Source organism: Eschrichtius robustus, chromosome 16 (assembly GCF_028021215.1).
Source record: "Eschrichtius robustus isolate mEscRob2 chromosome 16, mEscRob2.pri, whole genome shotgun sequence".
Lineage (NCBI taxonomy): Eukaryota > Metazoa > Chordata > Mammalia > Artiodactyla > Eschrichtiidae > Eschrichtius > Eschrichtius robustus.
This window is the reverse complement of record NC_090839.1, coordinates 54249533-54765172: the sequence shown is the minus strand read 5'-3', so window position 1 is coordinate 54765172 and position 515640 is coordinate 54249533. Positions and strand designations below refer to the sequence as shown.

The window sequence follows — 515640 nt, the reverse complement described above, 5'->3', positions numbered from 1 at the left end:
TTTAGTCTAGTTGGGAAAGCAAAACAGACATAGAGAACAGAAAAGGTGAGTGGTTAAGAGGGCGGTTAAGATTGGGTGGGACGTGCCGCAGATACCATAGAACCTGAGAAAGTAAGAAGTGGATGGTCTGGGTCTCTTGGGTTCCCTCAAGTTGGGGGCAAGATCCAACCTAGATCTAGCTGAAGGCCTAAGCTGGATCGCAACCAGCCTCAGGGTAAGATTGGGGGCCGAGCAGACTTCAAGGTGCTCTTACACGGGCTTCGTCCCTGTTTCCCAAATGTTTACAATGTTTCTGTGATCTGCACCTGTCTGCTTCTCCAGATTCTCCATTGACCCTTCAAGGCCCAGCCCAAATGCTGTTTTTTTTTTTTTCTTTTTCAGGAAGACACTTCCCTTTTTTTAAAAAAAATATTTATTTATTTGGTTGCACCGGGTCTTAGTTGCGGCAGGCGGGCTCCTTAGTTGCAGCACCTGGGCTCCTTAGTGGCAACATGCGAACTCTTAGTTGTGGCATGCATGTAGGATCTAGTTCTCTGCCCAGGGATCGAACCCGGGCCCCCTGCATTGGGAGCGTGGAGTCTTATCCACTGTGCCACCAGGGAAGTCCCAAGACACTTTCCTTCTTAACAGTTGGAATTGTCGCTGATCCTCCACAGCCCTTTGCTGATAATTCTGTTGTGACATTTACTCCGTCTTGTTATATGTTCGTGAATGTCACGTATCTGGTCACATATTTGTGTTTTCTTCACTTCCACTAGATTGTGAGCTTCTCATTAGCAGGGAACATGTCTGGTTCATTTCTCTAACTCCCAGGGACTAGCCCAGAGTGGTGCCCTGCTCAAAAACATCTGTTCAATGAATGGACAGCAGTTTGACAGGTAACGTTCTCCCTGGTGTATCAGTTATATAAAATCAGTTGTGTAAACGTAATCCTAAAACCAGAATGGGGAGGTGCCTGCTTTCCGGGGACAACTTCTGGCAGAGGAACAGTGAGATGAAAGGTCATTATAGGGAATTCCCAGTGGTTAGGACTCCATGCTTCCACTGCAGGGGCCCTGGGTTTGATCCCTGGTCAGGGAACTAAGATCCTGCAAAATGCGCGGGCATGGCCAAAAAAAAAAAAAAAGAGAACGAAAGAAAGAAAGGTCATTATAAGTTGGACTTGTGTGGATACACAAGAGAAGGGTGTCCAATTGTCTCTCGGTCTTGACCCTCAGGACCAAAGGGACAAAAGCAGGGTATGAGTGTCAAGAATCCCCTCCCTTAGGTTATGGAAAGAGTCTTGGAATCAGAAGTGTTAGGGATTAGTTCTGAGCCAATCTCTGGTGACAATATACTTGCTTTATTAACCTTTATGGGATTGTTCTTTGACCCAAATGAGGTAAGAAATATGTGAGTTCTTTGAAAAATATGAAGTGTTACTGGAATATCAGGCATCCTTGTATTCTCCTCTTACTCCTGATCCTTACTTCTCTTTCATTCCTTCGGTAACAAAATTCTCAAATCAGCAGCCACTAAGGCCAGCTGGGAAGAGCTTAGGCAGTCTCCCTTTGAGTTCCCATTTAGGCCCAAAGACTAGATCCAAGGTGGTAGAGAAGGAAGAACGTGGTTTTTTTGTCTTCTAAACCAGGTGACCTTGGGTAAATCACTTCAACTCTCTGAGCCTCAGTTTCCTCATCTGTAAAGTGGAGATAATAATCTTTACCCCACCCACTTTCTAGGGCTCCTGGGAGGGTCAAATGAGACAATGAACATGACAGTGCCTTGTAAGCTGTAAAGGTCTGTTCAAATGCTATGGATTTACTTTTTAATCTGTGCTTGAGGGCCCTAGATAAAATTTGCCAAGATGGTTGTTAAGTTTAGACAGTGACATCATACTGGCCTGTGATTGGAGTCCAGGGTGGGGCAGAGAAGGTGGGCCCAGAGTCACAGGGGTGGGTAGAATGCAGCAGGGACCCCACCCACTGCCTGCCTGGAGAAGACCTGAGTCTGCTGTCACTCGTTTTAATGACCTGAAGAAATTCAGTCTCCTGGTTTCCAAACTGTCAAAGACTCTGCCGTGACCACTGTGTTCAGGGGAGACTTGGATTCAAGTTCAAGGGTTGGGGCCACTCTGATTTGGTTCTCTGTCTCCAGGGTCTTTCTTAGCTTGGTGCCCGTGATAGGGATAGAATAGGATAGTTTACAGGTAGTTGTAGAAGTCCCAGTAGGGGACTATAGATAGAGAGGGAAACCTAGGAAACTTTGGAAGACCACTGTAAGTTAATGATCACTCAAGAAAGCTATTGGAACATCGTGGAACGAGGCAGTCTTGCTTAACTATAAAGCCATAAATAAAAGCATGAGATATGCCCTAGGCCATTAAGTGGAAGAAAAATGTCACCACCCTTCTACTGATTTGAATAAGTGCTATGATAATCCTAGTTTGACCTCATAGGGTCAGACACCCTCCTGCCTGATACAGAGGGGGAACTAGTGATGTAAGCCTCATGTCTACCCGAAGAAGGCGGTCTTTTCCCCACCCTCTTTCCCTTGACTATAAAATTGTAGCCCACTTAATCCTCAGGGCAGAGCTCCCTCACCTCCCCACTTGCATCTCTTACAAGCATCCTATATTAATAGATCTACTTCTTGCCTATCACTTTGCCTCTCGCTGAATTCCTTCTGCGCTGAGGCACAAAGAACCTGAGCCTCAGTAAGTCCAGATACCAGGTGAGTGATTCTAATTAAAAGACCGTGGGTTCAAGTCCCAATCAGGGTTTTGGCTGGGTTCGAGTCCTGGCACGTGGGTTCAAGTCCCAATCTGAGGTGCACTGTTTTACCCAGACATCGTGGGCATCCAAAATAAACCTGTTGTTGAACAAAATACAGGTAGTGCATTTTGTGAGATCTGTCATCCTCTTTATTCTCACTTCCTTTGTGTTTGCAAATTCCAGGTGTAGGTAAACATTAAAACACACACACACACAACAGACTATGATTCAGGGAAATGGTAGCCTGACTCATGCCTGAAAATGTGACTGGCCAGTGTTTCTGAAAGGTCAAGGTGCAGAAATGGGTATCCCCATCTTGGCGCTTTGTTAATCCCAGGAGGCTGTGAGACCAGAGTCTCCTGGGAGGGGCTCTCTGGGTACTTGTGGCTGGCTAGGTTTTGGATCCCTTCATTGGCCCTGCTGGTCACTGGAGCTGAAAGAAATTGGCTTTATCCAAAAATATTTGTGAGTGTTTATTGTATGCTTGGCCCTCTACTGGGTGCTTCGGGGAATATGAAAAAGGTCCGGTTGTGGCTTCTGTGTTGGAAGCACTCAGCCTACAGTTGAGAAGATGAGATAGCCCGAGAGGAGCAGAGGCTCCCCAGTGGCAGGCAGTGTGTGCCCGGGGCTGGGATGTGGTGGACAGTCTCTGACATGGGAGGGCAGAGTTGGGGGTCCTCAAAGACTCGAGAGGAGGTGGAAGTATGTGAAGAAGACAAAGTCAATCCCTTTCTCCCCTCAAAATGTCTTCTCTCCTTTTCTGGCCCCAATTAGGAGATTGTATAAGTTTTCTGTTTCTGCCTAACAAAAAAACCACAAACGTCGCAACTTAAAACAGTGCCTACAAGTCCAGGCAGGACTTGCTGGCTGTCAGCTGGGGGTCACTTTCAGCTCCTAGAGGCCACCCTCTTACCTTTTCCATGTGCCCCCTCCCCCTCCCATCTTCAGTCTAGCAGCGGTGCCTCAAATCCCCCTGGTGTTTGGAATCTGTGACTTCCTCTTCTGCTACCAGCTGGAGAAGACCCTGTGCTTTTAAAGGACTCATGTGATTAGGTCAGGCCCACTTGGATAGTTTCCTTTGGATTAGTTCAAAGTCAACTGATTAGTAACTGTAATTACATCTACAGAATGCCCCTTGTCATGTGCTAACATAATCACCGTCCTGAGGATTAATGTGGGAAATAATGTGGGAGCAGAGGATTTTAAGAGTCTGCCAACCGCAGATATGTTAGTAGAAAGGAAGAACTGAGGGGCTGACCTCAGGCCTTCGTGGTAGGGATGGGAGAGATGAAGGAAGCTAAGGAGTGGGAAGAACTTGTTCTATGGCAAGTGGTGTACCAGGCATTGTCACAAGTGTCATCCCCCTCCTCATATCACAGCTATACAGTAGGTATTGTTACCATTATCCTCATTTTATTAGTGGGAACACTGAAGCTTAAAAAAAAAAAGGCACAGCTACTCAATGGCAGCTCTGTCTAATTCCAAAGCCTCCTCTTTCCACTATGCCATCTTGGGAAAGAGGAGGAGGGTAATGCAACAGATTTTGGGGAGATAAAGTGCAAAGCTCTTGGCATCTGATTTGCTGTGGGGCAAAAGAAAGAGAAGAATCTGAGTCTAGGGGAGGGGGGAGGATGGTGGCGTCATTAATTGAAGTACACCTAAGGGCTAATTCAGTGGTGTGGAGGAACGACACTGGTTGTTGTGTGGATTTCAAATATTCAGGATCCCCAGGCTCTGTGAATCCATACCTCTTGCCTTTAGAGAAGCTGGTTCTTTCAATAAGGAGGGTGCAGGGCCACCAATCTTGATACCTGGTAACTGTTTTATTTATTTATTTTTTTAAAATTAATTAATTTATTTATTTATTTATTTTTGGCTGTGTTGGGTCTTCGTTTCTGTGCGAGGGCTTCCTCTAGTTGCGGCGAGCAGGGGCCACTCTTCATCGCGGTGCGCGGGCCTCTCACTATCGCGGCCTCTCTTGTTGCGGAGCACAGGCTCCAGACGCGCAGGCTCAGTAGTTGTGGCTCACGGGCCCAGCTGCTCCGCGGCATGTGGGATCCTCCCAGACCAGGGCTCGAACCCGTGTCCCCTGCATTAGCAGGCAGATTCTCAACCACTGCACCACCAGGGAAGCCCTGGTAACTGTTTTAAGGCCCCCAAATAGCTGAGAACCCTGCAGGTGTGAGGTTCAAGCAGGGGAGGGAGAGGGGGTAGGAATCACCACCAGCCAACGTTAACATCAGTGCTGATTACAGGAACCCTTCTTTGCCAAGTGTCTGGGCAGCCTCGGTGTTCAGGCTGGCCTGACTCTTTTGGACTCTGGCGCAGAGATCACACAGATGGGTCCTGCTGTGAAATTGGTACGCTGACTGGGGGAAATCACAGTGCCTGCCCCTGGTACTCCTCTGGACCATTTCTGATAAATTAGATCATGGTAACTCATATTTTTGCTTCCCTGTCTTTCTTTCCCCATTCTGTTTCCAATGGATGATGATTACAAAGGCGCTTTGATGGAAAATACAGGATCTCTGTAAGACCCCTCTCTGTGAACGTGGCCTGGAGTATTAGGTCGTGCATATGTCAGTGCTGCTGAGTTGCCTCTTCACCCGCCTTTCTCCACACTGCTGGGACTCTACCACTCACAGCAGGATGAGACTTCTCTGTGGTTTTGTCCTTGCCCTGTTTTGGAGACTTACAATCTCAACAGTACTAACACACTCAAAGAAATGCTTGTAATTAAGAACTTTAATGGAAGGTGTGACTAAGTCGGATGTTTTCTCTGAGGGCTATGCCAGCCGTGGTTCTGTGCCCTGGGAGTTTGGTCAAGGGGGACATCTGGAAGGGCTGGCGGTGACACGGCAGGTGACGGGGAGGAGGGGCCTCTACTGCAGGGCATTTGAGGATGACCAGGGTTGGGTTAAGTAGACAGGAGAAGGGAAGGCCTCCTGGGCAGGGAGAGAGCTGAGCACAGATGTGCAGGTCTGAACGAGCCTGGTTTGTTCACGGACGTGAGCCTTCCGGTCTGAACCAAGGGAGGGAGTGCTACCTTCATCTGAGAGCATGACTCTCCGTCCTCTTCCCTCTCTCTCTGATTAAAGACTATGAGGTGATCATCCTAAGTGAAGTAAGTCAGACAGAGAAAGACAGATATCACAGGTTATCACTTATATGTGGAATCTAAAAAAATGATACAAATGAACTTATTTACAAAACAGAAACAGACTCATAGACAGAGAAAACAAATTTACAGTTACCAAAGTGTAAAGGGGGTGGGGGAGGGATAAATTAGGACTTTGGGTTTAACAGATACGAGTATATATAAAATAGATAAACAACAAGGACCTACTGTATAGCACAGGGAACTATATTCAATATCTTGTAATAACCAATAATGGAAAAGAATCTGAAAAACGTTATATAGTATAACTGAGTCACTTTGCTGTACACCTGAAACTAACACAACATTGTAAATTAATTATACTTCAATTAAAAAGAAAAGACTAAGGATTTTTTAAAAAGTTAATTTATTTTTGGCTGCCTTGGGTCTTCATTGCTGCGCACGAGCTTTCTCCAGTTGTTAGTCTTCATTGCTGTGTACGGGCTTTCTCTAGTTGATAGTGAGCGGGGGCTATTCTTCATTGTGATGTGCGGGCTTCTCATTGCCGTGGTTTCTCTTTGTTGCGGAGCACAGGCTCTAGGCACGCGGGCTCGGTAGTTGTGGCGCACCAGCTTAGTTGCTCCGCGGCATGTGGGATCTTCCCAGACCAGGGATCAAACCCATGTCCCCTGCATTGGCAGGCGGATTCTTAACCGCTGCGCCACCAGGGAGGTCCCAAGACTAAGGATTTTTTAGCTTTCCTTCCCTGCCCTAGGCGTATGGATGGATGGATAGGGGCCGTCCCTTCCCGCCCAGTCTCAGGGGCATGTGTGCAGGATAGTTTTCCCCTTAGGTTTCTCCTGCCTCCCAGTTGGTGTCCTTTCCTTGGCCTCACCCTAACTGTTTTCTTTAAAAAGTCCTGTTTTTGTTTTTTTACCAAGGAACTTGACTTGCTTTGTTTTCATTTTTGCAGATAACCGCAGTATTAAAGTTGAATGCATTTAAATGTCATTGTGTAGTTTATCTAACATTATTTTACCTCTTTCTGGCAACTACGACTGTTTCATGTTCAGTTATTGCACTTTTTCTAGTGGTGCCTAGGAGGATGGGGGCCTGTTTTTGGTCCTCATGGTGTGCAGAGCTTTCCTCTTCAGGCAGGTAAGTAACTCTGGGCTGGAGATGCCTTTCTCTTCTTTGAATCTGACAATGTAGGAAAAAATAAGCCCAGTGATGATACAAATTGTGGGGAAATAAGTCTACTATCGTATTCGGTTTCTGTTATCACATGCACGGAAATCAGCTGGAGTTAGTTTACGGCAAAGAGTAGAATTTCTTTGAAAGATTCAGAGATATACCATGAGATTGAAGGACAGGAGCAGACTGGGTCTCAGGAAGGGACTTGACCCAGGGGCTGGCTGGCCATCAAGAAACAGGGCAGCATCTTGGTGTGCAAGGTGGCAGGTTGGCTGTCCCTGCCTCCAACCCATGCGTGAGGCAGAAAAGGGCCATCCTGATCTGTTCAAATATAGTTCCCTCCACTCAAGAGGCCAGCCAAGACTCAATGAGGATCTGTTACTCCTGATTCCAAATACGTTCTGGAGAACCGCCCTTAGTCCAAACAACAGAGACCAGTTGGGTTCACAGAACACAAACCCCGCATGTTGGAAGCCTGGCCTATGGAAGGGGCCAGCTTCATCAAAAGGGGCTTCCTCCGAATGTCTCTCCTGCCAAACCAGACAGATGGTCAACATCGCGTTGTTACCGGAATGCTTTTCATGTTTCACAATGAACTAGAGACATTGTGTAGAGACAGTGGAGGTGATGGAGATTGAGTGACGGAAGGAACTACGTAAAAGACCTGAATCTGGCTTGTTTTCGGCCCTCAGCTCTTCATGGGCTGTCCAACTTTCCAGTAGAGGACTTGAAAGATGTGCGACTTAGCTAAGACATCATCAGATGCATTTGCTCCCAAACCTCATTACATTTAAAAAAAAAAAAAAGAACGCTTGACTGAATGTTTTGAAGGTTTTTGTTGTAAGGGATGCAGGCTTTTAAAAAATTATTCTTGGAAGGTAATTGGTAAGCTGTTGGTAGAGAATTGCTAAGAAAAAGGTTTTTTGGGGTGGATTTGTTTAAACTGGCCCCTAACTGATGAGAGAGTAGATGTTTTCATACTTCTTGAGAACGATTGTCCTTTAATAGAAGTAACACTTAGTACTCATCTTGGATACAGAAGACTCGATTGGGTCTCTGGGCAAGTTCTTTAGTATCTCTGAGCCTCAGTTTTGCTACTGTGAAATGGGATCAGTAGTCGGATCTGCTTCTTAGTATCGGAAGCGTACATGAATTAACGCATGGTGTGTGCTTGTCATCCTTTGTATATAAGGATTCAGTCAATGCAATCTTACAAAATTATTGATTAAGCCTGTGCTAATAGTTAAGGATTAATGAGAAAGGAACAAATTGTGCTTGAGTGTTTGTTTCTTAAAAAGCACACTCTGTGAATAACATTTTACAAATATTTGCTAACGTTGCCTATGTTTAGCTGGGTAATAAAACGTTATATTTTATTTTTAAAAGGAAGAAAAGTAGGCTTTTGTGTGTCACAAGAAAGGCATCCCTGGCCTAAGCCTTTTGGTATCAGTCATGAGATTTTTTTTTTTAATTTAATTTTTTTTGTTGAAGTATAATTGATTTACAATGTTTCAAGTGTACAGCAAAGTGATTCAGTTATATACATGCGTACCTATATATACATATACATGCATATATATTCTTTTTCAGATTCTTTTCCATTATAGGTTATTACAGGATATTGAATATAGTTCCCTGTGCTATACAGTAGGTCCTTGTTGTTTATCTATTTTATATATAGTAGTGTCTGTTAATCCCAAATTCCCAATTTATCCCTCCCCCAACCTTTCCCCTTTGGTAACCATAAGTTTGTTTTCTGTCTGTGAGTCTATTTTTTTTTTTTTTTTTGGATTCGGTTTTTTGTTGTTGTTGTTGTTTTATTTATTTTTGGCTGCGTTTTGGGTCTTCTCGCTGCACGTGGGCTCTCTCTAGTTGCGGTGTGCGGGCTTCTCATTGCAGTTGCCTCTCTTGTTGTGGAGCACGGGCTCTAGGCGCACGGGCTTCAGTAGTTGTGGCCTGTGGGCTCAGTAGTTGTGCCTCACAGGCTCTACAGCGCAGGCTTAGTAGTTGGGGCGCGTGGGCTTAGTTGCTCCGTGCATGTGGGATCTTCCCAGACCAGGGCTGGAACCCGTGTCCCCTGCATTGGCAGGAGGATTCTTAACCACTGCGCCACCAGGGAAGCCCTGTGAGTCTATTTCTGTTTTGTAAATAAGTTCATTTGTATCATATTTTAGATTCCACATATAAGTGATATATGGTATTTGTCTTTTTCTGTCTGACTTACTTAGTATGTTCATCTCTAGGTGCATCCATGTTGCTGCAAATGGCATTATTTCATTCTTTTTTATGGCTGAGTAATATAGTCATAAGATCCTTTTGTTTTTAATTGTAAAATATATATGACATAAAATTTACCATCTTAACTATTTTTAAGTGTATAGTTCAGTGTTAACAAGTACATTCATACTGTTGTGCAACCACCACCACTATCCATCCCCAGAACGATTTCATCCTCCCAAACTGAAACTCTGTCCCCATTAAATACTAACTCCCATTCCCCCTCTCCCAGCCCCTGGCAACCACCCTTCTTTCTGTCTCTATGAATTTGACTCCTTTAGGTACGTCATATAAGTGGAATCATACAATATATTTGCCTTTTTGTGAGTGGCTTATTTCACTGAGCATTATGTCCTCAAGGTTTATGCATGTTGTAGTGTGTGTTAGAGTTGCCTTCCTTTTTAAGGCTGACTAATATTCCATTGTATGTATATACCACACTTTGCGTATCCATTCATCTGTCAATGGACACTTGGTTGGCCTCCACCTCTTGGCTGTTGTGAATAATGCTGCTAGGAACATGGGTGTGCAATTATCTCTCCAAGACCCTACTTTCAGTTTTTTGAGTATATATCCAGAAGTGAAATTTCTGGATAGTATGGTAATTCTATTTTTAAGTTTTTGAGGAACCGCCGTACTGTTTTTCATAGTGGCTGCCCCATTTTACATTCCCACCAGCAATCACAAGAGTTCCAATTTTTCCACATTCTCATCAACATTTGTTATTTTCTGTTTTTTTTGGTAGTAGCCATCCTAAGGTGTGAGGTAATATCTCATCCTGGTTTTGATTTGCATTTCCCTAATGATCAGTGATTTTAAGCATCTTTTCTTTTTTTTTTTCTTTTTGATTTTTTTTTATTACCCAAAGAAGCTTCATTTTTTTATTTAGCTTTCTGACTCTGTGCTTGTGCTTTCAACACTTTCGCAACGATTTTCTGCTCCTCAATGAGGAAAGCGCGCTTGATCCTGTCACGGACACATTTAGCACACATGGAACCACCATAGGCCCGGCTAACATGTTTTTTCGTTTTAGACAACCTCATAAGAACTTTAGGTCTCACAGCACGAACTCCTCGAAGTCGGCCTGGGCACACGCCACATGCAGATTTTGGTGCTTTCCCAACTTTCTTGGTATAAAGGTAAACAATTCTATTACCAGGGGTTCGGGACAGCCTGGTTTTGTTAGAGGCTGTATTGTAGGACAGCCTACGACGGTATGTCAAACGCTGAACCATCCTGAATGCCTCTAGATACTGTCCCCGGAAGAGGAAGAAGACGCATCTTTTCTTTGTTGGCCATTTTTATGAGTCATGAGATCTTGATTAAGACATCACTGCCATCTGTTGTATGCCATATCCTGACTGTAGGAAAAGTACCTAAGGGGGCAAAATGCAATCTTTTAAATCTACAGAGACAGAAAGTAGATTAGTGGTTGCCTGTGCCTAGGAAGTGGGGAGGGGCAGAATGGGGAGTGACTGGTGATGGGTATGGGGTTTCTTTTTGGGGTGATGAAATATTCTAAAATTAGATAGTGGTGATGGTTTCACAACTCTGTGACCCTACTAAAAACCATGGAATTGTGCAATTTAAATGGGTGAATCTTGTGCATACTAGCATATCTCAATAAAGCTGTTTTTAAAATGTTGCCTTTTGAAAGTAGAACTAAAGCAGTAACAGTGAGGGGAGTGTGTGGGGGAGGGATAGAGTGGGTGTTTGGGGTTAGCAGATGCAAACTATTATATATAGGATGGGTAAACAACAAACTCCTACTCTATAGCGCAGGGAATTATATTCAATATCCTGTGATAAACCATAATAGAAAAGAATATAAAAAAGAATGTATGTATATGTATAACTGAATCACTTTGCTGTACAGCAGAAATTAACACAACATTGTAAATCAACTATACTTCAATTAAAAAAAGGAAAAAAAAAACAGTAATAGTGATAACAAATGTCACTACTTCATCACTCTACTGAGTGAGAGTGAATGTTACAAATTTTGGGTGAATTTACATTCCTACCCAGAATTTCAGTCACCCTCTCCCTCCCTCCACTTTCCCAAATCAATTCCTCTTCCTTCCTTCTGATTCTGTCTTATGAGTCTTCCTTAGGTTTTTCTAACCCAGGAAACTTCCTTTTTTTTTTTTTTGGCTGCACCGCACGGTGCAGGATCTTAGTTCTCTGACCAGGGATTGAACTTGTGCCCCTGCAGTAGAAGTGCAGAGTTTTAACCACTGGACCGCCAGGGAAGACCCAACAACCTGGGAAACATCTTCATTTCATCTGCAGGGGAAAGCAGGCCTGCATGTATGGCAGAAATAGAAAGTTAGGGAAGAGTCAGCCAGCCTGGGGTATCTCTGGGTCTCACCCCCGACCCCGGGAGAATGTTCTGGTTTGAGGGGGAGAGTCTCTTTAGAAATGGGGTAGGCAGAGGCATCAGCTGTGTTACACAGGGCCTGGAAAAGTGCCCTCCTGATTCCCACATGTCTTCAGAGGCCTGAAGTCACGCCATTGGTTCGTCCTATTTGTCCTGCAAGTCTAACTGGAGCAAGGCTTTGAGGGTAAGAGTCAAGGTTTAGGTGCCTTGGAGGAGAAGACACCCGAAGTGGTGGGCAGCCCTGGGCATGTCACCGTGGCATGAGGCTGGCCCCCAGGCAGCCAGCAAAGCCCACCAAGACCCTGGCTTTCTCAGGCTGAGTGCCTTTGGGCATGAGTCACAGACCTGCATGTGTATGAAGAGCTTTCCAGGCATGGCTCTGCATGTATCCAACTCCACAGGTCTTCCCTGGTAAATGCGGAGGGTGCCCCCTTGCAAGCTTACTTTCTTGCCCAGGAAGAAAGAGAAGGGACTAAGAAAGCTGGAGGAGAATGGCAAATAGTTGAAGGAAGGAAGTGCTAGAGACATATTTTGGTAGAGTTTGGGGTAGAGGGCTGTCGAGCCTCTCTCTTCCTACAGTGATGCTTCTGTGGGTCTTAGACATCAGCAGAAAAGCCTGTAACCCCTCCACCTGCCATCCTGTTCAGAATGAGGAAACGGGTCCTGAGAGAGGAAATGCCTGGCCCAGGGTTCCCTGGCCAGTTCATAGCAGAGCCAGAGCCCCCAGCTCCCCAGCCTGTGCAGTCCACTCACGCGCCACATGGCTGATCTAGCCTAGCCAACAGCCGGGGTGTTCATTGCTAAGGAGGAGCCTCTCCCAAGGGCCTCTGTGCACCTGGGCTGCATATGTGCGCCCCTTCCCATGTGTGGCCCTGGTGGCTTTCTTTGGAGCGGGCTCCTCTCCTGGTTTGCCTTCTGCCTTCTCTGCTGCAGCCCCCTCAGTCCCCACACCTGGACCATCTGGAATCGCACCTCTGCTGAGGATCCCTGCACCTTTGCCCACCCCCTCTGCCATGTTCTGCTGCCTGTGGGCCCACACCAACGCGGATTTACCAAGTACAGAGAGTTCTCCTCTTGTTTCTGATTGCTTAGGGAGAATAAAATGTTGCTTCTCAGACTTCAGAGTCTTAGCCCTTAAGTAGTGACAACTGAAAACAATTATTTGCAAAATCTTCCCCTTGGTGTTTATTATAGTTCCTGATGCTCTCCTGCTCTGATATGTATCCAGGACAAGGTCTGTGGCTTAAAGGGGTTAGATACCCAGGCCAGGAAGGGCTATTCCATCCCCTAGGCCTCACAGCCTGTTCCACTGCCGTGGCCCAGATCATGTTCTCTGGGGTCAGGAGTCCTAGGAAGCTCTCCGTGTCTTGGAAAGTCTGGCCTGCACTCCTTGGGCAAAGGGGGGATTCCCATTCCTCCTCTGCTCCAGCTCTGTCTCCCTTTCCCCTCTCTTTCCTCCTTCATCCCTCTCTCCTTCCCTTCCTCTCTCCTTCGTCTTCTTTTCATCTCCAGACTTTCTCACCCTTGGGACCAAACGTCATCCAGTTACTACTGGTGTGTAGTTCTGTCTCAGTGACATGGCTGTTTTTGCATATGGATATGATAGGGTGGTTGGCTCATTCATTGTCCTTTGTGATACTGACCATCGGGGAATGGCTCAGGCCAGAAACCAGTTTGAGAAGCCAGGCTGTTTCCAGGGTGGGAATCTCTTCCTTTCTGTTTCACTCCTGGAGGTAAGCCCTGGGGAGATTTTGTGGCCTCTTGATGCAGGGTGTAACCGGGAAGCAATGCATCCTGCAGTCTGCGTGTGTTTCCACCTCTGCGCTTTTACTCCAAGAGCCTTGCTTCTCTGGAACGTCCTCTGTGGACCCAGCCTGTCTTCCATTAAGGTCCCCCCCACTCTCAGGCAGAAGCCCTAGATGAACTCCATTGTATTAATTCTGTTGTAATGACTCCCACAGAGCATCCCAACTCTTTGTTTGCTAGGCAGTCTACGCCCCTAGACAACACGGGAGGGAGGGAGTATTTTGGAGGTGGGGCTACACTGATTAGCCATCACATCCCAAGCCTGGGTGCATGGCACGTGTGGACAGAACAGTGTGAAGTGGCCTCTCCGCTACTTGAACTTCACGGCGCTGCACTGGTACAGCACTTGGCATCATCTTACTAGTTGTTTTTTCCTGCATATACACTACTGCCCACCCCTGCACCCCCAAACACAATTAGGACAGAGGTGTCCAGCCCTGCAGGCAGAGTCTTGCTATTACTGACCAGGGTTCTTGGCTCCTTAATCAGCAGAAGTTGATCAGAGGCCAGACAAGAAATTCAGGCAAGGCTTTATTGGGACCCCTGCCGCAGGGGGCTCGGGGTGGGGGGGCGTGCGGGGGAGCAAGAACAAACAACAGGTTTCCTTGCTCCCTCCCTCCCTGAGGTGGCGTGAGCTGGTTCCTTATATGGAGTGAAGGTGGGGTGTGTCCAGGGGTCCGGCTGGAGGGGTGGCTTAGGTGATTTGCCCACCCCTTTGGTGATGTGTGCAGGGGGCATGCGCAGGACCCTGCTTTTTCTCCCAACCCCCTGCTTTTGCTCCTGGCTCTTCAGAAGTGGCAGTTGGGCTTTTTCTCTGTGTATCTTTTTGTCCATACTTTGCTCTAACTGCCAAGCCCGCAGTTATTTTTAGTCTTATGGTTTCTTTGTATTTTGTTGCTCCAGGAGACGTTTGTCCAGGTGCAAGCACTGCAGCAAAGGGTCCCAGGTCCCAGCCTGTCTCATTGCAACCACTAGATGCTCTACAGGTTGAGCTAAAGAAAATGCCACTGCTTGACCATTTTTAAATTTTATTTATTTATTTATTTTAAAAGAAATTCACGTTCTTTTATTTATTTATTTATTTATTTATGTCTGTGTTGAGTCTTCGTTTCTATGCGAGGGCTTTCTCTAGTTGCGGCAAGTGGGGACCACTCTTCATCGCGGTGCGCGGGCCTCTCACCATCGCGGCCTTTCTTGTTGCGGAGCACAGGCTCCAGACGCGCAGGCTCAGTAACTGTGGCTCACGGGCCCAGTTGCTCCGCGGCATGTGGAATCTTCCCAGACCAGGGCTCGAACCCGTGTCCCCTGCATTGGCAGGCAGATTCTCAACCACTGCGCCACCAGGGAAGCCCTGCTTGACCATTTTTAACCTGTGGAATCCTAAGTGTCCTTTGACGAGGAGACAAAGTATTCATTGCCCGGGGTGTCCTGATATAATTTGTGACTAAGTCCTCAGGCACCTTCCCTGCCTGCCAGGCCTTCTTTCAGGTGTAAAAAAAATATTAAAAAAATGTCAAATTCATGTCAATTTATTGACTTACATTAGAGCTAGAACTGCCGGGCTAACCAGTTACATCTCCCTGTTGCAGCAGGAAAATCTCCCTGGGAGGACGACTTGGCTTCACAAAGTTGCCTGGTGAGCAGAGAACTCAGATGATCTCAAAAGGGATTGAGGGGGCACGGGGGCCTGTGCGGGGGTGGGCCAGCCCAAAGCAGACTCTCTGCAAATTGGGTGCAGAAAAGGCGGGTTTTCTCTGCAGTGGGATGTGCCCTGTGAAGGCAACAAGAGTTGATTGGTGAGCAAGCTCAGATAATCACAGGGTCGCTGGGGGAATCCCAAGCACAGCTTGATAACCCACTGAACGCAGTTTGCTACAGCCCACCGGGGAAGCTGGCAGGGGGTGGGGGTTGTCGTCAGTGATTTCCCACCCTTCAAATAACCCATGAGGGTCGTGGCTAAAACAAGGAGGAATTACCTCCCAGAATATATTTTCTTTTTCTTTCTTCCTCCCTCTCTTCCTGCCTCCTTCCTTCTTCCCAATTTTCTTTCTTTCTGTCTTTCTTTATTCTTTTCTCTCTGGGGCCTTCTTCTTTGAATTATAGTTTATTTACAATAAAATGCACATATTTTAAGTGCGCAGTTCAATAAGTTTTGACAAATATATATGCTCAGGTAAGTACTATGTCACCCTGGAAAGTTCCCTTGTGCCTTTTCCTGTCAAGCTCTTCCCCAAATGTCCATCACCCGAAATGATAAAGGAGTGGATAAACACAATGTTGCCCATCCACACAACAGAATATTACTCAGCCATGAAAAGGAAGGATGTTCTGATTCATGCTGCAACGTGGATGAACTTTAAAAATGTGATGCTGAGTGAAGGAAGGCAGATCAAAAGGCCACGTATTGTATGATTCCATTTACACGAAATGTCTAGAATAGGCAAATCATGGAGACAGAAAGTAGATGCATTGTTCAGGGGTGGGCTAGGGGTGGAGGGGTGCTAATGGATATCAGGTTTCTTCTGGAATTAGCAGTGACAGTTGCATAATTCTGAATATACTGAAAACTACTGCATTGTACACTTTAAAAAGGTAAGCTATATAGCATATGAAATATATCTCAATAAAGCTGTTATTTAAAAAAAAGATATGGAACATTCCCATCACCTCAGAAAGTACCTTCGTGCCACTTCCTGGTCAATTCCTACATTAGCCTCCCAGAAGCAACCACAGTGGTGCTTTTTACCAACATAGATTAATTGTGTCTGTTCTAGAACTTCATATAATTGGAATCATATACTAGGTACTCATTTCTTTCACTCAGCATAATGTTTCTGAGATTTGCCCATATTGTTGTGACTGTGCATTGTGCCTTTTTTTTTTCCTGAGTAGTGCAACTTTACCATAGTTTCTTTTTTCTTTTTTAAAATATATTTATTTATTTATTTTTGGCTGTGTTGGGTCTTCGTTGCTGTGTGTGGGCTTTCTCTAGTTGCGGCGAGCGGGGGTTACTCTTCATTGTGGCGTGCAGGCTTCTCATTGTGGTGGCTTCTCTTGTTGTGGAGCATGGGCTCTAGGCACGCGGACTTTAGTAGTTGTGGCACGCAGGCTCAGTAGTTGTGGCACACGGGCTCTAGAGTACAGGCTCAGTAGTTGTGGCATATGGGCTTAGTTGCTCCGTGGCGTGTGGGATCTTCCTGGACCAGGGCTTGAACCCATGTCCCCTGCATTGGCAGGCGGATTCTTAACCACTGCACCGCCAGGGAAGTCCCCATAGTTTCTTATAGATGGGCATCTGGGACATTTCCAAGTTTGGGCATTATGGATAAAACTGCTATGGATATTCTTGTAAAAGTCTTCTCATGGACATGTGTTTACCTCTTTCTTAGGTAAATACCTAGAAATGGAGGTGCTGAGTCTATGGTTTTATTTTTCGTTTTATAAGAAGCTGTAAGACTTTTTTCCAAAGTGGTTTTACCGTTTTACACTCCCATCAACAACATTTTAGAGTTTTGGTTGCTCCATATCCTCACTAATATTTGGTGCTGTCAGTCTGTTTAATTGTAGCAATTCGGGTTGGTGTGTTGGAAATTTAACATGTTTATGAATTCCAGTTTACTAATTTTTTTGTGGCTAGTGCTTTTTGTGTTCTGCCTAAGAAATATTTGCCTACTTCTAGGTCATGAGGATATTCTCCTTATGTTTTCTCTTAGATGCTGTATGGTTTTAGTTTTTCATTTAGGTCTAGGATTTATTTCAACGTAATTTTTTGGTGTAATGTAATAAGCTGTGGTTCATTTCTTTTTTCCCTTTTGGGTAGACAGTTATTCTAGCCCACTTGTTTTTTTTTTTCTTTAAATATATTTTATTTATTTATTTATATTTATTTATTGGCTGCGTTGGGTCTTCCGTTGCTGTGCGTGAGCTTTCTCTAGTTGTGGCAGGCAAGGGCTACTCTTCCTTGCGGTCTGAGGACTTCTCATCGCGGTGGCTTCTGTTGTTGCGGAGCACAGGCTCTAGGCACGCAGGCTTCAGTAGTTGTGGCACACGGGCTTCAGTAGTTGTGGCTCGTGGGCTGTAGAGCGCAGGCTCAGTAGTTGTGGCGCACGGGCTTAGTTGCTCCACGGCATGTGAGATCTTCCTGGACCAGGGCTGGAACCCGTGTCCCCTGCATTGGCAGGTGGATTCTTAACCACTGCGCCACTAGGGAAGCCCTCTAGCCCACTTGTTGAAAAGATTTTTCTTTCCCCATTGAACTATCTTGGCACTTTTGCTGAAAATCAATTGGCCATATATATGTAGGGCTATTTCTGGACTCTATTTTCTGTTCCATTGATCTATTTGTGTATCCTAATGCTAATACCAAGCTGTCTTAATTACTGTTGTTTATAGTAAGTCTTAAAATCAGCTACTGTAAGTCCACCAACTTCATTCTTTATTAAAATTATTTTGACTATTCTACGTCCTTCTCGTTTCCACTTAAATTTTAGAATCTGCTTGTCAATTTCTAAAAAAAAAAGCCTTCTGGAATTTTGATTGGGTTTATATTGAATCTGTAGATCAATTTGGGGAGAATTGACATCTTAGCAATATTGAGTTTTCTAACCTAGGGGTCCCCAACCCCCGGGCCATGGACTGGTACCAGTCTACAGACTGTAAGGAACTGGGCCGCACAGCAGGAGGTGAGTGGCAGGCAAGAGAGTGAAGCTTCATCTGCTGGTCCACATTGCTCCCCATTGCTCGTATTACCACCTGAATGATCTCCCTACCCCCGCCCCCCACTGTCTGTGGAAAAATTGTCTTCCCCGAAACCAGTCCCTGGTGCCAAAAAGGTTGGGGACCACTGTTCTAATCCATGAACATGGTACATCTGTTTATTCATCTAGGTCTTTCATTTCTCTCAACAGTGTTTGGTAGTCTTCAATATAAAAGCCTTGCACATCTTTCATTAAATTTATTCCTAAGCAGCATTTTTATTTTATTTATTTTTTAATAGTTTTTAAAAAATAAATTTATTAATTTATTTATTTTTATTTATTTTTGGCTGCATTGGGTTTTCATTGCTGCGCCTGGGCTTTCTCTAGTTGCGGCGAGCGGGGGCTACTCTTCCTTGTGGTGCACGGGCTTCTCATTGTGGTGGCTTCTCGTTGTGGAGCATGGGGTCTAGGTGCACGGCCTTCAGTAGTTGTGGCACGTGGGCTCAGTAGTTGTGGCTTGCGGGCTCTAGAGCACAGGCTCAGTAGTTGTGGTGTACGGGCTTAGTTGCTCCGTGGCATGTGGGATCTTCCCAGACCAGGGTTTGAACCCGTGTCCCCTGCATTGGCAGGTGGATTCTTAACCACTGTGCCACCAGGGAAGTCCTGCATTTTTATTTTAATAGAGGAACGTGGAAGCCACAGAGGGTTGAAAGTGAAGTGGTAGATGGACAGATGATGGGGCTGATGTTTGGGGTTGGGAACTATTCCGAACCCCAAATGATCATCAACAAGAAGCAGCTGGTTACATGGGGTGATTCTCATGAGTTCCTTCCATCTGTATATCAGAATCAAGTCGATTCTCTCTCTGGGGACCTGATAACCAAGAAGTCTGTGTTTGCTTATTTCCTGTGTGCCCTGAAATGAACACCTTCTTAGTCTTCCCTTCTGGGTACCGGATGTACTAAAAGGTCAGTCACAGGCTGGTCCTGCTCACCGTCCTCCTCTTGAGAGAAACTGGGATGCCTCCAGCTCCTGATGAGCCTCCTCTGCTCGTTCCTGAGCAGCAGTGGCCAGTGATCTCTGCGGAGGCCCGGAGAGCTGTGAACTGGGAAATGAGGCAGGATCAACCACACACTTGGCAGAGGAGAAGAAAAAAAAGAGATGGATGAGAGGAAGCAGAGTGAGAGGGGAGCTGAATTACTAGTGGCAGAGCACTGGAATGAGCCTCAGAATGCCTACTGCTTGGGGGTCTACGAGATGGCCTGCTTTCCCAAGCTGCCTTGGATTTCCAATGGCCTTCCAGTTCCAGTGCCTGGCCGGCCTTGCTCTCCTGGAGATTCCTGCTCTTCCCACAAGGCTCAGGTGTTTGATTTCTCCAAGGGTCTGTTGCTAAGGTTTCTCTATTCCTTATTTCTACAAGTATCCTAACAGTATTGCATGAACTAACTTGAGAGAGTTGCTGCTTCTTGCATCCAGGAGTGACTAACACATCTGATGCTTCCCAGGGGTCTATTGGGTTACCTCCATTTGGAGCCTTTTGTTTTCCCTTGGTTGTGTAAGTGTGTGTATGTGTACATGTGTGTGTATACAAATAACTGGGATTCTACACTTTGTCTCTGCAGTTCTACACACACAGGCGGGGGTCTTATTGCTAATTTGGAGTGGGCCCATTGGAGGCGTCCTGGAAAGGGGGTACCCTGAAAGTTACGCCACAAGGAAGAGCTGGGAGAACTAGGGTTCTCAGGAGAGGTACTTGGGGGCTTGCAAGACTGCCTTGAAGAAGCACATTTGTTCCCAATGCCATATGAGGAGGAGAAGAAGCTATAGGAAAATATTTTGGCTTAAGGTAAAGAACTTTATGGGAGCTGTACAACCATGATTGTGGTTTCCATATCCCTGGAATATACAAGCAGATGCTGTCAGAAATTCCTGCACCGGGCAGGATCATGTGACCTTCAAGATCCATTTGATTCTGTACCTAACGCTTCACCGGGAGTTGATGCATGTTCTCCTCCCAAGAAAACTTCTCCTCGGGAAAGGAACCTGAAGAAAGTCATTTTTGAAGGTGAGATCTCAGGAGCTGTGACATCAGTGTAGAGAAGTGGACTTGCCAGTGCCCCTCAGATTATGCTGTAGCTGATGTACAAGACCAGCTGTGGTCCATTCAGCCATGTGGAAGTGCCTTCCCCATCAGCATCCTCGCCAGTCGTTTGTTTGGCCAAGGTGAGCTCTCCCAAACCATTTGGGCTAGGCCTTCTGCTTCTTTGCAGCCTCTGTTCACGAGAAGGTGCCAGAAGGTGTGGCATCAGGGCTGGAGGAGAGAGTGGGGGACGCGGCTGCAGGAGACATCTACTCAGGCACTTTGCAGAGGGCACCCTTCTTTTAGCATCAGCTTGGAGCCAACATTTTTTTCTTCTTATGACTCAACCATCATTAATTAGAAAAGCTGCTCGAGCATCCTTCATTTAAGCCAGCAGCCCTGCCCATGCTTAAGCTGTCGGTGCTGTAAGCATTTGCCCTTTTCTCACTTAAGGTCTCATAGTAGACCTGTCCTTTCCAGAGGTCCTCTTTTGAGGGACCCCCAGCCCCCTTCATGGTCTCTGTGGGAGGAGGATAACACCCTTGTGCTTTCTGTGGCTCCCACTACTAAAGTGTCTTCCCGTGATGCATGTCTGGGGTCTTAGGTGGGGGACAGTGTGGAGGTGAGAGGTGGGGAACATATCACTCCCCATCGTGGGATGAGAGGCATCATGGGCTGAAGAAAAGAGCTCTGAGTTTGAACAAGCCTGAATTTGCTTGCCCGTTCCAATGCTAATTAGCTGTATTACCTTGGGTAGTTTATCCACTCATCTGAGCCTCAGTTTCTGCATCTATAAACATGAAGTGATGGCATCTCATGTACTTGGCTGTTGGGATTATTCAGTGGGATGCTGTGTGTAGGTGCACCTAGTGTGGCACTTGCTTTGAGTAAAAGCTCAGTGAATGCTGCCTCCCTCCCTCTACTTCCTATCACTGCCTGGAACTCTGATCTTCATTCCATCCATGGCCTTCTTGCAGCCTCCCAGCAGGCATGCTGGTGGTCGTGGGCGCCGAAGCAGTGGTCTTGCTGGATGGGAAGTCTTGGTGCCCTTCAGAATTTGCAGAAAGATCCACAGACAAAGTGGCCACTTTGTTCCAGAGCATGACCTGAGGATTTGGTACTGGACCATCTGATACTTGTTACTCACCACCCTGATGTGGCCTGAAATTCCTCCCATTAGTCATTTTCATTTTTACATTGTCTTCTGGAATCAATAGATTCACCTGGAGAAATGGTCCATAGTTTATAGGCTGGAGGGTAGAAAGCCATTTTCTTTCTTTCTTTTTTAAAGATTTAATTTTTATTTTTTGGGCTGCTTTGTTGCTGCGTGTGGGCTTTCTTTAGCTGTGGCGAGCGGGGGCTACTCTTCGTTGCGGTGTGCGGGCTTCTCTTTGTGGTGGCTTCTCTTGTTGCGGAGCACAGGGCTCAGTAGTGCGTGGGCTTCAGTAGTGGGCTTCAGTAGTTGCGTGCGTGGGCTTCAGTAGTTGTGCGTGGGCTTCAGTAGTTGTGACACGCGGGCTCAGTAGTTGTGACACATGGGCTCTAGAGCGCAGGCTCAGTAGTTGTGGTGCACGGGCTTAGTTGCTCCGTGGCATGTGGGATCTTCCCGGACCAGGGATTGAACCCATGTCCCCTGCATTGGCAGGCGTATTCTTATCCACTGTGCCACCAGGGAAGTCCCAGAAAGCCATTTTCAAGGGTGGAGAGGAAGGCCGGGTATGTTGGCTGTCTCTCCTCCAGTAGCACATTGGACCCTTTTAACATGAGTTTCATTGGCTGACATCTTGGAGGAGAGACTCTGTCATTTACCTTTTTTGATCTGGAGCATTGAGAATGGGCCCTGACTGCAACAAGAGGTCATCAGCATGTTTTGATGATCCAATGAGTGTCTTTTAAACATTATATGATTCTGACATGTGCTACAACATGGATGAACCTTGAGTTGATGCTAAGTAAAATAAGCCAGGCACAAAAAGACAAATATTGTATGATTCTACTTATATGAGGTACCTATAATAGTCAAATTTATAGAGACAGAAGGTAGAATGGTGGTTGCCAGGGTCTGGGGAGAGGGGATATAGGGAGTTGTTTAATGAATACAGTTTCAGTTGGGGAAGATGAAAACATTGAGGAGATGGATGGTGGTTACGGTTGCACAACAGTGTGAACGTTCTTAATGCCACTGAGCTGTACACTTAAAAATAATTAAAATGGTACATCGTGTTATGTTTATTTTAGCACAATAAAAATTTTATCTGTATGCATAATCTACTTAGTGTTCTAAATTTTTAAAATTGTGGTATAATCATTAATACTGTGAATTAACATTTGGGAGATGAAAATATTCCTGGAATTTGCTCGCGTATTCAACCAATACTCCCTCAGCTGTCGGCTCTACCTGAGGCCCCCAACCTAAGCTTGAGGAGTCAAAAGTTCAGTCCCAGGCGTACTCTTCCAGACCCAGACTCTGAGGGTGAAGATCCAGCCCATGAACCCCTGATTCCATGAGTGAAGCTTGTGCTCTGGCGGAGGAGACCGAGGAATAACTGACCTGTTCCCCCCAGCGTTTGAGGCAGTGGTCTGGCTGGAGCCTCTTGTGTAAGGAGGCTCTCAGGAGGGCAGGGGTGTTGTGCCGGTGGGGGCCAGCCCTGGACACAGACGCAGGGTCCTCATGTTGCCTGGTGAATCTGGGAGATGCCGAGAAGCTCAGGTGGGGCTGTCAGTGCCCGGTAAGTCTTCAAATCTGGTGCCAGCCTCTCCTCAGTCTCCTGTCAGCTGGTGACCTCAGCTAAGTTGAAAAAGCCTCTGTTAAGCTCAGTTTTCTCATCAATAATATACTTCTGCCCAGGTCGACAGGATCAAATGAGAGAGTGTGTGTCGAGTGTATAACTGAGCTCTCCCTGTGTCATCTGTGTCTCTATCATCTACAGGTCTCTGTCATCTCTGTCTACACACATACGCAATAGATGGGTCAGAGTGGGAGAACTTGGAGGCCTGGAAACAAGCCCTGATTCTTTATAGGTTTCACTTCTCTGTTTTTCAGCCAGGGCGTTTTGGCTCTGGGGAGTGGTGAGCACATCCTGGGTGTGTGTCTGGCGCCCTAGGTCTCCCCAGCCCAGCCTCTTTGTCAGAGTACGGCTGGGAGTGTGGGACCCAGGGTGGAGGATCTGGGTGGAGCCTGGGGTGTCGGCGAGAGTGGGTGCTGAGGCTGTGACAGCCTAAGGCTGACTCTTTCGTTGCTTCCTGTGTCAGAAGTCCAGTCCCTTGGGATGAGCCAGTTTGCTTTGTTGCCATGGAGACCACACTGTGTTAGCCTAGACCCATCCCTCCTACTTCCTGGAGAAATAGTTTGGGAGGCAATAGGGTCATTTTTGTCAATGAAAGATGATGTATTGCACACCCACATGGGTGGCAAATATGGATGACTTAGATGTGATAGAGCCTGAGAACAGACAGTGGAGGGAAGGGAAGGAAAAGGAAGGGACGTGAGGGGGTCCATCAGTCATTGATAACTCAGCTTGAGTCCATTTCTCAGATCTTGCGTAGTCGTCTGTCAGGACTGTGGGAAGGCTGAGTAGGGGTAGCCAAATGTTGGGACCTTGGGAGGAGGGAGAGGAAGTCCACATAGAAGGAGTAATGGAGAACTTTTGAATTCTATCCACATTCACTGGCAGTCCACTAATAATTATAATAGCTAACCTTTATTGAGCACCTACTGTATGCCAGGAACTGCACAAAGTATTTTATATCCATCTTTATGGGCTTTGTTTTCGATGGGAAAAAATTACCTCTCTATTTTTATTAACTCCTAATGGATATGTAATATTTCCTTCAATTATGAGTATAGACAGCAGGCCATAGTATTATTATCAGAGCTGTGTCTTTGTCACAGATATTGACACAAATCACAGCTATTGAATCAAAGAGGACTGACACTGCAAATTGATGGAAGAGTCTAGGCTGTTTTCTCTACTTTGGTATCACAGGTTGTGTCGATACAAGTTACTTTTTTTTTCATTGCCTTATGAGCCATGTCAACATAAGCACTGAGGGAAGATGCCTGGAATGTTGCCAAAGAGGAGGCACTATGACAGAATTCTCAAGTTATCTTCGGTGGAAATGTCCATGGATGTGTCTTTGGGCTAAGAGGTCAATTTATTGGACTTATATGGAAGTTCGAAAAAGGCTTTGATTAACTAGTCAGTCCACTTACTTTTTGGTTTATTTTACTTTTTTTCTCTTCATTCACTCTTTGGTGATTGAGATACAATTCACATTCTGTGAAATTCACCCTTGTAAAGTGTATAATTCATTGGTACATTCACAAAGTTGTAAAACCATCTCCACTATCTAATTCCAGAGCATTTTCATCACTCCAAATACACCTTACCATTAACTCCCCACCCCATCCCAATCCCCGGCCTGGCAACCACTAATCTACTTTCTTTTTTTAAAAAATTTTTTAATTGATGTATAGTTGATTTACAATATTGTGTTAGTTTCAGTTATACAGCAGTGATTCAGTTTTATATATAATACGTATATATGTGTGTGTATATATATGTATATGTATATATTTATATATTCCTTTTCAGATTCTTTTCCACTAATCTACTTTCTGGTTTATAATATTTAATAATTTTCATGTTACAAGCTTGGTACTTCTTTTGTTATATTCATTTACTTTCAAGGGAAGCATTTGCCAAAGGATCTTTTCCAGTGACAAACGATTTGATAACCTCCGTTGTTTCATAACAATAACACTATAATTTTCCTCACTTATGAAAGTATGAGGATTCTCAAATTAATCATAGTTCCCATGATTAACATTTTCATCCAATTCTCAAACTTTAATTTCACTTCAGCGATCTTGTCCAACACAGTAAAACCACATGCCCGCCATACCTCAGAGCTGTGTTCTCTAGGAAACAGTTAAGACAGTGTATTACTTTGGAATGCATATGGATGCAAGCAGCAGAAAACCCTACTTCAGATTCTGATGCCAAAAAAGAATTGTTTTTTCCTATGAAGCAGAAAGTTCATAGGGAGACACTCCAGGGCTGGTATCAATGACCATCAGGAGCCCAGGTTCTTTCCATTTTTCTGTTCCTGTATCCCCAGCATAGACCTTCATTTTCAAGCCTCTTGTCTCATGGTTGCAAGATGGCTGCTGCACGTCTGGGCCTCACACATACATTCCAGGCAGGAAGAAGAAGCGAGGAAGAGTGAAAGGCTAAAGAGCTTTCCCTTAGCAAATTCTTACATTCTTATTTAAGAGGAGAAGCCCTCCCCAGCGCTTGGGAAAGCCAACCAACAGTGTTTGCTTTATATTAACTATCTTATTTAATCCCTATTTTAATCGTCTGTGGTAGGTAATCTTTTCTCTGCCTAAAAGATGAGGAGACTTAGACTTAAAAAACTTGTGTAACTTGGGGCTTCTCTGGTGGTGCAATGGTTAAGAATCCGCCTGCCAATACAAGGGACACGGGTTCGAGCTCTGGTCCAGGAAGATCCCACATGCTGCGGAGCATCCAAGCCCGTGAGCCACAACTACTGAAGCCCGCATGCCGCAACTACTGAAGCCCGCGTGCCGCAACTACTGAAGCCCACGCGCCTAGAGCACGTGCTCTGCAACAAGAGAAGCCACCACAATGAGAAGCCTGCGTACCGCAACGAAGAGTAGCCCCCCCTGGCCGCAACCAGAGAAAGCTGGCGCGCAGCAACGAGGACCCAACGCAGCCAATCAATCAATCAATCAATAAATAAAATTTATTTTTAAAAAAAAGAACTTATTTAACTTGCCCATGGTGACACTGTCAGGGGCAGAGCTGAGACTAACAAGAATAACATAGTGCATTTTCCCAGCCTATTTTCATCATTGTATGCAAAGCATTTTCTCATTCATTTTTTCCTTTTGGGTCTCACAAAACTCTGTGAGATGGGCAAGGTGGGGGTTATCCTCATTTACAGAAGACGAATTTGAGATTCAGAGAGGTAAATAATGACTTGCTCAAGGGCCCATTCGGCAGCTTTCAGAGCTGGGGTTTCATCTCAGGTCTGGTGGAGCCCACTGGCTGGGTGTGGTCAAGGCTGAGGGAGACAGAAACACAGAAAGAAAAGGTACAGACTGACTTCGTGTGCTTCAGTTTTGCAGAGGCCCAGCTTTGGGGGGCTCTCCTGCTGTCTCCCTCACAGGGGTGGGAGGGTGTGTCTGGGACTCTCAGGCGATGAGCCAACACTTTGTCTTGCAATAAACTGCGCACGTGGAGGTGGACTGCCTGGCTTTTCTGTACCAACTAGTTTCACTGCTTTTGTGTGTGTGTCTTCTAGCCTCGATTCCAGACAGGTGCCAGCTGCCTGAACGGGAGTTTTCTAGACCGAAAAGTCAGACTTCCTCTCCTTGAACACAGGCAACAGGGGTGGATGCTTTTTGACAACCCAGACTGATTACCTGGTAAAAGCGGAGAGAATCCAGGTCCAAGTGACTTTTCTGTTGGCCTTGACGGAATTAAATATAGTTTAAAACAAACAGGGACTTCCCTGGTGGTGCAGTGGTTAAGAATCCGCCTGCCAATGCAGGGGACACGGGTTCGAGCCCTGGTCCGGGAAGATCCCACATGCCGCAGTGCAACTAAGCCCGTGTGCCACAACTACTGAGCCTGCGCTCTAGAGCCCGTGAGCCACAACTACTGAGCCCGCGTGCCACAACTACTGAAGCCCATGCACTTAGAGCCCATGCTCCGCAACGAGAAGCCACCACAAAGAGAAGCCTGCACACCGCAACGAAGAGTAGCCCCCGCTCGCTGCAACTAGAGAAAGCCCACTTGCAGCAACGACCGAATGCAGCCATAAATAAATAAATAAATTAGTTAAAACAAACAAGCAACCCTAGCTCATTCATTTTCTAACAGTCTGTGTGTATCATGACGAATGTGGCTCTGAGCTGCAATCTCAGTGCCTGGATCATCAGTCTTTGAGAAAAATCCCTAAGGGATGTATAGCACAGCAGACATGAAGGCTCCAGCCACAGCGAGTAGATGAGCACAATGGACAGCAACGTTTGGATATAAACATAATCATTTAAATATAAAAACATGATATTTTGACTGTGTGTTAAGTAAGAAAATGTTGATAATCACACAATGAGTGGATTGATATCATGATGAATTCTCCATCACCCACCTTAACTCAGTGCAAAATAGCGAGGCACATAGTAGGTGCTCAATAAAACCTTCCCTGAAAAACTCTGGGAGTCAAGCTGACCTGATGAGTTGCTCACTGGACTTTTTTTATTTTTATTTTTTATTTATTTTTAGCTGTGTTGGGTCTTCGTTTCTGTGCGAGGGCCTTCTCTAGTTGTGGCAAGTGGGGGCCACTCTTCATCGCAGTGCACTGTCGCGGCCTCTCGTTGCGGAGCACAGGCTCCAGATGCGCAGGCTCAGCAATTGTGGCTCATGGGCCTAGTCGCTCCGCGACGTGTGGGATCTTCCCAGACCAGGGCTCGAACCCGTGTCTCCTGCACTGGCAGGCAGATTCCTAACCACTGCGCCACCAGGGAAGCCCGAGGGATTCTTTTTTAAAAATGTAAGACGAATCACATAACTCCTCTCAATGCTCTTTTCTTTTTTTAAAATAAATTTACTCATTTATTTTTGGCTTTGTTGCTGCACGTGGGCTTTCTCTAGTTGCGGCGAGAGGGGGCTACTCTTTGTTGCAGTGTGTGGGCTTCTATTGCGATGGCTTTTCTTGTTGCGGAGCATGGGCTCTAGGCACACCGGCTTCAGTAGTTGTGGCACACGGGCTCGGTAGTTGTGGCTCATGGGCTCTAGAGCGCAGGCTCAGTAGTTGTGGCACACAGGCTTAGTTGCTCCGCTGCATGTGGGATCTTCCTGGACCAGGGCTCAAACCTGTGTCCCCTGCATTGGTAGGTGGATTCTTAACCACTGTACCACCAGGGAAGTCCCCTCAATTCTTTTCAAAATTCTCCAGATCCCCATCCTGCTTGGAGTACAACCTCAAGTCCTTATGGTGGCTTATAATCCCCATGACCTTTGTGAGTTCACATCCTGTGACTCCTCCCCTGGATTACTCCACTGGGGCCACACTGGCCTCCTTTCTGTTCCTGGAACCCACCAGGTGGGTTCCCGTCTGCAAGCCATTCCTACCACCCTGATTCTTCCCTCTGCCTGGGACATTGCTCCCCGATAGCCACATGATTCACTCCCTCACATCCTTCAAATCTTTGCCCAAACGTTCCTTTCTCAGTGAGACCTACCCTGATCACCCTATTTAAAAATTGCAACAATCCTGTAATCTCTACATATACATAGGGTAAAACTACATGAGGCTGGTCAAAGGACAACTGGAGAACTGTAAAGTCAACAACTCCTGGAGTTCCCATAGGCCTGGAAAATATTCGAGTTTCAACCAGCTAGGGTGGAGAGTCCTCACTGAATACACAGGACATTCGTAGAGATTCTAGAAGGGTCTAATTGGGCTAATCTATTTCTAGAGTAAAGGATATTAAAGACTTGTCCAAACAAAGCTTAAAAACATACCTTGAGAGAACTAACTTAATCTGCAAGTAACCCAACTACCTATTGGAACAAAACCTAACACTCAGTGATGTAGAATTTACAATGTCCAGCATCTGATGACATGGACATGGACATGAGAATGGGGTGGGGGGGGGTGTAAAATGTGACCCGTAATCTAGAGCAAAATCAGTCAATAGAAACAGAAATGAGAGAGATGATATGCTTAAAAGACAAGACCTTTAAAGCACCTACTGTAAATATGCTCAAGGACTTAAAGGAAATTACGAGAGAAGTGTAAGATATAAAAATGTAACTAAATAGATCTTACAGAGCTGAAAAATTCAGTATGTGAAACATAAATTTCACCAGATGGGATTAATAGCAGAGGTGGATAGAAGAACAGATCAGTGAACTTGTTAACATAGTAATGGATACAATCCACAGTAAAGCACAGAAAGAAAAAGGAAAAAAACTCCACCAGATCCTCTCTGACCTGTGGGACAATATGAAGCAGTATGTGTATGTGTGCTTGTATGTAATTAAAGTCCCAGAAAAAGGAAGGTCAGGAAAGAAATGTATTTGAAGAGATAATGGCCAAAGTTTTTCATATGTGATGAAAACTATAAATCCACAGATCCAAGACACTCAAAGAATCCCAAGAAGAATAAAAATGAAACCAAACCAAGACACATCATAATCAAATTGCTGAAAACAGTGATAATGAGAAAAAGCTTTTAAAATTTGAGAGAAAAAAAGATACATTAAAAAGAGAAGAACAAAGGGAATTCCCTGGTGGTCCAGTGGTTAGGACTCCATGCTTTTACTGCCAAGGACCCGGGTTTGATCCCTGGTTGGGAACTAAGATCCCACAAGCTGCACAGCATGGCCAAAAAAAAAAAAAAGGTTAGAATTTTACTGCAGATTTCTTGTCAGAAACAGTGCAAATCAGAAGACACTGGAACAACATCTTTAAAGCACTAAAAGAAAAAAACCTTATCAATCTAGAAATCTATATCTAGTGAAAATAGTCTTTGAGAAAACATTTTCAAATACACAAAAGGTGAGAGAATCTGTTCCCTGCAGATAGGCACTGTAAGAAATATTAGAGAATATTCTTCAGGCAGAAAGAAATGAAAGCAGATAGAAACTTAGATGTATACATAGGAACACAGACCACTGGAGGGGGGAAATAGACGAGTTTTTCTCATTTAAAAAATTTCTTTGAAAGATAATTGACTGTTGAAAGCAAAATATGGAGAGGAGAAAACAACAAAATGTTTCTTTGACTTTTTTGCAAGTTGATTGGCCATATAACTGTGTTCTGGCCAATGAAATGTGAGCAGAGGTGGTGTGTGCAGTTCTCAGGAGATGGAAGAAAGAAGGCATGCCTTTCTTCCCTCCCTTCTCCTCCTTCCTGCCTGGAGCTCCAGAAACTGTCTTGTACAAAAGGGTGACCTTTGGATATTGGGCAGCGACTTTTCCTTCCTTGGAAATGAAAGAGCAACAGATCGGGGGAGCCTGGTTCTCTGACACTGTAGACGGCCAGACCAGCCCTGGACATTTCACAGTGAGAACATGTTAAGTCACTGCTCTTTGGAGGTTTTCTGTAACCCAGAGCCAAACCCAGTTCTAACTAATATGATTAGCTATTTGAAAGAGTAATGCAGTTGGTAAATCTCTGACAAGATGATCCAGAAAAAAAGAAGTCTCAATTACATAGTATAAAGATTTAGAAAGGGGACGTAACCATAAATGCAACAGAGATTATAAAGATAATAAGATAAATAATAATGAAAAACTTAATATCAATAATTTTCACTCAGAAAAAAAATCACTAAGTCAAGAAAAAGCAGACTTGAAATAGATACTTGTACACCAGCGTTCATAGCAGCATTATTCAAGGTAGTGAAAAGGTGAAAACAGTCCAGATGTACATTGAATTAATGTGCTACATGCATACAATAGAATGTTATTCAGCCCTAAAAAGGAATGAAATTCTTTTAATTTATTTTGGCTGCATCTGCTCTTAGTTGCGGCACACATGGGGGATCTAGTTCCCTGACCAGGGATTGAACCCTGGGCCCCCTGCATTGGGAGCACGGAGTCTTACCCACTGGACCACCAGGGAAGTCCCCAGGAATGAAATTCTGACACACACTACAACATGGATATACCTTGAAGACATTATACTAAGTAAAATAAGTCAGACACAAAGGGAAAAATATTGTATGATTTTTCTTAGATGAGGTGCCTAGAATAGTCACACTCATTGAGACAGAAAGTAGAATAGAGGTTACCAAGGCCTGGGAACAGGGAGGAAATTGAGACTTAGTGTTTAATGGGGACAGAGTTTCAGTCTGGGAAGATGAGCAAGTTCTGGAGACAGATGGAGGTGATGGTTGCACAATAATATGAATGTGCTTAATGTCACCGAATGGTACACTTAAAAGTGGTTAAAATGGTAAATTTTATGTTTCTGTTACCGGAATAAAAAAATATATATTTCTTTTTAGGTGTTTTGGAACATGAGGATTTTTTGCAGTATAGCTAGGCCTCCATGTAGAAATGGAACGCTGGCCCTGATGTTCTAAACACTCGAGCTTTGTGACTTCTGCTCTGTCCTTGTCCTATCTTGGCATTTATACAGTTGGAAGAAAGAATGGGTGCAAATGTATGATATAATAGCAGTCAGCCATTAGGAAGGGCAAGCATAGCATCCATTCCCAGTGGGAAGCCTGTTAATAAAGAAGAGAGAAGCCTCTGGAACTGAATAACTCCACTTTGCCACCGGGCCATTTTCTCTCGTGAACTGGCTGTGAGGTCTGTTCAGCTGCCCTGTGTAACCAAGGTCAGCTTTTAGCGTGTCTAGTGGGGATGATGTTTCTGGCCCCAGGCTGTGAGCAGGGCTCCCGTGAAACCAGCTCTCACTGCCTGCCTTTTGGAGCCTCTGTCCCAGGAGGCTGTTCTCTCATGCCAGCCCCTACCTTCAGAATCCCCTGAACCTCAAAAATGTGCAGGAAGTCCCTTCGCTGCGGGCACATTCCAGATCCCTGTGTAGGGCGGCTGCACCCAGATTCCAAAGAGAGCCTTGCAAAGCCACCTCCCAAGCGTTTCTGCCTCCTCCTGACTTTGAGCCATGGTGCCCTCAGGCAGGGATGTGTCTGCATCTGTGCATGACATCATTGGTGGATGAGAGGTAGGCTCCTTTCTCTTCGCAAGCATGTTTCTGCAGTGCCCTGGTTCTATCTGTGAAAGCAGACAGAAGTGGGTGGGGGCGTCCTGCCGATGTGCTCTGTGCAGGGCCGCCTCTGCCAGGGCAGCTCCGGCACACACACGCCTCCTCTTGACATGGCCCCACCCTGCCTGTCCTGTTTAATTGCCTCACGTCCCCTCTGCCCTGCGCCCATCTGGCCTGCTCAACCTCCCTGGAACAGCCCACCTGCTCGGACCTCTCTCTGGGACATTTGTCCTTGCGGCTCCTGGACACTGATTCTACTGACCCCGCTGTTAGAGTTCCCCAGAGAAACAGAACCAACAGGTGTGTGCATAGTAGATGGATTAATAGATAGATAGATAATATAAATAGATGGATCTAGATCTATCTAGAGGTATCTGTATATCTAGATCTATCCATCCATCAATCCATCTATTTATTTATCCATCCACCCATCCACCCATCCACAGGGAGATTTATTTTAAGGAATTGGCCCACACTATTGCGAGGCTGGCAGATCTGAAGTCTGCAGGGCAGGTGGCAGGCTGGAGACCCAGAGAAGAATTGATATTGAGCCCAAACAGGGCATGTTTAAATCAAATGCAGTCAACCCTTTAAGCAGTGCTGGGCTCACCCTCCCCGTCTGCCTGGCTTGGGTTCCTGTGCTTTCTCTGACCCTCTCTCTGTCCTGCACCCCCCGCCCCCTGTCACAGCCCTCCACCCTCTTCCCTGCCCTGCTAATTCCTCTCCTCCGCCATGGATGACATTCACTTGATTGATGGGAGAAGCCCCGGGTTTGTGAGTCGGGCAGATCCGGGTTCAGGCCCAGCAGCTCCGTTCTGAGTTGGTGACGTTGAACAAGTCCCTTCAGCCCTGAGCCTCGGGCTCCACCGTGAGGTGGTGAAGTCCGCCTCTCGTCCCTTGAAGCCCCTGGTGGGGCGGGCGCCTCCTTGGCTTGGACGTCCTTTTCTCTCCCGTGACCGAGCGCTGCCTCCTCCCTCACGGGGAGCCCCCCACCAGCCCCTCAGCCGTGAACATGGGTTGGAAGACTCAGTGTTGGTGTGTCGGTCAGGGTCTCCCGAGAAACAGCCAAGGGGATATGTGTTTACAGAGGGAGGTTGTGCGGACCGGAAAGTCGGAAATCCACGGGGGAGGCGGCAGCTGGAGAGTCAGGCGAGTCCACGAGTCCAGGTTGCTGTCTAGTCTGAACGCAGAACTCCTTCCCCCTCGGGGGACCTCAGTCTTTTCTCTTAAGGCCTTCAACTGATTGGGTGAGGCCCACCCACATTAGGGAAGATGGTCTGCTTGAGCCAGAGGCTGTGGATTTAAATGTTAAGCACGTCTGAAAAACACCCGCACAGCAACATTCAGACTGATGTTTGACCACACAGCTGGGCGACATGGCCTTGTCAGGTTGACACATGAAGTTAACCTTCACACCCTCCTGCAAGACTCACCTCCGATGTTGCTGTTGTGAACTGGCTGACATACCAGGTATTGTGTGAAGTGCTTTCTTTGGCTTGTTTGATTTAATTCTCATAATAACTGTATGAAGTAGGTTCTATTTTGAGTCTCATAAAGCAGAGCTCTTATGTTGAGAGAGGTTGAGTAACTAGCCCAAGGTTGCACAGTGAGCTGTGGTTTGAAGTCGGGCAGTCCCACTGCAGAGCCCACCACTTTGGCTTCACACAGTCCTGCTGCCTCTTCCAGAATCTCCAAGAGACTCTGCCCCCTTCCCTGAGCCCTACCGAGACTTGCAGGTCCTTGAGGCTTATCCCCTCCTCTGCCAATGCCTTCTCCCCCTTCCCTGCTTGTTGGGAGCAGGTAGCAGGTTTGTTGAATATAACTGAAGTCCAGAATTGCCTGTGGCCAGGCATCTGTGACTCCACCTTGAGCCAGGGAGGACGGAGACCTGCCAGCTCTCTGCTGTGTCCCTGTCCTGGCAGCCGGGGCACTCCTGCGTGGTCACCATCCCTGTCTGGGCACTGGTGGGGCCACAGTCCTGCAAATGGCACTGTGACCGCAGGCTCAGCTGATAAGGCGTCAGGAGGAAGATCAGCTCTGGGCTGCTTAGTCAAGCGAGGTTGGCCCCCTCTCCCTCGCAGGGCCCTGTGGCCCGGCCACAGGGGAGAACACGACTTCCGCCTTCTTGGGATACTTGAGCAGCCCAGGAATGAGGTTTTACGCTGTCCTGGCAACACTGCCCTGGGCCTTTGGAATTAGCATTCTGTCCCCAACCTCCCTGAATCTCAGGAACCAGCGATCTCTCTCCTGCCCAGCCCTGCGCTGTGTTCGCCCATTGCCCTGGGCACCAGCATGCCAGCCCTGTTCCCCGATTCTTGGATGACGGACCGCCCGGCCTTGGTCCTGTTGCCTGCCTGCCGGAGGCCTGGCCCATCCTAGGGTTGTGGCCGGAGCAGCTACCACTGCAAGAACAGGGTGACACTGCAGGCCAACCTGTCTCCTTCCTGTAGTGGGTTGAATAGTGTCCCCCCAGCTCCAGACCCCTGGTCCCTGTGAATGTGACCTTATTTGGCAAAGGGGTCTTTGTAGATGTCATTAACTTGAAATCATGAGATCCTCTTGGGTTGTCTGGGTGGGCCTTAAATTCAGTGACAGTTGTCCTTATAAGAGTGAGACAGGGGCTTCCCTGGTGGCACAGTGGTTGAGAATCTGCCTGTCAATGCAGGGGACACGGGTTCGAGCCCTGGTCTGGGAAGATCCCACATGCCACGGAGTGACTAGGCCCGTGAGCCACAACTACTGAGCCTTCGCGTCTGGAGCCTGTGCTCCGCAACAAGAGAGGCCGCGACAGTGAGAGGCCTGCGCACCGCGATGAAGAGTGGCCCCTGCTTGCCGCAACTAGAGAAAGCCCTCGCATAGAAACGAAGACCCAACACAGCCATAAATAAATAAATAAATAAATAAAATAAATAATTTTAAAAAAAAAGAGTGAGACAGAGGGAGATTGGAGATCCCGAGACAGAGGGGCCACTTGAGGATGGAGGCAGAGACTGGAGCCACGCAGCCCCCACCCCAAGGAATGCCGGGAGGCCCCAGATGCTGGGAGAGACAAGGAAGGGTCCTCCTCCAGAGCTTCTGGAGGGAGCACAGCCCTGCTGACACCTTGATCTTGGACTTCTTGCCTCCACAGCTGTGAGAGAATTAAATTTCTATTGTCTTAAGCCACCAAATTTGTGGTAATTTGTTACAGCAGCCCCAGGACACCAGTACCTCACCCAGTCATGGGTGTGGGTCAGGGAAGCAAGACCAGCCCTGGCCTGGCCTGGGAGCTTGATCCCCGCCAGCCTGCTGCCCGGCCGCACAATACCCGGTATGTACCTGGGACCAAACACAGACGAGCAGATTGGGACAGGATGGAACTGGAGTAAACTGAATGCCGCTGATTTAGAAGGTGGCATTTGGGGACTCACCTGAGTTCAGATCCTTCCTGGAGTGTTTGTTGGCTAAACATTTTTTCCCCAAAGGGTGGGTAAGGATTGAATGAGGTAATAAATGGAAAATGCCAGACACAGAGCAAGCAATAGTTAATAGTACTTATTACTATCTGGGTGGAGCCGAGAGAATGGTGGGCCTGGGAATCTAGACCCCCTTCTGCACTGGAAACGCTCTGGACCTTCAGGACCTGCCCCCTGTCTCGGTACCTGCCTCTGTGCCAGGGGCCAATGTGTCCTGTCCCCCTGCCGCCCAGCACTACCATGAGAATCAAAGGAAGGAGTATAGGCACAAGTCTCTTGCAAACCATACAGTATTTCATAAACCCAAGATGCTTGCACTATGATTTACACCGTGTTTATCTGTGTCCTGATGCATCTATACCCTATGTCTTTGAACGTGGCTTCGTGTAACTCAAGAAGGGAGGAAAAGGTGGTTTCCAAGCTTTTAATGTTTCCAGGATTTAAAATGTGCTTAAAGAAACTTGGCTTTCAAACAAGCAGGCTCAAACTGCAGACGCACGGTCCTGTTCAGTGGCGCTGGATTTTGCAGCTCGGTTCCTGCTCCCCTCCATCCTCTTGTGATCACCGACTGGCTTCCAGCAGCAGGTGTAGGAGAGGGGGACAGTCTGGACAGAAGCCCCCAGGCTCGGCAACCCAGCTGCCCCAGCACCAGCCCTCCTGCACCGATCTCTGCTTTCCAGATGTTGAGAGCCTTCGAAGAGCGAGCCACACACTTAATTTTAAATTGCGTAATGGTAAATAACAGAAGCAGCCCCAATTGCTAGGGGAACACAGAGAGGATCCACTTCTTAGTCCTGGGGAAGCGGATAAAAGTTCCCAGCTTTCCTTGGTGCCATTCCCGTGATGAATCTCATCTCAGGAACTGCACATTCCTGTCCCTTGGTATCCTTGGCTGGAGAGGTGCAAAAGGGGCACTTGTGCAGGGTGGGGTGAAAGAGCCAGAAAAATGACCAGGCAGAGGAAGTGGAAAGTTTTAAATAGGTTTGGTGTTTTTTTCCACTTGCATATTTATAAGCTTATGATACAATAATAATTATTATTATTGTTGTAAAATACACATAAAAATTTACCATCTGTATTAGTTTGCTAGGGCTGTCATAACAAAGTACTACAGACTAGGCAGCTTAAACAACAGAAATTTATTTTCTCAAAGTTCTGGGAGCTAGAAATCCGAGATCAAGATGTTGGTGGGATTGGTTTCTTCTGAGGCCACTCTCCTTGGCTTGTAGATGGCTGTCTTCTCCTTGTGTTTCTTCACATCATCTTCCTCTGTACGTGTAAGTGTCCAAATTTCCTCTTCTTAGAAAGACAAATACCATATGATATCACTTATATGTGGAATCTAAGATATGACACAAACGAACCTATCTATGAAACAAAAACAGAATCACGGACATAGAGAACAGACTAGTGGTTGCCAAGGGGGAGGGGGGTAGGGAGGGATGGAGTGGGAGGTTAGGGTTAGCAGATGCAAACTATTATATATAGGATAGATCAACAACAAGGTCCTACTGTATAGCACTGAGAAACTATATTCAATATCCTATGATAAACCAAAATGGAAAAGAATTAAAAAAAAAAAAGAATGTACAAATTTCCTCTTCTTCTAAGGACACCAGTCACATTGGATCATGGCCCACCCTAATGACCCCATTTTAATGTAATCACCCCTTTAAAGAACTTATCTCCAAATTCAGTCATATTCTAAGGTACTGGGGATTAGGATCTCAACATACGAATCTTGAGGGGACAGAATTCAGCCTGTAATGCTACAAACTGCTAAGAAGACCTATAACTAACCATGGCTAAGAGTGGGAGGGTCTGGACAGAAAAGAGGGCATCTAGACCTACTGGCTCCTTCCATGGGGCTCCTCCTGCCCCATGATTATGTCTAAGAGAGTGTGTGGGTGTGGCCTCAAATTATGACACTATTCCCAGAAAAGTGTAAATATATGGCCATCAAGAGCAATAAGACTCTAGCACCAAAGGCTACCGTGAGTGTGTAAAGAGTTGGCAGTTAGTCAGGAGCACACTTTGCAAATATCTCAGAGTCTTACATAAGGCTCTGCTGCTCCCTGCACATGAGAGAGCTTGGGTCACTCAGATAATCCCATCATATCACTGGAGTGGCGAGTTCTCATCACAGCTTGTGTAAGGACCTTGTCATGGAGCATCGGAACATGAAGAATAAATGGGAACAGCAGGGAGATCCAGAAAATACTCTGCTGGTTGTGTGCAGGCTGGGTGCAACAGCTTAGAGCTTCTCAGTGTGGATGGTGCTGGAGACTTTCTCCTGGAGGTTTTCTATGTTTGAAAAAAAATTATTACTTATTGGCCGTGCAATCACGTTATCTGGCTCGCACACTTTCTGAGTAGTGTTAATGATAGTTTGATACCATCATGTGCCTAAATATACACGTATCATCATAACAAGTTTACAGGGTTCTACCACGGTGGGAACGGATGGAGGCAGATTCATCACGCGAGTGACTGCCACCGGAGGGCTCCAGGGTGAAAGTCAGCGGCACTCCAACAGGGTGGAAACTACTATCCCTAATAATGGTTTGCTAAGGGAAGGTTTGATGCTGAATGTTGAGATTTCCAGCCTCTTCCCTTCTCAGCTGAGGGGCAGCCAGGCTGGAAGAGCCTTTTCTAGAAAACCTGATTAAGGAAAAACATGTGGAAATACCTAGAAGGGAGTCCCCTACAAAACGACCTGGCCAGAACCTTCTGTAGCAATACATGATCATAAGAATCCCCTGGGGAGGTTTGAAATGCCCCCCTGTACTCCTCCCCATCCCCAAACGGTTACCTCAGAATTTCTGAGGATGGGGTCATGTCATTAGTGTCCACAAGCCTCCCGAGGGATTACAGCGTGTGGCCGGGTCTGAGAACCACTGTGTAAAGGGGAGCCTGTGGTTGACAAACCCTGGATTTTTAGTGACTCCTCTGGACTGTGAATGGACAGCTAGGGCCGACCAGACAGGTAAGAAGAGCCTCTAACTTGAAAAAGGCCAAAACAACCAGAAAAACTGGAGATGATGCAAAAGGACATTTTAAAAAATCTTATCTTCAGCATCTTCAGAGAGGTGAGAAGTTATTACACTGGTGACATGAGAAAAGGATGAGATTTAAAAGTTCAGAAGACAGAAAAATCCTCGGACAGTAAAACATGACAGCAGAATTATTATTATTGTGCAAGGTTTTTCAAGAGAAAAAAAGGATAGAAAGTAAAATCTCAATAAAAGATGGAAAGGTAAAGTTGAGGAAATCTCTCAGAATGTTGAGCAAAAAAATTAAAGAGAAAAAAGAAAGTCACAGAGATGGAAAATAGAGACAAGAAAATGAGATGAACCATTCAAGAGGTCTGGCATCCAAGTAATAAGTGTTTCAGAAAGAGCACAGGGAAAACAGAAGAGAGAAATCCTCGAAGAAACAATTCCAGAAAGTTTCCCAGAAACGACAAACGTGGGTCTCCAGATGGAGAGGGACCAGCAAATGCCCAATACAATGGATGAGCACAATGGACCACCACCAAGATCTAGCCCCGGGGAAGTTTCAGAGCTACAGAGAGACCTTCCAGAGAGAAAACAGGTTTCATACCGAGGACCAAGAGTCAGAATGGCACCAATGCTGGAAGCCATAAGATGCTTGGCAACTCTATAGCTGTTGGCAAAGTGCTTTATTTCTCTTGGCTTGAGCTTCTTGTCTGTAAAATGGGCACGATGCTGTGTAACCCAAGTTTCCTCAGGCCTCTCTAGAGCATTTAAAAAAAAATAAATTTATTTATTTTATGTATTTATTTTTGGCTGTGTTGGGTCTTCATTGCTGCATGCGGGCTTTCTCTAGTTGTGGCGAGCGGGAGCGGGCTTCTCATTGCGATGGTTTCTCTTGTGGAGCATGGGCTCTAGGCGCGCGGGCTCAGTAGTTGTGCCGCATGGGCTTTAGAGCACAGGCTAAGGAGTTGTGGTGCATGGGCTTAGTTGCTCTACGGCATGTGGGATCTTCCCGGACCAGGGCTCGAACCTGTGTCCCCTGCATTGGCAGGCGGATTCTTAATCACTGTGCCACCAGGGAAGTCCCTCTAGAGCATTTTTAAAACAAAAGTGACCCGATCCCTCCCCTCTCTCACCCGCCCTAGTTAACATCGATCTCCATCCTCCTTTGGTGTCTGTCCTTGGGGGTCTCCAGCAGCTCTCAGCTCTCACTAAAGCTTTGCTCTGGTCCGCTGTGAAGTGGATGAGAGCCCCTTCTGCCCTTTGCCTTTTGTGTCTACACTGTTGGAGGTGGTGCTAATTGTACCCTGACTTACAGAGTTTGGGAGGAAACTGTATGAGTTTCCTGGGGCTGCTATAACAAATGACGGTAAACTTGGTGGCTTCAACCAACAGAAATTTATTCTCTCCCAGTCTGGAGGTCAAAAGTCAGAAATCAAGGTGATGTCAGGGCTGCGCTCCCTCTGGAGGCTCCAGGGGAGGATTCTTCTTGCCTCTTCCAGCTTCTGGTGACTCCCGGCCATGCTTGGCCTTCCTTGGCTTGTAGAGGCATCTCTCCAATCACTGTCTCTGTCTCCCCATGCCTCTCTTCTCCCTGTGTGTGTGTCCTCGCCTCTTCTTATAAGGACACTGGTCATTGGATTTAGGGCCCACCCTATTCCAGTATGACCTCATCTTAACTAATTACCTCTGCTAAAACCCTATTTCCAAATAAGGTCACATTCTGAGATTCTAGGTGGACACGAGTTTTGGGGGTACACTCTTCAATCCACTACACAGCTCTTATGCAGTTTTTCTCACACTTACTCCAAAGTTCCTCACCATTACCCACAGGGTGGGATGGGAGCAGCAGTCCAGCAGGAGGTGGGCCAGGTGACAAATCTAGTGACAGACACCATGCTTTATCCCCCATCCTCTCTCTCAGCCAAGCTCTTGCTGGGTCAACCAACCTTACTTCAAAATGTGATTGCCCCCAGGACTGGTCCTCCCTGGCCCCATGGTGTCATAAATACTCCCATCACATATTTTAGCTGTGGGTTCAAGCCAGAGCCTCTATTATAAGTGTAGATAGAAAAAGCTATAAACTCATAAGCATTACATTAAAGTGTTACTTATTCTGCTTATTAAAAGTAATGGGGAGCTCAACTATTTCACATAAATCTTTTTTTTTTTTTTAATATTTATTTATTTGGCTACACCGGATCTTAGTTGCCCCATGCAGGATCTTTTAGTTTCGGCATACCAACTCTTAGTTGCAGCATGTGGGATCTAGTTTCCTGACCAGGGATTGAACCCAGGTCCCCTGCATTGGGAGTGCGGAGTCTTAGCCACTGGACCACCAGGAAAGTCCCCCACATACGTCTTATCTCTTTTAATTCCCACATGCATTCGTTCAATAAGGTGTTATTGGGCTGTGTACCAGGCACAGCAGGATTTAGAATCTATATACACGACTAGATTGAAGACTCCTGGATTATAGAGGAGTCTGCAAGGGATTTTGGTTATCTTCTCTAATCGATCTTCTTTTGTTTTGCCCAGACATCTGATTCTCTGCCAGCGTGAAGGCAGCTGCCCAAGACTTGTCACCAGCCAACAGGATGGAGGAAGTCAATGGTGAAAAAAAATGTGGGTAGATTCTTACAAACTCACCCTCATCAGCTGAAAGAAGAAAGGACTCAAAGCTTGTAATCAAAGCCTGGGACACATGAGCAGGTAAGAGAGGGGAATCCCTTCTACCAGCGGGTGGTTCTCCAAGAGAATTGCCCACCTGACAACCAAAAATAATGTGGTGCTCCATCCATACAGACCCAGTCACGGTTGTCACCCCAGTGACTTCTAATAGCTCAGAGCAGAGGTCCTCACTGATCAGGTGATCATGCGTGTGAGGGTGGGCGAGGATGACAGGATGGGGCCAGCAAGGCTTTCCGAAAGCTTTTGTAGTTTGTATGGACGCATTCTGATTCACGCTGTGTCCGGGTGGAAGTTCTACACATATCACAGATGGAGAGAAAACCTTGGCAGATCTAGTGGCAACCCGGGTTGGATGGTTGGAGAAAGCATCTTCCCTGTATGTGCAGGGTATCAGGCACCTTTATGCTGGGGGTGGAGAAGAAGGGACCCAGGACCCTCCAGCAACTCCCCACCAGGTCTGGGGGAGAATGAGAATGTAGTTACCTCCTTTGTAGAACTCTCCCTCACGTGCAATCTGTCACCAAGCTTAATTAATTTCATTGTCTTTTTCTTTCTTTCTTCTCCCCCTCCCCCTCCCCCTCCTCCCCCTTCTTCGTCTTCTTTTTACCATTATAACAAAATTTTATTAGTAATCATCAAATACAGTGTTCAGATTTCCCTGGTTCTCTCAAAATCTTTTCTAAAATTAATTACTTAATTTATTTTTGGCTGCGTGGGGTCTTCGTTGCTGCGCGCAGTCTTTTCTCTAGTTGCGGCGAGCAGGGGCTACTCCTCGTTGCAGTGCGCAGACTTCTCATTGCAGTGGCTTCTCCTGTTGCAAAGCATGGGCTCTAGAGTGCAGGCTCAGTAGTTGTGGCGCATGGGCTTAGCTGCTCCGCAGCATGTGGGATCTTCCTGGACAGGGCTCGAACCTGTGTCCCCTGCATTGGCAGGTGGATTCTTAACCACTGCACCACCAGGGAAGCCCTCATAAAATCTTATACAGTTGATTGGTTTGAATCAAGATCTCGTTACCTCAATAAAAAATAAACCAAAAAAAAAGGAGACATAAGAGCTACCTCAACCAATTACAACACATAGGCCTCACTTGGATCTTGATTCCATTTTTTTAACCCATCCCCTTCCCTTGGCATCTTTCCCAGCTACTACAAGCCCCTTAAAGGCAGAGATGGTGTATCATTGTACACCCAGGACCTAACGCACAGTGCCAGGCACATCGTCCTCAATCCCAAGGGTTTATGGAATGACTCACGCCCTAACCTGGAGATTGAGGACATTCAACAGCAGGGAATGCTGCCTAACTGCTTCCAGAAGACATACAAAAGAGAAGGAGGGAGGTGGGTATGATCATTCCCTGTGTCTAAAAATCTGACATGACTAATTGATTTATAATGTCAAAGTCACCAGAAACGGTGGGTGGACTGAAATGATTTGCAGAGGGGAGGAAAAGCACAGATAGGCAATCTTTCAGCTTATTGAAGGAGATGAGGAATGGGGAGCTCGGGGTAGCATTAAATGGGGGGTAGGTGCACAGTTAGCACTGTCTCCAAGGGCTGCCTGTCCAGCTGGGTTGGTCGACAGAGGAGGCAGGGCCACCTGGAAGCTCACAGAGGGTGGTGCCTGGGCCGCTCAGAGCTTCGTGGCCGCGGGAGTCTGATCAGGTTTTGAATGTGAACTCTGTCCCTAGCCCATTGTCTGACTTTGGACATGTCACTCTCCAACCCCAGTTTCACATCTCTAAAATAGGGACAATGATATCTACCTCAGAGGGTTGTGGTAAGGACCAAAAAGGTCACAAGTGAAAGCGTCCAGTGGTTTCTGGCACATTCGCTCAATGTAAGTTTCCTATTCTTATCTCACTGACTGGCTTGTGCCGTGCACTCTGCTCTTCTGAACCTCAATTTCTTCACCTGCAAAAATGGAATATGTGAGAGAGCCTGGCACATAGTTGAAGCTCAATAAAGGTTTATTTTTAACTTTTTATGACGTTTATTTTGAAACAATTTTAAAGTTGCAAAAAGTACTAGAGTGTTCCCCTATACCGTACACCCAAGCTTCCTCTAATGTTAACATCGTGCCTAATCATATCAATAGTACAATGATCCAAACCAGGAAATTAACACCTCACAACTCAACGCCATTAACTAAACTCCAGAAATTATTCGTTTCCCCAAGAAGGCCTTTTCTGTTCCAGGTTACAAATCAGGATCCAGAGTTGTTGTATCCTTCAGTTTTCTGTGACTCGTGACAGTTTCTCAGTCTTTTTTTTGTCTTTCATGACCTTGACACTTTGGATGGGTACTGGTAAATAACTTGGAAAAACACTTCTCAATTTGGGTTCATCTGATGTTTTCTCATGATTAGATGGAGGTTATGCACTTTTTGCAGAAAAACCATGGCAAAGACACTGTGTTACTTTTTGGTTTTCTTTTTTCTTTATTGTGGTAAAATATGCAACATAAAATTTACCATTTGAACCATTTTAAAGTGTATATAGTTCAGTGGCATTCAGTACTTTCACAGTGTTGTGTGACCACCACCATCTAGCTGGGGAACATTTCCATCACCCGCCAAAGAAGCCCCTCACCCACTAGCACTCCCTCCTCATTCCCATCACCCCCACTCCCTGGCAATCACTAATTTGCTTTCTGTCTCTATGTCTTTGCCTGTTCTGGACATTTCATATATATGGACTCATACAATATGCAGTCTTTCCTGACTGGCTTTTTTCACTTAGCATCATGTTTTCAAGGTTCACCTGGGTTGCAACATGAATCAGCATGCCACTCCTTTTTATGGCTGAATAGTATTCCATGATATAGACAAGCCACATTTTATTGATACTTTATTTTCTAATTCAACAGTGAAACCTGGCGAGGCAAGGAGGGCGCAGATCCCCATGACTGGCAGGAGGTACTGTGAAGTGTGTGGAGGAGAAGGGTCAGGACTGGTGCCCTGGGGAGCAGAGGACTGCACTTCACGTTGCAGACAATGCTTGAGAGGCCACTGTCACACTGCCGCGGGAGTAGCAGACTCCTTTGAAAACTTCATTTGTGGAAAGGGAAAAACAGTTATTCAGGAGGAGGGGGAGACGACCCAAGGATGGGAAGGGAAACTCTCCCTGGGGCTGGAGGAGTTGCTTCTCAGTGTCACCAGCTTTCTAGGGCCAACCACGGCGCCCTGGAGGCCCGCCAGGCTGGGCCAGCAGAGGCTGGGGCTTGGATTGCACTGCGGTGGTCGCCCCAGACGCGCTCAGGGAGGGCCTAGGGCCCCGGGTGACACTTGCTCATTGCTTATGAAGAAAGGGGACCCTCCCTTTAGGCACATGCGATAGTTGCAAACTTCCATTTATAAACAAGGTGTGCCGAGCACGAGGGCAAACATTTTCATGTCCCAAACGTCACACCCCAGTTGCTCCTTAACTAGCAGATGCCCTTAGGTTCCCCGGAGCGGGTCTGAGGGGTGTCGAGCCGCGGGGAACGGTGGTCTCTCAACGTGCCCGCAGCTCCCCAGCCCCGCAGTCCCGCAACACCCGCCCCCGCTAGTGCTTGCAGCCCGCGGCCTGGACGCAGCGCGGCCTCGGGCGGAGGGCGGCGCCTCAGCGCGCGGCCCGCCCCCGTCCCGCAGCCCTGCTGTCCTGGCGCGCGCACTGTGCGCGTACCCGGCCCTGGCGGCGACGTGCGCGGGCCGCGCGTGCGCGCTGTGGTGGGGCGAGGGGCGGCGCGGGCGCGAGTCTGTCAGTGACAGCGGGAGGGGGAGAGGGAGGGGGCTGGAGATGGTGGCGGCGGCGGCGGCTCTTCCGACATGAGGCAGTAGCGTCGCGGGGCTCGGCTGCGGCTGCGGCCGCGGCGGCATCTCTAGCTCGGGAGGCCGCCCCAGGCGTGGGCGGGCGGGCGTCCCGGGAGCGGGCTCTGCGGCAGCGCCGCGCACGGGCCGCCGGCTGAGGGGCCCGTGCCCGCCGCGCCCTGCGCTCGGCGCCCCGTGGCTCCGGGGCGCGGGGTTGGCCCCGGAGGCCGGGAGGGGCGGCGCGGCCGGGTCAGGCCCCGCTAGACGAGCCGCGCCGACGGGGGCGGCCGCAGCGCCGCGGGATCCGCAAACTTGCGCCGGGCCTCGCAGCCCGCCCGCCGCCCGCGGAGCAGCCGAGCGCGAGGGCGCCGGGCGCGGGGCGGGGGTCCGGCCGTCGGCCTTGAAGCGGCCGAGGCGCCGCTCTGTGCGCAGCATGAGGGGCCCGCGGCCGCCGCCGGGAGAGCTGTGTTTGCCAGAGCGGCCCGCGGCGTGAGAGGGCTCGGCTGGACTTTCCCTCCGGAGCCGGCGGCGGAGCAGGCGAGTGCGCGCGTAGGAAACGCACCGCGGGCTCGGGCGGCGCTGGACGGGCGCGGGGGCAGCCCCCGCTCGGACCCCCGGGTGTTCTAGGTCCGGCCCCGGTGGCTGCGGTTGGCCTCGAGGGGGGACTGTGGAGTGGCGCTCAGACATTACCCGGTTGTTGTGAGCAGACGGTGCCTTTCCCAGCAGACGGCCGGGGCCCCCACTTAGGAAACCGGTAGAGCTCGTGGCCTTCAGGTGTGCGTACCTGCAGGAACAGATCCCAGTGTAACTCTGGTTGTCTCGCTGACAGGTCCCGGTGACCCCGGCCGGGAGGCTTCCGAGCGCTCGGCAACATGGCTTCCCCGCCCCACCAGCAGCTGCTGCAGCACCACAGCACCGAGGTGAGTTGTGACTCCAGCGGAGACAGCAACAGCGTGAGGGTCAAAATCAACCCCAAGCAGCTGTCCTCCAACAGCCACCCAAAACACTGCAAGTACAGCATCTCCTCCAGCTGTAGCAGCTCCGGGGACTCAGGGGGTGTCCCCCGGAGAATGGGCGCCGGAGGCCGCCTGCGCAGGAAAAAGAAGCTGCCTCAGCTGTTCGAGAGGGCCTCCAGCCGGTGGTGGGACCCCAGATTCGACTCCATGAACCTGGAGGAGGCTTGCATGGAGCGCTGCTTCCCGCAGACCCAGCGCCGCTTCCGGTATGCGCTCTTCTACATTGGCTTCGCCTGCCTTCTCTGGAGCATCTATTTTGGGGTCCACATGAGATCCAAACTGACTGTCATGGTAGCCCCTGCTCTGTGCTTCCTCGTGGTGTGTGTGGGCTTTTTTCTGTTTACCTTCACCAAGCTGTACGGCCGGCATTACGTGTGGACCTCGCTGGTTCTCACCCTCCTGGTGTTCGCCCTGACCCTGGCTGCCCAGTTTCAGGTTTTGACACCCCTCTCAGGACGAGTTGACAGCTTCAATCATACTCGGGCAGCCAGGCCCACAGACACTTGCTTATCTCAAGTGGGGAACTTTTCCATGTGCATTGAAGTGCTCTTTTTGCTCTACACCGTCATGCACTTACCTTTGTACTTGAGCTTGATTTTGGGAGTGGCCTATTCTGTTCTTTTTGAGACCTTTGGCTATCATTTCCAAGACAAAGCCTGCTTCCCCTCACCTGGAGCAGAGGGCCTGCACTGGGAGCTGCTGAGCCGAGCCCTGCTCCACATCTGCATTCATGCCATTGGGATCCACCTGTTCATCATGTCCCAGGTGAGATCCAGGAGCACCTTCCTTAAGGTGGGCCAGTCAATTATGCATGGAAAGGATCTGGAAGTGGAAAAAGCCCTGAAAGAGAGGATGATTCATTCTGTGATGCCAAGAATCATAGCTGATGACTTGATGAAGCAGGGGGATGAGGAGAGCGAGAATTCTGTCAAAAGGCACGCCACCTCCAGCCCCAAGAACAGGAAGAAAAAGTCTTCCATACAGAAAGCCCCTATTGCCTTCCGCCCGTTTAAAATGCAGCAGATCGAAGAAGTCAGTATTTTATTCGCAGATATCGTGGGCTTCACCAAGATGAGTGCCAATAAGTCCGCCCATGCCCTGGTGGGGCTCCTCAACGATCTGTTCGGCCGCTTCGATCGGTTGTGCGAGGAGACCAAGTGTGAGAAAATCAGCACCCTGGGAGACTGCTACTATTGTGTGGCCGGATGTCCCGAGCCTCGGGCTGACCATGCCTACTGCTGCATCGAAATGGGCTTGGGCATGATAAGGGCTATCGAGCAGTTCTGCCAAGAGAAGAAAGAGATGGTGAACATGCGCGTCGGGGTTCACACAGGGACTGTCTTGTGCGGCATCTTGGGCATGAGGAGGTTTAAATTCGACGTGTGGTCCAATGACGTGAACTTGGCCAATCTCATGGAGCAGCTGGGAGTGGCTGGCAAGGTTCACATTTCCGAGGCCACCGCAAAATACCTAGATGACCGGTACGAAATGGAAGATGGGAAGGTTACTGAACGCCTCGGCCAGAACGTTGTTGCTGACCAGTTGAAAGGTATGTGCATTTCTTTGCCTCGTCATCTCCCTGCCCAATCCCATTTGTGTTGGAAAAACAAAACAGTCTCTTTCCACTGTCAGCATCTGGAGGCAGATCAGTTGTTCTCGGACACCTTGTCATGGGGGCATCTCAGGACCAGTGGGACTTTTCCCCCAGTGAGTGAGGTATCACAGATTTGTTCACACCCTGACAGTGCTGACATAGATGACACCTTTTTTTGAAGGAAGGAGAACTTTGACAATATGTATCCTGCCAGTCGGCTGTTAATGTTTCTGAGATTCTGGGGCAGGTCTGATGAGTGTAAGGGGATCGGACCCCTTCAGTGGTCAAAACTTTGAAGCACCATAAAAAATTGCCTTTGTGATCCATTTGGTCGCCCTGAAGCCCCATTAAAACGTTTTTCGCCTTTTTCCAAAAAATGTGAAGAATAAAACTTTTCTCCTCTCTGGGCCTCACTTTGCTGGGAAAAGGAAGTCGGCTCAGCCCTGCGAGACCCTTGAGAATTAGATGAAATTATGTACCCCTAAGTGCACACTGCCTTTTGCCTAGATCTCTTTTTAAAAAATGTTTGCATTTTTAGCTTTCATTTATTTAACAATGCTTTCTTATCATGGTATTTGTCTTACCTTATAGACTGCAGCATTTTAGAATATTGAACTTCTCAAACCACCAGGTGATTTGAAAGTTTAGACCCCCTCCCCCAACCCCTCAGATGTGTCCCTGTCTTAAGCTCCTTACTGCTATTCTTTATGTTTTCACTGAGCTGCTTCTTTTATTTTATTTTTCTTATTTTCACTTAGGGCAAAAATCTTTGAGGTCTGGGAAATGATGTATAAGTAAGTGGGATCAAAAGTAAGAATTCTAAGTAACATCCTCTCCCCTCCTTTTTAAAAATTGTCCTTATATTTTACTAAAGTCTTCTGGATTGAGAGGAACATCTATTTTGGAAGTATGTAGAGAAAATAACATTAATTTTTAAAAAGCCAACATTTGTAAAGCTGTATTGTGTTTTGTGGTGCCCCCACGTTGCATAATTACACAGTGAAAAGCCCCAGGGAATGGAATCCTCAGAAGGAGAAGTAACAGCTTAAATCAGAGTCAGGAGAAGTAATAGTGTAAATCAGCGCTGGTAAGTGGTTGAGTTTGAGGGCCTGGGTAGATTGTCAGCCTTGACACAGTCCCGTGTGCTCAGTTGATATTTTCTTTCTCTGCTTGTGATCGGAGTTCCATGTCATTTACTTATCTGTTATCTGGCGAGGGTGCTTTATTCTTATTCTAATTTTTCTTTATTCTGTTAATTTTGCCAGCCGTTGAAGAATTTGTGGGTAGAGTAGAAATATATTTTCACCTCATAATTCTCTCTTCCTTGAGAGCTTGCAAGGCTACCTTGATGAGGTCAGAAGCTACACTTTGTAGTTCGCTTAAGAGATTCTGCCGTGACAAGGGTCTTCCTCTGCAGGAGGGTGTCTCTTGCTCTGGAGTCTGGAGGTGCCAGTGGAGTGGGGTGCGGATGTAATCCCTGCTTGACATTTTGGCACCTTTGGGGTCTGAGTGTCTCAGGCTCTGTCCTCAGGGGTTGTGGGACAGATTTCAAAGAATGGAGCAGCGCTGTAGTACATTAGATTAAGTATGACAATGATAGCAGTTTTGCAAGTGGTGCTTTGAACAGTGTATTACTTGAATTTCAAAAATAAAAACAGATGTAATCATTAAGTATGTCTGGAAATTGCCAGGTCTTTGATTCTTTGGCAATACCCATTTTTGTTAATTTATGTGTAATTTTATTTTCAACTTACAGATCAAAGGTCTCAAAGACACTGACCAAAAAAAAAAAAGAAAAGCCAGAATGAGTTTGTTGATTTTTAAGAAAAACTCACATAGTGTAAATTTCGTAAATTAACTTTTTCTTTAAATTTGTGTACCCTGTATATTTATAAGGAAAAGTTTTAGCACTGGATGGGAGATGGGGAAGGATAGAAGGCTTAGCTTAACCAGTGATTTTTTTGTATCATATTCTCTCCTTTAACAGTTTCCCTGAGACCATGATTTTTGCTTTATTCAGCATATTTTGAAAACCTCTGGACGGGACCCCAGTAATAGAGGATGTCTACACAACTTCCTGACCTTTTTTGAAACTGCACAGTTCAATTTTCCTGACATTGTACAAATCTGCTCAGTTGAGATGATAGCATAGTTTGTAGAAGACCCTTTTCATACAGAGGACTAAGGTTATATACATAAGATTCCTTTTAGCCCATCTTTGGGTTTGTGGCAGATATTTTTCTCTACGCAGTGTTGGCATCAGCTTTTCTGATGTTGGGGTTAAAAATAACCAGTAGAGGATTCTGTAGAAATGAATATCCATTGAATAAAGTGGGGATTCCAGCACTAGCCTGGCAGTGTGAAAGGAAGCTGCCGCTCTGTAATTTGTCTGAACAGGCTTTGTGGGAAGTGGACTTTCATCATTTCTGCATATTCATTCACCCCGAGAGCATCTCTGTTGTGCTCTCACGGCGCCTGGCCCCGTAGACGCACAGGTGGAGTCGTGATGGTTTGTGACCTGGGGGAGCTCGAGGGTATAAACATCGTCGAGTCCAGAGATGGGAATGCAGTAGAGAGGTGCATGCACCTGGTGGGTCTTGAGGTCGAGCAGTGGCTTTCCAGGTGGATAAAAGAAGGACATTCGGTGCAGTGGAGGAAGCGTGGGCAAAGGCTTGGGGTTACGTTTCTTGGTGGACTGGGCAGTTTAAGTAGTTCATCAGGACAAGGAAGACTGCAATTACCCGGGAAGGAGTTTGAATTCCATCCTGTAGGTAATGGGGAGCCACTGATGGGCTTTGAGCAGGAAGCTTAGGTGATCTGATTTGCAATTTGAGAAAGTTTACTCTTTCGGTTCTAGGGAATGTGGGTTGGTGATTAGTGAGCTGTTTCAGTAAATCCCAGGCAGAGGCAATAGTGACCTGGACCAAGGTAACAACAGTGGTGGTGGAGATGAGGGGATAGATGTGAGCACTAGTAAGATCAGCTGGATTGGACTTATAGCTGTATTTAAACAGATGACAGGGGCAGGCGAGGGGCTTGATTCTTTGAACCGGAAATGGCTTTTCAAGTTTCTGGAATTGACGTGGGGACAGTTTGACATCAGGCATGGGTGAGAGGCCTTTGAAGTTTCTGTGGTGTGAATGGAAAGTGCAGGATCAAGTTGTAGAATATGAAATAGGCCAGGAGCCCCTGGCTTGTCCATTCATTCATTCAACAGATAATTTATTTTGTTTTGGGCACATTTCTAGGTGCTGGGGATACAGCAGTGAACAAAACACCAAAATTTCTGCCCTCATGGTGATTCTGTTCTAATAGGATGATCAGACAATAAACAAGTAAAAGATAAAGTTTGTGTGTGAAATTTTAGAGAGGGTGCCCAGTCACTTAGAGAGAAGGCTGAAAGAATTTTCAGCACAGGACTAGGATTTTGGAAATGATCCGGAAAGTGAGGGGCAATTATTATTAAAGATTAGGAAGAAATAGTCTGATTTGAGTGATGAGAAGAAGGGTCCTTTCACACTATTTGGGACATACCACCGGGCCCATGAGGGTACTGGCTGTTCCGTTCTGTCTTGGGCCACAAACAAAAAGGTGAGGAGTGTTGTCTAGAACTGTTAGTTTTTCCTTTCATAGGTAGAGAGTCACAAAGAAAGTGAAACTGTCAGAAAATAGTCATCTTTTCTCTTAAATACTAGGAAGACAAAACGAAGGTGCACAGTCATTCCAAATCGACACCAACACTCATGCATTTGTAGAAGGGAATGCCGGGGCTATTGCATTGTTAGGTGCAGAAACAAAACAAGACTTTCCCCCGAAACCAAGCTTTTAGCTCGGCGAAAGGTCTGTTGATGTGCATTGGTAGAGATGGTTACCCACTGGCCACCTCAGTGACCGAGCCCTTCACCATGTGCTGATGGGTGGCACTTGGAAGAGTCACTGTCTAGCCCCTGTCTGGGGCCACTCCTCAAACTGACAGTGGACAGACGCACTTGGCGCTTCAGCTTTTGCCAGCAGCTGTCCCAAACTGGATGTCTGGGCTCCCTGGTTTCCTGCCAGCTACAGTTAGGAGCCCTGGCTACACACTAGTTTGGGGTGCAGTTTGCTTGCTCAAATGCACCCCTGGCTTCAACCGGTAGCTTGGATAGTTTGTAACCCTTGCCACGGTAGTGCTCGCTCACAGCTGACCGCTTGGTGTCCGCTCTTAAGTCATGTTGAAGAGAAACTCCCTGCTCACCTGCGTCCTTGCGCGGTCTCTCTTGTGCACGTCGAAACAGCCTCTCGAGTAGCAAGGGGCAGAGATAAGATGAAGCAGAAAATTTGGCTTGACATCTGGGATCGGAGAAGACAAACAGCTGTGGAGTCCGTGCTCAGGCAGCCCCAGATGACCGTTTATTCAGGCTCCTTCAGACCAAATTATGTGGCTTCCAGAGGAGCACACAGCTGTTAATTCTTTTTAAAAAATATTTATTTATTTATTTATTTATGGATGGATGGCTGTGCGCGGGCTTTCTCTTAGTTGCGGTGAGCGGGGGCTACTCTTCGTTGCGGTGCGTGCTTCTCGTTGTGGTGGCTTCTCTTGTGGAGCACGGGCTCCAGGTGCGCGGGCTTCAGCAGTTGTGGCTCAGGGGCTCTAGAGCGCAGGCTCAGTAGTGTGGTGCACGGGCTTAGTGCGCCCGTGGTCCGCAGCATGTGGGATCTTCCCGGACCTGGGCTCGAACCCGTGTCGCCTGCATTGGCAGGTGGATTCTTAACCACTGCGCCACCAGGGAGGTGCCCCCCCCCCCCAGCTGTTAATTCTGAGGACCAGCTTTTGAGTAGAATTAGCCTTTGGCAAAGAAAGTTAAAGGTATGGTTCGCTGAATTTCAGGTGGAATGAAGGGAGGAGGGTAATCTTTTCAGGTAGACTAACTAAGAAGGAAAAATTAAAAAGAAGCAAATAGAATAAGTAAAGAAATTTCGGGGTTCTCATCTACTAGCCAGCCTTCAAATAATAATTGTGTTTCTACCTACTGGTCAGTGTCGCCTATGTACTTTGCTGTGGAATAATAATCTTGAAAAGAAGAACACAGTGAATTTTCTGTCGTGTGTGCACATGTGCTTAAATTTTCGTCTCTCTGTTGATTGGTGACTTAATTGGTATTTCTGTTTGGATTTCGATATTGTGAGAGTATAGTCATTCCACATACACACATAATAAATATTTACCATGTTAGCCATTTTTAAGCCTGTCAGCTGGATTTTCTTAACTGCTTTGGCCTTCAGTCTGTTGCATTATGTTGAAGAATGTGTGGAAAATCTGGCTCTCAGAGATACATAATTGGAAAGTGGAGGAGCATTTTGATAGCTGTTTTAGACAGTTGTGGATGTTTTTCTTTGATACTGTACCAACATCCAAGAAGTGGTAGTTTCTTAAGGGTTAGTTGCAATATGGAATCTGAAATCCTACTAATCAGTTTTTTCGTCTGCTATCAAAACCCCGTTGGATTTTTAAACGAACCTTTCCCCAGGTGTGATTTTCTAACGTCATGCATTGGTCATTTGCAAAATTATGGTTTCTTGAGTTATGCAGATCTTCCAAATGTTGACATAAGCGAAGTCTTTAAATATAGGGACGATGTCAGCTTCACAGTGGCAGATAAAAGCTTTCCAAAATTCTGGTTTTTACTTGAAAGTTTGAGTTTCATCCTTGGCAACAAATACTCTCAGTTGTTTTCCTTGAAGCGACAGACTCATTTCATTCATTTTTCAGGAACAGTCTGCCAGATACTCAAGTCTGAGTGACCATAGTCTGTCTGTGGGTCAAGTATAAATGGTGTTCCATCAAAAAAGCAGCTAGTTCAGCTTGCAGCCCAAACAGGTGTGCAGATGCTTTTGGTGACAACCCATCACGTCAGTGCTCTGGGCGGTGCTGTTCCCATGTCATCCCACAGAACATTAAAGAGACACGCACTCAAGATTTAACACAATTATTCGATTTTACTGCTTCATCAGAGGACATTCTTAAGTGCAAATGACCGTTTTTTCATTCTGCAAGTGTGTGGTGGGACAGAGCTCACTGATGACTAGCACAGTTTAGTGCCACCACCCAGTTTAGTCAGGCATCAGCAGTCTTAACCACCTTTGCTTTTGTACCATCAAGGCCAGTGTCAACACTGAGAAAGGCAAATAATGTCTTAGTGTTATTATGAAAATAGTTTTGATCTCACAGATGCCCTGTAGAAGTCTTAGGGACCCATGGGGGTCTGCACACCGCACTTTCAGAACTGCTTCCCTAAATGGTAAGATAGGAAGAGTGAGGGTTTTGTACCTACTCCCCAAACACATTCTCATGTAGATGGAACAGTTCACACTGGAATTAGGATAGACGTGTGACATTTATTGTGGAAGTAGCAAGTGACTTCAGTTCATACATTTCCTTTTTCTCAAAAAAATCCTTAGTGATTCTGCCAGATCTCTGCTGCTGGTGTTGAGGGGTCAGGATGAAGACTGTCAACTTTGTTTTTTGATTTATTTTTTGAAGGGCTCCCCCTTTGGCAGAATAGTATAGCGGTCCTGTGCGTGGGTTTTGGTTTCCCATACATTTGGATTCATTTCTCATTTCTGAACTGTGGAACCTTGGGCAAGCTAGGAATGATAGCGCCTCTGTCAGAGGCCTATTGGGAGACTCAAACGAGATGATTATTCAAGTAAAGCACTTATTAGCATAGTGACTTGATTGCAACCGGAGTTAAATAAATAATAACCAACTCTTCTGCCTGGGGAGTCACGTTTTGTACTGCACTCAAGGGTGTTCTTTTTTCCGGCACTCTGTTTGGTGCACATCTTGCATAACTGGGTACTGAAACCCAGAACACACCAGGGACTGTGATTGTGTCAGTTTCTCGAATGAAAAAGGGCAAGTGTCCAAAATACAGAACACCAATAACTTGCCCTAGTTAAACTGTAGCTGCCAGGTTTGGCAGCTTCTTTACTGAAAAACTCTAGGGAGTTTAGGCAGTATTGTTCTTGGGCTGCTTCTGGTCCCCAGAGCTTAGAGGTACTTAAGATGATGTGACCCTTGATAGTTGAGAAATTCTGGGAAAATCTTTAGCTTTGGGACTCTGGAGATATTGGACAAGGTTTACACCAGAGTAGTTAGTTATTCAGCTCTACTGTATTCTGCTGTAAACTCATTTATTTATTAAGTATCAAGTGAGTTTCTACTATTTGTGAGGCCTGGACTAGGTTCTGGAGATAGAGCTCCGTGCCCTCTTAGACCCTACAGCCTAGAAGGGAAAGTAGACGTTAATCAAATAATCACCTAAACAAATATGCTGTATACAAAAAGGGCTGGAGATAGGGAGACTTATCATCTCCATTTTATAGGTGAGGGAACTGAAGCACAGAGAGGTTAAGTAACTTGCAATGGTCACACAGCTAGAAGAAGCTACTAAGTGGTGGAGCCAGTATTTAATCCCAAAGGACTGTATGAGAAAACATTGGTCCCCGCTTCATAGAATTGTTTTAAGGATTAAAAGAGGAAATAATATTAAGTACTTAGAAAAGTACTCGGCACATAGTAACTCTCCGTAGAGATTAGATTCACTAACTAGCATTACTGAAAGTGGGGACAGTTTTCTTAGCAGCAGCAACAACAGAAAAAAAACTATACCTTTCTTCGCTCAGCTCTTTCCTGTTCAGTGTTTTTAGGCACGTTGTTATCTCAGCCATTGTGAAATCTTAGGATCTTGGGGACTGTGTATGTTGAGAAGTTTGTGTTCTATTTGCTTGATTCTTTCCCGTTATCCACCAGTTTTCAGGCTGAGTTGGTTTCTTAACATCTTGTGAAGGTGACCAGGGGCTTTTTTTCAAGAATCAATGTAAACTCTTGGATTTTAGCTTCTTTGGTGTATTTCACTCCATTACAGATATCATTTTTTCTTTTTTTTGATGCTCAGACTGTGCTATCTTGGGCCCTGAGAACCCTTTCCAGTTGGCCCCTGAATCCTTTTCATACAAACTGGCAGTGTTTGTACTCATCGAGTAACATTTTTATGGAGTAGAGAAATCATAGGCATTAAAATCTCATTAATTCTGTTTGTCTGGTATGTTTGTTTAGCGAGACTGAGGTAAGGTTTACCCTCTTCTTTTTTGAAAAGAAAATTAACAGTATATGCATGTTTATATGAAGAAAGAGCACTGCTGAACAAATGGTTTGTGCTTTTTCAAGCTCGTCAGAAGCTTTAATTTACATTCTTACAATTGACAATTATAGAGCAATGCAGCATATCTGTCTCCGGTATCTTCCCACTAATGCCTGTTGAGGGACAGGTGCCTGTGAATGTTGGTAAATAAGGATAAAGAACAATAAAATGAAAGAAACCCTAGACCAAAATGTAGATCACTTGTTTGCAGACTGAAGTGTGCGCCCAGCCCGTCGAGCCCCATCCCCCAGGGCAGCTGTGAAGGGTTCCAGGAGGCTCAGCTTCAGGAATCCCCTTCACAGGAACCTTGTTCTGAATAGTAATTCCTGGAATGACTGCCCTGCCACTCTCCTTTCTGTCTTGTATAATGTGCATTTGACTTACTTATTTTGTTTCTGATCTGTCTCCACCCCACTGGAATGTGTCTTGAGAGCAGGAATGTTTGCACATTTTATTTACTGCTGTATTCCTAGTGCCAGAAACATAGCTGGCATATAGCAGATGCTCAATATTTGTGACATGAATGAATGAATGAAGAATAACCACAGCCCAGACATTTACATGGAACAAACCAGAAGGGAGAGGGAAGGCAACAACTGGTTTTCCAGGAATAGTTGAGTGGTTAATTAAATAGAGGCTACCGGTAGGATCATTAAAGAACTTAGGGAAGGAGAGGGGACAGTGCCCGGGAGTGTGAAATGGGCCCATGGGTGTGGGAGAGTGGGCAGTCCCGGGCTCCCGGGTCCTGCGCGGGGGAAGGCCACTGGGCAGGAACTCAGAGGATTGAAAACCCAAGTGTTTATTTAGGGTTCAGGAAATATGGGGTTGAATGGCTTAGTTTAGGCAATCATTTTTAAGCTTTTTAAAACAGAGATTTCAAGAAGTATATTTATCTTTAATAATACTGTAGCTCCTTACAATTCCTATTTGATTATAATTTATGCACATGGAAAGCCAGCATACCCTTTTTTCGGCAAAGCTCCAGCATAATCTTTGTGCATGATTTCCAGGATTTTTATGTAATGCTATTAAATTCTGTTCATTTTTTTTTTTCCTCCCAAAGAAAAATGTGCTACTGAAAGCAGCTTTTGGATAATTTATATTTATGTTTGAATTGTATGGGAAATATTAACTTTGTTTTTTTACCACGTAGTTTGTAGAGAGGAAGAAAACCCACATGCAGGTGATTTATATTCTTGTTTATGGATATCAACATACAATATCCCATTAAGACTTTGACATTTTAAGTGGAAGAGACTATTACGCATTGATTTAGTTCTGCCCTATTAAGTGTTAACGTCTCAAGTGTGGATTATACTGCATTCTGTAACTTCATAAACGAGTTCTTTTCCCCATAGAGAAATGCTTCTTGTGGTCATTAATGTTAATTTTTGTTTTGTGAATGAGCTGTCTAAAACCAGGGAAGGGTGATGTTCTGAAAGAATAGTACTTTTTTTTATAGAATTATTGTTTGAAAAAATAAATTTGTTCAGTAGATTAGCTTTTCATCTTAAGATGTTTTCTCCACTAACTAGTTAAACACTTTCGGGAAAATAATTTAATCTCTCTGTCTCAGTTTCTTCCTGTTTGTAAAACGTAAAGTTTGAACTAGATGCGCTTTAAATCCCCCACCCTTCTCTAAGAATAGCTGAGCTTCTGTGACTGGAACATAGTACGCGTTATTCATATGAAAAACTGGTTTCTTCTTCATTCATTTGTTTAAACTGTGAACCCTTACTTAGATAAATTTAGCATATGGAAACTCAGATTTACCTAACTGCTAAATTGCAGGGCATGGTGAAATTCTTAATGTTCTAAAGGATTCTTTACTTCCTTTAAATATAAGTAAATAAGATTGAGTTATAGAAGTATAATTTACACATTTTTAAAATCACATTTGTTATATAAAGCCAGGGTATCATTAGAGGAACCCCATTTTATTTTGAAAGTTTGAGAACTACTTTTGAAATGGCTTGGAGAAAATGTGAAGTGATTAAATTTAAAAAATGTGCTTCAGTTTCTGTTTGAACATTACTTTGGAGAGAGATTGGAAGGTTAGTTGCCAGTAAGATGAATTTCACTTGTGTTGGCAAGTTTTTGACTGGCAGGACAGAGCAAATACTGGATTAATAATGCTCTTACCGATCATTCCGTTAATACAAGACTCACTTGCTCCTGATGGTGAGTTCCTGGATCTGCTGACTGTATAGTTAGTATGCCAGGGTCCTATGTATTTACTGTGTAGTTAGTGTGACTTTAGTAGCCCCCAAATTAATACACCTGGAAAGTGTCTAGCTTAGGCCTCTTAATTAGAAATTGGAGGTCACCAAATGATAAAAGGAAACCCTTGGATTTAATTATAAAGGATTTATAAAAGAAATTGAATGGTTTTCTTATCCTTTCTTACAAATAGCGAAGCATAGCAAAGCAGCTCATGGAAAGTAATAAAACATTTTCTGTGATTTGCATGGCTGGTGAAACAAAATGAAAAGGAAAAACACTCTACTTTGTTCTGAAAGACAGCGTTGACTCTGGGTACATATGTCATCTGACCTGAGAGAGAATTTCACCTCAACAAAGGCCCAACTTGTGAAACTGTAGCTTCCCTTAGAGAGACTGTTATTCACAGCCGGTTGGAGTCATATGTTTTCTACCAGCTAAGGTGACTGACTCAGTGTGTCAGTAATTGCAGGAGGTTAAAAACTTTTGGAACACTATGCAAACAGAACATTTCAAAGGATTTTTCTGGTCTCTAACACACATTTCATAGTGACTTTCTCAGCTGGAATAACTTAATTAACTCTGTGTTCTTTCTGGCTCCTGAAAGAAATTGTGATTTATGAACACTTTCAGAGCTGATGATTCTAAGATAACAACTTTGTCCCTTTGCCATTTGAAGTTCAAATGCAAATGTTTGCTTTCATAGCTCTAGTCATGATGTTACTTTATTTAGTAGCTATTAAATTTCCAATTCCATATACTCCCCTGGAGGTGTTCCAGTTTGCACTAAGGTTTCTGTTTCTTTCAACAACATTGCTTATGGTGTGTGGAACTTTCCTGAACAAGGAATATGAACAAGGTTCTTAGAGTGGCTGATTTTAAGCTTTTCTTTTTTAAATAACAGCTCTTTTTTGACATATAATTCACATACTGTACCATTTATTAAAGTATGCAATTCAGTGATTTTTAGTATATTCACAGATGTGTGCACATCACCGTAATCAATCTTAGAACATTTTTATCACCCCCAAATGAACCTCTGTACCCATTAGCACTCACTTCCCATTTCCACCTAAACCTCCCAGCCCCTGGCAACCACTAATCTACTTTCTGTCTCTGTGGATTTGCCTATTCTGGATGTTTCATACACATGAAATCATGCAATATGCAGCCTTTTGTGTCTGATTTCTTTCACTGAGCATATTGTTTTCAAGGTTGCCTGTGTTGTAGCCTGTATCAGTACTTCATCCCTTTATTTGGTTGCATAATATTCCATTGTATGGATAGATCACATTTTGTTTATCCATTCATCAGTTGATGGAAAAGTGATTCTTTTTTTGAAATCAACAGTCAAACTGAAAATAAATTGAAATGATAAAAATATCTTTTATTATTTAATAATATAACTTGACTAAAATATGGCTATTTCATTTTCACTAGTGTTTAGAAGTTTTCCTGAGAGACATGATTAAATGAGATTTAATACTGAATTGTAGTTTCACATAATCAGTTTAGTTTTTTTTTTAACAGCTGTTCTCTTTTCTAAGCTTGATCCATGTTGATTAAATATTAAATTCCCTGATCCCCTTCCTTTCTCCCAGCCAGTTCCCGAATAGACAGCTTTGGGAGTAGCATGTGGTTGACTTTGAAACCAGCCTCATTTGATATGTTGTTAGATATAAGTATCAAATATAGTATTAATAAGTCTTTCTGGATTTGCCAAGTTTTCTGAAGAGCTCAGGATTTTCCCCTTTAGTCAATCAGACGTTTTCCTGGTTAAGCAGTTTAAACATTTGGTTTTGTGTTTCTGAAATGTATAAAACACTTTTTATCTTCATAAAAATGAAATATGCCAAATAAAATTTAATTTTCTTGTTGACTCAATTATTTTTATTGCTTGTTATTTGGCTTTTATTGATATAGCAATTTGACTATAAAAATAGGACTTTTTGCTTTATTTTAAATAAACCAAGATTATTGTTTTTCCAGTTCTTATGTTTTTAAATACTTTTTCTGCTTGCTGTCTTGCTGTCAGCTTATGTAGCTATCAGTGTATGCTTTCCTATAACAGGTTTGCTCCTGGTTTTCACTTTACTCCATAAAAAAACCCCCAAATAACCAAGCTCATTAACCTTGCAGATATAGTTTCATTAAGGAGACGAAGAGTTCCGTCTTTGTGCAAGTTTTTGGTTGTCAGCTATATTCTGAATAAGTTGCTAGGTACTGAGTTCAGATGAGTAAGATGTTATGACAGTTATTTTTAGTATATTTTTAAGGGGGAGGAGAAAGGGAAATTTGAATCAAATCTGTGTCTTAGTAAATGTAGCATGTTTTCCACAAGACTGAAGTAGGTTTCTTTTGCGTGTGTGGAGATAGAAAATGGGAATTATAGATTCTATAACTAATAATGAATTAATTAGAATTCATTAACAGTTCATTCCATAACTCGTTGTATTATAATGCTAAAACGTGAATGTTAAATTTGGGAAGTGTTGATTGTTGTTGAAATTTACCAGAATTTTGGGAAAGTACTTTGCAGACTTTCCCAAGAACGATCTGGTAAGAATAGCTGATTGTATAGGAAGTGTGTGTGTTGGGCATCCTCTAATACACTGCCAAGGAAGGAGAGGCCTTGTTTCTTCCTCTTTGGTTTAAGCTGAAGGTGTGCATGGGTTTGCAGCCCCCAAATTTAGTCGTCCAGCCTTTAGTATGGTGCTAGTCTGTGGTTGCTGTTTGTTTTAGGAAGGTCTGTTCTTCCTGAAGGGCCTGGCCAGGTGCCAGGCGCCCAGTGCAGGCCCAGGCGACTCCGAAGTTACCTGATCTGTGCTCGCTCCTCACGCTGCAGGTTACATTCCTGTGTCTGCCAAGCCTATGGAGGCTTCGGCCTTCTGGTTTAGTAAGGCTGTTCTCTGAGGTTAAAAATTAAGGTAGATTTAATTCTTAAGAGGATGGGTTGTCAATGTCTTAATTGTCCAGGTAGTCAACATGTTAATAAACGCCATGTGTGCATCAGTTTTCTCTTTAGGAAAGCGTGTCGCCTAACCTGAGGGGTTCTGGTTCTGATCAAATGGGATGGGGCACGTAAGAGCGCCTGGTGCGTGGTAGGTGTTTAGCAGATGTTGGTTTTCACCCTGCCCCTCCCCGCAGCCTGTTTCATAAGTGTTGAAACCCATGCAATGGATGGTACCCCCCCTCCCCAGCAGCTGTGAGGAAGCGGGGGTGGGGGGGGCACAGCGGGAGTGGGAGCTCTAGTGTCAGACCCCCACCACCGAGAGTCAAGGAGGGAGTCAGATGCAGGCTTCCCTCCTATCCAGACAACTCACCTTTCGTCTTTGGTGCTCACCTGCCCTTTGCATGTGCTTCTCCCCCTGCCGTGAGCTCCAGGCACAGCGGTATCGGGATGGGGATTGCGGTAAGGGAGACTGTAAAACCAGATACATGAGAAGCTGGACACAGTGTTTCACAGCAATGGGGCTGTGCAGAAAAATAGAGCAGGGTGAGGACGTAGTCACTGCTATTCGTGATTTTGTGTCTGGTGGGCGGAAGGTGCATTCGTCTCTCTGAAGAGATGTTAATAAATGTTATGGCTGATTTAAGACTGTGAACGCAGCACTTGAATTCCCGCTTCCCCCCTTTTACAGATAAAGAAAAATGTATTTTCATGTGTCAGGTGCTCAGTTCATACTTCTCCACGGGGCATCCTGAGCTGCTCGCCCAGCGTCTGGGATCAGGGGTAGACATTTCTTAATGATAGTCTTTGTAAGACTGTCATGAAAAATCCTTGGGTAGGGATTTAGGATTGATCTGAACCTGACTGGCTCCCAGTCTAAACTACAGGCCTGGTGATGCTGCCCTAATTGCTTTTATAAACTGATGCTGGGCTTCTCGTACCACATGGAGAACTTTTTAAGGGCTCTGTTCTGCCACCCACCTCCTTGCTGTAATCCGACACTTTCCTGATGTTCTCTTCACTTTTTTAAAAAATTGACATGAAATTCACATTACATAAAATTAACCATTTTAAAGTTACCAATTCATTGGCATTTAGTACATTCACAGTGTTGTACAACCTCTAATTCCAGCACATTTTCATGGCCCCAGATGAAAACCCCATATCCTTTAAGCAGTCTCTCCCCATTCCTCCCTCTTCCCAGCATCTGACAATCACTAATCTACTTTCCATCTCCAGGCATTTGCCTACGCTGGATATTTCGTGTGAATGGATCATATGGGACCTTTTGTGTCTGGCTTCTTTCACTTAGCATAATATTTTCAAGGTTCATCCGTGTTGTAGCATGTATTGGAACTTCATTTCTTTTTATGGCTGAATAATACTTCATTGTATGGATGGACCACATTTTGTTTATCCATTCATCTGCTCATGGGTATTTAAGCTATTTCTACCTTTTGACTATTGTGAATAGTGCTGTTGTGAACCTTCTTTTTTTTTTTGAGTACATGTTTTCAGTTCTTTTGGGTATATGCCTAGGAGTGGAATTGCTGGGTCATAGAGTAACTCTGTGTTTAACTTTTGGACAAACCTCTGCCACTTTTTAAAATGAGAAACTTGTAAGAAGGACCCTGTTATTAGTCACATCTGGCAATCAGATGTTTCAGCAAATGTCCTCTCAGTTGAGAGCCAAGCTGATAATAGGTAGCTATGAATGATGTATCCTGATTGAAATGACTTTGTTCCCTGTAAGTTGGAGTGGTATTGCGATTAGGAAAAGAACTATCATGTAGATGTAACATGTTTAGAGACCTTTTCTTTTTGATAAACATATGGGTTTTGGCTGTCCCCTCTGGGCTGGCATTGGATTTGGCAACTTTGGAATTGTATGTTAGATAAACAGTTGTTATCTAGGGCAAGCTTTAAAAAAGTGCTATTTAAATATTGACCAAAAAAAAAAAAAAAAAAAAGCCCTGAACAGCTCTAGGAACTTTCTTGTTCAAATGAATCCAAACTGTCTAAATACAGTGTGGTAAAATTAGGCTTCCCCTCTGGTTTCCGTGGGGCGAGTGAGCCGGGGGCCTCCCGTGCCATCTGGACACTCTCCACTTGTTAACTGTCCTTTGAGCATGGGGATGTAGGATACTACCCATGGCTAGCAGTGTTCCCACAGTGCGACCTTAATATAGAACGTTCTTCTAAAACAACATTGGCTACCGAAAGCGCTCAGCTCCCAAACAAGGTCATTGGTTCATAGTTCATTTTTATTTGTTTTTATGTAGTTAAAACAAGAAAGAGTATGTGAACATGTCAGCGATATTAAGTGTCAGTACTGTTCAGGGTAGAAGAGGAGAAAAGTGGGTTTCTAATCAGAAAACCACTCTTCCTCCTTTGGGGCAAAGGAAGAGGCAGGGTCCCTCTGTGGCCACGAAGGTGATGGTGGAGGCCGTGTGCTGAGAAGATAGGGTGGGTGGGATGCTCCAGTGCCACCTCAGCCCCCACTCTGGGGAGTGGTGTTGCCCCCCCCCCCAAGGTGTGTTTATTGGCTCCCCTGAGAAGTTGCCCTTGTGCGCAGCTTGGAACGCTCTGTAGGGCGGCTGGGTTACGATGCCCACGAGTGGATGAGCCCACACTGTGAGGCAGCCCTCGGGCCCACGGGGTTGCAGCAGATGTCGTTTGCCTTCTGCTAGGATATTCTTCGAGCCTGTGGGTGGGGAGGTAAAACTGCAGGTAAGTGGGGGCACCTCCTCCAGGGCACAGAGGGAGCGTGTAGCCTGTGTCAGGATCCCGCCAGGGAGGAACAGTCCTTGAAAGCGCCTGTTACTCTGCTGCTGGGCTACATTTTTCTTTTTCTTTTTTTAAGCCACATTTGTTCACATTCATTCATTAAACAAAGTTTTTGAGGACCTAGTAGGGATTGAGGATAGGAGGACGAATAAACCGTGGTCCTTGTCTCAAAACTCCCCCAGACTACACCCATCGTGCTGGCGGGGTGTGAGGTGGAGCCCCCTGCCGGGGCGGGAGCAGCCTGGTGGCTCCTCAGAAGGTCAAACACAGCGTTGCCATGTGACCCAGCAGTCCACTCCAGGTGTGCACCCAGAAAACCAGAAAACGTTATTTGTCGTAACAGCCGCAAGGTGGAAACAATCCAGATGTCCATCCAGTGCTGAACAGATAAACAAAATGTGGTCTGTCGTTAGATGGAATACTGTTCAGCCATAAAAAGGAATGAAGCACTGACACACACTACCATGTGGATGAAGCTCCCAAACATCCTGCTCAGCGAAAGAAGCCAGACACAAAAGGCTGCATATTAAAGGATTTCAAGTGTCCAGAACAGGCAAATCCATAGAAACAGAAAATAAATTAGTGGTTGCCTCAGGCTGGGGGAATTGAAGGGAAAAGGAGGGTGACTGCTTATGGGTATGGGGTTTCTTTTTGAGGCAGTGAAAATGTTTTGAAATTGATTGTGGTGATGGTTGTATAACTCTGTGAATATACTAAATATCACTGAATTGTATACTATAAATGGATGAATTGTACGGTATGTGAATTGTATCTCAAAAAAGCTGTTATAGAAAACACAGAAACCTCGCAGACTAACATTAACACTGACAATTAATTGGAATGTATCGTAGTACAAAGCAGTGCGATTGGAGATTGAGATTTTGTAGTTCATCTCTGCAGGACACAGAGGGATGCGGTGGATGGTGCTACTGCAGCCTCTTGGGAGAGATAGAAGTCAGACATTCAGAATCTTCATTCCCATTGGTGTCCAGAGTTGTACAAGTTTAGGAGGACTGATTCATGCTAATCATGAGACTGATATATAAGCTAGGTGCCAATGTATTGCTTTACATTGGGGAATATAGTGTATTTTTCTACGGGTAGAATATTCATATCTACTGCCAGGGCGTTTCCTCCATGAAATCAAAATATGTGGGGGGCCTAGTTAATAGGAACAAGATTGCTAAGAAGTGTAGCATAGAGTGAAGGATCTTAAAGCAAGTGATGCTTTATTTAGCCATGGGGAGATCACAGTGAGTACATCTTCCAGGGCCTGGAACACTTATGTCCACTAGCTTGAGTGCCTTCCCTGAACTGTGTAAAATGCTGCCAGAGCTCTTACTGTGTGCTTTCCTTAAAGAAGAGATGTCGGGGAGTTCCCTGGTGGCCTAGTGGTTAGGGTTCTGGGCTTTCATTGCTGTGGCCCGGGTTCAGTCCCTGGTCGGGGAACTGAGATCCTGCAAGCCGCGCAGCACAGCCAAAAAAAAAAAAGTAAAAGGAAAAAAAAAAAACACAGGAGATGTTTGTTGTAAAACAAAACAAAGCTTCACCATAAAATAGAAAACTCCCCACTTCATAAGGGATGTAAACATATGTAGAAATGCTTAACAAATAAAGCCAAGATAGTTTCAAATTAGTAGTGTGTGAGTTAATGAAGACCTAACTAAAAGTAGCTAAAAATAAAAGAATATCTTATCTCATATAACAAGAAGTGTGGCAGTTCCAGGGTTTTAAGTCAGAGGTTTGATGACATTTTCAGGGACCCGGGTGCTGTCTGTCTTTGCTCTCTGCCATCCCTGTTGTGTGGGAGATGTCTTCCCTTGTGGCACAAGGTGGCTGCAGACATTCCAGGTGACATGATGACATCCAGTAAAGAAGAGGGCCTTTCCTTCACATGCATGTCTTATTTTATTAGTAATGAAACTTTTCCTAGACATCCCTGAGCAGACCTCCCTCAGGTCCCTTTGGCCAGGGCAGGACCATGTCCATGCTCTCACCAGTCACCAGTAAGGGGAGTGAGGGCCTGTTGGCTTGGTCTTACCTTGCTCCATCAACTGGGGCCAGGTGGGGGTGGGGTCTCTTTCTGGAACAGGTGAAAGGGAGATCCCCCAAAGAGTATCAGGCTTCTGCTGTCAAGGATGGTTGGAGGTGGGGGCATAAAGAAAGAAAATGGCCCTTAAGGATGCAAAGCACTAAGGCTGTGACTTTAATGAAAATATGCAGTGTTTTTTTTTTTGGCTGAGTTGGGTCCTTGTTGCTGCGTGTGGGCTTTCTCTTGTTGTGGTGAGCGGGGGATACTCTTCGTTGCGGTGCGCGGGCTTCTCATTGTGGTGGCTTCTCTTGTGGAGCACGGGCTCTAGGCGCGCAGGCTTCAGTAGTTGTAGCACGCGGGCTTAGTAGTTGTGGCACACAGGCTTAGTTGCACCATGGCATGTGGGATCTTCCTGGACCAGGGATCGAACCCATGTCCCCTGCATTGGCAGGCAGATTCTTAACCACTGTGCCACCAGGCAAGTCCACATGCAGTGTTTTTAAAATGAAAATTTAGGTGCTTGTTCTTAGGAGAAATTGTGAAACTGGATTATGCAACCAACTCAGACTTTGCATTTCTACTGTTCATTTCCCCGAGATGGGTCCAGTCCCTTAGACCTGGCACAACTGTTTTTTCTGCCTTGAGCCTGCACCCTTACTGTTTGAGTTGTCTCAGAGCAGGGCCTCTCTGCACTCCTCCCCTCTCCTCAGCCCCCAGAGTGGAAGGACTCCCCGCCTCCCCACTCTGCTGGCCCCTTGCAGCAGCTCTTACCTGCTTGCCCCTGCAGACACAACCGCTCTCCTCCCCCACTGGTCGGGGGCTTCCTTTCATTCCTTTCATCAAGTTTAGACTTGATGTGGTGAGAGGTAAAGCACTCTTGAAGGTTTTGAGCGGTGCTGTTGAGTGTCAAGATGAATGTGGGTTTAATGTGTAAGAGATTTATTCCTTAATAGTCACCTGCTAAGTGTCTTAGATTTCACCTTTGTGTCTTTTTAAAAAAACCTTATAACAAACATATTTCTTAAACTTTCATTGGGAGCTCTGGAAAGTATTGGTTGTTCTGTAGGGATGATGAAGTGTCTAGAGCGAAGCCAGCTCTCCTGGGGTTGGGGAGCACTCCTCTCCTGGGGTTGGGGAACACTCCCGGTCCCAAGGATGGCAGTAGGAGGAGGCGGAGATGGTTTCACGGTGTGCTGTGAGCTGTTTACAACATTTTCTTTAATGTTAAGTGAATAGGGTTCTCAAATCCTCTGTAATTACTGGTTCTAATTCATATTCCATGAGAAAAAAATATGTGAAGTGCCAGCGGCTCCTGAAATATAAACATGCAGTGAAAGTATTTTCTCTTCCTGAGCCTCCTGTCCCTGCCCCGGGCTGTTCCGTCGACATACATTAGCACGCCTGTCTTCCTTTTCCATAAAGCACAGACCTATAAATATTTCTCAGTTTAAAAATAATGTTTTCCCTACCGTGAGTCAAGGTTCAGTTCTCGTCTATCTAATTTTAGTTCCTTGTTTTTATGAACTTTCAAATGTTTTCCTTAACCAGAAAGTAGGAAAAAAGCACACACAGAGATGAAGGAAACTTCTTGCTACATCTCCCTGTAGCATAGGCATTTCTGTGTGAGGTTTGCTTTTTTGTTGGACAGGTTATAGAAAAACAAAATTGTAAACTTAGGAGTTTAGAGAAGATGTGGGGAAGAGTGCTATCTGTTGGCCGTTTGTTTCTACATGGAATGTTTTTAGAGAGTAATGTTAGAGACCTATAGAGTGCTAATGTGGTTCTGGAAAGTCTATTTTTTTTTTTTGCCTCTATTAAACTAATTTTATATGAAAAAGGAATGAAAAGATAAAAACAAAGAATTATATAAAACCCCTTACCTTAAGTGACCTCTTTTTGTAAGACTGTAACTCCTTCACATCCTTAGATACAAGCAATAATTTCTTTCTTGGTTAAAATTGATGTCACCCAATTTGTGTTTTCAACTTCTGTTGCTATTTTATGTAGATTTCCTGTGTGTCTATTTAATTCACATATTCTTATTTGTAAGGAGGATGTAATGTTCCTTGGAACAAATGACCATGGTTTGTTTAACCATGTCCTTCCTGAGCTTTTAGATTGTTTCATGTTTTTTCTTTCTCCTGTAAATATTGCATCTTTAAGGAATTGTGTGACTTTTGAAGCCTTACGTTTAGACAGATGACCAGGTGGGTGGATTTTTATATATAGAAAAGACAAATATATTTTTATATATTTTTTATAATAAAAGTGAAACGTGTTTGTGGTCTAACTTTCAGAAAAAACAGATGAGCAAACAAAAGATAAAAAATGCTTACCACCCAGAGATAACCACTGTGAACATCCCGTTATAATAAGGCTTTTAGACTTTTTCAATGCAATACCAATAATTATCTTTTAACAAAATGGTGTCATAGTAAACATGTTGTTTTATAACTTCCTTGTTCCTGTTAATCTGTATATACATCTATATCATCATTTTAAATGACTGTAAACTTTTATCATAGGGATGTACTATAACTTATTCAGGAAATCTCCCTTGTTGGAAATTCCGATTGTTTCCAGTTTTGTATTATTATATATCATGATGCTAAGATGTGCATTTTCCAGACATCCCTCAAATCAGGATGCATCACAGAATTTAAGATATGTCATAGTTTAATTGACAGTCCTGTCTTTTATTTCACAATAGAACAAAACATAACGATGCATCTTACAATTGGCATCTTAGATTTGATGAAATACAGTATTGTAAACTATAATAATGTGACAGACATCTTTATTGGTCATTGTCTTTGCCCACGTGAATTACTAGTGAGGCCAAACCCTTTTTTCATATGTGAATTGCTCTCTTGTATTTCTTCTTTTATGAGTTGCCTGTGAGTTGAGGTATTTGTCTTTTCCTTATTAATTTGAGAAAATCTCTTTATTTATATAAGTATCTTAGATTTTTGTCTTCCATATACATTGTAAAAATTTCCCCCAGTTTATAACTTGCCTTTCAGTCATGATGTTTTTTGACATGTGCAAATTTAAATTTTTATGTAGGCATGCCTGTCATTCTTTTCTTTTATGGTTTCTGCCTTTGGTGACATGATTAGAAAAGCCTTCCCCACTCCAGGATTATATCCTAATGCTTTTGCATTTTTTCTTTTTTTATAGTGATATCTTTAAACCGTCTAACATTTATTTGAGTGTGGGGCATGGGTGGTCCAAGTGGCTAGACAGTTATTTTATACCATTTATTGATGGGTATGGTTTATGAATTATATAACATATATTGATGCATACCACTTATGACTGTGTAGAATTCTGATTTATATGTGAGTCTGTTCTTGCAGGTCTTTTTGTCTTTCTGTTTTTATGCATTTGTTCTTCCAGATCAAAGTTAGATTTGTTGTTTTCTTACAAACTCCCTTTGGCATTTTGACTCAAGTTCTTTCAGGTTACAGATCAATTCGACATCTTCACAATTTTGGGTCTTCTCATCCAGCCAGCTGGCTTACACAGGGTATCTCTCCATTTACACAAGCCCCTTTTATGTTGCTCAGTAAAGTTTTGTAGCTTTTCATGAGCTTTTACATACTTCTTAAGGTGTACTGTTTTTCATTGCTACTATGGCTAGCGTCTTTTTCCATTATGTTTTCTAGCTAGTTACTGTTGGTATACAGGAAAGTTGCCCATTTTTATAACATGCATAACAATGAAGCCCACCCATTTTAAGGGCGCAGTTCAATGAGTTTTAACAAATGTTTGCAGTGTGTAAGCACTACCCCACTTCATGTGGTGCATTTCCATCACCCCCCCAAAGTTCCCTCATGCCCACCCCTGCAGTCAGTCCCTCCTCTGTTCCCAGCTCAGGGGGACCACTGATCTATTTTCTGTCACTATAGTTTTGCCTTTTGCAGAATGTCATAGAAATGGAATCACACAGTATGTGGCCCTTGCTGACTAGTTTCTTTTGCTTAGAATAATGCTTTTAAGATTCATCCATGTTGTTGCATGAATCTGTAAACTTGTTCCTTTTTATTGCTAAGTAGTATTCCTTGTATGGATGGATCTTCTACCACAGTTAAAAAACCCCATCAGTTGATGAGTTTGGGTTGTTTCCAGTTAGTGGCTATGATGAGTAAAACTGCTATGAACATTCACAGGTCTTTTGTGGACACATAATTCCATTTCTCTTGGTTAAATACATAGGAGTTGAATTGCTGGGTTGTATGGTGAGTGTGTGTTTAACTTCATATGAAACTATAAAGCTGACAAAGTTGTTTTTCTGTGTAACTGGCCACTTAATTGAATGCTTATTTGTTCTGGTGTTTAAAAATCAGATAGTGTCAGATTTTCTTGGTAGAAAGTCATATAAATTTAAAATCCCTTCCTTTTCAGTCTTTATATCTCCTTTCTGTTTACTGAACTGGCATGTACAGGCCCCACATATGCCTTTTCTCTGCTTAGAGTTACAGTAACATAGGACTCTGGTTTTGTGTGTGTGTGTGTGTGTGTGTGTGTGTGTGTGTGTGTGGTTTCTCTCCCTAAGAAAAGAAAGGGTGATGTAAAGTGCAGGAAATAATCATAATAAAAGAAATGCTGACCTATTTAAGTGCTCATTGCCACCAAACTGGCCATTTAATTTCTAAAGGACTTTGGGGAAGGGTGTTTGCTTGGCCACAGCCAAAAAGAACTCCTAAGCAGACCAGAAACAAAAAACTACCCTCGTGAGAGCTCTCTCCCCTGTACTCGGAATTGTCCTCGGCGCTGTTTTTCTAGAACGGAATGAGGCCACGCTACTCCATCAGTCACGATAAGGCTATTTCCCCTGTGAGTGAGTTTTGAACAAAACTGTAACTCCCCTGAATAAATCCCTGAATTTGGGCCCCATTTTATACCCCATAATCCAATCAGTTGAAATAGCTTGTCCACGTGCTAGCCATAGAAAGCACTTACAGAAAGGAGACTGATTCTTAATTATCCCTGTCCTTCGGATCTCTTTGGGGCATTACTAATAGATAGCTCCTTTACTTGTCAGCGCCTCATATCAAATGGATAGAGGGCCCTTGGTGACTGCAGCTCCTGGTTGGGTGCACTTCTCACTTTCTTGTAACCATTTCAGGTATTTTCTTAAGTCCCCAGTGTGCCTCACCTCTTGCCAGTTATCACAACAGCCACTTAGACCACGGAGGTGAAAGCTTGAACGTTTCTCATCTGCAAGGGACATCACTCACCCCTCTGTGTGACTCAACAGGTTATGTAAAGCGACGGAAGGGGAGGTAGCAAAGCGGAACTCTTGTCATTTGGACAGAAAAGGCACAAAATCTAAATCTCTTGTTCAGTTGAATTTCTTGATGGAATGGTTTATAGGTTTACCACCATAAATCCTGGGTTTGACTTTGGAATTTCTCTTTTTAGCTCTGATTAGCTTTTCCAGCAAAGATGTCATAGATGAACAACTAAGCATAAACCTGAGGGATTGGGGCTCTAATCCTTTTCTGCCTTTGATTTGTCAACACTTAGTACTTTTGTGCTTTCTTTTTTTCCTTGTTAACTGGGTGTCTGTCACTTAAAGAAATAATACCGATGGCTTTCAGAATAATGGGACTGCAACTAATTTTTCCAGGCTTAGAATTGGTCACTTTCTCCAAAAACCCTCTCTGCCTTTCTCCCGAATAGGCTGGGCTCTCTCATTAGCCAAGTATCTGTGCCTGGTGAGCCCCTGCTCACCTTCTAAGAACCAGCTCTGATGTCTTCTCCGTTGTGAAGGCTTTCCTAAGCCCCAGGCAGAGTGCAGCATTCCTGTCTCTGTGTTCACGCAGGATGAATTCTAAACCTGTATTTAGTTCCTGTTGCTTTGACCAGTTTTTGGAGTTGTCCCTTCCCTTCAGTGGACTGTGGGCTGTTGGGGACACAGTTTACAACGTTTTTGTATTTCCGGTGTATGGTACGTAGCGGGTACTCAGTACTTAGGTGTTCATGGAGTGCATGCTTTCAGGGAAGCAAAGTTCTTGTAAATACATCCAGTTTTCCTTCATTATTTCTACTGTAAATTAATAATCCTCTGGGGTTTAAAATATTAATGTAGGGATAAAACAAGGAGTTAAAATCAAGCATTAACAGTACTCAGAATGTCATCATTCTTTGTTTTCTTTAAACTGCATAAATAATAATAAAAATAAGTGCCTCTGTTGCACACTTCTCAGTGTTGGCAGTGCAGTCTCATGGCTCACTTTGTCGATATTCTGCATGAAGTGGTTTCTTAAAGTTTATTGGTTTTACTTGAGTTTTTGTTAGTTTCAAAATAACCTTTTGGATTTCCCATACAAAGAAATATTTGACTTCTCTTTTCCTCTATCATTTTTGAACTTTCCTCTCTGTAGACAATCTGCTGGTATGTTTCCTTCTCACATCCTTGGATAAGAGGGAGGGCGCAGGAGGCTGGGACCAGCACCCACTCCTGGTGGGGAGGGTACCTCCCTCTGTGTCTGGGAGACAGTTGTCCAGCAACCAGTGAGTGTGTGACAGCAGTCACCCACGGCACCTGCGTTGACTGGTCTGCTTCCAGTCTCATGTCTTACTTGTTCAGCTGGGCACCCCCGTTAGGCTGACCAGTGCACCAGAAGCGTGTTTGCGAAGTGCAGGCACTCTCAATACCAATACTGGGGAAAAGAATCCTGTAAGACCCCTGCCCTATTTTAGCAAGAGCTGGTTCTTAAATGCATTTGTGACTCGATTCATAAACTCTTCAAATTCAGAATCCTGTTGGATTTTGTTGAAGAATGGACTTGAGGGTTAGATGAATCTGAACTTAAATTGATTCCTAGTTTTACTGCTTATAAGCTGTGTGATCACCAGCAAGGGATATCTGTATTTGCACAGTTCTTGGGAAGTTCGCAGTCAGCGAGGCAGCCTAGAACTTTTCAAATATAAAATGATTCTGTACATATAGTGAAATAAATATTAAGTCTACCTCTGTTGTGGGGCCTAAATTAACTAATTTATCAAGACAAAGACTCCTTGGTTATTTCTTTTTCTCTCATTAAAAATAAAAGTCAGGTTTAGTGAGGCATAATTTACATACACTAAAATTCAGCCTTTTTTGGTGTATAATCTGACTGTTGGTAACAGGTATTATGCCTTGTCCTGTATATTCTTTGTTCCTTTTTCCTCTTTCTTTTTGGATTGAGTATTTTTTTCTGATTCCATTTTTGTCTCCTCTATTAACTTAATTGTCGTATCCTTTTTCTGACCTATTTTATTTTTTAAATTATTATTGTTAATTTATTTTCAATAAATTTATTTATTTTATTTATTTTTGGCTGTGTTGGGTCTTCGTTGCTGCGTGTGGGCTTTCTCTAGTTGCGGCAAGCAGGTGCTGCTCTTTGTTGTGGTGCGCGGCTTCTCATTGCAGTGGCTTCTCTTGTTGCGGAGCACGGGCTCTAGGTGCACGGGCTTCAGTAGTTGTGGCAGATGGGCTTCAGTAGTTGTGGCTCTCGGGCTCTAGAGCGCAGGCTCAGTAGTTGTGGCGCACGGGATGAGTTGCTCCGCGGCATGTGGCATCTTCCCAGACCAGGGCTTGAACCCGTGTTCCCTGCATTGGCGGGCGGATTCTTAACCACTGGGCCACCAGGGAAGCCCTTTTTCTAACCTATTTGAGCGATTGCCTAAAGTTTACAGTATATATCTTTACCTTATCACAGTCTGCCTTCAGATATTATACTGCTTTATCCACTTTATAACAACCTTGTTATAATACTTAATACTATGATTGTCATACTACTATATTTTATATATGTTGTAAACCCCATAATACGTTCTTGTTATTTTTGCTTTAGACAATAAATTACCTTTTAGAGCAGTGTTTTCCAGTTGAACTTTCTGCAATAACAGAAATATTTATATTTGTAATGTACAATATGGTAGCCACCAGCCACATGTGACTCCTTAGTACTTGAAAAGTGGCCAGTTGTGATTGATGAACTGAATTTAAAATTTTATTTTAATTAATTTTTTCCTGACTTTCTTCTTTAAAACCAGTTCAAGAACTCTTAGTTTCTTGTGTAGATCTAGTTTTCTTTCTCTTCTTTCTTTCATCTTCTGACTGAAGAACTTCCTTTAACATTTCTTTTTCTTTTTTTTAATAAATTTATATTTATTATTTATTTATTTATTTTTGGCTGCGTTGGGTCTTTGTTACTGCGCGGGCTTTTTCTCTAGTTGCAGCAAGCGGGAGCTACTTCTCGTTGCGGTGTGTGGGCTTCTCATTGTGGTGGCTTCTCTTGTTGCGCGGAGCATGGGCTCTAGGTGTGCGGACTTCAGTAGTTGTGGCATGCGGCCTCAGTAGTTATGGTTCGCGGGCTCTAGAGCGCAGGCTCAGTAGTTGTGGCACACGGGCTTAGTTGCTCCGCGGCATGTGGGATCTTCCTGGACCAAGGATGAAACCCGTGTCCCCTGCATTGGCAGGTGGATTCTTAACCAGGGATTCTTAACTTGCCACCAGGGAAGTCCGTTCCTTTAACATTTCTTATGGCTCAGGTCTTCTGGGAATGAATCCTCTCAGCTTTTGTTTGTCTGAAAAAGTGTTTATTTCGCATTAAGTTTTTAAAATTTTATTGAAGTATAGTTCATTTACAATGTTGTGTTTAATTTCTGCTGTACAGCAAAGTGACTCAGTTACACATATATATTCTTTTTCATTTTCTTTTCCATTATGGTTTATCTCAGGCTATTGAATATAGTTCCCTGTGCTATACAGTAGGACCTTGTTGTTTATCCATCCTATATGTAATAGTTTACATCTGCTAATCCCAAAATCTCTTCCTGTCACATTAATTTTTAAAATGTATTTTTTCAGGGTATAGGATTTTGTGTTGAATCTTTTTCTTTCAGTACTTCCAAGGTGTCACACCTTTGACTTTTAGCTTGCATTGTTTTTGTTTTAATTTTTATTTTATATTGGAATATAGTTGATTTACAATGTTGTATTAGTTTCAGGTGTGCAGCAAAGTGATTCAGGTATACATCTACATATATTCATTCTTTTTCAGGTTCTTTTCCCATATAGGTTATTACAGAATATTGAGTAGAGTTCCCTGTGTTATACAGTAGGTCTTTGTTGGTTGTCTATTTTATATATAGTAGTATGTATATGTTAATCCCAAACTCCTAATTTATCCCTCCCCCCAACCTTCCCCCTTTGATAACCATAAGTTTGTTTTCGAAGTCTGTGGGTCTGTTAGCTTGCATTGTTTTTTTTTTTTAATTGTTTTATTTATTTATTTTTGGCTGCGTTGGGCCGTCGTTGCTACGCACAGGCTTTCTCTAGTTGCGGCGAGCAGGGACTACTCTTCATTGCAGTGGCTTCTCTTGTTGCAGAGCATGGGCTCTAGGCATGCGGGCTTCAGTAGTTGTTGCTCACGGGCTCTAGAGGGCAGGCTCAGTAGTTGTGGCGCATGGGCTTAGTTGCTCCGCGGCATGTGGGATCTTCCCGGACCAGGGCTTGAACCCATGTCCCCTGCGTTGGCAGGTGGATTCTTAACCACTGCACCACTGGGGAAGCCCAGCTTGCATTGTTTTTGAAGAGAAGTCTGCTGTAATTATTCTCCTTTGTTCCTTTGAATGTAGTCTCTCCACTTCTTACCCCAGCTGTGGCTGCTTTTAAGATTTTTCTCCTCATTTTTAGTTTTCAGCAATTTGGATGTGATGTGATTTTGGTATTTATCTTGCTTGGGGTCCTCTATGCTTCTGGGATCTGTGGTTTGATGCCTTTCATTATGTTTGACAAATTCTTGGCTATTATTTCTTCAAATATTTCCTTCCGTTCTTTCTTTCTTCTGGGATTCTGTTGACCTGTTCTCAACCTCACTGATTCTTACCTCAGCTGTGGTGAGTCTGCCTCTGGTACTGTCTCTGATGCTGTGCTTTTTATTTCTGTCATTTCCACTTGATTCTTTCTTATCCTTTCCATCTCTCTGCTCTAATTTTCAGGCTGGTCATGCATGTTGTCCATCTGTCTCACTAGATTCCATTTGTATGGGAGGCATGTCCTTCTCTTCGGCTCTGCCACTGGTAGGACAATCCACCTGTCCTTCCTCTTCATGTGTGAGAGGGGTCTAGGACTTTAGGCTACTTGGTTGCCTTGTGGCGTTACCTCTTTGTTGGATTCAAGAAAAGTTGTGATTTTGTAACTTATCTTGGTTTTAATTTTTATTAATGTGGAATGACACTCTTTCTAGCGTTCTAAAAAAAACTTCTCTTTGGTTATTTTTCAGAAATTAAGTTGAGCTCAGAAATTATATACGATTTATAAGATAATGTTATTTAAATTTTTAACTTATGTCTTTTTTTTTTTTTACTGATAGGGAAAAGTCACATATAGGAAATACAGATGTGTGTATGTTTATTTATAAATTGATGATATGCAATTTTCCAGTTACTACTTGTAAAAGAAGGATTTTTTCAGGTCATAATTTGGAGAAACATATATACATGAAAATTATAACTGTTAAAGACTTATTTTCCAAACTGTGAATAATGAACAATATGGAAAATGTGTATCCTTATTAGCAATTTAAAGAATACAAATAAGAATGCTTTGAATCACCATTATTTACTTATTAAATCAGAAAAAAAATCATAAAACCCGTTGGGTGGCATATTGTTGCTAGTTCACTTTTTCTAAAGAATAGAAGCAAGAACTACAACACTCTTTAAATCTTGGGAGAATAGCCTTAGAAAATGGTTCTAAAAAAACAAAAGAGCAGTTTACCCAAAGATAGTGCAACTGATAATAGCAAAAAGTGAATAGCACTCAAATTCCCAGCAGCGGTGATTGTTGAGATTACTCTGGCAACTCTCCGTGATAGAATATGATATTTATTCATTGTTCAACAACGTTGTTGAATTCCTACTGTGTGTCAGGCTCTGTGCTAAGTGTCCTAGATGCCTTTACTCATTAGATCTTTACAGTTCCCCGAGGAGAAAGACATTAGTCGTATTCTTATTTTACAAAGAAGGAAAAAAAGGCATGGAGAGATTAATTACCTGCCAGGGTCACATAGCTGGTAACGTGGAGGACCTAATGCACAATCTCCCTGATAATCAAAAGAGCAGACTGAAATGAGCATGATAAGAAATGTTTAAACTCTTTCATTTGCAAAGATTTAAAAGATTGGTTGTAGTTGTTGATGGTGAGGAGACAGGGAAATCAGGTGCCCTGAAACACTATCGGTGTTTGGAAGTACAAACTGAGAAAAACTATTTGGAGGGCATGTGGCAATATCTTTCCAAATTTTACCATTTGACCATGACATTCTACTTTTAGGATTTTACCATATGGAAATACTTGTGTAAGTGTGCAAAGATGAATTTAGGGGGATCTAGGTTACTATCTTACTTGTAACAACAGAAGACTGGAAATCACTTGAGTTTCTTTATTTTTTTTTTTTTTGGCTACGCTGTGTGGCATTTTAGTTCCCTGTCCAGGCATCAAACCTGCACCCCCTGCAGTGGAAGCATGGAGTCCTAACAACTGGACCACCAGGGAATTCCCTGGCAATCACTTGAGTTTCTATCAAGTGTAAATTCAGTCAGTCTTTCCATAGAGTGGAATACTTGTCAGTATTTGTATGAAACTGGTAGATCTCTGTGTGCCAATGTGGGCAAAATAGCCATCATCAATTATCCATTGAAAAAAGCGAATGACTGTACCATATGTGAAACATGATTTCATTTTCTATAAAATGATGTATTTGAGAGTATGTGTACACAGAGATTATGATACGCATTAAAGGATGTATCTGAATCTATAAATAGTGGTTGTCATTAGGGTTGGATTAGAGGAACTTCTAATTTTATATTTTATACTTTTCAGTTTTTTTCTACAGTGGACATGTATTACTTTTATTAGCAAAAAAAACTATTAAAATTAAAAAAAATTATATGAATTACCCTAAGTGGCAGAAATGCATGTTGAAGGCATAGGTGAGGAAAAGTGAATTCAGAATAAACCCTGGCTCTACACTGGGTGTGGATCAGACGTGTCCTGGTGTGAAAGTATCACATTCTATACATTCTTTCTTTCTTAAGCTTCTTGAATTATAAATCATAATATCCAAAGACATTTTCCCCACAAATAGAAAAATTCTTATTTAAACACCTTCAAATTTCAAAAGTGAAAGGGGAAAAAACTGTTTCTGCTACCTTTTTTCCCTCTAGCCTATGTAATGAAAGAAGGAATCAATTTTTCACCAAAGGTGTAACAGTAGACTTAGTTCAGTCACCGAAAACAGGTCCAGAGAGTTGATTCTGTTCACTTAGTGAAGATGTACAAACTCACAAAGTAAATATTTGCATACGTTAGCTCACGAGGAAGAGTGTGTCTAGGGAGGTGACATCTCACTGCTGGTGGCGGAGATCCCATCCTCTTGGTCAGCTTGCGACCTGACTTAACCTGCTGTGAGGGTCACCTGGAGACTGTGTTGGTTTTGGAACTCCTCTGGGGGTCCAATTATGTTAGGACAGACCCTAAGTACAGCCCTCTGGGCTGCGCAGGGTTACCCCAGAGCAGGCATTTTAGCCTTGAATTGACTCAGCTGCCTGTGCAGGATGACTCAGTTGAGCCAGAACTATCTTAATTTGATAACTATCCTAGTTTGAACCTTAAGTCTTGGGTTTGACCCAGAACCCTCTTGGTCTACAGTGGAGTTGTTGTGTGTGTAATGCTGTCAGATTATGTTCATTGTTAGAAGCCTGGGGAGAGGAAGTGACTTGCTTGGCCAACACAAAAATAGCCATGGTACAAGAAGAAGGATTTTAAAAATTAGTATTTTACTCTGCTTGTGAAGTAATGTTGGTTATAAATATTGTTTCAATCTGTTTCATAAACCCAGTTTTTAAAAAAAACCTGCGCTTAGAGCAGGAGTTCACGTTTCTAACTTGGGGTGCGTTTTTTTTCAATCCCTCCCCTCCCACCCGTTATTCTAATTTTAAAAAAAGGTTGTCAGTTCTTAAAACTCTTTTTCATGAGAGCTAAGCATTAGCAGCAGTTTTCTCTAATTCTGTCTCAGGTGATGAATTTCAGTTTAATTGTATAACAGATAAGGAAACTGAATAGTAAAGTTGCATTTGCTTTGATGTAATAAAGAATCTTTTCTGCTTCTAAAGAAAATGGAAATTTATGGAAAAGCAAATTCTTTCTTTGAATTGTATGTAAATGAGAAAGTTGGGATGGACAAGATTATGTTTAACTGGGCATTTTTGAAATTGCTCCTATTTGAAGCTAAGTTTTTTTATATGAATTATTTGTTATTCTAAAGAGTGATATTCACCTCTTTATGGGTCTCATGGAAATGTTATTTGACATATGATCTCTGTCATTAAAAAGTAAAACTACTGCTCTAGCCTAGGGAGAGAAAATTAAAATATAGTCAAGGAGTAGAGGGAAGTTTGCAGTAGTAGATCAAGATGAGAAAACCAAGTGTGTTTTTTTTTTCCAGACAAAAGATTTGTGGGGTATTATGTATTAGAAATATTTAATACTTTTTAAAACTTCAAGATTGTATATTTTTATAAATTTGTAAGGGGGATTCCATGATGAGCTGTAGATGGAACTTCCCAATTGCCCATCACAGATACTCAGGCAAATTCTTACCCATCATCCCTAGGATAGGCCCCCTTATCTGTTGCTAGGAATTGCCCCTGTGCCTTGGAGGCAGCAGCAGGAAGTGGAAAACACATCCCGCTTGTTGAAGTCATGGGCCTGGACAGGAGGCTATGCTGCTATGTGACATTGGACTTCACCATTATTTCAGATTTAATACCTTCCCTATCTGTGGTGTGGTGGTGTTGTAAGGATCTTAAGAGGAGGTGAATAATGCGTAACAAATGTCAAGTATTATTCCGTTAGGGAAGAAAGAAAGAAAATTGGAAAGCACCAAATATTTGGGAGGAAACTAAAACACAGCTTACTTTCCCTTTCAGCCAGGGCTTTAGGGTGTGCACTTGGGAAGAAAGCGAAAGGAATGTGCAGGTGTTCCAGACAGGATGGGGTGGGGCAAGGCAGTGAAGATGACAACGTTAAAGCCCTGGATGCTTTGATCTTAGAGCACCACTAATTTGTACTTAGCTCAAATCCAAGTAAATTAGTGTGCAATTGACATAACAATAGAGGGGCATTTTATAGCCGACTCTGGTAGCTTCCAGTCTGGCACGTGGATCATTAGAGATTGACACGTGCGGTTGTGGAGTGGCTATAAACTGCCAAAAATTTAAGCCTGGTGACAGACTAGACTACAGGAACACCTGTCACTAATGCTTCCGATCTTTCGCTTATTCTTCCTTTGTCACTCTGTGTATTTGCCCTCTTAGTTTTCCCCACCCACGCAGCCACTAGCCATGTGTACTAAGTGTGGACTCCAAGCAAGGATCAACCTATAGGTGAGTGATGTAAGCAGAGGGTGAAGAGTGAGGAGAATTAAGGCAGCCCCAAATTAGTTGTTAATTTTTAAAAAAAAATTTTAAAGATCTCATTGGCTTTTTTCAGTGATTGATGAATTGGGCAGCATCCCATCTAGCAAAAAGAAAGAAGCTCTGCTAATTTTTTAAAAAGTAATTAATAAATGTATTTTTATTTTTGGCTTCTTTAGGTCTTCGTTGCTGCGCGTGGGCTTTCTCTAGTTGCAGTGAGTGGGGGCTACTGTTCGTTGTGGTGCGTGGGCTTCTCATTGCAGTGGCTTCTCTTGTCACAGAGCATGGGCTCTAGGCATGCGGGCTTCAGTAGTTGTGGCACATGGGCTCAGTAGTTGTGGCTCTCCAGCTCTAGAGAGCAGGCTCAGTGGTTGTGGCGCACGGGCTTAGTTGGTCCACGGCATGTGGGATCTTCCTGGACCAGGGCTCAAACCCCTGAATTGGCAGGTGGATTCTTAACCACTGTGCCACCAGGGAAGTCCCAATTTTTTTTTTTTTTTAACAAAAAACGCCATGTTATGGATAATTTCAAGCATACAAAGGTGAAGACAATAGTACGGTGAACTCAGGTACCCATAACTCAGCTTCAAACAGTTATCTACTCATGGCCATTCTTGTCAATTTCTATAAAAAAACTTACTGGATTGTGTTGAATCTGTAGCTCTGTATGGGGAGAAATACCATCTTAACAATAGGGAGACCTCCAATCTAAGAACACAGTGTCTAGCTCCTTCCTCTTATTTAGATGTTATTTAATATCTCAACAATAATGTATATTGTTCAGTGTACAATTTTGCACTTCTTTTATCAAATTTATCCCTAAATATTTATTAATTTTAATGCTGTTGTAAATAGAATTGTTTCTTAATTTCATTTTTGGATTGTTCATTGCTGGTATATAGAAAAACAGTTGATTTTTGGATATTGATCTTGTATCTTGTGAACTTGCTAAAACTCACATTCTAGTAGGTTTTTTTTTTGTAGATGCCTTAGGATTTTCTATATACAGGATCATGTCATATGTGAATAAGGACAGTTTAACTTCTTCCTTTCCAATCTGTATATTTAAAATTCTCTTTTCCTGCCATGTTGCACAGCCTAGAACTTCCAGTACAATGTTGACTAGAAGCGGTGAGAATGGACATCCTTGCCTTGTTCCTGATCAGAGAATGAACTTTTGGTTTCATTGATTTTCTCTGTTTTTTTTTCTAATTCATTGATTTCTACTCTAATATTTATTCATGCCTTCCTTCTACTGCTTTTGGTTTTAATTTGCTTTACTTTTTCTAGTTTCTTAGGGTGGCAGCTTAGGTTATTGACTTGAGACTTTTCTGTTTTCCCTACAGGCTTTTTATAAAAGTAATAAATTTCCCTCTCAGTACTTTCCATAGCTGTATCCCATAATTTTGATCTGCTATGTTTATTTTCAATCAGTTTGAAGTGATTTCTTCTTTGACTCTTGAATTACTTAGACATGTTTTCTAATTTCCAAATATTTGAGGCTCCCCCAAATTTCTTTCTGTTCTTGATTTCCAGTTAGATTACATTGTGGTAGACAACATACTTTACATGATTTTAATCCTTTAAAATGTATTGACACTTATTTTTTTTGACCTAGCCTATTGTCTGCCCTGGAGAATGTTACATGTGCACGTGAAAAGAATGTGTATTCCACTGTTGTTGCTGGAAGTGTTCTGTAAATGTCAGGTCAGGTTGGTTGTTCAAGCCTTATATATCTTTGCTAATTTTCTGTTTAGTTGTTATATCAATTAAAATATTATTTTGAGTTGTCTGTTTCTCCCTTCAGTTCTGTCAGTTTTTGCTCCATGTGTTTTGGAGTTCTGTTTTAAGTATTTATGTGTATGTAATTGTTATATTTTCCTAATGAATTGATCCTTTTATCATTATAAAAATTTCTCTTTTTGTCTAACAACATTTTTTGTCCTAAAGTTGATTTTTCTAATATTAGTATAGCTACTGCAGTTTTCTTATGGTTTTGTTTGCATAGTTTCTTTTCCCATCCTTTTATTTCGACCTTTTTATGTCTCTTGTAGCCAACATATATTTGGATTTTGTTTCTATTTTTTAAATTTTTAAAATTTTTATTTATTTTTTATTGAAGTAGTTGATTTATAATATTGTGTTAGTTTTAGGTGTACATCATAGTGATTCAGTTTTTTTTTTTTTCTGCAGATTATATTCCACTATAGGTTATTACAAGATATTGGGTATAATTTCCTGTGTTATACAGTAAATCCTTGTTGCTTTGTTCTTATTTTTTATCCAGTCTGACAGTCTTTGCCTTTTACTGGAGTGGTTAACCCACTCACATTTAGTGGATTTATTGATGTGGTTGGATTACTTCTACCATTTTGCTATTTGTTTTCTCTGTCTTGCATCTTTTTTTGTTCCTCTGTTGCTCCTTAACTGTCTTCTTTTGTGTTAAGTAGATATCTTCTAGGGTTCTATTTTAATTCATTTGTTGAGTTTTTTTTTAATATACATTTATTTATTTTATTTATTTTATTTTTGGCTGCGTTGGGTCTTCGTTGCTGCGTGCAGGCTTTCTCTAGTTGTGACGAGCAGGGGCTACTCTTCATTGCGGTACATGGGCTTCTCATTGCGGTGGCTTCTCTGGTTGCGGAGCACAGGCTCTAGGTGCACAGGCTTCAGTAGTTGTGGCTTATGGGTTCTAGAGCGCAGGCTCAGTAGTTGTGGTGCATGGGCTTAGTTGCTCCACGGCATTTGGGATCTTCCCAGACCAGGGCTGAAACCCGTGTCCCCTGCATTGGCAGGTGGATTCTCAACCACTGCGCCACCAGGGAAGTCCCTGAGGATCAATTCTTTAAAAATCAAATGTGGGGAGTTTTGGCTTTTTGTTTTTCAAATATTTTTTCTGCTCTTTTCTGTCTTCTCCTTTTGGGGCTTCCTTTACATGTATGTTGATATTCTTGATGGTATCCCTCATGTCTCTGAGGCGCTGTGCATTTTTCTTCATTCTTTCTTATTTCTTCATCAGATTGGATAATTTCAACTTTGCTGCTTTTTTTCTTCTGCCATCTCAGGTCTGCCATTGAGCCTCTCTAGTGAATTTTCACTACATTTATTGTACTTTTGAATCCAAAATGTCCATTTGGTTTATTTTTATAATTTCCATCTCTTTTTTGATATTCTCTATATGATGAGTCGTTGTGTTCATACTTTCCTTTTTTCTTTGAACACAGATTCCTTCATTTCTTTGACCGTGTTTATAATTGCTGCTTTGAATTTTGTTAAGTTCAACATCTGGGCCCCCTTAGAGTTTCTATTGATGGCTCTTTTTCCTGAGTATAGTTTCCTGAGTATAGTTCACAGTACTTTTATGTTCTTTGCATGTCTCATATTTTATTTTTTAAACTAGGTATTTTAGGTCACATAATATAGCAACTCCAGATTCTGATCACCCATGACAAAATCCAGTTTTGTTGTTGTTGCTGTTTGTTTGTGACTTGCATGGTTAATTCTGTAGAGTCTCTCTTCTTAGCAGTATGCAGCTGCTGCTGATCCTGTTCATTTTTTTTTCTTGTTTTTATATTTAAGCCTGGCTTCCTAAGGCTTGCCCCTGGGTCACCATAGCATAATGGTCAGCCAGTGATTGTTCAGAGTTAGTTTAAACACCTTAAGCTGGCAAAGCTTCATCATTCTGCAGTGGATCTGTGTGTGCATTGAGGAATGTGCTCAAAGTTCAGGCCATTTACAGGTCTGCCTTGGTTTACTTTCTGCCAGACCTTCTTCTGCCTCCGCTGTGCAGGTGCTAGGCCTCACTTCAACCAGGGATGAGTAGATAGCTAGGGCCCTCTCTGGTCTCTCCTGCATGTGTGTACCCTTTGAGGACACCAGGGACATGTGGGAGCTTATCCTTGCCCACTATGGCTCTCTTGTTTTTGCATGTATGTAATGTATTTTTGGCTAGTCTGCTGGCCTGTTGCTTATCCCAGTCAGTATTGTGACCTAAGGCTCGCGGAGGTGTTGGCCTTGTATAATTTTCTGTGATCACTGTTGTTTATGATAGTGCCCTTGGGCATGTGCTCTACTCCACATCAGTCATCCCCCACAGCAACAGAGCCACCAGTTTTCACAGCTTGTCCTGCCCTGGTGGATCCAACACTGTTGATGGAGCTGGGGTGAGGGGTGGAGCACACCAGACTAAAATGCCATAGATCCACTGCTGGGGCGCAAGGTTCTGTAGTTATTTTTGAGTGAATACTTCTCAATTTGTTGTATGCCTTCGGTTGATTTCCATTCCTGAAGTGGTTGCTTTTGACAAATTTGTCCAGTTTTTCATTGCTTTTGGAGAAGTTTTGCCAAGCTCCTCACTTATTATTTCAGAAGTTCTCTCCCTTCCCCCCCAACCTGCCTTTTTATATCTTTTTCCCCCCAGCTTCCTAGGTGGTATAAGTTTGTTATAAAAACACAGCAGTATGAAATGTATAAAATGGAAATGAAAAGCATTCACTGTTTCCATCCTTAAAGGTAGCCACTGCTGATAAGTTAGTGAATTGCTTTCCAGACCAAAGCCTTACTTTAGTCATTGTATTTTTGGTTGTATCCCCTCACCACACAATTCCCTTACCCTTTGCCACACGGTTTTTAATTCAGGGACTTTTAGCTCCTTGATTCAAGGAGATAAACTTAATTAGCAATAATTAGTTTGACTAAAAGGAGACTAGGGGCCCTCTCCTGGCAAGGACAGAATACTAAGACTGGTATGATCTATGTATTTTAAGTAGCCCTAATTCTGCCTGCACTTCTCACAGCGCTCGCCTGTCTAGTCCCCTCTCTACAGTGTCCCAACCCCCGTCCTTTATCCCACCGAGAGCGTATCTCTTCCCAGGCTCTCCAGGAAAGTGCCCATCAGCCATTTTCCCTGTGATGTCACTCTGGCATGACTGCATTTTAGAGAGGTCTGTGAAGGAAGAGGCAGCGTGGTGCAGGGTTAAGGGCCTGAGCTCTGGTGTCACACTGCTCGGGGTTCAAATTTCAGCTTTCTTTCTTCTAAGCCTTTGTGACCTTGGTTTTCCCAGGCCTTGGCTTTCCTGTCTCTGCAGTGAGGCTGGTAGCAGTCTGTGCTGTACTGGGCTGTGAGAAGGATGTAGCGGGATTCTTTGTGTAATGTGCTTTGGAACAATGCTTGGTACTTTGGAGTGCATAGCAAATGCTTCCGTGTCCCTCCTCCTGTAGTCTTTGTCGTCATAATCTTTTTTTTTTTTTTTTATTACTAACAAGGAATCACCCCTTAACAGTGACATTTCAGATAGGAGAGGATATTGTTAAGTGGGGCCTCATATGTTCTCGCAGCAGCTTCGGAATTAGTTAAACCTCTGAGTGGAGTCGAGACTTCCCTACACGGCAGGGTGTGGAAGTGCAGTCGCTGGAGGACGGGTTTGAGGAGCCGGGCTGGTGCTGGGAGGCATGCGGAGGAGGCCAGTGGCTGGGCGGACAGGAGGAGTGTGTGCTGCTGGAGGGCACAGGGTTTGTTCTTAGGACGACGAAAACGTTCTCCGTCGACCGTGCCAGTGGTTGCACAGCTCTGTGAATACACTGAAAATCATCACCAGCTTCTGTGCTTTAAATGGGTACATTGTATGGTATGTGAATTTTATCTCAATAAAGCTATTATTTAAAAGTGGTGGAAAGGAAGTGAGGAAGTTAAGAGTGGGTTGATCTCTCCGGTTGGGGTTGCTGATCATCTTTATTTTTTTCACTACCCTATACTTTTCCCTTTGTTAGGTATTTCCAGAAAAAAATATATATATTTATTGCCTTTTAAATGAGAAAACAAGCATCAGTTTAAAAAAATCATGTTATTTTATCTGCCGAAACCTATGATAGATGTAAAATAGTAGCAGAATAAGGTTGGGGTGGGTTTCATCCGTGCAGGTGACCTGAAAGAACTGAGGTCTTAGGCGGAGCTCTGCTGGAACCAGCCCCGCGTCAGCACTGGCTGTGGCCCTCAAAGCAGGTCTTCCTGGACTGGTGCTCATCTCCTCCCAGGCCTGAAGCGGGCGGGGGTTGCTGTGGTGAGGCAACTTCAGAAATCACGGGGGTAGGGACTGGGCAAGGGGGGTGTGGACTGCTTGTCAGCTTGTGGGACTGATAATAAAAACATGTAAAGCTCTGCACGTCTCTGGCTTTCGTTGTGCTCGATATAACAATGAAGTACGTTTCCTGAGGACCCACTACGTGCAGGCATGGCATTGAATGCCTGCTGTTGATGCAGAGATGAATTGGGGCGTCTGTTGGTCTGGTCATCGCAGATCATATGCTGCCTCCCGGTGTTCCCAGGAGACCAATTTTGAGGTCAGAATTCTGCTTTTTACATTGAGGGCTGGTTCTAACTCCTGGGAGGACTAACACCCCTTTTAAATTTGCTTTGGAGCCACAGAATTTTTGTGCAGGTAGGAAAACAGCTGTGCACGAGGCAGGTGTTCTGTAAATGTTTTGAGCTCTGATATTGAGGAAATTATTCAAGAATCCAGGGTATCGCAGATTTTTCTGAAGATGACCTCCGGGGGGAAAAGAAGAGTCTTTGGGGGAACTTGACCTGCTATCTCTTGGTTGTCGACTTTCATATTCCCAAGCCCTGACAGAGAGCTCCCTGCCTGTGTGTTTCAAACACTGCTCGTCATCAAGGGTTAAGAAGTGGCTTCAAAGCCGTTTGCCTGGGATCCTCGGTAAGCCAGTCATCTTGCCCATACCTGCAGGGGGCTTTATCGCTACTCAGGCATCTTTGATAAAGAGTTACTCACATTTAGGAAGCCACACCTTTATTCCGCTAGTGAATTTTTCCCCAAAAAAGCATTTCTAAAGGCTTCCTCACCTGTGAATTTGCTGAGTAGAACCAGCTTTCTGAGCCTGGCTGTGCCTGTACAGCGTGGAAGGAAGGCTCGGTAGAATCCCCCAGGACACCCCCACTGTGTCCCCTCCTCCCTCTGCCCTGTGCCCCCTCCCCTTCCACTGGGGCCCTGTTCTCTGCCTCTTCCTGACCTTCCAGAATTTCTGAGTGGTGAGTTGAATTTTATTTACCTAAAATCGTTAGGTTTTCATGATATACTGAGGTAAAACCCTGAAAAAGACTAAAATCTCAGGAGTCGTTTGTTGTACACAGTACAGTGTCCCTTTTGCGTAACTTGATGCTTTTAATACTCGTTGAATTAGGGGCACGCTTTTCATTAGCATCAGTGTTTCCCAAGTCTAACACCTCCAGCAGGAAGGTTTGCCGGATGGATGAGCAGTGCTCTTAAGAGTTTCAGAGATACAATTTGGATGAATATGACTTCAGAATCGAGCCCTGTGAGGTATTAGTCTTTGCATCCTACCACAGTTTGAGGAAATCAAGTATTTTATGAAGTCCATTTCTGTTTTTGCATGCTGTGAATGTGTGAACAAAACTGGAATCTTTGTGGTAGGGGGAGAATTCTGGACTCAAATACTGGTCCTCAGGATTCCCATGTGCTTCCTGAAACCACTGTCTCTGCTACTTAAATTAAGTCACTTTACGAGTATGCACTTGGCAAATATTACATGCCAGGCCCGAGTCTCGGTTCTGTAGGTCCATCAGTGAAGAAAACAAACACACTGCCCTGTCCCTGCTTTTGTGGACCATACGTGTAGAATGGGGGAGTTGAAACACGGACTCGCATCTTAGAGAAATACGTGGTGTGTCAGTGGAAAGCGCTTGGAGAAAATGCAGCTGGTACGGCCAGGGTTTGGGGGAGCTGTGGGGTGAGGGCAGCAAAAAGGCCTGGAGGTAGTGGTTGCTACGGGAAGCAAGGCCGCCAGGGAAATCCTCATCCCCTTGGGTCCTCCCTGTCAGGGAGACCCTCTGCCGGTGTGTCAACTGCACTTTCATTACCAGGAAGGGGTAGTCTGTGAGCGCTCCCAGGCAAATAACTTGCAAAGCTGGCGGTGGCGGATGTTGTGCAATCGGGCTCGCTGGCCGAGTCCCAGGCCACCGATTTGAAGGGCCCGCAACTGTGCACTCGTTCCCGTGCCATCCAAAAATATTTCGTGACCTTGCTGGTTGGCAGTTTTTAAAATGTTATTTTAAATCTCCAAAAAAGGGAAACATCAAAGTGCAGGCTGTCCACGGCCACCCTTCTTGATACACACAAACAGCTGCACAATACAATCACCCATTGTGGTGCCCTGTGCCAGCCGTTATAAATAGACCTGTGGCTCCACGTGAAATGCTCTGGAGGAAGGGTAAGTGCTCTCTTGATGAATGTGAGCTGCTGTTCCCATCGAAAGCCCTTCTCAGACATCAATATTATTTTATGTTTCACTGACTAAACTGAAAAAACAGCAACTGTGTTTTCTGCAGAAGCTCTGCATAGTTTAACTATTTCCAGTCCTCTAATCCAAATGTGTGTACTGTCTCTACCCTAAATCACAGAGAGATTTGTGCTCATTTAGTAACGGTGGCCAGCTGGGCCACTTCACTGCATTTTAAAGTTTCACATGGCCCAATTCTACATGAGAGGTTTACATATCACTGTGCTGTGTGTGTGGTATGATTCATGGCTGGAAATGCATGCCTATTAAATATCGTGTTCATTCCCACATTTTAACCCCTATTCCAGGAAGTTTTTATTGTGGTTTATTTGTAACACGTCAGAACGTCTAAAACTGTGCCATTCATATAGTAGGCTGTCAGTAATTTAGAAATCAGTTTGTCTCTTAAGGAAAATAAATCCAACGTGCACCTCTGACAGTCTCTACTCTTCCCAGGGCAGGTTAAGAGCTGCTCAGTGTCATAAAGAAACGATGCTTATGTGCTATGTGGTGTAAGATGCTGTGTTGTATTCACTTAGCTGAGATACGAATACGTTAAAGTGATTTACCTTAATTAAGTTAACATGTTAAGTGAGATTTTAGTATTGTTGACAAAGCCATTTTACATATTTTTTGAGTAGTATATTCATTTCCCAGGGCTGCTGTAATAAAGTACCACACACTGGGTGGCTTCAAACAACAGGAATTTATTCTCTCATAGTTCTGGAGGCCAGAAGTCCAAAATCAAGGTGTGGGCAGGGTTGGTTCCTTCTGGAGACTCAGGAGAACCCGTCCCAGGTCTCTCTCCCAGCTTCTGGGGCTGCTGGCCATCCTGGGTGTTCCCCAGTTGTAGATGCAGCGTTTTAATCTTGCCTCCATCTTAACATGGCTTTCTCTGTGTCTCTGCATGTCCTCTTCTGTCTCTTGTAAGGACACTCATTGGAGTTAGGGCCCACCCTAATCCACTGTGATTTCATCTTGAACCTTAACTACTCACATCTGCAAACACCCTATTTCCAGATAAGACCACATTCTGAGGCTCTGGTGGACATGAATCTGGGGGTACACTGTTCGGCCCACACAAGGAGCTTGTATTCAACACATATTGGTTGAGCACCCAATGTTTGAGCATTTATAAGAGCCTAAATGTGGTGTGGGCATGGGGTTCAGAGACAAACGACACGGCCTTTCCCTTAGGAGTTTGTGGTGTCCTGGTCTCTACTCTTGGCATAGATGATCAAATGCCACTTAGCATTTGGGGTAAAAGAGGCACTACTGACACGCCTTTCAGTCCAGTCGGCCGGCCCAAGTGGGTTGTCTGAAGAGCTGCCCCCAGTGGGTGTGACCAGAACTGTGTGGTTGGGGTGTCTGGGGTCCCCACCAATCCTGTGCCAACCCTTCACCAGATTCCCTAAATGTTAGTGTTCTGTGACATTCGTCTCTCTCTACACACACATGTTCTTTCTTCTCTGACCCATTTGGGAACAGATTGTGGACAGTGTCCCTAAATATTTCCCTGTGTATTTCTTAAAAACAAGGACACATTCCTGTGTAGTCACCGTACACCCACCCAAGTCATGAAGTGAACGTTGTTACCGTACACCTCCCAATCCATAGACCCCCTTCACATTTTGCCGCTTGTCCCAGTGATGTCCTTTATAGGCCCAGGAGCCAACCCAAGCTCACACGTTGCATTGCTTGTCATGGCTCTTTGGTCACCTTCAATCTGGAACAGTTCCTTGTCTTTGTGTTCCATGACCTTGACATTTTTGAAGAGAACAGGCCAGTTACTTTTGTAGAATGTCCCTCAGTTTGGGTTTGTCTGGTAGGACTGCGGAATTGGGGCTGCATCCTCCTAGGTGTTTTGTAATAGGAGAGCACACAATTTTGATTTGTCCCATTTCCAGAGATGTTAGTTAGCAGTTATCATTAGTTGAGAAGGTGTCTGCCAGGTTTCTTCACTGTAAAATTAATTAATTAACCTTTTGTAGTTATTAAATAACTATTTGATGGGAAATATTTTGAGGCTATGTAAGGCTACGAGGCAGTTTTTCATTAAACTTTTACCCACGAGTTTTAGCATCCTTTGATGTGTCTTAGCTGAATCAATTAGTGTGATGGTTACCAAAGGGCAGTTTTCTAGTCACATCATTTATTTTGCATTTATTGGTTGGTGTCCCACTGTAAGGTAGAGCTTTCTTTCTTCTTTGCTCCCTCCCTTCCCAGCAGCAGACTTATAGATCTTACTTTATTCATTGGGTTATAATCCATTACTGTCATTGTCTACTCTGATGCTGAGATTGTCCCAGATTTGGCCAGTGGGAGCCATTGTGTACTTTTGACATGTCTATATCATCCTTACTTTTTTGGCACAACACATTCAGGCTTATCTTTTTTGTTTTTAATGTAACTATATTTTTATTTTTTATTTTTTGGCTGCACCGCGCAGCACGTGGGATCTTAGTTCCCTGACCAGAGATCAAACCCACGCCCCCTGCAGTGGAAGTGCGGGGTCCCAACCAATGGACCTCCAGGGAAGTCCCCATTCACGCTTATCTTGATCTTTCTTTTCCCCAGCCTTGGAGTCAGTCATTTCTCCAATAAGCTCTGGTTCCTTTGAGTGGAGGATAGTTGTTTTTATTTATTTATTTATTTATTTATTTATTTATGGCTGCGTTGGGTCTTCGTTGCTGCGTGTGGGCTTTCTCTAGTTGCAGTGAACAGGGGGCTACTCTTCGTTGCTGTGCGCGGGCTTCTCATTGTAGGGGCGTCTCTTGTTGCAGAGCACGGGCTCTAGGCCTGCGGGCTTCAGTAGTTGTGGCGCACAGGCTCAGTAGTTGTGGCTCTCCGGCTCTAGAGCGCAGGTTCAGTAGTTGTGGCGCACGGGCTTAGTTGCTCCGCGGCATGTGGGATCTTCCTGGACCAGGGCTCGAACCCGTGTCCCCTGCATTGGCAGGCGGATTCTTAACCACTGTGCCACCAGGGAAGCCCAAGGATAGTTTCTAGAAAGCAAGTTCTGAGTGCTCTGTATGTCCACGGCTACTGGGACATTATGGCAACTAAGCCTTTTCAGTGGATGTAGTTAGGAAACTCACGTGTGTGTATACTCTCCTCCACACATGCGTACAGTATATAGTTATATGCATGTGTGCAGATGTACATTTATTGTTCTCTATCTAACGAGGTAGCTATAAAAAGCATGATGTGTCCAATTACAGTTCAGATCACATGGTTCATTTTCGCTTTCCCCCTTCCCCTGGTCCTACCTCTCCTCTCTCATCATCTGTGATACATTTATTTGATCAGTACCCTCGTAGGTAACTGGTCTTTTTATGGATGCATCATCTAGGCCTTGGCACTAACTCCCCAGCCCAGGGGTGTCCCCTGCCCCTGTGCCTCCAGTGCTGGGCAGACTCCCCCAGCCTGTGCCAGTGAGCAATACATGTACTTTAAAGTCTAACTTTTGCTACAAAAAGGCATTCCGTTAGTCTAGGGATGTTTATAGTGGTGGCCTGAACAGAAAAACATATCCAACATAAGCTCAGAAAAAGGTCTTCTTTATCAGTATTTATGTCTCAGTCGAGCCCAAAGATGTTGACACTTGGAAGAATCAGCTGGCACTGTTGGTGAGGGGCCCGTGGAAGTGACAGCTCCTTGGCAGAGCTGGATTGAAGTGTGGGCTGGGTTTACTGGCGTGTCAGAGGAAAATTCTGTCTGTACTCAGTTTAAGCTCAGAAGAGGCTTAGAGAGTTACTGCAGATTCCAGTGACTGTTTTTGAGGATAATCTGGCAGATAGTGTTCAGTGTTTTGTTAGCCGATATCCTTGAGCTTGGCTTGGGTCTGATGAGGTCAAGAACGCCTGTGGGGGGTGGTGTTCAGCACCAGCAGGGCGCCTGGGCCTGGCTGGGTAGCCAGCTAGATGCTTGCCCTTCCAAGTTGTGCCCTTATGGCAGCGAAAGCTTGGAGCTGTATTTCCCTGGTCCTTTGCTGTAGCTCCAGGTTAGGTTCTGCTCAGCTGTGGGAGGCGGGGGAGAAGTTGCTGGGTCGTCCGTGGTGTTTGAAGCAGACAGGTGGCAGGTGGCACACCGGCAGCGGCTCTCCTGGAAGCTCCTGTCTGTAACGCCTCGTGGTGAGTGCTGCGTTCTCCCGACCTTTGCTCCCTGGGCCCCCTGCTTCCGTGTATGTAAAATCTTTCCGTTCCGGGATTACTATTTCCTTATTGGAGTCATAACTGATATAGGACCCTTGGTCATTTCAAGTCCTGATGGCCTCAGGTAGTTTCTGGTCACTTGCTTGGGCTTTGAGTCATGGTCTGGAGACCAGGGGTTTCAGTTGATGGGGATGTTATTGGGTTTTATCCAGTGAGTGACCAGAGGCCCTGCCCAGGTGCCTCCTGAGAGCCCCAGGGTTATGAGTGATCTGGGGGCTGGAGCGGCCCTGCTGGAGGGTCAGTGGAAACACTCGGTAGTGGTGGGCAACCAGCATTACCGAACACTTGCTCCGTGTAGGACACTGAGTCACTCTCTGAGGAAGAGAGAGTGGTGAATAATAACACACGTTCCTAACTTCAAGGAATTTCTAGTTCATCTCTAAAGGGCAGAAATGGGCCCTAGGAAGGCAGGGAGGAGGCCATGGCCGTGACTCTGCTCCTCGTCATTCCCGTTTTGGTCTTCCTCTGGAAGTGGGGCGAGGTGCCAGCCTGAGCCGTTCTAGAGGGTGTGCTGGCGTTTCTTTCACCTCCTTTTCAAATCACAGAATTGTAGTGTTGTGTTATTCTTAGGTAGGTTTTAATGGATCCATTTTCATAATAAACTCCATCTTGACATTGTACTGCGGTTTGTTGAACAAAGAGAAGTTATATAAACTACAGAAGGGCGAGAATGTGACAGAGGGATGAACCGCTGTGTTTCCCAGTAAGTGTGTGTAACTAATTGAGGATGGTTTTTCAGTGTGGAACAAAGAAGTAATTGAAATTTGAACAATATGTCGTCACTTTCCTTTAACAGAGACTTCATTCTCATGTTATTAGTGTTATCTCCTTTTAAAATGGCAGTGCAAATACAACTTTAAAGGAGTATTTATGATTAATTAAATCTCTTTTATGTCTGCCTGACAATTTCTGATCGTTGGGTGTTTCCTTTTCCCTGAAAAATGACAGGGAATAGAAACCAATGAAAACATCTCTGCTTGGCGCCCTTCCCAGCCTCAGACCTGTTTCCATCCAGGATGAACGCTGTGGAGAACTGGGTCCTCCCGTGGGGCTGAGGGGAGGATGGCATTACAAGTCCAGGTGGATCAGGGTGGGGCCTGGGGAGAACAGAAGTGCGGCTTGAGAGCCGCTGTCACCAAGAGGCCTCCTTGCTGCCTGGTGAGAGGTCCAGGGGTAAGTTAGGGGAGATCTGCGATTTAAACAATGGCGAACACTTGAGGGGATGCGAGTTCATTCCAAAACAAAGGCCCGTTTCTCTTGTATTCTCAGAATACACTCTGCGGTTTTCAGACACTGTCAGCAAAGTCTGTGGGTAGCCTTGGACCCATCTCCCACCCTACTGTTCAGGAAAAAAGGCTGTCTGCCAGTCCTGGAACCTTCATGTGTGCAGTGTTGGAAGCAAAGAATTAAAGACGTCCAAAATGCTATTTATGTTTAAAGAAGTGTGTGTTGGAGGGGGTAGGACTGTGGTCACCTGGCTGCTCTTGCAGGGAAACGCTTCAACCCACAGCAGCTTCTCAGTTTCCCGCAGGCAAAGCTTTAAAGGACTGTCACTGTAGACACCCATGTCATGTCACTTTCTATCCTGAATGAACACCAGTATGTGTCTCAGGGTCCACACAGAAGTGAGTTGGTTGCAAAGGAAGCCTCTTTATCAATCTAGTTGTTCCCCCTGGCCCCTGCCAAAAAAAACAACAACAAGATTTTTTTACATAGTGACTTTGTAACAGATATATATAAATCCCCTGGTCATTAACTGGAGAGAAATATTACCTTGATAAGGGAGACTAGTAGAGTCTTGGTTTAAGATTATCTACGTTGATGATGTGCCTAGAATTTAGAGGCTCTTATTTGAGAGGCACGTGTCCTAGATTTAAATGAAAGGGCATTAGGACAGTTAACTTCAACCCTTTCCCATGAAGTACACACATTTAATGTGGCTTTGGAAGTAACCACTAGCCTACTCATGTAGAATTGATTCCTCCTGGATGAGGGGAAACATTGTTGGTTTCTTCATTTATATCATTAGTGCTTAAAATACACATGCACTGTGAACACACACAAGCAACAAAGTTGCCTGGCTGATACCATTTTGTCCTTATTTACAAAGCTAGTATGAAAAATGTAGCTGTGCTCACACATGAATCTGTGCAAAGTATGTTGATTAACATAAACGTGGGAAATACAGGAAAATACATGTGCTATGGTTCAGGCTAAGCCCTGCCACTGACTACTTAGGTGACCTTGGATAGTTAAAGCTTAGCCTCAGTTTCATAATTCACATGAATTGCAAATTCATAAGGATTTTCAAAGCTAGTTATTATCTGAGGTCTCTTACACGAATCAAGAAAATTGGGAAGCAAAATTGCTTGGCTCCTCCTTAATTAAAACAGAGCTCAAACTGATTATTCTTACCTAGGCTTTGATTTTTTTCTCAGTAACCATTTTATTTTGGTATTATTTTTGTCCTCAACTTCCCCTTAAATGTCGTCAAAGGATCTAAAAAATGGAACTGGGCTTTTCAATTCAGGGCTTTGTTCGGAGTCACTTATAATGATTTTGTAATCTATATTTATACCCTTAAATTAAGAAGATTATATTAATTTATATGAGTTTATTTTAACAAATGTTTATTGTGTGCTTGCTTCACGAACAATGCAAAGCCAGTGCAGTCTCAGAGAATTTATAGTCGGTTAAGGGAGCCAGGAGCCAACCACTGTGATGCTGGGGAGAAGAATGTTTGTCTGGGGAGAGATGGATTGTTCTGGGAATGACAGAAGAAGGATGGAGAGTCCATCCGCCTGTCTGCAGGGCTGGAGTGGCCTCCGAGCGAGGTCCTGGAAAATTGGTAGGGTTTAGATGCAGGCTCCCAATCGAGAAACATTATTTAAAAGTATTAAGGTTTGGAAGTGATACTCTCATGCTGTTTCTCTTCAAATAGCCTTCTAAATTGGGATTTGTGAATATCCAGAGACAAAGCTGATTGCCAGGAAAAACAGCTGCATGCCTCTGTTTCCAGGATTAAATGCAATACATTTGTTGATGCTGAGCTGTGCTGTCACTGGTGGCTAGATTGTCAACAGTTTGATTCCATAGGTTTATGATAGAGAAGTCCAAGTCTCTAAAATAGGCCTTACTGTTCAGGAGCCCTTGTTTAGATTTCCTTTGCCAGGCGTTGCTAAACATCTTAGACAAAAATGGCTCCATCAAATTGTAGAATTTTATTTATTTTATGAATCCTTTTTTAAAAGAATTAATAAAAGGCATTTGTAGTTTAGATGATTCTAGTTAAACTATCTTATTTTTTTAAAAGGGAGAAACTGAGTTCCATGGAACTTTGGTGCCCTGCCCAAAGTCACAAAGGTTTTTAGCACATTGTTAATGTGCTCCTTTTGTGATGAACAGAAGTTCTAAGCAAAGAATCAAAGACTACAAATTATTAGAAAATAAGGAAATCAGGTTTCTATTTTGTTCCGTTGGTATGTGCCTTTTCTTGTAATGATGCTTTATGTCTGTATATAAGATTATAAAATAATCAGATAATAATGGGGGGTCATATATTTTTTCCTTTTTCTTTCTTAAAATGAATTGAGATAAATAAAAACAAAAAGAAACTTTAAACTCACAAATCATCAGCTTTTTCTTTACACATCGTTTTCTTTTTTTTTTGGTACCAGCACAGCAGTAAAATGATAGAACATGAAGATGGAATTTGCTAGTACTTTATTTGTGATTTCAGAGTTCTATGCTGTTTCAGTCAAGTGTTCCTTGAGTTTGGCAATAAATCTAAAAATTTAGAAAAGAGCATAGCTTTTTAGAAGGAAAAAATAAGATAGAAACACAGGGAATTATGAGTGGGGGCAGCTCCCTTCTTACTGAGAGTGAGCTCCTATCCAACCTTGTCCTAGAACCCCCTGTTCCTCGGGAAGTGTTATGACACTGCTGGTCTTTAATGCTCCGTATATGATTTTCCTTTCTGAGCTTTTATTTTTCTGTCTTATCATACGTGGTCTTTTCCATCCGGACATTTTGGATAGATATTTACCTCCAACTTAAACCTGACCCCTGTGGTTAGGTACTGCCCCCGCCACTTTCGCGCACCCGTCTCTATTGGAGGCAGGATTATTTCACCTTTCTCATTGGAACATCAAATGAGGGAATGGAAATGAAAAGTGCTACACAAGCACAGTTATTAAAGACAATTCAATCAGCAGGTAAAAGGCTTGTTTTAATACTTTATTTAACCTGGAATCAATATCTTGCACTCAGTAGACCCTCCTTAAAATGTTTGCTTAATTGAATGTCATTTTAAAGAGCAATTCCTTTTTTTTTTTTTTTAAGATTTTTTTGTTGTTGTTGTTGTGGATTATTTTTAAAGTCTTTATTGAATTTGTTAAAATACTGCCTCTGTTTTATATTTTGGTTTTTGGCCGCGAGGCATGTGGGATCTTGGCTCCCCGACCAACCAGGGATCAAACCTGCACCCCCTGCATTGGAAGGTGAAGTCTTAACCACTGGATGGCCAGGGACGTCCCAAATGAGCAATTTCTTTTTAAGGAAGGAAGAAACCAGGAATATGATAGTGCCCAGCAACTTCACCAAGTGTTTGTCTTCAAAGCTGAGTGAAAAAAAGTTCTGGAGAGTATTACTTTGTAACTTCCCTGCTCCTACAGAGGCTTTCTTGGTTAAGAAAGAATGAAAAAAGAAAGAGAAACCTCAACAGCAAGATAACAAACCACCTTAGTTTGAGCTAATTGCACTGCTTAATGTCCTAAACCTAGATTCTTTTGGAGAGAGGGTGAGCATGGTTTTGGCTGTAAGAGGGATGGTTGCATTACATCAGGTGGAAGCCTGATTTTACCCTTGACTTCATTTGGAAGTTGATTATGGTTAAAAAGAGGTGTATGTATATATATGGATGGGTGCCAGGTTGACAGGGGTGGACTGTAGTGGCTTCACATGTCAGCTTTGCTAAGTTAGATCTCTGTATGCAGCTTGGGCCACAAGGGACAATTTGCACAAGATCTGGAAGGAAGAAGTGAAGTAGCAGCTGCATTCTTTTCACACTCAGAAAGTCAGTGCAGGGGCATCGAGCTCACTGTCCTGACCTGCTGGCTTCCCTTGTTGGCAGGGACAGCAGCTCCTCCAACACCCACGCGTCTTTGGTTGGTCCTCCCATCTGCATCTGTGATGAACAGCTTCTCTCTGTCTTCATCCAAGCTATCCACCAAATGATAATCTAACTTGCAAATAGGTCAGAATCAGGTACACAGCACCATGTACTGTCTAGCGTGGCAGACTGCAGATATCCTGGTATGAGAGTAGAAGAAGCGAACATTTCCTGAGTGTTTACTACATGCCAGGCATTTCCCATACATTATTTAATTCTCACAATAATCCTGCAAGCTCGTAACTTTTACTGCTCCAGTTTTACAAACGAGTAAACTGGGGCACAGAGAGTGTTAAGTAACAGGTAGTTTTAAGGTGGTAAAATTAGTACCTAAAGCCAGACGGCCTGATGCTAGAACCCATGTTCTCAGGTTCCAGAGGAGTGTGCACCTCTCCAGAGCCCGTTCTTCACGTCATCTGTGATCCTTTTGGCCACACTCTCTGGGTTTGGTTGTTGGGCCATTTCCCTTTGAACAGACCCTTGTATAATGCCTGTATGTGCCAGGCCTGGTTCTAAGCACACTGTGTGTATTTGCTTGTGTAATCCTCAGAACAACACTGTCAAGGAGGTGCTGTTTTCACGTCCTTTCAGATTAAGACGCTGAGGCACAAAGAGGTTAAGTCATTTGCTTAAGACTCCACAGGCTGCATGTAGAGGAACTGGGGTCTGAACCCAAGCAGCTTGGCGCTGGAGTCTGTGAACTGAAATGGAACACACATACTATTGTCATTTGTCAAGAATGACTTCGGTGAGAAGCTGTTGAGGGTTCCTCCGTTTTGTGCGTGGAGACGATTTGTCCTCAACATGGAATCTTGCAGATTTAGCTCTGCAGTAAATGAGTCTGCTGACCAACTCGTTTGGAATTAAATTCCTAGCAGCTGTAAACAATAAATATTTTGTTTCCAGTTATTTTTGTAGCAATATCAGGAGAAGAGAATTAAGGACCAAAACTTATGGGAGTTTTAAATATTTTTTGCTAAGTTTTTATTTGTGATTTATGGGAAAATGACTTCCTGGGAGACAATTTTTTTTCATTAAAAAAAACCCCACCATCTTGCAACACCTTTAATAAATCAGTCTTCACTGTAAGTTAGGTGTGTTTTCATAGCAACCAAATCATGAGAACATTTGGCAGCTAAGAGGCAGTAATGCTGTTATGATCGTGTTGCCACGCCAGAAGCTGCCATGCCAGAAGCAGCTACACAGTGGGGCCTGCAAAGTGTGGTGACAGAACCCGTGGCAGCCGGAGCTGAGTGGCTGAGCTGCCCTCTCTTCCTCCAGCTCGATTATAACTGCTTCTCTCAGGCTGCACACATAGCTCTACCCTGCTCAATCTCTTTGTTCTTGTAAAACCACAATTTTGTAAAAATCATGAAATGACACAGCTACAGAAGACTACATAAAATACACGTACGGTCTGATTAAAGTGTACACCCTTGTATCTGTTGACCAGGTTAAAAAAGAGAACACTGCCACTGCCCAGACACCCCATCCTGTCCCCTCCCTGCCAAAGGTAACCATGGTCTGGCCCTTACTGGGGGCTACTTCTTCTCTTCTTTGTGGTTTTCTTACCCAGTGTGCCTCCTTAAACACTTGGCTTCGGTTGTTTGGTTTTGCCAGATTTTTGATTCACTTTTGCTTTTTTCCCAAATTTTTATTTTGAAAAATTTCAGACCTACAGAAAAGTTGAAAGAATAGTGTAATGAATACTAATATGCCCTTCCCCTGGATTCACCAATTGTTAACATTTTACCAAATTTGTTTTCTTTCTCTCTATATAAATGTATGTATATATTTATACACACAAATACATATGTGCTTTATATATGTGTGTATACATATACATGCCCTTTATATGTATATATATATGTGCATGTGTACATATGTGTGTATATGTGTATGTGTGTATCTCCTCTTTTTTCTTTCCTGAGCCACTGAACCATTTGAGAGTAAGTTGCAAGCATTATGGCCCTGCCCCCTTAAATTCCTTAGCATGTATCTCCTAAGGACGAGGACATTCTCCTGCATAGACAGAATTACTGCATCAAGAAATGTAACACAATACTCTTAGCAGATGTGTCATTCATAGTCAGATGTCCCCAGTTGTCCTGTAGTATCTTTTAGAGCTTTTCTTACTTTCATCCAGCGTCTAGTCTGCGATCAGATTGTTCATTGCACATCCATGTAGTCTCCTTTGATCTAGAACTGTTCCCCAGCCTTTTTTGTCTCTAATGATATTGGCAGTTTTGAAGACTTCGGATGCCTGTTTTTAAAAACAAACTTCTGTGTTGACGTATAATATGCATAAATAAAAATGCACGAATCATAAGTGTACATTTGAAGAATTATCACAAAATGGACACATCTAGACACCCAGCACCCAGACAAAATGGAATGTTGCCAGCATTCCAGAACCCTCTTGTGCGCCCCTCAGTACTACTCACTCCCTCCTCCTGCAGGAACCGCATCCTGACTTCTGGCCCCATCAATTGTTTTTGCCTGTGTTTAGATGTCATATAAATGGAATCTGCAATATGTACTCGTTTGGGGCTGCTCCCGTCACTCAATATCATGCTTGTGGGATTCATCCCTGTTGCTTATGGTTGTAGTTTGTTCATTTTCACTGCTGAAAGGTGTTCTCTGTGTCTGTACTGCTGTCTGTCTCTCTGTCTTGTTGATGGATGTGTGGATGGTTCCCATCTTGGCTCCTACAGAATGACTGTGAACACGTCTGTGCCATGTCCTGGTGACACTTGCATGCACTTCTGTTGGGTAAACAACCATCCAGGAGTGGGAGTCTTGGGTCATAGAGTATGAGTATCTTCAACTTTAATAGACAGATAATACCAAACAGTTTGTGAATTTGCCGACTTTTCCTCCCACCAGCAGCTCCTCACTGCCCCGCGTCCTCACGGGCGCTGTCAGTCTGTCTGATTTTAGCCACTCTGGTTGGTGTGTGGGGTTTCTGTTGGTAGCTTTAACTTGTGATTCTCTGATTTGGTTTGCGTTTCCCTGGTCGAGTGCCTTTTCTTACGTCAGCAGGCCATCTGGTTTTGTTCTTTTGTCAAGTGTCTGTCTGAGTTTCTTGCCCATTTTCCACTGAGTGGTCTGGTTTTGTTTGGTTTGGTTTTCTTATTGATTTTTCAGAGCTCTTTATATTCAGGCTGCTGGCCCTTTGTCAGTTACAGTGAAGCAAATGCCTTCTCCCACTATGGTCTTGCCTTTTTACTGTGAAATTGCCATTCTTAGAGATCAGAATGATTAAATATTGGCAATTTCATGTGGTTCAACCTAGTATGAATTTTATCAGTCTTTTTCTTTGTTAGGTTAATGCTTTTTGTGTCCTGTTTAGGAAACCTTCCTCGACCTCTGAGGTCATGAAATTATTCTTCTCTTTTGTTTCCTAAATACTTTATTGTTTAGCTTTTCAAATTTATGTCTATAATCCACATGGAATTAATTTTTTGTGTGTATTCTGTGAGGTAGGGGCCAAGTTTTCATGAAAAAACATGAATATCTAATTGAGCACAGTTTTATCAAGGTGTAAGTTACACACCACAAAAATCACCTCTTAAAAGCGTACACTTGACTTATTTTTAGAAAATTTATAGCATTGTCTAAGCATCACCAAAAGTTGATTTTAGAGCATTTCTATCACCCCTCAGGCCCATCATGCTCATTTGCAGGCAAACCTGCTCCCAAACCCAGCACCTGTGTATTCACTTTCTGTCTCTGGAGATTTGCCTTTTCTAGACATTTCATATAGCTGGAATCATACACTATGTGGTCTTTTGCATCTGGCTTCTTTCACTTAGTGTCCTGTCTTTGAGGTTCACCCGTGTTGTAGCGTGGATCAGTATTCAGTTCCTTTTTCTTGCTGGGTCAAGTTCTGTTGGATGGTTAGATCACAGTTTGTCCATTCACCTGCTGATGCACATGTGAATTATTTTCACATCTCGGCTGTAACAGATAAAGCTGCTCTGAACATCTGTGTCCAGGTCTGAGTGTGGATAGATGTTTTCATTTCTCACGAGTAGAGACTTGGATTGGAACTGCAATGTTGTGTGGCAGTTCCTTTTTGTATAATTTTATTTTTCAAATTGTCATTTGTAAATTGATATTTTTGTGTACAGTTCTATGAATTTTAACACATGTATAGATTTTGTAGCCACCAGTACGACCAGGATATAGAACAGATTCACCTCCACCCCCCTCAAACCTTTTCCTTATGTTGACCCTTTATAGACCCACCTCCTGCCCCACCGTCCCCCTGGAAGCAACTAATCTCTTATCTACCCCTGTAGTTTGCCTTTGGCAGCATGTCACTAAAATGGAACCAAACAGTATATACACTTTTAAAACTGATTTCTTTCACTTAGTATAAGTTGTTGCATCTTAGTTGTTGCATGTATCTGTGGTTCATTCCTTGTAATGCTGAACGGTATTCCATCCTGTGGATCTAACACTGTGTGTTTATCCATTCACCCACTGAAGGACGTTTTAGGTCGTTTCCAGGTTTTGGAAATTATGAATAGAATTGCTGTAAACATCGTATACAGTATTTTGTGTGAACATAGGTTTAATTTCTCTAGGCTAAATAGCCAGGATTGGAATTGCTGGGGCACGTGGTCAGTGTATGTTTAGCTTTATAAGTAAGTGCTGCAGGTTTTTCCAGAGTGGTTGTACCATTTTGTGTAGCCACCAGCAACATATGAGTGTTCCCGTTGCTCCTCATCCTCATTAGCACTTGATATTGTCAGTGTTTTTCATTTCAGTCATACTAATAGGTGTGTAGTGATATCTCATGGTTTCAATGTGCATTTCCTAAGCAGCTAATGATGTTGAATATCTTTGCATGTGCATATTTACCAGCCCAGGACTTTGGGGCTGGCTGTAAAGGAAGCAACAGATATCCAGTCTGAGCTGAGCACTGATCTTGAAAAGGCCATCCTTTTCCCATGTTCCATAGTGTCACTTTTGTCATAAATTGTGTCCATATGTGTGAGAGTCTATTTCTGAACACTTTGCCATTTCATCTATTTGTCTGCCTTTGTGTGGATACTCCACTGTCTTAACCACTGTAGCTTTGTAAGACCTGTTGGATTCCTGTAAAACAAGCTTTCCCCTCATTTTCCTTCAGGACATGTCGTAGAAATGGAATCATACAATACGTGGTCTTTCGTGACTGTCTTCTTTCATTTAGCATGAGATTCAAGATTCATCCATGGTGTAGCATGGATCAAAACTCCATACCTTTTTATGGCTGAATAATATTTTGTTGTATGTATAGACCATCAGTTGATGGACCTTTGGGTTATCTCCACTTTGGGGCTGTTATAAATAATGCTGCTATGATATTGTTTACAAGTTTTTTTGTGGACATGTGTTTTCATTTCTCTTGGGCATTTGCCTAGGGGTAGAATCACTGGGAACTCATATGGTAATTCGAACATCATATGGTAATTCTATGTTTAGCATTTTGAAGAATTGCTGGAGTGTTCAGCTGCCTCATTTTACTTTCCCACCAGCAGTGTATAAAGATTGCAGTTTCTCTTCATCCCTGCCAACACTTTCTATTGTCTGTCTTTTTTATTTTTTATTTTTTTAAAGCTTTTTAAAAAAATTAATTTATTTTATTTTATTTATTTTTGGCTGTGGTGGGTCTTCGTTGATGTGCGCAGGCTTTCTCTAGTTGCAGTGAGTGGGGGATACTCTTTGTTGTGGTGTGCAGGCTTCTCATTGCAGTGGCTTCTCTTGTTGCAGAGCACGGGCTCTAGGCGGGTGGGCTTCAGTAGTTGTGGCTCGTGGCTCTAGAGCACAGGCTCAGTAGTTGTGGTGCATGGGCTTAGTTGCTCCACAGCATGTGGGATCTTCCCGGACCAGGGCTCGAACCCATGTCCCCTGCATTGGCAGGCGGATTCTTAACCACTACGCCACCAGGGAAGTCCCTGTCTGTCTTTTTAATTGTAGCCATCCTAATGGGTGTGACGTGATATCTCATTGTGGTTTTGATTTGCGTATCCCTGATGGCTAATGATGCTGAATATCTTTTCACATGCTTTATTGGTCATTTGTATGTCTTCTTCGGAGAAATGTCTATTCAGACCTTTTTGCCTTTAAAAATATAAAATTGGGTTGTTTGTTGTTTCACTGTTCATGGTGCGAGTTCTTCACGCACTTCTCCTCCAGGCATCCACAGCACATCACGCTACTCCACTCTCCCATCTCCTCTCACTCTGCCTTCAAAACAGGCTTCACTTTGTGAGTTGATTAATTAGCACATCAACTCATCTGTTCATTCATTTATTTATATATTTATTCAACAGATACTTAAGTGCCTCACTTGTGCCTTTGCTCTTTCATTGCCTTGGAGTGCTGTTCTGGAAGAGCCAGCTCCCACTGCCGTTTGTCTGGCTGGTAGCACTGTCACCTTGATGACTCTAGATATTCTCCCTCAAGAGCATCTATCCCAGCCTGAACCTCACATCCCGACGTGACATCCTCTCAGCCACAGCCAGACCTCAAGAGTCCTACTGTCCTGCCTCCGCTCCCGCCAAACCAAATACACTCCCTTCCCGGAAAGCCTACAAATGATTATGTCTAGTTTTTTTCTTCTTTCTTTTACAGAAGAAGTTTGCCTCCTTCTGATAATGCCCAATCCCTTCACTTGAGTTATGGGTTCTATCTTCTCTCCCCTTTTCAGCAACGTTGCCCCTCTAGCTGCCTTCCTTTTCCTGCACCTTTAATCTCTCTGGACCACTCCCTCAGTCCACAACATTCTCTAGCATCTCCGCCCTGCACAAATCCCCCCAGGATGCCACATCACCTCATTTCTCTGCCACACTTCATGACCAGACTTCTCCGAAGGATTGACACGTGCTTTCTCCACTCTCCACTCAACCCACCCAGTCTGGCCACTCAGGTGCGTCCCTACTTGGCATGGCACTGCCAGTCTCTGTGCTACCAAACCCAGGATCACTTCTCAGCAGCATTCAACACAGTGGCCCATTCCTTCTTCTTGAGATACTCTCCTTTCTTGGCTTCCTCAGAATCCTGTTTGCCTGACTATCTTCCTTGGACTTCTTTGCTGGGTCCCCCTCCCCCACCATCTCGTGACATCAGAGGTCCTCAGGCTTACTTCCTGGCCCCTCCTCTCTCGTCATCCTCTCCATGGGTGTAGCAGCGACATCCCTTCTCTAGTCTGAATCTCCCCTCTGATTGGGACGGTGTGGCTGCCTCTTGGACGTCTTCATTTGGGAATTTCACAGGCATCTTACAACTAAAGAGTCCAAAACTGAGCTTCTAATCTTGCCCCCCAAACCTTTACCTGCCCTGGTCCTTCTCAGCCAGGGAGTAAGGCAGAACCTGGGGAGTCCGCTTTGTTCCCCTTCCTCACCCCCACGTCCAGCCTGTTGGCTTGTCCTGTTCAGTTCTGCCTGGACGTTGTATTGGGAATCTGCTTGCTTCTACCCTGCAGTCATCCTAGGCCAGGCTGCTCTTACCCTCTGCCTGGGTCACAGCAACAACCTCAGGACGAGTCCCGCTGCTGCTCTCGACAGCTCTCAGCCATCCACTACCCCCAGCCAGCCAGGATCTGGGTAGGATCTTGGAAGAGAAATCTGACCAAAAATTGGTGACATTTGAATAAAGTCCATAGTCTAATTAACAATATCGTACCAACGTTAACTTCCTTTTCTTGATTATTGTTCTATGTTTGATGTAGCATAAGACAACAGTAACATCAGGACAAGTGGGGTGAGGAATAGAAGGGAACTCCTTTGTACTTTATTTGTAACTTTTCTGTATGTCTAAAATTACTTCAAATTAAAAAGTTTTTTAAAAAATTAAAGTGGAAAAAAAGAGAGAAAATTGGATTGTGTGCACCCATGCTTAAAACTCCGCTGAGGCCTTCCAGGGGCCCAGCGCCAACTCAGGCTGCTTCCGATGGCTGCAGCCCTGCCTGCCACTCCAGCTTCACCCGGGCCACCCTCCTCTCCCACTTTGCTTCAGTGAGGTGCGGTTTATTGTTTACTCTCCTACTTCTAGTTCCTTGGGGTCAGGGACAATTATCTGTCACGCTCACAGTTTTGTCATTAGCATTCACCTGGCATATAGCAGGTGCTCAGATAGAATCAGTAGACAAGTAACTTTTTGTTCCTATTGTGTAAAAAGGAAAGTTTACTATATAGTTCGAGAAGGTACAGTACTTTCAGTACTTTGTTCTGCCCTCGCTTGCTTTTCATGCTATGCAAATGGACCACTGCTGTAGGGGTGTGGTCAGCTCTTGCCGCATTTGAATGCCCTGTGTGCTAGGCCTTCAGCTGGGTGCTGGGGTGCTGTCGGTACTCAGATGAGTAAGACAGAGGCAATGTACGGTACTAAGAGCATTTATAATGGGCCTAGCCTCATTCTTGGCAGATTTCAGGAGCTCATTATTTGCTGAAAGAATGAATAGGATATGTTCCGAAATCTTTTCCTTTTAAAATTGCTGCAGATACACACACACTCACATGTTACGTATACAATTTCGTAATAGATGCACATACAGCACTGTGGAATTTTCAGTCTTTTTATTTTTTTATTCATTTCTTTCTTTCTTTCTTTTTTTTTTGGCTGTGTTGGGTCTTCGTTGCTGCGCGTGGGCTTTCTCTAGTTGTGGGGAGCGGGGGCTACTCTTCGTTGTGGTGCGTGGCTTCTCACTGCAGTGGCTTCTTTTGTTGCGGAGCACGGCCTCTAGACACCTGGGCTTCAGTAGTTGTGGCACATGGGCTTAGTTGCTCCACGGCATGTGGGATCTTCCTGGACCAGGGATTGAACCCGTGTCCCCTGTGTTGGCAGGCAGATTCTTAACCACTGTTCCACCAAGGAAGTCCCTTCAGTCTTTTAAATATCCTTCCAGCTGGTTCTCTCTTGGCAGGGGGAGGTGTGGGAAGAGAACTATGGAACTTCTGGCTGCTTGTAGGGCAAGAGGCCCTGCCGTGGCCCAGCACTCACTTTCCCAAGCTCCCCCTGCTGTGTCCTAAGGCGGCTTGATGCAAGGCCATGCAGCAGGAGATTGGTAGAGGTGTTTTTGGTGGTCTCGGTGATGAAGGGTTATGTATGGTCCATGAATTTAATTTTATTCAGGAGGGTAAAGAGGACATTGCAAATGAAGTATGCAATAAAAATGGGATAACACGGGACCATTGGGTCTGATCAGGTTGAGAACCCATGGTTCACCATCTGGTCTCCAGAAGGTGTCATTATGGGTCCTCAAGGAACTTAAAGTATTTCAGAGAATCCAGCGGAAATGCTATGTTTTGTGATGATCCCAGATGAGGCACAGCTTTACGCTGGGACCTGCCCTCGGCGTGGAGGCCCCCTCCTGCGGTGTCCGGCAGAAACTGTGCCTGGATGTTGGTGACACAGGAGTTTCTGGGCTTTGACCGGGGACCAGATGTTTTCACTGCATTCGAGTCAGGAAAGCACAATGTGCAGATCAGTCAGCTGCAGGGGTGAATTCCTTGACCACTGCGGGCAGCTCATGGGAGCAGGGGGCAGGGGTGTGGTCCCCAGGGCTCCCTCCTCTCTCTCATCCTGGGTGATGTCACAGCACCCCAAGGCCCTCGATCATGCAGACGCTGGTGGACATTCAGACAGCAGGTGGCAGGGCGGAGGGGACCCGGGAGGAACAGAAAGAGAGGGAAGGTTGGCCGAGGCGACCAGTCAGTTTATCTGCTTCACATATTTGCCTGGGGCTGGGCCTCAGCAGAAAGGCCGGTACAGTGATACCGCTCGTGAGATGCCTTCTCCGGCCTGGCCTCAGCAGTTTGTGCCAAATCCATTAGTATCATGGCCACGTGCCTAGTTCAACATTCAGGCTGGTGGAGACAGAGAACCCCCACGAAATGGTAATCTGTTCAGTGGTGTGTTTTACTATGTGTTGCTTTTAATGGGTGTGAAAGATCAGAGAGCTCAGTGTTCATTTTACAGACTGCTTTTAGGAATCATGCAGTACAATTTAAAGTGTATAAAAAGTGGAAAATACAGCATATCTTAAAACTATTGATATTAAAAACATTTTTAGGAATAATACATGTCAAGCAAGGTTGAACTATATACAGATGGGCTCTGAATTAGATTTTTGAATCAAATTTTCAAACCATTTTAAGTTTTTATTGGAAAATGTTCAATCTTTCCAAGCTCTCCTGTTTTCTTTTTTCTTTCTTTTTTTAAATAAATAAATAAATAAATAAATTTATTTATTTTTGGGTGTGTTGCTGCACGCAGGCTTTCTCTAGTTGCAGTGAGCGGGAGCTACTCTTTGTTGCAGTACATGGGCCTCTCATTGTGGTGGCTTCTCTTGTTACGGAGCACGGGCTCTAGGCACCATGGGCTTCAGTAGTTGTGGCGTGCGGGGTCAGTAGTTCTGGCCCGTGGGCTCAGTAGTTGTGGCCCGCGGGCTCAGTAGTTGTGGCCCGCGGGCTCTGGAGCGCAGGCTCAGTAGTTGCGGCGCACGGGCCTAGTTGCTCTGTGGCATGTGGGATCTTCCTGGACCAGGGCTCGAATCCGTGACCCCTGCATTGGCAGGCAGATTCTTAACCACTGCGCCACCAGGGGACTCCTCTCCTGTTTTCTTATTCTTAGAGATTGTCTACCATTTTGTTTGCTAGAGTATCTATTTCTACCCTATTTTCCAATTGGCTACCCCTGCTCTTAGTGTACAGGGTAATTTGCCCCTCGTCTTTGCTACTAAATGTCATCTATAATAAATAAAAGTTCATGCTTATTGGTTTCACATTTAGTTTTCCTCTTTGCTCCACCCATTCTTTTTTTAATGGTTCTTATACCTCTTCTCTAGTTGGTAAAGATAAGAAGGAGCTTTCTGTTGCCAATTCATTCCTGTTTCCCAATAAGGAAGGATCTGGATCTTCACTGTTCAGTGTGGTAGCAGTGAGCCACATGTAGCTATTTAAAATTTGTTATAATGAGAAAACATTAGAAATTTAGTTCTGGGCTTCCCTGGTGGCACAGTAGTTAAGAATCCGTGTGCCAATGCAGGGGACATGGGTTCGAGCCCTGGTCTGGGAAGATCCCACATGCCGTGGAGCAACCTGTGCGCCACACTACTGAGCCCATGCTGTAGAGCTCATGCTCCACAACAAGAGAAGCCACCGCAATGAGAAGCCCATGCACCACAACAAAGAGTAGCCCCCACTCGCTGCGACTAGAAAGCCCATGCGCAGCAACAGAGACCCAACGCAGCCAAAAATAAATAAATAAATAAATAAAAAATAATAGTTTAATAATATTAAAAAAAAAAAAAAAAAAAGAGTCCACCTACCAATGCAGGGGACACGGGTCCAAGCCCTGGTCCGGGAAGATCCCACATGCCGTGGAGCAACTAAGCTCATGCGCCACAACTACTGAGCCCACGCTCTAGAGCCCATGCACCGCAACCACTGAGCCCACATGCTGCAACTACTGAAGCCTGCGGGCCTAGAGCCTGTGCTCCACAACAAGAGAAGCCACCGCAACGAGAAGCCCGTGCACCGCAACGAAGAGTAGTCCCTGCTCACTGCAACTGGAGAAAGCCTGCGTGCAGCAGCGAAGACCCAAAGCAGCCAAAAATAAATAAATTAAATAAAATAAATTTTTTAAAAAATAGAAAAGAAATTTAGTTCTTCACTTGTATGAGCCACATTTCGAGTGCTTGGTGGCCGCTGAACTGACAGCCGTAGGGCATTTCTGTCATCAAAGACAGTTCTCTTGGACAGCCCTGGGCCACATTCTTTACACCCTCCCAATAGTCCACTTCCTGTATTATCTCATCAACCCCCCGAAAGCCTCTTCAGCTTTCTGGAACCATCTGGAACCTTCTCCTCCAGTTCCTCCCAGCCCAGCTGTGTATGGCTGAAAAGTCAGGTGGAGCCGTACTGCTGAGCCTTTGATCTGATTGGGTTGAGTCAGCCTGGTCGGGAGTTCTTCCCTGGGACACTCTGTCCATTTCTTCATTTGGGAAAGTGGCAGGCATATGACCTAACTACAGCAGTCCCGAGGGTCTTTTTAACCAGGGTAATGGAATTGTCACCTCTCAACCTCGTTAACTCACAATTTGAGGAGCTCTGTATTCCTCTCATCTCCCTATTTCGTTTTTTCCATTTCAGTGTGATCTTTGTGGTGCCTGGCCTGGCATCTTCACTGAGTTTGATTTCTTTGACTTTTTTCCAGCAACTTTTCTTCCATCCTTGAGCTCCTCTCCTGATTTTTTTTGTTTTTACTAGTCTTCACAAGTTCCATTTCATTCTTTTTTTTTTAATTCATTTTTATTTTTATTTTTTGGCTGTGTTGGGTCTTCGTTTCTGTGCGAGGGCTTTCTCTGGTTGCGGCAAACGGGGGCCACTCTTCATCGCGGTGCGCGGGCCTCTCACCATCGCGGCCTCTCTTGTTGCGGAGCACAGGCTTCAGATGCGCAGGCTCAGTAGTTGTGGCACACGGGCTTCGTTGCTCTGCGGCATGTGGGATCTTCCCAGACCAGGGCTCGAACCCGTGTCCCCTGCATTCGCAGGCAGATTCTCAACCACTGTGCCACCTGGGAAGCCCCATTTCTTTCTTAAATGTATATTTATGATGTATTCTTTGAATCGGTGGTATTTTTGCGTTCAGCATGTCTTTACCCTATTGATTTATCATATTTCTTTCTTATTTTTAACAGAACACAGAGTTTATCATTGGTGTTAACATAATACTTGGAGGTTTTCTTTTTTGAATCATGGTGTATTTATTCAGTGGGATGTTTCATAGTGTTGAAAATAAATGAATGTGGATCACATGTATCAGTACGGATGATTCTCAAACATATTGCTGGACCAAAAAGAGCAACTTTCAAAAGAATACTTGTAAAATGATGTCATTTATGTAAAGGTAAAGAAAAAAAACCACATATTAATGCTGTGTGTTGTTTAGCATTACGTACGTATGTAGTGAAAACTTAAAGAAACACGTGGGGAGGAGCCTGTGGCCGTGGCGTTCCGGATAGTTCTGTGCTCTGTGCGGGAGGAGGGGTGTGGTGAGGAAGGCCTGCAGGGAACCTGGATGGTACAGGCGACCATCTGTTCCTTAGACTGGAAGGACTCCGAGTCTTCAGCTTACTTTTCCTTACATGTTTCTATGTCTAAAATATTTTGTAATAAGTTCAAAACTTTATGCTTATTTTAAATATAAATAAGATTCAATATAGAAAGTGAATTTCCATAATCCTGTTGCCCTGTTAATATTTTGGTGTATTTCTGTGTTTTTTTTCATAAAATTTTTCAGTTTTATTGAGTTATAATTGACAAATAAAATTGTAAGATATTTAAAGTGTAGATTGTTATTTGATATATGTATACATTGTGAAAGGATTCCCTCATCTAGTTAATTAACACATTCATCATCTCACGTATTTATCTTTTTTTATTTTCCGGTGGAAACATCTAAGTTCTATTCACTTAGTAGATTTCAGTTATATAATACAGTGTTATCAACTGTTGTTACCACATTTTACATTAGCTCCTCAAGCTGTATTTCTGTGTTTTTAACAGTGGTCTAGTGTTATTCAGAATAACACTTTGTTTTTTTCTTGTTTCTTTCCCTGTGATACTAGCTGCTCTTCATGCCTCCTTCTCTCCAAGTACTCAGCTATGTGGTTTGGGGCCAGCACCTCTACGGGGCAGGGACCTGCTTGCTGGAGTGTCTGCCCCTCCTTCCTGGGGAGTCTGAATCCCTGGCCTTCTGCCCGCGTCTGCCTCTCCTTTAGGGTCTTCCTCACTCTCCGCCTTTAGACGGGGGACTCCTCAAGACTCATCCACCCCCTTCTTGCGAATGAGGGGCTGTTGACTGCAGCCCCAGGTCACGTTTTTATATAAGTCACATCTCTGCATGTCGATGTGCCCCATGGACTGTCCCTCGACCTCTTCTCATATGTGGGCACTCACTACTCACTGCCTTGGTTTCACTTTCAGTTTTGCTTCTGTGAGAGTCTACAACATAGCTGTGATTTTCTTGAGGCAGGAATTAACAGTGTGAGGCTAGAGAGGAAGAGGGGACCACCCGGCCGGTGACCCCTGAGTGGAGGGATGGGCCCTCGACTTCTTGTCTGACGCCCAGCAACACTTTTCAGGTTCTTAAGAATATACCACACAAACACAGCTTTGATTCTCCTGAAAAAGGTCTAAGAAAGAAAGACCACCTCCAGTGCTGAAATGAAATTAGAGGAACTGGAAATATCTAAGAAGATATTGCTTCTTGATCAGAAAGGAGAGGTTTGGGTTTCCCAGTTCTGTGGCTCGAGCAAGTCTGCCTATGGGAACAAGAAAATGCAGTTTGGGAAGTTGTTTCTGGCAGTGTTCCAGCCAGTATGCAAGGCACTCATCAAAAGAGAGAAAACTTTGATGTGACCTGAAAACTGGTTGACTTGGAAAGTGAGGAAATTCACAGCAAGCGTGTGACTGTGCTGGAAATGTGATTTGGGAGCCAGCCAGAATCTGGATAAACATTTCCACGAAGGAACAGGTGGTAAAGGCGCGGTTACTCCCAGGAAAGGCTAGTCAGGAATGGTAAGAGTTGTGGTTTTTGTTTTTGTTTTTGTTTTTTTTGCATAATACGAAGTTTCTGGGTGAGGTTGTCTATGTTGCCTTTCTTCCCATCTAAAGATGCTCCCAGGAAGTGTCGCTGGTGGTGGTGCCCCTGCCCTTCGCAGGTGAAAGTCCTTGTGGGTGAGAGGGGAGCAGCAGTACTGGGGCAGCTGGGAGAACCCCGCCTCTACTGTGTTGCGGTGAGGCTGCAGCCCTGGTGCTCTGGCAGCCTTGCCGTGCAGCGCGGTGAGCGCTTGTCATCTGGGGGGGAATCGCGTTGGTGATCTAGGAAGACAGCCTGGGTGTCGGGCCAGCTCTTCTGGACTAGCCTGCAGCAGTGAGTGTTGCAAATTTGATGATTCTTGGAGATATCTCCTGAAGGTCAAACTTTTGTTTTGTTTTGTTTAATCTCTCCCAGACTTCTGAACTCATGCCATGTTGAATTTTTAGTTCTTCAAGGTTATTTAGCCTTATTTCTTATTTATATGTTTTTCCATCCTAGCTCTACTACATTATCTATTTCCAAGCCGTTATTTGTAACATTTTTCTTTTACCTGCTACTGCCTACTCCTTTATTCTGAATTCCCAAGGATAGTGTATTTCTTAGTGTTTTTTTTTCATTTGTCCTCTGAATCTCAGGACTGTTACATCTTGATCTTTGCATAGTTTTGTTTTGTTTTTTAAAAACAGCTTTATTGAGGTATAATTAACGTACTGTACAGTTCATGCTTCCAAAGTATGTAAGTCAGTGGTTTTTAGAGTATTCACAGTTGTGCAACTATCACCACAATCTAATTTTAGAATATTTTCATCACCCCTCAAAGGAACCCTGTACCATTAACAATTGCTCCCCATCCCTCAACCCCCAAACCTCTGGCAACCACTTGGCTACTTTCTGTGTCTGTGGATTTTTGCCTATTCTGGACATTTCATATCAATGGAATTATGTAGTATGTGGCCTTTTGTGACTGGCTTTTTTCACGTAGCATCCTATAGCTTTATTTCTATTTTTGATGTATTCCCTTTTTTTTGGCTTCATTTTTCAATTATTTAGCTGCCACCTATTCCCAGATTTTAAATTGAGTCTTTCATTTATCTTCTTTCTAGAATCTGTTTTCCATTGTCTATCCTGTACATAAATCTGCCACTCTTAAAATTAATTATTAATTAAAAATTTTATTTATTTATTTATTTATGGTTGCATTGGGTCTTTGTTGCTGCGCGTGGGCTTTCTCTAGTTGCAACGAGCAGGGGCTACTCTTTGTTGTGGTGCGCGGGTTTCTCATTGCGGTGGCTTCTCTTGTTGCGAAGCACGGGCTCTAGGTGCGTGGGCTTCAGTAGTTGTGGCACGTGGGCTCAGTAGTTGTGGCTCGTGGGCTCTAGAGTGCAGGCTCAGTAGTTGTGGCACACGGGCTTAGTTGCTCCACGGCATGTGGGATCTTCCCGGAGCAGGGCTTAAACCTGTGTCCCCTGCATTGGCAGGTGGATTCTTTACTACGCCACCAGGGAAGTCCCTAATTATTATTTTTAAACTGTTAGTTTAACTTAAGTTAAAATCTTAAAATTAACTGTTATTTCTCAATTCTCCAGGGAAAAGAATACGGTCTGTGGCTCCTCCTGTAATTGCTCCAGATGTGACCTGACGTGCTCTCTTGTGTCTGATGACCACTCTCTGGGTTAACATTTGGTGAATAACAGTTTATTAGTTGTTAGTCTGTCTCAGTTCCCGACACCCTTCCTTCTAGCTGTCTTGTTTCATAGTCTCTTCTGATTATTTCAACTCTGTTGTATACAGTATTCCAAGATAGTTATCATAGACCTTCACTTTCCTTTTGTTTTCTAAAACTCACTGTAAAAACGCCTTTTGTCACTTGCGAACATCCCGCCAGCACACAGACTTGACTTCACATGATTCTGTCTTCTTGTCGATGCGTCATCACTTACTCATTGTTCTCTCCCTCACTGCCAGCCTCCCATCCTCCCATGTAATTCTTTATGAGCATTACTTCATGCCCTTCCTCAGTCTACTCTGAGTTACTCCTGAGTGTTCCTGAAGATGCTCTAAGGAAAAGCATTAACTCATTTAATCCTCACAGCAGCCCTTTGAAATGGGGTCATCATTAGGTGACTGGTATTTCCATTTTGGGTCACGGTTTTCATCCGCACTGTTGCTAACACCAGAGCATTCCTTTTTCCTATCCATTTCTTTCAACACTCAGCCCAGGTCCTTACCCTTAGTAGGTACTCAATAAATGTTTCATTTGCTGGGTAAGTGAATGTGTGAATGAGCCAATGAATAAATGAGTTGGTTAGTACCTGGCAGCCTGTTTCCATAAACAGGCAAATGCTACCTTTAAAAGAACTCGTTTCATAGTTTTTGAAGGCCTGGGTATTAAACCGTAATTCGGGAGTTTTTTAGAGGTGGGAGGAGTGGGTCTTTGAAGGCAGTTACACTGGACTCTACCAGCATTAGTTCTGAGCATTGAGCAGGGTAGCCCTTATTCATGTCAAGTAGGAAAGTTCAGAAGAAGACAGCTCAGGGGAACGTGGTCACGAGGTGACTGCCCAGTCACTCACCTTTGGCCGTGACATGTACCCGTTCCTGCAGAGACATGGAGGCTGGTGCAGAGGACGCCCGCCACAGGAGCAGCTGTGGGGTGGGCGTGCGCATGTGCATGTTCTTGAAAGAGTCTGTTGGTTAGGCTAAAGGTGTAGTCAAGATCAAGCCACTCAGGCGTGGTGCCCACCCTTTGTTTCTTTCACCTGCTTGGGTTAATCTGTCTCGTATTTTACTCTTTGGGACTTCACTTTTTAAGAAGAAGGTTAAGTTTCACCCACAGCCATTTGCTGTCGGAACTTGTGATTTATTGTCAAGTGTTGGGAAAACGAGGACGGATCACCTCCTTGTGATTAATTGTTTCACATAGGAGCAGAGAGGACTTAGGCCCATCCAGAGTGTTTTGATGTTAACAAGGTGGAAAATGCTTTTTTTTTTTTTTTTCACCAAAACTTTTGGTCTTCCTAAGCAGAAGCAATATAGATAATGATGAAATATCATATCTATAGTTTTTAGGCCCTGGTTATTTGGTAGATTAAGATTGAGCGCTTTTAATCTTTATTTTCCGTATTGACTGACTACATTTTAGTTTAAATAATCCTCATGCTACTCGGCCATTACAGATATCATTAGAAGGAAAAATTCATTACAAAGTGAATAAGTTTTTAGACCCTTTGGTTTGTGAAACGGCCCAAACTGGTTGCCTCCCTTACATTGATTGTTTCAGATCATCAGTGATGCAAGCTCCCAGGCGTTTGCTATGTCACGCTGCTAACTCCCAACACACCTCCAGACATTCTTTCCTTCCTGATTATTCTCCTCTTTCTGTTGGGTTGACACTCGGGCCCTTGGTTCTTGGATTGAGGGTATCGCCCTCCAAAGCAAGAGTCCTGCAGAAAAAGACCGTGATAAAAAGGCCAGAATAGTCTTTCTTTTCCAAAATGGACTTTGGCACTCACTCAAATCACACTCAGCTCACGAAAACTAGACACAAGTTGTGTGCAAGGCTCAGTTTTTCTCCTCGAAGAATTGATGCTATAGTTAAGACTGTTAACCACGTCAGCCTCCCGGGCACACACAGCTGCAGACGACGCCTCCGTCAGACAGGAGCTCATGGGAACCGTCTTCCCCACTTCTCCACCTGCTGTGAATTAAGCTGATGAAAGGCATCTGTGCCAGTGAGGTTTAAAGTCAATTACCAGGAAAGAATATAAGAAACCTTATTAATTGTTCTCCTGTTTACACTATACTTAACGAAATAAATAATCTAGCTGCCTTTTGACTTTCTGCTCTAAAAGAGCCATTCTAACGAACTTGGACCCCAAGGTCCATGTGTGTAGTTACTCATTAAATCCTTATGTCTTATGACCTCTCCTGACTGCAGCCAGTCACCCGGCCCTGATACGTTCCCTGGGACCTTTCATATCCGGTCTGACTTTATCATTACTGATATCACTCCAGTTTTGGCAAAACATTTCACTTTAAATCTAACTTTCCATATTGAAGCATAAATTAAAGGAGCTTAATTTGTTCACTGATTTTTTGCTTGCCATGGACACATCTGTGCGTTTGTCCTTTGGAACACTCGCATTGCTGTGTTACTAATACAGGTTGATTGTTAGGAGCTACCCAAAGAAAACTTCAAGTTAGGAACAAATTTGGAGCAGTTATTGATTTAACAGTCCTGCAAATGCTTTTGTACATAGAAGGAGCATAAAAAAGACTCCCAGTGATAAGCAGGTCAAACACCCACATTGATAATAATAGCCAACGTTACTGAGTTTTTACTGTGCGCCAGGCACTGCCGTGAAGGTTTCACGTGTGTTAATCATTTAATCCTCGAGTCAGCCCTGTGGGGTGAGTCCTATTCTTAGTGAGATGTGGAGCCATGAAGTATCTCACTGCATCACACGTTTAGGAGGGACAGAGCCTGAATCCCAGGGCTTCTCCCCGGAAGCCACACGCCCTTACCCGTTACACTCGTGCTTGCCGTGGCAGCCTTGCCTGTTGCCCCCGCACTTCGAGAGGAGTAGGTCTCACCATTATTTCCCACCTCCCTTGTCCCTTGACTCCCTCACCACCCACTTGTGGCTGGTGTTTCCAGGGCTCCCTGGCCTTTCCTCAGCCTGGTGCCTGCTCGTTACTCCTCCTCACCCCTGTTGCCCCCAGAGTGAAGGCTCCTGGAGCTGGTCTCCCTGGTGCCCTGCACGGACTTCAGCTCCTCTCTGCTCCCGTCCCCCACCGCCCCCGACATGTTCTCTGTTCCAGCCACACGACACTCACCTCCATCCCTCCACTCTGCCTGCTGAAGGCTCCCTTTCTGGAGTCCGGTTCATCGACTATTCTGGTGACACCCACAGCCTGACCACGCTGTCCCAGCCCCTGGTCCTGGTGGCTTTCACTGGGCTGGCCTCTCCTCATCTTGTAGCCCTCAACGTGGAGGGGACTTCACCCAGGAGGCCTTCCCAAACCTCTGAGTCTTTGTGAGATACACCCTCCTGTGCTTCCTGGTCCTGGACCGGGTAGGCGTACCCACTTGCTGCCGACATCCCCCTGCAGGAGCTGCCCCGTACAGGCAGGGTCACGGCTGCCATGTTCACGCTTGTCCCCTCAGCACCCTCACAGTGCATGGTAAACAGAGGCACTTAATAAATGTTTGAGCAATGAGCGGCAACTCAGTAGTCACAATTCAAAGCAGCAACGACGAACCTCAGGGGTGCCAACCCCAAGGCAGGCATCAGAGCCTGTGCTGCGGAGCTGGCTCCATGCCCAGGTGGAGGGCGCACTCCTGCTTGGAGGACTGGCTGCATCATCATCATGTCTTCGTGGCCCTGCGGGGCTGCAGGCTCAGCCCTTTCTCTGCTGTAGTTGTCACGCCTCCAGGAAAGGCCTCCTTCACCTGCTCTTGCCCGAGGAGCCATACAGGGAGGGGATAAGTGCTTCCCTGACTGAGGACCCCTCCTGGGGGTGAGAGAGCTGACTGGGAGCAGGGCCCAGGGGTGCAGAGCCCCGGGCAGGGGAGCCCCGAGCTGCCGGCCTCCCCATGGGAATGCAGTTCTGGGGTCGGGGCCAGCTACAGACACAACGGAAAACCTTACCCTGCAGCCTCAGCTCCTCACCCTTGCAATCCAAAAAATGCCCTTCCTTTGTCTGTTCCTCAAGGCAGCCCCTGCAGCGGCTGCGGGTGCTCGCCGGGCCCCCCTCCCCACCCACTGCAGGTGACTTACCTGCCACACCCGGGAGTTCGAGAGGGACTAGTTACAGCAGCTCCAGGGACCAGGCCTCTTCATGCCCTGGTTGGGCGAAGCCAGGGATGAGATGCCACGGCAGGTCAGAAATAGGGCTTTTCTCTCCTCAGCCCACAGAGCTTGTGTTTTCTGACTCTCCCAAGGCGAAATGATAAAATCAGTTCAGTGTTTTCTGTAACAGAGTCTGAGAAATTCACGCAAAGCTGCTTTTACCCTTCTGTTGTATTCTAGTTAATGCTTCCCTTTCAAGTTTATACATGTAGCTAGTCAGAACTGTGATTGATCCTATATATCATTTGGGATGTATATTTTTGGTTGGAAAAAAATACATGAAAGTTCAGGACCTTAGTTAAGAGTGAGCATTTAACAATCTCTTTTGGGGTCAGTTAGCATCTAAAATTATTTATCTCAGTCTTTGAATCCCACCTGTGTTTTGGCTACACTCCTGGATGTCTCTAGGTGTCCTGGGACTCTTGCCAAATTCTCAGAACGGTTGACCTAAAAACGTATGCTATACAGTATTTTATAAGGAGGGAGGGAGAGGAAGAAAGATAAAGTGATGAAATGGTGGTTTAATTATAAAATGATTAAGGATTACTGATTAAGTAGTCCCAGGGTTATTTGCTTAATTAATTTTAGAGCATTTATTAAATATGTACTGAGTGCGAGAAACTGTATGGATCCAGCAGCGCAGACACATGTCACCTCTTGATTGGGTCTCTCCATGATGGCTTTTCTTTTCTTTTTTTTTTTTTTTTAAATGTACTTTATTTTCTTAGATAGTATATAGAGTCTTTTATTTTTTTAAGATTTTTTTTGACATGGGCCATTTTTAAATTTCTTTATTCAACATGTTACAATATTGCTTCTGTTTTCTGTTTTGGTTTTTTGTCCACACGGCATGTGGGATCTTAGCTCCCCGACCAGGGATGGAACCCGCACCCCTTGCATTGGAAGACGAAGTCTTAACCACTGGACTGCCAGGGAAGTCCCATGATGCCTTTTCTCTACCACCTTCTGCTTAAGCTTAAACTCCTTAAGAGGGAATCCTGCTTTGTTCTGATTTTATTCTCTGTGTACAGCATACACCAGGCCTAAAATAAATGTTTATTGAATAAATCACATTGTCACTCCCTTTCATAAATTCGTAGTCTGGTTAAATTCCAGTAAGGACTAACAATGGATTTCTTTAAATAAGGCTTGCTTCTTTTTCAGAAAGCCCTTGAGTTCCATCTGGAAAAGCTGCTCCTTACTCCCCTCCCAGCAGATAGTCCTGTACACCAGGAGCAGGGCCCAGCCCACCTGTTACAGCTCCTTAACACTATAGCATATATTGTTACTTCAGCCTTTAATGGGGATTGTAAAGTTGTAGGTTAATAGTCCATTTAACCAACTTTTTTTTACAGTGGGGATTTTGTGAGAGAATAAAATTCACGTAGACTGCAGCTTGACAAAAAGCTGATGTTCTGGGACTTCCCTGGTGGCGCAGTGGATAAGACTCCGCACTCCCAGTGCGGGTGGCCTGGATTCAATCCCTGGTCAGGGAACTAGATCCCACATGCATGCCACAACTAAGAGATCGAGTGCCACAACTAAGGAGCTGGCGAGCTGCAACTAAGGAGCCCTGGAGCTGCAACTAAGGAGCCCACGTTCTGCAACTAAGGAGCCGGCGAGCCGCAACTAAGGAGCCGGCGAGCCGCAACTAAGGAGCCCACTGGCCACAACTAAGACACGGTGCAACCAAATAAATAAATAAATAAATATTAAAAAAAAAAAAAAAAGCTGATGTTCCTGCTCTGTGAATGTTTGGATCCAACAGAAAAGAGATACTTGATAAGTCTGAATCGAGGGAGGGCTGAGTTCCCCTGCTCGTGCACATTCTGGTCTCCCTTTTCATGGTGGTTGACAGTGCCTGATGTAGGTAACATGGTCTGTAGTCACCCTCACATCTAGACTGACCATTATGAATGTTGGCGACTGGTATTTACAGATAGAAACAAACCCACGAAATGTATAGGGTCCGCACTCAGTGGGCTCTGCTGCCGTCAGAAAGAGGCCACGTGACCCTTCCAAGGAAGGACTTTTAAACCCTTGTTTCAGCCCCAGAAGATGAAGCATGCAACCTCCATTGAGAGAAAACACAGCGTGAATACATGGTGTGTTTTGGAGGTAGTCGTTCTCCCTGAGGCTGCGCATCTCTGGAAAGGTCATGGGAGTAGTAGTAAAATATGACCTATTCTCATTTTCACTTTACTCTCAACTTTCTAGGAGCGTGTCCTGCGTAGAGAGCAAGACGGAGCTGCGTTTCGACCAACGCTGGTGTCCACCTGTGCTGACTGTAATTTTTATCCATAGGTTTGAAGACATACCTGATAGCGGGTCAGAGAGCGAAGGAGTCTCATTGCAGCTGTTCAGAGGCCTTGCTTTCTGGCTTTGAGGTCATTGACGGCTCACGGGTGTCCTCAGGCCCTAGGGGACAGGGGACAGCATCGCCAGGGAGTGTCAGTGACTTGGCGCAGACTGTCAAAACCTTTGATAACCTTAAGGTTAGTTTTTTTTTTTTTTTCCTACTTCTAAAACTTGATACTAATTCTGCAGTAGAACATGTGAAATAATAAACAGCCTTCGGGTCTATGGCAGACGACTTGGAATGCCCTTCCATTTGGTTTTTATGATTTTTAAATTTAGTATAAAGTTAGCAGCATTTTGCATTTTTAGTATCTTTGCTTTTTGACATATGCACCTCCATTTTCTTTCTACACTGCATAGAGTTGCTTCTCACTTGAGTTATTATTTTCTTTTTCTGCGACCTATGATGTCTTTTGGGATTTCTGAAAGCTAACGATAAATGATAAGAGTAAAGGTGATTCTCCCAGCATCTTGCTTGGAGGGCTAGTTTGTATCTTATTTCAGAAACCACTTTCTCAAATACTCAAACATCTCTTGAAATTCAGTGTTTTATGATTATTTTAAATCTTGTTGGTGTGGGTGAATCTTGTGCTGTAGATCATTGGAAGAGTGCAGGCTTGCCAAGAACATTATAATATTTCATCACTGGGACAGAGATCTCCTGGTGGCTGCATAGATGCTCCCATTTCTGTCCCAATAAACTACCGGGGAATTAACACGATGGACCCTGGGCATGCGAAATCACTCTGGCATGTGAGTTGTTCCTCAGATTTCACATTTGATTTAGCTCCCCCACTGATACCTCTTGTTTATTTTTACAGTTTAAATATTTGCTGTTTCCTTTTTTTTTTTTTAAGAGAGAGATGGTTAAAACAGTTCCACATCACTGTTTTGTGCTCTCAAGTTAACACAGTGATGTTTGGTCAGGACGATGGCCTATTGGTATGGCTGTAATCCAGTACATTCCTGCCTATCCACATCATTAACAGAGTTGAAAGCTTGCGATCTTGGTACTTCAGCTGAAGGCATCATAATGGGGCACTCAGCTGCAGTGTCCAGATTATTTCACTGTGTTGGACTTCATGGTGTCTCTCATCCAGGCACTGTGTGCGGTTCCTGTGTTCAGATTTGTGGACAGCACACACGTATCGTTTTCATCGTGTGCTTTGTTCACTTAATGCAGGGTTTCTCAGCCTCGACACCATCAGCATGTTGGGCCAGAGAACTGTTTGTGGAGGGGACGTCCTGTGCATGGTGGGGTGTTGAGCAGCATCCCTGGCCTCCACCCACTAGATGCCAGTAGCACCCTCTCTTACCAGCATGGCAACCAGGGTCTCCAGACATGACCCGATGTCCCCTAGCGGGGAAGGGTAAACTCACACCTGTTGAGGATAGGGTATTAGACCCTGTCCTTCCCCGTGCTGTCTGGCACATGCATAGCAGCGATGTAGCTGCAATTTCCTTAATGCCTGCAGGCATTATATGCACTTAATGCACTCTTTGCCCGGGCTGCTGTCTTGTAGGAGTCAGAAAGAGGAGCCCCCTGCTCACAGGCTACCACTGAACATGGGCCGGGAAGAGCTAAGTGGGGAGGGGAGCAAAAACATGGCTTCCAAATACGGCCTTATTATTTGGGGAGAAATTGTTTCCTCAGGCTTCCAACTGAGCTGTAGTCAAGTAGAGAAATAGAGCTCAAAGCCAAAAATAAATGTTTTGTTGCGTTTGTCTGCCACTTTAGGTGATGTGTGTGTGTGTTTCTATCCATGAGGGCGTGTGCCCTTGAGGACCTCACTGTATCACACACCTGCAGTGTTAATGACAGGCGTTCTGCGCTAAATTGCCTTAAGAAGGTTTTCTCTCCCCCCGACGGAACATTTCTTGTTCTAGTCATAACCTATTTATATATTTATTTGTTTTTGATCTGGTTGGGCAAAAACTATTCAGCATACTCTATTGCCATGTATAAATTTTCCAAATAATCTTGTGATCTATGAAGTTAACTGTGTTTACCAAAAGGAATTTGAGAAAAAAAAAAAAAAAGGATCTTTCTGCCCCTTCCAGGAGGGAAAGATGAGTGGATATGAAGTATAATTTTGGGGGTGTTTTGATGGTGTTTGGGGGATAACAGGACATCTGAGATGAGGGACGCCTCTGAAGCATAGGGTTCCTGGGATTCACGGTTGGAGTGGAAGGAGCATGAGGAGATAGGAGGCCCAGTCTCCATGCCAGGCTTTGCCACTTGGGGTCCCTCCTCACAACCCTGCTCTGGGCCCTGGTTCCTGGGTGCAGGTCAGGCCAGGGCAGGCGGCTGAGAGGCATAAGCACCGGGGAAGCAAGTGAATCGCTATGAACCGTCATCCTAGACTTGAAAGGCAGAAAAGTGAGGTCTCCTTTAAAGATTACATAGATTGTAATCTGACATACAAGGCCTTCCCTCAAGTAAGAGTTTTTGAACAATACAAAAGTGAAATCGCAGTCTCTTGCTCCAGGTTCTCTGAGGAGATTTATCCCACAAGCGTGTCGGTGGCTCATGTGTGCCACTGGTTTGTTGCTCCATGTTGTCTGCACCACAGTGAGCTGTTCTGATTCGCTGCTTCACAGACGCGTTCCTCCTCATCCTTTCCCAGGATCTGTTGACTCTTTCTGTCAACAGACTTCTTTCCCTTTGTTGCTGCTGCTGCCGCAGCCAACAAGAGTTGACTCCCATGGGGATTTCTGTCTCCCCACATCTCCCTCCTCCTGCTGCCCAGCGCCGGAAGCCCTGACCAGTGGAAGAGGCCTGGTCTAAGGAGGATTCCCCAAGTAGGTTCCCTTGAACAGTAGTTTCTCAGGATGGAAATGGGCATCCAGTACGGAAAAAGTGTTCTGTGGTCAAGTCAATATGGGTGAAACAACACTGAAGGGGTTTCTTTACTGCAGGCCTTCTCAGAGCCTTTAGCATGCTAACATGCATGGATAGGTCTCCAGAGAGGGAAGTGGTATGCAGCATTCTCTGGCCTCTTGACCAAAGATTTCTTCTTTCAAGCTGTTCCTTTTGGGGGTGTGCGTATCTAGTGGAAGGAGTTTTGTAACCAAGCAAAAGGGCTCTTTTGCCCACAGTGCAGAAAGCCTAACTCTGACAGTGGGTGTCTGCAGCAAAGTCAGGGTTTATTTGCAGGGCACCAAGCAAAGGAGTGGGAGACAAGCCTCAGATCCACTCCAGCTTGGTCTTTGAGTTAAAGGGGGGAAGAACAGTGAAGCTAGGGTTAATCATCGTGTTGTGACATTTCTGTGACATTTCTTAATCGTAGTTTTGGGAGTCAGGATGTCTCTGCTTTACGATTCTCAGGCCAGGTGGTCCATGGATGGGGGGGTCTGCTGCTCATCTTGCCCTGGAGAAACAACCTGAGTTTGTACCTTAACAGTGAGATCGACAACAGCAGTTTAGTGCATTAGCGATGTTATTGACGATAGCCATCTTAGTCACCTGACTCTGGCTGAGGAGTGTTTAGTTAGCACAGAGTTGAGGTTAGAGGGGACAAGAAAAGGAATAAAGTTTGGGACAGAGAGATTAATCATAAACTCGGCAGGAGAACTCGGTTTTAGAGGACCTTGGTTTCCTTAGTTCCTTGAAAGAACCAAGGTATTAGAGGAAAGGTGTTCTGTAAATTCTTGAGTGAATCCACAGAGGCTTGGTCCTGTTGCTCTCGCCTGCAGTGCGATCGCTTCCCTGTCCCCATAAACTCCCCTCTTTTCTCACCGTGTGCTTCCTTAGTTTCCTGTGACTCCCCTAGCTAGTGATGCCGCCACCCCATCTCTGAAGCCTTAATTCAGTTAGTCTGTACCTCTTGGTTATAACATACGCAACCTGAAATACTTGCTTGTTTCTTACGCCCCTTTCTCTGATCTATTTGAATGCAGGGCCTGTTTGTTACATAACTTAAGTTTTTCCAAAGGGTCCAGCATGGTGCCTGGCATGTAGTAGATAATTACGACTTTCTTTTGGCTTATGTTTTTAGTTTTTTAATTACATGCAGAGACATGTAGCTCTGCAGAGTTAGACTGAGGGCTGAACTGGAAGCCTAGGCAGAACCAAGGTGATGCCCATGAAGCACTTGTTTTCCGCTCCTGGCACACGTACCCTGTGTGTCTGTAAGTTATCTCCCAGTTCACAGCTGGACAATTGCCACCTGATATTTCATAAATAGTCTGAGTACTATGATGACCTGCTAAGAAACAGTAGTGATGGCAGAGGTCAAGGGCTTTGGCCTTGAGGTCATACGTCAGAGGGAACCCTTTACACCTAAGCCTTGGCTTCTTGAGTGGCTGGTCGTGAGAGCTGCTCCTCAGGAAGGACCTGACGTCACATACTGGGGGGAGGGGGGTCCCACCAGAACGGTGGCACTCAGCTCTCTGGGCTGAGCTGCAGAGGTACCAGAGGGTTTGGGGTGAGGAGGCAAGAAGGGAGCCAGGGAAGGAGACAAGGCCTCGCCATGTCAGTGTCACGGAAGGTGGCTTGGGTGCCTCAGAAAGGCTGGAACCTAAAGCTGAGGATCCGTCTCAAAGCCTTGGCTTTGGGGTCGAACAGGTCACCTCATGGCTGTAAGCCACAGGGAAATGGCAATTTCTCAGGGCTGTCGTGAAGATTAACTGAAGTCACGCCGCGAATGCTGGGGTTGGAGAAGCTCAGCTGACCCTGGAGCGCACTTTCACTCAGTCTGCACGGAGTGGCGGATGCTGACCGCAGAAGCAGGGAGGACAGGAGCAGGCGGAGGCGCTGTTTGGTTCGCCCACAAGGAGTCACTGAGTCTCTCGGGAAGGTCCCTGTTTGCTGTGAGCTGAAGGGGGTCCTTCAGTTGTTGCAGCTAATCGTTGCTGTAAGGGATGTAGACACGGCACACGTGCAACCTGTTTTGTGTGGCCCCAGCCCTGCTGTGGTGTCTGCTGCTCATTTGTCATGAACCCTGTGGGTGACGGATGGAGGGAGACTGCGCATGCCAATAAAAATAGCCAGGCTGACGTGTTTGCAAAGAGCAAAGAAATGCAAACCAAAGATGTGGATGGTGTTTTATCACATCCGTCCTAATCATTGAGCCACGTGAGCTGTGAGAGCATCTTATGTCATCCCTGAAAGACCTCCGTGGGATGCACCTGCTTGGCTGATCTTCGTGAGTTTGCCTTAATCCCTTATTCAGAACCCAGGGCATGTGCTCATGGGGTGTTTCTCCCTGTTTACAGTTGGTGATATGAGGCTGATAAAGTGGATTCACCCACGTGAGGGGATTCAGAGAGGGCCTGTCCTGTCTCACAAGGGTTATACTTTCCCTTTGAGGTCACTTGCCCTAGGAACACCCTTCTGTAACAGTCGCTATGGCTTTTTAAATGATTCTAAGAAAATGATCACTTCTCTTATCTCCTTGTTATTTGTATGTAAAATCATTATGAATAGGCTTAGTCAGTTCAGTTTGAGGAAGTGAGGGCCTTTTACTTTATTATAGATGGTAAAAGTAATAGATTTCTCTTTCTCTCTCTCTCTCTCCCTCTCTCTCTCTCTCTCTCTCTGTGTGTGTGTGTGTGTGTGTGTGTGTGTGTAGTTTAGGCATTAAGTATTTACTGTAAATAGTTGTCTTGAGTTGATAGTGGTGATGGTTGATGGCTGCACAATTCTGTGACTATACTAAAAACTATTGAATTATAGACTTTAGATAATGAGTTGTATGGTACGTGAATTATATCTCCATAAAGCTGCAACACAAATAAGTAAATAGTAATCTGAAGGCTGCTCTGAAATGTGGATGTAAAGTAAGTTTTTTTAAAAAGGACTTTTCAAGTTGTGTCTATATTTTGAGACGTATGTGTGTTTCCTTCAATTAGGAGGAAGCACATCACATATAAATTGACAACTCTTCCTTACAGAAGAATTCCAGCTAATAGATTGTAGAAGGAGTGAGGGAAAGAAAAATCACCTTTAGAGCATCACGGTAATAAGTGCTACAGGCAAGATCCATCAGTGAATTCTAAAATCAGCAGGTAGATGTTTAAGGAGAAACAGGACATTTGCATAGCCTCCAAGCATCTCCCCTTAGATATTTATTCATTTTAAAGGGAAGAATAGTTAGGGAGTTCCCTGGTGGTTAGGATTCCGGGCTTATACTGCCGTGGCCCAGGGTTCAATCCCTGGTGGGGGAACTGAGATCCCACAAGCCATGCGGCACAGCCAAAAAATAAAGAAAGAAAGGGAAGACTAATAACTCGACAGTGGAAAACCTAGCAGGGCCCACCTTCACCAAATGATGATGGTTAGCATCACAATTAAGAAAACCAGCGGTATCATGTACCACCCCCCACCCTGTGGTACGTGCAGAGAAGGGCATATCACCTCTGTGGGTTTCTTCCCTCAAATCCTAAACCTCAGTCAACTCGTGAGAAAACATTAGACAAATCCAAATTCAAGGACATTTTACAAAATACCTAACCAGGACACTTCAAAAAATGTCCCAGACTGGAGGAGACTAAATGTGCGTGGGATCCCGGAACAGGAAAAGGACATCTGAGTAAAATCTGCAGCGTGGTTAATAGTACCGTGCCAGTGTTAATCTGTTAGTTTTGGTAACTGGGCCACGGTTCATATAAGATGCTAAGTAACGTTAGGGGAAGCTGGGGTGGATGTATGGGGACTCTCTGAACTGTCTTTCCCACTCTGTTTAAGTCTAAACTTGTTTCAAAATAAAACATTTTAATACATATGTATAAAATATTATGTTTATATTATTTTTATGTAATATAAATATGCTTGTTATTGTTATATATTACGTGTGAATTGAAATGGAAAGGTTAGTTCAGCTCATTTAATTGACATCATCAGGTAGTAAAGTACTGCACATGAAATAAATTTCCCCAAATACCAAACATCTTCTTCCTTTGACTTTCTGATGGAACTTTACCACACCACGGTGACACTTTTCTTGTCTTATCAGCCTCGATTATTAAACTCACTTAGGTCGCTTAGGGCTCAGGAATCTATGAGGTTTCAGTGGTTCTACACTCTGTGGCTTAGAGATTTTGCACCTGGTTTTTACAGGTGTGTGTTTTGTTTGTTTGTTGTTTTGCCTCCAGTATTCGCAGGCTGTCCACTTTTCTGTTCTTACCGCTTCTGGATGCCTTTCTTTTTCTGTAATAATTACCGTTTCTATTTTCCTCTAATATCCGGCTTCTACTTTCCTCTAGGATTTTGTTAGCACAAGTCATCTATTTGGGAGTGTGAATGCCTGTGCCGATCCGCTAGCTTGGGGAGGGTGCCTGGCCTGCCCGTGGCAGGTCACAGCCGGGGCGGCCTCTGCCCCGCACGGCAGGCTGTCCCTGTTCGCGCAGAGATGTCACATGTGTGGCTGGGGTCAAGGGCGTTGTCCCCCTGCCATTCTCTAACTGTGACTCTGGGCCAGTCCCTTCTCTCTATGCCTCAGTTCCCTCTTATGTAAAATGGGCTACTCACAATATGTTTCCTGGGTGCTTGTGAGGACTAAACAAAGTAATACAGGAAAGAGCTTAGAACTCAGAATGGGCCTCAGTAGGTCGTATGTGCTCTGGCTACATGCTCCTGTCTGCCACGTTCAACTTGGGTTTCGAGTTTGGGAAGCAAGGGATGCTCCTCCTGGTCTGAGGACAGCTCGCTCAGTAGTCATGTTCAGCAGACTGACCAGGCAAAGCAGGACTTTTCTGATGTTGTTTCCTCCTCGTTTCTCAGAAAAGAGGTTTCCCTGCTCCCTCCCTTGACAGTTATGAAAAAAGGACAACTGTTGGCTTAGAAGTGATTTATCTTGTGAAGAGAAATAGCCTTGAAGAAAAAACTATTTTATAGCTCAGTGCCATGTATTCTGAAGAGGATGTAGGGTGTATGTGTTGAAATGTGTTAAAAACAAACGCAAAGGCACCCAAGCGTGTTAGAGAAATCATTATAATCTTCCCTCCAGAGCCCACATCCGAGATGGGGGGAAGCGTGGGTAATCTGGGAAGATGAAGAGTTTGCTCCTGGCTGTTCTCCAGGGGATCTCGGGTTTCCCAGGCAACAGCCAGCACACTCCTTAGCTCGGAGAGTCCTCTGTCCTGGAGACCTTAGCTGGTCTTGGTGAAGCTCCCCTTGGTGCCGGTGTCCAGTGGTGCCACTTAAAGGAACCAGGAGGTGGCCATAACTGCTTGGGTCACTTCAGGGGAACAAGGCAGAGGAGATCAAAGTGCCAGGATTATTCCTGGGTCCTCTTTGTGCCAGGAAAGGAGGCCAGAGAGAGGCTGCATGGTGGTCAGGGGCCAGGAGCCCCGCAGTCTGACCCCCGCTGTTGACAGTCACTTCTGCCTTGCAGCGTCGATATGAGGATTAATGGAGATCAGGTGCACGAGACTGTGGGCATGGCGTGGATAAGGACCTGACAGTGCTCGTTGGCACGTCCTGGGCACTGAGGCGTTTCCACATCGTGGCAGCCGCTCTCATTAGAACAGTAGCTTTGACCCACTGTGTCTGCAGAGGGGCTGCCCTACAAGTCAGTTGCTCAGTTTGGGCGTGCCCCGCAGAGTCCCCAGAATCTAAACCCCTCTTCCTGGTAAGGGCTTCTTGGGGTCTGAGATGACAGCAGCTGCTCAGGGGGAGAGACGGGCCTTTAATGGGTTGGCAAACATTTCACAGAGGTATCTGCTTGGCAAAAACCAGTATGTGAGACGTTTTAACCTGATTAAAACGAAGCTGGAAATAGTTAAAAGAAAGTTGCTCGGGGGAGGGGGCGGACAAACCCACCCACCGTCCCACCGTTGCTTGGCGGGACCCCCGTGGAGCACAAGAGGCTCCCCCTACAGATTGAGGGAATGTCGAGATATGAGAAAGTTTCCATCAGGGCAGACAGATTTCTCTAAAGTTTTTGTTTCATTTGTTTTTAAGTTAGAATCAGTACAGTTTCCCCCAGAAAAGGAAAGTAGCTGAGGAAGAAACAGAATGACAAAGAGCCACATCTTCACAGTACAACGAAATGATCTGCTGCTGGGTCCCTGTGCTGCAGGAACCACCCTGCCACAGGAGGGCCTGGGTCCACAGCTGGCATCCTCCCCAACCCCCGGGTCCCCACTCCCTGGATGAAGCTGCTGTGAGTGTGCGGAGTGAGCACCGTTCAGTCCATTAGGAGTCCTCACGGATCCTGCTCTACCCCGGGGCTCCCTGAGCACAGTCTCCTAGACCGTTGTGAGCATCCGGGCTGACAACACACGTCCTTGCTCCCTGAGGTTCTTTTGTGGGCAGCTCTGCGGGACGTGCATTAGAATGGGGTACAGGCCCCGCAGCCTCTGTTTGCCAAAAGGGTGTAGCCTCGAGCTGCCCATCTGTGAAGAGCCCTGCCCCCGGCCGCCTGAGATCAGCCCGGTCCCCACGGGCAGTCCCAGTCCCCACTGGCCCTCCCACCCCTTCCTTCACAGCCAAGACCTGTCAGAGAGGGGATGCAGTGTCTGACTGGGGTGGCCTTGACTCCTGTCCAGGGACTCCTTTGCAGCGGGTGTATGCTCTCTGGTGTCCGATAGGTTTGAGAGTCACTTTTGCATATTTGTGGCTCTAAATGCATGAAACATCATCCATATGCAAAGCCAGCACACCGTGAGGAATTCCTAAGAAGCAGATGGCCTGTTCTTCAAGTGCATCAGGTGTACTTGAGGAGAGGAAGATAATTAGGAGCAAGCTGATGCCAAGAGATGCCTGAAAACACAGGGCTGGGCAAGAGCAGATGCCCGGTGGCTGTCCAGTCTGTGATCAAGGACTTTAAATGATTGTATGCACCGGCTTCAGAACCAGAGAGAATAGTGACCCGATGTTTCAGTGTTAAGGACCAGTGTTTACTGAGCACTCCCCAACACTGCAGGCGTGTGTGGAGCCAAGTGTGGTCAATGCACGCACGCTCACACACGCAAGCCCTCACCCACGGCAGACATCGCCCGCCCCCGTGGGTCCCCTCCCTCAGGGCTAGGACGTGGCCTCATCATCCTTCTCAGTTCAGCATTCTAGGAGGTCAGTGCCATGGGATTAGAACTGATCTAAAATACCTCTGACCGGCCTTACATGTGTCTCCTCATTCTGCCCTTACGATACATTCCCATTTAACAAAGGAGGAAACTGAGGCTCAGAGAGATTCCCATACTATTAAGTGATAGAACAAGGATTCAGTCTGTGACAGTCTGATTTCAAAGCCAGTGCCTTTAATCACTGTGTTACACTTGTTCTGTAGACTTAACGTTTGAAAAGTGGTCAGAGAGGGCTTCCCTGGTGGTGCAGTGGTTAAGAATCCACCTGCCAATGCAGGGGTCACCGGTTCGAGCCCTGGTCCGGGACGATCTCACACGCTGCGGAACGACTAAGGTCGTGCACTTCAACTACTGAGCCTGCGCTCTAGAGCCTGCGAACCACAACTACTGAGCCTGCGTGCCACAACTACTGAAGCCCGTGCGCCTAGAGCCTGTGCTCAGCAACAAGAGAAGCCACCTCAATGAGAATCCCGCACACCACAACGAAGAGTAGCCCCTGCTCGCCGCAACTAGAGAAAGCTTGTGCACAGCAATGAAGATCCAACACAGCCAAAAATAAAATAAATAAATAAATAAATAAAGACTTAAAAAAAAAAAAAAGTGGTCAGAGAATCTGTTCACTATTCCATCGTGTCTTTACGAGATTGGTGACAGACAGTCCCTGGAGCCTAAGGGTTTGGCTCAGAGGGTCTCAACCCTCCACACCCCCCCTGCCGCTCCAGGCTGTATCCATCCTACCCCTGGGCCATCAGTTGGCCCCTGAAAAGGCTGTGTTTCCCTAGAGAAGCAAGCCTGCCACCGCTACCACCACCAAAGCCATTTACACACACACACACACACAAACACACACACACACCTGCTAGGGAGGACCTTGGGAATCTTGCTGGCCTGTCACGTGGACGCACGCACTTTTTTCTGGGGGTGGGGGAGTCACTTCATGTGTGTGGTAGTGGATTTTTTTTTCCGTTTGAGAAGATCATTGGCCCCATTGGCAACATGTTCTGAAGTTTAACTCAGTCAATACCAAGAGGTGCTTTAAAATAATTTTACTGTATGCCATTGACAATTAGAGCATCTTGCCCCTGTTAATAATGCCAGTTTTTTCCGAGCTACAAGCAGATTTTACCTAGGTACTGCTGTTTGTTTGGACATGATACTCCCTGATTTGGCCAGCTCTTTTGGCACGTATATTTTCACTTCTTGAATGAATACGAACATTCGAATTTAATGGGTGCATTGCGTCAGATTCCCAAATTACACAACTCTTTAGAATCTTTATTTCTTTTATTGAATACAGTACAGGCCTGAAATCTAACTTAGGATGTGATCTGGGTTATATCCTTGCCCTAAGGCACTAAGTGACATTTATTTTATTTAAATTTTATTATTTAAAATTTCTGAAACAATATCTAGCCTCCTACAGTGTATTCCAGTGCTTAACGATTCTTACGCTAGGAAATTGTTTTTGAAGCCTAATAAGTCTGTCTTCTCCCCTGGATGCTGTCAGTTGCTGTCTCAGTGGTGGTTGATTATCTCAGTGGTCTAGATTACCAGATCATATTAATAATAAGAGCACATTTATTAAGGATACATTGAGTGCCAGGAGCAATGCTAGGCTTTCTACATGCGTATTCATAAATCCTTACAATATGTCTTCAAGAAAAGTGTTTTCACTCTCATTTCACACAGGAGAGAACCGAGGTGAGGGATTTGAACAGGGGTCTCCAAACCAGTAAGGAATCGAGGATTTGAACCCTGGTTTGTGAGAAAACGAAAGCCTTGCCCTTTCTACTATCTGTGGTGGTACTTTTTTTTTTTTATTGAAGTATAGTTGCTGTACAATATTATATAAGTTACAGAAGTACAATATAGTGATGGACAATTTTTAAATGTTATGTTCCATTTGTAGTTATTGTAAACTACTGTCTGTATTCCCTGTGTTGTACTATATGTGGCGGTGTTGAGTCTTGCCTTGTCTTTTCTAGGTCAGCTAATTCCCGCAAATGAATAAGAAGGGCTGGGTCTGTAAGCTCGTCCCTCCGATTGTCCTGCTTTATGAGAACAGTTCACCTTCACAGAGAGCTTGAGAACCTTCGCTTAGTGTTTGAGTGTGGGTTGGCGGCTAGTTTGTTTAACAACAGCTTTATTGAGATATAATCCACCCTTTTAGAGTGTATAATTCGGTGGTTTTTAGTATGTTTGAAAGGTTGTACAACCATCACCACGGTCAGTTTTAGAACATTTTCATCACCCCAAAAAGAAACCCCACACTGGTTAGAGTCACTCCCCATTCCCTTGTGTCCCTCACCACTGGCAACCACTAATCTCCTTTCTGTCACTGTGGATTTGCCTTTTGTGGATATTTTATACAGATGGAATCCCACCATTTGTGGCCTTTTGTGTCTGGCTTCTTTCACTGAACGAGTTTTCAGGGTTCATCCACGTTGTCGTGTGTGTCAGTGCTTCATCCCTTTGGATAGCTGAGTAATGTTTTGTTCTGTAGATATACCCCATTTTGTTGATCCATTCATCTGCTGATGGACATCTGAGTTGTTTCTCCTAAAAAGTAGAAGCTGTTAGGGCACATTCACGTACAGGTCTTTGTGTGGTTTATTTTCCATTTTCATGCTGCCAGTTCTTTTTTTCTGGCCGTGTTGGGTCTTCATTGCTGTGCGCGGGCTTTCTCTAAGTGCGGCGAGTGGGTGCTACTCTTCATTGCGGTGTGCGGGCTTCTCATTGCCGTGGGTTCTCTTTGTGGCAGAGCACGGGCTCTAGGTGTGCGGCTTCAGTAGTTGTGGCGCGTGGGCTCAGTAGTTGTGGCGCACGGGCTTAGTTGCTCCGCGGCATGTGGGATCTTCATGGACCAGGGCTCGAACCTGTGTCCCCTGCGTTGGCAGGCGGATTCTTAATCACTGCACCACCAGGGAAGCCCCAGCCAGTTCATTTTTAACTCATCTTGAGTGGTTTGGTAAGCCTTCCATTTGGTTGCGCCGTTCTGTGTGGCAGCAAATTGCAACAGCAGCTGACTTGTTTGAATCACGTAGTGAGGTCATGTTGCCTGAGTGAGCTCCTACGGTCTGTGTTTCTCTCGTAGACCTGCCCGTCGTGCAGAATCACATTTGCTCCCAAATCGGAAGCTGGCGCCGAAGGCGGAGCAGTCCAGAATGGCTGTCAGGAGGAGCCCAAGAACAGCACCAAGGTAACCCGCTCTGGGCTGTGGTCCCTGTCAGTGCCTCTCCTGGTGCACCCACCTGAGAGGACATCCTGTCTGGTCAGCTTCTCAGTTCCGAGGGCAACTCCTCTTGGGTGACACCACTGCATACCTTCGAGTCCTCTGGGTTTTGAACAGACTGATAAAGAGCAGGATGGATGCTCACCTGCATGGGATACCCTGACGGGCAGTGAGACCTGCAGGGCTGGAAGCTGGACTCAACGGCTGGTGGGATGTGGATGTGGAAGGAGAAGAGGGGAACCCTTAGGGTGAGAGGTGGGGCGTGAGGAGGGCTTGGGTTAGGCCAGCAGCAAGGGCAGTGCAGAGAAGTCTCGCCTGGAGACCAGACCCAGGAGCCTCCAAGCAAGCTTCTGAGTCAGGCGACTCTCCAGGGAGGCGCAAATCTGTCATCCTCACCCTCGGGTCGTTGGCCCACGGGCCTGCATGATGCTGGGTCATTCCACATCGTTTGTGTCGAGTCACCCCTTCTTTTTTTTTAATTGGAGTACAATTGTTTTACAATGTTGTGTTAGTTTCTGCTGGACGACGAAGTGAATCAACTGTATGTATACATATATCCCCTCCCTCTTGAGCCCGCCTCCCATCGCCCCATCCCACCCATCTAGGTCATCACAGAGCACCAAGCTGAGCTCCCTGTGCTATACAGGAGGTTCCCACTAGCTATCTGTTTTACACATGGTAGTGTGTATATGTCAATCCTAAAAACCCAAAGCATCCCACCCTCCCCTTCCCCCACTGTGTCCACATGTCCGCTCTCTATGTCTGTGTCTCTGTTTTTGCCCTGGAACTAGGTTCATCTGTACCATTTTTCTAGATTCCACATATATGCATTAATATACGATATTTGTTTTTCTCTTTCTGACTTATTTCACTCTGTATGACAGACTCTAGGTCCATCCACATCTCTACAAATGACCCAATTTCATTCCTTTTTATGGCTGAGTAATATTCCATTGTATGTATGTACCACACCTTTTTTATCCATTCATCTGTCAATGGACATTTAGGTTGCTTGGGGTGACTGATTATTAGAGAAATGCAAATCAGTCACCCCTTCGTAAGCCGCAGCCCTTACAGCTCTGGGTTTCCTTTCCCTGGATCCACCCCTGCGCTTCCTTCGAGTCTTCCTGGCTCCTGGAATGCTGGTTCTGTGGTCAGGAAACTCTGGGAGCCTCCCCAACTCCTGTCTTAGCCTTCCCCCTGACCTCCTTACCAGCTCTTCCCATGACACCACTGTCCTGGGCGCCTGGAGGTGTGTTCGGAGGAGCCAGGGGGAATGGGGAGAAGCAGACCGGCAGAGAGGCAGAGCGCTCGGGTTAGAGCAGAGATCCAAAGGTGCAGGTTGTGGTGTGCGGGGCGCAGTCCAGGGGGCTCCAGTATGGCCGTGTTATGGGGGATAGTGCTGCTGCATCTCACGCCTCAGCCTCTGTGTCTGCCCCCACCCCCTTATCCTGACACAGGCTTCTGGAGGACCCAGTTCCAAAACGCAAAACGGACTGCTGAGCCCTCCTCCGGAGGAGAAGCTCACCAACAGTCAGACCTCCCTGTGCGAGATCTTACAGGAGAAGGGAAGGTGGACAGGTGTGAGCTTGGACCAGTCAGCCCTCCTTCCGCTGAGGTTCAAGAACATCCGGGAGAAGACGGATGCCCATTTTGTTGATGTTATCAAGGAAGACAGGTAAGATGCAGCCGCCTGCCTCAAAGCAAAGATTTGCAGGTAGAAGCTCCCCCTTTCCTGAGTCACCTCACCCCCCACGCATTTGCCTTCCATTGTCAGTGTATTTTGAAATAATTTGAAACTTACAGAAAAGTGGCATGAATAATACAAAAGATTCTCTTTACACCCTTTGCCCGATTTACCAACTTTTAACATTTTACTCTGCTTGTTTTATTCTCCTCTCTCTCCCTGTGAAATTTATTATTTTTTTTCTGAACCATTTGACAGTAAGTTAGACACATCGTGCTCTCTACCCCTTAAAACTGTGTTTCCTGAAAACAGGGGTGTTCTTGCACATGATCATAGCTACCTACTTCAGGAAATTTAACACTGATGAGGTGTTTTACCCAGTCTGCGGTTCCTATTCCGGTTTTGTTGGGTGGTCCCACGTGTCCCCCATAGCACGGTAGAGAATCACATGCTGCACCATTCGGTTGTCAGGCCTCTTCAGTCTTTAAATCTGGGGCAGTTCCTCAGCCATTCTTGATCTTCCATGACATTGACATTTTTGAAACATGCAGGCCTGGCTCTTTTATAAGATATTCCTGAAGTTGGATTTGTGTGACATCTCCTCACGATTCTGTCCAGGCTGCTTGTGTGTCCAGATCCCACGGAGGTGACGTGTCTTCTCAGGCACCAGATCCAGAGGCCCATGGTGCCCCCTTTGACCTTCATCAGGGGTAGTGATGTTGATCAGCTGGGCGAGTGTTGCCAACTTCTCCAGTCTGTACTCATTTTCTCCCTGTGACTAGTCGGCCATCTGTGGGAAGATGCTTTCAGATCATGTAAAGATCCCATTCCTCACCACACTTCCCTAGACTTAATCTCCATTGATGGTTCTTGGTTGAAACCGTCTTTACTATGTTGGTCAAAATGGCAGTTTTCCTGCTTCAGCGCTGACTGTGCATTTATCATTTGGGGCTTGGCATTCTGCAGTAAAGAAGAGCTCCTCCCCACTTATTACTTAATGTATCCATCTATAGATTTATAAATCCATATAAACCCTCATGGAGTCCTGATTTACTTAACAGGACATCATTTATCACTGTCCTAATTAGAGTTTGATGCTCTAGTTGTCCCGAATCTGGCCTTTGGGAGCCTCCCTTCAGGCTGGCTCCTGTGTCCTTTCGACACGGCTCCTTCATTTGTTTTGAGTGATTTCTTACTTTCCAGCACAACAGGCTCATTTTATATCTTCCCTGCCCCAGCTCAGGAATCAGCCGTTTCTCCAAAGAGCCCTGGCTCCTTTTAGTGACAAACGGTATTTACATATGTTAGTTATTAATGTTTGATTTAATGTCATTGCAGTCAAAGGCATACACTATGTGACTTCATTCCTTTTACATTTATTGAAACTTGTTCTGTGGTCTCACATGTGGTCTGTTTTGGTAAACATACCATGTGCGTTTGAAAGAATGCATATTTTGCATTCTCAGGATGTTGTGATCCATAAACCTCAATTAGGTCCACGTGGTTGGCAGTAATGCTCAGATCATCTGTCTCTTTACTGACTTTTTTGTCTCTTGTTCTATCACTTATTGAGATAGGGATGTTAAAATCTCCAGCTGTGGTTGTGGAATTGTCTGTGTCTCTCTGTAGTCCTGACAATTTTTGTTTCAGGTATTTTGAAGCTCTTTTTTAGGTACATACACATTTATGAGTGTTATATATCCCTGGTAAATAATCCTTTTATCATTTTGAAGTGTCTCTCTTTGTGCCCAGTAATACTCTGTCTTGAAGACTGCTTTATCGGATATGAACATAGTCACTCTAGCCTTCTTATTCTTACTGTTTGCATGCTACATCATTTTCCATTTAAAAAAATTCTAACCTGGGTCTTTATATTTGAAATACATCTCTTTTGGGTCTTGCTCCTTAAATCATTCTGACAATCTCTGCCTTTTTTATTATATTTTAATATATTTATTTGCTTTTTAGCCATACCTCTTTGCATTATTTTTCTTTTAATGGTTGCTCTAGGCAGTCTTTTATTTTTATAGTCTTCTTATAGTTAATGTTGCATCATTTCACTTTTTTTCTTTTTATAAATTTATTTATTTATTTATTTTTGGCTGCGTTGGGTCTTCGTTGCTGTATGCAGGCTTTCTCTAGTTGCAGTAAGCGGGGGCTACTCTTCGTTGTGGTGTGCGGGCTTCTCATTGCGGTGGCTTCTCTTGTTGCAGAGCATGGGCTCTAGGCATGTGGGCTTCAGTAGTTGTGGCGCAAGGGCTCAGTAGTTGTGCCTCGTGGGCTCTAGAGTGCAGGCTCAGTAGTTGTGGTGCACGGGCTTAGCTGCTACGCGGCATGTGGGATCTTCCCGGACCAGGGCTCGAACCTGTGTCCCCTGAATTGGCAGGCGGATTCTTAACCACTGTGCCACCAGGGAAGTTCCTGTATCATTTCATTTTAAATGTAGAAATCTTACAACTGTATAGGTACATTACTCTCTTCTCATTCCTTATGTTACAGTTTTCACATGTATTATATCCATATACATTATAAACCCCAACCTCCAATTCAACCTCTTGGTAATCTCAGGTTGGCCTCTATTGATTGCTTTTTTGTTGAGGATGGCTCATGGTTTCCTGTTTCCTTGTTTGTCTAGTAATTTTGAATTGCATTGTGCACATTATGTACAATGGTTAGAAAATCTGGATTCTGTTACATTCCTTTGAAGAATATCAACTTTTTGTTTGTTTTAGTAGACAGTTAACTCATCTGAACTCAAACACCAAACTCTGTCTCCCCTGAGGTGGGCAGCCACTATTCCTTCAGCCTTAATTAGGCTTGTAGTCTGCCATGCACATGTGTATTTCAAGGGTCAGCCAGAGATTCGAGCAGAGCCTATATGCAGAATTTGGGGCTCCCCCTTCTCTGGTCCTCTCTCTCTGGAATGTCCAACCTCATTTTCCATTGGTGGGCATGCTAAACTCTATTTTCTGGTTTTCCAGGTCAGTAAAACTGTAGTTTTTCTGAGTTTTAGCCATCCTACACGTGGTGCTGACTAATGACTCTCTTTAGGCAAAAAAGAAAAGAAAAAAAAAATACCCCACAAGAAATTCAACCTGTTCCAAGTGTGGCTTTCCTCCATTTTCTTACTGCTTTGGTCAATTGCCAGTGCCTTCCAGGAGTTGTTTTTATATTTTGTTCAGGGTTTATAGTTGTTATCTGAGAGACGATTGATCTAACAGGAGCTAATCTCCAGTCCCAGAAGTGGAACCTCCCAATATTAATCTCAAATGAGCAGTACATTTTATAGTGTGGATCCTGACACTTGACTGCAAAAATGAAACCATTACATTTCCTTCTTATAGCTGCTTTGTTGTTTTTCCCTCTGTCCATACTTGCCAAGTGGAGGGGAGGATAGGGGGTCAACATTAGGGGATAGAATTTTCTCTTTTCTAAGTCTGAGAGCCCAGTAAGGTATTGCACACTTAGCACAAAAAGAGAGCCCACTCTGCTTCAGGGAAAGGAGGAACTACAGTGAACCCTACTGTGTGTCAGGCACATGATAGGCTCTTTACATATATCATCAGATTTAATTCTAGTAGTTATTATGTGAGGGAGAGAGACATCCCACAGCTGCATTTGCCTTCTGAAATTATGCTAACATTCCCTTAAATTTATAGTAATTTTCTGCAGGATAAAAAGGATATGACTATTTGCTAGCAGTCCGTAAAAGAATGAAAGAGTCACGTAAAGCAGGCTTGATTTCTCTGCTATTAAAATCATTGAGCATTATCATTTTTCAGGTTTCACATGCAATCTGCATATGTGACAATAGCACCAAAATTACACTAACTATAAACACAATTTTGTGATAACAACCTGTTAGCGGTGACAGTGGTAATTACTGTCAGTACTCTGAGTGACAGGACAGCCGGTTCTGAATTATGTTTGCAAGGAAGCCTCCAAATCAACATAAGTATGCTCAGTACAGGGATCTGCTGGTCCTTTGGAAGGGATCATTTTATGGAACAAAAAAGCTGCTGCCTCCTTCTATTCTAATTCTGGACGTTAGGAAGATGTTTTCAAAAGCACGGTTCTGATGATGTGTGTTATATTAATGGTGAATGGGCATTCTTTCGTGGAGGTGAAACCTAAAATGGGATTATGTTTAGAAGCATGAAGGACTTCCCAGAGACATGTTCTAAAAGGGGCAGTTGAGCAATGTCTATTGTATGGTGACTTTTAGGTACAGCTTTTGTGACACGCTTCACAAATGGCGTTTCAGTAGGTAACTGTGATCTTCTGATAAAATAAATATAACGATTGTGCTGCACGTTGATTGATTGCATTTATCGTCTCTTCTAGCCTGATGAAAGATTATTTTTTTAAGCCACCTATTAATCAGTTCAGCTTGAACTTCCTGGATCAGGAGCTAGAACAAGCCTACAGGACCAGCTATCAAGAAGAGGTGCGTGGCTCCTTATAATTTTACCGAAGACATGCGTCATTTTCACTGCACAGTTCACGATTAGTCTTGTGCTTTGGAGGCCATTTTTGTTTTCCTGAGTGACAGGAAATTGACGGCTCATATTGATTTCCCACAGTCCATAAGCCCTAAATTTCACCTGTATGTGAATTTATCTCCACAAGGGAGAAAACCCCAAATCTCTCTACAACAACCCAGGCTTGTCATCTCCCGGTCCCTCTCCTCCGCAGCTGGTGCATCCCCAGGCGCCCTTGGCCGTGCTCCAGCCCCTGGAGGCCTAGTGCCGGGTGAGAGGGGTGATGGGGGAGCTCCAGCCCCACCTATTCTCTGTTCTCAAGCAGGATTTCTCCCCCTGTTCCCTGTCGGCTTTCTTCCTACTGAAATGGGACAAGAGCTGAGAGGGCTTTCATCTTGCTCCGCTCTCCCGCCTGCTTTGGTGCTGAGCCCTCCTCCACTGCCCCTCCCCTGCCTTAACTCCTGTTGTCCTGTAACTCTCAGCCCAAACATCACTTCCACTAAGAAACTTTCCCAGACCCCAGACTGGATTTTTTCCCCCATTATACTGTTTCTCCGCAGCTGCATCCCAGTTTGTAATCTCTTCTTGTGGGACTGTTGAATCGTATGCCTCCCCCTGGACTCTCCACTCTGGGAGGCAGGACCCTGTCTCTCATCTCCACTCTACGTGGCATCCAGTCCCCACACCCACAAGTGCTCAGTAGAGCTTGGTGGAAACGATGAATAAATACGAGAACCTAGAGCCTGGTTTGAGTTCCAAGAAGCCAGCTCCCTGCATTTTTCCCAAATCTAACCCAGCTTAGTGTTCCAAGGTCAAAAATGCATACCCTCCCAACCCCAGAGCCAGAAGGATTTCTCATTCGACTCCATTCGTTCATCCAGCAGATCATCCCTCAGTGTCTGTTACATCCAGGCCCTGACCAACCCCAGGAGTCCTGATGAACCAGACAGGGCAGTTCATGCCTGTGGGGTTGAGTTTCGTCAGCCTCCTGGGTGGTGAATATCCGTTAATACCCCAGGCGAGGCTCCTCTCGTGGACTTGGGAGTTGGTTGGTTGGTGCCTTTAAGGCAAAACAGCAACCTTAATCCTCACAGCAACCCTTCAAGGAAGCTTATGATTATCCCCATTTTACCAAAAGAAAGCCGAGGCCAGGAAAGGCCGAGTGGCCGAGATCCGTCGCTAGGATTGGGCACCCGCCTGATTCAGGGCCAGGAGCTCCCACCCACTCCCGGTGCTGAGTACAGAGCCTCCCCAGCGGAGGGCACAGTTCACCAAATGCTCACTGAGCGTCTGCTCCGCCGGGTCCTGCTCCTGGGGCTGGGGTGTAGCGTCGACAGACACAGGGAAGCAGTAACTCGGCAGAAATGAGAATCCAGACCCAGGGGCCCCGTAATGGCCACAGAGCACACCAACCCCAGGTTGAGGGCCCAGAAGGAGCCCGTGTTAGTGGGAGGACTAGCAATTAACTGAATTAAGGAACGTTCCAGAGGGGGGCCAGCACCTGCAAACTTAACCTTGGAGATAAGACAGAGCCTGGGTGCATCCAGGGAGCTGTGGGCGCTTCTGTCTGGCAGACGGGGTGGAAGTGGCAGGTGGGCAGGGGCCCGATGACAGCTTCCCACACTGTGGACGTTATGCTAAAGGCCAGGGGAGCCATTGAAGGATCCAGAACAGGAGTTGGCACCGTCAGACTGTGTTGTATAAAGGTCACGTGGCTGAGCTGTAGGTAATGGGAGTAGATGAGCCCAGAGGCCTGGGGAGCAGGTGGGACACTATCCCTGAACCACAGGGCCAGCTGGTGAGGACGGGAGCGATGCAGAAACAGTGAGAGGCTCCAAGCCGCCCCCACATTAGGCCCCTGCCGCACTTTGTGATTTCCCATCTAAGCATCCCCAGTACCCATAAAGTGCAGGGTCCCATTTTATCCCTCTTTCCAGATAAGGAAATGGAGGCACAGGGACAGTAGGTGACATGATCAAGATGCCACAGCCCCTGGCCGGGCTCCTCCTTGGCTGTGTGACCTCGAGTGGCCACCTCACCTCAGCCTCCCAGCCTGTGCCCTGAGATTGGGAGCATTTCCTCCTTGAGGGCTGTGTGAACATTGATTGAGGTCGTGCCCCCAAAGGGTCCACATGGTGCCTGGAACCAGTCTCTCTCAGACTCTGGTGTTGTCGTCATTTTCTCCCTCCTTCCCGTGATTTCCTGACATGATGTGCATGTCGCTTTGTTACACTGATGACACCACCCATCTCAGACTCCTGTCTGTCCCACCATTAGGCCATGAGCCCCCAAGCGGGTTGTTTCATGCCTGCCCTCGAGCCCTGCACGGCGTCCAGGCCCAGAGAAGGCTCTTGCTGTCACTGTTGCTATTGACCTCCTACTTCTGTATGAAGCCAGCTTTCACATACCCTGAGCCTGGGACCCAGCGTTCAGTGGAAGCTTCTAGCATGTGGCTTTCCTGCTACTGTCTCTACAGATGCAGAGTCACTGACTTTGCCTGTGGATAGCTCGCCTTTCAGGCTCAGGGCGTCACATGCCTGTGAGAACTTAATTGGTTTGTAATCAGTTGCTGTGTGCCCTTGGACAAGTTTCTTCACTTCTCTGTGCCTCAGTTTCTTCACTGTTAGGTGGGGTAGGAGACGGCCTGCCTGAAGCACTACTCACCCCGTACCTGGTCCACAGGAGGCAAGTGCTCAGCAAGCATCTGCTGTTTTTTCCGCCTGGGTTATACTTCTCCAGGAGGATACATCAGCAGCATCTGTTCACACTCCCCCCAACAGGTTATAAAGAATTCTCCCGTGAAGACTTTTGCCAGTGCCACCTTCAGCTCCCTCCTGGATGTGTTTCTGTCGACAACAGTGTTTCTGATTCTCTCCATCACCTGCTTCCTGAAGTATGGGGCCGCCTCCACGCCACCCCCGCCGGCTGCCCTGGTGGTCTTCGGAGCAGCCCTGCTTCTGGAGGTCCTGTCCCTCGTGGTCTCCGTCAGGTAAAGGCCCACCTGCAGGGCTGCCCAGCTGTTAGCCTTTAGCTCCCTCTGCTGGTGGAACAGCTGTCTCCATAACCCATTTCGGGGACGGTCCTCTTTTCTTCCCTCCCCCAGCCTGCTTCACTGGCTCCTCCCTCACCAACCCGGGCCCTCAGCACAGGTGGGCACTCACCTTACCAGTGGGTCATTGTCCTCTGCAGCCCTAATGCCACCAGCTAGTCTGCTGATTTCCCAAATCAGATACTTAAAGAGAGAAAGTGGGAAGATAGGGAATAAGAAAGCAGGGCAGAGAAAGGAAAGAGGTAGGTGTACAGGGTACAGCTGGTAGGGGGCTGCCAGCACATCAGCAGGTGCCTCTCTTGAATGTAAGGGTGAAACCATAAACCCCTAGAGGAAAGCACAGGCCCAGGTCTTCATGAGCTCGGATCAGGCAACGCTTTCTTAGATACGACATGAAAAGCACAAGCAACCAAAGAAAAAATAGTTAAGATGGACTTCATCAAAATTTAAAACTTTCATGTTTCAAAGAACACCATCATCACTTTTCACCCCAAAGAGAAAGAGAACCTACAGGATGGAAGAGCGTATTTGCAAATCATATCCGTGACAAGGGTCTAATATCTAGAATGTTAGCTCAATAATAAAAGGACAGTCATCCCATTTAAAAACGGACAGAGTGTCCGAAGAGACAGCAGAGTCCCTCTGGGAGGCTGGGCCCTCCGCACCAGCCCAGCCTGCCTTCAGTTTCAGGCTCCACCCCACTCAGGAAGCTCACAATGTTTCTACTGATACAAACAGGGCCTCCACTCATGCTGGGTCCTTGCACCAGGCCCACCGCCTTCCTCCAGCCCTGTCCTCTCAGCAGGACAGCCCCACACTGGGGATCGGAGAGAAATGGGGTAAAGGGCCCTGACCTTGAGTTTCTACTCCTCCCCAACATCCCAGGACAGGAAACCACAGCTTCAGGTCTGGCCCTGATACTCCCAAATGCAAGATCCCTCCCTTTGAAATGGATGAGCTGGACACCTGCCCCCTCCCTTCCACGCTCCCCCCCTCCCCCCCAACTCCTCACTGAGGCCCGTTCAGCCCTTTGCCAAGGGCTTTCTCTGGCTGCCAGGGGCTCTTCCCTTCCCTCCTCCTCCTCCCAGTGGAGAGAACTCTAAGGCGCATCCTCGCCATCTCCCCAGATTCGCCACCAGTGTGGAGCTGCATTGCTCGCAGCAGGTGACTCCTCCCCAGCACAGCCCTCCCCTGGGCCTGCCTCCATCCATGTCTCCACAAGCTGCCTGGGACCCACTTCCAAACAAACTGCGCCCTCTGTGGGCCTGCCCTGGACCTGCCCTGGGCCTGGGGACACCCTAAGGGACCAAAACAAGGCATCCTCTGGCCCCTAGTCTTTTTTTCTTCTTAAAACAAGCTTTATTGTGATATAACTCACAAATAATAAGTTCACTCATAAGTGTACAATTCACAGATTTTTAATAAACTTACAGAATTGTGCAAACGTCACCACCATATGATTTTAGAACATTTCTGTCACCCCAAAGAAAAGCCAGTACCCACTTCCAATCACTCCCCTCCCTGCCCTGAGTTTCTGTCTGATGCGGGGCCCACAACTGGTTAAGGCTCTTAATCCCTCTGAGGCAAGCGTTTTCTCCATATCTTTTCTAAAGAACCCTTTACATGATTGTTCCCTGTTCTTCGGACCCAATTTGAAAAAATCTGGGCTAAGCCATGTTAAGGACTGCAGAGGACTGCAGGCCATGAGGACGCCAGGCCTGGCTGTGCCCGGAGCACCCACGTCTCTGCAGGGCCACTTTGCTCCTGCCCGAGCCTCTGGTGTGATGTCCTTGCCCAGGAGAGGGCGGGGCCTAGGGGATTTCCTCTGGCCCTGCTGAGGGTGGATATGGGACCCTACGTCGATAAGGACCTACACTGGTAACTGAAGGTGTGGACGCCTGGGTGGATGCGAGAGGCCCTTGACAGGCTTTGTGCCTTTGAAGCAAGGGAAGTGGGCCTGCCCCGCCTGCACCCTCACCGAGGTGTCTTTAGAGGGGGCTGTGTGCATGGGTCTCCCTCCGGAGGCAGACCCCCAGTGCCCTCTCCTCCACCTCCTGCTGCTGGTGACCCAGGGCTTCTTCCTGCAGAGCAGCAGTTCTCGGCCCCACGCACTCAGCTCCCCATTCTCCATGAAAAACGTTTTATGATGCCACATCCCTACCCTGAAGTATAGCCCACCTATACACACAATTTCAGAAGCAATCAATGAAATGCCATCACTCCAATGTGAAGGAGAAATGGCAAGAAAGCCATTTAAAATAATATACGTGTAGCGCTTCACCTCGAATATGCCAGGGCGTCGCCACCTGGGCAGCCACGCCAAAGTCGTCAGCTGTTTGCCCTTGTGCACTGATAATATGACAGCTCCCAATGTGGACTGTTACGGGTGTGCAGGTTTGGTGGTATGAGCCCCAGGAGCCTGTGATGTGGTTTCTGAGATGCTGACGACTCTTGGTGGTGTCCCAAATAAAACTACGGGTAATCTTGTTTGGTTTACCCCGTGGCTGCACTCCTGGAAAATTCGGTGTATGTTACTGCCACACAGAAACCACTTTATGTTTGTAAACGAAACGCAATTAGGCTCTAGGCTGAAGTCATCGTCAGCAGGTTTTCTCTGTCCAGGGGGTGTGTAGCAGTCATGTGGGGCTCAGGGCAGAGCCTCGCTCTACATCACGGGACATCACCCATCCCCAGCTCCTGCCCGTTGGTGCCAGTAGCACCTGCAACCATTGAGGCACCAAAAAAGCCCCACAAAATTCCGAACACCTCCTGAACCACCCACTTGAGACCTCCCTAGAAGCAGGCAGTAACAGGTGACGGGTGACCTTTTTCGGGACCTGTTAGTATTTGCCTGCCTGGTTCTTACATGCTCCATTTAGACTCACAGAGGCCTATGCTTGTCTTTTACAAGCACATCTTATCCGAATGCAGCAAGTAACCTTAAAATATGGTATGGTGAGCTGAGTGAGTCCAGTTTACTTGCCATTGATCAAAAATAAGGGAGGCGGGGGTTCTGCCCACTGCCCACACCAGAGACCACAGCATAGGCCAGGGTTGGGAGTGGCCCTGGCTGTGGGTCCCCCACCCACAGATACCCCATTTCTCCTTTCTCCCCCCACTCCCAGGATGGTGTTCTTCCTGGAGGATGTGATGGCTTGTACCAAGCGCCTGCTGGAGTGGATAGCCGGCTGGCTCCCGCGCCATTTCATCGGGGCCATCCTGGTGTCCCTCCCCGCCCTCGCGGTCTATTCACATGTCACCTCCGAATTTGAGACAAACATACACGTAAGTAAAATCTTGGTGATTTTGTGTTGGTGCTCTTCTGGACTCCCTGATCACTTTTTTAAAATATAAGCCTGATGGCTTGGGACAGCAAGTTAAATATAGGCCCTTAAAGAGGCGCAAACTCTTTGTCAGTCCTTTGAACTTGTCTTTTTAAAAGACTTGCCTCGGACAGAGGAGCGGGCAGGGAGGTCAGCCCGGGGGCTGCCCTGGGGAGATTCCCTGGTGGACCTGTGTCCTCTCCAACCCCTCTTGGTGTCCCAAATCAGGTTTTTTAAAAATTTAATTTATTTATTTATTTTTGGCTGTGTTGGTTCTTTGTTGCTGCACGCGGGCTTTCTCTAGTTGTGGAGAGCGGGGGCTACTCTTCGTTGCAGTGCGCGGGCTTCTCAATGTGGTGGCTTCTCTTTTTTTTTTTTCGAATTTTATTTTTTTATATAGCAGGTTCTTATTAGTTATCTATTTTATACATATTAGTGTATACATGTCAATCCCAATCTCCCAATTCATCCCACCACCACCCCCACCACTGCTTTCCCCCCTTGGTGTCCATATATTTGTTCTCTACATCTCTGTCTCTACTTATGCCGTGCAAACTGGTTCATCTGTACCATTTTTCTAGATTCCACATATATGCGTTGATATATGATATTTGTTTTTCTCTTTCTGACTTACTTCACTGTGTATGACAGTCTCTAGATCCATCCACTTCTCAACAAATGACCCAATTTCGTTCCGTTTTATGGCTGAGTAATATTCCATTGTATATATGTACCACATCTTCTTTATCCGTTCGTCTGTCAGTGGGCATTTAGGTTGCTTCCATGACCTGGCTATTGTAAATAGTGCTGCAATGAATATTGGGGTGCATGTGTCTTTTTGAATTATGGTTTTCTCTGGGTGTATGCCCAGTAGTGGGATTGCTGGGTCATATGGTAATTCTATTTTTAGTTTTTTAAGGAACCTCCATACTGTTCTCCATAGTAGCTGTATCAGTTTACATTCCCACCAACAGTGCAAGAGAGTTCCCTTTACTCCACACCCTTTCCAACATTTGTTGTTTGTAGATTTTCTGATGATGCCCATTCTAACTGGTGTGAGGTGATACCTCATTGTAGTTTTGATTTGCATTTCTCTAATAATTAGTGATGTTGAGCAGCTTTTCATGTGCCTCTTGGCCATCTGTATGTCTCCTTTGGAGAAATCTCTATTTAGGTCTTCTATTAGGTCTTCATTTTTTGATTGGGTTGTTTGTTTTTTTAATATTGAGCTGCATGAGCTGTTTATATATTTTGGAGATTAATCCTTTGTCCGTTTATTGTTTGCAAATATTTTCTCCCATTCTGAGGGTTGTCTTTTCGTCTTGTTTATAGTTTCCTTTGCTGTGCAAAAGCTTTTAAGTTTCATTGGGTCCCATTTGTTTATTTTTATTTCCATTATTCTAGGAGGTGGGTCAGAAAAGATCTTGCTGTGATTTATGTCAAAGAGTGTTCTTCCTATGTTTTCCTCTAAGAGTTTTATAGTGTCTGGTCTTACATTTAGGTCTTTAATCCATTTTGAGTTTATTTTTGTTTATGGTGTTAGGGAATGTTCTAATTTCATTATTTTACAAGTAGCTGTCCAGTTTTCCCAGCACCACTTATTGAAGAGACTGTGTTTTCTCTATTATATATCCTTGCCTCCTTTGTCATGGATTAGTTGACCATAGGTGTGTGGGTTTATCTCTGGGCTTTCTATCCTGTTCCATTGATCTATATTTCTGTTTTTGTGCTAGTACCATATTGTCTTGATTACCATAGCTTTGTAGTATAGTCTGAAGTCAGGGAGCCTGATTCCTCCAGCTCCGTTTTTTTCCCTCAAGATTGTTTTGGCTATTTGGGGTCTTTTGTGTCTCCATACAAACTTTAAGATTTTTTTTGTTCTAGTTCTGTAAAAAATGCCATTGGTAATTTGATAGGGATTGCACTGAATCTGTAGATTGCCTTGGGTAGTATAGTCATTTTCACAATATTGATTCTTCCAATCCAAGAACATAGTATGTCTCTCCATCTGTTTGTGTCATCTTTGATTTCTTTCATCAGTGTCTTATAGTTTTCTGACTACAAGTCTTTTACCTCCTTAGGTAGGTTTATTCCTAGGTATTTTATTCTTTTTGTTGCAATGGTGAATGGCATTGTTTCCTTAATTTCTCTTTCTGATCTTTTGTTGTTAGTGTATAGGAATGCAAGAGATTTCTGTGCATTAATTTTGTATCCTGCAACTTTACTAAATTCATTGATTAGCTCTAGTTGTTTTCTGGTGGCATCTTTAGGATTCACTATGTATAGTGTCATGTCATCTGCAAACAGTGACAGTTTTACTTCTTCTTTTCTAATTTGTATTCCTTTTATTTCTTCTTTTTCTCTGATTGCCAAGGCTAGGATTTCCCAAACTATGTTGAATAATAGTGGCGAGAGTGGACACCCTTGCCTTGTTCCTGATCTTAGAGGAAATGCTTTCAGTTTTTCACCATTGAGAATGATGTTTGCTGTGGGTTTGTCGTATATGGCCTTTATTATGTTGAGGTAGGTTCCCTCTATGCCCACTTTATGGAGAGTTTTTATCATGAATCGGTGTTGAATTTTGTCAAAAGCTTTTTCTGCATCTGTTGAGGTGACCACATGGTCTTTATTCTTCAGTTTGTTAATATGGTGTATCCCATGGATTGATTTGCGTATATTCAAGAATCCTTGCATCCCTGGAATAAATCCCACTTGATCATGGTGTATGATCCTTTTAATGTATTGTTGGATTCTGTTTGCTAGTATTTTGTTGAGGATTTTTGCATCTATATTCATCAGTGATAATGGTCTATGATTTTCTTTTATTGTAGTATCTTTGTCTGGTTTTGGTATCAGGGTGATGGTGGCCTCATAGAATGAGTTTGGGAGTGTTCCTTCCTCTGCAATTTTTTGGAAGAGTCTGAGAAGGATGGGTGTTAGCTCTTCTCTAAATGTTTGATAGAATTCACCTGTGAAGGCATCTGGTCCTGGACTTTTGTTTGTTGGAAGATTTTTAATCGCAGTTTCAATTTCATTACTTGTGATTGGTCTGTTCATATTTTCTGTTTCTTCCTGGTTCAGTCTTGGAAGGTTATACCTTTCTAAGAATTTGTCCATTTCTTCCAGGTTGTCCATTTTATTGGCGTAGAGTTACTTGTAGTGGTCTCTTATGATGCTTTGTATTTCTGCAGTGTCTGTTGTAATTTCTTCTTCATTTCTAATTTTATTGATTTGAGTCCTCTCCCTCTTTTTCCTGATGAGTCTGGCTAAAGGTTTATCAATTTTATTTATCTTCTCAAAGAACCAGCTTTTAGTTTTATTGATCTTTGCTGTTGTTTTCTTTGTTTCTGTTTCATTTATTTTGGCCTTGATCTTTATGATTTCTTTCCTTCTACTAACTTTGGGTTTTGTTTGTTCTTCTTTCTCTAGTTCCTTTAGGTGTAAGGTTAGATTGTTTATTTGAGATTTTTCTTCTTTCTTGAGGTAAGACTGTATTGCTATAAACTTCCCTCTTAGAACTGCTTTTGCTGCATTCCGTAGGTTTTGGATCATCGTGTTTTCGTTATTTGTCTCTAGGTATTTTTTGATTTCCTCTTTGATTTCTTCAGAGATCTCTTGGTTATTTAGTAACGTATTATTTAGTCTCCATGTGTTTGTGTTTTTTTACATTTTTTTCCCTGTAATTTATTTCTAATCTCATAGTGTTGTGGTCAGAAAAGATGCTTGATATGATTTCAATTTTCTTAAATTTACCAAGGCTTGATTTGTGACCCAAGATGTGATCTATCCTGGAGAACGTTCCATGTGCACTTGAGAAGAAAGTGTAATCTGCTGTTTTTGGATGGAATGTCCTATAAATATCAATTAAATCTATCTGGTCTATTGTGTCATGTAAAGCTTGTGTTTCTTTATTAATTTTCTGTCTGGATGATCTGTCCATTGGTGTAAGCGAGGTGTTAAAGCACCCCACTATTATTGTGTTACTGTCTATTTCCTCTTTCATAGCTGTTAGCATTTGCCTTATGTATTGAGGTGCTCCTATGTTGGGTGCATAAATATTTACAATTGTTATATCTTCTTCTTGGATTGATCCCTTGACCATTATGTAGTGTCCTTCCTTGTCTCTTATAACATTCTTTATTTTAAAGTCTATTTTATCTGATATGAGTATTGCTACTCCAGCTTTCTTTTGATTTCCATTTACATGGAGTATCTTTTTCCATCCCCTCACTTTCAGTCTGCATGTGTCCCTAGGTCTGAAGTGGGTCTCTTGTAGACAGCATATATACACATCTTGTTTTTGTATCCATTCAACGAGCCTGTGTCTCTTGGTTGGAACATTTAATCCATTCACATTTAAGGTAATTATCGATGTGTATGTTCCTATTACCATTTTCTTAATTGTTTTGGGTTTGTTTTTGTAGGTCCTTTTCTTCTCTTGTGTTTCCCCTTTAGAGAAGTTCCTTTAGCATTTGTTGTAGAGCTGGTTTGGTGGTGCTGAATTCTCGTAGCTTTTGCTTGTCTGTAAAGCTTTTGATTTCTCCATTGAATCTGAATGAGATCCTTGTTGGGTAGAGTAATCTTGGTTGTAGGTTCTTCCCTTTCATCACTTTAAGTATATCATGCCACTCCCTTCTGGCTTGTAGAGTTCCTGCTGAGAAATCAGCTGTTAACCTAATGGAGTTCCCTTGTATGTTATTTGTCGTTTTTCCCTTGTTGCTTTTAATAATTTTTCTTTGTCTTTAATTTTTGTCAATTTGCTTACTATGTGTCTTGGCATATTTCTCCTTGAGTTTTTCCTGCCTGGGACTCTGCGCTTCCTGGACTTGGTTGGCTGTTTCCTTTCCCATGGTAGGGAAGTTTTCGACTATAATCTCTTCAAATATTTTCTCAGGTCCTTTCTCTCTCTCTTCTCCTTCTGGGACCCCTATAATGCGAATGTTGGTGTGTTTAATGTTGTCCCAGAGATCTCTTAGGCTGTCTTCATTTCTTTTCATTCTTTTTTCTTTATTCTGTTCCGCAACAGTGAATCCCGCCATTCTGTCTTCCAGGTCACTTATCCGTTCTTCTGCCTCAGTTATTCTGCTATTGATTCCTTCTAGTGTATTTTTTCATTTCAGTTATTGTATTGTTCATCTGTTTGTTTGTTCTTTAATTCTTCTAGGTCTTTGTTAAACATTTCTTGCATCTTCTCGATCTTTGCCTCCATTCTTTTTCCAAGGTCCTGGATCATCCTCACTATCATTATTCTGAATTCTTTTTCTGGAAGGTTGCCTATCTCCACTTCATTTAATTGTTTTTCTGAGGTTTTATCTTGTTCCTTCATCTGGTACATAGTCCTCTGCCTTTTCATTTTGTCTGTCTTTCTGTGAATGTGGTTTTCATTCCACAGGCTGCAGGATTGTAGTTCTTCTTGTTTCTGCTCAGTGGCTTCTCTTGTTCTCTTGTTGAGCATGGGCTCTAGGCACTCAGGCTTCAGTAGTTGTGGCACACGTGCTCTGTATTGTGGCTTGCGGGCTATAGAGCGCAGGCTCAGAAGTTGTGGCACATGGGCTTTGTTGCTCTGTGGCATGTGGGATCTTCCCGGACCAGGGCTCGAACCCATGTCCCCTGCATTGGCAGGCGGATTCTTAACCACTGCGCCACCAGGGAAGTCCCCCAAATCGGTTATTTTCTTACACGTTTTACAAAGAAGCATCTGACCCATGTTTCCAGATGATACAAGGTAATGTGCTATTGTACATCAACTATACTTTATATTTTTTTTAAAAAGTTAAAAAAAAAAAAAAGATGACGTTAGTCTGCAGAACTGGCACAAACAATTGACTGGCACCTGGATCAGCTGCTGTTGATCAGGGAAGGAGCATTCAAGTTAAATCCCATAAAGAGTGAATTCATCCTGCTGTGGAAGATTATATTTTTGGTGCCAGCGAGTATAGCATGAAGTACTGGGTGGGCTGGCTGCATTTGATACTTAAAACAAAATCACATTTCTGCTGACACACAGCAGGGTGCCTGGAGGACAGGCTTTGGGAGGTAACTGGTTACACGGTGGAAGTTCTCAACCAGGGCAGTCTACCTTTCCTCTCCTCCAACGTGACGTGTGCAATTTGCACACGTCAGGAGAGGAATTTTAGTGCCAGTGAGACTTGTAACCGAAAGCTCTGGTAATTAATCTAATGATTTATGATCTGTCACTGAGACCACCAGATATTTTGTTAAACAGAAGGACAGGTAAGTGAGCGTGTCGTTTGCTCTCGGGGTGCCCAGGTGGAGGGACGGCAGGTGAGCCCATGTGGCAAGGAGGGAGGCTGGGGTCCTCACCGAGCCTGCCCCTCATTGCAGTCCACCGTGTTCACGGGCTCGGCTGTCCTGATCACCGTGGTGCACTACTGTAACTTCTGCCAGCTCAGCTCCTGGATGAGGTCCTCCTTGGCCACAGTCGTCGGGGCCGGGCCCCTGCTGCTGCTCTACGTCTCCCTCTGCCCCGACAGGTACGTGCACAATGCCCTCCACAGCAGGACCACCCTTCTTCTTCTCCTCACTTTTTCTTTTTGTTTTAATTGAAATATAATTGACACAGAACGTATTAGTTTCAGGTGCAGTATGTAATGATTTAATATTTGTGTATATTGTGAAATGATCACCACAGTAAGTCTAGTTAACATCTATCACCACACAAATTTTTTTTTCTCGTGATGAGAACTTTTAAGAGTTACTCTTGGGGGAATTCCCTGCCGGTCCAGTGGTTAGGACTCTGAGCTTTCACTGCTGAGGGTGCGGGTTCAATCCCTGGTCGGGGAGCTAAGATCCCACATGCCTCGCGGCCAAAAAAACCAACATAAAACAGAAGCAATATTGTAACAAATTCAATAAAGACTTTAAAAATGGTCCACAACAACAACAACAACAAAATCTTTAAAAAAAAAAAAAAAAAAGCCCTCTCACAGATGGTGTGAGGAAAAGAAACAGGAGCTTTGTGAAGACCCCTGGGGACAGGATGTGTTCTTACTGCTGTGCTACAAAGAATTTAAAATTTAAAATATAGAGGATGGCAATGATAGGTGCTGTATTTAAAACATCCTTTGTTAATGAAATCCAGTAAGACCCCTACCTTTCATGTGTTCTACGAATTAAATCACGTTTGGTTCTTAGCTGTTAAAATGAGTCTGAAATTACCTGTTGCACATTTGCAACTGGTTTTGTGGCTTTTAACCTTTTCAACTAAATATGTAGTTGGAAATACGATGATACCTTGGATAACAGAGTGCACACGGTGAGTAATTTATTCAGAAATTTCAGGGGACTGTCTCAAAGCCATTAAGCTTCTGTTTCTATAACAGACTTCTCCTAAATGTTGGACTTTTTGTGTAACTGCTTATGTTTTATGTTAGCACATATTAAAGAATCATTTATTTAAAATTACAGTGGGTTTAGGTTAGCAGGATATTTCAGAGTTACATGGGACATTTCTCTATTGTGCTTTGCAGGGCATCTAACATTCCTGGCTCCCCAAACAACCAGAGGGTCCCCCAGTGTTTCCAAAATGCCCCCTAGGAATGGTATTACTGTTGCCGAGAACCATGGCTTTAGTAAACTCAAAAGTAGAAAGTGGTCCAATTTGTCTCAATATCAGATGAAATCGCCATAGTGCATTTTGGGTATTACCAAAGCAGTGGTCAGTAATGGACAGGGTGAGTATCATTCCTCAGTTTACTTAATAAAATAATAACCACATGAAAGATATTCAAGTTCTCTGCAAATTAAGATCAAAAAGGAAATAGAAATGTCATTCAGCATTTGAAAGGAAACTTTAATGAATAGTTAAATCACTTGAAGCAAAACAAAGTGTCATTTTTCCTTTCTGAAGGTGCGGCCTTCTGGAATTATGGTCATTATAAAGCTCTTTCCCAAGAGCATGAAATTCAACAGTCTGACTTTTAACCTTTTAGATCCAACACAAATACCCCATCAGCCATTCACAGTGTCATTTAGTCACTGGTGCGGGCCTTTTCCACTTGGATCTAGAGAGCCGTAGCGATGGGGAACCCATCCATCGCCTTTTCACCTAGAAATCAAATAGCAGGTCTTGAGGTAGGGCTGGTGGTTGAACCTCTGCTGGACCCAGTACACCCGCATTCACGCAGAATCTTTTCAGCCCGTCCACCCTGTCACTGCTGAGCCGAACCCAGGGTAGGGAACATGTGGGGAGGACAAAACATAAACTCAACTCCTGTGAAGCTGGGGTTGGGGGACTCTTCCAGCTTTGAGGGGACACAGACACGTGGGTTACAGCAGTGTCACAGTCACGTCTGGACAGGGTGAGAAGAGGACAGTTTGTGTGTAGCTCTTGCTTTTCTTTCCTTTTCTGTGAAGTCATTTAATACCTCCTGTAATCAAAAAAGCCGCTCTGAGCCCTCACTGGCCTTTGTTGCCCAGGAGAGCTGCTCTGCAACGTCCCCTTTGCAGGGAGCAAGGCTGGGGGACCTGAAGGACAAAGCATCAGGGCACTTGCCCCGGGTGGAGAGGTTTGGGTGATTTGTGGGCCTGAGTGGACGCTGGGTAACATGACACCAGAGGAAGCTGTGCAGCATGTGGAGAGAATGGGGCTGGGTGTCTTGGGTACCTTCCCCAGCACCAAGAGAGAGGTCTTTAGTTAGGTGTGTTTTCAGTGTCTTAAAATTGGGGTTTGATTGATTTGGGCATCACCAATAGCAAAGTCCGGCTTCTCCAGTAAGTAATCTGCCAACACCTCCAGCGGGGCCTTTTGAAATTGATCCTTTGTCAGTAGACTTCGCTGTTTGAACATGACTGAAGTTTCTAGCCTGTAGGACACGACACCATAGATAAGTCCTTAACAGCAAAATGAAGGCCTTAGAGACTCTTCCTTGATTTCGCTTTTGAGTGGTTGTGCCTACTTTCCACAGCTGATATAAAGACTTTTACATCGTTGTCTTTACCATTTTGTTATTCTTCATTAACACACAGCATCAAATTATAATTGAAATTTACTATCCTTAACTTTCTACCTTGATCTCCACCTTAAAAATAGGAAAGTTGTTTTTATTTAAACTCTTCTCGGATTGCTTTGTATAATGCCTTCTTTGCTTTTTATAATAATAGTTTTCTGCATTTTAATTTCAGTTCCATAGTAATTTCACACCTGGATGCAGTACAGAATTTCAGGTAAGCTTTTAACATTGTGCCTATATCTGAATAAATGAGTGTAACTGTATTACTGCTGGTTATTTCTAAGTTTCCTGAAAAACAGTTGTATCTTGAATTAAAAAGAACAACATATGCATTCTTAAAAGAGTAAGTGGAAGATACCTATTTGTTAAAATATCAGTTCATACTTATAATATCTTTGGGAAAATGAATAATTGTTAAGACATAGACAGGGGACTTCCCTGGTGGTCCAGCGGTTAAGACTCCATGCTTCCAATGCAGGGGGCCCAGGTTCAATCCCTGGTCAGATCCCGCAACTGAAGATCCTGTACGTGGCAACGAAGATCCCGAGTACTGTAATTAAGACCCGGCGCAGCCTAATTAATTAATTAAAAAAAAAAAAAAAAAAAGACGTAGGCAGGTTTCTTCCGCTCTCTGAAGGTAGCGTGTTCCTGTGAAAACTTCTGTAAGCCAAAAAGCGAAGAAGCAGTTCCGTTAGGACACAGCTCACTAACGGAGGCACAGAGTAAGTTGAGGTAAAGCACAGATGCTCACAGACACAGTTCAGAGCTGTGGTGGCTGATGCTGCGATGCGCAGTGTGGTTCCTGGGAAGGAGCTTGGCGGGGCCGCTCCTGCCGCTCAGGATGGCGCTGCCTCTGTAACACTCGCTGCAAAACAAATGCTGAACATTAGTTTTGCTTTTTGCCTTTTTTTCTTTCTTTTTGTTTTTAATTTTTTAAAATTTATTATTTATTTATAAATTTATTTTATTTATTTATTTTTGGCTGTGTTGGGTCTTCGTTGCTGCGCGCGGGCTTTCTCTAGTTGTGGCGAGCAGGGGCTACTCTTTGTTGCGGTGTGTGGGCTTCTCATTGCGGTGGCTTCTCTTGTTGTGGAGCACGGGCTCTAGGCACGTGGGCTTCAGTAGTTGTGGCGCATGGGCTCAGTAGTTGTGGCTCATGGGCTCTAGAGCGCAGGCTGAGTAGTTGTGGCGCACGGGCTTAGTTGCTCCACGGCATGTGGGATCTTCCTGACCCAGGGCTCCAACCCGTGTCCCCTGCATTGGCAGGTGGATTCTTAACCACTGCGCCGCCAGGGAAGCCCTTTGCCTTTTTTTCTAAAGGCAAAAATCCCCTTCAGATTTCTTTCATTAGCAAAAACAGGTACTAATGTAGGTCTTTCATCAAAGCAAAGTGGTGAAAAGCGAACTTTCAAAAAGCGAGGGTTTCCTGTGTTAGATTTGGTTTAATTTTATATAAGACATTAGAATGTTACAAAGGAGATCTCACAAATCAAAGAAAATTTATTCCCTAAAATATTTTGAAATAACCGACTAGAAATTTGAAACAAATAAATGTTGGACCCTTGCTTTACTATAAACATCAAAATTAGTTCTAAATAAATTGAAGTCAAAAAATTTTAAATTATATAAAACTATATAAACATCTAGAAAAAATAAAATTAAGCAGTTCTCAAGCCTCTAAGACAGAGGTAACTTTCCAGTCTTACAAATAATAAATAGAACCACACGCACAAAAAAATAAGACTGACTGAGGGGATGATAAAAGCAGACTGAGAAAAATATTTGTGAGACTGTTATGTAAAGAGCTAATTAAGACCTGTGTAGATAAAAGACAAAAAAAAATCACAAAAGAGGAAATGTAGTAGAAAATAAATAGGCTACTACCCAAGTCATTGCACTATTAAATAACTACAGAATTCCCTCTGATCTTCAAATCGTACCTTCAAAATGTTACCATGTGAATACCCAGTGTAGGCCAGGGTGTGGCACATATATGAATTGATGGTGTTTAATATAGGTTTGTTTAATCTACACAATAACCTGATATATTAGGTAACTTTGTCCCCATTTTCCAGATAAGAAAGCTGAAGCTCAGCGAAGGAACCTGCCTATGGATACTGGCAGTGTTCAAACCCTGGCCTCCCTCACTACCAGGCCATGCTTTTTCTGCCATGCCTCATTACTTTTCAGAATGGTACAATAGTTTTGGAAAGTAACTTGGCAATCTATAAAAAATAGTCATAAAAATGTCCATCACCTTTAAACTAATAATTCTGGTTTTGCTTATCTGCTGAGGAAATAATTCAGCATTTGGTAAAGGCTGCATGCCCCAAAATATTGATCATTGTGATTGATAATATTGAAAGTTCATCAGCAACTTCAGTTGTCAGTAAAAAAGAAGTTAATTAAATTATGATACATATACCCAAATATTACAACTGTTAAAATGCAGCAATGTGGAAAGAAAGCATTTATGGTTTTCATTTTTCATTTATTATGTGAAATTACCTAGGTCTTATAGCTACAGCTAGTTATTTCATCGTATATGAAAAAAGTAAGACATGTAATACTTACGATCTAATGATGAGTGATGATTTTTTTCTGTTTCTACAATTAAAACATTAAATATCTGTGGACATTTAGATGTTGGGAAGGAGAATTAAAGTGACAGTGGAACGAAAACAGAATACAGATGTTTCTGTGTATGATTGACAATTATAAGATTTAGTAGCAAAGCACCTAACATCTTTTTTTAAGTTAACTTTCTATTGACGTATAGCACATACACAGAAAAGCCTCCAGATCATGAGGACAGCTCAGTGAATTTTCACAAGTGAACACACCCATTTAACTGTCACCCAGATCAAGAAATAGAACACTACCCAGAAGCCCCCCTTATGCCTTCTCCTGGTGCATCCCGCCCCCATCCTAGGCATAGATTTTAAATGGCATGGAAATATACCAGAATTTTAATGCATCCCATGTTGAGCTGGCTAGGACAACGAGTGGTCTTTGTTTTCCATTTTTCTCTATTTTGTAATCCCTCTTTTCCGTGATAATGAACTGTACTGTATTTTACTCTGACTTCCATTTGTCCATCTATTAAGTTATCTCTTGCATTTAGTCACAAAATTCCTCCTTTTGGGACTGACCTTTACTATTTGAATTTAGGAGTAGAACCATTGCCTTCCTTGTCCCTTCTGCAGTAGAATAAGAAGTACAGGTTGTAGAGTGGAAATAATTCTCTCATCCGCTGGTTACAGATCTTCTGTTGCAAGGCAGCCCCTTGGGCACAACATGTCAGCCTGTGCATTAGGACCCTTCCTTTTAAGCAAAGGTAAAAGCAAGCAGTGCAGTTGTTTCCCTTTCCCTGTCACACCCGCCCACGTTTCGTATTCCCCTGCTCCATCCAGAGGGCACTGGCCTGTGCCCATCCCAGACTGAGGCCACGCTGCCAGCTTTAGCTACAGCACAATTGAGGAAACTGAGACATGCCACCCAGTTCTACCACCGGGTTCTACAATGCCTGGTTCTAGGATGACCTTAAGCCTTGGTGATGTCTCCTAATAAAGAGGCTGTTCCTCAGTGTTACCACTTTGGAGAAACTGGAGGAAAGGTCAACTCCTAAGCCAAGGAGATGAGCTCATGTAGAGAAGACTCACTCCCTCCAGATTCTCTCCCTACTCTGAGCCAACCAGAGGACTTGAGGGGCTGGACATAGATCTGTTTTAGTATCTAAAATAGTTATTTTGTTTAGTACTTTAGATTCATAGTAAGTACTGCCATTTGTTTAAATGACAGTTGGCAAAATAAATGAGTGAAGTGTGGTGCATCTTGCCAAAGAGGCCATTTTTGGTTCCTGGTTCTTAGGCATTAAGCCATAGAACCTCTGTCAGGGTCCCCAAGACCACCCTCAGGTTTGATCATTCACTTGGAGGACGCAGGACTCAGCACATGTTTGTACCCGTGGCTGTAGTTTATTACAGCAAAAGGACACAGAGCAAAATCAGCAGAGAACAAAAGTGCATGAGACGGAGTCCAGAGGAAACCAGGCGCCAGCGTTCTAGAGTCCTCTCCCAGTGGAGTCGTATGAGATGCACTTAATTCTTCCAGCAATGAGCTGTGACAGCGCGTGTGAAACACCCTCCCAGGAAGCCCATCAGAGACTCCAGGGTTTTTCTTGGTGGCTGGTCACATAGGCACCCTCTGCCTGGCATGTACCAAAATTCCAGATTTTCGGAAGGAGGGCAGGTGCATAAACCGCGTTGTTTGTACAAACAGTCCAGGCACAGTGAGCCCCTCTCATCAAGGACTGGTGGGAACCCTCCCCAAATCCAAGCTCCCCGATGCCAGCCTAGGGCACCCTGCTGGTTCTACAGACAGAGCCTCAGGCCCTTTCTGCACAGACCCTTAGGCTGGTAGAGACTTAGCGATACTCCAGCCCATCTTCAATTTACTCGTGAGGAAACTGAGACCTGAAAGATGGTGTGACCTGCCCAAGGGTCTCAGAGCTCTGTGGGGGACCAGCCCGGCGTCGTTACTCCAAACCCAGGCTTTTGTGACTGTGCTTCATGGAAGGCGTTATGACCAGATTGGTCAGTTTCATTATTTTTAATATGCCTAAGTACAGGTAACAGTAAAATTCATTAAAAAACACTCTGATGGTAGAATTGAGCTTTCTGTGCCATGGTACTCTCTAAACTCAGGGTCCATCTGTTCCATATATAATTATATTCATATAAGTGACCCAGACCATTGTTATGTAAAATCTAGCGGCCTGCTCTGTGCATTTTAGCGTACATCAGGGTACAGTTTACATGAGCAGAGCAATCACAGCATTGTAAACAGATAAAAGAGAGACGAGAAGGAAATTCAGCAAACATTAACAGTGATCGCCTCTGGATGGTGTGATGATGGGTGAATCTTTTTTTCTTTCTACTTTCACCCTAAATTTTATATGATGAGTATGTAGTATTTTTAAGTGGAAAAAATTATATTTAAAGAATAAACTTTAGAAGAGACTGCTACCCACGCTAATCTTCAGTCCTGGGGTCCCAGCTGTGCCCCTTCGGTGCCGTGGAACTGCAGAACAGACCAAGCAGACTTGGTCATCAGAGGGAATAGAAATGGGCTCAGCCCTTAGAAGGGCAGTTTGGAAATTTCTAATGGAATTCTAAGTGTATTTTAAATGATTCAGCAGTTCCACTTCCAGGAGTTTATCCCACAGACAGGCTCATTCATATGCACAAAGACGCTCGGGAATATCCACTGTAACCTCGTTCCTAGTAGTCAAAGATGGACACAGCCGATCGCCCTCTGCAGGGGACTGGTTGTTACAGCACAGCCGTGTGTTAGAATAGTGCGCAACAGAAAGGTTACCTCACAGGAAAGACAGTTATTTTCCATTGTTTATACTGTTTGAGTTTCTTACAGTGTGTTACTCTTAAAAGTATACATTTTATATTATTTTTAAAAATGTTAAAGTTATCTTAAATGACTTTGGCAAAACAGAACTAACCCCAGGGCGGGTGGGAGGGAGGGGGCAGGGGAATTATATCAGAGTGTATCAGAGGACGTGAAATTTCTTGGGTGTGACAGTGGTGGTGTGATTCCATGGGGAGACGTCCTTTTTCTTAGGAGATTCGTACTGAACTCTTCAGAATTGAAGTGGCCTGATGTCTGCAGCTTGCTTTCAGACTGTTCAGCAAAGTATGCCTGTGTGAGTGTGTGTACGTGTGTGCAGTTTGTGTTGACAGAGGGAAACAGCAGAGTAGCACAATGTTGGCAATTGTTGCATCCAGGAGAAGGGTATACAAATGTTTGTTTTGCTAGTCTCTTAACCTTTTTGTAAGGTTGAGATTTTTCAAAATAAAAAGTTGGGAAAAAATATTTTAAAAATCAAGGAGCTAAAGACTTCTGAAAAACAAAGCAAGTACAAAGCACTCATTACAGGAATCTTACAAGAGTGACTCTTTATCTCGCCACATCTTTCTAAACAGAAACAGGTCACTCTGCAGCTGCAGGTGGTTGAAGGTTTGAGCTACACAAAACTCTGTGCAGGATGCTGGTTAGCTGGGCTGGTTCAGAACCTGGAAGCACTGGGCAGTAACCTTTCCCTTAAAGATGCATTTCAGAAGGCACGTCCTTTGTCCTCTCTTTCCTCTCCAGCTCCGAGAGGAATCCATGCAATGCCTCGCTGCCGCACGACAGCAGGAGCCCAGCCAGCCTGATTGGCCAGGAGGTGATTCTTGTCTTCTTCCTCCTGCTCTTGTTGGTCTGGTTCCTGAATCGAGAATTCGAAGTCAGCTACCGCCTACACTACCACGGGGACGTGGAGGCGGACCTGCACCGCACTAAGATCCAGAGCATGAGGGACCAGGCCGACTGGCTGCTGAGAAACATCATCCCCTACCACGTGGCCGAGCAGCTGAAGGTCTCCCAGACCTACTCCAAGAACCACGACAACGGAGGAGTCATCTTCGCCAGCATCGTCAACTTCAGCGAGTTCTACGAGGAGAACTACGAGGGCGGCAAGGAGTGCTACCGGGTCCTCAACGAGCTGATCGGGGACTTCGACGAGCTCCTGAGCAAGCCGGACTACAGCAGCATTGAGAAGATCAAGACCATCGGGGCCACATACATGGCCGCGTCGGGGCTGAACGCCACGCAGTGCCGTGACGGCAGCCACCCGCAGGAGCACCTGCAGATCCTGTTCGAGTTCGCCAAGGAGATGATGCGCGTGGTGGACGACTTCAACAATAACATGCTCTGGTTCAACTTCAAGCTCAGGGTGGGCTTCAACCATGGGCCCCTGACGGCGGGCGTCATTGGCACCACCAAGCTGCTGTACGACATCTGGGGAGACACGGTCAACATCGCCAGCAGGATGGACACCACGGGGGTGGAGTGCCGCATCCAGGTCAGTGAGGAAAGCTACCGCGTCCTGAGCAAGATGGGCTACGACTTCGACTACAGAGGGACGGTGAACGTCAAGGGCAAAGGCCAGATGAAGACCTACCTGTACCCCAAGTGCACGGACAATGGGATGGTGCCGCAGCACCAGCTCTCCATCTCCCCCGACATCCGAGTCCAGGTGGACGGCAGCATCGGACGCTCCCCCACGGACGAGATCACCAACCTGTTGCCTTCCGTACAGAACCCGGACCAGGTGTCCCTGGGCTCCGAGAACAACACACAGGCCAGGGACACTCACCCGTCTTCTAAGAGGCCCTGGAAGGAGCCCATCAAAGCCGAAGAAAGGTGTAGGTTCAGCAAAGCCATAGAGAAAAGCAACTGTGAAGAAGCGGGGGTGGAGGAAGCCAATGAACTCACCAAGCTCAACGTCTCAAAGAGGGCGTGATGCGGCCCAGCGCCGCCCGCGGTGCTCTGTCCGTCCAGGTTCCACAGTTCCCGTCCCCAGACATGGTGTCCTGTGGTCATTGCAGCCCTAACTTCTGTGTGGATCACAGTTATTCAGGGTTCATTTTCATCCATTTTTTTCCTCTTCCCCCTTGGTGTGACCGTTCAGCAGTGTGGAGAACAAGTGCCTTCAGGGGCTGGCGCGGCCTGGAGTCCAGAGAAGGTGCGGCCAGGGTGTGGCGCTGGGTGGTGGTGGACGTTAAAACAGAAGCTGTGGTTAAAATATTATTTTTATTGCTTTTTCTCACAAGACACTTCTTTTTTTTTTTTTTTTTTTTGCTAATACAATGTTTTTGAGGTTTTTTTCTGTATACGTACTAGTGTTTTTCCAGTGACCTGACCTTTCTATGTAAACACATAGACGCACACACACTTGCATTCATGACTCTGAGATCAAGTGCCAGTAACTCACTGGGCGGGGATGCTGGGGGGGCGCAGGCTGAGGACCGCAGCGGGCCATCAGCCAGGACACCGGTGTCCCCTGACCTGTGCCTTCCAGGCCCTCAGGGGCTGTGGCTGCACCCACCGCCCCCCACACCCAGCACCTTTAGGGCTTCCTCCTCGTGCAGGCCGAGATTCCAAATGCTTACCGGCCTCACAGCTCATGAACCCAGGCCTCAGGTATCTAAAAGCCCTTTTTCATTCTGCCCCCGCCCCAAGGGGTCTTCCAGCTGGAGCGGAGGGGCTTGTCTTGGAAGCTGACTCAACTGAGAGGAAACGCAAAATAAACATCCAAGGGTTGCATTTATTTATTTATTTATTTATCAGGAAACGTGTGTGTCTTGGGGAGGGTTGCCAGGTCATTCTGTCTGGGGAAGGGAACTAGGCTGGGGGGGTGGAGTGTGGTCACAGAGGGCACAGCAGAAGGATGAGAAGGTGGCTGTTAGTGCTTCAGCTACTCTGGGCCGCCTCCCCTGCCAGGGGCTGAGCAGGACCCCGGTGGGCACGGCCTGCACACTCTGGGTCGGGGAAGCCCTCGGCCACCACTTTTAAAGCAAAAGCCCTGCTTCTGCCCCCCACCCAGGGGGTCTGCTCACGGCAGGGGTGGGATCAGAACCGGCTCGCTGTGAAGCAGGTCTGGGCAGAGCACCAGGGCCGCGGGCAGCGCTTGGCTTCCACATTCAGGAAGCTTCTCCATCCTTTCCTCTTCTTAACCTGTGCAGGGCCCATTTGTGGTGGGGTTGAGCCTGGTGAGTGGATCCCAGCCCTCTTTAGATGGAGCTCTTACCCTGTAAGTAGGGACAGAATCATCTGGATGCAAATGAGGTGTGGAGCCGGGGAAGTACAGAAAACCCAAGGAAATTGCTTCTGTGCCCTTTGTTGCTAATCCTGCTTGTAATTACGTTTTGCCACGTTGAGTCTGAAGTTTATGTCGAATTGAACTCAGGCCAGAGTTGCCCTGTCATAGTCATATGACACCTCATTCTTCAGGTGGCTGCAGCTCATGGGATATTTGAGGACTGGCTCCTTCTCTGTGTAAGGTCTTCACCGATGTGCCCTGTGTATTTTCTTTTCACTGGTAAATCTCTGTGTAGCTTTCACATCTGCATTAAGTCCTGTTATCACTCCTCACCAAATACGTACAGAATCTGCCCTTTCCGGCATCATGAAGTATTGATTCTGATCAGCCAGCTCCCCAGGGACGTGCATGGCACGGACCACAGCAGTGCAGTTGTAGCCAGGATCTCCACGTCCAGGGAGATTTGCCTTCAGGTTTTACTGTCAGATTGTTGGTCTTCCAATGCTAGAGAAATAGAGAAAGGATGACTGTGACATTACCTCTTCTAAAGAATGTATTCTTATAAAATCCTGCAGAGATTTTATTTTTATTTTTTCTGAAAAACACTACCTGGTGCTCTGCTTGTCTGTCAGGCTTGTGGGCACGTCAGGGGTTCCTTCCATCAGTATTAAGACGTTGGGCCTCGCCCTCCGCCATCTGGCTCCAGGCTCTGCAGCTTTGGCGGCGGCTAGGGGCCTGGGCGCTTCCTGCTGTTCCCCGTGTCTCTGCTGTTCACTCACAATGTGCTCCATAGAGTTCATCTCTGCACAAGCTTCCTCCCTATCAAACTCGTTTTTTCTTCCCCTTCCCCTCCTGCGATTCCTGGGAAGCCAAGAGGCTGCGGACGCAGGGAGAGAGTGGTGACGTCCACCTGTCCAGTTCAGCATTGTGCAAATGGGAGCCTTTGTGGACGGTTTAAATTGTCTTTAAAAAAACACCCCGAGCGAGCCTTCCTAAGCAACCAGTACAGATGTTCTCTTTGGGCCACCAGTGACCCAGGTCTTTCCCAGCCCCTGCTTGGAAGCATACCTCAGCACAGAACCACGGAGTGCCTGCAGCCGCAGCGCCAGGCCTCTGTCTCCGTGGGCATTGAGCAGACGGTGGCTGAAGACAGACGGGCTTCTGAGCAGCGGGTTCAGGCGCTTCCAGTTAGGTGGAGGCGTTCTTCAGAGCGGCAATACCTCCTGTGAACTTAGGGCAGGAAGCAATACTTCAGAATTGAATGTGTGTAAATAGTTGCTTTGAGTTGCAATTGCTAGTTTCTTCTTGGCCTCAGGTCAGATCAAATTATATATGTATAAATACATATAAACAAGCACACATAATTGCATTCAATGCAAACAAATGCAGAGCATCAGTTATGAAACCCTCATGGAGCTTGGAGGCTGCTCACGGCTCCGTTACCCTGACTGCGCTGTGGAGACACCTGCACATTTGCACTTGACATTGAGAGCCAAAGGGCCGCGTGCTTCCCCATTATGTGGGCTGTAGTGATTTGTAGTTTCCAAAGATCTGTCCACGTTTGCACTTCTAGACTTTCGAAGTAAGCGCTTTTTGGTGGTGGTTTCGAAAAATCATGTCATGCCTAGAATCTGAAATTAAATCCACGAGAACCAATTGTTTGCGTTCTCCATCTTTCCTTTGCTCTACCCTTTTTAACTTGTTAATCCTAATAATTTCATAATGCACCCACTGAAGAAATGGACATTAAAATACTCTAAAATCTCAATATTTGATGTCTGGTATTTCCTCATCGACAAGATCGTTACCACTTCCGAGACTAGGACGCTCCTTATTCCCTGCCATTTGTGGCTGAAATAGGAAGCTTTGCAGGTCTTTTACATTGTGACTTTGAAAACAAGGCAACTAAAAACTCTTATTGTGTGTGTATGTGTGTGTGTGTGTGTGTGTGTTTTAAATGGACATATCTGCTACAGTGAACTTTGGCTGAGAATTATTTATTTTTACATGGAACAGAAGCAGGTTGCAGGACAAATTTTGCTTGCGACCACATCCTGATTTTTTTAGACCTTCTAAATAGTTTTTCCCGCAATATCTTCAGCAACTGACTGAGAAAATGAAGTAAGTTTTCTGAAAAGATGTGCCTGCATAGCCTCTTCCTTACAGAGTCCTGGGGTGTCCGTATCATGGGGAAGTCACAAATCCATTTTGGAATCTGTTTAGAGTCACAGAGCATCTTTGCCGAAAAACACACATGCCATTTTACATGTCATAGGGGCTCACAGCACCTCCAAATCTGGAGCCAAACGCTGGCTCTGCTAGGGGTTAGAGCCTCTTCCCCCAGGGTTTTTCCTGGAGAGTTCAGTATTTATGTGCAATTTCAAAGCACAGGACCCTCTTGTCGACTCAGCAAAAGGGATGCAGATGTGGCCCCAGGCCTTGCTCATCAGCGCTGAGGGATCCAGCTTCTAGGTGATCCTCCACTGGAGCCTGGTACCCGTGAGGACACTGCTTGTTGACGAGGGCGCTCTTTCCTCTGAGTCTGCGCTGCAGGCATCCCTAGGAACCTTCCAGAGGTAAGGGAATAGCTGTCTTTGTTGCGTTTCTCTACTAGAAAGGACACCCCAGGGACTTTCGGGGGCTTCTCAAACAGTCTAAAAAGGCAGCCTCTAATTTTTGCAGTAAACCTCAGGACTTATCACTTACGGTTTCTCTTTCATCTATTCTTTTTTAATCTTTTCACTCTCATTTTAGGGAGAGTTTTAAAATAAGTGTAATGAAGAATCGACCTTACCCAAATTGAGGGCTGGCCTTTTCTCTGGTTTCTTGGGAAGTGATCTCTGAGCCCTTGGAATATCATGCCTGATAAGTGTCTCTGTTTAACTGGGGGCTTTGGGCCCCACCAGGTAGTCCAACGGTGTCGTTTAGTGTGGTGATCACATGGTATTCACTTGACCTCTGCAGGGGCTGGAGACGAGTTATCTACTTTTATCTAAAATCTCTTTCACACGTGGTTGCTTTTCTCTGCTGTGGGAATCTGTCGTTGTGGCCGCCTGGGATGGATCCCAAGTACCAGGGAGAGGAAGCTAACGGGCAGGAGATAAGTGAGAGGAAGTGATTAAGAAAAAGTACAGAGTTGCACACCATGTAGGCGTAAACTCAAAATCTTCCCAAGTGTCTATTTTTATACTGTTCCTTTGTAAAAATTCGTTTTTAAATAACACGACTCCAAAGAGTTGTTACTGTATGTCAGAATAACTTAAGCGTGGGGAATTCTCACATCCCTTCTGGGCCTGAAAGTCGGAAAGAGAAAGAAATTACGCAATCAGGTATTGAGCAATCTGAGTGCCTCCTGAAACCTCAGTCATCAGCAGCAGTGATTCCTAACCTTTTTTTGGGCTCACAAAGCCTTTGATAATTTGATGAAAGTTGTGGCTCCTTTCTCCAGAAAAAAAAATGCACATCAAAATAAACCCACTTCGTGTTCCTGGATCCAAATCCAATACCCATGATCTACAATAACAGGAGGAATGGTGATTTTTAATTATAAGTATCTGCAGGTGAGGTTTCCAAGCACTTCTGGACTCTCCATTGGAAACGTGATTAAACAGGTTAATGCTGCTTGTTTATATATGCATTTCCAATCCAATTATATTTTAGACTTTAATGTGTGAGTTACCTAAGTACATCTGAAGAGCCACTCAAAGAACTTTTCAATATAAAGACAAAGTTCATCAGATTCTTTCCAACAGATAAATAACGATCAGATGGTGTTTTACTGAGTAGCCTACTATGTGCCAAAGCTCCTTTCACTTAGGTGGTGACAGTGCTGTGATACTTGAGAATATTTGAGGAGCACCTGTGATTAGTCACTGTTTTTCCCGACGGTTCTCCTGTTAGGAATCCCACCAGGAAACAGAAGGGAATTTTGAGACATCCCTCTCCTTGTTGACATTTTTAAACGGTGGCTCCTTAGTGTCGTCTGTACCCCATCAGAGATGATCTTCGTGTTCATGGTTTTATGGAATATTCAGTCTCTCAAGAAAGAGCAACAGATGAGGACCATTCAGGGAAAACAACTGCACCAATATTGTGTTGGTCCCTCCCTGAGAGAGGGGCCACTCCACATGGTCATATATTTTATTTTTAAAACAATCCTGATGGCGACTGGGGTCCCAGCTCGAGGGTCTCAGAGCTGAGCAGAACAAGGCACTGGCTTGGACTGACCGGGCTGGTGGTGGCCTTTCAGGAACCACACCCCCAGTGAAGGGTCTCCCTGCCACCCCCCCCCGGCCCCGCTGCGGAATTGCAGGGGGTTGGAGGACTAGAGCCTCTGCTGACCCCACCTCCTTCCGAGCGACCTCCAGCAGGCTGCAGTCTTCTCAGAGCTGCTCTTTCTCTGTCTTCCTCTGGGCTTCTTGATCTTCTCAGCAAACAAAATTCTTGCCCTCTAGGTTGACAGGGCGAGGACTGATAGCAGAAAGGGGGAATTGTTTGGACTTGTCCATGTGATTCCAGGGAAAGGAGCAGAATGGGGGTGACATGGCCTCACACGCTCCCCTTGGAGTCCCGTGGCATAGACACCCTCGCACCCAAGGCATCCGTCTCAAATCCTGCCAGGTTCCCACCCTCTGAGGTCCCCAGCTCTGGTCTCCCCGTCTCATGGACAGCCACCACCTCCATTCTACCATCACCTTTGACCTCCCAAGTAGGTTTCAGTGCTGTGTTACCTCACTCCCAAACTTCAGGAGTACAGATAAACCTATGGCAACACGGCAAGCGGGCACTTCATTGATTTAAAGAAAGTAACTCTTCAGCTGCGAAATTCAGTTCTCACACATGCAAATGTGCCTCTACACATAAGGCAGCCTCCCATTATATGATAGTTTTCTGCCAAGGAACTCAAGACACCTGGAACCCCTTCTGTCCTCACGATGCCTCACCGAAGGCAGAGGTGGTTTTTCCTGTCCAACAGATTCGAAAGTTCAGGTTCAGCGTAGCTGAGCAGCTTGCCCCCCCTCAGCCAGTCATTGCCAGCGATTCCCAGCTGCACAGCCAGAGACAGAGCATGCTGCTGGTCCAGACCATCTCATGGCTTGGCCCCCCTTCCTTTGCAAGAAAAGAACAGAGAATCCAGGTGGTGGGGTGAGACATGGTGCATTTAAATGGTGAGATTAGACAGTAGGTCAGCAAGTGACCGACAAGGTAAATCCATCTCCCCTTCTCTCCCTCTCCCCTTCTTTTTGTAAGACGGGATACTTGAATTGTGTGTGGAATGTTTAAGGTATTGTCTAGTGTCTGCTTAGAATGGAAAAGTTTTCAAATTATTCAAGTGTCTATATGGACTTGTGTCCATCGGCTAACCAAGACCATCAGGGAATTGAGGCCAAGTTTACAACACGTTGGTGCCTTGGGAAAGATCTGTATAAAACACAGATTATGCTGGTGTCCTGTGCATCTTGCTAATGTAACAGAACTAGATCAGGTACCTTGAACACAAGATCTGTTTTTTTCTCCAACTGTTGATTCCACATTAAATTTGTTATTATGTGTAATGTTAAGTTGTTTTTAAAATGCCCTTGTGTAGCTGCACATCTCCAGAATTTCAGGGAAGTATTAGAGGGGAAAGAAAATAACTAAATATTTTTTGGCCATTTAACTTGAACTATAAAACATAATTCACAATTTCTATGCCAATTTGGGGACCTTGGGCAAAAAACCGACTTTGTTGACTACAAAGGAGCAAGGAAGCCAATAGTTTAGAAGCAAGTCTTATAACATGGTGAGTTGGTGGAATTTTTCTTTTGTAATTCTGATTTGCTGGAGTGATACCTCTTCTTCCTCAAGAGTAAAGACTTCTGATGGCATCACAGATACATCTAGAGTGTTCGCTTAGCACAGAAGAACGTGGCTAAATGTTGCCCTTGGTCTCCTATTTCTATTGTTAATTGCATGACAGGTTGTACTTTCCAAAAATTTCAGTCAAGGACTTCCAGAGACTTCTAAAGGTCCTAATCTACTGTAGTACCTGGAGAGCTTTTGGATTTGGTTGGTTGTTTTTTAATATTGAAGAATGTGATTTATGTGAACTTTCAGGAAATTAATTCAACTAAAACCTAAATCTAAGAAGATAAGGTAAAACTTTTTGGGGAAAAAAAAGAGAGATTTGAAGCACTTATCCAGATAATTTAGGATAAAAGCATCCTTTTGCCTAAAATATTTCAAATGAGACAAAATGAATTTATTGCATGAACCACATGGATAGTGATCCAAATTCTTCAGTTCACTTTTCTTATGTAGCCAATACAATGGGCCGCTTCAACCCCTTAAGCATCTCGTTTCCAAATTTCCTCATCTCCTTCTGCCACTGTCTGTTTGGTTGGCAGAATTACAATAGGAACAGACCTGCGTGCTTTGAGGGAAAACCTAGCATATTCTTGTGAACTAGCCATTCAGTAGTTACCGGGCCTCCAAAAGAGTTTGCCTGTGTTCCTGACTGGTGGTTTCTGTCACCAACTCAAACACAAGACGTCCCGCATCTGTTCCCATAGCAACAGCCCCATGGATGACCTCTGGCAGGAGCTCTGTAGTGCCAGCGTGACCATCCCATGTGCCTGAGACAGTCTGGCAGCCAGGAGGAGACTGGCCTTCCTCTCTCTCTTCCCTCTGAAGTGCAGGAAGGCAGCCTCATGCACTGGCCCAGCTTGAGACACTCCAAAACCCTCACCATAAACTGCCACCAAGTCCTGGGCAAGCCTGTGGCACCCACTACCCTTCAGAAGATTGTCCGCAAGTCCCTTCTGGTTTTAGCCTCAAGAAGCTGCCAGAGCAGCGAACTGGGACTTTGGGCCTGATCCAGACTCACGAAGAGGCTCTTCATCCATCCAGTCCTGGGCTGGCCCAGGCAGCAGTGAGCCAGACTCTCAGACCAGTGTGGAAGCCAAACAGAGACCCCTGCCAATCCCACCAATGGTCCTGGGGACTCTAAAGCGGTTCTTGGACTTGGGGGAGGTCAGGACAGAGCAGAGGACCTGCTGGGAACACCCAGAAAAGTGGATGTCGGCAAAGTGGGGTCTCCAGCGTTCAGTGACCTAACGCAGCAGGGGCCCAGCCCCTTGGGTGCCACCACTGCAGCTGCATCGTAAGCCATTGGACGGGGTGTGCCAGACAGGGCCTCCACGGGCACACCCTCTTCACGCTACCGCGTCCAACCGAAGCACCAATAACACACAAATGAGCACCAGTGAAAAACCCAAAGCCTTAACATCCTCTAGGAAACCCCGTGTCGTTTTCATGGTTTGTAACAGACAGCATTTTAGGATGGAGCCATCCCTGAGATGATCCAGTTACTAACATCAATGCCCACCGTCTCAATCCATGCACTTATCCTCATACCAAAACCAGTTCTGTGAGGCTCCCGAGGTGTGATGTAACGCAACAGGTCAGCATCGCCCCATCCTGACAGCTTTGTCCTGACAGGTCGCCGGAGCGTGTTTTCCTTGTTTACGGTGTTGCATCACCACGAAGGGGCAACAATGGTTTGTTCCAGCAGCGTTTTGGCCATGGGTGGTTGCACGCTCCATCCTAGAACGGTCGTTCTTGCACGTGGCCCCTTGCTTGTCGTGGAATACAGAAAGCAATCACGGAAAAGTGTAAATCAGCTTTCCGTTGCAGAAGCATGGATAGTTTCCTTTTTTAATCGTCATGTTTTCTAGAAACTGCTTGTGGTTCTTCCTTTCCTCCCCTCCAACCTTCTTCTCATCTGCACTTCCCATCACCTCTTTTCCACAAGATGAAAGCACTGCTGAGAGGGGAACTCCGTTTCCTTTCAGATAAAGGGAAGGAGCCTAATTGTAAATTTTAAACATATGTAAGAAACTGCTTATGTTCTGTCAACAACCCAAAACAGGAAGAATTGTATCTGTGAACTATTAAGCTGTATCTGTATATAGATAAAAAGCCCATTATCTTTAATTCATCACTACAGACCTTGTAATCTGTTGTACATTAAAATGTTTTACTGTATCAGAGAAAACATCACGCTACAGATCCAGAGAAGCTGGGGAAATAATTCAAAATACAGTATAATTAACTGAAATCTTGTTGTTTGTTTATTCTTGGCATGGCACAATTTCAAGTGGAAGATGTGCTGACTATAAATTATCAACCAGAAACTGAATTTATCTGCGAGACTCCTGAGACCTCTCAAGGCAGCGCCACTCACAGAGCTCATGGTGTGTGGGTTCACCGTGCAGCCCAAGGGGTCGCAAGCTGGTCATTGCATTTTAATCCAGATGCAGGCATTTTGGGGAGAAGGTGCTGCAGCCTGGGCCCAGCCTGCCTCCCGCCTGGCCTCTGTCAGCAACCTTTAGCTTGAAAAGAAGTGTTCAGAACAGAGAGTGGCTGCAAATGTTCAGGACCTCGAGAGCACTCTTGGGATTGGAAGGTTCAGTACCTCCTTTCCTCCAGCAGAATGTGTGCAGACAGGCAAGTAGAGAAAGAGGGCAAAGAAGCCCCCCTCCCTGGGGGTGTCTCCCAGCGCTGAAAGGGCCGGAGAGGCCTCCCTGCTAAGAAACATGGATGGGGGAGTGGCAAGCTTTCTCCGTGATTTCTCTGGAGTTTGTTCAACCCTGAGCTGAGCTCACGGACAGGAGTGAACCAAAACTTGTTTTCTTTGGACTGTTTTGAGCCAAAATAGAAGAAAAGGGCTCATTTTTTCCAGTGATTTTTTTTTTTTTTTGGATCAATAGTACAAATCCAAAGTAAGTGTTTAGTCACTGGCCCAGTTTCCCAATCTTTTCACTTAGAAGCATGATGGCCAATTCCATGGGTTGTAAGAATATTCTGAAAACGAGCCCACAAGCAGAGGCGCCCAGGAATCATAGAATGTTCTTTCCCTGTGTGTTTGGGTCAGATTTCCTGCACCAACTGTGAAGTATATAATTCTTGACTCTGAGCTTGACTTTTTTAGCTGGTGTTGGGTAGACAGGTTTGTGAAGCTGATTAGCAAACACGATACACAGAGAAGCTGCACTCCTCCTGGGAGGAGACTTGCCTTTTTTTTGTTTTTAAAGTCAGACCAACCATCTAGAAAGAGAAAAGTCTTACCCTCCTAGCAACCTAGTGATGTGCAGGGGCGGGGGGGGGAGAAAGGTGTTTAATGTGCATATTAACAAATGCCCTGATGGCTAAGTGTTTTTGTCCACGAAGGAAACATTGCTCACCTCTTTTTTTCCAGTTATCAAGCTCGTGTGAAAATAAGAAAGCATCCCTTTAAATAGTATCCCTTTACATGCCCTGGAAGGGACCTTTCCAGCCAGGTGGCTCTCCTGACACTGAAATGGTCAGCTGGTGGCCCCTCAGACCTTCCCTGTGTGGTCAGAGACCGGGCATTCCTTGTCCATCACCACCTGGAGAGACGCAGCCAAAACACTGAGGCTGCGTTCTTCTGGAAACGTTCTTCTGGAAAACAGGAAAGTACCTTATATAACAAACTCTCATAGCCAAAGGGATCTGGGAACAAATGTTAAAATTGAAGGGTATCATTCTCCATTTTTAGAAGGGTATTAGTTTGAGTTTTGATTTATCAATTCACTTTTTTGTAGGGCTTTCTTTTTTTTTTTAATTAAACTACTCTGCTCTGTTGTGAGGTAGTCATTTTAATTTCATGGCTTTCATAAGTTTACAGGAACATAAAAACTTGGTGCCAGTGAAATTCATTAGAATTCTCCATTATCCTGTGAATTTAGCGCTCATCTGTCTTGCATATGTTTCCAGTGGTGGCTTACCATGGTCCTCACCATCTATCGGCCATATGCCCTCGCATCATGCACGCAGAGACACGCACAAGCACGGGGACCCAAGGCTGGTCATAAAACAAGGCCATCTCTGACGTGGGTTCAAACCCTCACCAAGGCGAGTGCCAGGGAAAGGCAATTGGTGTGCTCTGGACAATAGATTTAGAAACAATCCTTCCAGCTCAGCAAACGTCACTTTGTTTCTGTCTGCTTTCCCCTTCGTTTGCAATAAACCTGACAAAAACTTCCAGAATGAGAATGAGAGTGTTCTTATTGGAAGGAGACGCTGGCAGGCAGCCACAGACTCAAAGGACAAAAGCTAATTTTGCTCTTGTGTTTCCGCCAATAACTCCTTGGCCCCCACACGCTCTGCACAGGCTGAGCCTGAGGGGGATCCTGATGGGTCAGCTGCACGCAGGCCACCGAAAACCCTCAGCGGAGAAAGGGAGCTTCCTCTGCTCTGGAACAAACTGTTTCCCTGCTAGTCTGGCCACTCAGCCCACATAACTAAGCGATCCCACCTCCTGGGGTCATCAATCACTCAGCTTGAGCCCAGGGACGTCCACTTGCATCTGGCCTCCCTGACCTGCTCTCCCCACCCCACCCCCGCCCCGTTAGAGGGGATCCTTCACTTTATGAAGGAAGGAAGGGAGGGGGGAGGAAGGAAGGTTAGAGAGAGAGATGGAAGGAAGAAGAAAAGGAAAGAGAGAGGGAAGGTTGGGGGCGGGGAGAAAAGAAAAGAGGGAGAAAGCGAGGGAGAGAAAAGGCAGGCAAATGCTTTTACTGCCTTTAAAGTGGATTTGATTTTTAAAATGCATTTCTGGATCATGTTTTCAGAACCCGTCTCCTGCAGTTAAGTGTCCTGCCGCTGGTGACAGAGGAGAGCTGGAGTTTAACACCTTGTTGGGGGCAGGGGGGTCCTCCCCGTTCCGGTTTCAAGCTGAACCACGGAAGGCACTGGGGTTGGTTCGTTCCCTCCGCAGCTGGCGAGGTGCCGCACCACCACCCTTCCGATGTGGGGGGACGGGGAGGAGCATCCTAGTTTTCCGAGAAGAAGAACAAGTCTAACTTGGGCCTAACAGGGCTTGGAGAAAAGACTCAAGGCTCCTGAAGGACGCTGCCATCAGGCCCCATCAGAAGAGGGGTGGGATGAGGGGTGAGGGTTTAGCCCCTAACGAGCTCTCCTGGACCCTGGAGCTCCCGCAGGACACGGCCAGCAGAGGAGGCCCAGAGCCAGGAGGCCTACACCAGGCGTAGGAGAAGCTCGGTGGATGGGCTGGCGGCCTCTTTAGCCAGAGGCCCAGGAGACCCTGAAGGGGAGAGGCCAGGACCACCATCGCACTTCCTGGGAAGGAACCGAGCCCTCCTCAGCCTCCTAGTGGCTGTTCCTTCACCCAGAGAGACAGCCTGGCAGCTGAGGGCCCAAGACCCCGGGGCCTGGCCCGAGTCTGTGAGAAATAAGCTCTCTCATCCCATCCAAAAGCCCTTTAGAGAGTTGAGGCCACGTCAGGAGAGGTGAGCCCCAGGAATCGGCTCTGCAGGGGAGAACCCCCCCAACAGTGACATGTAGCCCAGCAGTGGGACCTGGAATGTTCCAGAAACATTAAAGCTTGGGGTGGGGGGTGGGGGGAGAGCGACTCAGGAGCAGAGTTGAAGTCAGGAGGAAGGAGCCACTGAAAGAGGCTCCTTTCATGCGGAGCCCAAGGCTATAAATAACCAGGCAGCTGCTCCACAGCTGGTGCAGAGCCGTCTGGGCAGGGGGAGGTGGCTCAGGGCAGTGAGACAGCAGCCCCCCTGCACTTGAGCTGTGGGGGTGTAGCCTGGACGGCGGAGATGCAGCAAGCCTCCCCTCCTGACACCTGGAGCCGGCAGCCGGACAAGACGGAACGAAGAGACACAGGGCCTGCTGCGCAACCCTTCTTTCCAAGGACGTTCCCTGCTACCCGGGCCCTGCTGTTTCCACGTCAGCGTTGGCGCTTTTTTAAAAAAAAGCCTTTTTTTCTTTTTATTGAGATGTAACATCAGTGACGCACAAATAGCTTGGTGAGTTTTTATGTATTTCTACACCTACCTACCTATCACCCAGATCAAGGTAGAGGACATATTGAGCAGCTCAGTAGACAATCTTGTGCCGTGTCATCAAAGCCCCCACCATCCAAGGCGAACCCCTGTTTTGATCTCTACCATTGTAGATTGCCTCTTCCTTTCAACTTCATGGCTGATTCATCTCACTGGAATCCCACAGGAAGCACTGCTTTGCATCTGGTTTCTTTCAGGCACTGACATGCCTGTGAGATTCCTCCACCTCGTGGGTAGCAGAACTTTGCCCTTTTTCGCTGCTTTGTATTATTCCATTGTATGAGGAGACCATGATTTATTTCTCCATCCTCTTGCTGAGGGTCACTGGGCTGTTTCCAGTTTGGAGCTTTGATGAATAACACTGCATTGGGCATTCTTGTCAGTGTTGGCATATGTCAGAGCAGGTTTGGAAATAAATTCTGCTGGGGATCTGTCTGGTACACCCTCAATGGACGGCAATTTGGCAACAGCGGTCAAAATTAGAAAAGCACACACCCTTCTGGGAATTTATTCTGCAGATATGCTCAAACATGCAAAATACCTTGTGCACAAGGTTCTTCATTACAGCATTTATTTGTAAAAGCTAGAGTTCTGTCTTTTTGTTGTTATGTTCTTTATATAGTCTGGATACTAGACCCTTATCAGATAGATAATTTGCAAATATTTTCTCCCATTCTATAGGTTGTCCTTTCACTTTCTTGATAATATCCACTGATATAGTTTTTCATTTTGATGAAGTCCAATAGATCTAGTTTTTCTTTTGTTGCTATGCTTTTAGTGTCATGTCTAAGATTCTATTGCCAAAACCAAAGTCACGAAGATTTACCCCTAAGAGGTTCATAGAACATAAACCCCACTTCTTAAGTGTGGGCTGCACATCGTGATTTTGCTCCAAAGAGCACAGTATGGAAAAGGAAAAGAAAGGGAAAACTGTATAGCAGAGAAACCTGACCAACATACCTCGGCCAGGTGATCAAGGTGGTAAGTCAACAGTGATAAGTCTTGTTGATGGCACGGACCCTCAATATGATGAGAACGGCACTCTTATGGGCTAACCTGTGTCCCTCCCAAAATTCATATATTGAAGTCCTAACTCCCAGTACCTCATAATGTGAACATATTTGGAGAGAGGATCTTTAAGGAGATGATTAAGGTTACATGGGGTCATTGGGATGGGCCCTCATCCAATATGACTGGTGTCCTTATAAGAGGAGAAGGTTAGGACAGAGATAGGCACAAGGACAACCATGTGAGGACACAGGGAGAAGGTGGCAGTCTACAAACCAAGGAGAGAGGCCTCAGAAGAAACCAACCCAGCTGAAAACTTGAGCATAGACTTCCAGCCTCAGGAACTGTGAGAGAATAAACTTCTGCTGTTTAAGTCACCTGGAGCAGAATAAACAGGCCCTTTACCTCTGAGGAATTCCACTCAAAACCCATAACCCCATTCTAATCATGAGAAAAAGACCAGACAAATCCCAGTTAGGGACATTCTACAAAATACCCGACCAGTCCTCCTCAAAACTGCTAAGGTTATCAAAAGTCAAGGTTAAAAAAAAAAAAACCTGAGAAACTGTCACAGCCAAGGGGAACCTGAGGAGACACGACAACTAAATGGTGTCCTGGATGGAACCCTGGAACAGAAAAGGGACCTCAGGTAAAAACTAAGGAAAGCAGAACAAAATGTGAACTTTAGTTCATTGTGACAAATGTACCTCACTCACGTCAGATGTTAGTAACAGAGGAAACTGGGTGTGAAGGATGTGGACAGTCTGTACTCTCATCACAACTTTTCTAAAACTATAATAAAATTAAAAGTTTATTTTTAAAAATAGACAAAAGGTTTGAATGGACGTTTCAACAAAAATATGCAAATGGCCAATAAGCACATGAAAAGGTGCTCAACATTATCATTCATTAGGGAAATGTAAATTAAAATTACAATTAGATGGGACTTCCCCGGCAGTCCAGTGGTTAGGTGCTTTCACTGCCGAGGCCACCGGTTCAATCCCTGGTCGGGGAACTAAGAAACGCAAGCCAGGCGGCACAGCCAAAAATAAATAAATAAAATAAAATAGACTTAAAAAAAACCCTACAATTAGGTGCCACTTCACACCCACTAGGATGGCTATAATCAAGAAGAAATAACAAATGTTGGCAAGGATGTGGAGAACTGGAATCATTATATGTTACTGATGGGAATTTAAAATGGTACAGCCACTTTGGAAAAAAAAATCTGGCAGAGTTTAAAAATGTTACAGCCACTTTGGAAAAAAAAATCTGGCAGAGTTTAAAAATGTTAAGCATAAACATACCATAATATCCAGTAATTCCGCTTCTAGATACTTACCAAGGAGACATGAAAACATCTGTCCACACATTTACTTGAATGTGACTGTTCATAGATGCATTATTCATAAAAGCCAAAAAGTGGAAATAACCCAAATGTGTCATCAATTACTAATGGGTAAGTAAAATGTGGCCCATCCATACAATGGAATATTATTCATCCATAAAGAAGAATGAATCACTGACACAGCTACAACACGGATGAACCTTGAAAACATGATGTTCAGTGAAAGAAGCCAGACACAAAAGACCACATATACAGTACTTCCATGAATATGAAAAGTCCAGAAAAGGCAAGTCAACAGAGCTAGAAGGAAGATCAGTGGTTGCCGAGGGCTAGGGATGACAATGAGGATTGACTGCAAATAATCACGAGCGAAATTTGGGATATAGTAGAAATGTTCTAAAATTGGATTGTGATGATGGTTGCACAACTATCAACTCACTAAAACTCATTGAGTTGTACATTTAGAGGGGGTGAGTTTTATGGTATATAATCATACCTTAATAACACTGTAAACAAAAAAATTACCAGCAAGGTGGCAAGGCACAGATGAAACAAGATTGGTGATATGTTGATAATTTTGTAAACTGGGTGACAGGCAGAGAAGATTCATTATACTATTCCTTCTACTTTTGTTTGTGTTTGAAATTTTTCATAATACAAAGTTTAAAAATTAATGAATTGCTCCTTTATGTGTCCCCTGAACACACATTTCCATAACATCCCTGAGCTCATGGTGCTGGTGTTATTTACATACCTTTCCTCCTCCCCATTAGATGGTGAGTTTCCTAGGAGTAGGGACTGTTTCCTATTTATTGTTTGTTTGTTTGTGTATTTCCAGGGTCTGACTCAGAGGTTGGCAAATAAGTGTTAGTTGAAGAAATTCCTAATATAAAATGGGGAGGGAGAAAAAGAAATAACTGGTAACATGAGAAAGACCATTTTGCAAAAGCTAACTCAAGTTTCTCAAAAGGAAATATTTTAAGTATTTAGAACTTCAAGATGACACCTTACTCCAAAATGTGTTTCGCTGTTGGGTTTTCTGGGATGTTCTGCGTTAGGGAGGGGCTACTCTAAATAGCAACCACAGTGATGGGTCCCTGGTTCTAAAATTGTTATAAAACACATAAAGCACTCTACATGAAAATAACTCTGAACAAAAGTGGATCCTTTTTGAGTCAGGATTTTACAGTGTCTCAGGGTCCTCATTGTGACGCTGCTATCCAAACACTTGAGTGGAGAAAATTCTTTGACTTCGTTCTGATACGTTTCCTGTGTTTTAAAAATGTGATTTTCTTACTAATCGACAGTCCTCTGTGGCACGCGTTGAGCAGCAAAACGTTGAAGAATCTTCCAGATTTGCTAACAGAGATGAGCAACTCACCAGAAAAAAACAGGCCCCCCCAAGTGAGAGAAGGCAAGAGGGAAGCAGGGTAACATGCAGTCCATCTTCTCTAGGGGTCGGGCAAGGGCTAGGTCTTGAGAAGTTCTTGCACGTAATTCTCCCGACAGTGCTTCGAAAGAGGCGAGGAACCGGGCAGCACAAGGGGCGAAGCTCTGCTGCCCAGCAGCGCAGCGGGACCCCCAGGATCCGCAGCGCCCCCAGGACTTCAGGGAGCAGGGCAGATCCGGCCCTCGGGCGCCACCTAGCGTTGGCCGCGCCCGCAGACGGCCCTCCTGGCGGGGCTCAGCCCCACCATCCACAATCCTGAGCACCTGAGTCCCAGGTCCCTGGATAAAGTAAAGCAGGAGGAATAGCCGGATTTCAGAGCCAGCCCTGCACTCGCGCTGCCTCTGACCCGCGTCCTGCAGGGGTTTCTGGCGTGCAGTGCCTGGGGCGAGAAAGGCGCTGGACTGGGAGCAGGGGTGGACAAGGTCCTGGTCCAGCCTCAGTCCTCCAGCATCTGTTTCTTCTTGTAGAGAAGCAGGAGGGAGTGGTCCTGAGAACATCCAGGGGGGCTTCCAGCTCTGAAAGTCCAAGTACACAGAGTACCCCCAGCCCCTAGTCCATCCTTGGAAACTTGTCGGGATGCTCATGCAGCCCCTTAACCTTGGTGGGTCATTTGAATCACTGGAGAACTTCTTAAAGGGTAAGTATCTGGGCTCCATCCCAGACTAATTGAACTGGGGGGGTGGGGGGGGGGAGGGGGCGCGGGGGCCTGGGCATCAGTATTTTCCATTTTTGCTGGGGTGATTCTATTGTGCGACTAAGAACACGGCCTTACACTTTGATATAATAATGTCGGTCCATATGCTCTTCCCAACAGCCCTATGGGATAAGACTATGTTCCCCTTTAGGTGAGGGGACATTGTGTCAAGTTTAGAGATTTTAAGTGCTTCATCCCAGGTTATGCAGCTACAAAATGTCAAAACAGGTGAACTGATCTGATCTTTCTACCAGTTATTCTGAGCTGACCCTCAACTAGTCAAGGGTAAAGGCTCTGTCCTTAGACATCCCTATCCAAGAGGGGCCAAATCTGAATTCATTCCCTGTTATGTGCTGTATTGTGTCACGACCAAATTCATATGTTGAAGCCCTAACCCCCAATACCTCAGAATGTGACTGCGTTTAGAGATGGGGTCTTAAAAGAGACGTTAATTCAAAATGAGGGCTGTTAGGGTGGACCCCAATCCAATCCGACTGGGGTCTTTATAAGGAGAGCCAGAGTCACAGAGGAAAGACCACGTGAGGACAGAGTGAGAAAGCCAAGGGGACCTTGATCTTGGACTTCCAAGCTCCAGAACTGTAAGAAAATTGGTTTCTGTTGTTTAAGGAACCTAGTCTGGGGTAATTGTTTTGGCAGCCCAGGCAAACAAATATACCTCCACCCCAGCCCCACCTCCGGAGTCCAGAATTGAAAGGATGGAGCCTGGGAGCCCGGTGTGCACATTTCTTCCTGTCCAATCTGTTGCCCTTTTGTGCAAACTGCTCAGCGTAGGGCCTGGCACGTGGTAAGCACAGAGCCATTCTTAATAACACACAACACCTGGATACAACAAGGAGCATTCCCTCTCCCGCATCAACTTTCAAATGTTGACCTAAACTTATATTCCTGGGGTACATCCCACATGGTTGTGGTCCTTTGAATATATTGCTAGATTTTATTTGCTATCATTCTGTTGAGGATTTTTGGGTTTGTATCCATGAGGGATATTGGTCTATAGTTTTGGTTTTTTTAAAATTATGTCTTTATTATAGAGCCCTGCTTCCTCCCTAAGTAAAATATAAGGATTGGGGAATTCCTCCCCACAGAGGTTATTTCCAAGTCTAAGGTTCTCCCCAGGTAGAGCTCTATTCCCAGGTGTGCCCTGTGTAATAACCAGCCAATGTCAATGAGATGAGGTAAGATGCAAGATAAGATACACTGGCTGAGAGTTCCACCTGGGTCACTTAGTATGTACATTTGATGGGTAAAGCTGGGACCAAGGTCTGAGCTTCTACTATACAGGTTCAAGAATTCAGTTTTATCAGATCACCCAATGTTATTAATTTTCTAGGAAATTGCATCATACTGTACAAGCCCATAGAGACTAAACAATTTGATCAGTGTCATTTATTAATTTATAATGGAAGTATACCCTTCCTGAAATCTGAATATTCATGCCTTTTATTCAAGGAACCCACACCCTGTCTTGGTCTCTAAATACTCAAGATACCAGCTTAGTCATGCAAAGGGTTCTTAGCATGCCTAGAGGCAGAGCACAGGGAGCTGGGTAGTGCTATATTTGTTTTGTCCAGGCTGAGGTGGAATATGGAGTCTTCCCTGTTCCTGGCTGGTGATCCTGTGTCAGTCAGAGTCGCTCTGCCACTGTTAGCACTGAATAAACAACAGCAAATTCTTAGCCTTCGGCAATCCTAGACTTAGTCCAGGCCACTATCTTATAGCCTTTGTCATGTTACAGTTCATTGAACAACTGCTGATTTTACATTTGCTTTCATTTTGCCTCCCTGATGTGGGGAAAACAAATATTCTATATCTTTCAAAAATCATTGTGAAAAGTGACACCCACATAGAAAAGTGCACAAAACAAAAAAATGTACTACCCAATGGCTAATCATAAGGCAAATACTTCTACAACCACTATCCAAGTCAAGAAACAGAATGCTGGCAGCACTCCAGAACACACTGTATGCTCTTTCTTTCACAAATCTTCACTCCCGTCCTAATTTTTGTTTAATCTCTTCTTTGTATTTACCTATAGTTTCCCACCAAAACAAGCATTCCTAAATCCTATGGCTGAGCGTGAGTGTGTGTGTATGTGTGTGTGTGTGTGTGTGTGTGTGTGTGTGGTTTCTTCTTGAGAGTCATTCATGTTTTGTACATTGTTAATTCATTTTCATTCCATCCTTTAGATATACCACAGGTTATTTATCCATTCTACTGTTTTGAATCGTTTGCATTTTCTGGAATCAGCTTGTCAAGTTCTATTTTTAAAAAACCTTTGAGATTTTGATTAGGATTGCATTCGATCTACAGATCAGTTTGAGAATTGATGTACTTATTATTGAGTTCTCTTATCCATAAATGTATTTATTTAGATCTTTTTAAATTTCTTGCAGTACTTTTTTTTTTAGTTTTATATTTAGAGGTCTTTTTTTTAGGTTTTGGGAGTTTGGAAGACAAATATTTATTGGTATCAACTCATACTGCTTTTTTTTTTTTACTGCGTATAAAACACACATCTAATGACATTTTATTTCAGTGAATATACTTCAGCATAGACTTTTTTTTAGTAGTTGATTTACATCATGTTAATTTCAGGTGTATAGCACAAAGATTCAGTTTTATATATATATATATATGTTCTTTTTCAGATTCTTTTCCCTTACAGGTTATTACAAAATATTGAGTATATTTCCCTGTGCTGTACAGTAGGTCCTTGTTGATTACCTATTTTACATATAGTAGTGTATATGTATCAATCCCAACCTCCTAATTTATCCTTCCCTATTTAGAAGTCTTTGCATATCTTTTTTTTTAGTTTTATTTTTAGGCATGTATATTTTTATGCTATTGTAGATGGTATCTTTTAAATTTATTTTTCTGTTTACTATTGAAACACTCTTGCTTTTTGTACATTGACTCTATATCCAGTAACCTTACTAAAATCCTTTATTAATTCTAATATTTACAGTAGAGTCTTTTGGATTTTCTTCATATAGAATCCTTAGCTGAGAATAATGACTGTCTTGGGTTTTTGTTTCTTTTTTCCCTTTCCAACCATTATAACTTTTATCTCTTTTTCTTGCCTGCTGCACTGGCCAAAGCCTCCAGCAAATCCGAATAGAAATGATGGTCATAGGGATTTCCCTGGTGGTCCAGTGGCTGAGACTCTGCACTCCCGATACAGGGGGCCCGGGTTTGATCCCTGGTCAGGCAACAAAGATCCTGCATGCCGCAACTAAGACCTGACGTAGCTAAATAAATAAATAAATATTAAAAAAAAAAAAGAACTGATGGTCATAAAAAAAAAAGAAGTGATGGGCATGAGCTTTCTTATACACAATCTCAAGGAGAAAGCTTTCAACTTTTTACCAAGTATGATATTTACCAAGTATGATAGGTTTTTAAATTGATGTCCTTCATCAGATTCAGGAAGTTTCATTCTTTCCTATGAGTTTTTATTGTATATGGATGTCAAGTTTTATCACTTTTCCTGCAAACTGGAGATGATGCATTTCCTCTTTTAATCTATTAATATGGTGAACTCTATTAATTGATTTCCTAATGTTAAATCAACATGCATTCCTAGGATAAATCCAATTTGATCATGGTGTATTATCATTCTATATATTGCTTGATTTGCTTTGTTTTATTTTGTTTAGGATTTTAGCACCTATACTCATGAGTGAAATTGACCTGTATCTTCTCTTTCTGGTACAGTAGTCTGCCCATATATGCAGTTTCACTTTCCAGTGTTTCAGTTGCCCATGGTCAACCATGGTCGAAAAATATTAGGTGGAAAATTCCAGAAATTAATAAGTTTTACATTGCAGGCCATTCTGAGCAGTGTGATGAAATACCATGATGTCTTGTTTTGTACCGCCTGGGACATGAATCGTCCCTTTGTCCAGTGGATCCTGCCTGCTAGTCACTTAGTAGCGACTCAGTTATCAGACCCACTATCACCGTATCCCAGCACTTGTGTTCAAGTGACCCTTATTTTACTTAATAGTGGACCCAAAGTATAAGAGGAGTGATGCTGGCAATTCAGATATGCCAAAGAGAAGCCAAAAAAATGCTTCCTTTGAGGGAAAAGGCGAAAGTTCTCGACTTAATAAGGAAGAAAATTGTACGCTGAGGCTGGTAAGATCTATGGTAAGAATGAATCTTCTATCCATGAAATTGTGAACAAGGAAAAGTAAATTCATGCTATTTTGCTGTCTCACCTCAAACTGTAAAAGTTACAGCCATCATGCATGATAAGTGCTTAGTTAAGATGGAAGAGGCATTAAATTTGTAAAATAAGATGTTTTGAGAGAGACCACATTCACATAAATTTTATTACAGTTCTATTATAATTGTTCTATTTTATTATTAATTATTGTTGTTAATCTCTTACTGTACCTAATTGCTAAAGCAAACTTTATCATAGGTGTGTATATATAGGAAAAACAAAGTATATATAGGGTTTGGTTCTATCCATGGTTTCAACATCTACTGGGGGACTTGGAACAGATCCCCGCAGATAAGGGAGGACTACTGTACTGTTCTTGTTGGGTGTTAGTATAAAATGTATACAAGCCTCCCAAAATTAGTTGCTGAATCTTTTTCTACTTTCTGGAAGAGGCACATAAGTAAGCATCTTTTCTTTCTTCAGTATTTGGTAGGATTCCCCAGTGAAGACATTTGGGTCTTGAATTTTCATCATCAGATGTTTAAAAATTACAGATTTAATTTCTTTAATCATCATAAGACTAAGATTTTCTATTCTTGTGTCATTTAGGTTGTATTTTTCTGTGAATCTGTCCATTTCACCTAAATTTTCAAGTCTTTGGCACAGAGTTGTTCATAATATCCTCTTATTTTTTCAGCAAAGCCTCTTTTTCATTTCTTGTACTTGCTATGTGTCCCTTTTCTTTTTAATCATTCTCAATGGGGGTTTATCGATTTCGCTGGTTTTTTCAATTTTGGCTTTGTCGCTTCTTTGTTGTATGTTTTCTTTTACATTTATTTATACTTTTAAATTATTTCCTCTCATCTATTTTGTTGAGTTTATTTTGCCATTCTTTTTCTAACCTCTTGAAATGAATGCTTAATTCATTATACTTCAGTCTTTTTTCTTCCCTAAAATATGCAATTAAGGCTATAAATTTCCTCCAAGCACTGCTTTATCTTTAATCCACAAATTTTGTTGTACTGCACTTTTTCATTATATATAATTTAGTTCAAAATAATTTCTAGAGACTCCAGGAGGGCTCATGCCAAGGAGTGCTTCCCAGAACTTCTGCTGCCAGTGTCCTTGTCCCCACGGTGAGCCACAGCCACCCCCGCCTCTGCAGGAGACCCTCCAACACTAGCAGGTTCACAGGCCAGGAACATGCAAGAATCAAGAGCAAATGTATTTCCATCCGTGTGACTGACAGGGTCTTGGTGCTCTGGCCTGGTGTCAGGCCTGAGCCTCTGAGATGGAAGAGGCGAGTTCAGGACACTGGACCACCCGAGGCCTACTGGCCCCACGTAATATCAATTTGTGAGAGCTCCCCCAGAGATCGCCATCTCAATGCTAAGACCCAGCTCCACCCAACGGCCAGCAGACTCCAGCACTGGACGCCCCATGCCAAACAACTAGCAAGACAGGAACACAACGCCACCCATTAGCAGAGAGGCTGCCTAAAATCATACTAAGTTCACAGACACCCCAAAACACACCACCAGACGTGGCCCTGCCCACCAGAAAGACAAGGTCCAGCCCCACCCACCAGAACACAGGCACCAGTCCCCTCCACCGGGAAGCCTACACAAGCCACTGAACCAACCTCACCCACTGGGGGCAGACACCAAAAACAACAGGAACTATGAACCTGCAGCCTGTGAAAAGGAGACCCCAAACACAGCAAGTTAAACAAAATGAGAAGACAGAGAAATATGCAGCAGATGAAGGAGCAAGGTAAAAACCCACCAGACCAAAAAATGAAGAGGAAATAGGAAGTCTGCCTGAAAAAGAATTCAGAGTAATGATAGTAAAGATGATCCAAAGTCTTGGAAATAGAATGGAGAAAATACAAGGAACGCTTAACAAGGACCTAGAAGAATTAAAGAGCAAACAAACAATGATGAACAACACAATAAATGAAATAAAGAATTCTCTACAAGGAATCAATAGCAGAATAACTGAAGAAGAAGAATGGATAAGTGACCTGGAAGATAAAATAGTGGAAATAACTACTGCAGAGCCGAATAAAGAAAAAAGAATGAAAAGAATTGAGGACAGTCTCAGAGACCTCTGGGACAATATTAAACACACCAACATTCGAATTATAGGGGTCCCAGAAGAAGAAGAGAAAAAGAAAGGGTCTGAGAAAATATTTGAAGAGATTATAATTGAAAACTTCCCTAACATGGGAAAGGAAATAGTCAATCAAGTCCAGGAAGCTCAGAGAGTCCCATACAGGATAAATCCAAGGAGAAACATGCCAAGACACATATTAATCAAACTATCAAAAATTAAACAGAAAGAAAAAATATTAAAAGCAGCAAGGGAAAAGCAACAAATAACATACAAGGGAATCCCCATAAGGTTAACAGCTGACCTTTCAGCAGGAACTCTGCAAACCAGAAGGGAGTGGCAGGACATCTTTAAAGTGATGAAAGGGAAAAACTACAACCAAGATTCCTCTACCCAGCAAAGATCTCATTCAGATTCAATGGAGAGATTAAAACCTTTACAGACAAGCAAAAGTTAAGAGAATTCAGCACCACCAAACCAGCTTTACAACAAATGCTAAAGGAACTTTTCTAGGCAGGAAACACAAGAGAAGGAAAAGACCTACAGAAACAAACCCAAAACAATTTAGAAAATGGTAATAGGAACATACATATCAATAATTACCTTAAATGTAAATGGATTAAATGCTCCAACCAGAAGACCTAGACTGGCTGAATGGATACAAAAACAAGACCTGTATATATGCTGTCTACAAGAGAGCCACTTCAGACCTAGGGACACATACAGACTGAAAGTGAGGGGATGGAAAAAGATATTCCATGCAAATGGAAATCAAAAGAAAGCTAGAGTAGCCATTCTCATATCAGACAAAATAGACTTTAAAATAGACTATTACAAGAGACAAGGAAGGATACTATATAATGATCAAGGGATCAATCCAAGAAGAAGATATAACAATTGTAAATATTTATGCACCCAACACAGGAGCACGTCAATATATAAGGCGAATGCTAACAGCCATAAAAGGGGAAATCGACAGTAACACAATAATAGTAGGGGACTTTAACACCCCACTTTCACCAATGGACAGATCATCCAAAATGAAAATAAATAGGGAAACACAAGCTTTAAATGACACATTAAACAAGATGGACTTAACTGATATTTATAGGACGTTCCATCCAAAAACAACAGAATACACTTTCTTCTCAAGTGCTCATGGAACATTCTCCAGGATAGATCATACCTTGGGTCACAAATCAAGCCTTGGTAAATTTGAGAAAATTGAAATCGTATCAAGTATCTTTTCTGACCACAACACTATGAGACTAGATATCAATTACAGGAAAAAAACTGTAAAATATAAAAACACATGGAGGCTAAACAATACACTACTAAATAACCAAGAGATCACTGAAGAAATCAAAGAGGAAATCAAAAAAAAATACCTAGAAACAAATCACAATGAAAACACGATGACCCAAAACCTATGGGATGCAGCAAAAGCAGTTCTAAGAGGGAAGTTTATAGCAATACAATCCTACCTCAAGAAACAAGAAAAATAAAAAACCTAACCTTACACCTAAAGCAACTAGAGAAAGAAGAACAAAAAACCCCCAAAGTTAGCAGAAGGAAAGAAATCATAAAGATCAGATCAGAAATAAATGAAAAAGAAATGAAGGAAATGAATGCAAAGATCAATGAAACTAAAAGCTGGTTCTTTGAGAAGATAAACAAAATTGATAAACCATTAGCCAGACTCATCAAGAAAAAAAGGGAGAAGACTCAAATCAGCAGAATTAGAAATGAAAAAGGAGAAGTAACAACTGGCCCTGCAGAAATACAAGAATCATGAGGGATTACTACAAGCAACTATATGCCAATAAAATGGACAACCTGGAAGAAATGGACAAATTCTTAGAAAAGCACAACCTTCCGAGACTGAACCAGGAAGAAATAGAAAATATAAACAGATGAATCACAAGCACTGAAATTGAAACTGTGATTAAAAATCTTCCAAGAAACAAAAGCCCAGGACCAGATGGCTTCAGAGGTGAATTTTATCAAACATTTAGAGAAGAGCTAACACCTATCCTTCTCAAACTCTTCCAAAATACAGCAGAGGGAGGAAAACTCCAAAACTCGTTCTATGAGGCCACCATCATCCTGATACCAAAACCAGACAAAGATGTCACAAAAAAAGGAAATTACAGGCCAATATGACGGATGATCATAGATGAAAAATCCTCAACAAAATACTAGCAAACAGTATCCAACAGCACATAAGGGATCATGCACCATGATCAAGTGGGGTTTGTCCCAGGAATGCAATGATTCTTCAATATACACAAATCAATCAATGTTATACACCATATTAACAAACTGAAGAATAAAAACCATATGATCATCTCACAGTATGGAGCTTCCTTAAAAAACTAAAAATAGAACTACCGTACGACCCAGCAATCCCACTACTGGGCATATACACTAAGAAAACCATAATTCAAAAAGAGTCATGTACCACAATGTTCATTGCAGCTCTATTTACAATAGCCAAGATATGGAAGCAACCTAAGTGTCCATCGACAGATGAATGGATAAAGAAGATGTGGCACATATATTCAATGGAATATTACTCAGCCATAAAAAAAACGAAATTGAGTTATTTGTAGTGAGGTGGATGGCCCTAGAGTCTGTCATACAGAGTGAAGTAAGTCAGAAAGAGAAAAACAAATACTGTATGCTAACACATGTATATGGAATCTAAAAAAAAAAAAAAAAAAGTCATGAAGAACCTAGGGGCAGGACGGGAATAAAGACACAGACCTACTAGAGAATGGACTTGAGGACACAGGGAGGGGGAAGGGTAAGCTGGGACAAAGTGAGAGAGTGGCATGGACATATATACACTACCAAATGTAAAACTGATAGCTAGTGGGAAGCAGCCACATAGCACACGGAGATCAGCTCTGTGCTTTGTGACCACCTAGAGGGGTGGGATAGGGAGGGTGGGAGAGAGGGAGACACAAGAGGGAAGAGATATGGGGATAAATGTATATGTATAGCTGATTCACTTTCTTATAAAGCAGAAACTAACACACCATTGTAAAACAATTATACTCCAATAAAGATGTTAAAAAATAAATAAAATAAATTAATTAATTTTTAAAAAACCCATATGATCATCTCAATAGATGCAGAAAAAAGCTTTTGACAAAATTCAACACCCATTTATGATAAAAACTCTCCAGAAAGTGGGCTGAGAGGGAATCTACCTCAACATAATAAAAGCTATATGTGACAAACCCAGAGCCAACATCATTCTCAATGGTGAAAAACTGAAAGAATTTCCTCTAAGATCAGGAACAAGGCAAGGGTGCCCACTCTCACCACTATTATTCAACAGTTTTGGAAGTTTTAGCCGTGGCAATCAGAGAAGAAAAAGAAATAAAATGAATACAAATTGGAAAAGAAGAAGTAAGTCTGTCACTGTTTGCAGATGACATGATACTATGCATAGAAAATCCTAAAGATGCCACCAGAAAACTAGTAGAGCTAATCAATGATTTGGTAAAGTAGCAGAATACATAATTAATGCACAGAAATCTCTTGCATTCCTATACACTAGTGATGAAAAATCAGAAAGAGAAATTAAGGAAACACTCCATTTACCATTGCAAAAAAAAGAATAAAATACCTAGGAATAAACCTACCTAAGGAGACAAAAGACCTGTAGTCAGAAAACTATAAGACACTGATGAAAGAAATTAAAGATGATACAAACAGATAGAGAGATATACCATGATCTTGGATTGGAAGAATCAACATTGTGAAAATGACTATACTACCCAAAGCAATCTACAGATTCAATGCAATCCTTATCAAATTACCAGTGGCATTTTTCAGAGAACTAGAATAAAAAATTTCACAATTTGTTTGGAAACACAAAAGACCCTGAATAGCCAAAGCAATCTTGAGAAAGAAAAACGGAGGTGGATGAATCAGGATCCCTGATTTCAGACTATACTACAAAGCTACAGTAATCAAGACAGTATGGTATTGGCACAAAAACAGAAATATAGATCAATGAACAAGATAGAAAACCCAGAGATAAATCCACGCACATATGGTCACCTTATCTTTGATAAAGGAGGCAAGAATATACAGTGGAGGAAAGACAGCCTCTTCAATAAGTGGTGCTGGGAAAACTGGACAGCTACATGTAAAAGAATGAAATTAAAACACTCCCTAACACCATATGCAAAAATAAACTCAAAATGGATTAAAGACCTAAATGTAAGGCCAGACACTATAAAACTCTTAGAGGAAAACATAGGCAGAACACTCTTTGACATAAATCACAGCAAGATCCTTTTTGACCCACCTCCTAGAGAAATGGAAATAAAAACAAAAATAAACAAACGGGACCTAATGAAACTTAAAAGCTTTTGCACAGCAGAGGAAACCATAAACAAGATGAAAAGACCACCCTCAGAATGGGAGAAAATATTTGCAAACGAAGCAAATGACAAAGGATTAATCTCCAAAATATACAAGCAGTTCATGCAGCTCAATATCAAAAAACAAACAACCCAATCCAAAAATGGGCAGAAGACCTAAATAGACATTTCTCCAAAGAAGATATACAGATTGCCAACAAACACATGAAAGGATGCTCAACATCACTAATCATTAGAGAAATGCAAATCAAAACTACAATGAGGTATCACCCTCACTCCAGTCAGAATGGCCATCATCAAAAAATCTACAAACAATAAATGCTGGAGAGGGTGTGGAGAAAAGGGAGCCATCTTGCACCGTTGGTGGGGATGTAAATTGATACAGCCGCTATGGAGAACAGTATGGAGGTTCCTTAAAAAACTAAAAATAGAACTACCATATGACCCAGCAATCCCACTACTGGGCATATACCCTGAGAAAACCATAATTCAAAAAGAGTCATGTACCACAATGGTCATTGCAGCACTATTTACAATAGCCAGGACCTGGAAGCAACCTAAGTGTCCATCAACAGATGAATGGATAAAGAAGATGTGGCACATATATACAATGGAATATTACTCAGCCATAAAAAGAAACGAAATTGAGTTATTTGTAGTGAGGTGGATGGCCCTAGAGTCTGTCATACAGAGTGAAGTAAGTCAGAAAGAGAAAAACAAATACTGTATGCTAACGCATATATATGGAATCTTAAAAAAAAAAAAAAAAAAAAAAAGGTTCTGACGAACCTAGGGGCCGGACAGGAATAAAGACGCCGACGTAAAGAATGGACTTGAGGACACTGGGAGGGGGAAGTGTAAGCTGGGACGAAGTGAGAGAGTAGCATTGACATATATACAGTACCAAATGTAAAATAGATAGCTAGTGGGAAGCAGCTGCATCTCAGGGGGACATCAGCTAGATGCTGTGTGACCACCTAGAGGGGTGGGGTAGGGAGGGTGAGAGGGAGATGCAAGAGGGAGGGGATATGGGGATATATGTATACATATAGCTAATTCACCTTGTTATACGGCAGAAACTAGCAAAACATTGTAAAGCAATTATACTCCAATAAAGATGTTAAAAAATAATAATTTCTAATTTCCATTTTTATTTCTTCAGAGACCATGCATTATTTAAAAGTGTATTTTGGAAGCATATTACTCAAAAGTGTAGTTTTCAAAGATACAGGGATTTTCCAATTATATTTTTGTTACTGATTTTTAAGCTATTTGCAATGTGATTAGAGAACATTATCTGTTTTAGTTCAATCCTTTGAAATTTGTTGGAATGTGCATTTTGGCTCAGCATATAGTCAATTTTTTTTTTTAAGATTTTTTGATGTGGACCATTTTTAAAGTCTTTATTGAATTTGTTACAATATTGCTTCTATTTTATGTTTTGGTTTTTGGCCCAGAGGCATGTGGGATCTTAGCTCCCTGACCAGGGATCAAACCCACACCCCCTGCATTGGAAAGTGAAGTCTTAACCACTGGACCACCAGGGAGGTCCCCTATAGTCAAATTTTAAAGTGGATTATACCTTCTTGAAAATAATGTATTCTTCAGTTGCTGCATATATGTCCATAAAGTCAAGCTTGTTAATTATGTTGTTTCAAATCTTCTATAGTGTTATTGATTTCTTGTCTGCTTACTCCATTAAACACTGAAAAAAGTATGTCAAAGTATCTCACTATGACTATGGACTTGTCTGTTTCTCCATATAATTCTGTCTACATTTACTCTATATATCATGTTATTAGGTTCATACAAATTTAGAATACTCTTTTATTATTATAGAGTGACACTCTTTAATTCTAGTGATGCTTTTACCTTAAAGTATATTTGTTTGATATTAGGATTGTGACACCAGCCATCCTCATAGTATTTCAGTGGTATATGATTTTTTTCATCATTTCTTTGCAATCTTTCTTGATCCCTCTGTTTTAGATGTGTCTCTTGTACTTAGCATATATAGGATTTTATTTCTATCCAGTGTGATAATCTTTGTCTTTTAGCTGGAGTAGTTGACCCTCTTACCTTTAATGCAATGATTTTACTGTCTTACTGATGGGCTTTCTGCTCATCTCACCTGTTCTTTGTTCCCTTATCTCTTTTTTGCCTAGGTTTAGTTTAGTTGAGTTTTAATTTTTAAATTTTTTTTATTTTAAAAAAATATTTATTTATTTATTTGGCCACACCAGGTCTTAGTTGTGGCATGCAGAATCTTCATTGCTGCATGCAGGATCTTCAGTTGAGACATGCGAACTGTTACTTGCGGCACATGGGATCTAGTTCCCTGACCAGGGATCGAACCTGGGCCCTCTTCATTGGGAGCGTGGAGTCTTAGCCACTGGACCACCAGGGAAGTCCCAAGTTTTTAAAATTTCATTTTATTCCTCTGTTGGTTTGATATTTATTCAGGCTTTTACCATTCTTTTTAGTGATTATTTTAGAAATTACAATATGCAGCCTTGACTTATCACCCAATAGGAATTATTACCTTTACTTCTCTCCTAGAAAAATCAATGCATTTAGAACATTTACACTTCTCCCATATTAGATGTTTTATTTTTATTTTTTCAAAACAAGCAACTTTTTATTGAAGTATAGTTGACTTACAATGTTGTGTTAGTTTCAGTTGTACAGCAAAGTGATTCAGTTATACATACATATGTATGTACATATATATATTTTAAGATTCTTTTCCATTGTAGGTTATTACAAGATATTGAATTTAATTCCCTGTGCCATATAATAGGTCCTTGTTTTCTGTCTATTTTATATATAGTAATGTGCATCTGTTAATCCCAAACTCCTAATTTATCCCTCCCCACCCTTTCTGCTTTGGTAACCACAAGTTTGTTTTCTATGTTTGTGAGTCTATTTCTGTTTTGTAAATAAATCCATTTGTATCTTTTTTTGTTTTTTTAGATTCCACATATAAGTGATATCATACGATATTTGTATTTCTCTGTCTGACTTACTTCACTTAGTATGATAATCTTCAGGTCCATCTATGTTGCTGCAGATGACATTATGCTATGATACATTGGGGTGCGTGTATCTTTTTTGAATTAGGGTTTTCATTTTTTCCAGATATATGCCAAGGAGAGGGATTGCTGGGTCATATGGTAACTCTAGTTTTAGTTTTTTAAGGAACCTCCATACTGTTCTCCATAGTGGCTGCACCAATTTACATTCCCACCAACAGTGCAGGAGGGTTCCCTTTTCTCCACACCCTCTCCAGCATTTATTATTTGTAGACTTTTTGATGATGGCCATTCTGACTGGTGAGGTGATACCTCATTGTAGTTTTGATTTGCATTTCTCTAATAATTAGTGATGCTGAGCAGCTTTTCATGTGCCTCTTGGCCATCTGTATGTCTTCTTTGGAAAAATGTCTATTTAGGTCTTCTGCCCATTTTTTGATTGGGTTGTTTGTTTTCTATTGAGCTAGATGATTTTATTGTTTTGAATTTTCATTCTCTCTGTGTCATAAGCCAAAAAAGACATTGTCTTGTAAAGTTAATGTTCATTTGGACTTAATCTCACATTTGACATTTTATTCCTTCTTCTATCCCCAACTTCCCCTCTAGGACAAATTTTTCTTCTGCCTGAAAAACACCCTAGAATTCCCTTTACTGAAATATTTTTTCACCAGGTAGGAAGCTGTGTTGGCCAGGTTACTGTTATTGTGTTGTTAATTTTACTTCCAACACACTGACAATATAATTCTACTACTTCTCCTTCTCCTGTTGCTGCTAAAAACTCAGCAAAACTTGCACTTTTGAAAGTCATCTTTTGTTTTTCTTTGGCTACTTTTTTTTTTTTTAATTTATTTATTTTATTTGTTTATTTTTGGCTGCGTTGGGTCTTTGTTGCTGCGCGTGGGCTTTCTCTAGCTGCAGCGAGCGGGGGCTACTCTTCGTTGTAGTGCCCGGGCTACTCAGTGCAGTGGCTTCTCTTGTTGCGGAGCACGGGCTCTAGGGTGTGCGGGCTTCAGTAGTTGTGGCACACGGGCTCAGTAGTTGTGGCTCGCGGGCTCTAGAGCGCAGGCTCAGTAGTTGTGGTGCACGGGCTTAGCTGCTCCGTGGCATGTGGGATCTTCCCAGACCAGGGCTTGAACCCGTGTCCCCTGCATTGGCAGGTGGATTCTTAACCACTGCGCCACCGGGGAAGCCCTTCTTTGGCTACTTTTAAAATTCTTCATTTGGGGGTTTCTGTACTAGGTATGGATTTCTTTTTAATTATCCTGCTTGAGATTTATTTGGCTCCTTGAATTTACAGATTGACGTGTTCCATCAATTTTGGAAAATTATCAGCTTATTTTATCCAAATATTGCTTCATTCTTCCTCCTCTCTTCCTAAAACCCCAATAAAACTTATGTTAGATATTCTTTCCGTATAAGGGACGTCTTTGCTCTTCCACTATATTCTCTTTTCTTTTTTCTCTTCATACTTCACTCTAGATTGTTTTATCTGAGTATTAACTCAAGGTTGATCATAGGAACTCAAACTCAGTATGTACTGAGAGAAGTTACCGATCACACATGCGCGCGCACACACACACACACACCCCCCTTCACCTAAGCAGGGAGCAAGTCAGTGGGGAGTAAGTTGGGGTATCAGGCAGGCACACATGACCTTATCCGAATCCCTCAGTTTTCTCTTTCAGCCAATGCTGACTCTAAGCTGATTCATCAATGACTTCTGCTAGCAATACTTCCTTCCTCCAGCCATGAGTTTGAGTCTCCTCCTGGTTTGTATGTTGTGACCTACAAAAAACCCAGTTAGTGCTCTCCGGAGAGATGCAAGGAAATCCATTGTTCAGTTCCCCGTGGCATTAGACTGAATCTAGGTTTTAGGCTAAAATTTCTACTGGGAGGTTAGAGGTTATATTAACCAGGACTTTAGCATAGATTTTTTTTTCCTCCTTAGGCTTTTGCCAACACAAACCATTTTCTCTTCATGTAAACATATTTTCCTCTCTTAAAAAGTTTTCTCAAGAGCATCATGTTCAAAAAAAAAAAAGAGCATCATGTTCAAAAACAAGTTTCACATAAACACATTTATGACTTTTTTTTTTTTGGCTGCACCAAGTCTTAGCTGTGGCATGTGAGGTCTTTGTTGCAGCATGTGGATTTCTTAGCTATGGCATGCAGACTTCTTAGTTGCAGCATGCATGCGGGATCTAGTTCCCCAACCAGGGATCAAACCCAGGTCCCCTGCATTGGGAGCGCGGGTCTTACCCACTGGACCACCAGGGAAGTCCCTGGATTTTGTATTTGAAAAGTTCCTTGTAGGATATTCTGGGGCCTGGGATGATGCTACCTTACTCCAGAGAGACTTTTTCTTTTGCCGGGTGCCTGGGGACATTAACAATGTGGGACCTCCTTGTCTGTGCTCTCTGGTGACTTGCCATTGGACTACAGTCCTGCAGCAGCTGTGTCACTTCCAGGTCACCCTCTCTCCTAATGCACTGCTCTTTGAAATCAGTCCAAACCAGGGGCTGTTTGCCCATGGCCTCCACCAGTGACAGGCCCTGGATTCTGATATTTTCCCTACAGCCCCATGAAGTTGGAAAACACACAGCACAACTTGTCAGCCACATCTTCAGATCAGCAAACAGCCCTGGAAGAGAGCCGCCATGATGCCAGTCTTGCCTCTCTAGATGTCTCGTCTTCCTGGATGTTGGCCCAGTGTCCTCACAGTCTTGCTCGCTCTTCACTGTTTTCTATATTTTGTGCAGCCTTTTTGATTGTTTCTATTGGGCAGGATTTTACCAATTACCTAGACCATTGTTAGTGGAAGTAGAAGTACCCGCCTCTCTTTTTTTTTTTTAAGCAAGTATTTAATATGTGCCTACTGTATGTGATTTACTATTTTTTAGAGACACCAAGTATTGAAAGATAAATAAATAAGAGATCTCTGTCCTGAAGGAGTTTAGAGCCTCCTGGAGAAGATGCCCTTATTCAGCTTATCCACTAGCCAGAGAACAAGACATGCAGTGATGCTGTAATGAGTACACTGGGAACACGGGAACCTAGAGAGCTGCAGGAAAGACGCAGCCCACTGGACAGAGCCTTGCAGGACGAGCCAGGATCTCACATTACTGAAGGTCACTGCACTCTCACTATGTGTGGATTCTTGTTAGTTCTGAACTTTCAGGTGCCATTTTCTTTTCTTTTCTTTTTTAATATTTATTTATTCATTTATTTATTTGGCTGCGCCAGGTCTTAGTTGTGGCATGTGGGATCTAGTTCCCTGACCAGGGATCGAACCTGGGCCCCCTGCATTGGGGGCATGGAGTCTTACCCACTGGACCACCAGGGAAGTCCCCCATTTTCTTTTCTAATCCTCACATTCTATGGGTGCCTCAGGGTGGAATCTGTACCTTTATCTCATGCACTTCGTACGATAAGAAAATCCTTTATTGTTCGCCAGGTCTGGCTTAGGTCAGTCATTCAACAGACCTAGTGGTGGCTGGAGGGATTACAGGAGATCCCCCCACACAGATGACAAGAGACTCTCTGGCCCATCAAAATCCTTTTCCTTTCAACAGCTTTATTGAGATGTCATTCATATGCTGTACTATTCACCCATTTATATGTGCAGTTCAGTGGTGTTTAGTATATCCATAGAATTGTGCATCCATCACCACAGTTATCTTTAGGACATTTTCATCACCCCAAAAAGAAACTGTACACCCCTTAATACATCATTTCCCTAATCCACCCTTTCCCCAATCCCAGCTCTAGGCAACCACTAATCTGCTTCCTGTCTCCATGGTTTACCTGTTCTGGACATTTGATATAAATGGAGTCCTACAATATGTGGTCCTTTGTGTCTGGCTTCTTTCACTGAGCATCATGTTTTCAGGGATCTTCCATGTTATAGCCTGTGTCAGTGCTTCATTCCTTTTTTATGGCTGAATAATATTCCACTGTGTGGTTAGACCACACTGCATTTATCCATTCACCAGCCTATGGACATTTGAGTTGTTTCCACTTTGAGCTATTGTGAATAATGCTGCTGTGAACCTTCACATGCACGTTGTCGTGTGGACAAATGTTTTTAATTTTCTTGGGACTATACCTAGGAGTGGAATTGCTGGGTCATATGGTGACTCTATGTTTAACCTTTTGAGGAACCACCTGACTGTTTCCCAAGACAGCTGCACCATTTTACCTTCCACCAGGAGTGTGTGATGGTTCCAATATCTCCACATCCACACCAGCATTTGTTGTTACCTGTGTTTTTCATTATGGTCACCCTAGTGGGTGTGAAGTGTGTCTCACCGTGGCTCCGATTTGTGTTTCCTGATGACAAGTGACCTACTGCAAGAACAATGCTGCCTTTTGTTTCTCCTTCTGGTTCTACTTTCGGTTTCCCTGCATCACCCTCATCTACCCAGACGGAGGGGAACCCACTGAGCTCGTTCTGCAGAAAGATAGACGTTTCCGAATCGTTGTCAACAAGACTGGCAAACGCTCAATTCCATCCTTGTTAGAATTTGCTCTCCCTTTCAGCTTTCCCATTAAGGGGCAGTTTTCACAGGTGGTGCTTTAACACTTAAGACTCTCTGCCTTTCCCCGTGAAACGCGTGCATCTCACCCAATTTGCATGTGCTTTTACCCATCTCCCTGCTGGAGAGTTATGGGATCAGGTGAGCAAAGACCACCTTAATCCTCCACTGGAGTCCCCTCCTCCTCTGCGCAGGGTTCCCTGCTACACAGCCTCTCCCACACAGAACAGGTTTTCCTAGTTCTGCGAGCAGGCTTCCTCCCAGCCCTCTCCGCTCTGTGGGCTCTGGCGCTGCTCCCGGGCATGTGCACAGGGGTCGGCCAGCAAGCTTATTTCCTGTGCGATGATTGGCAGCGCGTGGACCCGCTGGCTCTGCCCAAGGCTGTTCGTGGCAGGTGAGGATCGCCCTTTGCGACAATTCAGGGGGGGAATGCTAGTCTCTGTGCTTCCACCCCCTCCAGACTTGCGTTCAGCTCCCAGGGGTGGGGGGGTGGAGGGGTGGGGGATGGGGGTACATCCTGGGAAATACCTAGCTCAAGCCTTCCCAGTTTAGGCAACTGAAGAGCCGAATAAGAGAAGCTCTCTAGTCTTAGTATGGCGCTAAGGAAAGGATGAAATGCCACTGCTTTTTGATGTAGCCCATGCCTTTAATTAAATCCCTGTTTATCAGTCTTTTTGTTTGTTTGACCACCTTTCCAGCCAGTTGGGAAAGATTAAGTATTTCTAGAGGGGGAAAAATCCTGGTAAAATAGTCAGACAGAATAGAGAGAAAAATCAAATAGCCGGTTGTTCGGTCCATGGCAATGCCAAGTGTGTTACAAAGACGTGGATTTCTCCCATGTGTTGCGAGACAGGAGCTCAAAGGTGAGCCACAGGAGGAGATGTCTGTGCTGAAAAGGTCCCATCAGCGCAGCAGTGCACAGCCTGGGCAACCTTCCACTGCGCTCAGTTTCCACTTCAAAGGTCTGGCCCCTGGGGGCGCAACTTTGCCTCTTGTATTTTCAGGCAGGATCTTGTGTCCCTCGCAGCCAGGCCATGTGGGTTCTCTTTGCTACAGTGGGAGGGCACCCCTAAGATCCCAGCCTCCTCAGAGAAGCCATGTTTTCCTGACCACACGAGTGGTACCCACTACCTGAATTCATAGCCAAGAAGGGAGTGATGAGATCCACATGAGGGTGGGCGTCTTGGGTCCACTCATTCCTTTGCTCATCTATTCAGTGGATGTTTCATGAGATGTCGATGATAGAGAAGTGAGCAACAGTAGTTCTGATCCCGTGCCTCTGGACTGAGTCCGTGGGAAACTCTCATCCCTGTGGAATTAGGAACAGAGATGCGTGTCAGCAAAGTCAGGCCCTGGGAAGGATGAGTGTTCGGTGGGGACCAAGGGACCTGGACTGGCCTCAGGGCCAGGGAAGGCCCCTGAGGATGAGATGGCTGAGCTGATCTTGGAAGGATAAGGAGGAGTTTTGGGGGTCATGGAGGTTCTAGAGAGAGCAGAGACTGGGGACCAGAGCCCCAGGAAGCACAGTGTCTTCCGGGGACTGATGGAAGGCCAGGGTGGCTGGACACAGAGAAGACCTGTGGCCACTTAGGGCCGGGCCTGACCTGCTGAGGTGGGGTCTGACTTCAGCTGGCTCACACTGGCAGGGCTGGTCCAGGCATTAACATCTGAATGTTCCCATGGCCTCCCAGCCACCCCACCCCTTCCCCAGGCACTCCCTGGACTTCCCTAAATACAGGCAATAAAGGGCATGCCTGGTCCGGAGGGAGTCTCCAGAACCCTGTTCCCCTGCCGCGGCTGGGCCCCTTCTGGTTGGTCCTGCCCACGCCTTACCTACCCGGGTCCCACCTGCCCCCTTGGGTACTGGTGTGGTTGACCCCGAGCGTCCTGCCCTCCCCCTGCAGCAGCGGTGACCTCACGCCTCTTTGCTGAAGCTGCTGCTCCCGCCCTGGCTCTACGCCCAGAAGTGGGGACACACAGGGTGCCCCATGCTCAGCCACACAAAGTGGCAGAAAACCTCAAGTCCAAGCAGCTGCATTCGGCCGCTTTCCCAGGGCACCTGTCGGGTCACACCGTTTCCTCCTGACCCCTTCATCCTCTCCATTCTCCCCAGCTCTCCCTCTCCCCTGGGCAAAGCCGGGGACATCAGAGTGCCATGATCCCCAGACCACGCTGGGCCCCTTCTCTCCTTCCAGATCCAGTGAGGCCTTCCCCACCCACCACGCCCACCCCGCACGCTGTCTGGGTGAAGGGAGACTGGGGATGTGGCTTCCCCAGATGCTGGCCAGTGGGACACACCTGGACACACCCTGCTCCATCCACACACATCCACCCGCTGGAGACAGAGCCCAAGACTCGCCTGAATGCTCTTCACCCAGCTCTCCAGCCCCGTCTGTCATTTTCACTGCATTTCCAACCATGCTGGCCTGGCCCTTAGAGCTTCCTATTCCTTCTTTCACTCAGTGTGGTCTGAGTGTCTGCTGAGTGCCAGGGCCGCTCCCCTCCAGGTGCAGGGGTGAGGAGGACAGGCAGCATCCCCGCCCCCTGGGACTGCAATAATCAAACCCACACATAAGAGCTGAGGCCGTGGCAGTGCTGTGGCCCCCACAGGACAGGAGTGGGAGACGGTGAAGTGGGTAGGGATTGGACTCTGCAGGAGGGCTGCATGATCTCTTTCAGGAGATGACGTGGCGGGAACAGCCTTGTGGCTCAGGGAACAGAAATGGCCAGGGTTGGGAATAGTGTGACTGCGGCCAGCAGCAGGGGCTGGGGCTGGAGGTGGTGATTCAGCATATAGATGGGTCTGCGTCTTGAGAATAAGGGGAGTGATTCCTTCAAGCAGAGGAATGATGCGATCTTATTTGTAGAAGACGACTGTTTGTGGTTGGTACCAAGAGAAGCAAGGAGACCAGTTAGCATCAGGGTCCTCCGTGAGCCCCTCAGCTCCCCCAGGTCCTGGAAGGAAGCAGGAACAAGCAGAGTCCTCTGCTGGTTGGCCCTGGAGGCCACGGCCATCTCACCTGCTGGAGGGTGGCCCTGTAGTCGGTCCTTATCCCTGAGCCTCGCCCCGCTCAGCCCCATGCTGGGTGCCCTCCCTTCTTCCAACCTCCAGGACCTCAGAACATTCTGGCTTCTTCAGGTGGTCCCTTACTCGTTCCCTGCCCTCCTGGGGGGTGGAGAAAAGGTTTGCATCACAGAGCCACATGGTCTTTGGACCTCTGCTCCTTGCAAAGGACAGCTCGCCAGGCAGATCCACATGAAAATCCAGCCAAGGGGAAAAAATCAGGGTGTTCCAGTCCCTGTACGTTACCTGGAACCAAATCAGAAAAAGATTTACTGCCTCTCAGAACACTGGCATTTCAAAATCCCTAACAAGAGCCTTCCTGGATTAAGATGATTATGATGCAGGTATGACCCGCTGTTAGAAAGTCTGGAGGTGATTCATTCCCTTTATGGAAGGATTTTCCAGAGGATTCCTCATGAAGAAAGATGCCTCCAAAGCTTTCAAAAGGGAATTTGATTGATGTTCAAGAAGCCATTTGGCCCACAAGCCTTCATCCAGTGTCTCTTGGGTTCTGGGCACCATTCCAGCCCCTAGAATAATCAGAGCAAAGCTCTGCTCTCCAGCAGTAGGTGGGCTTCAGGCAATAAGCAAGGCAACTGGTCATTTTAGCTGGTGATAAAAAGGATGAAATAAGATAATGTGGTGGACATGGCCTGGGGTGGGGCTCTAAGGAGGGGACACTGAGTGGAGCTCAAACTAGTGGGGAGGGGGCAGCCTTGTGAAGGTCTGGTGGAAGAATGTTCCACGTGCAGAGGTTTGGCACGTTTGAATGGCATTTGGAAGATGAGAAACTGGAGCATAATAATCGATCATACAGTGGGGGTGGGGCCTATCACAGGAGTCTTGTAGCTATGGTAACAAGTTGGGATTTTTACTCTAAGGGTAAAGGGAAGCTGCTGGAGGGTTTAAAGCAAAAAGTGGTGTGAACTGATTTACAGTTTGGTCATCCCACTTGTGCTGTTGTGTGGAAGGTGAACCTGGGGGGCGAGGCTGGTACGTAGTATTGACACAGGATTTGGATTGAACTGGATGCCAACCAATTTGTTTGATCCTCTGTATAAAAGAGAGAGCAGTCCTCCTCCAGTGTGACAGTGTCTATTGTGGGCATGGCCAGGAGGCCTGCTGGGCGGGGAAAGGGAAAGAAGCCAGGAACCTGCTGGAGGGCTGGCCCCTGAGTGGGCATAACCCACAGTCCAAACCTTAGCCCCACGGGAAAGGGACTGCCGAGACCACAGAGTGGAAAGGAGCTAATCAGACTCAGCATCCATCAGGCATCTGGCACTTCGTGTCTGTTATCCCGGTGAATCCTGACAAATACTTGAGATGAGTGTATATATCTGTAATCTCCTGCTGTGTAACAAAATACCCCCAATGTACTGGCTAAAAGCACCAAACATTGATTATGTCACCATTTCCATGGGTCAGAAATTCAGGAGCAGCTTCACTAGGTGTTTCTGGCTCAGGGTCTTTCATGAGGTTGTGGTCAAGATGTTGTCCGGGGCTGCTGCCATCTGAAGGCTGGACTGGGGCGGGAGGGTCCTCTTCCAAGATGGTGCCCTCATATGGCTGTTGGCTGGAGACCTCAGTCCTTCACCAGTGTGCCTCTCTTCCTGACATGGCAGCTGGCTTCCACTAGAGGGAGAGATGCAAGGGCAAGAGAGGGAGCAGGCAGGAAGCCATGGTGCCTTTTAAGACCAGGTCTCCGAGGTCATGCGCCAGTACTTCTGCTTCATTTTATTAGTTGGAAGCCAGTCACTAAGTCCAGCCCACACTCAAGGGGAGGGGAACTAGGGTCCACCTCTTGAAGGGAAGAATATCAAGGGATTTGCAGACATATTTTATTTTATTATTATTTTTAAATTTTATTTATTTATTTTTGGCTGCGTTGGGTCTTCATTGCTGTGTGCAGGCTTTCTCTAGTTGCAGAGAGTGGGGGCTACTCTTCGTTGTGGTGCACAGGCTTCTCATTGCAGTGGCTTCTCTTGTTATGGAGCATGGGCTCTAGGCACATGGGTTTCAGTACATGGGCTCAGTAGTTGTGGCACACGGGCTCAGTAGTTGTGGCTCGCGGGCTTTAGAGCGCAAGCTCAGTAGTTGTGGTGCATGGGCTCTAGAGCGCAGGCTCAGTAATTGTGGCGCACGGGCTTAGTTGCTCCATGGCATGTGGGATCTTCCCGGACCAGGGATTGAACCTGTGTCCCCTGCATTGGCAAGCAAATTCTTGACCACTGCAGCACCAGGGAAGCCCTGCAGACGTATTTTAAAACCACCACAGTAGACATGTTCACTCCCGTCCCAGGTTGGGAATCTTTTTTTTTTTTTTTTAATTTTTTAAAAATTGAAGCATAGTTGATTTAGTGTTGTGCCAATCTCTGCTGTACAGCAAAGTGACTCAGTTATACACATAGACATTCTTTTTTTAAAAATATTCTTTTCCATTATGGTTTATCACAGGATTTTGAATATAGTTCCCTATGCTATATAGTAGAACCTTGTTGTTTATCCATCCTATATATAATAGTTTACATCTGCTAATCCCAAACTCCCAATCTTTCCCTCTCCCCACCCCCCTCCTCCTTGGCAAACACAAGTCTGTTCTCTGTGTCTGTGAGTCTGTTTCTGTTTTGTAGATAGGTTCATTTGTGCCATATTTTAGATTCCACATATAAGTGATATCATATGGTATTTGTCTTTCTCTTTCTGACTTAACTTCACTTAGTGTGATAATCTCTAGTTGTACCCATGTTGCTGCAATTGGCATTATTTTGTTCTGTTTTATGGCTGAGTAATATTCCATTGTATATATGTACGACATCTTCTTTATCTATTTATCTGTCGATGGACATTTAGGTTGTTTCCATGTCTTGGCTATTGTGAATAGAGCTGCTCCGAACATAGGGGTGCATGTATCTTTTTGAATTATAGTTTTGTCCGGTATATGCCCAGGAAGGGATTGCTGGATCATATGGTAATTCTATTTTTAGTTTTCTGAGGAACCTCCATACTGTTTTCCATAGTGGCTGCACCAACTTACATTCCCAGATTGGGAATCTTTAATGAACTTTCCCTGTGTCACACTATAGGAAGTGGCAGGCGTGGGATTAGAGCCTAGGTCTCCAGAGCCTGAGTTCTTCCTCTGGTGCCATGCTGCCGAGGGGGACTTTTCCAGAAGTTTCTTGGACTCTGCAACTAGCTTCTGGTGGGGCCAGACCCATTAGCTTGAACTTATGTTTCCAAAAATGTCTCAGTCCAGCCATGGGCCCAGCCTAGGCCCCAAGCTAAGATTTCCCTACTGGGGCAGGGAAACACCCAGCTTCAAACACAAGCACGAGTCCAGATGCTGCCCAGCAATGTGGTCTGGGTCAGGACTGGCTCAAGGCCGGAGGGACCAACCCACCCAGTGGACCTCAGGTGCTCAGCAGAGTGGGGCTGGGCTCTTCCTCTTCCTGCCCTCCGTCCAGCAGCAGGAGGTGCTTGTGGAGTCTTCCAAGAGCGAGAGGGCATTGCGGGGTGGGGGGGTGGGGGATGGTATGTGATAGAACTTGTTTGGTCACTCCCAGCTCTGCAATTAAGATCAGATTCACACCCCTGAGGAGCTGCCTCTCTGCAGTAATGGGACCAGATGCTCTGACTTCCGGTCAGCTGGGCCTGCCCTTGAATAAGTTTCCAAGCTTTGGGTGCTCTGTTTGTAAAATGGGAACAATGGGAATAACATCTACTTCCCAGGGCTGTTGAGAGGATTAAACCAGATAAGGTGTGGAAAGCGCTAGGCTCTGTCTTGGCACACAGTAAGCGCTCAGTGGGCATCAGCTGTCTGAATTCATCATCACCATTCAGAGCTGTGGCGCCACTTCGTACATGGGCAACACGGTGCTGGTCATGGGAATGTCTTTATGGGGCTGGCCTGCTCTCCATCAAGGGATGCTGTGATCCCATCAGTATCCACTCTTACTCTGATTGGCCTTCACCTTGCACTCTGAAGTCACACTGGGCAACTCAGAGCCCATGCCCTGATAGTAACCTAGGCACATACCTGGAAACCTGGAATTCCTTGCCCAAATAGCTCAAAGTCCATTTCCAGGACCCATGCAGGCATCTTCTCTAGATCTGTCCTGGGGACAGAGCACACTACAAATTGTTCACAACTTTATGCCTATGGAGTGGCCCAGAAACACCCTTTTGTGGGAGACAGGGTTGGAGCTTGGAGTGCCCACGTGCATGCACATGAGGCCCCTCGTGGTGTGGGATGAATCAAGAGCTGGAAGAAAAAGAGAGTGGGTGAGGGGATGTCAGCAGGGGCCAGAAATCCCCACACCTCCACGTTCTGGAGCAGAACTCCAGAGAGTCTGAGTATTTTATATCAGAACCTGGCCTTCCAGGTAGTTCTGAAGGTATACTTGTTAAGGTAGGAGGATAGAACATATTTTACTTTGTAGTTTATTTGACTGTGTATATACGCTGTTGTGTGAAATATATATATATATTTCATCGTAAGGGTTGTGACGTGGTATCTTATTGTGGTTTTGATTTGCATTTCCCTAATTTCTAATGCTAGTGAGCATCTTTTCATGTGTTTATTGGCTATTTGTATATTTTCTTTGGAGAAACGTCTCTTCCAATCCTTTGCCTATTTCTTAATTGGGTTGTCTGTTTTGTTGCTGTTGAGTTTCAGGATTTCTTTATATATTCTGGATATTAATCACTTATCAGATAAATGATTTGCACATATTATCTCCTAATCTGAGGGTTGCCTTTCACTCTGTTGATAGTGTTCTTTATACATAAAAGTTTTGCATTTTGATAAAGTCCAATTTACCTGTTTTTTTTTTCTTTTGTTGCTTGTGCTTCTGGTGTCACATCTAAGAATATGTTTAATTTTGTATGAAATTGCCAAACTGTTTTTCCAAGGTGGCTGCACCACTTTATATTCACACCAGCAATGCATGAGTCCTATTTCTCTACATCCTTGCCACCATGTGTTATTGTTTGGGTTTTTTGTTTGTTTTCTACCGTAGACATCAGTAGTGGCTATGAAGTTTTATCTCATTGTGGCTTTAATTTGCATTTCCCTAAAGATTAATGGTTTTGAGCATTTTTTCATATACTCACTTGTTATTTGTATATTTTCTTTGGTAAAATATTTAATTAAATCTTTTTCCCAGTTTTAATTGGACTGTTTGTCTTCTTATTTAGTTGTAAGAATTCTTTGTATATTCTGGATACAAGTTCTTTTTTATTTTCCTTTTTTTCTTTTGCTTTTATCTTATTTTATTTTTAATTTTTTTATTTGAATATAAGTTCTTTAACATAAATGTATTTTGGATATATTTTCTCCCAGTATGTTATCTGCCTGTCTGTTTTCTTCATGGTGTCTTTTGAAGAACAAAAGATTTGCATTTTAATGAGGTCCAATTGATCATTTTTTTCTTTTATGTATTGTGCTTTTGTTGTCATATATAAGAACTCTTTGACTAACCCAAGATCACAAACATTTTCTCCTGTTTTTCTTCTAAAAATTTTATTGAATTTATACATTTTTAATTTTTTACAAATTCCTTTATTGGGTAAAATGCAACCACTTAAAATTTTAAAAACCTAAATTTATTTTAAGATACTTTGTGGTGGGGGGAGAAATGAATATAGAATGACATGAATAAATGTTAAATCTAGGTAATGGGTGAGTAGGAAATCATTATACCTTTTGTAGGTATGGGGTTTTCTTTAATAATGCAATATATATTTTAGTATTTTAGTAGGGTGTTTGAGGGAGTGGAGCTAAATACATATGTTTGGTTTTACATCTTCAAATGGAAGTCTTAAGTGGATGTTCACGTATTTATGATTTTTATGCCTTCCCAATGAGTTGACCCTTTAATCATTATGAAGTGTCCTCTTTTTTCTGGTAATATTTGTATCTTGAAGTCAGTTTTATCTGATATTAATGTAACTGCTGCAGCCTATGTCCCTTTGCTTGTACGATATATCTTTTTCCATCCACTTAATTTCAACCTGTGTCTTTTTATTTAAAGTCAAGCTTTTGCAGACAGTGTATAATTGGGTTTTGCTTTTTTGAAAAAGCCATTCTGATTACTTTTGCCTCTTTTTTTAAATTTATAAACTGTAGAATTTTTTTTTTCATTTTTATTTTATATTGGAGTAGACTTGATTTACAATGTTGTGTTAGTTTCAGATGTGCAGCAAAGTGATTTAGTTATACATATACATATATCTATTCTTTTTTAGATTCTTTTCTCATATAGGTTATTACAGAATACTGAGTAGAGTTCCCTGTGCTATACAGTAGGTCCTTGTTGATTATCTATTTTGTATATAGTAGTGTGTATATGTTAATCCCAACCTCCTAATTTATCCCTCCCCCCTTTCCCATTTGATAACCATAAGTTTGTTTTCTATGTCTGTGAGTATGTTTCTGTTTTGTAAATAAGTTCATTTGTATCATTTTTTAAATTCTACATATGAGTGAGGTCATATGATATTTGTCTTTCTCTGTCTGACTTACTTCACTTAGTATGATAATCTCTGACCACTTTTGCCTTTTAATTGGAGTGTTCAGTTCATTGACATATAATGTACTTATTTCTATGGTTGGATTTAGGTTTATCATTTTACCATTTGATTTATGTTTGCCCTTTCTATTTTTGTTCCAGTGTTTCTCCTTTCCTGCCTTTTTGCTATTAATTGAATATTTTTAGCAATATCTCTGTGCCGTATTTCTTTAGTAATTGCTCTAGGGATTGCATTGTGCATCCTTAATTTTTCCCAATCTATTTAAAGTTAATCTTATGCTACTGCTCCCAAAATGTAGAAACCCTGTAGCTATACAGGTCCATTTACTCCCTTCCCCCATCCTTTATGCTATAGTTTTTATATATGCTATATCTTCACCCATTGTAAACTTTACAATCAAGCCAACCCTTTAAATTTTGCTTCAAACATTTATATGTATTTAAATGGAATTAAGAGGAAAAATATTCTTTTATATTTGCCCATATATATACCATTTTCAATGTCATTCATTTCTTCCTGAAAATTCAATTTTCCAGGAGATATAGTTTCTCTTTAGTCTGAAGATAGTCCTTTAGCATTTCTATAGCAAAGTTTTGCTGGCAATAGATTCTCTTAGTTTTATCTGAAAATGTCTTTATTTCACCTTAAATGTTGAAGGAGATTTTCACTGGGTACAGAATTGGAGTTGATTGATTTTTTTTTTCCTCTTAAAAATTTAAAGATGTTGTTCCATTGTGCTCTGGCCTCCATTGTTTCTGATGAGAAGTCAGTATCATCCAGATTCTTGTTGCCCTGTATCTATTGTGTCACTTTTCTTTGTCTGCTTTCAAGACTGTCTCTTTATCTTTGGTTTTCAGCAGTTTGAAATGCCTGGACGTAGTTTTCTTTGTGTTTATACAGCTTGGGTTTTTCTGAGTTTCTTGAATCTATGAGTATGTCACCAAATATGGGAAAATTCCATTCATTATTTCTTCAAAAATTTTATCTGTCCATCCTCTCTTTCCTTTCCTTCTAGGACTCCTATTACTCACGTTAGACCATTTGATCTTGTCCCACAAGTCATTGAGGCTATTTTTCATGCTTTTTTTTTTTTTCTCTCTAAGCTTCAGTTTGGGTAGTTTTATTGTCCCATCTTCTAGTTTACTGATCTTTTCTTCTACAGTGTTTGATCTGCTATCAAGCCCATCCAATGAATTTTTAATTAAATTATATTTAGAATTTCCATTTGGTTCTTTTTTTTGGTTTCTGTACCTGTCGTCTGTCCTGAGATATCCTATATCCTAAATGTGTGTGTTTATATATCTACATATACTATAAGTATCTATCTATATCTATATATCTATATATCTTTATATACATATTGTCCTTGAGAACAATTATTTTATGGACTGAATTTTGCCCCCTAATTCATATGTTAAAGCCCTAACTCCCAACTCTGACTGACTGTGTTTAGAGATAAGACCTTTAAAGAGGTAATTAAGGTTAAATGAGGCCCTAATCCCATAGGACTGGAGTCCTTACAAGAAAAGAAAGAGACATCAGGTATGTGCATGAACAGGGAAAAGGACTTGTGAGGACACAGCAAAGATAAAGTGGCTATCTGCAAGCCAAAGAGAGAGGCTTCATGAGAAACCAACCCCACTGGCACCTTGATCTTGGATTTCCAGCCTCTGGAATTGTAAGAAGATAAATTTCAATAGTAAAACCATCCAGTCTGTGGTATGTTGTTACAGCAGCCCTATATGGCCAATACAAGTTATAATAATTGCTATGGCACCCTTGTCTTCTAGTTCTAATGTCTTGTTTATCTTGGGGTTCAGCCTCCATTGATTGTCTTTTCTTTTGAGAGTGGGCCACATTTTCCTATGTCTTTGTATGTCTAGTATGATTGGTTTGTGAATGATATATTGCAGGGACTCTGAATCCTGTTATCTTCCTCTGAACAGTGTTGATTTTTTTTAAGCCAGCATTTAACTTGGCTGGATCCTGTTTGCAAACTCTGTCTTCCCCATAGTGGGCAGCAGCTGAAACCTCAGGTCAGTTCCTTTAGCCTTAGCTTGGTGCCAATGCATGCATTATTTATGAGTCAGCCAAAGATTTGGGCAGTTTATACGCAGAATTTGGAGCACTTCATCTCTGTTTCTGTTCTTTCCAAGTTTTCTCTCCTTCCTTTCCAGCAGCTGTGCTTGTCACAAATCATCCCCTGGTTCCTCAAACCAATAGAGCTATGAGTTTTCTATTGGAATTTTAACCATCTGGAATGGTGGTTACTGCAGCCTTCCCTCAGGCTAGAAACCATAAAAATGTGAAATATCTAATGCAGTTCCATTCTTTCAAGTGTTGATGCCCCTCCAGTATTGTTTTTGGTTTCCTTCCAGGGCCTTTAAGTAGGTGCTTTTTTTTAATGTTTGGTCCAGAATTTGCAGTAGTGATCTGCAGAAGGGTTGATCCAATAGGAGCTCCTTGCCCATACCTGAATAGAAGCCCTAAATATCACTGGAATCAATACAAGTGTCTCTACTTCACTCCCTCTGCCTTAGTCTTAAGCCACCATAGCACCAAGACTAAAGCTGTAACTTCCAAACTAGTTTCTCCTAATACTTTATCCCCATTAAGCTCATTCTCCACATGCTTAGAACACTTCCGTGCATTGACCTTGGGTCCCCTGTTCCTGCTCTACACACCTCCTGGGATATTTCATCCACTTCTGTATTCAGTTGCCATCTCTTTGCTGATAACTCCTGAATGTGCACGTCCAGCCCAGAGTATCTCCTATGTATGCAGCTTCCTGCTGGATGTGTCCTTTTATTGATGTCAAAGGATCCTTTAACTTATTATGCCCTAAACTGACATCATTATTTCCCTTCTCAAAACTAGTTTTCTTGTGTCCCCGATCATAATGAATATCTCCACCGTCCACTCATTTTCCCAAATAAGAGATCTGGGAGCCATTCTTGATCCCCCCTACTTCCATGCTTAATCTCCAAAATCTCTTGGTATTTATCTCCTTAACCTCTCTCAAAACTGCCCATGTTTCTCCATCTTCATTTCCACTGTTCCCATAGTTTCTAGCCTGGGTTGTTAGCAATTGTCTCCTAACTGCCCTTCCTTCTTCTCTTGTCCCTCCCATCCCTTCTATGCCCAGTGGCCAGAATGACATTTTGGTGATACTAGGTCCCCTTACTTTTCCATATACATTTTTTACACAGCTTATGAGTTCCTTTTTAAAAGTCCTGCTGGGGTTGCATTGAATACATAGCTCAATTTGGGGAAAATTGACATGTTAGCAAAATTGAATATTCTAATTCTTGAACATGGTATTTGTCATTAAGGTTGCTATAACAAAAAAAAAATCACAGATTGAGTGGCTTATAAACAACAGAAATTTATTTCTCACAGTTCTGGAGGCTGGAAGTCTGAGATCAGGGTGCCAGCACTGTTGGGCAAGGGACCTCTTCTAGTTGCAGACTTATTGTATCCTCACACAAAGAAAGGGGCGAGGGAGCTCTCTGAGGTCTCTTTTATTTTTTAAATATTTTATTTATTTATTTATTTATTTATTTATTTATTTATTTATTTATTTATTTATTTATTTATTTATTTTGGCTGCGCTGGGTCTTAGTTGCAGCATGCATGCGAGATCTAGTTCCCCGACCAGGGATCGAACGGGCCCCATGAATTGGGAGCGTGGAGTCTTACCCACTGGACCACTAGGGAAGTCCCTGGGGTCTCTTTTATAAGGACACTAATCCCATTTATGAGGTTGCTACCCTCATGACCTAATCACCCCCCTAAAGGCCCCACCTCCTCATACCATCACATTGGGAATTGGGATTTCAACATATGAATTTTAGGGGGACACATTCAGATCACAGCAGTATCTCTCCTCATTTATTTGGGTCTTTAATTTTTTCAGAAATGTTTTGTGGTTTACAGGGTATGTGTCTTGCACATCTTTTGTTAATTCCTAAATATTTCATATGATAATGCTATTTTAAATGTTATTGTTAATATCAATTTCCAATTTTTTATTACTAGTGTAGAGAAATACTATTGATTTTTATATATTGACCTTGTATCCTGTAACCCTGATAGACTCACATATTAGTTCTAGTAGTTTTTTTTTTAGATTCCTTAGGATTCTGTATAGAAACAATTATGTCATCTCTGAATAGTTTTATTTCTTCCTTTAAGAAGTAAAGTTTGCATTTCATTTCCTGTCTATGCTTTGTTGCACTGGATAGGACCTCCATTAAAGTCTTAAATAAGATGGGTGAAAGTGAACATCTTTGCCTTGTTTGTAATCTAAGGGGGAAAATAATTCAATCTTTCACCACTAAATGTGATATTAGCTGTAGGTTTTCTGTAGTTGCCTCTTATCAGGTTGAGGAAGTACCCCTTCTATTCTAGTTTGCTGAGAGTTCTTCTTTTTCTTTTCTTTTTTAAAAATTAATTAATTAATTAATTTATTTATTTTTGGCTGCATTGGGTCTTCGTTGCTGCGTGCGGGCTTTCTCTAGCTGCGGTGGGCGGGGGCTGCTCTTCGTTGCGTTGTGCGGGCTTCTCATTGCGGTGGCTTCTCTTGTTGTGGAACACGGGCTCTAGGCACATGGGCTTCAGTAGTTGTGGCACTCGGGGTCAGTAGTTGTGGCTTGCAGGCTCTAGAGCGCAGGCTCAGTAGTTGTGGCACACGGGCTTAGTTGCTCTGTGGCATGTGGGATCTTCCCGGCCCAGGGCTCCAACCCGTGTCCCCTGCATTGGCAGGTGGATTCTTAACCACTGCGTCACCAGGGAAGTCCCTTTCTTTTCTTTTTTTAAAAATCATGAATAGGTATTGAATTTTGTCAATTATTTTTTTTGCATCAAAAGAGATGGTCATAAGGTTTTTCTTTTTTAGTCAGTGTATGAGTTTCCTGGGGCTGCCGTAACAAGTTACCACAAGCTTGGTGGCTTAAAACAACAGAAATTTGTTCTCTCATAGCTCTGAAGACCAGAAGTCTCGAATCAAGATGTCAGCAAGGCTGCACTCCCTCCAAAGGTTCTAGGGAAGGATCCATTCCTTGCTTCTTCCAGCTTCTGGTTGCCCCAGGGGTTCCTTGGCTTGTAGCTGCGTCAATCAAATCTCTGTCTCTGTCTTGGCACCAATTTCCTGTACGTCTGTGTCTCCTCTTATGTGTGTCTCAAATATCCCTCTGTCTTTCTCTTATAAGGACACTTGTCATTGGATGTAGGGTCTACCTGAATAATCCAGGATTATCTCTTCATCTCAAGTTCCTTAACTTAATCACATCTGCAAAGACCCTTCTTCCAAATAAGGTTACTGTTACAGGTCCCAGGGATTAGACGTGGACATCTTTTAGGGAGACCTTTTCAGGCCCACCACAGTCAGCTAACATGTTAATTGCAGTGATTCATTTTCAAATGTTAAGCCTGGCATTCCCCACTTGGTCATGATGTATTACATTTGTTTTTTGTGTCTATGTTCATTACAAATACTGGCCTGCCAGTTTTTTGGTAATCTTTGCCTGATACTAGTGTAGAGGAATGCAGACCTCATAAAATGAAATGACCTCCTCATCTGTTTTCTGGAAAACCTTGTGTACAATTCGTGTTTTTGTTTTTGTTTTCCTTTAAATGTTTGGTCAAATTCATGAGTAAGGACACCTGGGCCTGGAATGTTCTTTGCTGGAAAGTTTTTAACTACAAATGTAATGTCTTTAATGACATAGAAGTTAAGTCTATCTCACGTTGAGGGACCTTCGGTAGTTTGTGTCAAGGAATTCGTCCATTTCATCTAAGTTTTTGGACTTGTTGTCATAAAGTTGTTCATAATATTCTTTTATTATCCCTTCCACCAGGGTATGTTTGGTTTCTCCTCTTTAATTCCTGATATTGGAAATTTTAATTTTTTTCTAGAAGTTTATCAATTTTATTGATATTTTCAAAGAACCAGCTTTTTGTGTCATTGATTTTCTCAGTTGTATTTCTGTTTTCTTTCATTGATTTCCACTCTTTTTTTTTTTTTTTTTTTTGCTGCATTGGGTCTTTGTTGCTGTGCATGTGCTTTCTCTGTTGCGGTGAGCAGGGGCTACTCTTCATTGCAGTGTGCAAGGTTCTCATTGCGGTGGCTTCTCTTGTTGTGGAGCATGGACTCTAGGCGCGCAGACTCAGTAGTTGTGGCATGCAGGCTCAGTAGTTGTGGCTAGCAGGCTCTAGAGTGCAGGCTCAGTAGTTGCGGCACATGGGCTTAGTTGCTCCGTGGCATGTGGGATCTTCCTGGACCAGGGATTGAACCCGTGTCCCCTGCATTGGCAGATGGATTCTTAACCACTGTGCCCCCAGGGAAGTCCCGATTTCCACTCTTATCTTTATTTTATTTCGTTCTTTCTGCTTATTTTGGTATTAATTTGCTCTTTTGTTTCTAGTGTCTAAATGTGTAAACTTAATTCATTGATTTAGGACCTTTTTTCTCTTTTTTAATGTAAGCACTTAATGCTAAAAGTTTTTCTAAGCACTGCTTTAGGTACATTCCACACATTTTGATATGTTATGATTTTATTTTCACTCAGTGCAAAACATTTCCAATATCCCTGTTATTTCTTCTTTGAAACAATAGGTTATTTAGGATTGTGTTATTTAATTTACAAACATTTGGTTTTTTCCAGATATCTTTCTGTTATTTATTTCTAGTTTCGATGATGGTCAGGAAACATACTTTATATGATTTAAATCCTCTTATTCTTATTCAAACTTGTTTTATGACCCAGAATATGGGCTATCTGGGTGAATGTTTCATGGATGTTTTATTTTTACTTTTTAAAATAAATTTATTTATTTTGTTTATTTTTATTTTTGGCTGCGTTGGGTCTTCGTTGCTGTGCGCAGGCTTTCTCTGGTTGCGGCGAGCGGGGGCTACTCTTCGTTGCGGTGCGCAGGCTTCTCATTGCAGTGGCTTCTCTTGTTGCGGAGCATAGGCTCTGGGCGAGCAGGCTTCAGTAGTTGTGGCACGCGGGCTTCAGTAGTGGTGGCTCGCGGGCCCTCATGGGTGTTTTAAAACAACATGTAGGGCTTCCCTGGTGGCGCAGTGGTTAAGAATCCGCCTGCCAATGCAGGGGACAAGGGTTCGGGCCCTGGTCCGGGAAGATCCCACATGCTGCGGAGCAACTAAGCCCGTGCGCCACGACTACTGAGCCTGCGCTCTAGAGTCTGCGAGCCACCACTACTGAGCCCGCGTGCCACAACTACTGAAGCCCGTGCGCCTAGAGCCTGTGCTCCGCTATGAGGAGCCACCGCAATGAGAAGCCCGTGCAACGCAACCAAGAGTAGCTCCCGCTCGTCGCAACCAGAGAAAGCCTGCGCTCAGCAACGAAGACCCAACGCAGCCAAAAAAAAAAAAAACGTGTTCTGCAGTTGTTAGGTACAGTGTTCTATAAATGTTAATTTAGTCAAGTTGGTTGGTCATGGTATTTAAGTCTATATCCATATTGAGCCTCTGTGTACTTGCTCTATCAATTACTGACAAATGAATGTTGAAATCTCCAAGTCTAACTGGATTTTTCTATTTATTTTTCCAGGTCTATCAGTTTTTTGCTTCATATGTTTTGAAGCTCTGCTATATGGTGCATATACTTTTAGTTTTATTATGTGTTTTAATTAATTGACCTCTTTATCACTATAAAATGTTCCTCTTTATCCCTGGTAATATTCCTGGTTCTGAAACCTACTTTGATATTAATATAGTCACTCTAGTTTTTCGTTTTTGAAAATTAATTTATTGAAGTATAGTTGATTTACAATGTTGTGTTAGCTTCTGGTGTAGAGCAAAGTGACTCAGTGATTCACGTGTGTATATATATATTTTTTCATATTCTTTTCCGTTATAGGTTATTATAAGATATTGCTCTACCTTTTCTTTTGATTAGCGTTTACATGTTCTTTTCCCATCCTTCTATTTTTAGCTATCTTTGTCTTTATAACTAAAGTATAATTAGAAATTTGAAATAAATTTTAAAATTTCTAGTAGGTAGCACATAGTTGTGCCTTGTTTTTTTCACCCAGTATGACGACTTCTTCCCTTTAATTGGGATGTTCAGCCATTTACGTTGATACAGTTTTTAATATGAAGCAGGAAATAGAAAACAAAGAACCAATAAAGTGGATCAAAAACCAAATAAAAATTGGTTTTATAAAAAAAATTAAGTAGACAAAACTCTGGTGAGACTGATGAATACACAGAAAAATAGAGAAAACACAAATAAACATTATATCAGATTTTTTAAAAAATAAGAGAGCTTTGTGAATAACTTCATACCCATATTCTAAAAAACAGGTAAAATAAGCAATTTTTGAAAAATAATTTAAACGTGTACTAACTTACAACCATAATAATATTTGATTCAGTAGTTAAAATTCTATCCATATAAAAACAAATAGAAAAACAACAAACACATGCAAAATTTGTCATATAGGTGAATTCTACTGAACACTCAAGGAATGAATGTGTCCTATCTCATACAAACTATTCCAGAAAGAAAAAAAAAAAAATGAAGGAAAGCAGCTCAAATAATTCTATGAGACAAGGACAATTTGAATAGAGGAAATTACAAGCCAATCTCATTTATAAAACTCAATGCAAAAATCCCAAATAAATATTAACAAACCAAGTCCAGCAGTAGATTAAAAATGATAACAACAGGGAAACAAACTCACGATCAAATTATGATCATGTAAGGTTTATTCCAGGAATGGAATGAAGGTTGACATTAGAAAATCTACTTGTGTCTTTCACAGCATTACCAGATGAAAGGAGAAAATTTATATTCATCTCAAATTTAGAAAAACTGCTTGATAAAATTCAACACTCATTTGGGTAACCCTCAGTAAACAAGGATGAGACAGGGGACCATCTTAACCTGAAGAAGTGTGTCTACTGAGACCTAGATGGGTATGTTGAGATCCAAGTCCGAACATTCTCTCCCAAACTGCTTCACATTCAGCCAGAGCTCTCCATCTCAGTTAACAGCAACTCCGATCCTCCAGTTGCTCAGAATAAAATTTGGAGTCATCTTTAACCCCTCTCTTTTTCACTCACCCTGCTTCCAGTTCGTTGGGATATCTGGTTGGCCCTCAAAATACATCTAGAATCCAATGGCTTTTTACCATCTCCATTGTTAGCACTGGACCAAGCCACTACCACCTAGCTTAAGGGTCCTTCCTGGAATTCTTACTTCCAACTTTGGCCCCTCCCCATCCCCATGTCTATTCTCAATGCAACATACAGAGAGATCCTTTAAAAGAAAACAAACAAACAGCTGTTGGTATATAATTCGTTTATAATACAATTCACTCATTTAAAGTGTATAATTCAATGGCCTTTAGGGTAGTCACAGAACTGTGCATCTATTACCACAATAGATTTTTAGAACATTTTCATTACCCAAAAAGAAATCTGCACCTCTAAGCCAATAATCACCAATTCCCCATTCCCCACAACTACTGATCTACTTTCTGTCTCTATAGATTTGTCTGTTCTGAGCATTTCATATAAACTGAATCATGTAATACATGGTGTTATGTGACCAGCTTCTTTCACTTAGCACATTTTTTTCAAAGTTCATCCACTTTGTAGCATGTATTAGTACTTTATTCCTTTTATTGCTGAATAATATTACATTGTATGAATAGACCACATTTTTTTTCATCCATTCGTCAGTTGGTGGATATTTGGATTGTTTCCACTTTTTGGCTACTATGAATAATACTGCTATGAACGTTCATGTAAAAGGTTTTGTGTATAGACATATGTTTTTATTTCTCTTGGGTATATACATATACCTAGGAGCAGAATTGGTGGGTCAAGTGGTAACTCTCTGTTTAACCTTTTGAAGAACTGCCAGACTATTCCAAAGTGGCTGCACGATTTTACATTTTCATCAGTGGTGTATGAAGGTCCAATTTCTCTCCATCCTCACCAACACTCATCTCTCACTTAGAGAGTTCACTATTTCCCCCACACCCTGCTCAGTTCAGATTACTAACAACCGATTATTATGAAGCAAAAAAAAAAAAAAAAAAAAAAAATTCACCAGATGGCCTTAACAGTAGACTGGAGAGAATTCCAAAGTGGTCCAGTGGTTAGGACTCTGCACTTTCACTGCCGGGGCCCCAGGTTCAATCCCTGGTCAGGGAACTAAGATTCTGCAAGCTGCACAGTGCGGCCAAAAAATAAAACAAAACAAAACAAAACAAAACAGTAGACTGGAGATGGCAGAAGAGTCAGTTAACTTGAAGGCACAACAATAGAAATTATTCACTCTGAAGAAGAGAGAGAAGAGGGTTAAAGAAAAATGAACAAAACTTCAGGGACAGTATCAAGCAATTGGACATCCATATAACTGGAATCCCAGAAAGAAAAAACAGTCATTTTGAGACCAAAAAGAATTAAGAAAATAATGGCTAAAAGAAAAGAAAAACAGCAAGAAAATAATGGCTGAAAATATCCCAGGTTTGATTTGTACAAGCACCAATTTACAGGGATAAACTTGCCTTTGTTCCAAGCATGGATAAAAGTGCTGAACACCAGAGGTAAAGAAAAAAAGTCTCGAAAGCATCGGAAGGACGAAGGCACATTGCATATTTGGAGCAGCATTCTGCATGCCTGCTGAATGACTGGTGAGCAGTAGTGGAGGCCAGGGTACCATGCAAGACCACGCAAAGACAACCTTAAATTGCTGGAAGAAAAGACCCATTAGCCCCAAGTTTTATATCCATAAAAATATCCTTCAAAAATTGAGGGCGGGGGGACTTCCCTGGTGGTGCAGTGGTTAGGAATCTGCCTGCCAATGCAGGGGACACGGGTTTGAGCCCTGGTCCAGGAAGATCCCACATGCCGCGGAGCAACCAAGCCCGTGCACCACAACTATTGAGCCTGCGTTCTAGAGCCCATGAGTCACAACCACTGAGCCCGCGAGCCGAAACTACTGAAGCCCATGCGCCCTAGAGCCCGCACCGCAACTACTGAGCGCACGTGCCGCAACTACTGAGGTCTGTGCGCCTAAAACCTGTGCCCCGCAGCAAGAGAAGCCACTGCAATGAGAAGCCCACGCACCACAACAAAGAGTAGCCCCGGCTTGCCACAACTAGGGAAAGCCCGTGTGCAGCAATGAAGACCCAACACAGCCAATAAATAAATAAGTAAAATAAAAATTAAAAAAAAAAATTGAGGGTGGGGACTTCCCTGATGGCGCAGTGGTTAAGAATCCGCCTGCCAATGCAGAGGACACGGGTTCGATCCCTGGTCCGGGAAGATCCCACATGCCGCAGAGCAACTAAGCCAGCGAACCAGGACTACTGAGCCCGTGAGCCACAACTACTGAAGCCCACGCACCTAGAGCCCATGCTCCGCAACAAGAGAAGACACCGCAATGAGAAGCCCATGCACTGCAATGAAGAGTAGCCCCCACTTGCCGCAACTAGAGAAAGCCCACATGCAGTGACGAAGACCCAACACAGTCCTAAATAAATAAATAGAGGGTGAAGCAAATTTATTTTCAGATAAAAGCTGAGAGAATTTGTTGCCAGTAGACCTGTAATGTTAAGAAATGCTAAAGGATATCCTTCTAAAGGTTGAAGGAAAATGATCTTCAGTGGGAACTCAGATGTACAGGAAGAAATGAAGTGCACTGGAAACAGCAAATAAGATCTTGTTTTCCTCTTATAATTTACTTAAAACCAATTGACTCTTTAAAATAAAAATAACATTGTTAGTTGAGGTCTATTTAATGCATGTTGAAGTAAAAGATATGACAATCACATAAGAAGGGGGATGGGTAAATGGAAATTTTTTTTTTTTTTAATTTGGAGGAAAGAAATAGAAGACTACATGTACAGACAACTCAAAAGGAGTTTTGCAGCAAAATGGAGCTGAGACATGGTGGTAACTGAGAGGGGAAATGGGATCCTTTTTAAGGTGGGAGAAGTAAAAGCATTTTTATACGCTGAAGAGAATGATCTAGTAAAGAGGGGGAAGTTGATGACATAGGTCAGAGAGAATTCTTGGAGATATGTGCTTGAACAGGTGGGTCTCATTCAGAGGTGGATGGATTGGTTTCTGATATCAGCACCAGCAAGACAGATATACGGGCACTAATGCAAGTTCATGGGTGAACATGTTTTGGGGAGTGTGTACAAGTTCTCTTGTGAAGAAGCAATTCATCAGCGGGGAGTGAGGATGGGGAAGCTGGTGCTGGAGTTTTGAGGAGAGGAAAGTGGGAGAGTGACCGATTATAGAATTACAGTATGATTGCCCAGCGGCATAGCACCCATTTGAGGTTTGTGATCATCACTTAAAGGGACAATAGTCAATGTGGTCACGTGCTTTTTTTCCCAGCCACATTCAACTCTCGGGTACAAATGAAGAAGTTGCAGGGAGTTGGGTTTAACCCAGGTGGTGGTTTTGCCAAACAAGTACAGTAACGTGAGAGAGGTAAAGCGAGCGTGTGGGCAGGGTGGTGTTTGTGACAGTTGACCATGGAATTTAAGCTGCATAAGAGGGGGAAAGAGGAGTCTAAGGGGGTGAGGATCAATGGAAAGGAACAGTATTCATGCATTGAAGTTCTGCAGAGAGTCTAAGTATGGTTGAAGTCAGGATGCTCTAGGAAATGAGCAAAAAAAAAGAAAAACAAATTGGAGGAGGCCCAAGAATGGAGTCAACACCTCCACCATTGTTTCCCACCTTCATCCATTTCCTCTATAATCTCACCTCCTTCTACTTCAGCCTGCCCCAGCCACACCAGTCTCACTTGCCTCCTTCTGTGCCCCTGGATCTGGAGAGCTCTTCCCTGTATATTCACGCACTTTCTCTTCCCCTCCTTCAAGTCTTTGCTCCAATATCATTTTCTCAGCAAAGCCTGAGTCCATCACCTTATTTTATTTTATTTTTCTAAATTTATTTTATTGAAGTGTAGTTGATTTACAGTGTTGTGTTAATTTCTGCTGTACAGCAAAGTGATTCAGTTACACATATACATACATTCTTTTTCGTATTCTTTTCCATTATGGTTTATCACAGGATATTGAATATACTGCCCTGTGCTATACAGTAGGACCTTGTTGTTTATCCATTCTATATGTAATAGTTTGCATCCACTAATCCCAAACTCCCAGTTCATCCCACCCCTACTCTCCCTCCCCCTTGGCAACCACAAGTCTGTTCTGTATGTCTGTGAGTCTTTTTCTGTTTCATAGATAAGTTTATTTGTGTCATATTTTAGATTCCACATATAAGTGCTATCGTATGTTATTTGTCTTTCTCTTTCTGACTTCCATGATCTCTAGGTCCATCCATGTTGCTGCAAATGACATTGTTTCATTCTTTTTTATGGCTGAGTAGATATGTACCACATCTTCTTTATCCATTCATCTGTCGATGGACATTTAGGTTGTTTCCATGTCTTGGTTATTGTGAATAGTACTGCAATGAACATTAGGGTGCATGTATCTTTTCGAATTACAGTTTTGTCCAGATATATGCCCAGGAGTAGGATTGCAGGATTATATGGCAACTCTGTTTTTCATTTTTTGAGGAACCTCCATAGTGGCTGCACCAATTTACATTCCCACCAATAGTGTTAAGAGGGTTTCCTTTTCTCCACACCTTCTCCAGCATTTGTTATTTATAAACTTTTTAATAATGGCCATTCTGACTGGTGTGAGGTGGTACCTTATTATAGTTTTGATTTGCATTTCTCTAAAAATTAGCATCCATCACCTTATTTTAAATTGCACCTGTCCCACATTGACACTCTGGATCATCCTTAACCTATCTTATTAATTTTCTGCATAGTGTTTATCACCTTCTAACATACGCTGTAGAATTTAATCAATAATTATATTCATCTTCTCTCTCTGCCTACTAGAATGTAAGGTCTGTGAGGGCAAGGACCTTTGATTTGTTTGCTGTTGTATTCCAACTACAGTGCCTGGCACATAATAGTTGGTCAATGAGTACTTATGGAATGAATGAATAAACCTACCAAGAACATTATTTTTACTCAGCTTGGTAACAAGACATAGATGCATCTATCACTGTTTAAATTCAACATTATTCTGAAAGACCTAACTGGCAGTGTATAACAAGATAAATAAATGGAAGTTTTGAGTATTGGACAGGAGAAAAAATTTCATTGTTTTCATTTCATGTGATCTGATGGCCTAAATAGAAAATCCAAAAGACTCTAGAGAAAAAGTATTAGTGTGATTAGAACTAGTAAATAAGTAATTGGCAAATTTGTTGAATCAGCCAAAGATATGCAGGACTTTATGGAAAAAGTTATAAAACTTTGCAAGACAGAAGAAAATTTAGGGACTTTCCTGGTGGTCCAGTGGTTAAGAATCTGCCTTCCAATGCAGGGGACATGGGTTTGATCCCTGGTCGGGGAACTAAGATCCCACATGCCGTGGGGCAACTAAGCCCACGCACTGCAACTACTGAGCCCACGTGCCACAACTAGAGAGCCCGCGCAGGGCAACTACTGAGCCCGCATGCTCTGGAGCCCATGTGCCACAACTAGAGAGCGGCCCGCGTGCCGCAACAAGAGCCTGCGCTCTTCAATGAAAGATCCTGCATGCTGCAACTAAGACCCGACACAGCCAAAAATAAATAAATAAATATTTTTTTTAAATGACAGAAGAAAATTTAAATAAATGAAGCATGTCTGTGGATGGAAAGACTCAATATTTCAATATTTGAGAAACTTTTTATTATGAAAATTTCAAAATACACAAAAGTATACAGAATCATATAATGAATTCTCAAGTGCCCATTTCTCAACCTTCATAACTATCAATTCCTGGCCAATCTTGTTTCATCTCTTTTCCCATCTACTCCTCCCAGGCATCCTATTATTCTACCTACAAATATTTCAGCCTATCCCTCTAAAATATAAGAACTATTTAAAAATATATAATCACAGTATCATTATCACACACAAAAATGTAACATTAATTTCTTAATATCATTTCATGCCAGTCAGTGTTTCAATTTCCAATTGTTTCATTATTTTAACTTGTTGGAATCAGGGTTGTTATGTTTCTTAAGTGCTCTTATATGCAGGCTCTCCCTTCATCTACTTTATGCTTTTTTCTTTGAAATTTATTTGTTAAAGAAGTCCAAGTTGCGTTTCCTGCAGAGCTTCCCAGAGTTTGGATTTTGCAGATTACATCCCATAGTGTTGGGATGACATGTTCCTCTGGAAGACTCACTATATTTTAAATGGCAATTCTCCTCAAATTAATCCACACATTCAGTGCAGTTTCAATAAAAAATCCAATTTTTTTTATGGTCCTGGAAAAACTTACCTTAAAATTCATCTAGAAGAGTAAAGGGCTAAGAATAGTCAAAACAGCTTTGAAAAGGAAGAGGGGGTGGTGGAACTCTCCTTACTAGATATCTCTAAATTTGAAACACTGTAATAGAGGTGGGGGAACCTTTCAGTTGACCCTTGAAAAGCTCAGGAGGTTAGGGGTGCCCCCTATAAAAGAGACCGCAGAGAGCTCCCTCACCCCTTCCACTATGTGTGGACACAGCGAGAAGACAGCCGTCCATGAATCAGGAAGCTTGCTCTCACCAGGCACCAAATCTGCCGGCACCTTGATCTTGGACTTTCAGCCTCCAGAACTGTAAGAAATAAATTTCTGTTGTTTATAAATCATCCAGTCTATGGTATTTTGTTTTAGCAGCCTGAATGGAGTAAGACAGAGCAGGGTCTTGAGACATTTGTACACTCAGCATTATTCACAATAGCCAAAAGGTGGAAGCAACTTAGACATCCATCAATGGATGAAGGGATAAACAAAGTGCAGCATATAAGTACAATGGATTATTATTCAGCCTTAAAAAGGAAAGAATTTCTTTTTTTTAAAATTATTTATTTATTTATTCTTGGCTGTGTTGGGTCTTCATTTCTGCACGAGGGCTCTCTCTAGCTGCGGATAGCGGGGGTCACTCTTCATCGCGGTGCGCGGGCCTCTCACTATCGCGGCCTCTCTTGTTGCAGAGCACAGGCTCCAGACACGCAGGCTCAGTAGTTGTGGCTCACGGGCCCAGCCACTCCGCGGCATGTGGGATCTTCCCAGACCAGGGCTCGAACCCGTGTCCCCTGCATTGGCAGGCAGATTCTCAACCACTGCGCCACCAGGGAAGCCCAGGAAAGAATTTCTGACATGCGCTACAACACAGATGAAACTTGGAGTAGAACAGTGGTTGTCAGGGGCTGGGAAGAGCAGGGAATAGTGAGTTATTGTTTAATGAATACAGTTTCAATTTGGCAGGATGAAAAACTTGTATGCACATTTCATATTAAATCAACCATATTAATTTGTTGGGGGGTGGGGATCAAAAACAGTCAAGTATTGGCAATTCCACTTGGTTTGACTTAGTAAAAATAAACATCTAACCATATACACCAACTTCAGGAAAGTGGTGACTTTGGGGGAGAGGGGCAGGAAATGGGGGCTTTAGCTCTGTCTCTGACATGTGATTCCTTAAATAAGTAAAATAAAGGTCTGAAGCTGATGTGACAAAATGTTAACGTTGTCTACCTTAACAATATAGACACAAGTGTCTATACATTACTTTCTGTAACTGGTTTGAAATTTTTCATGAATAAAAATAAAAATCGTGCCTGGGAGAAGAGAAGTGAGTCGGGCCAGTGTAGACAACTGGGTCAAGCAGCTTGACTGGGAATGGAGGAGATGGGGCAGGATCAGGGTTGACTGTGAAGGCTGCCCGTTTATTGAGGAGAAGAAGCCCCAGGGTGTGGGGTGGGGACTTTACTGGTGGCGCAGTGGTTAAGAATCTGCCTGCCAATGCAGGGGACACAGGTTTGATCCCTGGTCCGGGAAGATCCCACATGCCACGGTGCAACTAAGCCCGTGTGCCACAACTACTGAGCCCGACTGCCACAACTACTGAAGCCCACGTGCCTAGAGCCCGTGCTCTGCAACAAGAGAAGCCACCGCAATGAGAAGCCCATGCACCATAAGGAAGAGTAGCCCCCGCTCGCCACAACTAGAGAAAGCACGTGCGCAGTAACAAAGACCCAACGCAGCCAAAAATAAATAAACAAATAAATAAATTAATTAATTAAAAAACAAAAACAAAACAAACAAAAAGAAGCCCTTGGGGTAGGGGGGAGATTAAAGGTTCAGGAAAGGGGACAGTGGGAAGTTACCCTGAGGCCCCCAGAAGAGAGTCGGGAGCCATTCCCAGGAAGGGGAGCACGTGACGCAGAGCTGGAGTGGAGACAAGGTTGCTGCCTCTGTTTGGGGCCCACTGAGCATGAGTGTCCACTGGGGTCCGAGGCAGGAGCCTGAGCTGCACATTCCTCAATTCTCCCCCGTCAACGTCCTCTCTCTCCAGTTCGGTCTGTGAATCTGGGTCTCTGTTTTCTTTCTGCTGGGTTCATCCCTCAGCCCCCAACTGGGAAATCCCAATCACATCAAATCCAACCCCGCACCGCCCCCCGGAAGCTTTCACTTGGTGCCACCACGCAGACCCCTTCTTCACTCTCCCAACTGGTCCTGACTTGTGTCCTTCTGCTGGGAGCACCAGCCTCCCTCTGTCTTTCCTTGTCTCTCTTCCTTCTTCCCAAACCGACATGTTAAGAACCAGTTTGATTGAGAGAGAGTTCCCGTACCATACAATTCACCCAAAGTGTAGATTTCAATGGTTTTCAGTTCAGAGTTGTGAATCATCATCACCATTAATTTTGGAACATTTTCATCTCCCCAAACAGAAACCTCATAACCTTTGGCGACCATCCACTGTCTCCCCCTCTCCCCAGCCCCCCGAAACCACTAATCTACTTTCTGTCTCCATGGATTTGCCTATTCTGGACATTTCATATAAGTGGAATCATACAATATATGGTCTTTGGTGACTGTCTTCTTTCACTAAACATCGTTATTTTCGAGGTTCATCCATGTTGTAGCTGTGTCAGTGCTTTATTCCTTGTCTGGCTGAATAATATTCCATTGTGTGGCTATAACACATTGCATTTATCCATCCATCAGTTGATGGATTCAAATGGACTTTTCTCAGGAAATCTCTCCTGATTTATTTCTACCTACTCCTCCTCTCCCGGGCCCGAAGCATTCTGTAAATGGGGATTCCTTGGTGACACGGCCTCTGAGAATGGAGAGAGCAGGAGGCAACCTTATGTTTGCAACCTAGCAGAGCCCCTTAGTGGCTGAGTGACTGGCCCTCCTTGGGGCCTTATTTCCTCCTCAATAAAATGTGGACAATGATATTTCCTTCCAGGATTGTGGGAAGTCCTGATCCAAGTGGAGCATGTGGCAGAGTGGCCTGGCATACAGAAGGCACTCAGTAGTGCTGGGTCCCTTTTGTCTGTGTCGACCTTGATCCCAAGCTAAGGGTGGGCAGGCAGGAACCATACTTCCTTCCTTGCTATTCCGCTGTCGATGTCTGAGTGCAGTGTTCTTTGATGGGAGTCAGACTAAGGAGAGAAGACATAGAAAGGAAAGAAAAAGCAGATATCAAGAAATACCAGAGGAATGGAACAAAAGGATACAAATGAGATAGAAAAAGGTCTGTAGAGCAGGTATGTTTCAGAGTTGAGCGTGGTGAGGTAGGAAGAACATGGGGTTTGAAGGTTTGAAGACCTGTGTCTCAGCCCCAGCCCTGACACATCCAGGTCACTTACCTCTGCGTCACAGGGACGGGTGCCCTCAATTTCCCCCTCTGGGGGTGAGGGGATGGCATGAGCTCATGGGCCCACTGTTGTGTAAACCATTTACCCAGGGACTCTGAAGGCCAGGTGGTATCCCTATTGATCCAAGCAGGTCCTGGCTGTGGCCTCTCAGTGACCTGACACGTTGTCCCCTCTGTGGGTGAGTGGCCTGAAGCTGCCTCAGGCTGGAGCCCATCCTTCTCGGTGTCCTGGAGGCCTCTAGGACTCAGGGGAACCTGACAGTGTTCATTCATTCATCAAATTTTACAAACCTACCTCTTGCAGGGCACTGTACTATGACTAAGACCTGGCTCTTGCCCTCAAGGGGCCCACAGACTTGGGGTGAGAGGGACACACAAGGCACCTTCAGATGTAGGATGCCGCTGGTCTTGTGTTACTCTGTGACTCTAAACACCTTCTGCCTTCTTGTGCAAATTGACTTCCTGAATGTTTCTGTTTCTGATTTCCAGGCCTTGCTCTTTGGCCTCGTCAAATATATAGAGATTTCTTTCTTTATTCTTTGCCCAAGAGATTAGCACAGTGGCAGTGCCCTCAGGAGATTCTCAGGGGATATTTGATGGATAAATAAAAACATGAAGGATGAAAAATGAAAGTGTGTGGTATGCCTTCACAGAAGTATGCCCACAAGTGCTGTGGGAGCCCAAAACTGAGCTGGGGTGGCTTCCTGGAGTAGGTGATATTTGAACTGGGTCTTGGGATTAGTTAGAGTTTGCCAGGTATATGTATTCTCAGCACAGGGAACAGCATTTGCAAAAATGTAAAAAGGTCGGAATGGTAAGAACTTCCTAGTGGCTGCGTGGGTGTCGGGGAGTGAGGGTGGAGTGAAGAATGGAAAGTGGAAGGGAGGGATGGGGGGGCAGTCAAGATTTTGAACAATATAAAGAGAAAAAAGTAGAAAGATCACTCAGTCTTGACACTTGCAGACAATCACTTTTTTGCATATATATGTTTAAAACAACTATACATATGTTCTTTTTTTTCCCCAGACCATATATATACATATATATATATATATATGTATATATATGGGCTTTCTTTTTTTTTTTTTTTCTATGTGTAGGAGCTATTTGTTTCAAGCAGAGTTCTTTCTCTGTTCTTCCAAGAAGTTAACTCTGATGCTGCGTGGGGAGAAATACGGTTTGCAAGGGACACTGAAGTGGGAAGCTGCCATCGTAGCCACTCGGGAGATGCGAGATGCCTGTGGGGCAGTGGGATGGGGAGGAAGAGCGGTTTGTCCAGGTAAAGGACCTGGGAAGGCAGGTTGCTTGGTGGGTGGGAGAGAGGGAGGAGTCGGCGCTGACGCACAGGGTTCTAGCTTAGGAAACAGGTTGCTGGTGATACCTTTCGGATAAGGACTTCGGATGAAGCGCTGGCAAGTTGTGAGAAGCAGATAAGGAGCTGAGATGTGTGAACACCTTAGATTTTGTGGAACTGTCCTGCGGGGAGTGGCCACGCGGGCCGGTCTCCCTGGGACCCCACACCTGTCTGGAACACCTGTGGGGTCCAGGTGGTTGTCCTGGGGTGGGGGTGGGGTCGCGCCCCGGTCGTCGAGGCCCTAAGCCCTAATGTAATGGGACCTTCTGAGCCGGGCGCAGGCTGAGCGCGTCCGGCTGGCAGGCAGCGCTCACCAACTCCCGATGCAGGTGAGGGTGTCGGACCTGGGGCCCCCATCTCATTGGGCTGGGGAACAGGGGCTCAGGAGTCTTGCGCCCCCTCACCTCACGTGGGGGAGTTCGAATTCCGGCCCTGCCACTTCCTGCCTCAGTTTCCCCATCTGCACCCGCTCGCAGGCGGACCCGAGAGCAGTATGTAACCTGCAGAGGCCACGACACATCGCTGGCATCCGGTGAGGGGAAGTGGCCAGGCCTGGTCGCGGAGGAGGGTCGCGGGGCAGGGGCATGAGGAGCCGGGACCTGGCAGAGTCGCCCTGCGGGACAGGCGGGCCCGGCCGGCGCCGACTCCGCGCCTGGGAGCCCGGCTCGCGACCAGGCCATAGCCAGAACCCTCGCCGCCCAGTCGCCGTCAGAACAAAAGTGGCGGCGGTGCCCGACGCCCGGCGTCCCGCAGGCCCGGCCCCCGCCAGGAAGCCCAGCGGCCCCGCCGCCCGGCGGCACGACGCACGGCGGCCGCGTCTTCGGCCCTTTCCGTCCGAGCGCGCTCGGTTCTTTCCGCTGCGGCCGGCGCAGGTGGAGGGGGCGGGGCGGGGGCCGTGCGTGGTGACGCCGCGGGGGGGTGACGCACCGGCGTGCCCCGCCCCCTCCCCCTCCCCGTTCAGGCTCTGGAAAGAGAAGAAAAAAAACTTTCTTTTTTTTTTAATTGAGGAATCAACAGCCGCCATCTTGTCGCGGACCCGACCGGGGCTTCGAGCGCGATCTACTCGGCCCCACCGGTCCCGGGCCCCACAACCGCCCGCGCACCCCGCTCCGCCCGGCCGGCCCGCTCCACCCGGCCCTCGGCGCCCGCTCCGGCGGCCCCGCTCGCCTCTCGGCTCGGCCTCCCGGAGCCGCGGCGGCGGCGGCGGCGGCGGCGGCAGCGGCGGCGGCGGCGGCGGCGGCGGCGGAACGGGGGGTGGGGGGGCCGCGGCGGCGGCGGCGGCGGCGGCGGCCCCGCTTCGCGCATTGTTTTTCCTCGCGGCGGCGGCGGCGGCGGGCCGCGGGCGGGGAGCGGAGCCCGGATCCCCCCGGTCGTCGGGCCGCGAGCGAATTAATTAAGTGGGGCGCGGGGGGGGAGCGAGGCGGAGGCGCGGCGGCGGCACCATGTTCCCGGGGACTGCCTGAGCCGCCCGGCCGGGCGCCGTCGCTGCCAGCCGGGCCCGGGGGCACCGCCGGGCCGCCGGGGCGCCCCCGCCGCGGAGTGTCGCGCTCGGGAGGCGGGCAGGGGATGAGGGGGCCGCGGCCGGCGGCGGCGGCGGCGGCAGCGGCGGCGGCGGCGGCCGGGGGCGGGCGGTGAGCGCTGCGGGGCGCTGTTGCTGTGGCTGAGATTTGGCCGCCGCCTCCCCCACCCGGCCCTGCGCCCTCCCTCTCCCTCGGCGCTCGCTCGCGGCTCGCGGCTCGCGGCTCGCGGCTCGCGGCTCGCGGCTCGCTCCTCTCCCCCTCGCAGCCGGTCGGGGCTGGCGCCGACCCCCGCCCCGGAGCCCTCTCCGACCCCGCGGACCGCGCTCGGGGCTGTTTTCGCGAGCAGGTGAAAATGGCCGAAAACTTGCTGGACGGACCGCCCAACCCCAAACGAGCCAAACTCAGCTCGCCCGGCTTCTCGGCGAATGACAGCACAGGTGAGGAGGGGGCCGGGCCGGGGGTAGGGGCCCCGGGGGTCGCTGTAAGCCCCACCCGGAGGTGAGTGCCCCTGGGGGACCCGAACTCAACGGAGGACCGCGCAGCCCCTTCCCCGGGACCCGCGCCGCAGAGGGAGAAGTTTGTCGGAAGACTGTCATGGGGCCCGAGTGGGGCGACACATGCCCGGGTGCGCTCGTATCGCCCGGAGTTGGTGAACCCTCCTCGCGTGGAGACCGAGTGGTACTTCCAGGGAGAAAAAGTAAAGTGGAGCGTGTCTGTTCTGCGTGGTGATTCCGTACGCCTCCCTCTGCCGCTGTGTGTCGACACACGCGTGGCTGTCTGGAGGGATGTCAGCGGAGGGTAGGTTTGCTAGTGAGAAAAGGAAATAGTGCAGCCGAAAGGGCACCCGAAATGTTTTCTGAATTGGTAACACATTCACAAGGCTGCGACCAGAAGACACTCCTAGCAGCAGCCAGCCTACGACTTAGAAGTTACTTGGAATGTGTTCCTTGGGAAAATGCTTAGTAGTTATTTTGAAAACTGTTGTTGCTGGTCACCTAAGTCATTCCATTTTTCACAACCCCAAACTTCGTTAGCAAGATGTCATGAAAGTTGCTGTGGAGTGTTTAATTTCACGTGTATGACTTCGGAAGAAAGTTAAATAGCAGATTCATCTGGGCTGCAGTCTCCAAGGGCGCTTGTGTTGTTTTTACAGTGTAGATATATATTAAAAAATTATGTTCAGGAATGTAGGAATTACGTTTTTTCCCAAAAAAATTTTTAGCAGGGTACTGAATAAATCATTCTTTTAAGCAGCTTCCCTGGAAACTTTCTTAGGTAATCATATCAGTTACCTGAGAGAAGTATTTTAGTTTTTTGTTCATTTAATAGTGCTGGCTTCTTCTGGGCTGGTTCACTGTAGCATTATCAACTAGTTGTATTTCCTCTTTCAGAGCTCTCCTTTGCAGTAAAATAAAAGCTTGTGCGCTGCTGTGAATGATTTGATTCCCAGCGCAGCTTGTGTTTCTCCACTACGGTCTTGAAGTAGCAGCATCTGAAAATCAGTTTATAATGAATGGGTCCAAATTGAATTATATTGCTGCAGCAATGCCTTCAGATTTGCAGTAGACACAGCTGTTCAGCTTGTGCATATATTTCTGGGACTGACCACTAGTGTTTTTATACTGGTGGTCTAAAAATCTATTTCTACTGATGAAACAAAACTTGAATTTTGTGGCTTCAGTTTTAATACAATTCCTAGACTGTTAGTTAAAGTAGAAGTGAGAGAAACAGTTTTTTTTTAAACAAATCAGTCATAAGATTCTTGTCTGGTTGAAATAAATTTGTTAAACAGTGGGGAGGAATCAGTAAGTCTCACGATATATAAGTCACTAATAGTACTCTTTTCTAAAAACTGATAAGGAGTTGAGTTTGATGTTAATTTTGTAAAATTGGCTTATCTGAAGTGAGGAATGTGGGAACAACCAAGATTTAAATGCTCTGATTTTACTGCCTGAAAAACACTGATTTTACTGCAGAATAGATCTCCTTTGCTTCATTAATCTTGGCATGTTTGAGTGAAAAATCTTTAATCATGTGAAACGTAGATCGTACCAGACAAGTTCAGCCTTGAAGCTTGTCCTTTGAAACTGGTAACTTTTGAATGGCTTTGCAGCTTTTCTGTTGTTGAATGATGTTATTGTAGATTTTGTTTTATAAAGAAGGACAAATTAGTAACATGACACTTAACAAAAAGACTTGTCCCACTATATACTTTCAGCTGTTTCCAACATGGTGCCCAAAGGATTGGCTTTTGGGTAGTTCTGTTATTGGATGGTCACATATTTACTTAATGTGCTGCTAATCACAACAGAGTTTATCAGAAAGGATTTTCTACTTTTGACCACTTTTTTCCCCTTCTTTTCCAATTTTGATCCTTGTAAGACATTGGGGCTCTTTTATAAATGTGGAACAAAAAAATCAGTTTTTAACAGTTCTGTTTAAATAATCCAAAGAATAAGTTCACCATCATATTTATGTTGGGTCCTTGGTTGCACATCATCACCATCACATTATTGTGAGAGGGTCTGTTAGCATGGTGGGCCACAGAAGGGGTCATCATCGAGCATGTTAAAAAAGGTAAAACCTTGTCTCCGACAACTGCTAGTCTAAAACAGAGATCTTAAGGATGTATATTAAAGCCAATAAAGGACTAAAGCAATTACATTACACCAGTCAAAGGAGTGAAAGCATTTGGTTAGATGGAAAAGTGGGGAGAGACCTGGGAATAACATTCTTGAGAGAGACAGCGTCATTTTAATGAGGGGATGTGTGTTTGTGGCTTCTAGGATAAAACTGGGCCAGGCAGAGCAAGGTATGTTCCATGCTCATGTGATAAAATTTGAGGGAGGGGAGCTCTGCATGGGAAGAGCTGAAGGGTTAGGAGGAGAAGGAGGAGGCCTTGGTGGCCTGAGAAACAAGAGTGACTTGGACTGTCACGATGCAGTGCATGTCTCTGGGGACTGGCCTGTGGAGCCATCAGTGTCAGCTGAGTCCCCGGGGCGGTTGTGCAGGAGGGGCAGAATAGTATACCTGATGCTAGGGCGCTTACCAACCAGGATGCTGCCTGCAGGGCGCTTGTATGTGCGTACACTCCAGTAAGGTAAGGCAGTTACCAGCCAGGATGCTGCCTGCAGGGGGAGCGTGTATGTGCGTGCACTCCAGTGAGGTAAGGCGGCATCTCTGATAAATGTCATTGCCACCAGAGACAGATGGGAGAGATCAGTGCAGGCTGGGGAGGTCAGGGAAGGTTTCTGAGGAGAGCGTGCAGAGCTGATGCAGAAATAGGGAATGTACCCCAAAGGAAGGTAACAAGAGGAAGAAGGAAAAGCAGTACTTTTCACCCAACCCCAACCTTTCTTATGGAGTGGCACAGAATTTGATGGTATCAGATGTTGTTGAAGTAGCATTTTCTTGTTTTACATTGAAGGCGTAAACGCTTTTTTACAAATGTCATCTTCCTTTACTTGGCACCCTTTATGAGAAGTAGGACTTTGTGTTACCAGTGTATATTTAGTTGTGTGTTTTGGAAACTTTTTCATTTAATATGTCCAAATTAAACCAGCATATTAGTGTCTTTCAGCAGCAGGGATTCATGATTTAACAGTGTGGAACAAATAAATATCTAGGCAAGCAGTAGACTTTTTTTGGTCAGCTTTTTTGAAGCCAAATTTGCATTCAACAGATATACTATAAAAAAGTTTTGTAGGACTGTCTTCTGAAAGTTGAACACAGGTACGTTTCATCCTGTGCTGTATAAATGTCCCTAAGCAGTTGTGATTACATTTTATACTGTGAATCCCATTAAGTGCAAGAGAAAACTATATTTAAAGAAACTTGGTGTAAATACCGTTACCAACCAAAATACCTTTTACGGCAAAATGATGACCTTTTAGGTTTACATATCGGAGTGCTTTTCTCCCCATCACCTCAGTTTGGTCCTCACAGCAAACTGTGAGGCAGGAAGGGAAGATACTGTTCCTGCCAATTCCAGGTGAGGAACCAGACTTAAGAGAGGTGATCTGCCCAAAAGAACATAAAGGGTAAAAACCAGAATCAAACCTAGATCGTTAAAGTAAATCGATAAATTCATCTTATAAATCTACATCCATAAACATGGAATCTACTTCAGTCATGGACCCGGGAGACTACAGTACTTAGCAAGTTTCAGTAGCATAACTCCAGCAAGTGAATTAAGTCCCGGTAGGGAAAGTTTGTCAGCAGCTATGGAACAGGAGAGTGTTCTTCCTATTAGGGGCCTGGGGTAGGAGCTCCCGCCTCCCTCTCATTCTGGTGCAGCAGGGTGTTATCCAAGGCCTATACTGGTCTTATGTTCTTGTTTATTGCAGTGGGTAATTGAGGACCAGTTAGGTTATTTCATCTCTTTACTAAGTTCTGGCTAACTAGGAAACGTGAGTTTTTGTAGAGACTTCTAGGGCTTTTCATGACTTTGCTTAGCTTTTACTTAGTAGAAAAGTAGGGATTTTTGAATAACTGTGAGAGCAGTGAGAACAGTGGCCTCATTTGAAGTTCCTTGGGGATGGCAGGTAAGTATGAATCCCACCAAGGGAGCCTTCACAGTAGGGCAAAAGATTGAGAATCATTGCTGTTTAAAGCTTGAATTTGATTCTGTAATTCTCAAACATAATTGAGAATGGCTTGTAAAGGGACTTAGGCTTAATCCTACTATTGGAAGTTGATGCTTACATTGTTAGCCTGTATTTTTACAACTTCTAACTTGTGCCATTGTATTGATAGTTGTGTAACAAAGTGATTATTTGGGGCTACATAAGTGCCAGCTTTGTGTTTTTACTTAATGTGTTTGAAAACAAAATAGTTTAAAATGATTTTGCCAAAGTATGCCTTCCCGTGTTAAGATGAAATGTTCCTTATTGTGAGTTTTGAAGATTAGAAAAGCTTGCTTTAAGCCATTTTAGTTCTTGGGGTAACAGTCAGGACACTACCTCTTTATCTCATTCAAACCAGCATTTCAAGTATATTCCAAGGGCACGTGAAGAGATGTTGCTCAACAGAGGTTTTGTGCTTAGAAGAAATTGGGCATAGCCAAGGCACTTTCTTGCAGGCCCTCCCAGCCTTAGTTTGCTGATGGGCTGTGAGGCTTGGAGAGAGGGGCTTGCAGTTTGCACCATTCCCAAATACATGGGTCATCAAGCTTTTTCTGTAATGGGTCAGAGGACATAATTTCAGATTTGCAGGCCACATGGTCTCTGCTGCAGCTAACTCAGTGTTGCCATTTTGACGTGAAAGCAGCTCTGGACAGTATGTACACAGATGTGCGCAGCTGTGTGCCGGTAAAACTAGCAAAACTCTCATTACAAAAACCGGCAGCCAGGGCTTCCCTGGTGGCGCAGTGGTTGAGAGTCTGCCTGCTAATGCAGGGGACACGGGTTCGAGCCCTGGTCTGGGAGGATCCCACATGCCGCGGAGCAACTAGGCCCGTGAGCCACAACTACTGAGCCTGCGCGTCTGGGGCCTGTGCTTGGCAACAAGAGAGGCCGCGATAGTGAGAGGCCCGCGCACCGCGATGAGGAGTGGCCCACGCTTGCCACAACTAGAGAAAGCCCTCGCACAGAAACGAAGACCCAACACAGCCAAAAATAAAAAAAATAAAATAAAAAAAAAACAATTCTGTACATATTTAAAAAAAAAAAACAAACCGGCAGCCAGGTGGTTTGGCCCTCATGCTGCAGTTTGTGACCCTGATGTAATGTGGGACTGGTGCTCTGAGGATCCTCAGTTTCCTCATCTGTGAAAAAGAGAGGATGACCATCCCCATCTCCAAGGGTGATGGGTGAAGGTGGAATGAGATGCTGTGTGAGAAGTGCCTGGTCTGGAGTGAGTGCTCAGTGCCTGGTGCCAGCACCGTCCTGACAGGGGAGAGTGGGTGCACCCTGGTAGCCATGTTTGCTGATGGTTCTGGAAACAGTAGTAGCCATGTATGCGTGTCCACACAGGCGCACAAGCAGGCAGATCTTTTTGTAGTGTAGCACATTCAGTATATAGCCAGGAGTTCTTTAATCAATACTATTGATTTTTGCCTCCATTTTCAATTGTATTTTTTTTGTAGGAACACGATGGCCATGAAATTTTAAAATTGCAAAAACTTAAGCAGTATGGTATGTTCTGAAAATTCGTACTAATTTTGAAGTGTATTTCATGGACTGTTTAAGCAGCAAACAAATATGTGATTCTGTTTCTTTACTGTGTATATTACAGTTCAGTCTGAGGTACCCCTTATGCAGTAGCAGTGTACAAAGGATTCTGGTGATGCCTTCAAGTAGCTTAGAACTGTGTTGACAAAGATAAGACATAGAGGCAAAACTTGAGAAAAGAATATAAAATGCAATCAAGTGCCCAAATGCATGAGTCAGAAAGGGCAATTGAAGAAGGCTTCATTTATTCACCCAGTGTTTACTGAATGCTCCATGTGCATAAGCCCAGGGCTGGGTGTCCAAGTGGTGGTGGCACCTGAGGCAGGGCCTTAGTGCTCCTGTTCTGTGGTGCCCCCTGGGCTTCTCTCACTGAGCCAGAGCAAGGAGCCAGGCAGTTGGGGAAGTCTGCTGGGTTTCTGTGCCTTCTGTGTGTTGGGAAAAGCACTCTGGCTACTCAGAGAGTTTCGTCTCCATGGGTGTGATCTCAGCCCATGGCTTGCATCTAGTCCTCTCAGGTTGTCCCAGATGGTCTCTCAGAAGCTCTCAGACTCCTGGCCATGCCCTCTGGTTTCCAGCAAATGTGCCCAGTGTTCCCTGAGCCCACTCTGAGGCCTTTCCTTAGTGGCGCGTCCCTCATCAGAAGACTGTCCCATGCCTGATGGGCTCCCCTGGTCTGCTGTGGCATCCACAGCTCTTGCATAAATTGGGGGAAGGGATGCCATACTTTCCCAATTCAGTCTGAGCTTAGCTTTCAGGATTGTCACATTGCAGCAAGTCATTGATGCAGGAAGTCAGTGCTTGCACCAGTGTCTGTTGGGGGCTTTTGCGTGTTCACCTTTCTGTGGGGGCTGTGATTTGCTGACAGTAGTGCCGGAAAAGAGCCATGTGCAAGGTTGCCCAGCTCGAGCTTTGACTTGAAGAGATGTGAATCACAGATTGGGGTGGGAGGGTATCTTTAGGAAAGGCATGGAAGTAAGCAAAAGTGGCTTTTTTTTTCCCCCCCGCAAGTTCTTAGACAATATGCAGGATGTTGCTGACTTTGAAAAATCTGCCTTCAGGGTGTTTTCTTGTTCTAATTTTGGGAAGTAAGACTATTTTTGAGCTCTACGTCTAGAAGTCAAATTCCTTTCTTTTAAAACCTTATCCTTAGAAAGACCTTGGATATCATCCCATGTAACGTTTTCCCCCATGTTTCATTTCCATTAATCAAAAGAATATTTAGTTGAACCATCACTAAGAATAGTAAAATCTAATGCTGAAGAAATTTTCACTTGGTTAAACCCGACTTTCCTATTTCTAGATGTCCCGTCTGCTGCTGTTTGAAGATCTCTTAATTTGCCAGTCTTTCTAATACACCTGTGTATATAGTAGGTGTTTCCTAATAGTTGTAGCTGTTTAACGGGATTATACAATTCTGTTGTAAAGCAAAATCTTTTTTTTTTAGATTTATTTTAATTAATTAATTTATTTTTGGCTGCATTGGGTCATTGTGGCTGTGCGCAGGCTTTCTCTAGTTGCGGTAAGCGGGGGCTGCTCTTTGTTGCGGTGTGCAGGCTTCTCATTGCGGTAGCTTCTGTTGCGGAGCACGGGCTCTAGGCGCATGGGCTTCAGTAGTTGTGGCTCGCAGGCTCAGTAGTTGTGGTGCCTGGGTTCAGTTGCTCCGCGGCATTTGGGATCTTCCCGGACCAGGGCTCGAACCCATCTCCCCTGCATTGGCAGGTGGATTCTTAACCACTGCGCCACCAGGGAAGTCCCGCAAAATATTTTTATATTTCAAAAGCTTCCCTTTGCACTGCCCCCAAATATTTTGAATTTTCCTTATAAAAACTGTACCATCTATATGTGTTTTAATTTTGTACTTAGAATAACCAATGAAATAGCAAGAAAAATAAGCTACTGTTTCTTATGATAGCCTGTAGAGTGAGGCTTGAACAATATTTGAATAAAGTGGGTTTTGGTATTTGATAACAAACTGAATGATAACACTCAGGAACTATAGAAATATATCAAATAATTGGGGTTTGCTTTGACAGTTATGGACTGTATGCGTTTGACCCAGTTCCTTTGGATTAAAATATTTTGAGTGTTTGTCACTTGATTAAAAGTAGAACCTTCTAACCATGACTCAGAGTTGAAGGAAATGTCAGAGCTTTTTATACTGGGATACAGGTAGTGAGGAAGGAGCCTGGCCTCCACTCAGTGGACACTGGATCTCAGCTTCCAGCTCATCAGCTCTGTGCCTTGGGCCAATGACTTTACATTAGAACTTCGTTGGGAGGGTGGGTCTCATCTCTAAAAGGGATTTTTTCCCCCCTAGAATTTTCCATTTCTTCTCACTTTGGTTAGCTTTGCATATTGGGCTCCTGTGGTTCCTGGCATATAGCCGGTTGCAGCGGCTAGTATTATTGTATCATTGTGTGGCAAAGTACTAGACGTCACCTACCCTTGGGCTGGTAAGGATAGGGCTGATGTAGGTGAGGAGTCTGACCCAGAACCAGATCCATGGACATTTCTTGCTGAGTACACAGGAAGATGCTTCCCCTTCCTGTTCCACATAGAGCACCAGGGCTGGTGCAGTCTCAGTACCAGCTTGCAAAGGAATGAATTAGAGGCGGAGATTCAGGAATCCCACAAAACGGGTAGGAGTTTGACACACTTTACTCAGTCTGTGTTTGAAGTTAAAAAATGTTCTTTATTGGAAAATTGAAGTCTAAACGGAACTGTTTTTCCCGTATTGTTTCAGAACAGGGACTTGATTTAGGTTAGGACTTAGTGAAAAAGGTGAACATGGAGAAGCTATAAAAATGGTCTTTCTTTTTTTAGAGAACAGTTAGGGGAGAAAGTGGCCTTTGAATCGCTATCCAGTTTAGTCAGGTTAATTGGTTGAAAGAAAGAGCAGTGAAATTTAATTTCCTCTTTGATTCAGCTACCACTGACCTTGAAAGGAATGGATTCAGCTCCTCCCTGTATTGTGGGGATTTTCTCTTTCTACAGATTCTATAATAGGAAGTTGCTTCAGTTGGAGTTTACTGTTTTTCCAGTCTCCTAGATATTTTAGGTGTGGTGATTTATGGATTTTGCTAGTAAAAATCGCCCCATGGTGGACAAAGAATTTTTGCCCCTAACATTAAATCTTATTTATATTTTATTTAATCAGTAATTTTTATTGAAAGTAACAAGGCATAAAGTATTGATAGATTTTTGTGTTATTTTGGTTGTGCCTTTACTGCTCTTGGGATTGGTTTTTGTTTGAAGAGCACAACCCGCCCAGAGTTGAACTTCTCTTTTAAAAATCTCTGAGAAAATCATATTGAAAGATAATTCAATGTTTTAGCTCACACTGGTGACTTTCTCAATCTCTGAAAGTTAAGGAAAAACGGGTTCCTTCTCAATGGTAAGAGTGAGTTTGGACATTTCCTTTGTTTGAAACGCTAGTGTTCTCCTGATACTAAGTCCAGCTGGACTTTCTGTGATGATGGCCATGTTCTAGACCCACACTCCCAGTACTGGATCCTCTAGGCTCTTGTGGCTAGTGAGTACTTGAACTGTTACCAATGTGAGTCAGGAACTACATTTTAAATTTTATTTAATTGTAATTAATGTAAATGTTAACAGCCACATGTGGCTATTGGCTGCTGTGTTGGACAGCACAGCCCTGAGTACATTAACTTACCTCATTTGTCTAGAGTGTTCTTTAAGATATTTATGACCTAAAGGGCAAAGTCCCTTTAAAGGGACCAACTTGTAAAGATGGAAAGCATTTTCAAAAATACTCATTGGTTTAGATTTAGGATTTTTCAGTCATGTAGAAAATATTTGTTACACTGTGATGGCAGTCCTGGAGATCTAGTGGTGGGGACACAGGAGGTCCAGGGTCTGCCTTCATGGGAGACAGCTATAGTCAGCTGTGACCGAGTACCTTGGAGAGGAGGTCCATGATTGGGGCATAGGACAGAGTCTTTTCTTAAGGGTCTTAGAAGGCCTTTTGGGGGAGGTGACTGAGACCTGAGGATGAACAGGAGTCGGGGTGAGGTGCTATTCCAGGCATAGGGAACAGCATAAACAGCAAGTGTGGAGGTCTGGAGGTACACACTTTTGAGCGCGTAAATTTTTTGCAAAAAGTCAGTTTTGTTTTTGTTTTACATTCAACAGGCTACCATTTAGAGGCAGCGTGGTCTTGCCTCTTAGATGTGGACACTGCTGGTGTTCTTCTGTGCTGAGAAGTCGGGTGGGCCTGAGCTCTAGTCTCAACTCTACCACTATTTATCCATTCTTTTATTCAACAAATATTAAAACGCTTATATAATTCAAATTCTTTATATGTGCTTATTATGTGTGGGACACTCCTAGGCTGTGGTGATATCAGTGGGGGCCCCGTGTTCTTGGAACTCAGAGTGCAGTGGTGTGGGCAGGCAGTCCAGCAGTCCCACCAATGCCTGTCTATTTGCGAACTGAAATCAGTGTTGTGATGGGAAGGAACCAGATGCTTCAGGCTGGGTGGTCAGGGAAACTTCTTAGAGGAAGGGCACTGGAGCTCATTGCAGAACAAACTAGCAGGGGGAGTCAGGCTGGGTAAGTCATGGAGAGCCTGCAGTGTCTGACCAGGGAGTCCAGACCATCCTTTTAGAGCTTAAAAAACAATACAAAATTTTAGAAGCCCATCACATCCAGGGTAATTGGAGGAAGTGACTGTGATTTGTTCTCCAGAGGCTATATCATCTTTTTCCAAGGTATATTTTTCCATATAAGTTCACACCGGCAGGGAGAGTTGACAACTGCCTTCTCTCTCCCCAAACCCTGTTTGTGGGAGGAAAAAGACCCCACAAAAAGGAGCTTAAGAATCAGAACTACAGTTGACCCTTGAACAGTGTGGGGGATAGGGGTGCCAACCTTCCCTGCAGTCAAAAATCCACATATAACTTGCCCTCTGTATACCGATTTCTCCATATTCGTGGGACCTCCCTATGCGGTTCCTCTGTATCCACAATTCCACATCCTCAGATTCAGCCAACCACAGATCATGTAGTACTATGGTATTTACTATTGAAAAAAAAAATCTGTGTATAAGTGGACCTGTGCAGTTCAAACCCTTGTTCAAGGGTCAGCTGTAGTGTTCTTATTTAAGGTATTAGGAAATTTTTGTACCAACAGGTGATTCTTCTTTAAAAAGTTTTTTTTTTTTTAAATTCTTTTGACTGGGTGATGAGTTCATAGGGTTCCAAAAAGTACAAAAGACTTTAGTGAAAAGCCTTCCTTTCCTGTTTACGGAGTCAACCAGTTCCCCTCCCCACAGGCAACTAGTGTTTCTTGTATATCATGCTAGACATACGCTGTGTATGTAAGCACATGCCGTCTCTCTTTACTCCTTCTTCCCAAAGTGACATGTTATATATGTTGTTCCACTATAGGTGCATTTCAGACTGATAAATATCTCAGAGCTGTAAGAAGTATTAATATTTGAAGAGCAGGCTTCATTCTAAAAATCCTTTTTTTTTTTTTTAAATGGTAAAATGTTTTGGTGCTGTACTTAAATAACACAGAATGATTTTTGTGTTTTTGCTACACTTTTTAAATAGGAAGAACTGAAGTTCTAAAAAGTAATTTCATCTTGAAGAGTATTAGAGGTTTTGTTACTGTCATCATGTTGCACATCATGCAACCATGGTTCACACCAAAGTTCTGTTTATGGTTTCCCAGCTTCTGGAAAAGATTCTTTAAACCTGTGGTTTTTATTAACCACCTTATTAGTTGACATACAAATGTCTGTAGCTTAACAACCTACTTGTACGCCAAGTACAATAGATAAGGTAAAAATCAATCTGTTGCTTGGTAGGACTTCTAAGAATATTCATATTAATTCCAGACCTTTTTATTAATTTAGTTAATTAATCTAGATATTGCAGAACACTAAAGGTGACCCAGAAGTCCTTCAGAAGAGGAGTAGCTGAGTCCTTTGCCATTGTAAATCTGGGGAGGGAGAGTGATGGGTATTTAAGATGGAAGATAAGTTTGAGAATCATTAAATAAAAAGTCAGGATGGAGAACAGAAATGATAATTAGATCCTTTTTAGAGGTAAAAAGATATATACTAATGTGTCCATTGGGTATTTTCAGAAGGAAATCCCTGAAAATTGTTTTCCTTGGGAGTGGGGGGCTGGGGGCTCTCCACTTTCACTTTATAGTCTTCCAAATGCTTTTTAAAAAAACATAAATATATTATTTTTAAAACAAAAAACTGGGCTTCCCTGACGGCACAGTGGTTGAGAGTCTGCCTGCCAATGCAGGGGACATGGGTTCGAGCCCTGGTCCGGGAGGATCCCACATGCCGTGGAGCAGCTGGGCCTGTGTGCCACAACTGCTGAGTGCACGTGCCACAACTACTGAGCCTGCGCACCACAACTGCTGAGGCCCGCGCGCCTGGAGCCCGTGCTCCGCAACAAGAGAGGCCACTGCAGTGAGGGGCCCACGCACTGCAATGAAGAGTGTCCCCCGCTCGCCGCAACTAGAGAAGACCCGAGTGCAGCAACGAAGACCCGATGCAGCCAAAAATAAATTAAATAAATAAATTTATAAATAAATAATAAATTTAAAAATTAAAAAAAAAGAAAGAAAAGCTAGTTTAAAAGTAAATCAGGGCTTCCCTGGTGGCGCAGTGGTTGGGAGTCCGCCTGCCAATGCAGGGGACACGGGTTCGCACCCTGGTCTGGGAGGATCCCGCATGCCGCGGAGCAGCTGGGCCCGTGAGCCACAATTGCTGAGCCTGCGCGTCTGGAGCCTGTGCTCCGCAGCAGGAGAGGCCGCGGTGGTGAGAGGCCCGCGCACCGCGATGAGGGGTGGCCCCCGCTTGCCGCAACTAGAGAAAGCCCTTGCACAGAAACGAAGACCCAACACAGCCATAAATAAATAAATAAATAAATAAAATTTAAAAAAAAAAAGTAAATCAGATCCACAGCAAAACATCTTTAGTATTTGTGGTTAGAGGAATCTGTTAAATGGTGAGAACTGGAGTTTTGGGTAATTCCTGTTGCAAAACCTTTAGACCTTTAGCAAGAATGATTTGAACAAAGTGTAAATTAACTGAGAGGTGTCGTCCAAAGATGGGAAAATATGCTTGTGTGTTAGTGTGGTGTCCAATCATCACTTCCTTTGTCACAAGCTCTGATTTTTAACAGAATCTTTTTTTTTTTGAAACATCTTTATTGGAGTATAATTGCTTTACAATGTTGTGTTAGTTTCTGCTGTATAACAAAGTGAATCAGCTCTATGTATACATATATCACCATATCCCCTCCCTCTTGCACCTCCCTCCCATCCTCGCTATCCCGCACCTCTAGGTGGTCACAGAGCACCGAGCTGATCTCCCTGTGCTATGCAGTTGCTTCCCACTAGCTAGCTGTTTACATTTGGTAGTGTATATATGTCAGTGCTACTCTCTCACTTCGTCCCAGCTTACCCTCCCCCCTCCCCGTGTCCTCAAGTCTATTCTCTACGTCTGCATCTTTATTCCTGTCCTGCCCCTAGGTTCATCAGAACCATTTTTGTTTTAGATTCCATATATATGTGTTAGCATATGGTATTTGTTTTTCTCTCTCTGACTTACTTCACTCTATGACAGACTCTAGGTCCATCCACCTCACTACAAATAACTCAATTTCATTTCTTTTTATGGCTGAATAATATTCCATTGTATATATGTGCCACATCTTCTTTATCCATTCATCTGTTGATGGACATTTAGGTGGGTTCCATGTCCTAGCTATTGTAAATAGTGCTGCAGTGAACATTGTGGTACATGTCTCTTTTTGAATTATGGTTTTCTCAGGGTATATGCCCAGTAGTGGGTAACAGAATCCTTTTATTAGAGGTTTCTTCATTGATGTGCTGGAAGCTACAAGACCTGACAGCCAACTAATGTTTCTCCAAGTACATTGAAATAATGTCAGCTTTCCTGACGCGAGCAACATGTACCTTACTACTGCGTTGGGTACAAAATATGATATGTAGGTTGTCACATTTCTTTAGGAAAAAAATAGTATTTTTGAAAAATCCTTCTTTAAAGTGCTTTTTATTTTCCTGCCTTTTAAGCTCATTTGAATACTAAAAATATTTAAAACTAGTATTGAACCCATTTCAGATTTCATCCTCAAACGTAAACACTCCAGCTGGAGCCAGGAGCATCTGGAAGCATTCCAGGTATTATCACCTGGGCTGAAGCTAATCACCTGGGCCTGGACACCCCAGGGGCTGCCTTTTAAAAATCAATTTCTTTAATTACTTAAACAGGAAGTTCACTCACATGGTTCAAAAATCAGAGGACACAAAGCTGTAGAGTGAGAGCCCCCCTCCTTCCCTATGCTCTCCTCCATGGTTTATCTCTTCAAGCAGACAGCCTATTCTTAGCTCCCTTGCCCCCTTCCTGCCTTCTTCTTACTGGAGGCAGCATACTGTCCACGTGGTTACATACCTGTACACAGCAGCACATGGAGAGCTTTCTTATTATCTCTTTCTGTAGTTGCTAGTTTTGTTATGTGAGATGTGCCATGATTGATTTAATCTGTTTCCAATCTTGACCCCTCACAAACAGTGCTTTAATGAATAGCTCTGCACAGTTATGTGTATATCTATAGAACAGATTCCTAAAAATGGAATTAATGATTAAAAGGAATATGCATTTGTAATTTTGATCATATCATCAAACTGTCCTCCAAGAGCTTGTGTGTTGGTGGATCCTTAAAGCTTCAAAAGCAGCACACTTAAACCCAGCATAGACATCACTGGATATTTTGTATGTTAGTTATTAATATAGTTGATAAATACTCAAGTTATTCTTCCGCTTGTGATTCTCTATCATTTTGTACCTCTCAGTTGCTTGTGATTTATCTGTAATCTAATGGCATGCTTTTTTTTTTTTTCCTTTAAGACTTAATTTTCTTAGAGCACTTTCAGGTTCACAGCAAAACTGAAGGGAAGGTACAGAGATTTCCCATCTATACTCCTTGCCCCCACACATGCACAGCCTCCCCATTATCAGCATCCCCCACCAGAGTGGTACATTTGATACGGTTGATAAACCTACATTGATGCATCGTAATTATCCCGAGTGCATAGTTTACCTTAGGGTTCACTCTTGGTTTGGTACATTCTCTGTGTTTGGACAAATGTATAATGGCATTTATCCATCATTGTAATATCACACAGTGTATTTTCACTGCCCTAAAAATCTCCTGTATTCCTCCTATTTCTCCCCCAGCTCCCTGCCCCCCCCCAAAAAAAGCAGACTCCTGGCAATTGTTGATTATTTTTACTATCTCCATAGTTTTGCCTTTTCCAGAATGTCATATAATTGAAATCATGTAGTATTTAGTCTTTTCAGATTGCCTTCTTTCACTTAGTAACGTGTATTTCAGATTCCTCCATGTCTTTTCATGGCCTGATACTCATTTCTTTTTAGTGCTGAATAATATTTCATTGTCTGGATGTTGGTGTACTTTCTGGACTTCATGCATTCATTTTCTGTTGTGGGTTCTCTGATAGCCCACACACTTCCATATGTTGTACACTGACACCTCTGTGTCCAGAAGAAGGTCTTACCCCTTCTTCCTGACTTGGTGTTGCTGCCTGCCAGCTACAGCTCCCAGCATTTGGGCCAGGGGACCTGGTCTCTGGCTGTCTGCTTTCCTGTACTTACACTGTGGCCAGGTAGTCTGAGGTGGCCCAGCACCTGGGGTTAGGGTGCAGAGGTTGAATCCTAGCTCAGCCCCCACATTCCTCCTCCTCTAGGACTTTTAGTTGGGTTGCAGGGTGGCTAGGCAGTGCCTCCTGGGTCCCAGTGCCCTTCTCAGCCGTGATGGTGGAGAACAGTGAGCCCCTTTCTACTCCAAACCACCTGGTTGTGTTTCGGGGCTGCTGGGTGGTTTATGGTTGGTTTAGTGGTGGTTGCTGCTGTGACAGTACCTTCTTTCCCACTTTTGTCCCAGGGAGGCTTTTTTCCTCCCTTCAGGGCTGAGGGAGGCAGCACACAAACCACACTCAGGAAACTTTAAATTGTCCTAGCTCTCTGAGAATGGCATCTCCCGGGAACCTCTAAGTGAGTCACATGAGGATAGGAGGCTGGCTGCAATTCCAGGACTCTCCTGATTTAGGATCCAGTGTGACAGAGAACTTCCACTCAGGGCTGTCTATAATCCTTTTATTCAAGTTTCAAGTGAGCCTAGTCCGCTGTGCACAGAACGAAGGCCTGAGAGCCGGGACTTGCTCCCACTGAGGAAGGCCTGGGAGGAGGTGGGTTGCCCAGCCAACCCCACTTTGACTCTTAAGCAGATAGTGATCTTGAGGAAGGACATATTTTTTTGTTCAATGTAAAATCACTGTTTAGAATAAAGTAAAACCCCATTCTATACTAATTTATGTATCTGCATAAAAGAAGCCTTAATCACAGAAGGTTTTAGAAAGAATTTGCTTTTAATTATTTCCTAATAATTGTTGTAAAAAAAATAATAGATGTCTTTTAGGAACTTGATTAAATGCCTAGATAAAGTTTATTTGTAATGGCATAAATGCCAATAAAACAGTGCCTTTTCCTTTAAAAAAAATTTAATTCTCCATTGTTGGAGAGTTGTTCCATTATTTATTTGCATAATCTCCAAGAATTTTCAAAGCAAAGTAAGCTTTAATTGTAGTAGAATCGTCAGATTATTAGGGCTTTACCTTACAGAAAAGATGATTGTTGGCACGAACCCTGTACCAGGCATAGGGTGCCAGTCCTTGATGTGTGTGTATCATTCAGTCCTCATAGCAACTTTGGAAGATGGGACAGTGATAGTGATAATAATGACTAATACTTATTGAGCCCTTACTGCATGACAGGCTAAGTGCTGTATACACATTGTGTGATTTAATTCCTTCATCAGTGATCCTAGGGGCAGGTACTGTTTTCATTTCCAGTTTAGATCTGAGGAAGCACACATAGGAGGGAGGAGTGTGTGATAGAGATGGACCTGAATTAAGCTCTGGCAGGGTACTTTTCTCACTACCCCAGACTGTGCTTCCTGTGTTGTCAGTATCTAATTAGTATATATTAATAAATGCACTGAAGAGACCTAGAATGGTCTCCAGGTCATCTAAGACTTATAACCCTGTGAAAATGTCTACCATTCTATGGATTCCTCATCTTTAGATGTGAGCTGTTTCAGGATGCATTACCCTTTTTGGGTCAAGTTTTTTTGTATCCAGTTTTGACTCAGGAATTAAAAATTCTTCTTATAAAGTTTTCCAGGGTTGATAAGTAAAAGTGCTCAGCTTTTGAAAGGTTTAAGAGAAGCATTTAAGTAGTCATGGTTATAGTGCAAGTAATGCCAAAGAAAATGTAGAGAAATTCTGAAAAAACTCTAAAGAAAGCAGACCTTTTTCACAGGGAATAAAGACTGCAGATAGAAATAGGGGTGAGTGGGGAAGAGAGGATATCTGTGGGAGGGGAGTTTCATGCTCAGAAGTAGAGAAACATGAACACAAAACAGCATCTAAACTCTTACGTAGTTTATTTCTAACACTACCATCTCTCGTTCTCCATCATGCCATTTAATCCTTGCATCAACCATAGGATAGAGGGTCATTGATGCTGAGGTGTAGCCAGAGAGTGAAATAGACGTGGCTGGTTTTCTGGAAGATAGGCAGCAGGAAAGAGGTGTAAAGAGAACGATGAGTAGAACAATGTAACATTTCAAGAAAATTCATTGTTGAATTTTGTTCTTTGTTTCTATTTTAGGAAAGTAGTAATAGATGCTAAGATTACTACTTGATATCTTTGGCTAGACAAGTAACTTGTTAAAATTGATATTGTGTATCATCTGTAACTGGCACTCTGTAATTCATTCTCTCATTCAGCATGCAGATGTTTGTTGAGGGCCTTCTATATGCTAAGCATTGTATGGCAGGCGCTGGGTAGACAGGATCCCTGCTTTCGAGGTACTTACAGCCTCATGAGTTGTAACAAGAAGTTGATCATATGATTTTAAGATTCATTCATTATGTCTGTAGAGTGTGGAAAAGTTCATACTTCTGGCCGATACGAGGTGTGATAAACTGGTTTGTACACGTTTTGAGAGAAAAATCAGTTCTGCCAATACAGAGAATTTGGGGCTCCAAATGCAATTCAAAGGAGAAAATAAGGTATTATGACAGAAAGAGAAGAATTTAGAAAACCTGAGGGAAGATGTGTTTTCTAGATGGTTTGTTTAGCTGTTGCATTTGAAAAAAGTCTTTCAAACAAAACTGTTTTCGGATGTTATTGACTGGACGGATTGAGTCAGTCACTTGCCTGGTATTTGATTTTGTAAAATGAAAAGCTTTTTTCAGCCTACTTGATAGTAGTTCATTCCTTGTTTAAGGTGAAATTCTGACTTCTGATCGTGATGCGTAAGAATGGGTCTTGCAGCATGTGTGTCAGTGTTTGGTGTGACCGTCCCCTGGACCAAGGTCTCTGTGTGTGGTCTAGAAGGGAAAGGCCCCTCGTGGTTGCACGTGATGAAGACCTTCCGTTCCTGAGGCGGGCCAAGTTTGGTTGACTTTCTCCTTCCTAAGCTGCTGCTGTGGGCACCCCATCCTTGCCTGAGTGTGATAGAGACTGGGGAGCTCGTAGCTTCTTTTCTCAGGTCAGCTTAATTGAAAGGGGCTCTCGGGCAGGTCTCTGTGAGACCTGGCAGAGACCAGGGGAGGGAAGAGGTTCAGTCCCGCCCCCCCTAAGTGCCTTCAAACCAGGAAGAGTCATTTGTGGTTCCTCAGGGAGCTGGTGACTGGAGGGTGACTCCCCCAAATGTGTATGTTCTATCTCGAGTTCCTGGATGCAGCCAGGAAGCCCCCGAAGAGAGAATTCCTGTTCCCAGCGGTGGCAGTGTGACAGGCTGTCTGCTGTTCGCTGTGTGACGGAGCTCGTCTTCTGCTAAGGGTGAACCCCTGGAAAGTGGGGTGTCCTCGAATCTCGTTCAGCCTCAGCTTTGCTCTCTCCTGGGTCCATCCCCCGGTGACTTGGTGAAGAGAGAGGAATTTACCTGGGATTGGAAGTGGTGGCGCTCAATCTTGAATTTTAGGAACTTCCGATGATTCAGATTGGTATTACCCAACCTGTGTGTTGGGACACTTGGTGTGTAGAAAGCACAGCTGTGTTATGTTGCAACAGCCTGGCTTTCCTGCTTCGCTCTCTTTTATCAATGTTTTGTTTTGAACTAGAGAACAGGAGAAAGTAATGGTGAGAAAAAGGGTGATGGTGTGGGTATGGATGTGCCTTCCTCAAGCCCTACACAACCCCTTTGTTAAAAGAGCCATACGTCATATATGTGGTTGTAGACAGGTTCATACGAGTTGGACTGCACAGGTGAGGACATAGCAGAATTTGTCAACCCTTTCTGAGCCCAAACAGCTGTGAGATGTGCTTGGACTGAAACAGGATGAGAAAAAGTGGTTAAGGTGGACAAATTGTGGCAGACCAATAAAAACCAAAACCAAAAGTGAGCACAAGCAGACATAATGCCTGCTACAAACGTAAAGAGTGCATGTGCATTTGGACTAGAACAAGACTAAACCATTAAAGAAAATCAGTCAATTGGAGAATGGCAGCACGCTGGGTGAATTTTTAAAGGTAAGAAAGTTTTTGTGCAGGATAGAATAAAATAACCAGTATCTGTGGCACAGAGCACTCCTTTCCTGCTTTCATCGTGTAGCCCTGGGGTACCATTGTCCCTGTTTTACAGTTGAGGGAATTAAGGCACAGAGATAAAGCAGTTTGCCCAAAGACACAGGGCTAATAGATTCAGACAGGATTTGAACTCCTATGTTCCACTTGTGAGTGTTGTTTTTGCATTTCCATTTCCGATTCCAGTTCCTACACTGGACTAGAGACCATGTTCTTCTGCATTTACCTGCTCTTGTCCTGGCCTGTCTGCCCTCTCCTAGGAAAAGTGCTTTGGGACTCTTGGAAGAGTCAGTCAGGGGAGCGTCAGCAGGTTGTTCCAAGCTTTACGTGTACAATATTAGTAGCCCAGTCTCTTCTTCTGGTTTATAGTGCTTGACACCTAATTTCCTCCCCGGCAGATAGGGAGGAAACATGATCTCTATCATAACGACTTCCGTTTTCTAGTTTAAATGAGTTTCATTTTCACGTTCATAGATTAAGAAGCATTACATTAAACACACACATACATTGATTTCTTTTTTTTTTTAATTTGTTTTTGGCTGCGTTGGGTCTTTGTTGCTGCGCATGGGCTTTTCTCTAGTTGCAGTGAGCGGGGGCTACTCTTCGTTGTGGCATACGGGCTTCTCGTTGCGGTGGCTTTTCTTGTTGTAGAGCACAGACTCTAGGCACAGGGGCTTCAGTAGTTGTGGCACGCGGGCTCTAGAGCGCAGGCTCAGTAGTTGTGACGCACAGGCTCAGTTGCTCCACGGCATGTGGGATATTCCCAGACCAGGGCTCGAACGCGTGTCCTCTGCATTGGCAGGCGGATTCTTAACCACTGCGCCACCAGGGAAGTCACTGATTTCTTTTTTTTTAATGAGATTATTGAGTAAAAATGTGTGTACATGTGGACAGAACCTGGAAGGCAACAAACAGAAATGTTAGTTATGTTGGAGTGTTGTTTTCATTTGTTCTTACTTTATTTCATGTGGTCTTTGTGTCTGGAGATCTTAGTGAATCTCCAGGTTCAGGACAATACAATAGCATAAAAGCTGTGGAATGGAACCCACAAAGCCACCTGGAAACACAGGAGCTGGGTTGTCGCCAGCAGCACGCCCTGGTCAGTGGTTCTCTCAGAGCTGTTTGCTGTATCCAGGAGTCGAGTCCTGTTGTCTCTTCATAGTTAAGTGTCCTGTAATCGTGAGGAAGCAACCCCAAATTGAGGGGCATTCTACAAAACAACTGACCTACCCTCCTCAGAAATCTCAGAGTTATGAAAGACAAAGTGTGAGGAACCTTTCTAGAATAAAGGAGAAGACAAAGACATGACAACTAAGTACGCTGGGATCCAGAATCAGATTTTAGATCAGGAAAAATAAGTGTGATAAAGGGCATTTTGGGAAACAACTGGCCAGATCTGAGTAAGGGCAATCAGTATATTAAGTGTTGTATCAATGTTAAATTTCCTGAATTTTATAAATGTATTGCGCTGTGTAAAGGGTGTTCTCAGGAGGCACACAGTAAAGTACTTGGGAGGAAGGGCTCATGGTGTCTGCAGCTACTCTCACAGGTTCTACAAAACAGAGTATGTGTATATGCACTTGCAAGGAGTATCTAGTCCCTTACAGTCAGGCAGGAAGAAATGGGTATGTGTTCGAGGTGGTTTATGAGGCATGTATGTACAGAGAACTCAGGAGGCTGAAAAGGAACTGGTCAGTTCTGCAGGGGCAGCCTACAGAAAGTCTTCATAGTCACTGTTTAATCTGAGGGAGGGCTGGATGTGGGGTTTTCTAGACTGAGAGAGAGCGCACCCAGAAAAAAGATTGCTAATACATGTGCTGGCTCACGGTATTGTGGCTGGAAGGTAGGAGGTGCATCAGGAGGTGCCTGGGAAAGAAGGGCTGGAAAGTGGGCAGGGACCACCTACTGATGTGCCGTGTGAAGGAGTTTGAACTTCATAGACATGATGGAGATAAGATGCCTTCAGCTGCAAGTTACCTTAAACTCCAGCTAGAATGGCTTAAATGATAGGAAATGTATTTTCTCTCATTACGAGAAGTCTGAAGATGGGGAGGCTTCCAGAGTTGGATAATTTAGCCTAGAGGTGGCTTCATGAACCCAGGTGCTTGTATTTTTTTCTGCAGCCATCCTTAGTGTGTGAACAGCGTCTCCTCTCCTGGTTGAAGAGGGTTGCCACAGTCCCATGATGAGATCCAGTGAGGAAAAGGGAGATCTTTTTCTGAGCATCCCTTACCATTAGGAAGGAAAACCTTTTCCAGAACTGTCTTGGCTGACTTGCCTTCAGTTCCCTTAGCTGGGATTGTGTCACCTGGAAGGGGGAAGGTGATTGTGGCGGTTCTTGCTCCTTGCCTGAGAAGGTGTTGCCCTTCCTAAAAGGAACATCCCGGCCAGCCAGCCGAGGAGGTTGTTGGGGGAAGCAGTCAGAAGGGTTTGCGCCATGGAGAAAAAGATTTTCAGTTTTCTAAAAGTGGGTGGTGGGAGGGGGAGAGGCTTTTAAAAATTTTTTAGAAAGCCACATGGACACATCACCCCACCATTTTACCATTACGACTCTTAATTTTGGCATATTACTTTCCAGCTACTGCCCACATGCACGTACCTTAGTTCTAATCTTACTCTGTGTGCTATTTTGCGTACAATTTCCATTTGCATGTTTTTACATAACATACATTTTCCTGTATTTGTACAGTCTTCATAATTATTTTAATAGATGTATAGTGTTTTATAGTATTATACAGCAATTTATCAAACCTTTGTTATTGGATAACAGTAATAATAATAGCTAATACTTTCTGAACACTTAGCATCCACAGGCACTGTTTAAGTGCTTTACATTTGTTAATTCATTTACTCCTCACAACAACCCTATGAGGTGTAGTAGCCATTATCACTCCCAGTTTCTAGATAGGGAAACTGAGGCACAGAAACTCTAACTTAACCAAGGTCCCACAGCTGGTAAGTGGGGAGCAAGAAGCAGAGCTGGCATTCAAATGGTGGCAGTATGGGTCTAGAGTTGTAATAACCACTAGGTTAAACTACCTCTGGGTATTGTTTGCATTTGTTTTGATGTTACAGGTAATTCTATGATGAATGTATTTGTACATATCTTGTCCTTTGTACTTGCATGTATAGCCAGGTTGTTGTGGGTTGGACAGTGCTTGGTCAGTGAGGAACTAGAGATGACATATATAGGCCACATTAGAGAAGTGTTACTTTGAGAGAGACTGGAAAAAAGGAGTTGCTTTAATTTTCATGCTTGATTACTAGGAAGGATGGTCTATTTTGTTTACTGTTTTATCTTCCTTTGTGATACTTACCTGCTTATGTCCGTTGTGCATTTATTCTTGGGATTCAGTGTGCTTAGAATCTTTCTGTAAAATTGACCCTTAACCCTTTCTGTATAATTCAAGTATTTTTTAAGCTCCTATTTTCTTTTACTTTCAATTATTTTTAGTTTCTATGTATGTCTTTATTTTCATTTCCTGTAGCTTCAGCACCTTGAGAAATCTCATTTTCTGTTAAGGTTGGGGTTTTTTGATAATTTACCTTTCAAATATGTAATCACTTAAGGCTAGGCTTTAATTTCCTCAAATTACTATTCGTCTAACCTGATGCCCAATTACTATTTTACACACATACGTTCTTATAAAGCATTTTAACATCCTGATTCAGTGAACTAGTTAAATTTCCATTGTTTTCCTTTAACTTGTATATCTGCATTTGCCGTATACTACACTATTTAATTATTGTTTTAGAATATATGATAAAATCTATCATTTTACATAGCCTTCCTCTTATCTCTGTTTAACTTTCCCTTCTTCAGAATTTGAAAAATATTCTTCCTGTTTTATTTTCCCAAATGAACTTTCAGATCATTTTGATGTTACTGTTAAGACGTGCTAGTGTTCCACGTTAAACGCCCCTTTAGGTTAAGATCATAGTAACATATGACAGTTGGAGAGCTATTATGGTTGCTTAGTTTCTCATTTCCGTTTCTGTTTAATTTCTAGATTTTGGATCATTGTTTGACTTGGAAAATGATCTTCCCGATGAGCTGATCCCCAATGGAGGAGAATTAGGCCTTTTAAACAGTGGGAACCTTGTTCCAGATGCTGCTTCCAAACATAAACAACTGTCAGAGCTTCTGCGAGGAGGCAGCAGCTCTAGTATCAACCCAGGAATAGGAAATGTGAGCGCCAGCAGCCCCGTGCAACAAGGCCTCGGAGGCCAGGCCCAGGGGCAGCCGAACAGTGCGAACATGGCCAGTCTGGGTGCCATGGGCAAGAGCCCTCTGAACCAGGGAGATTCTTCAGCCCCCAGCCTGCCCAAACAGGCAGCCAGCACCTCTGGGCCCACTCCCCCTGCTTCCCAAGCACTGAATCCGCAAGCACAAAAGCAAGTGGGGCTGGTGACCAGCAGCCCTGCCACGTCACAGACGGGACCTGGGATCTGCATGAATGCTAATTTTAACCAGACCCACCCAGGCCTCCTCAATAGTAACTCTGGCCATAGTTTAATGAACCCGGCCCAGCAAGGGCAGGCGCAAGTCATGAATGGATCTCTTGGGGCTGCTGGCAGAGGAAGGGGAGCTGGAATTCCATACGCTACTCCGGCCATGCAGGGGGCCGCGAGCAGCGTGCTGGCTGAGACGTTAACTCAAGTTTCACCGCAAATGGCCAGTCATGCAGGACTGAACACAGCGCAAGCCGGAGGCATGAGCAAGGTAAGTGAGCTTCGGTGCTTTGAATTGTTCCTACTAACCAGGGGCACATTCCTGTCCTCCTTTAGGCTTTCCTCCTGCCCCTCCCATATGGAAGAGACAGATTTGGTATTTAGTGCCCTTCTTTCCAGGATACGGATCTCTGCCCCATGCCTTTAAAGTGGGAATTGTTGAAGAAACCAGCGGTAGGCTAGCTTGCATGTCAGACAGTTGAAACTTTAGGGAATGAGTTTGGACTGATAACCAGTTTTCAGCCTCTGAGGAGAATGTGTGGAAATAGAACCACATGGTTGAAAGAGGCAGCTTCTGCTGGGAATCAGCTTTTTGTTGCATCAGTGAATCCGGTAAAGGCTCTTTACCTTCACTTCACGCAGCCGACCAAGTCGTTAACTCTTCATGCCCTTCCCTTTTGACAACCAACTGATGAAGTGTCTTTTGTCACAGTCTCCGTTTTACCAACAAAGAAGCTAGGTTCCAAGCTGGTCAGCTACCTGCCGTGGTTAACAGGGAAGAGATAACATGGCAGAGCCAGGGGGCAGCATGGGGCCTCGGGTCCCAGAGGAAACTCAGAGCAAGGGTTTTCAAAGTGGGGTCCCCAAACCAGCAGCATCAGCATCACCTGGGAGCTTGTTAGAAGTGCAAAGCTACTGACTCCAGATGGTGTGACGCCTGTGCGGGGTTGAGAGCTCTGCTCCAGGGAAAGGCCTTGCAACTGGTGTGTCATGTAGGAACTGAATGTGGAGAACAGGGAAGGCAGATGCCAGGGTAGATAGGAGACCACTGGGAAAGCGAGAGCTGACAAGGGAAAGAGCGCGGGCTGATCCCACTGGAGCACCAAACACCGAGATGCACTGAGAAAAGGCTTCTCAGCTACAGCCACCAGTGCACCTGTTTCAGGCAGTATTTGGTACAGCAGATTCCAGAACAGTAAAACAGTTTGGCCTGTTCTTTGGGTTTGATTATTCCCAAATAAGGGAAAGGGAGAGATCACAGTAGAGCACAGTTTCCCCACAAGGTTGATGCGAGCATTAGGTGACAGCTGTGAACCCTGTGACTGGCTTAGGTAAGAAGAGGAATTTTTTTTTCACTTAAGTAAAGGTGAAGTAATTCCAAACGTTAAAATTGCATTTATCTCTTTTGAAGTGTTATTAAGGGGGAATATGAACTTAATTTTTAGTTGTCCCTGGCATTTGAAGAGGGGTCTGTGTGTGAATGTGCCTTTCGGAGTTGGGTTGAGAAAAGATTTCTGTGGGCTTAGGGTTCATGGATAGATTGATGTTTGTTCCTTCCTAATTCACTCATCACTCTTGTCCACGCTGCCCAGTTACAAAAAACTGTTTTGGAGAATTTAAGTCACATGGCAAAAGTAGACATAGGACTCCTGAGTAATCTTAAAAATTATTGAGGGTCCCAAGGAGACTTCTTTAAAACGTGGATATATCTGTCCATATTAGCCACATTAGATACTAAAACAGAATTTTAAAACACAAGCACACATTCCAGTAGCCGTTAAGTATAGTGATATCACATGTCACAGAGCCTCTGGAAAACTCCTCTGTGTTCTTGTAAGGGAATGAGAGCAAAAAAGGCAAATAATGTCTAAGTATTATATGAAAATAGTTTTGACCCCTGAAAGGGACTGAATCCCTCGACCACACTTGGAGAGCCATTGATAGAATATATATATATTCCTAGAAGTTAGACTTGGCATACCTGAGCACAGTGCCACTCTCACATGTAAATAAATGATTTCCTCATGTCATCAATGTCCACTAAATATTCAGATTTCCAGTGGTTGCATATGTCATGATTTGTTATTACAGACTTTTTCCCCCCAGCTCTGAATAACCTATATTTTATTCACTTGATATGGCTCTTAAGAACTTATTAATCTCTAGGAGTCTTACAACGTATTTGTAGGAGAATCTAGTTGTTTTGCTTGTTTATTTTTTTGTTCTGGGGGTTTCCTATAGTCTGGGCTTTGCTGATAATGTCTTCTTCACTCCATGTTCCTCTGCCCAACTTTTTCATTCCTTTGTGCAGAGTGATCTTTCTTTCCAACGACACTTAGCTAGTGCTCACTATGTGGAAAGTGAGCCACATTAGTGCTTTGGGGGCAGCCATCTCTGTCCCCTGTAGGTACCCTGAAGAGGCTGATGGCGAAGGAGGAGTGGGAACTGGCATTTTTGAAAGGTTGTCATGGCCTTTGGTTGGGACAAAAGAACTAATAGTGGTGGACAAATAGTAGGAGTAAGAGACAAGTTCATTTTAAGCAGAATAAGATTTTAAAATGCACTTGGGAAAAGAAACTTTTTTTTTTTTTTTTTAATTTTTATTTATTTATTTACTTATTTATTTATGGCTGTGTTGGGTCTTCGTTTCTGTGCGAGGGCTTTCTCTAGTTGTGGCAAGCTGGGACCACTCTTCATCGCGGTGCGCGGACCTCTCACTATCGCGGTCTCTCTTGTTGCGGAGCACAGGCTCCAGACGCGCAGGCTCAGTAGTTGTGGCTCGCGGGCCCAGTTGCTCCACGGCATGTGGGATCTTCCCAGAGCAGGGCTCGAACCCGTGTCCCCTGCATTGACAGGCAGATTCTCAACCACTGCGCCACCAGGGAAACCCAAGAAACTTTTTTAAAAAGGTAATTTTGTTTTAAAAATTATTGTTACAAAGGAAATGCAGATTTCCTATAAAATAATTTAAATAGTAAAAGAGAGCAGCCCCTCTCTCCTTACAGATAACCACTTCTATCTATACAGATATATTAACACAGATTCTTTTTTAGTATGAAATGGAACCAAACTATTGGGTTGGCCAAAAAGTTCCTTCGGTTTTAAAGTAAAAATAAAAGGCACATTTTTCATTTTCACCAAGAACTTTATTGAACAACGTATTCACCGTTTTGTTCCACTACCTTCTGCCATTTTTCAGGCAACTTCATAATTCCATCTTCAAAAACTTTTTTTTGAGCAAAGAACTGTTCCAGGTGCCTTTTACAGTCTTCCAGGGAATTGAAATTTTTTCCATTAAGAGAATTTTGTAAAGACTGAAATAAATGGAAATCCAAAGGTGCAGTGTCGGGTGAATACAGCAGATGAATCAGAACTTCCCGGCCAAGCTGTAATAGTTTTTGCCTGGTCATCAAAGAAACATGTGGTCTTGTGGTATCTCGATGGAAGATTATGCGTTTTCTGTTGACTAATTCTGGACACTTTTTGTCGAGTGCTGCTTTCAGTTGGTCTAATTGGGAGCAGCACTTGTTGGAATTAATTGTTTCGTTTTCCAGAAGGAGCTCATAATAGAGGACTCCCTTCCAATCCCAAGGGAGATACACACACACACACACACACACACACACACACACACACACACACACACACACACACACACACACACACACACACACACACACACACACACACACACACACACACACACACACACACACACACAACATCACCTTCTTTGGATGAAGACCAGTTTTTGGTGTGGTTGGTGGTGGTTCATTTCGCTTGCCCCATGATCTCTTCCGTTCCATATTATTGTACAGTATCCACTTTTCATTGCCCGCCACAATTTGTTCTAAAAACGAAACGTTTTTGTTATGTCTCAGTAGAGAATCACATGCAGAAATATGGTCAAGAAGGGTTTTTTTGCTTAACTTATGTGGAACCCAAACATCAAAGCGATTAACATAACCAAGCTGGTACAAATGATTTGCAGCACTTGATTTGGATATTTTGAGTGTGTCAGCTATCTCCCGTGTGGTATATAACGTTGATTGTTCTCAGTCTCGGTTTGATCGCTATCAACTTCAACTGGTCTACCCAACTCTGGAGCATCATCCAGTAAGAAATCTCCAGCACGAAACTTTGCAAACCACGTTTGACACGTTCTATCAAGTCACAGCACCTTCTCCATACACTGCACAAATCCTTTTTTGCGTTTCAGTTGCGCTTTTACCTTTCTTGAAATAATAAAGCATAATATGCCAAAAATTTTGCTTTTTTCTTTCATCCTCAGTATTAAAATGGCTACACAAAGATTCACCAATTTTAATGTTTTTTTTAAAATGCACGCTGACATGACAGCTTTTACAATACAATCTAACAAAATTGTTTCAAATGAAGTTAAAGACAATTAAGCACTACTAGAGCCATCTTATGGGGAAAAAAAGGAAAAAACTGAACAAACCTTTTGGCCAACCCAGTACATAAGCACATTGCTGTTTTACATAGCTATATACCCTGGATGCCTTTCCATGCCAGTGTGTGTGCAGATTTTTCCTTTTTTTTTACTGATAGCAAGGTATTGCATTTTGTGATGCACCATAATTTATGTACTCCTCTGATGATGAACATTTGGATTGTTTCTAACTTTCCATTAGTACAAACAGTGCTGCAGTGAATATATCCTTGTGTAGGCATATCCACACACATCATGGGATAAATTCTGAAAAGTGAGGTTACTGGGTCAAAGACTTTGTTAAACGTTTTGTTTTTAGAAGTAATCATGCACATGGTTTAACAACTAACAGCCGAATTTTTTAAAAATAGCACTAAGGATAAGAACTGAAAAGGTAGTCTCCCTTAATTTTTGACCCTTGATTCTCCCAAATTCTCTCACCAAAGGCAACTATTTCTTATCTATCCTGCCAGAGATGGTCTGTATATATAGAGGTATAGAAAGGGGGTGTGTGTGTGTGTGTGTGTGTGTGTGTGTGTGTGTGTGTGTGTGTGTAGATATCTCTTCTAAACATGAAGAGTAGTATGGCATAACATCTCTCTCTGTGTCTCCCCCCCCCAACCCCCACCATGTATAAATGTAGACATACACCTCCTTTCCACCCCTGAACAACGTAAGTTGGAAGTTGTTCCATGTTAGATAGAGCTCTCAGTCCTTCTTACTAGCTATGGTACAGTAGTAGTCCTTGATTTGGCTATATCTTTTCTTTTTCTTTTTAATAAATTTATTTATTTTTGGCCGCATTGGGTCTTCGTTGCTGCGCACGGGCTTCCTGTAGTTGCGGCGAGCGGGGGCTGCTCTTCATTGCAGTGCACGGGCTTCTCATTGCGGTGGCTTCTCTTGTTGCAGAGCACGGGCTCTAGGCGCGCGGGCTCAGTAGTTGTGGTTTGCGGGCTCTAGAGTGCAGGCTCAGTAGTTGTGGTGCACAACTTGCTTAGTTGCTCTGTGGCATGTGGGATCTTCCCGGACCACGGCTCGAACCTGTGTCCCTGCATTGGCAGGCGGATTCTTAACCACTGCACCACCAGGGAAGTCCCTGATTTGGCTATATCTTAATTTATAGGACTAGTGCCCCAATATCTGTACATTTAGATTGTTTCCAGTGTTTTGCTGCTATCACAATTTTTGACTTATATATATATCTTTGTACAGCTGAGTGTATCAGCTGGATAAATTCTTGGGGGTGAAATTTCTGGATTAAAGGATATTGACATTTTTGATAAGCATAGATATTGCCAGATCCTCTCCAAAAACATTATGCAAATTACACCCTCACCAAAGTGAATGAGTCCCTGTGCCCCAAATTCTCACCAACACTGATACTATTCTTTTACTGATTTGCCATTCTCTTAGGCAGATTGTCTCTTAGGCAGAATGTCTTTTCAGAAATTCATGGGCATTTGTATTTTGCTGTTGCTTATATTCTCTGTCAACTTTTCTGTTGCATGGTTTCCCATTTTTTTTTTGTTGGTTTGTGTTCTTTATATTCTTTGTATATTAGAAGCTAAAGTCTAAAGACAAAAAAATTAGAAACAAAAAGCATAAAGCAGGATGGGAGAAGCAAAATCAAGCATAATAATTTAAAAATATGAAATGGTTCAATTTTTTGACTGAAAATATTATAATTTAAAAAAAAAGCTGAAGTCTTTTAATGAGTGAAAGTTTTTCCCCCTTTTTTATTTGCTAAAGTCTGTTTTACCAGGAGAATGGCCACATAGGTTAACAATATGATAGTCCGGAGTTTTTACCAAATGGATGTTTTCAGTTTTTATAGAAACAAATTTATCCATTTTTTTTCTTTATGGCTTTTGGGTTTTACGTCATGTTTGGAAATGCATTTCTGTTCCAAAATTATGAAATATTCTGTATTTTTTCCCGTTATACCTTGGATCTTTAACTCAGACTTTATTTTGGCTTGAGTGAGATACAGAAATCTAGCTATATACATTTTTCCAAATTATAGTCATCCCAGTACCATTTATTTAGATACTACTAATCCAGCTTTTCCCCTCCCCCCTCCCCCCACTGCAGTGACATCATTTTTGGTATATATTTTATTCAGCTTTCAAATATACAGAGTTTAGGTCTATTTCTGGACTTTTTCTTTTGTTTCACAGATCTTTATTCTGTGCCAGAAACTTATTATCCTAGCTGTGTAATGAATTTTAACATATGATGGAGCCAGTTGCCTTTCACTCTTTTTCAAGAATCCAGTATTTTCTTTGCTGTCCTTATAAGATACTCTTCTAGATGTATGGTTCTCAACCCTGTCTGTGCATCAAAATTACCTGGGGTTTTTTTTTTTAAATGTGATGCCTCATCCCTACTGCAGACCAATTAAGTTAGAATCTCTGGTGCATGGCATGAGCATTGATATAGTTTATAGTTCCTCAGATGATTTTCATGGCAGCCGGGGTTGAGAACCTCTGTTTCAAATAAACTTTAGGACTGTTTTTCAGATTCCTAAAAATCAAACAAAAGTCTTGGGATTTGATTGGGATTATATTGAATTTTATAAACCATTTAAGGGGGATTTTGACATTCTAACAGTTTTGTGGCTTTCCAAGTTGTCTTATCCTGTACATACAAGGTATGTCTTTTTATGGAGTCTTATGTTGCTCAGAAGCATACTATAGTTTTCTTTATATAGGTAATACACCTTTTTTATTAAGTTTGTTTCTGGATGTATTAATGGGTTTATCATTGCTATTAGAGATGAGTTGTTCTATTCCATTACCTAATTGACTATTGTTTTAATATAGGAAAGATGTTGATATATACATGTCAACTTGGTAATCTGGCCACTTTATGGAGTTCTCTTGTTTATTCTAATATTTCTTCAGGTGATTCTCTTGGGTTTTCCTAGTAGGCAGTCATCTTTTGCCTTACTGATACTTTTGTCTTCTTGGCAGTATTTCTACCAGTGTTTATGCTCTTGGGCATCCCTGTCTTGTATTTGACTTAAATAGAGATGTATGTAATGTTTTATTATTAAGTATAATGTGAGCTTTGGTTTTCAATCTTTTAAAATTGGGGTGTAATCTATTACTCATTTATTGGATGCTGGATTTTATCAAATTCCCTTTTGACATCTATAGTGGTTACCCTGTGATTTTTTTTTCTCCTTTGTTTTATTTATGTGACAAATTATCTCAGTAGGTTTCCTACTATCCAACTGAACCATCTCTGTAATTGTGAAATTGAAAGTTAATGTTTTGCTGAATTTTATTGGCTAGCATTCATTTAGAATTTTTGCTTCTCACTAATCAACAGTGAGATTGATCTGTAGTTCTTTTTTTGTGTTTTGTCAGGTTTTGATATCAGGGTTGTGTTAATTTGGTCAGAAAGAGTTTGGAAGCTGTTCACATCTGTTCTTTGGAACAGTTTCGAATTGAATGATCTGTTCCTTGAAGAACTGAGAAACCATCTGTACAACTGTATGGGCTTGAAGCTTTTTTCCTCGAGGGTGACTTAAGATCTTTGACAATACTCCATTAGACTATTGGTCTCTTGAGTCAATATATTTTTCTTTTAGAAAAGTCTAAATATATTTTTATTCTGAAGAAAAACTCAAAATGTGTAACTTCTACTCTCATTAAAAAATATAAAGTGGGTACAATTCCCATGTTACAGATTAGAAATGGAGGCACACAGAATGGAGAGGAGAAATTATTTCATTAAACATATCATGCCATGTTAACGTTATTGCCATGTTGTTGAAATGGCTTATGTTTTCTATTTTAAATGTTTTCTTTAAGAGTCACACAAAATTAGGAATGAGAAAGTAGAAATAACCACAAACATCAGGAAAGTCCAAAATTGTAAGAATTTTTGTATAACTCTTAATTAATTGTAAAGCCTGGATAAAAAGAATTTTTATTAAAATATAGATTGTAAAACTGATCCAAGAATAGGCTGCACGGGTTAGTGATTTAAGAGACCCTTAGCCAGACTTCGTGGGATCCGATCCTGGCTATGCTGTGTGATCGTGGAAAGTTACTCAGCCTCCCTCTGTTCCCTTCATTCTGTGTGCCCCCATTTCAACAGTAGGAAACCTCATATGTTATCTTTTCAGTAGCATGCTCTAGTTTTCTACAGAAAATAACCCAAACACTTGTCTTTTAGGAGGAAAGCAAAAAAAGATATTTAAAGATAAATTTAAGGGGACTTCCCTGGTGGTCCAGTGGTAAAGAATCCGCCTTACAATGCAGGGGACTCGGGTTCAATCCCTGGTCAGGGAACTAAGATCGCATATGCCGCGGGGTAACTAAACCCACGTGCCACAACCACTGAGCTCGTGCGCCTCAACTGGAGCCCGCGTGCCACAACTAGAGAAGAGAAAACCTGCATGCCACAACTAGAGAGGAGCCACGCACCACAATGAAAGATCCCGCACGCCTCAATGAAGACCTCATGTGCCACAGCTAAGACCCAGCGCAGCCAAAAAGAAATTAAATAAATAAATAAATAAATAAATAAATAATAAATCTCTTTTAAAAAAAAATAAAGATAAATTTAAGTGGGAATTGGAAGCCGTACACTCAAGTTCTTCTCCTGGCTAGAGGTATTGAGAGTTGTTGCTCTGCACAGAGAAGGTGGCAGAGGGAAGCCAGACACTGGTGGAAAGAGGAAGGTATTGTGACGTATCTGGGCAAGGGGTCCAGACTCTTTATAGTTCTGAGGTTGATAAATGGTTTTACAGCCTTAGAAATACTTTCAGTCCTTTCTTATAAGTAATGTATTGGAAATAAGGGACCAAAATAGTTTGTGTGGTAAGCCTTCTTCACAGGGGGTTAGATTAGGGCTTATTTTTTTATAAGGTTTTTGGAATATTGTTCTTTTTTTAGAAAGTGGTCAGAAAACGGGGAGCTAGCTTTCCGTAGAGCTCTCCCTGAGGGGTGAAGGGTTTTTTTTTTTTTTAAATAAATTTATTTATTTATTTATTTATGGCTGTGTTGGGTCTTTGTTGCTGCGCGTGGGCTTTCTCTAGTTGCAGCGAGCGGGGGCTACTCTTTGTTGTGGTGCGTGGGCTTCTCATTGCGGTGGCTTCTCTTGTTGCGGAGCACGGGCTCTAGGCACGTGGGCTTCAGTAGTTGTGGCACGAGGGCTCAGTAGTTGTGGCTCATGGGCTCTAGAGCGCAGGCTAAGTAGTTGTGGCACATGGACTTAGTTGCTCCACAGCATGTGGCATCTTCCCGCCCCAGGGCTCGAACCCGTGTCTCCTGCATTGGCAGGCGGATTCTTAACCACTGTGCCATCAGGGGAGTTCTGGGGTGAAGGTTTTGATTTTTAGATCCAGACCCCCCTGGATCCAGTCAACCAACATTTTGGTCAGATAAGATAAAGTGGTCGTTCTCAGACTTGGTGTCCAGCACAGGCACTGCAGGCTTGTTAACCCAGGGTGCTGGGCCTCCCCAGAGTTCCTGATTCAGTAGGTTTGGGGTGGGGCCTGAGAATCTGCTTATCTTGCCAGCTCCCAGGTGACCGTGGTTGTGCTGATCAGCGACCACACTCCGAGAATTGGCGTGCTGAAGGGATAGATTAGCCGCATATGGTCAGTAAGAGAGGAGTAGGGCCAAATTGGCTGTTCAGAATAAGTGACTCACCTTCTCTATTTTGGAATGATAATTGGAAATTTCTGACATTCAATAGCAAGAGAAATAATACTGTACATTTGTCTGATCCTTTTCTCTTTCTCATGTAGTGTCATCTCATCTGATCCTTGAAATAATGCAAAGGAAACAAGGAAGTTTTTTATTAAGTAAATCCTAATTTGGCCTTTTTGAAAAAGATCATAATGGAAGTAAATGGTCAGTTTATAGAATGAAAAGGTTGAAAGCTTTGAATTAATACAGTGTGCTGTGTGATAATTATATAGCTCCTGTAGGCACAGGTTTTTTTTTTTTATTTTTTTTAAATTTTTTATTTATTTTTTTAATGCTATTCTTGTCTGCTTACATTCTTTTTATGTACGTATGTATGTATGTATGTATGTATGTATGGCTGTGTTGGGTCTTCGTTTCTGTGCGAGGGCTTTCTCTAGTTGTGGCAAGCGGGGGCCACTCTTCATCGCGGTGCGCGGGCCTCTCACTATCGCGGCCTCTCGTTGCCGAGCACAGGCTCCAGATGCGCAGGCTCAGTAATTGTGGCTCACAGGCCGAGTTGCTCCGCGGCATGTGGGATCTTCCCAGACCAGGGCTCGAACCCGCGTCCCCTGCATTGGCAGGCAGATTCTCAACCACTGCGCCACCAGGGAAGCCCAGGCACAGGTTTTTGGTAGAAATGTTAAGCAGTCTTGTACTGGCTCAATAATTGTATCATGACTTTAATGGAGAATATGTGATTCAGGATGTACTGAACTTCCCATGATAATTATCCATGAATTTATTTTTTAATTTTTTTGATTAAATGAGGTTGTATATGTCTATTTAGTGGCTTTACCCGCAGATTGTACTGACCTGCTGCTGCTCCTGTGATTGTTGTTGTTGTCGTCATCATCATCATCGTTAGTAGCAGCAGCAGCCACTTCAGCAGCTCAAACTGCCTTCCCCAGATGCAGTACAGCCAAGTGCTTAAGAGCAGAGGTTGGGATCTGGAGTAAGCTGCCTCAGTTCAAGTTCAGTCTCCACTAATTTATTAGCTGTGGGAAAATAATATAATCACTCTGGGTCTTAGTTGTTTGTCTTTTAAATGAGGATAATAATAGTATCTGCCTTTGAGAATTGTATAGATTAAGAGGGGATAGTAATAATACCTACCTCATAGAATTGTGCTGATTAGATGAGACGGTGTATGTATAGTTCTTAGCACAGTGTCTGGGTTTACTGAAAAACTTTCAGAGAAGATTGGTTAGTTAGCTGGCTAGGTGCTTTCTTACATAAAGGATTTGAGATAATCACATTTGAAGTGATAATGAGACTGCTTTTCTACTGTTTTCAGAGAATTATTTTCTAGTAATAAAAATAGTTGATTGTACAAAAATTGGAAGTTTTGAGACGAAACCATAATCTTATCACCCAGTTCATAATTGGTGTTAACTTTTTGATGTTTTCCCTAGCAGTCTTTTATCTATAATTATCTATCTCTTTTTAAAGTCCAAGTTGGAGTTATATTTCTTTTTTTTCCAGTTAACTTTGTAACTGATTATTTTCTGTAGCACAAACTGAATGAATGTTTTGCATAATAGCAACTTTGAGTACTTTGATTTGATGTCTCCAGGGTGACTACTTTGAAGAGTATACTTGTAAGAAAAACCAATCAGCTTTGTTACTTTCTAACTAAAGGTCAACAATTAGGATCTGGGGTTAAAGACCTACATGTATTAATTTTTTAAATATTTTATCGTTTTACTTTCATTATTAATATTTTTAAAGGTATAATTTACATAGAGTGAAATGCACAGATCTTAAGTGTTACAGTTTGATTTGTCAAAACTCATGCCCATGTAACCCATACCCTTATCAAGATACAGGGCATATTCATTACCCCAGAAAGTTCCTTTGTATTCCTCCCTTTTCCTGTTCTCTCCACCCCCATGTCTGCTGTCACTACTGATTTCTTTCACCATGGATGAGTTTTACCTGTTCTCAAACTTCATATAAATGGAATTCTGTAATGTGGGTTTTTTTGTTTGTTTTTGGTGAGGCTTCTTTTGCTCACGGTGTGTGTTTGAGATTCATCCATGTTGTTGCCTGAATTTAGTAGTTCTTTTTATTGCTAATTAGTATTCTGTTGTATTAATATACCATGATTTGCTTATCTAGTCTCCTATTCATGGATGTTGTGGTAGTTTCCGGTTTGGAGCTGTTAAGAATAAAGCTTCTGTGAACATTTTTGTATAAGTCTTTGTGTGGACATATAAATTTTCATTTCTCTTAGATAAATAACTAGGAATGGAATTGACTGGATAAGGAGGGGTCTGTTTCTGGACTCTAGTCTGGGAGTCAGCAAACTATAGCCCATGGGCCAGATCTGGCCCACAACCTAAGAATGGTTTTTATGTTTTTAAACGATTGGTTAAAAACCAAACTAACAAACAAATAAATAAAAGAATGAGGGATGGAAACCATAGGTCACCTGCTAAGACTAAAATACTTACTAACTGGACCTTTACAGAAAAAGTCTGCCACCCCTGTTCTAGTCCATTCCATTGATCTGTTTATTTCTTTAGCTTTATAGTAAGTATTAAAATTGGGTTGCTTAATTTCTCATTTTCATTTCTGTTTAATTTCTAGATTTTGTGTCATTGTTTGACTTGTTTGTTGCTAATATGGAGAAATATAATTGGGGTTTCTTTATTAACATTATATCCTGTAACTTTGCTAAACTCACTTGTTAGTTCTACTTATTTGGTGGATGCCTTAGAATTTTCTAGGTCATGTTGTCCTTGTAAAATAAAGACAGTTTTACTTCTTCCTTTCTAATCAGTATGCTTTTTATTTTTCTGGCTTTACTGCTCTGCCTGAGACCTTCAGTGTTTAATAAAAGTGTTGAGAGCATACATCCCCTGTCTTATTCTGGATCTGTGGAGGAAGACATTCAGTCATTTATTAAGCATGGTGTTAGTTGTAGGCTTTTAAAGGTATCCTTTGTCAGGATGAAGAAGGCCCCTACTCTACGTAGTCTGCCGAGTCTTTTTATCATAGATGATTGCTGAATTTCATCAAATACTTTTTCTGTATCTATTGAGAGGATCAGGTGGATTTTCTTTATTCTATTAATGTGGTAAAGTACATCTTTCTGAATGTTGAACCAACCATACATTCCTGGGATAACCTCCCTCGATCGTGATGTATTAACCTTTTTACGTACTACTGGATCTGATTTATTTTATTTATTTATTTTTTAAACCGAGTTAGGATTTTCCTTTCGTCCTCCCTCCTTCCCTTCCTCCCTCCCTCCCTCCCTCCCTCCTGTTTTTATTTGGCTGCGCTGGGTCTTAGTTGTGGCGCACGGGATCTAGTTCCCTGACCAGGGATCGAACCCGGGCCCCCTGTATTGGGAGCTAGGAGTCTTAACCACTGGGCCACCAGGCAAGTCCCAGATCTGATTTATTAGAATATTGTTTAGGATTTATGCGTCTGTATTCATGAGGGATATGGGTCTATAATTTTCTTGCAGTGTCCTGATACGGTTTTGGTATCAAGACTACACTGGTTTGTTCCCTCTTCCTTTCTTTTCTGAGTTTAGTATTTTTTCTTAAAATGTTTGATAAAATTCACCAGTGAGACCATCTGGGTCTGGAGTTTACCTTGTGATAAGGTTTTAAATTATAATTTGATTAGTTTAATAGGTACAGATTATTCATATTTTTCATTTCTTCTTGTGTTAATTTTGATAATTCGTGTTTTTCAAGGAATTTATCCATTTCGTCTAAGGTCTTGAATTTATTTGGCATAAAAGGATTCGTAATATTCCCCTAATTTCCTTTTAATGTCTGCAGACTGTAATAATGTCCATTGCCCCCTCTTTCAATCTGATATTTATAATTTTATGTTTCTCTCCTTTTTCCCTGATCAGTCTGGGTAGGGATTTGTCAACTTTATTGGTATTTTCAGACAACCAACTTTTGACTTGTTAATATTCTCAGTTTTATATATCATTGATTCTCTTTTTGTTATTTTCTTTCTTCTACTTGGGTTTTCTTTGCTCTTTCTAACCCCTTGGGGTAAATGCTTAGATCATTGATTGGTCTACACTGCATTTCATAAATTTTGATAGGTTTTTATTATCATTTAGTTCAGAATATTTTTATATTTTACTTGTAATTTCTTCTCTGACTCATGTTTCTTTTTTTAAAAATTTATTTATTTTTGGCTGCGTTGGGTCTTCATTGCTGCACGCGGGCTTTCTCTAGTTGTGGCGAGCCGGGTCTACTCTTTGTTGTGGTGTGTGGGCTTCTCATTGCGGTGGCTTCTCTTGTTGTGGAGCACAGGCTCTAGGTGCGCGAGCTTCAGTAGTTGTGGCACATGGGCTCAGTAGTTGTGGCTTGCGGGCTCTAGAGCACAGGCCCAGTAGTTGTGGCGCACGGGCTTAGTTGCTCTGCGGCATGTGGAATCTTCCCGGACCAGGGCTTGAACTTGTGTCCCCTGTGTTGGCAGGCAGATTCTTAACCACTGCGCCACCAGGGAAGCCCTGATTCATGTTTCTATGTAGAAGTGTGTTGCTTAATTTTCAAATATTGGGGATTTTTGCAGATATTATTTTGTTATTGATTTCTAATTTCATTGTGGTCAGAGAACATGCTCTATATGATTTTTGTCCTTTGAAATTTACTGAGACTTGTTTTATAGCCCAGCATATGGTCTGTCTTGATGAATGTTCTGACATGCTCGAAAAGAGTGTGCCTCCTACAGTTGTAGGGTGTAGCGTTTGTAAATGTCAATTAGAGTAAGTTGATTGTATTCAAATCGGCAATGTCCTTACTGATGTTTTTTCTGTCTCTTCTATCAGTTACTGAGAGAATATTAAAAATATCCAACTGTAATTATAGATTTGTCTATTTTTACTTTAAGTAGAATGAAATTTGATTACGTATTTCATGTATTTTGATGCCCTTTTATTAAGTGAATATACATTTTGGATTATTATGTTTTCCCGATGAATTGAGCTTTTTTATCATTCTACATGTTTCTCTTTATTTTTATTAATATTCTTTGTCTCATTAACATAGCTGCTCCCACTCATTAATATTTGCAAAGGATATCTTTTTTACCCTTTTGTCTATGTCTTTATATTTAAAGTGTGTCTCTTGGAACGAACATATAGTTGGAACTTGTTTTTAATTTATTCTGACAATCTTTGTCTTTAAATGGAGGGTTTAGTTTATTTACATGAAATGTTGATACAGTTAGACTTAGGTCCACATCTTGCCATTTGTTTTCTATTTGTCCCTCTGCATATTGTTCTTTTTTTTTTCTCTTTGTTCCTTTCCTGCCCTTCTTTTGAAGGCTGATTTCAGCATCTTTGTCATCTCTGTGTTTGTTTCATTTGCAGTCTTTTGTTCGTTTGTTTAAATATATAATTCCAGTTACGGGTCACATTTTCCTGCCTCTTTGCATGTTTAGTAATTTTTGATTATGTAGTGGATATTGTGGATATGTTGTTGAATAAGTTTTGTTGTCTTCCTTTAGGGAGTGTTGGATTTGTTCTGGGAGACATTTGACTCCACTCTTTGTATTCCTCTTGGGTGTTTTTCCGTCACTGCAAACATTTTAGGAACCATTCTCAAGCCCAGCTATTAACGTGTCTCTCAGACTTTAACACAGATTAGGGCACGGCTTCTTAAACTTTAATGATTTGCAGATCACCTGGGGATCTTGTTAAGGTGCAAATTCTGCTTTGGGAGGTCTTGGGAGTGGGGTGCTTTGAGTCTGCTTTTCTCACCAGCTCTAGGAGGGGCAGTTGTTGTGGCTGTGCCCTCCAGGCACTGGGAGGTCTCTCCATCTTGATGGTGTGAGCGTAAGTTAGGGTATGTAATGGGTGCCCATTGGTGATTGGATATATCACACTTCAAAAGTTATCTGTTGTTTCTTTCCTTGTTCAGTGTAGAAAGTTGGGAAGTACTAAACCTAACATTCTTTATGTAAATGGGTCCAAAGCATGACTTCAAGGATTGACTTCTCCAAAATGTTTCTGCAATATTTTGGAAAGAGTTACGTTTACTGTAGACAGTAATTTGCTGTCCATCTGTCACCAAGTTAAAACATTTAGGGTTTTTATGTTGATTACCACGTAATACTTATGGCATTTTTTCAGAATTACATAATGACTATAACATAAAATTTCAGTATGATCCTTTTATGAACAAGGATAACAATTACTGTATTTACTCTTTCTGAATTATGGTAAGAGAAGAGCAGGCAAGGAATGACACTTCTGGGCTGGGGTGCCGATTGCACTGGGCTCTGCGCTGGGTGCTTTGCAACACGATCTCAATTCGTCTCATGTTTAATAATCCTGTGAGGTACATGCCATATCTGTTTTGCACATGGAATAAAATATTCTGAGCCACTTTTCTGTCTCCCAGGAAATTATTCAAGATGACACATGTTAGAAAGTGGCAGACTTGACTTACAACCCATCCATGTCTGACTCCAAGGTCTGTATTTTTTCTACTACACCATTTTGTCTGTAATATACCAGGATTCAACATAAGACGGGGAAGTGCATAATACCTAATTTTCTGTGTATGGATCAGGTTTTACCCCCATCTACAAAATTTATAGAATAGATAACTTGGAGAGTGAGTCTAATTCCCCAGGAGTATTTTTGTTGTACAGAAGGATTTGCTGCTTACACCCTTCTGGAAACACACATGTATACTGTGGGCCTTGCCTGTGGTCTCATTGGGCTGTGGCTCTCAATCTGAAATAGTAATTCAGCCAAGCAAGTTTTGCAAGACCCATAAAGAAGTTGATTTTTCTGGCTAGTGAAAAATTGTTTACCTCCCATGTGGGAGGCCAGCATAGTTATAATTACTTTTTATGTGATTTTTTTAAAGTGATCTTGTCTCTTAAAAATTTTTTTTAAACAATACTACTACTGTAGCAAAGAAAGGTTTCATTTGTGACTTTCTGGGGTTTTTCAATTTTCAAAACACACCAAAGAACGATATAATCAACGTCTATGTTTCCGTTAGTCAGAATTAACACATGTTGATATTTTTCAGATTTTCTTCACAGTTGGTTTTTGGGGTTTTTTTTCTTAATTTTTATTTTTATTTTGGCCACACCACATGGCTTGTGGGATCTTAGTTCCCTGACCAGGGATCGAACCTGGGCCCATGGTGTTGAAAGTGCCAAGTCTTAACCACTGGACCACCAAGGGAATTCCCTTTTCACTTTTAAAGTAGACACTTTTTTGGAACGTTTTAGATTTATAGAAGAATTGGAAGATAGTATTGAGGATTCCTATATTTCTTCCTCCCCCCATTACTGTTTCCCATATTATTATATTTGTATATTTGCCACAATTAATGAGCCAATATTGATACATTATTATTAACTGAAATCCATACAGATTTCCTTAATTTTCCCCTAATGTCCTTCTTCTTTTTTTAAGATTTCATCCAGGATACCACATTACATTTGTTATGTCTTCTTAGGCTCTTCTTGGCTGTGACATTTTCTTAGACTTTCCTTGTTTTTGATGACTTTGACAGTTTTGAGGAGGACTGGTCAGGTGTATTTAGGATGCCCCATTATTGGGATTTGTCTTATGTTTTTATTGTGGTAGGACTGGGGTTTTAGACTTACGGGGTTATGGAAGGAAGATCATAAAGTGCCATTTTTTAAAAATTAATTAATTTATTTTGGCTGCGTTGGGTCTTCGTTGCGCACGGGCTGTCTAGTTGCGGCGAGCGGGGGCTACTCTTCATTGCGCTGCGCATTTCTCATTGCGGTGGCTTCTCTTGTTGCAGAGCACAGGCTCTAGGCACACGGGCATCAGTAGTTGTGGCATACGGGCTTCAGTAGTTGTGGCACACAGGCCTAGTTGCTCCAAGGCATGTGGGATCTTCAGGACCAGGGATCGAACCCGTGTCCCCAGCATTGGTAGGTGGATTCTTAACCACTGCGCCACCAGGGAAGTCCTAAAGTGCCATTTTTATCACATGGCAAAGGGTGCATATTGTCATCATGGCTGATCACATGGTTGTGTTTGTGTTACCTGGCTGAGTTTGTGTCTCTGCTGTACTGTTCCATTCCCTCCCCCTTCTAGCCTGTCCTCTTGGAAAGAAGTCACCATGCACAGCCCCCACTTAAAGAGTGGGGTTGGGCTCTATCTCTCTTGTGGTGGGGTGTCTGTGTAACTTATTTGGAACGCTTCATGGGAGATTTGTCTCTTTTTCATAGTTTTTTAAAATAAATGAAATCAAATCTAACAGATTAAAAATCTAAGTGTCTTATACACAATATACATGGTACGCTATACGTATTCATCTCATTAAAAAAAACTTGTTATTATTAAAATTGATACATATAGATTTGATTCATTTTTAACATCTATTCATATGACTTAAAATTCTTCTTTAATTTTTTTGTATTAAAATTTTTCTGTATTTGTGCAGATTTTTGAGTATACACATGACACTCTGAAAACTTTGCCTTTTACAAGAACTTAATAAAGCAGTGGGTGTAGCTGAATCTCAGAAACAAGAGGTTTTTGTCTTAATAATTGTTAAAATAAAAATTACTCACAAATGGAGTTTCCCCCAAACATTTTTTATTTTTCTTTGATCATCTTTGCTACAGTTGGTAAAATGCATTCTGTGCAAAAATTCCTTTTTTTCCCGCTTTTGTTGTCTGCTGAGGAGTGAGCACCTTTCCTGAATGTTCTAGTGAACCAGTGTCCAGAGTGCTCTAAACAACACCAGATCAGAGCTATGAATTGGTTGTTGATGACATTTACTGTTCAGGAGATGCAAGTAATTATCAATGGATTGTAAGTCCAAAGCCATAGTTCTGTATAATTACATCTGTGCATATTATTGTATACTTTAAGGTAAGAATGTGGCACTTGGGTTTGTAGCTTTTGAAAAATGGCATGATTGCCGTGGTTGCTTTGTTATTACCAAGTGGAAACTTCATGCCCTCAATAATGAGTCGTTTAATTCTGTTTTTCTGCCCAGTGTTTGAAGAATGAACTGGAAAACAAACCATCTTAAGTCCTAGAACAAGGCAAGAGATAGATAATACTGGGAAATGCCAACTTCATACATCGTATTGGAATTACTGACCTTGTAAATTACAAGTTACAATGTATGCCCGTCTGTTTTCAGTATTGTAGAAAAGTTATTCACTTTAGAGAATCCTGTCTGATGTTAGAGATTTTCTGTGCTCTATTTTTGGAAAGAGATCTTAAAGGCACCTCAAGATTGCACAGTGCTTTGTGGTTTTCAGAGCATTTTCCTATGTGCTGTTCCATTTAAGTTGGAAACAGGAAGTCTGAGCAGCCCTCTGTGCATGGTGTACAGGGGTGTGTGGTCTCATTGGTGAGCGGCCATGCTGATAGGGCTATGGGGGAAAGCACTGGGGCATGGAGATAAGGGACAGACCAAGGGGAGGTTCAGAGCGTTGTTTTCTCCCCTGAGAACTTGGCACATTTTGCTTGGAGATTGGCTGTAGAATGGGAGATGCTGGCCTGCTTGGCAGTTGTACTTTTAAAGTTGTCAGGGTGTGGCTGCACCTAGCTGTGCTACTGCCGCATGTGGATTCATTGAAGGAAAGGTGTGCGGAGATGGGAGTGGCCGGAAGACGGAAGGTGGTGACTCTCAGGTCAGTCTGTCAGAATCTGATTGGAGACGTCATAGCAGCTTTCATTCCTGTCTGTTGATTTTGCAAGTGATGCTCTTCAGGGACAGAGCTTACCTCTTATAAGTAATTATCAACATTAATAACCAGCTTACTCCTGCTTTTCCCAGTATTGATGTTCATTTTAATTAATACCTTCGATCTGTCAGTCACCTCCCAGCCAGGTGGCTGGTCATCTAGTCCGATTTTTGTGGGTATCTGAGTAGAGAGAGACTTTGAAACTGCAAGAGTAACTTCTCTAGGCCTAGTGGATACCCAGGCCCCTTCTAGAAATGTCTTACCGTATTCTCATTCATGGTGATGATGCCAAACAGCACCCGTCACTGATGAATATTACAGTTACTATTTAGCCCACTTCTCAAGACCCACCTCAAGTTAGACCACCTGAGCTGTTTGTCTGCCCGCAGGGCCAGGGCTCCCCTCTCCCCCTTCAGACTCCATTTAGCAGTCAGTGTTGGTGCCACCTGCTGACAGCGCACATGTGTTTTCCTTGTAGCTTGTGTCTCTTGCCTTGGGCTCGAGAGGACGTGGCCCTGCATGCTGTGCACCTCCACCACCCCGTAGTATCTCCCTTCTGGAAGATGCTTAATAGACATCATTCTAATAATTGATAACGTGTATATTACCACCGCCTTTTCAGCTTCCACTGTGCCAAAGATCAGAGCATCATTGCTAACAGCTGAGAGCTAGGAGGCAGGTGGGCTTTAGTGAGAGTTGGGCAGATGTGATAGCAGTTGGATCATCTCCTTGCTGGAAAAGGTGCTACTCCTGAAATAGGTACTTTCCAACTGTAAATGTACCTCACTATCGAAACCTGGGAGCCAAACACATGCTGGTAAATCCCTCATGATCCAGTCTCTTGCCTGTTCCTCTCCAAAGCTCAGGTACCAGATAGATTGAGATGAAATGGTATCCCTGCTGCCTGAAATATGAACCAAGATTCAGGTAGCAGGATAATTGTGCCTTTGTTGTATCAGGAGTCACTCACGAAATTTCTGTTGATAAACATAAGCTACTAAAGCAACATACAGCTTTTTATATCCTGATTGGCTGTTGACTATGTTTGCGTCTCTTTTCCCTCCTTCCAGCCTTCTTTGCCAATAGTAGTGGTAGATGTCTGAGTGGCTGAGCCTCATTCAGGCTTTTTTTCTGGTCACATGTATAATGCATTAGAGCAAAGTGTGACAACTTCCAACCATGTTATAACCGGGGTGAATTTGATTTAAATTACCACCCAAGAGTAATCTCTTGACAGTCATAATCAGTTTGATCTACCTAGTTTTATTCAGTGTCTGATGACAGGTTAAAATTAATATTTTAGGGATTTCCCTGGTGGTGCAGTGGTTAAGAATCCGCCTGCCAATGCAGGGGACACAGGTTTGAGCCCTGGTCCAGGAAGATCCCACATGCCACGGAGCACCTAAGCCCGTGCGCCACAGCTACTGAGCCTTCACTCTAGAGCCCACGAGCCACAACTACTGAGCCCGTGTGCCATAACTGCTGAGCCCGTGCACCACACTACTGAAGCCCACGCACCCTAGAGCCTGCGTGCCACAACTACTGAGCCCACGTGCTGCAACTGCTGAAGCCTGCGCGCTCTAGGGCCTGCGCGCCACGACTACTGAGCCTGCGTGCTGCAACTACTGAAGCCCACGCACCTAGAGCCCATGCTCTGCAACAAGAGAAGCCACTGCAATAAGAAGCCTGTGTACCACAACGAAGAGTATCCCCTGCTCACCGGAACTAGAGAAAGCCGCGCACAGCAACGAAGGCCCAACGCAGCCAAAAAAATAAATAAATTAATTTAATTTAATTTTAAAAAAAGAAAAAGCAGTTAATATTTTAAGTACAGGTGTGCAGCCCAACAGTGTGTCATCTTGTCACTGTGGGCAGTCATAATGTTTGAGCAGAGAATGGCTTTTAAAAATAACTTTTCGGGACTTCCCTGGTGGCGCAGCGGTTAAGAATCCACCTGCCAGTGCAGGGGGACACGGGTTCAAGCCCTGGTCCAGGAAGATCCCACATGCCGCAGAGCAACTAAACCCGTGCACCACAACTACTGAACCTGCACTCCTAGAGCCCATGCTCTGCAACAGGAGAAGCACACGCACCGCAACGAAGAGTAGCCCCCACTCGCCGCAACTAGAGAAAGCCCGTGCAGCAACAAAGACCCAGCGCAGCCAAAAATAAATAAATAAATTTATTTAAAAAAATAATAATAGGGACTTCCCTGGTGGCACAGTGGTTAAGAATCCGCCTGCCAATGCATGGGACACAGGTTCGAGTCCTGGTCCGGGAAGATCCCACATGCCGCAGAGCAGCTAAGCCCGTGCACCACAACTAGTGAGCCTGCGCTCTAGAACCCGCAAGCCACAACTACTGAAACCTGCGTGCCTAGAGCCGGTGCTCTGCAACAAGAGAAGCCACCGCAATGAGAACCCCACGCACCGCAATGAAGAGTAGCCCCTGCTCTCTGCAACTAGAGAAAGCCTGCGTGCAGCAACAAAGACCCAACGCAGCCAAGAATAAATAAATAAATAAAATTTAAAAAATAATAACTTTTCCTCCTTAGATAAAATAATGTTTCGTGCAGAGAATTTGAATAATATAGAAAATGTTTAAAAAATAAAAACCACCTCTAAACCCTTTATTAAATATTTTGGTGTTCTGTCTTGCTCTGTGTGTATGTGTGTGCGCACGTGTGCGTGTGTTACGGGGATTATATTTTTTTTAATCCTTTTTTTAGAAGTTAATGTTGTACAAGGAACATTTTCCCCTTGTCAGTAATGGGTGAGTTTTTATAGTAAAAGAACTGTTTTACTTTTAATGCCACCGCTACTGCCTTACATTGATTTTGCACTTTCATTTTCCAAGTGCTTTCACTTACATTATCTTCAGGAGTGAGGCGCAGCGTCTGTAGAGTGTTAAGGTACCTCTGTGTGTCCTCAAAGCCACGTCTCTGCACCAGTGGACATGACTAAGAACACTTTACTATACCAAGTATATTTTTGTTAGGACTTTACACAACTCAGTTTTTGGTTAGAAGTAGAGCCACATGTATTTGAAAGAGTGATATGTCTTTGAGTGTGTTTTATGGTTTGAGATTTATGGCATTTAATAAGCTGGGTGGGACTTTATCCTCTCCATTCCTTTTCTTGCAGCCGAGGAGGCCCCAGAAAACACTGGGTTTGTGTCCTCACCCTGCCTCCTGGGACTCACCTCCTGCCCCAGCAGTGAAGCTGATCGCCTGTCTGTTACAAGAACTTGTTTAGTTTTGCTGCCCCAATGGAGAGGAAGAACAAAATTCTCTTAAATGTCAGCTTTCTTTCTCTTTTAAATTTTGCTAGAAATAATCATGGGCTCTCTTCCCTACAGCCTTCTTTGCCTGTTCGGTCCCATCTTTACCTCTCCTTCCCCTGAATTCCCGCATTATCTGTGTGGACGTCACCTTGTTCCTCTGTTGTCGCCTCTGCCTGCTCTGTTTCATCATTTTTCAAGTGGATTGTAAATCCATGGAGGAGGGTACTTCTTGGCCTAACAGGAGAGAGCTGCCCTGTAGAGGGTTGGGGTAAGGTTTATTAAAAACTTGGTTCTCTGTTCCATTGTGCTGTAGCTGAGCTGCAGTGTAAATTAAAATTCGTCTTTCTACAGATTCAGTCCTTATAAAATAAAATGCTTTTTTCTTTTTCCTTTTTCTCTCCTACTCTTTTATCATCTTTTCCTCTTTCCTCCTCTTTCTCCATAGCCACTGTGGGCTTGGCTTGACTTGGCTTTGATGCAATCCTAAAGAGGCTGCTTTCCCACCTAAAAAATGTTAGGACTTGAAGAATTAGGGAAGGCAGTCAATTTAAGTTTTATCACCCTCACCTTGGCTTGGCGGTACTTCCTGTAACGCGATCTGGGAAATGGCGTGGAGGATGTGAAGCTGTGGAAAGCGTGGGGGCCTGTGCAGTGCGGGTGGCAGGGAGCGCCCTACAAAATCCCAGTCTCCTGGACAGGCCGCTGGCCACCCCACAGGGAGCCTAGACTTAATGAGATCCTCCCAGTCCAGGGGCCGGCACATGGCCACACAGAATCGCGTCCCCATCTGCCTGTCATTACGGGTAGGTGGGCCTTCCAGGAGTACAGACATCATACAATTCAAGGGCTGATTGTTTAAAACCAAGAAAGTCACCGGCTTTTTGGATCAAAAAGAACTTTTGAAAACTAAATTTATTTAATTATTTTTGGCTGCGTTGGGTCTTCATTGCTGCACGCAGGCTTTCTCTAGTTGTGGCAAGTGGGCTTCTCATTGCGGTGGCTTCTCTTGTGGAGCACGGGCTCTAAACGCACGGGCTTCAGTAGTTGTGGCACGTGGGCTCAGAAGTTGTGGCTCGCAGGCTCTAGAGCGCAGGTTCAATAGTTGTGGTACGCGGGCTTAGTTCCTCTGTGGCATGTAGAGTCTTCCTGGACCAGGGCTCGAACCCATGTCCCCTGCATTGGCAGGTGGATTCTTAACCACTGAGCCACCAGGGAAGTCCAGGATCACAGGGAACTTTAAAGATCACCTAGTGGTCATCTAAGTGCTTCGTGTCTCACGGCTGAGAAGAACTAAAACTTAGAGGGAACAAGAGGTTTGTCTCAGTCACACAGCTGATTAGCCGCAGAGTCAGGATTAGTTTCCCCACTGACCTTGGTCTGGTGCTTTTGCTTGTGAATTAATGCAGACTGTACCCTGGAGAGCTGGTGTGTCTAACTTTTGTGACCTGTGAGGGATACCAACAGTGTTAGGGCACTGCCTTTGTTGCTAGAAGTTTCTAGAACAATTGGGCAACTACAAATGAGGCCTGAGGTCTTGGCAGTGATCTGCTGTCCTGTCACCTTCCTTTTAGGAGTTTCCACAGTTCTTTCTCAGTCACATTCTGCTCACATATCATCCAAGGGCAGTACCATGAGAGTCAGTAAATACTTCTGCCCATCTTCCAGTTGCAATTTATTAGTCTAAGGAGAGTGTTCAGACTTGGGGGCTGTGTATTTCCCTGAATGCTTTCAAAACTGGCGTCCTCCTGAGAGTTGAGTTCAGCGAGGCGGGCTGCTCACACGCCCAGGGTCCTCATTCCCAGTTCCCTTACTGCAGGTGACACTGGACAGCCAGGCGATGGCTTTGGCATTGCGATTTGTTGCATATCTCTACTTACTCTTTATCTGCCAAGTTGAGGTACTGGAAGGATTCCAAGAGCAAGCGGGTGATAGCAGACAGCTGAACACAGCCATGTCTTTCCATGAAAACTGCTTTTCTTGGCTTTCTCCCAACAATGTTAGGTTGCCAGGAGAAAATGCTTTTGGCTTTACAAATGATATGGCCATACTCTGGGGTAGTTCTGGTTTTTTTGGGGTTTTTTTTTTTTTTTTTGGCTTTGTTTTTTTGTTTGTCATTTGGTTTTTTTGGTCATTGAAAAGAGTGAATACTTGTGACTCTTAAATTATTTGGCAGCTTTTTGCTCATGGCATCCTAAATTGTATTGTTTTTACATACTTTGTATGAATTTGTGGTTTTATATGTGTACCAGCATGTGAAGAAAGATGCTAAAAACTTCAGGTTAGTAAACCTGTCAGGTTAGGTTGAAGCCACATCACATGGAACATTCGTTGCTTTGTCGTGGCCGGCTTGCAAGTGGGAGTCGCATCAGTCTCTTTTTTTGTGAAAATGTTCTTTCTTGTTCAATTCTTCGATGTTTTCATTTAAATTTCAACCCAGGAAGGTTAGGCTAGGGTATTTGGATCATATATTGTTACAGCTTATGATCTATTTTAAGTTCCAAGTGAACGTTCTGAGTATTAATTATTTTTTAAGCTGGAAAACAATCTAGAGTGAAACTGGAAATTTTGTGATTTACTAGGACAATTTGAACATAGTTGTCTGTTAAAAGTATTTCTACAACTGGTGAATGCACAAGATTGTTTTTGTCACAAGTTTATTTCATGTGTCTCTGCAAATGTCTCATAATCAAATGCCAGTAATCCCAGCTGGCTTCTCCCTCTGATCCTACCTGTTTGAACCACTCCACCATCACACAGTCTCTGAAAAATGTTCAGTTTTTAAATTAGTGTCCTAAGCATACTTAGGAAAGAAACTACATCTAGTGTAACATGATTCCCCCCCAAAGCCAAATAATAACATACTAGCCAGCACCTGTAGCACCTGCTACGCGTCAGTCGCTCTTCTTGGTGCTTCATGTTCGTGAATCCACTTAATTCTAATACAACCCTAAGAGAGGAGGTGCTATCATCTCCACTTTACAGGTGATAAAGCTCAGGCACAGAGAAGTTTTAAGTAAATTGCCGAAGGTCACACAGCTGGCAAGTGGCAGAGCCACCCGCAGACCAGGTCCTCCGTACTTAACCACAACGTCCTACTGTCTCTAAGAATGAAATCTTATTTGTGGCTATGTTCCAATAAAACTTTTGTTTGTTTTGTTTTTTCAAAAACAGACATTGGGGTGCTTTGGCCCTGGGGCCATAGTTTGCCGACGCCTGGTCTTGGTGGACTGAGCCTGTCCCTTTCGGCGGTGCGAGTCTGGGCAGTGCATTTCCGGGTGGGCCTGGAGGAGCCGAGGCTCTGCCTAAGCGAGGGGGCAACGAGCCTGCAGCGGCGGTGGCGCCTCTAGGAGGGGCAGGGCAGGGCGAGCATCACGGCAGTTTCGCCAGCTGATTTGTTGTGTTCCTAAGCTTTCTGGGCCACCCTTTCCTCATCCACGGAGTGTAAATTTTGACTAGATAACTCTCTGAGGCCTTCCAGCTGACAATTCTAACCTGTCTTATCGTCCCTACTAAGCTTATCGCGAAAGGCTGTATTTTGTTTTCTTTCTGTCTGTTTCCTGACCAGCATCACACCAGTTACACACACGCGCGCGCACACACACACACACACACACACACACACACACACGGCGGTACTTCCTCTGATTGCTCTGCTGTGTAGTGTGGTTTTAAGTGTATATCAAGGTGTGAGGAAAACTGCTGAAGAATTCAGCTTTTGAAAAAGCGTGTTTAGTGGGCTCATTGAAACCACATCAAACTCAACATTTGTTGCCACTTGAAGCATTTCTGAAGCCCTGGTGGACTCTAAGTAAAATCATGAAGTGGAAGCGTGTTTCTGGCTGTCCTGCTCCAGTCCTGAACATCTTCCCTCTTACCTCCCTTTCCCGATATTCTCAAATGGTCACACAGTGTGTCCCCCATCAAGCTTTTAGCTCAAAAATAGTTATGATCTGATCCTTCCTGTGAGTGTGCATTTCAAGAGGATGTTTGGAGATGGAAATTGGGGAGAGTTCATTTGTGAGGGTGGTTGTTACGTGAGTGGTTGATGTCTCTGGACGGGAGTCTGCTACTGGGAAAGGCCCGTATGTGGCGGGGGTGTGTGAGGTCTGGGAAGAGGGAGTTGCCTTCCCCAAGGGCAGGCATCCTTAATCTTTAGGGGATCTTAGGACCCCTTTTGAGAATCTAATAATGGACCTTTTCTCTCAAAAATGCACATCACACAAAATGTATACAGACGTTTCCGCCCAGGCACCCCTGCCTGCCATGGACTGCCCAGGCAGGCCCAGGCCCACTGTCTCATCCCAAGGGAGTTTGGGCTGCTGATGATGGTAGAGGAGGTACAACCTGTGGTGGCCCTAACTGCAAAGAAAGGGTTTCTCTGTCCCACTTTCCTACAAAAGAGCAAGAAAAGGAATACTTGGCTTGCTACTATTTAGAAACCTATTCTGGGGAGAAACTTACATGATCATTGTTACTTCTCCTTAACACCCCTAGTTAGTTCTTTGGGTTTTCAGTTACTACCTTATTTGATTAGATGAGTTAGGTAAGTAGTAGAGATCTTCTCCGGGTTAGTGCAGTGTGGTGGAGAGAATCTCCCTGCTCTTTTGCAGCCCACGGCTTGTTCTCTTATTATGTTGATAGTTGTCATATCATGACACAAGTAGAAAATGAAATATTTGTCCTACACTGAGGTCAGCAGAGGAGGCCGTTTGCAGCCATAGGTGACCATGGAGGCTGATGGACCATTATCACAGTGCACCAGTGGGAAGCTCTGGGCAGGGGCCTGGCTGAGGCCTTGCACCAAAGCCAAAGGTTTGCTGGCCTAGTGCACGTAAGCACAGAGTGCCTGTTGTACAGCCAGGCCGGGCTCCCGTCTGTGCTGTCATGGGGCACAAAATCGCATTTGTCCTGTAAAACCAACTCCGAGTGCATATGCTCTTTGTACTCAACCTTTGAGCACAGGCCAGTGGACTGACAGCCTGTCCATTGCAGCTAGTAGCTGAGATCCTCGTGGTGACTGTTGAGAAAACAGAAAGGAGCCTGTTCTGCTGCCTCTCCCAGTGCCCGCTACACCCAGTGGTGACCCTTATCTGTGCTTGGCTTCTGTGACTGGGGCACGGTTCTTTGATTCCCCCCCTGCCCTCAGGGCTGATGTTGGGGTTTCTGTTGTTCCGAGGGGTGGGCTGCATGATGCAGTGGGTCTCTTGGAGTGTTCATTTATTTGGTTCTTTCCCCAAATACTAATTGAGTACCCACTATGTACTGGGGCCCAAGGACACAGAGGAGACATACGTTCCAGGAAGGCAAGAAGTTTCATCCTGGTTTTGTGCCAAAGATAGATTTAGGATGGGTTGTCATAAATATTATTATGACAAATACTGCCACAGAGTCGTGTCCTGTTTTGAACCTTCCATAGCATATCTGTAGTATGTGTCTGTCAGAGTAGAGAAGCATCGTCTACTCTGTTCTTCTTCTGTGATGTCTGTCATTCACCTTCTTGCCTGACAGCTCAGAACTTCAGCAGTTTTTGATTGATGGGCCAGGTGCTGTCAACAGAATTTGCTGCGGACACTATCTTTGTTTCATAATGAGGCTCGAGTAGGCATTGTTCAGGTTTGTTTGAACTAAACCCTAAAGACAGGTTTCCTCGTCTGGTCTCATGCTTTAAAGTCATGCCAAGGCTAATACCTAATCCCATCCTGGGGCAGGGGGTAGGCCTCAGGATCTGGCACTAGTTTTGTGGGGTTTGGGGGAGGTTGTCTTTTTTACCTTCTTACCTAGTTTGTTCTTCCCTGGTACACAGGGACTGTAGTTTACGTGTCTTTATTGTCTCATTGAAGTGATAGACAAACAACAGAGTAAGTAGGTTCTCAAATGATTGATTGATAGACTTGGTTACAAGAATGTGTTTTCATGGGAATACTTGGTAGACCTATAAAGCATTATTTAATTTAGATTTCCTTATGGGGGAGCTTGCCTTTTTTTCAGTACTTACCATAGTTAACTTTTCCTGTTTTCTAAGATTGAACTTGAATTAAATGCTTAAAAGGGCTCTGGAAGAAGAGAGTGAAAGGATATTTTAACATGTATGGGCTGTTGCTGAATGAGGCAGAATATAAATATTTATTCTGTAGGCTTTAATTTGTTCATATATTATATAAACTGCACCATTAACTGAACAGTTGCCTATTTCTGCTGTTCTGCTTTTTGAATATTATTGAAAAGATTGTTTGCTGGTTCTGTAGCAGCCTTAAACCAAAATATGATAAACTTCGGTTGAAAATAAAGTTTACTAAATTGCTACTAAGTAACTGTTGGGAAAATAAAAGAAATACATTGATTTTATTAAGTGGAGTTAGACAAACATCTCGATTTATACTGTTTCATCATGAGCTAAAGAACACGTTGGTGCTAAAAAACATGTGTTAGCTAGACTTGGGAATGTTCGATCTGATCAAAGGAGAAGAGATACAGACAGGAAATCAGAAATCTAGACATCTCTAGAAGTGAAGGGTTTTTACTCAAAACTGCAGGCTAGGACTGGAGCAGCCTTCCGGTTCTACCAGGCTCTGCTGGGGGATAGTTGGGACCACGGGGCCTAGTTGGCTGATGTGGCTGGGTGGCCTGTTAGAGGGCTGTCCTTACCTGGGCCTCTGTTAGCTCTGATATTAAGGAGGGACTGGCCCTGGACCAGGGAGCTGAGCCCTGACTTTGGAGCCTGATCCTGAAGGTGGCTGTGACTTGCTTTGGTTCATCCTTGGAGTGTGTTGTCATAGGCTGAGGGTGGGATTTTCCCCAATTTTTTTTTTAGACACATAGCCTCCTGTGAGCTGGCCATTCCTTACCTGCTGTCTGTGATCTTTGACTTTACCTTGGTTCTTGCCCCATGAAGATTGAAACCATGTTGAGAGGTTTCCTTCACTATGGAATGGCCAAGAAGAAAAGGTGAGAACGATTTCCTGATGAAATCTGTCAGTGTCCACAGCACTTTGGTGCTTTGTCCCAGAGGCTCACCAGGCAAGTAGTAGCCAACTGACCAGACCACACACCCACCCAGTTTTCACCCTGGCAAGGTGATCGTGTGAACGCCGTCCCAATATTCGCAGAGCCTTAGACGTTTTTAACAGGGCTGGTGAACTTTGAGCCGCACAGGTCCCCTTTGGAAGCTCGTTGAGCTCTTGGTATTTATGTCCCTCTCTACACCAAAGGGCTGACTGCCTTGGACAGTTGGCATCAGTGGAAGGACAGTTGCCTCTCCTTTCCCACCCCCCAGCTGCCATCCACTTTGATTCATCAGTACTAGAAACTTCCAAAACAACATTGATTTTTCTTGTTTATCAGATTGGTGGTTACACGGAGCGAGCTCTATGACAAGTAGGAAAATTGCATCCGAACGTGTTCTGAACCGGGCTTGGTTCATAGCCGGCGCTAGGTAAACGCTGGCTGACTGTGAGCACGGATTCATGGAGAGTAAATTGATGCATGTGTCTTCTGACATGTTTGGTCCTAAGTAGAGAAATTTTAAATGAAATTTAGGAAATGGGGGACTTCCCTGGTGCACAGTGGTTAAGGATCCACCTGCCAATGCAGGGGACACGGGTTTGAGCCCTGGTCCGGGAAGATCCCACATGCCGCGGAGCAACTAAGCCTGTGTGCCACAACTACTGAGCCTGTGCTCTAGAGCCCACGAGCCACAACTTCTGAGCCCGTGTGCCTAGATCCTGTGCTCTGCAACGAGAAGCCACAGCAATGAGAAGCCCGCGCACCGCAACGAAGAGTAGCCCCCGCTCGCCACAACTAGAGAAAGCCCACGCACACAACGAAGACCCAGCACAGCCAAAAGTAAATAAATAAAATAAATAATTTTTTTTAAAAAAAGAAAGAAATTTAGGAAATGGAAATTATAACCATGTTTTTTCCCCAAATTCTTGGGGCTCTGAGAGCAGTGTTTGAGTTTATGCAGAATTCTACAAGAAGTAATCATTACGTGGACTTAATTTAGTGTAACACTTCCTGAAAATGTAGATTTTTGCTTCAGTTTTTCTGAGTTTCAGATAACAACTGAAGGAACCTAGTTGAGAATCAGAAATGTCCTTTATGTTAAGAGTTTGCTGATTAAGTCTTGCCTTGATTAAATCATCTGAATTCAGAGTTGAGCCTACTTGGTGGGCTTCGTAAAGAATTTGTTTTTGTTTCAGTTTTCTCAAGTTTACTTTGAATTTCAGTTGAATTTAAATTTGTTTCAGTTTACTCGAGTAAAGCAAGTAAGGCAAAAGTGGCAGCTAGAATGTGTTCACTTTCAAAAAATTGAGAAGTACCGCTGTGAGGGCTATATGTGGAAACCACGAGTACATATGAAAATGCCAGAACAAGATCTTTTTGGTTACAGTAGTTTGGTTTTATTTGTGTTTTTATGCGGACATTTCAGCAGGAAAGGGTCGATTGTGTTGAGCATCTGTTTGTTTGCAGCCTAGAATTTTAGAGCTGAAAGAAGTAATGCAGTTGTCTTGTGCAAGATACTCATCTTTCAGATGAGGTAAAGGTCCATAGAAGGAACGTGAGTTAACCAGTGTGAACGGGCTGGTGCAGTCACCATGTGAGGTTGGTGGAGAGAACTGAGCTGTGATTTCTTGAATGGAAACTCTGTCCCCTAGGGAAGGGGCTGTCTTCCCTTCAGGAGACTCCTTCCTCCCAGTTTCTAAACATCAAATGCACCAGGACAGCAGAAAAGTAGAGCAGGCAGTAGGCAGCAGATGGATTGTTGCAACTTCGTGAGAAAGCAAAGCAGGCAGACTAAAAAAGCCACTCTCTTAGTAATGAGACTCTGCTTCTCCAGAGGGGGCGGCTGAGCAGCAGGGCATCACTGTGGGGATTCCCGGATTCATGCCTGTGGAGGTTAGAGCTGAGGGGTCTGGCGGGAACCTGGCCGGGGGCTCTTGACCGGAGGGGATCTCTAACTCCTGTGGTTGCTTGCTGCCCCACTCCGCGGCATAGGTGGGGTTCCTCCTTTCCATTCTTGGCTTTATCTACTATACAGTTTCTTTTATTTCACTGTAATTAAGATAAGACTTTATCATGGAAAACTTCAAATACGTATAATATTAGAGGGGCTAGTATAACAACCCCCCACACCTGTCCCCTGGTGAGGAGTCACCGACGTTTGTCCAGTCGTTTTTCATCGATGCTACCCCTTGCCTCACTAGGTTTTAAAGCAGATCCCAGACATTATATGATTTCTTTGTCAGTATTTCTACTGTGCATTTTGAACTAATGGAAACTCAAATCTGATTGGGGGGTGGTAGCTGAAAGAAACTAATTACTTATAGAGTAATTAAGGATTAAACTGAAGGAGCTCCCCTTTGTCAGTTATTCTGGAAGATTTTGTTTTCCAAATGATCTTACTGGGTCGGTGCCACTCTCAGGGTAGGGGACTTGGCGTGAGGAGTATGGCTGAGGGGTAAGGGTGGAAAAGTGCTGGCTCTTGGGATGATACTTAGGAGGAGGGGACAGATGGGGTTGTTGGGAGCAGCTTCACTAGTCTTCTGCCTTTAGCCTGTAGCTGTTTGAGCAAGTTGCTCTGTTCATAATCCTAATTGTGAACCCTGAGAATGAGCCTTTAACTTACAATTGAAATGAAGAGTTTACAGGAAGTAACGATTTTTGCTTCAGTGGGTCAGAGTGAGCGTTTCTGAGGCTCTTCCTTTCATATGTGGTCGCGTCAGGATGGCTGACATTGCTCTTTTTGTTTCAGATGGGAATGACTGGTAACACAAGTCCATTTGGACAACCCTTTAGTCAAACTGGAGGGCAGCAGATGGGAGCCCCTGGAGTGAACCCTCAGCTGCCCAGCAAGCAGAGCATGGTCAATAGCTTGCCTCCCTTCGCTGCAGACATCAAGAATGCTTCAGTCACCAACGTGCCAAACATGGTAAGTTGCCCTTGGTCTCAGAGCTGTGGGTCTCCAGTGGGTGCTTTGGTGTGTGGATTTTATCGTGCTGACAGTGAAGATCTGCAACTAAAAGATCTGCATCATGGGTGAAAGGAAAATAACCTGTATTTCTTATGCGTACGCTTCCTCAGTGAGTTTAATTTTCTGTGATGAGCTGCCCGTAAGGGGCTAGGTAAGATGACTCAGCTAGTCCTCCCGGGGTCCCTGTGTGGAGGGAGAGGGTTCATGTCCGTGAGTCATTTTGACTTTCCTCCAGAGTCACCCTCTTGATTCAGCAATAGAGCCAAGAGAATTGGAGAGATAGGCTTTTTTACACTTCCCGTCTGTTAGTGGTTGAAGCTGTCAGTAGCAGTCCATCCATTTCTGTTACAAAGGACATTTATCTTCAGAGAACTGTACCTTGTCTGTGAGATGTGTGTGTCCTGTCTGACTTGACAGATGGTTTCACAGGTCTTCATTCTCCTTGAGATTTCCTACCTATAAAATAGAAACTACCCTTGGAACTCTCAACCTAACTAACCCAGATATTAATGGGAAAATAGCTCCTTTTGTGCCACAAAATGGCATCTCTTTTAATTCCGGCCACTAAGGGGAAGTGTGTTCTTTTGTCGGACCTCACCGTGCATACATGGCTTCTGCGTCTCTGATGTGCCTTTAGCGATGCGTCAGGGCCTGGAGCAGCCGCTCTCCTCTCCCCTTGGCCTGCCCTGCCAGGGCTGCCATCCACATAGTTGTGCAGAGTGATTTGGGAAGGCTCAGAAGAAAGCTGGGGGATTATGTTCAGAAAAAGTTGCTTTTTGTCTTTTGATTTTTAAAAAACTTTAATTTGAAGTATTTATTGTAAAGGTACAGCCAAGAATTCCTCTATCTCCATCACCCGCTTCCCTTGATGTTAACATCTTCTGTAATCTTGGTACGTTTGCCAAAACTAAGGAATTGACTGCTTACAGTACTTAGAAGTTTTGAGGCTGCTGAAAGCAGGAAGAGTTGGATCTCTTTCTCTTTGTTTCTGTTAAAAATCAGAAAAAGGGGCTTCCCTGGTGGCTCAGTGGTTAAGAATCTGCCTGCCAATGCAGGGGACACGGGTTCGAGCCCCGGTCCAAGAAGATCCCACATGCCGCGGAGCAACTAAGCCCGTGCGCCACAACTGCTGAGCCTGCGCTCTAGAGCCCGCAAGCCACAACTACTGAAGCCCGTGCACCTAGAGCCTGTGCTCTGCAACAAGAGAAGTCACTGCAGTGAGAAGCCCATGCACCACACGAAGAGTAGCCACCACTCACCACAACAAGAGAAGGCCTGTGCACAGCATTGAAGACCCAACGCAGCCAAAAAAAAAAAAACATCAGAGAAGGGAGTGATACTGAGGTATCCTAGTCAGATTCCCGAGGTATCCTAATCAGATTCGCTCTCAGTTTGCTACATTCTTCCTTCTTTAAAAAGAAAGGGTACAAGCAATGAGATCTGTTTTCAAGTTTTTACTTCTTTATTTCTTCTTCTGATCATCCCCCTGTAACTTTCCTGGATCTGCTTCTCTCCTTCCAGTAACTTTTTGTTGCCAGGATTGCCCTGTTCCCGGCCATACAGACCCAGAACTTACAACAAAGCCCACTGCTCCCTTCACACGACTCCTCTCAGCCCTGGGGGCGGCAGGCCAGGATCCCCAGCCCTGCTCTTCCTGTTCTCGCCTGCCTTTCCTTTTCCAGTCCTCACTGGGAGGGCAGTAGCGTGGACTTCAGTACTGTTGATTGTCACCTGGGTTTGGTCAGTGACCTGGAGCACATTTTGGCTTCAGAGTAAGAGTGTTTGCTTTTCACAGACATTCTGTGTTTTGTAGTCTGAGAAACCCTGACCTAACATTTTCTTCCATTTTCTTTTTTTAGATCTTCTCCAGGCCCACTTTTTCATCCTTTCTCCTTTACCCCCAACTTAGTGGCAGAATCCTTTCACTGCAGGTTCCTCTTCCCGCCTCTGCGGCTCCAGGGGACTGAATTCCTGAGAGTGGTGTGCTTGTCAAGGGCAGGTTCGGACCAGACTGGAAAGAGGCTTCTGGTTGCCTCCACCTGTGCCTGGGCTGGAGCCCTTTGGGCTAGGGAAGGCTTCTCTTGCCCTTGGCACTGTTGACGTTTGGGGTGGGATCTTTCTCTGTTGTGGGGGCCATCCTGTGTATTGTGGGATGTTTAACAATATCCCTGGCCTTCACCCACTCGATGCTCACAGCCCTGCACACCGACCCCCCTGTAGTTGGCCCCAGTTGAAAGCCCTGCTCCGGGGAATGGTTGGGGGAGGCAGTAGCAGTAACATCTCATCCTTCTGTCTGTGACGTCTAACAGATAAAACCAGTTCTCTCCCCCCTCCCCCCGCCTTGGCCTTAGCAGGCTACCCGCATGGTGAACTGGGGAAGTATCTTGGTGTATGGGAGCCTAGCCACCACTTTCCCACAGGGGCACGGGTGGACTCTTGGAGAGATCCGCAGCTGGTGCCTTTGGAGTGAAGTCCTCAGACGTTTACCGTGGGGCTCGGGGCAGGCTTCACCAGGCCAGGTGACCCAGCCACGGACTTCACGCTATTGGGCGCAGCACAGGAACCAGAGGGGACTGACAGAGAAGCAGGGCAGCAAGTGCACATAATTTGCCCAATATCTTTCTAAGTGCTTTCTCACCCTGTGTTTTACCTTATTCTTTCGACAGCCTGTTGAAAGACATCATTCACCTCCCATTTTACAGATGTAGAGGCTGAGGGTCTGAGGGCTTTAGGTTCGTTCAGGGCTATGTAACTTCTTGTCTGCAAGGCCCAAAGCTTCTTCAGTATGTCCTGGTGTCATGTTTTAGTGGCTCCGAGCCCTTTGGGGTGTGTTTACATTCCTTATTTGCAGTTCCTCAAACATGTTTTGTTGTCTTCCTTGAGTTTTCTAAATTGTTTCTGGCCCCTTGGAGCCCAGAGATTTTTGTACAGTGAGGGAGAGCAGTTACCAAAGATCTAAATTTCTTTAATTAAAAAAAAAGAAAAATTTGGAGCCTTGAACATATTTGTGTTTTTTGTCATGCTTTGGGGAGTGGTCTTTTAAAGCCCAGCTAGGTTCAGCATGCCAAACAGTTGAGCTCAGGACTCTGATACCGAATCACCTGGTGCCCTGGTTGAGCTCTTTGTGGGACGATTGACACTTGGTCACTGGCGGAGGGACTCATGCTTGTCTCCTCTCCTAGAGGATTCCCGCAGCACTGGTGATGCTCAGGAAGCGAGGGGATGTGGCCGTTCCTTTAACTCGTCTCATTTGTTGAGCACCTTCTCTGAGCCCAGGTGCATCTGGAGTGCTGGTGTGAGTTACGTAGAGCTCACCCCTCTTTCGTGAAATTGGGGGTGGTGGTGATGGAAAACAAATAATTACAAACGCAAACTGCTCCAACAGGTCTGAGTAGCACGGAGAGGTTGAGGTTGACACAGGGACCTACTTAGGTGGAGCCATCAGAGAGAAGGCCGCACCAAATAGGGGGTTTTAAGGGCAAGATTGGAAGGATGAGCAGAAGCCACGGAGACCCCAGGGCACTGGGAGAGCATTGGCTTGTGTAGGAGCCAGCAGAAGTCCAGTGGGAAGGGTGAGAGGAAAGCGGTGTGAAGTGGATATTGGGGGCTGGGCAGGAGCCGCCTCAAGGAGGGCCATGGGTGGCAGTGGCCACTGCAGTGCTCTAGGCTAGTGGAGATGGGGGCCTGGAGGCCATTGATTACAGAGGGGACAGGAGACCAGATGAGATTTGCCACTAGAGTGGATGTGTGGGGTCACCGTGTGAGATGACTTGGTGGGAGGCAGGACCATTTACAGAGCTAGCGGAGGAACAGACTGGGAGAAGGGTGATGAAGGGGAGGGCATTCGTAATTCCAGTTAAGACATGCTCCTCTTGAGATGCTTGTGAGATGTCTAGGTGAAGAGGCCAGGCAGATGGGTGGACATACAAGTAGGGCAGCCACTGTCCATCGGGAGCTGGCGGTAAGCATGCTATGGTAGAAGGGCTGTGGAGTGGATGCCATGGCTCAGAGGGGAGCACAGGGAGAGAGACCAGGCAGAGGAGGAGCTGGCAAAGGGGACAGCAAGGAACTTGATGTCACTGAAGCCGAGAGAGGAGATTGTTTGGACAGGCAGAGATGGTGGCTGCTGAGATGGTGAGTGAGATGAAGGCCAAAGAGCGTCGCTGGAATATGCAGGGGATCTGTGGGACGGTCAGGAAGCGTGGAACATCTTCCGTGAGACTTAAGTGTGGCCCGTAGTCATGGAGACCTGTTGATCACCACGGTCTATGGGCTGCCTCTGGGATGTGCTGCCTGGAGCTCCAAAAGGTTCAGAGACCCTATTGCAAATGGGGTCCTTTTGAGGGCATAGATATCCCCAGGACAATATTCAAAAGCAAATACCACATCTCCCTAAATTTTCACATGGATTTCGTTGCAGCTCTGTCTTTGGCCATTTTATTTGTAATTTCTTAACTTTCTACAGATTTTTGAAGCTTCTTAGAACTTTTACCATATTATTACATTGTATTTCATGATTCTGAGATGCAAATTTTTTTCACAGTTGTAGCATCTTTGAAATCAGGATGTATTTTAGAAACAAGTTTTAGGTCTAATAAGACGCAGTATGTATACTAACTATGTTACTTGTTCATAATTGGAATTAATAAGAGTGACAACTATTAAATATATGTTCACTATCCAGTTTTCTAGGATAGCTCACGTGGATATAAGAATTTCAAAATTATGTAAATTTTACTGACAAAGAAGAACAGGTTTGGGCAGGGGTATAAGTTGGGTTGTCTTTCTGTGGCCTGACTTCAAGGTCCATGTGGACCTTCTCAAAGGAGAGATTTGCCTGAGAGTGCGTGGAGTGGGGGAGAGTTGTTCCAGGGCAGTCCTCTGGAAGAGGAGGCCGCCTGATTCCTTGGTGACATTACCCTTCTTGCCGTTTTCACCTGAAAAAGTCATAACACGGACAGCAAGGGAGCATTTGCAGGAAGGAGGGAAATTCAGACATCATTTGGCACTGGATTTGTCAATTAGGTCGTTGCTGACCTTCATGATGGGTCTGGGATTGTTTTAAAAGAGCACTGTTTCGAAGTGGGACACATCTTGGGCTTACCTAATCTAAGAAAGTTTGGTGACCAAAGGGACCTTATCATCAGTTTCTCTCACAGAGTCTCCTGTGGGGCTCCCCATTGCGGTCTCCTACAAGGGTTCTTTCTATTTTTTTTTTAACATCTTTTTTGGAATATAATTGCTCTACAATGGTGTGTTAGTTTCTGCTTTATAACAAAGTGAATCAGCCATACATATACATATATCCCCATATCCCCTCCCTCTTGTGCCTCCCTCCCACCCTCCCTATCCCACCCCTCTAGGTGGTCACGAAGCACCAAGCTGATCTTCCTGTGCTATGTGGCTGCTTCCCACTAGCTATCGATTTTTCATTTGGTAGTGTATATATCATGTCACTCTCTCACTTCGTCCCAGCTTACCCTTCCCCCTCTCCGTGTCCTCAAGTCCATTCTCTACGTCTGCATCTTTATTCCTGTCCTGCCCCTAGGTTCTTCAGAACCTTTTTTTTTGTTTTTTAGATTCCATATATATGTGTTAGCATGCGGTATTTGTTTTTCTCTTTCTGACTTACTTCACTCTGTATGACAGACTCTAGGTCCATCCACCTCACTACAGATAACTCAATTTCATTTCTTTTTATGGCGAACACTCCATTGTATATATGTGCCACATCATCTTTATCCATTCATCTGTCGATGGACACTTAAGTTGCTTCCATGTCCTGGCTATTATTGTAAACAGAGCTGCAGTGAACACTGTGGTACATGACTCTTTTTGAATTATGGTTTTCTCAGGGTATATGCCCAATAGTGGGATTGCTGGGTCGTATGGTAGTTCTATTTTTAGTTTTTTAAGGAACCTCCATACTGTTCTCCACAGTGGCTGTATCAATTTACATTCCCACCAACAGTACAAGAGGGTTCCCTTTTCTCCACACCCTCTCCAGCATTTATTGTTTGTAGATGTTTTGATGATGGCCATTCTGACCCGTGTGAGGTGATACCTCATTGTAGTTTTGATTTGCATTTCGCTAATGATTAGTGATGTTGAGCATCCTTTCATGTGTTTGTTGGTGATCTGTATATCTTCTTTGGAGAAATGTCTATTTAGGTCTTCTGCCCATTTTTGGATTGGGTTGTTTGTTTTTTTGATATTGAGCTGCATGAGTTGCTTGTATGTTTTGGAGTTTAATCCTTTGTCAGTTGCTTCGTTTGCAAATATTTTCTCCCATTCTGAGGGTTGTCTTTTCATCTTGTTTATGGTTTCCTTTGCTGTGCAAAAGCTTTGAAGTTTCATTAGGTCCCATTTGTTTATTTTTGTTTTTATTTCCATTTCTCTAGGAGGTGGGTCAAAAAGGATCTTGCTGTGATTTATGTCAAAGAGTGTTCTGCCTGTGTTTTCGTCTAAGAGTTTTCTAGTGTCTGGCCTTACATTTAGGTCTTTAATCCATTTTGAGTTTATTTTACAAGCGTTACTTCTAATAGAAAGTTCATACGTGTTGGGGGTTTTTGTTACGTTGTTGTTTTGAGAAAAACTAAGAACTGTATTATGGAGACTTTGCCATTCTTAAAGTTGTAATGGAGGAAAATCATCAGGAGTGCTGCTTATTTAAAATTGCTCACAGAAGAATAAAATAAAATAGCTCATGAGAATGGTGTTAGGATTTTGGTCATGTGTCAGAGAATTTGAACTTGGAGGCTTTGGACGAGGCCCCCAGGCAGCTGCTGATTCCTGTCTCTAAAGTGAAGGAAACTGTCGCTGGTACTGACTATCCATTGCAGAGGAGGGTTGTAGAACTGTGTTCTGTGTCCTGCCAGAATAACAAAGATGTGGGGTAGTGCCATTAGCTACGGCTCTTCCAGGGCAAGCTGTGTGTTTTGGGGTTAGTTCTCTCTGTTTCTCAGCGTGTCAGTGGACCCACTGCATCAGTGGGACTGGTTCTTGGGCCCCACCCTGTCCTCCTGGTTCAGAATCTCTTAGAAGAGGGTGAGGAATCTGTGTTCTTGTCTGTCACTGTTATTTGTGAAACCTTAGGTTTTTTCTTTCTCAGTTTTCCAGTGTATGCCACCTACTTCCCTGTAAGGCGGTTCAGGATAATTGCCAAATAGATGGACTTGTTCTTTCTTTTGCACTGGAACTGCAGCTTTAAATAAGCTCCTCCGGTGATTTTGATGTAGATTAGTCTTTGAGAGCCACTGTCCCCTGCAGTGTCAGTGACCTGATGCCCAGCTGCCCCACTGTGGAGTGGGCTACTTTGTTAGTCTTGAGTCCACTTCAGTACTTCAGAAGGCTTCCCTGTCTCCCTCCACCTTTTCTGTCTTATTCTCTCATGATTTTCTGTCCTCCATGTCCAGTTTCTGATCACTGAGGGAGCAAGACTTGAACTGATTGAACTTTGTGAACCCAAGGGTCTCCTCTTTGTTGTTGTCTTTGATTGGCTCATCTCACAGTTTTAGTTGCCCTGCGGAGGTGCTCATGTTCGCATACCATTGTCCACTAGCTCCTTGTACTTCACAAGCATGAATTTAAAATCACCGGTGGTCTAGTATTTCCCTCAACCCTAGGACTGGGGAGAGTGCTTCCCGGCACTCTCGTCCTTGTCTGGAAACGACGAGTGAAGAGTCTTGTCAGCTCTTCACTGTGAGAGCAGTTTCTGTAGAAAATCACTCTGTGGCTATGAATTATGCCTCAGTAATTGAATTGGAAAACAGGGGACAAGGTTGGGAAGTGAGCGCTTTCCTGTAATTATTAGCCATCCAAGTGTTTTTGTAATTTTAGGAGTTTACCTTTCGTATTCTCAACTTATTGCCTTCACCTGTAACTTGAAGATCTCTGAGAAAATGTGTATGTGAGGGCTTTGAAGAATAACTTTTAGTTCTAAAATTCTTATTAGTACCTGTATAAATCCTTTCTACTGTTTTAACTCATCCCCTTTTGTTTTGGCAATAAATATCAGCTGGGAAACATAGCCTAAGCACAAAATATGATGTGTTGCGAATATCAGGAAACTATAAATGGAGAAAAATTAACAGTATTCTTTGATGTTAGGAACCAACTGTATGTATTGCAAGTGCTCAATCAAGATCATTTAACTTCTTTCCAAGATGAGTTTCCATTAACCAACAGTGTCTTTTCTAGGGTCTAATTAGCGTAGCCTTTTCTTCAATGAAACTTTCTGGGTAAAACAACATAAATTATCTCCAGAGACATTCAGCCCTCTCACTGCATGTAAAGTAGAGACTCGGTAGGAAGGTTCTTCATGTCTAAACAAGCTGCGCCCACCACATACTAGTGCTGGAATTTCTGCCTGCTCGATAGCAGCAAATACAGGTGTTTCTGGAAAACGAAGTGACCATTTTAAGAAGAACTCAGTAGACACCTTAAAAGATTGTATTAAAAAAATTAAAAATAAATTTAAAAAATTTTTTAAATAAAAAATCTATTTTTTAAAAGGAAGAAGAACTCAGTAGATAGCACATTTAATGGATCTGGAAGGAGATAGTCGTAGCTACCAAAGATGTAAGTGCAATACTGTGTCTGAAGAGCCAGGAACCACAACAGTCTTTTTGCAGCCCTAATTACCCTAACTTCTTTTTACTTTTTTCCACAATTATCTGAGATGGCCCTAAGGCTCAAGTCACCAAAAACTAATTTTTCAGTCAAATGATTAATTTGCCAAGTTATCAAAAACTTACTGTAATAAATGTTCTTGAAAAATATGTTCATATATATTGGTGGTCAGGAAGATTATTCCTTAAAAGTTTTTAGTAGATTGGTAATTCTCATTCGGTGAATGGACCTGATGCTGTGAAGACCCCTTAACTCAGTTAAGACCTGCTGGTCTGGTTGGCCTGTCACCTTGGCTGTTGGAATAGATTCAGCAGCTTTTACCTTTTAGGGTTTCTTTGCACAGGTGCATTTGACCACTCAGCCCTCCATGGCAGACTGACTCTCTGGGTCGGAAAGAGTGACCTTAGGGTAGGGGAGAGAGTGGGTCTGTCCAGTTGTCAGTCCTGTGCCTTTGCCCTCTGGCTCACCCATCGAGTTTTCTTTCTTGACTTAGCCATTTGTTTTCTGCTGTGAAATCACAGCGTTTCTGATTTGGAAGATTGCTTAGAAATCATTCTGGTCCAGCTTGCTCATTTTAAATTATTTCCCTATTGAATTTAAATCTTAAATTGTAAGGTAATCTTATTTTTTAAAAAAACCAACAAACACCAAGCAAAAAGGAGAAAACACAAGAAACATTATTCCTTCTATCTAAACAACTATGTTCTGTTTCTTACCAATTGATCTTTATCATCTCAGGTGATTATCACTTCTTCCTAGTTTGATAGCTCTGCATTTAATGAGCATATTCTTTATTTTATGACTGCAAAGCTTTGTGTACCCAGCTGTTCTAGGGTCCTTCTGGGGAAATCAGAACAAGCAAATATTGCAGAACAACGCTTTGTCCCACCTGGTGTTTGCTTTGGTGTCATTTTCTGACTTTTAAGTGGAGGTTGGGAAGAAGTAAAGTTTCCAGGTGGGTCAGGGGAGTATGTCAGAGGAGTGTGGGTCTGGACTCCATCAGTAATGTAGAAGGTCTGGGCCAGGTTGATCCTGAAGGGCCATCTCTAGGAATCCCAGCCCGACATGAATTGGGGGCAGTGGTTGTGTGTCAGGAGGAAGCACTTTCATTCCCTCTTCTGTCTTGGTCAGTGTCTGCTTCTTACTGTTTGCATTACAGAGTCCTTTGCAGACATTATAATCTGTTCTTGGACGCTTCATGGAAAATAACTTCCTTTTCTAGAAAGAATGCCAGAATAAACTTTATTATACATACTCCTTGTGCATATCTGTGATTCTATCCTTAGGATAGAATAAAGGGCATTTTAAAAAATGGGGTTGGTGCTGATTACTCAGACCTATGTAACACTAGCGCAACCCTAATAAAAATACATCAAACTGCTTTAAAAATTAAGGAATACACCAGAATAAATATAAAATGTTTGCGTTTCAAGGTCATGTGATGGACAGGGGTGTAAATGATGGTTGAGTTATGGTGACAAGTGACACATGCAAAGAGCAAAGATCTAGCAAAGACTGAAAAGGGGTGAGTGGGCTGTACCCTCCACAGCCCTTAGAGCGTGTGCTTTGTGTTCACCTGCTGTTACTCATCGTTCAAAATGTTGACAGGCAGGGGTGGGGGGGTCACGATTGCACCAATGTGACTCCCACACCATGGTAACCTCCCCCTTCCGTGATTAGGAATTGCATGTGATCTGATGGGAGTTACTGAAATGCAAATTTCATATATTTTAAGGCCTTTAATGGATACTGTTGTATTGCCTTCCAACAAAAGCCACGAACCAGGTCACTAGTATTGCACGATGCTCCCAAGGCTGGGGATTATCACTCTGTCCTTTGATAGGAGGAAACGGTGTCTTTTTATTTTGATTTGCATTTCTTGATTACTGGTAAGAATTAAAGTACTTATGTTTAGTATGCTGTTATTTTTTGAGTTGCTTAGTTCCTGTCCTTGGCCAGTTTTTCTGTTAGATTCTCTTAGAATGCTTTATAAAGCAAGGTGGGCAACCCTCTGACAAGGTGGGCAGCAGGAGGGTTAAAAGGTGGACACTCTGCCACGACTACTGAAGCCCGTGCGCCTAGAGCCCGTGCTCTGCAACAAGAGAAGCCACTGCAATGAGAAGCCCGCGCACCGCAACGAAGAGTAGCCCCTGCTCGCTGCAACTAGAAAAAGCCCATGCACAGCAACGAAGACCCAGTGCAGCCAAAAATAAATAAATTAATTAATTAAATTTAAAAAAAAAAAAAAAGATGGGCACTCTACTGCTAGATCCCCCTCTCCACCACTGCCCAGTGCCACTTTGGGCCCTGAGTTAGTCCTCCCTTGGGGGTGGGTGGGTGGGTATTAAGTGAGCTGATGCTGTTGGGCGCACTGAACACAGAGCCTGGCACAAAGTCCTTGAGAAATAAAGACTGGCCAAGGAGAGGAAAAAGAATAATACCTGCAGTGTGATTTGCTTTGTCTTGTGTGTTCCAGATATTTTTCCTAGTTTGTTGGTTGCCATTACAGTGGCCTGGCCCTGGCGCCTTCCCGTTATGCATGGCTGCCGCTACATCAGAATCACCTGTGGCCCTTATGCTCTTAAATGTTTTGTTTTATTCTAACTGTAAAAGTACATACATGTTCATTTTGGAAAATCTTTAAAAAGTAGAAAGCTAAATACAATAAAGCACCCCCTGTGGAACTTTAACAAATAGAAATGCCTCTGGCTCCGCCCCAGATTTGTGAATCATAGTCTCTGGAAGGGACAAATGGGGAATCTGTATTTGAAGAGGCTTTACTGGGGATTGGTTAGGAGCCACTGCTTTACATATTTTTATGAAGGCCTTTACCACTTTTGCATTACAAAATATTCATTTAATACTTTCTAGTACCTTTACAGTTTTATTTTTTATATTTAATTGTTCATTGTTTTCTCCTGATTCTTCTGATCCCCCCCCCCCCGCAAAGTGGAATGTTTTTTGTTTATAAAAATAGTGGACACTTGTAAAACATTCAAACAATACATAATTATAAACACGATCCCACCCCTGCCCAGAGATAACCACCAAATAATCTTAACAAAGTTTTTCTAAGAACAGGTACAAAATATAAAGTTAATAAAGAAAAACCAAATGACTTTATGGTACTATTTTATAACTTTCCTTTGTAGCTTAATATGTTATAGACAGCTTTTCATGAAAGCATGAAGGTCTACATTATTATTGTTACTAATTTTGTTTGCCTCAAATAATCATTTTGCTGTATCTCACAATTTTTGGTGGGTCAAGGATTTGGATAGGGCTTGGCTTTGGGCCCTTACGTTCCATGTGGCTTTGACTGGGGTCACTTGAGGTCCACCTTACTTTTCATGACTGCATATGATTTCATGAGGTCTGTAGCCGTAATTTTTTTTAATTAGTCCACTTTTGATAGGCATTTAGGAGTTTTCCAGTGTTCAGTGATTTAATCAAGGCGTGGTGGCTGTCTTTGTACATACATTTTAGCACACTAGTCAGGTTACTTCCCTAATAATAAATTATAAGAAGTAGAACTACTGGATCAAAAGAAATGCACATTTTTCTTTTTGATACATGTTGCTTTCCAGAGTCGTACTAAATTGCATTATCACCAAAATCTCTGAAAATTGCTGTCTCTGTACCCTCATTGATACCATTTTTTTTTTTATCATGGTCATATTGATAGGTGAAAGATGCATCTTTGTTCTAATTTCATTTCTTTGATTAGTGAGATAGAACTCATTTTAAAACAGCTTTACTGAGATATAATTCATGTCCCATACAGTGTTCCTTCCCCCTTTTAAAGTGCACAATTCAATGGCATTCAGTGTATTGTGCGACCATCACCAACCACAATTTTATTTTATTTTTAAAATTTTTTCTTTTTTGATTAATTAATTTATTTTTTGGCTGCGTTGGGTCTTCATTGCTGCACACGGGCTTTCTCTAGTTGCAATGAGTGGACGCTACTCTTCGTTGCAGTGCGTGGGCTTCTCATTGCAGTGGCTTCTCTTGTTGCGGAGCACGGGCTCTAGGCGCACGGGCTTCAGTAGTTGAGGCGCATGGGCTCAGTAGTTGTGGCTCTCAGGCTCTAGAGCGCAGGCTCAGTAGTTGTGGCACATGGGCTTAGTTGCTCCGCGGCATGTGGGAGCTTCCCGGACCAGGGATCGAACCTGTGTCCCCTGCATTGGCAGGCAGATTCTTAACCACTGTGCTACCAGGGAAGTCCGCCAACCACAATTTTAGAACATTTTCATATCCCAGAAAGAAACTCTGTACTTTTAGCAAGTTCCTTCCATTTCCCCCAGACCTTCAGCCAGATGCAACCACTAATCTATTTTCTGCCCCTATGGATTTACCTATTCTGGACATTTCATAGAAATGGAATTATACAATATGTGGTCATTTGTGACTGGCTGTTTTCATTTAGCACAATGTTTTCAAAGTTCATTCATGTTGTAGCATGTATTGGTACTTCCTTTTTTGTGGTTGGATTATATTCCATTTTGGATATATCACTTTTTCCATTCATCAGTTGATGGGCGTTTAAGTTCGTTCCACTTTTTTGGCTGTTAGGAATAGTGCTGCTACAAACATTTGTGTACATGTTTTAATGTGAACATATGTTTTCAATTCTCTTGGGTGTATATGCTTAGGAGGGGAATTGCTGGGCCATATGGTAACTCTAGGTTTAACCTTTTGAGGAACTGCCAGAGTGTTTTCCAAAGTTGCTATTCCATTTGACGTTCTCACCAACAGAGTGTGTGAGTCCAGTTTTTCCACGTGCTCACCAACAGTTGTTACTGTCTCGTTTTTTAAATTGTAGCTACCCTAGTGGGTGTAAAATGGAACCTCAGTGTGGTTCTGATGATGGCTAATAGTGCTGAGCGTCTTTTCATGTGCTTATTGACCATTTGTATATCTTCTTTGGGAAAATGTCTGTTCATATCCTTTGTCCATTTTAAAAAATTAGGTTCTTTTTTTTTTTTTTAATCCGTTTTAAGGGTTTTTTTAACACAAGTGCCTTATCACATCTATGATTTGCAGATGTTTTCTCCCATTCTTTGGGTTGTCTTTGACTTTCTTGATGGTATCTTTCAAAGCGTAACAGCTTTTAATTTTAATGAGGTCCAATTTATTTTTTTCATTGATGTGGTTTGTGCTTTTGGTGACATATCTAAGAATCTGTTACCTAATCCAAGGTCATGAAGGTTTACTTCTGTGATTTTTTTCCTAAAAGTTTTATAGTTTTAGCTCTCACATTTAGGCCTTTGATTCATTTTGAGTTAATTTTTGAGTATGATGTGAAGAAGGGGTCCACCTTCATTCTTTAGCATGTGGATATCCAGTTGTCCTATCCTTTTTATCACTGTTGGTTGGAAAGGCTATTCTTCTCTCCATTGAGTTGTCTTGGCACCAAGGTGTAGAACGTTTTTTATCTTTGTTGTTTATTTATTTTGTGAGGTATCTGTACATTGTTTTTTTGCCCAACTTTTTAATGGGGTAGTATCTTTTTTTTTCCCCTGAGTTCTTTATATAATAAGAAGTGCCACAACCTTCCTGGAAGACAATTTAGCAACATATATAAGGAGCTTTAATAATGGCCCTATCTTTTGACTCACTGTTTCCACTTCTCAAAAACAACCATTTTCCCTGTTTTTCACTTTTTAAGTTTTGCTCTGTTTTCCTTTATGTTAAGTTTTTCTTATTGTCATACTAAAAATATTTTTTTCTAGTGTTTTTATCCGTTTTAATATACTTTATTCACTTTAATTCACCTGGAATTTATTTTATATTTTCAGGTGATACACGGATCAAAGATTGCCACCACAACCCTCCAGTTTAAAATACCACCTGTATAATACACTAATTTTATATGTACATGTATCTTTTTCTAGGCTTATGTAAAGAAATCTATAGCTTTATAGTTTTGGTATCTGGCAGGATAGATTCCTCCTTCATTCTTAACTGTTTTCCAAAATTTTCTTGGCTATTGCAAAAATAAATAGTTGCATAAAATTATAAATTACTTTGGGGGGAATATGCAGGTTTTGTTCTGTATGTTTAAAGGGAGGTTCTTGTCTAAGCGCTTTTTTTCCATTCTCCATGCCCGCCTGGACAGTGGGGACTGAGCAGGGAAGTTGGTAAGAGTCTGAAGGCTGCTTCTGACAGATTTCTGCAGGAGTTCATACACCTCTTCTGTCTTGTTGAACACCAGTCTGAGAGAGGAGGAACTTAAATGCTCCCTAAGTTTGTAAGCACTTTGCAAACTGGAATAGCCTTGAGCAAGTACATGGAGTTATATGGGGAAGGCCAAACACAGGGACACGAGACATGTCTTCTCTTCCATTTTGCTGCAGACTCAACTTCACCATCCATTATGTTTTTTGAGACACATGTAAGCAGTGTGTAGAGCTTATTAAGCATCTACAGATAGACCAAGTATAGACCAAGGTTTGAATGTGCTGTATAGTTTCCAGCCATGCTATTTCTACATGTTGAGGTTTCAATATACTGTCACGTATAGTTCAAAATATGCTATATTAAGAACATCCCAGATGAGAAGCAATGTGTTAATTTTTAATAACTTTAAAAAGTCTTTTATAATTTAATCATAAGGTTGAGATTTTTACCAGATTTTTGTATATATTTTTTTTTGTATGTAGCATTTCTGTATTTTAAGAAATGGCTTGATTCTTCAAGTCAGTGCCATGAGAAAATGGGGGAGGGTGGCAGGAGATGAAGAACCTTAAAGACAATAACCAGATGTAGGGTTTGGGTCTGAATTGCGTCTTGATTTGTGCAGACCAGCTCTAAAAGACATTTTGGGGGCAAGTAGAGAAATTTATATAGGGACTAGATATTAGCAGATATTAAAGAATCCTTCATTTCGGGCTTCCCTGCTGGCACAGTGGTTAAGAATCCGCCTGTCAATGCAGGGGACATGGGTTCGAGCCCTGGTCCGGGAAGATCCCACATGACGCAGAGCAGCTAAGCCCGTGCGCCACAGCTACTGAGCCTGTGCTCTAGAGCCCGCGAACCACAACTAGTGAGCCCGAGTGCCACAACTACTGAAGCCCACGCGCCTAGAGCCCATGCTCCGCAGCTAGAGAAGCCACAGCAATGAGAAGCCCGCGCACCGCAACAAAGAGTAGACCACGCTCGCTGCAACTAGAGAAAGCCCAGGCACAGCAACGAAGACCCAACACAGCCAAAAATAAAAACAAATAAATAAATAAATTTATTTTTTAAAAAAAGAATCCTTCATTTTGTTAGATGTGATAATGGTATCCTTTCCTCTCTGTTTTTCCATATGTTTGAAATTTTTACAAATGCAGAAGAGACCTAAACAAGGATCTTCTTACATTTCTCATATTCTTCTATTCCTATTGATTTCCACTTGGACTTTCTAGTCCATGGGAATAAGTTTGATCAGTTCTGAAACATTTAACATTGATACTGAATGCTGCTGGGGGCATAGTCACAGGCTATTGGAGCTTTATTTTAAAGTACCAGAAAAAAAGGAGAGGGTACAGTTTATGCCCAATCATGGGAGATTGGATAAACACGTGTATAGCCACATGTTCACTACACATCATACTACAACTTAATGGTATGGGACAGAACCTGGAGTAAATACGAAGCCAGATGGTTCATACGTACACATGTGCCTAGGAAAAAAGACTGGAAGAAGAAAAACCTGTCTACGCTTCAGTAGTGGACTCCTGGCTGTCAGGATTTCACATGTTAATTATTTCCTTAGTTCTTTTGCTTTCCACATTTTCTACCGGGTGCATATATTGCTTTTATAATCAGGGAAAAAATAGACAGAAGGAAAAGAGGCTGTTTTCTCTACCAGTCAGGAAGCTCGACCTCTCAGCTTGAACTTTGTTTTTGCTTTGGATCCTAGTTAGGCTTCCAGGGGTTGTGCTCCTGAGGAAAGCCAGGCGGATTTTGTACACACTTATTTTCTGAGTTCTCATCAAGATAAAGCCAAAGCACAAAACCCTGTAACTTTTAAAAAATGAGCTTTGGTTCATTAAGAAATATTTTTATACTTGGTTTTCCCCTAATTGCAGGTGTATAGTTTTGATTCTTAATTTGGAAAATCAGAGTGGTGGTGTACTTCATGGGAGGCACTGAGTGTTGTGAAATCAGTCCAGGAGTGTGACTGTCAGAGCAGAAGATTAGAAATCCCTGAACTGTGGATTATATTGTTGCATATTAGGAACATTACATTTCTCTGATTTCACAAGTTTCTTTAGTAAATTTGTGTGAAGAATGTTGGTAGTTGGTAAAGAGTAAGAAGGTGGTCTCCACAGGTCACCTTTTCCATTTTCTCTGCAGTTAAGAGATGTGGTTGGTCATGCCTATTACTTTGAAAGGCTGAGAGCAGCTAAACTCTATTTTTGAATCTTTAGCAGATCATCGAATACTTTTAGAAAAAATATTGTCAGATGTCTGCGTAGAAATTTTAATGGAAGGCAAAGCATTTCATAAACATTAACAATTGTACTGGGTGGTTGTATTCAAGATAAGTGCTGTCTTATTCTTTTTTTTTTTTTTTTAACTTTTTATTTTATTTATTTTTTGGCTGCGTTGGGTCTTCATTGCTGCGCATGGGCTTTCTCTAGTTGTGGCGAGCGGGGGCTACTCTCCACTGCGGTGTGCAGGCTTCTCATTGTGGTGGCTTCTCTTGTTGCGGAGCACGAGCTCTAGGTGCTCGGGCTTCAGTAGTTGCGGCACATGGGCTCGGTAGTTGCAGCGCGCAGGCTCTAGGGCTCACGGGCTTCAGTAGTTGTGGCGTACAGGCTCAGTAGTTGTGGCTCGCGGGCTGTAGAGTGCAGGCTCAGTAGTTGTGGCGTACAGGCTTAGTTGCTCCATGACACATGGAATCTTCCTGGACCAGGGATCAAACCTGTGTCCCCTGCATTAGCAGGCAGATTCTCAACCACAGTGCTACCCGGGAAGTCCTGTCTTATTCTTTTAGGAGAGGTAACGAATGCTGCAAGTATTGGCCTTCTGGTCACAAGATTATGAAATCCAAAGGGTGGCTGTGATTCTTATGCTCCATCAGATATTCGCAGTGGGTTGTGATTGGTCAGGCAATCTTCTTAATTAGGTTGAATCATATGAAATTGCCAATGCTTGGTCATTTGGGCCTAGAGAAACAACAGTTTCATATGGTTGAACCTCATGTAGTAACAGCTTTTCGTGCACTTGTACGTATTGTAGAGTGAATTGGGTTTTTGTTACTACAGTTTAGAATAAGCATCGCTTTCTTGCTCTCAGATGATCATACAAAAGTGAACTTTAACCAGCCTTGCTTCTGAGTTGGTTTATTTCTGTGCCTCTGGATCTTCCTTAAAGTTGCCAATGAGTTAAAGAGAACCTCACCAGCTGCCTTCTCTCTGTGGCTGATACTATCCATCAGCTTTAACCTTAGTTTGAAAAATAATTAATGAACGTGAATTGGAACTCTGAAAGCTTATTAAAATATTTTTATTAATTTGTTTTATTTTAGTCTCAGATGCAAACATCAGTGGGAATTGGACCCACACAGGCAATTGCAACGGGCCCTACTGCAGATCCTGAAAAACGCAAACTGATACAGCAGCAGCTGGTTCTACTGCTTCACGCTCATAAATGTCAGAGGCGAGAACAAGCAAATGGAGAGGTTCGGGCCTGCTCTCTCCCACATTGTCGAACCATGAAAAATGTTTTGAATCACATGACACATTGTCAGGCTGGGAAAGCCTGTCAAGGTAAGTGCCATTTTCTGAAGTCCTGGGGACAGAGCTTAGGACGAAATTTGTCTATTATTCTCAGGCACCTCTCTTGTTAATAAGGTTCCCACCACCTACGTCCCCACACGCCGACCAGTCAGATGCCTTTGGACACTTACCTGCTGAGGAGAAAGGCGATTTGGTTTTATAATATTCTGTGAGCTTCTGCTGGCTGGGGCTGTGCCCTGCATTTGTTCTTTTCTGCCTTCCTCTGTCACGGAAGACTTTTGTCCCTTCTTGACACTGTCTTCGTCATAACTGTCTAGATCACGGTTTTCTTTTGGACAGTGTAGCTCACACACATGCACGCATGCACACGCCCTTCCCAGAACCTAGAGCATCTGTCTTGCAGTCGTTTTGTGTGCCGACACTGCCAGGGGCCCACTGCCTTGCTCCTCCACCTTTTCGTCTTGAGGTTCATTGGGATACTGGTGAAGTTGTCCTGGGTGACTGTCTGTGACGTGGGGAACTATGCACCGTATCATCCCTGCCACTCCTTCCTTCCCCTCCAGGAGGGGGACTCAGGCGAGTCACGTGCCCCTCCCCGCCCCCCGCCTGCTCTTCTATAGCAGACACCCCAGTTCTCCCGAAGAGACTGTTTCTTACTAACAACTATACTTTCCTTTAATCTTTATTCTCTTTCCTCCTCTTCAAACTTGTGCTCCTAAACCTTGGGGAGAGTCTCTCCCTGATCTCCCTCTTTCCCTTGTGACATTTGTGAGTCCCAGGTGTAACCCTGATCCTGATGGAAAAGCAGAGGAGGGTCATGCTAGACCTTTAGAAAGAAGTGACAGCACCTTCACATGGAAGTAAAAATAAAGACAGAGGGACCAGGCACAGCTGCCCTCTCAAGTACTTTGAGAAGTGCCCAGCGTCCCCGTCAGAGTCTCCACAGACCTCTCATTTGCTTCTGTCTATATTTCTTCAAGCTATAGTATTTAGATGGTTTCATCCTTAAACATAATGTAAGATTTTTATTGTAAACAGTGACATCGCAGAATTATTATTTGTTCTGCCTTTCATTCCAGTTGTGCAGTATTTCAGGTCGAGTAGTTTTTGTTTTGTTTTTGATTTATGGGCTGAACCTTATTCACCATCATTCATAACATTGCTTCTATGGGAAGTTTTTGTTTGGAACTCTCAGTAGTTGACTTACAAACTTTTTGGAAAATAGCCTGTTTGTAAGTTGAGGACTGCCTGCACTGTGCTGTGGTTACACTTGTTACCATTTTTTTATGGAAGCTGGCATTATAATTTAGGTGTAATTGAAAGCGTGACGATTTGGATAGAAAAATAACATCTCGTTGTTTTTCTGGTCATAGTTGCCCATTGTGCATCTTCACGACAAATCATCTCTCATTGGAAGAACTGCACACGACATGACTGTCCTGTTTGCCTCCCTTTGAAAAATGCCAGTGACAAGCGAAACCAACAAAGTAAGTGAGCATTGTGGGTAGAGAAGCTCGGCGATGAGATGATAAGCTATTTCTAAAGAGAATACGGAGGAGTAGGTAGGAAGCAGGGCAGAAACTACTAACCGCAAAGTATAGTGGGAGCAGAGGTACCAAGGTGGAGACCTGAGGGTGAAGCTCAGCTTAGCGAGTAGACAGGTCCTCCATGTGCTCAGTGACATGGTCGCTTTGGAATCCCCCCCACCCTCCACCCCCAGCACTAGAATTGGTCACAGCAGAGCAGTGAGTGCAAAAGAGGAGCGTTGCTCTGTTCAGAGAGCCGAGAGCCAACATGATGACTCTTCATGTTTCTTGACAGATACTCAGTATCTGAAGATTTGAGTGTCATGTCACTATAATGGCGGCGACTTCGGGGTGAGGGGTGGAGTAGACTGGACACTTCTTTTGGAATTACTCTAAGTTTTGAGGACTCCGTGTTCTAGAAGAGTCAGTCAGGGGGTCAGGGTAAAATCCCCCGTGCAGACGTTTAGGAGGTTTTCCTCCTTGGAGATGCAGTTCCCAGACCTAGTTGCATGACTAACAGCTTCTTCAGCACAAATTGAGAGTCTCTGCACCAGGACTGGCTGCATCTTGACCGTGCTGTCGTTTTGTCATCTTTCCAGTCTATCTTTGTAGCCTTTAGCTGATCGGCTGAGCAGCGCCCTGCTTAGGAGGCCTGCGTGAGGCTCCCAGGGGCTCCCTGTAGGCATCAGAGCAGGGAACGGATGAGCATCTCTCCCGAATTTTAAGTCCCTTCCTGTCATTTCCGAGGTGAAACTGTGGTCTTTGGGTGTGTCCCTCAGTTTGGGCAGATAGGCCGTGCCCTTGGATGTCGTGTCACCCCTTGGGCTGGAGCTGCTCCCCGTGACTCCAGCACCGTCGTCTTCGTCTTCCTCCACCTCATCTGTGCCGTCTTGCCACCCTCCCCTGTTTGTCGTTAATGTGTTCATTACTCTCATTCTTCTTGATCACCTGCCTCAGACCCCACTTCTGCCTGCAGAACATGTGCTGCTTTTCTTTCTGGTTGTTTCCACGTGGCACAAGGAAAGATGGACAAGCACACTGTTCCTCAGAGCACTGTGCAGCCCACATGCTTTCCTCTCAACAAGCCCAGCTCCTGCCTTCCAGGAGGGTCCCTCACGAGCCTGCCCCACATGGCTGGGTGTCCACGGCACAGGAGAGATGGTCCAGGGCCACAGGCCTGTCATCCTCCCTCCCTCCCTGCAGAAGGGGTCATACTAAGCTTCCTTTAAAAGTCACTTTCCTAAATCAGTTAAATTTTACTTTGATTAACCAAAAATTGAATTAATACACAATTTTCCAGGACATCTCTTATATAAAGTGAAGATCTAGGAGTCTGGGTCTTCTAGAACCAGATATTTGGGACAGTAGTTCTAGTGGAATGCAGTCTGGTTTTCCTTCAAGTTAGTGTAAAACATTTTTTTTAACTAGTATGTTGTGATGGTTAGTTTCTTGTGTTTTAGGATGTATTTTAGTAATAGGCTTTTTAAGTGCCAAAATATTCATTTGTCGAGTTTGTGGTTGTACAGTATTAATTCCGTGAGTAATGAATTAAGACATCGTTCTTAACTTTTAACTTGGGGCTGTGGATTTTCTGAGCTCTTTTGGTTTTTAATATGTATTGCCATGACAATTGTAAAGATTTCTCTTTTTAAGAAACACTTTGTGTGGTTTTTGTTTAAAAAAAAAAAAAAAAAGAAAAATGAATGTGGGTTTGTTTTTTTTTAAAAAACTCCTTATAACTGCCTGACTGTTGTGACAATTGATCCAGTGCGTGCTCTCAGAAGTGGTAAACCACAGTGTTTCTCCTAGTCATAATGTAAGGTGTTACCAGGGTGATTTTATAATATAAAGTCACGGAGAAGGTGTAGACTAACTTTATGCAAGGTTTTGGCAAGTTTTCATGGAAGAAATGAAAGTGCTTTCTTTTTTTTTTGTTTTTTTACATGCTTCTCAAATTACGTTTCTGCTCTGAGTCTATTCCTTTGGCTCCAGCACTATAGTTTTGTGAGTACAAAGGACTTTGATAGGATGAGCAAGAAAGTTGCAGCAATATCTTTTCTGTAAATGTTTGTTGCTGTTCCTCCTCTCCTGAAGCAAGTTGTGCTTATCATGTGTGAAACGGGGTTTAGGCAATAGAGAGGAAGTGTGGATCTGACCCTCTAGCAGCTGAGAGTCAGCTCCACTGTTAGAATATATCCAGTTGACCCTTGAACAGCTCAGGGGTTAGGGGCACCAAACCTCTGCACAGTCAAAAATCCATGGCCCGGGACTTGCCTGGTGGTCCAGTGGGTAAGACTCCGCACTCTCAGTGAAGGGGGCCTGCGTTCAATTCCTGGTCAGGGAACTAGATCCCACATGCATGCAGCAACTAAGAGTTCACATGCCGAGACTAAGAAGTCCGCATGCCGCAACTAAAAGATCCCACGCGTCACAGGTAATACCCAGCGCAGCATAAATCAGTCAGTCAGTCAGTCAAACCACGGCCTTCACACTGCATTGGCAGTTTGGTTCCTCCATGTCTTTGGTTCTGCATCTGCAGATGACAATGTGTGGGTGTCATATTTGCTGTTGAAGAACATCTGTGTGTACGTGGACCTATGCTCTTCAAACCCGTATTGTTTAAGGGTCCGCTGTACATTAAAAATGATGTGACGATGGCATCAGTCAGAGGAGTGAGGTAGAGGCAAGTCAGTATTATCAGCAGTCCTGGCAGGGAGGATCAGAGTGTGCTGGAGGGTGGGGCTGGGCGAAGCCCAATTTCAGTAAAATAACAGTGGAAGAGCATTCTAGACAGCACAGCTGATATGCCTGCAAGGGCACTGATCTGACTGGATTCAGAGGTTCCTGTGCTATATTAAGGTTTGTAGTGGGTGGTAAGGACCCCTGGGGACTGAGACACACCTGTGTCCACTGAGGCTGTGCTTTCCAGGCAGAGTTTCCCACAGATGCTCACCCTACCTGGTGCACACATCCTACTTATCTAACTTCTCTCACTGATGTCTCTATTGAGAGAACCTGCCAGAATCACCAGTGGAGCCTACACAGTGGTCATTGAAAGGAAACTCAGACCTCTTTGGCCTGTGTTGAGATTTTAATTTTTCCTTGAGTTGTTTTCAAGAGATTCTGCAATCACTGATCTTGAGTTACCCATCCCTTATAGAGATAATAAGATTTTATTGAATAATTAGGACTTTGCAAGGTATATACCGAATGTCAGTCCTGGCATCTGACTCCCAGTAAATTCCAGTACTGTACAGGGTGGCAACGGGGACAGGGGCTGTGGGAACACATGACCGAATTCCCTATTTGAATTCATGTTGCCTCATCAGTGGGGTTATTGCTACTCAGCATGTGGTCCTCAGACCAGCTGCACGGGCACCCCCAGGTTGTGTGTTAGAAATGCAGAAACTTGGACCTCATCCCAGACCTCCTGTGTTACTAGACTACATTTTAACAAATTCCCAGGTGATCGGGACATGCTGCTCTGAATGCCTTGAAGGGCGGAGTGTCTGTTCTGGAACTTTTGAGAAGGTGTGAGTTGTTCTCTGGGGGAAACCACGGGTTTCCCAACTCAGACCAGAAGGACTGTCAGAATGGGTGCCCCAGGGTCAGCCCCAGAGCCACACCAGCCCACTCACTGCCCAGGGCTGCCTGGGCCCTGGGCTGCACCTCGACGTGAGCCTCCACAGGGTCTCAGTCGGCAGTCCCCAGACCTGTGACTTGAATACCTCTACTGGCTTGATGCTCACTACCTGGCCCTGCTGTGTGTTCCAACTTTAGACCCCTCTGATTGTTTGAAATGTATTCCTTCAGGGTGTTGAGTCTTCTTCCTTAAAACGTGCCCTCAAGACGCCTGCCTGGTGGTCAGCGAGCACTTGTGGGATGGCCGCCTGTTCCACCTGAGGGCTCCCCAGAGACCCTCAGCCACCTCTGACAGCCCTCGGCTAGGGGCGGGGAGCGGAGGGGGCAGGGCAGCCTCTGGCTGTAGGGACAGAGCATTGGGCTTGTTTGCCCTGATTTAAGTACCAAACCTTCGCTGGTGATAGACTTCATCAGAATAGCTTTGTCCTTGCTCTTCTGGGAGACACAGGGTTGCCAGTTCTGAGTCGTTGGCTTCTGAGGAAAACCTGCTGCAGGGCGTGCATTCTTGCTTGGTGGTGTCTGTGATGGGAGGCCTGGCCCTGGGGCTCGGGTGTTCCCCTTTGTCATTGTGCCCTGTGCTGTGCACACGAAGATGCTGGAGAGGAAGGGGGGTCCTGGTGCACAGCGTGTGTGAAGCCCCGTGCTGTGGGAGCAGCTCTGCAGAGACGTCTGCGGGTCTGAGTAAATTTCAGCTTGGCTTTTTCAGTGGAAATCTAAGTGATGACCAGGTAGTAGGTGCTTTGCCTGCTCCGTGGCATGTCCCCCACCAACCTCACAAAGCTTTGGAGTTCAGTGTGTCCGTTTTCATTGGATTTCCAAATTGAGCACAGTTTTATTGAGAATGACTGGGGACTGGAACTTCTGGTGAATTGAATGTTGCAAAGCAGCAGTGTATAGCGTACATGGACCCTATCCGTGAGGCTTTGTGCTCACTGGGGAAGGACTGCCTTGAAAAGTGGTGGGTGAGTCCTGGGCAGAGCCAACTATGAAACTTGGCCTTTTATTTCCTAAGTCATGGGCTCTTGGTATAGCTGCAACAGAAGGGGAACGGTGTGCCAGTGGAGGGGTTGGGGGTGTTTTGACGTAGCAGGAATGCCGACTGATACTCAAGGGAGAGGAACCCACACTGTATTGAGATGTATTGAGACACTGTGTGACGTGATATTCTAAGGATTGTGTATGAAACATAGCATTGAGCTCTAAGAAAGAAAACGATGTAAAAATGGTAAAAAGAACAAGAGGTTTTTGACATTTAAAGAGGTAAATGGGAATTCCCTGGTGGTCCAGTGGTTAGGAGTCTGCACTTTCACTGTGGGGGCCCAGGTTTGATCCCCCCCCCCGGTCAGGGAACGGATATTGCACAAGCCTTGCAGCACGGCCAAAAAAAAAAGGGTAAACATCAGTACAGCAGGCTGCATTCTCAATGATACCAGATAAATGAAGCCTTGCTGTTTTAGCACTCCTTTCATTTTTGTTCGGCCCTAAAGCCCTCAGTGCTGGGAGGGCGCCTGCTACACTGCCGCAGCTCACCTGCACCTCGTTTCCCTGTGCTGGACACCACAACATGGGAAGAATCCAGATGCATCGCACACTGGTCCACCCTTTAGGCAACGTGCAGGGAAGAGGAGATGAGCACCATTGAATCTGATATGGGGTCCAGAGCTGCAGCCTTACATTTGTCAGTATTACCAGATAAATTTGTTGCTCTCCCATCAGACCCTCTGCTCCGTGAGTGCATATCCCGGAGCCTCGCAGAGTCCCCAGCATCCAGTCTGCATGCAGTCTGTGCAGCAAGTTGAGTGAATGAGTGAGCGAGAGAGTGCAGGAAGCTCAGATGCCCAGAGAAGCAGAGGCCTAGGAGGCGCTGGGGGAATTCAGCGAAGACTAACTGCTGCCCAAGACACCAGCAGATGTTCACGGAGAGCTAGAGCATCTAGCGCTTTTACCCCTTTCAATCAGCTGTCACCCCCATAGGAAACGCCTGTGTTCCCTTACCCTTATGAGATAATTTGTGTTATCTCATAGCAGCATTTGGACTCAAATTGGGCCATGCATATATGTTAGAGACGCTTTTTATTTGTTTGTATTTTGTTTTCCTTTGTCTCTGAATTGTTAGAAATGTCAATTACCAAATGCTTGCTTGTCTTCAGATGTGTTTTCTTTGAAAATAAAAAATATAGTAATGTTTACATTTAGGACATAAATGCTTTTAACACAAACAAAAAATGCATTGACCATGTCAGCAGCTTCCACGAGACGTGCTGGCTGCCCCGTAAGTGGCCTTGGGCTTGGGAATGGCATTTGTCCTAGGATGGGGAATTTTGGCTAAAAGGATGGCATTTGGGGAAGTGTGGACGCGAATGGATTATAGTAGGAAGAAGTGGTCACTAATGCATCTTCACCCAGAAACGGAAGGCCACGTATACCTTGTTTCTTTAAATTCCTCTCCCTCCACAATTGATCAATATGTGTATCAATGTAGTCTGTGCCTGTTCTTTCTTACACCACAAGGTGATAGAAAAATAAGTCATCCTACCATTATCACTTTCCTTTTTACATCATAGTTCTTTTAGAAAATTTAGCATGTCAGTTTCAGGAGTACAATGTCATGTGTTTAAAGTTTTGTGGAGTATTAGCTATTAGGAAAAAAATACTTTCATAAGGTATTATACATGACTTATTTCAGCTACATGCTTGTCAATAAAGTGTACCTTGGGAGTTGATTTTCATTTATAATAATGAGGTGCTTGGTGTGTGTAATTGTGTCTAATGAGCATTAATGAGTTTGAGATCTGAATATCCTTATTAGAAAAATTAATAGTATGGAATGTGTAATTATCAAGTTGGGTTTTTTTTAACACATTTCGGTTTAATTAAGTTACGCTGATAAGTATTTGAGTTGTTTATGTTATAGTTGCACTGATGGTAATGTGAGACTATTGTTATTACACATAAGGTAATTGAATTTTAAAGAAAGGCTTTGTGATAGTGTTTATGTATCAGAGATCATATGTTATAGTATCAGTTTTATAAGCTGCTGTTTATGACATGACTATAAAGTTTTAGGAAGTTGGAAAGAAAGGAGCTCCTTAAGAATAAGAATAAATGGTATGACATAAAACTTCTGCCATGTGTTGTTGAGTGCTCAGCAAATGAGGACATTTGGATGGATGGATGGACAGACAGACGGATGGATGTTTGGGGCCATCTCTGTTAACTTTGAAGCCCTTGGAAATGGGGCTCTTTATGTTGCCACAGATTTTTCCTTTAGTCTCTGGGGATCAGGCAGGAAGAAGGGTAGCTGGAGAGAACACCCTGCGAGCCAGCCGCAGGCCAGGCCATGGGAGCCGAGGTTGGCTGCCGAGGCCGAGCATCTTGATACTCAGTTCTGAGTATCAGCGGTGCTGAGGGGACGCCAAGCCTCGGTCCATCACTCATTTCAGCTAGATAGTCACTCTGTCAAGTACAGCCTTTCTCGAACAGCTTCACATAGCAGAGAGCTCAGCATGGTGCCCTCCTGCATAGGAAACTCGTAGGAGAGAAAGGTGCGGTGTTAGCTGGTCACTGTACGCCGCAGTTTCAAGGAAGTGCACTTTTGTTTTTTGGAAGGTCGTGTCATAGATCTCAAGTTATTAGTAAGTAACAAAACTGACCAACTAGGTATCACCTCTGCTCCTTCTGTTAATCCTTCTGTACCTATGCAGGAGAGAAGTGAAGGACTTGGGGGAGCGGCAGCAGGAGAGGGGGCTCCTTAGCTCATCTCAGTGGTGGCTGATGACCCCCAAAGAATCAGAGACTTTCTGTTGTTACACGTTTGCTGTTTCCGCAGAACCGACCTCTTAAGAGTCTCTAGATTTAATACATGATGACTTTGATGAGGTAATCACTGATATTGTGGTCTGTTGTTTTCTAACATAGAAGCTTGAATTTTTCTTCAGCTTTTTGCTCTTCAACTACTGCTGTGCAGAATAGATGAATTGAATGGGATCCTTGTCTCTGCACAGTTCCTTTCCTGGTAGCATTGTTCCAGTGCTTCGTGACATACATAGGTGGTCTTCTGATAAAATTCTACTTGCTTTTCAGTAGTTTTAAAATCATTTGCGGACTTCTCCCTTTTACTTACCTTTTTTGTTTGTCTGTTTGTTGTTATAGCCATCCTGGGGTCTCCAGCTAGTGGAATTCAAAACACAATTGGTTCTGTTGGCACAGGCCAACAGAATGCCACTTCTTTAAGTAACCCAAATCCCATAGACCCCAGCTCCATGCAACGAGCGTATGCTGCTCTTGGACTCCCCTACCTGAACCAGCCCCAGACGCAGCTGCAGCCTCAGGTTCCTGGCCAGCAACCAGCACAGCCTCAAACTCACCAGCAGATGAGGACTCTCAACCCCCTGGGTAGGTGAAAGAAGTCTCAAGAATTTCTTTGTCCACATGCAGCATTGGGAATGACAAGTCTTCCTGGAACCCAAGGCTGTTTTCAGTTACTGTTTTTAGCTACTGTTTTTACTTTAAATTCAAGTTAATATATGTATATATCATGGTGATGATATCTTTTAAATGATTGAAATAAAAAACTTCCAGGAAACGGCTAAAGTGTTGGGTGCACTGAAGATGTTACAGGCTTGTAAAATGAATAGCATTTGCAAATGAACCAATATTTTTGTTGCTTCTGTCTGGACAGTTTTCATAAAGGGCATTTCATATGGCTCAGAATACAGAATCTCACAAGTTAGAATTAGGGTTGTACCACTTGCACTGACTCTGAGTAGACCATTTATTTGACAAAGAACCTGAAGGTGGGTACATCTCTTAGCACGTCTTGGTTATGGGCTACCTCATGGCTGGAGGTGACCAGCCTGGACATGGGCAGGTTAACAGGAATCTTAGAAAATCTCTTCTGTCTCAGACTTCTCCATGGATTAGTGTTTCCTAGTGTCATCTCAACTCATTAATTGCCAGTGTTTCATCATTCAGTCACACCTCTCCACAGTTTTTGCCATCTCTGCATAATGTCTCCTTAATGTTTCTCTTCAAATTGGCATAGTCCTTTTAAACTCAGACTTAAGCCAAACAGTTATGTCAGCAAGTTAAATCAAGGTTGTTGAGCTAGTTTTGTTCTTTTCCTAATAAAATATTTTAACCTTAAAAATGTCCAGTTAAAGACATCTCATCTGTTGCGTTTTGGGAAATAATCACCCTAATACGTCTCTAACTCCTGCTGGCTAGGAGGCTGGGTTGGAGCCCTGAAACCTGCATTATAATCTAACTCTACTCCTATTGGTGGTATAATCTGGAACAAGACTATTAACTTCTCTGTATCTCACCTTTTTCTTATTTTAGAATGAATACTGTAGATAAGTTGACCTTTTATCTTCTTCACCTGCACTTAATTTCTATGATTTTTACCTTCTGATATGCAAAAAAAAAAAAGATGATGAACATGTATGTGACAGGTTAGCTTACTTGTTTAAGTCATGATATTAATGAAACCGGAATCAAAATCTGAATCTGCAGATGGATCATTTCTGGTTTTTTTCTGCAGCCACAGGGCACTCATGATGCCAGCCAGCCTCCATAGAAATGCCTTTCTTTGGTTATAAAGTGCAGTGGGAAGGAGATTGCAACTGAATTTATACAATTTGATCACCGTTGTTGAAAATATAACTCCCAGAGTTCCTGCCATAGCGTTTATTATTATAAGAATCATTTATTTATGTGTGACTTTTTATTTATCTGTTATCAGGACTTTAAAGTGTATATTATAATTCAGCAGTTGGTTGATCTCTTTTCTTTTTGTCTTTCAAGGAAATAACCCAATGAACATTCCATCAGGAGGAATAACAACAGATCAGCAGCCACCAAACTTGATTTCAGAATCAGCTCTTCCAACTTCCCTTGGGGCCGCAAAGTAAGACCCGTGTTTGATTTGGCTCCTATCTGAGTGACAGTTGCACGTGAAAGTGTACTGGTAACCACGGGAAGCTCTTGATTCTTTCTAAATGTGTGATGCCCGCCCTTCCTTCCTTCCTCCCTTCCTTCCTTCCTTCCTTCCTCCCTCCCTCCCTCCCTTCCAATACAGTTTAAAGTTCCATATGGTTGGCGAACCTTAGTTGGATAAATCTTACTCTTTCCTTAGCCCGCTGATCAGTGACGGCTCAAACTCTGGAAACATTGGAACCCTCAGCACTATACCCACAGCAGCACCTCCTTCCAGCACTGGCGTTCGGAAAGGCTGGCATGAACATGTCACTCAGGACCTGAGGAGCCATCTAGTGCATAAACTGTACGTGGCCACCTCGCCCATTATTCACATGTGATGGAAACATTTTGTGACTGATGGCGATGTGACAGTTTTGCATTTTCATCGATGTCTGATTTAATTCCTGAGTGTTCTCTTGGGTCCCAGGTGATTGTAACCTAGCAGCTGAAGGGGGTCACATGCTTGTTTAGGAAGGCCAGAGAATCCCAGACCCTGCATTCCCAGTGGGTCCTACAGAGGGACATGAACTGTGACCCATGTTGCAGGGGGCCAGGCCTGTTTTCTAAGCTCTGGGATGCACCAGGGACCTGGGATTAGCTAAGAAGCTTAGCCTTATTTTGTGGCTCAAGGTTATACTTGTGGAGACCCCTGAGAGTTGGAGGAATTTGGGCCTAGTAAATACAGATGGCATGACACTACTATCATACAGTTTAACATACAGGAAATTAATAGTTAACTTTCTCCAGTTATTTAAGTTAAATTGAAGGTGAGGTTAACTTGATTCCCTTGGAGACTTGTTTTCTCCTTCATTATTTTAATCAAAAATTTTTATAATAAGTAGTTTAAAAATTAGGAATTCAAAATCATATTATTCTTGAGATGGTCCGGCACTTATTGTTAATAGCAAAATATGGGTGTGTTTGACTTGTAGATAAATTGACAGGTCAGTATTGTCTCCAGAGAGCGACTTCATTTGTGTATTCATGAACTAGGCGAGAGAGATTGGGGGTTTCTGTCAGCAGTGTATTGCGCCCATAGGTAGACGATTGTTTCTTCTCTTTCCGTGTCACATATAAAGTGGCAGGACAGACATTGTATTGAAAGTAGATTGAGAGTGTGTGTTGTCTTTTCAGTGTCCAAGCCATCTTCCCAACACCTGACCCTGCAGCCCTGAAGGATCGCCGCATGGAGAACCTGGTGGCCTACGCTAAGAAAGTGGAAGGGGACATGTATGAGTCTGCCAACAGCAGGGTAGGTTGCCATTTGTGTTCTAGCCACGCACAGCACCTATGGGAGCTGTAACTGCGTCTGTCTGCCTTATTGTCTGGAAATGGGGACATCTGTTAGTCTGGTAGACTCATCACTTGAGGGCACTGACCAGGGAGACTTCCCAGTTAAGACATGAGGTCCCTGTACAACTCTCTTGTTCTGTAACTACAGAGTACAGATGTCTCCGCTACAGCGGTAAATGAGGTATATAAAATGTTTTTAATCCGTGGGTGTACTTTATAGCGGCAGTGTTCACAGTGCTTGTCTGTGTTATTGCCAGTGTCAGTGAGTGTCCAAGAAGAGGTTCAGCTGTGGAATGAATGTAATGAGCACTCAGTACCTCCTATCTGATAACTCCTGTAACATCACTGGGCACTGGTTTATCAGAAGTGCTGAATGCTTACCTGTGCCAGTGTACTTAATTTAAAGTTCATTAGTTTGTTAGAACATACAAAACCAGATCATTTGTTTTTTTTACAAATAACTAGTATTGAATGTTACTGCTTTTTAGGATGAGTACTATCACTTACTAGCAGAGAAAATCTACAAGATACAAAAAGAACTAGAAGAAAAACGGAGATCGCGTTTACACAAACAAGGCATCTTGGGTAACCAGCCAGCCTTACCAGCCCCCGGGACACAGCCTCCTGGGATACCACAGGCACAGCCTGTGAGACCTCCAAGTAAGGACTTCATTTCCAGCCCTTAGTCTGTTTCCTTGTTTTTCCTTCTGCATTTGGTGTGTATTTCTAAGCATATAGAATTATATTCTCTGGAAGCCTATGCTGTGAAAACTGTGTGGTAGTGGCTGTGACCTTCTGCAGTGGCCTGTGTTTAGACATTGAGTCTCTCTCATGGAAAGGCGGGTGTGCTGGCATCAGAATGCACAGCACTTTTGGACCTGGTTTTCTCTTTAAGTTTGAAAGATTATTAAGTTAAACTTTTTTTTTGTTAATTATTTTATTTTTGGCTGCATAGTTGCGGCACACGGAATCTTCGTTGGGATCTTCATTGTAGCATGCGGGATCCTCTGCTGCGGTGTGTGGGCTCCTTGTTGCAGCGTGCAAGCTTCTCTCTAGTTGTGGTGCGTGGGCTCTCTAGTTGTGGCCCGCGTGTTCAGTAGTTGCAGCGCGCGGGCTTAGTTGCCCTGCGGCGTGTGGGAACTTAATTCCCCAACCAAGGATCAAACCCGCGTCCCGTCCCCTGCGTTGGAAGGTGGATTCTTAACCACTGGACCACCAGGGAAGTCCCAAGGATTATTTTAAATAACCCATTTTTTTTTTCCTGCCATTATAGATGGGCCCATGCCTCTGCCAGTGAATCGCATGCAGGTTTCTCAAGGTATTTAACTATTGTTGTGAATCATATTTTGGTTTAACATTCTACATCCACAAAGTTTATCGGTTTGTCCTCTTCCCTCTGTATTTCTTTGTAGCTCCTCCTCTTATTCCTTCCATTCCTTTTTGCTGATGAGCAGAGTTCATGTCCACAGGTAGTATGAATATCTGTTGCATTTGAAAGTTTGGTGATACAGGAAAGCTCTCCAAGGAGATCAGAAATAGGAGTTGTTTTTTTTTTTTTTTTTGATGGGCAAGAGAGGACATTATTCTTAGGAAGAGTCTCCAAAAAAAAGCATTGTATTGTAGGTGGGGCAAAGAAACATTTCGGAACATTTCTGAGCATCAAGCCCATCCTGGGGCAGGAGCACTGTTGGGGGGGGGTGAGGTGAGGAAAGTGGGGGCTGCTCTGGGCCCTGTGAGCACAGGTACCATGCCTGCTTGCGGCTGGCCGAGGAGGGTTTGTGCTCAGAGAACCCTCATCAGGCTGTGCTACTGGCAATCTTTTTATTGGTGGTTGTTGAAGCAGTCATTTTAGTTTGGGAGTTTGGGGGTGAGGGTCATTTCAAAGCTTTTACGGCTCTTGTCAAATTGAGACTTGAACAGTAGGATGTTTTTACAGGTTGTGAAATAAGGTGGTGACATTATCCAGAAGATTCCAAAGCAAGGCCTTGCTGCTGTGTGTAGAGTAGTTCAAGAGGGTAGAAGAGGTCATTTTAAAAGCCGTGGTGATCATACTGCGTACTGATAAAGACCTGGTAGATAAACTGATGTTGTGGAGGAAACTTTTCAGGGACTTGTTTAGGTGGACTAGATATGAAGGGTGAAAGAAATCACGAAGTCAGAGAGGTGGAGCCTTCGGAAAGTGGCTGAGTGCTGTGTCGGGGATGACGTGGAGGACTCTGCTGCTTTGGGGCCTGAGGAGGTGGCTGTTGGGCAGAGTGGAAGGCGTTTTCTGGGGACGCGCTCGCACGCCCCGCTTACCGACATGTCTGCGTCTGTAAAGAGGGACTTTTTATGGTGCCATTTCTTCGTACATCTTTTATTTAATAAAATCTTCTCTTGTTAATAAAACCCTCAAGGAGAGTGGGACACTTTTGTATTATAGGCTTCCTGGGAAGTCCTGGGCCTGTGCTGGTGCCTAGTTACTTAGGATGACATTTCTTGGTGGTGCTGAGGGAGGCACATGTTGTTTGACGGCCTCTCATGCTACACAGTGTTAAGGCAGCGCCTCAAGGATTCTTTTAAATGCCAGTGTCGGGCCTAAGACTTATTGAACCAGCATTTATGTTGAGCTCAGAGCTTACAGAGTATTGTGGGAAATTACAAAGAGAGAGACTCGTGGTCTGGAGACGCGTGGCAGCTAGTGAGGTGTCATTCATTCTGTGGCACCTCTGGAAAGGCCAAGGTAGCTGTGAAAGTGAGATCTTTCCAGTCCACGGAGGAGGCTGAGGTTGAGAACTGCCGACCCTTGGGCACTTTCTAGATGCTTAATGTGCTTGCAAAATTAAAACCATGTTTTGAGTCTTACCCCAGATTCTAACAATAAATGTAAACCCAGCCAAAGGGCTGGAAGGCCTGGAGTGATGGGAACAGGCTTCCTGCAGGAGAGGAGATGGGAGTCAGGTGCTCCAGAAGGCTCTGAGGGGTTGGCTCAGACGGGTGCCCTGGCCTTAGCTGACCTCCTCCGTAGATGGTGGGAGCGCCTTCCCACGCTACCCCCATCTACTTTGTCGCTGGGACGCTTCGGTGCCGAGCGCTGCCCCAGCCTCGTGTGCTCATGGCTTACCTGACTTTCTGCCTTCCTGTGCTCATGCTGCCCCGCCACCCACCCCGTCCGATCACCCTCACCACCACTGCATTGGTGCCATCTTTTCTGGATATGAACAGTCTGTTATTTAACCATCTTTTCTGATTAACTGACTGATTTCCTTTCAGTTGTATATGTTGTGTGTGTGTTCCATCTTATTTGGCTTAGAGTTTTATTTGGTGAGTTGTCATTCTGTTTCCCTGTGAGTGATTTTCCTAATGAACCGTTGTGGGTACATTTACAGGGATGAATTCATTTAACCCAATATCCTTGGGGAATGTACAGTTGCCACAAGCTCCCATGGGACCTCGTGCATCGTCCCCCATGAACCACTCTGTCCCGATGAACAGCATGGGCTCCGTTCCAGGGGTAAGTGCTTCTATTTGCCTCAGCTGTGCTGAGAAGGCCTTGCTCGAATAAGGAAAATTCTCTCAGCAGGAAACTTGTAGATCATCTGGGAATCCTGTGGTACTTGTTCCTTTGGATTTGGATTATGCTTTATTTCCTTCATATTTCTCTTTCTCTCTCTCTCTCTCTCTCTCTCTCTCTCTGTCCTTATTACTACAAGAATTATTTGACCATTACTTATTTTTATTGAAATGACAAATCATAGGCACCTGTGACTTTGTTGGAAGATGGGGTTGGCAGCCTCAGATATGTGGCTGAGAGGGACTTGTCAGCGTCTGTTGACTCTCAGAACTTCCTCTCCTGCGGCTGCCTTCTAAACACTTCAGAGAACTCATAAAAGGCATATTTTGAACTTTAAACTATAGCATACTATTGGTTTCTGTTCCGAGGACAGTGTGAAGCTGGCTCATTAGAGACCTTGCATGAAAAGCATGCAGAGTGCCTGGGAGCCAGAAGGCCTTAGTGAGTGGTGGGTCCCTTCCTGCAAGGGAGGAGGATTTGAAGATCTCTGTCTCTTCTAGTTTACCTTGGAGACTCAGGCCCTTGAAGCCCTCTGAACTCTCAGTAACGCTTATTGTCTTTTAGATGGCCATTTCTCCTTCCCGAATGCCTCAGCCTCCAAACATGATGGGTACACACGCCAACAACATGATGGCCCAGGGGCCTGCCCAGAACCAGTTCCTGCCACAGAACCAGTTCCCGTCCTCCAGCGGGGCGCTGAACGTGAACAGCGTGGGCATGGGGCAGCCGGCGGCCCAGGCCAGCGTGTCACAGGTACTGTTCACGTTGGGGCTGTGAGCCACCTACAGTGATGTAGCCCCAGCTTCCCACTGACCTCAGCATGTCTTAGTTCACAGAAATTAGAATTCTAGACAAAACATTTCAGGTACTAGCATCTCTTGATTTTTTTTTTTTTCCCCCCATTCTGTTCCGTTATTTTTACCTTGTTTGGAATTAGTCATACAGTCTTGGGGTGAACTTCATACAAAAGTGGAATGGATTATGGTTTTTTGGTTTGTGTGCTTTTGTTTTGGTTTTTGGGTTTTTAGTCGTCATTTTGTTGGTTTTTGTTTGTGCATTGTAAATTCTGAGTTTCATGTGTGATCCTGAGAGGCACTGGACTTTAAAGAGGGAGTGAGGAAAGGTCCCATGAGTTCACTCTTAATGATTTGGTCTTTGTATCTTGTTGTCTGTCTGTCTGAACTGCCCAGGTGAAGTCCGGCTAACTGGGTCATTTGAGTAGTTCTCTTCTTATTGAATGTGTTTTTAATTATTCAGTCTAATGCTGGTGAGAACTATTTTCCATTCATTTTACTGCCTTTTCCCCCCTTTTGTTAATTGCTAGAGTACACCAGATTGCTGCTGTATACAAATGTACATGTGTTTAAAACAGGCCAAGTCTTCCCCCAAGAGATAAAATTCATTATTTAATTTTTTAACATGAAGTAACATTGAATAAAAGGCAATGACTACATTAGATTCACTCACTAAATACTTATTAATTAATTCTTAATTTCCATAAATTTCGTTGCTCCAGACAGGGGTTATCAGGTTTGTCCTGTAAATATTTTCAGCTTGGTGGGCCATGGGGTCTTTGTTTGAACTGCTCTGCTCCACTGTTGTTGGCGCAAAGGCAACGGTAGACATGCGCATTCACATATGAGTGAATGGGCGAAGCTGCCTGCCAGTAAAACTTTACTGACAGAAACCAGTAGCTAGCTGGATTTGGCCATGAACTCTACATAGTTTGCAGATCCCTGCTCTAGACCAATGATTCAGAATAGATTTTTAATTGGTCCACAAATAATTCTGAAACATGTCCCTAGTTGAGAACCACTGTACTGAAACATTTCAGTGTTTCCATAACTCATTTTTTTAAAAAAGACAAATACCTTTTCCAGTGGTCTAAGCTGTGGGTGGATATTGTGGAGCACGAAGCTAGTGAGTGGAGTGTATATGTGTTTGTTTAAGCCAGAGATTTCCACACTTATATAAATCAAAGCATGAGAAACAAGTGCACGTTACTATACGTGTGCAGATCGATGACTTTTTACAAATGGAACATTCCCGTGCAGTCAGCAGACCTCATCAAGAAACCATGATTAGATTTTCATACATTTAAGTCTTTTAAGTCTATTGCCACATTTTCAAATGGGGGAAATAATTTTAACATACTCTGTTCCATCTGTTAGGGACAGGTGCCTGGTGCTGCTCTTCCTAACCCTCTGAACATGCTTGGGCCCCAGGCCAGCCAGCTGCCTTGCCCACCAGTGACACAGTCACCGTTACACCAGACTCCACCTCCTGCTTCCACGGCCGCAGGCATGCCGTCTCTTCAGCATCCGGCGGCACCTGGGATGACTCCTCCCCAGCCAGCAGCTCCCACCCAGCCATCAACTCCTGTGTCGTCTTCCGGGCAGACTCCCACCCCGACTCCCGGCTCAGTGCCCAGTGCCAGCCAAACCCAGAGCACCCCTACAGTCCAGGCGGCAGCCCAGGCCCAGGTGACCCCACAGCCTCAGACCCCAGTCCAGCCTCCGTCCGTGGCCACCCCTCAGTCGTCACAGCAGCAGCCGACACCTGTGCACACCCAGCCTCCTGGCACACCGGTGAGCCCCTCGGCCTGTCGTCTTCTGGCCAAGACTCTTAGATGAGAACTTGCCCATAAAAAAAAAAAATCTGTCATGAAGTCACTGCAGGTCTTGGTGCAGTTGCAAAAAGTATCTGCACTCTAATTGAACCATAACGAGCTGTGTTTTGTTTCCAGCATTGGCTCCAAAGGCTGTTCGGCAGGACATGACATGATTATCTTCCCCAATTAAATCAGTTTGTAGAAATCAACAACTAAAAGAACTCATACATGGGTCCTCCGTAGAATTTTTAAGCTGTCTGTCCATAGGAGCAGTACGTCCCCCATTATCTGTCCTAGATTGACGTCTTCTGAGTTTTAGTAGTGATGAGGATTTGGTAAACAAGTCAAGTTCCTAGTTGTATGTACTTTGACCTTGCCTATCAGCCTTGTTTTCCAGCTGAAAGCCCTTTCTTTTTCATGACAAAATGGCATGCTCAGGTTAACACTTCTGTGGCTTAGATTTACCCACTCCTCCTGGGAGGTGCAGGTGGCAGGGTCACAGCACGTCCTGTGTCCCATGTCCCACGCTCTGCTGGCAGCACCCGGTCCGGTGCTCTCCTAGATTGGGCTGTCCCCGCTGACGCAGGGCCTGAGGCTGCTGCTGCTCACCTCCACATTCTTCTCCCAGTTCTCACCAGAGTCTTAGTGCCTGTTTTCTTATCAGTCTGACTTAAAAACCTGCTTCCCCCTAAAATACATTATCTTTTATTTGTGGAGACTGAGGATATTTATTTATAAAATGTCAAAATTAACCCCAACAGAAACCCCAAGATGACATTACTGTTTGTATTTCTCCACAGGGAGTGTGCTTATTGATCCTTACTTTATATTTCTTATCTCTAAGTAAGATCCCTTTGTAATTTTATGTTTCTTTTGTTTGTTTACTTAAAACTCCATTGGGTAAATCTTTGAAAATTTAGAATTCTTTCTGGGATTCCTTCTCTTAATGTTTGTTTACTCCTCCACCACTGTTCCTACAATTAACAGGCTAGTTATACATTCTTATTCCATATAGATACTTTATTCCCCTTTCTACAGCGTATATACTTATATATTTATTATTCAGCCTTTACCATAACCATTAATGTCATTGTTGGAAGGAATTAAATTTAAAATAGGAGGTTCTGTGACTTAGGTAGAAAATTCCCAGAAAATAATTTTCTATCAAAAGGTAGAAAGCTCTGCTCTTCCATCTCTGCATTGTTGGCAAGAAGTCAGTTGTATTTCTACCTGATTTTGACTTCTCTGGAACTCCTATTTTAACGCTTATTCTTCATTTCTCTCGAATAGGGGTGCCTGTCAGATTAGTATTGAGAAAGATTAACGCGAAACTGTGTGTTGGGTGAGCATCAGGGTTTAAGATCATTTATATCGTTTACAGAGATAAATGATTTTGATTTCTCCACAGCTTTCCCAGGCAGCAGCCAGCATTGATAACAGAGTCCCCACTCCATCCTCAGTGGCCAGCGCCGAAACCAACTCCCAGCAGCCAGGACCCGATGTACCAATGCTGGAAATGAAGGCTGAGGTCAAGACCGAGGACACCGAGCCCGATGCCAGTGAACCCAAGGCAGAGCCTGGGGCTGCGGTAGGTGCCACTCCTGGGAGTGAATAGATGTACTGCACACAGAGGCATCACTGAAGTGTCCTCGGGGGAGGCACCAGGCGTCCACCGTGGATGTCCCTGCTTTCCGTTTCAGTATCCTGTTCGATTGTGGTTCACGTTGGAAAGAGATTAAAAACAGATTGGTTATTTATTTTTAGATATGAGGTATGGGTTTATTTTATTTTACCACAAGTGAAGAGCACTGGCTTGTATTTTAAATGTTTAAATCATCCAGCAACTTTTTCATTGCCGTCCTTCATTCATTTATAATTCTGCAGAGTTAGACTGCACAAGAGGTGTGTTCTTTTACTAATTAACCTGTAGCAGAAGTTGGAAACTGACAGACCGTGGGCTGAATCCAGCCTATAAATGTGTTTTGTTTGGCCCACACAATTATTTTTAAAATGGGAAATTACAAATAAAACTCTAGATTTCTGGCTTTTCTTGAAAAATGAGAAGCTCTGCCAGCACTGTGCTTGCGTTCCTGTGGGGCAGCAGTCTAGGTGGGAGCACCAGCTGTGGCTCTTAGATGGGTCGTGAGCTCTCTAGTTTGCCAGAGTGTCCACTGCTCCCCGCGGCCTCACACCACAGCTCCTGCTGCTGTCATTAGCTTCACCTGCCTGGCCCTCTGAGCAGTTGAATTTCTGATCCTTCCCACAATTTTCAAGGCACTTCTTGTTCCAAACTAGAAATATATGTAAAACTATTGAGCAGTTAATGGTGTATACATTGTGTATACAAGTTTTTTAAGCACTCTAGCATGTAAAAATTTTTAAATTTTTAGGACTGTAATGCACTGGTGCTGTACTGAAGTGACTCAACAGGCACTCCACCCCTTCTTGTGGGAGAGAAAAGGAATGATCAGTGCAGCTCTGACTTGGGAAAGGTTTTAACAAGCCCATAGAGATTTTTAAGAGCCTTCCAATAAGACTGAGTTAGAATAAAGGTCTTTCATATTCATATATCATTGTCTGTAATTTTGTTTTTCTCAAGATGATGGAGGAGGACTTACAAGGATCTTCTCAAGTTAAAGAAGAAACAGACACAACAGAGCAGAAGTCGGAACCAATGGAAGTGGATGAAAAGAAACCTGAAGTGAAAGTTGAAGCTAAAGAGGAAGAAGAGAGTAGCACCAACGGGACAGCCTCTCAGTCCACTTCTCCTTCTCAGCCTCGCAAAAAAAGTAGGTCATGTTCTCGTAAACTTACTGGATGGTGCTGCTGTTCCACTGTGTTGGGATTGCATTCTGTGGATTAAAAGCTAAAGCAGAAAAGGAATTCCATCCCTTCTTTCATCCTTCTTGCCTGCCATTCCGCAAGTTTTAGAAATGGTGACAGTGAGCTGAACTCCAGGGTGTGAGCCCACAGGGGTCTGTGGTAGGAACGAGAAGCGACCAGGGCTCTGAGGGGCAGCCCATGAGCCGCCTGTCTGGGGTGGTGCTGGCTTTACTCGGCATGCCGTGGACAACCACTGATGGACTCCAGCAGGAAGATGACCGAAGCTTGATGTTAGGGAAATTATCACTATGGCAACCCTATGCACTGAAGTTTGTAGGTTTCTGCTGATACAGATAGGAAACTAAGTGCCTAAAGTCAGGGGGTGGGAGAGTAGAACCCAGTGACTAGTGCAGCAGGAAGAGGGAGGGCGGCAGGTTAGTGAAGATACTTTGGGTTCTGAAATAAGCAGGATGAGCCAGGCTCACGGTGGAAGTTGGATAGAATCTATTTGAGATGTGTCCAAAGTACGGAGGTAAGGGTGTCAGCAAATTGTCAGGTGACCGTTAGAAATGTGAGACGGGGCTCAGGTAGTTCAGGGCTGCAGGTGATCCAGTTAGGAAAGATGGCAGAAAAGTGTTAGAAAGGCTGATACTGTATAGTTTTGCTGCTGGAAGAGACCCTGGAGATCATAGAGGACAGCAGGCCTTAAGTTTTTGGTCTCGGACCTCTTTATACTCCTAAAAGTTGAGGAACCCAGAGAAGTTTTTGTTTGTATGGATCATCTATCACTATTTACTCTATTAGATGTCTTTTTTAATATTTATTTAAAAATAAATCTGTTACATGGCACCCATAAATAACACATTTTAATGAAAAATAACTTCCAAAACAGAAATAGTTGGAATGATGACATTGTGTTTTACAATTTTGTCACTCGGAGAGTTAAGTGAACGCAGCTGGATTCTCATATCTGCCTCTGCCTTTGCTGTTGTGTTCTGTTGTTTGGTTGAAGTACATGAAGAGAATCCAGACCCACTCAGATTAGTAGTTAGTAAAGAGAAGAGTATTTTAGTAGTCTTTTCAGGACATTGTGAATATTCTTTTTTGATACTACACCAAAACTCAACAAGTAGAAGTTTCTTAAAGGCTAGTTGCAGTAGGAAATCTGAATCCATAGCCCTGAATTTCTCATACTCTGTGGCGTTAGCATCCATCGTCCGTCTTGTACTTTGAATGGATCTTTTGCCATTGCATGATTTTTTTGGTAACACTGTCCTTTGGTCATCTGGGAATTTGGCTCACTGAGTTATGCTCATCTTCCAAATGTTGGCATGCTTCATTATGTGATATTTTTAAAAATCACATTTATTAATATCACTGTGAGTCTCTTCAGAAAGTCGTGTAAACTTGGACAAGCTGTCAAGCTCATGTGGCATGATACAGGTTTTTCAAAATTCTAATTTTTGATGTAAGTCAAAATTTTATCATTGGTAACACATAGCGTCAGTTGTCCTGGAAGTAACTGTAACTGGCCTACTTTGTTCATTTTTGAGCAAATGTCTGTCACATACCCAGATCTGAGTAACTGTAGCTTGTCTATCAGCCATTCTTTCTAGTTTTGTGTGTTTCATGAAAAAAAGCAGTTACTTCAGCTCTCAACACTCACACAAGTGCTTTCTCTCAAGACAACCACTGCATGCAGCAGAAGTGCTTTATGACAGCTTCCCAGTTTGTCGTACAGAATAAAAGACGTGTAGCCAAGGGCTGAGATTTAATAAAAGTAAGAATTTTGACTCGTTCATCAAGGACACTCATAAGTGCAGGTGACGTCTTTTCCTGTGTATGCACAGCAGCAGCAAAGAACGGGGCGACCACGAAGTTGTGTTTGGAGCTGCGGCCTGGTCATGCTGCAGTGCTAGTGATTTTATTCACTGTTGTTTTTGCCCCGTCTGTGTGAATGTCAGCACACAGTGCAAAAGGCAAATGACAACTTAGAGTTATCATGAAAATTGTTTTAGATCATGGAAATGGATTTCACAGACCCCTAGGAAAGGCCTAGGGCAGTGCTAGATGGAAATGTTGTATATCTGCACTTTCTGCAGTGATGGAAATGTTGTATATCTGCACTCTCTTGTTATGGCAGTCACCAGCCACATGTGGCTCCTAAGTACTTGACATGTGACAAGTGTGCCTGAGAAAGTGAATTTTTAATTTTATTTAATGTTAATTCATTTCGATTCAAGTAGCCACATATGGCTGCTGGCTACCATATTAGACTGCATGAGGGTCCCTAAGGTATCCGTGGGCCATGCTTTGGGGACTGCTGATGTGGTCCCCACCTGACTGTCCTGAGAAGGTTTTGAGCCAGAGAAGTGGAGTGACTTGCTCATAGCACACCACACTAATCAGTGGTAGAGAACTTGTTTCAAATACAGCTTCTGACTGCTACTTCCACTCATTTGGAGTCTTATTACATCAGTGTGGTTGTTAAAGACAGGAGTTTGAAAGTGACTTCTCCTTGGCATAGGTATTAAATGTTCAGTGAATGAATGAACGGTCATCCAAAGTGAGATACATGTAAGGCCATGTTAGTTTTGATCAGCACTGGGAGACGAGATGGTCTGGAGAAGGGCCTCAGAAGACTGTCTAGGGCCACCAGGTAGTGCATCTTTTAGGCTTTGTGTGTCATAAGGTTTCTGTTGCAGCTGCTGAGCCCTGCCTTGTGGTGCGAAAGCAGCCATGGACACCTGCACAACAAGGATGGTTGTGTTCTAATAAAGCTTTATTTTGTCAGACTAAAAAGTGATCTTGTGTAATTCACGTATCATGAAATAGTATTCTTTTTTTCCCTAAAGTTTAAAAACCTTAAAAACCATTGTTAGCTCCCAGGCCCATACAAAGGCAGGCAGCTGGCCAGATTTGGCCTGTGGGTCGTGGTTTGCGACCCCTGGTCTAGAAGAATAAAAAAGCTATTGATTAACTAAGGAATTGTCTTCTTATAAAGAGTTATTCAAAGAAAACCAAACGCTGCTTCATCTCTGTAAAAACAGACTGGAAGAAAAGAGGTTAGCTGAAGGCAGGATTTGTGTGTGTTTCACAAGGCTCCACAGGGCACATCTGTTCCCTAGACCAGGCCTTTGCACCTGCATGGGAGTGTCTACACTGGGTGTCTCCCATGCTTGCTGACCGCCATGTGTCCTGGAGAGCAGGAGGCCGTTTCCTCAGGAGGTCAGTCAGGATACCTGGGTATTCCCTGGCTCTGATGTCAATAAAGTTTCTGGAAACTTCTCAGCCAGTGTTTTCATCTCTCGATATACTCAATGCATACCACTTCCCAACGGGAACTTTAGGTTTTTATGGTATTTTAGTCTGATTTATAAATTACAGTTTGTTACGTATCTGTTGTAGAAAGTTTTTCAAAATTCAAAAAACCGCAAAGTGGAAACCTCACATCACTTAGAACCTAAGTCATCAGAACCTCTTTGCAGTGTTTGCCTCTGATCATTTTTCTGTGGGCAGGAGCGTATGTGAGCGAGGGGGTGCGTGACACTCAGTGTCACCTTCACAGGCATGTTTCCCATGTCCTTAGAACTCACGAGGGGTTTGTATGAGTGACTGTCCTGAATGTATTTGGCAGCCAATGCTTGTTCTTACATTGGTGACAACAGAAGGCATCATAGGAAATGGGTGGGCCAAGAGGTTGGAGACATGGGCACTAGTACATGTGCAAGGGGACAGTACACAGTACAGAACTTCTGGGGAAAATAAGAGAGCTACTTATTTTTGTAGCTCTCTTACTGTATACATTTATTTGTGAGGTTGTAATACAAAACCGTCCCTCTCAGGTGGTTTGAGTTTACTTCAGCCAAGGACACAAAAGTTTCCTCAGGGGAGGAAAGGCCCCTTCCTGTGAAAATGGCTCTATACCCACCCATTTGATCAATGAGGCAGATTAGAAAGTTAGCTTCATTTTTTCTGTTCCAACCAAGTTTTGGCATTGGAAATCTTTTTGTTGAACAAGCAAACTTCTCAGTGTGGTATTTTTGCCTCATGATGTGGGTGCAGTTTTTAAAAACTCTAGTGTGACTGTGTTTTCAGAATCCCTGAGTCGTAGCCTTAGAATGTCCATGGACTCCTGGAGGCTTCACGGCTGGGAGGGAAATGATTTGGGCCTTCTCAGAAGTAGCCAGGCTTCCATTTGAAAAGTGACGGAGGAAGAGTCTGGGTGCCTTGTCAATAGTGTCGTTTCCTGTGCTTTTTCACTGCAGTCTTTAAGCCGGAGGAGTTGCGCCAGGCTCTGATGCCAACCCTAGAAGCGCTGTATCGACAGGATCCAGAGTCCCTACCTTTTCGGCAGCCTGTAGATCCCCAGCTCCTAGGAATTCCAGTAAGTTGATATCATAAAAACATTATAACTTTACCACTGTAATTCATGGGTATCCATGGTACTCATTTTATCTTTTAAAATTGGGAAAAGTAAGATTTTTTTCCCTAATATAAAAAAAATATTTTCTGTCAAAACAATAATACACCTTTGTCTTACTGACTGAAATGTGTGTTTCCCCCCTGTTCCGTATAAGCCCCAGGGTCCATGGAAGGGTTGCAGTGAGATGGGGGGAGCACACCCTGGGGCGCACAGCCTCTGTAGCCTTGCTTTATATTTGGGTAAGACTGTGTCTACAGGAATGGATTTAAATAATTGGTGAACATCACTTATAAAACACATGGGCCTCTCACTTTGAAACCCTGGGTGCTCTTGCAAAGGCCATGGTGACCCAACAGATTCTGTTTAGCAGTATTACTATTTTTGCTTTTGTGTTTGTGTTTGTCTTGGAATTTCATTTTGGTTGCTAGGACCAAGAATGGAATCTCTAGAAAAACATATTGTCTGATAAATATGTTCACCATTTTAGTTCGGTGGATCAAAATCTTATTTTTAAAATCTGACATTGTAAGACATGTTTTATTAAATACGTTTTTTAATATTATTTTTTCTTTAACTTTGCTTTTGAAGTAATTTGATCACACTTGAAAATATTAATTATAATATTAGATAATAAAATCAGAGGAAGATCAGAAGTTGTTTTCTTTTCAAGTCCCATTTTTCACTATTAGAAATGGAAGTTATACTGGTACTTTCTTCAATTTTATTTTAAGATAAAGCTGCCAGATAATATGGGCATTTGGAATTTGGGGGATCTGCTAGACTGAGACCGTTTTGTCTTTCAGGATTATTTTGACATTGTGAAGAATCCCATGGACCTTTCCACCATCAAGCGGAAGCTGGATACAGGGCAGTACCAGGAACCCTGGCAGTATGTGGATGACGTCTGGCTCATGTTCAACAATGCCTGGCTCTACAATCGGAAGACATCCCGGGTCTATAAGTTCTGCAGTAAGCTCGCAGAGGTCTTTGAGCAAGAAATTGACCCTGTCATGCAATCCCTTGGATATTGCTGTGGACGCAAGGTACAGTTGAAAGTTTTTCTGGAAAATGAACTACCCTTGTTAATCCAGCCAAAAAGGGTATTATGATGATATAATAGACTCAATATTTTGGCCACACCTGTGTACTGAGGAGGACCCAGATGGAGTCTGGTCTCTTGTAAAACAGTTGATTATCTGAAGCTAGAGGTGCTTATGGGGGAAGGCCTTGGATTAAGCATTCCTGGCTGCCCCAGTGTGTCCATTCATCTATCTGTAATAAATGTCTCTCAGACACTAGGGTCTTCCCTGGTGGCGCAGCAGTTAAGAATCCGCCTGCCAGTGCAGGGGACACGGGTTCGAGCCCTGGTCTGGGAAGATTCCCACATGCCGCAGAGCAATTATGCCCGTGCACCACAACTACTGAGCCCGCGTGCTACAACTGCTGAAGCCTGCGCGCCTAGAGCCCGTGCTCCATAACAAGAGAAGCCACTGCAATGAGAAGCCCGCGCACCTCAATGAAGAGTAGGCCCCGCTCGCCGCAACCAGAGAAAAAGCCCGCATGCAGCAACGAAAAACCCAAGGCAGCCATAAATAAATAAATAAATAAATTTATTTTTTTTAAAAAAAGTCTCTCAGACACTAATTCTGTCCTATTGTATCCAGAAATGTCTTTAAATAGATGTGAGAATCGTTAGAAGACTATCCAGTATACTAACAAATAATTTACTAGCTAAATCTAACTCCATATTGGGCAGAGCATTGCATGACAGTAAATGGGATATATTTTTAGTATTTTCTCCTTTGTTTTTGCAGTATGAGTTTTCCCCACAGACTTTGTGCTGCTATGGGAAGCAGCTGTGTACAATTCCTCGCGATGCTGCCTACTACAGCTATCAGAATAGGTAAGCCTTGAGCAGTTTCTTGAATCATGGGAGAAAAAGAAGGTCTTAGGACGAGGCATGCTTGTCTGATTGTAGCTTGGGTACATTTCATTATTTCTTTCCTGAAGTTTCAGTGAAAAGGGCCGAAATTTCATTGTTTCTCAGTCACTCAGATAGGCCCATGGTCTCTTAACTTAAAAGCATGCTTGTATAGTATAAAATTTTAAGCTCCAAACTGCTTGCTGCACTAGTTGGATCAGGTACATGTGTTAAGCCAAAATGTAACCATATGAGAAAGAGTCTGAAGTGGAGAGTAACTCTAACAAAGGTTGACTGCCTTTTTTAAGATAATAAATTTGAAACATTGTATTTTACCAATCTGTGTGTAAATATTTGCCTAGCTAATTCGGCCTGGACAGTCTGATGGAAAGACTTGTGTTTGCTCTAATTCATTTAAAAATTTTAAACCATAGACTTTTTCTTTTTAATCGGTAGCACAGTAAGAATGAGATTGGTTTTTTCATTGAGTTTAAGAATGACTCCCTTCATGAGGTGGCCTTTTTGGGGTTAGTAGGTATGCTTTTGAAGTATTTGCTATTCTCTTGAAATGTGGAGATGGCTATAGAATAGATCTCCTATCTTAAGTAGAGGAAGAATGAAAATAATTTTTGTTGTTGATTCCCTTACCTAATTACAACTTCCTGGTTTGGGGGGTTGTTTTGAAAATTAAGCTACTTTGTATCCATTGCTTTAAGTGACTACATGTTGCCATAGCATGAGGGCATCCTGCCTTGAAACATAGGTTGTAATTCTTTGTCAAATTCAATTACATTGCCTCCATTCTATGAATTGGCAACTAAATTCTTTATGTGACCAAGATGAGGCTTCATGCCTGTTCTTTGTTTTTAGGTTCCAGTATTAAATGTCAGCTTTAGGGTTTGATGTTTTGATTATTTTTATCTTGTTTGCTTATAGTAATTACATATGTTCTAATACTTTGAAGAAGATAAGTACAGGGCTTTTTTATTTTTTCAAAGGTACATGCAGAGGCCTGAATAATTTGGAATTTTGCAGTTACTTTTCTTCCGATTATGTTTTTTAAACTTATTTTAATTTTTAAAAAATATCTAGGGAATTCCCTGGCGGTCCAGTGGTTAGGACTCAGCACTTTCACTGCGATGGCCTGGGTTCAATCCCTGGTTGGGGAACTAAAATCCTGCAAGCCATGCAGTGCAGCCAAAAAAATTAAAATTAAAAAAAATAATAAAATTTTAAAAAAAAACATATTCAAGGTAATTAACGACTCCCATCAAAATTCTATTTTAAAAAAAAAGAACTGTTGACCTAAAAATATCTTAAGATAAGATTTCTAAGTCTTGTCCAGCTCACTTACCGTAGTGAAATGCTGGTTTGAGGGGAAGGATGGGTGTCCCTGGACAGGCACCTCTACTGGAAGTGCAGCCGGCACAGCTGTCCTGCTGAAAATATTTTAACATTTGGAATTCATTTTCTGCCTTAGCATGCTCTTCTATTGATAGAAGCATTTTAAAACTAAAAGTTTGAAATGATACTGTGGCCCAAATGGAATCTCTCCTATAGTGACAAGTGTTGTTCTGGAGGCTCTGGCCCCTCCATTTACAGTTTTAGCCCCATGACCTTTTGCACATTCTGTAATGTATCAAGCTTAACCTTGTCCATGACATGGGCATAGTAACACCTTTCCTGACGCCCTTAGTTGTCAGTCTACAATGAGACAGTGCTTTGGAAACTGTTAGGTGCAAAATACAGCTATGAAATTTTAAGAGAACAGGTTAAAATTAACTATACCCTGAAAAATGCCCCCACTGCTAAGTGCCCATCACAGTTTGGGTCTAGAAGGAAGAGCAGACAACAGATTGCTTGCCACCATCTCTTAAATTTGGGGGCCTTTTCATTGTTGCTTTTCACTGTTCCTGGGTCCTTTGGACCCTGCCTCGGCTGATTTGCATAGATTTTGGCCATATTTCACTTGAGAGCAATTCAAGTTGGATAGAATGGATGGCATCAGCGTGCACTACTGCCTCTTCAGAGGAGCTTGTTGATGGGGTGCAAACAAAGGATTGTTTTGAAAGTTCTGAAATGTCCAATATTACTTCTATATAGGACTTAATTTTTATTGCACAAAAGTAATCTGTTTTCCTTAAGAGTAGAAACGTAAATAAAAGAGTTCTCTTTTACACATAATACATTTTAAGAGTGTGAGCATATACCGCTCCTCAGCTGAATCTCACAAGGTGTGCTTCCTGGAATACAGAACTGGAAGAGATACCACGTTGTGAGTCTGTGAAAGCAGTGGTCTAATTCTGCGATGGACATTTCAACCACTTACATTTTCATTCTCAACCTTGACTGTTAATGAACACCATGGTGTTCTTTTGAATAATTGTTTTGGTACTTATAGTCCTAAACTGGGCACTTAGAATAGGAAATTCTACAGACCGTTTAAACAAGTGAAACTAATAGATAAGCTAGTATATGGTTACATTTTCACTTGTTTCCACACTTGGAAATTTTGAAAGTAAGTCATGTTGGGAAAATGTTCTATAATTTTAACAGTTTATTATCGATAGATAAGAATAGATATTATCTATTATCCCAGTTATTTATATATACTGATATGGTACTTACAACAATCTGCATTTGAAAATTTACTCCATACATTAAATTACCCTTACAGATGAACTCTGCAGTTACATTGTGCTAACTTTAGGTACCCAGATGTACATCATCATCAGATTATGTGAAGTGTTTCTCCTTTATAATTCCATATTCATCAAACTGCTTCCTTCTCGTAAGGCAGAAGGTCATCTAGGCTCTTATGGTTGAAAAGTGAATCTCTGAACCATTATGTATTTCCAGGATGAATAAAGTTTGGACTAGGTATAAGATAGGGGCAAGTCTGACATTAACATCTGTCATCCACTGATTACCAGAGTGGTTTTAGCCTACTTGACTAGATGGGTGGGCTGTCATCATATCAGAAGGGAGCTAAAGGGAGGCCAGGGCCCCTCCCTTTCCCCTTACACCTGAACAGGTTTGATTCTCTGACATCTCTGGCCTTGCTCTGGGACAGACACTCTGTCCCTCCCAGTTTCTGACCCTGAGGTTCTTGGGAATGGAAGTTAGTTATACACAGAGGGCGTAGGTTTCCGCAGCCACCCCAGGGGCTGCCATTCAGCCATCAGTGCTTCACTCTGGGCCAGTTTCCTCCAGTGGAAAATGATGGGTTTATGATTCTTGTTCCCCAGATGTTGCTAGGCTTGATGTTCTGCTTGAATAAAAGCTAAGAGTTTAGTTTGTCCAGGATTTTAAAACCGTTTAGACTCACATGTAATTACCATGGCAATTTAATTTCACAGTGTGTTCCGTAGTCCTCTTTGAGCTAGCCCACAGTGGCTGAGTTTGATCATAATAAATTGGAACACTTTCATTCATTTTTTAAAAGGAAGCGATTTGGCGTTGAAGGGGTATCTTTTTTTTGCATATTGTTCTGATTGCTGCTTAATTGGTTTATAGTTTCTATAGTGTAATTCTTTCTTGCCAGTGATGATCATGCCCTTCTACACATGGAAATTCCTTTTACTACATGATTTCAAGCCTCCATAAAAATATTTACAAAATAGTGAATAGCCAGAATATTACTGTAATTCATTCAGAGAAAGAGATAAGTATTTTTAAAAACAGCAGTGTTAATCTGTTTGTTCCTGGTCAGTTTTTAATCTTGGCAGACTTTGTTGATTGAATTAATTCTAAATAAACTGGTCCCAGCAAGAAACTCTTATTAATCCAGTTGCTACACACAGTGAATCTGTCATGTTCCTCATCAACAAATCTGAAAAATTGAATAATCTTGAGATGTGTGCATGCTCTAAAGTTTTATACTTTTAATTCACTATGTGTGTTTAGTCAGTGAAATATAGCAGACAGAATGCTCAATGTGTTTAATTAAGATTAGAATTAGAACTTGTGGGGACCTATTTTAGTGGTAATGAAGACAAACTGGCCAGGCAGTGGCCTGAATCTCAGTTGTTTGTAGCTGTGCGCGCATGTGTGTTTGTGTGCGTGTGTGTCTGTGTCTGTGTGTAGCTGCAAGCTGCCGCATCTCCTTCTGCCCATGTGGTTCAGTGTGGCGCTCCAAGTCTCGTCACAGTGTCTTTAACACTAATCCTCTTGGCATCTTGTAGACGTAGTTTTGAGCACTAAAACCACATTTTATTGTGCTGCCGTCGTACCTTATACTCATCCCTTTTGCTTGTGTAATTCACCTCATTCAGCTTGTTTACTTCTACAGTATTCCTTTGTGCCCATCTTGTTTATGCAGCATCAGCCTGCATTTTTGTTGATTTCTCATTTGTGTCCTTTCCAAACATTTAATAGTTTTTATTTTAACTGTTCTTATTTGATAGCTTGAGCCCAGGCTCTATACTCTTAAGAAATTGGGGTGATGGATAATTTCTCAAATGCAGATTGTGCTTTAAAGATTAAGTCTCTAAATTTGCTTAACTTGGATTGTCCCCAAGTTAGAGAAATCACTGAGTATCTCAGATTGATGAATGATTGGTCCCAATACCAAAAAGTTTAAATTGAAGCTTAGAATTGAATTTTAAGACTGTCATGGATTTACATATATTGTATTGTTTATACAATATATCACAGTTTTTCTCTGTATATTCTTACTGATAAATGGCTGGAAAGTCTTTGACCCCGATTGCATTTCTGTTAAATGTTTGTCTAGAATATGGATTTGGTTTCATTTCTATTGTAACCCAATTAACTGAGTGATTAACATGTGAAAAATAACAGGAGAAAATTAAAACCAGTTCTGAGTGCTCAACATTTTCATACCTTTAAAGATCTGGCTTAATACCGGAAATAAAATCTATGAATTGCTGTCAAGCATAAATTTTCCATTTTGAAAAAAAGCTATTTCAGTTTAAATTGCTTTTTTAAGGCCTTTTGTCAGACTGTTTTGTTCAAAGTAAATTTTTTCCATCTCAAAACCTTTAGTTATATCTGGTTTTCTCTAAGTAATAACAAAATCCAAACTCCTAAAATTAGGCTCCTTGCAATTCTAGTATTAACAACTCCTTGAAAACATTTGCATCTTGGAGCTGGACGAACCCGTTGTTAGTGATGATGGCCTGGGATGTGTGCAATGAGACCGAATGCTAATCAATGCTTTGCCTTGGCTTTCTGCTCTGTGTTGTCTTGGTGTTTGCGTCTTACCTTTATGTCTGTGCTATTTGTTCCCTCCCCTGTTCTCTAATCCTGCCCTTCCCCACCTGCCCCTGTTCCTTTCATTGTCCTCACTGACCCATCAATCAACCAACAACGCCCCCCCTTCGTCGTGGTGATCTGCCCTGCTCTGATTGGTGGCTTCGTTGCTTGGGTGGCTGTGTGTTATGATGGACCAGTTCACCCAAGTATGGCCTTCTTGCTGACAGGTATCATTTCTGTGAGAAGTGTTTCACAGAGATCCAGGGGGAGAATGTTACCCTGGGTGACGACCCTTCACAACCCCAGACGTAAGTACCATCCTGTCATTTCTCTCGGGGGTGACTCTGAATTGTTGTTTTGTTCTCATCCGTGATTAAAAGGGAAGCACCACTGCCACCCACTGTGACTTTTCTGTAGTGTATTTTTCATATTACTTATACCCACATTCATATTTTACAATGTAGCTGTTGTAGCTGAATCCCAGCGCCACTTGCACATTCTTCCCTCTGCTTGAGACTGTGATGCTGTAGCCCCCACTGCAGTGCATGGTCTCTCTCGACCTTGCTCTATCTCTTCTTCTAAAACACTTGCTTTTTCCTAGTGACTGTCACCTTCCATTTGGGAAGATTGTAAATTTTCAGTTACACCTAAGAAACCAGGTAACCCAAGTCACAGAACTAACTGGCAGTAGCAAAAATGAGTCTTGTGTGTATACCCCGTCTGTAGCATTTAGTTGACCTTCCACTGAAACCTCTGTCCTTTAAGTTGCAGAGGTAACAGAACCCAGGTGGTGAGACCCCAACGAGTACCTGTATCTCCTTCCTCTCTGGAGGTTGGACTCTTGCTCACAGCTCCAGCATGGACAGGCATGAGTTAGTTTGTTCATTCCCTCACTGAGTTCACCATTTCCTCCCTGATGCTTATCCTCTGATGGAGTTACTTTTGAGTAGGCAAATGGCCAGAATGTGGTGAGAAAAAAGCAAAAGCAAATCCACAGATTGGATGGTCAGCTCATTTACATGCTCGAGATACCTAAAAACCTGCCAGCCACCATAACTGCCTAGGACTGCCAGCGTTTTGTGGTCTTTCTTTTCTCCTGACTCTGCTGTGATTCCTGCCACTCTGGGAAGTCTCCTGTGTGACTGTCCCCCCAAAGGCAAAAAGGCTTCCCACTGAAACAGTTTCCAGCACTGTTGGACACTTACTGTGCAACTCAAGTTTACTTTATTCAATCGCACAACAAACCATACCCACCTGTAAGATATATAAACCAAAATGACAGAAATTCTACATATTCAATTTATTTTTCTATCCCTTGTCAATTTAATTCTTTAGTCCAATTGTGTGATTAATAACTGGATTGTATAATTCTGTGAATCAAGTAATTCATATATACACTAATAAAAGTACCACAAAAATGAAATACTCAGCCCTTTAAGAATAAGTAAAATATCCCCAAGTACATGCTGACTTGTGTCAATGAAGGAATATTGTAATTAGAAGAATTGATAATACCAGTGTTGGTCAAATTCAGCAGTCATTCACCATGTAGATTTGATTAGAAATTAACAGGTTTGAATCTCAACATAATTTTGCCACTGTATTTTGACTAGCCTTAAATTAAATCTTGTAATAAGTGCTGATGATAGTTTGGAGGAAATATTCCAGGGAAGGCAGAGAAAAATAAAAGGTAGTGCTTTCTATAGAATTAAATGTTGTATGTTCATGCCATTATTACATCTACTTGAGATTTCAGCTGGCCATCATTTTACTTTTTATGTGAAGAACTAGTTACAGAATAATATCCCAGAGACCCTATAGTTTATACTCAACAGATAAATTTAGTTAATTAACATTTTTCCTTTCCCCCCTCCCCCAAAAAACAAGGACAATTTCAAAGGATCAGTTTGAAAAGAAGAAAAATGATACCTTAGATCCTGAACCGTGAGTATACAGCTATTTTCTTTCTGACTTTTAGGTTTTAGTTTCAGATCAGGAAAGTTCCTCCTTATGGTTGGGTTGCGGGAGAAGACGCTGGAAATAAATATATTACCCTGGGTGGAATTTTTTGTGTGAAGTTATTTCAGATGTGGATTCTGTTTTAACTCACACAAAGGATGTATGTCTCTGTAGCATGCTGTCCAGCTACTGAATTTTAACACCCTTTAATATAAGATTAGATGGATGTTTTGGCTCTATTAGAATCTCTGTAATAACTTCGTCATCGTCTTTAAGAAGCCACTTAGTGTGAATCTTTAGAGACTAAAGGTAGGAATATTTGGTGGAGGGGTGCTAGTATCATTTAAAGGGAAATTTCAGAAAGAAAAACTCTTAGAAACCACTTTTTAAAAATAAATAATGAGAAGCCCAGTGTTGTATGTTCTTGTCACCATCTTTGGTATGGTGTATTTTCGAAGGTCATTGTCAGATACTTTCCTTTCCTCCAGTGATCAGTGAGAATACTCAGTATGTCAATTTTGCTTTGTAATAACCCCTTAAAGAGGCCTCAGAGCTCCTTCCATGTGGTGGCTCCTCCGCGGTCCCCAAAGCCGAGTCCTGAAGGCACCCCAGTGTGTGGAGATGCCCATTTTGTTCTGTCACTGCGGTGAACGCCCGTCCAGGGTTGCTTGGTGAGCACAGGCTCCAGCACTGTTGGGAGTTTGGTAAATGTGGCTGTGGTGCGTCCAGAGCTGAGAAACAGGTTCTCCCCTCCCTTGGCTCAGCTTCCCAGCTTCCGGCGGAAGACACAGACTCCACTTCCCATTGAGAGCTGACTTAGTCTCTCCTGCCAGCAGTGCCCGGGTGGGGTTGCGGGGGGAACACGATTACTTAGCAAAGTGCCTGGTGCATGAGGAGGCTGCTCCCTGCTCCCTGTCTCTTTAGTGTCAGTGGATTGTTTGTCCTGACTGGCTGTCTCCCTGTTCACGTTGTGTCCTCCCCGACAGTTTTCCCGTTTCTCTGTGGTTTATATTCAGTTTTTAAAAATTTTTAATTTTATTTATTTATTTTTAAATATTTATTTATTTATCTGGTCGTGCTGGGGCTTAGTTGCGGCAGGTGGTCTCCTTAGTTTGTGGCTCACGGACTCCTTAGTCGCAGCAGGCAGGCTCCTTTGTTGCAGCTCGTGGGCTCCTTATTTGTGGCATGCAAACTCTTAGTTGCGACATGCGTGTGGGATCTAGTTTCCTGACCAGGGATTGAACCCGGGCCCCCTGCATTGGGAGTGCGGAGTCTTAACCACTGAGGAACCAGGGAAGTCCCCCAAAATTTTTGTTTTATACTGGAGTATTTACAATGTTATGTTAGTTGCTATACTCACTTTTCAATTTCAGAATACGTTACATTGAAGCAGTAGTTGCCAGGCAGTGGGGAAGACACAGATGAATAAAGGGGGCCTGTCCTCCAGCCGTTTGTCTTCCAGTAGGACAGACAGATCATAGCACAGGCAGCAGGAGGCAGTAAGGTAGTCCAGAGTGGGGGACCCTGGCCCAGTGGAGAAGGTGACACTCATTTGGAAGCAGGTGTTGGGGGTGGTGGGCAGAGCATTCTAGACACAAAGACATGAAAGGACATGGGATGTTCAGCAGCACTGCAGGTGAGCTCAAGGGCAGGGCATGTAGGGAGCGTGGATGGAGCCCCATAGGACAAGGGGGCAGAGGGTGCTGGATTCCCTCCTGTGTGTACTGGGAAGGGCAGCAGCTGGGGCAGGACAGCAGAGAGCACTGAGGATGGCCGATGAGGGTCGCTGCCATTCTGCACAGTCTGCCTTTGTGTGTCCTTTTCTCCGACAGAGCAGGGGCAGAGAAGCTGGATTGGGCTCGATCTGTGGTGGAAGGCTTGCTCAGCAAGGGCAGTAGGATGGTCAGGGGCCGGGGACTCGGGCAGCAGTAGTGAGAGCAGGCGTCAGGTTACGGGGACCGGCATCTAGCGTGACAGGAAGAGCCGGGACCCAGGACTGTTTGGAGAAATGTGGTACTTTCTAGCCCCTCAGCCTTCCACAGGGTATAAGTTGTGGTGGCTTTAAGGGCATGGCTGAAAAAATAGGTTTTGACCTTCAAGCATGTTGGCGATTAAGTTTCCTAGGTGAGGTGACAGGGCCCAGGTGAGCTATGGCGGAAGCTGTGCAGAGGGCAGGTGGCGTGGTGCATCCCAACTTCTCTAGTGTTTACTTTAAGAAAGGCCGTCATTTCCCACCCTTGTAACTGACTCAGCATACGTTTCCTGCGCCTGGGCTTAAGAACAAGGGTTTGTAACACTGACGGTATTGTTCTCTGTTATTTAAGTCCATTTAGGCATGTGCAGTCATCTAGAGCAAGCACTGGTCTTGAAAATCTGTAGTAATATCAGAAATACTGACCTGTAAAATAGGCCTTCGTCATAGCAATTTTTAGAAATAAATTTTCACTTCTGGTTGCAAAGCAGATTGGGAGAAGAGAGGAAAGAGGCATTTGTACAAAGAAAGGGAGAAAGTCAGTCTTTCCTATAGAAAATATCATACTGATGCATTTTTTAAAATAACGGCTCAATTAGTCAAGAGATGCATTAATGCTGCAGATTCTTGAAGTCATCAAGGGGACGAAGTGTGAGCACACCACACGGGCTCTGTAGAAGCTCCATTATGTATGTGGCTCCGTGTGTCACAGTGCACTTTCTTTGTCTTCTAGTTTCGTTGATTGCAAGGAGTGTGGCCGGAAGATGCATCAGATTTGTGTTCTCCACTATGATATCATTTGGCCTTCAGGGTGAGTAATTTCCTGGTGATTTCCTGTGATCTCGGGAAAGGGAAAGCAGTTATGCAGAGAGTAGAGGGGAGGATGCTGGCTGCTACTGCGTTTCATTCATTGTTGTCAGCAAGAATCCGGCAATTAGATGGATGGCAGTTTGTTCTAAATTTAAGTCTTAAGTGTTTGCCCGCTTTAGGAATTGTAGAATCAAAGCAGTCTGCCTCTTCACTTTTGTATAATGATGCGATTTTAATTGCCAACGAAGTATTTTAATGCTGCATTTCACTGGTTTGGCAACATATACTGTTTTATATAATCTGATCACACCCATTATTTTTTTTGCAGCTTTGTGTGCGACAACTGCTTGAAGAAAACGGGCAGAACTCGTAAAGAAAACAAATTCAGTGCTAAGAGTAAGTTGTGGAAGGGTTTTTGTATTTTTTTGTCTTACCCTTGAAGAGAATAATTTGCCTTGATCTTTATATGAAAGTCAGCTTTATGATCAGTCTGTGTTTTAGAAAGTTTAGAAACTTTCATCTAAAACACATATAGTAAACTTTGTGAATTCTGAGAGAGAAAATTTGTCAGCAGATCCTTCTCAAGTAGCTCAGAAATAACACACACACGTCCTGGGCACACTCAGCCCTGGGTACCTGCGGGGGCGGCTGTTTGCCCATCAGTAGGTGTGGGCCCCACTGTTGGGAAGAGTGACCCTCTGGGGCCCTCCGGGAATCAGCCAACATCACCAGGACTGGCAGGAGCCTGGTCTGCACGAGGGCTGGTTGGGTGTGTCGCTGCCGCATTGGGAGTGGCTGCTGGTGTCTGCGAGGAGCAGAGAGCGCGCCCTGTTGCTATAGGAGTAACTTTTCATAGGTAGTCTTCACTTTTTTAGAGACGACACTTTTCAGAAGTGTACAGTGTGTCGTCTTTGTCAACTCGGCAGCTGCTCTCACTTCTCTCCAGTAGGACAGGCAACTAGCACACCGCTTAGGGCTCCCCAGCAAGAGCCAGGCCACCTGAGGAGCTGGAGTAGAAGAGAGATGGGATGGAGGGAGAGGTCCGTGGGCAGGAGGGAAGGGTGGCAGACAAGGAAGAAGCCCCTCTGAAGCCTTCCAAGTCAGCGTTAATTCACGTTCAAACTCTGTCATTACCAAAATCCACAGTTATCCTATCACTTAAACTCACTCTTATAAAATCTTTTGAAATATTGATGAATTAACCAGCTATTATAATATTTCTCTTTAGATCAGGGTTTCTCTACTGACATTTGGGCCAGAAACGTCTTTGTTATGGGGGCTGTCTTGTGCTTAATTAGAATTTTAGCAGCAGGCTGCTGCCCACTAAATGCTGGTAACACTCCCCGCCCCACCCCCCCATGAATGGTGGCCGTCAGAAATGTCTTCATACATTACCAGATGTCCTGGGTTGGGGGCATGCAGGTGAGAACCCCTACTTTAAAGGATCCATTCTGAGTGATGCCACTAAAGCAGTCAGCTACTTAGAATCAATCTCCTGGGCCAGAGCTTTGGTGACCAAAACAGAAATTGCCAGGAGAGCTAGGCTTCAATAGAAGAGCAGTTGCGGCCAGAAGAGAGAGGGGTCGAGGGGGGGGTGGGGCGGGTAGGAGAACCTGAGAGCTGGCCCAGCCCCCACCCTCCCCTAGTGTCCAGAGAATGGTGGAGAGGGATATGTGGACCTTTGGCAAATGAGCTTCAAAGATGTAGAACCTTCACTTACAGAAAAGGACCTTAGAGGTGGTGTGTCTCCCCTTGGTTTTTGATTTGATTGTGTATTAGCATCATCTCTGCAAGTGTCTGTCGGTCACAAAAGAGAGGTTGCATCATTTGCACTGACTTAGTGCAGTGGGCACTCCTTGTCCACGCATGTGGGACCTGTGGGTACAGAGGGCCTTCTGTACTGCACCATTGTATGTCAGGAACTTCAGCATCCTTGGATTTTGGTGTCTGAGGGGTTCCTGGAACCAGTCCCTTGTGGGTGCGGAGGGACAACTGCATTGAAAATATCTTCCAGCTGCTGGGCAGAGAGTGATACTAAACAACTGACTATCCACCCAAAACCACCTCCCCATTAATGCCACATGCACAACGCAACTCGGGTGGCTAAAGGGACGAAAAGTAAGAACTACAAATGCTTTGGAGGTCAGAGTAAGAGAGTGTTTTTACTGTGTTCAGTTATGAAAAACCTTCCTAAAAAAGATAGAGCCCAGAGGTCAGAAAGCAAAAGGCTGAAGGATTTGATCACATAAAGGGAAATATAAGGCTCCCATGGTCAAAAATATACCTGGTGGGGTACAATTTAAAATGTCCATTTTTAGACTCAGCAGTTCCACTTTGACGCACGTCTCCTACAAAGATATTTGCTCATGTGCTTAAAGGCATGTACAGGGCCGTCCGCTGCAGCACGATGGGCTGTGGGGAGTGGAAACGGGAACCTAAACCAAAGCACGTGGCCACCCTGTGGGAAGCCCGAGGCACCATCACAGTGAGGGTGGCCTGGGCCCTGCTGTCCAGTGGGAGGGGCTGCTGCAGAAATGCCCACCCTCAGTGCCTGTACTTGCTGGTCTGGAGGACACCTTCGCATGGCACCGCAGCATGAGAACAGCCCTTCTTTCCCCAGTACTGAGTCTCTGAGCACGTGCTGGCTGCTCTCCAGGTTTACACGGTGCCGTCCCGTGTGTAAAGCCCATGGCTCTTCTCTCAGGGGACACAGCGGAGCACCTCTCCAGCCCTCTTCACGGCGTTCAGTTTGGTGCTTGTGACCAGACCGTCATAATTGTCTCATTTAAAAACTGTATTTTGGGCTTCCCTGATGGCGCAGTGGTTAAGAATCCACCTGCCAATGCAGGGGACACGGGATCGAGCCCTGGTCCGGGAAGATCCCACATGCCGTGGAGCAACTAAGCCCGTGCGCCACAACTACTGAACCTGCGAGCCACAATTACTGAGCCTGCACCCCACAACTACCAAAGCCTGCCCGCCTAGAGCCCGTGCTCTGCAACAAGAGAAGCCACGACAGTGAGAAGCCCACGCACCGCAACGAAGAGTAGCCCCCGCTCGCCACAACTAGAGAAAGCCCGCGTGCAGCAACGAAGACCCAACTCAGCCAAAAATAAATAAATGTATTAAAAAAAAAATAAAATAACTATTTTCAGAGTGAAGTAAGTCAGAAAAACAAATACCGTATATTAACGCATATATGTGGAACCTAGAAAAATGGTACAGATGAACAGGTTTGCAGGGCAGAAATAGAGACACAGATGTAGAGAACAAATTTATGGACAGACACCAAGGGGGGAAAGCGGCGGGGGGTGGGGGGTGGGATGAACTGGGAGATTGGGATTGACATATACACACTAATATGTATAAACTAGATAACTAATAAGAACCTGCTGTATAAAAAAAATAAAATTCAAAAAAAACCCTGTATTTTTAGTACAGGTAATTCAGGTAATTTGGGGAAAAAACGTAAAGACCTAATTTTGAAGGTTTACTCCTATTCATTATGTGAAAATCATAGTGTGTGTAATCGTAGTTTCACAAGGGAAGGGGGAGCTCCCTGCACTAGCGCAGGGTGGCCCTTCTTAGCTGTGTCCTCCCTTTCTGGATTGGAAGCCACCTCATGAGGGAACAAAACTTGCTCAGCAGCGGCATGGGCGGGAGTACAGGGGGGTGAGAACGTGAGAATTTTCTTCTGGGCTTCACAAAGAATAGATGAGATGGTCTAAGTCCTTTGCACCTAATTCTCTTTTTCTCAGGATGGTTATCTCAGCTGTGGGAGGTTGAAATAAGGGGATCCAGAGCATGACTAAACAGCTGTGGAAAGTGTGCACGTGTATCAGAGTGTGAAACATAATTCTACTTCCGCTTATTTTTACAGCTTTTAAAGTTTTTATTTTTTAATGGGGTCTTTATTTCATTGCCATTGTAAGTTTTTTTTTTAATCACCTTTATTGAGGTATAATTTATATACCAAAAAAACTCTACCATTGGTATGTTTATTGCAGAGAAACTAAATTTAAAAAGCCTAAATTTTGCAGATATTTCTTAACCTCAGTAAGGAATCTTCTAAAATCCTGTCATCTATAGTCACTGTTAACCTTTTGCAGCTTTCCCGTCTAGTCTTTTATCCCCATATGCACAGAGTTTTTTTATGCTATGACTGTATGTGTATTTATATGCTGTGTAACTCCTGGCCTGTCCCTGGGAGAGGGAGGGTACAGAGGGGCAGGGCGGAGGAGCCCACCAGCAATGGTGCCAGGCAGGTCTCCGTCCTGGGACAGCGTCCCTTGCTGCCCAGGATTGGAATGCTCGCAGAGCGAGGTAGCCCTTGGCTGCATGCTAGCTTAGCTGTCTCAGACTCTGCACCAGGACTCTCATCAGAGCTGGGCAGGAAGGGGCATTTGTGCCATCCTGTCTCTGAGGCTGTGCCAGCCCTGCCTTCCAGGGAAAGCAGTGGCAGGCTCCCCATTTCTGTTAAGAGTTCTTCAAGTGTGCGTTCCAGCCTTGGGGCACAGCTGTGACACTGAGCAGCTGTGTGGGCGCAGCCAGGGCCAGATCTCTGTCTCACTAGGGGCTGGGCATGTGGGGCAGGAGGCAGGGTGGACCCAGTGCGGCTCCCTCGTGCCTGCTCCCCTGCTTCACCCCAGAGCCCATCTTCTTTCAGATTTGGGTCCACCTTTGTGTCTCTTCTGCCCCTTACAGTTAGAAGAAGATGGAAATATTGGGCATTTGACAGTTTTCAATGCGTGGAATGCCTGAGATTCCAGGGTCCACCTTTCTTTTATAAAATGCTTCTTACCTCATAGGACACATTAGACCCCTTCTGTATTTGGAGAATGTTACTCCTTAAAATACCAGACTACACTGAAAGAGGTGGATTCTGTGACCTCAACCCTCCCGAAGCCCTCTCATCTGCTTGTGCTGGACTTTGCAGGACTGCAGACCACACGGTTGGGAAACCACTTGGAAGACCGAGTCAACAAGTTTTTGCGGCGACAGAATCATCCTGAAGCCGGGGAGGTGTTTGTCCGCGTAGTGGCCAGCTCAGACAAGACAGTGGAGGTCAAGCCCGGGATGAAGTCACGGTTTGTGTGCAGACGTTCCAGTGGGCACCCCACGTGGTTAACCAGAGCCTTGCTTTCTGGCAAAGCTTTAGAGTTTGCATAATTTGAAAGCTTTTCATCAGTTAGCATGTAGCCACCCTTCTGTCAGTATCCCACGTTCATCAGGGGAGGTGGAATTCCTGTCTGAGTGAAGCAGTGTCACAAAGAATGGGGTCAAGGCTCCGAGCTGCCTGCGCCAGTGGAGGAGCTCTGGGCCAGTGGTCAGAAGGGGGGACCTCGCCTCCAGCTTCTCTGCACTGAGCGGGTTTACGGCAGCAGGTCTCGTCTGTAAAGCACTTTGTAAATGGTGGTGATGCATGCAAACATCAGGCTCTTTTATTTCAGGTTTGTGGATTCTGGGGAAATGTCTGAATCTTTCCCGTATCGAACCAAAGCACTCTTTGCCTTTGAGGAAATTGATGGAGTGGATGTGTGCTTCTTTGGGATGCACGTCCAAGAGTATGGCTCTGATTGCCCCCCTCCAAACACAAGGTAATCCTCTAGCTCCTTTGGGGTGCGTGTCACGTGTTGTGCTAGCGACCGAGGCTCTAAACATCTTAGAGAACTACTAGTTAGTTTCGTTAGTTCGTTTTCTGCTAAGCCAGTGGGAAGTGAAGAGTTTTGATGACTGTAGAGTGCTTTGTGTTGTAAGCACACATGGGTTTTGATCCTGGTCTTGCTGTTGCCCCTGTCTTACCTGGGGCAGGTAAACCAATGGAGGAGGGGGTGGGGACTGCTACACAGGCCGGGCTTCTCTTTGATGCACCTATGAAAATGTCACACCTCTGCTGAGAGTTATTTCATGTTCAGTCAAGAATCTGGGTGAGAAGGAATTAGAAGTGGCTTTTCCTAATTTGCCCTGATCTCTCCACGGTTCCCCGTGGTGAGTGATGGCATTGTTTCGTAGTTCAGTGATGAAATTGAATTCTATTTTATTGATTGGTAGCAGAGCTTGGTGATGGCAGATTTCTTATGTCCTGTTTGTGGCCAGTGTAAATGCTATCAAAACAGAATTTATTTCTGGAGCTTTTTTTAGATGCTGGTGTTTGGTTTCAAGTTTGGGAGATAACCTGAACTTTCAATTAATTTCTTCCTCACCCTGCCCCTCAGGCGTGTGTACATATCTTATCTGGACAGTATTCATTTCTTCCGACCCCGATGCCTCCGAACAGCTGTTTACCATGAGATCCTTATTGGATATTTAGAGTACGTGAAGAAATTGGGGTGAGTTTAATTCAAATTATTCAGAACTAATAAAAACTCCGCTTTTAATTTTCACTGTGTATTTTGTGAAATAACACAAGTATTTCTTAAGGTTTTTTGTGTTTTTATTTTAATGTCCTTAAACGGATTCAGGGGTCTCCAGAGCACCCTTCCAGCCAGATGCTCTGTTGGGCCACTTGGGTCTGGGGCTCCCAGCACAGCTCATGTGCTGTCCCTGCCTTCTGTGTTTTTCTCACATTCTAGTCTGTTTTTTTAAAACTTTATTGAGGCATATTTTATGTATCATACAATTCACCTGCTTCAGGTGTACATTCAGTGATTTTTAGTAACTTTACCGAGTAATGCAGCTGTCACGGTAAATCAGTTTCAGAGCATTCTCATCCCCCCCACCCCCGTTAAGATCCCTGCACCCATTTGCTGTTCATCCCTTTTGGACCCCTGCCCCCAGTGACTACTAATCTCCTTTTTGTCTCCATAAATGTGCCTTTTCTGGACGGTTCATAGAAGCGGAATCCTACCAGATGTGGTCTCTTGTGTCTGACTTCTTTTCCTGTCTCTCTTCTTACGTTCTAGATCACATTTCTTTCCCAAATTTGGAAAGGAGATGTTTGATTGAAGTGTCTTGAGCAGAATGAATGAGATCTATTTTGTCTTTAACCCCTTAGAAAGAAATACTCAACTTCCTTTCCAATGTGCAGGAGAAAGTAGATAGGAAATTCAGTGCATCCACCCTGGGGACAAGCCGTCTGATACGCCTGACCCGTTGCCGTCTTCCCAGGCTCTCTCCTGTGTCACAGGTTCCCTTGCAGCGTTAGCCCCTGCCTGACATGCACACCCAAGAGGGAGGTACCGTAGGGCCAATTTCCAGGCTGCGTTTGCACTCTGTAGAGATTTGGCTTTACCCTAACCCCCTTCCCCAGCACAATGGTTTGGAACCTCTCTTAGGCCTCTCACGTGTTCTGCCAGAAGCATTTTGTAATTTCTTTTTTGTTGTTTTTCTTCATAGTTATTTCTGTCCTTTGGTCCGTGTTCCTCAGCTGTTACTCCTCAAAGGCAGGGATGATTTTGCTCACTGCTTCCATCTGAATTGTGTGTATGTCCTGCAGGTATGTAACAGGACACATCTGGGCCTGTCCCCCAAGTGAAGGAGACGACTACATCTTCCATTGCCACCCCCCGGATCAAAAAATCCCCAAGCCAAAGCGCCTGCAGGAGTGGTACAAGAAGATGCTGGACAAGGCCTTTGCCGAGCGCATCATCCATGACTATAAGGTGCCCACACCGCTGAGGGCGGGGGTGGGGGGGGGGCCTCCTCACCACTGACTCCCACATCTTCACGTGTCTCCCTCTGTGCTCACATGGGTTAGAATTATATCTACTTATGAGTATTGGAAAGCAAAAATTAAAAAATTTTAAAATCATAAACTAAGAAGCAACTTCTCTGCTGTCCGTCAAGATTTGCAGTTGGCAGTCCAAGAGAAGTGGCGGCAGAGCCTGTGAAACCATGCGCCTCAGGAGTGCGCGGTCCCCTCTCCACGTCATGGCCCCGAGCCCCCTCCCCAGAGTGTTGTCACCCAGCCCGCCTCTTCTCACCGCTGTGCTTGTTCACTTTCCAGGACATTTTCAAACAAGCAACTGAAGACAGGCTCACCAGTGCCAAGGAACTGCCCTATTTCGAGGGTGACTTTTGGCCTAACGTGTTGGAGGAGAGCATTAAGGAGCTGGAACAGGAGGAAGAAGAGAGGAAGAAGGAGGAGAGCACCGCGGCCAGTGAGACCCCAGAGGTAAAGCCCAAGGGAGGGCCCCAGCGCACGTGCTAAAGGCTGCGCTACAGCAGGTCAGGGAGTGAGTGTGGGCTGCTCAGTTCTCAAGACATGGCCTCCTTTGTCTGTGGTGGTGTTTTCATACCTAACCTCACCGTGTTACCGCCCACCACAGGGCAGGCCTGGGCCTGGGGGCACAGCCCACACTGGGTGCTGGGCGAACTGGAGACACATCACCTACTAGGTGGACAGAGGGGCTTGCTCTGGCATCTCTGGGCAGGACAGCGGGGCTGAGACATGGCAAGATGAGAGAGGAGGGCGCCCTGCCAGGGAGCCCAGAAGAGGTGCTGGAGATGGAGATGGAGATGGAGACGGGTATCATGATCAGGAACCAGTCAGTTCACTTTAGAGATGACTTGAGGAGGAGACTCTTGTTTGCCAGGCCTCATTCACTCTCCTTGTGGTAAACTGCCCCCCACTCTTCACTGGGTGTTCATGCGTCTGTGCACTCACTCTGGTCACTGAGCCCCCGCCATGTGCGGGCACCGTCATGAGGGGTGCAGTGGGAACTAAAGAGGTCTCCATCCCTGCCTTCAAGGGGTGTGTGTCCTAGTGTGTGGTGCATGCTGAGATGGTGTAGGACAGACAGGAGGGAAGAGGGCAGATGCAGCACCTTTGGGAGGGCCTGTCTGGGGAGGTGGCATCTGAGCAGAGACTGACTGGTGAGAGGAACCCAGAAGATCCAGGAGGAGGAGCCTCCAGCAGGAGGAGGAGGGTGGCAGAGCCCGAGTCGTGCCGTGTTTCACACGTTCAAGTAAGAGATGATGGTGGTTTAGTTGGATTCGTAGCGCTCGGCAGTGAGCAGCGTATGACGTGTTTTGAGAGTAACAACCTCAGAACTTAGGGTGCATCTTTGTGGCGCATGAGGAAGATCCTGGATCGAGGCTGCCTGCTGGGTCTGGGGCCTTAGAATTGAGTCAGTGTTGCTGCGTCTCCCTGAAGGGGAGAAGGAAGGGAGAGCACACTTGGGGGAAGAAGTCAAGAATTGGCTGCAGATGTGTTAATCTCGAGATGCCTGTTTCCAGCCGTGCAGGCCTGGGGCCCTCAGGAGGGCTTGGGGCTGCATGTGGAGCCAGCATCCGGAGCCAGGGGTCTAGGGTTGAACGTCTGCATGGCTGCTTCGTGCCAGGCAGCATGTGCTTTAGGGTTTGTCCTTTTTGCAAGACAGCATCCCTAGCCCCTTCCAAAATGGAGAAAGCATGGGTGAGGATGTGACAAGTACTCGTGTCACAGGTGGGTCCCGAGGAGAGGTCGAGGGCTGTGGTCATCGTTCTCTGCCTGCCTTTTGCTGGACCTCCCTGGAGGCAGGACCCGTCATCCCCTGGAACATGGGGTGACTCAGGGCTGGAGGTGCTGCTCCTCAGGGACTGCAGAGATGCCGGCAGGTCCCTCCCTCAAGCTGACCTGGATTTCAGTGGAAACGTGGAGTGCCTGTGGGAGAAAGACCACAGCCGATTAGTGAACCCAGGTTCCTCTGCCTCTGCCGGACGGCCACCCAGGCACAGGAGGTGGCCTGAGTCAGCACTGGCATCCAGGGCTCAGGGGGTGCTGGGAGGAGAGTCTGTGCTGCCGGCCGAGCTGCCACAGAGGGGCTCTGAGGGGGACACGGCCCTGGCCGTGTGCCCGTCGAGGAGGAGTGCCTGCCTCCAGCCAGTAGAAAACATAGGACCAGGAGAAACGGCTTCCACCCCCTCAGTGGTTAGATCCCAACTAGCATCCCAGGTGTGTTCTTCCCTCCAGCCTCCACGTGATGTGCGGCTGTTGTGGCACAGGCAGTGCTTGCTTTATGTTCGTCACCACTGTACCCATTCAGTCCTGGCCAAGTCCGGGCCCTGCTTCCATACTCATCTCCTTCCCCTCAGCGGTTTCCTCTGAAGGCAGCAGTGTTGACAGCCACGCACATGGCCTGTGCGCAGGCAGGTAGGGGTCTGCTCGGCGGTCTCCTGCCTCAGGCCCAGCTCCCTGGAGCCCCCGCAGCAGGAACTGGTGGTCTCCCTGCTGGACATTGGAGCAGGAGGCTAGGCAGGGCCGACAGCTCTGAGTCTTATTACAGGGCAGCCAGGGCGACAGCAAGAACGCCAAGAAAAAGAACAACAAGAAAACCAACAAGAATAAAAGCAGCATCAGCCGAGCCAACAAGAAAAAGCCCAGCATGCCCAACGTGTCCAACGACTTGTCCCAGAAGCTCTATGCCACGATGGAGAAGCACAAAGAGGTGGGGGTGGGCGGGGTGGGGTGGGGGCGGACCAAGGGCAGGGGGAGGAGGCCCGGCCTGGCGACACCACGCTGCTTGTCACCAACGCAGTTCAGCCCCGGGGACAGCAGGAGTCGGCTCGGTCCTTCTCTCAGCGAGGCTGACACTGCTCCTCCTCCCTGCCGTCCCCCAGGTCTTCTTTGTGATCCACCTCCACGCTGGGCCCGTCATCAACACGCTGCCCCCCATTGTCGACCCCGACCCCCTGCTCAGCTGTGACCTCATGGATGGGCGGGACGCCTTCCTCACGCTGGCCCGGGACAAGCATTGGGAGTTCTCCTCCCTGCGGCGCTCCAAGTGGTCCACGCTGTGCATGCTGGTGGAGCTGCACACCCAGGGCCAGGACCGCTTCGTCTACACCTGCAACGAGTGCAAGCACCACGTGGAGACGCGCTGGCACTGCACCGTGTGCGAGGTGAGCGCGGGGCACCTGCCCGCGCAGAGCTGCCGGCAGAGCTGGCAAGGCCCACGGCGCTCTCGGGCTGTGCATGTGTGTTTCAGGGCAACTCTTAGACAGTTGGCGTTTTCTAGGGAGAAAATGACCAGATGAATGCTCATCTGTCCACTCCACTAGTCCACTGTTGGTTTTGAGATTGTGTTTTGGGGTTCACGAATGAGAGGGTTTCTCTCGATGTTGGTGGGGTTCCTGCCCTGTGCCTGTTCTGGGGCTTAGCACCAGCCGTCCAGGGCAAGGAGCAGCCGGTGTCTGCTCACGGGGCAGCCTGGTCCCGACCTCGTCCCAACGGCATGTGTCCAGGGTGCGGGGGAGCTGGTCTTCAGGGGACGGAGGGAAGCCAGTGAGCTTCCCTGGGAGACAACATTTGTGCTGACCTTTCCAGGATGCGGAGATGATCACAAGCACTTTGTTATTTTATTTGTTGTGTTTCGTTAACACCAGCTCTGTGTCAGGCACGTGCACAGGCCTTTCGGTGCAGGGTGGGAGGGCAGAGAGAAGAGAGCACGGTGGTGCTTTGGTTCCATTGGGATTCTGACTGGTTCCTCTTCTGGTGCTCCCAGTCTAGGCTTGCCAAGAGGTCGGGGTTCCCTGCTGCTGTCAGGCTGGGTCCCTTTGGTCAGGGGTCTTGAACCCCTCCTCCCTTGTCCTGGTGGATCCTGTGGTCAGACCACACCGGCACCCCCCCCCCCCAGGCGGTCTCGGCCTGTCCCTGGCACAGGCGGGTCACTTGCACGGGGTATCACGTGCTCTGCCTCCCCCCGCAGATGGTCAGACTCCCCTCCTGCCCAGTCCTCACCTTGCTGGTGTCAACGCCTAGATAGTCCCCATAGTCGAGCGCTCCACAGCAGCAGCTCTGTGCTCTCTGGGGGCAGAGAGGTTCTCTACAATGCCCTCGTCTCTCTGCCACTCTCTCCAGCTTCCTTTTGTCCTCTCTCTTATTTCCCACTGTGGGGATTTTCACGTCCTTGCTGTGAGAAGGTTAGCAGTCCTGGTCACAGGGCTCATCCTCCAGATCTAGTGCTTTGTGGTCTCCGTCTCCAGGTGCAGCTTTTAGAAACCTGGGGAGGGGGCATTATGTTGCCATGGTGCGAGCCCAGGGCCTTCCTCCTGGTAAAGGCCTCTCAGCCCCAGTGCCCGCCCGAGCTCTGGGGATGCACCGAGGGCACCCGCAGCAGCCCCAGAGCATAGGGGCCCCAGCCTCGGGGTGCTCACGAAGCTGCACACACTGTGAGCCAGCAGGTTGGGAGAAGGCAGAGGGGCCCCCAGAAGAGGGCGACTAGGTGCACTGGTGGTCTCTGGAATTTCTGGGCTGTGGAGTGTTCCCGGGAGGGAAGGTTCCGGGGAGCAGACACGTTTGGCATCTGTGAGCCTCGTGGGGATGGTGGGGAGCTGGTGGTCGGGGCCGCGTGCTGACGCTGGCTTGTCCCTTGTCCTCGCCCGCAGGACTACGACCTCTGCATCAACTGCTACAACACGAAGAGCCACACCCACAAGATGGTGAAGTGGGGGCTGGGCCTGGACGACGAGGGCAGCAGCCAGGGTGAGCCACAGTCCAAGAGCCCCCAGGAGTCACGGCGCCTGAGCATCCAGCGCTGCATCCAGTCCCTGGTGCACGCCTGCCAGTGCCGCAACGCCAACTGCTCACTGCCGTCCTGCCAGAAGATGAAGCGGGTGGTGCAGCACACCAAGGGTTGCAAGCGCAAGACCAACGGCGGCTGCCCAGTGTGCAAGCAGCTCATTGCCCTCTGCTGCTACCACGCCAAACACTGCCAAGAAAACAAGTGCCCCGTGCCCTTCTGCCTCAACATCAAACACAAGCTCCGCCAGCAGCAGATCCAGCACCGCCTGCAGCAGGCCCAGCTCATGCGCCGGCGGATGGCCACCATGAACACCCGCAACGTGCCTCAGCAGAGCCTGCCTTCCCCTACCTCAGCACCACCCGGGACCCCCACGCAGCAGCCCAGCACGCCCCAGACGCCACAGCCCCCCGCCCAGCCGCAGCCGTCGCCCGTGAACATGTCACCAGCCGGCTTCCCCAGTGTGGCCCGGACTCAGCCCCCAACAACGGTGTCCACCGGGAAGCCCACCAACCAGGTGCCGGCCCCACCGCCCCCCGCCCAGCCCCCGCCCGCGGCAGTGGAGGCGGCCCGGCAGATCGAGCGGGAGGCCCAGCAGCAGCAGCACCTGTACCGGGTGAACATCAACAACGGCATGCCCCCGGGGCGCACGGGCATGGTGACGCCGGTGAGCCAGATGGCCCCCGTGGGCCTGAACGTGCCCCGACCCAACCAGGTCAGTGGGCCCGTCGTGCCCAGCCTGCCACCTGGGCAGTGGCAGCAGGCGCCCATCCCCCAGCAGCAGCCGATGCCAGGCATGCCCAGACCCGTGATGTCCATGCAGGCCCAGCCGGCCGTGGCCGGGCCGCGGATGCCCAGCGTGCAACCGCCCCGGAGCATCTCGCCCGGCGCCCTGCAGGACCTGCTTCGGACCCTGAAGTCCCCCAGCTCCCCACAGCAGCAGCAGCAGGTGCTCAACATCCTCAAGTCCAACCCTCAGCTGATGGCAGCTTTCATTAAACAGCGCACGGCCAAGTACGTGGCCAGTCAGCCCGGCCTGCAGCCCCAGCCCGGCCTGCAGCCCCAGCCCGGCCTGCACCAGCAGCCCAGCCTGCAGAACCTGAATGCCATGCAAGCCGGCGGGCCGCGGCCCGGCGTGCCTCCACAGCAGCCGGCGATGGGCGGCCTGAACCCCCAGGGCCAGGCCCTGAACATCATGAACCCGGGGCACAACCCCAGCATGGCAAGTATGAACCCACAGTACAGAGAGATGCTGCGAAGGCAGCTCCTGCAGCAGCAGCAGCAGCAGCAGCAACAGCAGCAGCAGCAGCAGCAGCAGCAGCAGGGCAGTGCCGGCATGGCCGGGGGCATGGCGGGGCACGGCCAGTTCCAGCAGCCTCAGGGACCCGGAGGCTACCCCGCGGCCATGCAGCAGCAGCGGATGCAGCAGCACCTCCCCATCCAGGGCAGCTCCATGGGCCAGATGGCGGCCCAGATGGGACAGCTCAGCCAGATGGGGCAGCCTGGGCTGGGCGCAGACAGCACCCCCAATATCCAGCAGGCCCTGCAGCAGCGGATTCTGCAGCAGCAGCAGATGAAGCAGCAGATTGGGTCCCCGGGCCAGCCGAACCCCATGAGCCCCCAGCAGCACATGCTCTCAGGACAGCCGCAGGCCTCGCACCTCCCCGGCCAGCAGATGGCCACGTCCCTCAGTAGCCAGGTGCGGTCTCCGGCCCCTGTCCAGTCTCCGCGGCCCCAGTCCCAGCCTCCACATTCCAGCCCGTCGCCACGGATACAGCCCCAGCCTTCACCACACCACGTCTCGCCCCAGACTGGTTCCCCCCACCCAGGACTCGCAGTCACCATGGCCAGCTCCATAGATCAGGGACACTTGGGGAACCCCGAACAGAGTGCAATGCTCCCCCAGCTGAACACCCCCAACAGGAGTGCGTTGTCCAATGAGCTGTCCCTGGTCGGCGACACCACGGGAGACACCCTAGAAAAGTTTGTGGAGGGTTTGTAGCATTGTGAGAGCATCACTTGTTTTTTTTTCCCTTTCATGTTCTTGGACCTTTTGTACTGAAATCGAGGCATCTGGGCTCTTTTTATTCCTAGATGGAACTGCTACTTCCAAGTCATGGAAGGGTAGATTGCTGTTTAAAGAAACAATACAAAGAATATATTTTTTTGTTAAAAACCAGTTGATTTAAATATCTGGTCTCTCTCTCTCTTTTTGTTTTTTTTTTTGTTTTTTTGTTTTTTGTTTTGGGGGGAGGGGGGTTTTGTTTGGATTCTTTTTGTCGTCATTGCTGGTGACTCATGCCTTTTTTTAACGGGAAAAACAAGTTCATTATATTCATATTTTTTATTTGTATTTTCAAGACTTTAAACATTTATGTTTAAAAGTGAGAAGAAAAATAATATTCAGAAACTGATTCCTGAAATAATGCAAGCTTATAATGTATCCCGATAACTTTCTGACGTTGCGGGAAGATTTTTTCTATAGTGAACTCTGTGGGCGTCTCCAAGTATTACCCCTGGATGATAGGAATTGGCTCCTGAGCGCACACACGTACACACCCACACACACATCTATCTATACATACTGGCTTAAGCCAAACTCTTGTCTTGCAGATGTAGAAATTGTTGCTTTGTTTCTCTGATAAAACTGGTTTTAGACAAAAAATAGGGATGATCACTCTCTTAGACCATGCTAATGTTAATAGAGAAGAAGCATTCTTTTCTTTCTTCTATGTGAAACTTGAAATGAGGAAAAGCAATTCTAGTGTAAATCATGCAAGCGCTATAATTACTATAAATAAGAAAATTCAAGAAGATTCAATCACTGTATAGAATGGTAAAGTACCAACTCATTTCTTATATCATATTGTTAAATAAACTGTGTGCAACAGACAAAAAGGGTGGTCCTTGAATTCATGTACATGGTGTTAACACTTCGTGTTCCAGCTCTTTTGTTATGAAAATGCTGTTTTCAACATTGTATTTGGACTATGCATGTGTTTTTTTCCCCCATTGTATATAAAGTACCGCTTAAAATTGATATAAATTACTGAAGTTTTTAACATGTATTCTGTTCTTTAAGATCCCTGTAAGAATGTTTAAGGTTTTTATTTATTTATATATATTTTTGGAGTCTGTTCTTTGTAAGACATGATTCTGATTGTTTGCTCACAGAGGAAAGGTGGGGGCTGCGGTCCTGGTGGCCGGGGGCGGGGGGGGTGGGGGACTGGGGTGGCAGCTGGGCTCAGCCAAGGCCTGGAGGGCCCTCCTTTGCTGCTCATGGAAGAACCTCACTCAAGAGCCGGGGACACAAGTGGCCCTGAAACAGCACTTTGTCGCCTGTCCACACTCCCCATCTTAGCCACCCCCGCTCCTACATGCCAATCCCAGAATTGATGCAAAGGGTGTTCCCAGGAACTACAGGGGGTTCCTGGCCTGCCCCCAAATCCTGGTTCAGTGAGGGAGGATGCCGCCACGGCCTCTGACGCTGGGCTGGGCAGATGCGGCTCCAGTCCTGCCTTCTCCACCTTCCTCTAGAGACAGCGAGGTACTGCCCTGGGGGCCGCTGGGGGGAACGATGTGGAACACTGGCCACCAGCCCTGCTGGGGTGAGAAGAGGCCTCCAGCTTCGAGCGACACTTGCACTCGGCCACCTGGTCCACCCCTCCTCTCTGAGTCCAATTCCAGGGGCCCTTAACTGAGGGGGTGACACTCGAGGTCCTGAATGCTGTAAAAATGACATCTATGAGGAAGACCACCGCCAGGAGAGTTGACATTCATTCTTTGGTCTGTGCACCCCCTCCCAGGGCACTGGCAAGTGGGGTCCTGTCTCATTCCCCTGCCGCCCAACCAAGGGTGGTCTCAATCGAGGGGTTGTGATGTCAGAAATCACAGCCCAAATAGCTTTCCTTTTGCCCCTGTATTCACAAAAATCTTTTCAAAACACTTGAACTGGGAATCTAAATTTGAGGAAACTCTCTAATTAGTTGTAACACAGGGCTTCGAATCTTGTTCTAATGTTGTAGATTTAGCCAGGTAAGACTAAGACCACCATCTCGCCACCAACCAACCCCCATCCCCACCCATCCCCAAAGGGAAGCGGGGCCAGGCCCTCCATGGCCACGTGCCATCCTCGCCTAACGTGCTCAAGTCCTGCGTCTGTGACCCTCTTCCCGGTCGCCTTCTGCACCGATGGGAAAGCCCTGGGCTGAGTCTGTTCAGACAAGAAGTGTGAGCCGTCTGGGCCCTGGAGAAGCAGCTCCAGGCCCACACTTCAGATGTGCAGCCCTCTTACCCTGGCCAATGGGGAGTCTCTTTCAGGTCATCCCAGAATCCAAAACTGTGCCGACCTCATCCTCTTGGAGTCCCATGCAATCTTGTTGCCAAAGGATGCGGCCAAGGGTGTGGGCTGGATGCTAACCTGGCACTTGGCGTAAGGAAGTTTCTGTGAGAGCTGGAAAGCCCTGACGCGGTGTCTCACATGCTGTCTACTTAGGAGGAGAAAAAAAGTCCTGTGTTTGTGATCAAAAAGAGGAAACTTGGGCTTCCCTCGTGGTGCAGCGGTTAAGAATCAGCCTGCCAATGCAGGGAACACGGGTTCAAGCCCTGGTCTGGGAAGATCCCACATGCCGCAGAGCAACTAAGCCCATGCGCCACAACTACAGAGCCTGCACTCTAGAGCCCGCAAGCCACAACTACTGAGCCCACGTGCCACAGCTACTGAAGCCCGTGTGCCTAGAGCCTGTGCTCCACAACAAGAGAAGCCACCACAATGAGAAGCCCACACACCGCAACGAGGAGTAGCCCCCACTCGCCGCAACTAGAGAAAGCCCGTGCGCAGCAACGAAGACCCAATGCAGCCAAAAATAAATAAAATTTAAATATTTTTTTAAAAATTAAAAAAAAAAAAATTCCGCCTGCCAATGCAGGGGACACAGTTTCAAGCCCTGGTCCAGGAAGATCCCACATGCTGCGGGGCAGCTAAGCCCAGGTGCCACAACTACTGAGCCTGCGCTCTAGAGCCCGCGAGCCACAACTACTGAGCCTGCATGCCTAGAGCCCATGCTCCGCAACAAAAAGAAGCCACCACAATGAGAAGCCCGCGCACCACAACGAAGAGTAGCTCCCGCTCACCACAACTAGAGAAAGCCCACGTGCAGCAACGAAGACCCAACACAGCCAAAAATAAATAAAATAAATAAACTTATTAAAAAAAAAAAAAAAAAAAGGAACTTCTGCCATGAATAAAGTTGCCTGAAATCCTTGGGAAAAAAAAAGAGGAAACTTGAAATGTGCTGGTGTTTATAATAAAAGCTGGCAAAACTGCTTGGATTCAAAGATGATTCCAGTTGGCTAACAACCCGTAGAATTAGCTTAGCAGCCAGTCATAAGATAAAGGGGTTCAGCTGATTTTGTCTAGTGCGCGTGTTTGATTATGTTTTTGAGAATTCAGTGTGTTAAAAACAGGAGTCGGCTGCAATGGCTGCGTAATACGAGGTGAAGAGGCTTCTAAGATCTCAGGCTGAAGACACACAACTTTTGATTGCTGTAAAGTGGAACCAAAAGGTTTCATTTGAGCCAAAATGTGCTTTTAGAACTGCATGAGAAAATAAGCTACTCTGAAAAAGGAAAGGAGCTGAATATGGGTGGCAGACGGGGGGAAGCCAGGAAGTCCTTGACACAAGGCCAGTGCTGGGAAGTAGACACTGTGGTGGTGCCACCTCAGCAGGTGGATGGCGCAGGAGCGCATGGGGCTGGGGCCAGTGTCCCCCTGGGATCATAAAGCCACACGGCACCTTCCCAGGGCATCCCGTGTTCACTGCAAAATCAAGAGCAGGGAAACGGGTCAGTCGTGAGATACTAACATAAGTGAATGTAGCACCCAGACTGACAAAGACAAGGCTGAGGGACCCTGATTTGGAGATGAGGATGCAAATGGTGCTTTCCGCGAGCTCGCGCCTCTCCACAGAGGATGGATTCAGATCCACTGACTGTGATGTGACTGAAGTTACTTCACTGAACTGAAAGATTCAAAGGGCGCTGACAGCTTAGAACACCCTAGGAAGTGGTATAGAAGTCAGGGGGTCAGGAAGAGACCTCGGAGTGGGAGACCAGGTCATAGCAAGTGTGGGCCGGAGGTGCCTGCGAGGTGGGGGCAGTGATGGCACCAGGGCCTTGGCCTTGGCTGTGAGCGAGCTCTTCTGCCTTCCTGGCCTCGTGAAAGGTAGTGATACCAGGTAACAAGTGCTGTTTAAACGCGTGTCCACCCCTCTGCCCAGCCATGAGGTGGGAGAACAGAGGGACCGACTTACCTGAATTCGTGAGCACCAAGGGCTGACGTGGGCTGCTGGCCCCAGCCACGCTCTCCCCTTTCGTTCGAGAGGAGCTTTTCCTCCAGCCCTGAAAACCCTCCCACACACCTGCCTCCCCTCCTAGTCCACCGGTTCCCCTTGAGCCCACTTCGGGGTACCCTGGCAAAGCAGGGGCGTTGCAGTACATTGTAGCCCCTTGAACACGGCAGACAGTGGTGTGTGGTAACCAGGTCCTCACAAAGGACTGTGTGGGACTGAGCTTGCCTGTGTCTGGTGCCCACTGGCTCACTTCGGCGTCAGAGAAGAAATGTTGACAGTGTCAGTCAACGGTAGTGGCCACAGCTCACAGCTCCCAGTGTAGATGACCCGCCTCCCACCTGACTCCTAGGGAGCTCTTAGTGATGGAAATGGGGTTTATCGTCTGATCATGGGTCCCACGGCTCTGGGCCAGCAACAAGAAATCCTCTTATTAACGTTTTTCTTTTCTTGGTCACACCGCATGGCTGGTGGGATCTTAGTTCCCCCAACCAGGGATTGAACCCCAGGCCCTCAGCAGTGAGAGCACAGATTTCTAACCACTGGACTGCCAGGGAATTCACTAAATTTTTTTAAATGATATATAGGCATAACAATGATATGGATCCACTAACTGATCCTCAAGGGAGGTGGTGACGTTTAGGGAATGTTGCAAGCGAGGGTGAGGACCCTGCATCCACAAGTCCCTCGGGAAAATGTCCAGAGAGGACACCCTTGGAAAGGATGGCAAGGGGTGTGCCGGGGTCCCTGTGCCTGGACCCTTCCTTGTCCTCTCTGAGCCCACCCTGGGCCCCTCACATCTGGGCACAGGGTCGAGGCCAGCAGAAGAGGGAGGGTTGCTTCCTGTGCTGCTGCACGGGGAGGGGTGTCTACTGACAGAGGGAGAGCCTTGGGGACCAAATGCCGGCATCGCAGCTGTGCTCCCAAAGTCAGATGTAGAGAGGGGCACGGAAGCAAGGGGTCCCAGGGGCCAGGCAGGAGGCACTCAGAGCTGACAGGAGCTCAGCAGCCAGAATTGGGGTCACCAGTGAGAGCGAGGCCTCCGCAGGCAAGAGCACAGGGGACCCTCGGGTTCCCCACCCTCCGGACACTTGAGTTCTGAGCTGTGGTTTCCTGGCTGAGGAGCAGGGGTCCTCATGTGGGAAGAGGGCATTGAGTGTCAGAAGTGGCAGGAAAGACGTGAGTGGCACCAAGCTGAGGCCCCTTTCCATCTGGAACGAGCAGCTTCAGGTCTCCTGATGCACACCTGCTGCTTCTAGCTGATGTTCAGAGAAGCACCGAGCCTGTCACCTCAGCAAGTGTTTATCGATCAGCTCCTGGGCGGTGACATGCAGCCCTGGGAGAACTCAATCGACAGAGGCACGTCCTGGAGGAAGGTGCTGGGGCTCAAAGCCGGGGCACTGTGCGCTGTTGGTGCGGGAAACGAAGCGTCTCTTCGTCAGGCCGAGGATCGCACACAGGCTGCTCCACAGTTCAGGAAGCACACGATCCTCCACCGCCATGTGTCCTCAGGACAGTGCTTCCTTCTCAAGCTTAACGTGCATGCAGATTGATTAGCTGGGATCTTGCCAACATCCTGATGCTGTAGAACTGAGGCCAGTGGGGGTGAGGGCGGGGGTGATGCGCCAAGATTCCGTGTTTCTAACAAGTTCCCAGGCGAGGCCGCTGCTGCCGGCCCTCATCTGCTTTGAGTAGCCAGGCTGCATGGGACCAAGAGCAGACCATCTTGACCGGAAAACTGCCTTAGTCTTAATGTTCACGATAAAACATGGGTGTGGGGAGAGGGGGTTTGGGCGAGTGGTTCTCGCCTGGGGTCCCCTAGACAGGACAGGAGTCCGGGCAGAACCGAGGCTGTGGGCAGCCCCAGTGCGCTGAAAGCCCTGAGTTACCTGGAAAGGGCATCCCCACCGTTTTTGTCTGGTGCAGGCAGGCATCCTGGCTGTGAAGTGCATTTGTAAAAAAATGCGGATTGTGAAGCGAACAAAGAAGCAGGAGGGGTGCCTTGCCCCCCAGCCAGTTTCCAGGCCATGTGAACACACTGCTGCCTGTTCTTTGGCTCCTGGGGAGTGAGTGCCAGGGTCAGTCTGTCCCTCCTGTTTCCTGAACTGCAGGCACAGCACTCGCCACTCAGACGAGCCCCGGTGATGCTGATGGACAACAGCCTCCTCTGCCCTGTGCCTGGGCCAAGAGAGGCTGCCCTAGGAGTCAGGGGAAATGCCCAACGGTCTGCATCTCCACCTGTCCTCTGATCCCCCGCTGGACCAGAGAATCCTGACTGAGGGAACCCTCTTCACACCTGAGGAGATGCAGTCTCCGCGAGGAGAACTTTGCAAAAGCTGCCCACCTGCCGGGGCCTGATACCAGGTGCTGCTCAGGACACCATCTGGGCAGGGCTCTGTCTGGAGTAGAGGCCCAGGGTGCCTAGGCAAAGGGCCAGTCCTTCAGGGAGGCACGGCCTTGTCAGCACAGAGCAGGTATTGAAGGAGGGGACCCTGCAGCCACCAGGAAGCCATGCCAAGCAGGGAAAGAGGCCTCCCAGCAGGCAAAGGCTCCCACACGGCCACTCCGTTTCCTCCAAGCGTCGCATGAGAATGGCAGCTCTAGGAAGTACAGGGCCATCGGCTTGGCCCAGGCACACGCGTGCACGTGCATGCCAGCACACATAGAACAGAGCTGCCTTTCACCCTGTGGAGTCTCTCAGGCAAACTCATTCTCACTTGTCTTTCTCGTAAGCAATAGACACGGTAGACTTGAGGTTTGGTGGACATTCCTAAAATGATGTCATCCACAAGCTGGGAAAAAATTGTGATCTCAGCTCTTTGCCAGGACAGAATGCACCTTTGAACACATGCCCTCAGGGCTAGTTCGCCCAGTGGTATCTCCCAGCGGAAGTTTCCAGGAAGAAATGCAAGAGTGGAGGTTGCTGCCTTCCCCAGAGCCAGTCACTCAGAGGAGGCCCCACCAGTGATACTTCGTGGTTGTCCAGATTCAACTGTCTTAGGTTCATCACGCTGGACAGGGAGACCGGGAGCCCACCAGGAGGGCCCCTCCTGCAGGGGCACAGGCAGTGTTCACGGTGGAAGGGCCCCATAGGACAGGGGATTGCCAAGGGCCACCCACCTAGTGGGTGGCCACGGAGCCCCATAGAGGGGGCTGGACTGACTGCTGATGCTGTAGGGGAAGAAAAGGGAGAAGACCTCGGGTCCATTCACCCCTCAAAGTTGTGGGGGTTTGTGGAATCAGCCTGCGACATTCCCAGTGTCCTTGATGGTAAAATTAAAAGTGGCCACTGGCAAAGTAGAATGAGCCCTTTGGAGAAAAAGCCTTAGAGTAATCCAGTGAAATTAGAAATGGCCTAGTGAGTTCCAGGCCAGGTCCTGCTAAGTGGCTGCACCTGCCTCCATGAAGGACCACAGGTCTTGCTTCTGGCCAAATCCCACCATCAGCATGTGTGCCAGTGGGGGTCAAATGGAGCCGTGCTGCCTTGGGCGGGTCTCTCCAGTTGGCAGGATTGAACTTTGTCAAACATACGAGATAGCTGTCAAGTGAATCAGCAAAATACTAGGTTTCTGAGTTCCAACCCATGCTGACTTGGCATGAAAGTACTGCAAATGATGAAAAGGACTTTAAGGCAGGCACAAATCCCTGTGCAGGTACCACCGGGCCATTAGTGCTTCTCTGAATTTGAACGTTTTGATGCCTCAGAAACCCAGGGAGAGGTACTGTGTCTGAGGCTTCGGTCAGAGGCCTCCAAGCTGCAGCTGCCCTTGTCCCAGACGGGGCTGTACAGGTCTGTGTCTGCTGGAGGAAATCCTTGCCCCTAAGGCCCAAACACTAAGACAATTATAGAATAGCTTTCAGACTACACCCGGGGTCTGCAGGACTGTCTGGGAGTTCCTCTCCTCACCTCCCACTCCCATATTCTAGCTTCAAAAAGGAATCTGCCTTATAAAAGGATCCATGAAATTGAGAAAAAAATTTCATCATCGCAGGGACCTTTCCGGGCCAAGAAGTATCCTACAGCCATGAGCCTTTCCTCCTCTGGGAACTCCCAGGATGTTGCCTGATGAAGGGAGAAGCTTGCCCAGAAGTTGGTGCTTTGAACAAAGAAATGAAGAAAAAGGGAGGCAGTCAAATTTGATTTTTCTTTGCAGTAGGCTTTTTTTTTTAAATTGTGGTAAAATATACACAAAATTTCAATCTTTCCTTTTTTTTTTTTGGCTGCGTTAGGTCTTCGTTGCTGCACGTGGGCTTTCTGGCTTTCTCTAGTTGCGGCGAGTGGGGGCTACACTTCACTGCGGTGCGCGGGCCTCTCATTGTGGTGGCTTCTCTTGTTGTGGAGCACAGGCTCTAGGCGCGCGGGCTCAGTAGTTGTGGCTCTCAGGCTCCAGAGCGCAGGCTAAGTAGTTGTGGTGCACAGGCTTAGTTGCTCCGCGGCATGTGGGATCTTCCCGGGCCAGGGATCTAACCCGTGTCCCCTGCATTGGCAGGTGGATTCTTTACCACTGTGCCACCAGGGAAGTTCCTCAATCATTTTTAAGTGTATCAAATACATTCATATTGTTGTGTAGCCATCACCATCATCCTCTCCAGAACTCTATTCATTTTGCAAAACTGAAACTCTGTCCCCATTAAATACTAACTTCTCAGTCCCCCTCCCTCAGCCCCTGGCACCCACCATGCTACTTTCTGTCTCTACGAATTTGACTACTCTAACTACCTGATGTCAGTGGAATCATACACTATCTGTCTTTTTGTGACTGGCTTATTTTACTTAGCACGATGTCCTCAAGGTTCATCCATGTTGTAGCATGTGTCAGAATTTCCTTCCTTTCTAAGTCTGAATAATATTCCATTGCATGTATATACCATGTTTTGTTTATCCATTCATCCATCAATGGACACTTGGGTTGCTTCTACCTTCTGGCTATTGGGAATAATGCAGTGGGCATTTTTCATGGCCGTCAGCTTACCCCCAGGGGAAGGCAGTGACTTCTGCAAAAGGAATGGGCAGCTTCATAGTGGCCACAGTGGTGGTTGGGAGATCCAGGGGGTCTCCCCCTCCCTTCCCCTCCTCTGTTTCTCTCTCTGCTCTCCCCAAGCAACTCCCTGCCAGTCTTGATTAATTCAACTCAAGTACTCTATTCATTCTTTCCCTTCTTCCATTTTCCTTGTCTGCGTAGGGCCTGAAATCTTCTCATGATCCCCTCAAGACTGGCTTGGATCCCTGGGCACTTTTTTTTTTTTTAATTAATTAATTAATTAATTTATTTATTTATTTTTGGCTGTGTTGGGTCTTCGTTTCTGTGCGAGGGCTTTCTCTAGTTGCGGCAAGTGGGGGCCACTCTTCATCGGGGTGCGCGGGCCTCTCACTGTCGCGGCCTCTCTTCTTGCGGAGCACAGGCTCCAGACGCGCAGGCTCAGTAGTTGTGGCTCACGGGCCCAGTTGCTCCGCGGCATGTGGGATCTTCCCAGACCAGGGCTCGAACCCGTGTCCCCTGCATTGGCAGGCAGATTCTCAACCACTGCGCCACCAGGGAAGCCCCCGTGGGCACTTTAAAAAACCACAGTTCCTTGGGCTACCAGGGGACCCAATATCACAAATATCTGTGGCTGAGGTTATGTCTCTGAAGGCCACAGGCTGAGAGAGGACAGAAGGGCCCTAGTAGCCCCCACCCACCGCCATCCTTCACTGAAGCCTAGGTTTCCCTCCTCCCTTTGCCAAATACCACTTCCTCTTCCTGTAATAAGAGGGCTCCCCAAGCTAGATCTATTGCCCCATAGACCAATGTGTCAGCTCTTACAAAAGAGATGATTTCCTGAGTGGAGTGAACAACACATGAAATGTGAGGCTGAGACCCCGCAATTCAGCGGCATCCTGGGAACACTATATCTGGGAGTAGCTCATGTGCCTGGTGTCGTGAGGGAGGGAGTGATGTAGGGGTCAGGTTATGCAGGGTTTGGAGGCCGAGGCAGAAGGGGTTTGGAATTGATTATGTGCAGGGAAACCACTGGAGGACCCTGACTGAGGAGTGTGTATGATCAGCTGCTGTGCAGAGAATGGGGAGCCAGTTAGGAGGCTGATGGAGTCTTCCAGGTGAGAGAACTCCTGCTCTTCCATCCAAATCTGCCCACCTCTTTTACGTTACTTAAGCCTGGAACTTGGGGATCATCCATGCCACTTTCCACCTGCAAGTGTTCCCTGTCACACCCCCTCCCGTGGCCCCAGCTATGTCCAGGCCCCACTGGGGGACACTCTCCTGGCTTCTGTCCTTAGCAGATCCTGTCACAATCTCGAGTAACCCGTTTGTGTGCAATTATTTGATCGTGGCAGCAAGTCTTCAGTGTGCCTCATAATCATCTAGGGGGCTGCCTGAGCCTCACTTCAGGCGGTGCCGGAGAATCTGCATTTTACGTGGTTTGGAACTCTCTGTGAGAAAGGAAGTTGATAGTCCGAATCTCCAACCAGACTCTTACCTCCAGGAGGGCGAGAGAATTGGAATGATGAATAAGCCCAGTCTTGCTGGTGGGCGTTGGCTCCCAAGTTTTGGTGTAGACAAGTCAAGCCTGAAATTCTCCCTTTTATTCTTTTTAGCTATTTGGCTTGTCTTGGTTTGGACAGACAGACTTCCAGCGGTCTGGACCGTTGGCCCGAGACTTATATAAAGACCCCGGAGATGTTAACTGCTTCTGCCCCGGCGCCGCCTTTTCACACGCTTCTAGGTGGATGTTAACATCCGCCCCATTTCTGGGATGCACAAACCGAGGCCCAGCTGGCGGCGGACGAGTGCCCCGGCGGCCCGGCGCGCACGGCCGTCGCCCTTGACAACGCGACACAAGGTCACGGAGGTCCCGCCCCCAGGTCCGACTGCCCCGGCGCGGCCGGACCGCGGCCGGACCGCGCCCGAGCCCGAGCCACAGAGGGCCCCGCCCACCCGCCGGAGCAGGCAGCGGGTCGGGCAGCCGGGCGCGCGCCGTGACGTCACCACGCCGCGCCCGAAGAAGGCCCCGCCCCGGCCTCGCCCCCGGCACTCTTGGCTTCTCTGGGCGCCCAGGAGGACACACATGGCTCGCGAGCTGCGGACGCTGCTGCTATGGGGCTGCCGCCTGCGGGCCCCGGCGCTGGCGGTCGCCCGGGGAGGTGAGGGCGGCCGGGCAGGACGGGTGGAAAGCGAGCGGGGACGGGGACGCGCGGAGCCCTCGGGGTCCCGAGCCCCTTTTCTCCGTGGGAGGCGCGATGACGGCTCTTCCTTGCTCGGCGTGGGAGATTTTGTGAGGTTTACGCGTCCAAGGCGCCGCGAGCGGCGAACGCTGAGCTCTCGGTGCGTCCTGGTGTCACCTGGCTCGGCCCCGCGCCGGGCTGCCGGGTTTCCCCGGAGGTGACGGGGTTGAGCCCGGGCCCGCGTGACTGCAGCAGAGGCTTCTCTCCAACGAGCTCCTCGGGCCGGGTTGAGGCGGAGGGGTCACGGGCTCCTCGTTCCTGGAGCCGAAGGCATTTTCGGGGAGTTGGAATCGAAGGGCGCGTGTGCGCTGGGAAGGGGCTTCACCAGGGTGATTACTTCAGTCCCTTAGTTGTGTTTTTATTCTTCCCCTCCCCCAAGTTGATTTATACACGAATAACGCATAAGCCACTTGGTCACTCGTTCATTAGACACACACCTGAGTGCCCACTCGGCCCGGCGCGCGGCAGCAAACCAGAGAACCGGCACGCTGGGCTCTCGTGCAGCCCGTGGACCCTGGGTTGTTGCCCGCCGTATCCCCAGGGCCTGGAATTGGTAGGTAGGTGCTCAAATCAATGTTGAAAAAAAAAGAATGACCGCAGTCTCTGCTCTCACTCCCCACTCGGAAGTAACCACGGGTGAACGTCTTGGCGTTGCTTCCAGGCTCTGTACGCTTAGTTACACACATATAAATGCACACGTCTATTTTTACGTAAAAAGGCCTAAACCGTATATACATTGTGCTACAGATTTTTTTTTTAAGCTCCAGAATGGCTTACATATGTTTTTCTGTCAGTATGCACGGGTTTACGGCTTTACAATGGACGCATAGTATTCTGTGTTAGGACGTATCATCATTTACTTAACATTGCCCTATTAGCGGACGTAATAAAGATTATTTCCAGATTTTTTTTTTTTTTGGTTTTTTTTGGGGGGGGGTCATTACAGTGCTGTGTAGAATGGGCGAGTATTTAATCTTTGTGTCCATGTGTGGCATTTCTTTAGAATTTCAGAATTAGAGTTTTAGAATTGATGGTTCAGAGCCTGTGCGTATTTGAAATGTTAGCTGATATTGCCAAATTGCTGTACAAAAAGGCTTTATCAGCTTATATTCTCATTAGCAGGGAATGAGACCACCTATGTCAAGGCATCTTCTCCAACACTGGGATTAGATCTTTTCCAAACCCATGTTTTATAACCTATATATGTCTTGTTTAACTTATATTTGCATGGATACCAGTGAGAATGTTTTCATTTGTTTAATGGCCATTTGTATATCTTGTGTGAATTTCCTCTTCATGTCTTTTACGGCTTTTTCTGTTACCTGAGTTTTAAATTTTGGTGTAGTCTCTTTTTAAACAATGATTTTTAAAAATATCATGCATTAGCAGATAAGACAACTGTAGGTTTTATTACTGTTTCTTGTATTCAACATCTTCCTTCCTTTTGGGATTTATTTCCTGTTTTAGCAGAGTATATATATACCCTTGTGTTTGTTTTGCAGAAAAAGTCAATGGGTTGTAAATTTTCTATGCCCCACTGTGTCTAAAAAGATTTTTATTTTGACCTCATACTTGTAAAGTAGTTTGGCTGGGTGTTGCATTCCAGGTCAAAATAATTTTCCTTCAAAGAGTGATATTGCTATGTTGTCTTCCAGCAACTTCGTTAAAGGTGAGCAGTCATATCAGTTTGATTCTTGTGTTTTTTTGTAGCCAACTTGTTTTTTTCCCTGCTCTCTGCAGGTTAAGATTCTTTTCCCATGTTCTGAGATGTTCTGACCATGTGTGTTTGTAATTCATTCTTTGCACCATTCTTATTTTCACGGTTGGCGTTGCAAGAACGAGAGCATGAGGCAGCCACAGTAGGACTGGTTGGTGCTTAAGTTAACATCTTATGACTTTTCTGTTCTCTATAAGCTGGAGCCTTTGCTGGAATTTTCTGCCTTGGGGAGTTGTGAGGGGTGGGCAGTCTGCTCCAAGCACCAGAAAGGTCACAAGAGTGAGCTTTCTCTGTTGTAGGGCTAAACCATTGCAGGTTTGTGTCATTCTCCAAAACGAGCCCCACCTGAACCCTGTCAACTGCAAACGCCCATTTAGTACTTATTATTTTGCTTCCTCCCTCTGCTCTCACTGTGGGGCCCATACTATTTAATTTCTGCCCTTCCACCTCTTGTGCTGCAACCTTCACAAGAATTCAGGCAAATTTCTGGTGTTCCCGGGCTGTTTTTGGGATGGAAGGAGTAGCACTTGCTGGTCAGATTTCACTCTCTCCGTAAAGCAGCTGTGGGTGTTGCTAATTTAACATGAGGACAGAGGTTTCAATGGTTAACTGCTTAGACCCTGAATGGCAGTGCCGTCTATGTAAACCATGGTCCTGGGGCTTAGGGCTAGCACCAGAGAAGCATATGGACAGAGGAGGGATGTGTGGCCAGCTGTCCAGGAGGCAGTGGGACACTTGGTTAGGATGAGGGCGATGAGTAAACACTGAAGGAAAATGACAGTTCTCGCTCCCAGATGTCAAATACCAGGTTGTAACAGGACAAAGGAGACTATTACAGAGGCCAGTGGTGGTGTTTGCTTGTCTGTCTCAAACCAAAGTACTGACTCACGATCAATGAAAATGTATCCACTTCACTCTCAAGTGAGATACTTTAAGTTCAGAGCCAGAGGGTTTTCTTGGTTTGGGTTCTTGGTGCCTTCATTGCAGCAGCTAGAATTTTTCTTAAATAACATTCTGCTCAGCCTTGATACAGAACACTAGCCTTTTTTACTAGGAAGCTGCTGTTTGCTTCATCCACACGGATACTCACCTATAGTTCTGTAGCATTTAGTAAAGGTAGATTCCAGGATATTTCTGGAATGGCTGGTTATTTCTGCTGAAGCCACTAGGAATTGCAGACGATGAAAGTTGTAGCTTGGAGAACCAGTGTCTACTTGGGGGCATTATTTCCATCTGCTTTTTGATGCCCGAAGTATAAGTAAGTTGAATACAGGTGTAGCTGAGTCATGGCTGTAACTAATTTTGAAAGAATGGCTGTTATTTAGCAGCTGTATAATCAAGAAATGTGATTAGAATATTAGAAATTTATTTTGAGATAGGCAAAATGAATGCCATATTTTAAAAGAACAATCTATATAGCAATACCGTTAAGAACAAAATAGAAGGGTACAAGTCTTCCTAAAGGACCGGGGCAGTGAGGGAACCGATGTGTGCTGTGAAGGAGGAGTGAGCAAAGCACTGAAGTTCATACATACCAATATTCCAGCATTTGCAGGAAATGGAGTGCCTAGAGGGATTTTCCCTGAAACTTACTTGCAAAGTAGTAAAACACTTCATTTCAACCATTATGATTAGAAGTCTTTCTAAAAGACTTAATCATCAGGTGAAACATGACAGAACCTTTCTTTGATGTTTTTCAGGGTCATTATGAATGTTAACTTATGGTCTTCTGTTGTAATACACAGGCCTCTGCAGGACCACTAGGATGTGACAGCTCCTTTGTCTATAAAATGTCCCAAACTGAAACTGCATCCTGAGTATTTCTGTGTTTTTAGCCTCTGTTACTCTCATTTTAACTTACCAGGCCTCTGACGCCAGGTTCCCTCCTCCTTTCTGTTTTTAGTTGAGGGTTGGGAAACTGGATCATAAAACTTGTTAGCAACTTTTTTTTAAAGGAGAGGAGAATTCTGGATGGGGAAAGAATATTCTTGTTTAACTGAAGCTTGGCATGTGGATTTTGTGTCCTGTATTTTGACTCTTCAGAGATGCCCCTCCCTTTTGGTTTTGCTGTGTTTCTCTGTATTTAGGGAGTTGATGTTTCTTGATAGAGCGTCAGTATTGCTTAGTAGAGAACGATTAAAACAGGCTGTGAAGGGACTTCCCAGGTGGCACACTGATTAAGAATCCACCTGCCAATGCAGGGCACACGGGTTCGAGCCGTGGTCCGGGAAGATCCCACATGCTGCGGAGCAACTAAGCCCGTGTGCCACAACTACTGAGCCTGTGCTCTAGAGCCTGCGAGCCACAACTACTGAGCCCGCGAGCCGCAACTACTGAAGCCCACGTGCCTAGAGCCCTTGCTCTGCAACAAGAGAAGCCACTGCAATGAGAAGCCCATGTACCTCAACAAAGAGCAGCCCCCGCTCGCCACAACTAGAGAAAGCCCTTGTGCAGCAACAAAGACCAAGCACAGCCAAAAAAAAAAACAGGCTGTGAAACACAGTAAGGTTTAAGAAATAGTGAAAATGTTCAGGAATTCCAGAGGAACGCACGTAGAAAATTTTGAGGGAATACAGATCTTTTTTTTTTTTTTTTTTTTTAATATTTATTTATTTGGCTGAGCCTGGTCGTCTTTGCAGCATGTAGGATCTTTAGTTGTGGCATGCGAACTCTTAGTTGCAGCATGCGGGATCTAGTTCCCTGACCAGGGATCAAACCCAGGCCCCCTGCACTGGGAGTGCAGAGTGTTAGCCACTGGACCACCAGAGAAGTCCCCAAATCTTTATTTGATGTATAAATAGAAAGTGAAGAACTTTCTGTCTAGAATGTTGATATACTTAAATCTTACCTCAAATGATTACAGAACTTAAGAAACAAAATGTTTGGAGAAATTTCAGATGCGAATAGCTAACCTGTGGTATCTGGTGAAATTTGAGAGATAATGAAACCATCCGAGTTGACTTATACTGAAAAGCAGAGAATTTCATGCTTACAAGCATGAAACTATGGTAAAATAGTTGGAGGTGTTCTGGAAAAAAAGCTACAGGCTACATTCCAAAGAACTACAGTTTTTCCAGTATTGTATTTTCCCTTTTGGGGAAAGGCTTAATTCTCCTTTTCATTTATCTGAAAGTACCTTTACAGAATTTTAAACTTTATAAGTAAACGTTAAAAATTTTACTTTTTATAGAACGTGAAGCTTTAACTTAGAAATGTTTAGGTTGATATTAGATGAGTGAATTTCAAGCATTTTTTGTCATGTACTCCCAATAAGAAATGCATTCACATTGTGACCTGCTATACAAGTATGCGTATACTGTACAAATACGTGTACATACTTAGCTGAAAGAGTTTTGTAAATACTTACATGTATTATGCTATGTGTTGGTTGTTTTTTTTAGTATTTATTTATTTATTTAGTTGCACCAGGTCTTAGTTGTGGCAGGCGGGCTCCTTAGTTGCGGCTCACGGGCTCCTTAGTTGTGACATGTGAACTCTTAGTTGCAGTATGCATGTGGGATCTAGTTCCCTGACCAGGGATTGAACCGTGGCCCTCTGCATTGGGAGCACGGAGTCTTAACCACTGCGCCACCAGGGAAGTCACATGCTATGTGCATTCTTTTACTTTCCGTTTCATTAAAAAAAAAAAAAAATTCTGACTTAGCTCACTGAATTGCTTTCATAACCAACAGTCTTGACCTGCATTCTGAGAAACACTGTGTCCTGTGGCTGTACGTTCTGAGAAAATGACCATGTGTTTATCAAGGGCCTGCTCCAACTCTAGGGTGATCGTGGGAAAAATAAAGACATGAGACGGTCAAGGCCACTGGAGCATCTGCTCCATAGTGTGGCAGCAGCAGTTCCTTAAACGAACATCTGCAGTGCCTGCTGTGGGATGAGACGGACAGGAGTCCTGGCCCTCTGTGGCTCTGACATGGAGTGGAGTCGATGCAGACAAGTACGTGCTGTATGGATGTCGTGTGAAGAAACCAAAGCAGAAAGAGGATCGCAGTAGAAGTGGGGCAGTCAGGGGAGGCCTCACGTGAAGGGTGGCGTTTAAGCAAAGCCTGGAAAGAGGTGAAGGTGTCCGAGGCAGGACATTTCAAGCAGAGGGAGTGGTAGGTGCCAGGGTCCTGAGGCAGGAACGGGCTGGCGTATTGGAAGGACAGCAAGGAGGCGGGGGCCGCGCTGGGGGCGCTCTTGAGTGGAGTCAGGTTAGAGTCGCGCTGCTTTCCTCTACGTGTGACTTCACGGGGAGATGTGGGCAGCTGGTGATAAGATGGGGAGTTAGAGTTAAAGCTAACTTCATAGGAGTTTCCTGAGAAAAATTATTTCTACATTTTTATTAGTGAGAGGGTAGTGGTGTTTTCCCGAACAGACTGGTACAGTGAAAAAGTCTTCCACACTGTCTCAGCTCACTGCCCAGTGGCTCCGGAAAAAGCCTCTGCAGCGACGGGTGTCCACACCATCCTTCCCTTGGGAATGAAGAAGGGCTGCCCCGGTCATGGGCTGTGTGCAGTCTGCCCCTCACACTTTGCACGTGCTGTTATCTAGACGCCCAGAGCCCTGGAGCCACAGTGTGGTGCCCCTTCCTTCACTTAACCCTCTCCTGAGGGACCTTTAGGTTGTTTGCAGGCTTTGTTTTTTTTTAAATCACAGGCAGTGCCACCAACAGTTTTTTACACCTTCACCAGTGCTAGCATAACTATTTTATAAATGTTTGTCAGTCTGACAGTGAAAATGCTATCTTGTTTTAAAATGCAATTCTTTAGCTATGAATGTGGTAATGCATCTTCTTCTATGATTCAAAGCCATTGATGTTTCTCTTTTTTGTGAATTGCCGTTTTCCTCTTGCACTGTTGGTCTTTTTCTTGTAGATCTGTGAGTGATCTTGCTGTATTGAGGAAACTAGCCCTCTGCCACATGCTTCAGACTTTTTTTTCTCCAGTGTGTTTGCCCATTGACTTTAATTTTTTTAAGTGTGGTTATTGCTCATTGTTTTTATTTTTTTTTAATAAATTTATTTTATTTTATTTTTGGCTGCATTGGGTCTTCGTTGCTGCGCGCGGGCTTTCTCTAGTTGGAGTAAGCGGGGGCTACTCTTCGTTGTGGTGTGTAGGCTTCTCATTGCGGTGGCTTCTCTTGGTGCGGAGCACGGGCTCTAGGCGTGCAGACTTCAGTAGCTGTGGCTCGCGGGCTCTAGAGTGCAGGCTCAGTAGTGGCGCACGGGCTTAGTTGCTCCGTGGCATGTGGGATCTTCCCGGACCAGGGATCAAACCCATGTTCCCTGCATTGGCAGGCGGATTCTTAACCACTGCGCCACCAGAGAAGTCCTGTTGTTTTTATTTTTATTTTTTTACCTTTTGTTTTGGTGTTTTTTGGCTGCGCCCTGTGACATGGGGGATCTTATTTCCCTGACCAGGGATCGAACCTGTGCCCCCTGCAGTGGAGGCGTGGAGTCTTAACCACTGGACCACCAGGGAAGTCCCTCATTGTCTTTATTTATTCATTAAAATTTTTTAATTTTAATTTTTTATTGAGATATAATTGGCATATAACATTATCATAGTTTTAGCTGTACAACATAATGATTCAATATTTGTATAGCAAAATGATCACAATAAGTTTAGTTAACATCCATCACATCACATAGTTACAATTTTTTTTTTTGTTTAGGGGTCTACTTTACTGACTTTAATTTTTATGTGGTCCATAAATTTATGGTTCTTGGGCTACGTGTCTTGTTTGGGCAGAGTTCCCTTACTTTTAAGTCATTAAGGAAAAAGATCTCAAGTGATCAATATCATTAGACGTTAGGTAGGGAAATGCACATCAAAACCATGATGAGATAGCACTTCACACCCACCGGGGTGGCTATAATAAAAAAACATAGGCAATAACAAACATCGATGACAATGTGGAGAAATTGGAACCTTCACCCACTGCTGGCAGGAGTATAAAATGGTGCAGCACTTTGGAAAACAGTCTGGCAGTTCCTCAAATGGTACAGACTTTGATATAGACAAATGGCATAGACTTACCATGTGACCCAGCAGTTCCACTCCTAGGTTTACGCCCAAGAGAATTTAAAACACAGAAACTTGTACAACAGTGTTTATAGCAGCATTATTCGTAATATTAACCAAAAAGCAGAAACAACCCAATTGTCCATCAACTGATAAGTGGATAAACATCATGTGGCCTATCCATATAATTGATATTATTCAGCCATAACAAGGAATGAGGTATGCTATGTGCTACAATGTGGATGAACCTTGAAAACATTACGTTAAGTGAAAGAAGCCATAGACAAAAGACCATGTGTAGTATGTCCAGAATAGGCAAATGTCCAGAATAGGCAAATCTATAGAGACAGAAAGTGGTTACCAGGAGCTGGGGGCAGGGAGAATGGGGAGTGACTACTGATGGGTATGGAGTTTCTTTCTGGAGTGTTAAAAATATTCTCGGGCTTCCCTGGTGGCGCAGTGGTTGAGAATCTGCCTGCCCATGCAGGGGACACGGGTTCGAGCCCTGGTCTGGGAAGATCCCACATGCCGCGGAGCAACTGGGCCGGTGAGCCACAATTGCTGAGCCTGCGCGTCTGGAGCCTGTGCTCCGCAACAAGAGAGGCCGCGACAGTGAGAGGCCCGCGCACCGCGATGAAGAGTGGCCCCCACTCGCCGCAACTAGAGAAAGCCCTCACACAGAAACGAAGACCCAACACAGCCATAAATAAATAAATAGATAGATAGATAGATAGATAGAAGAGTAACTGGTCTTGACCCCTCCCTTTAAAAAAAAAATTCTCAATTAGATAATGAGGTTGGTTTTGTAAATATACTAAAAGCCATTGAATGGTACATTTTAACTGGGTGAATTATATCTCAAAGCTGTTTTTAAAATATCTCTTATAATTTCTTTTAGTACTTTTAAGCTTTTTTTGTTTTTTTTGTACTTTTAGCTTTTATTTTCATTTTTAGTCCATCTGGAATTTGTTTTGATTAAATGAGGGAAGAAATTAATTTTAATACTGTAGCTTTAAATTAATGTGCTTTAGTATTTTATAATAGTATTTCCTCATGTTTTTCAAAAATGTCTTGGCTATGTATGCACTTTTATTTTTCCATATGAATTTTAGAATTAGCTTGAATAGTGAAAAAAAAATCCTGTTTGAATTTTCACTGGGATCATGTTAAAAATATAGAGAGAATTGGCACCTTTAAATATTTACTCTTACTATTCAAGGACATTTCCCCAGGCTTTTTATATCCCTTTGTAAATGTGTTTTATATGCCTAGTAAATTTTTTTAAATGTTTTTTGTAATTGGGTAATTTTTATTGTTATTTATTTTTTTTTAATTTGTTTATTCATTTATTTAATTTTTGGCTGCATTGGGTCTTCGCGGCTGCATGCGGGTTTTCTCTAGTTGCTGAGAGCGGGGGCTACTCTTTGTTGTGGTGCGCGGGCTTCTCATTGCGGTGGCTTCTCTTGTTGCGGAGCATGGGCTCTAGGCACTTGGGCTTCAGTAGTTGGGGCATGCGGGCTCAGTAATTGTGGCACGTGGGCTCAGTAGTTGTGGCACATGGGCTTCAGTAGTTGTGGCTCACGGGCTCTAGAGCGCAGGCTCAGTAGTTGTGGCGCACGGGCTTAGTTGCTCCGTGGCATGTGGGATCTTCCCGGACCAGGGCTCGAACCCGTGTCCCCTGCATTAGCAGGCAGATTCTTAGCCACTGTGCCACCAGGGAAGCCCTGGGTAATTTTTAGAAATAGTTTTGTAAATAAGTTATTGATACACATAGCACAATTCAAAAGATACAGAGATATGTGCAGTGAAAAGCACATCTCTTCAACTGCTACCCTCAACAACCAGTTCCCCTCCTGGGGGCAGCCCCCTTAGCCAGTTTCTTGGGTGTCCTCACAGAGATACGCTTGGCTTATGAGAATAAGCGCACACATATGTATGTGTATTTAAACACCACGATAACATACGCAAACCACTGTTCTGGACCAGGTTTTTTCTTAATGTATCCTAGAGATAATTCAGCATCAGGACACTTTACACCCACAATTGCCTCATTTTTCTGTTTCAGAGTATTCCATTACATATATATGTAATTTATTTACTAACCCTTTACTGATGGCCCTCAGCCTGGTCACTGGCCCCTGACTCCTGGGGGGACCCCTACACTGGAACCTCATCTGGTGTGTCTTTTATAGGCCTTCTCATGAACCTGACACTGACATTTGGTGGGAAGGAGCTAGCCCTTTTGCGACAGCCACATTTTTTTTAGAGTTTACTGTTTTGAGTAATTAAATATTTATTTGGTTAAAAAGGTATACATTGAGAAGTCTTGCTCTCAGCTTCGTCCCCCTCTCCACCGTTCCCCTCCCCGCCTTCATAGGTCATCACAATTATTAATTGTTTGTATATCCTGCCACTGTTTATATGCATACAGTATGTATAGATACACATCTTTCTTCTGCTGGGATATACACTTCTCTGTATTCTGTTATTCAATTAATAGATATTGGAGAGCTTTCTGTATCAGTACATAGAGACTTTTCTCATTCTTCTTTTTTTTTTTTTTTAAGTAGCCACATCACAGTAGTGGTCCCATGTCAGGAGGCACCATAGTTTATTTACTAGCCCTCTGTTGATGGACATTTAGGTGGTTTCCAGGCATTTGCTATAATGTGTGGCCTTTCATCTCTGTCTTTATATTCAGGTTCAGCTGTATCCATAGAGTAAAGTCCCAAAATGGAATTGCCAGATTAGAAGGTATATGCATTTGTAATCTTGACCGATATGGCCAAATCACCTTACACTGGACTTAGGCCATTTTCTGCTGCCCTGAGTGCTTTCCCCACAGGGTTACCAGAAATACTGTATGAAAGTTGCTTCTGAAAGTAATAACAGTGCAGCTCTGCTGACATCCCTCTCTTCATCTGAGCTGGTGAAGATTAACCGTGGTTTGAATTGGAGCAAAATGCCGAAGTGGGGGCTTTTGCTCAGGGAGTATTGACTGAGTTGTGCTAGGCCTGCCAGGCCCTGCCTGAGTCCCTTTTCCTGCAGCTGCCTTCACTTCAGACCTGCAGGCTGGGCTATATCTCAGGCTTATACGACCTTAGGTGGGCTTCAAGGAGACCCAGCCCCCCGGCTATGTTACGTCCCACAGACCACACTGCGGGGAGCTCCTCTGCTTAGTCAGGCCTGGTTCCCAGAGCCTCTGTGTACATCTCTCTGTTTGCAAGTTCAAGGTGACCCAGAGGGGTTGAAGCTGGCGGCTAGCCCCGCACCTCCCCCCGTCCCCCACCAAAGCTTGCCTCCCTCCCTCACTCCTTCTTTCCTTCTTTCCTTTCTCCCTTCCTCCCTCCCTCCTTCCTTCCTTGCTTCATTCTTCTTCTTTTAGTGAAATACATCCCATCCAGAAAGGAATGCATATAATACATATGTGCAGTTTCTAAAAGAAGCATAAAATGAATACCCATTGCCCAGTTTAAGAAATAGAAATGACCAGTCCCTCGAAGGCACTGTGTGCCCCTCCATGATGGGTCCCCTTCTGTCTCTCCGAGAGGTGACTACTGACTTGAATTTTCTGGTTTTTATTCCTTTGCTTTTCTTTTTATTGCTGCATGTGTGTGTATATGTATATACACATGTATGTATATGTATACACACAGTTTATTGAAATCATACTGTGTATATTCTGCTGTGACTTTGCTTTCTTGGGTCAACATTGTTTTCTTAGCTTTATCCATGGTAATGTTCATTAGTTGTCCCTGCTTATTCCATTGTGTTAATACGCCTTCATTTCTTTATGATGATTCCTGACATAGCCCTAAATATATGTACTGTTGGGTCGTTTGGTATGCTCCAACTTACTAAGTAATGCAAAATTATTTCCCAAGAAGAATTGTATTTCTCTATACGTACCCCACCAGCAGACAATGAAAGTCCCCTTAACTCCACACTCACATCCAGTGCTTGGTGTTCTCAGACTTTTTAATGTTTGCAAGTCTAGTGAGTGTTAAATGGTATCTTGTGTGTCTTTGATTATAAGATACACATCAGAGAGTACCTAAGCGACATGTTCAGTTAAGTGAAGCAGTATTATCTTAAGATTTACCCATGTCATTCATTGTTCTATAATATTCCATTGTGGGAATGTGCTGCAGCTTATTCCTCCATCCCAGGCACACACATCTGAGCTATTTCTAGTGCAGGGCTTTTATAGATGCGCTGGGCACCTCTTTGGGCAGGCATCTTGCCCACGGGGGCATGGATGCATTTCTATAGGGTATGTAACTGGTGTGGAGTTGCTGGGTTTAGGGTATGTGTTTTTATTCCAGAATTGACTTTTTCAGAGTGGGTCTGGATTTACATTCCACCAACTCTGTGAGAGTTGCCGCTGTGCTGTATCCTCACTGACACTTGGGATTTTCAGACGTTTTTAAATGTTTGTCAATTTGATGGTTACAAAATGATGTTTCAGTTGTGATTTTAATTGATTGCTGATAAAGCTTTTTCCATGGTTTATTGGTCATGTTTCTTTTTCTGTGAAATGCTATTTATGTTTTCTTTGCCCCAATTTTTTCTTCTTGATTCATTGACCTTATTATGTATTTTTTTCTTTTTAAAATTTATTTATTTATTTATTTAATTTTTGGCTGCGTTGGGTCTTCGTTGCTGCACGCGGGCTTCTCTAGTTCTGGTGAGCAGGGATTACTCTTCATTGTGGTGTGCGGGCTTCCCATTGTGGTTGCTTCTCTTGTTGCAGAGCACGGGCTCTAGGCGCACGGGCTCAGTAGTTGTGGCATGTGGGCTCAGTAGTTGTGGCTCACGGGCTCTAGAGCGCAGACTCAGTAGTTGTGGCGCACGGGCTTAGTTGCTCCGTGGCATGTGGGATCTTCCCGGACTAGGGCTTGAACCTGTGTCCCCTGCATTGGCAGGCGGATTCTTAACCATTGCGCCACCAGGAAAGTCCCTTATTATGTACTTTTGTATGTATTTTTTATGGGTGCTAATCTTTCATCAGTTAATCCTTTGTCAATTAATTACTGCAAATCTGTTCTCCTAGTTTGTGGCTCACCATTTCACTCTCGGCTTGGTGTCTGTTTGGGGGGAGGGGTGAAGTGTTTTGTTTGTTTGTTTTGATGAACAGAAGTTCTTAATTTTAATTTCGTCACATACCAGTCTTTTCCTTTGTGAATTACCTCAGGGTTCTGCAAACTTAAGACCCATGGGTCAAACCAGACTTACTGCCTTTTTTTTTTTTTTTTTTGGCCGCACCACGCGGCTTGTGGGATCTTTAGTTCCCCAACCAGGGACTGAACCCGGGCCACTGGCAGTCAGAGCGCAGAGTCCTAACCACTGGACCGCCAGGGAATTCCCTCACTGCCTGTTTTTGTAAATAAAGTTTTATGGGAACATAGATATGCCCATTCTTTCATGTATTGTCTGTGATCACTTTCCTGCTGCAACAGCAGAGTTGAGCACCATGGCTCAAAAAACTGAAAATATTTACTGTCTGGCCGTTTACCCCAAGGTCATAAAGATCATCTACTTTTTCTATGAGAGTTGTTCCCTGACTCATTTCTACCAAATGAGAGTGGGAGCCTCTTCTTCGAAGCTTTCTCTCTTTGTTGGTGAACTTTCTCATGGGTTTCATTTTTCAGATTAGAAGAGAGTTGCAGACTGGCAGCCACAGACTAATTCCGGCTATAAAAAAATTTTGATTGGTCCAAACATATTTAAAAGTAGTTGCAGGACTTCCCTGGCAGCACAGTGGTTAAGAATCTGCATGCCAATGCAGGGAAAACGGGTTCGAGCCCTGGTCCGGGAAGATCCCACATGCCGCGGAGCAACTAAGCCCACGAGCCGCAACTACTGAGCCCACATGCCACAACTACTGAGCCCATGCCCCTAGAGCCCGTGCTCCGCAACAAGAGAAGCCAGCACAATGAGAAGCCCGCGCACCACAATGAAGAGTAGCCCCCGCTTGCCGCAACTAGAGAAAGCCTGCACACAGCAATGAAGACCCAATGCAGCCAAAAATAAACAAATAAATAAATAAATTAAAAAAGAAAAAAGGGGGGACTTCCCTGGTGGTGCAGTGGTTAAGAATCTGCCTGCCAATGCAGGGGACATGGGTTTGAACCCTGGTCTGAGAAGATCCCACATGCTGCGGAGCAACTAAGCCCGTGCGCCACAACTACTGAGCCTACGTGCCACAACTACTGAAGCGTACGCGCTTAGAGACCATGCTCTGCAACAAGAGAAGCCACCGCAATGAGAAGCCTGTACACTGCAACAAAGAGTAGACCCCGCTCGCCACAACTAGACAAAGCCATGCGCAGCAACGAAGACCCAATGCAGCAAAAAAAAAAAAAAAAAAGAGTAATTGCAAGCATTTGAAGTCAGATTTGACATAAATATTTGAGTTTCTTATTTCTTTTGAAAAATTAAAAGCTCTGAGAATCTTGGCCTGCATTCCACAGTGGTGACAATCTCTTAGAATATTGTAGCATCTGCTTCCTCCTCCTGCAGGTGGGCTGGCCCTCTACAGGTTGCTGTAGTACCCATGCTGTCAACTACTCCTTCATTCCAAGCCTGTTTGTACCATTTCTTTTGCTGCTGTTATTTTTTTGTACTGTATAGTTAATTATATTGATTGACTGTCTACAGGCCTACTTTACTTTATAGTGCTTTGCTTCATTGCACTTTGCAGATATTGCTTTTCTTTACAAATTGAAGGTTTGTGGCCACCCTGCCTTGAGCAAGCATATCAGCACCATTTTACCAGCAGCATCTGGTCACTTCCTGTCTCTGTGTCTCCCAGTATTTCAAACCTTTTCATTATTATTATATTTGTTATGGTGATCTTTGATCAGTGATCTTTGATGTTGCTCTTGTAATTGTTTTGGGGCACCATAAACCACACCCATATAAGGTGGCAGACTTATTTGATCAGTGTTGTGTGTTCCACCGACTGGCCATTCCCCCATCCCTCTCCCTCTCGGGCCTCCCTATTCCCTGAGACATAACAATATTGAAATTAGCCCAATTAATAAACCTGCAATGACCTCTAAATGTTCAAGTGAAAGGAAGAGTCGCATGTCTCTCACTTTAAATCAAAAGCTAGAAATGATTAAGCTTAGTGAGGAAAGCATGTCCAGAGCCGAGACAGGCCGAAAGCTAGGCTCTTGTGCCAGTTGGCCAAGTTGTGAATGCAAAGGAGAAGTTCTTGCGGAACTCAGAAGTGCTCTTCCAGTGAACACATGAGTGAAGAGGAAGCAAAACAGCCTGATTGCTGATATGGAGACAGTTTTAGTGGTCTGGATAGAAGATCTAACCAGCCACAACATTCCTGTAAGCCAAAGCCTAATCCAGAGGAATACCCTACCTTTCGTCAGTTCTATGAAGGCTGAGAAGTGGGGAAGGAACAGAGGAAAAGTTTGAAGCTAGCAGAGGTTGATTCATGAGGTTGAAGGAAAGAAGCTGTCTCCATGACATCCAAGTGCAAGGTGAAGCAGCAAGTTACCCAGAAGATCTAGCCAAGATCATTCATGAAGGTGGCCATACTAAACAACAGATTTTCAGTGTAAATGAAACAGCCTTCTATTGGAAGATGCCATCTGGGACTTTGATAGCTAGAGAGGAGAAGTCAATGCCTGGCTTCAAAATGTCAAAGGACAGGATGATTCTCTTGTTAGGGGCTAATGCAGCTGGTGACTTTAAAATGAAGCCAGTGCTCATTTACCATCCTGGGGCCCTTAAGAATTATGCTAAATCTGCTCTGCCTGTGCTATATAAATGGAACAACAAAGCCTGGATGGTAACACATCTGTTTACAGCATGGGTTTTTTTAATATATAAGTTTATTTTTTATTATTTATTTTTGGGTGCGTTGGGTCTTTGTTGCTGCACATGGGCTTTCTCTAGTTGCGGCGAGCAGGGGCTACTCTTCGTTGCAGCATGTGGGCTTCTCACTGCGGTGGCTTTTCGTTGCGGAGCATGGGCTCTAGGTGCATGGGCTTCAGTAGTTGTGGCACGCAGGCTCAGTAGTTGTGGCTCACAGGCTCTAGAACTCAGGCTCAGCAGTGGTGGCACACGGGCTTAGTTGTTCCACGGCACGTGGGATCTTCCCAGACCAGGGATCGAACCCGTGTCCCCTGCATTGGCAGGCAGATTTTTAACCACTGCACCACCAGGGAAGTCCCAAGCATGGTTTACTGAATATTTTAAGCCTGCTGTTGAAACCTGCTTGGGGGAAAAAAAAGATTAAAAATATTACTGTTCATTGATAATGCACCTGGTCACCCAAGAGCTCTGATGGAGACCTACAGTGAGATTAATGTTTTTATGCCTGCTAACACACCATCCATTTGCAGCCCATGGATCAAGGAATAATTTTGACTTTCAAGTCTTTTAATTTAAGAAGTACATTTTGTAAGGCTGTAGCTGCCATAGATAGTGATTCCTCTGATGGATATGGGCAAAGTAAATTGAAAACCTTCTGGAAAGGATTCACCATTCTAGATGCCATTAAGAACATTGATGATTCATGGGAAGAGGTCAAAGTATCAACATTAACAGAAGTTTGGAGAAAGTTGATTCCAACCCTCATCAATGACTTTGAAGGGTTCAGGACTTCAGTGGAGAAAGTAATTGCAGATGTGGTAGAAATAGCAAGAAAACCAGAATTAGAATTGGAGCCTGAAGTTGTGACTGAATTGCCGAAATCTCATGATAAAACTTTTAACGGGGCTTTCCCGGTGGCGCAGTGGTTGAGAATCGCCTGCCAATGCAGGAGACACGGGTTCGAACCCTGGTCCAGGAAGATCCCACATGCCGTGGAGCAACTAAGCCCGTGCGCCACAACTACTGAGCCTGCACTCTAGAGCCCACGAGCCACAACTACTGAGTCCGCGTGCCACAACTACTGAAGCCCACGTGCCTAGAGCCCATGCTCTGCAACAAGAGAAGCCACCGCAATGAGAAGCCCGTGCACCGCAACAAAGAGTATCCCCCGCTCGCCGCAGCTAGAGAAAGCCCGTGCGCAGCAATGAAGACCCAACGCAGCCAAAAATAAATAAATTAGATAAATACATTTATTAAAAAAAAAAAAACTTTTAACGAATGAGGAGTTGCTTCTTATGGATGAGCAAAGAAAGTGGTGTTTTCAGATGGAATCTACCCTGGTGCAGATTGCTGAAATACAACAAAGAATTTAGAATATTACATAAACTCGGTTGATAAAGCAGTGGCTGGGTTTGAGAGAATTGACTCTTGTTTTGAAAGTTCTGCTGTGGGTAAAATGCTATCAAATAGCATTGCATGCTACAGAGAAACCTTTGTGAAAGGAAGAGATTGATGTTGCAGACTTCATCATTGTCTTATTTTAAGAAATTGCTGCAGGTACTCCAACTTTCAGAAACCACCACATTTATCAGTCAGCAGCCACCAACATCAGGGCAAGACGCTCCACCAGCAAAGAGATTATGACTTGCTGAAGTCTCAGATGATGGTTAGCATTTTTTAGCAATAAAGTATTTTTGAATTAAGGTGTATACGTTGTTTTTTTAGACATAATGCTGTTGCACACTTAATACACTATAGTATCGTGTAAACATAACTTTTATATGCACTGGGAAACCAAAAAATTTGTGTGACTTTATTATTGTGGTACTCGCTTTATTGTAGTGGTCTGGAACTGAACCTGCAAAATCTCCAAGGTCTGCCTAGTGCTAAACTAGCCTTACATCCTTCAGATAAACCTGCTTGGTTGTGATGTAGTATCATTTTTATATATTAATGGATTTTACTTGCTAATATTTTATTAAGGACCTCCACGTCTGTGTCCATGATTGATATTGGTGTAGTATTTTTATTGTGTGTGCGTGATGTCTTTGTCAGCTTTTGATGTTAGGGTTGTGCTGTCATCATAAAACTTGAATGGAAATAATTCCTTCTTTTTCTGTTTTCTGAAACTGTGTAAGATTGATGTTACTTCTTCCTCATGTGATTGATAGAATTCAGTAGAAATTCTGGGCCTGGAATTTTATTACAGAAATACTTTTGCAAATAAATTCAATTTCTTTATTACATATAAAGCAATCCAAACTTTCTGTTTCATCTGTCACTTTGGATAATTTTTTTCAAGGAATTTGTCCATTTCATACAAGTTGTCAAATTTCTTGGCATAAATTTGTTCATAATGTTTCCCTATTATTTATTTATTTTTGGCTGCATTCGCTCTTCGTTGTGGCGCACAGCCTTTCTCTAGTTGCGGTGAGCGGGGGCCACTCTTCGTTGCAGTGCACGGGCTTCTCATTGCAGTGGCCTCTTGTTTCAGAGCACGGGCTGTAGGCGCGCGGGCTTCAGTAGTTGTGGCTCTTCGGCTCAGCAGTTGTGGCTCGCGGGCTCTAGAGTGCAGGCTCAGTAGTTGTGGCACACGGGCTTAGTTGCTCCGCAGCATGTGGGATCTTCCCGGGCCAGGGATTGAACCCATGTCCCCTGCACTGGCAGGCGGATTCTTAACCACCGTGCCACCAGGGAAATCCTCTCTGGTAATACTTTTTATTTTGCAGTGTGCTTTGTCTGATCTAATCTGGTCCTGCCAGCCTTTTTATGCTTACTTTTTATGTGGCATATCTTTTTCCATTCATTTACTTTCAGTGTATCTGTGCTTTTATATTTAAATTGATTGTTTTGTAGACAGCATATAATTAGGTCTTGCTTTATCAATTCTGACAGTCTTTGCCTTTATAATCAAAGTGTTTAGTCCATTGACCTAAAATGTAATTATTGATATAGTCAGATTTATCTCTACCGTTATGTTACTTGTCCCCTCTCATTTTTCCCTGTCTTCTAGCTTTCTTGTATTCTTTTGGATCAAGTAAACATTTTTTAGAATGCCATTTTAGTTTACTAATGCTTTTTTAGCTATACCTCTTTGCATCATTTTTTATTGGTTACTCTGGAGAGTGTAATGTTCATCCTTAACTTTTCACAGTCTGTTTAGAATTAGTATTGTAATATACCATGTAAACTGTAAAAGCCTTGCAACTACATAGGTGCATTTACTCCCTCCACCCCATCCTTTATGTTACATTTGTCATATGTATCGCCTGTACATATGTTGTAAACCCCACAAGATAATGTTTTAATTAATGGTTTAAATTGCTGTATATATTTTAAGGAAATTAAAGAAAAATTCTTTTGTGTTTACCTAGGTTATCATTTCTGATGCTCTGCATTCCTTTTTGAAGATCCAAGTTTCCATTTCATATCATTTACTCTCAGCCTGAAGAACTGTAGCATTTCTTTTAGTGCAGGTCTGCTGTTTAATACTTAAGATGTTGTACCATTGTCTTTCAGCCTCCATTATTTCTGATGAAAAGTTAGCTGTCATTCAAGTTATTGTTCCCGCATGTAATGTGTTGTTTTTCTCTGGTTGCTTCCAAGATTTTCTCTTTTTATTTGGTTTTCAGCAGTTTGATTATGATGTGCCTAGGTGTCTTTCTTTGATATTATCTTGCTAGTGGTTCATCGAACTTTTGACTCTGTAAATATGTCTTTGACCAACTTTGGGGGAATTTTCCAGTTATTATTTCTTCAAATGTTTTTTCTGCCCTATTCTCTTTCTCCGCTCCTTCTGGGACTCCAATTACATGTATGTTAAACTTACTTCTGTTGTCCCACATATATCTGAGACCCTGTTCATTTGTTTTTAATCTGTTTCACATTGAATAATTTCTATCAATTTATTTTGAAGTCCATAGACTCCTCTGTTGTCTCCATTTGGTTTTTAAGCCTTCTAGTTAATTTGTTAGTTTCAGACATGGTTTTTTTTTTTTTTTAACATCTTTATTGGAGTATAATTGCTTTACAGTGGTGTGTTAGTTTCTGCTGTATAACAAAGTGAATCAGCTATATGTGTACATATACCCCAATATCTCCTCCCTCTTGCGTCTCCCTCCCACTCTCCCTATCCCACCCCTCTAGGTGGACACAAAGCACCTAGCTGATCTCCCTGTGCTATGCGGCTGCTTCCTGCTAGCTACCTATTTTACATTTGGTAGTGTATAATGTCCATGTCACTTTCTCACTCGTCCCAGCTTACCCTTCCCCCTCCCCGTGTCCTCAAGTCCATTCCCTACGTCTGCGTCTTTATTCCTGTCCTTGCCCGTAGGTTCTTTGGAACCATTTTTTTTTCTTTTTTTTTTTAGATTCCATATATATGTGTTAGCATACTGTATTTGTTTTTCTCTTTCTGACTTACTTCACTCTGTATGACAGTCTCTAGGTCCATCCACCTCACTACAAATAACTCAGTTTCATTTCTTTTTATGGCTGAGTAATATTCCATTGTATATATGTGCCACATCTTTTTTTTAATTTTGTTTTATTTTTTTTATTTTTTATTTTTTTTTAAACATCTTTATTGAAGTATAATTGCCTTACAATGGTGTGTTAGCTTCTGCTTTATAACAAAGTGAATCAGTTATACATATACAATATGTCCCCATTTCTCTTCCCTCTTGCATCTCCCTCCCTCCCACCCTCCCCATCCCACCCCTCTAGGTGGTCACAAAGCACCGAGCTGATCTCCCTGTGCTATGCGGCTGCTTCCCACTAGTTATCTATTTTACATTTGGTAGTGTATATGTCCATGGCACTCTCTTACCCTGTCACATCTCACCCCACCCCCTCCCCATAGCCTCAAGTCCATTCTCTAGTAGGTCTGTGTCTTTATTCCCGTCTTGCCACTAGGTTCTTCATGGCCTTTTTTTTTTTTTTTCCCTTAGATTCCGTATATATGTGTTAGCATACTGTATTTGTTTTTCTCTTTCTGACTTACTTCACTCTGTATGACAGACTCTAACTCCATCCACCTCATTACAAATACCTCCATTTCATTTCTTTTTATGGCTGAGTAATATTCCATTGTATATATGTGCCACATCTTCTTTATCCATTCATCTGTCGATGGACACTTAGGTTGCTTCCATGTCTTGGCTATTGTAAATAGAGCTGCAATGAACATTGTGGTACATGACTCTTTTTGAATTACGGTTTTCTGAGGGTATATGCCCAGTACAGACATGGTATTTTCTGTATCTAGGATTTCCACTTGGTTCTTCTATTATAGTTTATGTCTCTGAGATTTCTCATCTTTTATTTTGAGCATATTTTACTTTATGTCATATAGTATTGTTATAATGGCTGTTTGAAGACCCTTGTCTTCTGATACCAACATCTGGGTCTTCTTGGCACCAGTCTCCATTGACTGACACTTCTCTTTAGCAGGGGTTGCATTTTCCTGATTCTCTGTATATTGAGTAACTTTTTATTGCATCCTGGACATTGTGGATGTTGCCTTGTGGAATCTCTGGATTCTGTTATATTCCTCTGAAGAGTAGTCGTTGTTTTAAAGGTGGGTATTGACCTGGTTGGCCCCCAGCTGCAAACACTTTCTCTTAGGCAGCAGTTTGACTTTTTTCCTTAACTGGGCTGCTTGCAGTTTGCCCCACATATGCATGGTTCAGGAGGTCAGCCAGAGACTTAGAAGAATTTATTCCCCAAATTGGGGGCTCCCTATCTCTGACTCACCCTTCTGGGATTTCCTCCCTTCACTTTTCATTTTCTGTGGTTTTCCAAATCTCTCCTCTGGTTCTTCAGGCCAGAAAAGTGCACATTGTGTGTGTTTTCTCTTAGAGTTTTAGCCACCCCTCATTGAACCCACCCTCATTCTGTGCTGTTCCCTCTTCCAGATATCTTCTCTCCAGAATCTGCCTGCTTTTGTTGATTCTCCAGAGCCTTCAGGTAGTCTTTTTGTTGTTGTTCCTGTGTTCATGGTTGTTACCAGGTTTGGTTGGTAGGATACACCTCAGCCATACAGCAAGTGGCACTCTGTGTAATAAAGAGAAAAAGTGAAATCGCTGTTATCCATATCACACTTGAGAAAATGGGAGATTGTCCATTTGGAATATGTAATTCCAGAGAAACAATCAGCATATTTCTAATTGCTTAAAATAATGTGTCTGTATCTAAGGTACATAACTTAGGATGCCATTATGAAGCAAAACCATAGTAAGAACTCTGGCTGATATATAAGAAAGTTTTTTTTTTTTTTTTCTTAAGAAAACAAAGCAAAAGAACCTACCCATTGTGTTTTGACTCATGTGCCTTCCTTAGCAGGCCCCTGTTGGCAGTTGCATTTTTAATTTATGCTTACTAGTTAAAATGGCCTTGTGGATCACTACTGCCATCTGTTGGCTGATTGAATGGGCTTCTGATTGAGTATAGCGATGTTTATGCTGATAAAAAGTTTCATGATTGTAAAAAAAAAAAAAAAAAAAAAACTTCTGCATCAGATGCTTTGGCATACAGAGAAATATGTTTGTTCTTGCCTTCAGAGAGTTTTATGCTAAGAAATATAAGCTTGTTCCTGCCGTACTTTGGTGAGATGTTATATATTAAGAAAAATTAATAGTAGAAGAAATCCCACAAGCTGGCTTGTAACAGCAGTTTTAATTTAGTAGCATGGAAAACAAGTGCTCTGAATTCATAGTAGGGAGAGATTATTGTGTACTGTGGTGGGGGCTGGGAAGGCCTGGTGGAAGAGAGGGCCTTACGCTGGATCCTGAAGCAGTTCAGGTGGAAAGAAGTTGCAGGTAGAGGAAGCAGCATGAGCACTGGCAGGTGTGTGTGTTGTCAAATTCAAACTATCAGTGCTTCCCATTCTGTGACCCCAAACCACCAAACAGATTAATACTAAGACATTGTAGCTTGACACTGAGGTTTGTGGTTTTTCCTTTAGGGTGTAAGGGGGAACATGAGGACAGATACTGTGCAGATAGTGTGTTTGTATCTGGTTCAGGCAGACTTACTGCACTATTGGTTTATTCTTAAAATCACTGTAGAAAGTTCAGTTAACCTGAAATCAAATCTGCTCTTGATAGTGCTGTTGATTAATATAATCTTGGAATATAATGGAAAGTCTTAAAATTGTGGTTGAAAATATGGATTGCTTAGTTTTTCCCTTTTCCCAACTCTGAGGACTTATATTATTTCCATCATAAACAGCATATTAAATCCTTTCAAAAGTATTGTGAGTATTAAGTGGGGAAAAAAACAAAAGGAATAGGAAAAATAAGACATAGGAAAATTGTGTTTAATCTTGGAGCAAGGAAGTCCTTTACAAACAGAAGACTAATTTCCTTAATATAGAAAGAGTTCTTACAAATCAATAAGAAAAAAATTCAGTAGAAAATGATCAGAGGATATCAACAGTCCATTAACATAAAAGGAAATAGAAAATATTTTAAAATGTGGATAGATGCTCCATCTTGCTTATAATAAGAGAAATATAAATGAAAACTACAGTAAAATTTTTACCTGACTGATAAGCTAAGATCCAAAAGTTTTATAACATTACCATCTTGGCAAGAGTGTGGGGTGATTCACACTCTCATAATATTGCTGGTGGGAATGTAAACTGATAAGTTTCTGGAGGGTGAGTTGGCAGCGTTGACCACAGTTTAAATTGGACATAAACTTGGACCTGATGATTCCACTTCTCGATGTGTACTCAAATGTATACTTGTGCGTAAATGAAATGACACATGTATAGGAATATTCCTTAGAGTCCTATTTTTTATTTTGAAATACTTTTTACTTTACAGAGATGTTATAAAAATAGTACTCAGTCTTCCCCTCCTCTTTCCTTAATTTCCCCTAATATTACTATCTTTGTGGCCATGGTATAATTATTGAAAACTGAAATAACAGTGACACAGTACTACTCGGTAATATGCTGGTCTTACCTGACTTTAGCTGGGTTTCCCATCCATGTCCTTTGCTGGCCCAGGATCCTCCATCCTGTACTTGTGTCTCTTCAGTTTGTGTTTGTCTTTCAGGACCTTGACACTTTCGTGTATATATATTTGGGTTTGTCTGGTGTTTTCTTATGATTAGATCGAGATGTGGTTTTGGCGAGAACACAACAGAAAACAGGCTGTGCCCTCTCACCCCACCAGGAGTTACAGGATGTGGACACATCTCATTCCTGATGATGGTGACTGCAGTCGCTTAGTTAAAGGTTATCTGCCACTTACTTCACTGTAAAGTACTGTTTCTCTCTTTGAAACCAAGAGGGGGGATTCTTTGTTCACCAGCTGACAGTCCCCCACTGTCATTATGTTGTTGCTCAGTTTGTCCTAGATTTTGCCACCGGGAGTGCCTTCCGCTCAGAGCCTGTGCCCTCTCGGTGCGTCCTGTCATCTGTGAGTCCTTCACTTTCTAGCACCACAGGTATTCTGGGCTCATCTGGTGTGTTCTCCAGTGGCCTCGATTCCTTTTATTGGAGAATGGTATTTACAAACCAAAGATCTGGGTGCCAGGGAGGGTGACCACACACCCCAGTTTGCCCAGGATGAAGGTGTTTCCTGGGCTGTGGGACTTTGGAGTGGCAGGTCCAAGACGGGTGCTCTCCATGGTGCCAGGTGTGCTCACTGCTGCTTGGGTGTCCCCGGACAGAGCCAGGAAGTATGCGTGTGTGTGCACTGTCACACACGTGTACGCACCTCGGTGTTTATTTCTACACTGACACTGATGCCTCCATTTGCAGCACAGCAGGGTTCACCCTGGCCTCCCCCTGCCCTTTCCTGACTCCTTTCTCCTGACTTGAGTCACAGTGTACTCACTTGCTTGATCTTAGTATATACACAGAGCAGTTTGAGAATTGCTACCACTTCTGCTACAGTAACAGTATGCTGTCCTTTTTGGGCCCAGCTTTACAATATACAGTTGACCCTTGAACAGTACAGTCTGAACTGTGAGGGTCCACTTATTTGCAGATTTTCTTCACTAAGTAGGTACTGCAGTACTGCACAATTTGCAGTTGGTTGGAATCCACGGATGTGGATGTGCTTGTGTTGGAGGGCCAACTGCAGAGTTATACTTGGATTTTCAACTTCACGGGGGGCGGGGCGGAGGGTTCTGTGCCCCAACACCCCCGTTGTTCAAGGGTCACCTGTGCAAAGTACTGTTTTCTTTTTTTTTTTTTTTCCCCAAATGCTGTTTTCTGAAGTCACTTAGGTTCTTTCAGGGCAGTTATGTTATTCATAATATAGTTGTGCACATTTGTTACTGTTTGTATTTAGTTTTATGTTCTCCACACACCCTGGTTGCTCTTAACTATTTACTTTTTGGGTATGTGAAACATTACCATGGTTCTAAGAGTCAGAGGGAAAAGGGATACTCAGAAATGCACGTTCTCCTCAGCTCTGCTACACCATTCCCAACCTTCTTTCTCCATTCTGTTCCCACACATCTGTTATGGGTTGAATCATGTGTCCCCCAAAAGATGCTGAAATTCTAACCCCCAGGACCTGTGAATGCGATCTTATTTGGAAATAGGGTCTTTGCAGAAGATCAAGTTAAGATGAGGTCGTTAGGGTGGGCCCTAATCCAATATGACTGTGTCCTTATAAAAAGGGGAAATCTGGACGCAGAGGCAGACACGAGCAGAGGGAAGACGATGTGAAGACACAGGGAGAAGGTGGTCATTTCTAAGCCAAAGAATGCCTGAGGCTCCCAAAGCTGGGAGAGAGGAATAGAACAGATTCTCCTTCACAGCCTCAGAAGGAACCAGCCCTGCCAACACTTTGATTTTACACTTCTAGCCTCCAAAACTGTGAGATGGTAAGTTTCTGTTGTTAAAGCTGCCCAGCCTGTGGTGCTTTGCCACAGCAGTCCCAGGAAATTAACAGCCCTTGTAACCAGTTTCTTATGGCTTAAATTGTGTGCCCCCAAAAGATACGTTCAAGCCCTCACCTGTGAATGTGACCTTATTTGGAAGTAGGGTCTTTGCAGGTATAATAAGATGAGGTCATATTGGATTAGAGTGAGCCCCAAATCCGGTATAACTGATGACCTTAAGAAGAGGGAAATTTGGACACAGAGGAGACACACATGGGGAAGAGAGAACCATGTGATGACAGAGGCAGAGACTGGAGTGAGGCAGCCCCAAGCCCAGGGCTGCTGGCAACACCAGAAGCCGGGAGAGAGGCGTGGACAGACTGTCCCTCAGAGCCTTCAGAAGGAATCAGCCCTGCCAACACCTCGGTTTTCCACTTCTGGCCCCCAGAACCGTGAGAGATTAAGTTTCTGTGTTGTAAACCACCTTGTCTGTGGTACTTTGTTACGGCAGCCTTAGCAAACGAATATACAATCTCATTAGTTTCTCATTTATCCTTCCTGTTTCTTTTGCACAAAAGAGTATCTCCTTTCTTCCATGAAGGGTAAGCATGCAATCAATAGATAACTCTTTATCACTTTGGAGCATTATTTTTAACGGCACAGACTGGGAACAGTTTAAACATCCATCAGTTGAGCGCTAGTTAAATACTTATCCATTACAGTCGAATGTTATTTGTTCACTAGAATAAGCAGCTTTATATGTACTAAAACAGAGTGATCTCTGAGATGTGTGTTTTTGGTTTTTTTTAAAAATATTTATTTATTTTAATATTTTGGTTTTTTTTTTAATATTTATTATTTATTTGGCCGTGCCAGGTCTTAGTTGTGGCATACAGTTTCTATTTTAGTTGCGGTATGAGGGATATAGTTCCCAGACCAGGGATCGAACCCAGGCCCCCTGCATTGGGAGTGTGGAGTCTTAACCGCTGGACTGCCAGGGAAGTCCCTAAGATGTGTTGTTGATTAAAATATTTATACACAGAAGACTGGAAATAAAAAAGTGTGCCAGCCATAATCCAGTAGCCCCTTCCCCCCATGTGAGAGCAGGTTTAGAACAGTTAGTTCAAGAAGTCTGAAAATGAGAGGAGCCCTTAGCCTCTGAATTGTTCTATTTTGTGTGATTTCTGGTTTCCTTTGGGGTAGGGATGGTTTACAGCTAACCATGAGGAAACGCAACCTGTTCTTTCCTGATGGCACTGAAAGGCAGATGGCGAGGAAAGGACCATGAGCAGAAGGGCAGGACAGGAAGTGGGGATAGGGGTCAGTTCAACAAATGTATGCAAGTGGAGCGGGTCAGGAGCCCTTCCTCCAGGGCATGGGACGTCAGCAGGCCTGCTGGACTGGGGAGGAAGGAGGTGAGGTTCCGAAGGTTTGGGGTGTTGCTTAGTGGAGGGCCTGGAAGACCAGCCTGAAGCATTTGGAATTGATGAGGTTGCGTTCAGGAATAAGTCCTCAGAAATCATAAATAACAAGATGGAATTGATGTCAGAAGAATAACATGTTGACATTTAAGGGATGGGTTGCAGGGAACAGTGCTGCAGGCAGGAAGACCTGCTCAAAGGCCTTGGACCGGGAGAGCTGGGGGAGGTCTGGAGGGAGAAGGATAAGTGCTCCGTGCATATCACTGTTGGAAGAAGACTCAGTATGATCCCCTCCTCCCCACTGTGTCCTTTCCTGAGGTCACGTGATAGGGAGTGGTTGCCGATGCAACATGGTAAGAGGAGTATTAGATGTAAGAATTTCTAAAATGCTTTCAGCATCTTCGGGCTTATGTGGAGGCGTGGTCAGGAGCACCACCAATCCGTGCTTACCGGGCTTTCTGCCCCTCTTCTTCTGGGGGACCTCCCCCATCACTCCGAATTCTGGTGGCCCAAACACTTTCACGTCCAGAGTAGTGCTCAATGGAGAACTAGAATCCAGAATCCGTCCTGAGGCCCAACCCGGGTCTTGCATCCCTCAAACATCTCTCCTTTATCCCAGTCTCACTGATTTCATCCTGAAGTTCTACCGTACTTTGAAGCAGAGGGTTCCCAGCTTTTGGGGGAACCTGTTTATGTCTCCGAATGTGGCCAGGAGTGCTGTCCCTGGGAGGGGAGGCAGCGTGGGGTTGCCCACAGTCCACTGGCATCGCTCGCCCTGCATCAGGGCACCAGCTGGGATCACAGCGACCCCAGCACCCCTGCCTGGCCTGGTGCAGACTGTTTGTTAAACCCTCTAACCAAATACCATTTAATTCCAGAAGAAATACTCCAGTTGTGGGTTTTTTGTTTTTGTTTTTGTTTTTAAGCTGTATGGATAAGGTGAACAATACAGTTAGGCCAGAGAATTAAATATCAATATTTAGATTGTTTGGAAATTGAATATTTTCTGAAATGGGGTAGTTTTAAAGGTATTCTGCATAGAGGTAAAGGCTAACATCGTGTTATTTATAAATCCAAGAATAAGCTTAAAGAAAAGGCAGATTTTTATACCTTGTAGGAATGTGGAAGTCAATATGTTGATTTTTAAACCTACAAGTTATTTCTGGACATTCTAAATCATTCCTTTCTGACTGTCACACGTATGTAGTTACATAACAGGCAGCTGCAGTTTGTTATGGCCTAGACTTTCACATGGAGTGTCTTGTATGTCTGACCTGTATCCTTGAAAACGTCGGGCCTTAAGTACCTACTGAACAATGCCAGTCCCCGGCGAGTGTCTTCAGGGACTGCTGGTGAGGACTGGCTCCATCCTGCCGGTTAGAGTGGAGGTATCTGCACGTGTTTCTTTTTTATTTTCTAATATTTATTTAAATTTATTTGGTTGCGCCGGGTTTTAGTTGTGGAAGGCGGCCTCCTTAGTTGTAGCATGTGAACTCTTAGTTGCAGCATTCATGTGGGATCTAGTTCCCTGAGCAGGGATCGAACCCTGGGCCCCCTGAATTGGGAGCGCAGAGTCTTAACCACTGCGCCACCAGGGACGTCCCTCTGCATGTGTTTCTGTAGCGTCTGTCAACCATACCAGGCTGGGGACAGCAGTGTCAAATGGAAGGGTTTTCCTTCTTCCCTTGCAGTGGTTTCTTGGTCCACTCTGCTGAACAGGAAGTTACAGAAAAGCAACTCAAGAGACATTGTGAATCCCCTTCCTGATTGCAAAGTAGAGGAGATCATTCCCTGGTTTGCAGTTTTTAAATACACTAATTTTAAAAACTCTGACAGTTTTGGACAAAAAAGGAAAGGAAAAGAATCAGTGAAGATTCTTTAGAAGATGATGAGACTGTTTGAGAACACCAACATTTTAAGATTTGTCTCCCTCTTAGGGGTATTTTTTCTCCCTTTTTCCATGTTAGTTACACCGTAAGAAGACCGGCCAGCCTGTCGTTATTTCCGGCTCCGGGAGGGGCTGTGAGCACTGAGGCGTGTGTGGGTTTGGTGGGTTTGTGCACGATCTCACTGGGGGACGTAAGTGGGAAGTGGTGTCAAAAGGCCCCTGCCCATTCCCGCGGTTCTGCCCCAAGTTCTCGTATGTTCTTGGTATTTGCCACGTGTGAGGATATGTTACCAGAACTACCTGCCAAAATACCAGCTAGCTGCACAGCGTTTGTCACTTCTGATTTCTCCTGGGTGACACTGGGTCTTTCGAGCAACAGCCTGCCTTAAAGAATTCCACGTTAGCATCTGCCAGACGTGAACAAATTAGGATATTCTGTTTCTGAAGTCTTATTAACTCTCATTCTTTCTCACATTTGTCTTTTCAGGAAAACCAGTTCTGTGTCCTTGGAGGCCCCCAGCCCAGTCCTGGAGTCCCAGGCAAAGGCTGGCTTCAAGCTCCCACGTTGGACGGCCGTTCAGCTCCCAGGCTGCTGAGGACCGGAAGGAGGAGCCCCTGCACTCCATCATCAGCAGCTCAGAGACCGTGCAGGGTACTGTGTGTAGCTGCATTTGGGTCCAGGAAGTCTTTGTTGGCTCGTTGCTGGCTCGTGAGGGGAAGCTTTTGAGGCAGAAGCAATGATTGATAGAGCCACCCACTCGCTTCAGACGAAGGAAGGTCTTGGTTGGAGGGAGGGTTCCCCCAAAACAATGCCTCCTGCGTTTCCGGCTTCTCAGGAACTTCTGATTTCCATCCTGGCGTATCTTGCCCCCTCTGGTGGTCACCCGTGAGTTCGCATGGGGCCCCTTTAAAGTGGTGATTCATGGCACATCTGCTAATAATCATGGAAGCAGGACGTAAACTCAGTGTTGGCCCCGCCGGGGAAGGACTGCACTCTGGGTTGTCCTTCACTCCTGGCAAGTGTGGAAGGCAATCTCCAGAGCCAGTCCTGCAGTGGGTCCATTTCTGGCTTTCAAATGAGACGACAACAGAATATTTGATGTTTGGGTTAAGAGGAGAAGTGAGGTTTTCTTGTTATTTTGCTCCCTAAATGATCAATTTGGAAACCACTGTACTCAGGAATAGAATCCAGGGTCTTGTTGTTAGAGCCAGCTCGCCTCACGACTGGGTCAAGTGCCAGCCTCCACAGCCCCTGGAGGTAGCCCGACCTGAGGCCTGCGGGCTGCGGGGAGGGAGGCAGGTGAGGGCTTGTGCCCCTACGCCCCTTTCTGCGGGTAGAGGGAACCACTGGTTTGTTCCGCTCCCAAGACCTCCTGCCTGAGCCCCAGACACTTGGTTTCTTTCTTTCTTTTTTGTTCGCTGTTTTGAAACATGTTTAAAACTCCTTACCTTAAAGATTTTTTTGAATGTTTTACATAGCATATTCTTCCACGAAAAAAGACATTAAACTTTATTGGTTGTGTCTGCGATTCATTACTAGGTTCTGTTTCCAAACATGAGTTCCAGGCTGAGACAAAGAAGCTTCTGGACATCGTTGCCCGTTCCTTGTACTCAGGAAAAGAGGTGCGGTACCTGCTAATCACTCCCGGCGCTAGCAAGGTTTCTTTTGGCGAGACTGTTTCTGTGCTCTTCTAGGGAGGTGCCAGCTAGTACATTAGCTGTGAAAATGCATTACATTTGGACAGGTCCTGATCTTGGCTACCAGTGAGAGTATTTTTACCAAAATCTGTTGGGTTTTATGGATAACTATATGCAGGTGATTCTTTGAGCCGGATTGAACCTGGGAATTAATGAATTTTGCTGATAATTTAGAAGTCCCTCAGGTGTTGCCGTGGGGTCCTGCTGACGTCCATCTCTGTGGTGTTGTCGATGTGTGCTGAGGCCCTGGGTTCACGCCCCTCATCACCTGGCATCGCCACCTGTGGCCTGTGGGGGTGTCGGGGCTGGAGGAGGAAGACCCCGGCCCAGTGTGGAGTAGAGCAGGGAGGAGCTGCCAAGGACCTTTTTGAGGAGATGAAGCTCAAAATGATGAAGCTCAGGGGTGACAGGCCATGGTGAACCATCGTTTCCAGGCTCATTTTTGCTAAAATGCAAAGAATTTGAGAAGGGTAAAGCACAGCTTTCCAAAATGAAAGGACTTTCCAGGGAATATTTCCAGGTCTCGTCCTGTTAAATTCTATATTCAAGTGTCCCCGTGACATCCAGCTTCTGTTCTCTTGGGGTCAGTCACACCTCCTTCCCTCTCCCCACGCGCTGCGTCTGACTGTAAGTGGAAGGTCTGTCGCAGGTAAAGGGCTTTAGGGACACGGGTTGGTAGTTGGGTCTGTGGCCCTTTTTTCTCCTGAACATGGTAGGTCTGGTTTGTGATTAGATTAAATGAAGTCAGTGAATCCTTCGTGGAGTAGAAAAAATATGTTTTGAGGGTATTTTGACATCCCTGGGCAAGAGTTGAGAAAGAAGTTGTCTTACAGGGTCCTTGTTTGGAATTAACTTAACAGATCGACACCTAACTCCAGGTTTGATGTTGAGGAAGGAGCAGTAGAGTCAGAGTCGACATAAAGTTGGGTCACGGCAATGTGATCTAACTTCAATCATTCTGTGAGCTGCCCTGGAGAAACTGCCTTTGAGGAAAGCAGGACGTCTTTCTGGTTAAACAGTTCTGTGGCATTTCTCCGCCAGCCTGTACCAGTTGCTGCAGATGCTGCTAACCAAATAGGTCCTGCAGCGTTGGCATCTTCTTTCCATTTCCGTAGGTGTTCATACGGGAGCTGATCTCCAATGCTAGCGACGCCTTGGAAAAGCTGCGTCATAAGCTGGTGTCTGAAGGCCAGACGCTGCCAGAAATGGAGATTCACTTGCAGACTGACGCTGAGAAAGGCACCATCACGATCCAGGTACTTCATCCAAGTGTCCCGACGCGGGGCACGCCACCCTGCCTCCCGTGCTGGTGACCGCCAGGGCCTCTCCACCCACTGGGCTGGGTGACGGGCTGCCTTTTCGTCATGGCTCTAGGCTCCTAGTGACCTGCTGACCACCTTTACTGTTAATTTACTATAAAAACACTCATTCAATATAGAAAATTTAGAAAATACAGATAAGTAGAAGAGGAGACGCTTTATTTATTTATTGTTAAATTTTATTGAAGTATAGTTGATTTACAATGTGTTAATTTCTGCTGTACAATGAAGTGACTGTTATACATATATATTCTTTTTCATATTCTTTTCCATTCTGGTTTATCACAGGATATTAAATACAGTTCCTGTGCTATACAGCAGGACCTTGTTGTTTATCCATCCTATATATAATAGTTTGCATCTGCTAATCCCAAACTCCCACTCCATCCCTCCCCCTAACCCGCCCCGCAACCACAGGTCTGTTCCCTATGTCCGTGATTCTGTTTCTGTTTTGTAGATAGGTTCATTTGTGTTGTATTTTACATTCCACATGTAAGTGATATCGTATAGTATTTGTCTTTCTCTTTCTGATTTAACTTCACTTAGTATGATAATCTCTAGGTCCATCCATGTTGCTACAGATGGCTTTATTTCATTATTTTTTTATGGCCGAGTAATATTCCATTGTATACTATATATATATATATATATATATATATATATATATATATATATATACATACACACATGCACCACATTTTTATCCATTCATCTGTCAACGGACATTTAGGTTGTCTCCATGTCTTGGCTATTGTAAATAGTGCTGCTGTGAACATAGGGGCGCATGTATCTTTTCGAATTATAGTTTTGTCTGGGTAAGTGCCCAGGAGTGGGTTTGATGGATCACATGGCAACTCTAGTTTTCTGAGGGACCCCCATACTGTTTTTCATAGTGGCTGCACCAGTTTATATTCCCACCAACAGTGTAAGAGGGTTCCCTTTTCGAAGAGGAGAAAATTTAAAATCACCCCATCATTCAAAGATAAATACTGTTGACATTTTAGTATGTGTCTATTTAGGGTTTTGATCTATGCATTTGTCTACATATCTAAACAGATTTTTAAAAATTTTTTTGGCCACGCCACAAGGCCTGTGGGATCTTAGTTCCCTGACCAGGGATCGAACCCGCGCCCTTGGCAGTGAGAGCACAGAGTCCTAACCACTGGACTGCCGGGGAATTCCCTAAACAGATTTTTAAATGATATATTATTTTTTAATATACAGGTGACCCTGAATAACACTGGGGAGGTGGGGACAGGCCCTCCCCACAGTCAGAAATCCACATATAACTTCTAGTCTGCCCTCTGTATACCCAGTTCCTCCACATTTGCAGGTCTCCCTACGCAGGTCCTCTGTACCCACTGTTCCACATCCACGGATTCAACCAACTGTGGGTCGTGTGGTACTGTAGGTAGTACTTGCTATTGGAAAAAAATCTGTGAATATGTGGACCCGCACAGTTCAAATCCGTGTTATTCAAGGGTCAGCTGTAACTCTTCACATTTTTTTAAAAATTTATTTATTTTATTTATTTATTTTTGGCTGTGTTGGGTCTTCGTCACTGCACGCGGGCTTTCTCTAGTTGTGGCGAGTGGGGACTACTCTTCGTTGCGGTGCGCGGGCTTCTCATTGCGGAGCACAGGCTCTAGGTGCGCAGGCTTCAGTAGTTGCAGCATGCAGGCTCAGTAGTTGTGGCATGTGGGCTCTAGAGCGCAGGCTCAGTAGCTGTGGCACACGGGCTTCGTTGCTCTGCGGCATGTGGGATCTTCCCGGACCAGGGCTGGAACCCGTGTCCCCTGCGTTGGCAGGCGGATTCTCAACCACTGCGCCACCAGGGAAGCCCCGCATTTTTAACTATACTTATACTCTTGTGATGCATATTTCCCCATGTTACTGAATATTCTATGGTACTATATTTTAATCACAGCCTGGTATTTGGATTAACAGTCTTACTTTAGATGCAGCAATAGTTTTGGCGGCTGTTGTAACCTTTGAGCAGTTTAAAGTCAAAGAGTTAGAAAGGCAGAAGTGGGGTTCATCAGGCAGTGGGCCTGAGGGCCACCACGTTCCTGAGACAGCTGCTCTAGGACCTGCTGGCTGGGATTATGGGGCGGCGGGGGGGTTGTGGGGCGTGCATCCTACGGGGTGGAGGGCCTGCCTCCGTGGACTCTGCCTCTTCCCAGCAGGCCTGGTTTTGCGTCTCAGAATTGCTGCTGGTGTCTGGTGCTCTCTTGTTCACTCCTTTGCTCTGCTCTGTGCATGTGTGTGCCTTGCTTGCTGCTGCTGTTTTTTTTTGTTTTTGTTTTTAAATAAATTTATTTATTTTATTTATTTGTATTTGGCTGCGTTGGGCTTCGTTGCTGCGTGCAGGCTTTCTCTAGTTGCGGCGAGCGGGGGCTACTCTTCTTTGCGGTGCACGGGCTTCTCATTGCGGTGGCTTCTCTTGTTGCGGAGCACGGGCTCTAGGCGGGCGGGCTTCAGTAGTTGTGGCGCGTGGGCTTCAGTAGTTGTGGCTCGTGGGCTTTAGAGCGCAGGCTCAGTAGTTTTGGCGCATGGGCTTAGTTGCTCCGTGGCATGTGGGATCTTCCCGGACCAGGGCTCGAACCCGTGTCCCCTGCATTGGCAGGTGGATTCTTTTTTTTACCATTTTATTTTATTTTATTTTATTTTTAATTTTATTTATTTATTTATTTATTTATTTTTGGCTGTGTTGGGTCTTCGTTTCTGTGCGAGGGCTTTCTCTAGTTGCGGCAAGTGGGGGCCACTCTTCATCGCGGTGCGCAGGCCTCTCACTATCACGGCCTCTCTTGTCGCGGAGCACAGGCTCCAGACGCGCAGGCTCAGTAATTGTGGCTCACAGGCCCAGTTGCTCTGCGGCATGTGGGATCTTCCCAGACCAGGGCTCGAACCCGTGTCCCCTGCATTGGCAGGCAGATTCTCAACCACTGCGCCACCAGGGAAGCCCGGCAGGTGGATTCTTAACCACTACGCCACCAGGGAAGTCCCGCTGCTGTTGTTTTGAGAAGCTTTATTGAGATATGATTTTTACATATAATCAAGTTCCCCAAGTTCAAGTGTACAGTGAGTTTGGACCAACATACACGGTCATGGGACCACCCACACCACTGATGTCATCACCCCAGTATTCCCTGCCCTTCCCAGCCCTTGTCAACCACTGATCTGCTTTCTGTCACTATGGTTTTCTATTTTCTAGAATTTCATATAAACAGAATTACACAAGAGGTAGTCTTTTGAGTCTGACTTCTTTCACTTGTCACAGTGCTTTTGAGATTCTTCTACGCTGTTGCATGTATCAGTAGTTTGTTCCTTTCTGTCACTGAGAAGTGCTCTGCTGTGTGGAGGCATCACAGTTTTATGTGTCCATTCACGAGTTGGTGAGCATTTGGGGATGTTAGGAATAAAGCCACTGTGAACATTTAAGTCTTCGAGTGGGCATATATTTTCATTTCTCTTGGGTAAATACCTAGGAATAGGATTGCTGGGTTGTAAGCAAAGTGTCTGTTTAACTTTATGAGAAACTGCCAAATGTTCCCACAGCAGGTGTCCCATTCTGCGTAACTCCTGGCAGCATTTGGGATGCCAGTGGCTGCACATCCTTGTCAACACTTGTCACTGTCAGTCTTTTTAATTTTAGCCATTCTGGTGAGTGAGCAGTGTGTTTCATTGTGGTTTTAATTTTCATTTCCCTAATGATTAATGGTGTTGAGTATCTTTTCATGTGTTTGCCATTCGTATATCTTCCTTGTGAAATGTCTTTCAGATTCTTGCTCATTTTTAATCAGGTTGTTTGTCTTTTTATTGCGTTGTAAGAGTTCTTTGTATATTCTAGGTACGAGTCCTGTATCAGATATACTTTTGCAAATATTTTCCCCTAGTCTGTGGCTTGCCTTTTTATTTTCTTAGTAGTGGCTTTTGAAAAGCAGAAGTTTTTAATGAAATCCAGTTTATCACTTTTTCCTTTTATGCTTCATGCTTTTAGTGACCTGTCGAAAAAGTCTGCCTATTCCAAAGTGATAAAGATTTTCTCCTATCTTTTCTTCTAGAAGTTTTACAGCCTTGGCTCTTACACTTAGATCTGTGATCATTTTGTGTCTATGTAAGGGAAGGTCTAAGAGTTGTTTTTTGCCTGTGGCTGTCCCATTGTTTCTGCACCATTTGTTTTTCCTTTCCCCAGTGATTTGTCTTGGAACCTTTGTCAAAAATCACCTGACACTGTCTGTGCAGCTCTTCCTGGACTCTGGTTTGTCCCTTTAATCTATGTGTCTATCCTCTTGTGAGGTTTTCTCCAGTGAGGCCTGGCTGACGTGGCTGGAATTCACCTTTTCTGGTGACAGTGTTCTTACTTTGCTGGGCCCGCCTGGCAAGTGTAACTGATGTACTTGTGCCTGGGTGTCCCCACACGTCCATCCTGGCTCCCTGGTGCATTCGCTTGGGTGCTTAGCTTGTCTCTCTCCTCAGGACACTGGCATCGGGATGACACAGGAGGAGCTGGTGTCCAACCTGGGAACCATTGCCAGGTCGGGGTCAAAGGTAAGCCCCCCGCTGCCCTTTCCTCAGGTGCTGCAGCTGCTCCCCCTCTCAGGTTCGAGGGTCTCCCCTCGAAGGGCAGTTCTGACCAGAGAGGGTAGGTCCCAGATGCTCTGGACACCAGCTTCAGAGGAATGTCCTCAGGCACGAGCTTGTTGGCATTGGGGACCGTTTATCACAGGATTTCACTGTGTCGTCACGGGGACCTCAGAGGCACTTTCTGTTATTTACTGGATGGAGTCAGTACTTTGCCCATAGCTAGAAACTGGCCAACCCTAGGTTCAAAGCCCGTCAGTCCACGTCTGATACGCCAGCCATTCTGCCTCCTGACGCTTTTATCCAAGTGCTTTCTTAGCATTTATTTGAGCTGCATAGGCTTGAGGAGGGAGTGACGCAGAGGCGGCATGGTCCATGATAGTCCGCGGGGCCCATGGGTTGCAGGCTGACTGTTCTCCAGAACTGCTGCCTGGAGACAAGCGACCTCCACGCTTGTCTGCTCCAGGGTGGTCGGGTGCTGGTGCAGCTTGAAGCCGACAAGGGGGGGATGGTCAAGGTGTCCTCCTCCAGCACCAGCCCCGGACAGAGGCTGTGTCCCTCGGCTGCCTTTGTGCCTCTCCTGGGTGAACAAATGCTCTTTGTTTTTTTGTGGGCCTAAGTGGTGCCTAAAATGGCACTTCATGCCAAGTGCTTGAAAACAGTCTAATTGTTAGTCCAGAGTGATTCACAGAAATTTCTACTTTAAAAAATGACTTTACCATAACTGTTTCCCCTACTACATTTTTGGTTGTATTTCTGTGAAGGGAATCTGTGCTGTCATCACATACAGTAGCTACTAGCATGTGGCTGTTTGAATTAAAATTTGTTTTTTAATATTTTAATTTTATTGGAATATAGTTGATTTAGAATGTTGTGTTTAGTTTCAGGTGTACAGCAAAGTGATTCAGTTATACATATACCTATAATCATTCTTTTTTAGATTCTTTTCTCATAGGTTATCACAGAATATTGAGTAGAGGAATTTAAATTAATTAGAATTAAATACAATTTAAAATGTATTAGTTCTTTCGTCACACTAGCTACACAGTTCAAGTGCTCAGTAGCCAAATGTGGTCAGCAGCTCCCACATTGGACCACACAGAACATTTCCATCACCACAGAACGTCTGTGGAACAGTGTTCATAGCAACAAGTATATGCATTTTACTTAATTTTTAATATTAGGAACTTTGATTACATGAGTTACAGTAATTAAGTGCTCTGTGATACCGTACAAAAGCATGTGTTTGGTGTGTAGTTTGCCCACAAATCTAGGAGTCTCCTCCCCTGAACGTCAGGGGCCACTCCGGGCTGGGCCCTCTGTGGGGAAAGAGGGTGGAACGTACGGGGCTGTCTCGAGGGTGAACCACAGCCTGAGACTGCGCTGGAGGAATGGATGCGCTGCTGCAGGCAGACGGCAGGTCTCCGGGGCAGGGCCGCCCCCCTCTGACCGGTCTCACTCCACAGGCCTTTCTGGATGCGCTCCAGAGCCAGGCGGAGGCCAGCAGCAAGATCATTGGCCAGTTTGGAGTGGGTTTCTACTCGGCCTTCATGGTGGCTGACAGAGTCGAGGTGTATTCTCGCTCGGTGGACGCAGGCAGCCCTGGGTACCAGTGGCTTTCAGACGGGTAAGTGAGCGGGTCCCACATCACACACGGAGTGTCCCCGGGCCCTGGGGCCATCGTGGCAAGTGTCGCCTGCCACGCAGAGTGGGACTCAGCTGGAGCTCGCAGCCTGGTCTGGGAAGCCAGGCTCCTTGGAAAGCACCAGGGTGCCGTCCTGGGCTTTTCATGGGAGGCCTGAGCCCCACACTCGGGGAGCCATTACTCTTTTTTGCTGGGTGGGTCCCTGCTCTGTGCTCCGGGGCGGGTGCCTTTGTTCTGAGGGCGCGTCCGTGACTCCTCTTGGGGGTCAGGGTTTGGCTCCCTGGCTGCCCCACCTCCCGCCGTCTCCACCGTGTGCTGGGCCTGTGATGTCCAGGAACATCTCGACTGTTCGTGGAGGATGGCACCCACCATAGCCAAGGTTAAGTGTTTATCTCACAAGCCCCCAAACTTCATTTCTGAATCCTGCTTTCCCGCAGGAAAAGTGAAAGTGGGGCCCACAGTCACCAGGGCCGAGGGATCGACAAGGTGCCCCTCGTGTGCTTCTGCTCTTGGGAGGAGGCGCCTGGCCAGGGGTCCGGAGCGCTTGGAGTTAGCACAGGACGGGGGTCTCTTCCCGGAGTCTGGCGCTCACCTGGCCGCTTCAGGGGAGTGTGAGACCGAGAGGTCGTGTTCAGGAGTGGGGAGCCCCGCGCCCCAACCCCAGCGGCCACTGTCCCTGGTGGAGGTGTGACGGCCTGGGGGACACTCCAGCTTCCTTTCTATGCAAGTCCTGCCTGCCACGTGGGACTTGTCAGCACTGACAGGCAGAACTCGCCTTCCTTCTCCCGCGTCTTAGCTCTGGGGTGTTTGAAATCGCTGAAGCCTCAGGAGTTAGAACCGGGACCAAAATCATCATCCACCTCAGGGCAGACAGCAGAGAGTTCACCAGCGAGGCTCGGGTTCGAGGTGAGCGGGAGCCTGGGCCTCTGGGGACGTGCGCGCGGGTCAGTGCGGTACCTCCTGCCACTGCGTTTTAGGACATTTTGGGGCGGGGGTCGCAGGCGCAGGGCTGGCCGTGGGTTGGGGCAGGGTCAGGTTTGCCCTCCTCCTTTCGAGCAGCACTGCCTCCACTGCGCTTGCTGGTGGCGCAGGGTCCTGTGCTCGTCCTGCCTGTGCTGTAAGATGTCGCCAGCCCGCCCACCCAGCCTGAGTCCCGACTCCCGGACAACCAGAGCGGGTGCAGCTGCGAGGTGCTCCTCTCTGTCCAGGTCTCACTGGATGCTACTGAAGGCGCCCAGCGCTCTCAAGGGGTCACGTTAGCCCGTGAAACCCTGTTTATGCCGCCAAGAAGGCATCGTGTCTCATGGTGGCCTGGGCCTCGAGATCCGGTTTGGGAGTGAGTTCTGCTCCCTGTGTGCGGGCAGGGCAGGGACGAGGCCTCCCAGAGCTATGTGACCCCTGCAGCACCTTCCAGAGCTTTCATCTACAGAAGCTTCCCGTGTTCATTGCTTTTTTTCTGTCTCTTCCAGACGTGGTGACAAAGTACAGCAAATTTGTCAGCTTCCCCTTGTACCTGAACGGAAGGCGCATTAATACCCTGCAGGTGAGGCCTGGCTGCCTGCAGGCTCAGGTGGCTGTGGAGATGAGCCGCTCCACGTCAGGCTGGCGGGGCAGAGGTGGGACTGGGCGTTGCTGTCAGAGCCCCGGGACTGGGTGTTCTGGGGGAGGCGAGATCTGTGGGTGCAGGCAGGTCCATGTGCACCAGGGGGGTCACCCTTCACAGCACACGCTTCGTGCTCCTGAGTGTATTCAGTCATGCTGCCGTCACCATGGTCGGTTCCAGAACGTTTCACCCCCAGAAAGAGACCCCACGCCCATCAGCAGTCACTCCCACTCCCCGCCCTGGCCCCTGGCAACCAGTCCATTTTCTGGATTGGCTTATTCTGGGCGTTTCATAAAAATGGAGTCGACCACTGTGTGGCCTTTTGTGTCCAGCTTCTTACTGTGTTTTCAGGGCTTATGCTGGTTGTAGGGTGTATCAGTGCTCTGTTCCTTTTCACGGCTCAGTAACTGTCCAGCGCGTGGCTCAACCGTGTTTCTCAAGCCGCTCACCTGCTGGTGGCTAGTGTCACAAGTCGTGCAGGCTCGTCCAGACCCTGCCTCCTGCTTTGCTCTTCCTGACACTGTGCTGGGGACAGGGCGCTTGTTCCCAGAGCCTTTTGTGTGTCTCTGTCCAGCGCTGGAGAGGGTGGGGCTGGAGACAGAGGGCCCGGGAGGCCGACCCTCAGTCATGCTGAGGGCTCCTTTGCCAGCACCCGGGCCCCGCGAGCTCCACCAGGTCAGCTCCACGTGTTGTTGGGAGGATGCGTCTGAAACAACGTCCCTGTTCATTCCATTTCCAGGCCATCTGGATGATGGACCCCAAGGATGTGGGCGAGGGTCAGCACGAGGAATTCTACCGCTACATCGCTCAGGCCCATGACAAGCCCCGCTACACCCTGCACTACAAGACGGACGCACCGCTCAACATCCGCAGCCTCTTCTACGTGCCGGAAACGGTGAGCCGGGCGCAGGCCTGCCGTGCGGGCTGCCAGGGGCCTGTCCGCTGCTCCCTGGGTTTACACACCAGCAGCACTTCCCCTGAATGGTGACAGCTCAGCACAGACATCACAAAAATTGCCTTAGCAGCATCAGGATGAAAGAAAATCCTGTACGTCTAGACAGGTGAACAGAAGTTGAAGTGAGGGGTGCTGAACAGAGATGTTTGGCCTGGCAGGCTTGGGCTTTGTGGACGGGTGCGGGCGTCCTGTCTCCATGCAGTGCGCTCTCCCTACTTCCGCATGGCTCAGGGCAGCACTGTGAAGGCCCCACCAAATCCTGCAGCGGGGAAACCTGCTTGGGTTGAACCCAGCTTTCCTGGCTTTAACTGACTAGAGCCTGTTACCCATCTTGGAAAGAGCTGTTCTACTCTCCCGCTGAGTGTGCTCTGCAGACCAGCAGCCCCAGCCTCCCCTGGGCCCATTAGGAGTGCAGAGCCTTGGGCCCCCGCCCAGGACCCCCCAAGTCAGTTCCCACCTTAACAAGATCCCAACATGATGTGTGTGCAAACGGCAGCTTGGGAGGCGCTGGTTTAGAGCAGGGTTGGCAGACAGCGGCCGCTTTGGGCTTTGCAGCCTCGCGCCACCAAGGACTCTGCCCCTGTGGCGGAGGCTCACGGGCCACACTGAGATGGGCGCGTGTGGCTGGGTTCCGAAAAGTGTAGATGTGGGAATTTGGATTTCATGTATTTTTCACATATCATGAAATGTCCTTTTTTGCCTTTTTCCTCAACCACTTAAAAATGGAAAAGCCATTCTAAGCTATACAAACAGGTGATTTGGCCTGTGGGCTCTAGTTTGCTGACCCCTGACCCCTAGCAGGCTTGGCTCTGTTTGCAGGGACATGTAAGTCATTGTTTTTATGGGGAGGGCGGCAGCTGCCCAGAGAGGGCCCCCCACCCCACCAGGAGCCATGGTGGGAGGGGCCTCCCCGGGCCCCTCTGGGCTTTTGAACAGACAGACACAGGCAGGACACCGCACATCTGCCTCAAATCTCCCAGCCCAGGTAGGCTTAGGAAGGGGTTCCCCGTGACCTTGCAGGCTCTGCCTCCTGGCAGGGCTGCCATGGATTTCTGCTCTTGCCACCTGACGCTGCCCTTTCCTTGCCTCCAGAAACCAACCATGTTTGACATGAGCCGGGAGCTGGGCTCCAGTGTCTCGCTGTACAGCCGCAAGGTCCTCATCCAGACCAAGGCCACCAACATCCTGCCCACGTGGCTGCGCTTCATTCGAGGTTCGGTGCCAGTGTCTGTGCCCAGCCGTGTGGGCTGAGGCCCAGGAGCAGCTGCCTGCTCCAGATGCCAACACCATCGGAAAGGGCTCATCTTTGATGAGTGCGGGGTCAGGGTGGGTCACCACAGCTGCTGGCTGGTGAGCCGAGTCCTCACAGCGTGGCGCCTCCCAGGGAGCTTCCTGTCTCCAAACACTAGTCTTGGTTGATTTATCCATGATATGTTATGATTTTGAACAGAAAACCCAGGAGGTAGTTTTGAAAAAGGGTCCAGCTGATGCTGAAATCATAGAAACTGTCCCGGCAAAGGCTCGCCGGCCTTGCTTGCTTTCCTTCCGACCCCATGGTTGTGACCTGGGCTCTGCCTGAATTCTAGGAAGACAAGGGACTTGGGAGGAGGCGCCCCCGAGCGTCCTCCCTTCTTACCCACACTCGGCCTGTGTCTCGCAGGTGTGGTGGACAGCGAGGACGTCCCCCTGAACCTCAGCCGGGAGCTCCTCCAGGAGAGCGCGCTGATCAGGTGAGGAGCCGCAGGACACAGTGGGCACCTCACCGGGTTCGCCTTTGCCACGAAGGCCCAGGTGGGCTTGAAGCTGCCGAGAGCAGAGGGTGGACCTGAAGGTGCCCAAGGGAGCTGTGGGCCTGGAGAATATGGACAGGTCACGTGTGCTTTGCTCCGTGTTTTACTTCACGCTTTTATAAGAGGGGTTTGGAGACTGACATTGAGGAGAATTGTGGCCAGTTCCAGGAGATGTTCCCTCCCTTGGCCAATCCCTGTCACTCAATCCCGGGGCAGCCGCGGCAGGGGAAGTTCCATGAAGGGCTGTCTCTGAGTGGACGAGGCAAAGGACGGCCCCAGAGCCAGGAGAACGTCTGACCTCGGTCCAGGAAGGTCACTAATGGTGTGAAGGAGACAAGGGCTGGGCACCGAACTCTCTTTTGGAGACATTGCTCTTGGAATCCTCGTGAGCTGGGGTGGCCGAATTTCTGCTCCCCCATCCTGATCATAGCAGCAGCTGCTATTTACTGAGCATTTATTCTCACCCAGACTGTACCGAGCTCTTCCTGTGCAGCCTGTGTCATCCTTGCAGGTGGGAGCCACTAGGTCTCCATGTCATAGTTGTGGAAACTGAGTTACAGGGAGGTCACACCTGCCAGTGAGTGAACCTGTATTTGAACCCATGTTTTCTGACCTCAGGCGTGTGCTCTGCCCCCAGCAGCTGGGACTGGGCTGACCCCAGACGCTGGCAGGATGCGAGGCTGCAGGCGGGGGTGTGTCCGGCCACTTGGTCACTGCTGGTGGTTTTCCAGGGCTAGGTTGTCAGTCTGAGCACTCATATTGACCAGCAGAGTCAGACTTAAATGAAATTTTTTAAAGAAACTTAAAGAAAAAGTAGAAACTTGATGCAAAGTACATTTTTCCCCTGAACCCTGGGAGAGTAAGTTGTCCACTCTATGCCCATCGTCCCCAGGTATCTCAGGGTGTGTTTCCAGAGAACGAGGAGAGTCTCCTCCCAGCCAGCACAGCCGTCAGTTGGAGTTGACGTGGTGCAGCTGCCACGTCTCATCCTCAGACCAATCCACGTTGCACACTTGTGCCCGTCACGTCCTCTAGAGTAGGAGGGTCCAGTCCAGAGTCACACAAGCCTTTAGTTGTCATGTTTCTCCAGTCTCCTGGAGGTTGGCCGAATTCCACAGTCTTTCCCCGACTTTCAAGACCTGGATGCTTCTGAAGATTTCAGGCCAGTGATTCTGTAGAATGGCCCTCTGCACAGATTGTGTGATGCTCCCTCATGCTTAGGTGCGGGAGTAGCACAGAGTGATGCATCCTGTCAGGTGGGGCACGACTTTGAGTTGTCCCTTTACTGGTGATGTTCATGTTGACACTTGATTAAGGGGGTGTCTGCCAGCCTGCTCATGTGAAGTTACTCTTTTTCCCTCTGTAATTAGTAATGATGTTATGTAATGGGGTGGTATTTGACAGCTATGTGTTCATTTCTTACAATATGCATGTGCTTTTCTTAATATCTGTATAACTGATTTGCATGACTTGATTTCCTGTTTTATTCAAGGGCTATAATCTGTTACTGTCACTGTTTATTTTGATGCCCAAACTGTCCCTGATTCAGCAGGAACCTACTCAGGCTGACTCCTTTGCCCTTTGACCTATTCCCATTGTGCTTTGAGCGCTTCTGTATTGAGTTCACCCAATACCAACCAGCACTGCCGTGGTCTTGGCCTCTGCTTCCCTTGACAGTGAGGAATCTGCCTCTGATTTTCCCTAATGTGTTTACCTCCGACCAGTCCCCTCCATGTTACCCATCTGCCATCGCTGCTGCCCCCCTGCCCCGCCAGCTCCCTGCTCCTTCACCTGCTTGGGCCCTGATGCCACACGGTGGGCTAAGGGGGTGTCTGCCAGCCGTTCTGCCAGCCGCTCGCTGTCCCCAGTCTGGATGTCCTCTTCTGAGGTCCTTGGGCTCTGACACTCCACACCAGGCTCCTCCAACCCTCACCCTGCATGGACACCCTCTTCGTTTCATCCTAGCTGCTGTGGCTGCCCCACCACAGATGCAGGTGCTGCCCTTTGGCTGAAGGACTGAGTTATTCAGGATGGAAGTGGAAGAGGATAAGCTTAAATGAATGTTAAACATTATTGTTCCCCTACCCTGGATTATTAAGGAAACAAATGGTAATTTCACCTTTTTAAAGGAAAGGCAGAATATTAAGGAAATAAAAAAAAAATACTCCCTAATACCACTAATAGTGTTGCTCACGATTTTATGCCATTATGTAGTGCTCTTGTAAACACCCTGATACACAAGATCCCAATTTTGTAAAATTGTAGTGCACATATAGTATATCCAGTATAAACCCAAGTTAAAGTGTACGCATTGTTTATACAGCATTGATCCTAATTATGAAAAATATAATGCACAGCAAGTAGTATGTATAGTCTTTGCATACTTATATATGTACCCTGTAATTTATCCATATTGGGATTTTTCTGGTTTTTCTTTCAACCCAGGCACTTTCTCATGTTATTAAGGATCATATCATTAGAGGATGTTGATCTTTAATGGCCGTGTATCTTTCCATCATTCATTTCAACCTGTTCCCTGCTGTTGAACACTGAGCTTGTTCATAATTGTTTTCTTTTTTCTTTTCTGTAATTAAACTTGCTTCAGAGCTTATTTATTTATTTATATATTTTTGGCTGTGCGCGGGCTTTTTCTAGTTGTGGCGAGTGGGGCTACTCTTAGTTGCGGTGCGTGGGCTTCTCATTGCGGTGGCTTCTCTTGTTTCAGAGCCCGGGCTCTGGGCACGGGGGCTTCAGTAGTTGTGGCATGTGGGCTCAGTAGTTGTGGCTTGCGGGCTCTAGAGCGTAGGCTCTGTAGTTGTGGCGCACGGGCTTAGTTGCTCCACGGCATGTGGGATCTTCCCGGACCAGGGCTCGGACCTGTGTCCCCTGCATTGGCAGGCGGATTCTTAACCGCTGCACCACCAGCAAAGTCCCATAATTGTTTTCTATTTTATGTGCTACAGTGAAATTTCTGGTCCATAAATCTTGGTGACTCATGAAGGTGTAATCTCAGAACCATAGTTTGTCACTCTCCACAAGGTTGGGGGGTGTGTGTGTGTCAGCTAGCATCCCTGACTCTAGGGGGCGCGTGTCTCCTTAACTGGTGTTGGCCAAGGGTAACTTTCTGGTATGTTGTCTTCACTTCTCTGATTATTAGTGGGATTGAACATTTTTTCATATCCTTCTGGCTGTTTGTATTTCATGAAAGTTGCTCTTTTGTGATATTTGTGATAAATGCTTTTCTGTTCATAGGAAACTCCAGGGCGTTCTACAGCAGAGGCTAATAAAATTCTTCATTGACCAGAGTAAAAAAGATGCTGAGAAATATGCCAAGTTTTTTGAAGATTACAGCTTGTTCATGAGGGAGGGCATCGTGACCACGGCTGAGCAGGAGGTCAAGGTAGAGTCTGGGTTTCTGGGCCTTTCTCTGGGCTGCCTTGGGCTGTGGAGGAAGCTGCTGGAGATCAGAAACCTGAGCTTCCCAGGACGTGATAATGGCATAGCCAGGCACCCCAGTCACCGCTCCCAGGGGTCAGGAAGTGCAGCTTTTGGCCTCTGGACTCCGTGGGTGGTCCCAGCAGGCCCGGCATGCACTTGAGCACGTGCCCAGCTCCTCCAGTGCCCTCAGTGGAGGGGAGCGGGCATTTAGTGTCTCTTCCCCCAAGGGCCTGGGGGGCTTGGGGAGGTCACAGAAGTCAGGACAGGAGAGGTGCCTGGTTCACGGGGTGGGGAGGGCAGGTGAGGTGTGTGTAGTCAGGGCAGTTCATCATGTGATCGGTAGAAATCCATCAACACTGTGCCACTGGGGCCAGGAGTCAGTTAATTGTGCAATTACTTAAAAATGATGAGATTGTTCCATAAACATTTATTGGCCTTTTTTTCTTTTTTTTAAAGTATTAACCTTTTTTTTTTTTTTTTTTAAATTTTATTTATTTATTTATTTATTCATGGCTGTGCTGGGTCTCTGTTTCCATGCGAGGGCTTCCTCCAGTCGCGGCAAGCGGGGGCCACTCTTCATTGCGGTGCGCGGGCCTCTCACCATCGCGGCCTCTCTTGTTGCGGAGCACAGGCTCCAGACGCGCAGGCTCAGCAACTGTGGCTCACGGGCCCAGCCGCTCCGCGGCATGTGGGATCCTCCCAGACCAGGGCTCGAACCCGTGTCCCCTACATTGGCAGGCAGAGTCTCAACCACTGCGCCACCAGGGAAGCCCTATTGGCCATTTTTAAGTTGTGATACAGTTCCCATACAATAAAATTCACTCTCTTAAAGGGAACAGTTCATTTAGTACCTTCACAGGTTGTATGTCCACCACCACCTGGTTCTGGAACATTTCCATCATCCCCAAAGACACCTGTCCCCATTAGTCACTCCTAGCACCAGGGTTTCGTCTTTTGCTCCAGAACAGCAGCAGGGAAGGAGGGTGAGCAACCCTCTGGGGTCCCAGGGTTCGTTCTGCAGGCCGTGAGGGAGGGTGGGATGGGGGCTGGGCACTGCGGCTACCAGCCTGCTCCCCCCAGGCCCTCATCACCCCGGGCCCTCCTAACCCCGGTTGTTGGCATGAGGACTCCAGCAGCTCCAAGTGCTGCCTGCTCAGACTCCACTCATTCCTCTCTGTGTTTGTAGGTAGCGGAACACAGGTGGTGCCAGAGGCTTTTCTAAGTGCTTTCTAAACACTGACCGACTCAGGTTTTTTTTTGTTGTTGTTAATTAATTAATTAATTAATTAAATTTTTGGCTGAGTTGGGTCTTCATTGCTGCATGCGGGCTTTTCTCTAGTTGTGGCAAGTGGGAGCTACTCTTCGTTGTGGTGCACGGGCTTCTCGTTGTGGTGGCTTCTCTTGTTGCAGAGCACGGGCTCTAGGCACATGGGCTTCAGTAGTTGTGGCACGCAGGCTCGAGAGAGCAGGCTCAGTAGTTGTGGTGCACGGGCTTAGTTGCTCCGCGGCATGTGGGATCTTCCCAGACCAGGGCTCGAACCCGTGTCCCCTGCATTGGCAGGCGGATTCTTAACCACTGCGCCACCAGGGAAGCCCATGACTCAGTTTGTTAATGAGGATCAGTAACATGCACAAGAGCATGAGCTTAGCCTATGAACCTAGAGCCTGGCTCGCTGGGTGGGCTCCCAGATCCGTGGTTTTGCCTGTTCATCCCCCTTTCATCCCCACCACATCACTCTCTCATCTGGACCTCCCCTCTGGGCACCGTGGGTTGTTGGAGATGAGTCGGTGGCATAGACGAGGCAGTTTACTGTCAGGTCACGTCCAGGCTGGTGCATCAGGGAGCTGGGCCCCAGCCTGTTGCTGCTTCTGTCCTTACAGGCGACTCCCTCATGGAGTCAAGATGCCACCAGCAGTCACACACACATCTCAGCCGACAGAACCAGATGGACAAGCCCCGCCTTTCAGGGCCTGTTCTCCAAGTCACACACCCCACTTTGGCTTGTACCCCCTGGGCCAGGACTCGTCCCCTGGCTGTGAGGAGGGCTGGGAAGTGTGGATTTCGCACCTGTGTCCGCTGCTTGGCGAGAGACAGGGTCTGTGACTCAAGATAGAGGGAGGATGCTGGGTCCAGAGTGGGCTCTGCCATGGACAGGGCCTAGCCACTCCTGGGACCATTTGTGCAGCTCACCTGGACAGGCCTTCTCAGCAAGGCCCTGGGCCACCTGTGGTGGAACGTGCTCTCCGAGGTCCCCTGAACTTCTGACATGGGGCCCAATGGACAGCACTGGAGTCCCCCAGAGCTCCCCAGGGCCCGAGCCAGCCCAGGGCGCCGTCCCTGGGCCAGGCTCCCAAAGGAGCCCTCTTTGGCTGCAGGACACGGTCACCAGGAGGGTGTGAGGCCAGCCAGAGCCTTTCCTCCCTTAGCTGAAGGCTCCCAAAGTCTGTGCCCCGCTGTCAGGAGGCTTTCAGAGCCAGGACCTGGAATGAGCAGTGACCTGGCCTCTGTCCGTCTACAGGAGGATATCGCAAAACTGCTGCGGTACGAGTCGTCAGCACTGCCTGCTGGGCAGCTGACCAGCCTCCCAGACTACGCCAGCCGCATGCAGGCCGGCACCCGCAGCATCTACTACCTGTGCGCCCCCAACCGGCACCTGGCGGAGCACTCGCCCTACTATGAGGCCATGAAGTGGAAAAACACAGAGGTGGGTGAGCCGAGGGGCAGGCTTGGCCCCGACCGGGCCTCCCTGCACTTGTCCTTCCCTTGGGGCCAGGTCAGAGGGCGAGGGGGTCTGAGCGCTGAAGGAGGGTCCCCATGCTTACTGAGAAATGGCTGAATATGCCCACGATTCGGGAGAGCCGAGCAGTGAGAGTCAGCATCCAGGGTCACAGAGCCGGGCCCAAGCCTGCCTTCTAGTTTGGGTCTTTCTAGGAGGTGACACAGGGATTTCTCTATAAATAGCATCACTGCTTCTAAGATATAGCCAGAGCATCCCTGAGAGCCATCTGTAAACCACTGCGTCCACAAGGCCCAGGAACCCCAGCACCCCCTGCATGGCCCTCAGATGCTGGGCCCAGCCCGCAGCCCCAGCCCCTGCTCCTGCTCCGTGTCCCTCTCCTGTCACGGGCAGAGGGTTCCCCGGGCCTGATGGAAGCCATTTTGGGTCCTCACAGGTTCTCTTCTGCTACGAGCAGTTTGATGAGCTGACCTTGCTCCACCTTCGTGAGTTTGACAAGAAGAAGCTGATGTCTGTGGAAACGGACATCGTTGTCGACCACTACAAGGAGGAGAAGTTTGAGGACAGCTCCCCAGGTTGGCTTGCTTCCCTTCTCTCTGGGCACAGGTGTGGATGGTGGCCTGGGGTGCAGGTGAGGCCAGGCAGGCCCGGGGAGCTGGCACTGTTTGCTACATGGCCTCTTCCGTTCTGCAACAGTGGGTCTATATGGGGTTTTCTTTTCAGCTTGCCTTCCTAAGATTGATAAAGCTTAAGAGAATCAGACATTTTAAAGCCCTAACAAAATTATACGGGCCTCAGGCAATCAAAAGTATCCTTTCTGGGGTCCAAATTTATCTGCTTAATTTTAGATGAAGAGTGTTTTGGTAGCTTCTGTCGTGCCAGTGGCTGGCGGGGTGGAGGGAGCCTGCCGATGGGAGCCTGTGGGGAGGGAGTTGTGGAGACGGCCTCCGAGCTCACCCTTCTGCTCTCCTGTAGCTGGCGACCGTCTGTCAGAGAAGGAGACAGAGGACCTGATGGCCTGGATGAGAAACGCACTAGGGTCCCGTGTCACCAATGTGAAGGTGAGGCCTCCCAAAGACGGGCCACCACCCAGCCACCATGGCCCTTGGTGACTGCACAGCTGGCCAGCCTGCCGGCTCTAGTTGCTGCCGCTCCTGCATGTGTGTGCTCATGAGCACGTAGCCACATGTGCCCGAGGAGTTGCTGAGGCGGGGCGGGCAAGCTTGGCTTTGCCTCCACTTTGTAGAGCAGTTGGAACCAAGAAAGTGGAAGGTGAGCAGCTGAGGGCCTGGTGGGCAGGCAGAAGCAGAGAAGAGATGTCCCCACTTGGCCTCCCCAGGGCCATCCTCGTCCAGGCCTAGAGGAGCTGCAGTGGCTGAGGACACAAGGGCGTACAGTCCAGCTTGGGTCCTCAGTGGGGGTTCTGGGTAGGCTTTAGTGAGCTAGGAACTCACTGATCCAGCTCTGAGCTGCAGGAGAAAAAACACAGTCACCAGGGAACAGGTGTCACTGGTTGAGGGACATGTTCAGGAGTGGCCCCAAAGGGACAGGCAGGTGTGCAGGGTAGGGAAGGCCGAGAGCAGAGGAGGGCAGACCTGGGGGCTCCACGGGAGGTAGCAGTGGGTCTCTGAGGGAGGCGAGGGCTTCCTGGCAGGGAGCAAGGCGTGTGGCTGGGGTTTCTTTGTGTAACACACATATCGTGTCCGTGCTTTACAGCGGTGACTCATTTAAGGTGGCCTAGGAGGTAGGTAGAATTCTTGTCCGTATCCTATGAAGGAAACAGGCAGAGCGCTTCCGCAGGTCAGGAAGTCGTGGAGCTGGATCCTTACTGTGCTGCTGGGAAGGGGGCGGCCATGGGCCCAGCAGGCCCAGGAGAGTCTCTGGCGTAAGTCAGGAGGCCTGAAGCCTGTGGGGCTTGGTGAGAAAAGGTGTATTTGATGAAATAAAGGCCAGAGGGAGCCACAGGGAGGGGGTGGGTGAGAGCACCGTCTGCAGGAAAGATGGACACAAGATTGAGGAAGAGAGGCTGGGCCAGTGGAAATGGGGTGGCCAGTCCTGGCGGGTCTTAAGACAGTCGCTGTAGGACTTGGCAGTGGACCCTGTGAAGCAGAGAAGTGCAGATAACACCAGGCAAGATGGACCTTGGATGGTAACTGATGGGTTAGAAATTGGTAGCTTTGGGGTGTAGAAGAGGAGGGAGTTCCCAAGCAGGGTACGATTCAGGCTCCCTCTCTCGTTAGCAGGTGATTGGGAGGGAGGGAGGGAGGGAGGGAGGAGCACTGCTGGTTGAGGGTACGTCCCTGGAGACCTGCGTTCTCCTGTCTTGTCATTTGGGGAAGCTTTATACCTGGTCAAGACCCTGCCAGGGCCCCCGTCACCCCCGGCCTTGCTTGCAGGTGACTCTTCGGCTGGACACCCACCCTGCTATGATCACGGTGCTGGAGATGGGGGCCGCCCGGCACTTCCTGCGCATGCAGCAGCTGGCCAAGACCCAGGAGGAGCGTGCTCAGCTGCTGCAGCCCACGCTGGAGATCAACCCCAGGTGAGGCTGCCGGCTCCAGGCCTCTTGGGCCCAGGGCCCTCGATGCCCAGGGCATGGGCATGCTCATTTCTGACCCGCCAGGTAATCTTTTAAAATTGTATGTGAGTGGGTGTTCTTTTATTTATAACACATAGAAAGTGCATAAAGCTTTTGGACAGTTTGATAAATGTTTATAAACACCCGTGTAATTGAACTGTGTTAAACTATACCCACGTGACGTTTAAAAAAAACTGAAACTTGCCGGCGCCCAGATGGTCCTATTTTCCTCCCACTTGAATTCTGTCCCGCTCTCCAGGGAGAACCATAGTCCTGACTTCTGCGTCAGTCACTTCCTTGCTGTGCTTTATGGTTTTTCGGCTACTTGTGCATCATTACACACAAGCTCAGTTCTGCCTGTTTCTGAACTTCACGTGAATGGACCCCTGTGCAAGGGTTCCCTTTGAAGCCTTACTTTCTTCCCTCGGCGTGTGATCAGATGCATTCATCTGTGGGGGTGACTACAGTTTGTTCTTGTTCACAGCTGAATCACAGGGTATGAGCCTACTCAGCACAACTATTTATTCTATTTTGATAGACATTTGGGTAGTTTCCATTTGGAGGCTGTTGGGAACACATTGCTCTGAACATTCTTGTCCCCCGTCTGGTGCTGCGCATGTGTTTCTCCAGGATGTGTGCCCAGGCGTGAGAGCACCTTATCCTCAGCTGGGCTGAGTAAGGCCCACTGCTTCCAGAGGGCAGAGCATGGGAACCCAGGTCCCTGCAAGTTAGAAGGCTACTGTTCTTTTTTCCGTTGGGCTTTTAAAAAAAAATTGATTGGTAGTTCTTTATATATACTTTTATCAGTTGCAAATATCTTTTCTCACTCTGTCTTTTCACCTGTCTAAAGGTGTCTTTTGAAGAGAAGTTCTTAATTTTAATGTAATCAAATGTATATACATTTGTTAGAGATTTCTTAAGACCCCAAAAAGCATCTATTCCAGATATGAGTTTCTTCTCCTGCATGTCCTTCTAAAAGCTTTATAGTTCTGGCCTTTCATGTTGGTTGAGCCCATCTCTAACTGGCCTGTCTGGGATTGGGGGCTAAGGGGGGTTCTAGTTTCATCTTATTCCATGCGAACACCGTGTTGCCCACACCGTTAACTGTGCTGCCTTCTCAGATGAGTATCTCTTGGAAACTTATGTTTTCTTTAGAGTTCTTGTACATTTTTTATAGTTATTTGATGTGTCTTTTTTATTGGATATTTTGAAATTTCATTTTCTAACTGTTGTATATGGAGACAGTTTCTTTTTTGGAAATTGACTTTGTATACAGCAGTAATTTTTTACATGAAGTTACATAAACAAGTTACCAAAAACGCTAGAAAAGTCCATAGTCTCACCCCCACCACAGTCACTGTACCCTATTTGGTATATTTTCTTTTGGACTTTCGTCTTATTGTGGGTTTTGTTTTTTTTATATAGTACATGTCTAATTTTATTATTCATCACCTATAAATATTTTTCCATGTTGCTTTAGAACCATTAATTTACTTAAAACTACTGGCGAGTAGGGGGAAGTGCCTTTTCTAGTTTCTGAGCCAAATTACTAGGTGAAAGATCTGAATTGGCTCATGGCTGGCCACAAAGAGCGTCGGACGCCTCTCAAAGGAGCTGTCCTGGTTGGCAGGTTGGCATAATGGGTGCAGGCCTGTGTAATGGGCTCACAGTTCCCAGCTGTGAGTCCCCAACAGAGATGGACACTGACTGGACACCCCCTTGCCTTAACTAGTTCTGACACAAAAGCAGTTTTGTAAGATAGCTGTGCAGAGTGCTTGTTTCTGTTGCCAAAAGACTCTTATTTTACAAATTTGCTTTAAAATTTGTTAATATGTTCATATGGTTGAGAATTCTAAAGAACTAAGGGAGTTCACGGTGAAACCCCCCCCCCCCCAATCCCCAGTTTCCTCACGTATCTTCAGAGACGCTGTGCGGGGCCTCCTCTGGTACACTTGCTGTGCAGTGTGCTCACCTTGCTTTGTAAAGTGTTTGCTACTCTGAACAGCGCTGTGAGGGGAGGGAATCATCTCGTCTCAGACGGGGACCAAAGACACTCCTGCTGTCCTCTGAACCTTTCCCCAGTGCCTTCAGTTTTATCAAGCTTATCAATTTTTGACATTCTCTTAAAATTATACCTTATAATTTTGATGTATGTTTCCCATTGTATTTTTTCCTGTGCAGAAAATATTTCAGTTTTTTTGTAGTCAGAGTTATTCTTTTCTTTCTGACTTCTGGGTTTGTATTTTGTTTAAAAAGGCTTTCCCCTTCTGAGATTATAAAATACTTCTTCCCTGTTTTCTTCTAGTATTATACTTTTTTGCTTTTGATTTTTACATTTAATCTTTGATCCCTCTGGAAATTATTTTGGTCCAAGGAATCACGTAGGAATCCAACTTGTTTCCTGGGTGCGGCCCAGTTATCCTGTCTTTATGAGGTACTAACGAAATTCCTATATGAATTGGGCCATTTATACATTGTCCACTTTGTTGCACTGAGCTGTTACTTTTCATTTTCCAGAACTGTTTAATTACTGGAGCTTTATGTTTTAACTGGGACTTCCTCCTCTAACTGTTCTTCCATGTTTACTTTTCTTTATAAATTTTATACTAGATGTTTTAGATATGAGTCTTTTAATGTAAAGGAATCCTATTAAACGTGGATTAATTTAAGGACAGTTTCACTTCTATTTATGGTCCACTTATCCAAGAACTAACATATGTCTTCTCATATATTAAACTCATCTTTCTTTACCTTAGTAGTGTTTCATTTATATCAATTTAATATCAAAACTTTTGCTGGGTTTTCTGGGTATATAATCTATAATTGATCATTTTAAAATTTTTTATGTGCTTTGTTTTTTATACTGGACCTTTCTATTACCCTTTTTTGCATGTCCTGATAACCCCAACATTTCAGAAAAGTCACTGGAACACAAAGTTAGAGGCTGTCAGGCTGTGTGCACCCCCAGCCCTGAGCTAATAATTTCTGGTGGTTTCTGTGTTCAGGCACACACTCATCAAGAAGCTCAGTCAGCTGAGAGATAGCGAGCCTGACCTGGCCCAGCTGCTGGTGGATCAGGTGAGTCTGCTGGAGAAATGCGAAGAGTAAACTGAGGCATGGGGCTGTCAGCTTCAGGAGGCTGCCTCTTCCTTTGAGGTTTCCTCTAAAAAACTCTGTTTTAAACAGAACAGTGCTCTTCCTTACTTCTCTCTTTGAGGTCCCTGGGTTGGGACCAGGCCTCGCTCACCCACCCACTAACAACGAGGCGCTGCCTTGCCTTTCAGATCTACGAGAATGCCATGATCACAGCGGGGCTCGTCGACGACCCCCGACCCATGGTCAGCCGCCTGAACCACCTGCTCATCAAGGCCCTGGACCGACACTGACAGCTGTGAAAGCCCCAGGTCCTCCTGCAGTGTTAGGGCTGCAGGAGAGGGGACAGACGGAACCGTGGGACAAGGCAGCCTGAGACCAGTCATGGTGGGGGGGCAGGGAATGGGGACGATGAGAACACCTGCTTTTGAGATGAGATTTACTTAAAAGGTATTTCTTAGACTTTTTGTCCAGACTGAGAAGGTGGGGTGCTCTGGTGACACAACCTCCAAGCTTACAATGGAAGTGGGTACAGTGAGGAAAAGTCTACCTTCCGTCCCCTTCCTCTAATTCCAGCTGCCACGGTGGTGGGGAGGGGCAGGGGCACTCAGGACCAGGCACTGGTTTCCTAAACTCCATCCCCAGCCTTTGGCTGTGTCGTCTCAGTTCTTGGCAACAGGCTGCAGAGCGGAGGTCGCCGGCCAGGCCTCACTCACGTCAGGCTCTCTTCAGTGTCACCTCCACCGGGTAATGGTCGCTGATGGCTAGGGCCTGTGGGGAGACAGGCAGCCATGAGCACAGGGACGCCCAGACATCTAGTACTCTGCACTCATGCTCCTGAGGCCAGTCGGGATTTGGGCCTGGGAAAAGGAGACCAAGAGGCGCCCAGGGCCACAGACAAGTGGCTCTTTCAAGTCAATGAAAAAAGCAGTGGGTCCAGGCCTATGTTCCTGTGTCCCACGCCCCTATTAGAGCTACGTGACCAGGACACTTACTTACAGTCTGGTCACTCAGTCCATATGCAGCTTGGAAGTCAAAGGGAGCGGCTGAGTTGGGAACCACAGCACCTTGGAGCAGAGGTCCTGCAACCACGATCCTGCAGCATCAGACACAAGAGAAGGTCCCCTTCAGCCCACTGTCTAGCTCTGTGCACTTAACTTACACCTCGGATCCCAGCATGTACCCCCAGCTCCTCACTCACTGTCACCCCAACACACTGAGCTGAGCAACCTAGGCCCCAAACTGCACACCACTGACCAACCCACATACCTGCCAGTGTAGTGTTATCCCTAAATGTGCTTCACCCCCAAATTAAGAAACGCCGCTCCTTTCATTCCATTTCCTAAGTGGACTGAGTGAAGCTCAGGAGGGTGTGTGTCACAGGGCTTGGGAACCATTTCTGAAGCTGGTCATGGAGGCTCCCTCATCCCTGCCTGCGGGCTCAGTGTGGGCCTGGGCCCTGCTCACCTGTCATAGGCACAGTGCGTGGATGTAACGGTGGTGTCGGCAGTGTCAGGAATCAGCCACTGGAAGTGGGGGCTCTTGTGCAGGCGGATGGATGACCATTGCGAGGGGATCACGTAGCTGCAGCCAGCGTTGAAATCACCCATCAACATGATGTTCTACCAGGAGACACACACTGGTTAGCCCAGGGCAGAATGGGGGCCCCAGAGCCCAATGCTGGGGATTGGGGGGGGTGGTTGCCTCACCTCCAAGTCCCACTTCTGCCAGACATCCAGGTAGACATCATAGAGAGAGTCGATCTCAGCCACCGCATCCGATGGGGCCGCATGCAGGGGAACAATGGCAAACTCCTTGATCTCTGTGGAAACAGTCACACTGAGCTGGTGTGGGCTGGGCTCAGCCATGAGTCGGGCTGGGGTGGAGGACACCTGAGCCAGTCCCTGAGGGTGGACGTTTTCCTAAGTAACTCCAATGTAAGACCAAAGCACAAAGGGTGTGGGCTGCAGCACGAGACAGCTTTCCAGGTGTCTTGGGAAGGGCTGGGCGGGGCACTCACGTGTGAAGGGGGAGGAGAACTTGACCACAGCTGGCTCTCGGCTGAAGCTGTCATTCCCACAGGGCTCACAGCCATCATCGTACTGGTAGCTGTCCAGCACGGAAACCTGGTCGGGTCTGCAGAAGGCCGGGCCAGAGGGCAGTTAGCCTTGGGCCAGGGCACCACCTTGTCTTGGTAAAGTCACTTTCTGCCATGTCCAGGTGGGCAGGGGGCCCGGCCTTAGCACCGCACAGACCCACTGGCCTGGAGCTCCTGCCATGTTCCCCTGCCTCTGCACAGGCTGTGAGGCCAGCTCAGGGCCCTGCTCTGTGGCCCCAGTTCTCGCCCCCACACCCGGAGGGGAGGGGCTCACAGGCTCTCTAGAGCACACCCCAGCCTCCAGTCGGCACCCTCTGAGGAGGTGACCCAATCTACCTGAACAGGAACAGGTAGCGCTCCTTATAGCTGTTGCGTCCCAGCGGCTCACTGACCACATAGTGATAGGTGTTTGGGTCATCCCTGGATTGAGGAAACAAATGTCCCGGTCGGTGGGAGTCGGGGGGGAGGGGGGGAGTCCCCGGGGACCCTCCTGCCACCTATACATCTATAGCAGGGCTCCTGCCCACGTCCCTATCTCTGGGGCCTTGCTGAAGTGGCATACCCTCTCCCATCCACGCCTCCTGGGACCCCACTGTCACCCACTGGTTGAGTTTGTCCAGCAGCCTCCCTACGGCCGTCAGGTGGTTGTCTCTGACCTCCTGGACGAGGGCGATATCATAGCGACTCAGGATCTGGGGACAAGGCCACAGTACTGCTAAGCAGGGCAGGCTGGGTGGAGACTGAGGCATCCGAGCCTGCCTGCTGTGAGTCACAGGGCCGACCTGCTCCTCCCAGACACCTTCGTGTCACGGCTTGGCCTGGGACTTGCCTGGGACGTGCCAGACGTCCCACCACCTCCAGCCGTGCACGGCACAGCAGTGACAAGGACCTGTCCCCTTGACAGGTGGGCTGAGACCAGAGGCTTTCAATCCCCTCCCCCGATCACCACCACTGCCGATCACCCTCAGGACTGACCACTGGCCCAGGGTTCCCAGGGCCTGTTAGAGGGCCCTCCCCTTACCCCACCCTGAGTCCCCTGGGGACAGGCCAGCCTGGATTTACCTGCACAATGTAGTTGGAGAGGGTAGCATTGGACATCTTGGTCTCCCCAAAAGTCCGGATGTTGAAGGCTGCTATTCTCAGGGACGGGGCCTGCTGCAGCAGGCCAGCCAGGGCGAACAGCACCCCCATCAGCCTGGCACCCCTCATTCTGAAGCAGGAGAAATGTTCACATGTGGGCCTGAGGGTGGCAGACTCAGCACCCTGGCCTCCCTGAGTCCAGCTGGGCAGAGCTGGTAGAGCCCAAGGCTGAGTAAACCCTGTCTTTTGTGGGCTATGCCGAGCAGGCCAGGGTGAGCCTCTGAGCCCTCTCACCAGCGTGCAGAGCCAGACACCAAGCGCCAAGTAACAGGCACTGGATCTTCTCACTCCTCACCTGTCAGCAGATGAGCCCCTGTGAGGGTCGCCAGCCTAGGAAGCCCCTGCCTCTGTGGGTGGGGCACCAGCTCACCGCCCTCCCCGCTCCAGCCGCCCTCCCCTCCGGGATTGGCCAGGGCTCTTCCCAGGGTGGCCACGGTCACCAAGAGGGACTCCACGGGGCTTCTGGGCCTGGTACCCACTTTCCACAGGCCACGGGTCACACAGCCCTTGGGGCACCAGGCACACTCACCTGAAACTTGACTTTCACAAAGACAACAGGAATTCTGCCAAGAATCAAGAATTGATATTCTTCGGTACCAATTTTCTCCTTTCGCGGCTTTAACAAAAAATCCACAAAGTGTTAAGAAACACAACTGTGAGCTGCTGCAGCTCCAAATCCTCACAACAGGAAATGTTCGTCCCACCTGGGGTTTTAAAGGTTTAGGCAGCTGTGACCTTTCCCAGGGTATCACCTGGAGGACAAAGAACAATAGCGCTGCCTGTGTGGCTTTCCCAGCAGGTGGGTAGCTGGCATGTGTTTATTTCAAGAGGTACAGGTCCTTGCTGCTGTAAAGAGCACCTGATACTTGCACTTGGTTTTAAAAAGTCAAAAAAAAAAAAAAAAAAAAAACCCAAAGGCTCTGTGTCCTTTGCCCAAGTTGCTCTCCCAGGGGTGGGGAGCAGATGCACTGGCTACTCCTGGCTGCAGGACTTGAGGTGACCTTGGAGCCAGCAGCCAAAGCCAGACATTCCATGTTGCAAATGGAGCCCATGGTGGCTGCTCTCCCAGGACCCCATCTCTCACCAACTCCAACCCCTGCTTCCTAATCCTTCAGTTGTGAGGGCTGCAAGCACCCTGGCCAGGAGTCGGGGCTCTCAACAGGGCGCACATGAGATGCAGCATCAGGGGCTGCAGGGCTGTGGGCACCGGGCACCAAGGAGGGACAGGGGCCGCAGGGTCCACCTCACTTGCCAGCAAGGCAGCAGGAAGCCTTCTTGTGGAGAGCCTGTGCATTTCACGCGCAGGTGACAGGAGTGGCCGGCTCTTAAGGACACTGTCAGGCAGCAGCTGAGGGTCTGTGCCAGGCCTTGGGTCCAGTCATTTCATTTGGAATCCTTGGCTTTCCCATTTGTATTCATTACCTGTGGCTGCTGTAACAAGTCAGCACAAACTTGGTGGCTTAAAATTACAGAAACTTATTCTCTAATAATCTTAGAGCCCAGAGTCCAAAATCCATTTCACTGAGCTGAAACAAGGTGTGGCAGGGCTGCACACACTCTGGAGGAACTGGGGGAGACCCTTCCTGCCTCTTCAGCTTCTGGAGGCTCCTGGTGTTCCTTGGCTTATGGCTGCATCACTTCAGTCTCTGCCTCCATCATTACATTGCCTTCTCTTCTGTGTCGATTCTCCCCCCTCAAAGATACAGGTTATTGAGTTTAGGGTCCTCCCAGATAATCCAGGACTGTCTCCCCATCTTGAGATCCTTTTTTGCCGTGTGAAATTCATAGTTTGCAGGGATTAAGACATGGATATATTTTGGGGGGTATTATTCAGCCCATCACCCCATCCATGGGGGCTCTGCCCCATTTTGGGGTTGGGGGTTGTGGTCTCCAAGGACAGCCCTGCAACTGGGAAGGCTGGGTCCCTCTCTGGAAAGGAAGGGTCTTGCAGTATTAAGGGGAGTGTAGGGCTACAGGGGACTGGGGGTCAGGGAGCAGGAGGGGCCCGAGGGGAGCAGTCAGCAGGAGCCAAGGTCAAAATCAAAGTGCCATGGATGTGGTCAGCTGGTCATGAAGTAGGACACAGAGGGATTAAAAGCAACTCAGAAAGTAAACCAACTTCAACAAGACCAGAACCCCCTGAAGTAATGAGAACATGCTGACGGACAGCTCCAGCAGTCAGTAGGAATGCCAGTCAGCTCGTGTGTACTCTGATAAGGCATCTACAACGTGGGGCCACGTGGCCTGGCCCTCAAGCTGCCAGAAGCCCCACTGCAGCCTTTTGCAAAGGTTTGATTGCTGACTCTCCTGTTTAAAATACCCGAGGCTTCAAGTGTGTCAAAATCCAGACCCCAACCACCAGGCAAGACCATCAATGTATTCAGTATAGGTGCCTTGACACTTTTCTTCCATAGGTATCTTTCCTGGACACACAGTTGCCAGACCTTTTGAGGGGAGCATGAGAGCAAACCAGTAGGCGGCAAAGCCATGGCTCACACAGAAGACACCCAGACCCCCCAGTTTTCAGCATGTGGGACACAGGCACCTGTCTGTTGGCACCCCTGTCCCCCTCTCAACCAAATGCTGCCCCTTCTCTGGGAGGTGCCCTCCCTCCCCAACCTGTCAGAAGAAAGGTCCCAACGGTGGCCTCACTTGCACGAAGTGCCAAGCTCTGCTGCCATATTGGTTGCTCGAAGTCGGGCCCACAAGAGAGGCAGGCAGCACAGCTGGGAAGAGCCTGGCCCAGGAGTCAGGGATTTGGGGCCTAGACCAGGCTCACCCACCGCACCTTCAACCACTTTGAACCTCAATGTCTTCATCTATAAAATGGGGATAAAACTGTCACTGCTTTCCTCTTAGGTTTGTCTTAAGGATCAACAGACATAACATTATTCTACAGAAGAATCATTTCACATCTTAAAAATTCATCTTATCCCTAAGACCAGTAACCTTCTCAGCTGTTATATTTCCATCACCCTTTTAACTTTCCCTCATGGACGTCTTCTCCATTTGTATCAGTCAGCTGTTGCTGTGTAACAAGCGACCCCAGAATTCAATACGTATGGCAGTATGCATTTTTTTTCTCATGCTCACAGGTCTGTAGGTTAGCTGGGAGGGCTCTGCTCCCTGGGCCTCCCTCTGTGGGGGGAGGCACTAAGCTGAAGGGGCTTCAGCTAGCCAGGGTATGCTCTTCTAACATGGTGGAAGGTGGAAACTTCCAGAGAGGTGAACAGAAATACATGATGCCTCCAGAAGCCTAGGCTCAAAATTTGCATGTTGCTACTTCTGCCCACATTCTTTTGGTCTTAGCAAGTGACAGGGCCAAACCCAACACCAATGGCAGGGTCAGGGGTACACTCCTCCTGTGCCCAGCTCCACAGCAGAGACAGAATGGGTGCCAGGGAAGGGAGGAAGCCCAGTGCTGCTGGCATTTTTCAATGTCACATCAGCAGGGAAATGGGTGCAGACAGCAGACCGCTTTCTCTGATCAGGGTGAGCTATTTTTACATCAACCCTGAGAGTCTGCCACCCTCTTTAGTTAAACTAAACCTGTTCAGATACAGGAAGGGGAAATGACGCATCACACTGAAGTAATTAAGTTGGAGTCAGGTCTTGAGTTCTGAGGCGTTTTAAATCAAAGGATAGGGCTTCCCTGGTGGCGCAGTGGTTAAGAATCCGCCTGCCAATGCAGGGGACACGGGTTTGAGCCCTGGTTCAGGAAGATTCCACGTGCCGCAGAGCAACTAAGCCCGTGCGCCACAACTACTGAGCCTGTGCTCTAGAGCCTGTGAGCCACAACTACTGAAGCCCGCCCGCCTAGAGCCCATGCTCCGCAACAAGAGAAGCCACCGCAACGAGAAGTCCACACACCGCAACAGAGTAGCCCCTGCTAGCTGCAACTAGAGAAAGCCCGTGCACAGCAACAAAGACCCAACTCAGCCATAAATAAATAAATAAATTTATAAAAAGTAAATAAATAAAATCAAAGGATAAAGAAAAAAATCCTCTTAAGCACCGAAGCTGGGAACACAATAGCTTCAAAGGGACATTTGCCATGTGCAGGCTGTTGGGCTGTGAGGGCAACAGTGAGTGCCACAAGACCCAGTGAGCCATCCCAAAGAATTGGTGGGGGTGGGGGGTGACTTGCACACCAACATGTGGCCCAGGAGAGAGGACGTCCACAGACCCAGAGGGAAAAGGAAAGGGCACAGAGCTGCAGTTTCTAAACAATGCACTGAAGAACCCCCAGCCCACAGTGAACGTGCAGGCACAGCAGGATGCCTTTTACTTTTGAGGAAAACGGTGATACTAATAAACACCTCTGAACACTTCATGGTTTCAACATCATATCTTGCTACACTCCTTTCCTCTATTTCATGTCTGCAAAGCTAGGTTTCTGGCAGTTATTGAAAAAGCAATTACTGTGTAAGAATCAATGTGGAAAAAGCAACAAGGGTGGCAGTGTCCAATCTGATTCCAAGATTCAAGAAGAGCCGACAGGCACACGTTCCACCCATAATTACAGTTACTTAAAAATTAAGTGAAAAAAATTTTAAGTTTACGTTATTTTCCAAATATCTACTGTAAGTTGCTAGGATGTCAATACTTAACTTGTTTGGACTTATGTATTTAAAAATGGAACTATTAGGTACTTCTTTTGGCCTATGAGTCCCTTAAAATAATTACTGAACCTTAACTAGAGGTGCTCTGAACTGCGAGTTTGGGAACCTCTAGATCTGACATACACAGTGGGTATGCCCCCCTCCCACTATGGCCCTGCCTCCACCCAGATGCTCAGATACCTGAGGCTCATTTGGGTCCCTGCTTTCCCTCAGCCCCACCCCAAATGCATCCTGAGTCTACAGTCCCCTCTGGTTCTGCAGCTGTGATACCTGTCCTTCGCTGAACACAAGCAAATCCACCCATTGGTCTCCCTGCTCCCAGAAACTCTCCCCACAATCCAAGTATCCACACAGCACGCAGCACATCTTGCAAATGTGCAATCAGATCACCTTTTTCTCCTGCTTAAAATCTGTCATCGGGGGACTTCCCTGGTGGTCCAGTGGCTAAGACTCCATGCTCCCAATGCAAGGGGCCTGGGTTCAATCCCTGGTCAGGGAGCTAGATCCCACATGCCGCAACTAAAGACCCCACATGCCGCAACGAAGTTCCTGTGTGCCGCAGCTAAGACCCAATGCAGCCAAACAAATAAATAAATAATTTTTTTTAAAAATCTGTCATCGGTTTCTCATTGTCCTTATGAGGAAAGCCGGGGCCTACCAGGACTTGTGCGATGCCAGCTCAGGGCGCCGCTTTGCACGCAGAGCTACCCACCCTGTCATTCCAGTTCAGCTCACCATCACCTCTTCAGGGAGGTTGCCCTCTTCCCAACCCAACCCTGCCACCAGCGTGGTCCCAATGTCATCTTTTCCATGACCCTTATCACTTGTTTTCCTTGTTTTAGTGTTTGCTCTTACTTGCTTACACCAGTTGAAGGCGGCCTCTGGACTAGAAGACAATCTGCACAGGAGCAGGGACCTTGTCTATCTCATCCATGCAACTGACCAGGCCTAAAACAATGCCTGGAAGGTAGAAGGCTCTGTGCTCACCTGTTCCTCACCTCCTGCCCCGCAACCTCCCATGTGAGAGAACATCCCTTCCTCATGGACCCTCCAGAGAGAACCCAGCATGGCTTCCTCTCCTGAAGCACAGGAGACACCGCAGGGCGTCCAAGTGGCTTCTGGGCACTTGTCCTGAGCTGACCAGAAGCTCCCAGGAGCCAGTGGCTGTTGTGTCCTCCCTCACCCAGATTTGACCTGGATTCCTCCTCTCCCCTCAAAAGGGGTGTTTGCTGACCCCAAGACAGAGCATTTTAGAGGACAAAGGGGCTTCCATCTTTTACTTGAGATAAAAGGCTGATGTCTTTGCTGTGACATTGCTCTAATCCACGTTAGACCGCCTGTGCAGGTCAGCAGTCATCTCTCAGCTCAGCCACTGGCCTTGGCCCATGACCCCACCTTAGCTCACCATCCCCCTTGAATTTATTTCTGTTCATTATAAGGAAATCATTAACCCAGGATGGAAAATTTCTCAGAACATGCGTGTGAACTGCTACAATCCACAACAGTTTCAAGGTCAAGCTCAGCACAGCCCCCGACCCTGCTCCCTCACCCCCAGCTACACCAGTGCCCATCATGTCAGTGGAACAGGGAGCACTCGGGTTCCATGGTCCACGAGCCTGAGTAGCAATGTGCACACCCCTTGCAAATCACAGACAAGCCTTCCTTGGTTCCCCGTCCCACCAAAGGCATTTTCTAAGGTGTATGTTGGAGAGATTAGCATACCTTTAGCCTGAGCCCATGAGCACAAACAAGCTCATGTCCCTTTTGCCTAAGACCCTTAAAGATTTCACTAGAGTCATGGAGGTCCAATGACTAGACTCCCAATGTGCTGGTAATGTTTCCAACAAGGCTGCAATGGAGAGCGATCCCCAAATTCCCAAGCCCCCTCAGTCTCTCCCAAGCACAAAGAGTCTCCTCAGCAGGCCCCCCCGCCACTGCCCAACGGGTCTACGGAAGGGCTCAGAGGGCCCAGGACAAGGAAGCTCACAGGATAGTGCGAGCTGGTCACGGTGGGGTTTGCAGAGATATTTTCTATTGATCTATCTTGCAGTTCACTAGTCCTTTCTTCAGCTGTCTCTCGTCTACTTTTAAATCCACCTACTGAATTTTAAATTTCAGTTATTGCACTTTGAATTTTCATTTAATCTTTTATGAATTCTAATTCTCTGTGAAACTCTCCATCTTACCTATTTCAATATGTTAGTTATTTTAAAGTCCACGTCTGCTAACTCCAATATCTTACTTCCTGTGGGTCTGTCACTCTTCCCCCCCACTCCCCCCATCCTGTTTCTCAGTGTGCCTAGTAACTTGACAGAGTGTCAGGCACTGTGTGTGACAGAATGGTTGAGGATCAGGATGGTGTCTCCCTCCAGGGTGGGCAGCAGAGGGGAAGGCCACCTCAAGCCACTCCAGGGCTCAGCTAACACTAAAGTCATTACACAGTCCTTGTAAAGTCCAATCTACCTGTGGTCCCCAAAGGTCCAAGCTGAGAGCCTGGTATTTCTTAGGGCCATTCCTCCTTGGCAGGCTCTGAACTCTTCCCTAGCATCATGAAACTGCCAAAAAGCCAGCTCTGCTTTTTTAGCCACTTTCTGCTTCTCTGGCCTCCTTCCTCTCAGGGATCTTGGCCCTCAGGTCCCACTGCCTCAGCAGGCCCAAACCCCCAGCTCAGTCTCCCCAGTCCCGCAAAATTACGCCGAGCTCCTCTGGCTTCTCTGCCTCTGAGCAGCTGCCCCTGCCCAGCCCCAAAGGGAGAAGCCAGTGCAGGAAATAGGACTCACCTCTTCAAGCTCCCCTCTGAGCTGCGGGTGCCAGGGTAGTGCTCCAGTCCTACAAGCAGATGCCTTCTGAATTATGGCCAGTTCCTTGAGTCCTCATCAGGCATTGGTCTGCCATAAGCCGCTCCATTGCCAGAAGCAGTCTGTTTTCATTACCTGGAATGAGTCACTGAAGTAGAGAGCTGGAGAGGATATGGTTGATAACTAGGCAAGCTGGTCCGACTAGCAGGCCGCGTGGACATCTCTGAGCTATAAATGTCCTGTGCAGAGGTGTGCCACCCAATAAGAGGCGGCCAGAAGGGAAACAGACCATCCCTTCCTGCCCGACCAAGAGTCTCTGGGACTGAAGATCTCCATATCCTGTCTGAAACCCACAGCATTTGTTCTTATCAGCCCACTCCTAAAAGTGAAGATGGCGTAGTGTCAGGACATAGCAATTCTATATTCCATAAACTTGTTCTACAGCTCCTCAGAGAATGGAGCATCTGTCCTCAGCTCAGGTTTACTACCTCACTCCTAGAGAAGAAGACTTGGGGCCTGCAGACTGCCAGCTCCAGGCCTGTTTCCTTTCTGGGGACTCTGCACCCTTAGCCAGATGGGCAATGCTGGTTTCTGAGAACTGGAAGTACCTGCTGTGCTTCCTGCCCAGGACCAGCCACGGGGCTTATCTATAGACACTATAGTTTATTTCACATTGACAGTTTCAACAATGTTTCCCAAAGGGGATCCTGCCTCAGGACCTTTGCACTGTTCTACCTGAGCACTCTGCCTCCAGATGGCTACATGGTTTGTCCCTCCCTTGACTTGAGCCTCTGCCCAGATGTCACCCTACCATAGCATCCTACTTAGTAGCAGGTTTTGTCCCACTGTTCTATCTCCTTTACCCTGCTTATTTTTTCTTGCCCACCAATCACATCTAACATACAATGTATGCTCAGTCTCATCCCACTGGACATAAGTCCCACAAGAGCTGGGGCTTATGTAGCAGCACCTAAACAAGGCCTGACAGGTGCTCACCAACTACTTGCTGAATGAAAAGATGAATGTCAGGCAGGGACTTTGACAGAACAATGTCTTTAGATGCTCCAACCTCTTCAGCTGCTCTGGTTGTGCCCATTTAAGTGTGAGCATCTCACACAAGAGGAGCCCGACTTGGTCCTCCCTGATGACTAAGTAAAGGAACAGGCTTCTGCCACTGGCCCAGGCTCCTCAGCCTCCACATCCCAAATCCTGGTGGGATGGAGACACGTAACCAAGAGTGATAAGGGAGCACCAAAGTTACAGCTCCTAACAGGAGGGGAGCAGAGGGGAAGGAGGCTTCCCGTGGGGTAAGTGGCCGTCAGAACGATACTCAGGTAAAGCGCAGCCAGATAGCAGAGAGCTCAGAACAACTCCGTCCTGTCATGGAAGTCCCAGGCAAAGGCTGAGGATTGACCCTAGAGAGGAGGTGGTGCGGGCCCATCTCCATGGAGAGGAGGAGGCTGCCCACGCCTGAGCCGGAGCCCAGCAGGACTCTCACGAGGATCTATGGCCCCAGGGGCCGATGCCTGTGTATGGTACAGCCCCACGATGCAGTAGCCACCACAGCTCTCACCACAGACCCTCAGACCTGAGTCCCAAGTGCAGTGTGTCTTTCCAACTCTGCCTACTCCTTCCTGGATGAGCAGCTAGGTAAGGCTGGTACCATGTCTTCCCTACCTCCCCTGGTCACCATGCCTACTAATCATCAGCCTCTGCTCACCCTCCATTCTCTAAGCATCTCCGGACCTCAGAGTATAGGACATTGAGCAATGTGGCCCCACCAGTGAGGAGAAGACCACGGTCCCTGAGCTCCCCTGGGTACTTCTCCCTGCCCCCACTACCACGGGAAGCTGTGAGCTGTAATGTTCCTATAACTCAGCTTCTCTTGGGGGTGGGGACACGTGCAGTGAGAGCCTGTGGGGGGCTCAGTCATGTGAGGAGAAAGGCTCCCACTGAACCATTCTCCCCCCGCGCCTCAGCTTCCCCCTACCCAGCCTCCAGGGCAGTCACCTCATCGGGCCTGCTGTGAGGGAAGGGTGCTGCACTTGTCCTGCCCAGGCCCCCCACCAGTGTGAGGGCTCCCCAAAGGGCCTGCCAAATGTGGGCAGACATAGGGCCCTGCCCCCACTTCTCTACCCAAAGGTCCAGACACTGCCCCAGTGAGGGGGCCTGAGGCATGTAGATTCCTGGCTACTAGAAGAGAATGTGCCCCCAGGAGAACAGGAAAGGCAGCCGCAGAGACCTCTGACTGCTCAGGAATCGTAGGGCTCAGGGCTCTGGGGAATGGCACTGGATCTCACCCCACTTCTATACCAGCTTAGAAAACATGTCCACTTACCTGTGAGGCTGGCTTTCCAGACTCTCTTCCCCAGGGCCTGCATAAAAGCATAGCCGCCAGTCAAGGGACAGGGCCTCAGGCAGGAGCAGCGATGACCTCAGGATGCCAGGAATGAGCCCAGTCCAGCGCACTCCCACCTGGTCCTCTGGCCAAGGCCAGAGGGGCCTGAGGCGGGTGCCTTGTCAGTCTGGCTCCCCATCGTCCAAAGACTGCTGAAGTCGTAGCAGGCCATAGAGGAGGCCTACGCAAACGCATTGGTGATCGGCTGTTTCCTCACCTGGGCTCCTGTGAGGAGGCACTGATCTTCGCAGGTGCCTCAGCCCACAAATGACACAGTGCGGAAAGCAGGTAAAATGCAAATTTGCTGGGGAGCCAACACCAGACTGCCACCATGTCACTCCCTCACAGCCTGTGCCATCTTGCTGCTCCCATTCACACGTGACTGGTTTAAAAAGAAGAAAAAAGGGAGCGTTAATAATGTCAGTCAACTTAGCTACAGGGTACCAACTTGTCCTGAAATTTCATCAGGCTGTTGCATTTGTTTGTGTGTTTATTCACTCATTCAAGATGGAGTAACAGGGGCCCTAAACAACAAGAAAGCTGGACAAGAGATGATGTGATGGTTTTCAGTCACTGGATAAGTACAGGACAGTGATCCCAGGGAGAAGGGACACCAACACACTGAGCCCTATGATTTTTGTGTGTTTGTGGTGGGGCAGGGAGGGGGGGTGGTGTTGCACCATGTGGCTTGTGGGATCTTAGTTCCCCAACCAGGATTGAACCCGGGCCCACAGCAATGAAAGCACCGAGTCCTAACCACTGGACCGCCAGGGAACTCTGGGCCCTATGACTGACCAGCCATAGCTGAGGCAGTTTCTAGGCTACAGTGCAGGGAAAGGAAACTCAGACCTGGCTGTCTCCTGAGTGGACGAGACACTGAGGAGGTCAGGGAGGTCCAGGTGGCTAGAATGTGTACAGCAAAATGTTGGGGAGCAGGGGGCCGTACAGAAAGCGGAGCTCCAGGATCCAAAGAGGATTCCCTCGTGTCTTCAGCTAAGGACAAGTCTGTACCTGTGTAAGAAAAACTATGTGAGGAGGCTGGGGCAAGAACCCCTGGAAAGGAGCAGACAGAACAATCCCCAGAGCTCACACAGGAAGGGAATAAACTGTGTTCCCACAAGCCACCATGGAAAGACTTCCTCATTCACAGGGTATTGGGTAGAATCCTCAGAAGGGCATCACCCTTAGTAATGAGGCTAAATTAGCTGTAGACCAAAGGCAGCTCTGGACCACCCTAACACAGCTCGGGAGCAATCCTCTAAAGGATCAACTGATGCCAAGGAACTTAACTGGGTGCCAGACCAAGATTAATACTATTTGAAGGAATACAACAAAACCCAGCAACCAACAACATAAATTTACAATGTCTAGTAGCCAATAAGGAAATTGCCAGGTCTACTGATCAGGGTACAGCCAGGGGACAGATACCACATGGTATTTTAAACAAGGGAAATTTAGTATAAAGAATTATTAACTATTTATAGGGAATTAACTAAAAGGAACCAAAAGGGAACTCTATAGAATACCTTAGGGTGAAGGGAGGTATACAAGAGAATGACTCAGAGCTGCGAGATCACAGCTCACTGGATGGTGAAGTTTACTGGGCTGTCCCAGGCCAAGGCTGGGGGCTGAAAGCCACCTGAGAGGGTGCCAACAGAATTAGCTGGGAAGCTGTCTGCAGAGAGTGCTGGGAAGCCACCAGGGTGGAGGTGCTGATGAACTCACTAGAGAGCTGCCAGGAGTCCAGCTGGGGTACCCATGGAACTTGCCTGGGTTCCACGCAAGTGCCTACCCCCTTCCAAATATATAAAGAGCCTCATCGCTGGCACCCAGGCAAGTGCTGCTGAATTTGCAGCTAGGAAGCCGCCTGAGAAGGTGCCACAGAAATTCACTGGGGGTGAGCCAATGTCACAAAACAGGAATGAGCAAAGCACAAAGAACCAGGATGACAGGCCCTTTCTCCTCCAGCGCCCTCCACTGACAAAGGTTAGTATCAGGCTAGCTGGCAAGGGAGGAATGTTCCAGTATCACAAGCCGGCGATGAAGGGTGGATTGACAGCTGCTATACCTGGCATATGAAAAAGAAGAAAATATGACTCATGACCATAAGAAAAAGCAATCAATAGCAACTGACCTAGAAGTGACAGATATAAAGGAATTATCAGACAAGGACAATAAAACAGATATTATAAACATGTTTCATAAATTCAGGAAAGTAGGGGGAAACATGAGCATAATGAGAGAAATGGAAGCTATAAAAAAACCTAAATGGAACTTCTAGAGATGGTATAAATATCTGAAATACAAAAACACACAGTATGAGATGAACATCAGATCAACACTGAAAAAGATCACACAACTCAGGACTTCCATGGTGGTGCAGTGGTTAAGAATCCACCTACCTATGCAGGGAACACGGGTTCGAGCCCGGGTCCGGGAAGATGCCACATGCCACAGAGCAACTAAGCCCATGCGTCACAACTACTGAGGCCCATGTGCCTAGAGCCCATGCTCCGCAACAAAAGAAGCCACTGCCATGAGAAGCCCGCACACCACAACAAAGAGCAGCCCCCGCTCGCCGCAACTAGAGAAAGCCTGCACACAGCAACGACCTAACGCAGCCAAAAATAAATAAATTTATTTTTAAAAAAAGAGGGGCATTACATAATAATAAATGGGCCAACTATTCAAGAAGACATAACAATCCTTAATGTGTATGTACCTAATAACAGAGCTTCAAAATACATGAAGGAAAAACTGATAGAACTGCAAAAACAGACAGATGAATCCACTATTATAGCTGCAGACTTCAACACCCCTATGACAGAAATGGACACATCCAAAAGGCAGAAAAGGACATAGCTGAACTCAACAAAACCGTCAATCAACTGGATATAATAGATATCTATAGACTACTTCATGCAGAAGAATATTCATTCTTCTCAAGTTCACATGGAATATTCACCAAGATAGACAACATTCTGGGATGTAAGACATATATTAACACATTTAAAAGAACAGACATCATACAATGTATGCTCTCAGTCCACAACAGAATTAAATCAGAAATCAGTAACAGAAAAGGAGCTGGAAAATCCCCAAACACTTGGAGATTACATAACACATTCCCAAATAACACATAGATCAAAGGAGAAATTAAGAAATGTTTTGAACTAAATGAAAACAAAAATACAACTTATCAAAATTTGTGAGATGCAGTGAAAACAGTGCTTAGAAGGAAATTAATGGCATTGAATCCATGTATTAGAAAAGAAAAAATATCTGAACTCAATAATCTAAGCATCCACTTCAGGAAACTAAAAAAAGAAGAGCAGGGCTTCCTTGGTGGCGCAGTGGTTGAGAATCTGCCTGCCAATGCAGGGGACACGGGTTCGAGCCCTGGTCTGGGAAGATCCCACATGCCGCAGAGCAACTGGGCCCGTGAGCCACAACTACTGAGCCTGCGTGTCTGGAGCCTGTGCTCTGCCACAAGAGAGGCCATGACAGTGAGAGGCCCGCGCATCACGATGAAGAGTGGCCCCCACTCGCCGCAACTAGAGAAAGCCCTCACACAGAAATGAAGACCCAACACACCCAAAAATAAATAAATAAATTTATTTAAAAAAAAAAAAAAGAAGAGCATATTAGTTCCAAAGTAAGCAGAAGAAAAGAAATAATGAAAATTAGAGGAGAAATCAACGAAGTCGAAAACAAGAAATAGAGAAAATCAAGAAACCAAAAGATAGTTCTTTGAAAAGATCATCAGTAAACCACTAGCTGAACTAAGAAAAAAGAGAGGACACATATTACTAATATCCAAAATGAAAAGGGGACATGACTGCAGATCCCATGGGCGTTAAAAAGATAATAAAGGAATACTATGAACAACTCTATGCCCACAAATGTAATAACTTAGAGCAGGGGTCCCCAACCCCCGGGCCATGGACCGGTACTGGTCTGCGGCCTGTTAGGAACTGGGCTGAAAGCAGGAGGTGAGCGGTGGGCGGGCAGGTGGGCAGGCAGGCGGGTGGGCTAGCGAGCAAGCGAAGCTTCATCTGCCGCTCCGCATCACTCCCCATCGCTTGCATTACCACCTGAACCAACCCTCCCTCCCCACCTTGTCCGTGGAAAAACTGTCTTCCACGAAACTGGTCCCTGGTGCCAAAAAGGTTGGGGACCGCTGACTTAACAGGAAATGAACCAAACCTTGAAAGCACAAATCTGCCAAAACTCACACAAACAGAAAGAGACAATCTGAGTAGGCCTAGATCTACCAAAGAAATGAACAAATAACCTTCCAAAACAGAAAGCATCAGGCCCAGATGGGTTCACTGGTAAATTCTACCAAATATTTAACAAGAAATTATACCAATTTTCCACAGTCTCTTTCAGAAGGTAGAAGCAGAGAGAATACTTGCTAACTTATTCTGTGACATCAGCATCACTCTAATACCAAAACACATTACAAGAAAAGAAAGTACAAATTAATCTGTCTCATGAACATAGATACAAAAACGTTCAACAAAATATAAACAATTAAAATCCAAGGACTTCCCTGGTGGCGCAGTGGTTAAAAATCCACCTGCCAATGCAGGGTACACGTGTTCAATCCCTGGTCCAGGAAGATCCCACATGCCACGAAGCAACTAAGCCCGTGCACCACAACTACTGAGCCTGTGCTCTAGAGCCTGCGTGCCACAACTACTGAAGCCCGTGCACCTAGAGCCTGTGCTCCGCAACAAGAGAAGCCACCTCAATGAGAAGCCTGCACACCGCAACGAAGAATAGCCCCTGCTCGCTGCAACTAGAGAAAAGCCCACGCGCAGCAACAAAGACCCAACACAGCCAAAAATAAATTTTAAAAAATAAAATAAAATCCAAACACTGCATAAAAAGAATTACACATCATGACCAAGTGGAACTTACTCCAGGTATGAAAGGCTCGCTCAACATTCAATAATCAATTAAGATAAATTCTCACACTGACAGGCCAAAGAAGAAAAATCACATGATCATAACAACACACATTAAAAAAAAGCATTTCACAAAATTCAATAGTTTTAAAAAAAACCATAAAAACTCAGCAAACTGAGAATAGAGAGGAACTTCCTTAATATGATAAAGATTATGCACAAAAAAACCTACAGGTTGGGACTTCCCTGGTGGTCCAGGGGCTAAGACTCCGTGCTCCCAATGCAGGGAGCCCGGATTCGATCCCTGGTCAGGGAACTAGATCCCACATGCCAGAACTAAGAGTTTGCATGCCGCAACTAAAGATCCTGCATGCCGCAACGAAGACCCGGCGCAGCCAAATAAATGAATAAATATTAAAAAAACAAAAACAAAAAACCTACAGGTAAGGAGTGACATCAGCAAAATGGACGACTAGGAAGCTCTAAGCCCTTGTTCCCACAGAGCCAACAAAAAACAATCCAAAACTGGCTGAACTAACTTTACAGGAGATCTGGAGAACAGTCAAACGTCTATAGCAGCTAAATGAATGTGCAATCAGTGCCCACCCGCCTTGGCATGGCAGTGTCTTGGTCTAGAGGAGGCAGCAGACCGGTTCCCAGTTCCCTCCCGGGCAGAGCTGACCTTATTTGCAATGTTCTAACCAGTCTTGGGACTGTCTGAAGGACTGATCTCTGTCCACCTAACTTGAATCTCAGGCAAAGAAAATCAACAGGCACTAATCATGAAGGCTACAAGGATTTCAGACTCTGAGATGCCTTAAGCAAGAGCTTATGAGTGAAGACATACAATAGATAACCTATGGCCACAAACAGAAGCTGGAGATGAGACTCTTGGGAAGACATTCAAAAACAGCTGTGTATAAAGAGGAAATGAAAAAAGCCACACACAGACGCAGGCAAAACAAATCCTCAGAGACGACCTTAAGCTTTCACCTGGGCTGATCCCTACGCTCAAAGCAAGTCCAGTCAATCAGTGAAGGACTGCCCAGGCACAACAGAGCCAGCCTGCAAGGACAGGGAAAGGTGGCTGTCTTTTTCAAATACCTAACTTTCAACAAAAACAATAAAAGGCAAACAAAGAAATAGGATAACATGGTTCATCCAAAGAACAATATAAACTGGCAAAAACTATCCCGGAGGAAGCATAACATAAGATTTACCAGATAAAGACTTTCTAACAGCTATCTTAAATATGCTCAAAGAGCTAAAGGAAAACACAAAGAGGGAAAGCAAATCTGGAAAATGATATTATGAACAAAATGAGAATATCTACAAAGAGAGAAATTATAACAAAGAACCAAACAAAATTCTGGAGCTGAAAAATATAATAAATGAATGAGAAAATTCATAGAGAGGTTCAACAGCAGATTTGAGCAGGCTGACAAAAGAATCAGAGAACTTGAAGACACATGAAATTATTGACTCTGAGGATCAGAAAGAAAAAAGAATGAAGGAAAGTGAACAGATGGACTTCCCTAGTGGTGCAGTGGTTAAGAATCCACCTGCCAATGCAGGGGACACGGGTTCTATCTCTGGTCCGGGAAGATCCCACATGCCGCGGAGCAACTAAGCCCGTGTGCCACAACTACCGAGCCTGCGCTCTAGAGCCTGTGAACCACAACTACTGAAGCCCGAGCACCCTAGAGCCTGTGCACCACAACTACTGAGTCCACGCTTGCAACTACTGAAGCCCCACGCACTCTAGGGCCCGCATGACGCAACTACTGAAGCCCATGCGCCTAGAGCCTGTGCTCTGCAACGAGAAGCCACCACAATGAGAAGCCCGTGCACTGCAACAAAGACTGTCCCTCGCTCGCCACAACTAGAGAAAGCCCGTGCGCAGCAACGAAAACCCAACGCAGCCAAAAATAAATAAATAAGTTCATAAAAAAAAAAAAGAAAGATATCAAAGCAATAGACTAACGTTACACCTTAAGGAAATAAGAAAAGCAAACTAAACCCAAAGCTAGCTGGAGGAAGGAAATAATAGAGTACAGTGGTAACAGAGAAAAACAAAACAACAGAGACCAGTTGCACTTCTATACACTAAAAATGAACAATCCTAAAATGAAATTAAGAAAACAATCCCATTTACAATAGCATCAAAAAGATTTAAAATATTTGGGAATATGGGGACTTCCCTGGTGGCACACTGGTTAAGAATCTGCCTGCCGATGCAGGAGATACGGGTTCGGTCCCTGGTCCAGCAAGATCCCACATGCCACGGAGCAACTAAGCCCATGCACCACAACTACTGAGCCCGTGCTCTAGAGCCCACGAGCCACAACTACTAAGCCCGCTCGCCACAACTACTGAAGCCCACGCACCTAGAGCCTGTGTTCCGCAACGAGAAGCCACCACAATGAGAAGCCCACGCACTGCAACGAAGAGTAGCCCCCACTCGCCACAACTAGAGAAAGTCCACAGGCAGTAACGAAGACCCAACGCAGCCAAAAACAAGTAAATAAATAAAATAAATAAATTAAAAGAAAATACTTGGGAATAAAGTTAATCAAGGAGGTGAAAGACTTATAAACTAAAAAATACAAATCATTGCTGAAAGGAATTTTAAAAAGACATAAATACATGGAAAGACATCTCATGTTCACGGATTGGAAGACTTAATTTTTTTTTTAAATACATTTATTTATTTATTTTGGCTGTGTTGGGTCTTCGTTGCTGTGCGCACGCCTTCTCTAGTTGCGGCGAGCAGGGGCTACTCTTTGTAGCAGTGCGCGGGCTTCTCATTGTGGTGGCTTCTCTTGTTGTGGAGCACAGGCTGTAGGTGCATGGGCTCAGTAGTTGTGGCACATGGGCTTAGTTGCTCCATGGCATGTGGGATCTTCCCGGACCAGGGCTCGAACCCATGTCCCCTGCATTGGCAGGCGGATTCTTAACCACTGCACCACCAGGGAAGTCCTTAATATTGTTAATAAGATGTTAGTACTACCCGAAATTATCTACCTATTTAAGCAATCCCTATCAAAACCTCAATGAGGGCTTCCCTGGTGGCGCAGTGGTTGAGAATCTGCCTGCTAATGCAGGGGACGCAGGTTCGAGCCCTGGTCTGGGAAGATCCCACATGCCGCGGAGCGACTGAGCCCGTGAGCCACAACTACTGAGCTTGCGCGTCTGGAGCCTGTGCTCCGCAACAAGAGAGGCCACGATAGTGAGAGGCCTGCGCACCGTGATGAAGAGTGGCCCCCACTTGCCGCAACTAGAGAAAGCCCTAGCACAGAAACGAAGACCCAACATAGCAATCAATCAATCAATCAATTAATCAATAAAATAAATCTTAAAAAAAAAAAAAAAAAGAAAACCTCAATGACTTTTTTTTTTCACAGAAATAGAAAAACCTGTCTTAAAATTCATATGGAATCTCAAGGGACCCCCAAATATCCAAAACTACCTTGAAAAAGTAGAACAAAGTTGGAGGTGTGTCTCAAACTTCCTGATTTCGAAACTAGGACAAAGCTACAGTAATCAAAACAGTGTGATACTAGCATAACGACAGATTTATAAACCAATATAATAAAGAGCCCAAAAATAAACACTTGCATAAGGTCAAGTGATTTTCAACAACAGTGCCAAGACTATTCAACAGGGAAAGAACAGTCTTTTCAACAAATGGTACTGGGAAAACTGGATGTCCACATGCAAAAGAACAAACTTAGCCCCTTGCCTCATTTTATAACAAAAAATAACTCAAAATGGACAAAGACCTAAATGTAAGAGCTAGAACTATAAAACTCTTAGAAGCAAACATAGGGTAAAACTGCACAACACCTCTGGGACAACATTAAACGCAACAACATTCGCATTATAGGGGTCCCAGAAGGAGAAGAGAGAGAGAAAGGACCAGAGAAAATATTTGAAGAGATTATAGTCGAAAACTTCCCTAACATGGGAAAGGAAATAGCCACCCAAGTCCAGGAAGCACAGAGAGTCCCATACAGAATAAACCCAAGGAGAAACACGCCGAGACACATAGTAATCAAAGTGGCAAAAATTAAAGACAAAGAAAAATTATTGAAAGCAGCAAGGGAAAAACGACAAATAACATACAAGGGAACTCCCATAAGGTTAACAGCTGATTTCTCAGCAGAAACTCTGCAAGCCAGAAGGGAGTGGCATGATATACTTAAAGTGATGAAAGGGAAGAACCTACAACCAAGATTACTCTACCCGGCAAGGATCTCATTTAGATTTGATGGAGAAATCAAAAGCTTTACAGACAAGCAAAAGCTAAGAGAATTCAGCACCACCAAACCAGCTCTACAACAAATGCTAAAGGAACTTCTCTAAGTGGGAAACACAAGAGAAGAAAAGGACCTACAAAAACAAACCCAAAACAACTAAGAAAATGGTCATAGGAACATACATATCGATAATTACCTTAAACGTGAATGGATTAAATGCCCCAACCAAAAGACATAGACTGGCTGAATGGATACAAAAACAAGACCCATATATATGCTGTCTACAAGAGACCCACTTTAGACCTAGGGACACATACAGACTGAAAGTGAGGGGATGGAAAAAGATATTCCATGCAAATGGAAATCAAAAGAAAGCTGGAGTAGCTATACTCATATCAGATAAAATAGACTTTAAAATAAAGAATGTTACAAGAGACAAGGAAGGACACTACATAATGATCCAGGGATCAATCCAAGAAGAAGATATAACAATTATAAATATATATGCACCCAACATAGGAGCACCTCAATACATAAGGCAACTGCTAACAGCTATAAAAGAGGAAATCGACAGTAACACAATAATAGAGGGGGACTTTAACACTTCACTTACACCAATGGACAGATCATCCAAAATGAAAATAAATAAGGAAACAGAAGCTTTAAATGACACAATAGACCAGATAGATTTAATTGATATATATAGGACATTCCATCCAAAAACAGCAGATTACACGTTCTTCTCAAGTGCGCACGGAACATTCTCCAGGATAGATCACATCTTGGGTCACAAATCAAGCCTCAGTAAATTTAAGAAAATTGAAATCATATCAAGCATCTTTTCTGACCACAACGCTATGAGATTAGAAATGAATTACAGGGAAAAAAACGTAAAAAACACAAACACATGGAGGCTAAACAATACATTACTAAATAACCAAGAGATCACTGAAAAAATCAAAGAGGAAATCAAAAAATACCTAGAGACAAATGACAATGAAAACACGACGACCCAAAACCTATGGGATGCAGCAAAAGCGGTTCTAAGAGGGAAGTTTATAGCTATACAAGCCTACCTAAAGAAACAAGAAAAATCTCAAGTAAACAATCTAACCTTACACCTAAAGAAACTAGAGAAAGAAGAACAAACAAAACCCAAAGTTAGCAGAAGGAAAGAAATCATAAAGATCAGAGCAGAAATAAATGAAATAGAAACAAAGAAAACAATAGCAAAGATCAATAAAACTAAAAGTTGGTTCTTTGAGAAGATAAACAAAATTGATAAGCCATTAGCCAGACTCATCAAGAAAAAGAGGGAGAGGACTCAAATCAATAAAATCAGAAATGAAAAAGGAGAAATTACAACAGACACCGCAGAAATACAAAGCATCCTAAGAGACTACTACAAGCAACTTTATGCCAATAAAATGGACAACCTGGAAGAAATGGACAAATTCTTAGAAAGGTATAACCTTCCAAGACTGAATCAGGAAGAAATAGAAAATATGAACAGACCAATCACAAGTAATGAAATTGAAACTGTGATTAAAAATCTTCCAACAAACAAAAGTCCAGGACCAGACGGCTTCACAGGTGAATTCTATCAAACATTTAGAGAAGAGCTAACACCCATCCTTCTCAAACTCTTCCAAAAAATTGCAGAGGAAGGAACACTCCCAAACTCATTCTATGAGGCCACCATCACCCTGATACCAAAACCAGACAAAGACACTACAAAAAAAGAAAATTACAGACCAATATCACTGATGAATATAGATGCAAAAATCCTCAACAAAATACTAGCAAACAGAATCCAACAACACATTAAAAGGATCATACACCACGATCAAGTGGGATTTATCCCAGGGATGCAAGGATTCTTCAATATACGCAAATCAATCAATGTGATACACCATATTAACAAATTGAAGAATAAAAACCATATGATCATCTCAATAGATGCAGAAAAAGCTTTTGACAAAATTCAACACCCATTTATGATAAAAACTCTCCAGAAAGTGGGCATAGAGGGAACCTACCTCAACATAATAAAGGCCATATATGACAAACCCACAGCAAACATCATTCTCAATGGTGAAAAACTGAAAGCATTTCCTCTAAGATCAGGAACGAGACAAGGATGTCCACTCTCACCACTATTATTCAACATAGTTCTGGAAGTCCTAGCCACGGCAATCAGAGAAGAAAAAGAAATAAAAGGAATACAAATTGGAAAAGAAGAAGTAAAACTGTCACTGTTTGCGGATGACATGATACTATACATAGAGAATCCTAAAACTGCCACCAGAAAACTGCTAGAGCTAATTAATGAATATGGTAAAGTTGCAGGATACAAAATTAATGCACAGAAATCTCTTGCATTCCTATACCCTAATGATGAAAAATCTGAAAGAGAAATTATGGAAACACTCCCATTTACCACTGCAACAAAAAGAATAAAATACTTAGGAATAAACCTACCTAGGGAGACAAAAGACCTGTATGCAGAAAACTATAAGACACTGATGAAAGAAATTAAAGATGATACCAACAGATGGAGAGATATACCATGTTCTTGGATTGGAAGAATCAACATTGTGAAAATGAGTATACTACCCAAAGCAATCTACAGATTCAATGCAATCCCTATCAAATTACCAATGGCATTTTTTACGGAGCTAGAACAAATCATCTTAAAATTTGTATGGAGACACAAAAGACCCCGAATAGCCAAAGCAGTCTTGAGGCAAAAAAATGGAGCTGGAGGAATCAGACTCCCTGACTTCAGACTATACTACAAAGCTACAGTAATCAAGACAATATGGTACTGGCACAAAAACAGAAACATAGATCAATGGAACAAGATAGAAAGCCCAGAGATTAACCCACGCACCTATGGTCAACTAATCTATGACAAAGGAGGCAAGGAAATACAATGGAGAAAAGACAGTCTCTTCAATAAGTGGTGCTGGGAAAACTGGACAGCTACAGGTAAAAGAATGAAATTAGAATACTCCCTAACACCATACACAAAAATAAACTCAAAATGGATTAGAGACCTAAATATAAGACTGGACACTATAAAACTCTTAGAGGAAAACATAGGAAGAACACTCTTTGACATAAATCACAGCAAGATCTTTTTTGATCCACCTCCTAGAGTAATGGAAATAAAAACAAAAATAAACAAGTGGGACCTAATGAAACTTCAAAGCTTTTGCACAGCAAAGGAAACCATAAACAAGACGAAAAGACAACCCTCAGAATGGGAGAAAATATTTGCAAATGAATCAACGGACAAAGGATTAATCTCCAAAATATATAAACAGCTCATTCAGCTCAATATCAAAGAAACAAACACCCCAATCCAAAAATGGGCAGAAGACCTAAATAGACATTTCTCCAAAGAAGACATACAGACGGCCACGAAGCACATGAAAAGATGCTCAACATCACTAATTATTAGAGAAATGCAAATCAAAACTACAATGAGGTATCACCTCACTCCTGTTAGAATGGGCATCATCAGAAAATCTACAAACAACAAATGCTGGAGAGGGTGTGGAGAAAAGGGAACCCTCTTGCACTGTTGGTGGGAATGTAAATTGATACAGCCACTATGGAGAACAGTATGGAGGTTCCTTAAAAAACTAAAAATAGAATTACCATATGACCCAGCAATCCCACTACTGGGCATATACCCAGAGAAAACCGTAATTCAAAAAGACACATGCACCCGAATGTTCATTGCAGCACTATTTACAATAGCCAGGTCATGGAAGCAACCTAAATGCCCATCAGCAGACGAATGGATAAAGAAGTTGTGGTACATATATACAATGGAATATTACTCAGCCATAAAAAGGAACGAAATTGAGTCATTTGTTGAGACGTGGATGGATCTAGAGACTGTCATACAGAGTGAAGTAAGTCAGAAAGAGACCCCAAATCCCCTGGACCCCAAATCTACTCCTATGGGCTTCTATGGGCTTGGAAAACAGAGCCTCTACTTGGAATAACACTCTTTACATTGTGTCTAAATTTTTCCACACACTTCTGCATCTATTCTCTTTCTGAAAAACCATGTAAAGTTTATCAAACATAAGGACAATTCTGACCTTTTAATATATTAAATGTTCCTTCATGTCGCTGGCTTTAGTGTTTTGGCAGGGAAGTTCTGCCACAAATGCTGGCGGGGAGCAAACATGCAGTATTCCCACTGAAATAACATGGACTCGATAACATTGTTTTTGGATACTGTCCCTCAGCTTAGTCACACTGGGTGACTCCTGTAATTCCAGTGGAAGAGTGTGAACCTCAGAGCTTCTGCTGGAGCTAAGTAATAACTGGGTCCAGGTCAAGGGGGCTCCCATGGTTCACCCTGGGTCAAAGAGAAAGCTGCCCCAGAACTTTGTTCCTTGAAGGGAGGAATCATGTCTAACTCTAAATTCCAATCACCCCTCACTCAGCTTTTGGCATCTCTTTTATATTTAGCCTATAGGATTTGCTCAGTAGGTATTGGCTAAATGTAGTGACCATCAGTCTCTAACTTAGAGACCATCAGAATCATCTGTGAAACTTTCAAAAGACACAGGCTAGGAACCCTACCCAAGATTTATTTAGCAGGTCTAAGGGTGGTGTCCAAGTATTCCAGTTTAAAATATTCCACAGGTAAATCAGTTGAGAAGCTAAGGTTTAAGGAACACTCCCCTCTCTAAACTACACTTCAATAATTCATTTTGCTTAAAATGGCCAGACTGAGCAGGTGACAGAGGGGAGAAAGGGAACAGAGTTTTCTTCCCCAGCCTTCTAAGAGATTTAAATCCTAAATTGGAGAAAAATACGCATCACCTTCACAACTGTCCTTCACATCATCCCAGCCATGTCCCCATGCATTAATCAATTTTTTTCCCTGTACTGTATGATGTTTTGACATCTTAAAAATCTCACTGGTGGGGAAGAGACTAACCTTCCCAGGACTAGCTAATTCCCAAAGATAGTAATCAATTTACTTGGGAGCAGCCTCTCATATGCACACTCATCAATTCCTTTATCTCCCACAGATGAAGTCAATATTGCCCCTGCCCTGAATCATCCCAGGCCAGGTACCAGGCAACTAGGGACCATCCCTATAGCCCAAAGCCCACCATAATTACTCAAACTAGCTAGTCCTAAACTGTTTACCCTGCCCTGTCTTGCCTTTTTCAGTGAATAAGACTCCAACCTAGGCTTTCCCCTCATTCCTGCTTCTGTCTCCTGACCAAAACCTTCCCTGTGTGGCATGGCATGCCCTCTTCTCTCTGGAAATGTAATACATTTTTCTTTCAATGGCACTGGCTTCTCCGTGTTCTCACCCAGTCACCTCTTATAAATTAATATCCCACTGGTACAGATCAGACACTCCACCCCTACCACTCTTGTGCTGTCTACTTAGCTAATCCAGTTGGAAACCATATTACAAACTAACTTAGGTTTCCAAAACCAGAGAGCAAGTAACACCTCCTAGCACCTTCATACACAGAAAGTTCTTCGAAGTCCTATTAGCATTTGAAACTCAACACTCAGAACTAAATGCTGTATGACCCAGCAATCACTCTTAGGTATATACCCAAGAGAACAAAAACACAAACACTCATACACGAATGTTCACATGACCATTAGCTGTAATAGCCAAAACGTGGAAACAGTCCAAATGTCCATCAACTGATAAATGGATAAATAAAATGTCGTATATCCATAAAGGGGAATATTACCCCATCATTAAAAGAACTGAAGAACTGATTCATGCTACATGGATGACCCTTAAAAACATTACATTAAGTAAAAGCCAGACAGGCGACATATTGTACGATACCGTTTATATAAAATATACAGAATAGGCAAGTCCATAGAAACAGAAAGTAGATTGGTGGTTGCCAGAGGGAGTAAGGGGTAATGAGGAGTAACTGCTCAGGGGTACAGAGATTTCTATTTGGGGTTATAAAATGTTCTGGAATTAGATTGTGATGATGGTTGCAAAACCCTGTGAATATACTAATAACCAACACTTTAAGAGAGTGAATTTTAAAATATGTAAATTATATCTTAAGGAAAAAAAGCTAAATGTATTAACTCCCTTCCAAAACTACTCTTTCTCCTATGTTCATTATTTCAGTAACTAGGACCACGTTCTACTCAGATGCTCAGGCCAGAAACCTATAATTTTTTTTTTTTTTCCAAAAACCTACAAATGTTAACTAATTAGGTCACGGCAATTCAAACGTCTTAATATCTCTCCCTTCCCCCACTCCAACTCCTAATTCAGGCCGCGCTCATTTCTCGCCTTCATTACAGCAGCTTCCTAATGGGTCTCCTGGCCTCCGGGCTTGCCTCTCCAGATCAATTTTTACATTGCAACTAGAACCTCCTTTAAAAACAAAATCTTTACCGGCTCCCAATAACCCCAGGTTGAAGTTAGAACCTTTAATAGATTTATAGTCTCTCAGACTTCAGCCCGCGGTGAACCTCTCCAGCTTCACGTTCCCCTCACGCCCGGACAGCCTGCACCTGGCAGCCTGGAGAGGGTGGGTATCACCTCGGCCCCGGCCCGCAGTGGGCGACCCGCCCTCCAGGCCTCAACCTGCTCGCAAGCGTCTCAGGAAGATCTTCCCTCACCCCCCACCCCCCGCCCCCAGCTCTGGCGCCTCCGTTTACCCGTCGGCTCCTCAGGCAGGTACGCTCTGAGGGGCCGCCAATGAATCCGCATACATTTTCTGTGTGAACCGTGGTGCACCCAAATTTCAACTTAAAACTGCGGCGGAGCCCTAAACTCACCCCAAGTCTTCCTCAACACTTAATAGACTTTGCCGGACGCCGCCTAGAAACGCAGCCACATGGCCCTCGGGCGCCACGCTCCGCCTAGTCCCGCCCTGCGCGATGTGGGCAGGTTCTCTGCTGCTCGCCCCGGCCCCGGAGGAGGATGGGAAGCGAGCCTTGTGGATCGCTCTGCGCCTGCGCAGACGCAATTCGCCGCCGGGGCGCAAGCGGCGCATGCGCAGGCGCGTTGGTCTCCGTTGAGAAGGTGCTGCGGCGGTGCGGGAGGTAGGAGGAGTCGGGTTTTGGGGCCGGGAGTCTGCACCCGGGGGAGGAGGTCCAGCCACCTCGGGCCTTTCTCGCTCCTCTGAGGGCGAAGAGGCTTTCTCGCCCGCCGCCAGCCGCGGTTAGAGGCAGGACCCGGGCTTGGGTGGAGGAGTCCAGGGCTGTCTGAACGGAAGAGGGGTGGGGGGATCCGGATACCCACGGGGCACAGCCCGGGGGTCCGACTAGCGATCGGAATTCGCCGTCTGTCTTTATAGCCGCCAGAGTCCTTGGCAGCCCTTCCCCAGGTGACAACCCGTGTGTCACCGGGTTGGGCGAGGCGGGGGGTCAGCCCCGCACCGGCCCATTCTTTCTTTCAGCGTCTGCGGTGAGCCCGACCGCGGTAGGTACAAAGCTGAGTAGGCACAGTCCCCAGCCCTCTGGAAACTTGCCGTCTCGTAGGATCCATTACTTCCTTCAGCAGATACTGATTGAGCACGTATAGGAGATGCACCGTTTTAAACTAGTATCGGCAGAGATGTGGCGACTCCGGGCAGTGTGGAGGGTGGAGTTTGCTCTAGCGCCCACATCCAACAGTTTGCTTGGCCTAACGTCCCAGGCTCTCGGACACGGATTCTCCCTGCAGCCTTCTCTCCCACCACTTTCCTCTTCGCTCCCTATTGTACCAAACTCTTTGCAGTTAATTAATTCAACAGATAACTATCGAGCACTTGTTACAAGTCATGCACCTTGTAAGCCAAAGAGAATACAAAATAGAGATGAGTGTGTGCCAACCTGAAGTTTTGAGCTTAGTAGGGGACAGATAACAAGTAAATGAATAAAAATGTAAGAGCTGATGCCCTGGAACCACACTGCCTGGATTTGATCCCAGCCCTGCCACTTGAAAAGCTGTGTCAACTTGAGTCAGTTCCTCATTCTTGTGCCTGGTTCCTTGCTGTAAAGAAAGGGTGTCAATAGATTGTACCCAGTAGAGTTGTTGTAAGTATTAAACAAGTTTGACTTGTAAAGCACTTGGGACCACTGCCTGCATTCAGTAAGCATTCAATAAATCTATTACATGTGATTATAACTTGTGATAAGTGCCATTGTGAAAACAGCGTGTAATGATAGAAAATAATGGGAGTGGAGAGGGTTCGCTTAGATAAAGATGGAGAGCAAGCTTCTCTAAGGAGATGTAAGATGAGAATGAGCCAGCTATGCAAAGTAGATTTTAGGTATGTGTGTCTGCCCAGCTTTGGAAAACTAGGTGATTAATTGGATTACTTGGACAGTGGAGATTTCATTATGGTATTTGAAATGAACTTTCTACCACTGGGTTATTCAGTTTTGATTTCTGAACTCCACTAAACTGTGCCAATATAAATAATCATGCCCGTAAGGCCCAACCTTTGCATATGAGCAGCATTCTAGTCACCTGAGTTAGGAGAGTTGCTGGGGTGAGAGAATGGAGAAAAGTGACCTATTTCTGATTTGGAAAAATTGGTTGTATCAGTGAAAGAGAGCCTGCTATGTTCCTATCTTTTGTTTCTTCGTGAGCGTTCAAGTGCATATTCTCTCTTTCTCTCTCTCATTACATTGCTTGCTGATAGAGCCTCTGAGAGCTGGAGGCCTTGGACCAGCACAGGCCTAAGAGATAGGTTTTCTGGATTCCGGGGCCATCTTGTTTCTGTGGTGACTGCTCTTCATGGGATTTATTCCCTAGGCTTCAATAAAACTCTACTCTTCCAAGATGCACACATTTTTCTGCCTGTGGAAGAACATGCTTTGACAGGTTTTTAGATCCCTCTCCCCTGTTGTGTTGTGGTAGCCTGTAGGACAGTTAGTTTGTGCTAACCAGGCTATAGCTGATTATTTGACAGGGGTATTGTTCCTCTGGAGACTTTTCTCATACCCCACATGCTCTTGTACCTTCCTGGAAGAAATGGCATAAAATGACAATATCTGTCTAATTACACTTAGATGCTTTTGGTTTTCCACGAGTGAAAAATTAAATGAATCAAATGTGCTTTATCACCGTGGAGATCTTGGAGAATCACCTGAGCACCAAGGTCACATGTACTCTCAGAGGCATCTACTGGACAACAGAAGCTCTCAGCTGTGAACTTTAATAAAGGTAAGCTTTAAACGTGCTGTTTAACACAGGTTCAATTTGAAGAAAGACATTTTAAATCATTATGGCAGGGGGAGCAGTACTTCCTGCTCAGTTGTGCAAACCCTCCAGGTACCTCAGTGAGAAGTAGAGAGGAACCATAATGAAGCTGCGAGTGCGAACGAGGCCTGGCTAGGCTCACACTCGGGTTCACTTTCTCATCTGTCCACATGCCCCCAGATTGACCCTCACTCCTCCGAAGACCAGCCTGAAAGCCTTCAAACCCGTCAGATGATGGATGAGTCAGACGATGACTTTAAGGAACTCTGTGCCAGCTTTTTCCAAAGGGTGAAAAAGAATGGCCCCAAGGAAGTGTTGGGGGAAAGGAAGACACAAAAGGCCTCAGACAGCACCCAGATAAGAAGCAAACTGAAAAGGACCAAACCAACTGCTTCCAAGAGCAAAACCCTTCAAGGCCCCACTGAGAGGAAAACTCGCTCTGGCAGCCAGGTCCTGCGGACTCAAAAGCAAGGGGCACCCAAGTGGCCAGAGAGTGAACCAGCTCCCCCTGAAAATCGGGAGGGAGGCGTGCATGCTTCTGCTGTGCTTCAAGACAGTGCATGGAGCACCCAGACAGGTAACCAGCTGAAACAGCTGCCAAAGCTTTTCCAGAGAGGAAACCAGAGGTGATTTGTACTGTTTTAAACCAGGGGTCGGAAAACTTTCTGAAAAGGGCCAGCTAGTAAATTTTTTTGGCTTTGCAGGGTGTACAGTCTCTGTCGCAAACTACTCAACTCCCTATGACGGTATGTAATAGAGTGGGCTGTGTTCCAGCAAAACTTCACTTAACAAAAACAGGCAGCCAGCCCGAGGACCGTAGTTTGCCAACTCCTGTTTTAAACAATAGTCATAAAAAATATAACCCGTGTGAATTTTCTACATGATATATTCGGGACCCTCTTCTCTTTCAGTTTCCTATTAATGTTTACATCACACAGTTGACATGAGTTACATGAACATGAAAATAATGCTGCTTCTCTCACTTTCTTGAGTTCATTCCAAAGTGGTTAAGTTGCAGTGGGCCAGCCAATTTGGTTAGGCTGCTGAAAGGTAGAACGAGGGTGCCGTGTGGGTTTGAGTCCCAGGAGAATATTCTGGTCCTTCCTTTCTCCTCCAAACACCTTTTATTGTTTTCTTTTTCTTCTTCTTTTTTTTTTTTTGGTTTGTTCGTTTAAAGCAGCTTTCTTATCCTGCTGCCCTTGGTGTACTAAACCATATGCTTAGCATACATTCTTCATGCAGAACTGAAAACCAGCCTTGCATATATAATACAGCACAAGATCTTTGGGCTCCTGAGTTCTGTTTCTAAATTTTTCTCACCTTCACTTCCTGATCTTAAATAATATGTGGTCAGCATGACCTCCCAGTGCAGTGGTGGTAAAGAGACTGTTGTAAGGCTTCGTTAATGTTGCTGAAATGTTACTGGTCCTTCATGTGCCCTTTGAGAGTCTAGTGAAAGCTATGCTTGATTTCCCCCAGAACACTGCACCCCCGAACACACCTGCAAAATTGACATATAACTTCAGGGGCTTCGTGGGTCCCCCGCCCGGAGGTCATCTACAGACACCAAGTTAAAGGAGAACTTCTGACCTAGAAAGATATAAGTGTTTGTCATTAATATTTCTTTAATAACAGCTTTATAGGGATACAATTCACATTCTATAAAATTTACCCTTTTAAAGTGTATGGCTCAGTGATTTTAGTATATTCACAGAGTTGTGCAACCGTCCCCCCTACTTAATTTTAGAACATGTTCACCACCTCAGAAATAAACCCCATGTTCAATAGCAGTCACTCCCCATGCCCCCTCCTGTCATAGATATTTATGACAGGGGTATTTATATTACCACAAACAGTGAGGTTACCAAAAAACAATCAGTACTATTCACACTTAAGAGTTAAACCTAAACTAGTCAGTAAAGGACCCCTTTGAAACTTGAGGTGTTTGAAACTTTGGAAGAGTCTTTGGTTCCTCCGGCTAGAACTGATGCATGTGAATGTTTTCCTCCTTGCCAGAGGCTGCTCCTGACAGCCGCTCCCAGCCCCCTCCTTCCTGTCTGACTGCAATGGTGCCCAGTCCCTCCAAACCCCGGGCGGCAGAGCTGGTGCTACAGCGAATGCAGCAGTTCAAGAGAGCAGACCCCGAGCGTTTGAAACACGGTTCAGAAGGGTGCTCCCTAGAGGCTGCACTTGAAGAAAACGTCCCAAAGGGCCCTCAAGAGATGATGGCGGGGAACGGTATGATGAGAGTCCTCTGTCTTCCCAACAGGGATGACTTTCGGGGAAGGGAGTCAGGAAGGAGCCCGTGTTCATTGCGTCTCTGCTGGGGGTGGCGCTCTACCTTTGCCACTCTGGCCAGAGAACAGAGGGTCCCTTGGGTCATTTCTCACTTAGCTTCTTTGACAAGGTACCGCTTCCTCTTTTTTTTATTTTGACCTTTTATTACAAAAATTTTCCCATTCATAAAAGTCAGAAAAATATATTACAATGAAGTCCCTATGCCCTCAACCTATATTTAACAATTGTCAACATTTTGCCATACATTTTTTTATGTCGCTATAAATATACGTTTCTTCTGTACCATATGAAAGCAAGTTATATACATCATGACGCTTCACTCCTAGATTCTCCTATATAATCACAATACCATAAACACAAGTGATTCCGTAACACTGCCTGGTATCAGTTCACATTCAGATTTCCCTGGTTGTCCCAAGGATAGCCTCTGTAGCTGGACTCCTTCTCTTTCTGAATGAGGATTTGTCACACACATGTGGCTGTGGCTCAGCAGTCTCTCTGGTCTAGACCCGAGACCAGTCCCCTTGTCTTGTCCTTGTTTTTTCACGATACTAACTTCTTGAAAAGTCCAGGACAATTGTCTTTTAAAATTCCCCCCTTTCTGGATTTGCTTGTTTCCTCCTGCTGTCATTTAACCTTTTCCTGCAGGGAAGTGCCGTGCACTGCATGTTACACCACCTCTTGAGGCCTGTAATGTCAGGTGGTACTACACTTTATCCCCTAAACAATAGGAATTTTCATCCCTGGTGAAAATATACAAAAGGAAAAGAAATAGGAAGAAACTGTATTGACAGACTTACGGCTAGTAAATACATAGTCTCCTGGTACTGTACCTGCAGATTTCACCTCAGGATTACTGAGGATTCTCAGGCTACCCCAAAGGTCCATGCAGGTGACATAGCGATGTGACATCTGCTGTGGCGTCAGTCCTTGGTCCACGTGGCACCAAGGGGTGCAGAGGAGTCACTCAGCCAGTGCGTAAGCCCAGCACCTGCCCTACATGCGACTCAGTTGTTTCCATAAATCATCACATTATACCCAGTAATACTCAGGAGAGATAAACCATTTCTTTGTTTAAAAAAAACATTGGACCAAAATGAAGTATGATGCTTTTCTGGCTTTGTTCTCAGGGCATATCCCTCATGAGTGCCGAGGGTTTGCTCCAGCAACGTCAGATGTGACAGAGGGCCACAGCAGTGGGCATGACCACCTTGAGAGCCATCTCAAGATTAGAGTCACTCCATCCTCTGGTCTGATGCTGAGAAAAACCGAGAATGGCATTTCACTCTGACCTGGTTCTTCTAGGATGGGCAAGAAAAAGTCAGAGTAGTAGGAAAGGTTGAGCTTTGAAGAGAAAACTTAGATTTTTTTGGAATAGAAGCCTTATAAACCTGGAATGCCCAGGGTTGCCGACTTTAGCAGAGATGGGAAATGAACGGCAAGTTCTTTAGTACCTTGATGCTCAAGAGAATGGTCCTGGACCAGCAGCATCAGCCTCGCCTTGGAGTTGTCAGAAATGCAGAATCTCAGGCTCCACCTGGGCCCCCAGAGTGCCAGCCTCCGGACCTGCATTTCAACCAGCTTTCTGGGGGTCCCTGTACCTGTTAAAGTTTAAGGAGTACCCTTCTCAGGGCCCCACTCGGGGTCCAGTCTCCCTGGATGGGGCCACACATGAGCCAAGTGGTGCCAGGTCTGGATTCCTCATGATACACCCAGTGTCCGTGCTCCTCGACATCTGAGGATAAGCTGGTCCTCATGGGTGCTTGTGCCTCCACAGGGTCTGGGCCCAGGCTCCCTGCCACAGAGAGCGACACTGCAGTGGCCTTGGCCCTCCAGCACGAGTTTGGGCCAGAACGGGCATCCGCACACAACGACAGCCTGGAGGAGAAGGGGTTGTTCTTTTGCCAGATCTGTCAAAAGAACCTCTCAGCTATGACCGTGACACGGAGGGAGCAGCACGTGAACCGGTAGGAGCAGCTCGGCCGTCACCTGTCTGCGGTCACCTCTCCCGTGGGTGTGACCAGCTCCGGGGCTCCTGTGGCCGTGGTGGGAATCTTGAGATAGTACCTCAGTATCAGTGTCAATCTATCCTTGCTTTTCTTTTTAAACAGCTTTATTGAGATATAATTCGTATGCCATACAATTCACCCATTTAAAGTGAACAATACAATCGTGTTTACTTAATATATTGACAGAGTTGTGCAGCCATTACCACAATTTTTTTTCCCTATAAATTTATTTATTTATTGTTGGCTGCATTGGGTCGTCGTTGCTGTGCACAGGCTTTCTCCAGCTGCAGTGAGCAGAGGCAACTCTTAGTTGTGGTGCGCGGGCTTCTCATTGCGATGGCTTCTCTTGTTGCAGAGCACGAGCTCTGGGCACGCAGGCTTCAGTAGTTGTGGCACATGGGCTCAGTAGTTGTGGCTCACGGGCTGTAGCGCGCGGGCTCAGTAGTTGCGGCACACGGGCTTAGTTGCTCCGCGGCATGTGGGATCTTCCCAGACCAGGGCTCGAACCCGTGTCCCCTGCATTGGCAGGCGGATTCTTTTTTTTTTAATAGTAATCGTTTTATTTATTTATTTTTATATTTATTTTTGGCTGTGTTGGGTCTTCGTTTCTGTGCGAGGGCTTCCTCTAGTTGCGGCAAGCGGGGGCCACTCTTCATCGCAGTGCACGGGCCTCTTCACTATCGCGGCCTCTCTTGTTGCGGAGCACAGGCTCCAGACGCACAGGCTCAGTAGTTGTGGTTCACGGGCCTAGTTGCTCCGCGGCATGTGGGATCTTCCCAGACCAGGGCTCGAACCCGTGTCCCCTGCATTAGCAGGCAGATTCTCAACCACTGAGCCACCAGGGAAGCCCCGGCAGGCGAATTCTTAACCACTGCGCCACCAGGGAAGTCCCCACAGTCAATTTGATAACATCTTGTCACCCCTAAAATAAACCCCAGACCCATTAAGCAGGCACCCCCATTTCCCTCTTTTCTTCAGCCCCTGGCAACCATTGATCTGCCTTATGTCTGTGGATTTGCCCGTTCAGGACATAAGTGGACTCACACAATATATGGCCTTTTGTGTCTGGCTTCCTTCACTCAGCAGTGTTGGCAAGGGTCATCCATGCTGTAGCTGTGTCAGTGCTTTTCTCCTTTTTAAGGTTAGATAATGTTCCACTGTATGGATGGACCACATCTCGTTTATCCATTCATCCACTGGTGGACATTTGTCTCCACCTTTTGGGTTTTATGAATAGAGCCGCTGTGAACATGCTTTCCATGTATTTGCTTAAGTATCTGGTTTTTTCATTTTTTTTTAACGTATTTATTTATTTTGGCTGTGTGGGCTCTTCGTTGTGGCACGCGGGCTTCTCCAGTTGCGGCACGCGGGCTTAGTTGTGGCATGTGGGATCTTAGTTCCCCAGCCAGGGATGGCACCCAGGCCCCCTGCATTGGGACCACCAGGGAAGTCCCTTGAGTATCTGCTTTCAGCTCTTTGGGGCATATACTTAGGAGTAGAATCACTGTGCCATATGGTTACTCCCATGACTCTGTGTTTAGTGTATCCTTGCTCTCTTCAGACACCTTTGCTAACAGAAACCTGAATTCAATGTCTGGAGGCTGACTGTAGGCTGTGTGGAGGGATCAGCTCAGGGGTAACAGGCTTTGTCCCACAGCATGTCCATGCTGACATGAATCCCTATCTACGATCATATTACCAGGGAGGGTGGTTCTTCTACCTTTGCTGTCTTCCTCCAGGTGCTTGGATGAGGCTGAAAAGGCACTGAGACCTTCTGTGCCTCAGATCCCTGAATGCCCAATTTGCGGCAAGCCATTTCTCACCCCAAAGAGCAGAATCAGTCACTTGAAACAGTGTGCGGTGAAGATGGAGATTGGCCCGCAGCTCCTGCTCCAGGCCGTGCGGCTGCAGACAGCTCAGCCCGAGGGGGCCTCTGGCACACTGGCATCGAGGTGAGTCAGATGAAAAGGAAGAAAAATCAAAGTAGTCTGATTTGCTTAAAAAAAAAAAAAAGAAAAAAGGCCTTTTGTAGTGTTGGAGGACAACAGAGCCCTCTCTGATTCTGGAGATGAAATATTTCGGGAGGAAATTGGGCATAGTCTCCACAGGGACTGAGGAGGGGACAGATCTCTATCGTCGGAGGCTTTGAAATGGACCAGATGGATTGGACTGGTTTCCACAAGGGCCTTCCTGAGATTTACCCATCCCCACCATCCTGAGCAGCTAAGAATTCAATAATTCTCTTCACCTCATCCATTTCGTGTGGGGTACAGCATGGCTTCCAGCTCAGTGTAGTCTGATTTTCATACTATTAATGTAAGATTACTCAGCATAGCTCAACAAGTTGATGAGACAGAACCATAGGCCTATTTTTTTGCATGAATTAAATGCTTAAGTGTTTGAATGGGAGGCCTTGCTGATACCCAGAAACAAGTGCTTGGCATGCAAACCACAAACAAGTGGCAGAGGGTTGCTTCCCTCCACATCGTCTCTGCCTCTGTGGTTGCCTGGGTAGGTCCCAGTGTTACAGGGAACAGAGTAGCGCGGGCCCTGGATTTCTGTAGGTTCGGGACTTCTTTCCCTCGGCAGCTCTTGAGGGCAAAGTGAAGGCCGAGGGCAGTGGCTCTGTTTGTTCCAGCCATTGCCTTGCACGCAGGTGATGGGCCTCTGAAGGGGGCCAGTGCTGAGACTGGGTGGTCGATTCTTAGCTGCAAGCCTGTCCGTATTTTAGCACATCAACACTAGCATCACAGATTCAGAAGCCTTAAGTCCTTAGAATAGATGTCATCTAAGCCATTGCTTGCCTTTTGGCAGGACTAGACTGAAGCTACCTACTCAGATAAAATATATCTGCTTTTTAAATACCTCCAAGAAGTGAGACAAGATGTGTGTGGGTCCTTCTGGAAGGTTGTTAGAGTAGAAAACCACAGCAAACGAAGAGCCTTGCCTGCCATACGGCCAAACCCAGGGCGTTTTGACTTCGGGGTAGTCAGAGCTCCCCCGCCAGGGCACACATGCTGGTGAGAGCACCCCACTTGCTCCTGCACCCCTCGCGTGCTTTCACCTCAGCCCAGGCCCTGCCCGCTGGGCTGAGGTACAGTCTGCAGCAGCTGCCAGCAGGGCCTGGAGGTTAGGGTGGCTCCTTCCCCTCTTGGAGGCTGTGGTTATCGTGCAGAGTTCCCAGGAGGTTGGAACTGAATTAGGGCTCGCTGAGACCTCTGAGGTGATACCTGAGATTCTGGAGCCATCCCTGGCCCGGTGGAGAGCACGAGCTTTTACCCAAACCAGAGGTGCTTCCCGCACACTGCCCTGAGGTGCAGGGAAGGTGGTCCTGGGTCTGCGCTCTCCATCTGTCTCACCTTTACCTCCCACCTCTCGCCCAGACCATTGGAATTCACCAGGCAGTGTAGGTTCTCTCCAGTCAGAAAATCCTTTAAATAAATATCCTCCAACCCAAATGACATGCTGCACGTTGACCTCTGAGTCAGCTAACCACATTGGTGGCCTAACCTGGGAGGCCTTTCAGGCCTTGGGCAGAGGTGCCGCCCTAAGGCCCCCGCAGGAGGGAAGGGATCTTTTCACGGCCAGTGTGGCCGGGTCCGCCTCAGGGCATCTGAGGTATGGATGGGCAGAAGTGGGTGGAATCCGGGGAGCTGACTCCACCGGAAGGGTCTGGCCATGTCTGGGGTATGCGGGTGCTGCTGTCGGCTTTGTGTGTCTGCCAAGAACCCTGCTGGGCAGCATCACCCGGAAGGACCCAGACCCTCCCGTGTCTGGACTGTGCTGCACTCATGGCCCAGGATCAGGCGAGCTCACGTGAGGCACAGAGTGAGCGCAGTGACTGAGTACAGAAGCCGTTGATGCTTCTGTCTGCACATTTATCCCTTTTCTCTCGCCCCCCCGACCGAGGAGAAAGGGTGAGCCCTCTCAGGTCCAGTGGGGACCACCTCATAACAGGAAGCGCTCGCACCTCTAGCCTCACTAACCTTTCGGTGTGGCTGCCTTTTAAGCCTCAGGGATCACGCTGGAGGTCTGAAGCGGAAGGGAGCCACTGCCAAGAAGGAGCCGCAGAAGAGGCGGAAGGTCGCCAAGCCCGAGGCGCCGTCCGAGGACCTGCTGGTGGCCATGGCTCTGTCCCGGTCCGAGATGGAGCAGGAGGCTGTGCCGGCGGCACTCAGGCTGGGAAACGCTTTTTCTGGGAGGACGAGACTGGGAGCAGGTACGTGTGGTCAAGGGTGGTGCCGGGGGAGCCTCGCCGCACGGCAGCTGCTAAAGGAGCAGCTGGGGGCCTCGGGGGGAGGATGACTCCGTGTTGCTTCTGTTTAGCTCTAGAGAAGAAAAGCCGCAAGAAGAAAGCCCCTGTTACGCCCCCGCAGTTGTTAGTCCAGGACGCGGAGACCACAGGGAGACAGATGGAGGATCGCGTGGCCCAGCTCTTGGCAGAGGAGCTGGAGCTGTCTGGCACGCCACCGCTTCCTGCGAGCAGAATTTTTAAGGAAGAGCTGGAAAAGGGCAGGCGGGGTCTTCGACCACCTGGAGGAAAGCAGAACTTTCTGTGGGAGGGCAGCGCCCTGACCGGGGCCTGGGCTCTGGAATCCTTCTACACGGCCAGCCTGGTCCCTCCCCTGGTGCCCCAGCGGCCCGCCGAGGTGCGCTCCCTTCCGAGCTGGCACGGGTGGGCTCAGGAGAGAGGGCGGCGGCAGAAAGTTGGAGGAAGATGGGAGCGGGGAGAAGCCAAGGAGCATCGTGTGTGGTCTAGTGTGTTTTCTTTGCAGCAACCAGATGGTTCCCCTGGTAGGAACAGGGAGACCACTGGTTCCCAAGTGTGTTATGTTCCTGGAGAGTTTAAAATGCAGAGTCCCAGGGCCTTCTCCCAGACCGGGTATGACCTGCTTGTGATGGAGGGCAGGAACCAGACTGGCCTATGCAGGTGTCTGGAATTGGTACTCACCCGCTTGAAGCAATTCAGACGATACTAGGAGGGCGGAGGCCCTGGAAACCCTTCTGCAGATGTGGAGGCCATAGGCATGGCCTCTGCTGTGACAGACGAGCTTGCTGACAGGTGGCAATGGTGACAAGCTTCCCAGGGTCACGCTGGGCTGGGGCTCACACCCTTGGGGAGCCTGCTGCGGCAACCACACGCTCACTCTGGCTCTCCCACTTCTTTCAGGGCCTCACACAGGAGCCCATGCTGCCACTGGAGCTGCCTGAGAAGCCAGAGCCTGGCGTGCAAACACCCCTTGCCGTCCATGGCACCCGCCCTGTGGGCCACAGCCCCCTGAGCCCAGCGCCCTCTGCCAGCCAGAGGGAGCATCAGGCCCTGCAGGACCTCCTGGACCTGGCAGGAGAGGGGCTGAGCGCCAGCCCGTGGCCCTGCAGCGGGGGCCCGGCCGGCTCAGGAGGGGCCACAGGTGAGACACTGGCCGTCGGGGCCTCTCCTCCCTGGGACCAGGGCCGTGACAGCTGCTCAGATCCGATGTTGCCAGGCTTATCCCCATGTGACAGGGAGAATGTAGTCTCACTAGGTGCTTTCATTTTTCCTCAAAGGTGAATGGGATTTAGGTGAGTCTGTCACAGTCTTCCTTCAACTTTGACCAAGGACAGAGCCTTTTGCCAGAACGAGTGGTCATGGGGGCTGATTTCGGCTCTTTCTCTCCCGAGTCCCTCTCTGTTGGGAGGGGGTGGTGGTGAAGGTGGTCTGTGGGCAGTTCGCTTTCCATGAAGACGTCCTCGGGTCAGCCCAGGTGATGCTCTTTCCCTGGTGGTTGATGTTGCCAGGAGGTGCTGTTCTTTTAACCTGCAAATCCTCCTCTCAGGAATGGACTTGTTGCCCAGCAGCCTTCCACTGACTGGGTTTGTCCTGCCAGCCAAGGAGAAGTGCCTGGAGAGGAGCGGCCAGGCTTCGGTAAGAATGTCTGGCCCTGTCCCGGCTCCATCCATGGTCTTGGCCGAAGGGCTTGTTGTGTGTTCAGTGCTGCCAGCTCACTGCCAGCCTCCAGGCCCCTGCTCGAGTCCACTGATCCCCTTGACGGCCTTTGAACTGAGCGGGGCTTTGCCATGAGGCTGTTGTCCCTTTTGTCGCTGAACCCTGGGGCACCTCAGTAGCCCGGCCCTGGGAGCCTGCTCTGTCCTGGGGCCTGGGGAGCACCCCTGCTCGGTGAGGGTGCCTCACTTCAGCCGACGGCTCTGAGCATCCATCTCTCAAAGTTCCATTCACTCGTTCAGGACTTGCTGTGCCCTCATGTGTGAGTCCTGGAGGCCTCCAGCTAATAGTTCGTGTTCTGTGTTGGTGACAAATTGGGTTAGAAGCTGGGTTTTCCTTAGAGTGGGTGTCATCCCGTGAGTGCATTGGTATCAGCCAAGCACTTCTCACCAAGGTCTCCCTGGAGATGTGGCACATGTCAGAGAGGGACACGGAGCTCCTCAGCCGGCCCCGTACCTGCTTGGGCTCAGGTGCCATCTGTCACGGCAGGCTGGGCTGGTAGCTTCCTGTGGGGCCGCACACCTCCTGGCCCACGGAGCCCTCAGCAGGTGCTGATGCTGCCGCCACATCCCGGTGAGGCTATCAAGCACACCTCTCCATGGGCTGGGGCTCCCATTTAGGCCAGGGAATTGGGTGTGATGGAGATTTTTAGAAAGGACTGGGTTTTGCTGTTCCGTGTCCCTGAGGGCCTAAAGGTAACTTAAAGGTGGAGCCCAACATTGGACCTTGTGGGGAGCAGCACGAGGCCCTGACTGGCCACCTGCACCCCGTCAGTTGGGCCTGCATGGTTAGGCGGGCGACAGGTGGCAGTGGCCGCTCTCCCCGTCTCATTTCAGCTCGCCCTCGGTTTGCTGGTGGCCGACTTCGGTGCCATGGTCAACAACCCACACCTCAGCGACATCCAGTTTCAGATGGACGGCGGGGAGGTGCTTTATGCCCACAAGTTTGTGCTCTATGCCCGATGCCCACTTCTCATGCAGCACGTAAGTGTGCGGCCAAGCTGCCTCCCCACCCCCTTCCCTCCCCCCTCCTCTCCCTCCTCCCCTCTTCTTCCCTCTGTGCCCTGCCTCTCCCTCTGTCTTCCTGCCCCCTTTCCTCCCCCAACCCCGGCTCTCCTCCCACTGCCCTGGAACGTTCTTCCTCTGTTGCCATCAAGGTTATGCTTCCATGGAGAAGACAGGTTTGAGGTCAGGAAGCTCTATGAGGAGATGAGCTTTGGGAAACATCAGACTTCTTGTTCTGTTGAATAAAAATCCTTTTTTCCCCAGAATTGTTTCCTTTTCCTCTATTTGCATAATTGTAAAGTCTTATAAACAACCTTGTTAAGGTCGAGCTACTGCGACATTTCTGTGCCGTTGTGCATTTGACTTGAACATCGCATTGCAGGAATCCCAGAAACTGCTGTCAGTCTCGTCAGAAAGTTCTAGTGCCTTTGATATGCCTGTCAAGAGGGGACTGACTGGGTTCTTGAGCATCTATCACTGACTTGATTTTGGAAACAGACAAGTTTTGTGGCCTAACCTGCAGAATTCCTGGCCAACTAAATGGAGTGACACTGGCTAATACCTGTCCTAGGACAAGCTCAGAGGCTCCCAGAACCTCCCTGAGGTCTGTTTTGCCCCAAGTCACAACTGTCCGATCGGTAACTCTTCTGCACGCGTTTCTCCCTCAGGTAAACAGTGAAGGCTTCTTTGCAATAGAAGATGGTGACATGAGGACCCAGCGCGTTCTGCTGAGTGACGTCAGCGCTGAGGCCGCCCGGATGTTCCTGCGTTATCTCTATGCTGCGGACACTGCCCTTACTCCCCAGCTGGCCCCTGACCTGAGCTCTCTGGCCCACAGGTCCGGATTGTTCTTCCCATTTACTTCACAGCTTTTGACATTAACTGACAAGGATTATCTGGTTGATGGCCCGTGGGAAGGTCAGGGCTGAGTCCTTCCTGTACCTTTTAATCCCAAGTTTATACCTGGTGGTGACCTTGAACAGGGTGTATTGACTGGAAGTCTGGCCAGAATGAACACTTGCAGGAGAGCCAAGTGCTGGCTGAGGAGGGCCCCCTGTGGCTTTCGATCCCTGGGCGTGATGAGAGGGTGGTCCCAACCTCAGCCCCCAAACACTGCCGCTCCTTGGTGGTTCTGCCACCAAAGCTGAACAACAGCCGTCCTTTCCCAAGTTCCAGAAAATGGAAGTGAGTAGGATGCTTGATCTAACTCCCATGAATTTGCACCTACCTGGTTTGTCCACACCAGTATCTCAGGAGAGGTGGCAGGTAGCTCAACAAAAAATAGGTGTTTTACTTCCTGATAAGGCTCGAGGGCCTGTGGGATGAAACCTTGCTCATCTCTCAGGTGCATTCTTGGGAAGGATGGGCTCAGCCTCTGGGGTTTCAAAGGTACCGATTAGACCACAGAGCCGTCAAGCAGGTGGCAGGCTGGTGTGGCCCTAGGCCTGGCTGACCTGTGACAGGTTTGGGTGTCCCGGTTTGCATCAGTCACAGCGCTTTGGGTGCTCTCCCGGTCACAGCACCACCCATCCCTGCCATCTCCCCTCAGCCTGCACTCGGGCCTGCACAGCAGGGTTAGTGGCCCTCCTTGAAGGCTCTGTTTCCAGAACTGAGCAGCCTGGGGCATAGCTGGGCATGAGCACGGGAACCGTCTCCGTAGAGGAGCAAGGGAAAGGCCAGGGTGAGTCACGGCCATCCTCCCCGTGAGGGCTCCTGCCCCGAGCCTTCTGCACCTGGACACCCAGCTGCCGCCTCTGCGCAGGGTGGGGTAACGCATGGCTTTCCCATTGCAGGTTTGGCGTGACTGAGCTTGTTCACCTGTGCGAACAGGTGCCCGTCCTGATGGATGCCGAGGGTGGACAGCAGAAGGAGCAGGAAGACGAGGATTGTGAAAGCAGAGTGGAGACTTTCCAAGAACTCCTGCGGTCAGTGTGGCAGGGGGAGGAGGAGGAAGCAGAGGCTCTGCCGAAATCCGAGGGCCGAGAAGAAGACAGAGAAAAGGTGAATGAGGCAGAGATGGAAGAAATTTATGAATTTGCAGCTACTCAGCGAAAGCTGCTCCAGGGGGAGAAAGCTCCAGCGATGGAGGAAGAAACTGACCAGCTCAGGGAGGACGGTCCAGTTTCTGGGGGAATCCTCACAAGCGTTCGCAATAAAGAACAGTCAGAAAATGCAGAGCAGATGGAATCATCTGGGCAAGGAAGAGATGAGGCCCCAGACAAATGGAAAAACATGAGACAGTCCACGCTCCTGCCCCCCGGGGACCAGGGTTTGGACAGGGAGGAGAAAGCAGAGTCCCCGAAGGAAGCACTGGCTCTTCCCTACTCTTCCAGCCCTGCCCGGGGTCGGGCAGAGAAGCAGGAAAACACCTTTTTGTGCTCAGTTGATGTTGATGATGATGAACAGTCCTTTTCATCGCCTAAAGCCGGATACCCTGAACCCTCCCAGATGACAAGTGATCGCAAGGAAGGAAACTGCACCGTATGGGAAAGGGAGATAGAGAGTTCCCATCCCCCTGCTCACCAGCAGGCACCTCCCTCACACTCACCCTTCTTCCCATCACATCCCCATCAAGGCAGGAGTCCCTGCCGGCCACATCTTCATTCTCGTCACACCAGTGACCTATCCCTGCCAACACCCCAGTTGCAGGGCACGGCTTCCAGGGTGGCCTCCCAGAACTCATCACCAAAGCCAAAGAGGGCCAGAAGCCTTCCCATGTCACGTAAGGATCCAGGCCAGAAAGACAAGGAATGTAGTTCCGTGTTGGAACACAGAGGTAAAGGGGTCCTGATCTCCCCCGAAAAGTCTCCTCCCATGGATCTAACACAGTCAGAACCTGGCTGCTTGAGTGCCAGGTCTCAGAACTCTCCATCCAGCGTGAACAGAGAAGATGAGGTGATCCTTTTATTGGATTCAGATGAAGAGCTGGAGCTGGAACAAATCAAAATAAAGTCAGTTTTGAATGGTCCCTTGGAAGAAAGGAAAGTTCTTGAAGTTAGCACCAAGTCCTCTGAGCTGTTTTCCATCATTGACCTCGATGCGGAGCAGGAACATTCCCAAAGCCCACCAGGAAGAGAGCCCACGCTACAGCAGGAGGTGGAGGGACCGCTGGGGAACCGGGGCTCTGTCGGGGGCAGAGGGACCCCCCAGCTGTTCTGCGACCCCAAGATCAGTGGTGACGAGGACAGCACGACAGATACCTCGTGGCTGGTGCCCGCCACCCCACTGGCTAGCAGAAGCCGTGACTGTTCATCGCAGACCCAAATCACAGGCCTCAGGTCCAGGCCTTCAGCAGACCCACTGGCTCAGCCCAAGCCCAGGGCCCTGTTACAGAACAGGGACGAACCGGAAGCCATGAGTAAGTTTTCGGTCATCGTGCCTCAGACATCCTCACTCCTGGGCCACGTCGCTCCCGGAAGCCCTGACAGCAGAAGGCAGGTCTGCAGAAGCCCGTCCAGTCCCCACCCCAGATGCCACCAGTACTTTTCTCCTCTGGCTCCCCGTCCCAGCTCAGGAGGCCTCGCTGATCTCACTGGGCAGTTCCAGAGGCACCCGCCGCCTGCGCCGAGCCCAGGGGTTCAGGCCACTGCGAGTGAAGTGGTGGAGGTTGAGGACAGTGAGGAGGAGCAGGAGGTGGCCTCCCGGAAGGCGAGCAACATCCTCCTGCCGGGTAGTGACCCCCCGATGCCAGCCGACGATTGGTGTTGGCATGTGGAGCCCCTCTCACCAATTCCGATCGACCACCTGAACCTCGAGTGGACCGGCCCCCTGAGCACCAGTAGCCCTGGCAGTAGGGTGGAGGGGGCCCCGGACAGCGGTGACTGCCGCTCCCCAGCACTGCTGGGCACCACCCCCATCCGAGGAAGCTGCACTGGCCAGAGGAAGGCTCAAGAGAAATCCCCTGGGGCCAGCTCCCCTGGGAGCAGCAGGCTGAGCTTTCTGAACTCAGCTCTGTGGGACGATTGGGATGGAGAACAGAAGTCCCCAGAGGCTCTTCCTCTGCCCCAGACACCGAGCGCGGATGGAGCCCAGAAATTGCAAGAGTTACAGACGCCAAGTGAGTAGTGGGAGGGTGTTGTCTTTTACACTGTTTTACACTAAGGGGCGTGGAAGGTCGTAACGACAGTGCGGGGCAGTGATGCTAAAGGGCCTGCTGACTCGTGGCCAGCCCTCCCCTTGCCTGCCTGACCCCACTCCACGGTTGGGGAGGATCGGCCTGCTGTCAAACATACACTCCTTAGCCAGTAAGTCAGGGCTTCCTAAACCTGCCTGGATCCTGTGGCTCGCCTGGGTACTTGTTCAAGATCCCTGTCTGTGGCTCCACTCCAGAATAGTGGACCAGCACCTCTGAGAGGCTGTGACAGGCACCTCACGTGCACCTTAAGAGCAGACATGTGTGGTTCCTCAAGTAGTCAAACACAGAATTGCCATTACCACCAGGCAATTCCACTCCTACATATACATTCAAAGGATTTGAGATCAGGACTCCTGTACACAAACGTTCACAGCAGCAATATCCACAACAGCCAAAAGGTGGAAACAACCCAAATGTCCATCAGCTGATAAGTGGATAAATAAATGTGGTCCATCCATCCAGTGGAATATTATTCAGCCATATGAAGGAATAAAGCACTGACACAGATACAGCAGAATGAACCTTGAAAACATGCTGCTCAGTGAAAGAAGCCAGACACAAAAGGCCACCATGTATTGTATGATTCCTTTTATATGAAACGTTCAGATGGACAAAGCCATAGAGACAGAAAGTAGATGAGTGATCGCCAGGGGCTGTGGGGGAGGAGAACAGGGAGTGACGGGCATGGAACTTTCTTTGGGGGATGAAATGTTGTAGAACTAGAAAGATGTCGTGGTTGCACAACACTGAATGTGCCAAGTGCTACTGTTCACTTTAAAATTTTGTTATGTGAATTTCATCTCAATTAAAAGACCAGATGGGGTGAGTGTGGGAGGTCTGCTGTGAGCCTTATCGGCCCCACTGGTGGAGGGACCCCACTTCCCAGCTTATTTCAGTCACAGGGGAAAATCAAGGCCCCCGGTGTTGGTGTTGGCCCCTTGAGGTGCTGCTGCCCCACCGCTACCCCCTCCAGCTGGACTGATCCAGGGAGAGTCTGGGAAGGGACCAGGCGACACTGAGCCGTGACTGGTGACAGGGAAGCAGAGCCTATGGGCAGAGCATCTGCCTGTGTCCTGCCATTTCATGTCCCCCTAAAGTCTTAGACCAGTTGGGCATCACTAACCAGCGCTTTCAGCCTTGAGTGGGCGTCAGAATTGCCTGCAGAGCTTCTTAAAACACACGTGGCCGGGCTCTACCCCAGAGCTGCTGCTTCAGGAGGTCTGGTGTGTGACCAAGAATTTGCATTTCTAACAGGTTCCCAGGTGGTGTGTGAGAACCGCTGCAGGAGACCTGAGAACAGGGGACCTTAGAATCTGAGGGGAGATTCATGAGGGTGACAAACTCTCTGAAATGATATAAAGAATTTTGTGCATTTTTCACAAGACAGATCCTGTTGTTTTCATTGGCATCTCAAAGGACTCCATGTTCATAAAAAGGATAAGAACCAAAGTCCAGATGTACTTAAGTTGTCCCTAAGTTGTCTTTAAAATACTGATTTTTTTTTAAATAACAGCATTATTGAGATGTTATTCACATATCATAAAATTCACCCTTTCAAATGTACTATTCAATGGCTTTTTAGTACAGTATTCTACAACTGTCTAATTCCAGGATGTTTTCATCACCCCAAAATAAATCCCACACCCATTAGCAGTCGCCCCACTGCCCCTTCACCCCAGCCCCTGGCAACCGCCTACCTGCTTTCGAGCCCTTCACAGCATCAGCACCGCGTAAGCCCGTGGCCCTCACCGTGTGCTGTGTGATGCTTTCCAATGGGAAGACAGGACTCCAGAGTCAAACAGTGAAGGGTGGACATCACTGCTGTCCTGGAGCGAGGGCAGCATTTCTCTAAGTGACACTATCAGGGTCAGAAGAGGCAAATCCAGGGCCCTCGTGCTGAAACGTGTGTTTCTTTCGTTCTACCCAGAAGGTGCTAATCGGAAGAAGAACTTGCCCCCCGAAGTGCCCATAACCCCAATGCCAAGGTATTCCATCATGGAGACCCCGGTGCTGAAGAAAGAACTGGACAGGTTGGTGTTGTTCTGGAAAGCTTGCTCTGAGCAGACCCTCCCTCCTGTGCCTGTGTCCAGGCTTAGTGAAGCGGGGAGCAGCACGGCACCCTGGGCTCTGGTGGCAGGAGCCTCTGGTTGGTGGGGGGGCGTGCGTGACTCCCAGCTCTCCACATACTGTTCCCCAAGTGACTTAGGGCCAAGAAATGACACTCCTCCAGGTCACCCATCAGGTGGCAGGTCTCCATGTGCCGTGTGGATGGGAATGGGACCCTTGCCTTAACAGTCTGAGGAGGGACACCTGATTTTTTAAAAGAACATCAAAACTCACATTCCAATGAATTCTGCTGTTCACCTTGGACACTGGGGAGGTCACTGCTACCACCACCACTCAGAACTCAGGGGGAATAGCCCTTCTGGAATATTCCTGAGTCAGCTCAGTGGGTATGCAGGATAGATATTGACCTCTGAATGCTCATAAGTCAGGCATTTAAGATTCAGTTACATAAAGCCACTAGTTTAATTAGTTGATAACTGTTTGCTCTTTGCTGACGTTCACCTGTTTTCCCATTCAGGTTTGGGGTCCGCCCTCTGCCCAAACGCCAAATGGTCCTGAAACTGAAGGAGATATTCCAGTACACTCACCAGACACTGGAGTCAGACTCCGAGGAAGACAGCCAGTCCTCACAGATGCCCTTGGAGGCTCCTTGCAGCCAGACTTACACCACCAAGACCTCTAAGGCTTCAAGGGCAGCTGGCCGCACCCAGCTGGAGGCCACTTCTGGTCCCGTTCCCCAAAGGTCCAAGGGACCTGCTAAGAACAAGGGCCCCCAACATCAAAAGATGCAGCCTGGTGGAAGCATCCCTGCCCTGAGCATGTCACCAGCCAAGGAGGGGCCTCCAGGCCCTGATGGTGACACCCAGCTACCGGCCTCCCAGGAATCCATGGCCACCTCTGTAGACAGCAGTGACAGCTCCTGCAGCTCACAAAGGTACCAGATGGAAGGACAGGGCCAGTGGCTTTATAGGTCCTCTGACAAGTGAGTTTTGAGAATTGGCATAAGCGAGGCCTGATGGCCAACATTCAGAAATCCCAGCTGCCTTCTGGGTTTGAACGACCGGAGACCCAGGTGGGGTTAAAGGTCAGCCCCCTGTGGGCCTCCTGGGCAGACCTCTGGGGCTTCCACATCCTCGCTCACAAGCAGGGCCAGCCTAGCACGGCTGCCCTCAGCATTAGATTCTGGCTGAGGGTGCGATCCTGCTCAGGCCGGCAGCTAGAGTGCCAGGGACACAGCAGCCTGGGGCTTCCTACTGCCCTGGGGGTCGTCCACGTGCCAGGCTCCGCAGGGGACACAGAAACACACTCCTTCCCTCAAAGAAGCTCCTGGTCTCGGGGTAGAGGCTGGAAAGAAAGGGTGTTGCTAGATGTTACTGTCTGGTTCTTTTCAGTTCTTCCTGTGAGTTTGGAGCGGCCTTGGAGTCTGCAGGAGAAGATGAGGAGGATGAGGAGAGTGTCAGTGCTTCGCAGGCGGCCATCCAGGGAGTGGCCACAGAGGAGGCCGTGAGGCATTACATCTGCTCCAAGCCAGCCCTCTACCGCAAGGTCCTGCTGTACCAGCCCTTGGAGCTGGCAGAGCTACAGGCCGAGCTGAAGCAGCAAGGCATCCACGTGGCCACGGGGAAGCTGCTGGACTTCCTGGACACCCAGTGCATCACCTTCACCACAGCTGCCGCCCGCAAGGAGAAGCTTGAGAGGAAGAGACGGCAGCCCGTGGGCAAGAAGACGGGGGTCAGAACCCGCAGGCCTGTCCCCCGCCCCCAACCCCTGGCCATCAGCAGCCTGTGAGGGTCTGTGGCCCCCGTCAGCCAGCCAGGCCCCCACAGTGTTTCTGAGCTTTCTGACCACACCGCTCCCCCTGTGAATAACGGCAGCACCAACCCAGATCGGCTTCCTCTTGACCTCGTATCCTAGAGTGGCCTTCGGAGTGTGTCGTCCGCTGGATGTAGGGGCCCTGGCCCCTCCCTCCATCGGTGCCCACAGTTTGTCTCCCTTTAACCCCCTTGGGCCCCATGTGTTTCAGGAGGGGGTCGGCCACTGCCAGCTGGCCAGGGCAAGGCCTGATTCAGCCGCGTCTTCCACTCTCTTTGCCCACCAGTCACAGGTGTCCGTGTCCTGAGGTGGATGTCTGGGTCCAGGCTGCCCCTGCCCATGTCTTCCTTCTCAGCACTTGGGCTGTAATCCCAGCCTCCACCAGCAGACCAGCTGTCCACAGGCCCTGCACTGCCAGGCCCCAGGTGCTCTGCTGGCCCAGCTGTCCTGCCCAGACACTTGTCATTGTCACCAGCAGTCTCTGAATTGGACAGTACAGAAGGCCCAGTACAGCTCTGAAGCCCCCAAAATAAGCACGTTCTTTGTTAACTGGTTCCACCAGTATGTGTTGCAGCCGCCTGTGGAGTGCAGGTGAGGGCTGGAAAAGAAGAAAATTTGGGTCTCTGCGTCCTTGTGAATGTCTTGTCTGTTTTAAATACAGTGCAGTTCGTTTTATATGATGTGCAATAAAAACAAAAAGGCTTTATAGAAACCTTCTGGATGCTGTACTCTAGAAAATAATGAGGGAAACGGGCCGTGGGGAGGGGACCCACCGTGCCCCTGCTGCCCCCACACCCGTGTCTGCCGAAGGCCTGTGCCTGTTCTTCATCTCAAGGGGGAGCCCAGGCCTGCTGCTGCTCATTCCTCTGGTTCGTAGGTACTCATTCATCCACACATTTGCGCCCCTCCCCCAAACCCCGCACGCCTACAGTTAAGAGCTCTCAGCAGGCGCTGAGCTCCCACCCTCGATGATCCAGGAGAGGCCGAGGCCCAGCAGCATTGCCCGGGGTTTGTTACATGCAGGCTTGGGCCGCCCATACCCACTGGGTCAGAATCTGCGTTTTAACAGGATGAGTTTATGAAGCCTGCTCTGGCCTGTGTGCTGGGCCCTGTGGAGAAAGGGGAACAGGCCGGCACTTCCGGTCATCTAATGGAGGAGACAGACTGGCGTGTCCTCTGTGCCAGCTGCGAGGGTCAGTGCTCAGATGGCCCAAAGGGACAGCTTCCTGGAAAAGGGGGTTTGTGAACTGGGCCTCAGCGGCGTGCAGCATTCAGGGAGGTGAAATGGGGCTTCTTGAACACATACTGTGTTTCCTGATTTGTGACCAGGCGGAGGGGACCCAGCCTTCCCCGTGTCTGCTGCCCAAGGGCAGACGGCTAGAGGGAAGCCTCGGCTCAGATCACACCGCTTTGATCAGACTGAAGATGGAGCCTGGCCTATTCTAGAAGCTACCATGCGTTTCTTGTATGAAGGGCTTGACGCCCCCTCCCGAGTATGGGCTGTGTCAGGGAAATGAAGTGGAGTTAGGAAGGAGGGAGCCGACCCAGGGTCCTTACCCTGCTCACTGGCTCGCGGGGGAGACCATGCAGCTTCGGGTGCACTCCCTGGGGGGAGGCCTGGGAGCCTCACTCCTCGGACAGTGTCCTGACTCCGAGAACGCTACCAACTCCAGGTGGAAAAGGAGGTTTTGGGGGAGGGGTTAAAGTTGATAAAAAGCCACCAGCAGGTAAAGGCAGGGAAGGTGGGCCTGGGGAGTGAAGACCTTGGCCCATCGGGTCTGTGCAGCGTGTCCCCGGAGGCCAGCAGGGGTCAGCAGTGGGCCTGGCCATGGATCGGCCAGTGCAAAAGCAAGGAAAGAGGGTTAAACCAGCCACAAAGAAAAGAAACCACCACAGCCGGAGAATCGGCGGCACCCAGGAAAGCATGACCTTTCCAGAGGATTTAAACCTGACTCAGGAGCTAGAGAATTAGGTCCAGCTAACTGGTTGAAAAGGAGCCGATGATGAGCTGCCCTCTCCCAGCACCCACAGGGAGCCTGGAGGAGCCAGCGGCCATGGCCTCGTTCTGGGCAGCAGGCACAGGCGTTCCCGTGCAAAAGCTCTGCCAGTCGCCACGGGGACTCAGCATAGGAAGAACATGAGCTGAGCTCCAGGGCAGCGGAACGTTCACCCATCAGCGAAAACGATGAGACACCCACGCTTCACTGTGATGTGACCTCCTGGGCTGGTCCTGCTTCCTGTGGCCTGGCCTCGGCCTGGACATGTTCACTCAAGGCAATCAAAGGACAGCCACAGCCCAGCTTGAGCAGGGCCCCAGCAAGGGGGCCTTGCAGCCTGCACAACCCCAGAAAGGCCCGTGCAGGCAGGAAGCCTCAGGTTTTTGCTGAGCTGGGAAGGGCCTGCCCAGCTGACCACAACTCTGGGTGGATAGAAAGCCCCAGAGTGAGAACGACCACGGGAGACCTCACCCCAAACGTACAAAAACCCCCAGGAGAGTCAGGAGAAGGCCCCGAACTTCTTAGAGGAGCTGGCAGAGGGAGCCTGGGGCCCAGCCCTACCCAGCCATGGGACATCCCTTCTAGGTGGGGAGGAAAGGTGGGGGGCAGTGCTGACTCAGGGGTGCCCCGAGATTCCCCACAGAGGATGCTGTTTCCTTTTGTGCTCAGGATCCATCGACCCTGAGCCGTGGAGGGAGGAGCAGAGGGGCCTCCTGGCCTCTGTCGTGTGACAGATACCCACCCAGCCCCTGTGGTTTCCAACATCCTGTGGGCGGCCTGCTCTCAAACGCCTTCGCTGCACCTCTGGCCAGGGCTGCAGCCGCCAGTCTGCACTCTGCCTGCCTGAAGCCTCAGCAGGCTTCTCCAGGGTAGCCACCGTGTGTCCCCCCAGCACCTGGCGAGCGCTGATGGAAGGGACAGAGGGAGTGAGGGGGGAATGGGAGGATGGCATTCTATGAAGCACTTCTGATCTGCCGCCTTGGTACCCTCCCCTCCATCATCCACGCGGCTCTTGAGGACAGGCTAATACAAGCACACGCCCCCTCCCAACTCCCCTCACACACAAGCTGCTACATGCACTTGAACCTACTACTCTCCTGCTCTATAACCATTGCTGGCTCCCACCTGCTCGCTGAGAAAATCTGAGGCCCCATCACTTTGCTCCCACCTCGTCATCTGCTTCTCTCAGTGGTTTCACATGACGTGGTTTGCTCCCTGTCACCAGAGGCTGTCCTGTATTTTTCCTCTACTGTAACTTTTCTCATGTTCACTCTGGGCTGTGTCCTTCCCCATCAACGCAGCGCATGTGCTGAGGTCCACCTCCAGGGGCCTGAGTGAACTGCCACATTCTGCTGTTTCAGGTGCAGCTGACCTGCCTTGGGGGCCCTTGACTCAGGAAGACACTGTGGGGTACAGCCGGGGCAAAGGTGCCTGTTGGGTGCTAGAGAGAAGGAAAGCAAGGGCGGTTAGAAGAAGGGGTGAGGAGGGCCACACACCGTATCAGAGCATGCCGGCCTAGAGTGGCAGGATGCAGTTCCAGCCCCAGCGAGGTCAGCTGCCTGCTGTGTGGCTTTGAGGGAGTCACTGAATGCCCCCAAGCTTGCCTGGTTTCCCTACCAACCCCCAAAAAGCAAAGGTCTGCTGATGGTGAGTCTGTTTTCCTTTGTGGCCTTGGTTGGACCACTTTCCCTTGAGCATCAGGTCTGCAGGGGCACTCAGTCCTTGAAACAAGACCCTGGCGTCACCCCTGCCTCTGACTTACAGGGTAGTGACAAAGCCAGAGAGCTGGCCCGAGGCAGCTGCAGCTCACTGATTTGTCTGTAAGGCTGTTGGCTTTTGAAATCAGACAGGAAGGAGGGTTGAGGTGGAGCCCGGCACAGGAAGAGGTGAGGAGCCCCGGCTGCCGTGACAGCCGGTGGGCTCGGGGGAGTGCGGGAGCTGGCAGGCCGCGGCCCTGCTGCCCTGCACGGTCAGCACCTCCTGATCCCTCCAGACAGGGCTTCACTCCTGCCCTGGACAGATCCTGACGGCTCGGGGACCAGGTGACCAGCCACAGGGATTCCCAGGACATCCTCACACCCACCCAGCTGCCTCTGTCCACTGGAGCAGGGCTGAGCCCAGGAGCGCTGGGATGGACCCCCCCCGGCCCCCCAGCGTTGGTGGCATCCCTGGGGCAATGAGGCCCGGGAGGTAAGTCGAGTCCAGACTGCCTCAGTGCAGGATGGGGGAGGAAGAGGAGACAGCTGGCAGAAAGGACCATGACTTTGAAGGCCTGAGCCACTCTGTGGAGTGGTGGCTGGGGCAACTCCAGGAAGGTGTCCCCATGGGTGCCAGGAGCTGCTGGGAAGGACTAGATAACGGTGTGAAATAAGCAAACAGATGCCTAAGGACAGCCCACAATGGGCCAAGGCGACAAAGCCCAGCACCCCAGGTACCAATGATGGGACAGGAGGAGCAGGAAGTAGCTGGAAAGTGTTGCAGGCAGGCAGAGGTGATGTTGAGCAGTGCAGCCCAGTGGTTAAACTTGGAATCAGCAGACCTGGGCACCATTCTAGCATCCCCCTTCCTCCCTTAAGATGGAGGGGACAATACCAGACCTGCCCAGGGTCCTGAGGACCAAGGGAGGTGGTGCAGGTGGGGTGGGGGTCTATCACCCAGTGCCTGCTCCATAAATGTCGCCCTAATGTTGGGTGAGCAGTCCCCAGGGGCCTCTCCCAGCTGCGCCCTCGGATGGAGGTGAGGTTCATCATTCTGAGACGGACGGTAATCACAGAGGCTTTCTCAGAAGAGGTGCCATAGAGCTGGTCCAGGGTGGCTATTGGTCATAGGGCCCTTCCCTGCGGCCAGGCTCCTGGGTCCCAGGGTTTTTCCCCATCCCCTCAAAGGACACACATGCTTTCCCTGAGCCCTAGGGCTCACCCTTGGCCATTACAGGGAAACCTGCAGCTGGCTCCCAGGTGGGGGTGCAGGCTGGGCACCTCCTCCTCTGTCCCAGGGGTGCCAGGATCCCCAGGGTTGAGCCTGTCCCGGTCCCCAAGAGGGTTCCAGGGCAGTGAAGTTAGGAGAGCCGTGTCTCGCGGTGAAGGCACTGCTTCCTCCCTCCTCTGGGAAAGGCTGTTTGGTCTCAGGTGGTCAGTGGTCATGGTGGGGGGTGCAACCTAAGAGGGCTGAGAACTGAAGTCTCGGGCCCTGGGGGGCAGGGGCAGGGGCAGGAGTCAGGAGACAGATACATCCGAGAAGCTGTGGCCTGGGACACGGGCAGCCCAGGAGGGAGGGCAGCACTGCAGGCCCCACAGTCACCAAGTGCAGGTGGGCAGAGTGGAGGCCGGCTGCTCTCACACAGGCCTGGCAGACGGGACTGGGGCCCCTGGAAGGAAAGCGTAGGACAAGCCAGGCCTTGTTGGCAGAGACAATGAGGAAATCGGGGCCAGGGCCTCAGGGATGAGACAGAAGCCCAGCTGTGGAGCCTGAGGGACAGGGTCTGAGTGATTCCAGCACAAGGGCGCGCAGGCCCTTAGCTGTGTCCTGCCCCATGGATGAAGCACTGGAGGATGCATGGGAGCGGGGAAGCCCTACTCCAGGGAGGTGGCCGTGGACCCCCGGCCCTGCGTCTGGCCTTGCCCTGCCCGCTACAGCACAGACCCTCTGCAGACTGGCCGCCCTCTGGCCCTAAAAGCCCCCAAGGCGATCCAAGGCCCACCCTCCCTCAGTCTTCTTCCCTTTAAGCTGGGCTCTCAGGCCTCCTGCTGCTCACCAGAGACTGTCTACACTGGGCAGGGTCTACCTGGCTGTCCCTGGTGGCATGTGTGGCCACCGGATGTCACCCTGCTCAGAAGCCTGTGGTAGGTTCCACCCTGTGAGGGTGGCATCTGGGGCTGCAAGCAGGGCTGTCCACACAGGTGGCCAGGTAGCCACCCTCAGCCGCTGCTGGCTCTGGGAGGTCATGGGAATGGTGTGGCTCCTGGGCCAACTGCTGGGGTCTCCTCTTCTGTTCTTGTTGGGACAAGGTGTCCAAAGCTGAAGGCCAGGTTGGGGGGGCTCTTATCTGAGTGGGGCCTGCGTAGGGGTGCCAGATAACAGAACACCCTGTTAATACTGAATCTCAGATAAACAATGAGGTTTTTTTTTTTAAGTATAAGTATGTCCCAAGTAGTACATAAGATATACTAAAAGAGTTATTTGTTGTTTGTCTGAAATTCAAATTTCACTGGGCGTCCTGTATCTTAATTTGCTAAATCTGGCAACCCTAGGCGAGCTCAGTGGGGCAAGAAAGATGGGTGTCTGATCAGGAGGGAATGTTGGCCCCACTGCTGAGTGGCTGATGGGACCCAGAGGCAAGGAGCTCACCCTCCCACCTTCCCAGGCACACGCAGGCCGGCCTCTTCCTCCCGCTCACTCTCGCCTTCTGCTGTCCCTTCTTTGTCACTTTCCTAGCCTCTCTCTGGCCCAGTGGTTCTCAACTCTGGCTGCTCATTAGAATCACCTGGGTAGCTTTAAAATGCATCCATGTGGGGGCTCTACCCCAGACCAGTGAAATCTCTGTGCAGCTGGGCTAAGCAGTGGCTTTTTTAAAATAGTGCTCCATAGAATGACCATAAAATCCAGCAGTTCCACTTCTGGGTATACACCCAAAAGAGTTGAAAGCAGGGCCCTGAACTGCTATTTGTACTCCCACGTTCACAGCAGCATTATTCACAAGAGCCAAAAGGTGGAAACAACCTAAGTACAATATCTATTGACGAATGGATGAATAAACAAAATGTGGTCCATCCATAAACTGGAATATGATTTAGCCTTAAAAAGGAATGAAATTATAATACCTGTTACAACTTGGATGAGCCTGGAAAACATTATGCTCAAAGAGGCCAGATGCAAAGGGACAAATACTGTGTGATCCCACTTACATGAGGTACCTAGAGATGTCAGATTCATATAAACAGAAAGTGGAATGGTGGTTACCAGGGCCTGGGGAGTCAGTGCTTAATGAGTACAGAGTTTCCATTTGGGAGGATGAAAAAGTTCTAGAGGTGGATGGTGGTGATGGTTGCACAACACTATAAATGTACTTAATGTCACTGAATTGAATGCTTAAAAAATAGTTAAAATAGTAAATTTTATGTTATGTATACTTTACCACAATAAAAATTTTAAATTAAAAAAATATATAGAGTATTTACACCACAGAAATCAACAGATGCTGTAAATCAGGGCTTGGTTTATTGTTTTGCTGATTGTCTTGACTTAAGAAAATGATGAAAAATGTTAATAAAGCAGATTAAATGTGAAAAAAAAAATAAAATAAAATAAAATAAATTAAAAAAATAAAAAAATATATAGTGCTCCAGAAAATGTCCTGCCAGAGCTGAGAGGCACTGAGCCTGGCCCTTCTTCAACATGGTCCTGCATGGTCCAGGCCACCACCCCACCCCCACCAAGGCATAGTCTGTTACCTGGTGGGTGTACCTGGACATCCAATGCAGGAGGCTGTGTCCAGCCCTGGGCCACACCCTGACATCGCCCTGAGAGCAGGACAGAGGCCTGAGTGTCCCAGCTCATGCACTAAGAGGCTGCAGTAACAGTGCTTCATTTTGGTTTACATACATTTGAACGTTTAGATAGCTGCTAGCATAACGTTCTCTAAATTGAGGTATAACTTAGTAAAGAGAGCTCAATGGATTTTTATATATGTGTACGCCTGTGTGTACACCATCCAGATTAGTAGATAGAAGTTTCCAGCACCCTAGAAGGCTCCCTCATGCCCTGTCCAGTCAGAACCGCCTCCAAGTGTAACCACTACTTTGACTTCTATCTTTTCAGATTGGTTTGGCCTGACTTTAAACTCCCTACAAATGGAATCACAAGAGTGTGTCTCTTTTGTCAGACTTCTTTCACTCACAATGTCTGCGAGAGTCAGCCATAGTGTTGAGGATATCAGTAGCTTATTCTGTTTCTTTATGATGTAGGATTTGATTGTATGAACATTCAAAAAAAAATCTCAATCTTTTGTTGATGGACATTGGTTGTTTCCACTCTTCTGGACTTTATGAATAAAGCTGACATAAATATTCTGATCTGGGTTTTGGTGGACATAAACACTCGTTTCTGTTGGGTATATACCCAGGAGGGAAATTACTGGGTCACAGAAATATGCATATTTAGTCTTATCATTACCAAACATTTTTCCAGAGTGATCTTAATTTTCATTTTCTGATTACTAATGATATTCTCTGCAGTGACATTCTTTCAATTTTTGGCTCAGTTTATCATCAGGTGTCTGTTTCTTACTGACTGATTAATGTGTTGGGGATGTTGTCTCCTAGTCCATGGTTTGGTTTTTCACCTTTTAATGCTGTCTTCTAATGAACAGATATTCCTAATTTTAATGAATCTCAATATATTGTTCTTTTCTTTCATGGTTAGTGCTTTTTGTGTTCTGTTTAATCTTTACCTAGACCAAGTTCAAAAAGATATTTTGATCCTGTATTTTTTCTAAGGCTTGACTGTGTTAGCATTCACATTTAGATCTATGATCAGCTTGAATTAATGTTTTGTGTACGGTGTGAGGTAGAGGTCAAGGTTCACTTTTCCCATATGAATATCCCATTAGCCAGCACAATTTAATGCCCACTGAATTGCAGTGGAGGCCTTGTTATAAATCAGGTGCCCATATATGTGTGGGTCTGTTTCTGGACCCTCTATTCTAGTGCACTGGTCTATTTGTCTGCCCTTGTACCAATACCTATAGCTCTATACTAAGTCTTGATATTGTGTAGTGTAAGTCCTCAGGCTTTGTTCTTCTTCTTCAAGATTATTTTGTCTATTTCAGGGTCTTTTGTTTATGTTTTAGAATCAGCTTACCAATTTCCACCCTCCCCACCCCCCTCCAAAAAGCCTGCTGGGATTTGATTGGGATGTCAATCTACAGATCATCTTAATAATACTGAGTCTTTCAATCCATGAATATGGCAAATCCCTACTTTAGGTCTTCTTTAATTTCTCTTAGTATTGTTTTATAGTTTTGAGTGTGGAGGTCATGCAAATTTTTTTGCTAGATTTATTCTTTTTTTAATATTTATTTATTTATTTGGCTATGCTGGGTCTTAGTTGCAGCACGCAGGATCTTTGTTGCAGCATGTGGGATCTTTAGTTGCGGCATGTGAACTCTTAGTTGCAGCATGTGGGATCTAGTTCCCTGACCAGGGATTAAAACCAGGCCCCCTGCATTGGGAGCGTGGAGTCTTAGCCACTGGACCACCAGGGAAGTCCCTAGATTTATTCGATTTTTTAAATGGTATTTAAAATTTTTACTTTTTACTTGAGTGTTGCTAGTAAGTAGAAATATAACTGATCTTTTTGTGTATTGACCTTGTGTCCAGAAACCTTGTTAAGTTCATGTATTAGTTCTAATAGTTCTATTGTAGATTCTTTTGGATTTTCAAAGTATACAGTCATGTCAACTGTGACTAGTGACAGTTTTATTCTTTCCTTTTCCAATCTTGATGTCTTTTATTTCTTTCATTTGCCCTATTGCACTAGCACTTACTTTAAAAAAAAAAAATCATCAACTAGAAGAGGTCACCCCTGGGGAGTGGAAGTGAGGTATATACTTTACTTACTTTTGTATTATTTAAATGATTTTAATGTTTTACTTTTATAATTCTATAAGCAATCTATTTAAATGAGGGGAAGCAATACACATTAGTTAGCAAAATCTAAGCAATCAAAATTTACAAAATAAGAAACAATTCCTTAATCCCACTGTCAAATATTTCCAGCTAATCTCTAGCCAGACAAAAACAGTATCCTATTTTCTTTTTAAAACATAAAGGTATCCTATCATAATTCTCCTCTGCACATTGATTTTTTTTCCCACATAAAAATACATTGTAGGGCTTCCCTGGTGGCGCAGTGGTTAAAAATCTGCCTGCCAATGCAGGGGACATGGGTTCGAGCCCTGGTCCGGGAAGATCCCACATGCCACGGAGCAACTAAGCCCGTGTGCCACAACTACTGAGCCTGCGCTCTAGAGCCCGTGAGCCACAACTACTGAGCCTGCATGCTGCAACTACTGAGCCCACGTGCCACAACTACTGAAGCCTGCATGCCTAGAGCCCGGGCTCTGCAACAAGAGAAGCCACCGCAATGAGACGCCTGTGCACTGCAACAAAGAGTAGCCCCTGCTCACCACAACTAGAGAAAGCCCGCTCGCAGAAATGAAGACCCAATGCAGCCAAAAATAAATAAAATTAATTAATTTAAAAAAAAATTTTTTTTAAATACATTGTAAACCATACAGGAAGCTCAACAAACTCCAAGTAAGATTAATTCAAAAAGACCCACACCTAGACACATTATAATCAAACCTTCAAAAAACAAAGACAATCTTGAAATCAGCAAGAGAGAAGAAAATCATCACACACAAGGGATCCTCAATAAGATTATCAACAGACTTCTCATCAGAAACTTTGGAGGCCAGAAAAGAGTAGGCTGACATATTCAAACAGCTCAAAGAAAAAAACCTGTCAACGAAGAGTCTTATATCCAGCAAAACTGCCCTTCAAAATTAAGGGAGGGGCTTCCCTGGTAGCGCAGTGGTTGAGAATCCGCCTGCCAGTGCAGGGGACACGGGTTCGATCCCTGGTCCAGGAAGATCCCACATGCCGCGGGGCAGCTAGGCCCGTGAGCCACAACTACTGAGCCTGCGCTCTAGAGCCCACGAGCCACAACTACTGAGCCCATGTGCCACAACTACTGAAGCCCGTGCGCCTAGAGCCCATGCTCCTCAACAAGAGAAGCCACCACAATGAGAAACCTGCGAACCGCAAAGAAGAGTAGCCCCCACTCGCCGCAACGAGAAAAGCCCACGCACAGCAACGAAGACCCAACGCAGCCAGAAACAATAAATAGATAAAATAAAATAATAAAATAAATAAATTTATTAAAAAAAATTAAGGGAGAAATTAAGACATTCCCAGATAAACAAAAGCTGAGGGAGTTCATGACCATGACCTTCCCTGCAAGAAATGCTCAGGGGAGTCCTGAGCACTAGACAGTAGTAACTCAAAGTCATATGGAGAAATAAAGATCTCAACAAAAGTCAACACATGGGCAATTATAAACGCTAGTAACAATGGTTTATAACTGCACTTTTGTTTTCTACATGATTTAAGATACTAATGTATTTAGAGAAAAAAACCAATTATTAGTGTACAAGCTAATATTACTATATCTTTGGTTTGTAACTCCAAATTTTGTTTTCTACATAATATAAGAGACTAAAGAATTTTTTAAAACTATTAGTTTATGTTTGGGGGGCACACAATGTATAAAGGTGTAATACTGTGACATCAACAACCAAAAGGGGTGGGGACAGAGCTGTAAAGGAGCAAAGTTTTTGTTTGTTATTGAAGTTAAGCTGGTATAAATTTAAATTAGAGTATTATAACTTTAGCATATTAAATGTAACCCATGGTAACCACAAAGAAAATAACTAAAATATATACACAAAAGGAAATGAAAAAGGAATTTTAACATTTCAATACAAAAAATCAACTAAATACAAAAGAAGACGGTAATGCAAGAAATGAGGGGGGAAAGTAATAACGCAGAATAAAAACAAATAGCACAATGACAGAAGTAAGTCCCTTCTTATCAGCAATTACTTTAAACGTAAATGGGTTAAACTCTCTAATCAAAAGACAGAGATTGGCAGAATGGAGAAAACCATGTGATCCAACTACATGATGTCTAAATTTATGAGAGACTAACTTTAGATCCAAAGACACAAATAGGTTGACAATGAAAGGACAAAAAAAGATATTCCATGGGGAGTTCCCTGGTGGCCTAGTGGTTAGGATTCCGGGCTTTCACTGCTGTGGCTCAGGTTCAATCCTTAGTTGGGGAACTGAGATCCCACAAGCCATGCAGCATGGCCCCACCCAAAAAAACTAAAAAATACATTCCATGACAATAGTAACCAAAAGAGAGTAGGGGAAGCTATACTGATATCAGACAAAAAAGGCTTTAAAATCAAAAAAGGTTACAAGAGACAAAGAAGGACATTTTATATTAATAAAAGATTCAAAACAGCAAGAAGATATAACAATTATAAACATTATATACCTAATGAAAGACCATTAAAACATATGAAGCAAAAACTGACAGGACTGAAGGGAGAAATAGTTCCAAAATAATAGTTGGATACTCTACTAACCCACTCACAATAATGCATAGAACAACCAGACAGAAGACAAATAACAAAATAAAAGTCTTAACACAATTAGATCTAACAGATACACACAGAATACTCTACCCAACAAGAGAATATTCTTTTCAACTGAACATGGGATTTTAACAGAACTGACCATATGTTAGGCTACAAATTAAGTCTTTAGAGACTTTGAAAGATAGATATTATACAAAGTATCTTCTCTAACCACAGTGGGATGAAGTTAGAAATAAATAACAGAAGGAAAACTGGAAAATTCATGAAATTGTAGAAATTACACAATACACTATTTTTTTAAAATTTATTTTATTTTTATTTATTTTTGGCTGTGTTGGGTCCTTGCTGCGGAGCGCCGGCTCCCTCCAGTTCCAGCAAGCAGGGGTCACTCTTCGCTGAAGTGCATGGGCCTCTCACCATGGTGGCCTCTCCTGTCACAGAGCACAGGCTCCAGGCACTCGGGCTTCAGTAATTACGGTGCACGGGCTCAGCAGCTGTGGCTCACAGGCCCCAGAGCACAGGCTCAGCAGCTGTGGTGCACAGGCCCAGTCGCTCCGTGGCACGTGGGATCCTCCCGGACAAGGGCCCGAACCCATGTCCCCCGCATTGGCAGGCGGACTCCCAACCACTGCGCCACCAGGGAAGCCCAAACAACACACTTTTAAATCACTAATGTATTAAGGAAGAATTCACAAGGAAAATTTAAAAATACTCAGAGATGAATAAAAATGAAAACACAACATGCCAAACTTATGGGACACAGTGAAAGTGGTGCTAAGGGAGGAAACTGATAGCTATAAGTACTTATATTAAAAAATGGGAAAGATCTCAAATCTACAACCTAACTTTACAACTTAAGAAACTAGAAAAAAAAGAACAAACTAAACCCAAACCTAGCATAAGGAAGGAAATAATAAAAATAAAACAGAGAATAGAAAAATGATAGAGAAAAATCAATGACACCAAAAGTTGGTTCTTCAAAAAGATTAATAAAATTGACGAATCTTTTGCTAGATGGACTAAGGAAAAAGACGACTCAAATTACTAAAACTAGAAAAGAGGGACTTCTCTGGCAGTCCGGTGGTTAAGACTCTGTGCTTCCAATGCAGGGGGCGTGGGTTCGATCCCTGGTCAAGGACCTAAGAGTCCACATGCCATGTGGTGCAGGCAAAATATATATATATATATTCACTAGTGAATTCTACCAAACATTTAAAGAAGTAATACCAATCCTTCTCAAAATTTTCTGAAAAGTTGAAAAGGAGAGAACATTTCCCAACCCATTCTATGAGGCCAGCATTACACTGATACCAGAGCCAAACAAAGACACTATAAGAAAAGAAAAATATAGATATCCCTTATGAACACTGATGCAAAAATCTTCAACAAAAACCAAATGGAATTTATTCACGGAATACAAGGATGGTTCAACATAGGAAAATCAACCAATGTAATATGCCACATAAACAAAAGGAAGGAAAAAACCCACATGAACATCTCAACTGACACAGAAAAAGCATTTGACAAAATTGAACACCCTTTCACTATACGAACGCTCAGTAAGCTAGGAATAGAAGGAATCTATCTCCACATAATAAAAACCCACAGCAAACATCATACTCAATGATGAAAGACTGATAGTGATTCTTCTAACATTGGGAACAAGGTAAGGATGCCTGTTTTCACCACTTCTATTCAACATAGTACTGGAAGTTCTAGCCAGAGCAATTAGGTAAGAAAAAGAAACTGAAGAGGAAAAAATGAAATTTTTATCCAAAGAAGATTGGTAAAATTATTATGGCCAAGTTATACAGTGGAAAATTATGTGGCCATAAAAGGCCACACAGAAAAGTCAGCCAAATTGGAAAGGAAGAAGTAAAATCATCTGTTTGCAGATACGATTTTTTATGCAGAAAATCCTAAAGATTCCACAAAACAATTGTTAGAACTAATAAGTGAATTCATCAAAGTAGCAGGATACAAAGTCAACACACAAAATTCACCTTCATTTCTATACATGAACAATGAACAACCTGAAAAGGACATCACAAAAACGATTCCATTCACAATAGCATCAAAAAGAATAAAATGCTTAGGAATTAACTTAACCAAGGAGGTAAAAGACCTGTACAATGAAAACTACAAAACACTGCTGAATTAAAGAAGACATAAGTTAATGGAAACACATCCCATGTTCATGAATTTGAAGACTTAATATTGTTAAAATGTCAATACTACTGAAAGCTAGCTACAGATTCAGTGCAATCCCTATCAAAGTCTCAATGACATTTTTTTTTTGCAGAACTATAAAAACCCAACTTAAAATTCACATGGAATTTCAAGGCACCCCAAATAGCCAAAACAATCTTGAAAAAGAACAAAACTAAATAAGAACCTGCTGTATTAAAAAAAAAAAAAAAAGAACAAAACTAGAGGACCCACACTTCTTAATTTCAAAATTTACCACAAAGTGGCAGTAATCAAAGGAGTATGGTATTAGCATAAAGACAGACATGTAGACCAATGAAATAGAATAGAGAGCCCAGAAATAAACCCTCATGTATATGGTCAAATGATTTTTGACAAGGGTGCCATGACCATTCAATCAGAAAATGACAGTCTTTTCAACAAATGGTGCTATGAAAACTGGATATCCACATACAAAAGAATAAAGTTGGATCCTTACCTAATACCATATACAAAAATTAACTCACAATGGATAAATGTAAGACCTAAACCAATAAAACTCTTAGAAGAAAACAGAGGACAAAGCTTCACAACATTGGATTTGGCAATTACTTCTTGGCTATGACACCAAAAGCACAGGTAACAAAAGAAAAATTAGACAAATTGGACTTCATGAAAATTAAACAATTTTGTACATCAAAAGACACTATCCACAGAGTACAAAAACAACCCACAGGATGGGAGAAAATATTTGCAAATCATGTGTCTGATAAGGATTTAATATCCAGAATATATAGAGAACTCCTAAAACTCAACAACAAAAAACCCAAACAACCTGATTGAAAAATGGGCAAAGGATTTGAATAGATATTTCTCCAAAGAAGACATATAAATGGCCAATAAGCACACGAAAAGATGCTCAACATTACTAATCATTGAGGAAACACACGTCAAGACTACAATGAAATACCACCTCACACCCATTAGGATGGCTGCTATCAAAAAACCAGAAAACAAGAAGTACTGGTGAGAATGTGGAGAAATTGGAACCCTGTGCATTGTTGGTGGGAAAGTAGATGCTAAAGCTGCTTTGGAAAACAGTGTGGCAGCTCCTCAAAAAATTAAAAATAGAGTTACCATATGATCCAGCCATTCCACTTCTGGGTATAAACCCTAAAGAATTGCAAGCAGGGTCTTAAAGAGTTCACCCTTGTACACCCATGTTTGTAGCAGCATTATTTACCAAAGCTAAAACATAAAAGCAGCCCAAGTACTCACTGACAGGTGAATGGATAAGCAAAATATGGTACCTACATACAATGGAAGATTATTCAACCATAAAAGGGAACAAAATTCTGATACATGTTGCAATATGGATGAACCTGGAAAACATTATGCTCAGTGAAAGAGGCCAGATGCAAAAAGACCAATACTGTATGATTCTACTTATATGAGGTACTTAGAGTCATCAAAATCATAAAGACAGAAAGTACAGTGGTGGTTGCCCGGGGCTAGGGAGGAGGGGAGCATAGGGAGTTGTTGTTTAATGGGTATAGAGTTTCAGTTTTACAAGATAAAGAGAGTTAAGGGAATGATGGTGGTGATGGTTGCACAACAGTGTGAATACACTTAATACCACTGACCTGTACACTTAAAAATGGTTAAGATAGTAATTATGTTATATGAATTTTACCACAATTTTTAAAAAGTGGAAAAAAAAATTGAAATTCTAGAAAAGGTAAAACTAATCTATAGTGAAAAAAGCAGATGGATGGCTCAGGGCCAGAGGGGTGTGGTTGGGGTAGACAGCAAAGGGGCATGAGGGATCACTTTTTGGGAGAGAGAAATGCTCAGTGACTTGATTGTGGTAGATGTTACACAGGTGTATACATTTGTCAGAACTCATATAACTCTATTTGAAATGCGTGCATTTTATTTTATATAAATTATACTTCAGGACTTCCCTGGTGGCACAGTGGTTAAGACTCCATGCTCCCAATGCAGGGAGCCCGGGTTCGATCCCTAGTCAGGGAACTAGATCCCACGTGCATGCCGCAACTAAAAGTTCGCATGCCACAACTAAGGAAACTGCCAGCCGCAACTAAGACCTGGTGCAACCAAATAAATGATAAAATAAATAATTTTAAAAAAAAATATATATATGATTCTCATTTAAGAAAAAATTATACCTCAAAAAAGTGATTAAAACCTTTATAACAGGGCTTCCCTGGTGGCACAGTGGTTAAGAATCCGCCTGCCAATGCAGGAGACATGGGTTCGAGCCCTGGTCCAGGAAGATCCCACATGCTGCGGAGCAACTAAGCCCATGCGCCACAACTACTGAAGCCCGTGCGCCTAGAGCCCGTGCTCCACAACAAGAGAAGCCACCGCAATGAGAAGCCCGTGCACCACAACAAAGAGTAGCCCTCACTCGCCACAACTAGAGAAAGCCCATGCGCAGCAACGAAGACCCAACGCAGCCAAAAATAAATAAATAATAAATAAATGAATTAAAAAAAAAACCTTTATAACATTAAGAGACAAAAAAATACACTGTGGACATTTCCAGTTTGACCTTATTATTTTTTATGGCCACATAGTTTTCCACTGTTTAACTGCGCCAAAATAATTTCACCAATCCTCTTTGGATAGAAATTTAGTTTTTTTCCCCTTCAATTTCTTGTTGTTGTAAACAATGTTTCAGGATCATCCTTATAGTCACATCTCTGTGCACTTGCCCAATTATTTCTTTAGCATAAATTCCCAGAAGTGGAACTTCTGGATCAAAGATATTTAATGACAATAGATAATGATACATTATGATCCAGAATCATACTAATTTACCCTCCCACGAGCTATGCACTAAGATTCCTACTAATCCCACGTTCTCACCAATGCAGCCTGTTATGTCATTATAATAGCTCCTTGCTTTGTTTTTTCTTGATCATTAGTGGGATTGAGCATCTTTTCAATATCATGGTCACTTATACTTCTATGAATTATCTATGTCCTTTTTTCTATTTCTGTCTGGGTCCACAATTACCTGTCTGTGTCCATCATTCTATTTCTATTTCTATTCATTTCTATTTCGTTCTTATTGATTTTAAGAGTTCCTTATAAATTAAAGATATTAATGCTCTTTCATATATTTGCAAATGTTGAGTCTTGGCTTGAGGTTTTCCTCCAACTTTATTTGTGGCATCTATTATTATTTAGAAATATTCAATTAAGGCAAATCTGTTAGTCTTCCCCTTTATGACTCCTGGATTTTATGTCTTGCTTAAAAAAAAGCCTCCCTTACTGAAAGAATATTTTAAAATATTCTCTCATATTTTCTTATTGTGTTTTTATGGTTTTGTATTTAATCCAAACTGAAGTTAAATTTTGCACTTAATGTGAAGTAAAGTTCAAAAAAATTTTTTTTCATAGGCTGCCCAATACCACTGACTTGAAATGTTATTTTTGTCATATTACCAAATTCCTTCATATGTAAATAATATAAATATATATTTGTTCCTGGACTCTTTATTATGTTCTATTGACTTATGTTTCTATTTTTGTGCTATCCCACCCTGTTATACATAGCTTAATACTAATGGAAGATTATATTCAAGAATGCAAGTTTGGTTTGATGTTAGAAAATCTATTAGCATAGCTCACAGTTTTGTTTTGTTTTTTTGTTTTTGGCTGCGCCACGCAGCATACAATTCCCTGACCAGGGATCAGGCCCGTGCTCCTTGCAGTGGAAGCACAGAGTCTTAACCACTGGACTGCCAGGGAAGTCCCAGTGTAGTTCACGGTTTAAAGAAGAGATCTGAGGGACTTCCCTGGTGGTCCAGTGGGTAGGACTCCACGCTCCCAATGCAGGGGGCCTGGGTTCGATCTCTGGCTGGGGAACTAGATCCTACATGCATGCCTCAAGTAAGAAGCCCACATGCCACACCTAAGACCTGGCGCAGCCAAAATAAATTAATTAATAAAAATAGAATAAAATAAAATAAAATAAAGGAGAGATCTGATATACATCAGTCCCGTTGCTCCCTCCAGTGGCTTCGCACCACACTCAAATGCATCCAAACTCCTTAGGGGAGTGACCAGGTCTCAAGCCCCTCTGAGCTTCCCTCCCAACCCCCTTTGTGAGCCCACGTGCTCATTCACTGCATTCCAGCAACTCTGGCCTTTTCCTGCTGCTCTAACACGCAGGGTATTTACACTTGCTGTTCCCCTGGCTCTCTGCATGACTCTCGCCTTCTCACCTTTCAGGTCTCTGCTCATATGTAGCTTTCTCACAGAGTCCTTCCCTGGACACTGAAACTAAAGCACCCTCTCCCCCTGGACCCTGACCCTCTCCATCACTCACACGGTTTATTTTATTCAGGCACTAATCACCATCAGAACTGCCTTGCTTATTCACTTGCTTTCTTCTTTACTGTCATTATCCTCCACCCCCACCACACTCACAAGGTAAGAACTTTGTCTAATTGTTCACCTTTACATCACCAGTGCCTGGAACACACAGCAGGCCCCCTATAAATATCTGCCAGCTGGATGAATGATTGGAAGTAAATCATGCAATTATATCAATATTGCTAAAAAGTCTTTTGCTCATTTAACAGACATGCCTAAAACTTTTATAACATGTGTCAACATACCTTAAGAGGCAGGTAGATTATACAGCACAAGTGTTGCTGTCAGTGAAGCCTTGGTTTCTATTCCAACACAACTGCTTCCCACTCGTGGATCCTTGAGAAAGTCATTTAAACTCTCTGAGCCTCAGGGTCCTCATCTATAAAATGCGAGAAGTAATGGTAATGAGAGTTGTTACAAGGCGTAAATGAAATGATGTAAGTACAGTGCTTAACAAAACGTCTGAAACACAGTAAGCCTTCAACAAGTATTATATAATGTTACTTGAATGGCAATAAGAAAGGAGGAATTGAAGGAATCTTTTCCAAGAGGAGAAGAGAACTAATTAGAAACCGGTCACAAACATCAGGTCTAATGGTTTGGGCTAGAACCACTCCTGGGAGAGTCAGGAGTTAAGAAAACGATGCCTGCTACAACTGCTGTCCTTCAACATTGCTGGGGGCAGCGGTGGGGCTGGACCATGCAGAGAAATTGTTCAAAATAAGAGATGAAATTATTTGCATTGCAGTAATTCAAAAGCCTGAAGAGAGTTAACTGAAAAATGAGAACTAATGCGACTACTTAACATGTTGGTGGGATACAAGATAAAATACACAAAAATTGCCTTCTTTGACACCAACAAAATCCATAATAACAACAAGAACTATTTAAAAATACTTAGACACAAAGAAGAAATTGGCAAGATCTAGATAAGGAAAAATATAGTTTTAGCAAAAGATCTAAAGAAAAACCTCAATAATACCTCCATTAATCTGTGCACATTAACATGACTTAAACCAACACCCCATCCAGTTTTTTTCCTCCTTGGTTTTGACATTTAGAAAAATAAAATAAAACAGCCAGAAGGGTCCTGAAAAAGTGTAAGGAGCATGGCCTCATCCTGGCCTATTTCTTAAGTTCCCAGAATAGTTTAGTCAGCTCGGTTGGGCACCACCTACCTCAAATTCATTGCACTAACTCTTCAATATCACCGTGAACTGAATGGTTAGAAAATGCTATTTTACTTGTTGCCAAGCTTCTTTTAGCATTTTCCAGGTAGAAAGGTTCATCTCAAGTTAAAATGCCTGGGAAGCCCAATTCAAATCCAAGGTCAGCGAGTGTGTTGGATCCTAGGGGCTGTAGCCAGTGGCCCCCTCTTAAATGAATCACATTGGGACCCAGAGAGCTGCAGGGCTGGAGGGTGCGGGACCCAGAGAGCTGCAGGGCTGGAGGGTGCGGCTGTTTCAATGAGCTGCTGCCACCTGAAGCAGCAGGCATGACCTCTGCCCAGCCACACGCCCTGTTTTCTCCTAGACCCGTGGACAAAGGATGGCCGACCCCCGCCCCCTGAGTTCCTGGGGCCCTGCTGGAGGGGCTGCCGAGGGCTGGACATCCTGCCTGGGGCAGGTGAGGAGCGGCTGGGGGCGGGCTCAGGGTCCTCAAGTGTCCACCTTAGCTGACGGAGGGACACATGGGGGGGGCGGCCAGCCTTGGCAACAGGATCCACTCCAGTCCCCAGGGAGGGAAAGGAACGTGAGCAGGTGGGGCTCTGCCTCTCAGCGCCTCGGCATCACTTCCCAGCAGAAAACAGTGCTGCCTGCGGGTCAGGAGCCTCTGTGCTTCCCAGAGGCCCCAGGAACACAAATGAAAAGTAGCTGAGTAGCTGAACCAGCTCTCTCTTCCCTTTTGGCTCCTCCTTTCTTTCTTTTTTTTCTTCTTAAGTTAATAGACGTTAGTTTTTAGAGCAGTTTTAGGTTCACAGAAAGATCAAGTGGGAAATACAGAGATTTCCCTCTACCCCCAGCCCACCTACATGCACCCTTCCCCGACCAGAGGGGCACATTGGTTACAATCAGTTGACTTACACTGACACGTCACTATCACCCAGAGTCCAGAGCTGACATCAGTGTAACTCGTGGTGCCATACATTCTATGGGTTTGGACAAATGTACAATGACATGAATCTACCACTGCAGTATCATACAGAGTAGTTTCAGTGCCCTAAAAATCCTCTGTGCTCTGCCAATTCATCCTCCCTCCTCGCCCCAAACCCCTGCCAAACACTGATCCTTTTACTGTCACCATAGCTTTGCCTTTTCCAGGAGGCCATAGGATTGGAATCATACCACACGCAGCCTTTCCAGATTGGCCTCTTTCATCCTTCCCCTCTCGTGAGTGGAACTGTTCATAATCTCATCCTCTTTCCCAGGTTACAAATGAGGACACCACGGCACAGAGCACTCAGGTGGCCTGTCCAGTGTCGCAGAGCCAGTAAGTGACAGAGCTCAGATTTGAGCCCGGGGCCCCTGCACCTGAGCAAAGCTCCTGGCATCAGGGACTACTGTCACCATCCAGGAACAAACAGCCCTTCCAACCCTGTCCCGGAGGCCAGATCAAGAGCCACCCGTAGTTCAGGGCAGGAGAAAGGGTGGGTCCCCATTCTGCCCATCCCTTGAGGCTCGCTTAACCTGTCCCCAGGCCACTGATGGGCAGACAGAAGAAAGCAGATTCAGGCCCTCTCTCCACAGCTCCTGGCAGCAATCCCAGACCCCATGAGGAAGCAGGAGGTGCACACAAGCAGGGAGGCTGGCCAGGACCACGGTGCTGGCTCCCCAGCCGAGCAGGTGAAAGCCCTAGTGGACCTGCTGGCCGGGAAGGGCAGTCAGGGCTCCCAGGCCCTGCAGCCCCCTGACAGGACGCCAGAGTCCCCGCTGAGGCCCCACGGCAATGGTAAGCAGACAGACAGGGATCCCTGGGCCCTCTTCCCCTCCCCCACCCTCCCCTCCCCCACCCTCCCCCATCCCTCCCCTCTGGCTTCTGTCCAGCAGACTTGAGGATACAGAGGCACCGAGAGGCCCTTCTGAACAGGATGGGAGGCAGCCCTGAGCTGGGCAGCCCCTCCCCCAGGTTGACCAGCCTCCTGCTGGTGGAGGGCCTGATGGACCTGCAGCTGAGGGAACACGACTTCACGCAGGTGGAGGCCACGCGTGGGGGCTGGTGCTCCGCCAGGACCATCGCCCTGGACAGGCTCTTCCTGCCTCTGTCGCGGGTGTCCATCCCGCCCCGCATCTCCATCACCATTGGGGTGGCTGGCGTGGGCAAGACCACCCTGGTGAGGAACTTTGTCCACCTCTGGGCCCGGGGGCAGGTGGGCAAGGACTTCTCGCTGGTGCTGCCTTTGACCTTCCGGGATCTCAACACCCATGAGAAGCTGTCTGCAGACAGACTTGTCCACTCTGTCTTCCCACACGCGGGGGAGACTGGCCTGGCGTCAGCAGCCCTAACCAAAGTCCTCCTCGTCCTGGACGGCCTGGATGAGTGTAAGACGCCCCTGGACTTCTCCAACACCTTGCCCTGCACAGACTCCAAGAAGGAGATCCAAGTGGACCATCTGATCACCAACATCATCCGGGGCAACCTCTTCCCAGGTGTTTCTGTCTGGGTCACCTCCCGCCCCAGCGCGGCTGGCCAGATCCCGGGGGGCCTGGTGGACCGGATGACCGAGATCCGGGGCTTCAATGAGGAGGAGATCAAGATGTGTCTGGGGCAGATGTTCCCTGAGGACCAGGTCCTCTCGGGCTGGGTCCTGAGCCAGATGCAGGCTGACAGGGCCCTGTATCTGATGTGCGCCGTCCCAGCCTTCTGCCGGCTGGTGGGGTCAGTGCTGGGCCACCTGCACCGCAACAGGCCAGGGCCCCACGACACAGAGCTGTGGCCTCCGAGGACCCTGTGTGAACTCTACTCATGGTACTTCAGAATGGCCCTCAGCAGGGAGGGGCAGGAGAAGTGCAAGGCGAGCCCCCGTATTGAGCAGCTGGCCCACAGCTGCCGCAAGATGGTGGGGACACTGGGCCGGCTGGCCTTCCACGGGCTGGTCAGGAAGAAGTATGTGTTCTACGAACCAGACCTCAAGGTGTTCGGCGTGGACCTTGCTCTGCTGCAGACCACCCCGTGCAGCTGTTTCCTGCAGCGGGAGGAGACCCTGGCCTCCTCGGCAGCCTACTACTTCACCCACCTGTCCCTGCAGGAGTTTGTGGCAGCTGCCTACTACTACAGCGCGTCCAAGAGGGCCATCTTCGACCTCTTCACCGAGGGCGGCATGTCCTGGCCCCGGCTTGGCTTCCTCACGCACTTCAGGAGTGCGGCCCAGAGGGCCATGCAGGCCGAGGATGGGCGGCTCGACGTCTTCCTGCGCTTCCTCTCAGGCCTCTTGTCTCCGAGGGTCAACGCGCTGCTGGCCGGCTCCCTGCTGACCCAGGGTGAGCACCAGGGCTACCGGGCCCAGGTGGCCGAGCTCCTGCAGGGCTGCCTGCGCCCCAACATGGTGGTCTGCGCCCGGGCCATCAACGTCCTGCACTGCCTGCGCGAGCTGCAGCACACGGAGCTGGCCCACAGCGTGGAGGAGGCCATGGCAAGCGGGGGCCTGGCCGGGCTGACCAGCCCCCCACACCGCGCTGCCCTGGCCTACCTCCTGCAGGTGTCCGATGTCTGCGCCCAGGAGGCCAACCGGCCCCTGTACCTCAGCCAGGGGGTCCTCCAGAGCCTGCTGCCCCAGCTGCTCTACTGCCGGAGTCTGAGGTGGGCGCCAGTGTGGGGCTGTGTGGGGCGTGTGGGCAGAGGAGAGAGAGGGGACCTGGAGGGCTCCTCCCCTCCACCACGTCCCTCTGTGTCCATGTCCTGGGGCTGCTGTAACAAAGGACCACAGCCTGGGTGGCTTAAAATGACATGTTATTCTCTCCCAGTTCTGGAGGCTAGAGTCTAAGATCAAGGTGTCAGCAGGGCTGTGTTCCCTCTGAAACCTGTAGGGGAGGATCCTTGGGTCATTCCTGGCCTCTCCAGGCTTCAGTGTTTGCTGGCAATACTTGGCTTGTAGACGTATCACCACAGTCTCTGCCTCCGAGGTCACACGGCCACCTTCTCCGTGTCTGTCTTCATGTAGAGCTCTCCTCTCTTGTGAGGACACCAGTCACACTGGGTTACAGGCCACCCCACTCCACCTCATCTTAACTCATTACCCTGCAATGACCCTATTTCCAAATAAGGTCACATTCTTGAGGCACTGGGGGGGTTATGACACCAACATATCTTATAGGGGGACACAATTCAACCTACAATGCCCTGTAAACCATCCCAATGCTGACAGGCCACACCCATTCACTCCACTCTCAGCCCATCACCCTCTGTCCACTCTCTGGACCTTGGCGGAGGGAGGGGAAGGCTTAGGACAAGGGTCATTCAGGACCTCAGAGTAGCTTCTACATCCTCAGAAGGAGGAGAGCTAGCAACTGGTGTCCTGCACACGCATACAGACTGCGGGGCTGCTGGGAAGACATCCCTGTGGGTAGGAAACCCAGGGTTTACACCACTGAGCCTCCCAAGTCACTCTTGTAGGAAAACTCTGAGCATGTGGGTGTGCTGGCACGGATCTCCGAGCCTCACAGTGGGGGCTGCACTGGGATGGAGAGGAGGGGGAGGGAAAGGATCTCAGCCTGGGTGTCTGTGTAGCGCCCCCTCTGCTGCCTTGATGCCAGCCCTCTGCCAGGGGCCTCATCCCACCTGCCCATGGGCGGTGGGACTGTTCATTATTGCTGTTCCTCCTGACCAGGCTGGACACCAACCAGTTCCAGGACCCCATGATGGAGCTGCTGGGCAGTGTGCTGAGCGGGAAGGACTGCCGCATTCAGAGGATCAGGTAACACCGACCCAGGAGACCCTGCCCAGGCTGCCCACCTGTCTCTTGGTGTCCGGGGCTCTTTTCACATCCTCCTCTCTGCTCAAATGGCCAGGGGTGCTTTCAAAGTGAGGTGTCTTTGAGGCATGTGGCTCAGGATGCAGGCTGCTTGTTTCTGCTCATTCCGGAAAGTTCCAGAGGCTCAGGTACCTCATCTGTAAGAAGAGGGAAAGGATACGGTATGGGTCAGATGCTATCGTGGATACAGAACCATTTCTCCAGATGCTGTCTGTGCGGACATACCGCCAAGCCTGATTTACTCTAAATGCCTCACAAAGTTTGCCCTCAAATGGTATTTTGAGCACAGGACTGCATCTTTAAATAACACCCAAATTTTTAAATTAAAAAAAATTAATATTAATTAAAACAATTTTAAATTTAAACATTGCATTTTTAATAACATAATTAGATAGAGTTTATATGCTGACTGCAGAACAGATCTATGTGCTAATGAAATCACTCCTACATTGGGTTGGCCAAAAAGTTCGTTTGAGTTTTTCTACATCATCTTATGAAAAACCCGAACAAACTTTTTGGCCAACCCAATAACATCCAAGTGTGAGTTAACACTCTGATTCGTAGTTGAATCGATGTGATGACCTGAGGGTGGCTTTAGGAGAACTAGGGAGGTGAGTTTAGAGAACAGGACCCAGAGAGTAATTTTTCATCCTCACACATCCTCCAGCTTTTGAAATAATCTTTATCTGAGGAGACAAGAATATAGCATGAGTCCGGAGCAAAAGTAAGTCTTTGAGGATAGTGGTTAGAGTAGTGGTGAGCTCCACGTGACCTTGGACAGACACCTCTGTGCCTAAGAAGGGTAAACGGTATGGGTTCAGGGGTCCCCATGACCACCCTCAGGTTCAGTGAACTCACAGAACTCAGAAAAGCCACTATACCCACAGTTACGGTTCATTACACTGAAAGGATACACATTAAAATCTGCAAAGGGAACGGCCCTTGGGGCAGGGTCCCAGAGACCAGGCCAAGCTTCCAGCCGCCCTCTCCCAGCGGAGTTGAACAGAGAGCGCTTCCTACTCCCAGAGACCATGTGTGACAACACACATACGGAGCACTCCAACCAGGGAAGCTCACCCAAGCCTTGGTGTCCAGGGTTGTTACTGGGGGTTGGTCGTGAAGACACACCTGCCCACCGCATGCTGACCTTAGTCTCCAGCCCCTCCAGAGGTCAAGCTGACACTGCATGACCATAAATCCCATTGTGAGATAGGCTATCCATCAAGGCCCAAGGCCCCCAGGTAAACAGAGACGTTCCTACCAGGCAGGACATTCCAAGGGCTTAGAGGTCACCTCTCAGGAGCAGGAGCCAAAGTTAATCCTTTACTGCACACTGCCTCTTAGGGTTGCCACGAGGCTACATGAGTTAATTCACGGAAAGTTCTCAGGACAGGACAGCCACAGAGGAAGCACCGTGTAAGAGCCAGCTGTTAACTAGCAGGATCCTCTGGTTAGCCAGAAATGTAAATGCAATCTCTTAGAAAGAAACAAAATAATGACAATTTCTCATTATGAATATAGCTTCCTTCATGAGAACCTTCAGCAAAATAGCCAACTTTCAGTGTTTTGCTTAAAGGAATCTAGATAGTACTCAGAGATTTTTCTGAACAAAGCCCCAAACTTCTCTGGCCACACGCTCTCCTTCACCTCTCTATAGTTGGTCCTCAGTGCCACAGCCCTGTTTGAAATGTCCAAGGCATCCTTCATAAAATATTTTTTATAAAATGTTATAAAAGTCCTGGGGGTAGGGGATGGGGACAGAGGCTCTCTAGAAGCTGAGAACAGTTATATAGAAGGTGGTGGTCTGGATGAACAGTCTTCAAACTTTTTTTAAGCGACAGAACACTTTTTAAAAGTGGCATATGAGGGACTTCCCTGGTGGCACAGTGGTTAAGAATCCACCTGCCAATGCAGGGGACATGGGTTCGAGCCCTGGTCCGGGAAGATCCCACATGCCGCAGAGCAGCTAAGCCCGGGCACCACAACTACTGAGCCTGCGCTCTAGAGCCCGCAAGCCACAACTACTGAGCCCACGTGCCACAACTACTGAAGCCCGCGTGCCTAGAGCCCGTGCTCCACAATGAGAAGCCACTGCAACAAGAAGCCCGTGCACTGCAACGAAGAGTAGCCCCTGCTCGCTTCAACTAGAGAGAGCCCACGCGCAGCAACGAAGACCCAACGCCGCCAAATATAAACTAATTAATTTAAAAAAAAGTGGCATATGAGGCAGAATCCCAATTAGGCAGACAAAAGGGGGGCTGCTGGGATTGAAAGAAGTGGGGGGCAGAGCCTAGGCATTTGGTTTCCCCTCAGCCTCCTGAAGCTTTTCTGAAGAAACTTAGGGGCCGTTGAAACATAGCTTGAAAAGCACTGGGGATTCCAATTGTATCCCATGGGGCTGCCTCACATGTTAAAATGCCTAAGAAACTGTAAAGAACCTCAACAGATATCATTTCTGAAACTGGGTGTATGAAGCAACATTAAGTGGATCCCCAGCGTGTTCCTGGAATGCCTTTTTTTTTTTTGGCCACACCACGTGTCTTGTGGGATCTTAGTTCCTTGACCAGGGATCAAACCCACGCCCTCGGCAATGAAAGCACAGAGTCTTAACCACTGGACCACCGGGGAATTCCCTGGAATGCCCTTTCAAGGCAGACACAGATGTACATTTTGTTACTTCAAAGTTAATTTTATAATAACTCTACCATTTTCGTTTCTTGGATTAGAGAAAGGGCTGGGGTCAGGGGTGTGCTGGAACCGACTTCAGCCACCAGTTCATGAGAGCTGATTGTTACATTTTCAGAATTTTTACAAGCTGAGAGTGCTTGAAATTGGCCATGATGGGAGTATTTACACCATGGAAATTAGCCAACCCAACAAATCATGATTTTTGTATTTTGTTTTTTCCTGACAGCTGGTTTTCCAGCACACCCCTGGCTGGGAATCCCATGGTAGTCTTCAGTAATTGCCCGTACCCTCTGCTGTGCTGTTGGGGTAGAAGCTGTTGTGCTGGATTCTGAGCATACTTTCCCCTGGGACCCTCTGCTGGTGTGAGGGTCTGTCCGCCCACTCTGGCCCTACCTTGCCCATCTCAGAGGCTTTCCTGGGCCTGGCTTACCTGATCTCCACCTGAGTCCAGGCCCTGATGATGCTACGGTGGCTGACGGGTTTGGATCCCAGGCCTCGTGTTGCAGGATAGGTGGCAAGATTTACAGACCTTCATTAACCACTCCTCTCCCTCTCTTTGGGCAGCTTGGCTGAGAACCAGATCAGTAACAAAGGGGCGAAAGCTCTGGCCAGATCCCTCCTCGTCAACAGAAGTCTGACCACTCTGGAGTAAGTAGGACCCTTCACCCCTGGGACAGGGAGAGAGTGTGAGCCATCCTGTGAAGTCCCCTAGACCACACTCTTCTCAGCATGGGTTGGAAGGACAGCTGAGCAAGCAAAGTCTTGACTCCTGCTCAGCTGCTGGGACTCACCCAGTGAAGCGCCAGAATTTTGGCCTTGAACCTGGTGTTACCATCTCCTCTTCACACTTGGCCCAAGCCCACTAGTCCATCAGATCCTGCTTTCTTCTCCCCATCACATGGGGCCATCTTGGGGAACTCCTTCCTTGATCGCCTAAATAAGGATCTCTGCCCCAGTTCTACCGAACGTGAAATCCTAAACCCTGATGCATTCTTTACGAGGAGCATGGATTTAAAGGTCCATGTAACTTCTGTTCCTCCTTCCCTCCCTGGGAATTGGCTAAAAGAGAATGGTTCTTCCTCTCTCTTCCTCTGCCAGCCTCCACAGTAACTCCATTGGACCTCAAGGGGCCAAGGCACTGGCAGATGCTCTGAAGATCAACCGCACTCTGGCCTCTCTGAGGTACGTGTCACCCGCTCCCTGTCTCTCTGCCCCCAGGAGGCGGCCCAGAGAACCCTCTCATCAGGTGCCACTCATGGAGTGGGAGGTAATTCAAAATGGTGGCCATGAGATACTGGCTTCCACCCAGTGGATGCCAGGGGATCTTGTATCCTAAGCAAGTTTCTAAGTTCAGCTCTTCCCTGGTCATTGTGCCTGTGTTTATGGCCTGAACAGGGGATGGAGGAGAAGAGGGGAGGAGGTATATGGAGGTTTGAAGGACAAAATAATCTATGAGGAAAAGCTCTTGTCCTCCATTGAGTAGGAAATCCCCAAGGCCATGGCATCAGAATGATCCCCTGCGGTGTTTTCCAAGACACTGAAATCCCATCTTCCAGATGGTTCCTATGGTGTGGTGTGGTTTGCTGGGCTCCTTTTAGGGGCCAGTGGTTGTATCCATCCTTAGCGGAGCGTGTCCTGTCATTTTGTTTTGTTTTGTTCATTTATGTATTTATTTTTATTGAGGCGAAATTCACATAAAATTCACCATTTTTTTTAACAATCTTTTTTTTTTAAACACCACTATTTTATTTATTATTTATTATTTTTTAATTTTTTTGGCTGTGTTGGGTCTTCGCTTCTGTGCGAGGGCTTTCTCTAGTTGTGGCAAGCGGGGGCCACTCTTCATCGCGGTGCGCGGGCCTTTTCACTGTCGCGGCCTCTCTTGTTGCTGGGCACAGGCTCCAGACGCGCAGGCTCAGTAGTTGTGGCTCACGGGCCTAGTTGCTCCGCGGCATGTGGGATCTTCCCAGACCAGGGCTCGAACCCGTGTCCCCTGCATTGGCAGGCAGATTCTCAACCACTGCGCCACCAGGGAAGCCCAAAATTCACCATTTTAAAGTGTACAATTCAATGGCATTTAGTACATTCACAGTTGTGCAACCAACACCTCTATCTAGTTCCAAAATATTTGCATCACCCTAAAAGGAGACACTATACCCATTAGCAATCACTTCCCATTCTCCCCTCCCCTCAGCCCCTGGCAACCACCAATCTGCTTTCTGTCTGTATGTTTACCTATTCTGGATATTTCATATAAATGGAATCAAACAATAAGACTTTTTGTGTCTATCTTCTTTCACTTAGTATAATGTTTTCAAGGTTCATCCACATTGTAGCACGTGCCAGTATTTCATTCCATTTCATGGCTGAATAATATTCCATTACATGGACAGACCACAATTTGTTTATCCATTCATCAGCTGATGGACACTTGGGTTGTTTCCACCTAGTGGCTATTGTGCTGTACACATCTCTGTACAAGTATTTGAAGACTTTTTTTCAATCCTTTTGGGTAGATATACATAGGAGTGGAATTTGCTGGGTCACCTGGTAACCCTATGTTTAACCTTTTGAGTAACTGTCAGACTGCTTTCCTCAAAGGCCATACCATTTGACATTCCCACCAGCAGCCGATGAGGGTTCCAATTTCTCCACATCCTCACCAACACCTGGGTGCTGTGGCTTTTAGCTGTAATTGGGACTATCGATGACCTTGTCATTATGATCTAGATACCATGGGCACCTTGTCCCCAGTCAGCAGGCAAGTGCTTAGAGACCCAGAGGAAAACCTAAGGCCAAAGCAGCAGTGGGAAGGGCCAGTTGTTTCCCCACTTCCTGGGTAGTGAGGGTGAGGGCATGCCAGGCACCCTCCTATGCTCCATCAGTGATGCACCTCTTTGCTTCCACAGCCTCCAGAGCAACAGGATCAGGGATGACGGTGCCAGGTCCATGGCTGAGGCCTTGGCTGCCAACCGGACCCTCTCCGTGCTGCAGTGAGTGGGCATGCTGGCTGGCAGAGAACGTTTCCTCTTCTCTCTTCTCCTCCAAGGGCCTGTCTGTTTTCTGCATGGAGGGATGGATGGGACAAAGCCCTGAGGCTTTCTGATCCATCTGGATGGCCCCTGGAAAACCTGATGTCCACTGCTTTTCCAGAGAACAGGTGTGGGGGAAATAATTAAAAATAAAGCCTCCTGCCAACCCAGAAAATCCTCTCCACAAATGTAGAAAAGTACGAAACAGCTTAATTCCTGGAATAAGCATTCAGCTAGCCTGCAATGAGCATCAAAGGCAATCCACCAATGGGATGGCAAAGACAGAAAAGAATCTCACCCTTTCCTACAGTCAAGCAGATACAACCCATTACATAAGTGTTTTCAAGAAAAACCACAACTTGCCCTCAAATAAGAGGACTGGACAGAACCATTTGTCACACTTACCTTATACTAAATTTGCCTGTTATTTGGGGGTAGCCATCTGTGTTTGCTACCTGCCTTTATCCCAAGGAAAATGAAACTTCTCACATCTTTATGACCAGCAGGTACTTACAGCTTGGAGCAGGTGTTCTCTTACTTGATGTGCACAGTTCAAAGAGATGGCTCCAAGGCCCTTACAAAAGATATTCCTAGGCTATAAACTTGCCAAGAGGTTTACTTCTAGCTCTTAAAAAGATTTACATACTCTCAAAGGGACAAGGAAAGGATTTACAATCCCAAGTTTTCTCAAGGAAATACTCTAAGGGAGGGGAGGGGAGGGTTTTTTTTCCCTTTGTAACCAGGGAAAATTCCATTTTGTTTAGAGTGTACTTAGCCTCACACAGAAGAGGTCCTGCCCTGCCTGTCCTTCTAGGATGAGTACAGGGGTTCTCCTGTAACATCTCCCTCCTCCAGATTTAGTATAAGAGGAAGAAGCTTTTGAAGACGAGGCACCTAAGTGAGGGTCTGCCCTTGGGAGGACTGTAGGGTTGCAGGACAGGCTGCTGGCTGGTCTGGATGGAGGCAGACTGCTGAGTGTTGAGAAGGCTGGTCAGGTGAGGGGCCAGTGGGACTTGTACGTGGAAATCTCCAGTTTGGAGGTTGCTGGATATTAACAGTGTCCGCTGGTCACTGCTTTCTGGCCCCTGAAGGGAAGGCCCAACGGTTCTTGTCTCTTAACTCTTCACATCAGTCTATTAGCAACACTTTGGCAACAATCCACAGACCTTTCCTGGAGACCCCTCCCCCCATGCTGCGATAAACAGAGACGGCACTTGAGTAGTCTCTGACCTCTCACCTTGAACCAGACTGTCCTTGGCCTGGGAATGGTTGTGACCAGCTTTGCTGAAGGACCCCTCTCCTACAGCCTGCAGAAGAACAGCATCGGGCCAGTGGGAATCCAGCAGATGGCAGATGCCCTGAAGCAGAACAGGAGTCTGAAGGAGCTCATGTGAGAAATGCAGAAGGGCCAAACTGGTATCCTCCATGCCTGCCACAATGCCCAGCCCATCACAAATATTTGTGAACAAGGGGTTGGATGGATGGGTAGATGGATGGATGAGTGGGCAGATGAGTGGGTGGGTGAGTGCATGGATGGATGAATGGATGAGTGAGTGAGTGGGTGACTGGATGGATGAATGAATGTGTGGGCGCAAGATAGCTGGCTTTGGACTCCAATGCCCTGGACCAGGAGAATGGAGATCCAGATTCCCAGGAATGAGTGAGCCCCAACTGTCTCAGACTCACATTTACTGTCTTCCCAGCTGGTAGAAGAAAACACCATCCCAGCCACCTTCACATAAAGTATCACAAATACCCCTCACTAAAGAGTTGGCCCTGCCAACCCTGTCAAGGAATCAAGAAAGACTTTGCTACCTTGATCTCTTACGGAGGCTACCCACCAACCAGCCTCAGGCAGAAGAAACTGTGCCCTGGGCACCCTTGAGACAACAGAGACAGCCCTTCCCTGGAGGGCTTCCTGAACTCTGATCCCCTAGCCTCGCCCTACCAGGCTGCTCCACCCATGTCCCATCTCTTGCAGGTTCTCCAGTAACAGCATTGGCGATGGAGGTGCCAAGGCCCTGGCAGAGGCCCTGAAGGTGAACCAGGGCCTGAAGAGCCTGGAGTGAGTCTCCAGGGGTGGCTGTGGGCAGAGGGTGACTCCCCACCTGGGTTCCCATCCAGCAAGTGGGTGGGTCCTGGAGGAGGGCTGTCAGTCAGGACCACTTCCCTGTCAGAACCCAGCCAACCACCGACCCTGGGCATACTGTGATCTTAGTGTCTCTCCCTCCAGCCCACCCAAGTGGACAGTCAGGGTCGGCGCTGGTTCTGGAATTTTCAGTGACAAGCACTGAGTGTACTTTAGAAGCTGGCACAGGTGGCTGCAGAGGGGGCTGGCTCCAAGGGCCTTGGTGGGGAGTGGGGAGCTCAGTGCTGTCCCCATAATGGGAACACTCAGCTGCACCACTTTCTCTGGGGGCTGCAGACACATGTCCCCCCCAGAAGCCATGTGGAGCCACTCAAATCAAGGCAGCGTGTAAACTTTGACACTGGTTGTGCTAGACCCACCTGCCCTGACCTAGCAGGAGCCGGAATGCGGGGAACGGGATGAGAAGGGCCGTGGGGGCAGCACAGGTTTCCCCCAACTCCCTGCTGAACTCAGTGCCTGCAGCCCCAGGCTGGACTCCCTCCGCGTCCTGAGACAGCCACGCCAAAGTGCGCCCTGTCCTCTGTCTGCAGCCTGCAAAGCAATTCCATCAGTGACCTGGGAGTGGCAGCGCTGATGGAAGCCCTCTGCACCAACCAGACGCTCCTCAGCCTCAAGTAAGTCCCTGCCTCCCTCTCCATCTGAGGGTGTCCCTTTGGCCAGGGGGTCTGAAGGGACTTTGGGACGTGGAAGGAAAGGCTGGTGCTGAGAAGCCCACACCCCCACCTCCAGGGGCCTGTGACGGGGAAGACCTATGGTTGGGCAGCTTGGCTCTGAAGCCTGGCATCCTGCGCTCCCCCTGCTCGCTGGGGAGGCAGGGGCAGCTCTGGCCCTCAGCTGGCCATATCTGCAGCTCCCTTCCTACGGGCAAGCCTGTAGGCACCCAAGCATGCTGGCCTGCCCCTCCTTTCACACCTCTGAGGTCCTGTCATCTTATCCTCTTCCTCCTGGACTGTCTGTCCAACTGCTGACAGTCCTGGGGGGGGGGGGACATCCGGCTGGTGAGCCGTTGGAGGGGGACTTCCTAGAGCAGGCTCTTCCCACCTTGGCCCAGGTCCCACCTGGGGCTCTCAGCTTCTCACAGCCTGAGCACCTGGCAGGCCTCCCCTGTCAGTCAGCAGTTCAGGGTCCTCTCTTTCCTCAGCCTTCGAGAAAACTCCATCAGCCCGGAGGGAGCCCAGGATCTGGCTCGCGCTCTCCGCACCAACAGCACCCTGAAGAGCCTGGAGTACGTGAGGGGGCAGGCTGTACTTCCTAAGGCTCTTTATGCCACCCAGGGCCTCACTCACCCAGAGCTGGGAGCTGACAGCAGACCCTCGGCGCCCCCGCCATTGTGCGAGAAGGACCTGATTGGTGGGGGGGACTGGGAGACCTGCTGCCCGGTGGCTACCCGGACACAAGTCCCCCCTCTATGTCGTAAATTACAGGAGGATGAAGTGAGTGGCGACACTCTCCCTGCCCTGACCCCCTGACCCCCACTCCCTGGCAACAATATATGAGCAAGTGGGAGGGGCTCCCAGCACAGGGATCAGGAATGAGTGAGTCCCCGGGCGGCTCTGCCACCTCCTGGCAGGTGACCTGTCATGGAAGCTCACTGAGCAGAGCCTGCCCCCTGCCCCCCACCCCCCGTGGGGTTGCCAGGATGCAGTTCAATGGTCCAGGACACGTGCTGGGCACAGTACCTGGCACATTCAAGTGCCTCAAGAGCGTGAGCCAGGCAATCCCAGGAGACGCGATGCAGTCCTGGGGTGGGGGGTTGGGGACAACACGGCAGTGGTCTGGATCCCCCAGCGAGCAAGAACGGGGGTTGCACTGCCAGCTCCCACTCACTTGCCCCTGTTCACCTCCTCCCAGCCTGACAGCCAACCTGCTCCATGACCAGGGCGCCCAGGCCATCGCAGCAGCAGTGAGAGAAAACCGCGCCCTCACATCCCTTCAGTGAGTCTTCGACGCACCCTCCCTGCCCTGTCCATTTGTCTGCTCACAGAGCTGAAGGACCACACTCAAACCAGGGGAGGCAGAAGGCCAAGTCCGGCTTAGGGTGCCCCCCACCCCCGCCAGCAACATGGCCTCAGGGCCTCTAGGCTGTGCCCTGCCCCGTGCTCTGCTCCCTGGGGCCGATCCACGGAGAGAGGCCAATGGTGGGAGGTGTGTGCCCACGCTGTGCTTCTGTCACATGCTTCATGCAGGGCCACTTGGAGTCTATGTGAGCCTGTCCCTGTGCCCTCCACTAACCAGAGTGCACGTAGGCCCCTTGGGACTAGCCTGAGTGGGGGCTGCAGGCGTTCTGCCCACCTTGGTCAGGAACCCCATTCCCTGCAGTCACTCTCCCAGGAGAAGCCCCTTCTTTCTGGAGCCCCTAGGACCTCCTGGGCTCTGCCCTGGGCCACGCAGTCATGTGTGTGTGTCTGCCCAGCCTGCAGTGGAACTTTATCCAGGCCGGCGCCGCCAAGGCCCTGGGACAAGCACTACAGCTCAACACGAGCCTGACCAGCCTTGAGTAAGTGGGGCCTCCGCAGGGGGGGAGAGGGGGCAGGGAAATCTGCAACCTCGGTGCCCACCAGGTGCAGGGCTCGCACCCTCAGCACACAGCCTCCTCTGCTCTAAGGCCAGCAGGCAGGTTTCCATCTCATCTGCTATTAAAAAAAAACAGCTTTGTTGAGATATAATCCACCCATTTAAGGTGTACACGTCGCTGGTTTCTAGTATATTCACAGAGTTGTGCAGTATCACTGCAATCAAATTTAGGACCTTTCAATCACCCCAAAAGAAACTTCATACTCATTAGCAGTCACTCCCCATTCCCCCCCGCCCCCACAACCAAGTCCCCCAGTTCCCTAATCTACTGTCTCTATGGATTTACCTGTTTTGGACATTTCATGTAAATGAAGTCTTTCATGACTCACGTCTTTCATTTAGTATAATGTTTTCAAGGTTCATCTGCATTGCAGCATGTATCAGTACTTCATTCCTTTTTATGAGTAAATAATATTCCACTGCATGGACAGACATTATGTTTATCCACTCACCCACTGATGGACACTTGGGTTGTTTCCACTTTTTGGCTATTATGAATAATGCTGCTATGAACATTCATGCACAAGTTTCCGTGTGGACACATGCTTTTAATTCTCTTGTGTGTACACCTGGGAGCAGAAATGCTGGGTCAGATGGTCACTCCGTGTTTAACCTTTGAGCCTCATCTGCTTTTCATGCCGAATACTTCTCCCTCAACTTTCAAGATATCCCTTCTCTGGCTGGTCCTTCTGTTTGACTCTGAATATGGTACTCCTCAAGGTTCTGTCCTGGGTCATCTTCCCTTGAATGATGTCTCCTTCTAGAAGCTCCTTCTCACCCAGGGCTCCAATTCCCTTCAAAGTCCTGGTGGCCCCCACGTCTATAGCTCAGACCTCTCTCCTGAGCTCCAGACCCACGTGTCCACTGCCCACTCCACTTCCCACTGGGTGGACCTGACTTATCTCCCCCACAAGTCTGCTTCTTGGTTCCTCACCTTGTGAGGGGATCCAGCAACCAACTGTGCAAGCTAGAAACATCGCCTTCATTCTCACTTCCCACCTGCACCCCATCTCCAGATCCCGTCAATTCTTCTCCCAACGTTCCACCCACCCACCCTCTACCCTCACGGCCGCTGTCCAGGCCGCCAGCAGCACTCACCTGCATCACTGCCGCAGCCTCCACATCCGTCCATCCTCATACTGCTGGCCGAAGATCCTTCCCAAACGTAAATCTGTTCCCATCCTAGATAAGATGTTTAAATGGCTGCCTGGTGCCTGCAGAGTGAAGTCCAAACCTTAGCGTGGCTTCCAAGGCCCCTAAAGATCTGCTTCCTTTGCACCCCCTCAGCCTCATTACACACTCCAGCAACTCAACTCGATTTCTTTGGGTTTCTTAGATGTGCCAGGCCCTCCCCCCTCTCTCACCTGCAGGTTTGGTTTAGACCTATTTCTGCTGGGCAGCCTCTGTGACTACACTGGGGAAGGAGACTCCACAGGGCCCTCCCAGCACCCTGCAGTTGGTAACTCTCATCTCATAGGTCTCCCCACCTGAGTTCCAAGAAGCTGGAACTGGGCTTGCTGGCACCCAACATACTCAAATGTCTGTTAAAATTATCATTGCAAACTGCTCCCTCAAACATACCAACGTCCACTTGAACTAAACTCTTAATCATTTATTGCTCCAGGGCCTGCCACTTTCCTCCAATGTGGAAGGAAAGGGGGGGAAAAAAGATGTAAAACACTGACCAGCAAGAATGGCCCGAGGATTGAGCGCTTTGATTTTCTGGATGGCTTTGCAAAGCACACCAAGCTCTTATTGACAGCATGTCCACGTGTCCCTTTTCTGGTTTGGCTCTGACAGTCCAGACTCATGCAGACCCCAGACCCCTGAGCACGTGCATTAGGTGGCCATGGGGCTGCAGTGGCCACACAGGAGGCACAGTGATCCCCAGGGTGACCCCAGGAAGATGGTCTGCTATGGTGTGTGTGGTCTGATTTAAATCTAGAAGGTCCATGCTCAGCATGTCCTGCCACAGCACTGGTCCCTGTTCCGTGCACCCAGAGTTCAGGCTCTATGTTCAGTTTACAGGAAAATGCCATCGGGGACGAAGGCGCTTCTGCAGTGGCCAGTGCGCTAAAGGCGAACACAGCCCTCACTGCTCTCTAGTAAGTCCTGATATGCACAGCAGCCCAGGAAGCTAGCTCTTAATCATCCTTTCACATTAACCGTCATTTTTGTTTCCTAGTCAAGGAAGGTGGGTTTGATTTTCCTAATATTAGCAATTGGGTCACCAGACATCTAGAAAAAACTAGGGGGGCAGGGAGTACTACCCCCCAAACTCTCCAGGAGACCACCTCTACTTCCTATATCCATAGCATCCAGATCTCTGTCAGGCATCAGTGCAGGCAGGAGATGCAGCATTCTCTGGACAGACCAGGGCCAACAACTTTCAGTGCTATTTCACCACTTTCAGCCCTAAGTCAAGGGGTAGTGGAAATGAAGGGCGAGTATGGATGCAGTTGGGCCCGGGTGGGTGTGAGGGCCGGAGAGGCTGCCTGTCTGTGTTGACTGCATCTCCTTTTACAGTCTCCAGGTGGCTTCCATTGGTGCCCCTGGGGCCCAGGCACTCGGAGAGGCCCTGGCTGTGAACAGAACCTTGGAGATTCTTGAGTAAGTATTCCAGTCTCTGGCTACAGCCTCTTGCCCAAAGAAACCAAGCTGTTGACTCACAATGAATAGATATGGAAGGGGGAAATGTACATGGAAACTCCCAAATCATTTAAATATCTTCACGTAGATCGGGAAGGACCCAGCTTCCCCAACCCCATGTCACCCCTTTTCCTGGGAGTCACTCGCTGGTCCTCTCCTTGGCCTTGCCCAGGCTGAACATGTCCCCAGGCCTGGGGTGGCCAGTGGCCACTGACCCGGTCTGCGAGAAGATCAAACCTGGGGCCCCAATCTCTGTGGGGCTCTCAGGATGTCTGGGTCATCCCTGCTCCTGCAGTTCTGTGGCTCCGAGCACACGGGCACCTCTGGATGGAGGGTTGCCGCTCCGGTCTCGGCCCAGCTCTTTCTTTGGAATGAAAACGGAGGATAAGAGTTCCAACAAACCACCAGGTTGGGCCGGCCTCACCCCTCCCAGCGTCCTGCTCCCCAGAGCCAATTTCCGTTCTGTGCCCAGGAGTGAGGAAGGAGCAACCTCACCGCACCCGCCACCCCTGTTGTTGCTAAGTAACTCATGGTCACCTGAAGAGGTACCGTGTTCACCTCTCAGCTGTCACTGTGCCTTAGGGTTCCTGTCTTTCCCAACAGCTTAAGAGGAAATGCCATTGGGGTGGCCGGAGCCAAAGCCCTGGCGAATGCTCTGAAGGTCAACTCAAGTCTCCAAAGACTCAAGTGAGTGGTTGTATAGACCTACCTGCATCTTAGAGCAGCAGACTTCTTCTCTTCTGGAACCTCCCCCGTGGCATAAGACGCTCTTGATTTCCTCTGTAGCTGCTTCCTTCCGAGTACAAATAGCTGACACTATTCTGATTACTACAGTCCATATTGTGGATGGGTTTGTTCACTTCTGCATTTTTGGTCTTATGTCCTCCATGGCACCTGGACGAGACAACCTGGCAGCCTGCAGACACAGGTCTCAGGGTTAAATGCCACTTCGCTGTTGCTATGGCGCCTGTGGACAAATCAGTCTCAGACTTGTCCCCCTCAAGATAGTGCAGTGCTGCTTCCTGCGGAGTGTTCTTCTGTCCTGAATGGCTCACTGTGGTGTCTGCATCTTTTCTCTGCCTAGTCTCCAAGAGAATTCCTTGGGAATGGACGGGGCGATATGTGTTGCCACCGCACTGTCTGGAAACCACGGGCTACAGCACATCAAGTGAGTGGGGCTCGACAGCATCTGCCCGTTCCTGCCATCCTTGCTCACCCTTAGAATTTGCTCCCAGGGCAGACCCTGCCTTCCGCCTGAGTCTCGGAGCCGGCTGACTCCCAGGCCCCTTAGCAGCTCTGCAAGGGAACTCAGTATAAGAGGGAGCCATGCTGAGCCTTGTCCACGGGAGGAATCCTGGAAGCACAAAGGTTTCACACTGGGTTCTGCATTTTATGTAGTGACCATCTGCTCTTTACTAATGAGAATCTTCAGGCCTCCAGCCCTTCAGTCAATTTCTCAAGCCCTGTCCTAATCCTCTCTTCTAGTCTCCAGGGAAATCACATTGGAGAACCTGGTGCCAGGATGATCTCAGAGGCTATCAAGACAAATGCTTCCTCATGCACTGTTGAAATGTGAGCAAAACAAGTTCCTGGTGGACCAGGCAGAAGAACGGCAGAGACACAGCTGGGAGCTTTCCAACAAAAAGACCACTTTCCAGGTGCCTTCCTGTGTTCTGGGAATGATGCTGACCTGCAGGAGAGCTGGTCTCCTGCAAGGAGGCAGGAGTGGTGCTGCCAGAGGAGGACACAAGCACCTCTCCTGGTCCAGGGTCAGTCCAGGCAGGGGAGCGATGAACACTGTGCTACAGCACAAGGAAAGGAGGGTCTTCCTCCAAGGGGATCAGGAACAGGCCTCAGAACACAGCAAGTAAGAAGCCAGTCGGAGCTATTTATATGCTGAGGTCTTCATGTGCCCCTACTTTTTCTTATCATTACTGCCCTTTTCCACTGACCTGGCTAAAATCATCCCCCTCACTCCGAAATGAGTTGCCATCTTCAAGCCCATGAAGAGTACCAATTTGGCATCCGTGACAGAGGGGACCTCTCTTTCTTTTCTCAAGACGAAAAAAAGGTTTTAGGAGTATGATCCTTAGAGTCATATGGAAAAATTATGAAAAAATTTTAAAGAGAAATGAAGGCTTTAATTATAGGATTCTGGAGACAGAGACAAGAAAAGTTCTCCAAGGTTTTTGCCATCTTTTATCCATTACAAAATCTCTGATTTTGTCTGCCATATGTCATTTGGAATCTGGTATAGTGGTTATCAATGGCACATTAAATGTCAATGCCATAATATCATTCTATATTAGGCTTCCCAAAGCACTACTGTGGCTACAGCTTCCCTGTAAGGGCAAGAAAGCCGAGCTTCCATGTGGCATAAATTCCCTCAGACGTGTGTCTGTGTTGAAAGGAAAAATATTCCAAATGGACATCACAGCTCTCATCAACTAAATAACCAAGGAAAATGCTTATGAAAATTATAAAGTAATTATCACTTTTAAATGTGAATAGGAACTACGTTCCAAATGTTCCTTTAAAAATGAGTATTTGGGCAAGAATCATCATTGGATGATAAAACCATGGATGAAAGCCTATTAAGGAAGAAAATCACACAGTCTCCAAGTTTCACCCCACAGAGGGGTATTTACAAAGGCTCCTTAAAAATGGAGACATTTTGGGACTTCCCTGGTGGCACAGTGGTTAAGAATCTGCCTGCCAATGCAAGGGACACAGGTTTGAGCCCTGGCCGGGGAAGATCCCACATGCCGCAGAGCAACTAAGCCTGTGCGCCACAACTACTGAGCCTGAGCTCTAGAGCCCGCAAGCCACAACTACTGAGCCCACGTGCCACAACTACTGAAGCCCACATGCCTAGAGCCTGTGCTCTGCAACAAGAGAAGCCACCGCAATGAGAAGCCCGTGCACCGCAACGAAGAGCAGCCCCCACTCGCCATAACTAGAGAAAGCCTGCACGCAGCAATGAAGACCCAACACAGCCAAAAATAAATAAATTTATAAAAAAAAAAAAAAGGAGACATTTTGCAAATGCTGCCTTAGCAAAGTGATTGAACTTAACATCACTGATAATGGGACAAATGGACATCATGTGCCCCCAGTGTGATGCGCTGAGGAGGACACATCACTGATGTATTTTATTCTTGCCAAAAATGTCTACTTGAATCTAATCATGAATGAACAATCAGACAAAATCCAAATGGAGGGGCATTCTGGGGAAAAAAAAGGAAAAACTAGCCTGACCTCTTAAAAAATGTCAACATCATGAAAAATACAAAA

The 515640-nt window shown here is 45.6% G+C and overlaps 7 protein-coding genes and 1 non-coding gene across 15 annotated transcripts; 5 read left to right on the top strand and 3 right to left on the bottom strand.

Annotated features, from left to right (window-relative positions):
- Window positions 1–10191: 10191 nt before the first annotated feature.
- Window positions 10192–10591, bottom strand: LOC137778767 (large ribosomal subunit protein eL34-like). The gene has a single exon (XM_068566060.1). The coding sequence runs from the start codon at window positions 10554–10556 to the stop codon at window positions 10203–10205; it is 354 nt and encodes a 117-aa protein (XP_068422161.1). The 5' UTR covers window positions 10557–10591; the 3' UTR covers window positions 10192–10202.
- Window positions 10592–45404: 34813 nt separating this feature from the next.
- Window positions 45405–172209, top strand: ADCY9 (adenylate cyclase 9). Its single transcript, XM_068565538.1, has 11 exons — window positions 45405–45524; window positions 45817–47552; window positions 120696–120886; window positions 133873–133977; window positions 135471–135688; window positions 140042–140144; window positions 142959–143167; window positions 146353–146512; window positions 152896–153044; window positions 155695–155736; window positions 161691–172209. The coding sequence occupies exons 2-11, from the start codon at window positions 45860–45862 to the stop codon at window positions 162880–162882; spliced, it is 4062 nt and encodes a 1353-aa protein (XP_068421639.1). The 5' UTR covers window positions 45405–45524; window positions 45817–45859; the 3' UTR covers window positions 162883–172209.
- A 25354-nt stretch (window positions 172210–197563) lies between these two features.
- TRNAW-CCA (transfer RNA tryptophan (anticodon CCA)) lies at window positions 197564–197636 on the bottom strand. The gene has a single exon. It is a non-coding gene; the product is annotated as a tRNA-Trp (tRNA).
- Window positions 197637–230146: 32510 nt separating this feature from the next.
- On the top strand, window positions 230147–359082 carry CREBBP (CREB binding protein). The gene is made up of 31 exons (XM_068565397.1): window positions 230147–230461; window positions 253892–254604; window positions 287209–287385; window positions 305582–305822; window positions 307166–307279; window positions 315113–315355; window positions 316766–316868; window positions 317097–317243; window positions 318074–318191; window positions 318721–318892; window positions 319506–319550; window positions 321601–321725; window positions 322350–322538; window positions 323957–324373; window positions 325805–325984; window positions 326996–327185; window positions 331488–331606; window positions 332449–332688; window positions 333460–333548; window positions 339011–339091; window positions 340671–340727; window positions 343448–343525; window positions 343853–343920; window positions 348461–348611; window positions 348975–349121; window positions 349740–349853; window positions 350960–351125; window positions 351470–351637; window positions 353730–353891; window positions 354064–354345; window positions 355831–359082. Exons 1-31 carry the CDS (start codon window positions 230377–230379, stop codon window positions 357964–357966), a joined length of 7317 nt encoding a protein of 2438 aa, XP_068421498.1. The 5' UTR covers window positions 230147–230376; the 3' UTR covers window positions 357967–359082.
- A 10252-nt stretch (window positions 359083–369334) lies between these two features.
- TRAP1 (TNF receptor associated protein 1) lies at window positions 369335–424170 on the top strand. The gene is made up of 18 exons (XM_068525251.1): window positions 369335–369452; window positions 398755–398919; window positions 399808–399890; window positions 401081–401221; window positions 405764–405835; window positions 407335–407495; window positions 408310–408419; window positions 408983–409056; window positions 409856–410011; window positions 411164–411284; window positions 411732–411801; window positions 415114–415261; window positions 417819–418004; window positions 418474–418612; window positions 419013–419098; window positions 420434–420579; window positions 423621–423693; window positions 423900–424170. The coding sequence occupies exons 1-18, from the start codon at window positions 369377–369379 to the stop codon at window positions 423999–424001; spliced, it is 2109 nt and encodes a 702-aa protein (XP_068381352.1). The 5' UTR covers window positions 369335–369376; the 3' UTR covers window positions 424002–424170.
- On the bottom strand, window positions 424134–452853 carry DNASE1 (deoxyribonuclease 1). 6 transcript variants are annotated; one of them, XM_068525253.1, is made up of 13 exons: window positions 452750–452853; window positions 436982–437146; window positions 436705–436741; window positions 434349–434501; window positions 427476–427562; window positions 426869–427016; window positions 426410–426498; window positions 426143–426226; window positions 425729–425844; window positions 425418–425530; window positions 425176–425330; window positions 424704–424804; window positions 424134–424479 (listed from the first exon to the last, which is right to left on the bottom strand). In XM_068525253.1, the coding sequence occupies exons 6-13, from the start codon at window positions 427013–427015 to the stop codon at window positions 424421–424423; spliced, it is 864 nt and encodes a 287-aa protein (XP_068381354.1). In that variant the 5' UTR covers window position 427016; window positions 427476–427562; window positions 434349–434501; window positions 436705–436741; window positions 436982–437146; window positions 452750–452853; the 3' UTR covers window positions 424134–424420. The 6 variants fall into 6 exon arrangements, with proteins under 6 accessions (XP_068381354.1, XP_068381353.1, XP_068381357.1 ...); XM_068525252.1 differs by having other exon boundaries at window positions 436705–437146; XM_068525256.1 differs by having other exon boundaries at window positions 424708–424804; window positions 436705–437146.
- A 115-nt stretch (window positions 452854–452968) lies between these two features.
- On the top strand, window positions 452969–475182 carry SLX4 (SLX4 structure-specific endonuclease subunit). Of its 3 annotated transcripts, none has more exons than XM_068524250.1 (16): window positions 452969–453016; window positions 454973–455126; window positions 455343–455739; window positions 457179–457400; window positions 459238–459427; window positions 461209–461421; window positions 463480–463688; window positions 463796–464118; window positions 464640–464880; window positions 465286–465374; window positions 466289–466435; window positions 467125–467294; window positions 468250–470513; window positions 472519–472621; window positions 473176–473592; window positions 474050–475182. In XM_068524250.1, exons 3-16 carry the CDS (start codon window positions 455394–455396, stop codon window positions 474444–474446), a joined length of 5331 nt encoding a protein of 1776 aa, XP_068380351.1. In that variant the 5' UTR covers window positions 452969–453016; window positions 454973–455126; window positions 455343–455393; the 3' UTR covers window positions 474447–475182. The 3 variants fall into 3 exon arrangements, with proteins under 3 accessions (XP_068380351.1, XP_068380353.1, XP_068380352.1); XM_068524251.1 differs by lacking the exon at window positions 452969–453016 and adding an exon at window positions 453091–453395; XM_068524252.1 differs by lacking the exon at window positions 457179–457400.
- A 20875-nt stretch (window positions 475183–496057) lies between these two features.
- NLRC3 (NLR family CARD domain containing 3) lies at window positions 496058–513922 on the top strand. Its single transcript, XM_068524222.1, has 17 exons — window positions 496058–496235; window positions 496334–498083; window positions 499111–499197; window positions 502507–502590; window positions 503041–503124; window positions 504852–504935; window positions 506281–506364; window positions 506956–507039; window positions 507654–507737; window positions 508265–508348; window positions 508975–509058; window positions 509537–509620; window positions 511719–511802; window positions 512224–512307; window positions 512950–513033; window positions 513431–513514; window positions 513832–513922. The coding sequence occupies exons 1-17, from the start codon at window positions 496058–496060 to the stop codon at window positions 513920–513922; spliced, it is 3198 nt and encodes a 1065-aa protein (XP_068380323.1).
- The last annotated feature ends 1718 nt before the right edge of the window (window positions 513923–515640 follow it).

Excerpts from the sequence above, each read along its gene's own strand:
- LOC137778767 (XM_068566060.1), bottom strand. The coding sequence starts at position 10,556 with ATGGTTCAGCGTTTGACATACCGTCGTAGGCTGTCCTACAATACAGCC.
- ADCY9 (XM_068565538.1), top strand. The coding sequence starts at position 45,860 with ATGGCTTCCCCGCCCCACCAGCAGCTGCTGCAGCACCACAGCACCGAG. Across the intron at positions 146,513-152,895 it reads AATTTGAGACAAACATACAC|TCCACCGTGTTCACGGGCTC; the intron begins GTAAGTAAAATC and ends CCCTCATTGCAG. Across the intron at positions 153,045-155,694 it reads GTCTCCCTCTGCCCCGACAG|TTCCATAGTAATTTCACACC; the intron begins GTACGTGCACAA and ends TTTTAATTTCAG.
- CREBBP (XM_068565397.1), top strand. The coding sequence starts at position 230,377 with ATGGCCGAAAACTTGCTGGACGGACCGCCCAACCCCAAACGAGCCAAA. Across the intron at positions 287,386-305,581 it reads TCACCAACGTGCCAAACATG|TCTCAGATGCAAACATCAGT; the intron begins GTAAGTTGCCCT and ends GTTTTATTTTAG. Across the intron at positions 316,869-317,096 it reads ACTTCCCTTGGGGCCGCAAA|CCCGCTGATCAGTGACGGCT; the intron begins GTAAGACCCGTG and ends CTCTTTCCTTAG.
- TRAP1 (XM_068525251.1), top strand. The coding sequence starts at position 369,377 with ATGGCTCGCGAGCTGCGGACGCTGCTGCTATGGGGCTGCCGCCTGCGG. Across the intron at positions 410,012-411,163 it reads TCTTCTACGTGCCGGAAACG|AAACCAACCATGTTTGACAT; the intron begins GTGAGCCGGGCG and ends CCTTGCCTCCAG. Across the intron at positions 415,262-417,818 it reads CGGCTGAGCAGGAGGTCAAG|GAGGATATCGCAAAACTGCT; the intron begins GTAGAGTCTGGG and ends GTCCGTCTACAG.
- DNASE1 (XM_068525252.1), bottom strand. The coding sequence starts at position 427,015 with ATGAGGGGTGCCAGGCTGATGGGGGTGCTGTTCGCCCTGGCTGGCCTG. Across the intron at positions 426,499-426,868 it reads TCTCCAACTACATTGTGCAG|ATCCTGAGTCGCTATGATAT; the intron begins GTAAATCCAGGC and ends CCTTGTCCCCAG. Across the intron at positions 426,227-426,409 it reads CTGCTGGACAAACTCAACCA|GGATGACCCAAACACCTATC; the intron begins GTGGGTGACAGT and ends TCCTCAATCCAG.
- SLX4 (XM_068524250.1), top strand. The coding sequence starts at position 455,394 with ATGATGGATGAGTCAGACGATGACTTTAAGGAACTCTGTGCCAGCTTT. Across the intron at positions 461,422-463,479 it reads TCTGGCACACTGGCATCGAG|CCTCAGGGATCACGCTGGAG; the intron begins GTGAGTCAGATG and ends CTGCCTTTTAAG. Across the intron at positions 464,881-465,285 it reads CGGCTCAGGAGGGGCCACAG|GAATGGACTTGTTGCCCAGC; the intron begins GTGAGACACTGG and ends TCCTCCTCTCAG.
- NLRC3 (XM_068524222.1), top strand. The coding sequence starts at position 496,058 with ATGAGGAAGCAGGAGGTGCACACAAGCAGGGAGGCTGGCCAGGACCAC. Across the intron at positions 507,040-507,653 it reads CAGGGCCTGAAGAGCCTGGA|CCTGCAAAGCAATTCCATCA; the intron begins GTGAGTCTCCAG and ends CTCTGTCTGCAG. Across the intron at positions 508,349-508,974 it reads AGCACCCTGAAGAGCCTGGA|CCTGACAGCCAACCTGCTCC; the intron begins GTACGTGAGGGG and ends ACCTCCTCCCAG.